Source organism: Sciurus vulgaris (assembly GCF_902686455.1).
Source record: "Sciurus vulgaris genome assembly, chromosome: 4".
Classification (NCBI taxonomy): domain Eukaryota; kingdom Metazoa; phylum Chordata; class Mammalia; order Rodentia; family Sciuridae; genus Sciurus; species Sciurus vulgaris.
The window spans coordinates 55,446,245-55,963,318 of NC_136464.1; the positions used below are offsets into that span (position 1 = coordinate 55,446,245).

The 517,074-nt window shown below is 55.3% G+C and overlaps 5 protein-coding genes across 15 annotated transcripts; 3 read left to right on the top strand and 2 right to left on the bottom strand.

The window, feature by feature from the left end:
• The first annotated feature begins 15,883 nt into the window (after positions 1-15,883).
• PSAP (prosaposin) lies at positions 15,884-48,399 on the top strand. Of its 2 annotated transcripts, none has more exons than XM_079137082.1 (14): positions 15,884-16,017; positions 33,297-33,430; positions 35,026-35,100; positions 35,836-35,961; positions 37,349-37,549; positions 38,049-38,265; positions 39,648-39,724; positions 43,216-43,347; positions 44,642-44,737; positions 45,072-45,333; positions 45,422-45,579; positions 45,873-45,953; positions 46,231-46,338; positions 47,392-48,399. In XM_079137082.1, exons 1-14 carry the CDS (start codon positions 15,978-15,980, stop codon positions 47,425-47,427), a joined length of 1,743 nt encoding a protein of 580 aa, XP_078993208.1. In that variant the 5' UTR covers positions 15,884-15,977; the 3' UTR covers positions 47,428-48,399. The 2 variants fall into 2 exon arrangements, with proteins under 2 accessions (XP_078993208.1, XP_078993209.1); XM_079137083.1 differs by having other exon boundaries at positions 38,049-38,192; positions 39,668-39,724.
• CDH23 (cadherin related 23) lies at positions 47,945-439,192 on the bottom strand. 4 transcript variants are annotated; one of them, XM_079137029.1, is made up of 68 exons: positions 438,863-439,192; positions 397,942-398,013; positions 392,862-392,939; positions 334,357-334,499; positions 332,870-332,917; positions 332,648-332,740; positions 278,036-278,230; positions 274,361-274,489; positions 267,047-267,125; positions 231,314-231,426; positions 229,591-229,779; positions 206,589-206,738; positions 205,910-206,068; positions 176,199-176,263; positions 174,171-174,408; positions 172,326-172,431; positions 170,355-170,482; positions 165,964-166,036; positions 163,980-164,096; positions 160,434-160,546; positions 159,103-159,210; positions 152,625-152,814; positions 152,171-152,316; positions 148,762-148,981; positions 147,017-147,169; positions 145,201-145,314; positions 142,050-142,198; positions 130,529-130,589; positions 129,645-129,793; positions 125,818-125,953; positions 124,123-124,511; positions 121,881-121,982; positions 118,556-118,705; positions 118,125-118,253; positions 117,096-117,224; positions 116,015-116,242; positions 81,579-81,800; positions 81,219-81,338; positions 80,403-80,583; positions 75,636-75,769; positions 74,992-75,201; positions 73,645-73,752; positions 72,374-72,476; positions 71,052-71,177; positions 70,250-70,453; positions 67,890-68,348; positions 64,723-64,839; positions 63,471-63,695; positions 62,777-62,946; positions 62,444-62,581; positions 61,362-61,481; positions 59,260-59,437; positions 58,915-59,126; positions 56,503-56,694; positions 56,270-56,383; positions 55,307-55,436; positions 54,967-55,218; positions 54,729-54,890; positions 53,067-53,323; positions 52,610-52,707; positions 52,071-52,191; positions 51,912-51,991; positions 51,772-51,812; positions 51,636-51,696; positions 51,066-51,195; positions 50,794-50,916; positions 50,402-50,506; positions 47,945-49,673 (listed from the first exon to the last, which is right to left on the bottom strand). In XM_079137029.1, exons 2-68 carry the CDS (start codon positions 398,006-398,008, stop codon positions 49,347-49,349), a joined length of 10,056 nt encoding a protein of 3,351 aa, XP_078993155.1. In that variant the 5' UTR covers positions 398,009-398,013; positions 438,863-439,192; the 3' UTR covers positions 47,945-49,346. The 4 variants fall into 4 exon arrangements, with proteins under 4 accessions (XP_078993155.1, XP_078993156.1, XP_078993157.1 ...); XM_079137030.1 differs by lacking the exons at positions 229,591-229,779; positions 231,314-231,426; positions 267,047-267,125; ... (6 more) ...; positions 397,942-398,013; positions 438,863-439,192 and adding an exon at positions 206,960-207,204 and having other exon boundaries at positions 51,636-51,812; XM_079137031.1 differs by lacking the exons at positions 205,910-206,068; positions 206,589-206,738; positions 229,591-229,779; ... (8 more) ...; positions 397,942-398,013; positions 438,863-439,192 and adding an exon at positions 176,681-176,711 and having other exon boundaries at positions 51,636-51,812.
• On the top strand, positions 86,173-107,793 carry VSIR (V-set immunoregulatory receptor). Of its 2 annotated transcripts, XM_079137125.1 has the most exons (7): positions 86,176-86,353; positions 95,633-96,061; positions 96,586-96,642; positions 102,067-102,174; positions 105,501-105,528; positions 106,514-106,707; positions 106,869-107,793. In XM_079137125.1, exons 1-7 carry the CDS (start codon positions 86,272-86,274, stop codon positions 106,904-106,906), a joined length of 936 nt encoding a protein of 311 aa, XP_078993251.1. In that variant the 5' UTR covers positions 86,176-86,271; the 3' UTR covers positions 106,907-107,793. The 2 variants fall into 2 exon arrangements, with proteins under 2 accessions (XP_078993252.1, XP_078993251.1); XM_079137126.1 differs by lacking the exon at positions 102,067-102,174 and having other exon boundaries at positions 86,173-86,353.
• On the top strand, positions 134,809-140,130 carry LOC306659516 (uncharacterized protein C10orf105). 4 transcript variants are annotated; one of them, XM_079137139.1, is made up of 3 exons: positions 135,180-135,532; positions 135,723-136,522; positions 138,722-140,130. In XM_079137139.1, the coding sequence occupies exon 3, from the start codon at positions 138,727-138,729 to the stop codon at positions 139,126-139,128; it is 402 nt and encodes a 133-aa protein (XP_078993265.1). In that variant the 5' UTR covers positions 135,180-135,532; positions 135,723-136,522; positions 138,722-138,726; the 3' UTR covers positions 139,129-140,130. The 4 variants fall into 4 exon arrangements, with proteins under 4 accessions (XP_078993267.1, XP_078993265.1, XP_078993264.1 ...); XM_079137141.1 differs by lacking the exons at positions 135,180-135,532; positions 135,723-136,522 and adding an exon at positions 134,809-135,170; XM_079137138.1 differs by having other exon boundaries at positions 135,180-135,898.
• Positions 439,193-468,448: 29,256 nt separating the features above from the next.
• On the bottom strand, positions 468,449-502,153 carry SLC29A3 (solute carrier family 29 member 3). Of its 3 annotated transcripts, none has more exons than XM_079135801.1 (6): positions 502,019-502,153; positions 498,462-498,754; positions 482,490-482,572; positions 477,154-477,380; positions 473,856-474,018; positions 468,449-469,638 (listed from the first exon to the last, which is right to left on the bottom strand). In XM_079135801.1, coding segments are annotated over exons 1-6 (1,422 nt in total). In that variant the 5' UTR covers positions 502,020-502,153; the 3' UTR covers positions 468,449-468,983. The 3 variants fall into 3 exon arrangements, with proteins under 3 accessions (XP_078991927.1, XP_078991926.1, XP_078991928.1); XM_079135800.1 differs by lacking the exon at positions 502,019-502,153 and adding an exon at positions 500,054-500,944; XM_079135802.1 differs by lacking the exons at positions 498,462-498,754; positions 502,019-502,153 and adding an exon at positions 484,456-484,899.
• Positions 502,154-517,074: the final 14,921 nt, after the last annotated feature.

The window sequence follows — 517,074 nt, forward strand, 5'->3', positions numbered from 1 at the left end:
ACTAATAACCACACCATTACCATTTACATGGTACATTGTTTAGGAGCAATAGGGATCAAAAGAGAGCAATTTTTTATTACATAAGAATTGTCATTCTGTATTGTTAAACATGTCACACTAAGTAACTGAGGATGGGCACAGAGGCAGGGTGTTCCCATGGGAGAAGCTTATTTCCTATATAACATGGAGTCTCAGAGCAAAATGGAGTCTGTTTAGTCATTTTCCTTAGAGTCTGGCCTATAACATTCTCATGGAGTCAGATCTGTCAGCCCATCACACTACCTGTGGGGATCTAATACTTGGTAAAAAGCTACAAAATCTTTGTTTCCTGTCTGTTTTATGAATATTTGTGCACACCTGTGTATTATATGTTGTGTCTATGTATGTACTTGTATCTATATATCATGTACATGGTACCAAAATTGGCTTATAGATACATGAGCATTGGTGAATTTTTAAAAAGGAATGGATCCAAATGCTTTTTTTGTTCATACGACTTAAACCTTTAAGAAAAAGTCCAATTTACACTGGTTAAAATAAACAATCAATAACCTGAAGAGAGAGCCTACAGAATGTGAAAAAATCTTTACCACATACACCTCAGATACAGCACTAATCTTCAGAATATATAGAGAACTCAAATATCTTAACACCAGAAAACCAAATAACCCAAATGATAAATGGGTTAAGGAACTGAACAGACCCTTCACAGAAGAAGAAATAGGATCAGTCAACAAACACGAAAAAATGTTCATCATCTCTTGCAATTAGAGAAATGCAAATTAAAACTACTCTAAGATTTCATCTCATGCCAGTTAGAACGGCAATTATCAATAATACAAGCAATAATAAGTGTTGGCAAGGATGTGGGGGAAAAGGTACACTCATACATTGATGGTGGGACTGCAGATTGGCGCAACCACTCTGGAAAGCAGTACAGAGATTCCTCAGAAAACTTGGAATAGAACCACCATTTGACCCAGCTATTCCACTCCTCAGTTTATACCCTAAGGACTTAAAATCACATACTACAGTGACACAGTCACATCAATGTTTACAGTAGCTCAGTTCACAATAGCTAAACTATGGAACCAAACTAGATGCCCTTCAACAGATGAATGGATAAAGAAAAGGTGGTACATATACACAATGGAATATTACTCAGCCTTAAAGAAGAATGAAATTATGGCATTTACAGGTAAGTAGATGGAACTAGAGACTATCATGCTAAATGAAATAAGCCAATTCCAAAAATTCAAAGGCCGAATGTTTTCTCTGATAAGCGGATGCTGATCCACAGTTGGAAGGAGGGGTAGGGAAGAATGAAGGAACTTTGGGTTGTGCAGAGGGAAGTGAGGGGAAGGATGGGGTAGTGGGGATGGGAAGATGGTAGAATGAGACAGGCGTTATTACCCTACATACATGTATGAAAAAAATTTCTTAATTAAAAAAAGGAAAAAAATTAAATGGTTAAATAGATAAATGTAAAGAAGTCTTTGAAATGACCAATCCACACATTTTTCTAGGTTGTTAGTCAATCAAGACAGTGTTGATTTCTATAAGATAGTTAGAGTCTAATGTCCATTGTTTTTAGGCGTTTTCTTTGGCAGGAAAAAGACAGCTTAAAATGTTACTAGGCTTGTCTAACATCTTGGTTTTCATGGGTACTCTAAAGTTAACAAAGTGGGTTAATTAGATTTAATAAATGGGATCAGTCTTTATAAATGTATTTGTCAGAAGAGATATCTGGTTAATTTGCAAAGTTAAGCTATTAAAACACCAACTACTAAATATAAATTGAAGTACTCTTGAGTTCTTAAATTTTATATATATTTGGGCCTATTAAATGTTTTATAAATTATTGGTAAATGGAGACAATTTAAGGTTGCTTTATTTCTGGGTTTTCACTAAAAGTGAGAGTATTAAGAGTTAAAATTCGAACTAACAGATATAATTCTATATGCAAAAATGTGAAGGACTTAACCTGTGTTTGAATTGGAAGAAAACTATAAAAAGTAAAGCATTTCATCTTATCAAAAAGGAATAATTTGTCTAAATTCAGAAATATTTAAGGATTGTTTCAAAGAGTAGACTTAAAAAGAGTCAGCATCTAGAAGAAAATTATTAGATATGGAAATATATTTTAGTAAGGAAAAAGAAATGTAGAACTGTTTCTGGATAAGAAAGTATTTTGTATGGTAGAGTAATATTTTTGCCCCAAAGTCCAAAATGAAAAACTGAAACAGGACAACACTAAGGACGCAAACAAGTTGTAGAGTGTCTAAAAAAGTTACAAAAGGTTTGTGGAAGGTAAATCTCAAAAAAGTTTGTGTATGTGATTAAATTGGCTATACTTAGCATCATTCATTTAAGATATGTAAGGGTTTTTCTTTTTTTTAATTTATTTTTATTGTAAACAAATGGGATACATGTTGTTTCTCTGTTTGTACATGAAGTAAAGGCATAGCATTTATTTAAGGGTTTTTCTAAGATCAAATTTAATGTTCTGATAAGAACCAGAATCTAATCCTCTATGTCTTTGAACAACAAGTTTTTCTTTGTTTGTTTGGTACCAGGGATTGAACCCATGGGCGCTTGACCACGGAGCCACATTTGCAGCTCTTATTTTTATTTTTATTTATTATTTTTTAAAATTTTTTAGTTGTAGGTGGACACAATATCTTTATTTATTTATTTTTGTGTTGTGCTGAGGATCCAACCCAGGGCCTTGCACGTGCAAGGCAAGCACTCTATCCCGAGCGACAGCCCAAACCTGTTTTATCTTTTATTTTGAAACAGGGTCTCACAAAGTTGCTTAGGGCCTCACTACGTTTTTGAGGCTGGCTTTGAACATGCAATCCTCCTGCCTCAGCCAAACAAGATTTCTTAGAACATTGATCTGCTCTTATTTATTAACACAATTTCTTGCGTCTATTAGGTTTTATTACTTTGGGAAACTAAGTGTTCCAGGAATTAGGGTATGCACCTATTTTTAAATCTTTTAAATGATTGCGTTATAACTGGTTAAATAAACAACCATCATTCTAGGTTATTACAATATAATTGACACCTAAATATATGTGACTCAGATAAGTCTACATCCAAGAACTGAATGTTTGCCTGAGCTTTGTCTGAGTGTTACTTTAAAGGTTGTGAAATGAGAGCTATGTAAGTTTACAGGCAAGGTAACCAATAAGTGTTCTCTTTTATACGTTGTATCTGACATAAAAGGTCACACTGCCATTTTAAAACCTGATTTACATATTTGCTTTGAGTCTGTGAATGTTTTGCTATCATATAAATGAAACACATTTATAATCAGATAAGTCTATTTCTGATTCCTCACTGTCACACCAAGGTCATCTCTGAAAGGCTCTATTTTAATTTGTAAAGGGTTAAATCTTATAGAGACTGTGTAATAAACATCTGTAACTTTTTTGTCTTCTACTCATGGGGATCTAATGCCTGGTAAAAAGCTTTAAAATTATTGTTTCCTGTCTGTTTTATGTATATTGATGCACCCTGTGTATTGTATGTCACATCCACTATGTGCTTATATCTATATATCATGCACTTGGCACCAAAATTAGCTTATAGATGAATGTAACACTGTTTCTAAATTAGAATAGATTTAAAGTTATTCTTTGATTTTTGCTAGTGCTGCAAACCTATGCAGACCTGTGATTATAGATACCCTACATTATGGATTCTACGTTTTACTTTAAAAGTTAAGACTAAGTTACTATAAGTGTCTCTGAGTAACTGTGGTGCTAATCCTTACTGGCTTATTTGTATATTAGGTATATTCATGTTTCACAAGTATACAAGTCTTTTAAAATGTAAAGCTTAGGAGAGTACTTGACCAAGATGGCATTTTCCAAACTGAAGTTGTTGGTAATGATAGCATCTTTCATATTTATACAAAAATAACAAATTTAGCTGGGAATCTATTTATGTCATTTATACATCATAACTGGATAAAGGTTTTGTGTCATCAATATCAATAAGTGATGGAAAAGTTTTATGTTACTCTTTACACTGGGATGGAAATTTAAATGCATTTTTGGAAGATATAATGAGAACCTGATTCATTTAAAGGTTGACGATGTGGAACATGAAAATATTTTTTCCATTTTTTTCCCACAAAAAGCAAGTTAGGAGCTCTCTTAGCCTTTCTGTTTGATTTAGGTTTCAGATGTAATGTTGTATTATGTTAATTGATATTTCAATAGACTCAGACAACAACATGTAAGAACTTTGTTGAACGATATATTATTTAAATTTTTAGTTGTAGGTGGACACATTTTATTTATTTATTTATTTATTTATTTTTATTTTATTTTTTTTGTGGTGCTGAGGTTTGAACCCAGAGCCTCACACATGCTAGGTAAGCACTCTGTAGAGTCACAACCCCAGTCCCAGGAGAACTGCTTCTAACAGAACAACTTGAGTTAAGTTAATAAGCATCACCGATAGGACAGATAGGACATAATGCTGACTTCCAGTACTAATACTGACCCTAATTAAATGGAAAGGGTACCTGTAAATTTATAGAAATTAAAGTTAAAACACAGTACTATCACTTCAAGATGGTGAAACTGGCTTGCTGGATATATAAAACCAAAACCCAGAGACTCAAATCAAGACAGTAAAAGGGCTAAGGACAAAAACAACCAATATTTTGATCTTTGCTCTCTAAGGTCAGCCAATGCCCAGGGAATGACAGAGCACCTCTAAGGGCCCTGCAACTTTGGTGAGTCACCTGACTCACCAAATCAGGGGATCATGAGGACCCCAGAGAATAGGAAGCCAACCAGTACACATTCTGCAAAGTGGAGGGTCCTTGGACAGGCAGCTGTCTTTGAGGCTTCCAAGGGAAACCACATATGGTCAGTGAGACTTGGACCCATCCTGGCAGATGGCACAACTGTTAGGAAAAGGCTAAAGGAGACAAGAGGCTTCTCACAAGTTCCCGAGAGTGACCCTGAGGAATCTCAGCCAACCTTAACAGTAGATAGGAACAAGTTAACAAGTTTTTTTTTTTTTTTAACCACAGACTGAAAGCAGATGTGCTTAACCACTGAGTCACATCCCAGCCCTTTTCATGTTTTATTTTGAGAGAGGGTCTCACTAAATTGCTTAGGGCCTTGCTAAGTTCCTGGAACTGGTCACAAACTTGCAATCCTCACACCTCAGCCTCCCAAAGTGCTGGGATCACAGGGGTGCACCACCGCACCTGGCAGTACACAGTCTGCTAACCTGACTGTACACAGTCTGCTAACCTGACCAACTTGATCTTAAATACCTGGCAGTAAAGTTTAACCAAAACACAGTTATACATGGACATTTAAAAGGAAAGACAATGTTCTTTTAATACGACTCAAGATGTACACTTATGTCAGCTCTCCCAAAAGTAAGTAAAGTTGGAGGCTATAAAGGAAGGGTACTCATGTGGGAATGCCTGATAATCATTATCACAAAAGACTTCACCAGAGTCACAAGCTTGTCCTGAGTCAATTTGAGCCTGATCTCACATGCCTACAAATCTTTCTAACCTCCTACATAGGTGGACTTGATCTGTGTTTCTGTGTTTCACTGGAATGATTATCTAGCCCCCCCCCCCCCAATATTTATCCCTCATATTGATCTAAAAAATGTAATGTGCCACTTGGAAGCCCTAAACTAACTTTACCAAGACACCCCTAAAAGGTAGAGCTAAAGGATCCCTCCACAAACACAGAAGTAGCCAGCATGGTGGAAGACACCTGAAATCCCAGTGGCTTGGGAGGCTGAGAAGGAAGATTGCAAATTTGAGGCCAGCCACAGTAACATATTGAGGCCCTGAGCAACAGAGCAAGACCCTGTTCCAAAATAAAATGTAAAAAGGGCTGGGGATGTAGCTTAGGGATAAAGCACCTCTGGTTTCCTTAGGAAATCACCTGTTATCTGCAGGAGAATCGCAGGTCTGAAACAATGGCAATAAGAGGAACACAAGTCACCCTGAAAGTGGACTTGTCCTTCACTGATTTTGTGACATGTACTTAGGCCAGATCCCTGGAGAAAAAGAATCATTCCCTCTAACTTTTAAATCTGTAAGAACAGGTTCCAATTAGAACCAGTCAGCATGGACCAAAGTGACCTAGAGTTGTCATGACAGTGGGGACCACTGGTTTTACTGCTACTACTACTAGTATAAAATAATAAAAAGCAAACACAGAGGTAATGCTAATTGAAACAGTATTTTACAGAAATAAGATGGCGTTAGATATCTTAACTACAGCTCAAAACTACTACCATAAGGGGCTGGGGATATGGCTCAGTTGGTAGTAGTACTTGCCTTGTGTGCACAAGGCCCTGGGTTCAATCCCCAGTACTACCACCAAAAAAACCTACTACAGTCATAAAAACTGAGCTACAGGGTATTTTCAGGGGCTGGCTGATGATACTGATTGCCTTTGTGCCAACTGCAGAAAATGACATTTTGCTGTTTTGTCTACTGTCACCTTGGCATGACCCCTGCCCTGTGTATACCTCATCCAGTCACCAGCCAACCGTCACCACGGACCTCTGGACTGCTCTGATGCTAAATCCCCCTAACTACCCGTGCCCCACCTCCCTCCAACCTCACCATCTCAGCAGAAAGCAGAGAGGAGTCAACACTCAAATGCCCTAAAAGAATCTAGGAATCCAAAACCCTTGAGGCGGAATGATAAGGAACAGACGAACGTGAGAGGTGGAACCTGAGGGTAAGGGATAATTCTTTTCCTGGCCCACTGCGCTGACCCCCACATGCTTTCACTGTTGAAAAGCAATTCACCTGCAGCCCTGCCTGGCTTAAGTCCACAGGACATGTCACATTCCTCAGGGAACCACCTGTTGTCTGCTGGAGAAACCATCGATAAGAGGAACAGAAGTAGCTTGTTTTTTAACTGGTTTTGTGACTCTTACACAGACCAGATCCCAGAACTCAGGGAGATAAGGATAATTCCTCTTAATCACAAAATCTGTAAGAACAGGTTCCAATTAGAACTGATCAGCATTGGCCAGTGTGACCTAGAGGTGTCATGCACAGTGGGATCTTGAGAGCCTGATGTCATCCTGTTGTCAGTCAAAAGTCAAGACGTGAACCTGGACAGGACTCTCTGGAAACTTCCCTGGCACCCTCAATGAGGCTGGAGCAGAGGAAAGGCACTGTCCCTTTCCTCTCTGAGAGGACCCACTCTTTCCCTTGAGAGTGTCCCCTCTCCCCCTTTCCATCCCTTCTAATAAACTCACACCTGTCACCCTGAGCCATATGTCTGAAATCTCTCTGATCTGATTGCAAGCATCAGGGTTCCAAGAGGGGCCTTCCTGGTGCCTCCGTCTCTGGAAAGCCCCAGCCCCGTAACACTACCACCTACTTTATGTTTTCAGGAAGAAGCCACTTGCCCCTCTGGGGAAGGACTCCCCGCTGAGGGTCTTTCTAGGAATGGTCCCCAGTCAATGAGAGCCCTTCATCCAAGCTCATGCCCCTCTGCAGGGGCAGCACTATCTGGAGGTTGGAGAGGCCCATTCTCCTTGTTACTCAAGGGACTGGCTTTTTGGCTCAATGCTCCATCGAAAGAATTAAGGCCAGGCACAGTGGTGCAGGCCTGTAATCCCAGAGACTGAAGAGGGCATGAACTTGGGAGGATCCCAAATTCAAGGTCAGTCTGGCCAACTTAGCAAGACCCTGTGAAAAATAAAGACAGCTGATGATGTAGCTCCCTCGTACAGTGGCCCCTACCACAGCATTGTATTCAGAAGTCAGATGGGCAGAAAAAGTTTTCTGCAAAGCCAGCTTTGAGAAAGGGAGAACTTTTTGTCTCAAATCTCAATCTTCAGGTGCTCAACTTGGGGGTGAGGAAAGCTTTTATAAAAGAAGCAGCTAAGGGCTGGGGATACAGCTCAGTTGGTAGATTGCTTGCCCGTCAAGCACAAGGCCCTGGGTTCAGTCCCCTGCATCCCCCCTCCCCACCACACAAAGCAGCTACGCAGCTAGAACTACAGACATGGGACTGAAAGAAGGAACTAAACAGATGCAGATTTAGTTAGCTAGAGAACTTGTCCTCTCTGCTTCTGTGGCCTCTGTCCTCAGCACGAGGAAGTTTTCATTTCACTATGAGGAAGTTAAGACATTAAAATAATTTGGAACTTTCAAAGGGTACCGTTTCAAATCCTGCAGAAAGACGATTTATAGGAAGTTACCCTTAATTTCAGAGGGCATAATTTCTTAATTCCTGGTTCCTCTTGCTGTGGTTGAGGACTATTCGGCCAGACTGTCCCGTCTGGTGGTGAGGGCCCAGGCGTTTGGTGCAACTGCACTGTGTCCGCCTTCCCCCTCCGCCCTGCCCTGCCACCCCAGCTGCTTCACAAGTGGGACCCGCAGCATGCCCCAGTGAACTGCTGCCCCCCATCCCCACTGCAGAGCGTCTTCCCAGCCACCGCATCAGAAGATGGCAGGTGTGTGCCACACCACAGCCAGTTTTGAAGGGTTGGTGACAGCAGTTGGGGTCCTGGGGTGAGAAGGCTGAGAAGGTTCTGTTGGTGATGTCTGCTATGGCTGAGGAAGTGGGCAGTGTGGGCTTGCATGGCACATATTCCCTGTCCCTGCAGTGTCACCAATACCAAACAGTTGTGGGAAGGAGGAACAGTGTCAGAGGCTAAAGGGAACCAGGTGCTGGTGAACTTTCTGAGGAGGAGTTTACTAAGTACAGTTGGCCCTCCCAACCCATGGGTTTCATATCCATGCATTTGATCAACTGGGGATTGAAAAAAATATTCCAGAAAGTTCCAAAAAACAAAACTTGAATTTGGTATGTGTTCAGAGTACTACACTGGATACACATGAATGAAGTGATGTGTAGACATCGTGTGGGGTATTTTAAGTCATCTGGAGATGATCTGTAGCATACAGAAAGATGTGCAAATGATATGCAAGTCCTACACCATTTTATACAAGGGACTTGAGCACTGGCAGTCTTTGGTATCCACAGGGTTCCTGAAACCAGTTCCCTACAGATACTGAGGGATGACTGTGCTTTCCAAAAGTCATTTGGGGGGGGCCTGGGGATGTGGTTCAGTGGTAAAGCACTTACCTGGTGTGTGAGGGCATGAAGGCTCTGGGTTTGATCCCAAGCACTGCAAAAACAAAAACCATTTGGGCCACACATGGTGGTGCACACCCATAATCCAGTGACTTGGGAGGCTGAAGCAGGAGGATTCCAAGTTTGAGGCCAACTGGGGCAATTTAGGGAGACCCTGTCTCTAAATAAAAAGAGGTGGGATGTAGCTCAGTGGTAAAGCACGCCTGGGTTTAGTTCCTATTACTGAAAAAAACAAAGACAAAACAAACAAACAAAGCCATTTGGTTAAAAAAGAAAAATAAAACAAAGAAAAAAATTTACAAAGAAAAGAGTCAGGAGCAGGGGGCACGCCTGTAATCCCAGTGGCTGAGGAGGCTGAGTGAGGCAGGAGATCACAGGTTCAAGCCAGGCTCAGCAATTTAGCGAGGCCCTGTTTCAAAATAAACAAAAAAAAAAGGGCTTAATGGTTAAAAGCCCTTGGGTTCAATGCCCAGTACACCACCCCGCCAAAAAAAAGTAAGGAAAAAAAAAAAAAAAAAAGGAAAAAGACACCAAAAGAAAAGCCATTTGGCTGAGTGGTGACCTGGGTCAGAGTTAATTGGGAGGGCAGTGTAGATATGGCGAGTGTAGATGGCACAAGGAGCAGGCAGTGAGGGGAAGGTGAGCGGAAGCTCAGTGGCTTAGGTGCAAGTCAGGGGAGGGGACCGAGTTCCCTTAGGACGGGAGACCTGGGACATATTTATGTCCTGAAAAGGAAAGTCTGTGGGAGGCGAGACTGAGATTTAGAAAAGGAAAGGGTGATTGACAGAGTCCCAGGGGCGGGACATGGGCACCGATCAATCAAATGCACAGAAGATCAGCGCAGTCCTAGAGGTCACAGGAGCGGACTTGCAAGGGCATGTGAGGGCTGAGCTGTTAAATTCCCTAAGAGGAGAAAAGAATACAAGTCCTCACCAAGGAGGACTCTTCCTCCATGGAGACAGGGAGTGAGTAGAATAGGAACCGCACAGGAGTAAGTAAAGATGATACCCAGGGGCCTGAGAATTGCCGAGACGCACTGGGATGTAATAGAAAACCCAAGATAATGAAAACTTAAGATCTGGGGAGGCAGATTGTCTAGAGCCAGTGTGATCGTCAGGGATCCAGGCACATGTTTGGATTTATTTTTTTCTCCTGTAGTCCTAGGGATTGAACCTGGGCCTCAGGCATGCTAGGCAAAAGTTTTAGCACTGAGCTACACCCCGAGTCCTTTTCCCAAAATTTGTTCTGAGACAGGATCTCACTACATTGTCTGGGGGCAGATGGATTTTCCTGCTTCTGTCTCATGAAAAGTTGGAATTATAGGCATGCACCATCATGTCCAGCATTTCTTGAGGTGGTGTCTCTTTATGTTGCCCAGGCTGGCCTGGAATTCCTGGGCTCAAACCACCCTCCTGCTTCAGCCTCCTGAATAACTGGGACAGTCTTCTATCTTCTTGCTTTTCATCCTCAACAAAGCTTCTCCCTCTTGGTGCAGGATGGATGCTTGTGCTCCTGCCATTATGTCTGCAATCCAGGAAGCCTGAAGAGAAATGAGGTTGTAGCCAGGGCTGATATTTAGATTTAGCTGGTGCACATCAGTAGAACTTTACCAGTAGTTAAGATTATGAAACTCTTCTGGGCTGGGGATATAGCTCAGTGCTAGAGTGCCTAGCATGTACCAGGTGTGATTCCCAGCACTGGAAAAAAAAAAACAAAAACAAACAAACAAAAAAAAAAAAAAACAAATTCTAAACCAGGTGGTGAATAGCTTAGCTGCTGGTCCTCTGATGCCACCCTAGCCTCCCTGTTCTTCCCCCCTTCTCCACTCATCCTTAGGAACCACTCACTCTTCCAAGACAGCTACCTGGCTAGTTGAAGACTTCTAGGACCCTCCCCCAGTACTAGGGCCTATGTCCTGTCAGTACTGGTTGTTAAATACTTGAATATTTGCATACGATATATCCCTACTTTTTAAGAATAGTACCTGGAAGTCACAAAATGGACAAATTTTCTTTTATGTCATTGACCAGAATGAAGTCCTGTGGCTTGGATGGAGGTTAGGAAATATTGCCTTTATTCAAGGTGGTCCTGTACCAGGCTAGAAGTAGGAATTTGATTACTATCATGGTCCAGGGTGGGGGTGAAGGATATTAGGAGAGAGTAGTAGCCCCCACCACAATCCAGTGCTAAACAGGTGCTGGGGAGAACAAAGACCCGTGAGCCGGGCTGCACTGTTGACTTGCCAGCAGCCCAGGGGAATAGGAGGGGAAATCAGAGGCTGGGGATTGGTTTGATCAGAAATGATCTTGGGAGACTGCCTTAAGTGACACCTGAGGGTCCCCAGACTGCAAAAAAAGACAAAGGCAGGAATGAGAAGCTAAGGTTTTCTTTTCTTTTCTTTCTTTTTTTTTTTTTTTTTTTTTTTTTGTAACAGGACATTTACCACTGAGCCACATCCTCAGCCCTTTCTATTTTAAAATTTTGAGACAGGGTCTTGCTGAGTTGCTTAGGCCTCACTAAATTGCTGAGGCTGGTCTTGAACTCGCGACCCTCCGGCCTCAAACTCCAGAGTTGATGGGATTACAGGTGCATCTTGATAAGACAGGTCTCCGTAAGGGATGCCGGAGGGAGACAGCCCATCCTTGTTTGAGACACGCTGGGGCTGGGCTTTCAGGACACGAGGAGGCTCCAGGTGGCTGTTTGTGAGCCTGAGTGGAGCTGTGGGGCCCGGCATGCACCACTGTGGCCTGTGCTGTCCTGGCTCAGATCCTTCAGGTGTAGCAACAGTAGCAGGTGAGGCTCCTCTGGGGCCCTGGGGGAATTATGCAAAGGACCTGGCAGGCACTAACCTTGGGGCCTCAAGTGGAACTGGGACCCAGAACTGAAAAGTCATCAGGAAACCTGCCTGCAGCCTGGATCATATTTCTGAGGAAAAATAACTTTTCAGTTCCTTGAAAACTTGAGCTCACAGTGAGGTGGAGGTGGAGGGGATTTTCTTCTCTAGTTTCCATTTTCCTTTATTATATATAAAAAATTTTTTTAGCAATCATAAAGTAATGTGGACATTTGAATCTGAAAGAGTGCAAGGTGAGTGAACAGTCAGTAGCTCCCGCCTCCCACTGTTTCCCTCCTCACCCCAAAATGCCCAACTTGAGCGAGGCCTGGGCAGGGGTGGGCACCTTCCCCCGTGCAGCCCCTCTTTGCGGAGCAACAGGACTGCGGTCCCCTCTGGGAAGTCTGGCAGGCCTGAACTGGAAGATGGGACTTTGGGCTCCCACTCTGCCCCGATTTCCTGGAACCCACTTGCTGTGTGAGTTCCATGCCCACCCGCCCTGCTTCCCCTCCTACTTCAAAGCTGTTCCGGCAATGCCTTTTTTTTTTTTAAATTAAATTAAATTTTGTTGTTGTTGTTGTTGTAGATGGGCACAATACCTTTATTTATTTATTTATTTTTATGTGGTGCTGAGGATCCCACCCAGGGCCTCACACAAGCTAGGCGAGCTCTCTACCACTGAGCCGCAACCCGACCCAGCAGCAATGCTGTTGTATCCGCCGGGTTTCCTTAGTCATCCACCATTGTTCAGCATTTGGGATCCTTCCAGTTTCCATTCACTGTTATAAAGGACCCTTCTGTGAACACTTTGGATAAAATACTTCCCGGAGGGTACATGGCTGGGAACAGTATTACAGGCTAAAGGATCTGAATACTTCACAGCTCTTGTTGCCTATGCACAAATGTAACAGGGTATTTTAAGAGGATTTTACTGACTTGGTAAAATATTGTAATAATCCACTTACTACTTTTTTTTTTTTTTTTGTACCAGGGATTGAACTCAGGGGTGCTTAACCACTGAGCCACATTCCATCCCTTTTTAGATATTTTATTTAGAGACATGGTCTCTCTAACTTGGGTTACAGCCTGGCTAAGTTGCTGAGGCTGGCCTCAAACTTGTGATCCTTCTGCCTCAGCCTCCCAAACAGCTGGGATTTTAGGGATGTGTAATCACACCTGGCTCCACTTACTGTTTTTATATTCTTTATTGAAATTCTGTCCTCACAGGGTTCAGAAAGATGAGGGTGAAGGAACATATTATTCATATTATTGTAGAATTACAGGTGGGCAAATGAAGGGCAGCAAAAGTTCATCTTAAACACCCTGACATATTCCTCTACTTATGCAGGAAGGCTGTTAGAAAAGAGGCCTGGGGCTGGGCATGGTGGCCCATGCCTGTAACACCCGTGACTCAGGAGACTAAGGCAAGTTTGAGACCAGCCTCAGCAACTTAGCAAGGCCCTATCTCAAAAGGAAAAGTAAAGGACTGGGGATGTAGCTCAGTGGTAAAGTGCCCCTGGGTTCAATCCCTGGTAGCGGAAAAAGAAAAAAAGAAAAAGACTTAGTCTGGGGATGTAGGTCAGGGACAGAACATTTGCTTAGCACGTGCAGGGCCCTGATTAGTACCTCCAGTTCTCCCTGCCCCTACCACACACAAAAAATAGAAGAAAAAAAAAAATGCCTGGTTGGTTCAGGCTCTGTTATCTCTGCATCTCCATTTAAGTGACAGGGTTGCATCTGCAGGTCCCTAAACCTCCTATGAGCTTGGGGTCTTGCAGCTTTAATGGAACATAGAAAGGCTTTCCTGCTCCAGCAGCAAGGAGCTGAGGGAGGGGATTTGTCCCTGAGTCCCACCTCACTGGCATTTTGCCAGCTGTTGGAGCGCTCTGCCTCACACTTGAGTTCGGCCTGGGGAAGCCCAAAGCAGAGGCAGTCCAGAAATCTTGATCTGGCCACTGAGGCATGCAGCTGAGACCAAAGCTTGTTCCGGCTGCTTCCTATGGCTCCCCATGTACACACTTCCCTACCTGCTCTCCAGGGGAAGTGGCAGCTCTGGGTGCGGGTGGTGTGTGGTGTAGACAGAGGAGGAGAAGGGATGGTTCAGTGGCCTGTTCCTCAGAGCATACAGGTTGCAGGATGTGGGAGGAACACAGGGCTTCCCCTCCTTGGTCGAAGAAGAGATTCTGTCCCAATCTGCTGTGTGACCTTGGATAAGTGTCTCTCCAGGACTCAGCTTTCCCACTGGGATAATGAGGACAGAGACTGACTGATCTCTAAAGGCCTGCCAGAAGGGACTGAGATTGCCCTCACTCTTCTCTTGGGGTTGGCAGATGCTTGGTTCCTGGGCAGGGAGTGTCACTCCTCTGCTGAGAATTGGAGAGGGTCAGGGGCAATCCACACTTTCCCTTCTTATTCTGGAATAAGGTGAGGACTGGGAGCTGGGCAGGGTGGGGCTGCTTCCTCCTCCAGCAAGGCTGATTTTTAGCTGCATTCTCAAAATCAGGCTTTGTTTCTAGTTCCTTCTCCAGTGGCTGCATTACTTCCTGTTCTCCCCCATCTTACTCCTGAGTCCCCTTCTTTCACTTGCTCCACCTCAACAGACAAACAAGGATGGAACCTTGGGAAAGACTTCATTTAGCAGTAAAAAAAAAAAAAAAAAATCTATCTGTGGGTCATGGGGAGACCCAAAGTCTCACACGAGTGAGTATGTATATGAAATGTTAAGAGGGAAAAGCAGGGAACAGAAGACCACAGTCAAGCAAGTCTACAAACCCAGATCTGGAGACAGAGTGGGTGGAGCAGTGACTTTGAATCCTGACTGGGAGAACTTGGATAAGTCACTGACCTTCTTGATATTCTGCGAGAATAAAATTATGATCAAACAATGAAAGAGCTTTTCAAATGGAGTGGTGGGGGCATGAAGGGAAAAGGCCTTCCTGACAGATTCCAGCTGCTGCCTAGGAATAGGCACTTCCATTACCTTCTGACCGCAAGCAGTTACAACAGCAAATTACACTGTGCCCAGAGATGCCAGGTACATATCAAGAGAAGATCAGAGTCCTGTGTCATATACATTCTTGTCTTAATCGTCTATCAATCATGCACTCCCATTATACAGCACCTGTCCTTTCTCCATTTCAATAGAAGTTTCCTGAAAAGAAATTTTTACCGCTTTTTACTGCTTGCCCACTTAAGCTCCCACTTTCTCAGTCTCCTTTGGAACACTGATTCAGACATATCTGAACCTGTGTCCCCCAAATTGCAATGCCTAAAATCCCAAATAAATCCCCGTTCCTTCTGCAGTTTCTGAGTTTGAATTGATTGGCAGAGACTGTGTGAGTGGGGGGGCGAGTCTGACTCTTGGAAACGTAACTGTAAGAACTTGGATAAGCAGTTAATCTGTTTGCTATTGATTCTCATCTGTAAAATGGGACCTCACAGGAAAAAATGTAGGCAGATAGGCAGTGTCCTGGGTCCAAAAAGCTGTGGCTCCATCAGCAAGCTGGAAAAGGCAAAGGCTAAAGAACACACCACTAAACTGGGTTAAATGTGCACTGTACTTTTCTGTACATAAAAGTAGTAAAGTTATGTTAGGGGACGCGTTTGTACCTCTGTGGTGGAGCGCTTGCCCAGCATGTGAGAGCCCCTGACTTTGATTACGGGAAGGGTATGGGCTTGGGTGGGTATGCTGCATACAGTGTATGACAACTAACCTTAATCAATCGTTGGGGCTTTTCTTTTACAACTGCCCCCTTCCCTTCCTCCTCCACCTCTGGCCCTTGCCTCTCCTCCTCTTCCACCATGCACTCCTCCCCCGCCCCCGCCCCCGCCCCCGCCCCCGCTTCATCCATTCCTTCCCTTCCCTTCCCGCAGGCGCCCTGCGCCTCGCTGAGTCAGGCTGCGCCTGGCCGAGGCGGAGCTTGCGCCTGCGCACTGCGCAGCGTCGGGGTGGGGAGCCGGTTTATATCCGCGCGGTCAGCTGACGCTCCGCATTGCAGACTGCGGAGTCAAGCGGCGCCATGTACGCGGTCCTGTTCGTGGCCAGCCTCCTGGGCACTGGTAAGCCTGGAGCCTCAGCCTGGGGACAGGGTCCCCCGCAATGCCTGCTCTCCCGGGAGTGGACCGTCCGGGGCTCGCTCCTCCGCTCCCCAGCTCCGGGCTGGCGAGGAGCGCGCACTGCGCAGGCGCCTGCCTGGGCCGGTACCTGCTGGGGCAGCTCCCGAGGCTGTGAAGGAGTCTGGGTGGGGGCGAGAGGGCGAGGCGGGAGGGGCGGGGAAGTAGTGTCTCCCTCGGGGCTCCTGTGGGTGCCTGCGCAGCTGGGGCCGCTGCGGGCCTCTCCTTAGGCTGCGCTTCCTGCTGTAGGGTGGGTCTTACAGGGTGGCCCCTCCCGCAGCAGTGTTGTGCCTGCGCTGGGCGCGCGTGATCCACATGGACTCGATCCCTATTCTGCAGGACTCAACATTGTCCTTGGCCTTGCCCCAGTTTATATGGGCTTTGAAATTACAGGAAGCACATTGTCATCCACGTTGATGTCTATCTTTGCGTCTGCATTCACTCTGGGTTCCCCATCTTGAAGGCTATACAGGGGGTTTTGTGGTCTCCACTGTTTTGAGATGGAGTCCTTATTTCACCACCTTTAAAATGTCTTCTATGGCCATTGACCACTTTTAGTAATGGCCTTTGGTTTGGGGAAGATGTTAGCATGTGAGAAGTTGTGAGAAGTTGTGCATAGAGACTGTTGTACCTGTTTATTGTCCCAAAATAGTATTCAAGTTTGTAAAATCACTGCAGGTTATGAAGGCAGCCCCTGGGAATCAGCTACACTTTTTATGGTATTAGGAAGGACTCCGCTGCTCACCCTTTATCACTGACTCTTCTTTTTATTTCATAACTCTTGCCTTCACGTCTTTACCTAATTTAAGTCATCATGGTAAAGAGAAATGCTTAAGGTGACTATGAAATTCTAGTTTATTGGGTGTGGTGGCCCATACCTGGAATCCCAGCTGCTCCAGAGGTGGAGGCAGAGCAAGTTCGTGGCCAGCCTGGACAATTTATCTTTTGGTACTGGGGATTGAACCCAGGAGCACTTAACCACTAAACCTCATGCCCAGTCCTTTTAAATATTTTATTTAGACACAGGGTCTTGCTGAGTTGCTTAGGGCCGCGCTAAGTTCCTGAGGCTGACTTTGGACCTGCAATTCTCCTGCCTCTGCCTCCTGAGCCACTGTGATTACAGGCCTGCATCACCACACCCAATGCTCAGACTGGGTAATTTAGCAAGACTTTGTCTCAGAAGAAAAAATAAAAAAGGCTGGAGGTGAAACTCAGTGGCAGAGTTCTTGCCTAGCCTGTGGGAAACCTTCATTTGATCCCCAGTATCACATTTAAAAAAAGAGAAAGGCAGAAGAAGAAATTCTGTAGTTTGTTTGGGAGCCAGATTTTAATCTCTGTACAAAGGATCTCAAGTCTGAGTGTTTTCAGGTCACATCCTGAAGGACCAGAAAATAAACTTGATCTTCAGCTTCCCCAACCTCTGTTTCTATTTCTTGGTAACTGTATAATTTAGGAGCTGGTTTCTATTCTAACCATCATTCAGCCACTCAGATTTTAATAAATAATAATAAAGTGGATGACAGGCGCTGGAAAACTAAAGAAATAAATTTAATTATGGATTAGCATGTGTGAGATGTTTTCCTCACAGTAGCTTTCAGCAACTCTGAAGACTGTCTTGGCCTTATACCAGGCTCTTAAATTTGTTTTATTTGTAGACTATCAAAGCTGATCTTGCTTATAAAGAAAGATGTTGGGTTTTATAGCTACTGAAGATTTATTTCTCAATGAGGCTTATATAGCTGTTACTCTATGGTCTGTATAGTTAGTAAACTAATGTTAGTCTCTAAATATTTCTTTTATTTTTACAGTATTAACATCATTGTTCCTGTTTGCATTGAACCACTTCATGAGGCCCCTGAGAATTCTGATTCCCTGAGATCAGCCAAAAGGGACTTGTTTCTTTGGAAATGTGAAGTTCATTTCTAATATATGTGGGAATGTCTAACCAGCTTATGTGGTTAATTAAGGGACTCTTACCTGAGCACTTGGGTAAATGGGGAGTGTATTGTAATGGCCTTGGCCTGGCCTTGCTGTCCGGCTCTTAGGATTGTGCCAAGGTCACACTTGATAGCACAGTGTAGAAAGCTGGCTTGCCTCCACAACTCTGTCCCATTATGGCTTTCTGGAAATGTTAATTCCAAAATCTCTAAAAACATTGAGACTGAGTGAAGGCGCATGGTGACTGCCATTGTGTGCTCCCTGGGAGTTTCACCATGGCACTACTGTAGGACTGGAATTGAGCCCAGGGTCTTGTGCATGCAAGGCGAGCACTCTGCTAACTGAGCTATCTCCCCAACCCTCCGAGTGCTGTTTTGACTCTGGAAAGGCTTGTGTTTTTTTCAGTGATGTCCTAGGTAGCTGGGGGTTTAGGTCACTGATAGCGTGCTTGCCTAGCATGCTCCAGGCCTTGGGTTTAACCTCCAGAGTGACCAGAAAAAGGGGTTGGAGATACTTGGTTTTTGGGTTACTTTTCCATCCAGTTGTCCCTGCCTTTTTTCCCAGTTGAAAAGAAAGTGAAGCATGGCATAACAAGGCAGTTGGGGAGCTTGTGATCTAACATTTTTATAAGGAATGAAGACACACAGGTGCCCTGAGCTGGCTCCAGAATCACAGGTTGTTTACTGGGGATTCGAGGCCTAGAGCCCAGGACTCTTCACAGGACTTGCTCCTTCCACGTTCCTCTTAATTTTTAAAAAATGCAATGGGTAGGATTTATGTACATGCACACGGAAGTTGGGACAGCCTGGTGAGTTGTGACAGGGTGACCCCAGGTAAGCCCAGGGTCCAGAGTGAAGCGTTGGCAGCATCCAGCAGCCCCCGCTTCCCCTTCACTGTCTTGTTCCACCTGCTAGAGGAAACATTCTGTGAACTTCCAGCACTAACTGTAAAAGCTGCCATTTTGAACTTTTGACACAGAAAGTTGAATTGCGGAGGTTACAGGTGTGTGTCACCTGCCCTGATGGAATCTGGGTCAGGACATGCTGGTGGGTGATTGCTGTAGCAGGAAGAGTGAGCCCGGAGCAATGAGCTCGTGGAAAGCATGTGTGGCGCCCAGCTTTCCTTGGTGCCGGTCAGTTGTCTCGTGGCTACTTACCTGAGAGGGGTCTGCAGTACCGTACCGAGGCAGTGTGTTCTCTAGGGATGCTACAGCACACCGTGTGTAAATGCCATTCATTTCATTAATTTTTTATTAAATATTTTTAATTAATTTTTTGAATTTATAGCATATCCTGACTGAACATCAACGAGAACTCAGCTAGCTATTTTGGGCAAATCACCTGTTTAACAATAGTAAATCAGTTGTATTCTGTAAAAACATTGGTATACCTCATGGAGGAAGGGTTTGTTTTAACCAGTGATTTGTCAGGTTCTTTTTTTGTTTTGTTTTGTTTTTAAATTTTTTTTTTTTTTTAGATGTTGATTGACCTTTATTTTATTCATTTATTTATATGTGGTGCTGGGGATTGTACCACTGAGCCAGTTCTTTTTTTTTTTTTTGAATTTTTAAAGAACATAAATGTTGCACTTGTTTTTCACCTTTTAAAGGTATATTTTATTATTTTTTTAAATTTTTTTTTAGTGGTCAGTGGATCTTTTATTTATTTACATACGGTGCTGAGGGTTGAACCCAGGGCTTCACACATGCCAAGAAAGTGCTCAATCAGTGAGCCACAAACTCCAGCCACATTTGTCAGGTTCTTTCAGTACTTTTGACAGATTGTTTTGAATACCCGCTATGAGAATTGAAGTGTGTTAGATTGAGTGGTATGGAATTTTCTAGATCAGGGGAAAGAAAACCTAGTCCTCCATTTTCTTCTGTGGAAATGTAATGTCCAGGCTGCTGTGGGGCTTGAATGGATGGGGAATTTGAAGGGCAAGTTGCTGGCTGGAGACAGCCCCTAATGAAGCATGCTCCGGAAACTTTGAAGGCCAAGGCCAAGACACTTGGACGAGTGTGAGATGGCAGCTTTTCTTTTTTTGTGTACTATCAATTGGTGATGGAACCCAGGGCCTTGTGCGTGCTAGGCAAAGTCTTCTGCCACTCAGCTACATCCCCAGGCCAGTGAGGCAGCTGCTTTTGAGGAATCCTCTTAGTGTGAATCCTGGAGTCCTGGCCTTCTTACTCCCTTTTGGTCTTTCCCCCTGGGAAAGAGGGCTTAGACATTCTTTATTCAACAGAAGGGAGCACTGGTTACCACTTGCTTTTTTCCCCTTTGGTACTGGGATTGAACCCAGGGGTGCTTTACCACTGAGCTATATCCCCAACCCTGTTTATTTTTTTATTTTGAGACAGGGTCTCAGGCTCCAGAATTTCTGGGATTACAGGCCTGGGCCACTGAGCGTGATTCACTGCTTGTTTTTAAAAAACAAAATGAAACAATTTTTTTTGTGTGTGTGTGTGTGTGTGTGCTGGGAATTAAATTGAGCTTGCAGGGCCTGTGTTCTACCACCGAGCTATGCCCCCAAATTTCAAATAATTTAAAAAGCATGATTATAAATACAGTACTTGGGATGAAGAATTTGGTTGTTATAAAAATACTAATTGCTTTTTTTTTTTTTTTTTTTCTTCTATGAAGTTCCAAAAGATAATCCCGTAATTCTTTTCTTTTGGCAGTACTGGGGATTGAACCCAGGTGTGCTCTACCACTGGGCTCCATCTGCAGCTCTTTTCGTTTCTTATTTTGAGACAGGGTCTCTCTAAGTTGAACTTTGCATTGTCTTGCCTCAGCCTCTGTGGGCGGCTGGGATTACAGCGTGTCACCTGCCCTGATGGAATCTATAATTCTTTAAGTGGGGACTGAGATGATACTGCAGAGTAGAGGTTTAACATTACCTCATTGCTGACAGTAGCTGTGTGACCTTGGGCAAATTACTTAACCTGATTTCCTCATCTGTAAAATAGCATTAATTGTTCCTCTGTCATTGGGTTGTTGTGAGGCCTGAAGAAACCAAGTCAATCTGGGCAAAGGCTTAGTCAAGTACTGTTTGTCACTGCACCGCTGCTAAATACAGGGTCATGTCAACACTCTTGTCCCACCAGCACAGATTTCCCTGACTTCTTTCATTTCGAAGGATGTCGTGAGTTCAACAGCAACATTAAATGACTTATTCAAGGTGTATGTCTGAGGCATGATTACTGACTCAGGAAAACCAGCAAGGGTCTGGAGCCACGTGTTCACTCCAGGGGCCTAAACCAGGTTTGGCTGCTAGGTCAGTGTTGGTGTAGAAACCCTGTGGATCCCAGCTGGTTCCTGGTAGCCTGAATACCAGGGTGTAGACCTGTTATCACTAACTCTGGGACCTGGTCTAAGTCAAGCCCGCATCCTGGTTCCCCCATTCACAGATGGGGGTGAACTGTTTGAAGTAGGTAATAGATGCACACTGTAAACAGGTTCAGTCAGTTTAACAGTGGAGAGTAAAAAGCACGTCTCTCACACTGCTGTGTCCCAGGCCTTCCCTTCCCCAGACCACCTTGAACCTGTATGCACTGTGCCATTTCCTCCTCTTGCTTTTCTTTTGGGGGGTGCTGGGGATCAAGCCCAGGACCTCACATCTGCTAGGCAAGTGCTTGATCACGGAGCTCCACCCTAGCTCCACCATCTTTATAAGTATAAATTGTAGCATATTATATGGACTGTTTTACATTTTGCTTTTTTTAAAGTAGTAAAACAGGAGCTGGGCATGGTGACACACATCTATAATCCCAGCAACTCCGGAGGCGGAGGCAGGTGGATTGGATTGCGTGTTTGAGGCCAGCCTTGACAATTTAACAAGACCCTGGCTCCAAATAGAAAGTGCCCCTGGGTTCAATGCCTGTTACCAGAAAAAAAGAAAAAAGGAGGAAAAAAAAAAAAGAAGAAGAAAGAAAGAAAAGAAAAGAAAAAGGTGAAACAGTTTAGACATTCAGAGATGTAGAAGACTAATATAATGAACCCCCAGGTTAAGAAATGGATCGCAGACACTTGCCTTCCTTGTAGATAACCACCTTCCTGGACTTGGTGTTTATCATTCCCCTGCAGGTCTTTGTTTGTGTAAGTGTGACCTTCAACAGTTTGTACAGTATCGTTTTGAATATTTTCAAAAACTTGGGGACAGGGGTTATAGGTAGGTGGTAGAGTGCTCGCCTAGCATGTGTGAGGCACTGGGTTCCATCCTCAGCACCACATAAAAATAAGTGAATAAAATAAAGGTATCGTGTCCATCTACAACTAAAAATGTTTAAAAAAAAAAAAAACCAACAAAACACACACACAGACACGCACACACACACAACTTAGATACTGTATATATTCCTGGGTTAGTTTTTGTCTTGTCAGTGAAGTTTGTGCCTGTTGCTAGTGTGTAGATGTTCATTCGTTTTCACAATAGTATCGCATCCTGTTGTATCTTTCCTATTCTCCATTACCTGGAGCAACATTTACATTATTTCTTTATTTTTGTTTTTCTGTTCAAACTGCTACAAACATTCTCTTACACATCTCCTTGTGCACATAAACAACATTTCTCCAGGGGACATACCCAGGAGCACAGTCGCCAAGTGGTGAAGTATAGGGAGACGTTTCCCCTTAACTAGAAATGGCTGGATTATTCTCCAAAGTGATTTTGGCAGTTTATATTCTCACACTATATTCAGTCTCAGCTTTTGGCATATCCTCACTAATATTTGATGTTTTTGAATTTAAATTTTGTTGATTTGATAGGAGTAAAGCTGAAGTGGTTTCATTTGCGTTTCTTTTGTTTTTGTAAGCAGTTTATCTGAGAGGTCATTTCATGCTTGTTGGAGATCTTTAAAAAAATATTTTCAGAATTCCATTTGTGATAATTTTTCATTTAAAGAGAAGTTATGAAGATAGTATAGTGAGTTCCTATATACCCTTTACCTTATTTATTTATTTTATTGTGGTACTGGGGATTGAATCTAGGGCCTTGAGTTCCGCCACTAAGCTAAATTTCCAACCCATTTTACATATTTGTTTATTTATTTGAAACAGTGTCATTAGTTTCCTGGGCTGGCCTTGAACTTGTGACCCTCCTGCCTCAGCCTTCAGTGCTACTGGGAGGCCGAGGCCTCTGTTCCCCTGTACCTGGCTTCCTTAATTGCTGATATTTTTTATATGGCACATTTGTCCAAGCAAGGCATTAGTATCAGAACAAGGTTTTAGGTAGATTGTAAACTTTGTTGATTTTTTAAAAATTTTAATTTCAAGACTGGGTCTCACACTAAGTTGTCCAAGCTGTCTTCAAACTCAAGATCCTCTTGCCTTGGCCTTCCTGGAGCTGGGATTATAGGCATGTACCACTGTGCACAACTCTTTATGCAGATTTTTACCAATTTTTCCACTAATCTCATTTTTCTGTTTTGGTATCCATTCACTACATCACTTGGCTGTCCTGTCTCCTTAATCTCTTCTTAACTCTTAGCTCTTCGAAAAATGATCACGGCCTGGCGTGGTGGTGCCTGTAGTCCAGCTACTCAGGAGGCTGAAGTAGAGGATCCTGAGTTAGGCCAGCCTGTGCAACTTCCTGAGACAGCTTCCAAATTAAAAACAAAAACAAAACAAAACAAACAAAAAACAGAGAAGGAGAAGCAACTGAGTGTTAAAGTAACACCAGCACGGTGTTACAGACATTGGCAGAAAAAACCCAACCAGACCAGAAAACCCAGCAGGGCTGGGGTGTGACTCAGCATTGCAAGACCCTGGGTTTATTTCCCACCACCTCCGTCACTGCAAAAAATTTGCAAAAATGTGAAACAAACCATTCTTCTCATTCAGTGTTTTTATTTAGGGAACAGGTTTTTTTCATTAAAAGTACGCTATGTTTCACATATATTGAGTTTATCAATATTCCAAAGTGATTAATTTTAAAGTTGTGTCAGTTTAATTTATAAAGTGATAAATATTGATAGCTACAACCCACGTGAACAAAAGCTCTTTGGGATCCTAAATTGCATCCCAGTGTAACAGAAATCCTGAGACCAAAACATTTGGAAACCACCTGGCTAAACATTTAGAGAACAAACAACTTCTTTCTGGAACCGTAAGAGGAAAATCACTTCCTCAAATTAAAGCTGGTTCCCTTTTTGAATTTACCTCAAATCAGAGCCACCAGGGACATCCAACATGTTAGCATCTTTGTTCCTTCTACCCACAGAAAACCTCCAGCATGTTGTGGGTGGCTTTCCTTTAACCTGGACACAAACCATTGTGTAGGTCAACTCTTTGCTGGAGCCAAAGTCACTCTTGATTTGTCAACTTCTCAAGATAATTTTTTGTGTGTGGGTGGGTACTAGGAATTAAACTGGGATGTGCTTTCACTGAGCCAGGTACCTGGCCTTTTTATTTTTTGAGACAGCGTCTTGCTAAGTTGCTGAAGCTTCAGAGTTGCAATCCTCCACCCCAGCCTCCTGGGGAGCTGGGACTTCAGGTCTGCACCTCTGCCTGACTTCTTCCTACTTTATTCTTAACGTAAGTGAGTTTACTCAGGACAGCCCTCTGAAATGAGGGCAACTAATTAGAATGCTGAGAGGCATCCCATTGGCCTCTCTTAACCCGTACTGTGGTCTCAAAATGTTGTGAAATATTCTTATTAAATATTAACTAAAGGAAACCCAAAGTGACATTTATAGTAAACATACATGTGTCTGCAACTTCAGTTAATGAGCAGTCATGCACAGCAAGTTCAGAATACTGAATTTCCTTATTAGTGTGGTTTGCACGAAATCTTTTTTGGCATATTGTTGTCTTCACCAGGTGTGCAGGGACCCACAGCCTGTCAGCAGGGGTAAGTGTTGAGAGACAGCGCTCCCTGTCTTTGTTTTTTTGAACTGGGGTTGATCCCTGGAGCTCTTTTCCATCGTTATGCAGCCCCAGTCTTTTTTTTTTTTTTTTTTTTTTTTTTAAGACAGGATCTCCCCAAGTTGCTGAAGCTGTCCTTGAATTTGTGATCCTCCTGCCTCAGCCTCCTGAATTACTGGAATTACAGGCATGTGCCACCACGCCTGGCACCAGTGCCCCCTTGTGTGTTTGATTGAATCAGCTCCTGTGAGGCACTCGGGGTCTGCAGAGAACACTTCAGCTCCTGCCAGTGTCACCTCTGACCCCTGCTCATCATCTAGACCCTGGGCAGTCCTGCCAGTGGCTGGCTCCCTTTCCTGGTCAGGGATCGCAGCATAGTCTTGTGTGAGTTAATCTCCGAGCACCATCTGAGAGCTGAGGGTTTGGGAGGAGAGCTTTGCTGGCAGGAGTTTTTGTTGGACTGGAGGACCCTTGAATGAACATCCCCAAATTGCACCACTCTTGAGTGATTTAAGAACAGTGTGTCCTGTCCCCTCTCTCAGTCATCACTGAACAAGGTAATTCACCTGAGGACTGTTGCCTTATTTATGTGGATAGATTTCTTGTCCTGGGATGACCTGGCTTGTGAGAAAATTGAAAAAGGCAGCAGTAGTGGAAGAGGAGAAAGAAGCAGGGAAGAAAGAACCTTTGTCTAACCTGGCGATGGGACAGATTGGGGCCAGAGGAGGTGGGATGTCACCCTTGCAAGCTCGCAGGTTTTCTTGCCACTGATTTCTTATGTGCTCAAAGGAATATTTGGACCTTTTTCAAAATCAAGGCAGGCTCTCCCTGAGTGTACATTATTCTGAAAGATTAAATGAGCATGGTTTTCTTTCTGCCGTGCAGAATGTTTTCTAGAAGCGGGAGTCTATAAAGAAGAGGTAAGTGCTCTTTGCCCTCAGAGTTATTTGACACCAGTTGTTTGGTGGAGCAGTCAGTGTTGAGTGCTTTGCATCACCTCCTGCTCTTAGGGGATCAAGTGCATGGAGTCCCTGGAGAAAGGGCTAAATGCAGAGAGGAGATGGGGAATGAGTTAGGTTCTGCCTCTCCTGGGTTTATCTTCTCTTAGTTTCTTAGCAACCTGCCTGTTGCTATGGCAACTCGTTACCCAGGCAGCAGAGGCAGTGTGCTGTGGAATGTTTGCTCTGTCGCAGGTGCTGGGAGGCTAGGGGCGTTTTGCTAGCTTTCTTTGGGTAGCTAGACTCAAGCAGGATTTAGCATGTGTTACCTAAAATATTTAAACGGAAGAGCACAGATAATGAGGCTGGTCTAAGGAATAAGGTCCACAGTCCAGGAAAGGTGGTCCCCTTCCTTCTGAGGTGGTTTTTGAACAGCTTTGGTGATTACATAGAGTTTGTGGCTTTTCAGTGCCCTCAGTGGAGTTCAGCGTGTAAAGACTTGGTATTTGGAGAGTCTTCTGGTGAATGAAGTAGTTGATCAAGATGTGCAGTAGCTGGGCTTAGGCTTGACGGCAAACAACAGAGACCTGGAATCCTAGTGCCTTAATTCTGATAGAACTGAAGATATAGCCCAGTGCTGGAGAGCTTGCCTCGCATACATGTGGCCCTGGGTTCAATCCCCATACCCCGCTCCAAAAAAGAGAGAAAAGAGGACAGCCTCAGTTAAGCTGTTGTGGAGCCCCTGTTCGTGGATCGTGGTAAGGTCCTGCCATTGCTACTGTGGATGATGATAAATGATGCTTGATGACATAATGGCACTTAATGTACTTCTGTGGTACACCAGCATAGTACCACGAATCTGAGCGACATTAGTGAAGTCTTACAAATCCTGTGGAGGGGTCCTAGTAGTACACCCAGTTTGCAGATTTTGGAAGGCTGGGGTCTCAAGGACACACAACACAGGTGGAGGTGGCGGAGCCAGGAACTGAATGAACTCAGGATGGCTTTCAGAGCCAGTTGGGTGGGAGCCGGCCCGGGCCCCTCGGGAACAGGTCCCCCAGGAGGGTCCTCGCGGAGGGGACGCGGCCCCACCGCCCCACCGCCGTCGCAAAAGCGGCGGGCGCCCCAAGCCTCAACCCGCAGCACCGGAACGAGCATCCCCAGGGACAACCGCCCGTCCACCAGAGGAGATGGCGGGGCGGGTTGGTTGGGAGGAGTGTGCCCTGGCGACGGGAGTGTTTACACGTGATCACATCATCTCAGTTCTTTCTGCCACCAGTGCCCTCATCTTCATTTTGCAGGTGAAAAAACAGGCTCAGAAGTTCACATGCTTGCCTAAGGCGTTTGGATGGGAAGTTGCAGAGCTAGAATGGGAGGTGGCGGGTCATGTGTTGTGTTCCCTCTGCCAGGTCTCATCAAAACACCCGAAGGCACAGGTGCTGTGGCACATGCCTATAATCCCAGCAACTGGGGAGGCCAAGGCAGGAGGATTGTGAGTTTGGGGCCAGCCTTGGCAATTTAGTGAGAGCCTGACTCAAAAAATAAAAAGGGCTGCAGATGCAGGTCAGTGGCAGAGCGCCCCTGGGTTGAGTCTCCAGGGCCAGAAAACAAACGGAACACCTAGATGGTGGTGATTAGCCTTAGAAGTCTTAGTTTAAGGTTTTATTTCTTGCAGGAAGTCTTAGGGGCACCCGATTGACAGAGTTGCATTGAGCTTTCCTGTCTCCCAGCCTCATTAGGGTTTTTTGTTTGTTTGGTTTTTGCTGTCTGGGTGTTGAACCCAGGATCTTATGCATGCTAGGCAAGTCCTCTACCACTAAGCTTTACTGCCAGCCCCTTTCATGTTTTGAGTCGGGGTCTTGCAGAGGTTGCTGAGAACTAGTGATCCTCCTGCCTCAGCCTCCGAGTTGCTGGGATCACAGGCGTTGCCACCAAGCCTGGCTGGAATCTTCCTCTTGCTACAATCACTGCAGGTTGAGCGGTTTAGAACATGTCCGTTACTTTATTCTAGAATACTTCATGTACTTCTAAGCTTGGAGTTAAAAGACACTGAGCATCCATCCCTTTTCGAAGGAAATCCCACTGATATCTGGGCCTTAAAAAAAATAAAGGCCCGTGTCTCTTGGCTCGTGTTCCAGGCCCTTGAACTGAGAAGTGGAGTGCTTGATTTGCCCAGTGCTATGCCTGTGACATGTTTAACTAGAAACCTCGAGGGGATCGGGCAGACATTCTAAGAACTTTCCTAGAGTTCACATACAGCCTCAGAGAAGGAAGTTGGTATTTGGGGGTAGGGTGTGTTAAGGTTGGAACAGACACTGAAGCTGTGCTGGGATTGTATTTTGAGAAATAACTCACCAGAAGTGGTTTTGGGTAGTTCTTACATATTGGTCATATCTGTAAACACCAAAGGGGCCGTCCGCCCCGGGAGGTCTTCCTGTCTGGCTCCCCCTCTAAGGGGCCTCTCCTCAGACCCGCCCCGCCCCCCAGGTTGGGCTCTGTTTCTGCCGGGTGCACCACCTCTGTTGGAGAGGTCACCTCCTAACGAGGCAGCCCTTTCCCTTCTGTACCCCTGTGGGTGTCGGGTACATTCCTTGCCTTGATGTGCTCTGGGTCACAGCCTCTGCTCAGGGTTCTGAGGCCTGGGGTCTAGAACCACCCAGAACAGCTCCACTCCATGCTAGAGGCAGAGGGCATCTCTCACTTATTTGAAGACCACGGTGTGTGTCTCCTAAAAGTTCTTTTTCCTGCTTAGGCCTCCCCAGCCCCCACGGGGGCTCTCTGGAGTGGCGGTGTGTGCATTCGCCCTCTGAGCATCTCACCGGGTTCCGGCTGGGTCTTCTGCTCCTGCACTGGAGCCCTGCCCTCCACGCTTGCTGGCCCTGGCTGTGACCGTGACAGCAGTCGGCCGATGCTGCCCCGCCCTCAGTCACTGCAGCCTGCCGTTCTGTTCGCTTTCAGCCAGCATGCTTCTTGAAGCTGCTGCTTGTCTCCCATCCACTGCCTCCTGTTGGATTCCTCTTGAGCCTCTCGCCCTTGCTGCACCTGGCCTTGCTGGGTGTTTCTTCATCAGCCTTCCAGTCAGGCGTCCCGCCGTCTGTGTCTCCCCGAGTAGTTAAGACACAGACGTGAGCCGGGTGTCAGGCCCTTACCTGTAAGCCCATCAGCTTGGAGGCTGAGGCAAGAGGACCAGAAGTTCAAGGTCAGATTGGGCCACTTACTTAGCTAAACTCTGTCTCAAAATAAAGAAAGGGCAGGGCACGTAGCTCAGTGGCAGAGCACCCCAGGGTTCAGTTCCCAGTATTGCAAGAAAAGGGAAAGAAAGACCAACAGACGGGAGCTTGCCCACCCTGTGTTCTCTGAGAAATCCCTCATGGTTTCTGTGACACTGCTCATAGGATGGACCCCTTGCTTAGGGATATGACAGGTAGACCTTCACCGAGTACCTGGGATTCTGCTTTGTAGCCTGGCTCCTTCCTTCTGCACCAGTTCTGGAAAAACGAAACAGTTTTTGCTCTTTACCAAAGAGAACTGCTCTCGTCTGGAAGGATCTGGACCGCCCCACCCCAGTCTGTCCTTTGTATCACCGTCCTTCAGGGGCTTGTCCAGTGTTGTCTTGAAGGTTCCTGTGGTCATTCCCTTTGTTCCCCCATGTGGTTCCAGCGTAAAATACATCGACCACATCCCCAGGCCTTAGGTGTGTGTCCACAGTGGGCTCCTGCCTGAGGACACCAGGCTTGGCCCAGTCAGTGCAGCTAGCCATCCTTGCCTGCTGAGCTTTGTGATTAAACCCACAGCTGGGGGCCCGCAGAGCCTCTGCAAAGTCAATGAAGTGAGTTTTTTTTTTTTTTTTTTTAATGAGGTGCTGGGAATTAAGCCCAGGGCTTCATGCATGCTGGGAAGCTCTCTGCCTCCTCCCCACCCCTTTCGGTTTTGAGATGGAGTCTCACTCAGTTGCCCAGACTGGCCTGGAACGTGGCAGTCCTCTTGCTTCAACCTCCCTGGTAGCTGGGATTACAGATGTCTGCCACCGCACCTGACTTGGCATGAGAATTTTGTGTGTAAGTAATTTTCTGAGAAAGGGATCCATTTCCCAATCCGATCCACTGTGATTCCCTTGGGACAGCACTCCTGAGGAGTGAGCCCAGTAGCTTTGAATAGCAGGCTCTGAGCCATGGCTTCAGCCTACGCTGCCATCTCGAGCCCCAGCAGTCACCTGTTCCCGTGTGTCAGCTCATCTTGGAAACGTCTATTGTGAGCCACAGGCTGTGCCCTGGGTGCAATCTGGCTGGAGGTAGACGGGCAAGGCTTGCTAAGAACAGGTTTCCAGGAGCTGGGATTTAAACCTGTCCTCCGGTGTCCGTGGGATCTGTTTCCGGCTGGAATCCCATGGACTGCAGCTGTCCAAACCTCCATGCCTCCTCTACCTCTAATTTGGAGGTAGAGGCTTACTGCTGTTCAGAAGGTCATTGAACCATTGGGATGGAACGTGACAGTGGGTTTGTGTTAACTGGACCAGGGTCAGATAAAAGGGGCTTCCTAAGATTAGTTTCAGTCCGGAATGTCCTGTCTGAAGCAAATAACAAAGCTACAAAGCTATGATTGAAAGTGATTACTGTGTCAAGTTCCTAGAAAAGATAACTTACAAAGTATTCGCTTCTTTGTTTCTTTGATGTTTCTGGGAATGAATCCATTGGCGCCCTACCAATGAGCTACATTCATGTTCCTTTTATTATTAATTTTTTGAGACCCATCTTGCAAAGTCGCCCAGACTGGCCTTGAATTTGCAATCTTCCTGATTCAGCCTCCTGAATACCTACGAAGTATTTTTGTGACTTGGGCCTTTGATAGTTTTTTCTTTTTCTTTTTTTGTCCCAGGGGATTGAACCCCAGTGGTGCTTAACCACTGAGCCACATCCCCAGCCTTTAAAAAAAAATCTTTATTTAGAGACAGGGTATGGCTGAGTTACTTAGGACCTTATAAATTGAGGCTAGCTTTTCACTCATGATTCTCCTGCCTTAGCCTCCTGAGTCACTGGGATTACAGGCCTGTGCCACCGTGCTTAGTTGATAGTGAGTTTTGTTCTTGAAAAGCTGAAAGATTTTGGTCACTTGTAGCCAGTTCTAGGCTGAGATGCTTGGGAACAGCCGGGTCAGAGTTGTACTTGCCCAGGCATTGGTGAGCGTGGCGAATGGCGGCCTTGCCCAGCCCTGTCCTTGGCAGTCCCGCTCCTGTCTGCTGGTGTCTTGACCCCCATCTGCTTGCTGGTTCCCTCTGCCACTGCGCATTCGTTTGCCTGGAGACCCATTTTGGTAGCTTCCTGTCTGTCACTGGGGCAGAACCAGGCAGTGTCTCCTGCTGGGTGATTTTCAGGTCCTGGGAGCTGGTGTCTGGGATGGCCTGCGGGGAGTTCCTGGGTCTTGGGCTCCTGTTGTACAGTCTCCTACCCTGCGCTCCCCAGAGCCCGGAGACCTCGTGGCTCACCCCCACCCACTTCCCTGCACCTGGCCTCAGCCTCATTTGACAGCATTACTGGTTACCCAGACTTCTGTGAGCCACCCGGGGAGCCTGCTGCTGTTTGGAATCCAGCACTTACCCACAGAAACCGGAATCTAAACCAACAGCTTTTAGAGTGAGACTGGTTCAGTTGAGGTTGTCACCTGCTTGTGTTTGCCTTTTGGCTCCCAGGGGACAGGGAGGGCTGTAACCTGGGCAGCAGGTTTGCAACTCAGTTGCTGACATTCACAGGGGTGCAGGTGATCTGACTTGAATTTTGGGGGGAACCTCAGTATTTGCACAAGTAGCTTATATAAATAGTAATGGAGCATTTCTTCCCTTTTGTCTCCTGGAGGAAGAGCCTGCCACACACTCTTGTGTCAGTGTCACGTGTGCGTCACATGTATGTAGCATTGCCCACCCTCTCACTGGGCTTGCAAGGCCAAGCTTCATGCATATGGCTCAGTGTCTTTCTCTTAGGTGGCTCTGGGGCTTTCCTCTTAGACTCGGGCCAGGTGTCTCCTATTTGCAACAGAAGTTGGTTCAAGCCTGCTCTGACGATGCCTGGACTTTGTCCTCTGTGCCACCCCATCATCCTCTAGTGTAGTCTGATGGCATCTGTTCTTGTGTGCCTGAGGAGATGGCTTGGGGGAGAGGTGAATCTGGGCACTTTCCCACAGTCTGTGGTTCTGAAATCAAGGGGACTCTGGGTCTGTGTTAGCACAATCTCTCAAGGCAGTTTATAAAATATCTTTAAAAGAAATATTCTACATTGTGTGCCTAGTGTGTGTGAAGCCCTGGGTTCAATACCCACACACAGTGCAGCGTTGGGAGTTGACAACATGATTCAGCCAGACAGCCTGCTTTATTTTCTTATCTTTATGCAACTCATGCGTAATGACATATTTTTAATTTTTTTCTCTTTCACATATTTCATCTTTATAATTGCATTTATCAGCTATGTGATTGTTTAGTAATAAGCAGTTAGCTACCCCTCCCCCCATTTTTAGCCTTTTAGGTTACATCTGCATGTTTTTAGCAATGTAAATGGCACTCATATTTATGCATGTCATATTTTGCCTCTTAAATTATCATTCTAAATTTGAGTGTGTGCTGGGGATTGGACTCGCTCACACAGGCGAGGCAACTGCTCCCCTGTTTGCTTTTTGATGGGGGACCACCCCCGCCCCAGTAAATCTTGATGTACATTAAGCAGTCATACTGCTGTTGGCCCTAGGAGAAACTAAAAGTTTCTTCTACAGACTTCTCACTCACTGTTCTGTAACAGGTTTTGCCCCTGCTTGGCTAGCTTAGCTTTAAAAGGTGGCCCTACCCTGCATTCTTTGGTCCCAGGTGATGTCGGACCTTATGTCTCTCCTTTTCCTGTCCTCTGTGCTTGGGCTCTGCGGGAGGCATTCCTGGGCACAACAGGTGACACTCCATGCCCCTGGTTTTGGGGGGACTCGTGGATTTTGTGATACCCAGGTGGTTTGCGCAGCCTTATTTCCTGCCAGTAAATTTGTTTATGTGCAAAGACTCAGTAGGAGATTTATGAAAGTGCTCTCGAACTTGAACAACTTCAAGAATCCTTATTTGATATAGTAAAATGGATCTGTGCCCTCAGTGCACTTTTTTTTTTTTAGACTTTTCATTTTATAGTTTTTCATTCTGCAGAAGTTAGGATTTGTCCTCTTTAGTTTTTCTGCTGCAGTAGCTTTCATTACTTATGGGAACTTACTAAGATTGAAAGGTGGAAAGGCCTGATACTCCCTGGTACTGTTCAAATGTTTGGAGAGGATTAACTGGGTGCAGCCCTCCGCCTGGCCACCCATGACAGCCCCGTTTCTTGGCTGGGACAGCCAGGCAGCAGCGTTTTGTGTTTAGTAGGCACGTGTCCTCCTGCAGGCTGGGTCTGGTCCTCACCCTGGGGAAACAAGCTGGGTGGACCCATTTTGTGGGAGCACGGGCCCCTCCTCACGTTGGTTTTCCTTTCAGCTCTAGCCGGCCCTGTCCCAGTTCTGAGAAAATGCTCCGGGGGCTCAGCAGTGCTGTGCCAGGACTTGAAGACCGCGGTGGACTGCAGGGCCCTCAGGCACTGTCAGCAGACCGTCTGGAGCAAGCCCACAGTGGTGAGCACCTCTCGTCCCAGGCTCCCCTTCCCTGCTGTCCCTGCTCTGTGTCCTCCCGAGTGCTGTGCTTGTGCTTTGTTGTGACCCTGTGTGGGAGGCCGGGCCCATTGAGGTCTGTTGCTGGTTGTGCCCAATTCACTGCATAGGAAGTAGATGGGGATTCTGTTCTCCCAAGGTCATGCAGTCTTTGGCCACCCCGTGCTGCTTTCTGGGCCACTCTGCAGGTCCCACTTCCCAACTTAGATTAGGGTCCTCTGGGCACATGGGCACAGCTCATTCTTTGTCACTCACTTCACAAATACATGCTAAGCTTTTGAAATCATTCTCCCCATTTTTTATTTCCCCTAAACTCACTCAAACAGGCAAAGCACTGTTGAGATCCTAGGCTTAGTAGCAATTTAAAATTTTATTTCCAACTACAGCCACAGTGGGGAAGATACCACTGGTTTTTCATTTAAATGATGTTAAATACCGCATTTTAACATGGGCTCTGAGACAGTGTGAGACCACAAACCTCGTGTGTGTTCTTCGCGCGTCCTGAGCGCTCTGAGACCAAGCCCTGCTGGCCGCGCCAGTAGAACGCGGATGCTGCTCCTGGCCCACTCTGGATGTGCTGGGTGTCGCATGGTCCCGGCAGTGTGTGACAAGTGGGTTTTGAATTCTGAACTTCTCAGTGGCCACTGGTCTTTCTTCAGTGAAAGCAGAATATCTGACTAAACAACACTGTTCTTTTAGAAGTAGTTTCTGAATTTTTATTGCAAAATTGCTTTCTATGGCCAAAACTACTTTTTGATTTGGTGTCTAATTTGCTTTCAGTCTTGTTTTTGAATACTGCTCTCTCTTTTTCTGAGTTCGTGTGTATTAAGTGTGGACGTCAGAGCATTCTTGACTGGATAGTCTCAGGCTGCCTGGCTCTCTTTTGTTACAGCCCCATATAGAGTATTAGCCTGACTAGGTCTGAAGTGGTTTCTCTGAATGCAGCGGGACTTTCAGGTGTCCATGATCTCATCCAGGCATGGTGGCCGCTTCTGCCAGGGTTGATAGCCGTTGACATCAAGAAGGGAGCCATGCGTGCCTCCTCCAGAGCTGCAAGAACCACCTAGAATTTGCACGTGTGCTGGCACCCAGGCTTGTTAGGAGGTTGGGTTTGCACACAGAGCCCCAGGCAGCAGAAGGTGATCAGGCTGCAGGGGAATGTACAGCTGCACGTGACTGGCTGGCGTTGGCACCCCTGTGCCACCCGCTGTGCAGTACAGTCAAAACCCATCGTTTTATCTTTCGGAGCTGTGCTTCAGAGCAGTGTGAGCATTCATTTGAAATTGACTTGTAGCATCTGCATCGAGCAGGGTGCTAAAGGGGAGAGGGGACAGGAGAGGGTTTCTGACCCATAGAAGTGCAGAGTGTCCTCCTAAGTCACACCTGTCCTTCCCTGTGTTGTCCCAGGTCCCCTTGCATAGACGGGCACCAGGATTGACTGGAATGTGGCCTTGATCAGAGGCCTGGTTCTTAGGTGGAGTAGGAAAAAGGCCATGAGGGTTTTCAGCTGTGGCAGTATGTTCTGTGACCCGCAAATGGCCTCATGTTCTTCCTTTTAGAAATCCCTTCCATGTGACATATGCAAGCAGGTCATCACTGCGGCTGGCGACATGCTGAAGAACAATGCCACTGAGGTGAGCAGCAATGACTGGGAGCGGGGTTGGAGTGGGCCTGGCCACGTGCCTCGGCTCCTCAGGGGGGCTGTGACTCTGGGGATCCCAAGACAACTGTCAAGGGCCAGTGGGAAATATTTTAAGCCTTACGGGCCACATACTGTTTCTGTCACATAATCTTTTATAAAATACTTTAAAAATGTAAATCTGATTTTGCTTGAGGCTGACACTGTAGGTGAAGGGCCCAGCTTGCTGAGCCCTGGACTACATAGTAATACTTGAGGCTGGTTGGGGTTTATGTGCATGCTGTCCACATCCAGCTTAGCCTGGGCTCACCATCACTGTCTTCTACTCAGAATTTCCTGTGCCTGCAGGACCACAGGTCAGAGGATCTTTGCTTTGAGGGTCTTTTTTTTTTTTAAATATTTTTTAGTTGTCGGTGGATTTGTATTTTATTTATTTATTTATATGCAGTGTTGAGAATTGAACCCAGTTCCTCACACATGTGAGGCCAGCGCTCTACCACTGAGCCACAGCCCGGCCCTTTGCTTTGAACTTTGATGACGTGGCTTGCTGCTGAACTGATAGACCCGTGGGGCCACCACCAGCTCTTCTCCTGTCCTTTCCCCCAAGGCCTGGCTGATTTGCAGGCTTGCTTTTCCTGGGCGTCAGTCACAGAGGGCCTCTTGCCTTCAGCCAAGGAAGGCAAGGAAGAGGCCCTTCCTGATTCGCACCCTTGCCATTGTCCCCTGATAGGAGGAGATCCTCACTTACTTGGAGAAGACCTGCGACTGGCTTCCTAACGAGAACCTGTCGGCCTCCTGCAAGGAGATGGTTGACTCTTACCTCCCTGTCATCCTGGACTTGATCAAAGGGGAAATGGTAGGTGATGGGGATATAGGTTCTTCTTTCTGGGTGCTTCCAGGGCCAGAGGAGATAGCAGCCCAGGCAGTGATTAAAATGGCAAGTTTATGGCTTTGTTCTTCAGGATCCCACTTGGGTTCTGCCATGCAGAAGCAGCCCTCTCACGTGCGGGGTCGGTGCGGGGCAGCAGGTGGGCTGTGTGGAGCAGCAGTTGAGGATCTCCTGTCATCTCTGAGTTTATTTCTGTGCATTTGTAACGTAAGGGAGTTCAGTTGCAGGAAGGCGCCTCCTCCACTCCTCGAGTCTGTGCTGGAGGCCGCGTTTTGGCAGGGGACAAGGAGCTGGCTTTGTGGAATGTGGAAAGGCACTGAGAAGGGCAGGTGCTTAAGAAACTGGAGGGCCAGCAGGGCAGGAGTGTCCTGAGACAGGACCATGGTTTGGGGGAAGAAGGCAGAGGTCGCATCGTGGAGGGCCTTCCGAGCCACGTGCTAGGCCTCTGAGTGGGAGTAGAACGCACAGTCACAGTACATGACCCAGAGGGCTTGACTGAGCGCCCATTGCTGGGAGCTGCAGCAGGGGACTCAGGCCGGACGCTGGGAAGGTCCTGGCAGTGTGAGAGAGTGGGCATGGGTGGGTGCGTGTTCTGGTCCACAGGGAGAATGGGCTGGCCTTGCCCTGGAGGGGGCAGGGTTTGTGGGAGAGGAGAGTTAGGAGCATCTTCAAGCCTCTGGGAAGATGTGGGTGGAGTCACTTGCTAAAGTGGAGATGGGGGAGGGGCAGGGAAGAGTCAGGTGAGTTGGAGATGTCCCCTGGGTGGGCGTGTGTGCCTCACGGTGAGAGGTGTGAACCTGGGATCACGTGGAAGGTGTTAGAAGCAGTGTGTGGCATTAGCGTGTTGGGGGTGTGGCTCAGAACTGCCGATCTTCTCTAAGGAAGAGCTGACAGCCAGTGGAGGTCACAGGAACCGGGGGCTGCTGTGTGCTTGGGCAAGTGGGTTGGAATTTGTTTTCTTTCTTCCATTCATCCACTCTGCCCTCCTTTCCTCTTTTCTTAATTTTTCTTTCTTTCTTCCTTTCTTCCTTTCGTGCAGTGCTGGGGATCAAATTCTAGACCCCGTGAGTGTTAGGCAGGGGTTGTAGTTCTGTGGCCTCCCCAGGTATGCTGAGCAGTTTGAAGTTGCACAGCAAAATCATGTGTTTCTTCCTTTTCTTCTTTAGTTTTTGTGGTGCTGGGGCTGCAGCCCAGGGCCTTGGCCGTGCTGGGCAAGCGCTCTACCACGAGCCACACCTCTGGCCCCTGTATGTTTCTGTGTAAGGGATTTGAGGAGAGGGGCTGATGAAGGGCACTGGGTGGCCCGTGTTGTCCTTGGGGGCGGGAGCTTCAGCCAGGCTTTCCTTCCCACCAGAGCCATCCGGGAGAGGTGTGCTCGTCTCTCAACCTCTGCAAGTCTCTTCAGAAGCACCTGGCAGAGCTGAACCACCAGAAGCAGCTGGAGGCCAATAAGATCCCGGAAGTGGACATGACCGAGGTGGTGGCTCCCTTTATGGCCAACATCCCCCTCCTCTTGTACCCTCAGGATGGCCCCCAGAGCAAGCCCCAGCCAAAGGTAAGGCGGGTGGGGGCTGGCCACTGAGGACCCTTTGGAGGCAAGGTAGAGTCAGGGACGAGTGAGCTGTGTGTGTGTGTGTGAGAGAGAGAGAGAGAGAGAGAGAGAGAGAGAGATGAGGTAGGAGAGGGACAGTGCATAATATTCTTAAACTGAAGCTGTCCTTTCACATGACTCTGCAGGTACCCAGGCTGCCCTTAGGTGGGGTACTGTGCAGTTTCTACAGAATGGGGTGCAGAGGTGTCCCCCGTTGTTCTAGTTGGGCTGGGTTGGAGTCCAGGGTTCTGAATGTGCCAAGCATGTGCTCGACCTCTGGGCTGCGCCAGCCCCTCCCTGAGTTGATTTTAACCCTATTGGTAGTTTTAGAGCCTCTCAAGAACCCACGAGGAACTGCTTGGTGAGCGGCCCCAGCGCTGTGGCCTGGGCGGGTGGGGAGGCTCCTCCAGGATCTGAGTCCTCTCTGCCACAGAGCTGCAGGCCTGACCGCCCTTCTTTACAGGCCAGTGGAGACGTCTGCCAGGACTGTGTGCAGATGGTGACTGACATCCAGACTGCGGTGAGGACCAACTCCACCTTTGTCGAGGGCTTGGTGGAGCACGCCAAGGAGCAGTGTGACCGCCTGGGGCCTGGCATGGCCGACATGGTGAGCGCCCCTCCCCGCGTGAGGATGAGGGGTTGGGCTCTGGAGACGGGAGTGGGGAACCCAGAAGCCCCGTGTTACTGCTGCGTCCTGTTTTAAGTCCCAGCCTGACAGCTCTGAGGAGAGGTGGTTAACAGTCCCTCCCTGTTTTTCCCAGCTGCTTGAAGTGGGGACCTTGGATTTTCTTTGGGTAGTTGAATCTGGATTATGTAACAAAATGATGGAAGAACACTGCTTCTGTCCAGCTCGTTTTCTCCGCGTCGTCGTGTATACACGAGGCTGGCTGTCATGGGAGGCTGTGATGAGGCACGCCACCACGGGAGCCTTGGGAGCTGGCCTGCACGGTGCTCGCCCGGAGCCCTGTGGGCTCAGCACCCCATTGGGTTAGCTCCTTCAGCGGCCCCGTTTCTTGGACCTGATTCCCATTATTAACCATGTTCATGAAATTGATGTGAAAGACCAAAATCCGTCTTAGTACCTGACCACCTGAAACCTGTTAAGGGGAGAGGAAGTTGTGATACTCAGGGCTCTGGGTTCCAGAGAGGCCTTCCTGGGTGGAGTGGCCAGCTCCAGTTGAGGGCTGTTCTTCTGTGGCCTGGCTCTCCTTAGGGCTATCGGTCGGGACAGCAGTCATTTTGTCTTGTATTATGGCAGCCCGGGAATCTTGTCCTCCTGGAAGTGTCTTTGTAATTGGTTTCCAGTTAAACCCTCTCTGAGGGCTGTTGGCATCACCCTTGGTTTTCTCAGGAAGCACTAGATTATTTGGCAGGAGCTGTTCTGGGGGGCTGCTGGAAATACGTAGATTTGTATGAAAACAGGCTGTTGAAAATCGTTCTAATTCGACTTCACGGAATTTAGATTTTATAACCCTGTCTGAGAATGTGTAAATGGTTTTGAAAAATAACCTTGGATTCCTAATCAGTGGATCCTGTAGCTACATTCTCTCCAAACTGCAACTGAGTACCTCTTGAACAACCTTGGTGCAAGTTTGGCCTTAAATAGAGAAGGACAGAAATCTCTTCAGTTCTCTTGGTAAACAGTTTCAAAATACCTTCTGTATATTTTCTGTAAGTTGTAGAATAACTCGTCACTTTTATCTCATCAAAATTTGTTCTGAGCAGATTATAAAATTCTATAGGTTTTTTTTTGGGGGGGGGGGTGTCCTGGGAATTGAACCCAGGGGCACTTAACCACTGAACCACGTCCCCAGACCTTTTTAAATATTTTAAATATTTTATTTAGAGACAGGGTCTCTCTCAGTTGCTTAGGGCCTTGCTAAGTTGCTGAAGCTAGCTTTGAACTCAGGATCCTCCTACCTCAGCCTCCCAAGCCATTGGGATTACAGGCGTGTGCCACCACACCTGACTCTAGGAGTTTTGATAGTCAGCAGTTGGCACTGTTGAAAATGCTACTTTGGGGTTTTGGGGGTGCATTGCTACAGTAATTATTTAACTAAAGATCTGTTTCTCTCTCTCCAGTGCAAGAACTATATCAACCAGTACTCTGAAATCGCTATCCAGATGATGATGCATATGGTAGGTGGCAGGGGAACCCCTTATTAGCTTTTTTGTTCTAAATGTTGCTGATTCCAGATATGGTTTAGTTTCTTGTTCTTATTTTTGTTTTAAACCTCAAAGTCATGAATTCAGGCCAGAAAGAACCCTTGTCCAGCAGGCTGTCCACTGCAATCTCAGTCCCTCCCCTGCAGGAAGGGCTGAAGGAAGCAGCTTGATCCCAGGACTGTCTTGCTGGTGGCCTGCGTGCCAGTGCACATGTGAGCTGGCTGTCAGATTGCTAGTGTCTGGCCTTTGCCCTGGGATCTGTAGCAGTTTGCTCTCCACCCCAGCCCAGAGAATTGCTGTGGTGCAGCCTGAGTTTGGGACTGGGGAAGGGAGGAATCCTGCCTGATGGAGTTGGTCCTTTGCCTTGGAGCAGGGTCAGCTAGTGGCTGCTCAGGCCCTGTCTCTTGCAACGCTGTCCCAGTGACAGGAACGTTCATTCCCTGTGAGACGTGGGAAGTGGGTTGTCTCCTCCTCTGTTGAAACTGTCTTAAGGAGCTGGCTAGCCTGAAGCATGAGAACTGGGGAGCAGGCTTGGCCTTCTTAGATCTATTCTGCAGGGCCAGAGCGGGTGGGGTGTACTGTTTTCCTCTTATGCTGCCTTTCTGCATCGAGATTGATAATCTGTCCTTGAGTTTGTTCCTAAAGCAGGGGTCCCCCAGCTCTGGCCCTTTAGATAGATCAGTTCTGTTGGAGCCCAGTGATGCCCTTTTGTGGCTGAGTCATTGCAGTCAAGACCCATGTCCCACGAAGCCTGACCAGGTGACCGTTGGGCCTGCTCTGCCCACTTGAGTCATCTGCCAAGTGAACCAGGCACAGTGGTTTATTTGGGATCATTGCTCACACCCTGCCTTGTAAAAATGTTTAAAGGCAAACGTTACAAAAAGATAGGTAGCCGACATAGGTGAGAATAAGCCTTTGACGTGACTTGACCTAGTGACGTACTCCCTCAGAGCTATTTTTTCCTTATAAATACTGTGTGGAATTTTTTTTTTTTTTTGAAAATACAGGTAATACTTCTCACAGCAAAAAATATTTTGCCATTTCAAAAAAGTCTGTGGGGTCATATTTTATATACTTCTTTGTATTTTGTAGTTTGCAACCCCCCCAAATGTATTGATCACTAAGTTATCTTTGTATAGGTGATTTTCACATGACTGCATGTTAATCGACAGTGTGGCTCAAACATAATTTGTGTGACCAGTCCCCTGTGGCTGGGTGTCTAGATTGTTTTCAGGTTTGCCCTCGGAGGGCAAACATCCTCAGAGCCAAATATCTATGCCTGTCCCCACTTTTTCCCTTTGTGGGTAACCAAAGCTGGAATTGCTGACTCAAAGCCCAAGGCTTTTGGTACATAGTCAGTTCTGCTGCCCAGGCCGTCGCTGGCCACAGGGTAGAATGCCCCAAGGCCAGGCGTGTTATGACGCACACCCCCATTTGGCAGCCCTGTGTCCAGTTCCATTGTGCTGCTCGTAACTGACTCTTGGGGAGGGCCGGGTGGCGTCAGACTCTGGGGGTGGAGACCTTTCCAGGGGACCTTGCTGCACAGCATGATTTAGCACTGGCTGTAGGGACAGCACACACTAGCAGGACAGCGTCGTCTGTCCCTGGGTCAGAGTATGTTTGGGGTCCATTAGGCCAGTGGGAGCAAGGTAGGTAGCAATACAGGCTGCTAGAGTGTTACCCAAGCTTCAGTGATGTCCTTACCCCTGTGACTGCTTTATTATTGTTGTTTTAATTTTTCTTAACTGTTGTATCCTTTCCTTTCCCTTATTTTCATCTCCGATTTCCTGTTTTTTTTGTTCAACAGCAGGATCAGGTATGTGATGGAGAATTTGCTTGTAGTAGTGATCTGCTGCTGCTCCTAGTTACTTTGCTTTGTTTATTTATTACTTACTTATTTCTGTTCAGCGTGATCAGCTCTGACAGATACAAGGACGGGTTGTAAAAAGGCCAGGGTCCCCCATTTCCATGTGGTCTTTCCCTGAGTCCAGCACTTGAGGCACTGGGGTCTCCTTCTCCTTCAAGGGGTCTGGAAAACAACAGAGCCTTGTCCTCTGCGCACGTGCAGAGGGAGAACAGGGGTGGCCCCAGGGGCGCCAGGCTTCCTTCACTGGAGGCCGGGCTTCCGGCAGGACACCTTGTGTCTGTCACAATGTGAGTGGGCACTGCATGACTTTAGTGCTGTTTTCATAAACCCAGGATGCTGCTGCTGCATGAGCTAATCAGTCTTGCAAACAACACTGTCCCCCGTTTGTTGGATCAAGAGAATTGGAAACAATCTCTTGTGGCTTCTGCCCTTCCGGGTGATGGGGTCCTTTGGGTCTGGAGATAAGTCAGATGGCATACTGTAGGAGCCACATCCTCAGTCTATACTGACTGAGCCAGGGCCCTCTGGGGCTGTGCCAAGCTTGGCCTCTTCTGAGCGCCGGCATCTGTCTATAGGATTAACTGTTGCAAAGGCCTTTGGAAGTCTAATGGGCGAGCACGTGGGTTGGAATGCCTGGATTTCTACCTCGGCTGCCTTGAGTCCGAACAAAGGCAATTCTGAGACAAGAGCAGCCACCCCCAACCCCCCGCCTAAATCTTGGCATCTTTTTTCCTAAAATTCCTGTTGTATCTTCAGCCTCGCTCTGACTATCTCCCCCATTTTTAAGGTGTGCCAAAGAGAAAGGATCTGGGATATCCTGCACAGAGCCTTTTCAGTAGCACTAGCATGGGCCACAGCCAGGGTCTATTGCTCTTCCTCAGCAGGCCTTGGTTTTGGCAGCCCGGGGCTAACAGGTTTTGTGTGTGGTGGTGGTAGGCATATGCCTGCTGGCCGGGGGCTGGTTGATGGCTGCATCTGATTCCAGTTCCCAGGGCCTAAATTCTCACTTTGTGCTTGGTCTTGGCGGTGAAATGGTCAGGGCTTCCAAACTCTTGCCTTCTCTGTGGTGTGGTGTCTAGATATTGTCTGAAGACCTTGTGGTTTGAAATGATTCACCAGCTTAGGGGTGGGTGGGCTCTTGTGTACTGTGTGCAGTTGTGAACACAGAATGTGGTTTTTAGAAAAGCCAGCATTTCCCTTTAACATGGCATTTTAAATGGTCCCGCCCCTGGAAGATCTGGTGTGCTTTTATTCCAGCACATTAGGCTTTCTGATAGCCCGTGGGCGTTGTAGTGTCCCTCTGGGAAAAACAGAGCTGACCTCTACTGAGAGGGAGTCCTTGGGGTTGCTGAAGGACGTGGGGAGTCTCCGTTCCTTGGTGGCCCTGGCTGCAGCAGCCAAGGCCTCAGCTGGTGATGGCCTCCTCTGGGCATAATTGGTTCATGTGTCTGCTCTTGGACACAGTCCTTTTGAGTTGAAGTTGAGGCTGGAATCCTGCCAGTCAGGGTGGGGGTAGTTAGCCTTGACACTGTCTGGAGAGGGGCTGAGGGGTGGTGGGCGCGGGCTCTGTCTGACCGCTGGTTCTGTGCCTTTTCAGCAACCCAAGGAGATTTGTGTGCTGGTCGGGTTCTGTGACGAGGTCAAGGAAGTGCCTCTGCAGACCCTGATTCCCGCCAGAGTGACCTCTGAGAATGTCCTCCCTGCCCTGGAGCTGGTGGAGCCTCTTGAGGTACCGGGTGTTGTATGTTGGCCGTGGCTGCCTGACACCTGGCCCCCACGCTGTGTCATGTCTGAGTTGTGCGCTTTCTGTTCCCCGCCTGGCTCCTCGGCATTTGAGATGGCTGCATGTCGTGGCTGTCCCTCCTCCACCCTGTGCTGTTCTGAAGGCGTGTTATACCCCAGTATTCCTGGGCCATGGTCGTGTGCTGGTTTTCCCAGCACGCCATTCAAGGTGGTGTTTCATGCCAGCTCCAGCCCTGAGCTTTTCAGGTGTGCTTCCCAGCCCTTCCCCACATGGTAGCCGCAGGATCAAGTCTAGGGCGCCCTCCCAGGGCTGGCACAGCAGCCTCACTGGGCCTACTGCTTGTACATGCTGGTGTAGGGTTGGTTTGCCCAGACCTCTCCCTCAGAAAAGGGCCTTCTGCTCCATCCCAGAGTGAACTTGAATCCAGCACTTTTTGTGGTCAGGTAGCATTCTAGGGTCCCAGTGCCCTGCCCTCGCTTTCTTCTCTATGTGGCCACAGAAAGGGTTGAGGTGTCAATCTTTAGCCTCTTGCCCCCCAGAGGTGCTCCTAGCCCCTCACCCATCCTGCCCACCAAGTTCATGACCAGAGGATATGGAGGATCATCACAGCATTTACTCTGACGTGTGACTACTTAAATGTCCAAACAAAAGTTAAGCAAAATTCAACTTCAGGTCCTTGGTTACACCAGCTCCGTTGAGGTGTTCAGGAGACACCAGGAGCCGGTGCCTCTGCACTGGACAGAGAGCACCTGGGTTGTCACAGCAACTGTTACTTTATTAAAGGTAGATTGTAGAAAAGCAGTCTAATGAGATTGTTGATGAGATTTGGGAAAGTCAAAAGCAAACCTGAAATGTGTCTACGGTTCTGACCTCTAGGTAGCAGATGCCCTGAATCTCTCATTCTATTCTTGCTATGCCATCCATCTCCCCAAAATGAGCATGGAGTGATGAAAGGATTAGAACCAGACAGCAGCATATACGTAGCTCTTTGGGGTGAGGGAGAGGGACGGCTTCTGCCTCCTGAAATATGTATTCCTGGATTTTTGGGAGGCGTGGTGGGAGTAGGGGAAGGGGTGGCAGTAGAGGCCTGGGAAGGGGCTGGATCACCTGCTGTATGACAAGCAGCAGGAACCTGGACGTGGAGGAAGCCATACATCCTTTTGAATTCGGTAGGCAGTGGCCCGTGTGTGATGCCCTGCCCTGGTGCCCACATCCCTCTGCAGCCAGGGCAGCAGGAGCAAGGCCCGGTCCTAGCACGAACAAGTCCTCTCTTCAACAGGAGGAGCTGATCCTGGCCCATGCTAATGTTTTCTGCAAGGCATGCGAATACGTGGTGAAGAAGGTGGCTGACCTGATCAAGAACAACAGTACTATGGTATGTGGCCCTCTTTGAAGAATGCCCCAGCGGGAGAAATCAGGAGGAGAGGGATCTGGTCCTTCCTTTTTTTAATAACCCCCACTGTCTCAAGGGTGAACCCCAGGGCCTGGCACATGCCATGCAAGCACTCCGCCACCAAGCCATCTCCCATCTCCCCTTTCTGCAAGGGCTGTTCCTCCAGTGGGTCCCTCTGGGCTACAGGTGGGCAGGCCACCTTTGCTCTGCTCGTAGCTCTCTGTGTGGACTCCCGGAAGGGAGCAGTGCCTCCCCACGGGCTGGTCTTGTGTTTTCAGTCTTGCCACCTTAACGCGATGTGCTCCTTGTGTTCCAGGAGAAAATCATCCATGACTTGGACGTGGCATGCTCAATGTTGCCCCAGTCTGTGTCGACCGTGTGCCAGGAGGTGGTGGACACGTATGGCGGCTACATCCTGTCAGTCCTTCAGCAGGAGATGAGCCCTGAGCTGGTGTGCAGCGAGCTCCATCTCTGCTCCTCCGGCAAGGGCCAGATTGGGAGGATCAGCCGAATCGGACTGCCTGAGCTGCCCCCGCTGCCCAAGCTGCCTGCGCTGCCCAAGTCGCCCGCATTGCCTGGTGAGCCCAGGGCACCCGAGGCAGAGGATGGCTCCTCTCCAGTCTAGAAGGACCCTGCCAGCATTAAGCCCTGTGTTCTCTTGTGTAGCACGGGTGACTCCCTTGAAGGATGGTCCCTTCTGTGAGGTGTGCAAGAAGCTGGTCAGCTACTTGGAGCACAACCTGGAGAAAAACAGCACCAAGCAAGAGATCTTGTCTGCGCTGGAGAAGGGCTGCAGCTTCCTGCCCGAACCCTACCAGAAGCAGGTAGCAGAGGCTGGGGCGGCTCACTGCTCTGTTCCTTTTCAGTGGCGAGGGAAGCAGACTGTGGCTGTCCCTGGGCTGGAGTCGGCAAGGCTTTGCTTAGAGATGATCGGTCGATTTTCGTGGAGCCACAGGGGAAGAATCTCCGCTAGTGAGGCGGATGTGGGCGGGTGGGGCATTCGGGGAGGGAGGTCCCAGGGCCCACTGGACTTAGAGCGTCAGAGACTTGTAGAAGAGTGTGTCCATTCTGTGTGGACATGCCCAGACTGGTCCTGTGTCCCCTTCTTACTTGGCAGTGTGATGAGTTTGTGACCGAGTATGAGCCAGTGCTGGTAGAGGTCCTGGTGGAGGTGATGGACCCGTCCTTTGTGTGCTCGGTAAGCTTCGCTGGGTGGCCTGGCTGCTGCAGGCAGCCGTGTGGCAGGGCCTTTGTGGACTGGAAGGTTCCTCTGTGACTTCGGCCGTCAGGTGGAGTCTGGGGGAGTGGGGGATGCAGAGCCCCAGCCTCTAGGTTCTGTCGCCCTCTTCAGCAGCCCTGGTGGTCTGAGAGCCTGTCCCATTCAGGCTGCATCCTGGGAGCCGTTAGTCTCGATTCTGGAAGGGCTGGGCGGGCAGCTCCTGATTCTTTCCTCTCTGCCTCTTTTCACGGTGTAGAAAATTGGAGCCTGTGCCTCTGCCCGTAAGCTTCTCTTGGGAACTGAGAAGTGTGTCTGGGGCCCCAGCTACTGGTGCCGGAGCATGGAGACAGCAGCTCAGTGTAACGTGAGTAGCTTGGCTGGCTGCCTTCCAGCGGGGTGGCCCCCAGGAGTCCTCTTGGATAGGAGCCTTGGTGTTCAGCTTTCTACCGTGCTTCTGCAGGTGGAAAGGTGCAGCCAGAGGCAGTGAGGCTCGTGCCCAGTTAAGGCCGGCCTCACTGCACACTCGTCTTCTGGGGTGAGGGTGAGCTGGGTGTTCTTGGTGTTTGGGGTCTGCTTTCCTGCTTGTCTTCAGTTCTCCTGCTAGTGTTGGGTCTTCATGGGGTCACTCTGGGAATTGCTCAGGCCTCTGGGACTCATTGCCCAGACCTGCCTGGGTCCACATTCCAGCACAAGTGTCCCTCAAGGCCAGCTGGAGGTCTTCTTGAGTGGCCCCAGGACCCCCTGCCCAGCAGCCCCAGGACTCTGTGAGCACCATCCTGGCTGGCGGCCAACTGGGTGACCCGTGCCACTTTCCTGGGTGGGGACGTTTGGTCCGGCCCTGTTACTTAATGTTCCTTTGTGTAACTTTCTCTTCCTCACTGGGGTTCCTTTTGACCATTTCCGGAGATTACTTATCATGGGTCCCTGCAGGGAGAGGCCCACACCCTGGCCACATCCAGCTCCTTCCTCCAGCTGGCTCCAGCCTATGTTCACCATCGCCCCTGCCATCAGTGGGGGAACTGGCTTCTGCTGCTGTCCTGGGTAAACGTGCCTGGGGTTCGAGGCCTGAGCTGCGATATGCCGTGGCTGTGGATGAGGTGGATTTGCCCCTGTGCAGCTGTGAAGCAGGTCCTCAGGGACAGGTGTCAGTGGATGGAGGGCCCTCGGGCCCTTCCTGCGTGGGTGCTCATCTGCAAAACACTGGAGGGTTTCACATCTGCTGAACTGGACTCTTGCCTTAGGAGGTTCCAAAGCTCCACTAGCTACATGCTCCTTGGTTTTAAATGGGGTCTCAGCATCTGGTGCCAGCCACCTAACCAAGATGCCAGATCCCATTTGGGTGACGTGTGCTGTACTAATGGGCCAGGAATTGAGCTTGTCACCTGAAACCTAAACCCTGTTTCCTTTTTCCTACCAGGCTGTCGAACATTGTAAGCGTCACGTGTGGAACTAGGATTCCATCTTGGAGAAACCGTAGCCTCCTTTCCTCCTTGTGTGTCTGGGGTAACGAACGCACAGACCTGTTGTAAGACTAGGCCCCTCCTTTTGACCCCCCCCCCCCCCCCCCGTGTCTCCCTTATTGTAGCATTGCTGTCATGGGGGAGGTGTTATCCCCCCACCAACATAGCTGCTTCAGTGTCCCCTCTGCTGGAAGGATGAGGACATACCAGCTCTGAAGTCTTAGCCACCCTTGCGTGACTCTGGAGTGCCCAATGCCCGCAGGACATGCAGCCTCTGGGCGGGATCCTTGTCCGGAGTGCTGATGGGTTTGTGCTTCTGAGGCCACTTCCTATCCTAAGGAGGGACCGTCCCCTTTCTTGCTGTACAGAGCAGCCAAAGGCAGTTCAGAAGCTCCGAAAAATGAGATGTTTAAAATAGTTCCCCTGGTGATAGTGCAGAGACTTTGGAAGCAGCTGCTGGTGGCCAGTGGGTGCGGTGGCCCTGGGTTAACCCTTGTTTTTTGCTTTCTCGTCTTTCCCTGTTGATGCCTTGTTGGGATTCTGTGGGTTTGGGTTGGGAGGGGAGGTTCCGCCTGAGTGTAACCTGCTAGCTGTGCCTGGAGGTACCGTGTTGAGGCCTGTGCACGGTGGCGACTGCTTGCTCGTGTCTGCTGGGGCCCTGCTTTGCGCCCCTGCCCATGCTGTGGCTGTTTTACCTTCCCTTTCGAATAAATGTGGATGAAAAGCTCCTGAGCCCCTGCATGGTAGAGGGTGGCGGGCAGGGTCTGCTGGGCATGGAGTGGGTGTTCGTCCAGGCTCAGCTGCTGCCTGTTTGGCAGCCAAAGCTTCTGCTGTACCACTGGTTGCCAGGAGCCAAGCAGGCAGAGCCAGCACAGACGAGCAGATGCTATGAAATGAACTGAGTGGTTTTCATTTGTTTTGCACTAAAATTTCTGTGATTTAACAATAAAGTTCTGTTAACCAGATCTGGGCTGCGTGTGGTGCCTCGCCAGGAGTTTGGTCTCTGCTGAGCTCCACACCTGTGGTCCCTTCAGCACCCTTGGCCAGGAAAAGAAAGCAAAGTGGGTTTTAAAATATAAAGCCACTTGGTCATCCCCAAGTCCCAGGGCCAGCAGTGGGTTGGGGAGCCCTTGAAGCCCAGGCCGCCCCCGCCACCCGACCCCCACCAGGCAGCACACAGGAGGTTACCAGAGCCAGTGTATTGCCAGTTCTCGTGAAGTGCTTTTCTCTTTAAACAGACCATTCCAAAAACTTTCCAGTGAGTTCCAGTTAAACAAAACCAAGGGGAAAAATATGGAGGGAATAAATTTAAAAAAGGAATTCACACAAACACTCTACATTCAAAACCCGGGGGAATGTCAGTCATTTCTCTTTATGCTGGGCACATTGGGGAAGCCAGTGAAATGGAGAATGCTCATTGGTTGAACTTGACCTCATCTGTTGGAGGCCAGGGTCACCACTGCCTCCACCTGGATGTCCAGTAGTGCAGTGGGACTTAAACTGAAGTCACTGTGGCAGGCCCCAGGCTGCCGGCCCATCTCCCTCCTGGTGCTGGACTCTAGCTGTGGCAGCCTGGCAGATGGCCAGGGGTAGAGTGGAAAGGGGAGGCCCGGGTGGCCTCTGCTGAGCTGGTCCCCGGACTCCTGGGGGCCCCAGCGGCCCTTCTTACCTTGCCTTAGATACTTAGCACTTTTGTTTGGTTTTCTTAAAAAAATAACAAATTTTATGAAGGTAGAGATCAGATGCTGAATGAGTGTCTGGCCAAAGTGGAATCTGAGCAGCTGTGAGGGCCGCCAGGGGCAGCCCAAGGCTGTCCACACGGCGCTGGCCCGGGAAGGGCCTTGTGCTTGCTGCTGCTGCCCTGTAGGGAGCAGTCGGGGTGCTGCTCACACCAGCAAGTCTTCCAAATTGGTCACAGCTCCGTGATCTCCAGGGGACTCTCCATGATCACGTCGCGGAGCTTGTGCAGGGGTGTGGATTTGGCGGATTCTGTGCGGGCGTTGCGCTCAAAGGCAGTGGCCTCGGCGGTGGTCAGCGTCTCCAGCGAGCGGCCCAGGCCCTTCTGGTCGTCCTCTGGCAGACTGTTGAGGTCCGTGGCCAGCAGGGTGCCTGTGCTGCCGTGCACCACGTGGATCCCGTCGGGCCCTTTGAGCTCCACGGGTGGCTTGTGGCGGAAGCGCAGGCTGCCCTGGCCTGGGCTGCGGTCCCCCGGCTCCTCCTCCAGCTCCGTCTGGATCAGCTGTAAGAGGCCAGGCCCCCCAATGGCTCAAACTTCCACGCGCTCAGGGCCATGCCCTGGCGCCAGTGGCTGCAGCACAGCTCCTTCCCTGCCTCACACAAGGAGACTTCGCAGCAGGCCTGTAACAAGCTCCAAACCAGTTACAGAGGGGAACCGTGGGCGTTTAAATGTGTCCTCAGGGACACGGGCTCCCCGAGGAAGTCTTTAAGTGTCTGTCCTAACTTTAAACATCCTGTGACACGGGTGTGGTATCTGGGCTTCTCATCAAGTTGGTTCAAGCGTACCCAGCTCTGATTGTGAGCGGGTAGAATGTGTCACAGGAGAAGTGGGAGGGGTCGAACGGGGTGTGGTGGGGACCCAAAGGGCGCTTCAGCCCTTTGTCGGGTTATTCCAGCGGGCAGCGCGCACTCAGCTGGAAAGCAGTGTTTAGGTCTAGTCTGAATTCATGGGTGTTGCCATAGTCACTGCCTATTGACCGATGACCAGTTTCTTAAAGTGACATCACCCCCTCAAGGGTGTCTTGGAGTTCACTGCCTTTGAGCACCACCATCCCTGGGAAAGCCTCACCCCTGTAAGAGCCCAGAAGGCAGAACCCCCTAATGACTGCATGGAGACCCACACCCTGGCTGAGGAGGTCCAGAGACGTCAAGAAGGGTGGCAGGAGAGAGCACCCCCAGGAGTGGGGCACGGCACACAGCTCCCTGCCCACCCACCCCCCGCCCAGCTACCTCGGAGATGGAGGAGTGGCAGGAAGAGGCTTTTTGCACCATCCGCTGTGCAAAGAGCTTTTTGAGCCGCAGGTAATCCTCCAGGACCACCTTCAGCAGCGAGCCCTGGGGGAGGGAGAGGGTTAACCCCCCACCAAGCCCCTCCGCCTGGTCCACCCTGCTCACTTCCTGTGGGGGTCATTGGTGCACAGTTGGAGGATCAGGAGCAGGACCCCAAGACGTGGGTCATGGTCAAGGCCACTGCAGGCTAGCGTGGCTCCCCATCAGCCCCAGTGCCGAGGTCTTTTTGTGTTCCGGCCCCCGTGGTGGGCAGGACTAGCAGATCCTGAAGCTGTCTTTCCTCTGGAGTGAGGTCCAGTTTCAGCCAGGGCCTGGGTACAGGGGGTGCTCACCTTGATGGGCCCCTCACGAATGATCTGGCCCAGCTTGGCGATGTTGTCATACTCCTGGATGGCAGCACGCAGGTACCCGTCGTCATCCGGCTTGGCTGCCGCTGGCTCACGCCCAAATGTGCCCTGGGGGGAAACCGCAGCTAGAGCAGAGGTAGACGCCACGCAGGCACCGGGACTACCCCTCAGAGAACCCGGGTCTCCTGCCAGAGGTGGTGAGGAAGGCTGCCTCTCCACCCCCGGCCCCGCACTGCTGCCCGCCTGCCCTGGCTCACGTGGGTGCGAGCGGGGCTGTTCCACAGGTCAGCGATCTCACTCAAGTTCTCGGGAAGGTCATCCTCATGCTCCGCCTGGGCGGCCAGCTCCAGGTTCCGGCAGAAGGGGTCAAGCCACACGGGGTTGGCTCTACAGTGGCAGAGGGGGTGGGGCAAGGAGAGACGGCTCTAAGCAGGTGCCCGCCCAGCCTAACCTCTGCCCATTTCCCGACCACTCGCTCCACGCCTTCACAGAACTGGATGTGCAGGGCCATGGGGCGAGGGCGGCCCCTGGCACCCGTGGGTGCATCCTTCTCCCCGGGATCCTACAGAACCACACTGGCATCAGTCAGACTCAGCTTTGGCAAGGAGATCTCCCCCTTTACCCAGGGCCCAAAGTCAATGTCCCTGGAACTTGGGGGGCCGTTGGGTGGGTGTCCCAGTTCAGCTATGCAGTTACTGTGGGTGGAGAGAGGGGGGGTGCCAGCCCAGCAGGGGGCGCCCACACCCCAGGCTTCAGCCGGCACTTGGGAGGCTGCAGGGAGTTCCCTTGCTGTTCCTAGCAGGCTCAGGGTACCGGCTCCTGCTCACCCATCGAACGAGTACTTGTTGGTGTTGGGCATGTCCATGATGTCGATGAAGCCACGATTCCCTGCAGGGACAAGCCTTGGGCATGGAGGGGCTGGGGCATCTGGATACCCACAGGCCGGCTCCTCCCCCGACTCACCTGCAGAGCCAGCCACAATGGCCTTGAGCTTCCTCTTGTGCCTGGAGAGAAGCAGAGAGAAGTCCCCATGCGGGAGGCTGGACTCACACCTGGAGCCCACAGCCCTGCCTGTCTCCCTGCTGCCCGGCAGGGACACTCACACGGTGCGGTAGTACCAGTTCATGAGGATGAAGAGCATGGCTGCCAGGAAGAGGAGGATGGCCAGGACGATGATCGCCATCTGCGAGGGACAAGAGGCCAGGCATGAGCCGTGAGTCGTGGGCAGGGCCCAGCCCCAGGAAGGGCAGCCTGTGCGCTACCTGCAGGGCCGACATGTCATCGGGCAGCCGGACAGAGATGGCGGGCTGCACGTCCAGGACATTGTAATTCCGGAAGAGATTTCGCAACTGTTCCTTGTTCTCATCGATCATCTGGATCACCCTGGATCAGGGGCAAAGGCCTCAGTCCCATCTTGGCCACCCTCCAAGACCAGTCCCCTGCCCCACACTCCTCTGCTGCTGCCAGGAGCCCCCAGAGATCACGCTCTGCACTGAAGCCCTGTGAGACGAAAGCCCATCTGGCTGGGAGCCTGGCTTCTCACAGGGTTCCCCATGACTTCCTACGGGGTTCTGTTGGGTCTTCCTAATAGGCAGGTGCTCCCATTTTACAGACAGGAGAGTAAGGCCTGGAGGGAAGGAGCTCTGCTCACCCCTCAAACTGTCCTCTCTCCCTGCCTTGCCCATGCCCAGGGAGAGCCCCACGCAGCAGCAGGCCTGACGGTGGAGTCTGTGCCTCCTTTAGTGGGTCCCCTCCCCAGCTCCAGGGCGGGCAGACCACCCCAGCCCTGGCCTCCACCCACCGGTCCACGTCCAGGATGCGGTTGGTATCTCGGTTCACCACGTGGATAAGCAGCTCCGTCTGCGCGAAGTTCACCCGCCCCTTCTTGTCCACGTGGAACTAGGGGAGAAGGAGCATGGCTGGGGAGACCCCAACAGGGAGATGGAAGGGATGGGCAGGCTTCTCGCAGGAGTCTCTCCAGCCCTACCCTACAATGGACCTGTCACTACTGAGTGCTGAGGACCAGCTCGGTGCCTATCAGGTCACCGACACGGGGGCAGGTCCTGTTTATTAGCCCCAAGGTACAGATAAGGAAACGGAACCGGAGACCTGGGAGAACTCCCCCCCCCCCCAACATCCCGGGCACGCCAGGAAATGACTGAGGCGGCACACGACCCCTTCTCAGGCCCCTGACCTGGCCCCAATGCCCCGCTCCAAGTGGCCTGCCCCCAGCCCCAAGCGGGGGTCCCATGGGCCACCTGCACGTCATCGGTGTTGACGATGGCACCAGTGATGTTGGCGAGCAGGCGGATGAACTCCTCCTGGAAACCGCGCACGCGGTCAGGGATCTCATTAATGACAATCTTGACCCGCTGGTCGTCCCTCAGGATGTAGATGCCAATGATGGCTGTGTCATTGTGGCCTGCCAGGTCTCGGGCCACAATGTCCACCACGAAGTAGCCAGGGCTGTAGGCCATGAAGAGGTCGAAGGTGCGCAGGATGCCGTCCACACTCCCTGTGGAAAGCCCGGCGGGTGGCATGGCTCAGGGACCACCCAGGTCCGAGTCCCCTGGTAAGGGTCAAGGGCCCTGGGGAAGGGCCACACCTGGGGAGGCAGCTTGAGGGCTCAGCTCGAGCATGAGCGATGCCCATGTGAAGGGGACCTCGGCTCCACTGACAAGGTCACGGGGTGTGCAGCCGCGCTGCCAAGACTGGCACTTTTTCTAGAGAAACTGGGCATTTCTCTCCTTAATGTGACAGCCCCTTATTTTCAACTATTCCCTAAGTTTTTATTTAAACTCTACATATTAAATCATCTGCCAGCTGGGTGTGGTGGCACACACCTAAAATCCCAGGGACTTGGGAGGCTGAGGCAGGAGGGTCGTGAGTTCAAAGCCCGCCTCAGCAAAAGCATGGCGCTAAGCAACTTTAAATAAAATTCAAAAATAGGGCTGGGGAGGTGGTTCAGTGGCCAAGTGAGACCAATCTCAGTACCTCCCCCCGCAGAAAAAAAGGGGTCAGGGATGTGGGTCAGAGGTTAAGCATCCCTGGGTTCACTCCCCAGTACCCCAAAAAAAAAAAAAAAAAAAAATTCAAAACATCCGCAGGCTGCGCTGGTCTAAAGATAACAAATATGTGACTCTGATGTTCCTTGCTGGGGTGCTGTGGCCACTCGGGGCTCCCCATTTGTCTAACTGGAGGAGGTGGCGTGTGAACTAGGCCCGGGAGGGTGGGGGAGGCGCAACTGAAGGCAGACATGGGGTCAGGAGACACTCCAGGAAACAGGGGCCAAAGGCCCACGGGGAGGCCCACAGTTGGCTCAGGGGATCGCAGGCAGCTCGGTTTGGCTGGACCCAGGGCCCTTAAGGACAGCAGGGGACTGTGGAGCCAGGAGGAGACACAAGAAGGAAGATGGGCTGATCCTGGAATGGCATGCCAAGGAAGTTTCCTGGCAGTCAGGCCTGGCATCCAGATGAGTCTGCCAAGATAGGGAAAGGAAGCGGCCACCACTGGTGCCTTCTCAACCTGCCCCAGAGTCTCAGCGTCCACAGGCAAGTGCACAAGGGAACACACACATTCCTCAGCGTATCCTTGAGCTCCAGCTCCCCGGTACCCAGCGCAATGCCCGACACGCATTTCAGATGCAGGGATGGCAAGACAGCCAGGAGGATGTGAAAACAGGAATCGGAAGAGGGTGGACTGGTGGATGCAAGAACTGATGAGAAAAGGAGCAAGTGCGAGCAGGTGGGCAGATGCAGAGGTGAACAGGTGGAGGGATTGGAGAAGAGAAGAGCCGAGTGACAGGGTGGAGCTGCACGTCCTCAGCTGGTCACAGGGGCCCCATTTTCTCCAGACTCCAGTCCATGCAGCGACCAAGAGGTCCTGGCTGGAGGTCCATCCACGTGCACCCAGGCTCCTACCCATGGTGAAGACCTGACCCACGTCCTCAGAGTCGTTGGCCAGGGCCCGGAAGTAGTGGATGGCCAGGATGCCATAGAAGACGAGGCTGTTGTTGCCGATGTCTGCGTCCAGGGCCAGCACCTGGATCAGCTCCGAACCCACCTTGGCATCCGTGGCCACCCCTGTAAGGACCGGCAGGCGGCGTAAGTGTCAGGAAGGCGCCAGCGGCGACCCGAGCCCAGGCTCCGGCCCCTGCACCTGCAGTGTACTCAGCCTTGGTGAAACGCGGCGGCTGGTCGTTGATGTCCTCTAGCACGACGCGCACCTCCTGCAGGGTGAGGTCAGCAACCAGGTCGAGGGCCGGGGCGGGTCCGCGGGGAGGCGTCCAGCTGCGGTTGCTGGAGGCCTTGACGATGAAGGAGAAGACGGCTTCTCGCTCCCGGTCCAGGTCCCGCAGCACCAACAGGCGCCCGTCGGGCTGCAGGCGGAAGTTCTTCTCCTCGTTGCCAGCTGAGGGTCACATGGCCGGGGATGAGGGCAGGGCGCTTTGGGGTCACGCAGCCCAGGTAGGCGGGACACTGGCTGGCTCAGGCCCCACCTGCTATGAAGTAGTACACGATGGCGTTGGGGCCCTCGTCGGCATCCACGGCGCCCGTCACATTGCCCACGAGGGTGCCACGTGGCGAGTGCTCGGGCACCGTCAGCAGCTGGTACTGGGGGCGGCCTTTCTGCAGGGGGAAGAGGACGTCATTGCAGGAGCCTCCAGCCCCAGACAGAGGGCCCTGGGCAGAGGCTGGGTGCTGAGGGATCTTGCCGCGCAGGCCTCACGGGGTAAGTGGCACTGTCATAAAGGAGCCCTGCTCTCAGGGAGCCACCTGGTGGCATCCTCCATGAGGACAGTGCTGGGTGTGGCACCTGGATGCTTCTCTGAAGCATCCCTGGCACCTAAGTGTTTGATGAGGGGACAGGTACATACTCGTGCAGTCTCCAGGGGACGGCACATCATGGAGTTGACACCAGGGCCCTCAGTCCTGGTCCCAGCTAAGTCGGAGTGGTTTTCATGCTTCCTGTGTGTGCACAGGCATGGGCTCACACCCACAAGAACATCAGCTCTGTGATCAGGTGTGTCTGCTTGACCTGCTTTTTTATTGCAGTGCTGGGGATGGAACCCAGGGTCTCGATCGTGCTAGGCAAGCACTCTACCACTGAGCTACCTCCCCAGCATTTTTTCATTTTTAATTGAGGCAGGGTCTCGCTAAGTTGCTGAGGTTGGCCTCCAACTTGTGATCCTCCTGCCTCAGCCTCCCAAGTCTCTGGGAAGATAGGCGTGCTCCACTATGCCTGGCTTTTTGTCCCAGATTGTGCCCTGAAATGTACATAGCTCAATCCGGCATCGCATAGTGCTCAATGTGGAATTGTTCCTGTATCAGGGGCGCGCAGACAGGCACTGTGTGCACGTAACCAAATGTGTATTAGGACAGTGGGTACTGGAGAGTGTGTGTATCTGCAACCAGCGAGTCCCTGTGTGGGTGTGACTGGTGCTAGGGACAGGCAAGCTCACTGGAGGCCTCACGAAGAGCGGCTCATTGTCGTCAATGTCCTCCAGGGCCACTTGCAGTGGCTGCATGGTCTCATACGGCACCGGCTGGCCCAGGTCGCTGGCTACCAAGATGAGCTGGGGGCAGAGGAGCACCATCAGAGGGGAGGCTGGCTTAGCACGCCAAGGTGCCCTCCCCCAACAGGTCCCCGGACATCGCGAGAGGAAGGGCCCCCGCCTGGGCACTGCCATCATACGCTGTACACTGCCTGCTTCTCGCGGTCCAGGCGCTGGGCCGTCTGGATGAGGCCGCTGACCGGGTCAATGGAGAAGTACTCCCAGTCGCGGTTGCCCGCAGTCTTCAGCAAGCTGTAGCGCACTGCCCCGTTGAGGCCCTCGTCCTTGTCTGTGGCGTAGACCTCGTACACGTTGGAGTGCAGCGGGATCTCCTACAGAGGACATGGCAGGGAGGCGCCTAGACACCAGAGAACCCCACTCCCAGGCCCGACGGAGCTCTTGCTCCGATCCTGTCATAGCCAAAGGTCACAGCCACCTTCCAGCATCCTTAGGGAGTGCCTGACCTCTCCTGGATTCCGAGCATCTGCCAGTTATTTTAGTTATTTATCTCCTGTGTCCCCAAGCCAAGCCCACGGTGCACTAGCTCTAGCCTGGGACCCGCCTGTTCCAAGCTTTCTCAAGGTGACCCTGTCTAGAAGCTTCCACTACCCTCCCCTGACTGCCTGCCAAGGTTTAGCAGATGGGCAATCCAAAGGCACAGGCCATGGTCACTGTCCCTTGTCTCTCGTTCTCTGTGCTACCCCAATCACAGGAACTCTGGGCGGCCCCAAGAAGCAGCATTCATCCAATGTGGTACCTGGAAGTGGGGACATGTAGGTAGGGCAACATGGTGGCTAGAGATTGGCCACGTGCTACCAGTTCAGGGTGGAACCTAGACATGCCACTTCGCCTCTTTGAGCCTCAGGCTCCCCTGAATTTCCTTGAGGTGGGTCTAGCTTAGCAGAAACCTAGCTGAAAGCGTACACCGGCCCACCGGAAGACTGCCCAAGGCCAAAGAAAAAGGTGCCTCTCTTCACTTTTAATGGAAAAATTCTCAACTCAGGAAGGTTTCACCATTCTTATAAATCATGACAATCAGAGGTTCCAAGTGGCAGTTGCATCTAATTAATAAAAAGCAGGGTGACTGATAATTACATTACAAATGTGGGTTGTTCAGCCTGCTCAGGGGGCATAAATCTTCCCAGATACAGAACCCTTGAAGAGAACACCTTAGTAAATAGGGTCTTTAGTGTGGGAAAGAACTAGATTATTATTAATTTATATCCTGAATTATTCCCTGTATACACACACACTTGAAGCAGCTGACAAGAATGTACAAGATGGAACAAATTTTTAAAAATTAGGTTTAAAAAAACTGGTCTGGGGCAGGGGTTGTGGCTCAGTGGTAGAGCACCCACCTAGCATGTGTGCACTGGGTTCCATCCTCAGCACCAGAGAAAAATAAATAAAGGTATTGTGTCCACCTACAACTAATAAAAAGAAAAAAAAAAAAAAAAAAACTGGTCTGGGCATGGTAGTGCACACCTGTAATCCCAGCTACTCGGGAGGCTGAGGCAGGAGGACCTCAAGTTCAAGAACAGCCTGGGCAACTTAGTGAGACCTCGTCTCAAAAAAATTAAAAAGGGCTAGAGATGTAGCTCAGTGTAGAGTGGGCGTGGGTTCAATCCCTAAGTACCCCCCCCTCAAAAAAAAAAAAAAAAAAAAGGCAGGAAGGAGCAGCTGAGGGTGACGTGTGCCCCGAGTCTCTGTAGTGTCAGTCAAGGTGGGCCAACTACTCTGAGCTCCCCAGTGGGCAAAGCAAAGGGGATCATTCAACCACTGTAGAAGTAACACCAGAGGCAATGGAAAAGCAAATCACAAGGTGTGAGTACACATTTTCCGAAAGCTCGTCCCTGGGATTATTTTTTTCCGTGGGATCTCAAAGAGAAGACGGTAACAACATGGTCTTAGCACTGACATTGGGAGGTAGAGGCTTGAAGTTTGGGGGGCAGAGAGCAAATCGGAGACACCCAGCTATAGCACCCGATTGGAATATTTGGGGCATGGGTGCTTAGGAGTTAACAGGAAGGACAAGAGCTGAAGGAAGACGTCCCTGCCTTTCCATGGTGATTTAGACCACAGAATGGAAGCAGAATTGGAGATTCCAGAACCTTGGCCGTCTCCCATGTGTCTTAGTTGGGTGCTCAGCGCTCAGCCCCAACCCCAGCCGCCTGCACTAGGCTATCAGCAGGACCACCGGCCAGCAGGAAAGAGGGCGTGTGTATTGATTCTGAGACAAGACTGGGGGAAGCGGAGGCAGGGGAGACTGTCCTTGGTAGGCAGAGGAGCAAGAACGGGCATGTGCTATTATTAGTCCCATTTGCAGAACAAAAAGATGCAGAGGAGGCACTTGCTCAAGGTCATCTGGCTGGTAGACAACAGAAGTACACTGGAACCCAAGATCTGCTAGCACAGCCCACACGACCGACTGACCGTTGTTCAATACGGGGCTACGTGGCCCGTGTCTGGCCTGTGTTTCCCACCCTAACGATGAGGGCCCCTCCACTGTCCCAGGCCTTGACCACAGGATGTGGGAAGGGGGCTGGGAGTACCTCTCTGATGTGCAGGATGGTGCCATTGGGTGGGCGCACGAAGACAGGGCGGTTGTCATTGACATCGATGACCTCCACCAGGAGCATTGTGGTGCCCCAGAGTGGGGGCTGCCCGCCATCCGTGGCCACCACGGTCAGGTTGAACCTCTCGTAGGACTGCAGTGGCCGCTGTGTGGTCACCAGGCCCGAGTCCATGTCCACGTGGAAGGCCTCTGGCAGACAGGGCAGGAGAACAGGGGCGTGACTGGCCCACAGCCTTCCTTTCCCTCCTCCTCCCGGCCTGGGGTTACAGCCACAGCAGCCTGCCCCTTCCTCCCCAACGGGTGTCCAGGGTGGGCTCCGTACCCATGCCGGGGCCCTCAAGCGAGTAGGCCAGCTGCCCATTAGAGCCCTCGTCCTGGTCAGTGGCCATCATGGTGATGACAGAGGTGCCCGCGGGCTCATTCTCATACACGCTGGTGCTGAACTGGGGCTTGGAGAACTGTGGCCGGCAGTCATTGACGTCCAGCACTTGGATCATCACCTGGGGGAGGGTCGAGGTCAAAGGTTAGGGGCATCCCGGGCAGCCTTAGGGGACCCAGTCACCCAGGAATAAGGCAGGTGGCGAAGCACATGTGCCACCTGGAAGGGGGGCAGTCTTCTAGTGTGTCCAAGGCTGGGCAACGTACTGAACCCTGAGTCTCAGTTTTCTTAGCTGTGCAAGGGGGACAATGGCTTCTCTTGGGGTCCTTGCTGGGCTTATCCCATGCTGTCTGCTAGATCCACAGTGCAGGGCCTGGCTCAAGTGAGTCCTCGGCCGCCAGAACTCAAACAGCCCGTAGTGGCCCTAAAGCAGGGACCCCCTCACCCCTCCTCCTCCGTCCTCGCTACTCCCTACAGTTACCCTGAGTCTGGCTCTACTCTCTGGGCCTTCATGCCAGGTTGCTGGGATTCCTCCACTCCCTAGAACACTTTTTTTTTTTTTTTTTTTTTTTTGGTACTGGGGACCGAACCAGGGGACACTTAGCCATGAGCCATATCCCCAGCCCTTTTTTATATTTTATTTAGAGACAGGGTCTCGCCTAGTTGCTTAGGGCCTCACTAAGTGGCTGAGGTTGGCTTTGAACGCTCAATCCTCCTACCTCAGCCTCCAGAGCTGCTGGGATTACAGGGGTGCAACACAGTGCCTGGCTCCTAGGGTCCCTCTTGACTAGGATTTGCACCTGGCCTTGGCTTCCCCTGCAGACCCCACAGCCTAGGGCAGGTCCTATGGACACGTCAGACAAGAGCCCTCTTCCCCAGTGCTGGGACCCTGCCCGATGCACCGGCACGAGAGTCCTGCACTGCAGGGATTTTGAAGATCCGCCTTCATGCACAAAGTCCTTTCAAACCACCCTATCTCCCGGATTCCTGGTTGCCACATCTGCTGCCTCCTTTGCAGATGTGACAACTAAAGGTCAGGTGCATGAACAAATGCAGTGTGCTCAGCTAGCAAGACCTCAGTCTCCCCCAAGCTTGTGCTTTTCTCTACATGGTACATGTGTGTGCAATAGGGACAAGATCCAGCCATGTGTGAGTGCTCCCAGCTGTCCCTCTACCTGCAAGAAAGAATTCACCTCTGCCCATTCAGCATCTCCCCTCCCAACCCCTTGTGAACAATTTCCTTTGCATAATTAGGTTAGTAGGAGGGAGAAGAAAAACATACAGAAAGACAGGCCTGTAGCTCAGCATGGGCCTGTAATCCCAGCCATTCAGGAGGCTGAGGCAGGAGGATCACAAGTTTGAGGCCAGCCTGGGCAACTTAGTGAGACCCTATCTCAAATTAAAATGGGCTGGAGGTGTAGCTCAGTGGTAGGGCACTGGGTTCTATCTGCAAAAATGATAAACGAAAGGCCTGCAGAAGGCAGAAGAAAAGAATAAAGATCAAGCAAAGCCTCACAGCTGGAGACTGGGTACAAAAGGAGTGTGTGTCCTTCAGAGTGAGAAACTGGCCCCAGAGCCACCGTGTGGGCACCAGAACTAGAATGGAAATGGGGTCTTTTTTTTTTTTTTTTTTTGAGGCAGGTTCTCGCTCTACTTCCCAGGTTGGCCTCAAACCCCTGGGCTCAAGTGATCCTCCTGCCTCAGCCTCCCCAGTGCTGGGATAACAGGTGCATGCCACCATGCCCAGTGGGGTTGTGCATTTGATTTCCTCATTAAAGGAGTCATTCTCCTTATGAGTCACTTGATAAAGCTCTCTGAAAGGAGTCATTTACAAGTCACTGATAAAGGTGACAACTTTATAATTATTTTTGGCTACTGGACAGTATTTCTTTCAATAGGACACTGTGGAGACACTGGACTGCACTCAGGCATGTTTAGCTACCTAAGCAGCCAGCCTGGTACAAGGGATTTCTCTCTATAGGTTTTTCTTGGTGGCTCCACAATCCCAGCCTCTGGCATACCTGGCTCAGGTTGGCGCCCCTCACCTGCACAGAATTTTCTCGACGGTTGCTGGCTACATCCCCAGGGTTATCTTTGGCCAAGGCAGTCAGGATATAGTAGTCCTTCTTCTCCCGGTCCAGAGAGGACAGCACATAGATGTCACCCTAGCAGGGGGAGGGCGACTTCAGGGCCTTTATCCATTTAGCAGATATTTATTGAGCATCTACTATGGCCGGATGCTGTTTTGGGTTCTGGTGATAAAGCACTGACTCCCCTCCTGGGCAGTCTCATTTTAGTGGATCTTTTTGCCCTTACCACCCGAATCCACCTGAAATTGGATGACCCACCCAGGGTGGAGCCAACTGCCTAGCCAGGTCCTGGCATAGAGTAGGATTCCCAAAATAGTCACTGTTCTTAGTGCCGGGCCAGAGGACAGTCTGTACGATGGTCTGCTCATACGAGGCAGGAGTAAACCCAAGGGAAAGGCAGCACATGGGGCAGGCAGAAGCAGTGTTGGGGAAGCCAGCTCTAGCTCTGGCATCTGGGGACGATCCTGCTGACCAGCCATCCCTGGGTCACAGGGGTCTCTCCCCATATTGAAAATAGCAGCTTTTGAATCAATGTGCACACATTCAACTCCATCACCCATCTTTTCTCGAGTTCTGGCTCACCCACAGGTCTCAGACTCAGGGAAACATGGGGGAATCCACCCTTGGCAGCATCTTCCCTACCTCTGCACCGAGTATAGGGCCATACATACAGTAGGTGCTCAAACAGTGCCTGCTCTCCCATGACTATCTTTTGATAGTCCCCAAAAGCAGTCCCATGGACTTTCATAGGTTTCTCTTTCTGGTGAGGACACATCTCAGAAGTTCCTGACCCATGAAGGGGAAGTTCCTACAGACTATGGCCACTTCCTTCCACCTCTGCCGGGACAGGAAGGCCAGTCTACAAGATGTCTGGTGCTGGAAGAAGAGTTTGCTGACTTGGCTAAAGAACCTCTGAGGCTCCAGTGGTCCAGGCGGCAGTCTCTGCCACAGGGGGTGCCTGCAGTCCTTTTGGTGGCTTCTCAGCCTAGGATGCCGTCCTGCCCACCCCAGAGCCCAGGACCCCATCATCCTCTCACCGTGGTGGGGTTGATAGCAAACGAGCCCTCTCCGTCCCCAAGGCTGTACTCGATGAGGGCGAAGTTGCCCGAGTCCGCGTCAGTAGCAGTGACCGTCAGGATGACCGTGCCCACAGGCACATCCTCCAAGACAGCCTCCTGGAGAAGGCAGACCAAGGTCAGCTCAGAGCCCACGTCCTGTCTTAGGGACTCACTGGTGCAGGCAACCCTGGGCATCCAGCTGCTCATGTACTGAGCACCCCAGGGACCTTAGGAGCCAGTGGGGTGGGAGTGGAAGGTGCACAAAGATCCCCAGGAACAGGCCCAGGCCAGCCCGATGGCCTGGCCACAAACCTGGTAGGAGGGCTGGTCGAAGACGGGGTTGTTGTCATTGATGTCCACGATCTCGAGGTAGACGGGAATCTCAGCTGCCCGGGGCGGGGACCCATTGTCTGCGGCCCTCACGGTGAAGTTTAGCCAGTGCACTTCCTCATAGTCCACTGTCCGGTTGGCAATGACCTTCCCTAAGAAACAGGCATCTGCTGCCATTTTGGCCGCTCCTCACTCAGCCACTCTCTAAAGTATGAGGAGAAGGATCTGCAACTCTGAGGGCCATACGTGGCCCCATGAGGAGGGTGGGCAGGCAACACTGCCCATGGTGGCCCAGAAGGCCGAGAGGGCCTGGTGTCAACAGAGAGGTGAGAAAGGACCTCGCAAGCAAAGGGCTGCACATCGCTGATCCCAGGGCCTCCTCGGAAACAACTCCTCTCGGCTTTCCTGCTCCCAGCTGCTACCACTAGCAGGAGGCTGGGGTTGCCAGGCTTCCCGCAGACACCAGGGAACTTCCATCCCGACCCGGGACTGGCACCGTCTGTTACTTTGGGCATCTGGGAGTGAGTGAACGTTGGCCTCCTTGGGTCTGGCCCAGGCCCGAGAGGCCAGGATGGGGTACCAACTGGAGGGTGGGAAGCAGGTCACTGTCCCTCTGGGAGGCTAAGCAGGCACAGACATGTGTCCCTAGCCCTCCGCTGGCAGATCTCCCACCTACCAGCTGAGGGGTCTTCCAGCTGGACATAGCCTGGGGGTGTGAGGTCCAGCAGGCTGTAGGTGATCAGTCCATTGAGGCCCTTGTCAGGGTCCACGGCTGCCACGGCGATGAGTGTGGAGCCGGGAGCGTTCCCCTCCAGGACCCGCTCTGTGTAGTAGGCGATCCCAAAGGGCTTGAACTGGGGAGTGTTGTCATTGACGTCCAGGATGTTGACCGTCAGCTTGGCTGGGGTGCAGGCAGGGGGTGACGGTCAGGGGAAGGGGCACCCACGTGGCTGGGCCAGGCCTTCCTAAGCCTCAACCAAGCTCAGAGAAGATGGCGGCAAGTCCTCTGAGGACTCCCTGAGGATTGACTCAAACCTCAGGCTGTGACATGTGACCCTGTCTCTGGTCTGGTCGCTCGCTCTTCCATAAGGGAAAGGGGCTGTGTTCTGCTACCTGGCCGGAGGGCCTTGGTGCAGCCCTGGGCCCCTGCAGGGCCTCAGTGTCCTAACCTGGTCAGTAAGGCAGGACTAAGGTGAGCTTCGAGACCCTTCCCACGATTCAGACTTCGACATCCCCTGTGAGTTGCGCCCTCTCTATCACCAGCCTGCTCCAGTAACCCCGCCAGCTTGGGACTCCTAAGAGATGACCAAGTCTGCCCGTCCTTCCCGAAAAGGTGGGCTTCTGGGCTGTGAGGATAAGCAGTCAATATCCACCAGGCCTAACTCCTTCTCCTGATGTCCTTGACTTGTGGCAGAGGCCACCTGAGGCCACCCCTTTCCACTCTTCCCTATCCCACCCCTCCGGCAGCCCCTCCCGGCCATGCCTCAGGCTGTAGACGACAGTAGCCCCTGCCTGCTCTTCTCTATCCAGGTGCCTGCAGCCCCGGCACAGCGTGTGTGGCTTCAGTCACCTTCCCGTGCTCTTGGCTTCCTCTGTGCGGCCCCCACAGCTCCCTATCAGATCCTGAGCTTCCTGTTTGGCATCCTAGCCGCACCTGGTGACCAGTACTCATACCTACCCACCCTTTCTCAGTCCCCTTCCAGGCTCCACCCAGCATCCTCCCACCTAGAGCTGGGGACTCAGATCCTACAGCCAGCCCCACCTCACTGTGGCCAGCACCTTCCACGGATCAGTGTTGCATGCCATGCAGCCCCGATGGCCGAGTCCTGTTGCTCCTCTCTTGGGGCCCGCCTGTGCCTCTTCCTGCCCCACCCCAGCCCTGAATGACTCTGAGCAACCTTGGCGAGATCCCAGCCGGCGAACCTTACCGTTTGGCACACTGACAGAGCGCTCAGGGAGGTCACTGGCATTGTCAGTCACTGAGAGAGTGACCTCGTAGGTGGCAACCAGCTCCCGGTTGAGGGGGGATTTTACCATTACAGACCCTGTGGACCAGACCAGGTCAGGTTCAGTTGCAGGGGAACCCCCTAAAACATGGGCCTCCCAGGGGTGCTCCTGGCCAACTCCTCCAGTCCCTACAGAGGGCAGTAGTCCCTGATGGACCCAAGACTTGTGGCTGGGACAGTCCACACTTGGAGACATGTCCCTCACTTAATGCTTACTAGCCAGGTGGCCTCGGTAGGTTACTTAACCTCTCTGCACTTGCGTTTCCTCACATGTAAAGGGGGATTCTGGTACCTACCATACAGGGTTATGTTGAAGATGGGAAAAGTTAAATTTCCATTTACAAAGTACTTAGGGCAGTGCCCAGCGTATAGAATGTGCAGGGAAATTTTGTTTAAAAATACTTATAATCCACAATGATGTGAATGTCCTTAACACTGTTGAACAGTATACTTGAAAATGGCTAAGGTGGTAAATTTTGTGGTTTTTCGTCACAATTTTAAAAATGTGTATATTCCAGGGAGACCAAGTATAAAGGAAGATCACGGCAGCTGAAAAGTCCTGAGGAGAGTCCTGAAAGTGTCTGCCATGGCGGGAGGGGCTGGACGCCATACCCCTTTGTCTTAATGATTAAGGGGGTGTGAACTGGACTGATTATACGGCAAGGATGTTGGTTTCACATTAGTATCAGCAAGTGAGCTGGGCATGGTGGTACACGCCTGAAATTCCAGCAGCTCGGGAGGCTGAGGCAGGAGGATCGCCAGTTCAAAGCCAGCCTCAGAAACTTAGTGAGGCCCTGAGCAACTCAGTGAGATCCTGTCTCTAAATAAATTACAAAATGAGCTGGGGATGTGGCTAAGTGGTTAAGTGTCCCTGGGTTCAATCCCCAGGACCACAAAAAAATAAAATGAAAGTCAGTAAGCAGTTCCCTTCTCTTCTACCAACTGCCTCCCAGAGTCCCTGTCCACTCTGAACCAGAGAATAACCTTCCAGAAACGTGGGCTTGTCTGGACAGACCTATTTTGGCAGATCTCAGGGATGCCTCTGCCTGCTGTGGGCCTGCTCCTCCCTCATCCATCCTAGGTTGAGGACTCCTCTCCTCAGCCTCTGGGGTCTCAGGCCTCCCTTCCCCCATTGGCAGACCCCCTGCTGGGCTTCTGTCCTCCACGGGTCCCCAGCCATGGGGCAGTCACTTACCCTGGGCTGCCGCCTCCTCCTCCTCCTCCTCTTCCTACTCTCGCTCCCCGTCCCCCAGGCTGGGGAGCGAGGATGGGGAGAGGGCAGCTGCATTCAGTCTGCAAAGGCTGGGCCACGGCCTGGCCCGGCCCCCCAGGGCAGGAAGGGTGGTGGGGTGCGGTGGGCATGGAGGAAGACAATGGGTGAAGCAGAGAAGAGATGAGGTGGGAAGTGACAGAGAAACAGAGCTCAAACCTGCAGGCCTGCCAGCCGTGAGGGAGAGAGAAGAGGGTTAATTCAGTTAGTTCAGAGGACAGCAGGAGGGAGCAGAGAAGTCTGAGGGGCACAGTGGGGTTCAGAGCCAACGGGACAGAGGGCTAAGGACAGGGAGGCTGTGGGGAGAGGGAGAGGGGAAGGGAAGCAGGAGCAAGTGGAGCGCACTAGAGTGGCGAGCGCAGGGCTGAGGCTCTGGCAAGAAAGGGGGAGAGAAGCCAGTGAGGTGGAGGAGCACGAGGAAGAGGGCAGAGAAGACACTGGAACGAAAAATAGAGAGAAGAGAGTCAGTGGGAGGGAGGGAGAACAGAAAGCAGGGGTAGAGGCTTCCTGCAGCGTCAAGTAGAGCAGAACACGGGCAGCTCTCCATGGTCCTGACCGAGCCGGTGGACAGGGACTCTGCCACCTGGACCTGGCCAGCTCCCAGCACAGATGGTTTTCCTTCTTTTATATTTTGGGCCCCAAATTCAGATGGAGGTGACTGCACTCTGGTTTGTGGCAGGCTGTGATCTCTGGTACGAACCCCATTCCCTTAGACCCCTTCCATGATCAGAGCAAAGTACTCCTGGAAACCATGTGTCTGAAACACTTATGCAAATGCTACTGTGGTGCGGACCTCATCCGAGCGCTTGCTCGTTTCATGAGTACGTAAGAGCCACCCACATTGCTGTGTGTCTGCTAACGGCACGGTAACCCACAGACCCCCTGCTTTTTGCTATCCAGTCCCCCAAGGATGGACACTGGCATGGCCTCCAAGTCCCGCTGCCCCCACTAACACTGCTGTGGACATCCACAGGCAGTCTCATGATCACCCCGAGTATTTCTTTGGGACATACGGTAGGTCCTGGGGTACCTCGCGCTGGATTGTCGTCCTGATGGTGGAATCAGTCCCAACTACTATAGCAGTGCCTGAGGGTCCCAAGGCTTCATGCTAGCACCAACATGCACACTGCCCAGCATCCTGAGGTCAGCTCGTCACACGGGGACATCTCCCTGCTGATTTCCTACACATTTCTCTGAATAACGACGTTTTTTAGCCTTCCATCACAGCCATGTTAATTTTTCTGTCACTCCTGTGGCCCTTCTGAGAAGGACGCTTTTGAAGACCCAAACCCCTTCTCTAACTTGCTAGAGAAGCCAAAATACCCAGCTGTTGGGGAAATGGCACCATCCAATTGTGCTAAGCTGCATCGATTGTGAAGGAGAAGCCGTGGTTCTCTTTGTTTTGTGATATATAAGAAAATCGGTAACGGTCCAAATCAATGCAACTTACGAATTTAAATGGCCAGTATACGCAGAAAGGAAGTATTTGTTTGAACTCAGTTATTAAAGAAATGCATATTAAAACAAAGTGCCATTTTCCTCTAAAACACACACATTCTATAACATGGAGTGCTGGCACGGATGTGGCGAGACGGTCACCGTCGTGCAATACTGCAGAGCAAAAGAGCCAGAAGGCCAGAGGAGCCAATTAAGGGAGGAGGAAGAGAGAGGAGAGAGGGAGGGAGAAAAGGAGAGAAGAACACGAGATTAACAGGGAAGAAGAGAGTATAGAAGGAACTGCGTAGAAAGAATCAAGAAGGGAGGGAGCGGAGAGCAAGAGCCCGGGCAGGAGTGGGCGGGGAGGAGCAGGGTCCTGTACCTGTGTTGATGTTCACAGCAAAGGTGTCCTCCTGGTCGGGCACCAGGCGGTCAGTGTCATCCTTGGCCACGATGCCAATGATGTGGTACTCCAGCTTTGGGTTGAGGTCCAGGTCAATGGCGGTGACGTTGGCAATGACAGTTCCTGGCTCTGCTGACTCCAACACGCTCACCGTCTGGATGGGGTTGAGGAACTCAGGGCGGGAGTCATTGATGTCATCAATCAGGATGGTGACGATGGCCGTTCCCGAGAGAGGGATGGTGCCCCGGTCACTGGCCACCACCGTCAGCCTGTAGGATTCCTGTTCCTCCCTGTCGATGGTGGCATTGCCAACCCGGATGACTCCAGTGACTGGATGGATGAGGAAGCGGTCCTGAGCTCCAGCCTCTATTCGGTAGACGAGCTCTCCGTTGAGGCCACTGTCCTCATCCGTGGCTGTGACTTGAAGGACTGAGAATCCTGTGGGGGGAAGGAGTAGCTGAGCACCAGACTCTTCCAGCAAGATCATACCAAGACACCTTTACCTGTGGTGCACGAGGGGCACTTTCTCACCACGGTCTTGCCAGCGTTTAAAAAAATTTTTTTTCATCTTTGCAATTTTATAGAAAAAAATATATTTTTGTACTGGGGGATTGAACCCAGGGGTGCTCTACCACTGAGCCACATCCCAGACCTTTTCATTTTTTATTTTGAGACAGGGTCTCGCTAAGTTGCTGAGGATGGCTTTGAACTTGTGATCCTCCTGCCTCTGTCCCAGACAAAGGATTGGGATTACAGGTGTGCACCATACCTGGCTCTTACATTCTTTGATTAGACAATATTTTAGAATTTAATGTCAATTGTATCTTCTGAAAAGTGTCTGTTTTGGCCTTTTGCCCATTTCTGTCAATTTATACAAATTACATAGTTATGAAAACCACCATGACTTGTATACAAGTCCCCTAGAATCCATGAGCGGAAAGGCTTGGTTCTTGGCCCGTGGCACTATTGGAAGGTGGGGCCTACCTGGAGGTCTTCCAGTCACAAGGCAGTGTGCCCTAGAAGACAATATGGGGACCCTGGTACCACATCCTTGTTTCTTGGATACCTTGTTTCTTGGTCTGTTCTGCCTCACCTCCAGACCAAAAGCAACGGGGTTAACTGGCCATGAACTGAAACCTCTGAAACTCTTAGCCCAGATCAGTCTTCCCTCTAAGTTGATTATCTCAGGCATTTTGTTACAGTAATTGAAAGCTGACTAACACGGTAACTTGGGACAAACCTTTCTCAGTTTGTTACTTATGACAAATATCTTTTTCTCAGTCACTTGCCTTTCAGTGTTGGTCATAATTGTGTAAATAGAAAAAAAGTTATTTTTTGTGGGGCTGGGAATGGAATCCAGGGCTTTGCACATGCTAAGCATGTGCTCTACCACTGAGCTAAACCCCCAGGCTCCAGAAGTTTTTTTTTTTTTTTTAATGCATTGAATTTAATATTTTGAGTTCTTCTGTTTCTTTAATGCTTTGTACCCACAAACCTGATAAATATTCACCCAATTTTCTTCTTTTAGTTTTTAGCATTTTCTACTCTTCTATATAGTTTTTAGAATGTCTAAGTTTTATTCTGGTGTCTGATATGGTGTGAGATTCTCTACCATTAGATTATTATGCAATCTATATGTGATCTAATTACATAATCTACTAGCTATTAAGTAGATTTTTTTTTCTCTCTAAATAGCTTTCTACATTGGTCTCATTGTGTGTGTGTGTGTGTGTGTGTGTGTGTGTGTGTGTTTAATTACATAATACTATATTCTTTAATGTGCCACTATCTGTTTCTGGGCTACTTCACCGCAGTCTTGTGCTCCTACCACAGGGTTTTAAATATGTAGCTCTGTAATATGTCAGATCTGGTATAGTGAATCTGGCTTTATTAAATTTTGAAAATTTCTTATTCTTCTAGATAAACTTTAGAACCAAATTTGTCCCCCAGAATCAAATCTTGATTATAATGGAAATCACATTTATCCTATTTTGACTTCAAAATCCCCAGACTTTCCAACCATGAGCACAGATGGAACACCCCGAGTGTCACGTTTGGAACGCAGTATGGACTATGGGGCTGGGGGTGCAGCTCAGTGGTAGCGCGGTGCTCAGGGTGTGTGAGGTCTGGGTGTGTCCCCAGCAACAGAAACAAAACCAACATTAGCCAGGTCAGAGAAGGCAGTGGGGGTCCTGCCCACCTACAGCAGCCCATCTCTCCCCCACTGGGAGTAGATTCTGCGTCCACCTGGACCTCCAAGCCACCTGGACCACCAAGCCACCTGGACCACCAACCCGCTCCTGGCAGGGGTCAGGGGGTAGGGTCTGTCTTCTGCTCACCTGGTGGGCAGTTCTCCAGCAGGTGGGCAGTGAGAGTGGCAGGGCTGAAGGTGGGCCAGTTGTCATTGTCATCCAGGATGGTGACGAGCAGGCTGGCCGTGCCATTGAGCAGTCCTATGTCCTCAGCCAGCAGCAGCAGCTCCAGCACAGGGGGTGAGAAGGCCTCCCGGTCAATGACGACACCTGACCTCACAGTCACCACGCCTGGCGCAGAGAAGGGAGCGCAGTGGGGAGACAGGAAGACGGGGGCACAGTGGGCACAGAGATGGCGAGAGCAGGGAAAACGCCAGCCACTCTCTTCCCCAGACGCAGCCACGGGGTTTAGGAGGCCTGTGTCCTACACGTAGCTGGTGGTATCCTCGGAGGCCCTCGAGTGTCCTGCCTGGAAGACTGACCCAGGCAGGGATGGACCCACTCCACTGAGAGATGGATACCTGTCACCAATTGGCCTTCGGTCCCAGAGGGGACTGAGGGGATGGGGTCTGGGAGCTGCTGGTCTGGCTGAGGACGGGACAGCTGCTTAGGCTGCTTCCGTCTGACTAAGGCCTGAGGCGCTGTCCTGGGCTGGGGCTCTCCACTTAGCTGAGAGTCTGGGCATCAAGAGGGTCAAGCTCCCTCCTGGGTCCTCCTGCCTGGCCCTTGGTGGCCTCAACCAGCTGCACTATGGGGATGTGGGCTGTAAGGCATGGGGTCTCTGTGGACAACCTGGGTCTGGCCCTGAGCAGGAGGCCCTGAGTCTAGCAGTGGGGCCGCTCCACCCCAGAGCCAGAGCAGGGAGGGCCGGGCAGTGCAGAGGCCTCACCAGTACTGTTGTCGATGTCAAAGAGGCCACTCTCGGTGCCCAGCAGCTGGTAGGTGACCACAGCATACACATCCTGGTCTGCATCCAGGGCCAGGATGGGCCCATTGAGCACCGTGAGGGGGGTCCCTGGGCCAGGAGGAAAGGAGTCACTGCAGGGCAACCGGGTCCCCACCCTCCCCCCTCCCTGGTCCCTGTCCCGGTGAGCCATGGCTGACAATGGATGAGAGGGGAGGGAGGTGAGGCGGACAGGGTGGGAGGCCCCGGGTGGGCCTGCGGCAGCCTTGGCAGACTGAACGCAGATGCCTGGGGAGCGGCCTCAAAGCCCTGCTGGGGAGAAAACACAAGAGCGGTGAGCAAGCCCCTCAGGCCCGCGAGCCACGCCTGCTTCCCAGCAGCCTTTGAGACTGGCCACGCCACGGAGGGTCCTGGGCTCCCTACATCCCCTCCCTGCGTGCAGCCCCCTGTGCCCACGCGTGTGTATGCGACAATCTGGAGGGATAATGTCACAGACTGTATGCGACGTGACTAGGACCCACACACGAGGAGTGGGCCTGCGTTCACGTGGCTGTGGGCGTGTGCGCAGGGGCAGACCAGGGCCTGGGAACCCTGGGCCAGCGCCGCTGCCTTCTCGGTGGGCACAGCTGCACTTGAGAGGTCCACATGGGCACTGGCACCCGTGTCTCTCTGCCCACTTGTAACCCCATGACATGCCTCCACGGGGAAGCACGCCGGCCCGCGTGAGCGCGCGCACAGGCAGGCTTGCGTCAAGTGCACGTGGAAGGCAAGCCCAGCATGGGAGAGAAGCATCTCAGCTCATCTCTCTCTGACCCCGGATCCAAGCTCTGGGGCTGGGGAGGCTGAAGGAGAAGGGAGGGCAGCACCTAGGGTGTGTCAAGGGACAAACTGTCCCTGGGAAGGGAGGTGTGGCTGATGGAGGGCTCCACTGGCCTCCCGTGACCTCCACGTCTGACTAAAGCGATTCCCCAGAACTCCCAACCCACCAGACTAGAGGCGCAGGGAGGGGCGGGGTCCTTCTGCCTTGAACACCCCTCTTTGGGAGAAGTGGGGTTGTACTCAGACCACCCTGGGGACCACGGACCACCATGGTCTCTTTCAGCCAGTCCTGTAATCTCTCCAACAGCCCCGAGGAGGCCTGGCAGCTCCAGCCCACCAGCCCTCAGAGCTGTTCCTGTCCCTTCCTGACTCCCTCTGTCACACCCTGGGGCCTCCGTTTGGCTCTACCATCGGTCGCATGACACGTCCTCCACGCCTGAGGCCCCAGCCTGGCCATGGCAGGAGCCCTGGACGGGCCCAGCACCTACCAGCAGGAGAGTTCTCCATCACCTCTGCCTGGTAGGTGCCCTCAGTGAAGAGGGGGTGGTTGTCATTCTCATCGGCGAGAGAGATCAGCAGCAGGTCGAAATCCTGTGAGGGACAGGCCACAGGGGCAGGCTGTAGGCTGTGCTCTGGTAAAGGGACCCCAAGGGGCGGGTGGCGGCTGGGAGGTGAGAGCTCAAAGAGGCCTGCAGCAGGGTCCAGGGACCTGGCTCCAAGCCTCTGCTCTGTTAGCAGCTCACTAGTTGACCTTGGGCAAGTGATTTCCCCTCTATCTGGGCCTCAGTTTTCCAGTCTGGCGAATGGGGGTCTTAACTCCTTCAGGGAGGTGGTATGAACGTCATGGGCAAGGGTGGATCTGAGTGATGTTTAATCATGTGTACCCTGGGATGCTATCACCATTTCAGAGTGCAGGAAGCACAGCACAGAGAGGTGAGTTAGCGCCAAGCCCCACCACATAGTACGGCTGCTTCCCAGGATGACCAGGGCCCCCAAAGCATCAAAAGACAATGGAGAAATAATATCAAGAAGCAACAGGAGAGAAGGGTATGTAAGAAGCAAGAAAAGGCAGCGGAGAGTACTGGGGAGGTGAGCAGCTGGAGATGCCCCCAGCCTGCAGTCTCCTCTGGCTGACAGAGGAGGAAACCGAGGCCCAGAGAGAGCAGTGTCTTGGCTGAGCCACACAACTAGCCAGGACCAGAGCTGAGAGGAACCAAGCCCAAGGACGTCTGGCCCCAGGGTTGGGAAGAGGGCCGATCCCTCTGCGGTCAGGGACAGGGACTGCTTGCTATGCAAAACCCATTGCCTTTTAGTAAAGGGTCAATTTCTTTGGCTTTTGAAGGAAAATGCAATGCTTTCAGGAGCTCTGTGTGTGAACAGATGTGGTACGTGCCAGGTGTCAGTGGCAGGGGAGGGCAGCAGCTGGCACCCACTGAGGGTTTGTCCCGTTCCCAGCAGGGTGCTGAGGACCTTCCACATACTGCCTCCTTCCTTCTCTCCACAACTTTGGGGTGGGTGTGATCTTATTTTTCAGAATTAAAAACAAAGGCCCAGAGCATTAGTTTGTCAGAGCCACACACCCAAGGACAGGTAAAGCTGGGATTTTTTTTTTTTTTCTTTCTTAAGTTGGGATTTGAATCCAGCACCTGCTCATTCCAAGACCTGTGCACCTGAGCCCCAGGCCTGCTGCCTGTGGGAAGGTGATGTGCCATGTGTCCCTCCAGCACCTGGCGGGGCCCACCGTGTCCTCTGGCCTCACCCTCCTGGCTATGCGTGGGTTCTCCGGGTTGTCCTTCACAGAAATGGTCAGCTTGTACTCTGGGATCCGCTCACGGTCCAGGGGCCGGTTCACAGTGACGATCCCTGTCTGGGATGTGCAGGGCTGGTGAGCTGAGTGGCCACCTGTTCCCCACTTTGGGCTCTGATCACAGATGCCCAACTGCTCTGCCTGCAGATCCAGGGGTGGCTGTGACCTCCCACCCTAAAGTACCCAAAAGATGATCCAGAGGGTCCAATGTGGGCCGGCAGGCTCCTGCCAGAGTGAGCCCCCAATGCCCAAGGTCTTGCTGCCCCAAAGTGTGGGCCTTTTGAGAATCCCACGGTGTCTACAGTCAACAGACATGCCAAGCAGCCAAGCAAGCATTTCCGGTGCATCTTGGATACAACCCAAGTGTCCCCAGAGGCTCCAGCTCCATCTCTGCACAGGGAAAACCTCAGGGTGGCTCCAGATGAACACCAGAGAAGGCTGCTAAAGAAAACTGTAAGAGGCTATTGATTTGGATTAGGTTTTGGCACGAGAAACCCACAGACCCAAACAATATGGGTAACTGCTCAGATTGGCTGCAGGAGGCCCAGTAACCAATGAACTATTTAAGCTGTAACCATGACAGACTGATTGACTAGGCTGTAGCTAATGCAGTCGTTTATGCCTCACTTCAGTGGGTTTTTGTTTTTTGTATTGGGCACCAAACCCAGGGGCGCTTAACCACTGACCCACATCCCCAGCCCTTTTCAATATTTTATTTAGAGACAGGGTCTTGCTGAATTAAGTGCCTTGCTAAATTGCTGAGGCTGGCTTTGAATTTGCAATCCTCCTGCCTCCGACGCCTGAGTTGCTGGGATTACAAGCGTGTGCCATTAAGTCCAGCTTATTTCCCAACCCCACAAAGGATATTTGGCTTTTTTTTTTTTTTTTAAGGTGTAGATGGACACAATACCTTTATTTTATTTTTATGTGGTGCTGAGGATCAAACCCAGGGCCTCACGCGTGCTAGGCGAGGGCTCTACCACTGAGCCCCGGCCCCAGCCCCCACAGCCTGTGTTTTGATTGATGCTGATGATCAGCTTATAGGCTAGAATTCCCTGCTCTGGTCATAGAAGCAGCCCCATTTCAGAATGTTTTCTATGCTTTTTGTTTCTTCTTCACTCAACCTTACTTGATACAGTTTGCCTAAAGGAATTTTCCTTTAGATACAGCTCACAGGGAACTCCAGGATTCCATGCTGAACTGGAAGCAGGAGCCCAGACCGCAGCAGCCAAAGGCCGCTAGGACAGGGTCCCCTTTTAAGGGAGGACCCTTGGGGGCCTAGTGTCAGTCCGGGCCTACCGTGGCATTGATGAAGAAGGCCCGATCTCGGTTGCCCGCAGTGATGTTGAAGGTGAGGAGCGCATTGCAACCGCTGTCAGCGTCGCTGGCCAGGACGTGGGCAACGAAGCTGGAGACCGGGCTGTTCTCACTGATGGTGATGTTCATGGGCAGGTTCAGCAGCACTGGGTCATTGTCATTGATGTCCAGCACCCGGATTCCCACCAGCATCTGGGCCAGTCAGAGGAGGGAGAGCCAGGGGTAGGGGATATGAGCACCCAGGAGAAGCAGCAGGGTAGGCAGAGCAAAGAGGTGGCCACGGAGAAGAGAAAGAGGAGATAAGGATCAAACATAAGGCTAGAGAAGGAAAAGGAGGCAGCAAAGGTAGAGGCAGAGGTGGCTAGTGAGGCAGGGCTGGGTGCAGAGGCCTGGTGGGAAGTGCAGCCTCTCCCCAGGGGCACTGTGTCAGAAGTGCCCTGAGCAGCCACAGCCACCAGACCCTTGCCTGGCCTCCAGACATGAGTCTTAAGGGGCACTCAGGGGCTTGGACTGGCCTCGGAGTGACCTGTGGCCTCTCAGAGCAGGAGGGCGACAGTGTTTGCAAAAATCTCCATGAGGAGAACAGAGGGTAGGACGGGGAACCCCTGGAGTCGGTCGGTACTCACCGTGGAGCTGAGTGGGGGCACGCCCCTGTCGCGGGCACAGATGGTCAGGTTGTAGAAGGCAATAGTCTCCCGGTCCAGTTCCACATCCTTCCGGACGCGCAGCACCCCTTCCACCGGAGAGATCACGAACTCCCCTGGGTGCAGCCCAGAAAAGGCTGGAGTTAGCCATTAGCCGGGAATGACCAAGGGCTGCGGAGAGCCCGGCTTCTTCCCTCCCTCCGCTAGCCTCCCTCGCCTGCGCCTGCGCGAGGGACAACTGGGGCCTGAGGCCTCCGGCGCTCCCAGTTTCAGCTCCACGTGAGCAGCGTGAGCAGCGAGCAGTGCAAGAGCGCAATCAGGCAGGTGCTAGGGAGCGGTGGGCGTGGCCGCTCCTGGCCCACGTGTCTGCAATTCTAGACCAATCAGCATCCTCCCCTGGGTCACCCGCAGGCCCAAGACTGACCCTGGGTAAGATGGTTCTGTTGAAAAGCGGGACTCCCTTCCTACCCAAGGACACGCTTTCCAACCGCTGTTGATCAGACATTGATTAACTATGGTGTCAGGTTTTGGTTTTTCGGTACTGGAGATGGAACCCAGGGATGCTGTACCAATGAGGGCGAGAAATAGAAAGTTCAGTGGTCAGTTTTCAAAATACAGTATTTAGCCTTAATTGGGATGTAAGATCCAATTGTAGCCATTTAAACTATAGCCCGTCCCTTTCCAATTTTAAAATTAGCCAATCGCATAGGTTTTAACCCCGAGCTTCTCCTATCAGAGCCAGGGGGCGGTGTTACATTAGGGATAAAAACAGGTGGACTGCCCGCCAGGGTGAGCTAGCTTGGGGAGGATTTTCTTTGGTAATAGTGCCAATTTCCTGCTGAGCCACATCCGGGCACATGTCTGATTCCTTACGGCACCCCAGTATTTCTAACCTGAGCTACACACCGCGCCCTTTTTATTTTGAGACAGGGTAGTGGTAAGTTGCTGAGGCTGGCCTGGAACTTGTGATCCTCCTGCCTCAGCCTCCAAAGCTGCAGGGGTTAAAGGCCTGTGCCACTGCGCCCGGCTTGGTAATTCCATCTGTCCCAGATACCATGTCTTCTACAAGGGGACGCTGGAGAGGGACAAGGCTTTATGTTAAAGAATGCTACGTAATAGTGGGCAAGGTGAGGTCCTCTGTTCAGGCCCTGTGTTGCGCTACAGCTGGCATGCAGAGAGGGTTCTCCAAGGCCTGTGGTGACCTCGTTTTCCTTCTCCCGAGCTTCAGAGCACAGTACCGGCCACCTGAGTTCAGTCCTCATCTGGGCTTGGCTGTCAGTGCCTAAAGCAAGAGCCTTAGAATCTGACTCTGGCCTATCCAGTCTCTCGTGTCCTTTGACAAATCGAAGTCAGGGCCCAGAGAAGACTGACCAGGTGACCACGCTCCGTAACAAGTTAATGGCAGGCCCAGGATTCAAATCCTGACTCTGGGCCTTGGCCTGCTGCCTCTCACAGGACTCGGTGAGGGCTTTCCGGACAACACCCCGACAGGGTGAGAGTCTGGGAGGTGGACAGCAGAGGAGCAAGTGGGAGTCCAGCTGGTGCCAAGAGAATGGGAACGAGCCTTTGGTTAGGGGAGAGAACCAAGGACCAGGGGTCCCCGCTGCACCCTCTCGGGAGGGAGTTACTTCCTTCACTTCCTTCTTCCACTTGGGGATCAGGCTCAGAGTGGGGTACTGACTTGCTCATGGATACACAGTACACAGGGACACAGAAAAGACAGAGACCCAGGCAACCCAGAGATTTCCTCTGCCTGCCTAACATCCTAGGCTCCATTCCCAGCCCCCAGCTCCGCCCAGGTGCCACCTGCATCTGGGACTTACCAGCAGCCCTTCTGCTCCCAGTCTCCCCTTGGCCCCCACAGGCGCCCCCCCCCCCCCCCACTGCCTGGAGGGGCGGAAGCTGCTTCCAGCAGGATTTCCTGAGCCCCCCAGGCTCCAAGTTCTCCAAAGAACTGGGGATTCCCTTTCTAGGGATTTCCCAGCTCTCTTCAGGCCCTGACCATGAGCTGGCAGATGGCCTCCTGCCTTTTCTCCAAAGCTGGGGCAGGGAGACCTGGTCACTATGCCCTTGAAGGCCTGGGGCGCTGGGCTCAGGCAAAACCCTTACAAGGTCAGTTCGGAGATCCAGGAAGCCAGCAGGCCAAAGGCCCGCCCTCTGCAAATTAGCCTCCTCAGTAGCTTGCCCTGGGACAAGCTGTCACCCCTCGGTACCTGGAGATAGGTGGTTAAAAGCAGAGGATTTCAATTCATCTTATCCAGGTCTGTTCCTAATTGTTACTAAGCCTTGCCTTGATGTTCCCATCTGGAAAATGGGCTTATAATGAGGTGCCCTGTTGAGGCTGTGCTAGGCCTAGAGAAAGCCTGGTCCGCCTTTTATGCACTGATTCATGGCAGCTCTGGTATCCTTAGGCAGCCCTGTGGGGGAACTGGGAGCTTTCAGGGAGGATGAAGATGTAGGAAAGGGGACCAGAGTGGGCCTGGTCAGACAGGTGGGAGAGGTGCAGGAGGGCTTGGCCTGTTCCCAGATGTTCTTTGACTGTGGTCTCCCCCTTAGCGCTTGGTGGGGTGGGGCTTGCAGGGGCCCAGGCATCTGTGATGCCTCCCCATGACAGGAACCCCCTCCAGGCTCCTGCTGCAGTGGTGGGGAGGTGACCTTTAAACCGGGTGGCCTGCATGTGACACTCTTCATCTGGTGGGGTGAAACCAGGCTGAGTTATAGCATATGTCAGTTTTCCACGTTCTGGCCTGCCCGCGGGGCAGGAGGAGGTGTGCCCACCGGGCTTCTGGCTTGAGGGCCGCATGAGGTCATCCCTCCTTTCTGGGTGAGCCTGCAATGATCGTTGGGCTCTCAATGTCTGCTCTTCCTGCCTGGGGAGAGGGAGCCCCAGCTGGGGTCCCCCGAGGGAAACCCCCAGGCCTCTCCCATTCCTTCAGGGGACAGCCCCACAAGGCCGGGATTCCTCCTGCGCTCCAGAAGCCCTCGGCGTGGGGCGGTCTGTGGTGCTGGGCCCGGGGGGGAGCCCGGCGCCCAGGAAGCAGGCCCCGTCCCGGGAGGGCTAGCTGCCCACCCAGCACCCCCTCAGTCAGGCTTCGGTACCCCCTGGGCAGGACCAGGGACCCCCACGAAATGACGGAACTGCTGTGTTCGTAGAAACATGCTGGTTTTGGAAGAGGAAGGTGTGGTGCTGGGCCAGAGAGGAGACTCGGGGACACGAAAGTGTGGCATGTCAGTGGAGGGGCCCTGCCGGCCTCGGACAGTGGGGTCCGAACCTGGTGCTCTGGAGGGGGCTATTTCCCTTCAGTCTGTCAATGGCCGCTTTCCCCACTCTCTGTGTTCTGTCCCCACCCTCCACTTCCTGGGCAGCCTTCAATGTCTCTGTGTGACAACTTCCACATACCTGCACCGCCCCCACGCCTGCAGGCTTGCATGCATTAGAGGCAATGCTGTCCCTGGAGTCCCACCCTGACTTTCCCTAGTACCCACGACAAAGCAGTCAGTCCTGCTGGCCAGAGCGCCACCTCTCACCACCTCCAGTGCCACCAACCCTGTCCCAGTTGCCCTACCTCTAGCCTTCGCGTCTTCACCAGGCTCCTACCTGGCCAGCCCTATGCTCTCTTCTGAGCACGGGAACCAGAGCAATCCTGTCCCTCCCTGCTCAAAGCCTCCCATGTTGTCTGCCTCCCTCAGTAAACACCACGTCCTCTTAATGGCCCTCAAGGTTGGACAACCTCTGGCCCACAGTCTCTCTGACCTCATTTCTTCCTCCCCAGTCTCTTGCTTAACCACAGGGTCTTTTTGCTTCTCCATCAACATACCAGGCATGCTCTGACCTCAGGGCCTTTGCACTGGCTGTTCTCTCTTTTTGGGGATACTTTTCCCTAGATATCCACTTGGACTGTTTCTTATCCCCTTCAGGTTTTTGCTCAGATGTCACCCCTTTGGACAGGTCTTAATACTTAATCAGTCAGCAAGTCACCTACTTAATCAGTTCATTGCCCGGGTCAGGAACGTGTGTCTTTTCTATATCCTCAGCACCTGGTGCACAGCCAGCTCATAGCAGGTACTCGTCATTGAGCAATCAATTAAAAATCAGGATGTTTCACAACGATCTGGATTTCTGCTCTTCTTTTAAAAATGGGAAGGAAGGCCTGGCACTGCTGGACCTGCCTGGTGCACAGCCACCTGAATGGTACCGCCAGCGGGAGCTGAGCAGCAGCTACAGGGCCCCTGCTATTCCCAGGTCCTTCAGAGACCCTTCTATATCTGCTCCATGACTCCAGTGGCCTGTGAGCGTGTGATTTCTCCTCTATAGAAAAGAGCAAAGCCAGACTTGCTCGGTCACTCTCAGGGCCCAAGGAGAGCAGCTGGGGACACGCAGGCCATTAGCGACGGCTCAGCCTGGGGCCTGGGGTGGTCTGCACATGCAGTAGGGATGTCTGTGCGTCCTCTGCCCTGGGCCTCGCCTCTGGCTGTGAAAAAGGCGTTTTTTCCTCACATTCTCAAATGGGCCTGTGACCCTCCAAGACCAGCCCCTGTTCCCAGACTTCAGCCTCTGTTCCCTATCCCTGTGAACAAAGAGATTATCCCCGACACCTGAGGGACAGGGAAACGCAGGCCCAGAGAGGGTGATCGCTGCGTGGTGGGACAGCTGTCCTGAGCCCTCCCTTCCCGCCCTGTTCCTGAGCGCGCTGGGGAGAGACTGCCGGGTGGGTCCACCCCATCGCCACGCACAGGCTCCCTGCTCACCCAGAGGGTCTCCGTCCACAAGGCTGTACTCCACCTGCCCGTTGGGACCCGAGTCCCGGTCGTGGGCCAGGAAAGTCCACACCCTGGGCCCCGGCTGGCCCTCGGTGACGTCAAACGGTCCCTCATAGTCCCGGGGGAAGGTGGGCACGTTGTCGTTGATGTCATTCACGTTCACGAACACCTGGGATGGGGAGTGAGCTCAGCAGGGCCTCTCCAGTCAGCCTCCCGCTGGGCCCCAGCCCCTTCATCTGGACCTGGGAATGTTGCTTCATTCCCTGGGGCTGATCCATATGAGGCCATGGATGTGGGAGAGCGTTTCAAGCTCGTGTGTGGATGAATTCCTATCAGAAACTTTTGATGGGGGTAACAGATGAATGATGTTATGAACGTCTAGTGTTTGCAGCCCTGTGGTCATTTCACGTGGTCCTATTTGCTTCTCCCACATTCTGAACCATATTTTTATTATCCCTCTCTCATAAGTGAAGAAATCAAAGCTCAGAGAGGTTAAGTGACTTGTCAAGGGTCACACAGCTAGGAAGTAAAAAAGCAGGGGTTTGAACCCCTGTTAGCTTGACCAGCGTTCCTACTTTTCCTGTGAAGGGGAGGAAGGCAGGTGTTTTCACCTGTCTCTAGATGGAGTCACATGAAGAGTTTCAGTGCCCCCCCCCCCCCCTCCAACTCACACAGCAAGTTTTGGTGGGTTTCTGAGAGCAGAACTGAGCCCTTGGATGGAACTATGTCCTTGGACGACCTTTCCCAGCTCCTGGGCCCTGTCTCCCTCCCACTCTACACTGGGGCTGTGTCCCACCCACGCACCGTGGTGGTAGAGGTGAGGCGGTGGGACAAGATGGGGCACTGGTCGGTGGCGGTGACAGTCAGGGTGTAGCGACCGTGGCTGATCTCATAGTCCAGCTCCTTGGCGGCACTGATGACTCCCTGGGGGACAGACAGACAGAACAAGGGTGGATGGATGGAGGGTAGGTCCAGAGCAGCCTCTGACTCCCAGGAGGTTGGCCATGATGAGGACCCGCACCCTCCACACGAGGCCCCACCCGCCAGAGCTGTTCCTGGGGCGCCGTGAGCCCCGAACCTTCTTCCGGAACACCACCATGTCCCCGTGTTCCTCGCCAGCCCCCGCAGAGGCCCCCGCCCCGCCAGCCTCCCTCGGCTGCTGACCGTGTGCCTGTCGATCTGGAAGGTGTTGATGATGTTGCCTGCCACAATGGCGTAGCTCACGGTGCCGTTGGGCCCTTCGTCCAGGTCCAGCGCTTGGACGGTGACGAGGCTGGCGTTGGTGGTGTCTGGGCCCTCGTCCAGCAGCACCTCGTAGTGAGGCTGCTGGAACATGGGAGCGTTATCGTTCTCGTCCACAATGGTCACGTACACATGAGTGGTGGCCTGTGAAGACGAGCACAGTCGAGTGCCCTGGTCCTGAGGATGTTATGGCTGAACTCACTCAGCAAGATTTAACCGGGGCGGTAAAGGGAGAAGGAAGCGTGGGAGGGAGGGAGGTCACAGGCCGGTAGAGGAAGACAGCACAGAGACTCTATCCAAACCAAGCTGGGTAACTGCTTGGGGCTGAGATGGCACCTGTACCACCGCTGTAGTGGCTAGGCTCACAGCAGACATCACTAATCAACCACGGCACTGCTGAGGCCAGACCAAGCTTGGGATCCTTCTCAGCACAGTGATCTTGTGATTAAAATCAGATGAAACCCAGTTGTCACCCCAACCCAGAGCCTTGCCTGGGTCAGGGTCTTATTGACCCTGGGTCTCGTTCCAGATAATAAGAGGCAAGAATGTGGGGCACTAGGTCTAATGCATTATTCATGTAAGTGGAAGAAATATTTTTAGCTTTTTTTTTTTTTTTTTTTAATACCGGGGATTGAATTCAGGGGCACTCAACCCATGAGCCACATCCCCAACCCTATTTTGTATTTTATTTAGAGACAGGGTCTCACTGAGTTGCTTAGCACCTTGCTTTTGCTGAAGCTGCCTTTGAACTCAGGATCCTCCTGCCTCAGCCTCCCAAACTGCTAGGATTACAGGCATGCACCACCACACTCAGTCTATTTTTAGCATTTTGAAGTGGGAGGATGTTAGATTCGGGGTAATTTCATGGGCAGAATTTGTTGAGCTGTGAAAAATAAAACTCAAAGAACATGATTTCCGCATGAGTTTTTGCAGTGCTGTGATTGGTCATCTCTAGCTGATGCTTGGGCCAATTGGATCACGAGTCATATTCAACCAATCAGAACTGAGTGCTCAGTAACTCAAACATCCACTAGAAATGACTGATGTGAAGGACACTGGTCAAACTGTATTGTAATATTGTGGCTTGTACCAATATGTGACAGTCCTACCATTATGTACAATTATTGTGTACCAATAAAAAGAAATGGCTGAGGTGGCACCGCAGGAATACAGTCAAAAATGGAAAACAGGAATTAGCCACCTGCTGGCACTCCTTATCCCTTGCCCCACCCACCTCCCTTCTCTACCTGGGAGGGCGGGCCCTGTGGGCTGCCTTATATAGGCTGCCTTGCTAAAAGCCTTGCAGTGGCCAATGGGAGGCAGAAGAGAGGAGAAGGGAGGAGGGAGAGGTGGGGCATTTCTTCCATCCTCCCTGTTCCTCCCTGCAGCTCTGCCTGGCTGGAGACCCCGGTTCACAGCTCCAGTTCTTTCCCCCGGGCTCCAGCAACATCTCCTGCATTGACATGAAGTGCTAATGGATTCCTGTCCTTGCTGGTGTCTGGGTGCTTGGCCAGCCCTAGACGGTCCGTCCCCTAAACTCTCTTGAGTTGAGCCCTTTATGAGTGCCATCTGTCTCCTGCCAGGATCCTGACCAATACAAACCACTACTAGTGGCTCATCTGAAACATCTTGGTTATAACAACTGCAAAGATGCCCTAGTGAGAGAATGTGAGTAGATCATGGTCAAGGTCAGAAAACAGCAAGCAGGTGGCAACAAAACCTGAATCTAGACGATGTGTACACCTCTTCCTTGGTCCTGGCAGACTCTGGAGCCACCTATGGAGGGATAGAGATGGGCAGGATCCCTGAACCCAAGAAGGCTGTCACTGCCTCTGAGAAGGTGATGATTCCTAGGATCTGCAGCTCTGGCTCTTGGGGACAGCTGTTTCTGAAATGGGTTGAATTGGCAACCTTGAAATGGAGCTGTGTGACCTTGGGCATGTGGCATCCCCTCTTTGGACCTTCTCTGGCTGTTAAGAAAGGAAGTGCATTGACCTCTAAAGTCTCTTCTAGTTCAGAAGTTCTGGGGACTGGTCTGCTGTCATCAGTCATGTGGACTGAGCCCCTTCTAGGGAGACATCTTTCGGGCCTTGGAGTCTCTGGGAATCTTTATTAAAACAGCAAGCATGCGAGAAGGCAAAGTGCATTATATTAATGTTTTTCAACCAAGTGGGAAGGGGACAACACCAAGTCTGGGGTCACATCCTAAAACTGTCTCAAGAATGAAATATCTGCGCAATCTCTGTTGTGTTATTTGAAAGCTCGTATGAACTTTCCATCCTTCTCCCTAATGGATTTGAGTGTGGGGGCCCCGAATATCTGAGCAAAGCTGACCGTCCGGGAAAGCCGCCATGCTCACGCTGTGAAGACTCAACCTTGAGCCCTCCTGGGGGGCCCCCTGAGCTGTCAGCCAGAGCACAAGAGCACCATCCTGCAGGGAGGAGGCTGGATTCTAGCCTCTCCTTGGTGGCGAGGCACCTTCCAGTCTCTCTGGAGGCCGGTCTAACCATCATGTAGGTTGCCAGCTGGGGCCGGGGTTCCAGCAGGGCTGCCTCTGGTAGCCTCCCTCGCTCTGAAACTGGGGCTGGACTTCGGTGGGGAAGATGGTCTGATTTTCCCTGGCCTCTGGAGTGAGCAGGAAGCCAGGGCCCCACGGCTCTTCCAACTGAGCACCTCCTGCCCTAGCATCAGGGCAGGAGCACCTGAGGTTCTGGACAGGCCCTCACCTTGGGCAATACCTCTGTGTCCTATCCTGACCCGGCCCAGGAGGTTCTGTGCTGGGCAGTGTGTGGGGAGAAGGGCGGAGAGGAGGTGCTCTACAGTCTCACCTCAGAGTGACCTCACCTCTCCTCCACCAGAGGCTGGCTGGAGTGGCCCAGTGCCTACCTGATCTCAGGTGACTGGGTTGCTTCCCTGGCTGGAAGAGGATGCTTGCTCTGCCACTAGGAGAGGCCCAGGGCCATCTTCCGGTGGGATCACAAGGACGTGATCATGGCAGGGGACCTGGGTTATGTCCTGGCAGTCTCTGCAGCTCCCTTCCCAGAGGTGCTCCCTGGGGGACTGGGCCTGTAAAAGGTCACCTAGTAATAAATGACCCCCCTGCCCTTCCTCTCCTGTAGCCTTCCCTGCCCCAGGAACAGGGCAGAGAGCTCCCAGAGAGCTTGTGACTTGGATCAGGCCATTCGTGGGTCACCCACCCTTTCTGTTCCACTATCCCGATTCCTGACACAGCCAGATTCTGTCCTTCTCCTTCAGCCTGGGTCAGCTGTGACCTCGAGAGGGACTGGGGTACACTGAGCACAACAGCAGTGCCCTCCCACCCCTGCCAGCCCTGTTCCCTGGGTAGTCACCTCTGCCGCTCCATTCAGGCAGTCCCCTACTCAGACACTGCCTGGTTTGTCACTCAGGTAAGCGTGGAGTGAACAGCCATCTCCACCTGGCCTGGGCCAGGAATGCAGAATTAACTGGGGTGGGGACCCAGGTCCCCTCAAGTTCACACACAGTCCAGCTGGGGAGGGTAGACGAGCCCAGGAGAAAAGTCAGGTGGTTGGTACCTCAGGACCCAGAGGTCGGCAGTGGGTGGATGGACAAGAACTGGGGCTGGGGGCGGGGACGGGGGCTCCATGGTCGAGCGCCTGCCTAGCACCCGTGCGCACTGGGTTCGATCCTCAGCACCGCATAAAAAATAAATAAAGGCATTGTGTCCACCTACAACTAAAAAAAAAAAGAAAAAAAAAAAAAAAAAAAAAAAAAAAAAGACAGGGGGGCGGTGGCCCTGGAGGTAGTCCAGGCCTGCCGTGAAAGAGGGACCTGAGCTGAGTCCTGAGGGACGAGTAGAATTTGGACGAGAGGAGACCTCTGCAGCGTGCCATCGGGGCTGGGTGGAGCGCCAGAGGACAGTGCTCGGGCCTGGGTGGGGCGCGGAGGGATCGGGAGTGAGGGCTGTGGCAGCCAGGCTGTGGGGAGAGGAGTGGGTGAGGGTCTGCTGGACCCGCCCACGTCGCACGTGCGCGGGGTGACCTGGTCACCAGAGCCTGCTGTGGGCTCTCACCCGCTCCACGGGGGCTCAGGGACAGGGCGTCTCAGGACCCACTGACGCCGACTCGAGCCCATTCCAACCCGCTCAGCTCGCTGCCAGTCAGTTTTCATCTGTCCATCCACCCGTCCATCCCACCCCTGGAGCTGAGCTCCGGGCTGATGGGAGGACGGAGGGTACAAGGGCTGAAAGGCAGGAGGGTGGGGACAGATACAAAACTATGCTCGTCACGCCACCCTGCCAGGTGAGACCAAGTCTCCTTGGCTGTGCAAAGTAATAATCTCCTAAAAGTCCTGGGCAGTCGGTGCGCAGGGCTTTACACCAGATACCAAGAGGTTGAGTGGCGGGCACGCCGGCAGCCCAGGCCCCGCCCGCCGGGCCCTCTAGCTGCAGTGCCGCCCGCGGCCCCCCGGGGGCGCTGTGGGGCCCCGGAGCCGCCTGGCTCGGCCGCCCGCCGCTCACTGGCTCCGCACTCACTCGGGAGGCTGCCCCGGCCAGCTGCGCGCTCCGGCAGTGATCCTGAGCGCCCACCGCCCGCTCCGCCCCGCTGTGCCAGACGCCGCTCTGCCCCACCGTGACATGGGCGTCACCTGGGTCCCTGAGGCCGGTGGCTGGCGCTGGGGGCCCCTGCTCCTCGCTCTCTTCCTGGCTGCGTCCCGAGGTAAGGTCCCCAGGCAGCTGGGCGCTGGGAAAGAGCCCTGAGAGAGGACAGCGGGTCATGGGAGAGACACAGCAAAATAGGAGCACCCCATGAGTCTCCTCAGCCTGCTGTGACCTCCACTCTACTGCACTGAGGCTGCTGGGACCACTAGGCAGGGTGCCAAGTGCCCCATCTGGTGTTGGGCACATCTGCACACTGACAGCTGCTGAAGGAGCAGGCAAGACTGTCCCCTGAGGACTGCCTGTCCCACCCTTCCTCACCCAGAGAGCACAGGGCACAAGTAGCTTCTGCAAGACAGGGGAGGGCCAAGGTGAAGGCAGCTCTAGTGTGAGTGAGTGAATGTGACCGCCTTTTGACAGCTCTGGCATCTCCCTGCCCTTCTTGCCTCTGGGCTCCAGTACCCTGGGGACATTCCTGTCTGAACCTGGGTGGACCCTGATCAGGGAGGGCACTGTCCACTCCCAGGACAGCTCTACCCACTTGGTCCCTATTCTGAGTGTCTGAGGACCAGAATAAGGGTCAGCAAGTTCCTGACATCTGTAAGGCTGCAGCTCAGAGATCACTGTGGCTACTGGGGAGGATGTGGGACACTCTCCAAGCTCAGCAAGAGCCTCTTCTGGGTCCTTGGATGATTTGTGGCATCTCTGTGGCCTCAATATCCTAAGCTCAGACATAGAAGTCCCACACTTCCATAGTCCACCCTGTCAGGACTCCGTTAGGTGTCCTGGACAGGACTCAGGGGCTCCTGGGGGCAGGATGGGGGCCCTGGTACCCACAGCCTGGTCCCTGCTTCTTGTCTGAACAGAGTAGAGGAAGCCGAGACTCAAGGGAAGAGGGGGCTGGCAGGCAGCCTCTGGATCCAAACATGATGGGGAGGGCTGGGGGAAAGTGTGAGTCATGGAGGGAGTCAGAGGGAGGCAGGACGGAGTGGAGGGCTTGGCAGAGGGATCCAATGGGCAGGTCAGAAGAAGAGAAGGAGGGGGGACGATGGGATAAGAGGGAGAGGAGGAGACAGAGAACTGGAAGACACCCAGGAAACAAGTTGGGGTGCTTGTAGGTGGCTTGTTATCTAGCACTGGAAGGCTGGCCTGGGCCTCTGATAAGGAGGAGGGAGCCCAAGTCTGGAGGGGCCTAATCTCCAGCCTGGATATTCTTCAAGATGACACCCCAACAGGTGGGGGAGTGGGGCTTGTGGGGAGGGTGCAGTCCACACATGGTTCATGGAAGGGCACAGCTTCCAGAAGGAGCAGGGGATGGTGGTGGCAGGCAGGAAGACCTGCACCCCACCCACCCTGGGCCACCAGCTCTGCCCCCTCCCCCATGTGGCCCCATGAAGCCCTTCCTGTTTTCGTGCCCCTCCCTTGGCTGGGTTGCTCCCAGCCCCAGTTTGGGAAACCGTCTTGGGGAACAAGGGCCTGGGGACTCAGCTGCAGCACATCCAGTAATGGAGGTGTCCCCAGGGGAGCTCAGCACCCCTCACCCTATTTTGCCTCCATAGCTTGGAGCCTTCACTCCCAGAGGTCTTGGCTGCTCAAACTACTTGGTGCACCCAAGGGCCGTCTCTCCCTGGGACCAGTTCAGGGCTGCCACTGAACGGAGTCCGGAGAAGCCTCCTCTCCTTATTGGCGTGGCTCAGCACTGCCTGTAACAGGCACGCTCCTCCTACCTAGTAACCTGTGCAGTTGGGAGGGACCACACAGGGGACCTGGGCACAGCCTGATCAGCAGGGTGTTGAGAATGCTGAGTGCTGGATTGCCCTTGTGCCTGGGGAAGGGAGATGGAGGAGCTGGGGCAGGCCTCTTCTCCAGCTGGGTTAACAAGGTGCTTGGGAACTCAAGAAACATGGGAGATGCCCCTTTCATGTCCTGAGACAGGGCGGAAGGGTGGAGGGGACACCTCTAGAGCCAGCATACCCCAAAGTGCCAGCACCCCTTCTTCCCCACAGACATTCCGAGGATCGTGGAAGGTTCTATCCTTGTTCCGCTCTCACAGGCTGGCTCAGTTCCAAACTCTGGGACCAACACATTCAAGCTGTGGGGGTGTGCCGGGTTTAGGGAGGGGTGACCCCATCTTCCCCTTCATGGTAAATGAGGCTGCTTGTTGAGTAACCCCATGTGGCAAGGCTGACACAGCAGTGGTCAACTCTTAGGAAATCCATGGCCCACTGCCCAGAGGCCCTGGAGTAGAGAGAAAAAGCCTGCGTGCCAGTCTGTGGGGATGAGGGGGCATCTATCCTGTGCCAGGTGATATACCCAGGGATCAGAAAATACCAGGGGGCCCCTAGTTGAGCTGGGCTAATTGCTCCTGTTTGTCCCAAGTAGGGCACAGATTCTGTGCTGGGCCTGACCTTCCTGGGAGAGGGTGGCCCAGGAGGTGGCGCATTGCTGCCTCCATGTGGTGTATGAGATCTTTGGCCTGAGCAGGAGGAAGGATGGGAGGGCCCTCCAGGGTCCATCTGGCCTGTTGGTGGTGTTGGAGCCCCACATGCTGAGCTCGAGGGGCCAGGATTTAGGCCACCAGAGGAGGCTAAGCCAGGGGTCGTCACTGTGCTCTCAGATGCCCCGTGGGTCTCCCAGCAGTTCTGGCACGGCAGTGGCCTTCCGAGGGCAAGACTGTGGGAAGGGGAAGCGGGTGCCGCGGGTCATGTGTCCCACCCACCGCAGCTTTCCACCCACCCCTCACTTAACAGTTGGCTTTGGGAGTGTCAGGCCGAGGCTCAAATCCCAAGCGGGCCATTTGCTGCTCTGTCGCATGGGGCAAGATCCCCAGCACCCCCTTCCAAGTTACCAGTCTCCCCTCCTCAGAGGCAGCCCATGCAGAGCCGATGAGCAGACACCTTATGTGGAGGCTGAGCCTTGTGACTGCTGTATAACATGTCACCTCTCCATTTCTGGGGACCACCTGCCATTGGCTGTCTGCGGGGCCTTGCAGAGTACCCAGCACATGGGAAGGTGTGGACTGGTCTTGCCAGGACTGGACTCTCCAGAATCCTGGAGTCTGAGGATGCCCAGGCTGGGCAGTCACTCACAGACATCTAGAGGGACTTAGAGTCTGAAATGCCCCTAAAGGTTCTCCTCTTAAGGTCCTCCAGAGATGGGGACAAGCAGCTTCGAGGTGAGCCGGCCCAGGGGTTGCTTATCTCTGTGGGACCTTTTTTGTATCTCATCTCATTTGGTCCATGTGCTCACTCTGACCATCCCCAAAGACAGAGACGGTGGCCGCCATCTTGGCCATCAGCAATTCAGTAATGAGTTGTTCTGCTGCTAAGTGAGCCCCGCTCCTTTAGCCTTTTCACGTAGGATCTTATCTCCCATGGGGATCTGGGATTAAGTCCTGCCTCTGTTAGTCACTCATCGTGGGATCCCAAACACGATGGGCTCAGGGTGACTTGGTCTCAGTGATGTGGACTCCTCTCTTCTGAAGAGCAGTTCCATGCTGGTGTTTCCTGAGCCCGTTTTCTCATCCCCTTTGTGATTTTGGTTGTGTCTGCCTGCTGTCGTATCTACTTATTTTTTTCCTTTTAATCTACTCATTGTTTTGTTTAGGTAAGTAGATTTTAAAAGGAAACTTTTTATCATCGTCTTAAGTGGAAAGCCCGTATCACCTGCCATAAATAGAACAAAATCATAGAAATACATAATAGGAAAACCAAGTAGAGTTAGTAAATGCTAGCTGGAAACTTCAGTCCGGGGAAAGCTCTGAATTTGAAACCTACTGCTGTCTCTTTAACAATAATGATGATGATGATAATAAGGAAGAGGAGGAGGAGGAGGAGAGGAAATTAGCCTTTACATCGAGATGTTTTGAAAAGACATAGGTGGCATCAAACTGGGACTTTCTCTTTGATGTAATCAGGACTGAGAGAGAATTGAAAAGGGAATGACTTTCTCTCTGTATGATTCAATGTTATTCAATATCGTAAAACCAAAAGTAAAACTACCTAAGTTATAGATGCCACCAGTGAAGCTGAGCCCTCATTGGTCAGGCCATCTGTCCATCTGTGGGCAGAAGGTGGGGCCTTCGGCCAGTCCCCGGCTACCTCTGGTCTCTGGAGAATAATGGGGGGGGGGGGGGGGAGGGTGTCAGACCTCTGCAGGCCTGGGTTCAAATTCCTGCCGCAGTTTACTCGCTGCGAGTCCCTGGGCTAGCTCCAGAGCTCTCTGCGCTCCAGCCTCTACGTCTGTAAAATGGAGATGATTCCAGCACCTACCTCACAGTGGGGGGGAGCGAGTCTACATCAAAGTGCCTAGAACCACACCCGGCCCGAAGTAGCTGCTGCTGCTGCTGCTCCCACCCCGAGCCGAGCCTCCTGCTCTGACGGACAGTAGGGGTGGGGGCACTTGAACGGGAGCTCAGGGCGTCCTCACAGAGTGGCTCTGAGGGAGGCTGTGGTCCTGCTGCACACAGAGCCCCGGGGAGGTCCCGGAGTCGAGGGTGGGCTCATCCATCCCAGCCAGGCCTCTGGCCCACTGCCCAGGCCCTCCCTGGGGAGGCACACTGGCCAGGAGCCTCCAGCCCCGGATGCACGGACGGCTTCCCAAGGTGCTGGAAGTGTGGCTTCCTCCCATAGAGCCTGGCTTCCCCTTCCCGGCCTCCTTGGTCCGAAGTGAATGGACACTTCCTGCTGGGGCAGGTATCAATAAACACATCTGAGATGCCCTTTGTCCTCGCGGGCCCGAGAGCCCCCTGGGCAGACTTGCTGGCTTCAGGGCCTCAGCCTTCGCTCTGGGGCACTTCCTTTTCTAGAACCAGCAGACTCATCCTGGTCAGTCTCTGCCTCTGTTTCCCTGAGCTTTGCATCCTGACGAAGGCAGAGCCCAGCTTTTCCTGTAGCCCGTGGGCTGTTCTGGAGGACAGGGCCTGGCTGGGAGCTACAGGCAGGTCCCACATCTGCTGGGGCCTCCTGTGCGGCCAGGGACCAGTTTTCATCTAGTGCAGCACCAGCAACAGCAGGCGATTAATAAGTGTTTACTTGGCAACCCCAGCAGCTGGACAGAGTTCAGCTGTTTGGGTGGGGCCTTGGAGTCTGACTAATCAAGCTGGGGACCCACCTCCAAAGGCTGGGGTGTTGCCTTGGCGACCGTGGGTAAAGCTCATGCCTGTCAGGGAAAATACACAGGCCTGTGCACACCCACACGCGCCCACGGGGGCTCGCCAGGGGCATGCTGGGTGGAAAGAGGGGAGGGCACCGAGGCCCCTTCCCCTGTACTGGGGCAGAAGTGTTAACTAGAGGCCGAGCTCCACCCGTGGCCAGGCCCCAGCTAGAAAGTGGAGAAACAGGGCTAAATTCTGAGAACATGCCTCTGCTTTGGTCTCCTTTTAGGACCTTGCTAAATATTTGTGGAATGAAAGAATGATTTCAGTTCAGGTCTGAGGCAGTGAGTATAGGGGTCAACTTGGGGTCAGTTCTTTCTCAACAGCTAAAAGATGAGCGTCAGCTCCACCCCCTGGAGGTTGGGGGGCTCTTCCTGTCTGCAATCGGCAGAGCTGGGGTGTTTAAGGCGTGGATCTCAGTTCAGCCACATAGGGCTGTGTGGCCTTAGGCAAGTGGCTTGACATCTCTGAGTCTTTTTCCACATCCTTAAAGTAGGGATGATAATACCCATATCAGGGGGTGTTTGGAGAATTAAATGAGCTTGACAAGGGCCTAACATGTAAAAATAGTCATAAAACAACCTGGCCTGTCCCTCCGGCCCACAGAGTCCCAGATGCGCAGGTGACCTTGAAATGTGGAGTTTCTCAAAAGGAAATGAAGAGAGGGAGGCCCAGAGAAGGTGCCCAAGGTCACACGGCAAGGGCAAAGCTAAGTGGGCACCAGGACCCCAGGATCTTGCTGAGATCCAGAACTTTCCTGGCTCATAGCTCTCCTCCCCCAGGTGCGCCTGGGAGCCAAGGCCTGGTGAGGTGACTGAAGGTTCCCTCCTGGCACCGCTCAGGCCAGGGCCTGGGTCACCTTCCTGTCCCACCCGCTCTTGGCCCCCTTGGACCCGGGGGCCTTCCTCCCCACCCACTTTCCCCGGTCTCTGACAATGACCCAGGTGTCCAAAAGGATCTGCTCCTGACAATAAGCAACATCCTCCTGCCAAATAATTATAATTCCAGCCGGACGGTACACATCCCGAGAACAGGGCTGGTGCGCAGGCGCGCCCGCCCTCTCTGGGCTACGTGCTGTCAGCGGGAGCCTCGGACTCCGGACTCCGGGCGGGATGCTTCTGGCCCTCCTCCCCCGCGCCCAGGACAGAGCGCTCCCCAGTCCGCTCCTGTCTGGACTTGTGCTGGAAACCGACCACGCCCACCCTCCGCCCGCCCTGCCCAATCCGGGGCAGCTTCTCCTTTTTTTCTAAAAGGGGAAGAGGTCCTTTGGGACCCATGGGCGCATGTGTGAGGGGGGGTGGGATTGAGCAATGCCCCTTCTCCTGGGGTCTCTGTGTCCCCCTGGGGGGGTTGCAAGGAAAATCCTCCAGTGATGCAAAGTCCCTTCTCGCTGTCCTGGTGCCACGCTGGGGTCAGGAGCACCACCGCTTCGCCTTCAAGGGCTCTCAGCTGGTGCCTGGTCCCCTCCCTATTCACATGGCCTCCCCACTAAGCCCACATCTGGGCCCCACCCATCCACACCTCTGTGTACGTGGGGGCCCCAGGCTGCCACGGAGCTCGGCTTTGTGCTTCGCTTCTTGCTCTGGTCTCCACTCCTGTCTGAGCCTGAGGGTCACACGGATGGGCCTGGGCAGTCAAGCCTCCACCCTGGCTAGCTCGAGGAACCAGGAGCCTGTCACAAATTCAAATGTCCACGGAGCCGAGGAAATCTGATGAGAGGGTGAAGCAGGTGGAGGCATTAGGGAGTGGTAAGACTGTGGCAAGCGGAAAGGGGCGGCTGCTTCTTAGCTCCAGCTCACAGCTGCCTCGCGGAGAGCTGGCTTGGTGTGGCCTGATTTTCAGAGGAGTCAGTTAGGAATCAGGAATTTTCATATCAAATCCCTGAATTTTACGTGCTAGCAAAACCATCTAAAATGCGTGGAGGGTCAAATGAAATGTTTGAAGGCTGGACGTGGCCTGTGGGCTTCCAGTTTGGGGAATTTTTCCTGTGGTGTGGCATCTAATCCTGAGTCTGACTCTGGCTTTAGCGCTTACTGTGCGATTCTCAGTGAGCCACTCTGTGCGCCGGGTTTCCTCAGCCGCGGAAGGGGACCAAACACAACTGCCTCTCGGCATTGTCGGCTGCGCCGCAGCCCTAGCCTCGCACACAACACGGGCTATTCTTGTTACAGTGTAAACTGAATCCTGCTTTACCTGAAGCCTGCCATGTTCCAGGCTCTGAGTTCACACCCTCTGGAATTTACAGTCAAATCGGTTTCCTTCCTGGGTCTGTAAATGAGAGGAGGGTCTTTCCAAAGAAATTCTGAAGTCTCTGTTCACCCTGGCAATGACTTCCAAAAGGCTGGCTCCATTTTTAGGCAGAGCAAGAGAAGGCCCTGGTATATCTGTTTTCCTTACCTTCTGGATCTACTCTACTCCTGCAGATGTACGCTTTGGGACCATGGCTTTGCTGTTTCCTGATACTCTCCTTTATTTACTTATTTATTTATTCATTTATTTATTTTTGGTACCTGGGATTGAACCCAGGGGTGCTTAACCACTGAGCCACATCCCCAGCCCTTTTTTTATATTTTACTTAGAGACGGGGTCTTGCCGAGTTGCTTAGGGCCTCACTAAGTTGCTGAGGCTGGCTTTGAACTTATGATCCTCCTGCCTCAGCCTCCTGAGCCACTGGGATTATAGGTGTGCACCACCAGGCCCAGCGATGATACTCTCCTTTAAATACACAAGCACTCCAGGATTGGATCACAAACCATTATCAGTCATTCACACTGTAGTAGGAAAAAATTTGAAGCTGGATTCTCCATTCCATTTTCCCCCCACTCCTAGGAAATGGGTCTTGAGTTGAATCAGAGAACTATCTAGCTCACCTGTAATTAAGCACCAGAACACTCCATGTAAATTATCGCTAATCCTCCACTCAAGTCAGCCAGGGAGATGTTTCCATTTCTGCTTTCCAGTGAGGACTCTGAGGCTCAGAGCCATGGCTACTGGACTCCAGGGCAGCTGGTCTCACTCCAAAAGCCACGCAGGCTGCCTCTCTCTTGAGTGGGCAAGGCTTTGGTTTTTCTGGGGTAGTGCCCCCAGCCTGCTGCTGAGGGTGCTGGGGTCTAGGGGCTGGGAGGGGGCGCCTGGAGGAGGAGGCTGTGTGACCTTGGGTCCTGGCTGGGGCAGTGAAAGCACGTATTTGTTTGAACCTATTTCCAAACCCTTCTTCCCTGTCTGCTGAGCCTACAGCCCCTGGGATGTCAGATGAAAATGACAACAGCCCCTGTGGTGCAATACCGGCAGCGACCCTTCCTGTGTCTGCAGAGGGCGGCACTCCCTCCCCCCGCCCGCCTCAGCCCTGTGCTGGAGCTAGTGTGTTTCTCACTGTGCAGACGAGGAAACCGAGACTCAGACAGCTAGACAGAGGAGCAAGCCTCTTCCCCAGTATTCTGTTGTCAAAAGCCAGTGTTTCGGGGGTTGACATACTTAAATACTGGAGAAATGGGGTAAGGTCAAGAGGACCAGGATTGCTTATTGGAAAAAAAAAAAATTAGACGATGGTTCTAAGGGCAAGAGGGCGGCAGAGGCGTGGATGAGCTGACCTGCTGTGCATTCCTCGTCCCTGTCCCTCAGTCACCTTGGGTTTTCCGGCTTCCTTTGCAGCCTTGCTTCAGGCTCTTTCTACTTGCTAAATCCTACCTGTCCATCAAGTCCAAAGACCCTCCCTCCTTTCATAAGTGCCCTGACCAGCACCCTGATCCCCGGAAGGCTGTTGCCTTTGTCCGCGGGGTCCCTGTGTCAGGAATGCAGGCCTGCCTGTCGGCGAGGCCATTGGCTCCCTGTGTTTGGCATCAGGTGAAGGGCAGCACCTGACATGGCCTTGCACATAATACGTGCCCACTGGGGAGGAGATGGGAAGGGGCAGAGGGGCTGATGGCCCCCAGCAGGGTAGCATGTAGCAGTGCTGGGCATCAAAGCTGGCAGTGCAGGGCCACCCTGGGCAAAGCCACCAGGAGGGGATACATCCTGGCTGCCTTGGATCTCTCCTCTCTTGGTCCCCCTCCCAGGGCTGCCCCCAGCTGGCTGGGCTCGTGTGGCTCCTTCCACGAGGCTGGGGTGCATTCTGTACCAATGGAGAAGCAAGGCTGGAGGATTGGTGCTCTCAGGCAGGTGACTGGGTGTCCTTTCTCTGAGCAGGTCTGGTGGCAGCCTTCAAGGTGGCCACGCCATATTCCCTGTACATGTGTCCCGAGGGACAGAACGTCACCCTCACCTGCAGGCTCTTGGGCCCTGTGTCCAAAGGGCACGACGTGACCTTCTACAAGACGTGGTACCGCAGCTCGCGGGGTGAGGTCCAAGTCTGCTCGGAGCACCGACCCATCCGCAACCTCACGTTGCAGAACCTTCGCCTGCACCACTGGGACCACCACACCACCAACGGCAGCCAGGACCTGGCCCAGAGCCGCGGGGTGGCGTCAGCCTCCGACCACCACGGCAACTTCTCCATCACCTTGAGCAACCTGACCCTGGGGGACAGCGGCCTCTACTGTTGCCTGGTGGTGGAGATCAGGCACCACCACCCGGAACACAGGGTCCACGGGGCCATGGAGCTGCAGGTGCAGAGAGGTGAGGGCCGGCTGCGCGCGGCCTGGGGCGTGTGCTGCGGCAGGCGACCTGCTGGGTGGTGGGACTCCATGGCGACACTGGCCCTGCAGCGGGTGTGGGCAGGAGGAGTGGCTGTGTGTGGGCGTGGATGTGTGGTTAGCCGGTGTGATGGAGGGGGAGGGGGCGTCTGTGGCTTTTCATGTGCATACACCTGGGCTGGCAGGGTGACTGCACGGTGGCGGTGGCATGGAGGGTTTAGGCACTGGCATGACTGACAGGTGCCCTGGTGTGAGCTGGTGGCTGGCTAAGCGGCTGTGTGTGTGTCTGTGTGCGTGTCCAGCTAAGAAGGCAAGGGCTGGAGACTGGATAGAAGCGTGGGTGCCCACAGGTGCCCTCTTGCCCCTGGGGGTGGCATGAGAATGAGCAGGGTATGAACTTGCAGCTGGCGTACCCGTGACACATGCGAGGGGCACGCGGGCTTCGTGGGCCTCCCTGGCCTTTTGGGAGTGACGCTCAGCTGACGGCCCTTCTTTTTGCTCCTACAGGCAAAGACAGTCCATCCAAATGCATCCTGTATCCATCCTCCCCCGGGGAGAGCGAAAGTAAGACCACCCTCGCGTCCCCCGAGAGTCCTCTGCTTTCTGTCCGCATCCGCAGCCCAGGCCTGGCTCTGAACTCTGACCTCATTTCCTCGTGCACAGGGATCACGCTTTCCTCCCTGTGCCTCCCAGACCTTTTGCTTCCTCCTTGGCTGCGACCCCAGGAGCCGGTCCCCTTTTCAGCTGCTTCATGTTCCCCGCAGCCTCTGTGACTCAGGCCTCACCATTTCCACTCCACATACACAGAAATGGAGGCCCAGAGAGGTGCCACAATTTGCCCAAACACACAGCCCGGAGTAGCACAGCTGGAATTTGGCTACAAGTCTGCTTAGCTTTGCTCACGTCCCCTCCTTCCCACCTTGGGGGCGGAGGCCGGATGTGCAGGGCAGTGAGTGACTGTCAGATGCAGTGTTGCCCTCAGGGTAGGGGACACTACTGTCATGGGTGACCGAGCACCCAGAGGTCAGGTGAGAAAGCCCAGCAGCCTGGAGACAGCAGGTAAGGGGACACATCTTAGAGATACTCTTCGAAGAGGAGAGGGCTGTGGCTTCCATAGCCTCTGGCCACCCAGCATTCAGCAGGAAGCCTGTGTGGACCTGCCCCTGCCTAGGACCCAGAGATACAGAAGGGAACACTGTGTCCCTGGCCTCCAGGTGGACGTGCATGAGGGCATAAGCCAGAAGGGGGACAGCTACACTTCAGCCCCCAGGCAAACCCCAGCTCAAAGGCGGTGGTAACTGTTTACTCAAGCGACTCATTTTTTCTTTTTCTTTTCCTTTTTTTTTTTTCCCTCAGTACCAGGGAGTGAACTCAGGGGCTAACCGCTGAGCCACATCCCCATCCCTTTTTATTTATTTACTTTTTTAATCTCAAGAGGGGGGTCTCATTAAGTTGTTTAGGACCTCACTAAGTTGCTGAGGCTGGCCTTGAACTCTCTAGCCTCCTGCCTCAGCCTCCCCAGTTGCTGGGATTACAGGTGTATGCCACCATGCCTGGCTTCAAACTACCCATTTTTTTTCCAGCCAACAAAGAGAGCGTCCAGGAGCAAAAATTAGAACATGCACTTCGGGCTGAGTTAGACCTGTGTGGACAGGGGCCCAGCCCCTCTCCTGGCACACGGCAGAGCTCGAGTGTCACCTCAGTACCAAACCACCCCTGCCGTCCTCACTTCCCCCGAGTGGCCACTTTCTGGGGCAGCTGCTCAGGACTGTGTGCATGGGACCGGTGGCCAACCAGTGGGGCGTGAGTGGCATTCACTTCCCCACGGCTCCTTCGCTCTGAGTAGACACCCCGGTCCCACTTCTTCCTCCACAAGCTCTCGTGGCGCCGAGGGGCCCTTCGCAGACGCCACGGCTGCCCCGGGGCCACGGCCGCAGACACCCAGCCTCAGGCAGGCGAGGGGTCCTGCTCCTGCTCTCCGACCCAGAGCTGAGAGGAAAGGTCAGAGTGCTCGATTCTGGTCACACAGCTGCCTGCAGGCCACCACCTTCCCCTGGGTCTACGTGACTTGCTGAAAATAAGCTGTCTGATTTCAGTCTGGGGGACAGAGGGAATGCTGAGGGGGTGAAGCTGGAGAGGGAGCGGAGGCTGGGATCATTTCTCCTGACCCAGAGGCGCGCAGGGAAAGGAAGGTGTCTGGGAGGTCCCAGGACACCCGGCAGAACTTGAACTTGACTTCCAAAAGCAGGCCAGGCTTCTGTGGCTGGCACCTTGTCCTGGGGTGTTGATGTTTTCATCCCTGTCCAACTCTTCAGACACAATGAAGCCTCGCTCCCCAGGGGGACATGTTTGTTTCTGTCACAGCTCTTGAGGGCAGGGGATGATGACTTTGAGGACTCCCAAAGTTCCCCCTTCCAGACTCTTGGTTTAGCAACCTATACAGTGGGCACTAAGACTGACTTCCGGGTGAGAAGCCACTTGACCTTGCGTGGGGGTCGGGTGTGGGGCTCTGAGCAGCTCTGCCCCTCTCTGGGTACCAATTTCAAACTAAGCAATGGGAGCAGCTGTGCTCTTGTCCTTCTGACAGTGAGGCAACAGGGTCAGACAAGGGGCTGTGTCGGGGTGGAAAACTCTCGTGCCCCCAGGTCCGTGGAGCTGGTGAGTAAGACAGCAGGGCAGGGTGGGGACTGCGCAGCGGTCTGCGTGTCAGGATGGGAGCCCAGTGTTGCCAGAGCCGCTGAGTTTTCAGGCAGTCAGACACCAGGTTGTATATGAACTCTCTCAATTTTAAAACATTGGTAACTAGTAACACTGTGCGCACTGTGGTTGCAACCTGAGTCCCTTCTGGGGAAGGCCGTGGGGTGAAATGGTTAAGAACGCGGATCCTGAACCAGCCCCATTGCTTAACCTCTCTGTGCCTTCGTTTTTTCATATGCCAAGTGAAGAAGATTCAAACAGTGCTTACTTCCCAGGCTTTTTCTGAGACTAAAATGAGGTATTACATATGAAGTGCTTTTGCCTGGCACATAGTAGGTGCCCTATAGGTGTGGCTATTGTTACTTCTGGATGCCTAACTTCCAAGTCAACTCATCCATCCCCCTGCGCCAAGGCAGGGTGGCAAGCAGATGGCAGCAGGCAGATTGTTCTAGAGCCATGTGCCTGGTGACCTGTCACTGCTCGAGGGCCCAGGGCTGGATGCTGGGTGCTGCTCTCCACGGTTGCTTCCCTTTGGCAAGAGGCCAGTCCCTGCTCTAAGACAGGTGCTGCTCAGCAGCCTCTGCCCCTGGTCAGCTGGCAAACCTTCTAGCCAAGAAGTTCTTAAGTTTTCCTTCTCTAGCTGTAGCCTAAGGCTCTAAATGTCATCCCTGGGTGCGGGAATAGCTAGACTCTGACGTAAGTGGAAGTACAAGTCACCTGAGTGGGGAGGAGGTCCCAGGAGACGGGGACAGGGACTGGGGAAGGTGGAGCCCATGTGGCTGCCACGCTGCCCAGAAGCTGCTGTTCTTCACTGAGCCCGGGAAAGGGGCTCCGCGCCCTCTCTGCTGCTCTCCACGCCCCAGCTCGGCAGGACGTGCTTTATCTGCCCTCCTCCAACCTCCTCCTGGGGGACCCAGCTGTCCCACCCTCTGAAGCCGAACTCTGTCCTCCGTGTGGACACCAGGAGAAGCCTGGCAGGCCCTCCCTCCCGCCCTGCCCTGCTGCTGTGGGGGCCTGGCGTTCGCCCTAGTGAGGGGTTGGCAACCGCCTCTGCTGGAGCCTTATCACCTCCCCAGGATGAGCCTGACACTGGTTCAGTGACCAAGCACCCCCAGTGATGCTGGCCCAGCACTGGTGGTACATGGGGAGAGGGGTGGGGAACCGGGGCCAGGCTGGGCTCTGCAGAGATGCCCACGACTCCAGAGGGCAGCTGGGCCCACATGCCCATCCCCAGAGCCCCTCTCCAGCCTCAATTCTCAGCCCAGGTTCTAAGAAAAACTCAGGTTTTCAATGCTGATCTCCTGAGGGGCCCTCCACTTGGGGAGCCTCCCAGGCAGAGAGTCTGTGAGCACCTGGTGGACCACACTAAGTGTTGCTTAGTAACGGGCGGGGGAGCCATGCTTTGGTGACCAGAAGACAGTGCTTTGCAGCCAGCTCCTTAGACATCGCCCACCCTGAGGTCCTTTGATGGGGTTTGGAAACAGGAACGGCCTGAGTTACCGAATGCTTTTACTTTCAATATTCCACGTTAAGATGCAGCCTGGCTAAAGTCTGCAGGGAGCCTGCTTTAATGTGGAGCGGAACTTGTTTGGTAATGAGCCCAGCAACTGTTCCTGTACGGAAGAGTGCTTCTAAAGTGCTTGAAAACGGTTTGTTCTCTTCTGCCAAGTGAACAAACCCCCGGCAAGCTTGTTTACACTGCTGGGTTGTTTGGCCATACAATGAAATTTAAAAAAAAAAAAAGCATGGCCTGTATTCCCAAATAAAATCCAAAGGCAATACTGAGGTCCCAGCCTCCCTGCCTCCCCTCAAGCTCTCTGGGGGAAGCTGCACTGCCACGAGGTCTCGGCCGTCTTTGGTCAAGGGAAGGGAGCAAAGTGGGAAGGAAGTGCATTTATGCCGGTCGGTCAGTCGTGGTTCTTGGGCTCATGTTCCTAGCAGCACCCCTCCAGTCAGCAGCTGGACCAAAAGAAATCTCCCCTCCCCATGCCGCTGGGCTTGCGGTGCCGCAGAGCCTTCTTGGAGGGCAATTTAGTAATCGCCTGAAGAAAACTCCCAGGCCACCCTCTGGCTTAGGATTTCGCTAGGAAGGCATGTGTTCAGAGGCACCTTCCTGGCGGCCAGGGATGCCAGCCTCAGAAGGCCTCACTGCAAAACCAACAGGCAGCTGACACGCCCACCAGGAGGACGTGGTCCTATAAACTGGGGGGAGCCATGTGCGATAGAGCCTGAGCAGATGGGGTGGGTCTCCATTCTCACAGAGAGATGCTCCAGCGCTGATCAGCGGACAGCAATGGTCCTACGATCCCGTATCTGCTGCCTACGCAGGCAGTGGCGCTAGACGGACAGACGAGGGCCGTGGAGCTCGAGAGGGAGGAAGACATTTCTGAATTTTTTTTTCTTTCTTTCTTTTTTTTTTTTGGTGACTTAAAAAGCTCAGTGTTCAAAAACGTCAGACAGGGATGAACATCTTTCTAAGTTCTTGTTCCAGTTTATTTCCCCCCATGATTTGTGTGCATGAGACCAAGAGGTGGGGCTTCCTGGGATCCCCACCAGAGCTAAGGGGTCCCTCGATGGGGGGGGGATTTTTATTTTTATTATGGTAAGACACCTATGACATAAAGTTTGCCATTTTAACCCTCTTTAAGGGGACAATTCAATGCCATGCAACTGAATTACATTCTCAGTACTGTGGGACCATCATCTCTATTTCTAAAACTTTTTCATTGCAAGGGCTTCTTTTGACCTTGAACTCTGTGGAACAGTGTCTGTGAAAGGCCTACTTCCCTTTTTATTTTTTGGTACTGGGAATTGAACCTAGGGGCGCTTAACCACTGAGACCCAGCCCCAGCCCTTTTTTGTATTTTATTAGAGACAGGTCTCATAAGTTGCTTAGGGCCTCACTAAGTTGCTGAGGCTGGCTTTGAGCTAACCGTCCTCCTGCCTCAGCCTCCTGAGCCGCTGGGATGGCAGGCATGCGTCACTGCGCCCAGCCCCGCTTCCTTGGGCACAACCTGTGGCCCAGGGTGGTCCAGCTCTCCCTCGTGGGCGGGTCTGTTCTCTCTTCCCTGGAGCTGCCTCAGCTGCCCCAGGCCTGGTTTCTCTGTGCTCTGGACCCACCTTGGGGATCGCTGTAACTTTGAAAGGAGGTTCTCAGACCCCCTGGGCCTCTGCAGGTCACGGAGTTGCTGGGTCCCCCTGCTGCCCAGCCTTTCCTCTCTGGGCCTCAGTTTCCCTTTGGGGGAGCAGTGGGGATGGGGCCTCACCTTGGCCGCCTCTCTGCCCTTACAGACATCACGGCTGCAGCCCTGGCTACGGGCGCCTGCATCGTGGGGATCCTCTGCCTGCCGCTCATCCTGCTCCTGGTCTACAAGCAGAGGCAGGCCGCCTCCCACCGCCGTGAGTACCTGCCCACGGGGGCCTGGGGTTTCCAAGGTGCCAGGCGGGCGTGTTCCTTTCCCTTCCTTGGCTGGGCTCCTTGGTTGAGAGAGGAGGAAACCCAGGCACATGTTTTCTGGGGCCTGAGTGCCTGCCAGGTACTTAGGCTCCCAGGCCGTGCTGGCTTGGCGCTCACCAAAAACTCTGCTGAATGAATGAGTAATCAATCACAGGGAGTAACTAGAGGAGCTCGTATTGATTTTGAAAAATGGCATCACTCAGAGATCCTCGGGGACCTACTTTAATGCATGGATGGGTTTATTTTATAATTAGTAGTAATTTCTGGGACAAAAATGAGTTTTGGAGTATCAGAAGTGGGAGGGGACTTTGAGGTGACCTTGGCTAAGCCCTTCCCTTTCACAGAGGAGAAGCCTGGGAGCAATGAATTAAAGAATTACCAAAGCTGGGCATGGTGGTGCATGCCTATAATCCAGCAGCTCAGGAGGCTAGGGCAGGAGGATCGAGAGTTCAAAGCCAGCCTCAGCCTCTTAGCGAGGCCCTAAGCAACTCAGCGAGACCCGGTCTCTAAATCAAATACAAGAAAGGGCTGGGGATGTGGTCAGTGGTTGAATGCCCCTGGGTTCAATCCCTGGTACCAAAATAAAAAAAAGAAGAAGTAAACAAGTGTTACCTAACAATGAGGGCAGAGCTGGGACTTAGCCTTGGAATTTTGCACCCTTGCTCTTTCTAAGGTACGTAATTTGACCATATCATCCAAATGCTCATCAGAGCCAACAAACCAGCAAATGGGGCTGCTGTGCCCCACTCTGTGCCAGGCCTGTTACCACCTTCCCTTACTCAGTCCACAGAACAACCCCTAGACCTTGGTACCACCATTGTTTTTGCTCACACATGTTTTTTCCGTGAGCAAATCAAGGCTCAGAGAGGTTGTGTCTTTCCTAAGGAACCACACAGCAAATAAGTGGGGGAGCCAGGCTTCAAGGTCATGGCCTCAAACACCTTTTATATCCCTGTTCTGGGTAACAGTGTCCCTTCTCTCCCCTGACCCTGCTGGGAGCCTCGGCCAGCCTCAGTCCTCGGAGAGCAGGAGGGTGGAGGCTTCTGCCTTTGCAATGCCTCCCAGCTACCTCCCCTCTGCCTGGATGCAGAAGGTACCTGAGGGTGGACTGCTGCCATCAGGTCACCTTCAGCTGGAGATCTCTCCCTGTCCTCCCTTCCGGAGGCCCTGCCTGGAGCCCCAGGGTGGATCACCTGGCGACTGGGACTGCCTCTCTCTTACTCTCAGGATTTCCCTTTTCCCCTAACACCTATGCAGCCTCCTGACAGGGAGGCCCAGGGCTGGCGTTGGGTGGCACAGGATTGGGGCCTGAGTGGAAGAGGAGCCCAGCAGGCCAGGGTGGCTGCAGGGCTGCCTTAAGCCGCTGCCTTCCCCTGTTGCCCTTCCGTGGGCGGGGAGGGGTGAGGACAGAGACCGCCCAGCTTGGCGTGGCTCCCAGAGAGCGCCTGTCCCTTCCCTGCAGACCACAGCGCTGCCTGCCTCTCATGCGGTCAGAAGAGGGCACGGGAACTGGAAAGCAGACGCACTCTGGGATGCTGGCTGGGTAGGGTGGGGTCGTGCTCCTCTCTGTTGCCCCCCTTCCGCACAGGGGTCCTGTGTGCCCACGTATGGGGTCGGGGGTAGCTGGGGCAAGGAGAATCAGAGAAGGGACAGCCCTGGGCCAGAATGCCATGGGGGTGTCCTGAGGACAGAGTGGGGAGGGGACTGGGGCGTCACCAGTACCTGCTGCTCCACACCTGGACACCTTCAGTCCAGGTCTGGCCGTTGGCACTTCCTAGGAGGGTCCTGGTCTGCACCAGGAAGGCAGAGGTGAACTGGACTGAAAAGGGGTGTGCGGGCACAGTGGACTGGGGAGGGTATGCTGCCCACCCCCATGGCACGCGCATCCCCTGAAACTCAACAAGCTCTGTTCTGTGACAGGCAGCTCCTCTCTAGCCTCTTCTTCCAGAAAGGCAGAAAACAATTTATCTTCTAATAAAAACACTTTGAGGCCGGTCCCCTCTCCATCCCAAAAGAAAATAAAAAGAGAATAAAGAATCGTCGTATGATTTCAGACTTAGGGACAGAGACAAGAGATAACAGAGGGGGACAACCCTAGAGAGTCCAGACACCAGGAGGAGAGGCAGCGTGGCTTGATATAGGCGTCCCGGGAAGAGAAAGCACCTGGGAAATCCCAGGGTGCAGGCGGAGCTGGTCAGAGCAGGCAGGCCGCGGGCCAGGGGAGCTCAGTGTGCTCTGGGCAAGGAGCTGCCTGGGCCCTGGCCAGGAGCGGGTGCTGGGGACTGAGCCCCACTCGGGTAAAAACAGCAAGACGGGGTGGGGGGCCCTGAGCAGGATGGTGTTCTGGGTGTGGCTTCCTATCTGGCCTTAGACCACAACTCGGTTTCCCCAGCTCTAAAGTGGGACTAGCATCCTTACCCCAGAGGGTGGAGGAAAGGATGAGAGCAGGCGACCATGCTGGGCGCCCGCCAGGAGCCTGTCACACAGAGTCACCCCGTAAACAGGGCCGTGGTTCTGGCCGATTTTCGGAACCCTTGTGAAACTTCCCAGTTTGTCCTGCAGTGGCGCCCCTCCCCCACAGCTGTTTCCCCATAGTGGCAGTAAGTCTCCTCAGAGTGAGGACCCGCAGGAGACCCTGGCGAGCTGCAAGAAGGAGGGAAGTTAAGCCTCCTGCTTCTAGTTGGTGGCCACTTTGGGGGTTGGAGACCCAAGAGTGAGGCAAGGCAGTGACAGCTCTGTGTGGCTGGGACGTGGGGTGCTCAGACCCCTGAAGCTTCCTCTAATAGATGTCACCTCTGTTAGGTGACGTGGAGGATGAGGCAGAGAGAACCAGGAACCCTCTAATTAGGAACTGACCTTGAATACTCCACCCAGTAAGTCCAGTAAGCCAAGGTTCAAGACCAGAAGGGGACAAATGTCCAAACAGGAAACCACAGTTAGCAAACTCAGGAGCCAGGCCTTGGTGGACGTTCCAATCTGAAGGTCTGACACTGTAAGCCAAGCCATAGGAGGCAGGGTTGGTCGCCTCTGCTTTCCTGGTGGTGAATGTTGTCTCCCACATTTGGAATTCCAGCCTGTTTCACGTTTAGTCAAAATGGGCCATTCACTGGGGCCCACCTGCTGGACATACACGTGGGCCTCCTGAGTGAATAGAAGTGGAATCTGGGCCAGGCAGGAGCCTGCCCGGGCACTGTCCTAGAGTTCCCAGAGGCCATCCGCCATCAGGGCAACCTTCCTTTCTGTGACCAGCTTCTCTGTCTGTCCCTAGGTGCCCAGGAGTTGGTGCGAATGGACAGGTAAGGCTCATGCAGACTTTTCTGAGAAAACTCCCCTCGGTCAGCTGTCAGGGAAGGGAGACCTCTGTGCTCCTGGCACAGCTGGTCAGGGGCGGATCTGCCACCTGCTACTGCTGCTGCATCTGTACTGGCTGGCTGTCCTCCCCACCCCTCACCCAGCGGGCTGAGCCTTGACTCTGCTTGAAAGTGCTGAGCAGCCACCTTCTGGGCCCTGGTGGTCTGCCCGGGAGGGGAGGAAGCAGCTGACACTAAACATGCAAAGGAGGCCAGCAGGCCCGGTCCAGCCCCACACCTGGAGCCAGGTGGTTCCTCCCCACGGGGCCTCCAACAGCCAGCGGTGGGGCTGCTCAGGCAGGAGTGCAGACACTGGAGGGCCCAGGTGGACGGCAGCTCAGGGATGGGCGGGTTGCGAGTGGCTCTGGGCAGGACGCTGGGCCTGGAAGCTGGGCCCAGGAATGAGCCCGGTTCAGGAGCTTGGCCCCCAGTCCTACGACACAGAACCCAGAGCTCCTCTGTGTTTGAAAGGGACAATTTCCAAGACAGGTCAGCAGAGTCCTGTGAGTGATCCTGCTGGAACCTCAGAGCTGAGGGCCTTCACAGGGTGTCCTCTTCCCATCTCAGAGAACCCTCCTCTCAGCCCAAACAAGCTTTGGGGACATTCAATCCTAATGCCATTAACCATTCAGACCCAAGAGAAACGTGACCCCAAATCCTGAGGCAGGTGTTTTGGAGGTGCTTCTGCCTGTGTCCACCTGAAGGTCGGACCACAGGAGGGACTGTGATCAGTTCTGGTGGCTGCCCTGAGGCCTGCAGCTCAGGCAGGTGGGAGAGGGCACACACCATTTCCCTGTGGCCTGGCTCCTGCTCACCGGAGAGGCTGCTGAGGCTTGGGCGAGGGGGAAGGAGGAGAGGAAAGGGGACAGCAGGAAGGGCAGAGCAGCAGGTACTGAGCAGCAGGTGACCTTCCATTCTGCTTCGCTGGCAGCAACACCCAAGGAATCGAAAATCCTGGCTTTGAGGCCTCTCCACCCGCCCAGGGGATGCCTGAGGCCAAGGCCAGGCCCCCGCTGTCCTACATGGCCCAGCGTCAGCCTTCTGAGTCTGGACGGCACCTGCTCTCCGAGCCCAGCACTCCCCTGTCTCCTCCTGGCCCTGGGGACGTCTTCTTCCCGTCCCTGGGTAAGTGCTTTCTGACCTTTCCAGCATCTTGACCTGTAAAGGTCAGGACCCCAAGGTCTATAGGGCGCCCTCCCCGGGAAGTCCTCACAGCTCCATGGTACGGGTTGGGGGCTGAAGGACAGAGCAGCGCCCCCTTTCATTTGGCCTGTTTTCCTTCACAGATCCCGTTCCTGACTCTCCAAACTTCGAGGCCATCTAGCCCAGCGGGCGGCAGAGGCTGGGTCTGGGGCAGGTGCAGCTGAGCCAGGGCTGGCCCTGTGAGTGTCCTCGGCCCCCCCTCCTGCTCTGAGCCCAGACTCTGCTTTACCCCCAACGCCTGGACCCTCCGCCACTCTGGATGCTATGTGAGGGAGGGGAGAAGGTGCTGGACCTCTCACTCCTGTCCAAGGATGTTGGAGTGCGGATTCTTCCAGAGACCTGAAATCACTAGATGCCAAATGATCCAGAACTTCCAGTTCTGCAGCAGCCTCTTGCCCAGGGATAGGAGTCTTGGGACCTGGTGGCATGGAGGGGCTGAGGTGGGCACTGGCCTGGTCTCCTCAGTGGCTCCGGCCCAGGCATGAGATGCAGGACATGCTGTGGAGAGATGCTGGCCCACGGTGGCTGGCCTGGCTCCCTGTCTGACCTGAGGCTGGTGCTCTGTGGACCTCACTCTCTGCACCCCTGGGGCTCTGGGGCCGAGCTGCCCCTCCCCCATCACTGGAACTTCCCCAGCTCCTCCCACCAGCGGAGTCACTGAGGATCTGTCAACAGGTTAAGTGCATCCAGGGCTCCCACTGCTGCGCTGGGTCCTCAAAGGCCCCCAAATGGGAAGTGCGTGCTGGGGCCGAGTGGTCACTGTGAGCCCACTGGTGTCTTGAGCAATTCGAGGCTGGGCCAGAGGTTGCGCCACTCATCACAGATGACGGCAAGGGAGGGAGGGTGGGGCCTTTTGGGAATGTGAGTGGAGCAGGACCCCTCCCTGCCCTCCCTGTCCCTTGTTCCCACTGCTCAGCATGGTCAGTAGCAAGGGTGTCCTTACTGGGATATTTTTGAGTGTGAAAAGGGGGTGCTATTAAAAGGACATGGGCAACAGGTGCAAACCCCGTGGATGGACTGGGGACACCGGTTTAAAAACCCTTTGCTTCCGGGATCCCTGGGGCCTGGGGGCCGCGCCCCTGCATGCGGTCTCCTGCTGCATGCCATGAGTGCCGCTGTCCAGTGGGAGGGCAGGAGGGGACAGAGAAGATCGCTCTGCTCAGCTTACATCTTCCGTGTCTGGCAGGATCTGGGTTTTTTTGAAGGGGCGGGAGAGGTGCCAGGGATTGAATCCAGGGGTACTTTTACAACAGAGCCACATCCCCAGTCCTTTTTTTTTTTTAATAGATCTTTAAAATTTAGAGATGGGGTCTCGCTGAGTTGCTTAGGGCCTCAATAAGTGGCTGAGGCTGGCTTTGAACTTGAGATGCTCCTGCCTCAGCCTCCCGAGCTGCTGGGATTACGGGAGTGGGCCGCTGCTCCCTGCTGGTTTTTTGGTTTATTTTTTTAATACGTGCATACACGGGAAGTCCTGTGTGGAACAAAGGGGAGTCCTTTGAAGGATTTTAAAGCACAGGAGTAGCGGAAAGAGGTCACTCTGGGATAGAACAGGGTCGGCGGTGCCTGAAAGGAGGGAGGAGGTAGATTGCGCTGAGCAAATGCCCCTCTAGTCTCCAGTGGGACAGGAGTGCCGGGCATACAGAGGGCATAGCTCCCATCTGGGCCTTTGTCTTCCAGCAGTGTCCACCGGCTCTGCTGAGCTGGATGTGGGTGCTGAAAGCCAGGATTTTGGTGTCAGCAGGCAGATAGAAGTCCAGGTGATGGGGAGGGAAAGGGGACCAGCACTAGGCTGCAGGCAGCAGGGGGCCTTGGCCAGGGAGCCCAGTCAAGCCACCTTGTCCCGACAAGGGCATGGGCCCCTCTGGGTCCCCTGCTGTGCCTGGGACTGAGGGTCAGGCCTGGAGATCCTGAGGAGGGAGCAAGCACAGACCTCGCCACAGAAGTATCCCTCAAGTGGCCAGGACACCACAACCTGGCTCCTACTTTGTCCCTAGGGTCCCCTCTGCTCCTTGGACACTCAGTGCAGCTGCCAGAGCACACTGTTCTCATAGCTCCTGGGGCTGCTGAGCAGAACTTGGGAGGTGACACGGTTCTGTGGTAGACTGTGGGTCCCCTAGAGTTGAAGGACAAACCCGCAGACCAGACTCCAGTGCCCCCAGCTCAAGAAGTGTTGCCCTGCCCCCTGGGGCCGCTGGCCTGGACCCAGCCCTTGCTTCGGACCTTGATACAGAAGCAACTTCTAAGAATTTGGCTGCTGCTCTGTGGAGCGAGGCCACGGCCCCCGGCGGAACAGCCACCGCACTTCCTGCCCAGCTTCCTCCTGCCTGGCTCCTTTTCTCTTCTTCTCTGGACCCTGCAAGCGAACACATCTCAGCTTCGTGGTTTCCTGTTTTCAGTGAAATCTACTTCTGAGCTCCAGGCTCCATCTCATCCATGACCACCAGCCGCGCCTGTGATGGCCTCATGGACACCCTTCCTGCGCGGCCACGGGGGCCAGGGCGCTGGAATGCCACGTCACCCAGGATGGTGGTGCCCCTGAGTCGCCCACTCTGGTGGCTGTAGGCGGGGAAGCCTGGGACAGGGTGAGGAGGGCCTTGAGCACGGAGGAGCTTCCAAGGAAGCAGGAGGAGCCCTGGGGCCTCAAGGACGTTTCCTGTCTGGCAGGGCGGCTCCTGGAGTACGCGGTTCCTGGCACCATCTGAGACCCTGCGAGGGACAGCTCTGCTTTTAGGGCTAATTCCTTGTTGGGTGACCACTCAGGAATTGGGGAGTCTTAATCTCTTTCCTGACATTCACGGTTAGCAAAGGTCTCCAAGGGAGAGGCGGGACACTGGAATGGGAGCCTCCTCAGGAAGTTCTGCTGGGCAGTAGGGCTCCTGGACACTCGAGGGTGGGGCGCTCTGTTGCCTAGGCTGGCCCTGCCTCCAGGAGTCTGTGGGGGTGGGCATGCAGGACCCCTGGGACCTGCTTCTCAAAAGACCCATCCCAGGGCTGCCCTCACCCCTGCCTGGCCAGTGCTTCCCTTGCACGCAGCAGCTCAGGGCCTGGCCCAGAGGGTGACACAGAGCCTCCGTCAGGGAGTGCTCTGTGGAGGGGGGTTGGGAAGAGGTGGCAAGGGCTGCAGAGGTCCTGTCCTATCAGCTTGCCCTGCTCCTGGAGGAGGACTTCCTGGGCATTAGCTGGAGCACTCCGGAGCAGCCTGGCTGTGTTGGGGGCTGGGCTAAGATTTGCTCAGAGAACCACAATAGGCAAAGAGGAACCAGGCTTGCCAACCACGACGCCGGGTGCAAAGCCCTCTCGAAAAAGGCATATGCATGGAGTGCATGCCCCAGCCCACAGAGAGGCCCGACTGTCTGGCCTGTCCCCTGAGCAGGCTCTGCTTTACATTGCTGCTTCCCCCCATGAATGCTGGGGAGGCTGCAGTGAATCCCTGACTTCTCTCTGAGCTCTGGGAGGTTGGGGCCCAGTAACAGTCTGGCCTTGGAACCTGGCTGCAAAACTGATAGCTGGTCCACAGCTACTGAGTGGCGGGCTGAACCACGATGCCAGGGTTCCACTCTCCGGACCACTGGAATGGGGCAGGGCCACTTCTGACTTTCCACCAACTCTGGTTCCTAGTAGCTACGTGTGAACCTGGTGGGATCACCCCAGTGGCAAAAATGTCTAAGCTTGTGCAGGCTGGAGACAGGTGTTTTTCTGTTTCACAATTCTGATCTACTGGGATGACTTCCAGTAATACGTGTTGAGAGGGACTGTGATGTCTTCGTGTAGCTTATTGAGAAAGTGCCAACATCGGCTAGCGGCTAGCAATGCCTGCCCTGGGCACAGGAAAAGCAAGTGGCAGTATGCGTGCCTTATCTTTGCCTTTTCTGTTATAATACCCTGTACTTCCAAAACATTGTCACATTCATATGTTACTTGTTTGATTCTCCCAAATTCTGGGAGACTAGTGTCCCCACTTCATGCATTGGGAAATGGGAGGTTCTAAAAGGCTCGCATCTTGTCAAAACCAGTGAACTGTGGGACTGATGCTTGGGTTTCCTGCGTCCTGGGCCTATGCGCCTTCCCTTCACTGAACTGAATGGTGTGGCCTTCTCCTTGAACTTGTGTATAGTAAGTATCCACTGGTGTCCAGAGGGATGAACCTGTGCCCACAAGTCCACAGTTCTACCTCATTTCACACCCAAGTGTTTCTTTCTGTTCTCTGCCGGCCCTGACCTCAGCCTTCTCTTCTCATGGGTCCAGGAGACCCTTCCGCCTCAGGTCCTGCTCCCCACTTTCTGCCTGGCAGCCATGAAGCTGCAGGACCCCTGGAGGGCCCAGCGGCCCATGCACCCACTTGTTTGCACCAGAGGCCGGGGGAGGGAGAACCCCTCAGCTAAGTGCTGAGCTGTAGGGTTCTTGGAGGAACTCAGCTGGCGGGAGGCACAGCATCCGAGCAGCTGCAGAACACCCCTCAAGCAGCAAGAGCCTGGATCCTTCTCTCCGGGCAGAAGAAGGCTGGCCAACATGGTGTGAGCCCAGGAAAGGGCAGATGGGGTTTCCCTGAACTCAAGCCCAGGGAAGCAGGGTTCACAACAGCACCAGGGGCCAAGTTCAATGAACAGAAGAGCCCTTTTCCCTGAAGACATGAGGTGACCTGCCAAGGCACTGTCCCCAGCTCACAGACTATCACTGCTGGGGCCATGTATATGAGTGGCAGCGGGACATTTTTTCTTCTGCCTGGACAGGTAGCTTCTGCAGGCGCCCGCCAGCCTCAAAGCCAGGCTTGTTATGCGGGGTTATGTTTCCTACCGGCTTTGATCCAGGTGGTGGGGAGGCCGAGGCTGTCCCTGCCTCCCTTCCCACCCGCCTGCCAAGGTGCCTTGAGGCTGGGGCTCCGCCCCTGACCTCCCGGCTGCCTTCTGTCCTTCCTTTGTGGGCCCAGCCCTTCCTCTTGCTGGGATCTCCCTGATGGCCGCTTAGACCTCTCCCCTAATCCTGGCCTCCCTGCCTGAGGTCTAGAGCTGGCCAGAGGGCCAAGCTGAGCCACGCCTTCCCCTGGTCCCGGGGCAGGGCATCGTGTGGCAGGCTGCGGGCCGGCCCTGATGCCTCTTTTGGCCCTGCTGTTCCAGGCCTGGGTGACACAGGCCGAGGGCGGGGTGGAGACAGACTGGGCCGCTGGCAGAAAGGTCAGGCTCTCAGGAAACCAGGGGGAGGGGCCGGGGAGAAAAGCAGAAGACGGGCGGGGGTCAGAGAGAGGATTTCTCTGGGTTGGGGGAAGCTCTCAGCTGCAGAATCCCAGGCCCTGTGCTTAGAAACCCTCATCCTTTAAGACAAGAACGCGAACGATGCCTCCTTGAGAAGACGCTCCTGGCCCCTGGCTCTGAGCCTCGCGCGTGAGCAGGACAGGATCGGGTCTGTTCCACGGCCACTTCCCACCAGCCCACAGGCTCAGGCGTCCTAGGTACTGAACGGATGAACGAATGGCTCTTTCAGACCCTTGTTCCCGGCACGGTTGGTCCTCCACCAGTCAGGACTGACTGGACACCAGGCAGTAGCTGCAGGTGGCAAGGAGAGGACAGCCAGGGGCCTGCTGATCGCTCTGAACAGATCCTGGCAGGTACACAGCCCTCCCCACCACCAGACCCCGGGACCTGCCCCAGACTCTCAGGACGAAGGCTGATGCTGCTCGGGCCTCTGGCTGCTCCTTCGGGGGCTCGGCCCCTCCCCCTCTCTGGAACACACATCAGGGACATCTGCCCAATGGCAGAGACGGGCCTTGCTCTTGGTGGCCTTCTGTTTGGCTCTGTTCATGGAGGGACAGTGTTCCTCAGAGGCAAATGCCAAGGCTGGCAGGCCACAGGGCCCTGGCCTGCCAGCTCCTGCCCCATCCCTTCCCTGGCTCAGAGAGGCCACAGGAGCAGTGGGACCAGCTCTCAAGAAAGTCACCAGGAGGCTGTGTAGGTAGAGAGCCCTGCCCTCTGCTCAGTGCTGCCTGGGGCCTGCCCTCTGTGCTCCTAGGACCCGCCTGGAGTGCTGCTCGCACTTGGGTCTTTGTTCAGGCTGCTCCCGGCCCAGAACACGCTTTCCTCTCTGACCGTGAGAACCATGACTCATTTGGCCGGTGCCGCCTCCTCCAGGAAGCCTTCCCCAGGCCCCTCTCAGTGCCCTGTCCCCATGGCCGTGCCCTACAGGGACATCTAGTTGCCTCCCTTGCTCAACTGCATTTCTCCATTCCAGGGACCTCAATGTCTTCAGCTGCATCTCCAGTGCCCGGCACGTGGCGTCCGGGGAGCACAGGCTGAGTGAATGGGTGACGGATGAACAGTTAGCGCTAAGTGGCCAAACTAGATTCCCGAGCTTACTGCAGTTCCTGAGGTGTCTCCTGCAAAATTCAGCTGATAGGGAGTTTTTCCCAACTTGAAGGAGCAGGGAGACCCCTGAACAAGGGATAGATTCTTTTTTATGGTGGTCCCGGGGAATGAACCCAGGAGCACTCTACCATAAGCTACATCTCAGCCCTTTCTTTATTTTGAAATAGTCTTGCTAAATTGCTGAGGCTGGCCTCAAACTTGTGATCCTCCTTCCTCAGCCTCCTGGGCTACTGGGATTACAAGCTCCTTTTGACTTAACTTTTTTCCTCCTGTACATCTTTTGCACGTTGGCCCTGTGGCTGTTTGTCTGTATTATAGTCTAGAGAAAGCCCGGGTGTCCTTCACTCAGTCCAGGAGGCCTCAGGAGCCCCATTGCTGATCTGGTGGCTGGATGGTGGTCCTGGGACCTTGGGGAGCACAGCTGGTGCTGACTGATGAGGAGGGTGGATGTCACCAGGGAGCAGAATGGACCAACCCTGTTCCACAGAGGGATGGCTGTCAGGGCCTGGGATGTGAGGAGGGAGGGCTTATGGTCCCTATGGGGCTGGGAGGGGTCTCTGCAGAGGGTCTGGCCAACAGCTTGAAACTCTTTTCTGGCCACAGGGACCAATCCCAAGTTTTCCAGGGACTGCCTGCACCGCAGCACACCACCTGGCTAAGTGTGGCTGGGGAGGGTGTCCTACTTCTTTAAATTCCCATTTCTCTGGGGACTAAAGAGAAGCCTGATCTGGCCTTTACTCCTCAGGGACTCAGAATGTTCTGGGTCCCAGTGACCACCTCCCTGCCCTTCAGGGCCAGAGGAACAGGGTGAGGGGTGGAAGTGGGGTTCATCAGTGAGGGAGGGTAGCACAGCTGTCGGGGCCCACCCAAATCTACTCTCTACCCCTGCCTCACTTGCAGAATTCTGTTTATGTTTGGGGCAGTGAGATACCTTACCCAGGTAGTAAGCCAATTGTGACTGTGCTGTCCCTCATTTTATCCAACCTCCCTTGGAGCTAGGGGTGCCCATGTGACCCACTTCTGGCCAATAAGACGTAGCAGGATGCTGGAGCCTAGTTCTGGGAAACCTTTCCCTTTCCTGATTATGGGGTCAAAGTGGCTGGCATAGCTCTCTGTCTTGTTGTCATCTTTCTGCCTTAAATGCTGGCTTGATGGCTGGAGCTACAGCAACTCTATTATAACATGAGGGAGTCTGAGAAACATTATTAACTCTGACATCACTGAGCATGAAATCAACATTTGAAATTCTCTCCAGAGATTTTATGTGAGAAATTGCATCCTGATTTATGACTTCACAGTTGTCTGTTACTTGTACCCAAACACATCTCTAAGTGCTACTGAGGGATGACCAAGATGATTCATAGTCCCCCTGAAACTGGGTGTGGGTCGGGGAGGGTCACGTCGAGACTGGATCCCTCCATGTCACCACAGAGAGGATGCCCCTGCTGGCATCACCCTGGCCCCTGTAAGTTACTGTGTCCCTGTTTTGCTACTATGTGTGAATAGCTGAAGTATTAGCAGTGATATTGGGCAGCCCTGGGATTGGGACTGCCCAGGGACAGTCCCACTTCCTGGGATCCTCAGACCGCGGTGGTGGGGTTTCCTGGGATTACTGGCCCAATTCCAACCCCTGCCCCAGAGACACTCCAGAAAAAGAGCCCAGTCCCGGGCCTGCTCTGAGCCTCCTCCCACAGAGGTGTGGCCAAATGGGAGGCGACCTCATAGTCCCCTGCTGGGAACGGAGAGATACAAGGCCCCCCCCAGGCCACAGATGGCAACAATCTTCACCTCCTCCCTGTATCCGGGGTCTTTGCAATGCGTCACAGCTTACTCCTCCAAATGGCAGAGTGGACTTCCCGTACCTAGGCTGGGCTCGTGACTTGCTTGGCCAAGAGAAGACCACAGAAGGAGCCTGGGCCAGTCCCAGGGCCTGTGCACTTGGTGCTCTGTCCCCCTTCCAGGATGGGCACGGTCTTGCCTGCTGGGGAGTTGCCCCTGTCACCCCAGCAGATAGCCAGCCAACCCCCAGAAGCACAGGCATCAGCTGACCAGCAGCAGCCTGGACAGGAACCAGGGAGCCCAGCCAGGACCCTGGGAACTGGTCGGCCAGGCCTGCTCTAAGTCGCCAGCCTGCAGAATGGACTCTGTCACCGGTTGTCTGGGCCTCTGTGTGTCTGGTTGGCCGTGTGGGGACCCTGCGGCGGTTGACGGCTGGTACTATCCTCCCCTTAGGGTTTACCAAGTGCTTCCCCAGACGCCAGCTCGCGACCCCTGTCCGTGAGGTTGATATTATCTGCCTTCCCGTGATGATGAGACCGAGATTCTGAGCGCTTCTGACTCTCCCGCCAGCACGCGGCCAGCTCCCAGTGCCCCCGCTCCAAGGCCCCTGCTCTCAATTTACAAGCCCCCCCAGGGCAGCCCAGCCCCTGCAGCGCCACCAGCTGGCCCCCGGCCTGCGCCTCTGCACTCAAGAACCAGACTAGACCGCGGACATCAACCCTTCTAACCCGACCTGCCGCCAGGCTGTGGCCCCCACGGGGTGTCAGGAGAGGGTGGGGGGCACCTCCCCACAAGGCTCCATTGCACGGCTGGGCAGGACCCCGGAGCGCAGAGCTTGGTGAGAAGACCGGGGCCTGAGCCCAGCCCCGCTTGCTCCCTGGGCCAGGCCACAACCCCAAGGCAAAGCGCAGGACGATGGAGGCTCAGAGTCACTGCAGACCCTGGCACACCCTCCGCCACGCCGGGCACCCGGCACCCTTCCTGAGGACTCCGCCCTGGTCCACCAAAGGCAGGAGGAAGGAGTCGCCTCCCGCGCTTGCACACGTGGCAGGGCCGCCCTGGCCCCCGTCCCCTCGCAGCCGCCCCTGGCTCACCGACAGCGTGGGGGTGCCCTCGTCCTCCACAGTGACCACCAGGTGGTAGAAGGCCTGGCGCTCCCGGTCAGGCGGGGCGGGCCGCGTGGCGATCTCGCCGCTGATGCGGTCCATGCGGAAAGTCATGTCCTCGTTGCCCTCGGTGATGTAATAGGACAGGACACTGTTGATCCCGGCGTCACGGTCGGTGGCTCTCACCTGGACCACAGCGGTGCCCCCGCCCACGTTCTGGGAGGACAGCAGGACAGGGGTCATTCCTGATTTGAGGCCTCAGAGGCAGAGCCGGAGGTTCCACCTGGGCCTCCTCAAAGCACGGCAGACCCTGAAGCTCCGTGAGGACGGAGGTGGCCAACAGTCTGTGGGCACCTGCTACATGCTGGGTCCTGCATTCGCTGACTGAATCTGCCCCGCATGGGGTGCAGGCGAGGGATGCATGCAGGTGGTCTGCACCACGGGCAGCTGGCCTGGGAGCTGGCTCTGCCCTAGGCCACCTGCCTTCATGAGCATTCACCTGGCATGATGCCCAGCCACTCCAGGGCAAAAATTCTCCCAGAGTGGCCCAATCTTAGGGCCAGCTATTAAATGCATTGTTTTATTTAACTTCCAATTTTTTTTTTGCTACCAAGGAGAGAATGCAGGGGTGCTTACACACTGAGCCACATCCCCAGCCCCTTTTTATGTTCTAGTTTGAGACAGGGTCTCACAAAGTTTCTTAGAGCCTCGCTAAGTTGCTGAGGCTGGCGTTGAACTTGCGATCCTCCTGCCTCAGCTTCCCAAATTGCTAGGATCACAGGTGTGCGCCACTGTGCCTGTCGAAATGCATTATTTTAAAAAGCAGTTCTCCAGAGTAAAGTTCAGTTCCCTGTTGGGTGACAGACACTACTTCTTTTCTTTTTCTTTCCTCTCCTCCCCTACTGCACAGATACTGAGTTCCAGCACCCAGGCTGGGCATTAGGGGTATGACTATGAATGAACCAGAGCTGAAGTCCTGAGCTCCAAGGAGCAGCAGGTCAGAGAGACATTTAAATAAGTGCTTGGTGGCCAGCTCCCAGCCACTGTCTGCTCCGCTCGGGCCCCTTACCTCATTCACACTGACGTTGTATCCAAAGGGGCTCTCGATCACTGGAGGGTTGTCGTTCACATCCAAAATGGTCACCTGCAGGATGTGGTCCTTCTTCCGTGGAGGGGTGCCACGGTCAGAAGCCACAACCTGGAGGGAGAAGGGCTGGAGTCAGGGCTGAAGTGTTGGGGGAGGAACAAGAATCTGGAGCCCAAAGGGCTGGCTGTCCCCTTGCTGGGGAGGATTTAGGTGGGGAAAGGCAGAGACTGACCCATCCCTGGCCTTGGTGGCCCGGCCAGTCCCGGGCTCTCCCTACGGCTTTCCCTTCTGTCCCAGGCTGCAAAGGATCCTTGTCCAAACTTGGTCAGACTTGGGGACCTCAATCGGAGTCTGACTCCAGTGTGCCCAGGCTGTCACCTCCTCCTGCCCCGCCTGCGCTCCCGACTTGCCCAGCACCTGGCTGTAACCCCACGTCTGTGATCTGACACAGGGCTCCTTCCTTTGGCTTCCAGGGCCTCTATTCCTTGCACTCAGGCCTGGTCTCTGGCCAACAGTGGAGCCTGGAACAGCCTTTCTGCTGGCAAAGGGAGTCCTGGCCAGAGGCTGAGCCTGCCCCGGAGCCTCCGTGGTGCCCATGTGCCCTAGGAACTCAGGACCCCGAAGAAGCACAGCCAGGTGCCAACAGACCCTTCAGTACCGGCCACTGTGGCCCCTCCCACCTGCTCTGCTTCAAACCTGGGCAGAGGCAGGCAGGTGGAGGCGGGTGTGCCCATTGCATACATGGGTAACTGAGGCTTTGCTAAGGTCACGCTGTGTCTGTGGAAGAGTCAGGGCGCTGCCTGCTCCACCAGCCTCTGGGGTCTTGCAGCAGCAGGACCCTCAGCCGCTTCCGCCCAGGAACCCAGAGGGCCCTCCTCCCGGGCACACTGCTGGTGCTCCTGGTCCCAAGAGGTGCTGCCTGCCCCCCGGGAAGGTGACCACCAGGTGCTACAGCTGAGCTCCCTTCCGGGTGGTCAGTCATGACTGGTCCCAGGCCCGGCCAGTCCCCACCTTGAGGATGTAGTGGTCCAGCTCTTCTCTGTCCAGGGGCCTGGCCACAAACACTTCGCCGACGGAGTCGTTGGTGGTGAGGATCTCAAAAGCCCCAGCGACGTTGCCAGCAGCCAGAGAGAAGACCACCTGTTTGAGGAGAGAGGAGGGTGGGAGGTGGGGATGAGTGGTGGCCAGGCCAGGCCTGGGCTTGGGCCCTCTGTCCAGCAAGTGTGCTCAAGAAAGTGTCTTAGGCCTTCGGAAACCAGGCGTCAGACCACCCAGGTGGTGGCCGGCTGGTACAGGCTCGGGCCTGGGGTGGCCAGCACAGTGGCCCGGGAGCCCGCAGAGCCCAGCAGGCTGGTGCCAGGCCACCCGCTTCTTGCTTGGTGATGGGAGGGGTTGGACAGTGTGGGGTCGGGGCCTGCTGACAGGAAGTGGTGGGTGCCCACCTGCCCGTTGCTGCCGGCATCGGGGTCCTGGGCCTTGACCATGGCCACTCGCTGGCCCACGGGGCAGTCCTCGGACACGCTGACCGCTGAGTCGGAGGTAAAGTCAATCCGGGGGCTGTTGTCATTCTCGTCCAGCACAGTGATGTAGACCTGCAGGTGGACACGGTCAGAGCCCCACCACCTCCTTCCCTCCCCCGCCTCACCTGACGACCACCGTGGGTCCCGGAGGACCCGCCAGGCCTGACTGTCCCTTAGGAGGCCCTGAGGCCATTTCTCCTCGCAGTCTGGGCGGGGCCCCCCTGAAGGCAGAAGAGCCAGGGAAGAGGCGCGGGGGCCTCTGGGAGGCCGCAGGGTTGGGGAGGCTGGAAAGTGAGCCTGGCCAGGGCAGACAGGCCGGCTGGAGCGCTGGCCTGCTATTGACATAGCTTCCTGTTTTTAAAGAGAAACCAGGAATCCCATTTTTTTCAGTGAAATTAGTTGATGAGTCATAAAAATTAAAGAAGAAAAATTACGCGTGGGCTGGTTAAAAACATCTGATGGCCAGAAACTGGCCTCTTTACCGGTCACCTCGGGAGTAAGGGGAGGGAACTGCGCCCAGGAGCAGGCGAGGGCCACGGGTGGCTTGATGGTCCCAGCCGGGAGGGGGCCAGTGGGGAAGGGAGGTGGATTTCCAATTGTCAGGTAAAAACGCGGCACACGTGGGTCTCAGCCAGAGCCTCCTTGGGAAGCGGGGATCTGGGCCAGGACAGAGGCCCACTGTGGGCACAGACCCCGGCAGGCACAGGCCAGGGCTGGGACCCCAGCTGCTCTCACGATCATGGACGAGAGGATGAGCCGGGGAGGAAGCTCAGAAGCTTGGGCCGGCCCCGGCCATCTCTTCCTCTCTCCTGGCTGGGGTTCAGGGGCCCCAGATCTGCCCGCCTCGTGGAGTGCACAGCACCCAGAGGGACCCTGCTGAGCATCTGCAGTGAGCATCTGCACACTGCGGAGGACGCGGCCCTGCACCCTGTCTCCGAATCAGGCTTCGCTCCTTCTTGGTGCAGCCACACTCCCGTGACTTTAGGCAGCTGTCGGTACCAGCTCCGCTGCTTCCTAGCTGTGTGAGTTTGGAAAAAGTTACTCAACCTCTCTGGTTTTCCATTTCCTCGACTGAAAATTGGGATGAGAACACCTACCACCCTGGGAAGAACGTTGGGAGGAATAACTAAGTAACCAGGAAGTTAAGGGGTGGTACCTAGAGGTCCCTGCTCCCACTTCCTGCCTGGCAGGCATTCTTGCCTTCCCTCCTTTAGACTGCCAATTCATCATGCATTTTAGTTAGGGAGTTTGTTCCTTGATGTCCCTGAGTCCCAGTGTGTTGACCTGTGAAATTGGAATAACTGCTGCTGCACTGTTCTTGGGGGAAAACCAGACAAGGCCCCCTGTGATCTGATCCCTCTCAAATCCCTCACTCTAGACAAGGCCTTAAGCTTGTCAGGCTTCCTCACATCAAAGGGCCTTTGCACATGCTGTTTCCCCTGCCCGGTTGGAGGAAAGGAGCTGCTGGACCTCCTACTAGAAGGGAACTGGCCCTTAGGAGCCAAATGGCCTCAGGAGCCCTGTTCCCTGCCCACCCCCTGAAGGTCTGAGGGCGTCAGGAGCTCCTACAGCAGAGCTGCCCCCACCAGTTTCCACTCCTTCCTGTCTGCCTCCCCAGCTCCCAGGGCTGCTGGGACCAGGGCGGAGTCAGGTGGAGGTGAGCTGCGGTTTGGCTTCTGGTCTCGCGGAGGAAACGGCGCCACTCTTTCAGGGCCCCTCCCGGGCCTCCACCCTGGTGCCTCAACCGGCCTGGGGCGAGCAGGGCTGTGCATCTGGGGCGGCGGCTCCAGGAGTCTCTGAGGGGACGCCAGGGCAGAGCGGGGCGGCCTGCTTCCTGGAGGGGTGGCCCCTGGAAATCGGGAGCGGCGGCTGCCTGGCCCGCTGAGAGGCCCCCTCCTCCTGGCATCTGCATGAAGCCCCAGGCCCAGGAGGGCCCGCCTACCCACCCCGCGCCTCGGCCAGGACCCGCCTGCTGTCCCCCTGGGGAAGCTGCTCACCAGTGGCCTTCTGGGGACAGAGGGGACTGCGTGAGCCGGTGGAAGCCACGATTGCACCCGCGGGCCCTGGGAATGGGGGCCTTTGGCACCGCCAAGCCAGACGCCTTCAGGGAATCGGGGGCCAGGGCCCCAAGGGGCTGGGCTGGGCGCTCACTCTGGACACTGGGTTGGCATTCACCCCTCAGGGTACGTGGGAGGTGAGGAGGGACAGTGTGCTGGACCAAGACTGATGGGAACCTGGCGCCCCTGTGGCCTCAGAGGCTTCTGGCCAGCTGCGGGTCGGAGGGTCACCACGGGGCAATCTCAGGGCCTCGCTGCCCCGCCCACCTCGCCCCGAAGACGCAGCTCCCGGCTGCCCCTCCCTCAGGCCAGGCACGCCCCCCCGCCCCCGTCTGACACCTCCAACCTCAGAAACCGCTGCCCAGCTCAGCTTCCCTGTCTGAGCCCCAGGGTGGCCGCTCACCTGTGTCCACGGCGGCCTGCCCCAGCACTGCCCAGGCCCTGGCGCTGCACCCGCCTCCACGCACCTCAGTTCAACTCACTCCTCCCACCGACCCGAGGGAGCCTTACAGATGGGGCAGCTGCGACAGCAGGAGGGACCACCACCGTCCCACCCCTCTAAGGCCAGTGAACCAGGGGCTTCCGGTGGGGATCCTGCCACCTCGCTGCATCCTCTGAGGAGGGCAGGGCTGGCACAACCCTCACTTTAGACTCCAAGAAGGGAAGCACAGAGAGGTCAAGCAGCTTGCCTGTGTCACACAGCCAGTGAGGAGCAGAATCGGGATGAAGCCACAGTGTCCCTTCCCCTGTGTGTTCCTCTACTCTGTTAGTGTGCCTGCATCCCAGGACCCCATGGGGACTGTGCGGAGCTCTGGGCAGGGATGTGCCCAAGAGGGACCCGGACTCCGAGGGAGGGAGGGAACAGACGGGAGGCATGAGGGGTCTGAGCAGGAGCCCGTCGCGGGGAGCCAGGCCACAGGCTACTTACCTTCTGTGGACAGCACGGCAGCCGGAGGGCAAGAAGAGAAAGCAGATGCAGATGGTCAGTGTCACCTCCTGCCTGGTCTGTCAAGGACACGCCCTCCCACCTGGCCGAGGTCTCCTGCCTGGGCCCGCCTGCCCAGGAGGGGGTGACATTTTGGCCCGCAGTGTGGCCCCTGGGCTAGCAAGGCCCGGCTCTTGCCCACTGCCTGATCCGCCGGGTGGGAGTGTCCTGGGTTGGGCAGGGGCCGTTGCTGGGACCCACTCACCACGGTGGAGTCCATCTTGGGGCCGCCGTCGTCCGCCACCACGGTCAACGTGTAGAAGTCTCCTTTCTCACGGTCCACGAGGCCCTGGACGGAGATCGCACCCTGCAGGGAGGAGGCCCGAAGGGTGAGTGACAGCTTGGGGCCCAGGCGGAGCTCACCGCTTGCACGGCCTGCAGTGCCACCGGCCCACCGCGGGCACCCATCCACCCCGGATGTTGGCGGAAATCCTACCACCTCCCAATCCATCCGGAGGCACCCCAGCCGAGGGTGCACTCTCTTCTTTGGTCCCCAGCGGTGCCCCCATGCCTCTGTGTAGCTCCCCGGCATCTCCCTGGATGGCTGCCCTGCCCCCCTGATTGTTCCTGCTTCTCCTGCAGCCTGAGAACGCTCAGAGGGTTGGGAAGGGTCTGTTTCCTCTTGTGTTCCTAGTGTCCCCCAGGACAAGGCCTGGCACGTTATAGTGATGCGTCTCTTGCTGGTTTTCAAAGAAGGGATTCTCATAAAAGGCCCGAGAAAGCAAAGATGGAGGAGAGGAGCCAGTGGGTAGGAAGGAGTAACTGCACCGGACACCTAGCTGAGAATAGGTGTCGCAATGAAGGACACAATTTATATCTGAGCTACCTAAGAGCCCAGGCAGAATAGGAAACAAGATGAATTGCACAATTTTCTGTGATATTATGATAAAAGAAATATATATTTGAGCCAGGTGTGTGCTGCACACCTGCCATCCCAGCAGCCCGGGAGGCTGAGGCAGGAGGCTCTCAAGTTCAAAGCCAGCCTCAGCAAAAATGAGGCACTAAGCAACTCAGGGAGACCCTGTCTCTAAATAAAATACAAAATAGGGCTGGGGACGTGGCTCAGTGCCCCTGTGTTGAGTGCCCCCGAGTTCAATCCCCAGTACCCACCCTAACCCCCCAAAAAAGGAAATATATATCTGGTCTCTGCCCCTGGTTGCTGCACACAGCTCCCATAATCCTTGTATTTTCCTTGGCAATGGGGCACTAGGAGAATCTTTTGTTCTAGGAATTGGTCTTCGACTCTGATTCCTCAGAGTTCATGATCTCTTCAAAAGTCCTGGGTGACAGGGGCATCTTTTTTTCTAAAGAGGCAACTCTTGGAGGGCTCCGGGATTGGGGTTGGTCCTCAGGAAGACCATGCCAAGACTGGAAGCTTGGAACTCTGCGTCTCACCCCTCACCCTCTGGGAGAGTCAGGCAGTGAATAACTGATCACACTGCATGGTGAAGCCTCCATAAAATTCCCTGCGCTCTGCGGTTGGGAGTTTTCTGATTGTGGGAAGGTTTTTTTGTTTTGTTTTGTTTTGTTTTTGTACTTGGGATGGAACCCAGAGGTGCTTAACTACTGAGCCACATCCCCAGCCCTTTTTATATTTTATTTAGAGATAGTCTCACTGAGTTGCTTAGCATCTTGCTATTGCTGAGGCTGCTTCAAACTTGAGATCCTCCTACTTCAGCCTCCCCAGCAGCTGGGATTACTGAGAGGAGGTTTGGGGGAGGGTAGCATGCCTGGGAAGGGCCTGGGAGTGCCTCCCACTTTCCCCATAACCCTTCCTGCAGCTGTACCATGTGCAGCCTTCGAAATGGCCTCTGTGGCTCGTCAGCAGCGGTGAGGACACGCCTGCCCTCTGCGAGAGGCTCCATGGGATTGAGAGGCCAAGGTCGGGGGCATGGGGACCCTCTCATAGCCAAGGTCAGAGGCTCAAGTGAAATAGCTGGGGCTGGCAAGATGGGGCTTCACCAGCGTGGGATCTGGACGTGACTCCGGGTGGAGTTACACTTTCACTGTCCCCTAACGAGAGGGACATCAGGCTGCCTAGCTACGGGCATTATTTCACCCCTACCTGTGGAAAGAAATACATTACGGGGACTCTTTGTTTGGTTGAAGCTCTGTGTTTGTGGTGCTGGGGATGGAACCCGGGGGGTGCTCTACCACTGAGCTACACCCCACACCTTTTTATTTTTATTTTGAGACAGGGTCTCACTAAGTTGTTGAGGCTAGCCTCAAATTTACAATCCTCCTGCCTCAGCCTCCAGAGTCGCTGGGATCACAGGTGCGCACCACGGTGCCTGGCTCGCAGGGGTGTGTATCCCACCGACACTTGATGATAAAGAGGAGAATGCCGCGCATACAGAGGGAGCTCACTCCGTGTGGGTGAGTCAGAGGGAAGTCGCGCGGCTCCCCGTCCTTGGGCGCACGCCCACGGCGTGCCTCCAGCCCCTCACCGTGTTGGGGTCTATCTTGAAGAGGGCCTTGGCCTGGGCGCTGGTGTGGGCGGCGAAGCGGTAGGTGATCTGGTTGAGGTTGTCGATGGAGTAGGCCTGGACCCGCAGGACCTCGGTGCCCAGGGCCAGGTTCTCCAGGATGGCGGCCTCGTAGGAGGCGTTGGAGAACTGCACGGCCTCGTCCAGCTCGTTGAGCAGGGTGACGTGGACGCTGCAGAAGCCCTGGTTGAAGGGGGGCGCCTGGTCCGTGGCCGACACGTTCATCAGGTAGCTGGTCTTGGCCTCGTAGTCCAGGTAGTCCGCGGTGGTGACCAGCCCTGTGCCCTCGTCAATCTCGAACTTCCCCTCTGCGCCCGACAGGATGCGGTAGCTCACCAAGCCACCGTCGCCTGCAGGGGGACAGACGCTGTGCAGTCCAGAGGGGGCGGGGCAGCCCGGCTTCCTGAGCTCTGAGGGTCGAGGCAGGGCACTGGCGGGCCCACCGGCCTGCACTGCCCACCCCCCCACGGCCGGATCATCCCGAGGGATGTGGCGGAGGCTGCAGCCCGTGCTGACCCCCTCTCTGGGCCTTGGCCTGGGAAGACCAGAGGTGCCGGGGGCCTGGCTCTGCCCTCGGGCCTTGGGATTCAGGTTCACGCCCGGCCTTGGACACGGCTTACGGAGGGTCTCTGATCTAGAAAGCGTCCTCTGAGGGGGCCCGGCCTTCCCTCGGCTCCTCTGTGGAAGGGTTTCCGTGCCCAGGACGCCGTTCTGTCTTCCCTGCCTACCCCCAAATCCCTGTGCCGTGGGACACACCTTCCCAGAGGGAGCGAGGGCCGGGATTCCCTCCCCAGGTCCACAGGCCTGGAACGGCTGGGAAGGGGGTCGCTGGACCACTCGGGACGGCTTCCTAGAAGTCGGCCGACCACCCTGGGATGGACGTGCATGTTTCTGGGGCAGCATAGCTTCCTCTGTTCTCTCAAAGTGATGAGGCCCCAAAAAGGGCCAGAGGTGGTCGGGCCCCTGGTGTGTGTGACCTGAACTCACTGACGTGCCCTTCAGGGAGGGCGATCCCGCAGACACAGGGCGGCAGGTGAGCTGGGGGGGCGGGGGGACCACCAGGGTGGCTGACGTGGGGCGGCGTCAGGGGCCGGTGAGCTAGAAGAGGAGGGCAGCAGCCCCAGGAAGGGTTGCTCTCTTGGCCACAGCCCTGGATTCCTGTCTTCTTCCCTGCACTGCTGACTATGGCCACCTCTAGGCTCAGGACCCTCGGCTTGGTTAGGGATGCCTTCTGAGCAGACCACCACCTGTGGACCAGGAGGGCACTGCCCTTGGGAGGCCTGTGAGCGCCAGCCCCAGCTGACCCCGCAGACCTGGGGCAATGGTTGGCTGAGGTCAGTTCCCTTGACCTTCCCCAGCCCTGTCCAGCCCTCGCCAAAGGCTGGCAGGGAACTGCTGGGTCCTGGGATGACAGATCTGGCCTTGCCAAGCTTGTGACTTCTCTGTCCACCAGAGACTGGGACAACTCCCTGACTCCAATCCTCCCAGGCCTGGGCATCTGGCGGGGAGTGACCAAGACTGTCCCAGGAGCCCCTCCCTGGCCTGGGAGCAGCTGAACAGGGGAGCCCAGGCATCGAGGATGACAGGTCCCTCACGAGTGGATTGGGAGGGTCCCTCTGAGCACCTGGGGCCCCTGGCTCCCACCACCAGCCTCACCAGTGTCCCGGTCTGTGGCCCGGACCACGATGACTGATGTTCCGATGCCCACGGTCTCCCGGAGCCCGAGGCGGCTGTACTGCTGCTGCGTGAACAGGGGCGCCTCGTCGTTGACGTCCTCCACGTACACAATCACCTGCAGGGGCCCAGGCGCCAGGTCAGCGGGGGCGGGGCCTGGGAGTCCAGGGTGAGGCCTGCTCGCTGGTCACTGCTCTCCCAGGCCAGCTGTGAGCGGCCCCGAAGGGCCCGGGACTGCCTCGTAGGTCACCGTGTCCCCCCCTCTTACACAGGTCCTGGCCAAGGCTGGTGCCCAGACTTGGTTTCTTTAGGAATAAACTTGATCTTGCCCTTGGCCCTGCTGCTGGCCCCATGGGACCCTTGATGAAGTCATCAGTGACTCTTTGGCGCCATCAGTGAAATGGCGACTCTGCTGTCATAGCGCCCTCCATGGACCCTCCTGAGGTCGTTAGGAGACCAGAGGAGCCGGGGCTGGCGGACATGCTTGAGGCTGACCCTCTCCAGACAACTAGGCACGCGGGAGGAGAGACAGAAGGGCGGCGGCTGTTGCAGAGGACGTTGGCACCCCGGCCCCTTCAAAATCACTGTACGCTGTGGCTCTCAGGAGGACTAACCCAACCACGGCACCTGGGCTGGTGCCCCCGAGGGACGGGGAAGGGGAGGGTGTCAGAGGGGGTGCGGAGACCCTCCAAGACGCGGAGCCCCTGCCTCCTTTCAGAGAGCGGGGACAGAGGTTCAGAGAGGGGTGGAGACTTGCCCAAGGCCGCACAGTCATTGGGAGGGCAGCAAAGAGCACAGGGCTTCTCCTGGTCCCCAATCCACCAAGGTGACAGCTCTTTGCTCTCTGTTGGGGGCGAGGCAGCCCCAGAGTAGAGGCAGGGTCAGAGCGTGGAGGTAAAGGGGCAAACTGGGAAGGAGCCACGAGGCTGGAGGCTTGGTGAGATTTCATGTGGGCCGGCGGCACTGAGGGGTCCTGAGGCGCAGGCAGCCCCAGGGCATTTGGTTTACCAATCATCACCACCGAGTCGGCCCTGGGGGCTCTTCCTGGCCTGGCCAGGAACAAGCGGGGAAGGAGCATGGGGGCTTCTGGCTGGTCTAAGCAGAAATGGCAGGCCAATGGGTGGAGGGCTCTGGGCAGGTGGGGGTGCAGAGCTGGGGGAGGAGAGGCTCAGGGCGTGTGGGAGGTGTGTGGGCCCCCCCCCCCCCCCGCCCCGGCTGATCTCAGGGTTCCCCCAGGCCGGTGCAGTCGCTGGATTTTCTGGTTCAGAAACCAGAGAACCAGTATGCAAACAAGTGCCCGCGGCAGAGCACAGCTGGTTTCAGGCTGGAACTTTTAAAACTTGGCTTCACCCAGAACTTGGCCGGGGAGATCCTGGGTGGGGTGTGTGTGTCAGAGGTTTGCAGGGATGGATTTCGGGAACTCTCTTCCTGTAAACAGAAACTAATCATCCATCTTTCAGACTGTGCACCTTCCCTTTCCTGAGTCTGCTCATTCTGACCACCTCGGGTCCTGAGGAAGAAACTGGGCCAGTCTGACAGGACGAGAGGAGAGGAGGGAGGCAGCAAGGAGCCAGGCCACAGGCCGCCCTGCGCTTGATAGTTTCAGCCTTGTTTTTAGCAAGAGGCGCGGGAGGCAAGGGGGTATGTGGTTTGCAAGCACGAGACCCAGCTGTACAGGAAGCGCACCAGCCTGCGAGTTCTCGCTGAGCAGGAGGGGCTGCTCGGCTCCTTGGAGAATCAGACCTGCTCTCCATCCTGGGCTGCACCCCGCATGGGGACAGGACAGGAGCGCGCCCATGCACGCAGGCCCCGAGGGCACCCTGCACGCCCAGCCTCCACGAGGACCAGTTCATCCCGCACTTCCTGGTGCCTCATCTGGTTGCTCCTGGTCCCTGAAGCAGGAACTGGAACATGGACTGAGCCCGTGAGCCACGACTATTGCTGCTGGGAAACTGACCCCAGGGCCCAACTGGACTCAACATGTGGTCATGAGAAGGTCCCTGGCTCTCCTGGGTCTCAGGGAGGTGGAGGCTGAATACTCAAGAGGCTCCATCCCAGGGACCAGTCCCCAAATCCTCACCTTAAAGCTACTCTCTGGGGGTGGAGCAGTGGCAGTGTGGTGTAGTGGTTAGGTCAGCAGAGACGTTAAAAGAACACACTTGAGCTGTCTTGGGGTGAAGCCTGGTTGTACCTTACTGAGGGGTGGCCCTGAACAAGCTGGCTAATTCCTCGATGCCTCAGTCTCCTTGTGTGTAAAGTAGGTGTCATAACGGTGCCTACCCGTAGAGCGGATATGAGGGCTGAGTTAATGTGCGTGGAATACCTGCCACGGTACTGTGAGAGTTTCCTTTTCCTTGGGGTTCAGGGGGAGAGGTGCAGAGGGACCAGTAGGTGTGGCTCAGGGGCCCCACCCTGCCCCCATCGACACAGCCTGGCTCTGTCGTGTTTTACGCAGCACCCTGAAACCATTTGGTTTTAAAAGGTTGGGAGCTTAAAATGACCTGCAGCCATCATGCTAAAGCATTGAGAGGCGTGGCCCTGGAGATGGGTGCCCACTGCTCCTGGGAGTGGGGAGCAAGGGGCCACGAGGAGGGCTGTGACAGGAAGCCCACAGTCCAGGGATGCATCCACGCTTTGCTGATGTCATCCACTCTGTGGCCTGAAGGGGTCCCCCCAAAGGGCCGTTCTGCCGTGGGTGTTTTGATTGACACGTGAGTGAGCATAGGCCAAGGCACAGGGGCCTGGCTGCACGGCTGCCCGGGTGCACGTTAGGTAACTGGGTCTGACCCTCTGTCACCGGGGCTGTGTAAAAACCCAAGGGAACCCAGCCCTCTGCTATTTCCACGTGGGCAGATGTCCCTGGGGTGCAGGCAGCTGCAGGGGCTCCGGGGTGACTTCCCATTTCTTCCAGGGGCCAAGCTGCCTGATATGGCAGGAGCCGGACCAAGGCGGGGCCACCCTCCCCGACACGCCCCACATTGAGGGGAGGTGCCAGGCAGGCCTGGGCTCATTGTTTCCAGCCGAGGGAAGCAGCGGTGGGGATGGGCTCGTAGGAACAGCTGACTCGGCCCCACTGGGTTCTGGGTAAAAGTCCCCGCAGCTCTCTGCTACTTTTCCCATCTCCCTCCTACTCAGAGTGACGTCTGACTCACTTTCCACTGCGTGAGGGGAAGGGGCTGCGAGCTGCTGAGGCTGTCGTGCGGACCCCTTGAGAGGTCCTCTCCTTAGTCATCCCCTGTGGCTGGACAGGAGTGTGCGTGGACCAGTCCAGCCTGGGGGCACCTGTGTGTTTTTGACCAATTGGGAAGGGTAAGGTGGGTTTGGCTTTAGCTGTACAGGTGAAGGTGGGCAAAAAGGAATACTGCTGAGGGGCAGCTGGGAGTGGGCACTGGAATACGTCAGGGTCATTTTCACCAGAAAGAACTCAGCATGGACACAGAAGATGTGAGCTCAACGTCTGGTTTTATCACTAGAGCTTTCCTGTGCCTCGGTTTCCTCATCTGTAAGTGAGGTTGGCCTCACACCTCCAAGGTCATCTCTGAGCTCTCCTGGGCTCACCGTCCAGAGCTGGGTGGGTGTAGAGGTTACTATGGTGAGGACCCCTCTCCCCTCCCTTAGGGCAGACGTTGGTATTAGTGATTTTCCGTGGCTGGGGTTCAGAGCGAAATGCCAAGTCCAAGATCTCATACTAGCCCCTCCCCAAACCCACGGTCCCAGATATCATTCAGCACCTAAGTCAATGGTGACCCTGCCCCCAACTGGTGGCCATCTTTGGTCCAGCTGCGGCCTTAGCTTGCCCCTGGCCTCACCCTGACGGAGCTCCGCATGGGGCCCAGGTCATGGTTGTAGGCCTCCACTATCAGCACGTGCGACGAGTTCCGCTCCCGATCCAGGGGCCGGGGGCCGCGCATCAGGAGCCCGTTGCTGACGTGGATCTGGAAGTTGTTGCCATGGTTACCTGCATGGGGCACACAACAGGTGTGTGGGCTCAGCCTGGGGCTGGAGGCTTGTGAGTGGGACATCGACTCTGCACAGAGGTCTTAGGAGCTCAACAATGGCCAGGGGGCCTCTGCTCCATGCGGCCCTGGTCTGGCAGAGTTGGAGGTGGGGGAAGCAGTTCACCTGCCCACTCTGTAGGGAACCCCGAGGGTCTCCCTTGACCCTCACACCCATGGACGTGGGTAGAGTGAGGCCTTCTAAAAATGGCAGAAGGGTCTGGACTGTTACAAAACCAAATTCCCTGTGGGTGCTGAACCCAGGACTTAGTGGACATCACAGGGCTGGCCCTGTGCTCATTCCCCTGACTTTCTTCGGGGATCCGCCCTCCTCCACACAGCCCATGTCCTTTGTGTAGGGTAACTTCACTCTTGATTCCAGAGCGGGCAGATCAGCAGATTTCATACTGGCCACAGTGACGGGCTCGGGGATGGGCCCTGATTCTAGTTGAGCCAATGAGAGTAAGTCCCTGCAAAGTTCCCTGGGGGTGGGCTGTCCTGGGCTCCAAGGTCCCATCGTCAAGGCGATGGCTTTGGGAAGCACCTAGAACATGAGGGACTCCAGGAACCTAGCGATTGAATGCAGCACCCTCACCTGGACACGTCCAGCTGGTTGCAAATAACCAGGGAATCCCCTATTCCTCCCTCTGGCCCGGCCTGGGTGGGCTCCTTTCCCAGACCCCAGGCAGCCCACTCACCGTGGAGGATGCGGTACCACACACGCCCGAACTCGCCCTCGTCCGCATCTGTGGCTTTCAGCTGAGGACAAGCAAGACATTGAGTTACCTCTAGCCGCCGCAGCAGGGAGAGGAGGTATCTGTGGAGCCCCTGGCTTCCCCCCCCCCCCCCCCGTCCTGCCTCCACTGTGGCTTCCTGAGAGGCTGGGGGTGTGGGAGACCAGGGTATGTCTTTCTAATGACCCACGAAGATGTCTGGCTGCTAAAGGCCCAGGCTGCCCTATCCAGGGCCAACTCTGTCCCTGGCCCTGCTTCAGGTTTAGGGTGAGTGACAGGTGGGATAGGTCAGTCCATAAATTCCTCCTTCGCTCCCCATCTGCCTCGAGGTGCCTGGAGCTCACTAGAGTGCCTGGGTCACAGGATGCATCTTGCCACACTTCCTTGCCCTGAAGCTCCTGGACCCGCTCGGTGCGCAGCCAGGCTGACCCGTCACCATCCTTTTGTGGAAGCCCTACTCCCAAGTCACGGCCCCACGTCTGTCCACAGGCTGACCGCCCAGCTGCTGGCCATCCTTGGTCACTATCTCTGCTGAACTTGCGGGGGTGTTGTTCTCGCTCCGGGATGGCCTGGCGCTCTGTTTTGGTCACAAGGAGTCCCACCTTGAGGCTACCAGCAGAGGCACAGCCGACCCCAAGGGCAGTCCTGACGCGTCCAGGGCCCAACGCCCACGGCTCACTGGACGCAGGTGGAGCACACTTGGCCAGGGGGTGCGGGAAGCAGCCTGGGACTACTGCCACGGGGCCGCCACAGGGGCGCACAGGCTCCTGTCCCGGTGCCTGGTGATCCTCCCACCTGGAGATCCCTCCCTCCTCTTCTGGCCACATCTCTCTCTGACTCTGGGATGTGGACTGTAGCTGCCATTTTCCTTCTGAGCCCCACCACTGTGGTCAGAGGCCCGTGGTTCAGGAGTCGAGCCTGTTCAAAGCTGAGTCAATCATACCCTTTGCTGAGATTTTTGACCTTTGGTCCAGAGAACAAGTGAATCTGTTTTATAGTGAGGTGAGGGGGCATCCGCAGTGGGCCCCCGCCATGGCCTCTCTGAATTCACCTCCCGCCACTCTCTCCTCACCCACTCTGCCCTAGGCAATTGGTCTCCTTGCTATTTCTTGAACACCAAGGGCATGTCTATCACAGGGCCTTTGCCCTGGCTGTTTCCTCTGCCTGACAAGCTCTCCTTCCTGGTATTTGCATGTTCACTCCCTCTTCTGCTTCAGGACTTTGTTTAAATGTCATCTTCTCATCAGACCCTCCTGAACGCTGCGCAACTGTGGATCTAATCAATTGCAGATTAAAAATACTTTTTAGAAATTGCGTCTGGACTGCACTGGTACAGACTTTCCCCGTCATCATCAATCCTTAAACAACCCAGTATGACGACTGTTCCTTTAGCAGTCACACTGTGTTAGGTATTATAAGTAACCTAGGGATGATTCCAACTATACAATGGCAACGGAATATTCGCCATAAAAAAGTGAAATTCCGTCACTAATGGCACCCTGGATAGAGCAGGAGGATGGACGAAATGAGTCAGATATAATGACAAATCTCACCTGTCCTCACTTTCAGGTGGAGGCTGAAAAGTTGGTCTCAGAGATGTAGAGAGTAGAACAGAGGTGACCAGAGCTGGGAGAGGCAGGGATGGAGAGAGGGTGGCCGAGAGGCACGGGGTGCAGGGTCACGGGGGAACGACTTCTGATGCTCCCTAGTGCAGTGAGAAGCTAGGGCTGGCAGCAACTGGACAGCTGAAGATAGCTAGCGGAGGGGATATTGAACATTCCCAGCATAAGGAGATGATAAGTGTCTGAGGTGGTGGATAAGCAATCATCCTGATCTGTTGTTACACACTGCACGTGTATATTAAGGTTTCTGTACACCAGCAAAATGTACGATCATTATGAGTTAATTAAAATAAAAATACACTAAAAATAAAAAGTGAGCTGGGTGCCATGGTGCATGTCTGTAATCCCAGCAGCTGGGGAGGCTGAGGCAGGAGGATCAGGAGTTCAAAGCCAGCCTCAGCAACTTAGCGAGACCCTAAGCAACTCAGCGAGACTCTGTCTCTAAATAAAAAATAAAAAGAGCTGGGGATGTGACTCAGGGGTTAAGCACCCCTGGGTTCAATCCCTGGTGCCAAAACTAACAAACGAACAAAGGTGAAGCCTAGAGGAGGATGTAAGTTACGGGTGTGTGTGTGCACGCGTGTGTATGCAACACACCATTTTGTATCGGAAACTGGAATATCCATGGATCTTGGTATCTTTGAGGGTCCTGGAACCAATCCCTATGGAATTGCATTCCAATGCTAGGCCTTCCTACCCCCATCACCTCTGATGACCTGCATCTCTGTGAATTGCCAGTGTCCCCACTGAAAGGAGCTTTGTGCGCAGTCATACCCCTAGCCTCTAGAATGGCCCCGGCACACAGTAGGACCACAAGTTTGTTGAGTGAATTTGCAAAACGCTTAGCAGATCTTTAGTGAGGGGCACTCAGCTGACATCCAGGAAGCACAGGTAAGTTGTACACAACACAGAGCACCGTGGTATTGGGGTCCCTGGTCCCTGACACTCTGGAAGCCCAGGGGCACCTCTCCTTCCCTGGGTCCTGTGGGTTCCTGGGATTACTCCAGCACACTTCTCCTTTTGCCCCACACAATTGGAATCAGGTTTCTGGTTTTTTGCCACCCAAAGCCCTAAGGCGGGTTCTCCTTTGTCCGCTGGACAAACTTCTGGAGAAGAGGGGGATGGGTCCTGCTGCAAAGGCCAAGCCAACAGAGGCTGTCAGGGTGGGGTGACCTGAGGAGAGAGCAGGGCTTGGAAGAATGGGGAGGACCTGGCTCAGCAGAAAGAGGATAATCGGGTTGGGAACTGTGGAGGGATTGGGGAGGGACTGGACACACCTGTCTGGGGTGAGGAAGGGATCCCGCTGGGGCGCAGCAGAGGAGTCTGGAAGAGTAGAACGAGGGCCATGGCAGGCTCAGGGGAGCCAGGGGTGCACGGAAGTGATGGGGTGAGGCTGGTACGAGAATGACCAGCCAGAGTTGGCCTGGTTGGACTCGAGGGACATGCAGGGACTGCAGCAGGTGCACCCAAGGACTTTGAAAAGCAGGCTAATGGCAGAGAGGAGGGAAAGCATGTTGGAACAGCAGGAAGTACTATTCTGGGTTAGGTGAACCCGAGAGAGATTCCGGGCTTTGTTGTTTACAGACTAAGTGACCAGGGACAACACCCCTAGCCTCGGTTTCCTCATCTGTAGACTGGGCACAGGGGTGACCAACCTTGCCTTCGGTCCTGCAAGGTTGGAGGTAATCCTGTGGGGCGTCTTGTCTGGGGACTGGTGTGAGGAGAGGTAGTGACGGTTGACAGGATGGCCTTCCCCACCCTCTCCAGGGAGGTCCCCTTGATGGGCGCTGGCCGGTTTCCCTCACTGTCCAGAGCTTTCCCCCCCGACTTCCCTGAGAGGAGACAAGGCCGAGGAATGCAGAGGCGCTCTGACCACTCAGATCTGGAAGGCGCGGGACAGGGGAGAAGGCTGAGCTGCCCGCGATGCCCTGGAGACTTCCTGGGCCATGGCGGGATTTCCTGGTGCCTGCTCCCTGCGAGCCCGCACGGCCCTGGAAGTCCTGCCTCCTCCTGTCTCAGCAGAACAGGGCACATAGGCGCAGTGGCCATCTGGTTTGGGCCAAGGAGGTTAAGGAGAGCTGGGTGGCTGAGTCTGGGAGGGAAGACGCAGGAAGCCCAGTGCAGTCTCAGGCGCTGGAGCCGCCTGGAGGCCGGGTGCTGCCCAGGCCGGGGAAGAGCCCCAAATCTCCCACCCACTGCCACGCTGCTGGGTGGGCCTGGGCAGGTCCCAGCTCCCAGGAGCTCAGCCTGGTCACCTTAGAGAGAGTACGATCTGGGGGCCTCTCCGCTTTGACAGTCCACGGGAAGGCTCCCACCCATTTTGGGGTTGGCAGACGAGGCCTCTATTTGTGGTCAAGGGTTAAGGGCAGGAGGGAAGAACTAAAAGCCAAAACTCAGGGCTCTAAACGATGCGGGGTCCCAGCCTCGGGTCTTGGATGCAGCCATGAACCCCCCGTGCTGCATTTCGGGGAGCTTGGAGGCCCCGGGTGGGGCAGCTGCACCAGACTGGAGCTCCCAGCAACAGCTGGTTGCCAGGGCAGCTCTGGCTTCTGGGAAGGAAGGAGGCTGGGGAGGGGAGTGTGTGTGGTGTGTGTGTGTGTGTGTGTGTGTGTGTGTGTGTGTGTGTGTGTGTGTGTGTTTTGGAGAGAACCCAATGGCCCACCCAAACCATGAGGAGCGTGGCTTTGACCGTCCCTCAGTTTTCCGCCCTGTGATCTCTTTGGCATTTAAAAATGCCATTCACCCCTTGTTCTGCAGTCAGACACCTTCAAAGCAAAGGTGCTTTTCTGAGAAGCTGAGAGAGAAGTCTAGAAGGACTGGGGCCCAGGGATGCTGCAGGAGGGGCCTCAGGGCTGCCAGGGCCCCTCATTCCACCGCTCCCCTCGTGCTGCTTCTCTCCCCAGTAACCTGGGGGCTGGCAGGAGCTGAGTAGCCACCCGCTGGCTGCCGCTGGGACCACGCTGTTCAAACTTCCCAGGGAGACGGTGAGAGCTCGGTGGCCCGGAGGCCGTTAACCCGCCCCTGTCCCCCAGCGCCTCCCGCCTGAGAGGGCTCCCAGGAGACAGGCCAGAGCGAGGCCACAGCCCCCTCTCCTCTTCCCACCCAGTTGCCATCACTGTTCTCCTGGCTGTCCCCTCCCCCAAGGCAGGGCCAACTTTCAGCAAAGCCAGGTCCAGCTGGAGAGCCAGGGGAGCAAGCCCACTCTGCCGCCTGGCTGTCCGAGGGTGCAGGGCACAGCGGAGCCCAGGCTGGGCGGGGTCTCAGGGCCTCCTGATGCTCCCTGGCTTTCCCAGACTGCTGAGAAGACCTCTCCACCAAGCTTGACCTGCGGAGGGCTGACTCTGAGGTCAGTGCTTGGGGACTGCAGAGCAGGTCTGGTGAGGAATGGGGGTGAGACCCTTGCTGGGGGACCTGGGGAGGATTTGAGGGTGTGCTCAGGCCTTGGCAAGCCCTCTGGTTCTGCAGAGTGCAAACAAGGCCCAGTGAGGGGCAGTGGCTAGGCCAAGGCCACTTAGGAGTCCTCTCTGCTCTTACAGGCCCTATTCTGTGAGACTGAGGGAAGAAAGAAGGTTCTAGAGTGAGCTGGCAGGATGCATCCAGAGTAGGACTTCAGTTGGAAGGGACAGGCTTCCACTGGGTGCAAGATGAAGACCGTCCCTAGCTTGGTTTGGAGAGGCCTCTTTCCTGGGACCCAGCTGGCCCTTGCTGACTGGTCAGCAGAGGGTGTGGAGAGAGCCTGGCGCTGGACTTCCGTCAGGCTCTAGGGAGGGCGGCTGGTGGTTTTCCAACGTGCCAGGCTCTGGCTGCCATGGGAACGGCCCAGACGCTGAGCACGGCCTCAGTTTTGCTTTTACTGAAGGGGCCTTAAGGCCTGAAGCCCTGACCCTGGTGGCTAGCCCGGCAGCTTCTCCAGATCTATTCGAAGACCCTGAAAGTTCAACCCTAGAACTAGGAGAATCAAAGCTTCTTCCGGCTCAGACTCTCCTTTCCTTTCTCCAGCCACACAGCTCCCAGGGCAGGCTGGAGGGGCAGCTGGTGTTCTCCCCGTGAGAGACGGCCGCGGGCACACCCACCCCTCCTCCTGCTCAGACTCAAGGAAGGGCCAACCCACACGTGGTGCCCAGCCAGAGTGCCCTCCAAGCCTGATGCCTGAAAGGCGGAGGCCCTGGGCAGCTAGACGGGCATCAGAGTTTCCAGGCGGGAGCTGGGAGGGGTCGTTTTCTGTCTGGAAGTGCCCGGAGGGGTGTGGGGGACCTGTGGGAGGCCGGGAGGGGAGATCTGGATGCCCTCAGTCTGCTGGGCGCAGGGAGCCGGGAGTTAGGTCCTGCGGCTACTGGTGAGTTCCTGGGGTGGGAGAGGGGCTCCAGGGGTGGGGAACTGGGTGACCACGGCCCCCTCCCTGCTGCCTGCTGACAGGGATTCTCCACAGCTACATGCAGAACCTTGGCATGACTGAGTCTCTCCTGCTGGGTTTTGGTGCTAGAGAAATGACTTCCTTCCTTCCTTCCTTCCTTCCTTCCTTCCTTCCTTCCTTCCTTCCTTCCTTCCTTCCTTCCTTCCTTCCTTCCTTCCTTCCTTCCTTCCTTCCTTCCTTCCTTCCTTCCTTCCTTCCTTCCTTCCTTCCTTCCTTCCTTCCTTCCTTCCTTCCTTCCTTCCTTCCTTCCTTCCTTCCTTCCTTCCTTCCTTCCTTCCTTCCTTCCTTCCTTCCTTCCTCCCTCCGTCCCTCCCTCCTTCCCTCTAACCCCCTCCCCTGTACTGGGGATTGAACCCAGGGGCACTCTACCACTGAGCTACATCCCCAACCTTTTTGATTTTTCGAGACAGGGTCTTGCTAAATTGCTGAGGCTGGCCTTGAACTTGTGATCCTCCTGCCTCAGCCTCCTGAGTAGCTGGGGTTGCAGGTGTGTGCCACTGTGCCTGCCTGAAACTTGACTCTTGAAATCTGGGTGAGACAAAGCGGCGATGGGGAAAGAGGAAGCTCTGCTATCTCCAGGCTCAGGAAAGACTCCAAGGTCAAATAGAAATGATGGGTCTTTCTTAGATCCTCTTTTGAATTTCCTGTCCTTTGTAGAATTCAGAGATCATAAATGCTGGCCCGTGAGCTGAATGGAGCTTATTGACGTGTTCTGATCGGCCTGTGGAGTCTTTCAAACATTGGATAATTCATTTCAAAAATTTTTGGAATCCAGCTTATTTGGCCTTTGCCGTCTCTTGCTAGTTTCCCTCCATATTACCTTAAACAAATTTGAATGAGTTGCCAACATTTAAACATCAGGAATATTTGCCTTAAAAAAAAAAAAAGTCCAGTTTCTGGCTTCCCTTGGGAAACTGGAAGAGCCCAGTACACGGGTCCAGACCCTGCAGTGGCACCATGGGCCTGGGTTTGGGGGCGGGGGAGCCTGCCTACCTGTCTCCTTGGTCATGCATTACCTGCCAGTCAGGCTCTGGAATCATTATTATCTGCCACCCAGACATAAGCAGCCAAAAGCTCAGCCTGGGTTTGCATCTCCAAGAACCACCTGCAGTGGTCCAAGGGATGATCTTAAACAGAAAGGCCCAGAAGGTGAAGGGAAGGTGAATGAGCTCTCTGGGTGGGTTCCCAGCTCCACCTGGCCTTCCTTGTGAGCTTATTTCCCATCTGTTCCTAGAGCAGCTACGCCTACCTCAGGTAGAGGGTTGGGGGCCAAAAAGGTGGAAAGGCCATGTATCCAGGAGTCAGGGAACCTGGTTCTGGCCTTTGCTTGGCTACTGGCACACAAAGTGACCAGTGAGGCTTGGCCTTCCCCTCTCTGGGCCTCGATTTCTTCACCTGTCATGGGAACAGGCTGGGCTGCATCAGAAAGCAGCCACAGGAATACCCATGGGGCCAGGCAGATGTGCGCTGGGCCCATGAGGGTGTGTGGTGAGCTGGGTCCCTGTCTAAAGCTGGTAGCTGCTGGGACCAGAAAGGCACACGGCCCAGTGTGGCCAGTGGTGAAATCCTGGGATTTCAAGAGAAGCCAGGTTTCTAGATGTTTATGGAAACTCTCTCTCTTTTTCTTAAAATCACAATTAAAAAACACTGCAAGGACCCAGTGAGACGTGTGGACCCCTCACCTGCAGCTTTGGCACTAGATAATCACCGGGTCCCTGCCAGCTCACTGCAGCACCTTATACTCTATGACCTGCTCCTGTCACAGAACAAATTATTGATGAATTTTGTCTTTGATTCCAAATTTTCAGGCCTAAGACTATGGTGATTCATGAGCATTGGTTTCTCAATGCCGAAAGGCATTACCCTTGTCTCTTCCATGACAGATGGGCGGGGGGAATAGCAGGAGAGGCCCTAGTCCCGATCCAGCTCCACCACTTACAAACTGTCACCTGGGACCTGTCACCTCTCTGGGCCTCACTGTCCTAACCTGTAACACCGCCACAGTGCTATCTAGTTGAACCAGGCCCAGCCCCTTCAATGTTGCCGGGGAAGTCTCTCCCTCCCTTGGGCCCGGCGGGTTCAGCTGACGTGCTACAGAGTTCCACTTCCTTTCTGTTGCAGGAGATATGAGCGCAGAGGGCTCCAGCCTCTCCAGCCCGGGGGCTGCCGGCCTCCAGGACTCCTCCACAGCTCCTGTCACTCCCGGGACTCTCACGGGGACAGCTGACCCCCTTCCTGTGCTCATCGCCCTGGCCTGCATCTTCCTCCTGCTGGCCTCTTGTCTACTGTTCCTGACCCTCTGCAAGCCGGCGGCTCTGGACCCCCGCCACCGCAGGGCTCGCGAGTGCATGCCCCACCACCCCGAGAGCCCCAGCGAGCCGCGGCTCCAGCTCTGGAAGCGCCTGGGCTCCCTGCGCCGCTCTCTGCACAGCTTCCGGAGGGCGCGGGCTGCTGCCCCTCCACGGCCACTGTCAGGCCATGACAACAACCTGGGCAACTGTGACTGCACGGAATCGACCAAAATGTGACAGGTGTCCCCATACAGATGTCCCCCACTCTCCTCCACCCCCTGCAGATCCTCCTGCCCCGGACTGTAGGACGGCGGCCCTAGCAAGCTGGGCCTTACACACGCCTCCAGTGCTGCCCCAGGTGCCCAGCCGGTGTCCTTTTTCAGAGGTGGTCCCGAACAGCACCCTCTCTTCTGCAGACCCCTTGTGGCTCTTGCTAAAAGACCCCAGGATCAAGAGACGAGCTCCCATGGCCGTCTGTGCCCTTGGTCCGAGGCTCTGGGGGTACAACCCAGAACTTTCCAGCATCCCTTTCTGGCAACCAGGCATCAACCGCTCCTGGAAACTGCATTCTGCTCCCCAGGAGAAACTCTGCTCCCCGCTGCAGGGCCAAAGCCCTGTCCCACCACCTGCACCACGTCAGTGCCCGAGGCAAAGGGTCCCAGGGACCCCTCGTCTCTGGTTTCCTGCCCTGCCAGCATCTGCCTGCTGATCCATGAGGCAGCCTCAACCTCCTGGTGATCAGACCCCTGGGCACGGGCTGGGGGGCTCTGGACGCCACCGTCTTAGCAGCTCACTCAGCTGTCCCTTCAGAGAGCCCAGGTCGGGACTGATCAGGAGGGGGCAGGGGATGGGTGAGGAGGTTCCTGCCAGAAGCCAGGAAGAGGCCTGTCAGAGTGCCAGGTAGCCACCTGTGGCCACTGTCAGCAGCTCGAGGGCTCTGAAGACAAAACGGAGGCTCCATGCCTTACCCAGGGAAGGAGGTGTCTTCCAGACCTCTGTGGGACAGCTGCGGGTCCTCGGGCCTGGACCACACAAGTGTGCTATCCATGCACCCGACTACTGACTGACCTGTCAAAGAATCCCCCGGTGTGCCCTTCCTAGAATCCCATGTCCTCCGCCTCTCCTCCCAAGGCCAAGGCTAACCACTTTGGTTGGATCTCAGATTTGGAGCCTGGGAAGAGGGGACCTAAAATGCCCAGCTCCTGTCCCAGAGTCAGGGGGCCAGGCCCCATCAATAGGTGGCCCGGCTCCACCCTGCTGTGACCCCCCCGTGCAGCCAGCCAAGGCTTCCTGAGGACCGAGCTCTGGCCACATCGCCTCTCAGCTCCAGCCTTCACTGGCAGTTAATGCCCACTGGGAACACCCACGCCGCTGTGAGCAGAGGCCTCTGGGAGCTGGCTCCAGCTGATCTTTTACCCTCATCTTGACCAGAGACCCCAGGCAAAATGAACTAGCTGACCTCTCCAACCGCACGTAGGCGGCACGCAGTACCTTCTGCGAGGCCTTCTTAGTCCTCCAGGGGAGCTGCCCTCCTGCCTGGAGCTCCTCACCCGTCTGGGGAGGCCGAGGCGCAGCCTCCTCTGGGCAGCGTGCAGTCTTGTCTGCACCTTCTCTTTCCCACCAGCCTGGGGGCTCACAGGGAGTCAGCCCTAGCTTTGATTCACCAGCTCCAGCAGAGGGAGGAGGCCTGTTTGTGGAGCGAGGGTGGCCCAGGCTGCCAGCGTACCGCCCGTCTCCCGCTACTGCCCCTGAAGCACGACTGCTCCCCAGAAGGCCTGGCTGGAGATGCCGCTGTGTGACGCCACTGTGCTTTCTTTCCAGCTTAGCATGATCTCAAAGACGGAGCCCAGCTTTGCAAAAACTCCAACCCGGGCCTGGGAGAAGGCACCCTGAGACTCTGAATTTCTCCCTGACAAGAGGGGGCAATCGCGGAGCCCTACGTCACTCAAGAACTCTAGGACTCCCGTCTGAGGACTGCTGTGTAAATGGAAACCAGTACTTGGGGTTAGGAAGTAAGGCCGGCCTCCTCCCCAAGGGTCTCGTTCCTCTCTGCCTTCTGGCTGGGTCACCTCTTTGTGGTTCACTCCCTCCAGGGCCTCCCTGAGACATCCCAGGCTGAGCCCCGTCTGTAGCAGGACAGCACCCACCTCTCCCCCTGGTCAGCAGGCTCTGCTGGTCTGTTCTCTCCCTGGGGGTGGTGGGGGGAGGCTGCCTGGAGGCCTGAAGGAACATCCTGGGTGAGGAGGAGGCTCGCAAAGCTCTGGCTGTGCCCTTAAGTCGGGTGGGCTGCGGGCCCCGGATGCCTATCAGTAAGCCAGGGGCGGCAGGTACCAGGCCAGGGGTGAGGCCTACAGCTTCATGTGCAGGGCTCTGCAAGTCTCTACCAGTTGAGGCCAGGGCTGGGAAATCCCTTCTCCTTCCTCCTTCCTCCTTCTGGAACCAGCCACCAGGCCTTGTAAGTCCCCAGGGCTTCCGGGCTCTCCATGCTCCTTCAAGTGAGCTCCCTGCCCCCAGTCCCTTTCCTGTCTTCTGTTCCTCATGCAGGGACCTGGGCACATGCCCAGCCTCCCACTCTTCCTCCCTTCCCAGGCACAGGAACCTGCCTAGGGGACAGGCCCAGAGTTGCTGTTTGGCTCCCCCCCGCCCAGAGCAGTTGGAAAGCCCCAGCTGGTGAAGAGAGTCATTCTTCCCGCCTCCCCTCTCCTGGCAACAGAGGCCGCAGGGCAGCGGCGAGGGCGGGTCCTCCACTGTTCCTTCGGAGCCTCTTAGCTGCGGATCCTGCTCTGGGCCAAGAGAGCCCTTTCTTCCCAGCTGCCTGCTTCCAAGAGGGGAGCTGGCCAAGGGGCCGTGAAAGACCCTCTGTTCTGGCCTCTGGGCGCTGGCTCTCTCCCCACCTCCTTTCTGGGAAAGTGTGACCTCTGTCTCCCCTCTCTACTCTGAAAGGCCCTTCGGGGTGGGGTGGGGTGCCGAGGAGCTAGGAGAGGGAGGCCAAGGCCTTTCTCTGTTTGCTGGGGATCCAGGCCGTGCCCCAGGGCCTCCTCAGGACAGGCCCAGCCTGGACCCTCTCCTGTTTCCATCCCACCATGCCTCGATGCCACTGAGCTCGTGCCCACAGAGCCCAGTGTGGCCGCCTGACCAGGGGGTCCCAGGCCACCTGCCTGCACGATGCTGTGGCCCTCAGGGATGTCCTCGGGGACGCTGGCCTCGTAGCTGCTCTGGAGAAAGATGGGCCGGTTGTCGTTCACATCCAGGACAGTGACAAACACGGTGGCTGTGCCAGTGCGCCGCTTGCCTACCGGGCCGTTGTCTGAGGGAGTTTTAGGAGGACAGTTAGTGGATCCTGGAGGGACAGCCTTCCCGGGCCCACGCCCGCTCCTGGGCTCCAGTTGGACACACACCTTGTTCAGCCCCTCCAGCCCTGGGGTTTGCAACGGGCAACTCTCTCCCCTTCCAGAATAACGCGAACGAGATACTCAAGCAGGACCATGCGCCAGGCCTTACTCTCACTCTGTTCGCACCCACTTCACAGAGGAGGCAACTGAGGTACCCAGCAGGTGAAATGGTCCAATGCCTGGGGACCTGCCCATGCTAATTTATTTGGTAAAAGGGTCTTTGAAGATGTAATTAAGTCAAGGATCTTGAGAAGAGATCACCCTGGTTATCCAGGTGGGACATAAACTCGACAATAAGCATCTTTATCAAAGAGAGCGTGCTGGGGGCGGTGGTGCAGGCCTTAGCCCCAGCACTCAAGAGTCTGAGGCAGGAGGGTTGCAAGTTCAAGGCCAGCCTGGGCTACTTAGACCCTGTCTCAAAAAGGGGGGGAAAAAAAAAAAAAAGAAAAGAAAAGAGAGAAGGCAGAAGGAGATTCGAGACAGAGAGAAGGCCTTGTGGAGATGAAGCCGCCAGCCGAGGAACACCTACAGCCACGAGAACCCAGATGGGGGAAGGGTTCTCCCTAGAGCCTGCGGAGGGACAGTGGCCCTGCTGACCGCTCCACTGTGAACTTCCAGAACCAGGAGAGAATACATTCTGTTGCTTTAAGTCACCAAATTTGCAGTGAATTTTTGGGCAAATGGAGGACACAGACACAGGCCGTGAGATTGCAAAGCCAGCAGCGAGCACGGCAGGGTGAGGTGCAGGGGAGTGAGCTGTCCTCTGCTCATGTCCAGAGGTGACAGGCAGAATGTGGGCCCAGGGACACCCTACCCACAACTTCTCAAAGGAAATGGACTATCTGAACTTTCAACCTTGTTTAAAAGCTGTCATTCTTATTAAAACATCGGTGGGTCAGAGACATGCCACAGGACAGATGTGGCTGGAGGGCCTCTGCATTTAGGGGCCTGGTCCCTCTTGGCTCCCAAACCTACGGTGTCCACTGGGGACTCTGAAGGACCCTCCCAGGCCTGGGGTGGGAGTGAGGGTGGAAGCCTTGGCCCCAGCCAGGACAGCTGTTGGGTTGTCCTCCCTGGAGGAAGGAGCAGTGCCCAGGGTTTGTGACCAGGCCAGGGCGGTCACCCAGGGAGGGCATGGCAGCTGGAGTTGGCTGGGGACCAAGGTGACTCTGCTTCTTCCCCAGGATAGCTGACCCCATGCTGGATGCAGTCACCTCCTGAGACAGGTCCTCTTACCTCCTAAGCTCTTCTCCAGCTTAGCCCCCGCCACCCTGAGGATCCTGCTAACTTGCCCCAGCTGGGGACACTGAGCTGGGAGACCATCCAGAAGGTCGGAGCCTGAGCCCTTTACTCCTGCTAGCTGATCCGAAACTGAGGCTGGACTCAGAGGGGTTGAGGGGTCTCCAAGGGTCGGGTGGCAGCCCCAGGATGGGAAGAGAACAGGATGGAGGTGTCCAGGTAAGGCTGGGCTGGGGAGGAACTGCTGGCTGAAAAGAGCGAGGTGCGGACAGCTGCGTCCCTTCTCACCCAGAGCTTGCTGCAAACAACGAGATGGGCTTTCCTGGGGGGACCAGGGGCTCCTGCAGGGACACGGGCCTCATCCCACCCTCTTCCCCTCCAGAGCCCTGAAGGGCTCCCAACTGCCTGAAGATCAAAGTCCAAACTTCCAGGTCAAACTTAGGCTTCTAAAAATCCAGACCTTCCTCCCTTCCTTCCTCCCTTCCTTCCTTCCCTTTTCTTATGTGCCACTGAGGCACATCCCCAGCCCTTTTTTGTATTTTATTTAAAGACAGGGTCTCCTGAGTTGCTTAGGACCTCACTAAATTGCTGAGGCTGGCTTTGAACTCATGATCCTCCTACCTCAGCCTCCAGAGCTGCTGAGATTACAGGCGTGCACCACCACATCCAGCAAACCCAGACCTTTCTGATCTCTGTCTCCTCTCCCCAGGGTAGGCCACACCTTGGGAAAGCTGCTATACACAGTCCGTCCCCCTCTCTCTTCTGCCTCCATGCCTTTGCCTGCAGGTTATTCTGGCTGAAGAGCACCGCTTGTTTCTGCCCTTCGGCACCATCCCGCTTTCTCTTGGGAGGACCGAGCCCCTAGAGTGTTCCTCTGAGGGCCGCCCCCATCCCCCACTCTGAGGCCTGGGATTCTAGGCAGAAGGAGCTGCCCCAGCTCGGCAAGTGACTTAGGCCCGACCAACCAGCCCCTTTCAGTACCCTGGTCACAATGAAGGGCTCAGTGATGGGCTCAGGGGCAGATGGAACTAATCAGAGCTAAGCTGGAGGCTTCTGTTGGGCAGCCGGTGTAAGAAGCCCGGGCTGGCTGCCCTGTCGCTGCACTTGAACCTGCGGCAGTGATTCGCACCAGGCGATGCAGAGGAGGAAGAGCCAGCCAGTGTGGATCCTGCGGCCAGATGGCACCGCCTGGGCCTGAATCCAGGGGTACCTGCTGCCAGGTCTCCCGGCGCACTGGTTCTGTGAGCCTGTACAGCTGAAGTCAGCTTATTCTGCTTCTAAATTTGCAGCCCAGAGTCCGATCTGGCTCAAAGGCACGCTCGGAAGGCTTCCTCCACCTCGCCCACGCTGTTTTCTGCCACCCCCTGGGCTGCTGCGCCCACGTCCTCCCTTGTCCCTTCCTGCTTTGTCTGGCCTGGAGCTGCAGTGCTAGGCCTCCCTGTTGGTCTCCTCCGGGTTCCCAGGACGCCCCTGCCGCACTGTCCTAGGCTTTGCGTACAGCCCGGAGCGTGAGCCTCGGGCCACAAGTGCTGGGTAATACTTGGTGTCTGGTGGCCTTTCCTTCACCAGCCTCAGGGCAGAGTTCATCCTCTGGTTCCAGGCCTGGCCCTGGAAGGCCTCCACGTGAACTCTGCCCGGAGTGACCATGGTGGGGTGTGGGGGGGCAGCTGGCACGTACCGATGGCCTCCAGGACAAGTGTGTACGCGGCAGTGGTCTCGCGGTCCAGCCCCACCACCGTCCTGACGACGGCATCTCGGTAGCCCACACTGAACTTCCCATCCACGTTTCCCCCTGTGGACAAAGAGCAGAGCTCCAGGGCTGCATGCCCGGGGTGGCCCAGCAGTGAGCGCTCCAACTCAGCCCTCCCCAGGCTGTGATGAGGGCGAGGCTGTGTCCCGGCCACTTGACCTGTTCCCTTAACCTCCATTTGACAGACAGCAGAAACAGGTCCCTTCCTGCCCCTTCCCCACTCCGCCCCCCGCCTTCCTGCAGAAGTGGCTGAGCAGTTAACCTGAGCTGGGGCTTTTAAATGTGGCCAAGGACTTCGGGTTCAGCTGGGCACTCCCCAGACCCTTCCTCTCCAGGGCCAGCGAGGAATGGGCTGAGATGTACGGTTCTGTGTACGGAGACACGGGTGCAGGCAGGCGGGGAGGGTGGACAGGAGACCGGTGGGGCTCAGCCTTCCTGAGTCCCGGGACTGGTGGGAAGTATGAGGGTTTCTTCTCTGTGGTTGGACAGGGCTAAGAAAGGACCACCCAGGGACCCCCGCGCCCCCCCCCGCCCCGTGAGCTGCAGGCCTGGTGGCACTCTGGGCAGCAGAGGGCGCCACTGCACCAGGTTTAGGGAGAACTGAGACCAAGACTGGGCCCTGCTCCTGGCAGAACCTGCCCTGAGAATCTGGAGGGCTCTCAACAGGCCAGAACCCGCCACTTCCAAGTCCTGGGAAGTGGTCCTGGGGGCTGCCAGGAGCTTCCTTGTCCTTGTTGGTTTGCCCCTGTTAAGTCTCCTGGCCCCCAAACCTCTAGCATTCCCCAATGTCTGAAGTACCATCTGTAAAGACACAACCTGGCTTCCAGCAGGGCCAGGGCAGAACTAAGGTATAATCAGTGTCGGTGACCAAACCACGGAGCTGACTGCCGTGTGCAGGGTCTCCATACCCACGCCTTTCCTGGGTCAGTGCTGAGGACCAGACCGTGAGGAGCACCCCGTCGGGTAGGGCAGAGTGGCAGCAGCTATAGCCAAGGATGGGCCGTGAGTCTGGGACTTCTTGCTCCCGGGGAGAGGAGTGGGGAGTCTGGTGTGCGCACTGCGCACGTGTACAAGCAGGCATGTGCATATGCTGCGTGTGCGTAATGCGGCTGCCCGCGAATCGTGAGCAGAGAGCAGACAGAGGGGTTGAAGGGCTGAGGGATGCAGAACTCTCCCCCCCTCCCGCGTGCCCTGGCACCTCTCAGGTGAAGGATGCCCAGAAACTCCTAACCCAGGGAGTGACAACCACTCCCCATCCATCCTTCCGCCGTGGCAGACATCACTCATTGATCATGGCTCGCTCTCCCCGTTGAGACAGGACAGGGCCCATCATCTTTGATCACAGCTCCCCAGGTGGTGGCTATTCAACATTTTAAAAGCTAAAACCAACTGATTTAGGGCATTCTGAGCCATCTGCCTCTAAACAGATGGGAATTCTCCCCGTGGGTAAATGGTCCCTGGGGAAGGACAAGGCCACATTCTTCCTGTCACTGCTTCATCACCCTGACGTGGGGTGGAGTGGGAACCCCAGTCAGTCCTCCCTCCCCTGCATCCACCCTGGACAGGTTCAGGAGGTTCCCCCGGGGGCCAGACCAGAGGGATCCAGCTGCAGGCCCTTGGGGAAAGCTGCAAATCCGCAGGTGGGCAGCGGTGGAGAGAACCAGCCCCCTGCCACGCTCCTGCCCCCAGGGCTGGTCCCACATCTGGGAGGGCAGGGCAGGGCCCCAGGCTGAGGAGGCCGCACCTGTGATGAAGTAGCTGAGCTCGGCGTTGAGGCCCACGTCGTTGTCGGTGCAGTTCAGCCAGACCACCCGGAACTCACGGGGCACGTCCTCCGACACCGACACGTTGTACACGGCCGGGGAGAAGGTGGGCGTCTCGTCGTTCACGTCCAGCACTGCGGACACAGTGGAACACAGGGCTAGCCCTGGCTCCTGCGTCCGACAGCCCAGTTCCAGAGGCCCAGGCCCCAGAGCGAGCAGGAAACTGCAAGGGAGCCACCAGCCCCGAGTGGCATTTGTGCCGATACCTGCTGGTCACGAGCCCAGGGTCCCTGGGCCTGCTGGGGCCAGAACCAAGCTGACAAGAGCCCCTCCTTGCCCTGTCCCTGGGGCTTATTGCTGCTCATGCTGTCAAAGGGAAGAGAGAAAATTCCAGAATCTCTCTGGAAAGGGCCTAACAATGACGATAGCGGTGATTACGGTGACGATAACAGGGACTGGATCAGACTCTTCCGCATGCTTAGTGCTGTCCACACAGGACCCCACACGGTCCACAGGGTGTTCCTATGAGGTGGGCACATCAGACCCAGCCCAAAGCTGAGGGAACAGAAGCTCAGAGCTTAGACAGAGTGACTGGTCTAAAATCCCAGGGATGGAATGGAGGGGCCGGGGTCTTGGGGAGGCCTGGTTTGTGAAGGGCTCTTCGCGAAGAAGCTGAATTTGAGGTTGAGTTTCCCTTGAAGATGTATTTTTCCCAGCTCTCCGTGCCAGGCCTGTCCTCCTCAGTCTGATGGACCTTGGGGTGACCTTCATAGGGAAATGACCCCACCCGTTTGGCTACTCTCCCTGATGTCACCGGGAAGAGTGATGGGCTCACGCAATGATATGGCCTCTGCCGAGCCTTGGAGAGAGGCCCTCTGGGGTCCTCTCTGAAGGACGGGACAAGCTCCCTGTTAATCATGGTAAAGAAGTGGGTCCTCAAGCTGCACCAGGCACCCACGGACCAGCTAAGGGTCGACAGGAGAGAGAACATCTGGCCTCCATCCTAGGTCTTGAGTGGGGAGGCCAGTATGTGCGCCTGTGCTGAAGCTCCCTGCCCCACATACATGTCCTATGGAGGCCTCAGGAGCCAGAGCAGGATGGAACAGGTCTGGGGACAGGTCCAGCCTACGCTCTGCACTTATTTCCCTGGAGTTATCCTGGCCCAATAGCCACAGTTCATGTAAGTGTCCCCATTTTGCCTGAAGAATTAAAGACAGATCCCAAGTAGATGGGAAATGTTCTCCACTCCCGGGCCCTGCACCCAGGCAGGGTGGAGACCCTGGGGATTAGCTCAGGAGGCGTGAATCTTGGGGAGCTTGGGAATCGTGGCTGCCCTCTTCCCAGGGGGGTGCCCTTCCATTGGGAGCCCAGGAGTCCACATGCACAGGACAGGGAGACTCCTTCACATCTCCAAAGGAACTCTGGCCCTCCAAGACAGGGCTCTGCATTCTCTGCTCCTGCCCTGGGGTCCCAGGACCTGCTCCTGGATCAGAGACTGCGAGGGGTGGGGGGACCTTGGCAGGGCTCTGGCGCCCTGATGGCAGTGGCCAGGTGGGGACAGGCTTTGCTGGCATCTCCAGCATGGTGGAGATAGGCAAGGCTCTGCTGTGCTGAGCGGTCCAGCTGAGGAGGGTGCCCCAGGGCCGGTGGGCACCGTGGAGTGTGGGCTCCCCAGCCCCCCAGCGGCCCCCAGGCCCTGAACACAGCAGGAGGCCCCGCCCCTCACCGCGGATGGTGAGCGTGCTGGTGGAGCTCTTGGTGGGCGTGCCCGCGTCGCTGGCCACCACCCGCAGCTGGTACTCGGCGATGCGCTCCCGGTCCAGCTCGGTGGTGGTGACCACCACACCGCTGCTGCTGTTGATGAGGAAGTCCATGCGGGGCATGCCCACCTGCATGCGGTAGGACACCAGCCCGTTCAGGCCCTCGTCCAGGTCGACGGCCACCACCTGGGGGAGAGGACAGGCTGCGTGAGGCGCTGGACCACCTGTTCCCCTCTGAGCCAGAGGCCAGGCCACTGTCCCTGGTGCACCTCCTGGAGGCTTTCTAAGGGCAGCTGTGAGAGCTGAAAGATGTCCAGGTGGGCTCCAGTCCAATGCACTCAGCGAGGCTGCGGGTGGGTGGGGAGGGACCTTCTAGAACCAGAGTCCAGTGGCCACAGTCTTCCCCTTTAAGCCCTGCTCTTCCCCTTAGGGATCTTCCCAGGTTCCCTCCAGTGGGCCCCGGGCCCCCCAGGCTCTCCAGTAGCCCAGACATCTCCCCTCATCCTCCAGCCCTGTGATGCTGGCTTGCAGCAGTTGTTCAGCTCAGAGACCTTGGAAGACAGGACCTCGATCACCTAGTCCACCCGATACAGCCCCCCTCCCTGCTTAGTAGATAGAACAAGTGTAAGATGAACGCAGGATTACTTTTTTTTTTGGTACCAGGGATTGAACCCAGGGGTACTTAACCACTGAGTTACATCCCCAGCTCTTTTTCTATTTTATTTAGAGGGGGTCTCGCTGAGTTGCTTAGTGTCTCACTTTTGCTGAGGCTGGTTTTGAACTTGCAATCCTCCTGCCTCAGCCTCCTGAGCTGCTGGGATTACAGGTGTGCGCTGCCGTGCCTGGCTGATGTCAGGATTACTTTTAAAAAGTCACTTGAGGGCTGGGGTTGTGGGTCAGTGGTAGAGCACTTGCCTAGCATGTGTGTGGCACTGATTTTGATTCTCAGCACCATGTATAAATAAATGAATAAAATAAAGGTCTATCAACATCTAAAAAAAATCAATACCAGTTTTTTAAAAAAAAAATCACTCAAGGATTTCATTTTTTAATTCATTTCCTTTGAGGCCAAGTACAGGCAAGACTCCTCCCCAGTCCCTGACTGGTTCCCACTGGCCACTCCATTTCCGATCAGCATTGCCCCAACCCAAGACCTTGTAAGACGCTGAAAGTCTTACAGAATCTCATTCAAGACACTGGAAACAATGTGTAGCAATTGTTAAAATAAGAACTTCGAAATAACCTAAGACTTCTTGGAAGACAATGGTCTAATTCATATTCAACAAACTGGACAGGAAGATTCCAGATTCTGCTTGAATGCTTTCCAGTTGGGGGTGGTCACTGCTTTGACTTTACTTGCACATATCACTAATCCCTGGAGAAAGTGCTTCTCTAACCAGCAGAAAACTTTATTGGTTGAACTATAGTGACTTGGCCACATCAGTGTTTATAGCAGCTCAATTCATAATAACTAAGCTATGGAACCAACCTAGAATCCCTTCAATAGATGAATGGATAAAGAAAATGTGGTACATATACACAATGGAATATTACTCAGCCATAAGGAAGAATGAAATCATGGCATTTGCAGGTAAATGGGTGGATCTGGAGACTATCATGCTAAGCCAATCCCCCAAAACCAAAGGCTGAATGTTCTCTCTAATATGGGGATGCTTACATACAATAAGCAGGGGGAGAATAGAAGTTAATTGGACTGGACAAAAAGGAATGAAGGGAAGGGGGGATGGGAATAGGAAAGACAGTGGAATGAATCAGACATGACTTCCCTGTGATCACATATGAACACACGACCAGTGCGACTCCACATTGTGTACAACCACAAGAGCGAGATCCCACTTAGAATAAGTTCTACTCCATGTATGTTCAACATGTCAAACACTCTACTGTCACGCATGTCTGAAAGTCCTTGTTTGGCTGAGCCCCTAGGGGGGCCAGGGGACCACACAACTCACATCAGAACCCTCTGCTATCTGAAGACGGGGTCTGAGTTACACATCCCCAGCCCCTCCAAACAGCTCCTCGTGGTTCTGGGCCGCTTCTCTGCTCTCAGGGGTGTGCCGGTGGGCGTCTCTTTCCCCTGCGGCCTGTGAGCCCCCAGAGAAGAGGGTTTGGGGATTCATTCACTCTCACCCGCCAGCCCTCCTGATCTGTTAGGGGCGCCACTCCCTGGGGACTGGCTGTGGTTCCCTGGATGGGGGCTCCCCCTGCTGGGGGCTTGGGGAGAGCGCTCTGCTGAGACTGCTCCTGGGGACCAAAGCACACTATCAGTCTCCTTCACAGGTGAGGAAACTGAGGCAGCAGGCCCTGCTGGGGTCGCCCACTCTGGCGTCCTGACATACAGCCCTCCCCTCTGAATGGGGAGATGTTAACCTGCTCCCATAATCTCTGTACAAACCACAATGGACACAATGCCACAGTCATTGTGGATTTCCTGCAGTTCAAGTACCAGGTGGCTTGACACCTGTGTCTGGTTGAATATCCACAGCAGAGCCAGGCAGGTACTACTGTTATCTCCAATTTGCAGGCCAGGAGGCTGAGACTCAGAGAGGTTAAGTAGTGTGCTACAAGTCACACAGCACACGGGTGGGGAATTGGGAGCCACACTGGTGGTGATGGGACTCCAAGCCTGTGGTTTTGGTTTTGCAGTAAGTACTTGGGACAGAATCCAGGGCCCTGTTCACTCTGGGCAAGTGTTCCACCACTGAGCGTCATCCCCAGCCCTAAAGGCCTATTTTAACCATGACCTTCTTCAGGATTTCTGAATGGCTCCTGCTGGGGCACCTCCTCCCCTGACTAGAGGGGATGAAGCAGGAAGCAGAGAGGCCATGTGCAAGATGGACTCTGCCTCTTCTGGGCCCGAGTCCAGAGTGAGTCTCTTTAAAGACTTCTACAAATCAGGGTGTCTCAGAGCTGGGGGGCTGGGAGCGGGGCCCACGCTGCCCACATTGGGCTCTCCTCGGCTGGCCTTCTCTGTATCTAGATCCATCTGCAGGCTGGGGTGTGGAGGGTCTTGGGCCAGCCCTCCCTCAGGCCTGGAGAACCTCTGCTGGCTTTCAGCCTTCTGTCCTGGCCTCCCTCCCTCCGTCTCTGCCCCTGTGGCCTCCTGTCCTGCCCACTGCTGCTCTCCCTCCACCTCCCCGCTCCACCTGTCCTTCAAGACCAGCTCCACTCTCCTCCCCGGGGAACTGCCCGGACCTCACGGGCCCCACCTGTCCCTCTCAGCTCCGCCTCTCCGGGCCTGGTGCAGCTTGTTCTTGTTCTGGGGGGTGCTTAGCAACCCTGTCCCCCCACAAAGTGGGGGCCGGCACCCACGGCCACCCGTTGGCTGTCAGGGACAGGGTAAGGGACACTCACCTGATAGACAGAGACCCCCGCAGGGGTGCCTTCTAGCACTTCAGCCACGAAAGGCAGGTTCTGAAAGGTGGGGTCGTTGTCATTGAGGTCCAAGAGGTTCACAAACACTGTGGCACTGCTGGTGGCCCTCAGGGGGGGTCTGCCACCTGGAGGGACGGGGGAGAGGGAAAGATGGGTGCAGAGCAGAGGGGCAGGGGCAGGCAAGCAGGGTGAGGGTGGCAGAGTCAGTGTCCCGCACACGGCCCCCCAGAGGCGGCCTGGACCCGCACCCCTCTCCAGTCTTTCCCCACCCGGGGCGCTTTGGGGGTCCCACTGGGGTCAGTCTCCTCTTGGTGATCGGTACAGCCCTCCTGCCTGGGCCCCAGCCTCCCGAGGACCCGTCCCAGGAGTGTTGCCAGGCCCCCCAGGGTCGAGGCCACAGCGCCCACAAGGGTCTGGGGTGGGCGGGCCGTACAGTCGGCCACAGAGACGATGATCCTGCGCATCAGCTCCGCCTGCAGGGGGTCGGGATTCTCCCGGTCCAGCATGACGTGGCTGGTGCGGATCTTGCCGGTGGTGCTGTTGAGGCTGTAGAACTTGTTGGGAGGCTGGATGCTGTACACCAGGGTGCCATTCTCCCCCAGGTCCGGGTCCACGGCCACCACCTGCCCAGGGAACAGGCCCTTCCCTGAGCCCAGGCGGGGACGGCGTCTCCGGCCCACACAGGGTCGTCTGAGCCTCACACGGGGCCCTGGCGCCCTGCCTGGGGGGAGCATCCTGGCTCAGGCCCGGGAAGGGCGCCTCCCTGGGCCCTGGAGGTGCGGGGTGAAGACGAGCCAGCATGGCGTCTGGCTGGCCAGCTTCTCGTCAGTTTTGACCAGTCAAGCTGCTTTCTCAACTCAAAGCTGGGCCTCCTGTGTGTAAGAGTGGTCACTCTGCCCTCCAAGAGGCCTTCAGAGCGAGTGCAGCTGACAGCACCTAGCATCTGTGCACAGCACCCAGCACCCACCTGTGTGCAGCACCCAGCACCCATCTATGTGCAGCACCTAGCTCTTAGCACCCACCTGTGTACAGCACCTAGCACCTAGCACCCACCTGTGTGCAGCGCCCAGCACCCATCTATGTACAGCACCTAGCACCCACCTGTGTATAGCACCTAGCACCCACTAGTGTATAGCACCTAGCATCACCTGTGTGCAGCACCTAGCATCTGTGCACAGCACCCAGCACCCACCTGTGTGCAGCGCCCAGCACCCATCTATGCACAGCACCTAGCTCTTAGCACCCACCAGTGTACAGCACCTAGCACTCACTAGTGTATAGCACCTAGCATCACCTGTGTGCAGCACCTAGCATCTGTGCACAGCACCCAGCACCCACCTGTGTGCAGCACCTAGCACCTAGCTCCCACCAGTGTTTAGCACCTAGCACCCACCTGTGTTTAGCACCTAGCACCCACTAAGTGTATAGCACCTAGCACTCACCTGTGTACAGCACCTAGGACCTAGCACCCACATGTGCACAGCATCCACCTGTGCACAGCACCTAGCACCCACTAGTGTACAGCACCAAGCACCCACCAGTGTATAGCACCTAGCACTCACCTGTGCACAGCACCTAGAACCCACCTGTGTGAAGCACCCAGCATCCATCTATGTACAGCACCTAGCACTTAGAACCCACCTGTGTACAGCACCTAGAACCCACCTGTGTGTAGCACCTAGCTCCCACCAGTGTTTAGCACCTAGCACCCACTAGTGTACAGCACCAAGCACCCACCAGTGTATAGCACCTAACACTCACCTGTGTACAGTACCTAGCACCCACCTGTGTATAGCACCTAGCACCTAGCACCCACCTGTGTACAGCAGATACCTGTGACTCATAAGCACCAGCCCTCTGCAGGCACTGTAAACAGCCTTATGAGGCGGATACCTATGATTATGCCCATTTCCCAGAGAAGGCTCGGTGAGGTGCCCAATGCCTGGAAGCCAGGAAATAGCTGAATGAGAACTGTGCCCCAGTTCCAGGTCCCTCAAGCCAGCAGGCAACACTGCCAGCTTGTCTGTGTCCTTCCCTTCCAGACATGCAGACAGACGTGCTCTTGGGCTCTGGAGAGCAGGGCCCAGCAGCCCCGACCGTGGTGATCTATGAGGGGGCGTCTGCACCCTGGCTGAGCTTTGGAACGGAGTTGGAACCTGGGTTTTAGACACCAGGTGCCTCATCCCCAAACCCGCTCTTCCTTCCTTCCCTCGGAGCTTCTGAGTGTGGAGTGACTTGGGAAGAACTGGGCCTCTGAAACTTCATGGATGACAGGGACAGGCAGGGAGCCATGCACTGGACCCGTTTGGAGGGGAAAACAGCCCAGAGAGGCCCAGGCCGAATTCAAGGTCCCTCAGCACCAGCCTCGGCCCCACCCAGCTCCCGCTCTGGAGGCCGCCCAGAGTCTCGGGACAGCTGTGGCTCCCACCCCTCAGCTCCTCCACCCGTTGTGCTGCAAAAGCCATTGTGGCACCAGAGATGAAAGCCGGGGGGCTGACTGCAGTCCCCAGAGCCGCATCAGGCGGTGTCATTCTTAACTCCAGGACACGGCAATGACAGCAGGGCCTCCTCAGCTCCTTCATCATATTCGATGTAAGGCCTTTATGCTTTGGCAGCAGAATCTGTCCCTCTGCTGGCTTAATCCCCAGCCAGAGGTGTCTCTGGGGCCACTAGAGCAGAACAGACAGATGAGCTGCCCTGGCCGAGGCCCCCACCTGCCCGGGGAGAGGGGCCGATGCCGGGCAGAATCCTGTAGCCACCAGTGAGAGGGGCAGCAGCCCCAGCCCGCACCAGACTGCTCCCCGCTCCCTCGCTGGACGGAGGCACCAAGGGGTGGGGGCGGGGGTCCCCACCTTCCAGGTCGGAGGTGACCTCACTGCTGTGGACCTGTGTCCCCAGCCTCCATCCTGGGGACCCCAGCACCCCATTTTGCAAATAGAGACAGGGCTCTTGGGTGCCCCGAGCGTCATTCGAGCCAGGCCCGGTCTTGCGTTGCCCTCCTCCACGTCTCCACAGTTAGAGGAGGACAGATTTTAATCCCGGGGTTTTCTGGATGGGAAACAGGCGCGGGGTAAAAGGCCCCGTCCTGGGCCAGCGTGAGGTCCACTTCACAACGGCGGGGCTCTCGTCTTCTCCCCGCAAAGGCCAGGGGTGCCTGGGTAGCGGCTCCCAAATGCCCCTGGGCCCCTCCTGGCCCTGCGAGGGCAGCGGGCGGCCCCTCCTGCAGACTAGACTCCCTGCTGGGCGATTTCCTGGACTCTCACCACTTTCCCCTCATCTATTTCCCATTTCACGCTCGTCATTTTTCTCCCGGCCTGACGGGGAATAATTCTCTCCCTCTCCCCTCTCCTTTATTTTGCTGAGGGCTTTGAAAGGCTCTAAATCAATGCCCATCAGCCAGTCCTTGAAGGAGGCTGCAGGAGCCACGGGGAGAGCAGGGCCAAGAGCTCACTGCAGACGGAGATGCTGCCCACGAGCGCGGGCCACGTAGGTGGACAGACATGGTGCCCGTGCCTGGTCACGCCGGGCACCAGGGGACGCATGCACGCCGACTCCCAAAGCACCCGAGCAAAGCCACTCCAGCTCTGAAAAATCACCGGGATCAATCGCCCTGAGCCTCGGGCTCCAGGGCCACAGCCAGCGCTGTGCTGGAGGGGACCCTGGGAGAGCCCTCGGCCACATGCCCTGGTGTCCAGACAAGGAAGAGCCAGGCCAGGCCAGCTGGGGAGGGAGGAAAGAGGAGATATTCCCAGACCAGACTTTCCGGGATAACTATTTCAAATCCCCACAGAGGTTCAACAGCACACCACACAGATGGGACTGCAGCCGCGAGGAAGATGCCATGACAATGACTGCCATTTGTTGACCACACACCACCTGCAGGTGCTTCGTGTGCTTGGATGTACTGACTCTCATCAGGTTGGGACTCGTACTATCTCCACTTTCTAGGTGAGAGAATTGGAGCACAGAGAGGTTAAGTAACTTGCCCCAGGTCACACTGCTGGTAAGTGGTGGAGCTGGGATTAGAACCCAGGCACTGTGGAATCAGTGGCTGCCCAAGCTAGCCACCTCTTAATAATGGTCAACCAAAGGAATAAGCATGGACTGCGGGACCTGAAGGAAACAACACGGAGCAGGGCAGAGGCATGGAGGGCCTCTCTAAGAGGTGACCTTTTAAGCTGGGACAGATGGAGGACTGAGCCAGTCATGGAGGAACAGGGGTGTGGGGGGGGCAGGGAGCAGAGCATTCTGTGGGAGGGAGGAGTTTGTGCAGAGGCTCTGGGGTGGGGAAGAGGTGAGTGGTGTCAGGAACTGAGAGGCCAGTGGGCCCGGGGAGGGGGGAGGGGGAAGGATGGTAGGACATGACCAGGAGGTGGGCCAGCCCCACTCAAATATCACTCTTCTTGTCACCTGACACTCTGGGTTAGCTGTTCTGTCTGCAGCCACCTTCCCCACATCCCAGCCACAGCCCCACCTCACCCTGGGCTGAGCCTCAGCAGGCTCTGGGGGGCCCCTGGGAAGGTACTAAAACATACCCACATCCGTACACATGTACATACATACGCGTGCCAACATTTTATGGGTACGACGTTTAAAGAATTTTTATGACTATTCTTGAAATAATTTTTCAATGACCAACTTGATTAATGTACCGACGTCTTGATTTCTCATCTCCCAGCAATCAAACATCACTGGGAATTCCAGAGAATTCTGGAACATTCTCAAGAATTCTAGAATTCGTCCTCAGATGTAATAAAACTTCCACAAACACTAGGTTCCTGTATTACATTTGGAGGATGTTTAATATAACGGGGTTTAATTTTGATTTTGCTATTTTGAATTTTTGAGTCATTACTTTTATTTTTCTGGCTCAAATGTAACCATGGGACACTGAAAAATCCCAGTGCTCGGGTCCTTGCCTGTCTTGTGCCTGAGGAGGGATAGGATGGCCCTGCTGTAGTGAGGGTATGTGCTGGGGTAACCATGGGGCAGATCCTAGTGGCTCTGAGGTAAGGACTGTGACTTTCACACAGCTTGAGAGGGGAGCCAGCAGTGGGTCTGAGCAGGAGGGAGACACAGGCCTTTGGCTTCCTGTACCCCAACCCTGCCCAGCAGCCCCTGGCCCAACGTCCATACCTGCTCAAGGCTCAGCAGAACATGAGAAAGGCCAGAGAGGGCCACTGTGGACCTGAGCTCGAAACTGCCCAGAGGTAAGTGTAGACCCCACCTGGAAAACCTCCTCTTTGCCTGACCGGGGGGCTCTTCGACAACGGCATCCCAGGCTGGTGTCCTGGGCAGACAGGTTTTTGTAGAGCTACCTCCATCACCTACCTCTCAATTTCTTTTGGGATATTTTTCCAGAAAAACAAAGCCAAGGTAATAGTTAGCCAGACAGGTCTCAGGAGTGGGCATCCAGCCCTGGCCCTGGGGTCCCTGCTGGGTGGGAGGAGGTTGTCTTAAGTCTGACCACAAGGTGGCAGCAGAGAATGCCAGACCTGGAGTCCCACAGAGCAGTGCAAGTGACCCAGGAGAGGGTTTTCCAGTGGTCCCTGGCCTGCCAGCACCAACACAGGGGACTCTGAACAAACACAGATGCCGGATCCCTCATCCTTGACCGACGCAGCCTCTGGGAGGGGACACCCACACTGCAGCTGGGAGTCACGCAGATCTCGAGCATGCGGACAGGACAGGATGGCCAGCCTCTCCTTCTTTGTTCTGCCTCCCAAGTTGACATTCTCTCCCATCTAGATCTCCATGGCTCTTGTCACCATAGGATGTGGCTGATGAGGCTGGGGGCTGCCCCAAGGTTGCTCGGTGTGAGGGGGAGGCCTTCTGGAGAGCCAGATCCAAAAGCAAGGACCGGTTCCCACCCACATCAGTGCCTCAATTCCTCAGGATGTGGGCCGCTTGCTGGGGCCCCCACCTCTCGGCAGACTCTAAGGGCGGGGCCCAGTATTTTCCAATCCCTTGTCTCAAAGCAGACAGAGCCAGGTTGGGGTCCTGCTGCCACCTCTCACTAGCCCAGAGACCTTGGGCAAACCCCAGAAGCCCCAGGTCTGTTTCCTCCACAGTAAAACGGGGGCAGCGAATCCACCTGCCTGGGAGTTTGCTGAGGGTGAGAGCATCCACAGGAGGCCCTCGGCATGGTGCTGGACACGTCCCAGGGATCAGTGAATGGGGCGCTAGGAGCTGACAGGGATCATGTCCACCACAGGGCTGGCTGGGTGGCTGTGGAGCTGGACAGTTGGGGACCAGGCTGTGGGGAGGAGATGTCTACAGAGGTGACAGCAGGGCATCTGTGGGTGCTCCACCCTGCTTTCCTGGGTTGTCCCTGGAAACCAGTCTCTATCCTGCAGGCCCAGTGGCTTTGGCTATATCTCCCCTCCTCATGCTGAGTGGCACCTGGACATATGTGCATGCAGCACACCAGATAGGGACCTGGGGACGCTGCACCAGAGCACCCCTGGTGTGGACTTCAACACCTGGGGGGCAGCCCTGGGGCCAGCACGGGTGGGGGCTGACCAAGCTGACGGATATGGGCACCAGGTGGTGAAGGACAGACGCTGGGACAGAGCTGAGGGTGGGGAAATCTCATGGGTGGGTGGCAAGAGTCTGGGGATCTCAGGACAAGAGTGGCTACAAGCTCAGCCCTAGCTCCCCTGCCACTGTCCCCAGCTGCCCAAAGCCTGAAGCCCGCTGACACCAGAAGCTGGGGGAGGGCTTTCCCCTGACTTCTGACTACCTTTAACTATGCAAGGAAGCTTCTAGAAGTCTGCTCCGAGAGTTGGCTCAGAGGGAAGCATCAAGTCCATCAGCCCCATGCTGATCCCTGGTAGTCCCAGGGATCGTGGTAGGAACGCACCCACCCCTAGAAGGGCAGCCTGGCAGACCCCTGTTCCAGTCCTACCTACCGTGGTCACGTCAGAGTCTGGAGGTGTCATCTCCACCAGGTTGATATAGTAGGGGGCGTCCTTCCAGGTGGGGTGGTTGTCATTGATGTCCAGGAGGGTGACGTTCACCTGTGGAGCCATAGGGGGCGCTGTGGAGCACGCTTTGCTGAGCTGGGCAGGGCAGGATGGATGGGAGGCAGCGCCCGGGATGAGCCCAGGGCCTTGCCTGCTTGGCAAGTGCTCTACCACTGAGCCTCACCCCCGATGCTGATGGCCGCCCTAGCATTGATTATACCAGTTTCATCAAATTTGGAGAGGGCCTGGTCTTTTGAGGACAGGATGGAGTCAGGTCTCTTGGGGAGGAGAGGATTCAGGCAGAGAATGGACGGGGTGGCCCTGAAGTCTTTGCTGTGACCCAGGACTTCTGCCAGCCATCCAAGTCTTGGCTGGAGGTGACTGACAGGGCGGGGGATCTGAGAGAATCCCTTGAGCTTCCCAGTCTCGGCTACAAGTCAAGCAATTTCCCTGCTCACCTGCCACCAGGTGAATTATTGATAGGGTTCTGATTCCTATTAGCAGGGCCTCCTTTGATGGAGTCGGGCACCATGGGTTTTTCTGCCAAGTCACAGCCAAGTGACGCCCACCCCAGCCTCAGCCCCTCTGACTGGGCAAGGATGGGCGGGGACCATGGAGAGAGGTCAGGAGAGGGTTCCCAGGGAGAGCCCAGGACAGCAAGAGCGGAACTAGCAGGGGGGTGGCTGGAGTGACTGCCACAGCCGACCTTTCCTCCTCTCCCACGGAGGAGCTTTCTGCCCCTCACTCCCTGTTCTTTCTGTAGCCCAGAGCTCGCTCAGGACCCCGAAATTCCTTCTTCCAGTTTCCTGCTTGCTGGGGCACCTTGGTGGCCATACGTGGCACTGGATGGGGCTTCGGGGCTTTGCTGGTCCTACTGGCTCGTGGCAGGGAACCCAGGCTGGGCTGGGGTGACCAGCCCTCAGGGACCGTCCAGGACCCTGCTGCCTGCGCTGAGCGGCCCTCTCTGCAGAACCCTGGCTTCTGCTTCTTGGCAGTACTGAGGCAGGATGGTGTCTGGGGCTCAGGCCTTCTGCCACCTGCCCTGCTGGCCTCTGAGGGCTCTATGTGCTCCCCCACCCCACATCCCAGGTGGCAAGCCCTTCCTTCCCCACGGCTGCGGCACCGTCTCAGGCTGATGAGGAGGTGGCGTCTGCCCCCAGCCTACTCTCTGCGTCTCCCACTGCTCGGAGGCCCACGGGGAATCCTGGGAATGAGCTGGGAGCCGTGACCTGGTCAGCACGGGCAGGGCTGCGGGCGCAGAAGGGGTGGGCACTCACGGTGGCGATGCCTGTTTTCTGGTTGTGTCCTACGCCACCGTCCACTGCTCGGACGATGAGAATGTACTCAGACTTGGTCTCTCGGTCCAGCAGAGACGTGGTGGTGATTTCACCTGCCAGAGAGAGGAGGGATGAGCCAGAGGGTGTGGCTGGAGCAGAGCCAGGGTGGATGCCACAGGGGGCAGCGTGTGTCTGCGTGCTTGGGGGCCGTGGGACGGTGATCATGCCCCCAGGGTGTGAAGTCGAGGCCAATTCTGGAGGCTAAGGGGTTGAAGAACAGGAAGGAGGCCATTGAGCCTCAAACTCAGTCACAGAAAACCTCTGGCTTAGGCTTGGCATTATCATACTGATTGTATCACCTGGGACTACGTAGATCTGCTGTGCCTCAGTTTCCTCATCTGGTCCAAAGGGAACAATAATGGGACCTGCAGTGGGATTAGTTTAGCTGTCATGGAAACCTTAAAAGAACGCAGGGCACTATTGATTCACAGAGTCACAGGAAACAACAACAGGAAGGAAAGACCCCCAAGTATTTCCACGTGTGCCTGCGTGTGACCCAGTCCCAGACAGCTGAATCTACAGCGCATTGAGAATTAACGGCTATCAAGTAATTTCCTCACGACCCCGGGACTCGCATACTTATATCACCTTGACTGTTTTTAGTGTGTAAACAAGTTATGATGTTAAATGAAAACAGTTAGAGGAGACCACGATTTTTGCCGGCTGTTTTTGGTGTTTCTTTGTTATTTTAGCTAAACTGAAAGACGGACCTCACCTTGGCAGTGGCATGCTGGGACATGTGTGACAATCAGCTTCCAAAAAGGGGGAAAAAAAGCGTTTGCTGATTTCAGTGGTGTGATAGTCCCACCAGGGCCAGTTTCAAGCTACCGACTCGAGGGCATTGAACGTGGAGCTCACAGGCCAGCTAGTGGGAGCTGACTTCATCCCCACATCCCGGCCAGGCGGTTCACCAGCTCCCAGGGGCAGTGGGAAGGGAGCCTCCTGTATGAGGACGGTGAAACCCAGATTGTATTCTGAGTTCACCCTTCCCAGATGCTTGGCCTTGGGTGGGCCTCAGTTTTCTCATCTGTAAAATGGAGAACAGCGTGCCTACTAGAGCTGTTGTGAGGAGGAAGTAACTATGGCTTCCTTCCAGTGGACTGTCATAGTTCCCCAAGGGCAGGGATGACATGCTATCCATCATTTTTTTCCCCATTGCCTGAGCTGTGTGACATGAAGCAAGTGGCTTAACTTCTCTGTTTGATTTCTTTGATCATAAAACGAGGGAGCTGGGTCAGATGGTCCAGAGGGTCATCTGGCCTATCTTCTGACCAGTGAGGGTTGAGCAGAGAGCTAGGGGTGAGGGACAAGTAAGCGAAGGTACTCAGGCCAGGGACCAAAGACTGGCAAAGGTCTGCCCACTGAGCCAAGCTCCCCAGTGGGGTGGTGTCAATTAATTGGCAGGGCGAGGAAGAAATTAATCTCTAAAAAGTTTTAAACGTAAACTTGACGGCATGATAGATGGCCTCTCCTGTCTGGGAAATTAGATCCAATTAAGGCCAACTTTGTGCAGCAGCCCTGGCTAATTTGACCAAGGAGCTCGGAGGAAAAGGCTTCCACTTTTGGAGCTGAAGGAGCGGCGTTCAGACAGCAGCAAAGGTCAGTGTCACCATTACAGGGTCTGGTGTGGAGCTGCAGACCCTGCCTCAGGGGCTAGGGTGGGGCCCCACTCCATCAGGGTGGCACCACAGGGCTCTAGCACAACGCGGTGTGTAACATCTGGACTCTGGAGTCACAAGTTCAGCTCGGTGAGTACTCGGGGAAGTTCTGAACCTCTCCTGGGCCTCGGTTTCCTCATCTGAATAATGGGGATAATGCCAGAGGGTGAGGTGAGACGAGGCTGGTCAGAGAACTGAGCGCAGCACTTGGTGAATGCGAATTAATCACGCTGCCCCTGTGTCCGCCCTCTGTGTCTGCAGGCCCCACACCTGCACATTCAACTGAGCAGAAATCGGGGAAAACAACTGCATTTGGACTGAAGGTGTACGGGCTTTTTCTCTTGCCATTATTACCTCCATGATACAACAGAACAACTTTTACAAAGCGATCACACTGCATTAGGCGTTGTAAGCAGAGATGATTGAAATCTACCGGAGGATGCGCATAGCTACACACCGTCTTACACAGGGTCTGGGGTGCTTTGTTCTCCACGGAGAAGCATCCCTTGCTGATACTGAGGAATGGCTGCCTTGCTTGGAGCTTTCTGGAAGCAGGGGCTTGCTGGGGTGGATGCTCCCGAGTGTGGGAGGGAGGCCTCTGCTTTTTCAGAGGTGGAAGGAGAGGCTCAGCACCGCCCGGGGTTCCCACTCTGTAGTCTGTGCACATCAGCTCCGGCCATGGCTTCCGGAGCTCCCAGGGAAGGTAGATCAGGGAGAGACTGAAGGCCAGCTCTGGCCAGTGGGGCGTGGATAACTGGTGACCCACCGATGTCCCGTGGCAGGGACGCTCAGGGTGATCATGGTGGAAGTTCTGCTGGAAAGGGGCTGCCCGCAGGCATTCTGTTCCCAGGGTCCCCTGCACGGGGCGGGGCCGTCGCCTGTCTGGGCGGAGTGAGGTATGTCACTTCCAGGCCTGGCCTACCAGCGCCCCCTGGCATGATGCCCGTGTGCTCTTCTTCCTTCTGCAGTGACCTTGGAGCCACAGCCTGGCCACAGAGCCATCCTGCAGGAGGCCGACCTGCACACTTGTGCTGGACTGCCGTGTGTTTCCATTGTCCTACGCCACCCAGTGTCGGATGACCTGTTTGGTGTCTGGAGTTCCCTTAGTTCAGACAGAAATGGGGACTTGGAAGCGGGTGCCTCGCATGCCCCATGAGGGTCCTGTCCTCCTGCTCCTCCTCCTCCACCCCAGGGCCTGGCTCAGCGCTTGGCCCAGAGCAGATGATCTCTGATGAACCAGAGATCCCAGATTCCCCTGCGTCTGGTGGAACAGCCCAGGGTCTCAAAATCTTTCTGTCTCTTTCCCTCCCTCCAGCTTCAAGGAGGAGAGAAAGTGGGAGGGAGGAATAAAGAGAACCCAAGACGGACGGAAGTGCGGCTGAACAGGGAGCTGGGGTGGGGCCCTCAGTGGATAAATAAAAGAATGTAATGACAGCAACATTCCAGTACTTTCTATGCTCCCGGTAGTAACTCAGCTAATGACACAGCCGCCCTCTGGCATGCAGGTGTATATGAGGAGGAGCCGGGTCAAGGACCAGGTCAGTGGCCAAGGGAGGGGGATGCTTGGACATGAGTAAACGTGTCCCTGAAGAGGTGTTGGACCACCTGTGGGTAAAATGTCTCATATCCGAAACCTAATAGGACTCCTGATGACCTCCTGCAGTGGCTAGGTTCACACCGAGATTGTTTTGGGTAAGAGTGGTAATCACACTTAGGTGAATATTTCAGGGATGAAACCAGATGTTCAAAGTGGGCTTGCTCCAAACAGAGAAGGGGAAACCCTGGCCCGAGGGTCTAGGGTGCAGGCACCAGGGCCCCCGGGGCTCACCTGAGCGGGCGTTGATCCGGAACTGAGAGGAGCCCTCCAGGGAGTAGATAATGGACTCCTGGCCGTACTCGCGGGAACGGTCCAGGTCTGTGGCGTTCAGGAACAGCACTGTGGCTCCTTTGGGAGACAAAAGGGGTGGGGTATTGCTCACCCTGGGCTTCCAGTCCCAGTTCCTAGGGGCCCGGATGTGCGCAGGCCTCAGGGAGGTAGAGAGCCTGGCCTGGGGGATTCCAGGGTGAGATTCTACCTGTCCTCTGGGCCTGGATCCTGCGCTTGGCGGGATGGGGCTCCATGGAACGGGGAGGCCGGGCCTCTGAGAGAGTCTGACCTCCTCCCCCAACCTCTCTCCCAACTCAGTGCTACCTCCCCACCCTGCCCAGCTGCCTCCACATTAAACACTCAGACTGACCACCTTTTACTTTTGAGTCAAAAAGAAATGAAGCTCCATATTAAATTATTCTACATTTATTGCATCCAATTTTGATCCTGTTTTATCTTGTTCATGGGGGAATTTATAAGGCTTTTTATTTTCTCGTTAATGTCCAGTTTAGGCCTTTGCCTTCCTCTCTAGCCGCGTGCACGCCTGGGTGGAGGATCAGCTTTTCCCGAGGCCCTGGCCAAAACCCAAGAACGGCCTGGCCTGAGGCTGTGCCCACCAAGCTTCTGTCTGCAGTCCCTCCCGCCACCCTGCTCCCAGCTCTGGCCATCGAGGGGTTCAGGGCACTGGAGTCCCATGTCATCAACCCCAGGCTGGACGCCCGCGGCCCCTGGCAAGTGCCTGGCTTGTCTGAGCCTCAGCCTGCTCTGCAGACATGGATCTTCCCTGTGGGATCACGGGGGGATCCCTGGGGATGAAGCACACATGCACAGAGGCCCACAGTTCTCTCCCGCAGTGCTGTGCCGACCCTGGTTACCACATGCTGAAGATCAGTCCTGGGAAGGTCAGGGGTCACGAGGTGATGGCAGCCCCTTCCAGGTGGCCAGGAGCCTCGGATCTGACTCTTCCATCCTGCCCTGAGCAGGAGCACAGGTACACAAGCTCTAAGGTGCCCTGCTACCCACAAGCCCTCGCTTAGGAAGAGAATCAGGTACCTCTGGCACAGACCCTGGGGCACAGACCCTGGGGAGCGCCCCAGGCTTCCCAGGAGGATAACACCCTGGGCATGCGAGGCTGTGACGGGGGGTGGGGGGGGTGGGGGCGGGGGGGGGGAGGCGGGCAGGCACAGCTTGGCACCTGATAGCTCATCATCAGACACCAGAGGGGTACCCAGAGGTTCTCTTAAAAGGCCTGTGGTGCCATTGGAAGGCCATCCCAACTCCAGCTGGCCCTGCATCTCGTGGTGCCTGATTCCAGCTGTGCCTGATTCCAGGGTCCCTGGCTCCAGCTGTCTCCACGCCAGCGTTCTGACCCATCCAGGGGCGTGGCGGTTCCTGACACGAGCGTGTCCCCACAGCAGAACACACTCTGGAGGGCAGGGGGAAGCCACCCGGTTGTCTCAGGGCAGAGCAGATCCCCCAGAGCCCAGGAGGGAGCTGGGAGCCCTGGGGCTGCAAGCGGGGCCCTGGCACCGTGGCCCGGCCCAGGGCTGAGCCTCATCTCCTGCTCACCTAGGAACACACCTCAAGGCCCTTCAAGGAGGTCCTGTGACTGCCTTCCAGCCCACAGACTCAGAACTCCGCACCCTGGGTGGCTTAATTAATCATTGGTCACCATTCTCTTCCTGCTAGACTGTCACTGCCAGAGAGCAGGGACCCAGAGGAGTGTCTGCACATAGTAGGTGCTCTCTAAATAGCTGCGGGTTAGCAGATAACCCAAGGTCTTCAAAGGCTTCCTGATTTGTCACGGGACCCCTAACCTGGGAAACAGAGATGGATAGCCAGGGACCTCCCTAAATTCACGCGCAAAGCTGGGGAGCAAGTCCTGCAGGTGTCCGAGGCGGCTGGCCGGCCCGCCTCAGGCCCCCACCCGCTGCCCGGCCCATACCTGCCATGATGTTCTCCACCACGGAGACGAAGTAGGCGGGCTTGCTGAAGGTGGGGGGGTTGTCGTTCTCGTCCTGGAAGGAGAGCAGGCAGGTAGTGGGCAGGGAGCCGCTCAGGCTGGGCAGCAGTCCCAGGCGGGCCAAGGGGGCAGGCTGGGCATGGGGACGCTGAGGAGCTCTGGCCTCTACGCAAAACCAGGGCCTGGCGGGGTGTCCCTCTGGCAAGCCATGGCTCAATGAGGCAAGATAGGTCTTGGGGAAGCTTGAGGGGGTGGGGAAGGCACAGGGAGGGGCAAAGATGGGCAGTGACTGCCCACCACTCAGGGTCCCTGCTGTCACCCAGAGCTCCAAGCTCACTTCAGCCCCCATGCTGGGGATCCCTGTTTGACCTTCCCTCCCATCTCAGGCAAGACAAAGATAGAAGGTTCTAGAAACCCCACTTGAAGGGAGGAAGAAAGGACTGCCCCAACCCCAAAGGAACTGGAGTATGCACTGGCCGGCCATGGTCCTTCCCACACCCTGAGATCTTGTCCTGAGCTGGCTGCAGGCAGGGATAGCCAGACCCTCCTCACACACAAGGACAAGGGCTTCCACCCCGGCCTGAAGCCTGACACCTGCTTGGCACCTGCTCTCCCTCCTCTGGTCAGGACTTCAACAGGCCAGGGCGGGCTGGACCGAGGGACTGAACTGGGCACAGGTAGCGGGGAGGCCCCACCACGGGCAACCTGTGTGCAGTCCCTGCCCCTGGCCCCGCTGCTCCACCATACCCACCCTGGTCCTCTTGGCTCAGGGAGCTTCCTGCCCCGGAGACTCATCCCCACCAACTGCTTCTGAATCATTCCCCGAGATTTCCACTCTGCCCCCTCTTGGAGGAGCCTCTGTGGACCCCTGTCCCTCGCCTTCCCCTGGCCCAAGAGCACAGGGCAAGCTCAGGAGCGGCTGAGTCACAGCCCTGGGGCAGCCTCCAGGCTACCGTCTTCAGTAGGTCCTACTCCCAGGGTCTCATGGCTCAGGGAGCTGAGGGCTCCTCCAGGGGAGGGAGCCTGGGCTAAGCCCCCTGTGCTGGAGTCACTTCTGGCTAAGTAACCGGGAAAGAGGCGAGGACATGCTGTCTAGCCATCCAGTCTAGCCATCCACCCTGTGGGACTCCAGAGAACCTCAGCTGCTGCAGTTGTGGGTACCCAGAAAGGGGATGCTTCCTGAATCTGTCCCTGGCTCATGCTGACCGGACCCTCTGCCCTGGGACTGGCTGTCCCAGGACTCCCCCGATGCCCCGTGCCCCTGTGGCACACCTGCCCCTCCTGGGCCCCCGGGTGCGGGCACGAGTGCCCCATACACACACTGGAGCTTCTGCTTGACTGCGCGACCCGGCGCGGAGAATGTCAGGGCCCGAGCACGAGGCAGAAACTTATTAGCGGTGATATTTCCCCGGATCCTGGCGCTGCATTTGCTATTAGTTCTAATTCAGCGGCTCCTCTACAAAAGCTTATTGTCCCCTAATGGGAAATCTACAAACCGAGTTTGACTTCTTTATTAAAAACCAACAAGCAATGGATGACAAGGAGTCACCTGGCCCCTCACCTGCTCCTGGCCCCTCGCTCTGATCCCGGGCCTGCCTCTCCCACCCCGACCTGCGCCTGGGCCTGGGCCCCAGCAGGAGGCGCTGTCTCAGCCACTCCCTCCCTCCGCCCGCCTGCCTGGGGCTCCCTTTCTTCTTCTTTTTTTTTTTTCAGTTGAGAGAAAATTCTCTTGGTGGAGGGAGGAGGCAGCGGAGCCGAGTGACAGGTACTTAAAAACCACCCACGTGCAAAATCAGCCCGAAGGCGGTGACCTTTTCAAGTGTGGTCCTTAGATACGAGTGACTGTGCTGTCCAAAAGCCCTGCTCGCGAGACCGTAGACTCTCCACGCACAGCCGGGGGGCACCTGTCTTTGTTGCCAGCCCCTCCTGGTCCCTCGGGGCTGGGGCAGACTTGGAAAGGAGGGGTATGATCCTGCAGACCCGCGTGACAGTGCTCAGGGAAGGTGACGCAGGGCCTCTGCTGCTGGACTTCTGAAGCGGAGCCCCGGGCCCACTCGCCCCCCACAGAGATTCTGTCCCTGGGATCAGGGGGAGGTTGCGGCCACTCGGTATTTACAGTGGATAAAAGGTCAGCTCAGCCCCTGACCTTCCCTTTCCTGCTCGCTCTGGTCTCCCAGAGAGACTGAGGGGAAGAGAGAAGAGGCCCTGCCCTGTCCCAGGTCGGGAGGGTCCTGGGGGTGGGAGGGGTGCAGGGCAGTCCCTGGGTTTCAAAATCTGCTGAGGGCAGATCTTCGAAGGCCTTACTGCTCCAAATGTGGTCCCCTGAGCAGAAGCGTCAATAAACCACCATTGCTGTCAATGCAGAACTGAGGCCCCACCTCAGTCCTGCTGGACAAGTGTGGCACTTTAAGAAGGTCCCCAGGTCTCAGTCACACGGGGGGAGGGAAGACCCAGGCTCCAGGCCCGTGAGTGTGGTGGGAAGAACGTCAGCCTGGGAGTCAGCAGGAGCGGTTCAACCCAGCTCTGCCGCTAACCAGCGGTGAGGAAGGCACTGTGCTCTCAGGCCAGCTATGAGCCCTCCCCGAGTCTCAGTTTTCTCATCTGTAAAATGGGGCCGAGAAAGACTGAGTCAAGGGAGGCACGGGGCTCTGCTGGAGCTCAGGTGAGTTTTAACTTCCACTGGGTGGTGACCCCACCCAGGCCTCGGCTGGAGTACAGACCTCAACCTGCTTCCCTTAGCCCCGCGCGCTCCCCTCTCCCAAAGCCCACAGAGGCCCCTGCGCCCCATGTGCACTAAAGACAGGCTGGAGCCTGCCTGCTGCCTGAGTATTTGTGCCTGTCCCATCAGCTGTCTGATGCCAGGTGCCAGGTGCCAGCTGCATGATCTCATGGTGTCCTCAAGCCAACTCAAGGAAGCTACCACGTGCATCCCCATTTTACAGATGAGGAAACCGTGGTTCAGAGAGGTAAGAAGCCCTCTCCAGGCCACACAGCTGGAAGAGCTGAGCACAAACCCAGATGCTCCAAACTATGCCGGGGCTGCGCTCCTCTTTCCACTCAGGGTCTCCTGGGGGCCACGGCGCAGGCGCCCACCCACCTCCGCCGGGGCCCCTTATCTGAGAAGAATGGTGGCGTGCAAGGGACGGGCAGGTTGGTTAAGGTCTCAAGTGTGGCCAGGGTCAAGGGAGGCTTGGGGGCTGTGACCAGGACTGGGAAATTGAGGTCAGGTTGTCCTGTGGCAACGAACACCAGGCCGTGGTCGTGATTGCCAGGGAACCCGTTCTGGATCTTTGGCATCACCCATTTTAAGGTTGTGGGTTCAAGACAGGCCAGTTCTGAGCTCCTGTGGATCCCCCTCTCTCCCTCCCCCGCCACTCCTCGAAGCCCAAGTGGTCACAAACAAGGACCCCAGACGCAAGGCCGGACCCTGCTCCTCCTCTGCTGCCCCTTCCCAGCCTCCCGGCTCCCTCCAGGCCTCCATCAGCTTCCGTCACTCCCTGGCCCAGCTCGCGGGTCTCCCCTCCCCACTGGGGAGCTGGCCCTGGGGCTGCGGCTCTGGGTGGAGAGACCAGGCTTGCTAAGGACAGGTGCAGGGCGTGCCAGAGGCTCCCAATGAAGCTGGCTGACAGGAAGCCTGGTCTGGGGTGAGATTTTCCTGAGCTCATGTCAAATCGCAGCGGATCTCCCCATCTGACATTCTGATTTAATCCTCTGGAGCCGATAACGTACCCACTCCCATTGAGGCGGACTGGGTGGGTGGGCTGGGGGGCCTGCCTGAGCATGCTCAGGTGTGTGGGGGTCTCAGCGGGGAGAGGCCCCTGGCCCCATCCCGGCCACGCTCTGCATCTCCTGGATCGCCGGGGGAGCCGTGTGGCACAAATGAACCGGTGTGGAGATGGATTCAGTGGCTGATAATTTGAGACAGAGACAGCACTAAGCTGTGCTTGACATTCATGTCAGACCAGCTGTGGTTTGCTTTCAGGCCCCTCTAGATCTTCAGAGGAGTGGAAAGAAGAAGAGGGACACAGAAGGGAGATGACCACCTGGCCGTCATTCCAGAACCTCAGGGAATGTGGCTATCGATGGAGAAATCCTACCTCATTTTCTTCTTGCCTGGCCCCACTCCATCCCCTCAGAGGCTGCCCTGAGGACCCCAAAAGGAGTCAGAGAGGGCAATCTGCCCCTTCCCGAACCCCAGGGCCCTGGGGGCTTCCCTGGCCCAGCGGGCAGGCAGCTTAGTTGCAGGCAGAGCTTTGCTGGGGGCAGAATTTGGGACAGCTGGAGGAACCGCCAACCACACGGTCCCAGCTCTCCAGAAAGCATTTGCCACCCTGTACCCTGGAAGAGCAAGGCCAGAGCCCCTGGGTACTCACAAACACCTCGATGGTGACGGGGACTGTGCTGTTGAGAGGGGGGCTGCCAGCGTCCTTGGCCATGACCGTCAGGTATATCAGCCCATTGGGTATCTGTTCATAATCCAGGGGGCGGCTCACGCTGATCACTGGAATGACAGGAACAGCCCCACGGTGAGCAGGCTTCAGATGCCCAGTCAGCCAGGGCTTCCCTTAGGCAGAGAAGTTGTGGCTGACATGACCTTGGCCAGCTCTGCCTGGTTTTCCTCTCTGGTCTCTGAATATTGGGAGCCTCCTGGTCTTCACCTAAGTGTACTGACTTCCTAATACGCAGCAGGGACCTTCCTGAACTCATTGGGTGGTAACTGTGACGATGGTGGTATGAAAAGCCCCACTTTACTGATAGAGAAACCAGAGAGGTTCAGTAATTTGCCCAAGGTCACACAGCTAGCAACATAATAGAGCCAGGATATGATCCCAAGTTTGGACAAATCCAGAATTCGGCAGGCTCCGCTGTCTACCTCATTCGCACGTTTCTTTTTGCACTTTCCCCCCATTGGTCTGGAAGTTGCGCAGAGGAGAGCGTCAAGCCTCCCACTCTCTAGCCTTGTCCTCGTAACTGGCACCCCACCCCCATAAGCACAGAATTCACCGTTCATTGCCCAGCACTGGGGTGCCAGGAAGGGCTTAGCAGTGGGGAGCAGATGGCAGTCTTGTCCTTGGTCTCCCCTGGCCTGTCTCACTTAGCACTCCCTCCCCTCTTTCTCTGAGGGGAAGACCACCAGGAGAGATTCGCAGGGAGCGAAGAGAGGCCTCGGTTCTCAAATGTCCCCACCAGGCACCAGCCTGAACTCCTGTGGCCACAATCTTTTGTGCTAAGCCACTGATTCTCAACTTGGAGGGGGCGGGGTGCGCATCTTGGCTTGGAAGTGGCCTGGGTCATCTGCAAAGCTGCGACAACAGTATTCGGTTGCACTGTTCTGTTTGGACGTGGGACGCAACATGATTGCTTTACTAATAGCAAATCTGAGGGAGGTTCTTGCGGCAGAGGAGGTGAGCAGAGGCCTGCTGCTGTCAAGCTGGTTAGCGAGGGACTTCAGATACTATGCAGAGCACAGGCTGGCATTTCCTGTGACCGCATGTCTCTGTGGGAGGAATGAGCGGGGACCATGGGCGTCCAGGGCACTGGGGCGTTCTGCCTGGGGAGGACCTAACCCAGTCTCCCAGCATCCGGGAACTCCCCCACAGAGGGGACATCACAGGAGGCTCAGAGGCTGTGAGCCTAATAGGCCATGGAGGTGGGGCCGAGAGGCAGGGAGGAGGCTTTCCTGGCAGAAGGAGCACGGAGGTGCCCAGCACAAGGGCAGAGGGTGTCCAGGGGTTCAGAGAGGCTGAATCATGGTGGGCAGGGAGTTCTGCTGAGCTACCAGGCTGGAGAGGTAACCAAGAACCAGATCACACAGGGACTCGAGTGCTAAGCTGGGCAGCTTTGCTGGTGACCTCAGGTAAATGGCTCCCTGTCTCTGGGCTTCAACTGCCTGTCTACAGAGCAAGGTGTCTCTCTGACTCAGGATCTTGGATCTTGGAGTTGCTGCTGCTGTTCTTGCTCCTGGGGCTCTAGGGACAAGGACTGGCAGGGTGTGTCTGTAATGGAAATGGTGCCTGGGCCAGGTAAGGAAAGGCCCCAGCCTGGGAGGCCACCAGGGGGCCAGAGGACAGCCCCTGGGTTGGGGCAGCTCAGTCAGCAAAGCTCCCTCAGGGATCTGCTCAGGTGGACGTGGTACGAGATGGGGACCCCCACGGATTCTGGTAACACCAGCCTTCCCAGCTGCAGACTTGCCAGCTGGCCAGGAGCCCAAGAACCACAGAAGGGTCTGGCTGCCGTGAGGCAGGTGCTGACCCTCCGGGAGGGCGACCACTGGCCACAGGCAGCTTCCCTGAGCACGCCTGTCCCCAGAGAGGAGTGAGCGTGCAGAGCCCAGCGGCTCGTACCTCCGTAGCCCTCGTACATGCTGATGTCAAAGTAGCTGCCGAAGGCGGAGGCGTCCACGATGCTGTAGGTGATCTGGTTGTTGGGGGGCGAGTCTTCATCTGTCGCCTGGAAGCAAGGGGTAGACAGGGCCTGGTGAGCCTGCAGGAGGCCCTGGGTCCGGACAAGCGGGGCGAGGGGAGGGCTGGCCCCTCTCAGAGCTCCCTCTTCAGGTGATCCCGTGGCTCATGTCCTGGCCCAGGACCCCAGGGGCCCTGCGTCCCTCGGCTGGAGACCACAGCACAGAGTGGCCCAGGAAACCCAGAGGGCAGCCGGGGCCAGGAGCAGTGTGGGAGGCCAGGCTCTCCCAGAGGATGCCACCCCAACCACAGATACCCTCTCTGAGCTCCAGACCAATGAGAGTCTGCTGGGGGCGGGTGTGGCTTGCTCCCCAAGACTTCCTGGGCTGGCGGCCTGGTTCTCCATGTGGCAGCATTAAGAGGAGGCGAAACTCTAAGGGTGGGGCCCAGTGGGAGGCGGTTAGGTCCCCGGGGACTCTGCCATCTGAATGGATTCACGTAACTACGGAGGACCCTGGTTAGTGCCCTTGAGAGTGAGTTCCTGGCTCCTGAATCTCATTTCCTGTCTCAACATGCGATTGCTCCCTCTTGAGATGCTCCCACCATGGTGCTCTCCGTCATGTGGGGACACATCCAAGGGGGCTTCACCAGAGCCTCAGACAATAAGGCCACCCATTCGCCGACTTTCAGCCCTCAAAACTGTGAGCTCAGCAAACCTCTTTTCTTTATAAAGTGCCCAACCTTGGGCATTTTGTTACAGCAACACAAATGGACTAAGAGCAGGGTCCTTGTGCTATGCATCCCATCAGTGCCTTAATGCCCATTGTCATTTCTAATTTAATTGCCTGCCCTGCTTAGACCATCAGCTTCAAGCAAGCAGGACCCTTAGGTTTCTCAACAGCTACTGTACACCCTGAGTATAGCGCAGTGTTAGGCACACTGTAGATACCTAAGAGATGCATGCTATGTGAAAGCAAAGAGGGATCCCTCCTCCCCTTGATCATTCTCTGGAGTGTCTGAATTTATTGCTTCTTTCCTGATTGTCTCTGACCCTAGAGAGCCTCCAGGGGTTCCCAACTCTGAGCCAGGTGGGAAGGGAAGGATCTGGTGGGGAGCTCTGGCCTGCTGGGTGGGCACACGCTCCTACCTTCTGCATACCCCACAAGCCTGCCCACCCTGGCCTGCATTTTTGGAGGCTTCTGAGACAGATTCTAAGCAGAGGCCCTGGGTTCTGTCACTTGGGCGGGCGACGTGGGGAAGCAGCATGGGCCTTCAGAAGTCCCTGGCTGAGGTCACGAAGCATGGCAGGACCTCCCTGAGGGACGCCTGCCGCACAGCCTGTCTGGGGCCGACTGCTTCTCCACGACTCACATGTCGTCCAGCCTGCCTCTCCCTTGGGCTTCCCTCGGTAGACTAAGCCACACACTGTGCTGCCCGGGGCCTCTGCTGCAGCAGGTCCTGATTCTAAACAGACACTGAAAGGCTTCCAAGGGGGTCTTTCCACAAGGAACCGCTGCCCAGTCCCCTGCTGTGTCCTTGCTGGGGAGATGGGGACATCCTTCTGCTAAACAGAGGCCAGAAGTTCAAGCAGTGACAAGACACTGCGAATGTGGCCCCACTTGGTCACCAGGGCTCACCAGGGAGGGGATGCTCAGAGAGGACCTGACACAGTCCAAGAAGCTGACCCCCGAATCTTGGTGCACGGGAGGCTGCACCTCTCGCCCGGCCTCCTCCGGGAGGGGAGAGGGGAGCGTCAGGGTGAGGCGGGACGCGGCCCGAGGCCCTTACCCGGAGGCGCACCAGCTGCGTGACAGAAGGCTCATTCTCCCTCAGAGCACCGATGTAGGCGTCCTTCTGGAAGGTGGGCACGTTGTCATTGACGTCCAACACGTTGATCCTGACCCGGCCTGTGGTCTCCTCGCCGCCCCCGTCCCGGGCAATGACGGTCAAGGTGAAGCGCTGGATAAGCTCATAGTCCAGCCTGGCGATCAGCATGACAAGTCCCGTGTCCTTGTCCAGGGAGAACCTGAGCCGGGGGGAGGATGGAGAGAGGACAGCCTGGATGGAAGCAGGCCTGGGGACAGGCACCTGCGCTTGCCTGCCCGCCCCTGCCGGCGCTGGTGGCCAGGACGAAAAGCACGAGGTCCGAGCGCCTCTCTCGCCCGCGCCCCCGCGAGCTCCTTCTGAAGGGGCGGGGGAGCAGGGCGTAGGATCGGGACCCCAGGAGGGGTAGCGTGGTCAGGGTGAGGTCAGGAGGAGAGGGGGCTGCACCCAGGACCCTTGGGCTGGCACCTCTGCCTACAGGAGTCGTTCAGGTGCCGGAGACATAGGGGCAGAGGTTCTGTCCTCCCAGGTAGTTTTGGACAAAAATGCTCGAAATTGGCAGCCAAGTATCCCGCATGGGGAGGGGTGGTGGTCCCCTCTTGGAGCTGTCCCCTGTGACCTGCCTGAGGGTCAGGGGAGGAGGCTGTCGGTTCTCTTCAGGGGGAAGCAAGACCCGGGGGACATCCCTCCAGCTGCCTCCTCTGAAGGTCCCTTGGAGGCTCATGTGAGCTGTCCTGATCCACAGCTGCTGGTCACCAAGCCTGGCAGGTCCCAGCTCAGGGACAGAGAAGGCGCCAGGCCCAGAAGATGGGAAGAGACGAGAATCCAAGCCCCTGGGGAGGAAGCCACGTGGACGCAGGCACCCTGAGGCCTGGGCTCTGTGCCTGCAGCCTCGGTTGCTGCCTCCTCCACACCCAGCCTCTATCACCGCATGGCCGAGGACGCCTCCCCGTGTCCCCCTCTTTCTGATCCTTCGCACGGATGGTGGGGCCATCATCCTGAGCTGACAGCATTTGCTTCCCTGTTCTTTCAGGCCCCGAGTGCAACGGATTCTTCATTCTTAGAAGCAGACCTGCCCTCTGACTTCGACGTGGCCTTTGACCATGTCAATGAGAGGGCTTTCCCTTGGCTCAGATTCACTGAAGGCAAGGGAAAGAGATGGACCGGAACCAGCCCAGTACCATGTCCCCATGATGGGCAAGGCCAGCCCAGGTCAGGCAGTGAGGCAAGGAACCCGCCCGAGGGCCCCCGAGCACTGTGAACCCACTCCTGATGGATGCCGTGTGTCCTAGCAGTGAAGACCGTGTGCAGAGAGGCCTGGCCTGGTGCCTGCCTGCTGTGTGACTCTGGGAAGGTAAGAACCTCTCTGAGCCGCAATTTCTTCATCTGTGAAGCAGAATTGATAATAGTGCAGAGCACCAAGCTCCTCCAGTGTTTTTAGGTGTGAGGGTGACATAGGGGACGCACAGACACAGTGCCTGCAGTCAGAGCTCTTAGAGTTGCAGCCACCCAGGGTGGTGGCCGTGGGGTGAAATCATTAACGCTTCAAAGCCTCCCACACACAATCTCTTCCATTCCCCAAACTGACTTCTTTTGGTAGTGGGGATGGAGTCAGGTGCTCTACCACTGAGCTACACCCAGGCCTTTTTTATTTTTTATTTTGAGACAGGTTCTCACTACATCGCAGAGGCTGGCCTCAAATTTGCAATCCTCTTGCCTCAGCCTCCCAAGTCACTGGGGTTACAGATGTGGGCCACCACACCCTGCTAACTGCTATCATTTGAGGGTCTGAGAAACTATGCCCCAGATAGTTTAGAAAACTTGACCAACTCTGTCCTGTGCAATCAGGGACACACCCACAAGATCCACGGGTTCTGACTCCCAGTTCAGTGCTCTGGCACTGGGCCTAGCTTCCTCCCTGGGTGCTGAAAAGTTTGCTGGACCTCGTGATGGCAGAGGGCCACTGCAGAGGAACTGGGGGCAGGGTCTCACCTGTCAGGGTCGTCACTGAAGAAGTAGCTGACCTCCCCGAAGGTGCCCACATCATTGTCGGTTGCCTGCAGTGTGGAGAACAGGAAGTCGTTACTTTCAGGCCCCTCTGGGTCTCCTGACCAGGCTGCGAGAGGGCACCCTTTGCTCCCTCGCGCCTCCCGGGCCAGCCGTGCAATCAGAGGGCCGTGAGCTTCGCACTGGAGAGCCCAGTGCCAGAGTGCTGGACCCTGGAAACCTGTGTTAGTCCCCTCCCGTGCCAGGTTGGGCAGGCTGATCCCCTACAGGTGCTCGGGGGACCTGGGGGATCCTAGACCTGTGCCTGGACTGGCAAAGTGTCACAAAGGGGGGTGTGGGTTCAGGCACCTGGGGGATCCTCCTGGTGAATTACCCCCGTCCCTGAAGCCTCCGAATCCAATGTGCTGCCCAGTGGGGGAGGCCCCCTGGGAGGACTTCTGGCCCTGCCCTTTGACCCCAGGACTCACCCACCGCATGGAGGCCCAGACTGTCGCCTGCCTGGAGACCTACCCTTGAGACGGGCCCCTGCCCACCTCCGCCAGCTTCTCTGGCTCCTCCCCCTGCTGGAACACCAGCCCAAGCTGCCCAGGGACTGGCCTGGGGTGGTGCTTGGCCACAGCTGGGCCCTCAGCACCCCTCTTATTCTCCCTAAGGTCAGACGCCCCTCTCCAGGAAGCGAGCTGGAGCTGCTCGATGTTTGGAAAGGGAGAAGCTGCACCCACCGGGGAGCTGGGGAAGAGAAGCCTGAGTCCTGGCAGTTTCGGAGTCCAGAGTCTGGTGTCCCTTCCCACCCGCAGCTGGTCTATGAGTCCATCAAGTCCTCTTTACTTATCCCACTCCTCAGCATCTACCCAAAGGACTTAAAATCAGCCACATCAATGTTTATAACAGCTCAGTTCACAATAGCTAAGCTATGGAACCAACTTAGGTGCCCTTCAACAGATGAATGGATAAAGAAAATGTGGCACATATACACCACGGAATATTACTCAGTCATAAAAAAGAATGAAATTGTGGTATTTGTTGGTAAATGGATGGAATTGGAAACTACCATGCTAAGTGAAATAAGCCAGTCCCCAAAAACCAAAGACTGAATGTTCTCTCTGATATGTGGGTGCTAACACACAACAGGGGGTGGGGGGATAGATGTACAGTGGATTAAATAAAGAGGAATGAAGGGAAGGGAGGGGGATGGGAATGGGAGAGTGGAATGAATGGGACAGAACTTTCCTATGTTCACATATGAACATGTGACCAGTGAAACTCCACATGATGTACAACCACAAGAATGGGAAGTTATACTCCAGGAGTGTTTGTTATGACGAAGTACATTCTACTGTCATGTATAACTAAAAAGAACAAATAAATAAGTTTTTAAAAAGACCTCTTTACCCAGGCTAGACCACATGGAGTCTCTGTGACTTGCAGTCAAAGGGACCCAGGAAGTGAGCCCACTCATGCTGAGGACAATGGCTGTGATGGTGACATCGGCAGCCTGTCCCAATATCTGACCTTTTAAGTGTTCCAGGAACACCCATGTTTATCGGTCCACCACCCTGTGATGAGGACTGACATGCCTCCTGTCTCCCAGATCACAGAACTGGGGGCCACACCCATGAGGCCTGCAGTAACCCCGTCACGCCTCTAGGTGGCGAGCAGGTCAGGAGCAGAGTGGGCCTGAGCTGGCCTCCCCACTCCCTGCCCGGGCACCTTCCCTCAGGCCGCCCCAGGGAGACCCCTCACCCCTTCCTCAGATGACAGTGGTTCTGGGGTGGGTGGCAGGGTGGGTTTTGTGTCTCAGACTCTTATCCCTGGAATCCAGTGCAGGCTATTGGACACCCTTCGTTCGTGCATTCTTCCGATTGTGACACGTTGAGCATCAACTCCACATGAGGCCCACTTCTAGATGCGACCTCCGCTGCCTTCCCAGGCCGCTGCCTCCAAGCCTGAGACCCCCAGAGGCCAGGAAGGAGAGGCCTGGCGCTGACCTTGGGGCCACTTACATGTTTCAGGCTCAGCATTTCTCTGGAAGATCACACGTGGATAAAGGCCGTGTGGCTAAAAATACCCTTTAATACCTTCCTACTAAATATTTTCTGAGGCTCTTTTTAAAAGCGTCTCGATTCTATGAAATCTATTAAATGCTATGTTCTTTATAATAAACCTGAATTTTTATGAAAAAGCTAATTTGAGTTTCATAGATTCAGTTCAAGAAGGCAGATACCTGAATAATATATTTATTATTCCAAATGAATGAAACGGAGAAAAAAATGTTTATACCCCAAGAGTCGAGATCTTGGTTATCTGGAAAACGCGGCTCTTCATAGAGAGGCCTTTTCGGGGACTTGGGGCTGCCTGCTTTTACAGAAGTGCCCCTCGGACCCCATTACCATTCGCTGACCTCACAGCGTCTGTTCCTGTCGACTGTGTGCAGACAGACCTTTGTCCCCCGCCACCCCGGCCAGGCTCAGAGTTCACCACAGCTTCTCCGAACCCTGGCTGAACAATGAGAAGGGCAGACTGAGCGAGGGAGCCCACGCTCCCCACCAGAGCTGGCTCCTGAGGGGCCTCCTGCTGCCTGGGGCCACTCTGTGTGATGACTACAATTGCTGATTTATATATATATATATATATATATATATATTTTTTTTTTTTTTAAGATGTTGATAGACCTTTATTTTATTCATTTATATGTGGTGCTAAGAATCAAACCCAGTGCCTCACACATGCTAGGCAAGCGCTCTACCACCGAGCCACAACCCCAGCCCCTACGATTGCCGTTTATTAAACACCTACCTTATACATCTCATTCTTTTCCTTCTCACAAGAGGTGTTATGAGCACCACCTCCAATTTACAGATGGCAAAACTGAGGCACAGGGAGGGTAAATGGCTCACCCAAGGCTAGAAAATGAAGGGAGCTGGCTTGGAAGCCTGGCACCCTGGGCTCCATGAATTGCTGCCTCTAAGGGGACGTGTACTCAGCCAGCAGGGGAGAGGAGCCAACGCTCCCCGTGATAAACCCACCTCCACTCTCCCCTCCAGGGGCCCTTCCCAGACCTCAGTCTCAATGACACATCAGCCTCATCGGTCACACATAGGACTGTCAGACCGTGGTCACTGCTCACGGTCTGTGCAGGTGAGACTGTCACATCCATCTGATGGGGTGAGCGGGGACAGTAGATACCCCAGGAAAGATGGAACTAGGAACCATGAAGCCACTCAGGTGACTCTTGCCCTGCAGAACAGAGACCCGACTCGCTCGGTCCCAGTGTCCCGGCCTTCTCTAGATCGACATCAGCAGCTTTTCTGAGTTGCAGGGGTGACACATGCATGTGTCAGTTACCAAATAACCAATGGCTACCTCTGCTTTTTAGCAAAGTAAAAACGACACCCAGGGTGGAGACCTGAGATGACAGGGAGACAAGGTGCCTGAGGTCACCTGATGAAGGAGAGCCAGGCCTGGCTCAGGCTCCGCCTCTGTGTGTGATGACGTCACTAGACCGGGTCCCGCCCACCTCAGAAGCACAGTGAGACTGCACTCTCGCTTCCTGTTTGAGTCAGCTTGGGAAGTCTGTCCCCAGATGCTGCCTCTGGCGAGACCAAGAGCCTTGTTCCTGTGCCACTGTGTTTCTGTCCGTCTTCTCTGGGGGAAGCATGAGAACCTGAATAAGCCAATAACATATCTCTGGTGACCCAAACGGGACCCCCTTTGAGAGATCCCTATCAGTGAGCCCTGGCTGTCCCAGACCTGCCTGGCATCTGCCTGAGTGATGGTTTGGGGTCCTCAGAACCTGTAGGTCTGAAGCTGGCTGCAAGGTCCCCTCACAGGGACAACGTGTTGCAGGGACCCCCTGTGTGTTTCACTTTCTGACAGCTAGCTCTGTTTCTCTGGGTTCGGGTTGGCTTGGCTCTGCCTCTCTTTACTTTCATTTGGAAGGCGAGCTCTGGCTCCAACTAGCCTTCAAGGGTGTTTGAGCCACAGGTGATCCCCGCCCCCCATGGGGCAATGGACTGGACTCCCTGAGCCCCAGAGAGGAGTCTGAGCCTCCTTGTATAAGTAAGTGGTGGGATGGATGCCTTCTGTCCCCTTCGAAGTTCTTGCGACAGCTAGTGTTATCAGCAGTACCTGCCCCTCCTTGGGGCATCTCTGCATCCTCTGATGCTTGGCCCTATAACCTTTGGACTTCTTTTTTAGACAAATTTTTGACTGTCTTTGTCTTTTCCCTGTGATTTATAACATGGCCTCCTGGAATCTGTGGTCAATTGGAGCAGGCGAACAACTTAATTTTGTCTCTTGGGCCAAGGTGACTGTCCCTGATCTTTCGGTCTTGTTCTTTGTTCTCTTTTGAAGACTTCCTAGTCTTGCTCAGTGCGCTTTTGACAAATATTGGGGGTTTGTGCATGCCTAATCTTGAGCTCTGCATCCTTCTCTGGATCCTTGATTATTGGGTAGCAAAGATGCAGAAATGGGTGGTGCTCAGGGATGTAAGAAGACCATCCTCTAGGAACCTACTACGAATTGGACTACATTTAATTTGATTGAACTAAGAAGAAAAAGGTTGATACTTTTATGTAATGTTGCCTGCTCCCTATACAAATTAGGGCACCAAGAACAATGGCCAATTAATGGACCACTTAATTACAACACTTTGGTTGATCTTTTCTGCAAGAGAGAAGAGAAATGGGAGCGTTGCCCATGTTCAGTCACCCAAGGCTTTGTACCAACAGGAAGAGCTCAGGAAAACTCGCCACGCATATTAAACCAACAGCCAAGGAGACTGACGTGGTAGAGGGTCCTTGTCTCTGAAACCTTTGCTTTTGGTGTCGGGGATTGAACCCGGGGTGCTTAACCACTGAACCACATCCTCAGTCTTTTTTATTTTGAGACCAGGGTCTTGCCAGTTGCTGAGGTTGGCCTCGAACGTTCAGTCTGCCTACCGTAGCCTCCTGAGCCACTAGAGTGACAGGGGTGGCCATGCTCCTGGCTAAGATCTGACCATTTTTTTTGAAAATCCTGATAAATTCCTGAGATGAATCTCTTAAAGGGAGCCTCACTTTTATCTTAACCTGGAGAGATGTGTGCTTCCCTGATGAAAAGGACTATGTCCTTAAGAAAGCAGAACTGATGGATGGAGTGTGGTCAGCACCCCGGCAGGTGTTTGCCAGCCTGGGGACCTGAGGCTCCTCTGCAGACCCTGGGCGAAACCCTGAAATGGAACAGATTTGACCAGGATGGCTCCCTTAGCGACATGTATGACAGCTGGGATAAAAAGATGTCTTATGACGCTGGTAAATGATGGTTAAGAGATAACTCAAGAACAAGGAAAAGCCCGTGTCTCTGTGGATGGATGGTCAGGATTTCCGTAGGTCCATGAAGGGGCGGGGGAAGGGCCTTAATGGCTATGTGTTTTATGACCCAGGAAGACCCCAATATTCAGAGGAAACTGTGAAAGCTAGAGGCGGAAACTCAGGTTCCCTTGGCGACCTTGGCAGGGGCCTTTCAGGTATGAACAGTCAACAATCGAGACAGGACCTAAGAGGCAAAGGAGGACAGGGATCAGAGGAGAGGATGTGGCTTTTGGCTACCGCCAGCCACTGGACCGGGAGCATGAAGACACCAGGCCCAACCAGGGTGGATACTGCCCAAAGGGAGGCACGGGCAAGGGACTGTCCCGACTACCCCAGAGCCACCCATCAGGAAATGCCCCACTCCCAGAACAAGCTCGGGTCTGGAAGCCGGATCTGGAACAACTCAGAGGCCTTCAAGTCCCCTGCTGGCACCAGATATCTGAATAACTCAGGAAGAGACCTGGGTGACCCTTCATGTGGCCGGACACTACAGAGCCACCATCTCAAACTCCTGGGGAGCAGCAGGAGACCTCAGGCTTCTCTTCAAAAGAGCTTATCCTGACCAAAAGCTGTAACCAACACCACGGGACAAAACAGGTGCTCTGCTGGCTGGTCACAGATCTGGAGGTTTTACTGGAACAGGGATCAAGGCTGCCCGGCTGGACCGATCTTCCCACGGGAACCACCACTGTGGCGTGGCACGGTGGTCGCTCTTCCATCTTGGCTTTCCCTCATTCCCTTCACTTCTTCCTGTGTAACCACAAGGCGGTCAATCCTTTGATACTGTATTAACTTTTGTTATCCTTTGCTCTTCTCAGCTGCTCCATCAGGCAAGTCCTTCAACTCATAGAACAAAGGTCCAGAGTGTTTTGCAAGCTGACCATCAACCCCGACTACTTGCTTGGATCGGCACCCAGTGTTCCTGGCCTCCTTTAAGACAGATGTTAGGAGCTTTTCTAAGTTGCAGGGCGACACATGCATGTGTCAGACACCAAATAACCAACGGCTACCTCTGCTTTTTAGCAGAGTAAAAACGACACCCAGGGTGGAGACCTGAGATGACAGGGAGACATGGTGCCTGAGGTCACCTGATGAAGGAGAGCCAGGCCTGGCTCAGGCTCCGCCTCTACACGTGATGACATCACTGGATCAAGTCCCGCCCACCTCTCAAGCACAGTGAGACCTACTCTTGCTTCCTGTTTGAGTCATTTTGGGAACCCTGTCCCCAGATGCTGCTTCCATCAGAACAAAAGCCTTGTTCCTGTACAGTGCCTTTATCTAAGTCTTTGGGAAACACGGGAACGCGCATGGGCTGGTAACAGAGGAACTGATGGTGATGTCACTGCACCCCTTGGAGAGGGGTCGGGGTGGGGGCAGAGACCCTAGTTCCAGGTCAGTGTCAACAGCCCTGGCCACTCTGTGATTGCTCAGGCCTCAGCACCCTGGCCTCAGCCTCTTCCCCAGTCCAAGAACCCGGATGGGGAAGCTGGGAAGAAAGAGGGTCCCCTGCTGGGCTCCCTGCTAGCACAGACAAGGCCTGGCCTGAACGTGAATGAGCAGAATCTAGTTAAAAGGTGGTGGGGCCAGGAGAAAAGGGGACAGGCAGAGAGATTCAAGAGGAAGGGGAGGAGGGAACTCGAGGGGAAGGGGGAGAGAGGAGAGCAATCCTGCTCCCCAGGGAAGGTCCCCCGTAGACGCTGGGGACCAGCCCTTCCTATCCGGTGCCTGGTAGACTTGCGCTTGGACTATCAATCAGAGCAGGAGGACCCCTTTATCCTGGAGCCTGGGGCCTGGAGCAGCTGAGGCCCAGCCATTAGGTGGTAAGCCCCTGGGGGACAAGGGACTGTCTTAGAGCAGATGCTGCCTCTACCCCTCAAAGACCTGGCCTCTCTTCCCCAAGTGGAAAGGCCTCCTACCATGAGCTTGGTCCCTGGGGGCCTCTCACCGCCCACTCAAACCCTCTGATGCTGACCAGGGAAGATTTGTGGGTCCTTTGGTGCCACCATCTAATGACTGCATGAAATATGTATATCCAGTAAAGGGGACAGGAGAGCTTTTGCTTTTCAAATGCATGAAGCAATATGAAAAGGCAAGAAAACACCTCTGTGCCTGCCTGGGTGGGCAGGACAGCAGGCCCTGACCTGGGGTCCCCCACTCTCCAGCCCTGCAGCTCTGCGGGGGGGAGGAGCCAGCAAGTCCTCCTGCCCTGGGGCACCGCCCCTCCTCCTGGACACATGCGGGGCCCTGTACGCCCAGCCTTGACTCCTGCCCAGAACGGAGCACAGGTCCCCCACCTGGATCAAGGTTCCCCCTCTCCTGCCTGGCCCAACCCCTCCCATGCTCCCTGACTCTCAGACTCCTTTAGAGCCCCACCCCGTGACCACTCAGAATTCCCTGGGGCCCTGTGGCCTGGGACTCTCCACGGGCAGGTGGGAACTTGCCGACTGATGTGCTCAAAGCCTAGTGCAGGGCCAGGACAGGCACCTGCCGCTCTGTCATCTACAGCTACGTCTGTACCCACATCCACGTGACATATAAATGAACAGGTCATTTGACTGTGACCAGGGGTAAGTACTTAACCCCTGCCCCCGCCTCCACTGCCTTTTACGAATGCTGAAGCAGAAGCCTCAGGACAGGATGCTAAGACCTCACAGCGAGGAAGGGGCGTAAAAATCATTTGGGGCCTTATGGGACACGTGCCCCTGTGCACTGCTGTCCAGTGGCACTGGGCGGCGGGTGGGCATAGCTGCACGGATGCTACCTGGCCCGTGGGCTCCTGGATGGCTCCAGCTGGCAATCCCGCTGTCCTGCCTCAGCCAGGCAGGGGCGGCCACTGGCTCCATCCCAGGCCCCTCTCCTTGTCATGACACCTGGTCAACAGCCTCATTCTCAAGACAAGCTTGTGGCCAAGCCACTGAAAGTCCAGCAGACACACAGTGACGATGGATGGTGGCTCACATTGGGAAGAAGGGTTCTTCAGTCATGAACACCCACTCCACCCAAGTTCTAGGAAAGAGCCTGTCTGTCACTCTGCAGGGTGACTTCTGGGGTCTCAGTCCCAGCAGATGTCTAGGATGGGGCCTGGGTGGCCCTGCTGGCCGTGCTGGGTGGCTCTCATATCATTACCTGGCAACTCTAAGAAATGCCGAACCATGGTTCCAGGTGAACATTTCTCTCTGCTCCAGGGTCCCCCCACCAGCACCTCTGTGTCCCTCCTCTCAGGCCCTGGTTGCACACACAGCTACACAGTAGCACATTTTCTTAGTTGACAAAGGTCTCATAAGAGGCCCAGGAGCAAGCAGTCAACACCAATGGCTAAAATGATCATCTGCCTCTGCTCAAAAACCTTCAAGGGCTCCCCATTGCCTTCTGAACTAATTCCAGATCAATACTTGGGGTCAAGGCTAGCCCCAGCCCCTCAGGCCTCTGCGTTCTTGTGTCCCCGTCTTCTCTGGTGCCCCCAAGCTGCTCTCCCGCTCTCTAGGGCCCAGCCCATCCTTTCATTCCACATCTGCTTCCCAAACTCCGCTCCACCCCCAGGGCCCACCCTTGGAGAGCTCCCTGAGCACCCATGGGTCTCGACCCAGGAGCCCCTCATTATACCTCTCAGAACACACAGCGAGCGCCATCTATGTTCCTGAAATCTGCCTGCGGACAGCCCACTTTGCTCCCAGTGGAGACGTCTGTATCTGACTCAGTTTGTGTCCCGTGCTGTGCCTGCACTGGGCGCAGTCTTTGGCCAGTTGAGTAAAATCTGTGGTTCCCGTTCCTGTTCCCATCCTGGGAGGGGCCAGCATGACCTCCTGTGGGGCTGCTGCCACTCACCAGCAGGCACCAGGTGGGCTGTGAACAGCCAGTGGGGCTGCTCGGGTTGCCGGGGACAAGGCTGGGCTTCCTCCAGCACCTCCCAAGCTTGGAGCTCTTACCAGGTCCCCAGGATAAAGCCTGGAGCAGAAGGAGGACTCACCGAATGTCCCCCAGGAGGAGAAGAGTGACCTGGAGGGACAGGTGGAAGATGCCTGGCCCCTCCTGAAGCCTGTTGAAAGCTGCCGGATGCTCGCTCAGTCACACATTCAGTTAATACTTTTTTTGAACTTTTTTCCTTTTTTCTGGTACTGGGGATTGAACCCAGGGGTGCTTAACCATGGAGCCACATCCCCAGCCCTTTATATTTTTTAGAGAGAGGGTCTTGCTGAGTTGCTTAGGGCCTTGCTGTGTGGCTAAGGCTGGCTTTGAACTCACGATCCTCCTGCTTCAGCCTCCCAAGTTTTTTGAGCTTTTCCAACGTGCTAGCTACTGTCCCCAGCACCAAAGTGGCCACCCTGAGAATGGCCAGTCATTGCTGGAAGGTGACTTTGCAATCGGAACAGGGAGAGAGACAATCGAGGAGAGAAATAGCTAAATCACGTAATTTCAGGAGAAGTGGGAAGAACCATGAGATCAATAAAGCAGAAAATGGCTGGACAGGACCTGCGTTGCCCCCTCAGGTTGACACCCCAGGAGAAGAGTCTGACTAGGAGCTCGCTGGTGAGGTGCACAGAGAGAACTGCGCATGGCCAGCACCAAGGCCTCGAGGAGATTGGGGGGGGCCCCTGTCTCCCCCACAGCCTCCCTCAGTGGTGGTGCTGGCAGCCCAGGAGGACCAGGGGGCCGGTCAGCGCCTGCCCACGGTCAGCACCTGTTCCGGCCGTCGGCCTGGTCTCTAAAGCATCTCCTCTGGTTCCTGTTCCTCCCCAGCCCCGGCATCACCAGCAAAACGAATTCCCTCATTTGGGCCTTTATAATTGCATCCGCGGCGCTGGCTTCTGTGATGGACCACACCGGCAGAAGGGTAATTTTCTTCTGCTGACGAAAAGGGAAAAATAAATACACATGGGGGGAGATTCCGAAGGTTAAGTCAAGGTCAGTGGAGGAGGCGGCAGTGGGCAAATGGTCACATCCCCAGATCGACCAGGCCCAAGTCAGACGTGATGATCTTTCTCCAGGTGACAGGGAGGGGAGAGGGTAAGAGGGTGACCCCTGCCATTTTCTTTTGAGCACTTAACTCTATGCCACCAAATCTGCCAAGCATTCCCTGCGTTCTTTGGTTCTATCTTCCCAACAGCTCTAGGGGACTAGCATCCATATTGTCCCCATTCTACAGATGAAGGAGGGAACTAGGGCTCAGAGAGGCCGACAACTTACCCAGGGTCAAGCAGCCACAGGATGGGACCGGGAACTGTCACAGCCAACTCCAAGGCGCACACCTTTTATTCCTTTTTATAATTGAAATGAAGTCTCGCTATGACGCCTGCATGGCCTGGACCCCCTGGGCTCAGGCCATCCTGCCACCTCAGCCTCCTGAGTTCTGGGACTACAGGCGCACACCCTGTGCCCGGCGAGGCCTGTGCGCTCAGCCCCACCCTGCTCCTTCCACGGGGAGAGGGTCCTCCTGCAGTTGGAGAGCTCAGCCACGAGCCAGGGTGCAGGAGCAGGAGGGACCCCCAAGGGAAGTTCTTGCGCCAGTGGCTCTGCCCACTGCTTCTCCCTGGACAGGGTGGGCTACAGGTGGCAGGGGTCTCTGCACCCCCAGGAAGCGGCCCCTCGGTAAGACCACAGATACTCAAATAAGTGCATTTCACAGACGGTCAAAGAAGGACCCTCCTGTGCCCCCAAGCTCCCTCTTGCTCAGAGCCAGTCTTGGGGAGGTTACGTGGTCTGCCCTAGGTTGCCAGCTGAAGGATGGGGCAGCCCGAAGTCCTCAGTGCCCTCTCCAGGCACCAGGGCTCTTACTCAGCCCCCTCAGGGTGCGACAGTGGCTTCACCCGGGGTGCCCAGGGCTCCGACTGCTCTCTTCCCGCTGACCCCCCTCACCTGTCACGCCCACACAGGGACCCACCAGTCCCACAGGTGGGACCTCCTGTTGCTTCGTCCTTTCCCCAGAGTGCCCTTCTTGTGCAGCCCCCTGTGGTGATCCCCCGTCGCCGTCTCTCACACTCTTCTGCTCATGGGCCCTGGAACAACCCCTCCGCCACCTCACTGGCACTTGACATGCCGACACTGTCCCATGCACCCCTGCACACCCATCCCTGTACCTCACGGTTGCCCCTCATCTTGGTCTTGTAGATGTCCAGTCACTGACCCTGGGCTAAGGTCCCCACGATTCCCACCTGCTCATGTAGGCCGTGGGCCTCTGGCCTTCTGCCTGGACTTCTCCAAACACAGCCCATCCACCCGGATGCTGCGCACTGAGAGCCCCGATCCCTTCCCTGTTGGGACTCTCAAGGAACTGACTCCCTTCATCAGCCCCATCCCGCACCTTCTCTCTTTCTGTGTCCTCGCACACCCGAGCCTCCGAGCGCACGCATGTAGCCCCCGTCCTCTGCAGGCAGCCCTCGATACCTCCTGCATCCTTCTTTCCTGCCCCACTCTCTTCTGGAAACTTTCTCTGGTTCAGCAGAATCCCTCAAGTCCCTCCCAGAGCCCACTCCCCAATTACACGCGCACACACACGCACACGCACACGCACACACACCCCCTTGGCCTCGAGCACCCCCATCCACACCCTGCCTCAGCCCCACAGTCCCCTCCATGCCCCCTTGCCAGCCTCCTGGGTGTCTCTGCCCTGGCAGGGCAGGCTGCCAGGTGCACGCTCAGTCACTGCTCATCAGCACCTACACCCCCGTCACGCTCCTGCGCCTGGACGCCCCACATGCACAGGGTTTCTGCTCTGAAGCGAGGCGGGCCCAGCTGCCTCCTCAGCAGTGCTGGGTCCCAGGACCTGAGGCAGCGGCAGGCGCCGGTGAGGAGTTCTGCTCCCATGCACAAATCTGCAGAGAAGGGCACGCGGTACAATTTGTTCAGGAAACAATAGCAATGTTTGACATGTCATGAGGATTGATGGAGCAGAAATTTACATGGGGGAATGCATTTTTAAACAGCTCCACCGAGCCCGGTGCTTCGCTGGTAATGCTCTCCACATTCATCATGAGCGAGCCTCTTCCAGGAACTCCAGGAACTACCTGAGTGTCCCAGGAATCTTGCAAGCTCTGGGCTGGACTGAACTCTGCTGGAGGCACCTGAGACGCCCTTTGGTCCTGCTTGTTCTCCCTGGGGCTGCAGACGAGAATGTTCAGGAGGAAGCGGGGGGCAGCCATGGTGGGTTTTGGGTGGGCAAGGGTGATGTCTGGCAGGATGTTGCTGCTATGAGTGCCTCTGTGGGTGTTCCTGGGTGGTCGTGCCCCCCGCAAAACAGGATGACGGGGGCTGTAGGGGGAGTGCCTGCCACTGGACTGTGATATGAGGGCAAGTGACCCAAGGGGCCATGGTGCTAGGGAGTGAGCAGTGGGGTACAGAAGTGGCCAGGGGAAAATGGACACATTCAGGAAGGCTCCTGGCCCCCGCTCCGGGCCTTCTGAGCATGAGGAAGGCTGTAGAAGTGGGTGCTGCTGAGATGGCTCAGTAGAAAGCTCAGAGCACATAGAGGGGTGCAGAAGCCAGGAAACTGTGGGACACACTGGTGAGGGTGGCTGCAGAGAATGAGAAAAGAGGCCTCCCCTGCCTTTTGCTCCCCTGGGGACCTGGGAGGACCAGCCACCACTGCATACCCAGTGCCCATGGCAGACGTGACTAACAGATCACAGCACTGAGTGCGTTCAAGTCCTTCAGATCTCTGAGTTCATTCTTCCTGGAAGCTGCTAACAACTGACTGCAGGTGGAACTTGTTCTAAAGCATCTCTGTCCCTGCTGGACTCGCCGCTCCTTGCAGGCGATCAATGTGCTTCTCCCTAGAGGGTGCAGAGCAAGCCAGGCACAAAGGGCCTCAGAAAGAATTTGTGGCCCAGCACAGAGTTGCAAAGATACCACTGCCATTCTGCCCCAGGCACCCCACTGCGGACTTGGTACGCCCTGGGCCAGGGCCTGTGGGCTGCCGCCCAGGCTCCTGTCTGCCAGTCTGGGGCCTGCTCTGTGCCAGCAGCCCAGCCTCTGCCCAGCTCTCCTCCCTGCCATGTGCTCTGGTTCTGCCACTGTCTTCAGGCTCCTCCAAGGCCAACGTGGGTCCTGCCTCTCCGGTGGCCTTGGCACCATGCTGGGATGGCTCCTCCCCAGGTCTGCAGGGGCTGGGTGGGGTGCTCTTCTCACCCCCGCCCGCCCCCTCCTTGGCAGGAACCCACCCAGATTTGTGCACACTCACTGATGGCTGGGCAGGGAACAGTCTACTGGGTTGCAGCCTGTGCTGAGCGAGGAGGCTGCAGCAGAGGCAGGAAGTGCTGGAAGCTGCTGGACGCCAGGGAGGCTGGACTCTAGAAGCCACAGTCTGGCTGGTGGATGGCGAGAGGGGAGAAGGTTGTGGTTCTGTCTGGCCAGGCTGTGGCCATTCTCCTCCACTTGGATATTCACTTCCCCAGGTCAGGAACCTAGCGTGGCTTGCTCCCAGGGGTCCCCACTCCTACGTGGTGACTTGGCAGTGACGATCATAGGTGATGGCTTTTGGGCAGAGAAGTCAGAAGTCTCAAATCCTAGGCGAACAGGCTTCTCCAGAGGAAGGCCATCCGTGGTGAGGATGGAGGAGGGGAGCGGAAGGTAGGAGGTGGCAGGGTTTGGATCTGGAGTGTCCCGAGGCTCGTGTGTGGAAGGATTGGCTCCCAAGGACAGGGAGGTCAGAGGTGGGACTCTGGGAAAGAAACTCATAATTGAATGGACTTTCTGGAGGTGGTGGAAACTATGGAGGGTGGGGTCCAATTGGGGGACACTTGTCACCAAGAGGCATGGCCTGGAAGGGTATATCTTGTCCCCAGCCTCTTCCTCTCTCATTCTCTCTCTAGGAAGGAAGGAAGGAAGGAAGAAGAAGGACAGGAAGGAGGAAAAGATCAAAGGAAGAAGAGGAGAAGATGGAAAGGGGAGGAGGAACGGCCACAGTAACACCCGCTCTGACCCTCGGTTTCCTTATCTGTAAAAAGGGGCTAACAGCAGCACCACCTGGTGGGGCTGGCAGTGGTTGAGGCGGTGCCGCGGGTGTGGTATTAGGCCCAGGTCTGGCACACAGGTACCGCTCTCTAAGTGGAACTAGCTTTATGACTCCAATTCTAAGCGTGTTCTTTCTCCAGCCCTCTCCAAACACACTCCTGCTGGGCACCCTCGGCCTGGGCCTCCCACCCGCCTGGGCTGTGGCAGCCGTGGCCAGGTAGAGGTGAAGGGGCAGTGAGTGGCGTGAGACCCTGCAGGAGGCTGTGCCAGCGGAAGTCAGCCCAGCGCCGTGTGCAGAGCATGTCAGCCCTACGGCAGGGAGGGAGGCCGACAGGGACTGGCGGGTGTGGGGTCCCCAGCTTGTTCCTGCAGATGCTGTGTTGTTCCCAAGCCCCTGTGCCCCCCTTTTTATTTCCCTTTACTTTATTTTAAAACCTGGAAATAAAAATTGATGGGGAACAAATTGCTCTGGCCAGCAGCTCTGTGCTTAAAGGAGTCACTGTTGGGAAGCAATTACGCTCTGTCAGAGGCCGTCAGGGTGGAGTGGCCTAGCCCCAGCAGAGGCTGAGGGTCCCCAGGGCCCCTTGCCCAGGAGCTGCCTGGGGAGGCGGGGGGTATAGCTACGGCCACTTCCTGGCTGAGGACTGGCTGTCCACGGACCTGGCACCATGTGAGGTGCTCGCCCCTAACAACTTGTCCTTAATCTCTAAACACCAGCAAGAAAAGAGTCATATTTTTCCAAGAGGAAAAACCCCAGCTTGGTAATGGCTACAAAATGGTAACAGTAACTCACCCTGCTTAGTCCTCCCTGAGCTCTAGGCATTATTCGGAGAAATGTGTATATATTGACACATTTAATCTCCACTCTTACTCTATGGGACAGATATACTATCCTCACTTTATGGATGAGGCAATGAAGCTCAGAGAGGTTAAGCAACATTGCTAAAGTGGCACAGTGGTCCTGAGATTCTGCTCAGAGCCAGACATGAAGGTAGTTGATATACATAAGATGTTTCACTTACTTTTTTAAATGACCTTGGTGATTGTTGGTTTTATTTAACAAAGAAATTGTTGGGGACTTCTGTGCTAGACATACTTTAGTGTGTGTTTCTTTCTCTCCCTTTAGAGACTGCATTGTCAGGTCATTTTTTCAGATGAGGAACTGAAGCCAGGGAGTTTCAGGAACTTGCTGAAGTCACTAAACTGTAGAAGCAAAGCCAGAATTTGAACTTGGGTCTGAATCAAGGCCAAAGCTCTTGATCATACAGCTGGCTTGAATATCCAGATGGCTGCCCTGTCCTAGCTGACCATGTGGGTTAGATAAGTCACTCCTATACCCATGCCTCAGTTTCCCTAACTGTATGAGAAATGGGCTTTCCCAGCTCTTCCTGGGAGGCCTGTGGTTCTGGTCCTGCTAGGCCAGGCATGCTGTAGCCCAGAGGTTTGCTTGTGGATGAGACCACTCTGGTCCTTACCCAGGCCAAGTAAGGAAGCTGGGAAGGGCCAAAGTCAGCCCTGGCCTTCAAGGAGCTCCGGCCCCACCAGGGAGACAGTCCCACATGGCAAGAGAAAGGACCAGCATGACCAGAAGTTAAAGGTGGAAGACTGTACAGACAGGAGTGGCAGGAGAGCCCGAGGCAGAAGGCGGGACCTGGAGTCAGCAAGAGCTTCCCAGAGCAGGTGAAGGCGCAGCCTCAGCCAGCGGGAGGGCCGAGGCTCCCAGGGGCAGGGAAAGGGCCAGGGAGGCTGCACTTCCCGGCGGGCAGTGCGGAGTGCCGGTGCGACGTGAAGAGAAATCCGAAAACCCATGTTGGAAGAGTTGCCAGGCGCGTGTAGTGGGTCCCTGTGCACTAGGTACGAGATGCCATCCACAGGCACACTTGGAGGAGAGACACAGAGGAGAGGTCATGTGAACACAGATGAAGAGAACAGGGATCTGCGGCCAGAAGCCAGGGAGCCCGGGAGCTTTCAGAAGCTGGAAGAGGCAGGGCAGAGTTTCCTGGAGCCTCCGTAGGGAGCACGGTGCTCCCACGCCTAGATTTTAGGTTTCGGACCTCCAGAGCGTATAGAAAATGCATTTCTATGGTTTTAAGGCACCAAGTTGGTGTCGTTTGTTGCAGCACCCTAGGAGACCCGTGCAGGTGGCGCCTGGGGTGGGAGTAGTGAGTCCCAGGGCCTGTCACCAGCCACGAGCCAGGCCCATCTCACTTGGGCCTCACGAACCTGCAGAAGTGGCATTATCGGTCCATTGTGCAGGTGAGAAAAAGAGGGAAGGCCCAGAGAGGGCCGGCAACCCACTCGAGTCTCCGTCTGGCAGCAGAGTCAGGCTTCAAGGCTGCCCAGGCAGAGCGGGGGCCAGCCAGGCCCCCCAGGAGCCTACAGCCGGGGCCACCCTGGACAGGAACTTCCCAGAGACAAGGCAAAACTGCCGACTAGGCAAGCTGCCCTGGGTGAGGGCAGAGCCCAGAGGGGACACTGTGGCCACGTAGGGAGCTGCCTGGCCGCGGGCAGCGCCTTCTGCCCTCCCTCTCTCATCACCACCAGGGACGACATGGCTGCACGGCTGCCAGGAAGCCAGTGCTCACAATGAGTGGGCCCAGTGTAAGAGGGCCACGCCTGAGAGGAGGCGTGCCCCCTGCCCCCGGACGTGCCTGCCTGCAGGGGAGCCACACAGTAGCTCCCGGCTCATCCCAGCCCCCAGGGACGGCGTTCCTGGGAGGACCTGAACCTCTCTGCCCCTGGGCTTCTGTCTCCAGGAAGCAGCTGGGATGGTGGGGGCACCCACACTCCCGGAAGCTGCCCTTGCTCAGTGGAGGCTCCGTGGCTCCGTATCCCAGACTCCAAGCTGGATGGAGCGCAGCCTCCGCCCACGAGCACCCAGGAGTTCCGGGGCTGCAGTGGTAGTGAACTTCAGAATGCTTCCCCTCCCTGCTACCCGCGTTTCTCGGGATCCTCTCCCAAGCAAGCTGCCTGCTCTCTAATCCTCACCTCAGGCTCTGCTTTTTGGGGAGCCAGACCTAAGATGACCCTCATGCTGGATGCGGGGACACACCACGGTAGCTTGCTGTTCTAACGTAGCCCACAGCTGCGTGTGGGCCCCATGGCCAGTGGTCAGCAGAGCTGAGATCTGCACCCTAGTCTCTGTGTCACGCATGCGCGTGCGCGCGCGCGCGCACACACACACACACACACACACACACAGACTTGGGTTTGAAGAAGACTCAATTGAATCACTTAAAAAAAAAATCACATCTGATCACCGAACAAAGCAAGCTGTGATACAGAAAGCCTTTTCCTGGGAACGTGGGAGGAGGGCCGGTGGCTGGCTGCAGGAGGGTGCGACACTCACAATCAGGACGCCGGGCCGTCTGGGGCCAGCTATGGAGCCGGGATTATGTGGAAGAGGAGGGGAAGAGCAGGGTGCCAAGGGATGTGGAGACCGACAAGTGCCTAAGGCTCAGTTAAGTGGACCTTATGCACCCTGGAGATGGGACAGAAGGGAAGAGACAGTCCAATCAGCCCCCTGGGGGAGCAGCTGCACCAGGGCCGGGATGCTTCTGCACCATGACAGCCCACCACAACCCCGCTAGGCTTGACCCTCCCTCTGCTCCCGCCCCTGGGGGCTACACAGGGGACAGGCAGCTCCTGGTCTTAGTGGGAAGGTACAGAGAGGTACCTGGGCCCCGCCTCGGCTCCAGGGACACGTCCTCACTCCAAGGTGACTTGGGGCCCGGGTGGCACACCCCTGGCCTGCTGTCACTGGCAGGCACTGATTGGGTTGGCACGTGCTGCTCACTAATGAACCATATTGATTCCACATTCTCTTGTTGTCCCCTAAATGGCAAGCCACACATCTGATAGATTAAATACCCACACGATTGCCTGCCTGACATCTCCATCACTCCACCCAAGGGTCCCTCATAGATTTTACAGCCCCACATGACAGAAGAAATTAAGGTCAAAGTCCGTCGCAGGAAGAATAAATCACCCACGCTCTCTGAGACCCGCGGAAGGCTGCAGCCCAGCCCCTCACTCGCCCGGGCCACCATAGGACGTGACTGGAAGCGCAGGACCCGAGAATCAGCCTCACCCTCCCTCACCCCACCCCTGCGCAGGTCCCCTGACCCCGTGGCATCTCTCATGCCTGCCCAGCCTGCTCCACCACGCAGCCAGAACCTCCTAACACGGACCGGAGCAGCCCACCCAGAGAGCGCACGCTTCCTTTACACAGACCTGCCTCCCACTCTGGCCTCAGGTCCTAAAAATGACCCCAGAAGGAGAGGGGGCTCCGCAGCACTCTCCCCATTTTGCAGATGAGGAAACAGGGCTTGCAGAGAGAAGGGATGAGCCGGGGTCATCCAGCAGATCAAAGCCCTCAACCTCTGGCTCCAGGTGTGCAGGTCTTGTTAGGGTGGGAGACTACAGGGCTCTTTTGTCCTGATCTGGCTCCCCCTCTGGGTGGCAGGTGGGTGGGGCCCCTGCAGGCGCCAGGCAGGTGGTGGGAGCTCAGCTGGGAGGTCAGCTAATCAGGGTCAAGTTCATGTCCCTCACATACGAAATGACACTGTCATCTCATGACCCCGTGGTTTTGCCAGGTTCTGAGGGAAGGGGACCAGTCTCCACGAGGGACAGGACCTTGCATCCTAGAGGCAAGGGTTCACCCTCTGCTCCCTCCCTTCCACCAGGCGCCCTCTGGCACAGGGCTCGCTTCTCTGAGACTCAGTGATCTCTCTCATCTAGAAAATGGGAGGCTAGTTTCAGCCTCCTGGGTCGTCACAGTACTCAGCGTGACACCTGGCACCTGCGCCTCAAGTTAGCACCTATCATGTGTCTGGCACTTATTGTGTGGGGCGCTGTGCGAAGCACTTTACAGGTGCTATTTCACTGAATTTCCATGACAAAGCTATAAGGAACTATCGCTATCATCATCTCCCAGAAGAGGAAACAGAGAACATTCGTGTTCCCCACCCCTACTTTAAAGTTAATAGGAACCATGATTTTTTTAGGGGTGCTAAGGCTACCTGGGCAAAAACATTTCTCAGCTTTCTTTGCCATTAGGCGTAGTCACGTGACCAGGTTCTGGCCAATGAGATGGAAACAGACATTCACAGGTGTTTCCAGGAAGTCTCTTTAAGAGGGAGGGAAGTGCCCTGCTTCACTCCCTCAGTCTTGTAGCTTGAAATACCAGTGGGGTGGTTGGGGTGCTAGCACCCATTTTGGACCATGAAGACCGCACCCCAGGAAGGCTCACCTCTATTGGACTTTTGTATGAGAGAAACACACTTCAGTCTTGCTGAAGCAGTCATTCTGGGGTCTCCGTTAGTCGTAGCTGTATTGGTCACTTGCAGGTACAAGTAACCTATTCAAAGTCACATAACTCAGAAGTGACTGAGTCCTCTAGGGTCCTGGGGTCTCCACCACTTGCCTCCTGTGATGAGCACTGGAGAAAGGAGTGTTGATATCACCATCACCACCCTGACCATCTTCACAGTCATGGTCAGATGGAAAGCAGAAGAGGCTCCCTGAGAGGTTTGTAGACCTAGATTGGCACTCATTAGTTGCTCATGGAATCACTTTAGTGGGTCATGTGTAGCATTAAAAAATAATAATAAAATCCAGTTGGAGGTGGTGGCACTGGCTTGTAATCCCAGCAACTCCAGAGGCTGAGGCAGGAGGATTGTGAGTTTGAGGCTGGCCTCGGCAAGATAGTGAGCTCTTGCCTCAAAATAAATAAATAATAGAATAAAATAGAAAATATTAGGCTGTATTATTGCAGGTCGGAAGGCAGGATTGTTTTGCTCTAGATATGTGTGTGTGTCCTGAGAGTCATAAAGTTAAATATCATTTTTATTATGGATTGTGTTAAAAAAAAAAAAAAAAAAAGTTTGAGAAACACCAAACACCAAACAAGTGGGCATAGAGGACCTTGAGTCACTCCAGAAATCCCCCGCAGGACCCGGTTCCAGCCCTCCTACTACACCGGGCCACCCTCCCGCAGACCCAGCTCTACCTCTCCCACGCTTTGGTGGCTCCACCCGACACCCCCAGCCTTCCTCTGTGCTCTCTGGACCTCCTCAGGCTGCAGCCCAGTGGCTGTCCCTTGTCCTTCACCGCTGTGTCACCCCAGCCTCCCCGCGCCCGGCACAGGTGGCCTCTGAACAGGCCTGTGGCTACGGCGTTGATGAACTCACTCTGGCTCTGGCCATATACAGCTACCCATTGTCGCTGTGCCCAGGGGGTCCATTTTCTTCGCTCTGGTGTCCTCTGAGCAATTGCCTGAGCAGGAACAATCAGTGGTTAACCTCCGGAAGGGTGACTTCTGACAGGCACACAATACAGGCAGACACTGACTCTCAGCACGGGAGGGGACTGTCTGGGGCAGGCGGTCACATGGTGTCAGCACAGGGGACTTGGAGAGTGTCCAGCACCATCCCTTCATTTTCCAGATGAGGACACTGAGGGCCCTGGAGTCAGGGACCTGCTCAAGGTCACCCAGTGAGTGAGCAGCTGTTGCCTGGTAGGCTGGCTCTTCCTGGACTCTGGTGACCGCAGATTCCAACGAGAGGCTGAAGCCCAGTGTGGGGTGGGCTCCTGGCAGTGATTGGCAGAGGGGAGGAGAAGCCAGGGACACGGATAGATCTGGGTTTCTTATTTTGGTACTGGGGACTGAGCCCAGGGGTGCTTTACCACTGAGCCACATCCCCAGCCCTTTTTATTTTTTTTATGTTTTATTTAAAGACAGGGTCTCGTTGAGTTGCTTAGGGCCTTGCTAAGTTGCTGAGGCTGGCTTTGAACTCATGATCCTCCTACCTCAGCCTCCCAAGGCGCTAGATACGGGTTTGCACTTTGGCTTGGACACCAGTAGCTGGTTGACCTTGGGCTGATCGCTTACCTCCCTGGCCTGTCTCTTCTGTAGAGTGGTCACAGAAGAGATGTGCCCATCACCCCGAGCCCATCCACTAAGTTTACACCAGGCCTGAGGTAAGCAAGCGTTCTCCTGCTTCGGCAAAGGGCAGAGAGGCAGCAGACAAGCTTCCCCTCGTCAAGGCTGGAGGATTCTGGCGAATCTCTGGTGCCTCCAGAGATAGAGGCTGTGGAGTGAGTGAAGAACCGACAGCAACAGGCTTCCCATCAATTTGCCAAGAAGATCAGTGAGTCGAGTGGCCAGTTCGCTGAAAACAGTCAGACCTTGCACAGGGCCCAGGACAAACCACCTTGGGGGCAGAGCTGGGAGCCCCAGCTTGACACCCTGGCTCAGGCCTAGACCCTGCTTGGCCCTGGCCCGGGTTGCCTTCTGAGGCTGGGGCAGTGGGAGGAAGAACTTGCTCTCCTTAGCACCTGTCCCACCTCTCCTTCCATTCCATTTCAGTTTTACGGATTGATATTTAGATTAAGGAGATAAACACAGGCAGCGAGGAGCACTGAGGCCTGACAGACACAGGAACTCTGGACCTGTCAATCACTGTCGGCCTGCTGGGCCTCCAACCTCCTCCCGGCTCCCCCACCCCTGCACCCCAACCAAGACTGGGATTAAGAGATGCCCCCTAAACAGGGGAGCCTAAAGCTACAAAGACCTTCCAAGCCAGCCTGGGAGCCGGACTGGGTGACCTACTATTTACTATTTGTGTGTGTATCTCTCTCTCTCTCCTTCCCTTCCCCTCCCCAGGCTGCAGATAAAGAATTCAATTTTCTTTTAAACGGTGGGGAAATTGGAAGAGATTTTGTTCTGTTTAAGCACAGCTGGAGTCTCAGGTCTCAAGGGGTTTGAGAACAATGAGATCAATTAAGATGCCAATAGTGAGGGGTGGTGGGGGTGGGGAGCTTGTGCCAGGTTGGGGGTGGGAACTCCATCTGAAAGGGTGGACCAGGCCCAGGCCTGTGGGACACAGGGCTTCTGAGGGGCCAGGGCTGCCTTCCCTACACTGAGCTGGCCGAACTCAGGGCTTGGACCAAGTATCCAGATGGGGCGACCCACTGGGCTGTTACCGACTCTCAGACTTACTAATAATTCATGGTGGCAATTTCCGTCACCAGCTTTATACAACGGTAGAATCGAGTTGAACCAATACCGTGGGACTCAGCTGAGGCTGCTTTCCAGGAAGCCACGGATAACCCTGAACGCCTGGCCCACAGAGGCATCGGCATCACTTGGGGACTCCTGGTGTTTGCAGGCCGTAGACCATGACCTTGATGCACACCATCTCAAGCCGCTGCTGAGACAGGAATTCTGCTCCTACAGAAATTCAGATACCCAGTAACCCGCCCGAGGCCTGTGTGCAGGTAAGAAGCTGGGGCAGGACCCCAGCCCGGGGCTGTGGCCCCACAGCTGGCCCGCCACCTTAAGTTGGAGAAGGCACAGGGCCCACCTGGTCAGTCGGGAGGAGACCAAGACGGATGTGCTCAGCTGACCTCGAGAGGCAAGTGGTAAAGCCATTGCCCTGGCCTGGGGTCTGCGAGGGAGCAGGAGAGGGGTCCTGACTCTTCCTCCTCGGTCTACCTGCACGGCAGGTCCCATCACCTCTCACCTGGCTTCTCACAGTAGCTGACAGCCCCTCTCCCAGCCTCCCCCTGGTGCCCCCCCCCCCCATCCCCATCTCCCTGGTCTCTTCTCCAAGGAGCAGCCTCGGGATCCCAGATGCCCCTCCAAGGGACTCATTCCCTCTTGCTATTTGCCACCCTCTGCCACGTCCTTCACCTGCAGCTTCCTCACTGAGGTGGCTCTTTCCCAGATTTTCAACCCAAATTCGCAACCTGGACCCCACTTGCCTGCCTCTCCATCTGGGTCCCTTCTCATGCCGCCTTCTGTGGGACACCTGCCCAGCCTGAACACTTGACATAATGTCGTCACTGCCCCAGCTCTGGGCACCCCTCACCCCTCGCCAGCTCCAGTTTCTCCGTGTGACGTGCTCTTATCCCCATGTGACATGCTCTGAGTTTCCTCATTCATCATCAGTGTCCTCTGGCATGGACAGGGACATCTGTCTGGCCTGTCTTATCCACCACTGTCATCCCAGGTTCTGGACATATAGTTGTTGAATGGAGGCAGTTATACCTGGGTGTCACCTCTTGCCCCCAGACAGTGCCGAGTCCTGCTCTGTGAGGGGAAGTGGATGCACAGTCCAAGCAGACCAGGAGGGATCACAGCCCCTGGTCCTCCCTAGTAGCCCTCAGGGAAGCCAGGGCCCTCCTGCTCACCTGCCCACAGAGCTAGGCTGAGCTGGGCAGATTTCAGCCTTGACCTTGGAATCATATCCCTGATTAGACCCAGGAGACCCAGGGCATCCTGAAATCTGGTGCTCATTATGCCCCTTCCCCTGGCCTTGGTTCCTGGGCTGGGGTCTGCATTCTTAACCTCCGCCTGACCTGGAGGAACAATCAGAAGGCACCTCGTCGGTCCTGTCCTTGGGTGGGCAGAAGGTGACTCCCAGGGAGGAGAGAACATGGCCACGGGGTCATATAGTCAGTTGGTGGCCTGGACCCCAGTTCTCAGGGCTCCTGGGTCAGACTTCTTCCCTGTGCTCGGAGGCTATGAGCAGGGTGTCTGGCCCACGGTGAGCATGGAGGCTAAGAGGCCTCTACCCGACAGAGGTCGCTGGCGCTGACTGGCAGGGTGATGGGGTATATGATTTACCTTCCTGGTGCCTCGGTTTCCTCAGGAGGCCTCTTTCTACCTCGTCCCTCCAAGAAGCTGCCCTAGACACCTCCAACCACAGGAATCAAACCAACTCTGTGCCATACAGCCAGGTGCGTCACTGAGACAGAGAACCTGACGGAGGGTCTTGGGTGGCCTGGTGGAGGAAGGGCAGCCAGGAGAGCAAGGTCCGGGCAGCTGGGGGCCTGGGGAGAGGGAGAGGCCCCAGCGTGAGGGGGTAAGGAACTGCGAGGGATGGGGGCGGGAGGAAGGGTGCAGGGGTGTGGCGGGCCAGAGCTGGGGGCCGGGAATGCCTACCAGGCCCAGAGGGCTTGACTGCTCCCGCCAGGGAGTGCCTGTGGGCACCATCAGGGACTAGGTCTCCTCCTCCTTCCCTCTCTCCCTCCCTCCACAGCTTCCTGGCCACAGCTGGTCACGGCCAGGCTGAAGTGGAGCTTGAAGGCATCCATCTGTACTTTTCCTTGTGCCTGCAACATGCAGGAGGCGGAGAGGGGAACTGCCCTCCTGTGGAGACTTGATCACAAAGGGCACCTCTGAGAGGGGTTATGGGACCTTGGCAGCTCTTGGTGCTTTTGAAACATCGATTTTTATATAAATTCCTTGACATTCTTTCCTTTGGGAGTTGGGGGGTCTACCTCCCCTCCCCTGAAACTGGACTTGCCTCAGGGACTTGTCACCCACAGAAATTATCAGAAATGACACGAGGTCACAAAAGGCCAGCGGCTTCTGCCTGGTTGTCCTGGGTTGCTCGTTCTCCAGAGCCCTCCTCTAGGGTGCTCCCTCTCAGAACCTCACACTGGCAGATGCCTCAGCCACATGGAGAAGCCACACAAAGGTACTTGGGGGACAGTCTGACTCAGCCTGTCCTTCATTCAGAATAGCCCAGGCACCAAGAAGGAGAAGGCCATCATTGAAGCAGATCCTCCAGGCCCTGCTGGTCCAGCCTCCAGCTGAGGGAGTCGCCCCAGACCTGGGGGAGTACAGAGGGCCTCCCCACGTACCTTTCCACACTCCCGACCCACTGAATCCACGCACATGGTAAAACAGCTGTGGCTTTGTGCTCCTAAAGTTGGGGTGATTTCTTCTGCAGCATTTGGAACAGAGAAGCAAGATCCTGAGAACAGAGGGCCCAACACCTCACTCAGAAAGGGCAGAGTATTTGCCCAGTGTCTGTGGATGAATGCAGAAATGAATGAGAGCCACAAGAGCCACTGTTGGGAGTAGAGAAATACAAAATGCCTGCAGCCAGCACCAGCTCCGTGGTCTGCAAAGCTCAGGGCAACAGGAACTTCATGGGACCCTTGCTCAAAAAGATGAAGAATTTCAACAGCAGAACATTAAATCAAGGTCAAGGTTCTCCTAAGTCCAGGTCCCTGGGCAACTGCACAGGTGCCACATAGGGCAGCATCTATTGTCCACCTTCCTCTGGAGAGTCTTGGTTCTCCCCTGAATCCTGCGTAACCCTTCTCTGGGTTCTGCTCCTTGAGGCCAGAGCCCACGTGCTGAACTCCCAGATTGGACACAGACTAGAACTCAGCCAGCGTGTAGGTGACAGTGCAGAGTCTGGGGAGGTTAGAACAGAAGGCAGGGTGTCTTGAACCCCAGAGAGCCAGGATTTAAGAGCCAGTACACTCTGATCTGCACAGACCCCTGAATAAGATGGAACAAACCCTCCTGGATAAGAATCACAATAATAATAATAATAATAATAATACCAGCAATGGCGGCTGTCATGGATCTAGTGCCTTCAAATACACTAAGTGCTTTGAATGCCTCATCTCTCTAAATCATGGCATATTATTATTGTTTTTATCATTTCCACAGCAAGCTCTAGAGACTGGGGGATCAGGAAGCAGCTGGTCACCTGCTCAGGGTCTCCAAGATGGCAAGCAAGAACCAGGATTTGAACCTGCATCTCTCTGGTTGGGAAGCCTTGCTCCCTGCAATGGCTGATACTGCCATGAGGTCTTCAGGACATGGCAGAGCTAAGGGCTGGCATGGTGGGGAGGACCTGTGTGAGTCTGGGGAGCAGCCCTGGTGCTCCCTGTTAACCGGGCTGGGGCTAAGTTTGACTGCCTGGCTTCAGCAGCATGGTGGTGGTGGGGTGCTCCCAGCCTTAGCAGGGAGGTGCCCTAGTCACCTGCCCGGAGCCAGGCCCTGGTGTGAAGTCCTCTCTGAGCATAACTGAGCAGGACTGAAGGTGGCCTCCACCAGGGCCAGCCTGGGGCAATGACATCAACCACCCTCTCCTTCTGGTGTGAAAGTATCAGCTGTCTGAGAGGAAGGAGGAAGAGAAGGGGACAAAGAGGGACAGGGCCTGCACTGAGATGGCAGGCTTCTCTGCTGTGCAGACTGGGGAGGGAGGCTGGGTGGGCCAGGAGGAAAGCCAGCTAGCTCCAGAGCAGGAAGGTGAAGGCCAAGGCGAAGGTCCTGGCAATCCTTCCCAGACTTTCAAATGGGGGCTAGGAGAAGGAAGGGCGGCAGGGGAGGGGTTCTAAAGCCCGTGGGTGGGAGGGCGGACTTCTGCAGGTTGGGAGGCATGTCCGTGTTGCCGAGAGGGAAATTGAACAGCAAGAGTGGCTCCCCTCCCCTCCTGGGCAGAGAGAACCAGAAGGAGATCCTTGTGGGGCCAGGGTGGCACCTGGCCCAGTCATCTCGCTGGGGCCTCAGGGGCTCAAGTACTGCCCAGGGCTGGGTCAGGAATCCAAGGATGGTGTCCCCGCCCAGGGCGGGCTCAGCCAGGAGGTCTGGCTGACTGGTGACGTTTCCAGTTCAGCCACTTACTGGCCCTGGGATCCTGAGTAAGGCCCTGAACTTCCCTGATCCTTAGTTTCCTCATCTGTAAGGGAGAATGACAGCATCTACTCAACAGGACAGAAGAGATGCACACAGTGTGTGGCCGCCTTGCAATAGCAGCTGCAGCACCGTAGATGGAGCTGTCCCCAGTGGTCATCCCACCGTCCCCTAGCCTGGAGCACACTGTCCCTGCACCGCGGTGCGGAAGGAACCATGGGTACATTCTCGTCCATCTTCCTTGCTGTACAGGTGAGCTGCTGGGAGGGGAAGCAGCTCCAGCAGGAGGGCTTCAACAACCAGGAGCAGAGCTGGCTCAAGGTCAAGGCTTTGAACTTGAGGTTCCCACCCTTTCCCCTCCCCGTCAATCACATTCAGTTAGAACCAGGGGACTCTGAGATCTCAAAACCTGGGCTGGGGAGGTCCAGGGAACAGGGACTGCAGCTTCTCCACCCTTGCTGGATGCCCAGGTTGATGGTGACAGCCAGCCTTCCTGCACCACTGTCAGACCACCACCTCCCCCTGCACAGGTGACCACCCACAGAGGCAGGGCCACGCCGGGCAGGGACTAGGGAGGACCCTTGCATCAGGCTCTGCTCCAGCCTTTGGTGCAAATTAATACACCTTCCTTTTCTTCATAATTTTTTCCAGACACAACTGCCCATGAAACATTTAAGTAACATCCAGAAAAGGTCAGGGAGAAGGAATTTCACAGTCCCTGCGCAGGCAGCTACAGCCTCAGCTCCTCTTATAGCAAAGGAGGTGGAGAGCTCAGGCCAGGTCTGCCCAAGCAGAGGGGGTGGTGGAAACTGGACCTGCTAGGAGCTCTGGAAGCACCTCGGGAGGCTGGGAGGTGATGGTGGTGCAGAATCACCCCACATGCCTTCCTATCCTCTTTACAGCAACACTGTGCCCCTTTCACAGATGAGGAAATAAAGGCTCTTAGTGTGATGTGCATAGATCAGTACACAGCAAAGGTGGGAGACCAGGGCCCAGAGTCCGACTGCCAGAGCTGGATGAAATGGCCCCTCGTATTGTCACAGACCCATAACCCTTGGGGTTGGGGAACAGGAAGAGGCAGACAAGGTTCGCATGAAGAAAGCTGGGAACCTGAGGCTGGTGCCATCTGGCAGCCCTGCACAGAGCCCCTCGGCAGCTGCAGAGGAGGCTGAGCTCACCTGTGAGACCTGGAGGGGACCCAATGCCCAGAGGGTCAGCTGTGTCTGCGCAGGCTCAGGGTCTGCTCCAGCCCTGGGTGAAACCGGGCGTGAGGGCTCGGCTCCCGTCCACCAGAGCCACCCCCAGGGCCAGGACTGGGCCCAGCACCCCTGACTGTGGTGCCACCAGCCGAGGCACGCCTCTTCCCATGTTTCAGTCTCAGCCATGGAACCTGGACCCCCAAAGCAGGACTCCGTCCCCAAGAAGAATTCCAGGAAGGAATCCGGGACATGCTCCAAGCCTGGACCCCACACCAGAATACTTAGCACAGGTCGCTGACCTACAGGGAGAGGCCTGGGGCCCGGCCAGGCCTCTGCTCATACACAGACTGCACGGTGCCCTTCCCCGGACATTGGAAGGTGGACAGGAGGCCGCAGACACTCCCTTTTGGGTCCAGGGGCCCAAAAGGCTGGAGCCTCTGAAGCTTGCTCTCAGGCCATCCTGAAAGGCCAGAGGAAGGTCCAGGGGCCTCCGGCACAGGGGACATTTTGCTGGAGTACACTGGAGAAAGCAGGGCAGCCGCAGGCCAGGGAAGCAGGGGTGGGAAGAACAGCTAGAGCAGACATGCTGTTTACATCCGACGGCCCGACTAGCTCAACATCTGTTTGAAATATTAATAACTGTCAGATGGGAAGGGCCTGGGGCTGTACAGTCTCATACCATCTGTCTGCAGAGTAAACACACTTCAGACCGGGGGAGTGGCGTGGCTGGCAACGTCAGCTTAGAGCAAGAAATGGCACCAAGGACTGTGGGGCCTCAGGTGGACAGGAAGGGGCTGCGGCGAGGTGAGCTCCTTACCTACCTACCGCAGAGCACCCACTATGGCAGGACCCTGAGCTTGGGTCCCAATACTTACCTCTTTGATGTATTCAGCATCCAATCCCATTTCTTTGAATAACAGATACATACCCCCTTCGCCAGTTTTAGCTCACATCATCAGGAACCCCAACCCCTGGCTCCACTAGGGGAAGTACGACCCATCCCTGGCATATCAGAATCCTGAGGATTGTTGCCGAGGCCCAAGGAACCAAGGATCAATTCTGGACTTGGGCTGGAATGGCTGAAAAAGAAATTTCTCCCCACTAGGATTGATAAACTAGTAAGAGCTAAACCTGGAGGTGCTGGTGCCCAACTCGGTCAACACAAAAAGCAGGACCTGGCACTGAAGATAGGCTTCTGCTCAATCGAGTGCCCAGATGCAGCCATGCCTGAAATCACTTATACCTTCAAGTTATGTGAGCCAATCTTTTTTTTTTTCTTTTTTGCTTGAACACGTAAGGGTTTCTGCACCTTGCAACCAAGAGTATTAACCAATATAAATGACACTGAGAGGCGCCCCTTATCAAAGGCTAGTCCCCAACAAGGGCAACCACAGATGCCCAGGTACTTCTAAGGACCCTGCTGTACTCAGGGAAGGCTGCCCTCCTTAGAAAGGACTGGCACCGTCCACCCAGTAGAGGGAGCTTCCAACGTTCCTGGCCACCCAGAATTAGCCCCTCTCAGGGAAAAGCAAGAAAGTCAAAGTGTCCTTGGCCCAGTCTCTGGCTCCTCCAGGCTGGCCCCTTTCCCTTGCTGCAGCCCTGACCAAGGGAGACCCATTGTGGCGTCTCACCTCAATACACAGCCCCTGGGCAAGTGCAGGCATCTCCTTCCCTAAGTGCACAGGTCCCTGGGAATACCTCTGGCTGCCTCCCATAGTGTGTTCCAAGAATGCAGTGGCCCTGCAGGGGACTCACCAGGACTGTCAGCACAGAGGTCCCCACGGTGACATTCTCATACAGGCTGACGTTGTACAGTGGCTGGCTGAAGATGGGCCGGTTGTCGTTCTCATTGATGAGGGTGATCTTCACCTTGGCGTAGCCCACGTGGTCGGGCACACTCTCATTGGCAAAGAGCTGGGGGAGGGGGTAGGGCCCAGTAAGCTCCCACATGTTCCCAGAACTCTTGTCCCTCCCACCCCCCACTGTAAGTCCCCCTAGTTTCTTGGCTGGTCCCAGCCCAGATCACCAGCCGGAGTCACTGCCCACCCCAGCTGTGTGCTGCTGTAAGTCCCTCCATCATTGTCCATGGGCCGGGGTGGCCATGATTCTGCTCTGGGGGCGGGGCTGGGGGCTGGACAGAAAGGCGGTGGGCCACAGGGGCTCCTGGGGGGTTCATAGGGGCTCCTTGGGGTGCTTGAGGCTGCACTGGAGCCTGAGGAAATCCCACCCAATTCCTGGACACATGTGTGTCCTCCTTGGACAGAGGAGGCTCATTCCAGCCGCTGCATCCCTCTATGGGCCTCTCTGGGTCAGAGCCACTGGGAAGATGGGGAGAGGTGGGAGGTGGGATTTAGAGGGGTAGTGTTACACCCAGGCCACGTCTCCCCTGAAGCCCCCACTGGGCCCAAGGAGACAGAGAGCGAGGGAGCCTTACGTCGAAGTCGTAGCGGTCCACAGTCTCGTAGTCGAGGGGGATGGCCACCCGGATGCGGATGTCCGCCTTCCCTTGGACGGAGGTCGGGGAGATGATGAAGTGGTGGGAATTGTTCCCCACCAGATACACCTCGAACATGCTGTTCAGGCCCTGGGCAAGATCGGGGAAGAAGCTCGTCAGAGGTCAGAAAGGACGTGGGAGGCCAAAGCTGGAGCCAGAGCGGAGGAGCAGAGGGCCTGCGGGCCAGGCGAGCTGGACAGGGATTGCCTGCCCCCACCCCATGGAGGTCCTGGTTTCCCCTGGGTGACACTGGCCCAGCTGCTGGACCCTACCTCCTGCCCCTGTCTGAGCCTCGGGAAGTCTCCTCTGGCCCCTCCTGTCAAATGTCCACAATGTCCCTTCCAGTGGTCTGGTGCCATCTCTGGCTCCCTTTCTCTGACCCAGAGACCCCAACTTGGGGAGAGAGATCTGCCGGCCACAGGCCAATGAGGAAATGGAGGAAAAAGGAGAAGAGGGCAGAAGGGAGTGGAGGGAAGAGAAGCAATTCAGTGGCCATAACAGGCTGGGACAGGAGAGAGCAGGAAGGACAGGCAGCCTGCGGCTCCTCCTCTGGGATGTGTCCAGCTGGGAGAATACGGGTCCGCTTACCCGTGACAGGAGACCCCGAGCCTGGAGGCAAAGTGCACAGCATGTGCCCGTGTGGGGCCAGCCCTGGACACGGCCCCAGGCTGAGCACACCCAGCCACACCCCACAGGCTCTGCTGCGTCCAGCAGCCCAAGTCCATCGCTTTGGGGGTGCGGTGGGTGCCTTGCTGGCTCAGGGTTTCCAGAGTTCTAACCAGGGTTACAGCTCAACAAAAAACCCTCATGTGATACCTGATTCATTCTAATGCAAAATGTCAGGATGTGATTCAAGTCCCCAGCTTTGGAGGAAAAGCCATTGCTGAAGGTGAGAGACGAGGCTTATCAACCCCAGAACCTGGCTGCTCAAAAAAGAGATGCATGTGCTTTTCCTGCCTTCCTGCAGGAGATGACCCCCAAACGCCACACCAAGCTGGGTGCCTGAGGTGAGTAGCCAGTCAGGAGCCTCCACCTGGCCCTGAGGCTGGTGGCGCAGGTCACCCACCCGGCTCTGCCAGGGCCTTCTCCTCTCGCTTCTCCTACACACCCTCCCTCCCCAGCCTGGTGTGGCAAAGGGTGCATGGCCCCTGTTCTTGGCTACCCAGCAGATGCAGAGGGGCTCTCTCAGGGAACCCGTTCCAGGCAACCTGGCCCTGGAAGCCCGTCCATGCAAGGCTGGTCCCCTCCCATTCAGGGCAGGGAGTTGGGCCAGGAAATGACAGCCCAGGAGCCAGAGGGCTTGCAAGACTGAGGCCCTGGGGCTGCCCCAGTGCTTTTGGGGAACGAAGCATGTTGCTACTTATTTACCCACTGGGCTCTTGAGTTTTTTCCACTCTACCAAACTGGCAAAGCGAGGGCCAGGGGCAGGTGCCCAGGGGCAGGCCAGTTGCTGTCACAGAGCTTTTGAATGGGAAGCAAGAGCCCATCCTGGTGTCTGGCCCCCCCAGCCCAGAGCAGTTCCCCGGGGACTGTGGGCAACACTCCTCTGTGTCTGTCGGGCTGTAGAATTTTCAGTTCTCTCTGGTGTGGAATCCATCTGGTCAGGTGGAGGGGACAATTAAAGCCCTGAAGGGGCACTAATAGCCAAAAGCAGCGGAGTGTGACATCTCTGAATGGGTGACACAACATTTCTCCCTGCCCGAACCTTGGCCCCTTGACCACAGGCAGGGTGGGCGGAGCCTGTGCAGAGGAACGCCCCTCCTCCATGACCCCCAGCCCCCCACCTGTGAGGCTCACTTACCAGGTTCTGTCAGGGGAGTCGGTCAGTCAAGGGCACGGAGACAGGAAGGAGGAGCCGGAGAGGAGCCAGAGGGTGGAGAGAGGAAGGAACCAGAGAGGAGAGAGGGTGAATCCTGGGTGAGGTAAAGGCAAGGGGCCAGGATGGACCCCAGGAGCACAGCCTGCTGCAGGAGCTGCCGCCCGTGGCCCTAGGGCCACAGCTTCGGGGTCCTGAGGAGGGGAACGCTGGAGGAGCAGCAGAGGAGGGTCAAGGTTGGCCCCGGGAAGCAGGGATAGGACAGGGAGTTGACCTCTGTCCCTCCCCTTGTCCCGGGCATCCTGCTCCCAGGAGCCTGGATAAAGCCCCTGCAGGAAGCAGACCCAAACAAACACTGCCATGTTTTTGTTTTCTTAGCATAAAACATGTCAGAGACATGATACGCAGGGACGTGGAATCTAGAGATAACTCAAAAGCGTGAGCAACGCGCACTCCATGTCATCCCCCCGCCCCGCCCTTGAGAGCCTTCTCCAGCCCTGACCAGGTGACCAGGGTAGCCAGGAAATGCACGCTGTGAGAGGCACACAGCTGCAGGCAGCGACAGACCATGTCACCACTCCCTGACACAGAGCAGCACACCATCCGGGTTGAGTTGCTGCATTTAAAACGTGGTGGTGGTGACTGTCCCCTAACTGCACCACTGCTGACAAGGACAGCAGCAACACGGGCACCCGTTTATGGAGCACCTGCTGCTGGGCACTTTAAAACACTTTAAAAGTACGAAAGATCGCCAGGCACGTGGCGCATGCCTGTCATCCCAGTGACTTGGGAGGCTGAGACAGGAAGACTGCAAGTTCAAAGCCAGCCTCAGCAACTTAGCCTTAGCAACTATTGAGACTCTGTCTCAAAATAAAAAATTAAAAGGACTGGGGGGATGTGGCTCAGTGGTTAAGTACCCCAGGTTCAATCCCAGTAGCCCCCCCAGAAATCAAAGAACCAAAGATTTGCCTCATTTCCCTTAATGGCTGCAGAGTGCTTCTATCACATGTTCAGTCCCCTCTGGTTATTCTGGAATGGTAGGAGCCCCTTGAGGCCACCCACCATGTCTTATGCAATGTAAATCCACCTCAGAGCCTGTCACACAGTAGGTGCTCAGGGATTGAGCTGCCCTCTGTGATCCTCTTCCCAAGGGCCCCTTCTGTAGAAATTGAGTTCAGAGAGGTTTCCCAAGGTGGCACAGGGAACTGGTTGCTAAGTGGGGGATCAGGGCCCAGGCCCAGCTCCCAGGCCTGTGCACTCTGCAAAGAATATATTACTATTTGTAAAGGGTCTAGGTAGGGGAACTTAAGAGATCGTTGGGATAGAGGGACGTGGTCATCCCCCGGTGCAGTGGGGGTTGGTGGCATGGAATGCACCGGTCAGGCATTCGGCTATGTCAGTCACCAGGGCAAATGGAGATGGGAAAGCAGGCACTCCAGAGCCGAATCGGAGGGGAGGTCTGGCAGGGGAGGCTGCCCAGAAGGGGAGATTTGCCCTGGTGTTAGGGAGGAAGGAACAGGCTATTTTTTGACTTTGAGACTAAAAGTAAAGGGATTCCAGAAGGAGGAAGTGGCTTTAAACACAAAACTCTCAGTCCTCTGGGGGTCTTGCAGGTGCAACGTGCTGAGGAGCTGAGCGCTATTTACAGGGGCAGCAGCGAGCTGCTCTCAGCTCTGGAGCAGGGGAACACTGGGGCACCCAGGTGACCTTGGCAGCCATGTGAGTCACAGGGGGCTGCCCTCCTCACTCTCTTCACAGGCAAGTCTGATGTGATACATCTAAAAAGAAATGCAGAGGCCCAGAGCCACTGCTCAGACCCTCCCAGGGGTGGCGCCCAGTGGCTGCATTTTTCCGCACTCCCCAGGGAGCCACATTACACAGCCAGGGCTGGGGAGACCTCAGTGCAGCAGAGGGACACTGAGGTACCACGGGCAGCAGGAAGGGCCAGCAGGGCAGAGGACAGAGAGATCACCTGTGGAGCTGCAAAATGCCTGGTGTCCAGGCTGCACCCTGGGCCGAGGAAACCAGGCTGAGGAGAGGCGGACACCAGGCCCAAGGGTTCTGCCCCAGGTTCTGTTCGGGTTGTTCACTTGACCTGCATTGGAGGACAGGAGCTATGGGGCAGGGGGGTGTCCTCCGGGGGTGGTACTGGAACCCGGGGCAACAGGGCCGCTGGGAGTTAGTTAGAAATGCAGATTTAGGGGCCCAACCCAGGTCTACTCAAACTCTGGGCAGGCTCTGTTGAGAGGAGCCTCCAGGAGCCCTCATGAGTGACAGCCCCTGGGGTTGAGGGGTACCAGGAAGAATCGCTGAAGAGACTCCACCTGCAAGATGTGGTCCTAGAATCACATGGAGGCGGGGCTGTCTGATCATTGAGGTCGCCGAAGAGTCGCCTGGTGGGTGCAGTGGGCTCAGGGCAGGCCCAGGTTAAGTCCCTGGTGTAAGTATTTGGCGAGGCAGGGTCCCCCCAGGGGACGAGCCCCCGGCGGCTTCGTGGCCCCCTTAGGAGAGCTCTGGGGTCTGGTGAGCTAGGCCTGCTCCTTTCTCCCTGATCTGCTCCAGGGGCTAGAATTTCACTTAGGCCTGACACAGCAGTTGTCCGAACCCTGTGTGCTGCTGTCCGGAGATCCCAGGGTCACCTTCTGACCAGTCCCCTTAAATGCTTAGCCTGCCCTTTCTAGAACCTGCTCAGTGGGCGATTTCCTGCTTGGACTTCACTTATGACTGCCAGCCCCTGGGACAGGGGTGAGAGAGAGAAAAAGAGAGAAAGAGAGAGAGAGACACAGAGAGAGAGAGACACCATGGGCTGAGTTGGTGCACACCCCCTATAACCGAGCCCTGGGCTGGGAAACATCACAATAGCTTCCATTTGTCACCCTCACTCTGCTCCACACACCACCAGAATCTTCACCTGGCCTGGTGGCCCCCCCTTTTATGGAGAAGGAACTGAGGCCAGAGAGGGTAACTGTTTGAGTCATAGGGCTGCTAAGGGGGGATCTGACTCAATCCTTCCGTTCCAGCCTCCGGCTGAGTCTGAGCTCTTCATCACCAGCCCTTTGGACCTTCTTGGGAAGAGCACCACTGTCCCCTCCCCCATGCCAAGCACGGGTGCAGAAGGCCCAGGGGTAGGGGCAAGCTCCCAGCCAAGGCCAGGGAGCTGAGGCCAAACTGGCCGCAGAGGGTGCACCTTGCTCCTCCGCCACGGGCTGGGCCTCCTCCACGCCCTCCTCCCACCGGGTGGGGGGGTGCCATCGTGGGGTGGGACGCAGGAGGTGCTCTTGGAGCTGTTGAGGGGCAATTTTGTTGGAAAGGGAGATAAAGAGGACATCAAAAGGAGCCCCAGTATGTGTGGAGAGGAGCCGGTGGATTAAATTCTCCTCCAGCTGGGAGAGGTGATGAGAAGGCTGATTGGCGGCCGCCGCGGGTCCCCCAGCCGAGCTGCAGCAGGCTGGGGAGAGGCTGCCCGCCGGGAGGCCTCGCCGAGGCTCAGCTTTATTTATTTATTGGGCGGGGGGGGGGAGGGGGGGAGCGCACGTGAAATCACTGCCCGCAGCCCCGCCCCACCGCTCCTGGTGACTGCAGCCCTCCCGCCCCCCGCGGAGGGCACTGCCTTATCAGCCGCCTGCCAGAAGGGGCCGGCTCCCCCAGCTCCCCAGCCCGCCCCGCGCCCCTGGAGGCGGAGGGCGGCCTTGGCCTTGGCGGTCAGAGCAGACACTGCCCCTACCAGAACGTTCCTTCCTGCCCGGCACCTCGGGACTCCCAGAGCCAGCGGACCGATCCCAGGCCATCCCAACAGGCCCAGCAGGCTCCATGATTTCAGCGTTTCTTTGGTGCAGGGATGGAACTAGGGTGTGGAGAATGGAACGTGTGACACACACGCACACACTGGGCCCATTTTCCAGCTCTTTATAGGCAGCTTGTCACGTGCTGGGCACTCCACAAACCTGAGCTTGCTGAGTGCTCATGGCAGCCTGGGACGAGGAGTAGTCCCCTGGCCTAGCCACTGGCACACACAGCCTTTCCTGGTCCTGGAGGTGGATGCCAGTTGGCCCTCACTTGTGGGTGGGTGGGGCTTCCCAGCTTGGCACCTGAGGTTCTGAGCCCCTGTGTTTCTCTATGCAGACAACCTGGTCCCCCAAAGGGAGGAAGGACTGACTTGTGCTCTAGACTCCCTCCTGGACAGTCCTGGACTAGGCCTGCTCTTGCCTGCCTCTTCCCTTCCCCAGGCACTACCCTGCTGTTGTGACACCAGTTGGCCCTGCTCTCTGCTGCCAGTTAGTGTGGGACCTGGGCCAGTGACCAACTCAGTGCTGATGCAGGAAAGAGCAAGATTCCAAGCGGGGGAACGGGCACCTTCCCTTCCCAGCGTGTGACCCTGAGCAACTCACTGCTGCACCTAGAACCTCAGTTTCTTCATCTGTGAAGTGGGGAGAGTGAAGGCCCTTCCAGGATGAAGCAAGCAGTACTGCCTTTGTTCCAGCATGTTCTGTGAAGGTGTGAAGTGTGGCCTTTGCCTAAGAAAGGAGAGTCCCTGAGGGAGGGACTTGTGTGTGCTCTCCTTTGCACCGTCACCCCACCTAGGGAACAGGGCAACCCTGGGGGCCTTTATTCCTCTCAACAGGAGAGCCAGGACCAGGGTTATTTGAACGCAGGGTGGACTGGGGAAGGTGAGGCCAGGCTGTCTTTGTGTTGGGGTGGTGGGGCGGGGGCGTGTGAGTGAGATGGAGAATGGCAGGGCTCATGAGGCCCCCCGGGTGAGCCGAGCAGGGCCTGGGGCCGGGGAGCTGGGGTGCGGAGACGGGCCTCCAGAATCAGCGCTCCCTTCACAGAAACACCGTCCGGAACTCAAGTCTGCCAGGGAGGAGGCCCTGTGACCAAGATGCCAGGGTGTGAGACTTCAGTGGTGGTTACAAGGCAAACCTTGGAGTCAGACCCGAGTCCAGACTCCTTCAGTTTTGTGATTTTGCACACGATTTTACCTCCTTGAGCCTCAAGTTCCTCATCTGCAAAATGGGAAGAAAGAAGCCTGCCTAATGGGCTATTGTGGGTGAACTTCAAAATCTTGGTCAAGTGTAAGCGCTCCGGGCTGGGTGGCACATGCCTGTAATCCCAGCAGCGCCAGAGGCTGAGGCAGGAGGATCGCAAGTTCAAAGTCAGCCTCAGAAACTTAGTGAAGCTCTAAGCAACTCAGTGAGACCCTGTCTTAAAATAAAATATAAAAAAGGGCTGGGGGTGTGGCTCAGTGGTTACGCACCCCTGGGCTTAATGCCCAGTATCAAAAAAAAAAAAAGTAAACTCTTACCATAAAGGAGTCCTCATTATTGTTGTGGGAGGAAATACCTGGGGAGATGCTGCTTTCTAGACCTTGGCCAGGAATGAGGAGGGCAGGTGGAGAAGGGCAGAGGCTTCCTTGTGTCCAGGGGCAGAGGGACCTGCCACCCATCCCGGTGGGGCTGCAGGCCTCCTTCCCTCCCTCCTGCGGTGCTTTCCTGGTCTGATCCATGCTATTGAGCGGTGGAAAATCAAAGTCCACTGAAGATGTATTCTTTATCCTTCCACTTAATTAACCCCAATCAGACACAGAGTGGACCTCGGCAGGTGGCCCTTTTCAACCCCTTTCTCTCCCTCCTGAGGCACCAGTAGGGGGCGCCAGGTTATCGGCTCCTGCCAGCCTCTGTGGGGCAGCTGCCCCCTGTGCACTGTGCCCCGAGGCTGCCTGCTTCAATGTCAGAGGCCAGAGGGCAACGGAAGGAGCCTTGTGGAGGTCGCTGTCTGTGCCCCAAGTTCACTGAGGGACCCAGTGAAGCCTAGGCCACGTGGTTGGTAGCGGCGGGGGTGGGGTGGGGAGACCTGTTGTCTTTCTCTTCTGCATTCCAGCGTTCTGGCCACCAGTGGCTCAGAGGCTCCCGATTCTCCACCCTGGATCCGGGCAGAGGGTCAGGCCTGCAGGAGAGGGAGGAAGCTGCCCTTGCTTTGGGAATCGTCCCACTGACCCCTCTGTGGTCATCCCACAAACTCACGGATTGAAATCCTAATCCCCGAGAAGGTGGGTCTTTGGGAGGTGATCAGGTGAAGGCAGAGTCCTCATGAATGGGATTAGGCCCTCAGAGAGACCCCAGAGTGACCTGTGGGGACACACAGTGAGGACGGCCATCTGGGAACCAGGAAGCCAGTTCACCAGGCACCGAATCTGTGAGCACGTTCATCTCTGTCTTCCCAAATTCCAGAAATAAGTTTCTGATGTTTAAAAGTCACCCAGTCTACGACGGTTCGTTTGAGCAGGTCCCAAGGGACCAGGGCACCCTCCCCTCGTTCCTTCTCCTTCCACGGCTCCTCTCCTTCCTCTTCTGCTGTTCTCTTCTGTATTTCTCCCTCTCTGCCTCCCTTCTCCCCCTTCCTCCCCTCCGGCCCCCACCCCAGCTTCCCAGGTTATCTATGGAATTCCACACACACCTGCACCGCCAGGATCAATCCCAGGCTGCCCTGCCTTCAGCTTATCTCTGCTCCAAATGATTGATTTTCCCTCTTTAAGAGTAATTTGCTGCTGAATTCCATGTATTGCAAAACCCCCTGTGAAATCTAATTCAATCCGATTGGCAGCTGGCACTTTGGAGGAAGAATACTAGAGAGCCATCATTTCATCACCGACGTGTGCATCACCCGTGCGTGTGCAGAAGAGGAGCGAGCGGGCAAGTGCTCCTCACCTGCGTGGCGCACCTTCCCTCCCTTCTTCCCCCGGAGGCCCTGAAGCCAGCCACCCCCGGCTCTTCTGGGAAATGAATTATGATGTGCACGGCGTGTTTGCATTAAGGCAAGCGAGGGACAAGTGTTTTTGAATTTGGTCTTCCCTCATTTGCAGTCCTTCGCCCCAGTGCACGGTGGGAATCTCACACTTCCAAATCCCAGCTACTCTTAACACCTTGTCTGTCTCCTTGTGTCCCCTCCTCCCTGCCCTCCTATTCCTGGGCAGTCCCGATTCCAGGGACCCAGCAAAGCCCACATCACACGGGGAGGGGTTCAGCCCTGCTGGCTTTCTCTTCTGCATTCCAGGGTCATCTGCTTCAGAGCCTCTGCCTCTCCACCCTGGCCTAGGTCACTTCTTGGGCTTGAATCAGAGATGATGACGCACTGCCTCTCAGTGTCCAGCTGTCCTGGTTTGCCTGGAACTGAGGGGGATCCTAAGATGTGGACCTTAAAGTGCTAAAACCTAGGTAGTCACAGGAAATCAGGATTAGAGGTCCCTGGCTCTACGGGGCCCCGCGGGGACAGCCAGTCCAACTGCCCAGGTATGCAGGGTGTGCTGGCGGGATCCGTGCTTGGTGTGGGAAGCAAGGGGCTCTGAGTACCCCTGTTTCCCATGGGTGAGCTCCCCACAGGCTGCTCTGACCCCCACAGGACACGCACATAAAGTGCTGGTCCTCTGCCAGTGAGGGTGGGCACACGGCCCCTGCTGCGCCCTGCCCAGCCCCGCTGGGAGGCCGTCCCTCCTGCTGGCCTTAGGTCCTACCTGTGCTCTGCAGGATGCGGTGAAGTTTACTGTCTCCGTTTCCAGAGTGGAGACTAGCCCTCTGGCCCATTTCTATGCCCCGAGCAAATAGTCATTTCTGGTGAGATTCTAATCTCCAGGCTACCCTGGACTTCTAGGGATCAAAGCCTTCAGCCCAAGGGTTCGTAGTGGAGCACAGTGGCCTCAGGGGGACCAGCTGGGGAGGAAACTCTCCTTGGGCATGGTCAAAAGATGTGCACCCTGTGGAAGACCCAGGGGCCCCAGGGACCTCCTAGCCCCAGATAAGGAGCTGCCGCTGCCTTGGGCTCCTGGGCTGGTTATTCATGTGCGAAGGACAGAGGAAGCCCGGTAGGATTTATGAGTCCCCAGATCTTAAGTGGATGACACCAGGCTGGACCTTCACCCTCATGATCTCTAGGAAGTGAGCCGTGTCCCTTTCCTCCCTCTCTCTCCTCAGAGGATCCTGCTTGGAAGGTTCCGGCACTGTGTGGAACTTTCAGCAGTTCCTTCCCTGTGGCTGTCTTGTAACCCTGGGCTGGCCTCCCAGCACGGGTGGCCACGTTTCAGAATCTGCCAACCTGCACCCCCCATTCCTCCCCCACCTCAGCCCCTTCCCCTGCCACCCTGAATGACAAACTCTGCACCTGAGTTTAGGCTGTGGTTTTGTTGGGGGACTAATGGGGTAAGTGTTCTCAGAGATGCAGAGACCCCAATGCAGGGGAAAGACACGCATCCTGATCTGCCCCAGGCCTGGAACTGTCCGGCACCCCACCAGCCCTTCTGGAGGACTGTGTGACCAGCGGGGCAGGGCTGCAGCAGTTGCCAAGGCTAAGCGTCCAACCCTCCGCTCTCTAGCCAGGGTCTCCGCAGAGCAGGGAGGGGCAGGGTGCCCGGCCGGGAGCTGGCTCTCACCTGGAAGGCTCCGCCTGCCTCCACCGACCCTGAGGAAGCTATTTCCCTGTTCCACAGAGAGAAAAATGTACCGCAAGACAACATCTCTGGAAAACAGGAGGGGACACTGCCAGGGGCTAACCACACCAGTGTCCCCACTACTGTCCTCCAATCGTGAGACCATCGTCCTAAGAAGGGTGTGCAGGGCCAGAAGGGAGACAGCCCTGGAGCTGACCTGCTTTGGGACCTTAGCAAACTGTCCTCTCGAGGTCGCTGTTCAAAATGGGGATCCCAGTGCCAGGGGCGGCTGTGACCCTTGTGTCCTGAGATCCAAGGGCGAGTGGGGATGGCACACCCGCTTCCTAGCCCTCTGCCAGGGAGAGCTGCCCGCTTCCCACCACCAATGGCTCCACAGTTGTCCTAAGGAAGGGGCTCTGCGCTGGGACAGGGTGCAGGCTCCAGGTGAAGGACACAGCCCTGTGGGCGTGGACCTTCCTGCCGGGACCTCTTACTGGACACCTTTGGAGGTGTCTGTGTGGGCCACACAGCGGCTGTGGTGTGCCAATCAAATCAGAAGATGGGACGGAGACCCAGAGGAGGGGAGTGGAGGCAGGACACAGGGAGGATGGAGGCGAGCAGGTGAGGACCTGTGGGGGCACAGGCGGGGCCAAGGAGGCCTGGCCCCTGCCCATCAGGATGGTGCAGGTGGAAGCAGCTTTCTCCCTTCTGCTAGCCCCTCCCCACCTGCCCTTTAAACTTCTGTCACTTTGGTGGCTAGAACTCCAAACCCCGGCCTCATCCTAACCCCCGCCTTTTCCACAGACCCCACAGCCAGGCCTGCAGGACTTGGGACCAGCCCCTACCCACCTGGGCTCCCCACCATCACCCTCAGTCCCTATCCCCATCCTCCATGTGTTCAGACTAATCAACCTAAAACACAGCTCTGAGGCTATCACTCACACTCAAGAACCATTAATGGCTCCCAGAGGCCTCCTGAATTAGGTTCAAACTCCTAGTGGTATTCAAGGCCAACCAGGCTACCTTTCTGTCTACCTAAGAGGGTACCTGTGACGTGCTTGACAACTTATGACGTGACAAGGAACATGGAGCTATCAAGTCTAGCAGCCCACCACGAGTGCCGTTGGTGTGACTACCTCTCATTTCATCTTCAATACTTCATAATTTACTTTTTAAGCCAACAACCCATAAAATTGACATTTTGGTATACAGTTCTATGATTTTCTTTTTTCTTTTGGTACTGGGGATTGAAGTCAGGAGCACACAACTACTGAGCCACATCCCAGGCCCTTCATAATATTTTATTTAGAGACAGGGTCTCACTGAGTTGCTTAGGGCCTTGCTAAGTTGCTGAGGCTGGCTTTGAACTTGAGATCCTCCTGCCTCAACCTCCCAAGACGCTGGGATTACAGGCGTGCACCACCGCACCCGGCTCAGTTCTATGAATTTTAACACATGAACAGATTCTTGTTACCCACCTCCCCCACGACCAGGACACAAATCAGTTTACCATCCCCCAAAATGTCCTCTGTCCCTTTGCAGTCACCCTCCCCATCACCCTAACCCTTGACATCATGGATCTGTTCTCTGCTCCTAAGCTTTGTGAGAATGTTCTAGAGTCATGTGGCAGTAGCATTTGAGACTGGTTTCTTTCACTCCGCAGAATGCCTTTGAGATCCATGGGGTCCTCACTCCACCCTAGGGGTCTGCGTCTTTAAGAATGGTCCCACCTCCAGCCATGCCCTGTGCCAGAGGCGGCTCTGGGGGTGAGCAGGGGAGAAGGACCAAGAGGATTTTCTTTCAAAGCCTGGTGGGCGTGTTCAGTGCAGGTGGGCAGGTGGGACATTCCCTAATGGGGGTGACTAAAACCAATCATTCTGCTTCACCTAGAAAAGTAAACACAGACACATGCTAATTTGGGACTACTGATGGAGGTCAGGCCGCTGACCCCCCCTGCGAGTCCTGCCCCTCTCCCTGCTCACCCACCCCTTCATGCCCCAATCATTCTGACTTTCAGCGCCTCTTGGGTGCTCCGCCTCCCATAGGGCAGCTCTTCCCATCCTCTTCTCCCCTGAGGTGAGACTTCAGAGTGCCCCGGGGCTGCCTAGCTCCCTTCCACACCCCTTCCCAGGCGAGCCCAGCTGGATGGTAGCTTTAAACTCTGTACAGACGCTGGCAGCTCCTATTTCAGCAGCCTGGACCCACACAGAGCCTCCCCTTTGATTTCTAGAGCCCAGGGGAGCCACTAAAGTCATGTCAGTCACTTGACATTGGCCACGGGGAGCATTTATACCACTGAGATCACCAAATGATGCAAGTCAGGGTCCCCGGCCCCAGAGCCCCTTGTTGGACATCTACCAGCCCACCTCGTCTGCCCTGCTGGCGTTTCCATTGGATGTCTAACACGCACTTCAAACAGGACACTGCCAGCTAACCACGCGCTCCATCCCCCTCGCCAACCAAGGCGCGTGCTCAGGCCAAGCGCCCTGCACAGCCACGTCAAATCCCAGCCCCATCAGCCTGGTCCCTTCAGACCCATGCAGCGTGGGGCCACTGCTCACCCCCACAGCACCTCCCTGACCCAAGGACCAACGTGCCTCATCTGAGTCCAGGTTGTCACCTCCTGGCCACGGCCCGTTCGTTCGATTCTAGTCACCCACCCCTAGCAGCAAGAGCACCTTTTTTAAAAAAAACTTAAGTTTCATATAACATGAAAATCATCACCTTAAGCACTTTAAGGTGTGCAAACAGATGGTACCTATATATCCACTGGGCCGTGCCCGCCTTTTTCATGGCTCCCAAAGGAAGCCCCATGTCCATTAAGCGGCCACTGCCTGCACCCCAGGTCCCGGGAACCAGCATTCCACTCCCTGCCCGCCATTTGCCTCTCTGGACACTTTCTACAGATGGAACCACACAGGGCGTGGCCTTTGTGTCACTCTATGACGGCCGGGTGACGTCCTGCTGGGTGGAAGCACCCTGTTCTTTCTGCCCCCCATGATTGATGGACACTTGGGTTGTTTCCAGAGTGTCCTCTTGACACTTCAGTCATATCACTCCGCTTGTTTTTTAGTGGGTAGCAGGGATTGAACTCGGAGGCACTTGCCCACTGAGCCACACCCCAGCCCCATTCTGTATTTTACTTAGAGACAGGGTCTCACTGAGTTGCTTAGCGCCTCACTTTTGCTGAGGCTGGCTTTGAACTCGGGATCCTCCTGCCTCAGCCTCCCAAGCTGCTGGGATCACTGTCGTGCGACATGCAGCACCGTGCCTGGCTCACTCCCTGCTTCTTACGCTCTGCCAGCTGACCCAACCTCAGATCCATGAATGGCTCTTCCCTCCGGGAAGGTCCACAGGGCCTGACCCTCACGACCAGAGGTCCCTCCTCCAATGTCGTGGCGTTGCAGAGGCCTCCCGACGCTGCCCTCAGTCCTCCCTCGCCTCAGCCCAGCCTTCTTTCTCCCCGGGGCAGCCGTCACCACCTGCCCAGATGTGGTCTCCACCACTGGAACACAGGCTGCCCAGGGGCCGGGCTTCCTGGTGATCCGTGGCGGGTGGTACTGGGAAGAGCACCTGGCTCCTAGTAGGTGCTCAGTGAGTAAATGAGGGATGAAGGACTCCCACCTCCTCCCCAATGGCAGAGCCCTGGGCACCTCTCTCCCCTGTCCAGGCCCATGGTGCCCGCCACCCTGTGTGCTCGACCATCTTTTGCTACGCTCTGTGGCCTTCCATAGAGATCTCCCCCTCTGAGCCCAGTTTTGCTCATGTGAAAAGGTTAGGGCTGGTCAGGACCAAGCTGGGGAAGCCACCATGCACTGCACCCTCTCGCTGGGGAAGCAGGCCAATGCCCACCTCGACGTCCAGTCCTCCTTCTGAACGAATTCCTTTTTAACAGCTGGAGGAACCAAGGCCTGCCCTGCGCCTTCCCGGATGAGCCAGGCCTTGCCGCAATGCCACCCCTCTGTCCCCATTCTGTCTCCTCTTTTAGGGGACAGTTGGCAGGAGCCCCAGAAAGTAGAGCTGGTGTGGGCTCTGGGAGCAGGCTCATGCCTTCCTGGTAGCCCAGCGGTACCATGGCTGCCCAGCGGGACCCTGCAGGTCCTCTGACTTGCTGATTAGGGTATTTCAAGGCCTGCGATGGCCATGATGGGGGACCCAAGGCACAAGGCCCATTGAGCTGGGCTTCCTCCACTTCAAGAGTGGGAAGGAGCATCTGGCACAGTCGCAGGGTGGCAAATGGGGCGGGCAGGGGGTGCAGCAGAAGAGATGGCTTTCTAGGGTGAAATGGGCTCATGGTGCCCAAGGCAAGGGCACCAAGGGGGGAGACAGGAGGGGACAAGGCCGAGGTTCGCCAGCTCTGCTCTGATTCCAGAGGGGTCTTCAGGAAGCCCAGCTGCTACTTTTAGGGAACATGACTCCATGGAAAAATGGTCCCCACTACTTCCGACTGCGTCAGTCCTGGTCAGGAGCATGGGTGGGGGTGCCCGGGGAAGGAGACAGCCAGACAGGGGCTGGCAAGGGGCACGGCTCCCAAATCCAACATGAGGGACGGACCCCAGTCATCAGAGGGGACTTGGGACTGGGGTGGGAGGGGGTGAGGGATGGGCGCTGTCACTGTGGGATCCCCTGGTGTCAACAGCACGCTGATGTCATTGACAGGAGACTACAGGAGGTGGCGTCTCAGTTACCCCAGGACACCCCCTGGTCCTAGGGAGGCGGAGGCTGAGCCTGCTGGGAGGATCACACCGTGGACGGAGCTGGGAAAGGAAGGTCCACATATTCCTCCAGGTCCCAGAGGCTCAGTGAAGGCAGCTGGGGGAAAGGAGCGGGGAAGACACCGGAGGGGAGTCCCGCCCCCGCCTCCCACGCAGGACCACCTGCCTTTGAAGGCCACAGGCACCCCCGGGGCCCTAGACCCTAGACACGTGGGCAGAAGCTGTGGGGCAGCAGAGGCCTTGCAGACAGACCCCTGCCCCGGGGATGTCAGCAGGCAGCAGCTCGTCTGCTGGCGTGGACACTGCTGTGGGTGGACGCAGAACCCACGCTGTGACCAGAAGGCCCAGAGCACCTCCTTTCAGAAGTGAGAGCGGCCAGGATGGGCAGCTGGGCCTGGCACGGGTGTGGCGCCCTGACTGCGTCCCTGCACGCCTCGCCGGCGGCTCCCTGGATTGCAGGCCGCGCCCCTGCGTCCTCCCTGCTTTTCTCCACTCACAAAGTCACAGCTGGCGAGAGATGCAGGGTGTTGGGGGCATTCCACCCGCTTCCCTTCTCCCTCCTGGGGGACTGGGTGGGCAGTGGGCAATTTCTAGCAGGATCCCAGTGATCGGCCTAGTGGAGGGGAAAGCAGGTCCTGGCAGTGGGCTGATCACACACCCACAGAAGGCCTAGACAGCTACCCCTGCCCCGCGGAATGTGGCCAGCTGTCCTCACCCTTCCCCACCTCTCTGAACTGCTTCTAGAGGTTGGTTTCTTTTTTTTTCCTTCCTCCCTTCTTTTTTTGGTACCTGGGATTGAACCCAGGGGTGTTCTACCACTGCTCTATGTCCCCATCCCTTTTATATATATATATATATATATATATATATATATATAAATTTTGAGACAGGATCTTGCTAAGTTGCTGAGGCTGCTCTCTAACTTGCGATCCTCCTGCCTCAGCCTTCCTAGCTGCTGGGATTATAGGTGTGTGCCACCAAACCTGGCCTTATAACATTTTTAACTGCATAACAGAAAAGAGACCACAAAGTCAACCAATCATTTAGAAACACAGATATCAAAGTCTTTTAAAAAGCTGTCTTCATCAAGTGTGTGCTTCGGAATGCGTCAAACAACGAGATTCAGCAGCAGGTCGGATCTCTGCTGTAATTTCAAAGCGGTGATGAGTGTAAATGGCATTTTGAGGTTCCTGGGAATGTGATATGAAAATACCTGAGCTTTCTCTAGGGGGCAAAGTCACAGGCACTGCTATCTCATCGGGGTGGCTTGCTCCTAGACCCATGACGTAACTAAAGGGAAGGTTGTCGAGCGTCTCCGGCGTTAGTGGGAATAAAGGTGCAGATTCCTCGGCATCCAGGACCCTGGATGTGTGTGCGGGTGTGTGCGGGTGGGGGGTCAGGGGTCCACCTGCCTCCTGCCAACCCCTGGCTGAAAGGAAGCCTGGCAGCCGCCCCAGGGGGAACCTGCCGCGAGAACAGAACCTCTGCAGGGCCGCACGGGGAGGGCCCCGCCCACAGATGGGAACAAATGTGAAAATAAATTCAAATAAATACAAGGCTGTGGGCCGTGGCTCCCGACAGGCCTGGGACGCACAGGGAATGGAAAATGAGAGTGACGGTAAAAACCAAGACGGAGATTAGCCGGAGAAGAGGCGCGGACTTCCCTCCCCGCCGCCCCGGGACACTGCCTGTGGCCTGTTCCTTTCATTGACTCGGTGGCGCCGTCTCCGTGGGGAGGTGGGTGATTCTGTGTTCGTTTTTCCTATGCCCCTCAAACAAATGAATGGTGTCAGTTGCCTGAAACGCGCTCCTGGCAGATGTATCACCTCTGTGGCGAGGGTCCCTCTCACCTCCCTCCCCCCCCCCCAGCCCTTGTGGTGGGGGAGGGGGTAGGAGGGGGTGGCGGGGGGGGGAGGGGGCACCAAATCTTTGGGTGGTTTTCCAAGTGGGGCCAAAGCCGTGGGACTGGATTCTTAACCCTGTGTTTCCACAGGATCCCGGGCGATGACCTGCCTGGCCCTGGAGGAGGCTGTTCCCGCAGGGCCCAGGCAGAGCCCTGAGTCCCGGCTGGGTGGGCTCGCTCCAGACCGTGCTGTCCCCCACCCCGACTCATCTCAGCAGAGATGCAGAGGTGCAAATCAACACAGTGTGGAAAACTGAGATGGGAGAGAACAGGCCTCTGCCTGCAAATGAGGAGCTCCACAAACAAGAAGCCAGGATTGAGAGTTCAAGGCCAAGTCCTTCCCCCACCGGCTGAATGCCCTTGGGCAGGCCCCTTCACCTCTCTGAAAAAGGCAAATTAAACAGACCTATCTCCCAGCTGGGGACGATAACCCCAGTAGTCCATGTACGAAGAGTGCTTTTTATGGACCAGACCCTCTCTAAACACACGTGTGAACTCTTACCGCCTGACGGCTCCGCCAGGGAGCCATCATCGCTGATAAGCAAGTGGAATCGAGGATAAAAAGTCCCCTAAGGTCATTCAGATCTAAAGTGGCAGAGTGGCTGCTTCGAAGCCCTTATTTTTATTTCTAACCAGCTGCCTCTCTCACCCAGGTGACACCAAATGTATACACGCCCAGGTGGGCATGGAGTGGACGCACCAGGGGCACCTCCCGGTCCTCTGGGACGACGGCGTTGGGGTTTGTAGAGTGTAAAGACCTGTAGTTTCCCAGAGGTGAACACTGGGTAGGGTGGGGACAGGACTCCTGGATCCACACCTCGAGTCCAGCTCAAGCCGGGCTGGGCAGCCTGGGCAGGCCCAGTAGCGGAGTTCAAAACCCTGAGCTGACTTTCAGTCAGCCAGCCTTGCGGCTCCTCAGCTGTTGAATAAGGTCAAGTGTAAATCAGAGAGCCGCTGTCACAAAGGCGCAGGGTCCTCCTGGCCAGGGTTCCAAGTGGCACTTCTAGTGGACGTTGAGAATCTCATTATAAGATGGCTGGTGTCCTCGGGCTTCTCACAAACGTCATCTGAGGAAGATGTTAAACTGCAAGTGATTCACCAGGCGACCCCCAGGAAGCCCCCGCTGGCCGAGCAGGCCAGTGTCCCCCGTGGACCTCCGGCTCTCCCTGCCTCGGGTCCCGACAGTCAGCCAGAGGGCTCCTTAGGAGAGGGTGAGCCAGAACATGTCAGCCAGCTCCTGGGACCCGCAGTAGCTGGAGAAGGCCTCTCCGTGGCTGATGGCCTCCCTCTCCAAGCCCCAGCCAGTCCCACCAGTCTTTGTCTGACTGCTGGAAAAGTGCCAGGCCATGCCCTCCAGGCCTTGCTGGGGAGCACCAGCTCTGCGTGGCCACCTCCGGCCCGCGCACACCCGCTGCTCAGCCGGTGCCTTCCCGGAAGGCGTCCCTGGGCCACTGAGAGGAAACCACCCTTCACTGTGTCCCTGCGGGTCCCTCCTCTGCCTTCCCAACCAGAATGAACGGGAAGCCCCGAGGGAGCAAGTCATATCTTCTGCATCACCTCTTGTGACCCAGCATAGGGCCGTCACTAAGGAGGGGCGCAATTTGGGGCACATAGTAGGTACATTAGTGATTGTTGAGTGAATGAATAATCTCCCCACCTGCCTAGATCCACTACCATCCCGCAGGAAGGTCAGGGTCGCACACACTGATGAGATGGAAAGGCTTTTCTGACATGATCTCAGTTCCCAGGAGCAGCAGAACCGGAGCAGAGGCCTCCCTGGGAGTGGGGTAGGCACCGGCCTCGGCTCTCCACCACCATCCCTCTCCTCTGCAGAAGACGCCCTCAAATGTGGGAGGAAGGTACACTCAGACACTGCTGGGGGGACTGCAGATTGGGGCAGCCACTCTGGAAAGCAGTATGGAGATTCCTCAGAAAAGGTGGAATGGATCCACCATTTGACCCAGTTATCCCACTCCTTGGTTTATACCCAAAGGACTTAAAGTCAGCATACTACAGAGATACAGCCACATCAATGTTCATAGCAGCTCAATTCACAATAGCTAGATTGTGGAACCAACCTAGATGCCCTTCAACAGATGAATGGATAAAGAATTGCAATACACATACACACACACACACACACACACACACACACACACACCATGGAATATTACTCAGCCACAAAGAAGAAATTCTGGCATTTGCCAGTACATGGATGGAAATGGAGAATATCATACCAAGTTTAGTAAGCCAATCCCCCAAAACCAAAGATTGAATGTTCTCGCTGATATGTGGATGCTAACACACAATAAGGAGAGGACAGAAAAATAGAAGCGCATTGGATTAGACAAAGGGGAATGAAGGGAAGGGAGGGGGATGGGAATAGGAAAGAGAGTAGAATGAATGGGACATCACTTTCCCATGTTCACATATGAACACATGACCAGTGAAACTCCATCCAACCACAAGAATGGGAAGTTACACTCTATGTATGTATGATATGTCAAAATACATTCTCCTGTCATGTATGAGTAAAAAGAAAAACCAGTTTTTAAAAATTTCCCAAAGAATGCCCTCAAGAACAGCAGCAAATGTGCTCAGAGAAACTGTGGCCAGAAGCGAGGCAGGAATAGCAGGTCCACGGCTCCCAACGCCCGAGAAGAAAGGTAAAGGCCTTCTCCCGAAGGAGGGAAGGCGCTGTCCTTCCGGGTCCCTGGGTGGGCGGGGGTCCCTGGGTGGGCGGGAGTTCCCCTGCACAATGCACCCACGACTTACAAACAAAGCCCCTGGCTGCTACTGGTGGAGCCCCCAGAGGGCGGGTCTCCGCACGCCCCGCCTCCTTCCCACCCCTCCTGTCTCTGGGTGCAAACCAGAGGATCCCCTGGTGGTCTTAAAACAGCTGAGCAGGAAATCCCAGCCACCCGAGGCCCAGGAGCCCGGCCTCCTGTGCAGTTGGGGAAGCAGGAGACCTGAGGCCATTCGGCTCCCAGGCATGGCGGGAGGTGGCCAGGCAGGGGTGAGACAGGGTGGGGACCCTAGTGGGTGAAGGTGCTGCCTACGGACGGTTCCTCCGGGACGCGGAGGGAGACAGACGCAGGGGCCGCAGCCTTTAATTTGACACTCCCAGGCCAGGCGAGCTGGGACCCAGGCTGACTTGGGGCCTGTGCCTGCCGGGATTTTTTCCTATTTGCATCACAACCATCTATTTGCATCTCAACTGTCACTCGATACAAATGGCTTCGGCCCACCCCCTCCCTTTCTTCCCTGGCTTCTCTGAGTTTTCTACAGCCTGGCTAAAGGGAAGAAATGACTCAGAGGCACTCACAATGTGATGCAGTCCTTGGGAGATAGAAAGGGCCTTTTGGAGCACCTTTGCTGCCGCTCACGGTCTGGCGGGGCCTGAGATTCAGAGACTTCGTGGAATCTTGGATCTGGGGGGCACTGCAAGCATCATCTAGTTTTGGGGTGTTAGATGAGCACCCTAATTAGGAAAGACTGCCACAAAGTTCTGACCGAGAGGTTAAACTGCTTCCTCCTTCCTTTTCTGTTTTGGTCAGCACGCTGGACTGTCCATAGTGGACTTTTAAGGTCATCCGTCCAGAAGACGTCTTGGGCCACCCTGTTAGCTACCCTTAGCTTCAAAGGCACCGCCACTCAACAGCGTGCCGATGCTGAGCGTGGGATGGCTCTGAGGTTCCAGGCGGAGTGTGAGGCCTGGGTTACCAGCCGAGCAAATCCAGACAAGGCCCCACCGCCTGCGGTCCTGCTGCGCAGCAGGAGACAGGTAGGGATGAGACCCGCACACTCAGAATTATAGTCACAGTCACGGGGACAGCCAGAGACAGCCCCCGGTTCTGAGGAGCCTGGGACACAGGGATCTGGCCTCTCCTCTGCTCCCTTCCCTCCTCACATTTGCTCGGTGACCATGTTTTTCTGCCACACCAAGTAAATCCAGAGTCACCTTCAGCCCCGACGCAAATCCCAACAGACATTCCACCCTTAGGAAGGAGCAGGACGCGACAATTTCTCAAAGATCTTTTCCAACATCTGCCTGGGCCCTCAGAGGTTCTGTTTTTTTCCCCAGACTCTGGACACTGGGCAATGCCCAAGTGCCTCGGCCTGCACCTTCTGTCCCTCGGCCATGCTGCTGAGCCCGCCTGGCTTGGCCCTCAGACACCGTGGCGAGACATCTGGAATCTGGCCTCGGGGCTATTCCCTGGCCAGTTCGGAATCCCTCGAGTTCTGGAGATGGCAGGAGAGATGGACGATGCCAAGGGGCGTGCTGGACTGAGCCAGTGACCCACGCCCTGCTGAGGAAGGAGCCCAGGCGGGGAGCTGTGGTTTGGGGGCAGCTCTGCTTAGAGACGGGGGTGGGGGTGGGGGGGATGGCCCAGGTGACCTTAGGGCCTGGGTGCTGCCTCTCCTCCTTCCTAGCCCTCCTCTCTGCACGTCCCCGTGTCCTGGAGAAGTGGGTCCCTGGAGGGACACAGGCCACCTCCCTGGGAAAAGCAGCAATGGAGCACACACAGGGGGTGTCTGTGTTGGTCCCCGCAGTCCCTGAGGGCATGGCGAGCGTGTGCCCGGCTGGGCAGGGCCGTCCCGGGGCAGGCTAGGCCAGACTGCCCTCAGCACTCTTGCAGACAGAGCCCCCGGGAGCCTGAGCCAGTGAGGCCTGCGGTTGTTGGGGACACTCTCTGGACCTGCTGGGGGTTGGGGAGCTGCAGCTCTGGGGACGGTGACAGTGGGTGGGGTCTCTGTTGGCAGGTCCTATGCTAAGCCCTGCCCACCTTTCTGTCTCCTCTCTGCCTCCTTGGTGGCAGAGACAAGATGTAGTCACCTCCCCACATCCCGGCCTCCGGTAGTGAGGCAGGGACACACAGCCAGCTCCGGCCACTGGGTAGAAGTCGGGGCCACTCTGGGATGAAGCAGGGCAGAGCCGGTGCCAAGCCTCTGCCACCCCACTGCACCCCAGCACACGGCAGCACCGTGGAACCCGCAGGCGGCACACGAGTGACCCTGGAGCTGCCTCTCTGCAGGCAGAGCCGGCGAGGAGTCCGCCGAGGCATGAGCGTGGGCGCTGGGGCTAGCCTGTGACCGCAGTGTGACTGTGTGCGCATGAGTGGACCAGGGCCCAGCCGGGCCAGCGAATGGCAGGTCTGGACCAAACAGAGGCTGTGTGCTGCCAGGGCTTCCCTGCCTGCCCCTGGGTTCCCGCCCAGGCCGAGTCAGAGCCCCTGGCCGGGCTCCTCACACCCGCCCACCTCCCCGCGCAAGCCCTGTGGTGTCCACGGGTCGGGGCCACTACCTATTCCCGTGCGAGTCCTGCCTGCAGGTTTCCACCCAGGGCCCGTGTGTGGGCCACCCACCAGTGCTCAGCCCTGGGCCCCTCTCCCCAAAACACCTGCTGATCCTCCCGACCTCATGGCTTCAGGACCAGGGACCCCGTGCTGGACCAGCGTTGCTCCTCCCTCGGGCATCGTGATACTCTGCAAGGAAGGATGCGCTTTCCCTGGGTTCTCCTCCAGAGCAGTCTCTGTTCTTAACATTTTTACTCTCCTGGTATGGCGGATTGGACCCGGGCGCTCAACTCTCCTGGTATGGCGGATTGGACCCGGGGCACTCAACCACTAAGCCACATCCCCAGCCCTTTTTTCCTTTTTTATTTTGAGATGGGGTCTTGTGAAGTTGCTTAGGGCCTCACTAAGTGGCTGAGGCTGACCTCCGGCTTGCAATCCTCCTGCCTCAGCCTCCTGAGTCACTGGGATTACAATCATGAGCCACCACACCCAGCTTAAAATTGCAATTTTTAGTCCAGTGACTGTGTATATAACTTCTAAATAAAATGCCACATATTGGAAGCATGTGCTTGAACGACTTTACAGGGTGGAGATGGTGCGTGTAACAGTTTAGAGACCACCAGTTTTCGCAGCCTGGTTATCCTTGAACCACAGCCGGGGAGGGGGTGCAGAAGGGTTTGTTTCTATCTCCAAACCGAGGGCCTGGAAGCCCAGAGAGACCCGGCATTCCTCCCGAGATGGCACAGCCCCGGCAGGGCCGTGGCTCTGGATGGGCCCTGGGTCCCAGGGACTCACCTCGTCCTTGTCCACGACCTGGATGAAGAGCGGGAGGGCAAAGCCGACCTGAGCCAGCTCGGTGATGGCCACGCTGTATTCGGAGCTGTTGAACTCGGGGGCGTTGTCATTGATGTCGATGACCAGGACGTTGAAGGTCGTGGTGACCGTGGCATCAGACGGGGTGCGGTCGTCATTCAGCTCTGTGCCCTGCAGGCAGAGACGAACCACGGGGGTCAAGAGGGCCAGGATCACAATCATAGCTATTGTCTACCAAAGACCTTCTCAAGATTCCACGCTGCTTTAACACGGATTATCTCACGGAATCCTTACTACAGCCCCAGGAAGAAAATCCTATCTTGAGCATCCCCATGTTACTGAGAAGGAAACTGAGGCTCAGAGAGCTTAAGTAACTTGCCCAAGGATGCACAGCTTTGCAATTCAAACTCAGGCAACAGGATTCTCGGAGATGAGATGCACAGGAAGGAAAAGACAGATTTGGAGGTTCTTCAAGGGCTGAATGGAGAGTCTATCCAATTTGGCAGATTATAAAACTGAGGCCAAGAATTTCTGTGCCAGTGGCTGATGGAGATGTAACTGAGCATCGGCTGTAGACTGAAGGCTGCTAGGTTCAGGATGAGGGTTGGACTCAGAAATAGATGGCCTGATTCAAACCTTGGGGTGCCTTGCCACTGGACCAGAGTTCCAGGCCACCAAATGCCCGTTCCTGATTCTGACCCCAAACTTCAGAAGCGGAATCTCTGGGAGAGACCTGGGCAGAGTCATCTCCCACAGCTCCCGAGCGGGTTTGGCTGTACTGCCAGGTTGGGGAGCCCCCTCCCCCCCATTTTACAAAAGATGGAAAGACACTGCAGGGTTCCACAGCGAGCTGGAGGCAGGGCAGAGGCGAGGGGGCCACTCTCTTCCTTTGGAGCTGACTCCTAGGCTCGGCTGGTGAGGTGCAGGGCAGGTGGGAGGCTGGCAGGGGCCCAGGGCCGTAGGCATGCCCCACCCTGCCAACTCACACCTGCACACAGGACAGGAGAGCAAGGAGCCCTGGGCGGCCAGGGCGGGTGGACTGGCATGGCCGCAGGCCCTGCCAAGGTCAAGGGAGAGTGCAGGTCCAGTGGCTGCCCCGTCCTCCCACATGGAGGGGAAGCCTCTGTCCCCGGACCCCTGGCCTCAGTCTTTGGACCACCCCTCCTATTAACTGATGGTCGGGGCTGGGGTGTCCCCTGTGGCCCAGGCAGGACCCATACCCTAAATGGGCTTCCTAGGGAATGGCTCAGCTGGCCACGCGTGGCAGGTGACTGGGTGTGGGGGGCTGGGGGTGTAGCTCCACTACATTTTCCGGGGCAGAGACCCCAGCTGCTTCTGTCCCCTCCCTGATGTGCTGCATTTTCTAAACCAGGAAAGTGTGAAACTCACAAAATAGGACAAAACCCCAGAAAGGGGCAAACTCGAGAATTCTGGGTATCTGCAACCGAGACCTTGAAACCTGGGGACAGGGCTGAGCACCAAGGGATGAGCACCTGGAAGCGCCCTTGTCGCTAAGGTGGGGATCGAACTCCAGGCCCGTGCGGGCGTCGACGGTGAGTGTGGAGTACCCAGTGGACCTGCCCCGGGGTCAGTGCCGGGCAGAGGGCAGGAGCGTTGAACTTCCGGGGCCTCCACCCGGGCCGGCGCCCTGGGCTCAGCTGGAGGCTGGCCTCCACCTGTGCAGGTCCTACCACCTGGGCCTCACCTTCACGGTCAGAATGAAGCCGTGGCTGTACAGGGGGTTCTCCCGGTCCAGCAGGCCGTTCAAGGTCAGCGCCCCGCTGATGTAGTCCAGGGCAAAGATGCTGTTGGTGTTCCCTGCAAGAGAGCAGCGCTGGCTGTGACCGGGCCCGGGGCGGGCGGCGCGGTGCTGGGGCCAAGCTTCCCGTCCCCGTGGCAGGACCCACGCACGAGCCATCATGGATGCTGCTTCTGAGGAGACAGAGAAGCCCTGGACAGCAGGAGTCCCCGCCCTAGCAGCAGACGGCATCGACCGGCACAGCGGGAACGCCCTGCCTCTCCGGGCTCCTTCCTGTCCCCTGACTGAGGCAAGGAGAGGGTCTGGGTTTGATGCCAGTGTGTCTTCAACACCTAACGCTGTTTCCCTTCCCAAGAAAGAGTGAGCAGGCTCTGGGCTCAGAGCTTCCTGAAGGGAGCAAGATCCGCAGGGACTCGGTGGCCTCGTTCCTTTCCTTGTTCCTGGTTCCGTCCATTTCATTCCAGTCCAATTTATGGCAATGATACTATGTGCTTTTATTTTGGAGGGGGGTATTGGGGATCGAACTCAGGGACTCTTAACCACTGAGCCACCTCCCCAGCCCTATTTTATATTTATTTAGAGACAGGGTCTCACCAGTTGCCTAGCGCCTCGCTGCTGCTGAGGCTGGCTTTGAACTCACGATCCTCCTGCCTGCTGCCTCCCGAGCCGCGGGTTACAGGTGTGCGCCACCGCGCCTGGCTCACCGTCCTGTCTTGACCTCAGCCTCCAGTCCTCCCAGGCTAGTGCCAGCCTCTCCTGCTCCTCCAGGAAGGCCACCCTCACTTCCCCAGCTGACCCCTCCTGGCCCCAGGAGTAGCCAGGGCTCAGAAGTGACAACTCCCAGTCACTTCCCGTATGTCAATCTCATTTTCCCGCCTGGCCTAGAAGCTCCCCCAAGATGGGGGCTTTTCACAGCGGTCCCTAAGGCACCTGCCAATGCATGGCACACGTGCTGCTGACGGAGCTACTCCCAGCCACCGGGCCAGCCCGGGCCTTATTACACGCATCCTATCAGGCTCTGAGTCCACCTGGGGAAAAGCCCAATTCCATTCTTTCTTCTTCACTGACCAGTTTGCTGGATCATTCTCAGACTCAGGCCAGGCCCTGAGCTTGGCATGGTGGATGCAAAGGTCTGTGTGCCAGGAACCCTGGCACTGTAGCACATGCCACCTGGGGAGGTAGCCCTGGCACCCAGGCCAGTCAGGTCTCTGAGGTCACAGCAGAGAGACGCTGCTCACAGAGGAAGGCTAAAGGTTACCCGGAGGAGCCGCAGTAATGCCCTACACCACTAGCTAGCTGTGTGACCTTGGGCTACTTACCTAACCTCTCTGTACCTTGATTTCCTCATCCGTAAAACAGGGATAAGGATGGCCTCTACAGCATCGGTTACTGGGTGAAATGAGGGTGAAGGTATGCAAACATTGGCTTGGATCTGGTTCTGGCACAAGATACGGATTTGTCCTTGCTGTTTTCTGAGCTGGGCCCTGGGGGACAGGTAGGACTGGGGAGAAAGCTGGATGGGCACGGGATCTGTGGGGAGATTCAGCCCCCAAGCCTCAGCCACACACGGAGCCTGGATCTCCATGGAAACGCTGCCTGCTGCTCCTCCCCACCCCTGGCTCTAACGGGACCTGCACGCAGCGGGATCAATGGGGAAAGCCCAATGAGCACGACTTCCTCTTCTCACTTCAGATCCAGACGGGGCTGCCGGTGCCAGCGGGGGCCCAGTCGCCTGCCTGTGCCCGTCAGCCAGGTGGTCCTCTTCTACCTGGGGCCAGAGCTGGCGTCCACCCAGTCCACTGCGGGCACCGGCCAGGCAGGGACCGGCCGCTGAGGACTGCGGAGCTCCTTTAGGTTTCATGTCACTCAGACTGTGGGCTTGGGGTCTCTGACCTGGGGCCAGGCCCAGGAAGGGACGCCCCACTACTAAGTGTGGAAGAGATCGAGGGGTGTGTCCTTTCAGCCAGTCTCCATTCACCCAGCAGCCACCGTGCTGCTCCTGAGAGCCAGGGACACACTCCCTTGGTAGATCTGCCCGCGACCTTGTACTCAGTGCAGACTGGCCAGGGCCGAGGTGGGTGAGGTGGGTGGCACTGGGCCCTGCAGGGGGCTGGGTCCGCTGAGCCCCAGGCTGAGCTCAAGGGCCCAGGAGCCTCTGCCTCCTGACGGCCCCAGTACGGCTCCTCCTCCCCAGGCCGTGCCTGGCATCCTGTCGTTCCCGATTTTCATATAAATTTATTCTTTCCAATAAAGGAACCTATCAAATGTTTAACTAAATGTGATTCAATTTTTCTTTGTGAGTTTTTTTCATCTAAATCATTCACAAACCAGAAGGCCTTTGCTGCATGACTTCCTTTAGCGTTCGGGTGGGAAATCGAGCCTGCACGCCCACCCGTCATGACCCCCCAACAGGGCACCTACGTCCCTTCATGGCCACGCTGCTCACCCCTGACCCGACCCTACCCGACCCGGAACCTGATTCCAGCACGTACAACACCCCTCCCCACCCAAGCACCCCTCCAAGAGGCCTGCAGGCAAACAGCCTCCAAGGGCACCCTCCCCTGACACCGTATGTGTGCGCGCGCGCACATGTGCACACATGTGCTTTTACACTTCCTTCACCTTCCCGCCTCCTGCCAAGCATGTGTGACGTACTCCCAGAACTGACAGCCAGAACAGGCTACACCCAGGGAGCTGGCAAGGCCACCTGAGCCAGGAGCTGACTTGGATGCTGCTACTGTTACCATGGCAACAGCAGCATTCACTGGGATGCAGTCAGGGCTTGGGCAGGGACAGGAGAGGAGCCTGTGCCTGAGCAGTGAAGGCCAAGGGCATGACTGATTCAAGGATTCATTGATTGGTCCACTCACTCGCCCTCCACGTTCCTATCGAGCACCTTGGTGTGCAGGGTGCTGGAGGATCAGCAGAGAAGAGCAGGCGAGGTCCCCGCCTTCGGTCTCACCCGTGTCCCCACAGAAGCATGCTGCTGCGAGCGGAGGTACCTGCCCAGCGAAGCCCCGGAAGAAAGCAGCAGAGCAGGGAGGTGGTTGGGATGACGCCAGAGGGGGAGGCCACCACATGGCTTCAGAGCACATTCTGCCACCAGCTGTGTGAACTTGGCTGAGTCATTATCATATCTGGGACTCAGTTTCCTAGTCTGTAAAATCGGGGTGATGACAGTACCTACCCCAGAGATGGAATGAGCTGACCGTTGAAAGCTCTCAACAGATGCCAGAAGCCGGTACTACCAAGAAGATGCTGCCTGTCCCTCCCTCCCACCTCCATCCACAGAGCCTGTGCCTAAAGCCGCCCGGGGACCCTGAGCCAACCTGGCTCCTGCTGACAGGTGGGCTGCCCTGAGGCCACAGCTGGAAACAACCTCAGGCCCCAGGGCCTCAGCCCCAGGCTCTGCCCTCCACTCCCTCCTGCACCCCGGGGCAGGTCCCCATTTCCTCGACTTGCTCCAGTCCCTCATCCCAGACTCCCACTCCTCCCGGCCTGGAGCCTGGGGGCTTGGCAGGCACACCACAAGTCCCCCTGTGATCCTGGAAAGTGATACCACCAGGTCAGCCCTCTGGTCCCCAGACATTCTGTATCCAAGTCCCAGGGTGACTGGGGACAACGGGTGGAGGGGTCTCAGGAGGGTCACCTTTCACCTGTTCTGTCCCCACTGCTGAGCAGAGAGGCAGCTGCTTCTCCTGGGTCCACAATTGCTGCCTGAGTATGCGCTGGGTTCCTGACAGGGAGGGGCTTCCAGGGTGCGGGGTGGGGCCAGGCCTTTACTGCCCTGTGGATTCTGCAACTGGAGATTTGAAGCATCACAGAAGGAAAAGCAAGTCATCACTGGCCCTGCTGGTTCTCCTGGGGACAGACCCTTTCCTCTAGGATCTGCAGAAATCAAACCCTCTTCAGATTTGCAGGGGAGAGGTCTCACATCTGTACAAGCAGGAGCGGCCGGGGGGTGTCACAGCTGGGGGAGAGGTGGTCAGTGGGTATAAGGTTGCCATTAGATGGGAAGAACAAACTTTGGTGTCCCATCGCACAGCAAGGTGACCATAGACAACAAAAATGTACCATGTATTTCAAAATAGCTAGAAGAGAGGATTTTGAACGATGATTGTTTGAGGTAACGGATATGCTAATGACCCAGATTTGATGGTCATTATAAACATACGCACAAAGCCAAGCGTCACACAGCACTCCATATATACACACGCTTACATGTCAATTCAAAAATGTTTAAAAAACTTTAAAAGAGGGGATCCCTAGATGAAAAGCATCATGCTCTTTGGAAAGTTTTGGATAAACCCCCCATGGCAGCTCCACACAAGCAGCAGAACGCCCACCTGGCAGTGTCTTCCAGGTGGTGAAGAACTGGCCCACAGTGGCCGGGAGCACAGCCCTCCGCACAGTGCCCTGACATACATCCGGCCCTGAGGACACGCGGCCAGGCAGGGCTGGGCTCCATGGAGGGGTGTTTAGGAGATAGTCAAGGAGACAGAGACCATGGTCACAGAGGTCCAGGGCCAACCAGCCTAGGCCATCAGAGATGACCAGTGCCGGTGCCTGGAGGCAGGAAGAGCTGTCCTGACCAAGATGGTGAGCAGAGAGAGGCTCGGGAGGAGGAGGATCCGGCCAAGGCCACTGAGGAGGGCTTCAGATGCCCCCAGAGTCAGCCTGATTCCGAGGGAGGGCGGGGCTGAAGCGGGGACTTGGAGGTGCAGAAAGCAGGTGAGGCGCGGCGGCCGCTAGGGGGCGCAGCGGAGCCAGGCAGGGCCCCGGCGGAGGCGAAGGGGCGGGAGTCAGAGGGCGCGGGCAGGAGGACCTGGACGGAGGGGCTGCAGGGGCCGAGGGCAGACTCGGTGAGGTGAGGACGGCTCTCCTGGGGCCGCGCGGGCCGGGGAGCGAGGGCTCGCCCTTCGGCCTCCCGCTCCGGCTGCTCCAGCCCGCCGTCCCCGGCCCTCCTCCTGCGCCCCAGCCTCTCCGCATCGCCTCCTTGTTATCTCGCCCGCTGCATCTTGACCCACACTGCCGGGTCTGGGCAAAAAGCCGTTTAGTGAGTGGCTGATGGTGCGTGTGGGAACACAGGCTGATGACTTTGAATTGCTTTGTCTGCTCTGCTGGGCTGACAGCCCCTGCGTCCTGCCTTCGTTCTCGCTGCTCTTGGAGTTAAAGGGGATCGCAAGCCTCCCACCTCCCTGAGGCCTGCTGCTCTCCAGATCCTACGCCCCTGCCACCGGAAGCCAAGCTCCGTCTTTTTGAACAAAGCCCCTGCTGTCTCTTGCCCCTATATTATAGGCCCCAAAGTGCTCTGCTGGAACGCTCCAGCCTCAGCCCTGTGCTGGGGCTTCCCTCGTCCTCGGGCTTAGAGCGGACCTTGAGGGTAAGGGCTGGGGTCTCAGTCTTCTATCTGCCGTCCCTGGAAGGATGCTCACTCTACACATGTTGGGGGGGTCTGAAGTCGCCTTCTTCCCTTGCAGCAATTAGAGATGACCACACACAGGTGGTGACATCCCTGGGCCTATCCTCGTGCTGGGCTTTGGGGGAGAGAAAGGAAAGGTTCTGTGGCTTCTGAGGCCACATAACCTTCCCCTGGGCCTGAGTGTGCATCCCTCCAAAGGCCAGCACCTGAATGGAGGCAGGGGGCTGGAGGAGATGACCTGTGAGGCCCGACTCCTCACCTGATTCCTGCTGTGCTCAGCTGGTCTGCCCAGGGCCTGGACCTACCCAGGGAGCAGAACTGGGATAGGCGGTCCCTCCCTTCAAAGCCTCTCCTTTGGTCGGGTCTGCTACATCCACACTCAAGGAGCCGGCCCACCCAGCACCCAGCTGCAGGATGAGAGAAAGGTTCCATCGGCAGCTTTATCAACTGCAAGGCCTCCCGCCAGCTATTTCCTTTGAGCCAAGCCCCTTGACTGTCAAGTTTGGGTCATAGTTCCTCCCTATGGGCTGCGAGGGCCAGGTGTGACCTTGGGGGTAGAGCACCCACTGTGGGTCAGGCACAGAATCAGAAAAATCAGACCAGGTAAGTCCCCGTGGTGGCCCAAATTGCCAGAGCTGCAAGGGACCCCATCGGGTGCTGTGTTCTTGCCTCATGCTGGACACTATGCAGAGTGTTTCAACGTGTGCCCCTCCCAGCCTGCACGCATCCCCTCGAGATGGGCACTACAAGACCATTTTACAGATGATGAAACTAAGGCACTGAGAAGTTAAAGGTAACTGGAACCCGGGTGACGGGGGTCAGCAAGGAGGACAGCCCTGCTCCCATGAGGCTGAAGAGCTCAAGCTGGACCTGGAGGCCCTCGCATGCCTCTCCCCTGCCACGTGTGAGCACTGAGTAGCTGTGCATGAGCGGCCTCGGCCACCTGGGCCCCGGGCAGGCGGCCTGCAGACCCACTGCTGTCCATGGCAACGGCATCATTTTGACTGGCATAGAATTTTATCACTGTATCATGAAAATTAGGAGTCAGACTGAGACATGGCTTTGGGCAAGAAAGCTTATGAATTAAAAATTGTCACTTACCTGCCTGCTGACAAAAGGGGCCTGCGGCCTGGGTGGCACCTGGACTGGGGTGCATTCAACAGCTCTGTGACCGACATATGGCAGCCAGCGGTGTGGGTTACCTCGGCTCCCAGCCTGTGCTGGCCTCCCTCCAGCCCTGGTGGGTTAAGCCCCCCGCCCCCCGGAGCTTTCCCGAAGCCACCTCCTGCTGGCCACCCTTCTGTATTCAGGTGTCAGCTCAAATGTCACTCCTCGAGGAGTCCTCCCTAATCCCCCTCACTCTCTAGCCCACTATCCTCTTTGCTTTCTTTCAAAGTGCTTCGACTTTTTGAACGTCTCTTTTCATCTGTTTATAAGTTTCTTATCGTTTGTCTCCCCTGATGAACATGTAAGTTTGAATGCTCAGCCAGTACATAGTAGGTGATCAATAAATGCTTTTTTTTTTTTTGGTGGCGGTGCTGGGAATTGAACCCAGGGCCTTGTGCATGTGAGGCAAGCGCTCTACCAACTGAGCTATATCCCCAGCCCTATAGATGATTTTCGAATGAATGCGTGCATGGAGCATCCTGAGGCAAGTGTCAAAGGCTACGGAGCAGACAATCCTGGGGTGACTCATGATGTCACATGTCATAGAGATACCAGGACTCTGCCAGGGCTATAAGAGGGATAGGCCAATTAGCAATTACAGCTGGGACATGTTTGAACGGAGCTGTCTCATTAATTACAGTCACCACTGTCCAGTCAGGGGAAGCCACCTTGGTGGCCCGCGGAGCACATGAGAATAGCAGTCGGCTAGTCTTCCAGGCATTCCGCACAAGGACGGCTTCCATCAAGCTCACTTAAACCAACAAATGATTGCCTCTCCTAATAGGACTACAAGCCTGACTCGGATTCATTTGCTAATAAGCGGCTCCAATTTATGAAACATTAACCTGGATAACCATGGGAAGTCAAGCCTGTTAGGTCAGGCTCGCTGAGGGTCAAGCCATATTCCTCTCATCCGCAGGGAGTGCTGTGCCTGGCTCCCTGCCAACGGGGAGCCGCAGAGAGGCAGCCCCCCGTCCTCCAAGGACGCTTTAATGAAGATAAGCAAGACATCACAGTCTCTGTTTTCCCCAAATTCTTTCCCTTTCAACTGAGGGGATTTCTCCAAAGGGAATGACCACAGATGTGCCCATGTACGCAGCCACCAGCATGCTAGGCACAGTGCTGTCTGGTAAGGAAATCTGGGAACAACAGACATGTCCAACAATAGGGGATTGGTTAAATAATTTATGATATGAAATTCAGGCAGCTGCTAAAGCATTGCAGAAATTTGTGACTTGAAGAGAGAGAAGCGTTTAAGACGTGCGAGACCAAAGAGTCACAAAGCAGCACAGTTCTGGAAGGTACGATTTTTGGTATTGTTGTAGTTTGAAAAGTAAATGCATAGAGAGAGAAAGGAAGAAAACAGTACCAAACTATTAACACGCCCTATCTGTGAGGGTGGGTGCCGAGGCAGGGGTCCCCATCTCAGCCCTGCTGACACAGGGGGGACTCTGTGGTAGGGACTGTGCTGTGCCTGGCAGGACATTCAGCAGCAGCCCCTGCTTCTGCCTGCTGGATACAGCAGCACCTCTCCCCTAGCTGAGACGAAAAGTCTCCAGACATTGACAAATGTCCCCTGGTTGAGAACCATAGCTCTAGAGTCCATTCAACTTTTTCCTTTTGACTTATTTAAATTGCATTTTCTGTTTGTTTGGTGCTGGGGATTGAACCCAGGGGTGGCCACTGAGCCACATCCCCAGCCCCATTTTTATTTTGAGACAGGGTCTTGCTAAGTTGCTGAGGATTTTGCAAAGTCCAGACTGGTCTGGAACTTGTGATCCTCCTGCCTCAGCCTCCTGAGTTGCTGGGATAACAGGCCTGTGCTTCCACGCCTGGCAAACTGGCTCATTTTAATGAGTCATTCCTCTTCCACTTGGGTGACCACGGGAAGTCACTGATTTTATCCCCCTGAGGGCAGGGATCTCTCCTGCCTTGGTCACGGTTTCATCAGCCAGGACGAAGGTGAAGGCCTGTGAGTTCTCTGCTCCCAAGCTGCCCGTCTGGGGCGGGATCAGGCCCTTCGTCCTGGGGAGGAGCAGCTCCTGCAGCCTGGCCGTGGTGGGCAGTGCGTGGGTAGCACAGCGTGGGGCATGCCTGCCAGGGGACCGTCACAGCCCAGGTGTGACAGAATCCCAGCACACAGGTCAGGAGAGGCTGACACCAGGAGTGACGGCCTCAAGGGTCAGGTGCGCAGCCAGCAGGGGGCAGTGAGGAGTCCCAGACGGCAGGCTGGGGGGCGGAGGGCTTTGGTGCAGGGGCGTGAGCTGATGATGACCGGCCAGGGCCAGCGTTCACTGCGACAGGGCAGGCCAGGCTCCACACCCCTGATGTGAGTCAGCCAGTCACCCTCACAGCCGCTCCACGCGGAGCTCCATCACTGTCCACACCACCACTATTCCCAGGACCACTGAGATTCCCATTTTATAGATGGGAAGACCGAGGCAGAGAGATGAAGTGGTTTGCTCGAGTCCCACTGCTGCTAAGAGGCAGAGCCAGGATCCAAGGCCAGGCTGTCTGCCACCAGAGCCTGCAGCCTAGGCCCCACGCCAGCCTGCCCCGAGGACACTCACACGCTCTCGCCAGGTCCTCAAGTGCCCGTGAGGCCTGGACTGCACCCATTTATCAGATGGTGAAACCAAGGCTCAGTCAGGTGACGTGACATGACAAGGACATGGTGGCTGGGGGCGGTGGCACACACTGTAATCCCAGCCACCCAGGAGGCTGAGGCAAGAGGATAGTGAGTTCAAGGCCAGCCTTAGTAATTCAGTGAGGTCCTGAGCAACTTTGCAAGACCCTGTCTCTAAATAAAAAATAAAAAGGGCTGAGGATGTGGCTCAGTGCTTAGGCACTGCTGGGTTCAGTCCCCAGTGCCATTTAAAAAAAAAAAAAAAAAAAAAAAAAAAAAAGACACGTAGTGACCTTGCCGGGCTTAGAACTCGGGCCTCTGGGCCTCAGGTAGTCCCTGGCCGCTGCGTGCAGGCTGTCCTGGGTGGTGGTGCTCCCGAGGCAGGGTGGTCGCAGGACTGCAGACCCCCGGGGCCACCTGCTCACCTGCCTGGCGCCTGCTTCCCGGGCCTGGAGCAGGTGGGCCCAGAACACCCACGCCCTCCCTGGACGGGGTCTCTCTTGGGGCCACGGCGGGAGCCGGGTGCCCGGGTGCCCGTTCTGCCCGCCGCCGGGAGGCCCTCATAACTCTCCCAGGCTTGGCACTCGGGACAGGTCAGGACTCGGGGAGATTTACGGCTCCGATAAAGCCATCTCAGCCCTCGCATGAGCAGCACTTGATATTTGATGATCTGAAAGGCCTTGTCCCGGAGGGAGAGGCGAGGGGGAGGGACAGGGAGACACTTAAGAAAACAGAGAGGACAGTGATCAGATGCCCAAGGAGAAGGAGGCACAGGAGGACATGCTGTCTATCATCCCGGCTGCGCCTCCCCACCCCATCCTAAAGCTCCATGCAACGGGATACAGGGAAGACAGGCCCAGGGGATAGGGCTTCTTGGGGAGTGTGGGCACTAGAGACCACCTGCCACCTTGTTGGGCCCTGTACACCAGGCACAGGGTGGAGGCGGTGGGTAACGTCCTCTGGGAGCTCACCATCTACGTCCACCTCAGGGGAGGACCAGGCGCATGAAGGAGCTGCCTGAAGAACTCATCAGTTTTGCTTTTGAAATTCAGAGACTAAATTCATGCTTTGGGGCTTGTGGGCCTCTCTGGGCCTCAGTTTCCTCATTGGGGGTGAGAATATCTGTCCTGCTCACACGTCGTTTGGAGGTTCATTGAGATAAGAGGTCTGGAAATGCTTTGCAAACTCTTAAGTGCAGAGCCAACATCAGGTCCCATCAAGGACGGTGGCCCAGGTGCCTGGGGGCAGGGAGAACAACACAGCGCCTAGCCCCAGATGATGTCAGCTAGAAAGGACTGTGGCAGGGTGGGGCAGGTCCAGCGCAATGCCCGTTTGTGGGACAAGTCCCCTTGGTGCCCCTGAACCTGCCCTTCCAATGGAGCTTTGGCATCAGAGGGCCTGGGTTTGAATCCCGGTCCCACAACTTCCGGCCACAGGACTTTGGGTGGCGGCTTCACCACTGAGCCTGTTTCCTCACCTGCTGAAGCGGGGTGACAACAGGAACGGCCCCAGGGTCTCCGGGAGCACGAGGCCAGGGCACAGCAGAGGTCCCGAGGTCCTGCACACCAGGCCCACTCTGCCTGGCCCTGCCCCCCGGGAGCACCCATCCCCACCAGCCCAGGCGGCCCCCTCCCGCCCCGAGTGCAGTAAGTTCCAGAGTGAATGACTTTCAAATCCGGGAAGGAGAGCCCATCACACACACCTTGAGCTGGTAATTTATGAATCAAATTGTGCTCCGTCAGGGCTCCGCCGCCCAGAAATAGATGTGGTCAGATGAGGTTCAGGGAGCCAGCCTCAGACACAGTTATCTTCATAGACACTGGCCACCCGCTGGCAGCCCGGCCTGCCACTGACCTTGAGGGGGCTGCAGAGCCCCCTCAGCCGCGGCCCTGTTCCGAGGTCCGCAGAGAAGACAGATCTGCCCAGGGCTCAGGGGACAGCTGGAGACCCTGGGAAAGTCACTCAACTTCTCTGGGCCTCAGGGTCCTCCCTGGTTTAAAAGAGAGGGGCTCTTCAATGGCGACGGGTATTCACGTCTTCATCTCAGCAGCAGAGTCGACCCGATCTCACACAGAGGCCCGCATCCTCAAAGGGCCCAAACCAGAGGCAGCTGCCCTTGTGAGGCAGAAGGGGGCGCTGGAATCCAGGGCCCCCCAGGACAGCGTAGAGTAGGGGTGTCAGGGAACGCAGAGGCCCTCGGGCTGCTTAGGTGTTAATCACAGGTCACTGTCGTGTGCAAGTGCTCACCCAGATGCACAGGGTCTGACCTCCTGCCAGCCAGTCCTCCTGACCAGGCAGGCGAGGTTCCTGAGGTTGGGAGGACGACATTTTGTAAGATCATCGGGCTCTGATCTTTTAAAAAGAGTCTGGTATTGTAATGGCTAGGACCAGGGTACCAAGCTCAACATCAGTCCTCAACAGCTGTGTGGCCTTGCGCAAGTTACCTGCCCTTTCTGGGCTTTGGTTTCCTTGACTGTAGAAGGCAGGATACCTCTCATCTCAGAGCTGAGGATCCTGCACATAAGGGCTCAGTAGATATTGGCCATTATTATGAATTCTTCCATAGAAGGAAGGGCACAGGACACTTGGTGTACTATGCTGCATTATCCTCGGAAGGCCTCATTGATTAGAAAATGGAGGTGGCAGGTGAATGAACTTGTCCCAGTCAGGCCGCCTTTGAGAGGTGGGGCTGGGATTTGAACCCCGAGCCTGGTCTGCCAGAGCCTGCGTTCTTTCTCCTCCCCTCCCCAGGAAGGCTGCTTCTAGATGCTGAGCCAGGAAGGCCACAGTTGTGCCCAGTTTCCTGATGTGGGGGAGGTTTCCGGCCTCTGGTGGGTGGCTCAGAGTAGAAGAGCAGAGCAGATGGTCCCGGTCATGGGTGACTGGGGGAAACCACAGGTTCACGTCCGCGCAAACCCAGCTAGCCCTGGGGAAACATCAAAAACGCTCGCGTCCCACTGAAAATGACTCGGAATGGTCATGGTCATAAGAAAAGGGGGCGAATTTGTCTTAGAGGGCCAGGAGGCCCCAGCCTGGAGACAGGAAAGCCAGACAAGCTTTCCCCGGGGAACTGATGCCGGGAAGTTTAGTTCAAACCCACTTTCAGAGCGCCGTGGTCAAATCTGGGGAGAGCTGAGCAGGTCTATCACTGCGGGACTCGTCAGAGCCTTGGATGTGCTCACAGGGGCTGGGACTTGCCAGCACAAGGACATTATGATACAGTGCCTCTTCAACTTATCTGGCCACAGAATCCTTTTTGCAAAGACTGAGTCCAGAAACTGCTGGTCTGGGCAACCCTCTGAAGACACTGAGCCAGTTGCAGGGGCCGCCTGGCTCTCCTCCAGCGGGGTCTCTGAGCACAGAGTAAGCGGGGTGTCAGAGACAGGCAAGCAAGGGCGCTTAGAGGCCACCAGGTTCCAGCTTTTCCGTCAACTCTGGAGGATTAGGATCAGAGATGGGGAGTAACTCTGCCAACACTGCACAGCAAGGTAGGGGCAGACCTGACAGCAGATGGGCGGACTTCAGTCTGGCCCAAGTCTGCGTGCCTGTCCAGGCCACGGTTCAGAGGTGGGTCCCAGACCAGTGCTCTGGTCCCCTGGAAGATTTGGGAACCACACACGTACACCAAAAATCTTTTATTTATTTTTAAAATTATTAATATTTCCCTCCCTCCCCCCAAATTTTCTGACAGAAAATTCTAAATACGGCCAGATAGAGAAGCAGTGAAGACCTCGGCGCTCACCCGGGTCTCGGGTCATCAGAATTCTGCCAATCTCCGTTATTTTAAAATCACCCCCAGCCACCGGTTTCTTCTGACAGGGGAACACTTCCCAGTTCATCTGTGAGCCCTGCACAGGTCTCCCACCCCGACGAGGCGGGGGCTCCGCAGCGTCCCTCCCCTCAGACACGGTCCACGCTCAGCCAGGGCCGTGGGGATCAGAAACTTTCCCCTTGCTCACAGTCCTCAGAGGCGGCCCCCGAAGTCACCGACGTGAAAGAAAATGCTCTTGAGCAACATCTGCGACGTTTCGCTTCTCAAACAAGAACAAAAGGAAAGTGCAAAGACGGGTCGAAAATATGGCCAAACGTCGACACCTTATCACTTGGGGGTGAGCTTTATCAGCTTCTGCACTTCTCTCTCTCTCTCTCTCTGATGCTGGGGATTGAACCCAGGGGTGCCTAACCACTGAGCCACATCCCCAGCTCCAGCACCCCCTCCCCCTTTTTAAAATTTTGAGACAGGGTCTCACTAAGTTGCTGGCCTCGAACTTGCCATCCTCCTGCCTCAGCCTCCTGAGCTGCAGGGATTACAGGCGTGGGCCACTGTGCCCGGCTCTAGATATTTCATGCTTCACATTTGCTGGGACCTTGGCCTGCTTCTCTGATGAAGAAGGGGCCCTGGGCTGGGCAGTGCGTGCCGCAAGTCGGGGGGGGGGCTGAGCGGCCGGCTTTCTTGTCTCGGCAGTGTCCAGAATGCCCTCATCCTCCTACTGCAGCCTCAGCCCCGGCTGTCACATTGTGTCCCCGGGCCCTGGCCCGGTGCCCCACACCAAGGAGGCGTTTGGAAAAGGTTTGATGAATGCGCACAGCCGGGCAGGGAGGGATGTCCCAAGACGCTCCGGTCCCCTGGCTCACACCAGCAGGAATTTGTGCTGATCGAGCAAGAAATAGGAAAAAGAAGGACACGCTTGTCCTTTCGGCCGGGGACGAGGCTCAGCAGCCAAAACCTTTCCAAAGCCGCTGACCCCTTTTTTGGGAAAGAGAGAAGCCACAGTACAGGATGGAGGGTCTTCCCTGCCGGGCCGCCCTCAGGATGCACGCTGGGCCCGCCGGCTTGCTTTCCGTCAGCAGGCGCGGGCTCCATTGCGCTGGGAGCTCGGGCTCCTCTCTCCAGGAGGCCCCGGCACCCAGCTCCAAGCTCTGGGAATAGACACCCTGGAGGAGGCAGGGGGCAGAGGGTCCCGCTGGAGACAGACCCGCCTTTGGGGGCCCTTTGCAAGCTTGAGGGTCTCTGAACCCACGAGAAAGAGGAGTGAGCCCCTGGTTGTGGAAGAAGCTGCTGGCACTGCCCCAGCGCTGGGCAGAGCTTAAAGCCCAACTATCCCCTGCAACCCAGGCCAGAAAAGAAGGCCGGCTTGCGCTTCAGCCCTGTCCCCAAACCTCTGCTCCTCCCCCAGCACTAAGCCCCAGGCAGTGCCACTGTAGGACCCCCAGAGGAGCCGGGCCAGGGCTTCAGTTAGAGGGGGTGTGAGCCTCAGGGCAGAGCCCACCCCACCCACCATGCCTGGTCTTCCCCACCAGGGGCTGCCAGCTCGGGGAGGGGCGCTGGTGCTACCTGCTGGCAGCCACGCTGCCCCCTCTGGGTGGAGGCCCACAGCACGGGCCCAGGAGGGGCACCTGAGCTGGCACCTGAGCTGGCTCCTGAGCACTCCTGAAGACGCACTGTGGGGAGGGGGTGTGACAGAACCAGCAGAGCCTGGGAGGAGAAAGGTGGTCTCCAGACAGACAGCCGGTGGACATGTCACCTGCTTCGCTTACCCTCTCCAGTCCATTCTGGAGACCTCTCCAGGTCTTTCTGGGATCTTTTAAATTCTATGGGACACAGATCAGCTTCCTCCTTTGTAATATCTTTCCAAGGCAAACGGAGTAAGACCCCACTCCCCCGATCTGCAAGACCCCAGATGATCAGCCCTGTCCTGCCCTCTGGCCTCTCTTCCTGCTCCCCACCATTCTCCAGTCTTATCGAACCTCTTTGTCTAATTTTTCTGTTTCTTAAATATACCCTGCTCATTCTTGCCTCAGGGCCTTTGCACAGGATGCTCCTTCTGCTCAGAACTCTTTCCCTCCACAGCCCTGTGTGCTGCCTCCTCCACTGTTGCTCCCGTGTCCCCTTGCCACAGAGGCCTTCCCTGGCCACCCAGGCTAGTTGACCCTGCTCAGCCGTCCTCCATCACACACCCGTTTTACTTCCTGGAAGCAGTTGTGACTATTGAAAAGATTTCGCACCTTCGTCTGCTTGATTATCGTTTCCGTCATCCTCACAATCCACAAGGGCCATGAGGACAACAGCTTGGCTTCTTCACGGCCCTGTCCCCAGCAGCCGGCACATGACAGGTGCCTGATAAACACGTGTGAATAATCAGATCAGCCCAAACTCCTCGTGTCACAAAGAGACAACAACAGCCCCTCCAAGTGCCCGGCATGCTGGAGGCCCGGCCGGTAGAGCAGAGCAGCCATCCTGACCTCCCGGGTGAGCCTCGGGCCCTGTGAGTCCCACCCTCCCCTACCAGAAGGAGCCCCCGTGGGAGGCAGGCTCCCGAGGCCCACCATGGGGGGTTCTGAGGCCCTCCACAGCCTCTGGTACCCAGGCAGCTCAAGAGCAGAGCAGGTGGGGATCTGTGAAGGAGGGTGACGGGCCCACAGGGCCAGGGCGGCTCAAAGCGCCCGCCCCAGAAGCAGGCGACCTCTTCCCTGCCTCGGTCTCGGTTTCCCCATCTGGCCTGGGGAGGGCTGAATGGATGGTATCTGGGCCCCCGTGGCCTCTGCTCTGTGAAATGGACCTGGTGGGAGAGAGATGGAGATCGCCGGCAAGAAGGAGGCTGAGGCCCCTGCTGGCCCCCTCCCGGCCCTGGTGCTGCCCCCGCCTCTTGCCCTGGCCTAGGCTGTCAATCCCCCTCCACTGGGAGAACTCCCTGAATGAAGTTCCTGTTGGCGTGGGGCCTGTGGCCTAACAAGTCACTCGCTGCGCCTGGGAAATGAAAGATGATCAGGCAGAGTCCCCGGGACAGAGGCGATCTCCATAAATCTGCCAGAGTGCGCTGGGGATTGCTTTGTGCGATTAATTATCTGTCCTTCAAACAAAGACCTGACCTCAGCGACCCAATGTCCCCAGCCTGTGTGGGAGGGAGCGCTGGGTGCAGAGAGGCTGGCTGCGGCTGGGCAGTAGACCCGGGGCTGGGGCTGGGGCTGGGCAAGCAGGCAACGTGAAGTGCCAGGTCATCCCCCACCCCTCCTGCCCCACATATTGAGTCCGCCTGGCTTCACACACTTTCTGCAACTTTGCCCTTCTTTTAGGAGGTGGGTTTACTAGGGATTGAACACAAGGGTGCTTTACCACTGAGCCACATCCCCAGCCCTTTTATATATTTTATTTAGAGATGGGGTCTCGATAAGTTGCTGAGGGCTAAGTTTCTGATGCTGGCCTCAAACTTGTGATCCTCCTGCCTCAGCCTCCTGAGTGGCTGGATTACAGGTGTGTGCCACTGTACCTGGCTAACTTGACCCTCCTTGAGTCGCCAACCATGAGGACCCACAAGGCTTCTTGTGCCATCCCTGGGCATCCCTAACCTCACCTCCTCGCCTAGTTATCCTCTTACTGCCTTGACTTGACGGGGAGGGATCCTAGTGAAGGTGGGAACAGTCTATGGATGCAGGACTGAATCAAGACTGAACCAGGACCCAGTTGGGTTTCTACCACTGCACCAACCATCTACTGAGCCTCAGTTTACCCATCTGTAAATGAGATTAACATAGGTGAGGTCTGCACTTGACAGGGTTACCTAAGAACCCAGTGAGGCAGGGTGGCCAGCATGTTTCAGACTCACAGAAACAGGTTTGAATTCTGGTCTACCATGACCCTATATGTTACATAAGCCTCTGGGCCTCAGTTTCCTCACCTGCGAAATGGCAACACTGGTGGTGCTTATTTTAAGTATAAAGAGCAACCGCTGCAGAGCACCTCACATGACATCCTGCTGTGGCCACCTCCTTACAGGGTCCAGGTGGCTTGGTTTTCGGTCTGGACTGTCCCTCCTCCCTGCCCCGCCCCCTGAGCTGAGCCCCGCCCCTGGGCGGAGCCAGGCAGAAGTCCCGCCCCTGGGCGGGGAAGTCAGCGCTCTCCTGAGGGCAGGAGGGGCGGCAGAGCCACACCCCTCAGCCAAGCCCCAGTGAGCCGCCTAAGTCACAGGGGCTGGAGGAAAGCTGGCTGCGGCGGGGAGACAGGAGTCCATGGTAGAAACACAGGCATCAGTTCTGACTTGGAGGAAGCTGGGTTGACAGAAAGGCCTGGTGCCACCTGCTGTTCATCCCACACTCAGCCGGAGCAACCTGGGGGCGGGGGGGCCGCACCTGCTGGTCCCCCATGTTCTCACGGGTGACGTGCCAAGGTAGAAGAGCAAGAAACGCCGGAGAATTCTTGGGCATGGGGGCGGGAAGGAATGGGATTTAAATGAAGGAAGAGTTTGCTTTTTCAGATGTGTTGCGTCCACGTGGCAACCCGCTTTAACTATACCCGCCTCACCAGACTTCAGATTTGATCTCCAGTACAAGCCCAAACAGCTTGCATCCAAATCCTGGCTTTCACCTTTACAAGCTGAGTGACCTGGGGCAAGTGACTTAATCTCTCTGAGCTTGGTGTTCTCATCTGTAAAATGGCATAATGACAGTACCTCCCTCATCCTTGGGCTCTGAGGATTAAATGAGTTACACATGTGAGCTTCAAGCAGAGCTGGCTCACGGTGATCACCCAGTCCATGCCAGGAAATGCCTCTCCACCCCATCCCACCCCCTCTGTTCTCCAAAGCAAGTACCATTTCCAGTGCTTGGCTACGTGTCTCGTGTATTGCTGAGTATCTGTCACCGTGGCTCACATGCATCTTTTTATCTTATAGAAATGGCATTATGCTATCCCTTCTCTTTCTCTTATTACCTAACAGTAGGTTTAAAATATTTATTTTGCTGTAGGTGCACTAAGTTAAACCATATGAAATAGCTGACATTCAGCCATTTTTGACCTAAAAAAGTGATTTTTATGTGATTCAACCTAATAGCATGTGGTTTCTCATGGATAGGGACTATTCCTTAGTGCAGGGGACCTTGAACCTTCTCTGTAAAAGGCCACAGTAGATATTTTAAACTTCACAGGCCAAGAGGCAAAATTGAGGACATTATGATAGCACTTCTTTAGCAAGAAAGAAAAAAAAAATGGCCACAAAAATTTCTGATGCATTTGAAATATAACAGTAACTGGGCACAATTTCTTGTACTACAGATCCTATAATGAAACAAGTGGAATTTGGGGGACAGAGGATAACATTTTGCTTAATTGGGGTTACTGCCCTCAGATCAACTGCAAAACCCCTCTCATCTTTAAGCTGGGGTGCAGAGGCACACACCTGTAATCCCAGCAACTCCGGAGGCTGAGACAGCAACTTAGTGAGACCCTGTTTCAAAATAAAAGAGCAAACATGCTGGGGATGTGCTCAGTGGTGAAGCGTGTCTGGTTCCGATGCCCGGTACCAAGAAACAAATAAGCAAGAAACCTCTCACTCTTAAAACCCCCTCTGAGCCGGGCGTGGTGGCTCACGCCTATAATCCCAGTAGCTTGGGAGGCTGAGGCAGGAGGATTGAAAGTTCAAAGCCAGCCTTGTCTCTAAATAAAATATACAAAAGGGCTGGGGATGTGGCTCAGGGTTAAGTGTACCTGGTACAAACCCCCCGCTAAACCAAAGCACTCAGCTCTCAGGCTGTACAAAAACTGGCAGAGGAGGAGTTGGCCCCTGTGCCAACATGGGATAAAGAGGCTGGTCCTGACACTTGCTGTTGGCGCTTCTCAGCTTGCTAGTCAGGTTCAGCGTCTCCACCACGCCCGCTAGTGTCCAGGTAGCCCGTTCCATGACTGCCCCGTGCCTGTTTTTCTCTTCGATATCCCGACTTTTCCCTATTGGTTTTCAGGAATTCCTTCGGTATTCCAGCTGCGAGTCCCTTTTGATTTTAAGTGTTGCAGACCCTTCTCTCCTCGTGTCATCGGCTGTGGGCTCTGTCTGTTCCTGTGGAATCGGAACTCCTTTGACATCGATCCATTTTTCTTCCGGGGCGCGTGCTCTTTGGGGGCTAAGAAGTCCTTTCCTACCACAAGGTCACAAAGATACGCCCCCACGTTCCCTTTTACGAGCCCTTATATTTTACCTTTCACAGGTCGGTCTTCAATCCATCCTGAGTCCACCTTGGCGCCTGGCGTACGGTGGGGGTGGCGGGGGGCTCTGGCTTTATTTTTCTGCAGATAGTGAGCTGGTTTTCCAACACCCGCTACTAAACAAGCCATCTTTCCTCACTGATGTGTGGTGCCACCTCTCCCGTATATCAAGTTCCCATATTTACACCCGGGCCTGCTTCTCAGAGCTCTGTTCGGTCCCACTGGTCTACCGTCTGTCTGGAGAACATCCCAGAGGTGTCTGGGCCCTGCTGCCCCTCATGCTGGCCATCTAGGGTGACCCCCTCTCTGGTTGCCAGTTCCAGGCAGCCCCAGACTATGCTTGTGATGCTGACCCGGCCCTGCTGGCCACCTCTAGGAAACTTGGAATTGGAAAAGCAGAGGACAGAGCTGGCTGATGGCTGAGACGGCAGCCAAGAGGACAGTTCAAGAGCGGCAGGGGTGGAGAGGAGGTGGTGGGACCACCGAGGACAGGGGAGGCGTGAGGGAGCCGAGGAGAGACAGGGGCAGAGTAGGCTGGACAGTGCCCATCAGAGGCTCTGGGCCCACTCCCTGGATCCTGGAATGATAGCTCGCACGACCAAGGGAACTTTGCAGACGTGATGCAGTTAAGGGTCTTGAGGCGGAGAGTTTATCCTGGACCATCTGCTGGCCTCTAAGTGTAACCATGGTGGGCTTCTCAGCCAGAGGCCAAGGGAGATATGACCACAGGAGGGCTAAAGGCCCTGTGGTCAGGGACGAGGGGAGCGGAGAGACTCAGCCACAGACGGAGGAATGCCCACAGCCAGGAGCTGGAGAGGCCAGGGAGGGGCCCTCCCGGCACCCTGGCCGCACCCCAGAGGGAACCAGGCCCGCTGACACCTTCGTCTCAGTCCTGTGAGACGCGTTTCAGACTTCCGCTCTCCAGAACGGAGCACGAATTCGTGTTGTTTTAGTCACGAGATGTGTTAAGTCAGTGACAGGAAACAAGTTCAGAGGCCGTAAGGAATGAGTTCAGGCTTGGTGTCCCTGTTCCTGGTGGCAGGAGGCCCGCCTCTGGGGACGGTCTGCTCTGGATGCCTGCAGGGTCCCTGAGGCCCCCAGAAAGCCCTCCCCATCCACAGAGCCCCGAGCGCTCTCCATGCTCCTACCACAGAGGCCCCAGTGCGCTGCCCTCACTCCTCGGCTTGGCCTCCGTCCTCCCGCTGAGTCTCTGCTCCTCTTGGTCCCTCCTGCCTGGATCGCCCTCCTCGCTGCCTCACTTGCACATCTTGCTGTCCCTCCAGGAGCACCAAGAACAGCACTAGTGCCCCTGAGTGCCAGGGTGGCCTCAGCCCACTCCTTTCAACCGAGGCTGGCATTACCCGAGTGCTTGCCCCGCGCTGGACGCTGTCCCGAGCACTTCACCTGTGCTAAGGCGACTCTCAAGCCCTGGGGGCTTCCCGTCCTTCCCGTGCCCAGGGTGGACAGGTCAGGCCGAGACTCCGCCTCCACCGGGCCCCAGCCTCCAGGGCCTGGATGTCACCTCCTGTGTCTAGATATCACCTCTGTCATCTGGATGTCACCACCCAACTTCCTCCGTATTTGTTTCCGACCTGAATTCCGTGCTTGACATTTCCCTTGAATTCCACGCCATCTTCTTCCTGTTAACAGTCACTCTAAGGGGAGTGACCGGAAAAGGTCACAGAGGAGGACCAGCAGCCACACGCAGAGGGCAATGTAAGATGGGAGATGAGCCGCAGGGCGGCCCATGGGGACGCGAGCCGAGGGCCAGCGGAGTTACGGACACGAGCACCCAGATGAACCTTTCTCTGAACCTTTTTCCTCGGAGAGGAAATCAAGTCAGGATGACTGGTCGCCACGGAGTCCCCACTATTTCAGGCCCACGGCGCTGTGCCACTTGGTACCATCTCTCGGGAGCACCGTGCCACCGCCGGGGAGTTAACCCCCTGGGGTGCGGCCAGCAGCCCTGCCCGTCCTGGCCTACCTCCTCTCGTCCCCTGAGACCTCTAGGAGGACCTCAGAGAGCACCAGCCACGCGGTGCCGGCTGCAGGAACCGACCGACCTCTCACCCTTCACGTGCCTGTGACTCCTGACGCGTCCCCAGCCTGGTCTCCCCATTTCCAATTCCCAAGACGTAGCTTCATCTCCCCGAGGCCATCGAGGGCTAGGGTGGGCTCCTTAAGACCTCACTAAACCTCACTGGGTCATTCACGGCGACTCACTTGTCCCTGCAGACATCTAAAGGGGACCAGAAGCACCCAGGGCATCAACTCCTCATTTGCAAAATGCTCCTTGGAGTCGCAACTAAATGGCTTTTGCTGACATTTATGAAGTCCACGATCGTCATAGAGAAAGGCTTGTTGCTGGGCCCTTTAACATGACCCTCGATCTGCTGGGCGGTGTTGGGAAGCACCCCCAGCCCCAGCTCAGGGTCCTGGCCATCCTCCGTCCTGGCAGTGGGAGGGGCGGGGAGCTAGGACACAGGGGCGGCCTGGTCCCATCCCACCTGGCCCCCCCAGAGGGGCGCCCTGGGGGGCGGGGGACTGGGACGCAGCCCAGCCCAGCAGAATGAAAATGTTGAGCTATAAATTCATTCTGTGCTGCAGTGTTTGTTCACTTCAATCAATGTCTCAAAATATCGGCTCTGAAATCTCTGTTTCCAGGATATTGGTCAAATATTTGAATGGCAAGCAGCCAGTTAATTGACTCGGGCTGAGCACTCAACGGGGAGGCAGAGAGAGAAGGAGAGATAGAGAGAGAGAGAGAGAGAGAGAGAGAGAGAGAGAGAGGGGTGCAGCCGGGTGTGGGCCACCGGAAGTTCAGCCCAGAGAGGGTAGAGTTGGTGATTCCTGAAGGGGGACTCCCGGCAGGCGCTCAGGGCAGGCAGCACCAGAGCCAGCCTGCTGCTTCAGTTCCCGGCTCTACCGCCCACCAGCTCTGTGACCTTGAGCCATGGCCTCAGTGTCTGTATCTGTAAATTGGGGATAACACTAGCACCACCTCCTGGCATTCCCGGGAGGATTACACATTTAGACCTGCTCTTAAGCTCCCAAGGAGCGTGAGCCATTATTCCTGGGTCGTTATCGCTCCTCGCTCTGGCACTCAAAGCCAGACTACTGTGACCCCCAATCCACAAGAGGGTGGTCCTTTGAACGTGGGCCCACACCCCACCCCAGGGCTAGTGACCCTCCCTTCCTCTTGGAGGATTGCTTTTCCTGCAGGATAGCCCTTTCCCGACCCCCAGAAGCACTTCCTGTACGTGCCATGCTTCAGGCTGCTAAGGGGGCTGCTAGTACAGGTGGCTCTCCCAGGGTCCCTGCTGGACATGGCTGGTGAACCGGTAGGTAGGTGGACCCTCAGGAAGCCACTGTTTTGTCTGAAGGGAACATTTCTTCTCCCCCTTCCCCATCTTCCCGACCCTCCCTCCCTCTGTCCTTCCTTCTTTTCTAATTGCTGTAAAGCAGGGGCTGGGTGGGAGAGGTGGGGGAGGGGCATGGGGTCCTGGTGGCCCTGTCTGGTCCTAGAGAGGAGGGGGCTGCAGGCTGGGGCACTGTTTACCCTGAGGATCCCCCCAAGATGGGACTGAGGTGCCCACAGCACATGGAAGCCCAGATCCCACTTGGTTTGGGGGATGAGCAGCCCCTATTTCTGCCCATGATCCATTTTGGCCCCAGGGTCCTGGGACGGCTGGGATGCTGGGCCATTTCTGTGGTTCAGAGGGTGGGGACAGCAGGGGCCATGAGTTGCCCTCTTTGAGCGGCTGTGTGCAGGGGACAGAAGACCCAGCAGGTCAGCAGAAAGTGCATGGGAGCTGCCCGTCCCCACTCGGTGGGTGTCTCTGGAACGTCTGCTGGGGATTTTGCAGAGAGCTCAAGTCTGAGGCGACACAGGCAGGGTGCCTGGATGGTGGACTCCCGAGTGCAGGGTGCAGGGTGCCGGGACGGTGGACTTTCAGGTCCAGGGTGCAGGGTGCCAGGACAGTGGACTCCCAGGTGCAGGGTGCTGGGACAGTGGACTCCTGGGTGCAGGGTGCAGGGTGCAGGGACGGTGGACTTTCAGGTCCAGGGTGCAGGGTGCAGGGTGCTGGGACAGTGAACTCCCGGGTGCAGGGTGCTGGGACAGTGGACTCTGCATTCTGAGACACCCACACTCTGAGCAGCCAGGGTGGTTCTCAAGTGTTCGTCAACCTGACTGTCAACTCTCCCCTGCTAATAACAGGTAACGTTTCTTGCGTGCCTACTGTGTGTCCGGCACTGTTCTGAGAGCCTCGCCTGTATCAGCCCTTGCGAGATCCCCATTCACGTTCCCATTTGACTGATGAGGAGACTGAAGCAGACGGTAACCTGCTCAAGATCACATGATAGGTGAGCCCAGGCCGACCCTGGGAAGGTCTGGAACTGAGCCTTCTCACCCCCTTGCTCTCCCCAGGGTGCCCTGCCCTTCGCAGGCGCATAAATCTGCGGTGACATGGAGGTGCCCACAGGGATGTAGGTGCAGATGCTGACGATTCTGCTCCCCGGGGAAGTCATGAATCAGAGCCGCGTGGGGGTGCGGCGGGAGGAGGTTGACGGGCTGAGCGACTCAGACTCCATCTGGTGCCTTACCCTCTCTGCAGGGCACTGGGGTCTTCCTCCCCCAGCCCCCGCCCCGCCTCTCCTCCAAGAGACCCAGGAACAGCGATGCGGGCTTCTGGGTGACTTCAGGCTTAATATCTTTGTAACTGTATCGCAAAAAAGGGCACGCCTAAGACGGAGCCTTACACTTAATCTTTCTCTTTTATTGCTTTTTCTCTTGTATGATTTAACCCTGCACTAGGTATCAAGCTAGATAAATAAAAACTTTTATTTCAGATTAGCCCCGGCTGGGGGCTGCTTGAAGGCTGAGCAGTCACCTAAGGTGCCCAGCAAGAAGAGAGGGGGGATCTGAGCTGCTTAGGGAGTCTCGTCTCAAGTTCAAAGCCACCCCCTCAAGTCAGGGGAGATCTTTACTGAGCCGTGAGTGTGGGGTGGCCCTTCCTGTGCCCCAGCCTGGGGGTTGAGGGCAGGCAGCGGGTTCCAGCCTTCCCGACCCCTTCCTGATGGCCTCCTCGCCCCGTCTCCTCCTCCTGGCCCTGGGGTTTCTTCCTGATGCTCGGCGCAGCTGGGAACCGGCCTTTGCCCCTCTATTTATTATCCCTCTTCTCCGCTGGGCTGGAGCGCCACAGGGCAGCGGGGCTGGGATTGGCTTCACAGCTGGTCTCCTGGCTTGACCTGGAGCCCGGCACGCAGTGGCCACTTGATTCCTGGACGCTGCTGACTGACTGAGCGAGCGGATGCTAACACCCCAGACCGAGGGCTGGCACGAGTCACTGGCTTCTCAGGCAGAACAGTGAAATCATGGCGGAAAGAATGTGCGTTTCAGAAGCAGGAAGATCTGGGTCTGAGTCCCGGGCCACCACTCACGTGATACAAGACCCACACTGGATCCAGGAGCTCTGTGGTTTTAGGCCCTCGTCTACACAGGGCTCTACTAGTCACCCGAGGCTGTGATGAGGATGGAGACATACATGCAGCCCCAGCAACCTCACATGTACTAAGAGAGATGAGATGTCCTTGGCAGCACCGTTTGTAACAGTGACAATCACCCCCAACACCCACCAGCGGAAGGGGAGTCGATACACTGTGGTGTTTTCACACAATGGAATAATATGCAGTAGAGAAAAGGGACGAACACCAGCTACACGGAACAACAAGGATGAATCTTAGATACTGAGCAGAAAACATGTCCCAGGAGACAAACGTGTGAAATGGTACTTTAAGAAGTAGAGTTCAAAGACAACTAAGTCCAAGCAATATGTGATCCACATACATGTGACAAGATATTTCCCAAAAGCAAGGGAATGAGAAAATGTAAAATTCAAACTTGAGGCTGGGGAGATGGGAGTCAGGGGATGGGATGGCAGAGGAGGGACAGTTGGGCAGCTGGGAGATAAGGGAGATGATCTAGCCCTCAGGAGGTAGGTGGGCTCCACAATATGAAAATTAAGAATGAGGCTGGCTATGGTGGTGCACACCTGCAATCCCAGTGACTCGGGAGGCTGAGGCAGGAGGATCACAAGTTGGAGGCCAGCCTCAGCAACTTAGCAAGTCCTTAAGCAACTTAGCAATATCCTGTCTCAAAATAAAAAAATAAAAAGGGCTGGGTATGTAGCTCAGTGGCAGAGTATCCCTGCATCCAGTCCCCAGTGTGCAAAAAACCAAAACAACACCCCAAAAAGAAAATAAAATTAAGGGTAAAATAAAGCAGCAGCAGACATAGACCCAGGTTGACTGTGAGCTGAGAACTATGTTTAAATCCATTCTGGGCCAGAGGTGCACCGAGTGAAGAGGGAAAGAGAACACATACTAAATGGTAACGAATTTCATGAACCTCTGAGGACTTCAAAGTCCTTGGAAGTCAATACAGAGTCATCACTTTAGAGGTGAGGCCAAGGCAAAAACAGCCAAAGAAGAAAAAAGACAGACGCCTCTCGACCCGGGAAACCGGACCGGAATCTCCTGCATCCAGAGCAGCCTCCACGAACGTGGAACCCCATTCCTCTCACCCACGCCACCCCAGCCTCCATCAGGTCTGCAGAGCCCGGGCGGGCGAGCTGACAGCTGTGCTCCCAGAGGGGCTGCTGATGAAAGGGCCCGGCCTCCACTCCCCGCCCACCTGGGCAAGAGGACTCCAGGACGGCAGCAGGGAGTCTGCCGGTGCTTCCTCAGGACAGCCGGGAGGCCGTCCCGTCCAGGCAAGGGGCGCTCTGGCCCGGGGAGGAGATGCAGGAAGGGAGAGTCCCAGAGCCTGTTGCCATGCGCCTCTTGGAGTCCGCTGTGATTTTCAGGAAGGAAGCACAGTGCAGGCCGCGGTTACCGACCAGAGCACCTGGGGCCGTGCAGGACAGGGGAAGAGCCAGGAATCCCGAGGGCCGCACTAAGGACTCGGGTCTATCCCGAAGGGGCACCCAGAGCGCCGGGTGCTGCGGGGGGACATGGAGAGGAGGTGGCCTTCCTGGGGGTCATTGTCGTCCGCAACTGAAAACAATAGCCGGTGCCTTTGGATGATTAAGTCAAATCCCCCCAGAGTCCTTGTTCCCAGATGTTTTTGAAGAAAGAGCCGTGGGAGGTGAGGGCCCACCCCTGGCGGCCCCAGAGGGCAGGGAGAGAAAGGCGCAGAGGCCCATCTGGGTGCTGGAACCGATGAGCGATGTCTGCCTGGGTGAGGGATGGGGCCTTCTGGTGCACGTGCCGACGTGGGTCTGGGGTGACAGTCACAGACATAAAGTAAGGGATGCACTTACTTTTCTGAATGTGCCCCTTTCTGGGTCAGCTCCCAGCAGGACCCCAGGAACTAGACGTGGAGGTTAGGGGCTGCTTTGTGTCCTCCTTTTCCTGCACCTTCCATTTTCAGAATGTCAAGAGCCTGCACTTCCGCCCCAGCCCCACACACTCCACAAGACCCCAGGCTGCCCCTTGGTGAGGCTTGGTGGGTGGTCTGCTAGGGGACTCTCCTCATCTGGTGCTCCCTGACCCCATCCACCCAGCACTCCTGTGAGGTGACTCTCGCCTGAGTCCACGCCCACCCCCTGCCGAGGACCCACCTCCGCTGCCGTTCCACCCTCTCCCAGGGCCCCCGCATCCCTCTCTAAACAGCCCTCAACCCTCAACTCCTCGCTGGCCAATCCCCCCATGCCCGCGGATGCCCTCAGGGCTGGGAAGGGCTTCTCCAAGCCAGGGGCTGCGGCACGCCCTTCAGATTTCCAAAGCAATTCTGTTTCTCTGGCCTTTTCGCTTCTCAGAGGGAGAAAAATGCCAAGGCGCTTAATCACAAGGGCTTTGATGTGCGCGGCACAATGGCCTCCTGCGACAGCTGCCCCACTAGGCCCCAGCCGGGGGCAGATGCAGTTGTTGGCACGTGGGGCGGGGGCTTAGTTGGTCTGACTGTAACTGATTACCTCCTCCCCTCCAGCATCCCTTCAAAGTGCTCCATGAATTTTCAAAGACGCTCCTCACTTGGTAGCATTGAAATAAAATCTGGGAAGGGAAGGCTTTGTCCTGCATGGACACTCCTGGCTGTCCTCCAGGGCGACCCCACAGAGAGGTCACCGCCTGATCCTTCTCACCTGTTCTTCCTCTAATATCAGTGTTCTCACCCAGCCCACCCCAACCCAGGACCACCTTGCCTCCTCCCTGAACACGTGAAATTTCAGTACCTTGGGGGTAATAGATATCTAGATATAAAAAGGAAGATTTTTTTTTTTTTTTTTTTGGTACCGGAGATTGAACCCAGGGGTACTTAACCACCGAGCCACACCCCCAGCCCTTTTTTATATTTTCTTCAGAGACAGGGTCTCACTGAGTTGCTCAGGGCCTCACTGAGTTGCCGAGGCTGGCTTTGAACTTTCAATCCTCCTGCCTCAGCCTCCTAAGCCACTGGGATTATGCCACCGTGCCCAGCTCAAAAAGTAAGTTTTTTTTTTCTCCCTCCCACGTACAAAATGTCACCTGTTAGGGGTGACGCTGCCTGGCTGAGAACAGAGGCTCTTCTAGCCCAGAGCTTCTCAGCGTGTGGTCCCCCACCAGCAGCGTCAGCATCGCCTGGCTCACTCCCAGATCTAACCCAGCAGGGGTAGAGATGCAAAGTCTGCAGGTGTCACGGGTACCAGGCGATGCTGATGCGGGCGGTCTGGGGACCACATTTGGAGCACCACTGTCATCACGGACACTGGGCATGTTCTGGAGCCTGAGAGGCTTGAGTTCAGATCCCTGCTCTGCCACTTAGCAGCTGTGACCCTGGCCACCTGAGGCCAATCTGAGCCTCGCTCCTCTTGTCCGCAGATGGAGTGACGTTCTCCTCTTGTCTGCAATGGAGTGACGTTCGCCTCTTGTCCCAGATGGAGTGACGTTCTCCTCTTGTCCCAGATGGAGTGACGTTCTCCTCTTGTCCGCAGATGGAGTGACGTTCTCCTCTTGTCCGCAGATGGAGTGACGTTCTCCTCTTGTCCGCAGATGGAGTGACGTTCTCCTCTTGTCCGCAGATGGAGTGACGTTCTCCTCTTGTCCCAGATGGAGTGACGTTCTCTCCCTCATAGACTGCACAGGGTAACTTGGGTCCAGCCTGGGCCCAGCTCATGGCAAGCTCCCCGTACACTGGGGTCCCTTCCTCTTGCTCTGGGGACCAGAAGATGGCAGTTGGGGAAAGGGCTGCACGAAGAGATTAGGCCTCTTCATCCCAAAGAGGGGACAGCAGGTGGCCTGGGCTGGGAGGAAGGCTGTGGAAAGCTCCACCATCAGAGAGATTCCAACGCCAGAGCTCATCAGTCAGGTGTGTGAAAGACTCGGACGTGCATCCCGTGGGGGAAAGGGATTGGGCCAGCCCCAGGACTACCGGGAGGACTTGTGCAGTCATAGGTGGTCACTGCAGAGTGCCTGAGGCAGCAGGCCAGGGGAGGCTGAGAACCTGCATTCCTAACAGATGCCCAGGTGGCACCGGAGGCCGGCCAGGGCCCATGCTCCCAGGGCCCCCGCTCTGCGGCTTTCCTAGATGGACGCCCTACGGGAGTGATCAAGAAGAGGTGAGGGGGCTGGGCCCTTGCTGGGAGCAGATGGTAGGACAGAGTCCTGGGCCTTATGGCAGAGAGAAGCTTCACCTGGGCTCCTGGCCTCCTGGGAGACCAGGCTTCTGACGACAGGAGGCGTGCTCCTCTCTGCTGCACCCTGATAGGCGGGAGGAGGGAAAACGGCGACATCTCTTGAGGGCCTGTTAGACATCACTGTGCAGTTGATGCTGGTATCACCGACTTTCCCTCCAGCTTTAGGGGGTATGATTGGCAAATAAATTGTATGTATTTAAGGCGAACAACGTGCCGTTTTGCTACAAGCATAAACTGTCAAGTGAGTCCCGCCATTAAGTTAACTAACAGCCGTCGCCTCACCTGGCTACCAACGGCGTGGTGAGGACACTTGAGCTCTGAGCAAGTTTCACGAGTGCGCTACGCTCTTCTTAGTTCCAGTCACCATGCTGTCCAGCTGGTCTCCAGAATCTACGTGTCTCGAAACCACAAGTGTGGCCCTCTGACCAGCATCTCCCCTTCCCCCAGCCCCTGCCCCACGATCCACCCGTCTACTCTCTGTTTCTGTGGGTTCTTTGCCCCCCACCCCAGATTCATGGAAATGAGATCATGCAGCATTGTCTGTGTGGCTTATTTCACTTGGCACGATGTCCTGTGAATCCATTCAGATTGTCACAAATAGCAGGATTTTTTTCTTTTTTTTTTTTTTCTTGGTGATCAAATACACATGTGAGCAAACTCTCTACCCCTGAACTACCTCATCAGCCCCTTTTTTTTTTTTTTTTTTTTTTTGACACAGGATCTTGTTAAGCTGCTGAGGCTGGCCTCCAACTTGTGATTCTCCTGCCTTGGACTCCCCCAGAGCTGGGATTACAGGTGTGGGCATGTGTTCTCTTTAAAGACTGAAAAATATTCCATTGTATGAGTGTGTATTGTCATGTATCGCTTAACAACAGGGACATGATCTGAGAAGTGCCTTGTTAGGTGGTTAAGCGGACATCGTGGAGTGTACCTATATACACTAGGATGGCTGCGGTGTCACTAGGTGACACAGGCTTACAAGTCCGTAGCCCACATTTTGGTGGTTCCCCTATCTTGGCCACTGTGTACGCATTGCAATGGACATGGAACATTTACTTTTATTTTCCTGACTCTGTGAGGAAGATACAACTGGGCCCCATTTACAGAAGGGGTAAGGAGTCCTTCACTCGGGCCACTCGGCTGAGAGAAGCTGCCTCCCCGGAGGAGCCGGGCCTGCAGTTGAATCCTGCCACTTCTCTGCCCACGAGGCTTTAGCTGCGCATCTCAGGCCAGGTGGGGGTGGGTGTGGCTCAGTGGTGTGCAGGCTTCGCCTATTGAGCCCTGGGCTCCACTCCTGGCACTGGGGAGAAAAAATCAGGCCCAGGGCTGTCCCAGCCTCCTCCCTGGCCTACACCAGCTGCCAGCCACCCCTGCCCGCTAGGTGTCCCAATGCTCCCGGGGCTATCTGGCTCCGCTCCTGCCTGGCTGCCTCTGCTTCCTGTCAGGACACTACCACATCCTCCTGGCTGACCTGCTTGCTCCAGCCTGTTCCCCGCAACCCACTGGCTCCACCCTGACCCCAGTGACCTTAGCGAAATGCACACCCAGCCGCGTCCCTCCCCGTCTCAGGACGAAGCCTGGGATTTTCCCGAGCGGGTCACTCCCTGAGCTGCGGGACCTGGCCCTCTGTGGTCTCATCTCCCCTCTCCCTGGTGGCCCACGCCCAGCCACGCGAACCCCTGCAATGAGCACAGCTGTCCTGGTGTGCCTGCCGGCCACTCCTCCTGCCCATTCCCGTGTCAGTCAGGGCCTGGCTTCCGTGACCTCTCCTCCAAGAGTCTTGGTGCCCCTGATGCCTGAGCAGGCCCCGACCTGGGGGTTCCTCTGCAGCTCCTCCTTAGGGGTATTTTCAAACATAAACGAAGGAAAGCGGAGGGAACAGCGTGATGGGTCCCCAGAGAGCCATCGGTCCCTGACATGACACATCCTGTGCTCCCTCTCCACAGGGCCATCCTCGGTATTGAAAGCACAACTTACAGGTCTGTCTCTCCACTCACCGCAGGTTCCTGTGGCCGGCCGGGACAGTGCCACAGTCCTCACGTGTCAGGACCCTGGACAGTTCCTGGCCCTGGCCGAGCAGCCCCTCCACCACCCCTGTGCACGAGAGGAGCACGTTCTACACACCTGGGGCCCTCAAACACCTTCCCGGCCTGGCCCTTCATCCTCTCAGCCCTTCCCTGCCTGGCGGGCGGCTGACGTCACCTCCGCTGTACAGACTAGAAAAACCTGATGCCTGGGAGGTCACAGCTGGTCCAGAGTGGAAGCTAACCCCAGAGAGGCTCACCCTGCAACAGGGTGGCCACAGACAGAAGATTAGCACTTGTGCAATTTAGGATTCTCTAGTTGTCATAAAAATTTTTAAAAAGAAAGAGGAAAAATTTTAATAATATGTTGCATATAACCTAGTATATTCAGAATATCATTTCAACATTTCATCAATATAAAAGGAGACTATTATTATTGTTGGTGCTAAGGATCGAACCTGGGGCCTTGCACAGGCTAAGCACAAGCTTGATGACTGAATTACACCTTAAGCTCTAAACCAAACATTATTTTGATTGACTGATAGATTGATTGTGGTGCTGGGGATTGAACCAGGGGTGCTCTACCATTGAGCTATATCCCAGCCCTCTTTATTTTTCATTTTGAGACCTGGTTTCACTAAGTTGTTGAGGCTGGCCTCAAATGTATGATCCTCCTGTCCCAGTCTCCAGAGTCACTGGGATTACAGGCATGTGTCACCTTGCCTGGCTTATATAAAACGTTATTAGTGAGATATTTTATAATCTTTTCTGCATATTGTCTTCAAAATTCCATGTTATACTTATGGCACATCTCAATTCAGAGGAGCCACATTTCAGGTACTCACTAGTCACGGGGCACTGGATTGGCCAGCAGGGCTGGAGGTCACCACCATGGACAGCAGCCCAAGAGTCTGCACCCTCAATGTTCCTCTGTACTCATGAATGGAGGAGGGAATAAATGAATGAGTCCCAAGGACCGGGGCTCCTGATCCTTCCTAACAATTGCTAATCCTTAATGTTTTATGGCTCTTTGGAATTCTGAATCCCATTCCCCGGATGAGGACGGCGGGGTAGAGGGAAGTCAAAGGTCTTGCTCAGACACCTTGCCGGCAGGTGGCAGAGCTAGGCTCAGACTTACCTCTTGGACTCCAAGTCCAGGGCTCTTCTCAGGATGGACCAGCTACCTGTCCAAGCAGGACTGTCTCTGGCAGAAGGTAGGAGGCCAGAGGGGTGTCTGCCGAGATTGACATCTGGGTCGGTGGTTGGGGACAGGAGCCCGTGGAGCCCCCTTTGGGGCAGTGCTAGGTGCACTGATGCCCCAGTAACAGCAGGGTAGGCTCAGATGGAGGGAAGGGAGGGACCCGTGCCAAATCCTCTGCGGGAAAGAACCTTGTCATTCTCTGTCCCGGTTTGGCCACAAGGGACTGAGAACAAATTGATGGCAATGGAGCCATAAGTTACTGCGAAGGCCTCTTTGTTCTTGGCAAAACAGAGGGATCATTAGTAATGGAGAAAGCACTGGTGTGCAGATATAAATCCCCACGGCAGTGGGCTGAGGAACGGGCCCGGGGAGCAGGGCAGGTTAACTGTATGCTATGGATCACTTGTGGGCTCAGACCCGTGTCCCGGGTGGGGTAGGCCAGCCTTACCCGTGTGCAGATGGAACCCACCACCGGCTCAGGCTCCTGACAGGCCCTGGGACTTGAGCCACCCCACCAGTGGCCCTGGGGACTCTCACCTGCCCCTCCCCCGGGCCCTGAGCACCTGGAACAGGAGTAGGCTGCTGCTGGGCATGCTCTGGGGTGACAGGGGGACACGAATCATCCTTCTGCCTGCTTCAAGCTAAATGGGTCCTGACCAAGCCACCTAGGACAGGGCTGCAACTGTCCCCAGAGAGGCAAGACAATGTTCTCCTCAGCAGTGTCTACACTATCCAAGGAAAGCAGACTCAAGGCCAAATCCCAGACTGATGTCCACCTCCTCTCTGAGGACCGTGCCCTCCCCGCCGTCTGCCTCTAGGCTCACGTAAGTCTGGCTCTCAGGGAGACCATGGCAGCCCAGGCCAGGCAGGTATGGTGGGTAGGAGGAGCTGAGCCAGGCAGGATGCGTAGGGAAGAAAAGGAACTGCCAGGCACAATGGCCCATGCCTGTCATCCCAGTGGTTCGGGAGGCTGAGGCAGGAGGATCGGGAGTTCAAAGCCAGCCTCAGCAATTTAGTGAGGCCCTAAGCCACTCAGTGAGACCTGTCTCTAAATAAAATACAAAAAGTGGCTGGGGGTGTGGCTCTGTGGTTAAGCACCCCTGGGTTCAATTCCCAGTACCAAAAACAACAACAACAAAAAAGAACTGCCCTTTCCCCAAGCTGCTTGCTGACAGAGGAGTGTCCACAAACACCCAAGAGACACGGGGTCACCAGGAGCCACCATAAGCAAGGCCAAGTGCTAACGTGCCCAGGACAGCCACTTTGGGCCTCAGGTGCTGCCCTTTGCACCCTCATGCCCACAGCAGACCCGCCAGCTGCTCACCATGAGCATGCATGGCACTGACCCCTTTGGGCCCCCAGATCGTCTTCAGGCAGCCGTTACCAATCAATCAGAGTTGGCATGCGGGAGGGAACCCATTTGTCATCCTTTCCCAAAGCCCTCAAGGCACATCTGTGCTGGCAATGGGAATCCTATACAGCTATACTACATGCCCCAGCCTTCCAGAAGTTTCTGCCTCCTGCCCCAGCCTCCACACACATCTCCCCTTTGTGGTTTCACAGTCCTGGCCTCCCTTCTCATCCTCTGGTTGGCACTTGGGAAGCTGGCCTCGGGGGTGATGCCCCTGGGGACCCCACAGGAAGCTGCTGTAGGCAGTTGTCACCCCACTCCCACTCTGAGCCCCAGAGCCCAGCCCAGACAGCCCAGGCTCTGCAGCCCAAGGCAGGGGCTGAGCTGGGGACAGACGGAAGCATCTTTGAGGACTGAAGAGGGCCTGAGGGTCTGGGCTGAACCAGAGCCGTGGGGGACAGACTCTCAGCATCACTGCATGGTTTCCCATTCCAGGAAGGTTCTGGTCCCCAATTCCCACCCCCGTCCAGGCTGGGGCATGTGTGGGACCAGCCTAGAGACAGTGAGGAGAGGACACACTCCAAGCCCCTGGTCACTGGGGACACCTTTCTTCTTCCCAATCTGCAGAATTCATGAAGGTGGGCAGAGGGGCAGGGATGGCCTCAGTTCTCAGGGGACCCTGACTTCCTGCAGAATGGGCTCCTTCCTGTGACTGGCTCTGCCACATCCTGGCCATAGGACCCTCACCCCTGAGCAGCTAGGTGGAGAGGACACTCCTGGGCCCACCCCGTCCTGCGGGATGAGAACCTGCATGGAGGCCAGGAACTGTGCCCTTTTGGTGGGAGCCCCAGGTGATTCCTGGGCAGACTGGAATCTGCAAACCCACTATCCCAGAGTGACATTCATTCACTTCACAAGAACACACTTGGGTTTACTCTGGGCCAGGCTGTGTCCTGGGCCTCAGACTAAGAAAACAGAGGGGTCGTCGGAGGGTGCAGAGCTACAAATCCACTCTCCAAACCCATGAGCCCATGTTCACTGCCTGGCCTGAGCTGCATCTGTCCAGGGTCCTGGGGGACTCTGGGCTTTAGATACATGATAATAGTCACACCAGAGGTTGCAGGGGGCCCACGATACCCCTGGATTCCCACAATCACAAGGATGTGAGGTGTCTCCCTCCCCCAGTACACCTCCAGCTTCCCCAGGAGTTACTGGCTGCAGCGGTAACAATAATGGTAGCACTTATAAAGTCCTTCCCATCCACTGGTGTTCATCAGCTGACCCTTAGCCCACCTCGAGGCGGGTACTCTTACTGTTCCCATTTTGTGGATGACTAACCAAGGCACAGAGACACACCCAGGACCCTGGCTGCGGAGGCTCCACACTCTACCTTGTTGATGCACACCCTGCTGAACCCTGGGCTTCAGGGAGAGCCCTGGAGCCACGCCACTTCCTGTTCTCAGGGCATGGGGTATGGCGGGGGTAATGGAGCGGAGGCGGACTGCCCGGTGCCAGGTGGACCCTTTGGTGATTCCTTGGGGCCTCCGTGGGGTGTATGCAGGGTGGGGGGACAGCCAGTCTGGGTGGGCGAGCAGCCTCTCACCAGCAGCTGGGCTCCCAACCTGCCCGGCCTGGGACGGCTACGCAGAGCTGCCGTCTTGCCAGCCCCTGGCGAGGGTGTGGGCCGGGGAGTCCCGTCACCCGGAACCATGGCTGCGGTCAGTAGCTACTGGCTCTGCCAATGGGTCTGAGCAAGGGAGCAAGGGCTTCATTCCAGAATTCCGCGCATTCCAGATGAGACAAGAAGCCCTGACGGCTGGCGGCGTGAGGCAAGTCCCCGCTCCATCGCTCCAACGCGATGGACCAGCTGCCCACTTTTCAGCAAGTAAGGACAGAAGACCCAGAGCCCTGATGGAGGTGGGATGGGAGTCACCCGCCACCCAGCTCTGAGCCCCAGGGGCCCCAGGCTTCAGGCCTGGACAGCGGCGCATGTCCTGTCCCCCGCGCGGCCCCACAGTGCCCCGTGCCTTAGCCTCTGCTGGCTCCCCAAGAGCCTCTTCCCCTTCTCCGCCCACCCACCTTCCGTCAGTCATCACCTTTCCAGTCCCTCTGGGTGAGGACGGTCCCTGGACGCAGGTCGCAAACACTGCCCCTTGAGACCCCAACTTCCTCAGGCTCTCAGAGCCTAAGACCCCAACAGTGGTTCTTCTGCCGTGGGGACAGGGACAGCTCTCTCCTTACCTGAAACGATGGTGTAGCCAATGCCCCTGGGACGTCCTTTATCCTGGTCAATGGCGGTGATCACACGCACGGTAGTGCCCTGGGCAGGAGAGAGGAGAGGCTTGAGTTGGCCCCCTGGCCCCAGGCACGCGTGGTTTCCCTCCTCGGGCTGACGAAACAGGGCTGCAAGGCCGGCCCAGGAAGCAGGCACCAAGTGCCCGCTCTGTCCCTGGGACACACACTGAGGGCTCAGGTACACACCCCAGGTCCCTTGGGGAAGCCCAACCTCGCGGATGCCATCACTGTCCCTGCCTTTCCCCATATCCCTCAGTCCCATGGGAGAAGACAGAAGGAGGAACAGCCAGCAGAGAATTACGAGGTCTGAGTTCCATCTCAGACCTCCATCAAAGTGCTCTGTGACCTTGGGAAGGATGCTGTACCTCTCTGGCCTCAGTTTGCTCTAGCTTAATATGCATAAGAGGGGACCTTGTTTTCACTGGAATGATTATTCTACGCATGAAAGCACGTGCCCAAAACACGTATCTTTAGGGATGAGCTGCAACCCTGGAGGCAGCATGGCCCTGTGGACCACGCCCACACAGCACTGTGCCTGTGGCTCCTGCCTCCAGTGACTCTGCTCCACCTTCCACCCCCAGCACTGGTGGAGAAGGAGCCCAGGGCAGGGGGAGGGGCAGGGGTGCTCCTGGAGAGCCATCCACGTCGAGGAGTGAGTGACATGGCATAGACAGCTGCTCTATACATTTGGGGTGCTTGGATGGAGAAATGTCCCCTAAAATGCAGAAGTCCACCTGGAGGAACCTACAACAGGGTACACAGATTGGTGGCATTTAGGACAGGTCTGGAAGAGTGAGTAGGAGCTTTCCAGAGAGAGAAACTGGAAAGTGCTCGGTGGAGAAGATGAAGTACGCAAAGCCCTGGAGACACAGCTTGTCCTAGGAAGAGATCCCGGCACAGGACCAGTCTGCACTTTCCAATAATAGCTGACAAACTGGTGGACGGACTGAATGAACCAGTGAGCACATGGCGGATGCCGACACAGCTATTACCATGCTATTTGCTGAATTGCCTGCACCTGGGGCAACCTTGACCTGCACTCCTGGCTTTGACACACCACTGCCCACCCCTGGAGCCAGAGGTTCTTTCTGGCCCTGGGCTGCAGTTTTCCCTGAGTGATGGACAGTGAACTCCACCTTCAGGGAAAATATCAACCCTGGCACTTGCAGGTCTCATGAAGGACTCTTGTGGCCTTGGCCACCTCTCATCTCCTCCTCGTTTGTCAGTGGGAGGCAGAAGCCTGTGCAGTCCCCTCTACTGGACCTGCCCCTACAGAGGTACCCGCTCCCTGACACAGGCTTCCTGCCCGAGGCGGCACGCTGCACCCCTCCAGCTCCTCCCAGTGACAGCGAGCGGCACTCTCCACCTCACCCTCTGCAGCTGTCCCTCCATCCTCTCCTGTCCCAGGATACAGAGTCCGGAACACCTCTAGGTTTGCCCAGAGAAGGTGAGAATGTTCCAGAAGAAATGTTTCCACAAAGATGGACACAGCCCGGAGGCGAGGCCATCTGGAAAGCAGGTCCCGCCCCCTCTGTTTCCCCAGGAGCTATGATAGCCCCCAGCCTGCTGGGCAGGTGGAGGAAGACACCACAGTGAGGAAGTCACCTGGAGCAGGCATGTCCCCCAGAGGGTCCAGAGACAGGCCAAGGCCAGCAGCAGCCGGCACTCTGTGCCCAGCACTGCAACACGTTGGCTCATTTCACACTCACAACTGCCCCAGGGCAGATGAGGAAACAGGGACACGAGGTAAGAGGTTTCAAGGTCCCCAGCAAGGAGTAGATGGGCAGCCAGGATTCGACTCAGGGACCGTGAGGGTTTAGATACGAGGTGTCCCTCAAGAGCCCACGTGTGAGGCGATGCAAGAAGCTCAGAGGTCAGGTGAGGTGTTATGAGAGCCCCAGTCTAATCAGTGCATGCATCCTCTTAGTGGATTAGCTGGGTGCTCCCAGCAGGCGGGGGCGTGGCTGGAGGAGGTGGGTCACCCGGGTGTGCTCTCGGGTTTCTATTTCTTTCTATTTCGCGCCCCGTGAGCATGAGCCGAGCTCTCTCTGCTTCCTGGCTACCACGTCCTGAGCTGCCTTCCTCTGCCACGCCCTCCACCTGATGTCCTGCCTCATCTTGGGCTCAGAGCAATGGGCTGAGGGCCCTCTGAAATCATGAGCCCCAGATAAACTTTTCCTCCTTGAAAATTGTTTCTGTCAGTTCCTTTGGTCACAGCAGTGAAAAACCTGACTGAAGCAGGGACTCTGGTGGCACTACCCCTGTGACGGTTCCCTTATAATATGGCATGGGTGAGCCACTGCTCTGAGCACTTTACAAGCCTCGGCTCCCGTGGAGCCGGGGCAGGGCGGCAGCCTGGGCTCCCCAGAGCTGCGTGGGCTTTGGCGCAGTCCCGGCTCCCGGAGCCGCGGGCCCGAGCTCTCCCAGTCTCTCCCGGAGACAGGGGCGCCCTTCACGAAGCTCATTAGTGGGCCCCTGGGAGAAGGCTGTTTGGGAAGCAGCATTTGACTTGAAAGGTCCTCATCCCCAGACTCTTTGGGGGCATCTGCCCCTGCTGGGGACATTAGTTACCAGGAGAAGCCTGATCTGTCTCCAAGAGGAGGTCCTGAGGGTGCGGGACTCTGGCCTGAAGCCCCAGCTACCAGACCGGGCGTTTTGGACATGGGGGCAGCTCCCTCTGGTACAGTCCCATCTCCTGGGCCCCGTGTGTCCTGGTGTGAGGGTCCCCTAGGCTGCTGGGGCAGGGACAGGCCTGCCAGAGGGCCACTGCAGAGTTACCAAGCAACACACCTGGAGGGGCAGTTGAGTGCCCCCCATGTCCACCCAGGGCAGGCGAGGTGGCACCTAGGACAGTGACCCTGAAGGGGACGGGATGAGGCAGACAGCACTGGCCTGTGCGAAGAAGGGACCTGGTGACCCCAGGACCCTCGACCCTCAGAGCCCTGTGGGCATCTCCCCTGCAGGCATTCCTGCCCCAGGTGGCCGTAGAGCTGGGAGCAGCGGCTCTGCAGGACAGGAGTCGCCCCAAGGCTGTGGAGAGAGCCCTGCCTGGCTCCTGACAAGGTCTGGGGTTTCATCTCTTTTTGGGTAAATAAATCCACTTTTAATAAAACCCTGAGCTTTTAATACAAGTGCAGACAGAAAGACTGGGAATGTTATGAGAAGGAATTAATAGGGAGGCACGGGGGCTCTTGGGAACGCACGGCTCTTGTTTCAGAGTCTCAGTGATTATATTTTCAATATATTGCAACTTATTTCCAAAGATGAAGGAGCCGGGACGTGTAGCCTTGCCTGGCCCACAGCCAGCCTGCCAGGGCCACGCTGCCCGAGCTGGCTGGGCACAGCCAGCGGAGCAGGCGGGCAGGTCCCTACCTGCCGAGGGCCTACTTCCCCTCACCGGCACCCGTGCTGTGGGGAGGACCCGGCCTCCTCAAAGTGAGGCTCTCCCCAAAGAGGCAACAGGTGTCCACCTACGGGGTCCTGACGACTCCTCGTGATGCGGCCCAGGTGCTCGGCCAGGTGGTTAAGTGTCCAACCCTGGTGCCAGACTGCCTGCGACTGAATCCTCCGAGTCGATTTTAACCTCTTGCGGCCCCTTTCCAACTATAAAATGGGTTTAGTGGCAGTCCCACTACTGAGCAAGCGCTATATATGTAAAGCCCTCGTAACTGGCAAAAGTGACAAAGGTGACCGTGACTATGAATCAGGGTCTGGAATCACTGTGTTCACCTGGCAGAGACCCAGGTGTCTGGTCCTGGATGATGGACACGCCTCGTGTTTCCAATTTCAGCAAATCCCGACTCCCGACATCCCAGATTAACGCTCTCCGCCCTTGGGCGCCGCTGTTTTCTATGCATTATCAGAAGAGCCAGAAGCCTCTGAGTGCTGACTGAGTGCCAGTGCTGTGCTGGGTACCCAGCACGCATCCTCCGTCACTTCTCACAGCAGGGCAGATACAGGGGTGCGCACGGGTTCCCTCCGCCCCACGGTAGAGATATACGTGCGAACACAGGCTCAGAGGGCTGGGTCAAAGGTGGGCAGGGCGAGGGTGATTGGGTCACATTGGGGGTTGGCCCCACTGCTGTCCGGCACAGGTGGAGGGGCCCAGGACTCTGTGCCCAGTGTGTAGGCAAAGGCCAGGGTGGACAGTGGGGGCAGAAGCTGGGACTTTTCTAGAAGGAACCACATCTCTCCCCTTTGTGCTGTGTCCCCTCCAGGACAGTGTGGCTGTTCTGGGGCCGCGCCTGGCCTCGGGGGCCTCGGCTGCCTCTTTCCTGCTCCCCGGGAGCCCCCAGCCCACTGCCACTTCCAAGACAGGATTAAGGACTTGAAAGGTGATGAGCAGTTTGCTTTGGGAGTGGGAGGCGCCCTTGAGGGGGGACTGGCTGGCAGGGGCTGACGGGGACTTCCGACTAGAGCTGCCACAGCAGATTCTGAGGCAGAAAATCCTATTTCTCAGTCCTTAATTCCAGTCAATTCCAGTCAAAGGGCTGATAGGCATCGGCTGGCAGTAATTTGTGCAGTTTATCCGCTCCTTTCACCTTCTATCGGTCCTTCACTGACGGGCAGGCGGACATGCTACTGCTTGCGTGAGGAAATTAAAATTTGATGCAATAATCCCAAATAAGAAGGATTTTATTAGGTAATATATACACTTTAGATGAGGCATGCTGGCCCGATACACTGATAGGGGGAGGCGTACATGCTGGGAGCCGCAGATAAAGAGGGGAGCAAGGAGAGTGGGGAGGGTCTGGGTGGAGGCCCAGGAGGAGGGCTACCTGGGTCCCCGGCCTGGAGGCTCCACGGGCCAGCTGGGAACGACTGCGTCAAATCAGAGCGCCACGCCGTAAAGGGACACAGAGGGCCCAGATCCAGGCACAGAAACTGATTAGAGGCCTGGAAAAATCGGGCCTGGAGTGTGCAAGAGTAGGCCTATCGGAGGAGAGCTGCGGGCGACGGGAGACAGGTGACGCCTTCCACGTGCGGAGCCAGGAGGAGGGGCAGAGGTGCGTGGGGGTGAAGCATGGTTCTGTGGGCCGGGGGACCCCAGGCAGCGCCCCCGGCAGAGGCCGAAACCCCCGGCTTCCTGCCTGGCCTGCCTCCCTTCCCTGCCTGGTCATGACCCACACGGAGGAGCTCACAGACCCAGAACCAAGGCTCAGCAGCTCCCCAGACACTGGCCTAGCAGGGGCCAAGGGACAACCCTAGCCAGGCACATATCAAGATCTCTGAGCCAAAGTGTCACATCAGAGGCAAGAAACCAAGCCAAGGTGGGAGCAGGAGCTCAGAGGGGTAAGCCTCTGGTTTGCTTGGACGGAGGGGTCACTAGCAGGAGCCAGGGGAAGCATCTGGAGAGAAGAGGTGTGGCTTGGCACAGGGCCCTGCACACAGGACTGGTGACGGGTGAGTACACAGAAGAGCGAAGCGTGGAGAGAATGGGTGGACACACGCAGAACCCTGCAGGTGTGCGGATAAAACCTGTACGAGCTCAAGGTGCTACTGGGTAGAGGGATGCCGGGAAAAGGCAGGCGAAGGTCTCAGAGGAAGCTCACACCGTGACCAGCGCGAAGCTGCGGCCGGAGGCCTAGCCCAGTTTGAATGCCAGAAATCAGCCAGCGCGCCACGGAACCCTCGGTTTGCTCTCTGCTCATGTCCAGCACTTATGTTTTACATATGTCATTGATGATGACACAGGTGCCAGAGGTGACAAGGGAGACAGGATGGCAGAGGGCTGGTCTGACTGGATGCTCACTTCCTCATTCAGCCATTGCACAGGTGCCTCCCACTACCTCTGTGTCCACCGCTGACCCCACCTCTGCAGAACCACACTTCCAGCCCAGCCGGAAGCAGGGCCTGGGCGAGCTGCTCCCAAGCCTGAGCACTCAGGAGAAGCCCAGGGGCTGGGCAGCGGGGAGCAGGCCCTGCCTCGTGCAGAGAGCAGCCCAAGCCAACCTGTGACTGAGACGGGGGCAGAGGGGAGGGTCCTGGGAAACGGGTAGCTGAGCAGGGCCGTCCTTCAATCTCAAAAGCTGGGGCTCCCGCCATGCACAGAGGCCATGAAAGAGAAGGCCGGGAGTGGGACCCCAAGGTGCCCTCCTCTGCTCTGTGCACAGCTTCAAACACCCATAGTAGCAGGCTGGAGAGCATCTCGCTTGTTAGAGCTGCCACTTCACACCTGGCCCAAGAAGCAGGTGGCCCAGTGCCAGCTCCATGCCCCCGGCCAGTGGCTGGGACAGCCATGGTGTGCAAGCTGGGCATAGGGCTGCCCTGGTGCGTGATGGCCTAGGAGAATGGTCTGCACCCAGTCCAGGGCAGCCAGCCTGTGCAGACGTGCCGTGGACCCAACAGCCACCGGCCTCAGTGGGAGCCTGCCTTGCTCTCCACTGTGGTCCTTCCTCTGAACACACACTCTCTCAAAAGAAGGGTCAAGGGCTGGGGCCGTAGCTCAGGGGCCTTGCAGGCGTCGAGGCTCTGGGTTCAATCCCCAGCACTGCGGGAACAGAGAGAAGGCAGGGCCCGCTTTCCTTCCCAGGGCTCACCTGTCCACAGCAGGCACCTCGTTCTGGTTTATCAGCCCATGGCAGGGCCTCGTTCTCGTGAGCATAGAAGCATGGAGGTGGCCACTCTAGAGATGCCTGTCATTGTCTGCCTGGCCCAGCCATGGCCCCTGCAGAGTGGACAGTGGCCTGTTGCATTCTCTAGACCCCCAGCTGTGGCTGATTGGGCCAGAGGTGGACACATGGACCCAGGGGAGCCAGTCCACAGGTTGGCTGGTGCCTGATGACTTGAATCAGGGTGCAAAATCAGGAGTCTCTGAAAACCCGAACTTGAGAAACCCAGAGACTGGGCAGTTAGGGAGGACAGCTGCTTTGCTGCTCCAAGGAAGAGTCAGGGCCAAGAGGCCCTTGGGGCAGAAGGCACGCTGCCCCCTTAGGCTGCAGGCCAGCTACAGACACGGCTGAGCCACACGGACACTCTGTTGAGCCTGCACCCAATCCGTTCCCAGCACAGGCTGGGTTCCCCTGGGCATCCGTCTTTCTAATCGCTCCCCGTTACCCGCCCCCACCAGACTTTGTTCTTTGTCACTCAGAGTACCCCAGGGATGAATGGGAGGCTGAGGACATGGGCTTTACTGCTGGGATGCCCACCACTGCCATCCTAGGCGCCAGGGTAGGCGAAACTGGAGGAGCCCGTCCCAGCACCAGAGCCCCTCTCTGAAAGGGGCTCGGAGGAAGTCCCCAGGGCCAGCAGGGGCCTTACCGGAGGAGAATGCTCATAAATGTTGGTACTGTAAGGCAGGTTGATGAAGATGGGGTCCATGTCTTGGACGTCCGTGATGATGATGGCCAAGTTGGCCAGCGCAGACAGAGGCCTGGTCTTGTCTTGATCCTTGGAGGGCAAAGAAAGCACACCACCTTAAGTTAAGTGATGCTGTGTACACACACACGTGTGCACACACACACACACACACTTGGTCCTGGACACGCACATGCATACCAGGTGTACACATACATGGAAGGACCCATCATGAGGAGGCTTAGAATCCTAAGACCCTGCAGTGATCTCTGAGCCAAGCAGGAAGGCACAAACAGGGATCCAAGGTCCATAGGACAGTGGCTTATCCGCTGTCATAAAAGAGCATAGGAAGTAGCGGTGGCCCAGGCCAGGCTACCTTGGACATCTGTTGGATTGAATGGCTGGCTTCAGGTAAAGAGATGTCTCCGTCCTCAGTTCCTCTGCTGTGATCAGCCAAGGTCACTGCCCCTCTACATGCCCAGTACAACTAGGACAGCGATTCCTCAGAAGAAAGGCCCTTTGGCCACACAGGGGGTCATTCTGGGACCAGCATTCCTGCTCTGGGTTCTGGATTTACCGGTTAAGTGACTTTTGGATTCAAACCAGCAGGGGGAGCTCCAGGGCCTGTGACATTCTGGGGCTTCCAGGAAGGACTGCTGAGGGGTCATGCCGGCCATTCCCTTGTGGCCACATAGGCAATACTGGAAATTCAGTACTATAAAAGCTCACCAAGAAAGGACACCCCAAACCTGTGCTCAAGCACCCTAACTACACATCTGCTGATGATAATGAAGCAGCCTGCTGCTACTGAGTAACACTAGTCACACCAGCAGCAACTGCAGAGCTGAATGCAGACTCTGCACCACGTGCTGTGCTAGGCGCTGCGTCTGTGCAAGTATTTATGGGCTCACCATCCCCAGGAGCTAACAGACTCAGAGAGGGAAGTGACTGCCCAAATCATCCAACTGTAAGGGTGTAGCAAGAACTCGAACTCAGAGCATTTTACATAAAAACCTGCCCTTGCTGGTGCCATGGCAGATGCCTATAATCCCAGTGGCTCAAGAAGCTGAGGCAGGAGGATCGCGAGTTCAAAGCCAGCCTCAGCACCTTAATGAGGCCCTTAAGCAACTCAGAGAGACCCTGTCTCCAAATAAAATATACAATGGGATGGGGAGGTGGATGTGGCTCAGTGTTAAGTGCCCTGGGTTCAATCTCTGGGTCAAAAAAAAAAAAAAAATCTTCCTTTAACAGTTTTGATTTGGGGTCTTAACATCAGTCTCTAACCAGGTGGGTAACCACCAATAAGTCTTTTCCCTCCTGGAGTCTCAATGTCCATTTCTGTAAGGTGAAAGGCTCCACTCAGTGACCTCTGGGCCCCTTGAACTTGTAAATTCTCTCATCTGGGATTTGAGGCGTGACTGTCCCCAGGTTAGATGGCCCTGGGCTTGTCTGGAGCAAGGTGAACAAGGCGAGGCATTCACCATGTTACAAGGAAGCCTGGCACCTGCACCTGTCCCCTAGAGATGCAGCTGTGGAGCCTAGGAGAAGGGGCCTGACTTAAGAGTCCTCAGGGGTCACCAAGGAGCAGGTGGGAGGGCCTTCAGGGATGGGAATGGGCACGAGGGAGGGGAGAGTCTGAGAGCAGGAAGAGCTGAGCAGGGGGGCCCTGGGTGGGGGTTGGGAGAGCCTCCCAGGCTCCAAAACCATAGCCCACATTCCAGGCTGGGGCACTGCCCACAGGGAGGGCTCCCAGCCAGGCACCTGGCTCAGCAGGTCCCCTGAACTCCTGGGCAGCAGAGGCCATGCTTCTGATTTGCCATTACCAGTCTTTTGTGGGCAGCTGGCTTTTGTCCCGACTGGCACCTGCCACGTCCACTGCACCCCTGTGGCTATAGTCCTGCTCCTGGGACAGACGATCCCATCCATCCCACCCCGAACTCTCCGGTGGGGAAAGGGGATAGTGCTGGGCACATTCAGTGGGGTGGGCAACATGCCAGGCTCCCAGCTGTGACCAGGCCTGTGGCTCTCTCCTTTACAGCTGGGAACCACATTACTGCCTGTGTCACAGGCAGGAGAATCACCCTGGGGAAATGCCCAGCACCAAGGGCACAATGCCAGCCCCAGAGGGATCGCGGCATCAGCTGATCCAGGAGCTAGCAGGAAGCCACCCACCAGCGAGTGACAGGCCCCTCCCGCTCTGCAGTTTCAAGGCCTGATTGCTGGGAGATTAGCAGCAATTTCACTGTATTCATCAGCCCAGCGTGAGCACGGGGCTCTTGACGGGTCTGGCCACCCACATTCTTACCTGTGCCCAGCGCTGATCTATTCCCACATCCCAAAGCCATTTTTATGGTGGACGGAAATTATCCCACAGGGACAGGTTTATAGAGAAAGAGGGCAGTCACCTGCATGCTTCTGAGCCCGGTGTGAGCAAACGGAACATGGGAAGGGCGTCCAGAAGGTGCCAGTGGGGAGGCACGAAAAGCAACCTCCGGGCCTACTAGCCCCCTTGATCCCAGAAGCCCCTGTAACAAACAGTGGCACAAACCTCCCGGGAAACCGACACTTAACCCCGGGGGAGGGAAGAATGTCAGTATCCTCTGCAGGGCCGCCGGGCCAGCTCAGGCAGGAAGTTTGCAGTCCCCGGCTCTTGAGGCTCCTCTGTGTCTTGGTCATCCCTGGGGAACCCCATCTTTCAGAAGTAGACCCCTGGCCCAGTCCAGATGCAGCCCTGGGATCTGGGCTCCGGGAGCCACCATGGAGAACTCCCGGGCCACTAGCAGCCCCCCTGCAGCTCTGTGGGCAGGCCAGTGGGTCCTGGAGGGTCCCAAGAGATGCCCAGAGTGTGTCTCGCTCCTGGCCTGAGCTGACTGGAGGCAGCACAGGAGCAGGGAAGAGGGGAGAACAGGGGTAGGCCCTATTGAGGGTGTGGCTGTCCCTGAACGGCTTACCAACAACTGGCAACCGCAGCTCCACTGCCTGTCTGGAGACTACTGGCCCAGGACGTGGTGGTCAGAACTGGGAGTCAGGCAACCTGGGTCGCAATTTCACTCTACGACTATCCAGCAGCTGCATGAGTTGCAATCGTGTCTTCTCCCGCCCTCAACTAACTCATCCTGAAACTCCCAGGGGCCAGCAGGCTGCTTGGCACAGACAGATGCTCCCTCGTCTCCAAGAGGCACCACCTCATGGGGTAGCAGCCAGGATGCCTGGCCCCCTCTGACCCCTGCCTGTGGGTGGTGATGTCAGAACACGGCTTGTCTGCCATGGCTTTTCTGTGTCGCAGAGAGTGAGAGGACATTCTGCACTCTGAATGTCACAGGGAGATTGCCAGTGCTGGCCATGGAGTCAGGCTCCTGGGTGACTGTGGGTAAGTCGCTGAATAGCTCCTGTGACTCAGTGTTCTTATCTGTAAATTGCACATCTCAAAAACACGAAAATCTCAGCACCGTGCCGAGGACACGGTATGAACGCTCGGTGACATCAGCTGTCACTTGGTTATTACGACTGCCAGCAGCCTCATCCGAACGGTGGAATGGTGTGGAACTGAGTCCATGTCCCTGTGGAATGTCCTGTTGCTCTCTTTGGGGGCGGGAAGAGGCAGGCACCCGCTTGCCTGGGGCCGGGGCAGTGACTCACGGTGGCATTGACGGTGAGCTGGTAGGCCTGGGTGATCTCGTAGTCCAGCTCCCGGATCACGGTGACAATGCCGCGGGCGCTGTCGATGGCGAAGAACTGGGAGGGGGGCTGGAAGGAGTAGAGGACGCTGCCGCCCGCGCCCAGGTCGGGGTCTGTGGCATTCACGATGAAGATGGGTGTCCCCACCGGTGTGTTCTAGGGGACAGCAAAGCAGATAAACGAGTGAGCCAGAGCCCCAGCAGCGGCTTCGTCAGCCGCCATCCCCCCAAAGCCCATTAAGCACGTCCCTCCAGCCCAGCAGACCCGGGGCCTCGTCATTTCCATTCTGAGCGGGTTCAGAGGAATTTAAAATGCAGCATCTATTTTTTTTTTTTTTTCTTTTTTGATGGCCTCCTGGTGGCTGTAAGAACACCGGTTCCAAAGATGATCAGCTCATCCCGGGTTCTGGACGAGGGGACTCGCGGTCCCCAGACCCATTACTCGGCAGCTTCACGTCCTCAGCCGCGTGCCCCTCGGCTGCCCCAGCTGCAGTCCTGGGCTGCTCAGGAGGGCGACAGGCAATCTGCGTGCCCGGGAGGTTTCGGGGCAGGAACTGGAAGCTGCACACCTTGGGAGACTGGCTGAGGCCCTGAGGCTTCCCTGGCACCACAGAGGGTGGCAGGCTTTGCCATCCCTGGGCCTCTGGAAGCCTGCCTGCGGCCGCAGTATCCCCCTGCCTTTAACGACTCCCTCTGCCCCACAACGTGTAGAGACCCTGCCCCTTTCTGACCCAGGGTCTCCGGTTGAGGTCCACTTCTGCACGGAGGCCTTCCCCAGCCCCCAGGCAGGTCATCCCCACCGCATCCACTCTGCCCCTGGCATCTGATGGCTCTTCCTGGCCGGGTTTCTCCCAGAGTTCCTTGGCCAGTGCCCGTTTCCCTCAGAGCATCTGGTTCCAGGGAAGCCCTGGGTTCTACCAACCTGGCTTAGCATGGTGCCTGGCACGTGGCGAGTGTTCAGTAAATACCCCACGAACACACCGGCGACCCTCTGCGATGGCCCTCGGCTCATTATATTCCGAGTATCTGTCTGCACCCCTTCCCACCGTCAGTTCTCATCTCCGTGGCGGCGACCACAGGGCCTGGCATGTGTGCTGTGCCTGTTAAACGCTGGCTGAGTGGAATTATTTATGATTCAGTGAGCTCCGGACCCATCTACAGAAAGGCAATCTAAGGGAGTCTCTTCACGGAGACAAAGAAGTGCAAACAATTACAGTGCCAGGCCCTGTGCCACAGGCCACACCTGCCAACGCTGTAACAAGCATCTTTCTGGGTGGCAGCTATCATCCTGCCTTAGAAAAGGAATCTGAGGCACAGAGAGGGTAATAACCTGCCCGAAGTTGCAGAGTGAGGCAATGGTAGATCAAGGCCTTGGATCCAGGCCTAGCAAACTCTTAAGTGCATGATCTTGAGTCCTCTACCAAGGGACCCTCTGCAACCTGGTCTCAGCTCTTCCCCCAGCTCCTCTGTATAATGCTGGGGTACGCTGGCGGCTCAGATGGTAGCAGAGTGTGGGCTGGCAGGTAAGTCCCCTGGGGACAGAATGACATTCCCTGTGTTCTGTGTGCTTTTCACACTGGCACAGCGGCTAGGTCCCCTGGCCCTGCAGGGCTCTCTGATCAAGGAGCTTCTTTCTTAGGGGACCAGCCTCAGGCATCTGCAGCCCTTGCTGAGGTCTTCATAAGGCCCCTCGTGAGGCTGAAGGGTCTCATGGAGTTGCCATGGTCCCTCCCGGTCAGCAGGCAAGCTCGGGGACAGGCATGGTGGGCCAAGAGGCAGACAGGAGGAAGCCCTCTGCTGCTCACCAGCCATGACTCCCTGGTGCCCTTGCTACGACAGGGGCCTGCGAGGGCTGGCCGGTCCCACCCTCACACCATTTCCTGGAGAGGCGCAGCTCTTTGTGCTTCTCAAACTCAGCAGGACCCCTCACACATCTGGGCCTCTGAACACGCTTTTCCCTTGTCAGGTTTGCCTTCCCCAGCTGGCTGCTTGTAAAACAGGTATTCTTTCCCTCCAAAGAGAATCAAGCCTGCAGGTAGCAGAGGGCACAAGAGCTAGAGTTTCGGGCCTGGGCAGACCTTCTGTTGGAATCCCAGCCCCTTGCTGTGTGTCTTTGAGGTAACTACTTACTCTCTCTGATCCTTAATCCACTCTGTATACTGAAGCATAATACCATCTCATAGGGTTGATGTGAAGAGTCCGTAAGCTGCCTGCAGCTGCCCGCCAGCAGCCCTCCTCTCTCCAGCAGGCTCTGGTGACTATTTCCTCCTCTTCCACTTCAGCCTCGGGGTGGCAGGGCTAACCCCTGAGTGCCTCCATATCCCATGTTTCCCCCAGTCCTGCCGACCCTCTGTAAGTTGGCTCTTCACGGACATGCCTCTGTTGGAGCGACCGGACAGCAGCTCCCCTGCTGACCCTGCAAGTGTGCAGCCCTGGAGACCAAAGTCCCTGCTCACGGCGGTGGCCCTGGCCTCAAGGGTCGCAGCTAGCCTGCAGTGTTCTCCGGTCCACCCCCCTCCAGAGCACAGGAGCACCAGAGTGAGCCAGAATGCAACGCTCTGGGGGACCCAGAGGACTGGCCACAAGAAGGGGTGGACACCTTCCTCTTTGGGAGCAGCCAGTCCCACGACAGCTAGACCGTACTTCAGAGAACTCGGCCGTTCACGCCCTGCACAGCCCAGCGCGGAGGAGGGGGCGGCTCCCACAGATGCCAGCTCTCCCATCCCCCGCCTCAGGGGGACGAGGACATTTCACTGGGGCGCATCTCCTGGTTCTGGGCGAAGGCCTCCCCAAGCACCAGATCAGAGAATTTAAGAGTGGGTCCCAGCGCGCAGGGGAGGAGGGACGGTCTGGTGTCTGACCTTCTTGGATTATGTTTCATGCCCTGCAGTGAAAACCCATTTAATTTCTGCATAACTTAGGAAAGGTTTTAAATGGGCCTGGCAAAGAGCCATTCATATACTTAGAAGGGGCAAACTATTGGAGAGAGAAAAATGCTGACTCCCTGCATCCGGGACCTAGGCACCCTACTTTCTCAGGGAGACGGGGAGCGGGCAGCTCATTAGCACACGCGCTGTTCTCCCACACCCAGCTGCTGCTCGTGCAAATGCACGCATGTGCACACAGGTCCACAACCTCACACGAGCAGAATTCCTATGGACCAGGTGCAACTGGGTTTCCAGGTGTCCTACAGAAGCAGAACTTGGTGGCTCAGAGCCAACTCTGAATCCGCTCATTTTCACTGGGAGATCTCAGACATATGCTGTTAACCACCCCCCCCCCTTTTTTTTTCCCTTTGGTACCGGGAATTGAACCCAGGGGCGCTTAACCACTGAGCCACATCCCCAGCCCTATTTTGTATTTCATTTAGAGACAGGGTCTCACTAAGTTGCTGAGTCTGACTTTGAACTCAGGATTCTCCTGCCTCAGCCTCCCAAGCTGCTGGGACCACAGGCACGCACCACCGCATCAGGCTGCTAAACCCCTTTAGACCTCAATTTCTTCATCTGTAAAATGGAGCTATGAACAATTTTACCTCCTAGGGTTCCTGTGAGAAAGAACTGCAAAGGATGTGGAAAAACAATGAAACACTCCTTGCCAGGCACGTGCAATATTGATCAAGATTCGATAAATGATCACTGCAATTATTATTGCAGCATCAAAAAGCATGGCAGGTAGGACGACATGAGCCCCATTTACAGGGAGCAGACAGGAGGGGTGCCAATGGTCAGCAAATCTCATCATGAACGTGGACAAACAGGCACTTTAAAATTCAGAAAGATGACATGTCCCTTGATTGGTTCTTGGCTGCTGTAACAGGCAGGAGACCGTAGGGAGGCCCCCTGAGGTTTGGAGAGCCTGTGAGAGGCAGGGCGAGTGAGATCAAAGGGGGAGGAGCACCTGAGGCAAGGGAAGACCCTGAACAGGGACAGCTGTGACCATGCACCTCTGGGATGGCTCTACTATAGGAGCTGGAAGGAACCTTGGGATAATGCAGTCCGGGCTCCCCACTTAACAGTTGGGGAAAGTGAGCCCAGAGAGGGGCTGTGTCCTGCCTCAGGTCTCACAGGTAGCTCCTGGTAGAGTTGTGACTGAAAATTAGGTGCCCTGACTCATACATATATAGGCTCTTTCCATTCCCCACCTCCACACACAGAGATGACACCTGCTGCTTCCCATCTACCCTCCTTCCAAGGAAAGCTGCTCTTGGTACCCACAGAGGATGGGTCTAGGCGGCCATATTTCTACCAAGCGATTTCACACCCAGGACACCTCTGATTGGTCCAGGAATAACCACCTGACCCAAGCAGGCCAATCAGATGGGGCCTTGGAAATGGAATTGGTTCGCTCTGGGACTCTGAAAGAAAGATCTTTGGTACCAGTTAAGGTTCCAGTGGGTGCCAGGGCAGGCTAAAAGCCACAGTGAGGCCACACTACAGGATGCAGAGACGCCCTGGCAGGCAGGGAAGTCCCTCTGCAGGAACCACACACAGAACCATGCACAGAAAGGGAGAAGGGCAGGGGCGACGGGCTCCCAGGCCTCCAGACCCTGGTCTTCACAAGCCGCGCCCCCTTTCCTGCTCTTGGCTACGGTGCTGCCCTTCCTGGGGCACCTCTCACACTGGCCTCCACAGGCCTCAGCTACTTGCTGCCACTGGGCACCCTGAAACGTGCCTGAGCAATGGGCAAGGCCTCCTTACTCTTGCAGCTCTGACCCACATCCCTCCTGGGCCATGTCCCCCTCCTGCTGAGATCCGGCCCCTTTCACACCCACAGAAAGCGAAGCTCCGGACCACAACTCCTGGACTGCTAATGAACGCCTAGTGCCTGTGACACGAGGCACTACCGAGGAGAAGAAGAAAATGGCTCAGGTGAAAGCCACCTCCCTCTTGTTAAGTGTCCCCAGACATTCCTGTTAACAGGCAAATCCATGCAGGTCACTGGCAATTATCAGCATGCATGTCCGGAGGTGGCCCGACCGTGGACTTGACACTGTCAGCCTGGAGAGATGCATTTAGGCATCATCCCCTCCAAAGCCCTGGATCATGCCAGGTTGTCCCTCTCGGCTAGTGGCCCACGTCAGGGCAGGTCGCAGGCAGGGCAGGCCCCTACCTCTTTCAGTTCCCATTTAAGCTCCACATCTCTTCTGATGGAGCTGCTGTAAATGGGCCACCCTGTGCAATTCAGAGACAAATAAATCTTTTTGCTACTCCTTGGGGTGACAAGGGAATAGACTCTGGGAAAGTTCTGCCGTGCAAGAAATCTTGTTCGTTAATAATAATGATAAATAGCTCACTTCCCACATGCGGCGTGAGTTCCATTACACTCTGGGCTTCTCCAGAGGGGACTCGGGTGCTCACCGGAGCAGGGTGGGGGACTGTGGGCAGCCAGGAGAAGGGGGCCTGCAGAGAGGTGGAGAGGGAGGGAGGGGAACACTGAGCTGGGGACAGTGGTCCCGGAGGGGAGAAACGCCCAGGGAGAAGGGAAGAGCGGAGAGGACACAGAAAAGTGGGGGGGACTGTGCTGGGGACGAGGGGGAGAATCCGCAGGAGGAGAGAGAGAAGGTGGGGAGACAGGAAGTAACTGAAAAAGGAAGAAGAGAGACATGGCAGAGGAAAAGTTGAGGACAAATCTGTACTGAGATTAAACAGCCCCTGCGCTCCTTCACAGTGACCCTCCCTGATTAGATTCAGTCCGTACCCTTGACGGAGCCCAGCAAACAGCCCACCATCTCCACCAGAGGTGCCATCTCTAAGGGCGTTATTAATATTTATGGAATGCTCGCGAGATGCCGCTACAGTCTTTAATATCTTATTATAAAGCCTGTTATAAAATGCATTCGTAATAAATTCCTGACAGATTGAGCTCTGACTAGGAGGGACTAGAGCTGGGACCAGACCCTCCTGAGGTGTGTATTGCTGCCCTGAGACTGGAGGTCTGGTCCCTGTGGGACTGGAAGAGGAGGGGACAAAACCCTCCCATCCCCAGCCAGCCTGTGGTCAGCAGCTTTCATACATCTTAATTCATGGCTTCCTTTTCCCAAATGGGGAAAGGGAAGCTCAGAGAAGTGAAGCAACTGATCCAAAGTCACACAGCTTTTAAATGGTGGAATGAGTATTCAAATTTAGGCCATCTCTCTGTCCGCAGACCTCAGGGGCCCTAGAGCTGAGGATGGAGAGTGGGCTCAGGACTTTTCACCGGTGGCCCCATTCTATCATTTGTCCTCTCTGAAGGGCTGCAGTGAGGGAGGGGGCTGAAGACGGGAACTTGGGGTTGTGTGCATTAGCAAAGACAGGGCTGATGGAGGCTCTAGCTCAAAGGGAATTCTGGAAAAATCAGGTACCCTTTGGGCTCCTATTGTAATGGGAAGGAGCATCAGCCGTGGAGAACTTTCTGAGCAAGAGTTCCTGGGGCAAAAGGGACATGCTGCTGGCTGGGGCTCAGCTGGACGCCAAGGCCGGTGGCACTTCGCTCTGATTCTGGAGGCCGACAGGGCGTGACTTTCAGAGGTTTTGCGGTGTTCCACTTATGGGGGAGCCTAGCGGGGGAAGAATTAGGATCCGTAGAAGGTGTGGGCTGCTTCTGTCACAAACAGCATGAAGGCACGCGTGGACACCACCAGAAAGTGGGGCAGGGTGCACACTCGGAACACGCAGGGCGGAGAATCAAGAGGGACAGGGGACCGCCGGGCCTCGGTGGAGGTCTCCGGGGTTCCGTTGTGGTTGGGGAGAGGGCACACTAGTGTGTGCACAACCTGGAGCTTGTGTGCTCCAGGGCCCGTCTCTGCAGAAGAATAAGATCACCGCACGACACCTCTTCTTTAGACCTGTCTGCTCTTTCAGATGGTGAGCGTTGCTGGTTCTAAAAGGCGCGAGGTTTGCTCGAGAGCCAGAGCGGGCTGCCAGGTGAAGAAGCCAGCTCCGTGGGCGGGAGGTGCCCCAAAGGGCCTGGGCCTTACGTCACCTTGACATGACCGGAGACTTGGGCTGGGGCTGGGCCGGCCTCCACAGCCTTCTGGATCTCCTCCGAGCCCCGAGGCTCTCTCCTGCCTCAGCCCCTCCTCCCGTGCAGCCCTCCAGCTGTGGTGGGTCCTTTCTGAACCCCGCCCTGCTTTCTGCCGCTGTTGGCCTGCTGGGCGGCCTGCGGCCTCCTCTCTTGCTCTCCTACTCTTCCTCCTTCTCTTCCTCTTCGTTATTCATCTTGGTCACATCTTGCATCTCGGCACTATTACTTGTCCATAGAAGGCATTGGATAAATGTTTTAAAAGAATCGGGGACTTTCCAGTAAACATGCCAGATTGAACCCATCCATTTATTTCTGTCTTTGTCCCAACCCTTCACCAAAATGACAATAAAGGAATTAAAAATGCATAAATTCACAAGGGCAAAAAGAACAGAAGAGACATCAGCAGATGAAAGATATCAACAAAATTCTGGAAAATGGAAACAGATGGGCCAGTTCTAACTGCCTTGGGAGACAGGGAGGCTGAAGCTGAGCCCCTCTCCACCCTCCCCTCCAACCTGGAGGAGCTCAGGGCCTGGTCGTGCTGAGTGCGAGAGACGAGGCAGGGCTGAGAACTGCAAGCCTGGCTGGAAATCTTTAAAAAGAGTAGTTTGTGCCCAAATCCCTTCCCCAACTCTTGCAACAGATGCGAGGCTCCTTTCTGGAAGGTCTGAGCTAGTCAGGCGTGGGCTTCAGGCTGGGAGCTGGACTAGGCCCTGCCCAGGGAGGTTAAGTGGAGCTCCACACACTCCACCCTCCCACCCCGCAGCAGTCCTCCGTAGTCACACAGCCTCCAGAAGGCTGACAGACAGGCAGGACATAAACCAGCCCAAGAAAAACCTCGGAGTGAAGCATGGTGGCATATACCTGTGATCCCAGCAGCTCGGAGGCTGAAGCAGGAGGATTACAAGTTCAAAGCCAGCCTCAGAAACTTAGTGAGTGAAACCCTAACCAACTTACCAAGGCTCAAGATAAAAAAAAAAAAAAAAGAAGGGCTAGAGATGTTGCTTAATGGTTAAGCACCCCTGAGTTCAATCCCTGGTGAAAGAGAGAGAGAGAGAGAGAGAGAGAGAGAGAGAGAGAGAGAGAGGAGATAAAAAAAGAAAAGAATGAACTCAAATAGTAATGGGGTTCACTCAGAGAAACAGCCAGGTCCTCACCTAATCACCCCATAATGAATCCCACTGGTTAGCAAACAGCTGCCCCCACACCTAACCCAAACACCATAGTGATCTGGCAGCTAAGTGTGAACTTATTCTTAACCAGGAAGAGACTACTAAGGCTTGCTACCACTTGGGAAGGACCTACAATGTGAGATACAGAGGAGAAAACAGTAAAAAGAAATAAGGACAGGTGTCTTAGCCTTCGAGAGATAAGACATTGTGTATTTGAAATGGGAACATTCCAAGAGGAAAAAGAGCCCAGAAGAAAGTAGAAATTAAACAGAAGAACTGGAAGGTAAAGAAATTTCTCCAAGTTGAACAAAACTCAAATAGATGAAAATGGGGAAGAAAAATAAGAAAATTAGAAAATCAATTCAGAAGACTCTCCTCTCAACTAACAGACAGGTAACAGCAAATAGAGGGGGAAATTATCCAGAAAGTAAGAAGGAAACCCTCCACACTGAGGGACATTTCTACATTGAAAGAAACCACCATGTGTTTAGAAGAAAGACCCACACAGAAGCAATAAAATCATGAAGTTTCAAAACACTGAATATGTAAGAAATCCTAGAAACTTTAAAACAGAAAGCAAGATAGCACATACAAAAGGAATCAAGGCGGAATCTAAATTCTTAACAGCAGTATTATAGGCTGAAACACAAAGGAGGAAAGAACTTCCCGATTATGAGGAAAATTATTTCTACTCCAGAGTTTTATACCCAGCTAAACTATCAACAAATATAAGCATCGAATAAATACATTTCACACAGAGTGAAAAAAATTTCCCATGAACTCTTTTTCTGGAAATTACTGAAGGGTGTACTCCACCAAAATGAAGGACTAAACCCAGAAAGAGGAATCTGTGGAACCCATGACCCAGGGGATACAATTTAGGAGAAAAGCAAAGGAATTCTGAGGGTGACTCTCCTTCCTTCCTCATTCCCATTCCACTTCGGCCTTTGGCAACTGATCCTCCAAAACACCAAGCAAGTCAGAGCTCAGTCACTCTGGACTGAGGCAGGAGGATGGACCTTCCAGTGAAAATGTTGCTGAGAAAAATACAAATTTTAAAAATCAATATACTTTAACATACTGAGAGGAAGTGTCCAATTATGCCAGAATATTTAGGGATGAACAAGTAATAGGCTCAGAGGACACTAAGCCAACAAACAAAAAGGAAACGATTGTTAATTCTAGGGAAAACAAAAGAGGAAATAATAATTACAGTATATCATATGGCTCAGTTGTGACTAACATTTATATTGTCATTATAATGCATGCCCTAAAAGCTATTTTAGTTAAAAGGAGGGATGTAATTAATGTTAGGAGGAATGGTAGGGGATGTTAAGAGTACATTGGGGGGGGATGAGGTGTGAGAGGAGTGAATGTGATATTCTCATCCCCCATAGTCGGAAGTCAATAGCTAATGTCTAAAATGGAACAATTTATGCGAATGTGACTTGGAAATGAGAAGGTAAGTGGCAGAGATTGAATGAGGTTGTTTCAGGGTAGAAAAGGATGGAGCGGGGGACTGTCCTTTTTCTTAGAAGCTGAGCTGTACTATTAGACATTTAAAGCCATTGATGTATAGTTTGATAAAAATTAAAATAAAAATGAAAAAGAAGGCTTTTCCCTGGCTGGACCCCTGAGTGGTCTCCTTCTTCAGCTCTGTCCCCGGGAATGGATCCTGCAAAGGCTCTGCCCTAAGGCACTCATCCCACATCCTGTTCTCACTCCACTGCTCGGACACCGTGGCTGGCTCCTTTTACCTCTGAGGCAGTGTTGCCTGACCATGGTGTCCCCATAGAAGGATCAAACGTTCCGTCACCAGACTCCTCTCCTGCGACTGCCCCACGAGAGCCCGGCTTCACTTGGCTCGTCTGCACGCCAGCCCCGAACATGGCCCCACTCCAGGCCTTTGCTATGGGGTTTCTGTCTTCCCAACATATTCCTCTTGAGAGTCCCCTAGGGAGCAGAGGGCAGCTGTCACCCACACTTCTTGGGAGAGACTCTTGGCCCCACCCATGATTCTAGCACATATTTCGAGGCTCCGGTCAAGTCGCCCTCCTTGGGCTGGGACGCGGCTCAGTGGCAGAGCGCTTGTCTAGAGCGCCAGGCCCTGGGTTCCATCCTCCGCACCACGCAAAGGTGAACAGATGAACTAAAGGCATTGTGTCCACTACAACTAAAAAATAATTGAAAAAAAAGACACCCTCCTCCACCCCAGCACACGCTGCCTGGCCCTGACCTTCACACCGACGCTGGACGAGCAGGGCTAGTGCAGCCTCTTCAGAGGGACACCTGAGGCCTCCCTTCCCTTTCCTCAAAGGGTCGCTCTTCAAGGCCAGCTCCGACAGCCAAGTGTGAAATGGACTGAGCCCATTCCCATTCGGAGGCTCAGGCGATTCGAGGTGATTTTCCTCCAAGCCCAGTGACCTTCCTGTAGAATGTACAGCACTAGAGTCCAGAGAGGGCCCCTGTGTCACCTCCCATGTGTGCCACATTCCAGGGCTGTCCGTGTACCTGCCTCCTCCAGGATCCCTGCCACCGTCTCACCTGCTGACCGGGAGGCTCTGGGAGGGCCGTGTGGCAACACGGGGTGAACGCATCGGGGACAGTGCACACCTGGCAGACCTGCCCAGCATTTGGCCAAAGGTCATGTGCAAAGAAAGAGACGGGGAGGGCTGTGTGGCCGTGTGGCCCAGCACCCGCGTAGCCCGCCCCTGACAGGCTGCGTTCCCTCTCCTGGGCGGGGCTTTCGCTCCCCTCCCTGAGGAGTGACTGAGGGCAGGGGTCTGAGCCCGGAGTGGTCCTCAGCTGAGCGGAGTTGTCCCTTCCCAGATTCCGAGCCCAGATTGGGTGACTAGTGTGATTGGCTGTCGGGAGCTTCATTCCCTCCAACCAGCTTCTGGCTTCCAAGGAGAAGGTGGTACCCATCTGTGACTACCATCCTCATGCCCAGTGGCCTGGTGAGGAAAAACTCCAAACCACTCCCGGCAGCTCTCTGATAACTGAGTCCCTTCTCTGTTGCTGCAGAACAGCAATGGAACATCGACGCTTCCGTTTTCCCATCTGGAAAACGGTGCAGTCATCCTTACTCGGCCTTCTGCACAGAGCTGGAGTGGAGGTAAAATGAGTCAAGACAGGTGAGCACCCCTGATCCAAAACTTTGAAATCTGAACCGCTCCAAGATCCAAACCTTTTTGAATGCCAACATGATGTTCAAAAAACTTCAGATTATGGAGCATTCTGGATTTGAATTGGAGGATTAGGAGTGCTAAGCTAGTAGAGTCTATGCGACTATTCCAGGTTCTGAAAAACTCCCCAGTCTAAAACACGCCTGGTCCCAGGCATTTTGGATGAGGAATACTCACTGTGGTGGAAAAACACTTTCAAAAATGAAAGTCCAGGGGCTGGGGATAGAGCTCAGTTGGTAGAGTGCCTGCCTTGCATGCACAAGGCCATGGGTTCAATCCCCAGCACCAAAAACAAAAAAAAAAAAAAAAAAAAATGAAAGTCCAAAACTAAAATCTTCACGTCCCTCTAAGAGAAGAACGGAGGGAATATGGTCTGACCCATGGCAGAGTCCTCTCTGAAAAGCTAGCCTGGGTCAGCTGGGTCCAAGGCACTGTCCCTGAGGGCAGGGCTCCAGGGGCTGAGACCTGAGGTGGTCCTAGGACTTGGAGGGTTCTAGAAAGTGGTGACTGAGGGATGCATGGAGTCTCCTGGGATTTTCTTTCTTTCTTTCTTTCTTTCTTTCTTTCTTTCTTTCTTTCTTTCTTTCTTTCTTTCTTTCTTTCTTTTTTTTAAATAAGAAGAAGACTTTCTTGGGCCTCGGGTACTGATGGCATCTACTGAAGACCCTGTTTGACCACTTTCATGCCCAAGGCCGTGGGATGATGGGCAGGAGCACTGGGATTCACATCCGGGCAGCCTAAGCTCTTAACCCCATGCTACACTATTCTCAGTGACCAGCAAGCAAAGCTGACCAGGTCCGGGAGCCCTGGGGGTGGCCAAGGTGACTTTGAGGAACTGGGATCCGGTCATTCTGGTTAAGCACTAGGCTAATGACAGCGAAGGGGATGCCAGGAAGGACTCAGGCCACGCAGAGGTTCCAGATTCAGAAGGGACAGGTGTCAGTGGTCTTCAGGAAAGGACTGGGTGGAGGAGTCAGGTTCCCGCACCTGCCCATCCCAACACATTTAGGGAGTAACACAGCGCGAGGCTGCGTTTTCCACACTCAGAGTCCTTATCTTTCTGATGCAAACGTGGTTAGGAGCAATCACAAGTGGCAACAGACTCATCAAGGGAGGACATGGGAGACAAAGGCACTGAGGAATTTACCTTTGGGGCCCCAGCCGCACCCCTTATGTGCTGCAGGATTTTATGGAAGTAAAGCAACCTCTCTGAGCTTCAGTTTCCTAACACGGAGATGGACATAATAAGAAATACTGTCCCCACGGGATAATTGTGAGGCTTATGGGAGACACTGCGGCAAAGTACTAAGTGCATAGTAGGTGCTCAATAAATCGTAGGCTCTATTATAACGCTCTTACCTTGCAGGGCAGGTGTATGCAATACAGGTGGGAATGTGCACAGACAAGGGTCTGTCCACGCGTCTGTACACTGTACAAGAGCTTTGCAAATCCCTCTTGGAGTGGGGAGGTGTGGAATCAGAGGGGATGGCTCTGAAGGCCGAGATCCCTATTCTGCTCTCAACAGAGACAAAAGGCCCTGGGAACACACTGAGTGGCAAGTGACCTCCACCTCCATCTCAAAGGGGCTCCATCTCCAGCCCCCACGTTCACTCCCTTGATGATGAATCATGCTAAACAAAATGAATATGCAAATCTCCGAGGGTGGGCCTTCCACCTTCAAGAAGCTGCTGCTAATAAATGGATTCTGGATAAGAAGACCCGGGGCAGGTAAAGGGGCGGCAGAGGCCTGGGCAGGCGTAGAACTTGTCTCTCTCGTTCTGAGGCTGCTGCTGCTGGCCCTTCAGGCGGTGTGAAGGCCCTTCAAGTAGTGTGATGTGATAAGTGGGACCTGTCACTTGTACCCAGGTGGACAGGGCTGGGGGAGGAGAGTATGTGGCCTCAGGGAGCTGAAGGCCCTGAGGCTGGGAGAGGGGACTGCCAGCCAGGCTCTGGGGGAAAGGGCAGCTGACCAGGTCCTGGGGCCTTGGGGGAAGTTTAAACCTCAAGAGATGGAGAAAGACAGGAACGATCGAGAGAAAGAAGACCCTGGAGCTGGCCCAGTTCAGTGGTCTGCTCCTCTGGATGCGTGTTGGAATCACTTGGGGACATTTAAAAAAGCGTCAGGTCTGTGGCACACTACCAGCCTCTGAATTTCAGTTATCTGGGCCCCTCAGGTCCCTGGTCAGTCTATGCCAACACATTCAGAGAGTAACAGCCCGAAGCTGCATTTTCCAAGGGAATTCTCTCCCTAGGGGGACTATGACGTCCCAACTAAGCTGGATGGTGACTTCTCAACCACCTGTCATTCTGGGTCTCTAGGGAGGCAGCATGGGGAGCCCTGGCCTAGGGCACAGAAGGTCCAAATCAGCGAAGCCCCTGTGCAATCCCAGACCAGGTGAAGCCTTTTGGGCCTTCAGACGCTGTCTATCCTATGAGGGAGCTGAGCTACATTATCTCCACATCAGTTCCCTTCCTGGTCTTTCAGGGTGTGAGTGTAAGTTCTTCCTGGAATCTTACCAGAGGCACTCTTACTGCAAAGCCAGTCCCTTTGCTCTGTGGCTGTCCTCAGACTACAGAAGGGCATGTTCTGAAGTGAAAATCAATAAAGGCACTTCTCTCTCCCTTCCCTTTCTGCCGGGCCTTGCTCTCCATGGAGATACATGCCACTCTCACGTGGATGACACATGCCTGCTGCAGCCCCGCTGGTGGCCATCAGCAGAAGGATTTTCTGAGGAGACCAAAGGCCACCATGGACCAGGTAGTCCGAGGCCCTGTGGATCAGCCTCAGGAGCTCACAGATGGATCACCCCGAGAGGGCGGAGGACACCGGGACATCAGTGGGGCAGTCCCAGACGCCTGCTCTGCTCCCGCACTTCTGTGTGGCTTGGGCGAGTATGGAAGCTCTTCAGCCTTGGTTTCCTCATCTGTAAAACTGAGGATAAAGACTCCTCCCTCCTAGGCTGTGGGTCTTAGATGAAGCCAAGATTCAGCAACCTTTGGCGAAGGGCCTGGCCACAGCCGGGAACAGCTGTCTCCCAGGATGAACATCCTTCCTGCCTGGTACAGAGGCCCCGCGTTCTGGCGGGGGCTGGCATGACCCAGCAGTCCACCCGCCTGGGGACACACCTGGAGAGGGCGGACCCCCAGCTGGATCAGCCTTAGGACTGTCCCCAGATGGGGTCCTGAGTTCTAAAGGCAGGGGTGAGGGGGCATCTTTCCCTGCTCGGTCCCTCTCTGTGGGGACTGTGGAAGGAACAGGACAGGGTCCCATTCCATGATCCACTTGCATGCCTGGTAGACCCAGGCTTCAGGGACAGCAAGAAGTCCCAGGACATGGAGATCCTGAAAGGACCATCAAACTGACCCCAGGAGAAGACGGAGACCCAGAATCCAGGATGCCAGAATCATCTCCTCCTCCTCCTCCTCCTCCTCCTCCTCCTCCTCCTCCTCCTCCTCCTCCTCCTCCTCCTCCTCCTCCTCCCTGGTACCGGGGGTTGAACCCAGGTTGCTCTACCACTGAGCCCCAGCCCCAGCCCTTTTAATCTTATTTTGATTATGGGGAATCTTAAGTTCCCCGGGGGGTGAGGGGGGCTTGAACTTGTGATCCTCCTGCCTCAGCCTCCCAGCGGCTGGGATTATAAGCATGTGCCCCAGTGACTGCCAGCCTCTGAATTTCTTAAGAAAATTCGAGGCAGTTTTAGGGACAGCTGTGGTCTCATCTGTTACGACCAGATCTGACCAGTAAACAAACCAGCCACCCTTCCCTAACAGAACCTAGAGAAGGTGCCTCCTGTGGTTCCAGTTGATGACCAGCCTGGGTGGAAAGTTCCATGAGTCTCCCAAGCCCCTCTGGGAAGGAGGAACGCAGAGACCGAAACCCACCGAGCAGCGGTTCCTCCAGGCCCTCCTTCTCCTCCTGCGCTAGGGCCAGGGAAGGGGACTTCTCTCCAGCACCCGGCCCACTGGCCTCTCCCCAGGAGGCAGGAGAGATCGGGGACAGGAATTGCAAATGGCTTTCATTAAGCAGTGCTAACACCATGAATTACAAATGAAACCCAGCCGGAGAGGACCCTGGCAGCCTCACCTCCGTTTGATATTAATTGGGCGACACTTTGTTTTAATGGTACATTAATTAATGCGGAATTTCGACGGAAGTCCTCGTGACACTCACATTAATACAAATGAATTCATTACCATCGGTGTTATTACAAGAAATGACAAATAAATCTGTAACAGTGGGACCCTTCAAATAATAATCACGAATCATTAGGTCTGCTGTTCGTTCGTACTGTAGCTTGCAAATATGTGTATATGTTTTCTGCCCTGAGTGCGCCGTGGAATTTTTTTGTTTTTCGGCTGGGGAAGCAACTGGAGGGGGAGAGGTAACTGGAGGGGGCTGGCTCTGGCGGTGGAAGGGGACCTCTCTTCCAGACTTTCCTGCATCTGCTTCCCTCACCAGGACCCGCCTCCTCCTCTCCCCAGAGCCCCCCACCCAGGCATAGTACCCCCCACCCAGGAGCACGATTGGAGTTGGTCTCAAAAAATCCAGTGCACACAGCATGCACTCTCTGGTCCAGAGGATGGGATGGTGGCCGCCATAGGGTGGATCTGGGGAGGGAGAGGGTTGAAGGGGTGTGATCACAGTAGCCATTTGTCCTCGACAGGTTCCCTGCCTAGTCTTAAGGTCCCACCCTGAACTCCAGGACGCCTTAGGGAGAGAACCCCCGTGTCCAGCGACCAGCCTGTGCTATTAGTTTTATACACCACCTCCTCTTTGGTGCTCACAAGGGATTGGGGGCTGTAGCCCATTGCGAGGGACAGAAACATGTCCAGGGAGGTGGCGTGGCTTAGCCACAACTGCACGGCTCTGCCTTAGTGCACAACTCCCAGGACACCAGCTCCTTCCAGGGACACATCCCACCTGTCCGGGAGGGCTGGCATCCAGGTGGAGGAGGAGTGACCGGGTAAAGCCAGCAATTCAGTCCAGCTCTGCAGTCCCCATTCTGCAATCTCACAAGGGCAGAAGGGACCCCAACGAGCTGGGGTCACAGCTCCCTCCCGGTGACCTCAAGTTGCAGTCAAGATTGGTTTTGCTTCTCTCTCTCTTTTTTTTTTTGATACCAGGGATTGAACTCAGGGGCACTCGACCACTGAGCCACCTCCCCAGCCCTATTTGGTATTTTATTTAGAGACAGAGTCTCACTGAGTTGCTTAGTGCCTCACCATTGCTAAGGCTGGCTTAGAACTCCTGATCCTCCTACCTCAGCCTCCTGAGCTGCTGGGTGCCTTTGCTTCTCTGAGGCAATAAGCAAGGTCCCAAGAAGCCACTCTGGAAGGGCATGCAAAGTTGGAGGACTAAAACAGGCCCCAGCCCCCTCTGATGGAGATACTCAGGAGCACTTCAGCTCGGAGGCTGAGATTGGTGGCTGACTTCTCCGCGGTTCCTGCAGCCTGGAACTCTGACGCTCTGCACTCTCACCTGAACCCACCCGCCAATCTGATCTTTTCCTTACAACAGCTCTCTGACCTTCGGTTCACAGGTGGAACATGGAAGCAGAGTGCACCTTTCCAGCCTTGTCACCGCCAATGTGGCCAGCCCTCTGCCCTGGCCCTCGGAGTGCGGGTGCTCTGGGGTAAAGGCCATTTGGTTGTCAGCTGCTGTTCCAGAGGCCAGATCCCGGCCGATTAGCAGCAGGCGGCACCCACGTCGGGCGTGTGGGTGCCGGTCCCCTCTCCAGCTCACATTCCCCCTCTTTCACTCTGGTACTGAATGAACCAATTAATCACCTAACATTGTTAACTGTACTAATTACGCTCGCTCTTGAAACTTGTGGAACAATTATTTACTGTCTCTGCCTCGTGGGCTATCCATTATGGTGACTGCAGGCAGGATGTCACTTCTCTGGAGCCATGACAGAAGAGACCTAGTCAGGCTCAGAGCTGGATTCTCAAGAACTGTTAGAGGGCTTTGCCTGAGCTCAGGCTACATCCAGTCGATGTGGTGAAGAGGGTAGCCTCTCCATGGGAACAGGTGTTGCAATCTAATAAGGAGACGCTAGCTCAACATGGAACTTCAGTGAAGCCTTTATTAAACAAAAGTGGCTCCCCTAAAAAAAATGAAACCACTAAGTACCACCCTGAGGAGTGTGCTACTTCCTTTTTCCTGTATCTCTGTGAGTGTGAACACAGTGCCCCCACTGGCCTGGTTTGGCATCATACCCCTAAAGATTGACAGGGAGGCTACCCAGGCACATTGGATTACATTTTCCTCCCTGATTCCCAAGTCCAGAGCTCCACGCTGCTTCGGCCCAGTTGGAGACACTGCTGATCCCAGACTTTGCTTCCCCCATTCCCTAGTCTCCTCTCCTTGGAGGAGAACTGGTGCTTCCGACCAGAATCTTTGTGAAATGAAGGAAGAAGGAAGGCACAACTGAGGGAAGAAGCCGTCAGGCTTGGTCCATCCCACCTGGACCTTGAGAATCCCTGTCCTCTGAGGTCACGGATTCGGAGCTCCGACTCACAGACCACACACACACACATGCACACACTCATGCACACACTCCCTCTCCACCCCCCACCCTCCATCCCCGCGACGACCTGGTGGCAGCATGTGACGTGAGGCGCAGGCTGTCGGGTGAGCGTGTATTTATTCAGGCACACAGCGGGCCCCAGCAGGCTGAGGCTCCCGTCCCCTGGCACCCTGCCCCCTCCCGGCCCTCCCGCTGCCCTCAACGCACATTTCTAAATGTCAGGGCAAAAGGCACTTAGAGCCAACCGCTGAGCCCCAATCCATTACTGTGCGGAGAAACTCACTCTGTCACCGCGCGCTGACAGGCTGCAGACAGGCTGGAGAGCAGGGCCAGCCTGCCGTGGACCCCAGCCCGCGGCCGCTCTCCTGGCTCCTTGACCCTGACCACAGCAGCTGAGGGACTCCCACCTGCATGCCCCCTGGCTCCCACACAAGCCACTGCCCCTTGATACCTGGATATCAATGTCTTTGAGGTGTGTTAGACTAGGTACCAATAGGACAAACTTTAAATTTCCCCTGAAAACTGCATCCCTGGTTCTGTGAATAGCAAGACATTCCCTCTGCATCCAGTTACTGAGCTGGAAACCAGAGACTGATTTCTTTTCCTAAATGCCATTCCCTTCCTCTCTCCTGCTCCCACCTGGACCACTGCAATGACCCTCGTACTGCACTCCCACATCCTGTCTGTCCCTGTATTAGTCTGTTTTCTGTTGCTATAACAAAATAGCTGAGGCTATGCGCTTTGTTTTTAAAAAGAGGTTTATTTAGCTCACAGTTTAGAGGCTGAAAGATGAAGATGGGGCAGCCCCATTTATTAGGCCTCTGGTGTGGACATGTCACAACTGGTAAAGTGGAAAGAGAGGCAGCCGAGGGCCGAGCACACATGGGTGGACTCATTTTGCAATGCTGCAAGAGACCAGCCTTAATCACTCTTGAGGGAGCCCCTGATCTAATCCCCTCCCGCACTGCCCTGCCTCTTAAAGGGTCCACCACCTCAACATCGACAGCGCCACCGGCACCATGAACTTCCAACAGCGCCTCCTGGGGCGTGTGTTCGACCATCTCCACGCCACAGCAGCCCCACAGCGTGGCTGCCTGGCAGCTGGTGTGAGCGCTGTGAAACACACGTCGGGTCCTGCTGCCACGGTCTTCAGGACGCCCCTGAGGCCTCCTGCTGGCCCCAGGATCAATATCAGAGCCCCCAGCTGTGGCTCGCATGGCCTGGCCTGCAGCTCCCTGGATCCCTCCACCCCACCCACCTGCTGACCTCTCTCCAGTCCTGCTTGCCTTTCATCCTCTGCCTCCTGACAGGACTGGGGCCTCGCTGCCTCCAGGCCGCTGCCCACACTGCCCATCACAGGCCTCCTTGTTCCAGTCGGGTCCCGTTTCCCCCAGAACCCCCGGGCGGGGGCAGGCACTGGGCTCTGCTGGCTGAGAGGCCCTGGGCTCTTCCTAGGGGCTCCAACCTCACTTTGTAATCATAGGACTCTCTGATTATCATCTGTCTCCCCTACTGGACCCAGAGCTCCGTGAGAGGACACATCTGGCATGCTCGCATTGTGTCCCCAGGACCCAGCGTGGCAGCGGTTGCTCAGCTGATATTGTTGAATGAGCGACCTCCCGGGTATCCACCTCAATCCTCTCCTCATTTTCCTGGCTAGTGAGGTTGAAGGGAAGGGCCAACTCTGAATTTTCTCCCTTTCATTCATTAAAAAATATTCACTGAGCACCTGCCATGTTCTAGGTCCTGCTGAGCAGTGGAGGAGCAGTGACAGGGGTCAACTCCCATGGGCCACACCATCCAGAGAGCCTGTAGGCATCAGTGACAGGCGTGTCCCTCCCCTGCATCAGGAGGTCTGTCCTGAAAGAGTCAGACCCCTAGTGGAGCTCTCAGCTCCTCCACCCCCTGGGTCTGGTACCCACTGGTCTTTGCTCATGCTGTTCTCTCTGCAGGGAACATTCTCCTTCCACCCATTCACCCAGCCATCCACCCATCCACCCAGCCATCCACCCATCCACCCAGCCATCCACCCATCCACCCAGCCATCCGCCCAGGCACCCAGCCATCCACCCATCCACCCAGCCATCCGCCCAGCCATCCACTCAATCAACAGGTAACTACTGAGCACCTACTGTGTGTCACACAGTGTTCTAAGTGCAGGGGACGCACAGGTGGCCTCTTAGGCATGTTTCAGTCTTATCGTGGTCCTCTCCTCCTCGGACCTGGGTTGGGCGCCCATTCTATGGCTCCCAGAGTCCCCATCCTGAACTACCACCTTCACAGCTGCATTAACATTCCCCGATGACACGAACACTCCATGGCATCTTGCTCACCCCATGCCCCAGCACCCCTGCATCCCTTTGCCTGGCACATCGTGGCCGCGGAACCAAGACCTCTCTCGCCTCTGCTTGTGTCTACAGGGGAAGGTAGAGGGAGAGACACCATGGGCAGAAGTACCGATGGCCAAAATAAACACGGGGAAGGGGCATTTGTAGGAAGGCCAGGGATGGCGATAGAGAGAAGACGCGCAGGGGGATATGAGGGAAAACTGGATTCCCCGCCCTGAGTCTGAGGGTACTGCAGGGAAATGAGGCTGTAGGACCAGAAGTCCAAGGTCAGGTGACAGACAGGCCAAGCACTCTGATCACATCATGCTGTATATGTATGCTGAAATGCCGCCTGCACCTCATAAACATGCACAATTACTATGCGTCAGTTTAAAAAAACATTAATAGTTGGGAGCAGTGGCGCATGCCTATAATTCCAGCAGCTCAGGAGGCTGAGGCAGGAGGAGTGCAAGTTCAAAGCCAGCCTCAGCAACTTAGAGAGGCTCTAAGCAGCTCAGGGAGACCCCGTCTCTAAATAAAATACAAAAAAGGGTTGGGGATGTGGCTCAGTGGTTGAGCACCCTGGGTTCAATCCCCGGCATAAAAAAAAAAAAAAAAAAAAAATGGAAATTAAAAATAAAAATATATCAATAAAGAAGAAAAGTTCTCAGACAAGCAAGGGTGGACATGCCCCCTACCTGAGACTCCAAAGCCCTCTGCTTCTGACCTTCCCTGGCCCTGGCATTTTCCTCAAGCCTGCACCACCTGTATGCCCTCCTGGTGTCACCTGTCACTCACAGGGCATAGGATGGCCTTTGCAGTCACCTTGGCCCCCTGCGAGGACAGCTGCACCCCTAAGTCTGTGTGTGCTCCCCCACCCCACCCTGAGGGCTCCGCTCACCCTTCCCATGGTGCGGCCTCAGCCGCAGCCCCACCTGCTTCGTCCCCCCTGACAGCCTGGTCGCCAGCACACGCAGGGCTAGGTGCTGCTCTGGAGTCCCCAGGGCAGGGCCTGGGCGGGTTTGGTCCATCTCTGAGAGCAGCGACTGGCACACAGAGACCCTTAGATCTATTTCTTGAATCACTGAGCAAATGCCTGGGAGCAAACCAGAAGACAGCATGTGGCAGGAGAAGCTCAGCAGTCTCACTGTGGGATCACCTCTGGGGGTGAGCATGAGGATCCCCTGGGGAGCAGGGGGAATCGGCCACCTGCAGTCCCCACCAGGGGTCACGAAAGTGCTCAGGGATGAGGAGACCTCTGGCTTTTAATGAAGCAAAGGGTTCGTGAGGACTTCCTAATGCCACTGGCCTCTTAGTCGAGGACAGGGGCTCTGTCACTCCCTCCCCTGCAGCCCTTTCCCCTGTGGCAGGAACTAAAGAGATTAGAGGATCCGCCACCAGGAAAAGCTGGGCAGAAGCGCCATCTCTCAAGTGCCGCTTCTGGCGCTCTCTGCGGATACGCATCTCTCCTTCAGCAGCAGCTTAGAGGGGCGCATGGCTTTTCTCTCCCTCTGCCACAGCCAGAGCCGGGGCGGGGGGCGGGGGGAGTCCCGACCCTGGCCCCAGGCTGAGTCTAGGTCCCATGATGCACCCGTCTTGAAGAGATCGGTACCAGACCTGGGCCACGGGCCACCCTGCATCTGAATCTAGCCATAAAATGACTCCCTAACTGTGAAGAAATTGGAACATCGCTTGATGGGCTCCTGGCTGGCTGAGAAGTCAACTGAAAATGATATGATTGCTTTGAAGGTGGAGAGGCCTGGGGAGGGGCCCTATCTCCTCACCCCAGGCAGCTGTGGCCAATGCTCTTTGGTGCACCAGGGCCTCTGCTTCTGCCAAACTGTGGGAGGGGCAGCCGGGCGATGCACAGGAGAGCCTGGGGCGGCACCCTGGTCACTCACAGGTTAACCTCTCCCCCAGCACTTGCCCCTTCAGCAGCAAGCAGAGGAGGTGGGCGTGGCCCCTCACACCAGCCCTGATTGCCACCCCTGCTCTTGTCTCCAGCTCTCACTGCCAGGCTCCCCACAAGGCTGGGGGTGATTGGAACCCCTCCTGCTAGGGCTGATTAGGCCTGATTTCAGCGGCTCGCTCCCACCTCTGGAACCTTCCCCTGCTATTAAAGTTGTTTTCCGTCCACTCTCTCGGTCCGCTGGACGAGGTGAGTCTATTCGATTGGATCTCGCCCCTCCACTCCCATCCACCCCGGCCGTGTCTCTGGCAGGCCCGCAGCCCAGAGTTCAGCAAAACCCAAGAAAATTAACTTCTAACCCCAGAGTAAAAATAGCTATAATAAAGCCAGGTGACTAATAAAGCTTCATCTAATGTCACTTTGATTAAAACCAGAGATCTGGCCCCTCATCCCACCCTAGCCAGCCAGGGCGAGTCTGGCCCTTTAAAACAGAAGCTTTTGGGAGGGATGGGGTGCCGCCTGCTCTCAGCTGCAATTTGCTTTTCCTCACCCTTTCTTCTTTCTCACAGGCTTTGTCTTACAAGCCGGGGTGTCTCCAAGGGACCCCAAGATCGACTGCTGTTCTTCCCTCTGCCCATTAGTATCGGCCACTTTGGAAGAACCGAGTCACCTTGAAGCAGCAGCTCCCAGCAGTCCTGGGAACTCCTCGCTCCCCAGTCCCACCTGGGGTGTGACTGATGGGGTGGTTTGCAGGGAGGTTCAGCTGCATCCTGGCCCTGAATCCCTGTGGGCCTGAGGACAATCACAATACCAAGTACCCATCTGGGCCTCGATTTTCCCATCCATCAAGTGGGAAGAGTTCGGGGATTCGTCATCATGTTCAGGCTGTGGATTCAAGGACAGAAGGTTGAGCTCCTCCCTGTCTGCTCACAGGTTCTGCTCAGAGTCATCTAGGAGGAACTGGGGCTTGGGACAGGAAATCCCCAGCACAAATCCACCAGCATGAACAACATCGACTGCGTATGGGCCCCGATAAGTCTGCAGTTGCCCAGTGGCCGAGCTGGGCTGTGGGGAGGTCAATGTCAACGTCACATCCCTATCCCCCAGGAGCTCTGACACAGGGTAAGGGAGGTGGCAGTTATCCCCGGAACCCATCCTCGAGTTTGTGACAGTTTTCTTTTTCTTTTCTTCTTTTCCTTTTTTTTTTTTTTTTAACCAGGGATTGAACCCAGGGGCACTTAACCACTTTTTTATATTTTATTTAGAGACAGGGTCTTGCTGAGTTGCTTAGGCCTTGCTCAGTTGCTGAGGCTGGCTTTGATCCTCCTGCCTCAGCCTCCTGAGCTGCTGGGATGACAGGCGTGTGCAAACGGGCCCAGCCTGTGACAGCAACAGTTCTTCCAGGGCTCTCTGGATGATCAAGATCCACACCACCAGGAGGCCTGGAGGGTGACAAGTTCTGGATCAGGCTGGGATGCAGGGTGAGAGCCCTGTCCCAGGAATCAGGATCGCCCCGCCCCCCCCAGTTCCATGTGCACCTGCAGCCCATGCTTATGGTGCCCTCACCTGGTGGGGGCTGCGGAAGGAGCAATCCCTGAGGTCACAGCCAGGCTGTCTGGAGAGGTCGCTACCCTTCACTGGAATGAATCCAGAGCTCTAGGGGCAACCCTGGCCTCGGCCAGGCGTCACTGCAGGGGACCATGCCTACCCCTCACACGCAGCTCCCTTTCCTTAGGATAACCCCGCTTCAAAGCCAGGGACTGCTAGGCCCACAGAAGTCCCTCCAACTCCCCCTGGGGAGTTCTCCCTGCTCAGACTCGCTGGCCTCCCAAAGAAGCTGAGCTTACAAGAGCCTGCGGGGCCTGGCCTGCGCGCTTCTTGGAGGGGGCAGCAGGAACTGGAGTGTGGCAGCTTGGAGCCGGCCCAGCTGCCAGGCGGGGCGCTGGTTTCATTCACCAGCCAGACTTCCCGCGCTCGCTCGGGGCACTGGGCTGTGGAGGCAGAAGTCTAGTGCTTTTCAATTTCACGCCAGGTATCAGTGGCCAGTCCCTGGCTGGCCTTATCTCCTCAGCCTCCTGCCCAGGTGGGCGCCCCCTGAGCTCAGCGTCCTGCAGAGCCCAGAGCAAGGCTGCTCCAGGCGAGCAAGACTTGCTGACGGAAGGGAGCCTGGGGCACTGGCGGGCGGGGCAGGCAGCGGAGGCTCAGGACCGAGGTGCTCAGCACCCTTACACCCGAAGACCAGAGACTCAAGAGCTGAGTGTGGGACAGCGGTTAACCGTGATCGTTTGAGGCGGAAGACCCCTAGGGATCCTTCACCCACCGTGCTGCTCCTCCACATTATCCACACGAAGAAAGGAGGCGCTGGAGAAATAAAATAACTTGTTCAAAGTCATATACCTCTGGTGGAACTAGGATCTGGTCCCAGGCTGTAGGACCAAGGTCCCTGGCTGTAACCAGTAAGCAGTGCCACCGGGCTACCTCCAAGTGACGACACGGAAGCTCCCCAGAGGGTCTTCACGTGCAGAGAGATCCCCAGTTATAAGGCTCCTTCCTCTCCAGCGTGACCCAGACGCTGCCCTTTGGAGCCTCGGTTTTCTTGTCTAGAAAATGGGAAGAGGAAGACTAATGAGCATAAGAATCCTTACAGTCCTTTATAGATCTAAATCCGGGGCCAGGAAACTGTGATCGAGGATCTAATCTGGCCCACTGACTGTTTTGGTTCAAACTGCCAGCTAAGAATGATTTTTACATTTTTAAGCGTTTAGGGAAAAGATGGAAAGAAGAATATTTCATGATGCGTGAAATTTACGTACAATTCAAATCCAGCATCCACAAAGTACACTGGAACACAGCATGCTCTTTTTTTTTTTTTTTTGGTGGGGGGGGGGCGGGCTAGTGGGGATCAAACCCAGGGGGGCTTAACCACTGCGTGCTTGTTTTTTCTGTTGTCTGCTTTTGCACAACCAGAAAGCTGATTGCAACGGAGACCACGTGGTCAGCAAAGTCTCAGATACCTAGCATCTGGCCCTTTGTAGAACATGAACCAGCTCCTGACATAAAAGGTGGAGTTGGGCCTGGCCTCCAGACCCCAGGGGTGGCCAGGGGTGGAGACACCCAAGGAGGGAGCTGGGTGGAGAAACACCTTCCAGAAGCTTCTGTCGGACTGGGGAGATAGCTCAGTTGGTAGAGTGCTCACCTCGCAAGCACAAGGCCCTGGGTTCGATCCCTAGCACCGCAAAAAGAAAAAAAAAAAAAAATCACAGAAGCTTCTGTAGCCACGTGTGCAAACTTCCTGGGGAAATGCTGTGGGATCCACCCGCACCCTCCTGCAATCACCTGAGTGTCAGCAGGGACAGTTTCTCCTGGCAGCCACAGCTCTGGGGATTCACCGTCCACCTGCCCTCCAGTCTGGAGACAGCCCCAGGTTTGCCCCTGCTCCTACCGACTTCCGGTGGCTAACAGGCCCATGGGCTCCTGGCCTGGCTGGCCAAAGCTTGAGTGTGTTGTCAATAAGTGGGTGGCTGTGTGGCTGGCGCCGGGGCCACAGGAGAAGAATCAGAGCGGGTAATTGCTGCGTGAAAATGACAGCCCAGCGATTTATCCACCCCACACTGGGCTTCAGCATACCAAGAGGCGGCCGGCGGCTGGGAATCGATACCGCCCCGGAGGAGGGATTATTAGGGAGAGAAGGGGGTTTGAAAGATCCATACAGCCTGACGACGGTCTATTTCCAAAGGGGCCGTCAGCGGCATGAGGATTGTGTGCTCATGCGGGAGAGGGCTCTGGCAGCCCCCGCACCTGGGGCCGACGCGGGCCTTCTCCGTATCCTCCACCTGCTCCTGAGGGGTGGGCTTCAGTAGGGACTGTCTGAGAGGAAGCTGGGGTCCCAAGAGCCAGCCTGGGGGTAAAGAGTGATGGGAATGTGGGGGGCGGTCATCCATTCAAAGTGGGCACCTGGCCAGCAAGTGGAAGACCTTGTCCTAGTGCCTGTGCCAGCCCACCACGGGGGCATGCTGGCAGACCCTTCCCATCAGGGTCCTCCATCCCCAGCCCACTGAGGCCCCAGGGGATGGAAGGTGGCTGGGGATTGGAGATTAATGAGGATCCCGGGTTGCTTGGAATTTCTGAGCCAGGGTCCTGGTCAGCACCAATGGGAGAAGGTAGAAGGGGACATTCCTTTCTGAAAAGTCTGCTCCCTCACCTCAGGGCCTTCCTCTCCTTTTACTGTGCAAAGGGCCCAGGAAGGGATGAAAGAGAGGTGATTGTTGCTCCCTGTCTCTTGGGGAAGAAGAGGGGGTGCTTCTTGGGGCAGCAGAGGCCAAATCAAGTCATCGCCAACAGCCATGGTTGGTGTGGGGGGTTCTCCTCTCCAGTCCTCCAGGACCTGCAGCTCTGAGCCCAGGGAGGCTGGACTGGGCAGGACACTTGGGACCATGGTCTAGAAACTGACTCATGCTGGCCCACCACTGGATCCTGGGGTGCTTAGTCAAACTACCTAGTCAAGGGGCCATTACCAAGTGAGACGGGAAAGGCAGAGAACGAGCTGCGCTCTGGTCCCGTCTGAGCAAATGAAGGGGTGGCTTCCCCAGGGCATGCACGTGAGGCACGTGGACTGTGGTCTGCTGGTGCGCCTTGGCCCCTTCAGCCACCCCTTCACCCAGGAGGAAGATCACATCCCTGATCACTCGGCGTCCGAGACCTGAGCGCTCCATATCCTTAACACACAGAGAGCCCCCGTCTGCTGTCCCCAGACTCCTAGGGGGATCTGCTGAAAGAGAGGGCTGTGGCTCTGGACAGGGTCCAGGGAGCAAAGAAAGTGTTGTGACACTAACCTGCCCCGGATGGAAATTTGCCCTGGTCAGTACAGCTGCCCTTTCACCATTTATGGGAAGAAGGCACACGGCTGGCTGGCCTGGGGGGGGAGAGCCAAGATGGGAGCAGGAGGGGAGCGGGAGAGAGAAGACGGGAGGGACAGAGACAGGGATGGGTGGGGAGAGAGAGGGAGGGAGAGAAAGGGATGAATGGAAGAGGGAGGGAAAGAAGAAAGAGAGACCGAGGGAGACACAGATGCAGAGAGAAGGGAGAGAGGAGGAGAGAGAGGAGGGGAAAGAAAGGAAAGGGCAGAGGCAAGAGGAGGTGGGAGGGACCTGAATCTGCGCGCCCTCCAGGTAGGCAGAGCACCAGGCTGGTGTGTGGGGCAGCCCTCGGGAGACGGTGGGAACAAATTGGGTTTTGAAAAGGAAGATAAAAGGAGCTGTTACATTGCCAGTTTTGCATCATTTAGTTCATCAGGCCTGACATGTGTCGAACAAAGCCACCAGCAGGAAAGCAAGGGGGAGTGGGAGGGGAGACGGCGACCGGCGAACAGGAAGACGGGGCCTGGAAGCCTGGCCTTCCCAGGGCTGCTAGCGCCGAGCCCACGTCCTGGCTTTCGCTCTGAGGAGCTGGTCCCCTGTTGAAGGAGCCAGGAGGGTCGGAGTGCCAGACTCCAGGAGGGACGGGTGCGAGAGCAGCTGGCCCCGACCTGGGGTGCTCACTGGACTCCAGCTGGGGCACGTGGGGAGGAGGGGTCTGGGCATTTGCCCTCTCCAGGGTGCTGTCCCCACCTGCCCCACTACCTGGGAAGAGGACTAATATATGGTGAGGGGTGGGGACACAGGGTGGGGAGAGCCACCCAACAGTTTCCTTGGGGCTCAAGTGGGGGACACTGGAAATCTCCCTGGGTTCCAGGAGACAGGCTGACCATTTCTCCTGGATCAAAGTCCAGTGAGGAGAGCCATGACAGAGCCCAGGGCTTCTGTTCCCTGATCCCAACACATCTCCTGATTTCCCATTTCCAGTTCTGTCCCTGGCCCAACCAAGGAAGTCGGCAGGTGGCCACCTCCAGCTTGGGTTCCCGAGTGTCCTCATGGGTGCTGGAGAGGGAAGCACCCCCGCTTTCTAGCCAGCCACACAAGGCCTGCTGGGGACTTAGTAAACAGGGCATCAAAAGCCCCCGGTGCACTTCTGGATCTCAAAGATGCTCATTTAAAGAAAAGTAAATACAGCAATGATTGATTGCTAACTCCCGGGCTGTCGCACGCGGCCGCCTGCCGTCTCCACCAAGGAGGCAGATCTTGTAGCTGCTTGTCATTTGCCGGAATATATTCACCTCAGCCTCAGACCGTCCTGAGGCACTGGCCTTGTATTCCATTTTGCTAAAATCAGATCAATTCAAGAATCGAGAAAAAACACGCATGTTGAACATGACAGAGAAGCAGGAAGAAAAATGGCTAGTGGCTCCTCCCATTGTGCACCATGCAACCAGCAATCCCTCTTGCCGGGGCCTCAGTTTCCCCAAGAGTCATGTGAGGTGGGGGGCGAGAGAGGTGGGAAGGGGCTCTCCAACCCTGGTCAGGGCCCTGAAATTCCAGGAGGTCGAAGGTGGTCTTGCTACAAACCAGGAAACAGCCAGGCACCAGGCTGTGGTCTCTGCCCTCATGGTCTCGGCTCCTGGGGAGACCTGGTGGCAAGTCATCAGTATGTGCTGGAGTCCGCGAGAAGTTCACCGCTTAGGGTTCACCCTGGGTGTATCTGAACCTTCAGTGCATTTGAAAATGAACTCATTTATCACGTTCTCGGTTGTTCTGAACATGGCCTGTGGCGACCTCATGGGGGCGAGTGGCGGCAGGAGCCACACTGGTGGGTTTATTGCTTCTTCTCTTTTTTTGGGGGGTGGGGGGGTACCAGGGATTGAATTCAGGGGCACTCAACCACTGAGTCACATCCCCAACCCTACTTTGTATTTTATTTAGAGACAGGGTCTCACTGAGTTGCTTAGCACAGCCTCACTGTTGCTGAGGCTGGCCTTGAACGCATGATCCTCCTGCCTCAGCCTCCCGAGCTGCTGGGATTACAGGCGTGTGCCACCGCACCTGGAGAGGGTTTATCTTTTCCTGGCCTCGCTTAGTAGTACGGGCCCTGACTTTGGACCTCGGGTGCTCCCATCTGGACCTGGGGAGATGGCAACACTGACTCACTCACTCAAAGAGGGCTCAGGGAGAAATCAGGCAGCGTCCCTCCCCACACCTACTTTGTGCTAGGCTCTCGTGGGGGGGGGGGGGCCCATGGTCTGAACCTCAGCTCTACCCTTTACCAGCTGAACGGAGGTGAGTAGTTCATTGAGGTTTGTCTTGGCCTGGGTCTCTTCATTTGTCACAGGAGATGACAATAACAACACGGTCTCAAGAATCCGCAGGAAATGGAATGATGTTTGCCACCAGGCAACATGGTGCTGGCCCATGCAAGGCCATCCCCACCCCTGGCTCTGTCTGTGCAGAGCTCCGGGGTGCGACTGAATAAATGCCTGAGACGCCTGTGACCAGATCTTTCGGGGTTCACTGGGGAAAGGACAGGCCAGTCAGAAGGCGGGCAGAGATGCCGCCTGAGGCCCGGCTGGGCACATGCGGTTCATTCATTAGTGGCTCCTCTGGGACGCGCCAGGATGTGGAATTACCTAGATAACACTCGGTTTTTAAGGAAATATGAAGAGCCACTTGGCAGAGGCAAAGCTATTATGGGCTGCATTGTCCCCAGCATCAATGAGACGAGAGAAGAATCCTTCACATTAATGTGTTTTCCAGCGTCTCGACTTTTCGTGGGGGGGGGAGGGTGACATTCTGCTAGCTAACGAAAATGCAAATGGGACGCGGCCCCTCCCCACTGCGGCGTCCGTCAGACCCCTGACGGATCTGTCCCGGGCTCTCTGCTGTGTTTATTACTCCTAATGACTTTCTCGTTAGGATTTGGCTCCGAAACATAACCGATGGTTCTGGGAGAAATCCCATTATTTCCACACATTATTCAATTAGAGAACCAAGCTGCTCTTCTGCTTGGAGAGCAGGGGCTGCGGCCCCAAGGGGTGGGCACTGTCCCCGGCTCCCACCCTAGGCCCGCAGCCATGGCCCCAGGGGAGGCCAGGAAGATGGATTCAGTGGACAACACGGAGACTCCCAACAAGCATCCAGATAGTCCTGACCCTTGTCCAGCTCCACGGGCCAGACGGTGCTCGCAGACGCCAGGCCAACAGAGGCCCCCAGTGGCCCCCGTTTTACGTGTGATGGCCCCCCACTGTACCAGTCACCCCTCCCACCCCTCCACCACACAGGCTCCTGGTCCCCCTGCCTCACTGGGACATCTCTCCTGCAGGCCTCCCCCGACCCCACCCCTTCTCCTGCTCCACCTGCCCCACGGACCCCTTCCGGATCTGACTGGGGCGGAGGACTACAGACTGATCATCAATTGCAGATTTCCATGACCCACGGTCCTCAACTCTGCTCTAAACCATAGTGAGTCTCCAGTCTCAGCCAACCCCACAACAGTAATCCGAATCCTGCAGCCTTGCCCACTCATTTCCTGTTCTCATGATAGTCTTCCTCCCACCCACTCTTACTGGGTCATGCCATTACTCGAGAACCTTTAGTGGCTTACTATTTCCGTTGCAATGAAAGCAGACCCTCCAAAGCCTGTCACAGTCTGTTCCTTTCCATCTTTGCCAGTCTTCCCACCCCCATGCCACACCAGCCTGCTCCTCATGAGCCCCAACCTTACCCTCCTGTGCTCCCTCAGCTCCTCTCCTGGCTTCCAGTGGGTGCCCCTCCATCGGTTTGGCACCTGTCCAGACCTACCCATGTTCAAGGGTGCCTCCAGTCTCCATTCAGGGAGGCCTCTCTTCCCAACAGCACCCATAGCCGGCACCCCACAGAGCAACCCTTCCCCACATCTTCCTGTCCCCATGGTGTCCTGCTGACTTGTGTGTCAGGTGGGATGGCGCCACACTGAGGCTGCAAAGAGTGCGTGTCCTTCCCTCAGACATGTCCCAGACTGTCTGGGGCTGACAGCAACTGTTCCAGTTATGGGCACTTAACACTGTGTCCCAACTCAATGCCACAAGGAGAGAGCTGCCTCCTCAGCACATCTGGGTGATCGTGAAGTGCAGATGTGATGCCTGGCATAAACCATCAGGTTCCCAGTGCACACGAGAGAGGTGGCCCCAGCTGTGCCCGGGCCCAGCAAGACAGCCTGCACCTGGCCAACCTGGAGCAGAGACCCCGGGGCCTGGGAACACTCAAGCCCTGCTCCCAGCCAGAACACAGGCCAGACCCTGCCCCTGAGCCCATTATAATGGGTGTCTGTCCATCAGTAAAGCTTTCTTCCTGCTTCTTTTGTTTTTCTGTTTTTGATAGTGAGGACCAGGGACCCTCTACCACTGAGCTACATCCCCAGCCCTTTTTATTCTGAGACAGGGTCTTGCTCAATTGCTGAGGCTGGCCTCAAACTTGCAATCCTCCTGCCTCAGCCTCCCCAGTCTCTGGGATTAGGAGCCTGCCTCTTCCTGCTTCTTCAGTAGCAGGTAGCAGATGCCCCCACTCCAGCCTGCCTGATTCAGTTCCTGGAACATGTGGCTGTGAAGACTCCTGGCCCCTGGAGCAAACCCCAGGAGGCAGGAGGGTTGTGCCCCTGTGTGAGGGGCTCAGAGCTCCCTGCTCCCTGCAGAAAATGGCTATCTGATCAAAAATGCAGAGTGGGCACCGCGGGAGACACGGGCCATAACTTACGCGGTGTCTTTGGGCCTAACCAGAGGTTATAAGCGCCATCTGCCCCGCCCCCTCCCGCCTGCCCTTCCTTTAGTTCACTGCGGTCTTTCTCCTGCTCCATAAACCTCCAGCTCCAAGCCATAAAAGTGCAATGAGCAGTCTGGATGGGAGAGACTGGGCACGGGGCAGGCAGTCAGCCACGCTTCCCTGGAGAGCTGCGGAGGACACAGGCCAGCCGCAGAGGGAGCCCGGCCCTGAGGGCCCCTCTCCTGGCCGCCTGCATGGGCCAGGGCAACGTGGGGGCTCTTCAGGGCCCAGGCCAGAAACCAGCGGCTCCCCAGATGGACGGACCTCTTTCCTCTGTCTGTCCAAGCTGGGCGGGCCCTCCAGCTCCTGGAGTTACAGCAAGACAAGGCCCCGAGAGGCCTGCACCTGGCCATGCACCCTGGGCGCTAAGCAATCCATGGGGCTGGGGCTGGGCCATGCCTGCCCTAGACTCAGCATCCAGCCCGTGGTGATGGTCCCCTCAGGCAGAACCCCGGATGTCAAAAGTCAGGGCAACACCCGAGCCTTTCCACGTCACTGGCTTGGACGTTTCTGAGTAGCTGCTCTGACCTCCTGATGACCATGACTAGAGAGGAGCTCACGCCCATACAGCCAGCAGATGGTCCTAAGCCTGAGGGATAAAAGGTCATTCAAGAAAGTATCAGCATCAGAGGGTTTTAAGTAAAACTACGTCATTTCTGTATCAGCAACCAAAAGCTGGGTGGAGACGGGGCAGCGACAGAGGACGGGCTGGGGGACTCCGGTGACAGGCAGTTTCCCAGGCACAGAGAGCATGCTGCAGGGGTGCCAGGGCCAGCTGGTCCTCCTGGACCAAGAGTCGTGGGAAACCTGGGGGACATCGGATGGGGCTGGGGCCTGCTCTGCGGGCTAGTTCAGGAGCAGCGTGACCCAGATTCAGCCTGAGATGATGGACACTCACCCCCAAATTTTATGGATCTGGGGTGGATTAGAAATGTGCTGGCCACTTGGAAGGAACCGGTGGGAGGTGGGGACATCACGCATCTGGGGGGGGGACGAGATTGGGCCTCTCTGAGTGGAGGGACACAGCAGCGCCTCGAGGGACAGCCTGACACACTTAGGAGAGGCGTTGGAAAACACTGGGCTGTTTATCATAAAATCGGTAAAGAAAATAGAATGGTTAAAATTCAGAACCTGGCTGGGAATGGGGAGGGGACGGGGGAGCCTCAAAGGAGATGCTAGCTGAAACCTTAGGAAAAAAGAATGCAGGGAAGCGGGAAGCGGGTCAAGGTGCCTTTTCTAAAACAGGGAGCTATCGGTTCTGACAAGGGGGAGGCAGGAGGGAGGGGCTGAGAATATTTACATTGTCCCCCGTGGCCATGAGGGACAGGTCCCAAGACCAACAGCAGATGCCTGAAACCAGTCGGTACTGAATCATATCTATATGGTATTTTCCCTATATACACATACATAGAATAAAACTTAATTTATAAGTTAGGCAGACTAAGAGGTTAATAACAATAAATTACAATAGATGCTAATTATAAAACAGAACAATTACTGTATTAGGTAGAGTAAGGGTTACCTGATATCAGATCAAGTGTGATACCACGACAGTTGATCTGATCCCGGAGACGGCTCCTAAGAGACTAACAGGTGGGTGACATAGACTGCATGGCTACACCAGAGAATGGACGATTCACGTCCTAGGCCAGAGGGAGCCAGGCAGCTCAGGATTTCATCACACTCCTGAGAACAGTGCTCCAACTTAGGCATTGTGTAGTTCTAGAACTTTCCATTTAATATTTTTGGACTGGTTGGCTGCACATGAACCAAGGAAAGCAGAACCATGGATGAGACTCCTGGATTTGTACACCTTACTCTGCTGTCCCACCCATCCGCTCTTCTACCAGCAGAGGCCCTTTCTGAAGCTCAGCTAGGAATGCACCCTGCCCGGCCCCAGAAGCTCCCACCTCTCCACTGCCTAAGAAGAGAAAGTGCAAACCCCTGACCTGGGGGTGCTGGGCCCTTTAAACTGTGGCCCTGATCAACCTACGTTTTTAACAGGCTGCCCAGAGAAGTGCCTCCTGGCCTCTGCAGCCCCAGCCCGAGTTTGCACGCGTGGGGCCCAGACAGCCTTGGTGCATGATTGCCCGGGTTTCTCCCCACCTCCCTCATTAGACTGGAGGCTCCTGGAGGGCAGGGCTGTGTTTCATCACTGTGCCTTCCATATCCCAGGGGCCAGGCTGTATTTGTTGAATTTGGTGGAGGGAGGGGTACTGAGGGTTGAACTCAGGGGCACTCGACCACTGAGCACACCCCCAGCCCTATTTTGTATTTTATTTAGAGACAGTGTCTCACTGAGTTGCTTAGGGCCTCATTAAGTTGTTGAGGCTGGTTTGAACTCTTGATTCTTCTGCCTCAGCCTCCCAAGTCACTGGGATTACAGGTGTGGGCTCCTGTGCCTGGCTGTTTGTTGAATTTATCACCCATAAAAGCAAAGTCTAACTGCAGCCTGGCAGGTCCTAACCCTAAGAGACGGGCAGGGTGGCATGCACACCCTCCTTGGGCAGAAAGGGATGTAGAAATCTAAATGGTAAAGAAATCCTCAAAGTCTCCTGACTGGTGGCAGAAGCCGGAGGAGAGTCGAGGGTGAGGAGAGTCGAGGGTGAGGAGAGTCGAGGGTGAGGAGAGTCGAGGGGGAGAGTCGAGGGTCAGGTGATTCTGGATTCATGCTGCCCTGAGCACACATGCGTGCCATCTATGAGTCCAATGGTACCTGTGACCACCGAGATGCAGATCCCACCTAGGAGACACCAGGCATCAGGGAAGGGGCCCTCTTCACAGTGCCAATGCAGTGCTGGGTGCATAGAGACAATTAAAGGCACTTGCTGGCCATCAAAAGTAATCCTTCCGGTCTGAAAGCTCTAGTCCGTGGTGAGAAATGCTCAGGGTTGGGGACTCAAGAGGCCTGGTCTTCTGAGTCTCCATCCAGCAGGGAGCTTCAGGTGGTCCTCAGAGGGGGTTTCTGGTGAGGTGCGCCAGCCTCCGATCTGGCAATCCAACGGTTAACCCACCTCCCCAGGTCTCCTCCGGGCCTCCCACCACCCTGTTCTGACTCTGCTCTCCTAAGGAAGGGCCTGCCATTACCCTGATTGGACTCTCCAAGATAATCGCAGGCCTCAGATCCCAGCTGCTCTTGTTGCCTGTGCTCTCTCCTGGCAGACGCAGCCGGGGGCTGGCAGGAGAGCAGGCTGGGGAGAGGCAGATGGGGCCGTAATGAACTGAAGACGTGTGACAGTTACAGAGGAACAAGTTCATCAATTAGAGCCTTCTTGCCTGAGGGCTTCTGGGAAAGGCTGTTGCGGGAGATGGAGGGGCTGACTGGCTTCCCTCCAAAGCCCCGATGCCTCGATGCCTCAAGTGGACTCAAGTTCCCCAGGCTGCTGGTCCCTGGAGGGACTTGGCCCCTCCTTCTGGCTCCCAAGCAGTTTCCTCTGCCTTTTGCTGTTGCTATCAGGGGTCTCTCAGAGCGATGCCCTTTCTCTGGGAGGGGCTGGCTTGTAGTTTCCCTCTAAGAATCTACTGAACAACGGCGAGAAATCATTCAGTCCACCCCAAAGCCTTCCACTTCTTAGAAAATCAAATGGGAAGATTAATGTTGCTGCTCCCCTCTCGGTCTCTGAACCTCACACTCAGAGCCTAGAGGGTGGGGGAAACCTTGCTATAAAGGGGTTGGCCTCGTGGTACTCTGCTGACACCCAACCATGCCGAGTATAGGAATAAAAAATGTCAGCACTTCCTGCCTGCACAGGAAGTGCCAGTGTGAGTGCTGCCTATGGCTGGGAGAATCAGGGCAATGGTGGTCAAGAGAGCTCCCCGGTTCTCAGCTCCCCATCTGTACCCAGACCGCCTTTGCCCCCAGAGCCGGGAGCGGTGATCCATGCCCACTGTCCCCAGGGAACAAGAGCACAGAGCGGTCCCATCGGGAGCTGAATGAGGTCACTATTTGTGTAGGCAAAGACTGGGACCAACACTTGATGAATTTCAGTTTCATTTTAAAACGAGGAGAAAGTGGGTATCTAGAATTGAAGACATAGAAATTTTGGAAATGTGTTGGTGACAATAGAGTTTGGGAGCCCCCAATAAAGGGGGCTTAGTATCCTGAACAGGGGTCACTGGAATTATGACCTCAAAGGAGGAGGTAGACTGATGGTTTGCCCTGGCAAAAAGCTTGAGCTGAAGCCCAAGGGTCCATGCAACTGGTGAACCCTGGAGAAGAAAGGGTTACCCTGAGGCCCCCTTGCGCCTTATAAACCCTATATGTCAGTCACAAGCAGGTCAAAAGTTCACATGTTGGGGCCGGTGAAACCAAGGTGGGCTTCAATGTCATTGGGCTTCAATGCCAGAGGACCATCAGACATCTCTGAAAAATTAGAAAAAGATACTGGTTTCAAAGTGGTCCACCCCATCCTGTGAGTATATGGCTTGGCAAGCTCATGGTCTCTCTGTGCCTCTAGTGGCTGCTAATAGATGAACCCCAATCCAGACCAATTGGGTACCAGTGGTAGAGGAGCATATTCCATCTTGACATAGAAGAATTTCAGGTTTCTTTTTTTGAGAGAAGCAGGTTCTTGCTATGTTGCCCGGGTTGGTCTCAAATTTTCAATCCTTCTGCCTCAGTCTCCTGAGTAGTTGGGATTATAGGTGTGCATCACTACACCTAAGAAAATCCTTCCTATAATGCAGAGATGCCTGGATTTGTCTTGGATGGTCCCCAGGAGTCAAAAGTGCTATGAGACAGCAAAGTGTTGAGAGAGAGGCACTGTTTTATCATGCACATTTGAGGGCACACTAGCTAGCTGTGTGACCCTGGGAAGTCATCTAACATCTCTGGGCCTTGCTTCGCATCTGGGCATCTTACTCCTTCCTTGGTGGGACAGAGTTGGGAGGAATGAGCATCCCACCCTCCCTCTTCCGATGGCCATGGGCGGCAGGGAAGTCGCCTGGACAGGGGCTTGTGGGATGAGAGACTGTCTGTGGGAACACGAGGTGCTTGAGAAAGAAGGGTAAGAGGCGACACTCGCCTGCAGGATCCCCGGGGACCCTGATGGCTCACCAATTAGAAAAGGAGAAAGAGTGCGATCACTCAGCAGAGCGACCCTGCGGGGCAGGGGGCTTTCGGGCAAGTGAGGCTGGGCTGAGGCTTGGCAGCCTGCAGAGCCCGTCACCTGCCCTGGGACAGTGGCTCTGACTGCCGCGGGGATCCCCCAGCCTGTGGGCGCCGGCGGTGAGAGCAAGGCCAGTGCCCAGCCGAGGGGGCCGCTCTGCACTCGAGGGCCTGGCACGCGGGCCCAGGAGCCCCCGAGGAGGGCTGGGTATGTGCCAGAGGAGTCCTGAGGAGGGAAGCCTGGCCGGCGGAGATAAGCGGCGGCGTCCCAGCACAAGCCCGCTCCTCAGAGCTGCTCGAGCACATATTAATGGGACCCATTCAGTTCAGCCTGCCTGGCAATTAATAACCGGCCAGGCGGAGACTGCGAGCGCGCCTGCGCACTAGCGCCTGCCTGCACATGCGCTGGGGAGTGGGGTAGGCTGGGGCCGCTGTCTCTCCTCAAGGACACCCCTGCAGTGGGCCTGGTCCCCACCCCTGTTGGGGCAGAGGGGCGGTGGCCTAGTCTCCAGCTGAGCTCTGTGGGAAGGCAGGGAAGGGCCTGTTCCTCTGCCTCTGACTCAGGTGGGGCTGGGGTGGTGGAAGCGGGGAGTGGAGTCTTGAAGCCTGAGCGCCACGCTGTCTCCTCTCCCTTCTCGGTGGACGTCCCTGTTCTGCCGGGAGGTGCGAGGCTGGCTGGGCTGTGTGATGGAGGGAGGCGTCGCAGTGCGTAGATGTGTGCCTAGGTTGGCAGTTGAGTCTGGGGATGAGGCCTGCCATCATGCGGCTCCACTCTGCACGATCAGAGTGCTCCGCCCGCCCTGTGCGCACACAGCTTGGTAAGATAAGGGTTCCTCTGTGCCAAGAAGATGTCGTCCTTTTCTCCAGGCAATGCCATGCAGCTCCAGGATGCACAGCCTCATGAGCAGACTGGGGCTACATTTCACTAGCACAGTCCTTGCTCAGTGTACTACCTACACAACCAGCCCCACTCAGAAAGTGCCTATTGTCACTCTGGGTGGCTCCCTCACAGCTGGGCCCTATGGTGAGCATCTGGGTCACTCCTGCCTGACCTGTGACACTGACTGCTTCCTAGAGCCTTAGTCCTCAAAGTGAGGTGAGAAGACCAGCAGCCCTGGTACCCCCTGGAGCTCGGTAGGAGGTCTCAGGTCCCATCCTGGGCCTGCTGACTCAGGAGCTGCATTTTAACAAGATGCTCAGGTGATCCAGATGTTGTACATTAAGACAAACTCTGGGGTTGTCCAAACACTGCAGAGGTGGGTAGGGCACAGGGTAGAGGGACTCAAAGCAGAGAAAGAGACCCTGCTATAACACAGGAGCAAGCAATGTGTCCTATCAGATGAAGGGTAAGAAGTGGGTGGGGACACAGGCCAGAGCTAGCTCTGCTGGCCTGTCTAGTGCCCAGACCCTTTCCCACATCCTATCCCTGGAGACCCTCCCCCATCCCAGCAGGCGGGGCGGGGCCTCAGCTGTCTGCTCCAGGTGGGCAGAGGCTGGACAGGGCACCTGAGTCCCAGGGAGCACGCGGCGGGGGGCAGACCTGAGGTCCCGGGGCTCTGGGGACCTGGCTCTGCTCCTGCCGACAGACCCCATCTTTCCCCAGAACTTTCATCAGGATTCCCAGGCTGGTGCGGAGGCCGGGGCACCTCAATCACTCCTCTCGTGTGGGTCGCAGGAAGAGAATAGCTTTCAGCTCAATTACCCTTCACATTCCAATATCATAACGCTCCGATGAGGCTTTTTAACCAAAAACAAAAAAGCCGTGTCTGCCGCAGGCCGGCTGCAAGGCCAGCCGTGCAGAAGGGACGGGCCTGCCCGACTGACAGCCCCCACCAGGCCCTCCAGGTGACACTGTGAAGAGACACCTGCCGGAGGCACCAGCCAGGCTAGGAGGACACTGAGGTCCGGGCCTCAGCCTACCGACACCTGCCTGCTCTGCTCAGCAGCTGCAGGTGTGAACGACCCACGCCTGCATGGGCGAGAATGCTCAGGCCCATGTCCCAGCAGGCCCCGTGGAGTGACAGCCCAGGATGCTCTTCTGGGACACAGGCCTGGCCCTACTTCTCCTGGGGCCCAGACCCCTTTCCGTACCATAGCATCATGGCCTAGTTGAGCCGGGTCAGGCCCGGGGAGCCAGACAGTGAGGTTCCAGACAGCAAGGATGGCTGCAGTCCAGAGTCCAGCTCAGGGTCCCCTGGCCCCTCAATTTACCTTCTCAGTTTAGGGTGCACTTATCACATGCCAGGTAGGTTCTGTTTCTAAGCGCATCATGTCCAGCAGCCTCATAAAATAGGTTTTGTGATTGTCCCCATTTTACAGATGAGAAACTGAGGCCCAATGAGGCTAGGTCACTTGCCCAGGGTGAGGGTCTGGACCAGACTTCACATCCAGGTCTGTCTAACGCCTGGACCCTGGTCCTGTTTCTCTGCTACCCTCAAGACAGAATGTCCCAAACCACACCGGGTGGGGGAGAAACTGCCCCCATGTGAACAGAGGCAAAACCAAATGCCCAGGCCTCAAACCGTGTGCCTGGTAAGTTCTCACAGGGCACACGCGCTCCGCCATGTCTTGTTCCACGTCACACCCTGGAAGGCCACAAGCAACCCTGAAGAGGAGGCCTGACCATTCTGTCCCCATGAGCCATGCTTCGTCTGCCTGGCCAGCTCAGTGCTAATGGCCTTGATGGCAGTGTCCCCTCCCCGTGTCCTCCTGGCCTCCTGCTGGCTGTGGCCGATTTGCTCATGATTTAGCACTTGGAGGCGCTGACCCGTGAGGGAGACACCGGGACAGGAGGAGGCAGGGCGGCCGTGGTGGTGGAGGTGCGCATGTGAGCGGGCGCTGCTGCCTGGCAGGTTTCCCCAGGAACCGCTGCCTGGCCTGGCTTCGAGGACTTGGGGAGGGGTCTGGCGTCCCCACCCCTTGCCAGGTCCTGTGCTGGAGAGAGGCAAGGGGAGACCGCAGGCAGGGGGCAAGGGACCTTGCCTGCACCCACTCCTTTAAGAGTGGGGACAATCCCAGTGCCTCACGCTGTGGCTCGGCTGTCGAACGTCCCCAAAAGGCCATGCATCAATGGCTTGGTGCCCAGGATGGTGCTACTCGGGGGCAGTGTGGAAGCTTTAGGAGGAGGGACCTAGTGACAGGTCTGTAGGTCATTAGGGGAAGTGCCCTCAAAGGGGAGTGCGGGACCCTGGCCTGTCACTCTGCTTCTGGCTCAAAGTGTAATGGCTTTCCGGCCGCTTCCCAGCGGCTCGGGAGGCTGAGGCAGGAGGATGGCGAGTTCAAAGCCAGCTGCAGCAAAAGTGAGGCACTAAATAAAATACAAAATAGGGCACGAGATGTGACCCGAGTTCAATCCCCAGTACCAAAAAAAAAAAAAAAAAAAAAACCCACAAAAAACAAACAAAAAAACCCCAGATCTATCTGGTCATTGCATCTGCCATGAGTGACGCAGTGGTGACCACCTCCAGTGTGCCTGTGCTTCACGGTGGAGCCTCCAAGACCATGAGCTGCATATACCGCTCTTCACTTCATGAGCATCTGGTGGCAGGCATTCCAATGTAGTGACACAAAGTGACAGAAACACTGATTATAAAAGACACAGGAGTGGATGCTGAGGCAGCCTCTGTCTTGTTATTATTATATTATTAATAATGCTGCCAATCTGTTTCCCCATGCCCTCTGTCCCTTAGAGGTTCAAGGAAGTTATAAGACCAGAGGACCCCATCTTGAATCAGTTCATGGACCCGAGAACTTGGGACTAGGATGTCCCAGGTGTCAGACAAGTGACATAAGCAGGAGGTCAGGAAGGATATGGTCCTCTGAGCCCCATCTCAGGCCTCCTAAGGCCCCATGATCTGCTCCTTCCTTTTTTTTTTTTTTTTTTTTTTTGGTACCAGGGATTGAACCCAGGGTTGCTTAACCACTAAGCCACACACGGTCTTGCTGAGTTGCTTAAGCCCTCAATAAACTGCTAGGGCTGTCTTTGAACCCACAATCCTCCTGCCTCAGCCTCCCAAGCTGCTGAGTTTACAGCCATGTACCACCATTCTCGGCCATTCTGCCAATCTCTTTTTTTGGGGGGGGGCAGTGGGTACCAAGGATTGAACTCAGGGGCACTTGACTATCGAGCCACATCCCCAGCCCTGTTTTGTATTTTATTTAGAGACAGGGTCTCACTGAGTTTCTTAGCACCTCGCCGTTGCCGAGGCTGGCTTTGGACTCGTGAGCCTTCTCCCTCAGCCTCCTGAGCCACTGGGATGACGGTGCCTGGCTTGCTCCTTCCTTTTTAAACCTCCTGATCCCTCTAGGAGGGCCTTACCTTTTGGGGTCTCTATCAGTCACATAAATAAAGCCAATAGGGAGCCCCGAGATAGGGGATGCCCCTGCTTGCCTCAGGCCCAGGTCAGCCCCAGCTCCCTCCCTCCAGGGCCCAGGCTGGGCACAGCAGGTGCACCCTGCCTGCTGCAGAGCGGGGTGGGGTGGGGGTGGCCCAGGGTGGAAGGCACCGCTTGCCAAGCTCATTTAGAAGGCACTCGCCCAGGTCTGCAGCCCGGGGGAGGATGTGTTTGACACCGTCACACACTGGGGATGGCGAGGGTCGTGGCAGTCAGGACAGGGTGGCACGGGGGCAGGACCCAGCTTTCCTGTCACTCCAAAGCTGGGAAGGCTGAGCCGCTCTGCCCAGAGAGCCAAGCCATAAGTGGTGGCCACCGGGTCTTCAAGCACTGGGTCTCAAGTGCTGTTTTTCAGAGAGTCACTGTGGGAATCCAGTGGCCCAGCTGGGGTCTCCTGAGGGCCAGGGACATGGCTCATCCTCTGTGTCCTCAGCACCCAGCAGGCCCCAGGCAGGGCGTGGCGAGGGAGTGAGTGGATGTGGAGGAGGGCCAGGGCAGGGAAGCCACACTGCACCCCCCGTCGCTGGGGTCTGCCTACCAAGCGGGGGGCCCTCCCCTCTCTCTTTCTGGACTGCGGCCGAGAAGCCAGGCTTGCACGGAGGGTCGCTGGCACTCAAGCCCTGCAGCGTCGTCCTGGCTGCTTGCACAGACTGCCACAAGCTGGGTGGCTCAGAACAGCACAGACTTACCATCCTGCAGTTCTGGAGGTCGGGAATCCAAAATGGCTCCGAACGGGCTGAGCGTGTGCGGCTGCACCGTGCTCCCCCCGAGGCTTCAGGGAGACCATTCCCGCGTCTTTCTAGCCTTTTCTAGAAGCTGCCTGCGTGCCTTGGCTCCTGCCCTCTCCTAACTTTAAAGCCAGCCCACCTCTGCTTCCACTGCCACGCTTCCCCTCCCCTCCCTCCCAGCAAGGACCCTGGTGAGTGCTGATCCCACGCGGTTTATCCCGGACGACATCCCATCCCAGAATCCCCGATCAGAGCAGCAGAGCCCCTTCTGCTGTGCAAGGTCACATGGCCTCAGTGTGCAGGAATCAGGGCGTGGACATCCAGTTCCATCAGCTGCCACCCCTCCTCCGAGAGCTCCGAGGGAGGCATCCTCACTGCCCTGTCCCGGCCCCTGGCTGTCTTTGAACTCTGGTGGGACCAGGCTGGGAACTCAGATGCCACTCAGAAGCCTCAAGTGTTGGGCTTCGTCAACAGCGCACAAAGGACAGGCACATGGGACTTCTCTCTTGAGGCTGCAGGGTGGGGGCTCCCCAAGAGCAGACCTGCCACATGCCCCAAATCCCTGCTGAGCTCCCACGGGGCACCAGGCCAGAGGGGCCAGCTGGTAGTGACCACAGGGAGGTCCCCCTGCCGTCACAGGGCTCGCAGACACAGGTGAGGGTGCTGCAGAGAGGTGATGCTCACACCCGAGATGCTCCAAGGCCCCAAACACAGGAATCTGTTCTGCATTTGGAAGGAAAGATCAAACCCGGCTGGGCCACTCCAGGGGAAGGTGGAAGCTCATGGAAAGGGGGACAGTAATGGAGTCAAATGTCCCAGAGAGAATGGAGCAGCCTAAAGGTCTGTGGCATGTTCCTGGGGTGCCAGAAAGAAGGTGGAGGTGACGGAAGACAGAGAGGAAGAGGAAGAAGTTTCTAGCAGGGCTGAGGAGTGGCTGGGGTCAGACCTGCCTGCCCCAAACACCAAAAAAGTGTCTGCAACACCCGCGGCATGGCAGGGACCCAGCGCGCTGGCACGCTGGAGGATGCACCAGAGAGCTTGCCGCCCTCCTCCTGCGCCCACCAGTGACCCCTCCACACACAGCGACGGTTCCCCGCATCGCCGAGGCTTGCACACTTATTTATTTATTTCCCTGCGGCTGCTGGCGCAGACCTGGGCCGCCCGGGCGCGGCTCCGTGGAAGCGCCTTAATCGCCAAGCACACTTTAGGCATTACTTCCACACCATTTAGGGCTTTCCGCCCCAGTAGCTGCTGCTGCGTTTCCTCCATCTCCGTCTGTGGGGCCGTGTGTTTTTTTTAAGGTTTGGTAGGCCCGAGTTTGGAGGAGCTGGTGTTTGGGGGAGGTGAGGAGAAAGATAATGCTTTGCAAGAACTTATTATTCTTCTCCCATTGCCCTGGCCCTGCCCCAGCTCTGACCAGAAGAAAGGAAGGGGGGTGGGGGCCCTGTTCCAGTTGCTAAGAAGCCTTTAAAGATTTTTGTGTCCTCACGCAGGCCTGAGATTGGGCTGCTGATATGAATGGCAGCTTCGTGGGAGGCTGAAGGTGCTGGAGCACAAGAAGGTCACTTAGGAAAAATCCCTCCCCCGACTAACCCGCTCCTTCCACCTTCTCCAGGCTCAAGGCCAGATCCTCTGGAGGCAGCAGCCTTACAGCCACCCCTAAGCCCTGAGTGGGTACTCTTGAGGATCAAATGCGTGCAAACTTGCGTTGGGGGCAGAACAAAGAAAATGAGATCTGAAGCTAGCTGTGTGACCTTGGACAAGTCACTTAACGTCTCTGGGCCCATTTCTCCGGCTACACCATGAGAATAAGCCCACCTTTCTTACCATGTGAAGGATCACTCTGAGGATCAGAGGAGGCAGCATGAATGAAAGACACCCCTCTTCCTTTCCCCTCTTTCCTTCCTCTTCGTCCCGTTCCTTCCACTCCATTTAGCTCTCTGCAATTCCCTTCTCCCCATCCAGCTTCCTACGACAGCACCGTGTCCACCTACAGAGATGACCCTTGACCAGGGAGACAGTGCCTAGAGGGAGTGGCCACAGGAAATAGTCCCTCCGTGCACGCTGTGTGGGGCTCTGGTTCCATGTCACCTGCTCAGTGGCAATCCTGCTGTCAGCACCAGGCACGCTGGCTCAGAGGCAGAGTCTCCCAGTGAACCAGGCTGCTGAGCGGGGAGCCTGGGATTGACGCTCTGTTCTCTGCAGCTATGACAGAGTGCTCCTAACCACCACGGGGAGTGGCCTTTGAGAGGAAGCTGGCGGCCTGTTCCCAGGAGCTTAGGTGACAATCAGAGCCTGACAGGGCATAGGTAATACAATGACATGGGCAAGAGCCCCTGTGGGGTTAGGCGCCAGGGTCAAGGTTACCTTGGGGGAGGGGCTCCAGGTTCCAGCAAGGTTTTTTTTTTTTAGTTGTAGGTGGACACAATACCTTTATTTTGTTTATTTTTACGTGGTGCTGAGGATCGAACCCAGTGCCTCACACATGCTAGACAAGTGGTCTACCACTAAGCTACAACCCCAGCCCCAAGGCCTGTTTTTGATCTGGACGTGGTCACACAGATGTGTGCACTCAACAAGGACTCAGAGCTGAGCACACGATTGTGCCCTGCTCCATATGTATCCTTAATCGGCTCATTCAAAAAACAAAGGCATAAAGGGAAGAAAAATGAAGACAAGATTCACAGAAGCCTGTGAGGGGACTGCTGGAGAAGATGCTCTCGTGGTTACTCCATGCCACGGGCGTAAGCCTTTACCCTCAAGGGCACTGTGTCCTTCCTGCCCTTAATCCCCACTGTTTGTTTTTGTTACTATAACAAAATACCTGAGACTGGGAAGGTTATAAAGAAAAGAGGTTTATTTGGGCTTATGGTCCTGGTTCAAGGTCAAGGGCCCGCATCTGGCATTGGCCTTGCAGGAGGCTGAAAAGCTGGGTTGGAGAGAGTGTAAGGAGGACAGACCACCTGACCTCTCCCACTGGGTCATTCAAAGGGAGAAAGAGTCAGGCTTGGCTGGCTAAATGGCGGAAGGATGGTGGTGCAGCTGGCCTGGATGATGGCATCTCAGGGGAGGGCACAGCATGAGCAAAGGCTGGGCAGCAGGAAGGTGACCACTGTGGTGGGGACTGAGGGCAGGAAGGGCGGGCACCCTGGAGCTCTAAGCCTATGCAAATGGATGGAGTTTTGAAGTGTAGGGTTCACGGAGGGGAGGGGGTCGTGGCTGGCTCAGATGAGGAGTCGTGAGAAAGGACGGGGTTTGGGGAAAGGTGCCTCCATGCCATCTCCCTCCAGCAGGGACTCGAGGGGAAGGGGGGACCAGCCTGAGCCCATGCCCTCCTGGACAAGGACGTGACCGGGCATTTGGCTCTCTGCGGCTGGCAGTCCCCACGCCGAGGAGGTGGGCTGGTCGATCGTAGGAGAAGACAGTGAGCGGGGATGATTACATTGTACCTAGTGATTACACCCTGGGTGAAATCTCTTGGTGGCATTATCTCATCTAGAGAGAAGAGCGGGCTTTTTAATAGACGGACAGGCGGCTTCCACTTAAGGTTATTATAAAGAGAGCGAGCCCAGCCCCTCGCGGCTTCTAGCCGCTCCACAAAGTTGCAAAGTAATTAAAGGCTGCTAAGGAATCACAGAAATTATAATCATTCCATCCGCCAAAAGCTCTCTCCAGTTTCCCCCTCCTGCTAGGAAACAAGGTGGGTCAGACAGCACACAAACACATCAAAACAGCCCATTGTGCGGGGGGCCTCCTGTCCTCCAGCTGTTCCCACAACATCTGAACCCGTTCGGGTGAGTGGAAGGGCTGAGCAAAACCCCGAGCCCTGGGAACAGAAGGACCAGAGTGCAGAGCCGGCGGCCGAGCCGGGGCCCTCACGGGCACCTGCGTCCAGGACCTGCAGGCAACAAGCCCCCGACCTTGCAGCACAGGACCTGCAGAAGCCAGGAGCAGCACCCCACCCTGCCTGCCTGGACGTTCAGGCCCCCCTGGGAAAACAGTGTGCGCCTCTGGCCAGGGATGGGCCCCCCTGCGCGGGGCCTGGAAACGGATTCCCTGAGTCCTCCCTGGCTACCGCTGGTCCTCAGTAACCTAGCACTGATTGCTGGGTGACCTTGGCCCAATCTTTCACCCTCTCTGGATGTGCTGGCCCCTACAGGACGTGTGTCTCCTTGAAGTCCCTCGGTGCCTTTTACTAGTTATTTCTCCGTGGCTCTGTTTCGGTTTTTCCCTTTTCATATCTTGATCTCGTATTTCCCACACATTTCCTTTCCCGCGCTGGACTGTCAGCTGCTCGGATGCTGACACCCTGGTATCAGCCAATCCGTCCACAGCAACGCAGCCTGCCGTCAAGCACCCTGCATTTCCTACCAACCCTCCTGAGGTCCTTGGAGAACTTCCATAATGAGTGGCTCTGCCATCACTTCCCAAGTGCTACCTTTGTGCCAAGGGCTTTGTACAGGTGTTCCTTGAATTCTTACAAAAACTCCCCATGAGTCCCTAGTTCACAGATGAAGACACTGAGGCTCAGAGAGGACCCCAGGCCTCCAGGTTTAGAGTTGGAACCTGGTGCCTGGCTCCATCCATGCACCTCAGTGGAGATCCAGGCCCCACGTCATAGACAGACACTGGTCCTCAGGACACAGTGGGGCCAAAGTTGCGTCTAGTACAGGTGGGACCCCCTCGACCCTCCGTTTCCTACGCCTGCCCTCTGCCCCCACTGCACCCCATCATTAAGGAGAAAGACCTCCAAGACCCTGGGAGGACTCCAGGTGTGGCTCCTGCAGCACATGGCAGGCAGGGTCGTCCGTCTCCGGGTTCTTTACGTAGTGGGCGAGGGCACAGAAGGGATGCCCATGAGCCAGGCCCCACCCAGTCCCCTGCTTCCCAGTCATGGCAGAGCGTCCCGTGGACACTGCAGCAGACCGTGTGGACGTCACAGACGCCCAGCTGGAACTCTGAGGAAGCGCGTGTCACCAAACTTCATCACCACTAAAGCAAAACAGTAACGGTGAGACACCTAGGCTCCCTCTGTCCCACCGCTGAGGCTGGTGGAGGTGCCCACAGCCCTGGCTGCGCCCCACAGGCGCAGGAGAGGAGGGGGTACCCGGATCATGAGGGGCGGGGGTCGTTGGCTTCACCCCACTGGATGGAGGAGGGAGAAAGGATCCTGGAATGGCATGCCCGGGCTGAGCCTCCGGCCCCAGTTCTGTGGGACCTGCGGCCCAGGAGGAGATGGCACACGTTGAGTCTCCCTGTGGCCAGCAGGCCATCCGGCAGTTGGCCACCCGGCTAGTTCTCAGAGTGCTGTGTTCCCATGATGGCTAAGAAGGAGCTGGCCTCTGGGGGACACAACGCTGCAGGCCACAGACGGGTATTGCTGGGAGCGTGTCTGGGCTCCAAGCCACACGGTGACACCGTGGCTCAGTGCAGAGGGCTGGCAATGGGCTCTGAGTGAAGCTTCCCCGCCGGACCCCTCAGCCTGGGCAGGAGGCGAGGGGACAGTCCTTAGCCCGTGGTGGGGAAGCTGTGGAATGAGGCCCAGGGTGCCCAGTGCCCTTCCCACATCCTGGCTGGATCAGGGCCTCGTCCTGTGACCAGTGGCAAGCCACACAAGGACACAGGCAAAACATGAAGGGAACGCTGGGCACGGTGGCGCACGCCTGTCATCCCAGCAGCTCAGGAGGCTGAGGCTGGAGGCTTGCGAGTTCAAAGCCAGCCTCAGCAACTTAGCAAGGCCCTAAACAACTCAGTGAGACCCTGTCTCTAAATAAAAGATAAAAAGGGCTGGGGTGTGGCTCAGTGGTTAAGCACCCCTGGGTTCAATCCCCAGTAACAAAAAAAGAAAGAAAAAAAGAAAACAAGAAACAAAAAAACAAAAAGAAACAAGAATTGGAAAGGACCCCCCCCGGGGGCAGGAGCTGGTGGAGAGGCTGTTCCAACTCCGGGGTCTGGGAGAAGCCCTGAACTAGCCCTGGCCTCAGTTTCTCTCATCTACAAAATGCAAAGAACAATTCCCGCCCCCTGAGCCCACAGAGCTGTCATGAGGAGGAAGGAAAGATCAAGAAAATGCTCCGAGGCAGATGGGGTGATTTAAATGAGCACACACACACACGGCCCCTTGGCTCTGTGCAAACCCAAGCAGCCCACCACCTGCCTGCGCGTGGTCACGCCATCCCCGCGAGCCCACAGCTGCCGTCCACCTGCCGTGAGAGAGGAGGGGCCCAGGTACTGGTCACGGTGCTGACAGGGAGGAGACCAGAGGAGGCACGATGGCCTCGGGCGCTCATGCAGGGACATAGAGACATCGGCCAGGGCTGCCGTCTGGCTGGCGCAAGCCGCACTGGCTCTGGCCAGCAGGAGCCCAGAGCCCGGGATGATTTATTGGTCTCCCTCTCCCAGATCGATAGGCCGGTGGTTAGAGATGCAGAGGGGGCCGCAGGCACTGAGGCCCAAGGTGTAAATTGATATGGCCTGTCAAGGGGCTGCCTCTCCTGGCGTGGGGGAGAGGACACTCTCGTGAGTGGAGCTGACACCTGAGTCAAGTCAGTGGGAGCCCCTCCCCCACCTCCCGCAGCGACCTGAGGCTGCAGTTTATAAATCAGCCAGCTCTGACAGGCTCCCCCTAAGAAGGGCAGCTGGGGGCACCGCTGCCGCACCACCAGGTGCTAATCAGTCGCCCTCTTTGGCGACGTCCGCCTCCATAGGCACTGGGCCTTGTCTGGCCACCCCTCCAGGGCTCTCCACATGTCACGCACGAAGGATGGCGTGGCTGATACCCAGGAACTGGAAGCATCAGAGGGCACCAGTGCAGAGCAAGGCCGTGCTCAGAGGTCCCAGGGGGACGCAGGGTGTGAGGCAGGCCTGCAAACTTTCCGGCTCAGGGCCAGGCCCGCTGCGCCTCGCTCTCCCCAGCTGAGCTAGACAAGGGAACCACCTGCCTCGAGAAGACACACTGCCTGTGCGCAGCCCTCTGCGGAAGTGCTCTGATCCTGAAGTCACCCAGCGGGCAGAGGGGGCAGAGGGCTCTGTCCACGGGTGAAGCCGATTCACTCAAGTGACACTGAGCACCATGCACAGGCCAGGCCCTGGCTGGCGCTGACCGGCAGGACCAAGCCTGGTCCTTGCTCACTCTGGTACAGAGAGATGGACAAGCCACAATGATGACCATGACCTTTTTGCAGGGCTTGGACCTACCTGGGCCCTGCGCTAAGCACTTCCCAAGCTCGGTCTCAATCACTCGGATCCTCACAGCATCTCCGGGAGGCTACAATTATCTCCATTTACAGGTGGAAGAGAGGCTGCTTGCCAACAGCCCGCAGTGACACCGGTCTCCTAACTCTGGCTCTGTCCCTGGACTAACTTAGGGCAAGCATTAACTTCCCTCTGTGGTTGCACACCTGCAGAGCAGAATGGGGGTGTGGGGAGGGCCCGCAGGAGACACCTGGGCACACAGGAAACTTCCTAATATTGTTAACAATCACCTACTAGTATCATTGTCATTGACAAATGATCTCCAGGAATACCCTCCTGCCGCCTTTCCTGTCTCTAGTATGGAGGTCCAGGTAATGAGAAACGTTCACCTGTCCTCGTCAAGTGACGTGGAAAGATGGTGCAGCCTCATAGATCCAGGGCCACAGGGCCTGGGGTCCGATCCTGCCCCCTGCCAGCACTGAGGTTCAGGCAAGGACCTTCCATCTCTCAGGCTCTGGCCGTCTCCGGCCAGCTCACGCCCTTCCTTGCAAGCAGCCTGATCCTCACTCGCAACTGGTCACCTGAAGCCACAGTCGACAAGGATCTGGGCAGGACCTGAGTGTCACAGAGAGCTGGGCAGAGACCCAGGGGCCCACTTCCAGCTTGGCTTTGTTTCCATGAGGTAACAGAGGGGAGCTGCCAGGGATACCAGCCACCGTCCCTCCTCAGCAGGGTCCGCCTCTTTGGAAATTCTAGTAGATGAAAAGAAACCAAAGGATCCCCCAAAGAGGATGCTATCAGAGACATCACAGGCCCACATCCTCTAGCAAACTCCCACGCATTCCATAAGGACCCACCCAGAGAACCCCTAGTGCAGATCATCACATTGTGCACACTCCAAGCTACCATGACATTTAATATATTTAGGTGTCGTTAGACACCCACTTACTCATTTTTCTGTGTAAAGTTACCTTCTCGGAGGACAAAGACCTCGGTCCTCAGAGCAGCACTTCACTGAATATATTCTGAACCACACACTAGGCCAAGGACTTCCTCTACCTACATTCTTAGAGCTCTCACAACAATTCCGCATGACAGGTATTGTCACTCACCATACAGGTAAGAAAACTGGCATCCAGAAAGGGTGAGTCACCTGCCTACAGTAACGCAGCTGGACAGTATTGAGTCCTTTGCACTATTCTGCATGTCCAGGTTGGCTCAGGATCACTGGGCCCTGCTCCGCAGCTGTTCAACAAACGTTTCTTGTGTTCAGTTAAAAAAACAAAAAAAAAGCAAAAATAGTTGGGCACAGTGGAGCACACCTGTAATTCTAGAGGCTGAGGCAGGAAGACCTCGAGTTCAAAGCCAGCCTCGCAACTCAGTGAGACCAGACCCTCTCTCTAAAAAAGTATATAAAAAAGAGCTGGGGACGTGGTTCAGTGGTTGAGCGCCTCTGGGTTCAATTCCTGGTACCAGAAAAAAAAATAAAATAAAATGTGGATCAGGGTACAGTGGATCTGACCTGGGCTCTGATGGACAGGCAGTTGGGCTGGACTTCAGTACTGGTTAGAAAAGCACAGTTATACAGCGATCCCTAAGGAAACGCCAGAAGATGCCTTAGGAGGGGCAGGGAGAGGCGCTGGATAAACACCTCGGCGCCCAGCCAAGAGGCTGGACTAGTCAGAACTTCAAGGACACAGTGTCCCTGAGCCTCCGCTGGGCCCCCTTGATTCTCTGACCCTGAAGCCGCCTGGCACGGTCTGCCTTCTGACCTCACACCCACCCTCCTGCCTGAACACCCCGTGTCAGGGTCACCTCCCTGGGGCGCACTGGGGGGCCGAGGAGCTACCTGGGAGGAGCAGCGCTGAAGGTCAGCGAGGCGGGCGAGCGCCCTCACAGAGGTAGCAGAGCAGCACCGCTGGGCACAGACACAGGCAAACACGTTTGAGCAAATTGGCACGCCATAAAAGTCTATTACAGCAAATCAAACAGCAGTCAGCATGACAGCCATTACCCTGAAATGAATACACGGGGACTTAATGAGGCCTGCGAGGCTGGCGTGGTGAATTAAGTTGCCAATTCTAGCAGGATTTCCCTTTTCTTTACGGACTTGAAAGCATCCACGCTGCCTCGTTAGGGCTTCGACAAGTGAATTGCAGGGCCTTTCACCCTGATAAAATGGATAATTACATGGAGAACCGCTTAGCGAGGGGAGAAGGGTGGGCGGGACAGGAACTGAGAACAAACAAACCCAAACACACACCTGCGCACCTCCCGGCGCAGGGCGGGGCGCGCTCGGGGCGGGGCCACGCCTGGCCTTGAACTACCTCCGCCCTGCACCCCTGCGCTTCCCAGCCTGGGGGACTGGGGGTCCCGTGGGCCAGTCTCCAGACAGCTGTGACAGGCTGAAAGTTCTCATTCGGGAGCCATGGCCGGTGGCACCTTGCAGAAACCCGCCTGTGGTCATCTTACAGGGCTGCGCATACCAGCTGTGCTCGGTTCCCAGAGGAGTTGGTTTAAAATGCAGATTCCTAGGCTGCCTCCCCGGCCTTCGGGTGCAGAATTGCAAGGCGGAAAGATGCCTCCCAGCCAGTCCCTGGGATGTTCTGCTGGGATTTCTGGGATGCTCTGTTTCATCGCTTTCCCAGCATGCAGTGCTGGATGGCTTCAGAGGCAAGTGGCCCTCCTGCTTCTGCTGGCATAGGTCCAGAGGTACAGAGCACAGCACATCCTGGATCAGGCAGGGGGGTAAGCTATGTGCACTGTGGGGCAGGGTCCCATTTTTAGAAAGTGCTTCCTTATGCAGACCTGCCTTACAGGTACCCTGCAACTTGCTTCTGGGGCCTATTCCCTGACTTCTAGGCACACAGACCCAATAATCAGGGCCCACGGCTGGAATGTGGGGGTCAGAAGGTAAGGGACAAGGTGCAGTGGCTGAAATGACAGCTTCTCCTGCTGGGTTCCCTCCTCAGGCCACAGGACATCCGCCCTGCAGGAGGCCTGGTCCAACTCCCGAGTTCGATGGCTGCAGAGGGCAGGGACAGGTCAAAAGTCAGACCCTGCCAGTTGTTGGCACAGCTGGGACGAGAACCCATGTGTTTTGACTTCCCGTGGTACAACACAGGAGCAGCTACTGCTACTGCAGCCAGAGTTGCTGGCAGCCCCCTCCTCCAGAAAGCCTGCTGAGATTGCTGTGATCACTCGGGCAACCCCTGGCACTCATGACCAACTGCAGACAGTGCCCCTCCCCCGTTGCTCTGGTCTACAAGTCTTACCCTGCTGACATCCAGTGGCCTCTGCCACTGAATTCACTTCTCCAGACCACCAACCAATAGGCCCTGTGCTGGTCCCTCAGCTGGGGCCTCAGTCAGGCAGCAAATGCCAGCTCAGGTGTCCACTCTGGGCCAGAGCTAGGCTGTGCCAAGAACACTGTATCAGAAGTGGCCTGGCCTCTGTCCAGCTCACACACATTTCCACTGGCCACACGGAGCAGCCCAAGCAGGGCACTGAGTATCAGGCCACTGAAGTGACCTGGGTGTTTTCATCCAAGCAAGTAAACCAAGTGGGCCTCCTTCCAAGGACTGTGTGTCCTTTGTAGCTGGCCCTCTAGTCCCCCCTCTCCTCATCAGATGGGCAGGAGGCAGGCCACCTTATCCCACCTGCCCTTAGATTGATTAGATCAGGAGGACTATGGCCCAGAGAGGTTAAGTGACATGTCCAAACAAACCAGCGACCTGGGTCTCCATCTCCAGTCTGACTTCAGTCATTCCACATCCTTGCAGCCTCCTGGCCGCTGTGGAATGAGGACAGGCACAGAGCCAAGCCCACCGCAGACACTCAATAAATATTTGTTAAATAAATGAACAACGGAAGGGGCTCTCTCCTTGCAGGCAGAAGCCCCTGGAGAATCCCAGGGGGTTCCGACAAGACTGGGGGCTGCCTTCCCATCTCTGAAGGAAGAGACTGGGCTAGCCTGGTCCCCAGCCTGAGGGTTGGGAAGAGGGGACATGACCCCTTGTCCCCTTGCCATGGCTGCTGCCTGCTGCCCCCCTTGAGGGAAGGCAGAGGGCGGCCATGCTGCCAGGATGGCAGCTGAGCAATGGGCCCAAGCCTCATTAACTCCGAGCCGTGCCCTTGGATTCTGAGCCCAGGCCCGGAGTGCAGGCTGGCACGTAGAGCCCCTTAATTAAATTAGGGAGACTTCCAAATGAGAGCATGCCCAGAGCCAAGCTGCAGTCCCCGGGCACGCTGGCCACATCACTGTGCCCCAGAGCTCTGGACAGCAGGCGCCCCCTCCCTGCGTCCAGCCCCAGGCAGGGGAGGGGCGAGGCCCTCAACCATTCCCTCTGTGCCTTTGTCCCCGGTCCTCTGCCAACACAAGAGCAGGACTCAGGACTCCCAGCTGAGCAATGAGGGCAGCCACGGAGAACACGAGACAAGACCTCTTCCTCCTTGAGGGGCCTGAACCTGCCCTGAGTCAGGAAGCTCCAAGTCACAGCCCTGTGACCTTGGGCAAGCCCAGCGATGGGATATTCTCTCAAAACTCTTTCCATTCCCTGATCCAATGACTGACCACGCACGAAGTGAAAGCTCAAATGCTGCGGCACCCACCTGCCTTTCCAGAAGGTTCCATCTTCATCCGACACTTTACAGCTACTGCCCACCCCAGCCCTGAGCGCAGACCTGAGGCAGGGCCCCACGCCTCCAGGGGCTTTCCATCACTAACCGCCAGCCCATTGACTGCCTCGGCCACCGTGGTGGTGAGGGACAGCAAGCCAGGAGAACCCTGGTCCATCCGGAGACAGCAGCCAGCTTATTAACGAACCGCTTGTAATGCAATAATTTGTACTTCTCAATTACCAGCAATGGCTTGACTTTACAAGCACGCACTCATGCAAACACACTCAGGGTCCACAGACTGGGGCCGGGGGGCGCGGGTGAGAGCACACGGTGGGGAAATCCCCTTCCTGGGGTCCTGTGTTCCCTGAGGCCTGCAGGGACCTGACCCCGGCCAAAGCGGGACCATGTGGGGCAAGACCCCCACCCATTCTGCCCAAGGCTGCCACCAGGCCAGGAACGGAAGGCAGAGGGACACCGCTGTGGCTCCGGACCCTCACCCGCTTTGACTCCAGTGGAGCTGGGGCCCCGCCAGGGAGCCAGAGCTCTCTCAGGCCTGAGGCTCCTGCCGCCCACTGGCCCAGCCCTGTCCTCAGAGGTGCCCTGTGCTCACTGACCTGCCCAGAGTGACTGACCCAGGCTGGGGAGCGGGGGCTGGGGCAGAGCTGGAGCTGCCCTTTCCCCTCTGAGCCCCCACCTATGCCGTCCAGGGGCCTGGGGAGCAGCAGGCCCCTGGGTCCCTACCTCAGGGATGCGCACACTGTAGGGCTGGTTGTGAAAGGTGGGTGCGTTGTCATTCACGTCCCCGACCTGGATGTTCACTTTCCGTGTGATCACCTGGCAAAGGAAGGGCAGGAGTCAGTGCTGCCACCTGCCTCTGGCCTCTGTCCACCCATGGGGCCCCGGGACCCTGCCAAGCCCAGGAACATGCCTCCCCAGTCCCCAGGGGCCTCAAGGGACACTCACCCCCTGGTGGTCGCTGACAGAGAACTCCACCGTGAACTCAGACTTGGTCTGAAAGAAAGGGAAGAAGGTGGTCAGAGAGGCCAGGGGTGCTGCGGCCGCCCCAAGGGGGCTGGAGGGGCCCAGACTGCTCCAGGTGTTCCCCAAAAGCCACAGCACCCTTGGGTGGGGGAAGCAGGTGTGGAATATGGATCTCGCCTTAAAAGAACAATCAAACAAAAGAATTAAGGAAGGATCTTGGGCCCTAGGATTGGCTTTGCCTCGAAGTTGCTGTGTGATTTTGAGCAAGTCACTGGCTGCTTCTGGGACCACTCCCTCAAATGCAAGGAGAAGACACAGGATGGGTTGATTCAACACCCTTATCTTAATTTATTAAGGACTCTGCAGTCATCAATCTCTGCCTCTCTAGAAGATGCCCTTTGGAGATGGGTGGGGGTGTCACATGCCTGTAGTCCCAGTGGCTCATGAGGATCTTAAGATCAAAACCAGCCTCAGCAACTCAGCAAGGCCCTAAGCAACTCAGCATGACCCTGTCTCGAAATAAAACATAGAAGAGGGCTGGGGATGTGGCTCAGGGTTAAGTGGCCCCTGGGTTCAATGGGAAGGAAGGAAGGAAGGAAGGAAGGAAGGAGGGAGGGAGGGAGGGAGGGAGGGAGGAAGGAAGGCAGGCGGCAGGGAGGGAGGGAGGAAGGGAAGGAGGGAAGGAAGGAAGGAAGGAAGGAAGGAGGGAGGGAGGGAGGGAGGGAGAGAGGAAGGAAGAAAGGAAAGGAGGGAGGGAGGGAGGGAGGAAGGGAAGGAGGGAAGGAAGGAAGGTAGGAGGGAGGGAGGGAGGGAGGGAGGGAGGGAGGAAGGAAGGCAGGCGGCAGGGAGGGAGGGAGGAAGGGAAGGAGGGAAGGAAGGAAGGAAGGAAGGAAGGAAGGTAGGAGGGAGGGAGGGAGGGAGGGAGGGAGGGAGGGAGGGAGGAAGGCAGGCGGCAGGGAGGGAGGGAGGAAGGGAAGGAGGGAAGGAAGGAAGGAAGGAAGGAGGGAAGGAAGGAGGGAAGGAAGGAAGGAAGGAGGGAGAGAGGGAGGAAGGGAGGAAGGAAGGAAGGAAGGAAAGGAGGGAGGGAGGGAGGGAGGAAGGAAGGAAGGAAGGAAGGAAAGGAGGGAGGGAGGGAGGGAGGGAGGGAGGGGAGGGGAGGGGAGGCCCTTTGGGGAACATTTGCTGGGAGTGGGAGCTGACCCATAGTCCCCGTGTGGTCCCCCTGCACACCTGCAGTCACCGCCCCTGTGTCTGTCCCATGTGCCCCTTGCTTGAAGATGCCAACCACCCGCTCCCAACCCCAGTCGGGCCAGCACTGCCTTGAGGAGGGTGCCACTTGGGAAGATGCCACTGCAGAGTCAGAAGCGGGCCTCTGAGGAAGGCCCCTAAAGTGTGCTGAGCCACCCTCGGCCAGCATTTGCTCCTGTCCCCCAGGAAAGGTCTAGGACAGAGATCCCGGCGAGTCATACCTCTCTGTCCAGTGGCTGCCGGAGCCACACCACGCCAGTGTCCGGCTCCACGGCAAAGAAGCGGGAGGCCTCCTCCCCAGACACGCCAAACACCAGAGGGTCATTGTCCATGTCTCTGGCCAGCAACTGGGTCACAGAGGAACCTGGAGTAGCCAAGTAAGAGAGCAAAAGACAGACAGAGGAGTCAGTATCCTTCCTTACAACTGCTCAGGTAGCTGAACTCCCAGCAGGGATCAGCCTCCTCACAAACCTCCAGGAGACCGTGATTATCAGAAGACTCCTGTGCACCTCTGGGCTCTGGCCCAGACTCCCCACTTCCATCCTGGCCCACTCGTCACTCGTTGCTCTAACATGAGGCCACCATGCTCTGGGCTGTAATGGGCGACCGTGACTTCTCCCTGCCCCCTTTTCTAACTTTAACTTGGAAGCCTCCCTCTCTCCGTGGCTGGGATGAGTAGGGACAGGGCTCCCAACACTTCCTGTGTTCCCAGATGGGCCCAGAATTCAGCCCAGAGCATCCCATCTCCCTGGTCACAATGGCTGGTTCAGAAGTGAACATGTGACCCCAACTAGCCAATCAAAGCCAACCCTGGGACTTTTGCTGCAACTAAGGAAAAGAGGAGCTCTCGTTCCACTGGGCCGCTGAACTGGCCCTGCCAGCAGCCATCTTTGTCACCCCACAGGAGAGCCTGCCTGAGAACGAGGCCAGGGAGGGGGACACAGAGCCACTGGTGCTCCTGAGGGTCGGAGGGTGTGCAGCCAGGTGTGCCTGAGAGCGGCCCCTCCTCTGGACCTTCCAGCTGTAAGAACTGGGATCCACACCCCCTTCCCACCTGTTATTTTTGGCCCACGTCAGTTGAGTTGGATTTCTATCTTTTGCAAATGGAAGCACATCTTGCTGATTCAGAACATTTTGCAAAATCTTCTGGCCTCCATTCAAGAGTGGCGAGGCACTGGCTGTGGGGTACACACTGCCATACACAGAGATTAGGAAGATTCGGCTCAGCCTCAAGACTCACTCCAGTCCAGAACTGGTCTGCTTCCTGTCTTTAAGGAGGGGATTAAAAGGTAGGTGTCACCCCTCACCAGGAAGCAAAGCCCTGGCCGGAGGCCACCTGGGCATCAGGATACCTGTGTGTACCCTGCCTGAGAAGCCCTCACACAGAACATCTCCTGAGCTCACAGGTCCCCAGTGGCTTCTGCACACAGGCCCCGTGTGCCCAGGGCAGAGGCATTTGCCTGCATGTGTTTCCAAACCAGGAAGCTCCAGGCTAACCAGGACAGCTGGTCACCTTGGCTTCAGGCGGTTCCTAAGTCCCCAGGAACTGTGCACCAAATGGCATGAGTGTACAGAGTGTCGTCTTATGAAGAGAAGGGGCAGCATCTTGATCCAATTCCTGCAGGGGCAGCTGGGTCAGAACCTTCAGCCTGTCGGTTTTCCCTGTAAAATGAGACCAGCTCCCTTTTCCCCCCAAACGCAGACTCTCAAATTTACCAAATAGCTCTGAAGATCAAGCTAGGGAAGGAAGGGAGGGAGGAAGGGAGGGAGGGAAGAGTCTAAATTTTAGGCATTTTATCTAGAAAAGACGGCTAAGGGGCTTTCACAAGTGAATTCCAAAGGGACGACGGTTCTCGGGTGACAGTGATGGTGGATTTTTTTGAGCCCTACCTGGAGTCCAGGCACGAAGCTAAGCCATTTCCATGACGGGGCTATCCAATTCCGTCCTTACTAGCACTGTCTGCTTAGCAGATAAGGCAGCCGAGAGTGATCATGTCATTTACCAGAGCCCCACAGAGAGGCACTGCAGAGGAGGCGGCCGAGCCCTGGCATTACCCACCCCTTGCACCTCTCTACTCCAGATTCAGGGCTTCTGGGGACATGATCCTAGCAGACCTCATCCAGTTGGAAGCTCAAAACTTGGAAAGAAAAGGTCCTGGGCCTTCGTTACGCTGCTGCCTCGGACGGGCGGACCCTTGGTCCCTCGCACGGGTCCACTATTAAACCTTCCTAGCCACCCTTCAGCAGCCATTATCCCGCCCATTTTACAGACGAGGAAGTTGAGGCTCCAGGAGACAAAGAAACCTCACCAAAGCCAAGCAGCAGAACAGCAGAGTGGGATGCGGCAGCCTCCGAGGGAATGGGAGGAGGCGAGGAGTGGGAGGCGCGAAATCGAGGAGCGGAAGACCTCAGGCCCAGCCTTGCTGTTTAGAGAAGGAAAAGGCGAGGGCATTTACGAAGTTGCCCAGAGTTAGATGGGGTGCAAGCCAGCCCTGGAGCCTGCTCTCCCAGACTCCCAGTTCAAGGCTCCTCTCTTTCGAGGTGGGAAGGAGCAGGGACGTCACAGGTAAACCGAGCATGTCTTCCCAAGGTGCCTGCATTGCCCCGCGACCAAGAATACATCAGCAGCAGAAGGCGCTGTTCAGTTTTATGAATTTCAACATTTTTTTTATGTAACCCAACGCTACAGTAGAATTTCCAGCTCGCCCCTGGCTTCCAGGATCACACGCTTCTCTTCTCTTCCCAAGTTTAAGAAACCCCCAACGCCTTGGCTGATCCCACCCAGCGAACTGAGGCCCAGACACACCCTGCTTGTCCACAGTACAGGGAGCCAGGGCAGCCTGGGGCCCCCAGGCCCCAGAGCCTACCTGCCAACCCCCATCAGGCCCCGCCCAGGTGGGACGCGAGGCCCAGCTGCCCACTGGCCCAGGGGATTCTGGGAAGGCCAGGCTGGCCCTCCAGCCAAGGTCTCCTGACTGGGCCTGATATCCCAAATGGCTGAGTCCGACTCTCAGGTCCTCCCAAGAAGGGGGGCCCTGGGCAGGACGGGGATGGGGCCATCAGCGGCTGTCACCCACCCTGTAATTTCAAGGACTTTTATCCATTTTCCCCTCAATTATGTGCTGCTCAAAATGGTCTTTCTCTGCTTCCTCACGGGCGCTTGCCTCCTCACGCCTTCTTTGTGTCCCAGGTAATTGCTAGTGACCTTTTCTAAGTGTACTAATTAAAGGTGCCCGTTTAATATTATATTTGAGACAAGATGCACCCCCCCCTCCTCCAGCTGCGCGCTCCCCCGCCCAGCACTGCTCTGCAGCTCGGCCGAGCAGGGCAGGCTCCTCCAGCGAGGAGGCTTCCAGCAAGCTCCGCCATGCCGCTCCCACGGGCGCTCAGCCAAAGGCAGGGCTCACCCCCAGCCCGGTGCCCCCGGTTACCGGAGGAGCGTCCCCAGCTCCGTGACACCTGGGTATGTGCGCCATGCCTGGGGTTTGTTTCTCACCTGAGAAACGGTGTGCCTTGCACCTCAGGGCTGCAGAACACCTGGAGCGCTTTTGAGACAAAAAAGAACTGGCAAGATAGTCTCATGAAATTTACCACTTTAAGGAAAGTGTACAGTTCAGTTGCCTGTAGCACGATCCACCATCTTGTGCCACCATGACCACTGTCTAGTTCCACGATGTTTTCATCAGCCCTAAAGGGTCACACCCATTAAGTGGTCACCCCGACCCCCAGCCCCTGATCACCACGAATCCACTTTCTGTCTCTGTGGATTTGCCTATTCAGTTCATTTCATATAAATGGAATCATAAGATACGTGGCCATTCCTGTCTGGCTTATTTTATTGTAGCCTCATATTTTCAAGGATTATCCACGTTGTAGTATGTATCAATACCTTATTCCTTTTTTATGACCCAGTAATATTCTACTATATGGCTTTGAGACATTTGTTTCTGCATTCATCAACAGATGAACATTTGGTTGGTCAGTGTCAACATGCTACTATGAACATTTGTGTTCAAGTTTTTGGGTGAACACCTGTTTTCAATTCTTTTGCGTATATATCTAGGAGTAGAATTTCTGGGTCATATGGTAACTCTACATTTACTTACTGAGGAATAACCAAATGGTTTTCCACTGAGGCCTGGAGTTCTTCTCACAGGTAAGAAAAAGATCCAGTGACTCACCAGGGCCCAGGGTCCCTGATGACGGTGAGATGGCAGCTGGGCAGGCACCCAGCAGATACCCTTGGTCCCCTGCCAACTACCCCTCAGCTACCACACCTACCAGCCTGACCAATGCCAGCCCCTGTGGTTCTTTGCCTGAGGTGTTTGGCCATCAGAGACTGCTCCTCCTATACCTGGGACAGGGCAGAGGGGCCAGAGCCAATGTCCCTGGTGGCAGCCCTGGGTGAATGGCTCTTGGAAGATGATGGATAAAGACAAGCTGGCAGATCAACACCCCAGCCCCTCCCTCTCAGGAGGATGACCCAGAAACACATGCTCTAACCTGGATCTCAGTGTTCCCCGTGGGACTGTCTCCAGCTGCCCACGTGGTGACCTGGTTGGCACTCAGGTCTTAATGTATCCCCCCAAATTTCATGTGCTGGAAACTTAACCTCCAAATTCATATGTTGATGGTATTTGGGGGTGGGGCCTTTGGGAGGTCATCAGGGTTAGATGAGGTCACGAGGGTGGGGACCCCACGATGACATTAATGGCTTCATAAGAAGAAGGAGACCTGAGCTAGCACGTGTGTCCCATCCTGCCACGTGACACCCTCACCCTGCCGTGATGCAGCATGAGGCCCTCACCAGATGCTGGCGCCACTCCTGGACTCCAGAACTGTGAGCAAAACAAACTTCAGTTGTTGATAAATGACCCTGTCTGTGCTATTCTGTTATAGCAACAGAAAACCCATGACTGCAGTTGGCAACGCGTCTTTCACGGCTTCCTTCCCTTCCCGGTCTCACCTCCTGACCTCCCTCCCTGTACTCCTGGCATCTCCTCCTCCAGTAAACCACTCATCTTTATGTCCTCATAAGGTCACTTCTGGGGAAACCCAAAGAAGATGCTCCCCAAGAGAGTCCCCCAAGGAGCTGGCTCAACACAGACCCCCAGGCCCTGCTGGTTCAGCCGCCTGTGGGCCACTAAGTGTGACTCGTACACAGAACGGCCCCCACTCTCCCCACCGGACACTCGGTGCATCCAGGTCTGAAAGTCCTGGTCCTGGACCATATTCAATGTTTAACAACAGGCACAGTCCCGGCATCGACCAGTCGGAAGGGACGCTGCCCATGAACAACTAGACTGGTGGACGCCGCCCGTAAGTCAGCCTGGTTTATGGTTCACACTTTAGATGCAGAGGAAAGCTCTTCCCGTCCCAGCGTGATTGAAGGGCCTGCTCTTAGGACTCAGCTCAATCAGTGCAGCCAGAGAATCCTCACCCTCGGCCTCCCTCCTGGGGAAGGGCCACGCCGGCCGGCCCCTCACTGTGCTCCCAGCTCAGGCAGGAGCCCGGCCTCACCTCCGGGGTGGGAAGAGAATGTGAATGAATGGAAACCATTGTACCCCATGTCGAGCCAGGGAGACAGAGGCAGGGCACCCAAGTGTCACTGCGGGTGGGGGTGCACAAAACGCAGCATGGATGAGCACCCACAGGAGAACTAGTTCTTAAAAAAACCAAAAAGCATTTTGACATGCTACAGCATCCATGAACCTGAGGATGCCATGCTCAGTGAGACCGGCCAGTCACAGGAAGACCAGCACGGCATGGTCCGTGCGTGCGGTCACCTGGAGTAGCCCCGCTCACAGGCAGAGAGGAGGCTGGCGGCTGTGGGGCCCTGGGACCGGGCTGGGGAGCGTACGATTGCTGAATGGGTACAAAGTTTCAGCTGTCAAGAACAGTTCTGGGGATGGGTTACACAACCGAGTGAAGGTACTTAATTCTGCCAAACTGTACACGTAAAACTGAATAAGGTGAGCAATTTCATGTTATGTGTATTTTACCATGATTAAAAAAAATGTTGTAATAAAACAAGTCAGATCGCATCCAAGGCCCTAGGCTAACCCCTCCCGCCACATGGCTTGGGCTCCCAGGGCACACACTCCTGGGCCCATGGGCTTTCTTTCTGTTCCTGAATGGGCCAAGCTTGTGGCTGCCCCAGGGCCTTTGCCTGGTCATGCTTCTGCTGGGATGTGCCCACTGTGGGTCTGTACATGCCAGTGTTCTCACTATGCTCCTCAGGCCAACAGGCACCACCTCTAGCAGCCTTCCTCAACTATGATCTAAAGGGACACCTGGTCACACTGTCTTCACAGTCCTCTCAGAGGCCTCCTTCCCCAGCCTCTGCCCACTGCTACAAGCACGTTTGCATAAGCTCCCTGGGAGCAGCAACCTGTTCTGTCACACCCCCAGTCTGTCCCTCAGCCTAAAGGCACCTGGTCCCAGAGGCACTCAGTGAATACATGAATGAATCTTGCCAACTGCCCAGAGGTGTTAGGAGAGGACAGTCCCCCAGGCCTCATAGATCTCTGGACCATGGCAAGAGGAGAGAGGACGGCAAGGGAAATCTCTGTTTTGTTTTGTTTTGTTTTCAGTGTCGGGATTGAACCCAGGGCCTAGTCCATGCCAGGAAAGCACTTGACCCCTGAGCTACCTCCCCAGCTCTGCAAGCTACTTCTTAACTACGTCCACTACTGGACAGAAAAAGGCCCAGCTAATCAAACCTAATAATGCTCAAACCAGCAGCCCCTGGCTTTGGACCCAGGTGGACTCAGAGAAGGGCGGAGGTCCAGTCTCTTAGGAATTGGCCCTGACCGCTCTCAAAGGGCTGTGTGATCTGTCCTGGGGTGGTGTCCTGTTCTGGAGGTGGGAACCTGCTCGGCAGAGCTCCCCAGGAGGTTTTGGGCTGGGTACTTGTCCTCCACCAAGGCCTCACTCCTCAGAGGCAAGTCACATCTGTCGTCCAGGCAAGGGGCGGACAATCACAGCTTCCCGGGGCCCCGCTGGGCCCATGCTGCCGGCGGAGATGACTGTTATTACTGTTATTGTTGTTATTTGCACCGAGGGGCGAGGGCTGGGATTGGCATATCATGCTGTTCCTGGAGAATTGCGGATCTGTGCCCACTCGGAACTCAGGCTGCAGGCTTTTTATTTTTTTCTACCCTGGAGAAGAATGCAACCTGCATTTTCCAAAACCTGGAGAGAGGGCTGCAGGACACGTGCACAGGGTGGGCAGGACACGCGCCTCTGTCTTGCAGTAGCGCGTCTTCTTTTTGATGCTATAGATTGAACCCCGAGACGCTTACCACTGACCCACATCCCCAGCCCTTTTCATTTATTATTTTGAGACAGGTCTCACTAAATTGCCTAGGGTCTTGCTTAGTTGCTGAGGCTGGCCTCTAACTTGTGATCCTCCCACCTCAGGAATCAGGATTGCGGGTGGTGGCAGCAGTGTTTTAAGGAACACCTTTGTGCCACACCTTCGGTAGTTCCTGCTGCTTTAAAGTCAGCATACGACAGTGACACAGCCACATCCATGTTTACAGCAGCCCCATTCATAATAGCTAAGCTATGGAACCCACCTAGGGGCCCTTCAACAGATGAAGGGATAAAGAGACTGTGGTACATATACACAATGGAATATTACTTGGCCATAAAGAAGAATGAAATGGTGGCATTTGCTGATGAATGGACGGAATGGAGATTATCATGCCAAATGAAATAAGCCAATCCCAAAAAACAAAGGCCAAATGTTCTCTCTGATATGGGGATGCTGACTCACAATGGGGGTGGTCACCAGATTGGACAGGGGAAATTGGGGGGAAGGAAATGGGCAAGTCAGTAGAATGAATCAGACATAACTTTCCCATGTTCATAGATGAACACGTGACCCGTGTAGCTCCACATCATGTCCAACCACAAGAATGGGAACTCAGAGTCCATGTATGTATGAAATGCCAAAGCACGCTCTACTGTCGTGCATCACTAAAACGAAAAACAAGCAGGTCCTTCCCCCTCAGCTGCGTTCGCTGCTCTTCCCAGGGCTGCCCCCCACGTCGGCCAAGTGCTTTTCCTACTGCACCCTGGACCCAGCCTGCGGGCTCTACCCTCCTGGGCACGCCTGGCCTGGGGCACTGGCTCCGTGCTGCACTCCCACGGCTGTGCTGCTGCTGTTCCTTCAGCCTTGAAACCCTTCCTTCTGCAGCCACCTCTCGAATCCCAGCCACCATTGAACGCAGGCCCCAGACACCTGCTCCACCAGAGGCGCCCTCTCCGTGTGCCTAGACCCACTGCCTGCGGCTCCGCAGTAGCCCGAGGCCAGCGCCCCTCGGAGGTGGAGGCTGGTGTTCGGGCCGCTCGGCGTCTCCCTTCCCTTCCCCACCCTTCACCACCGTCTCCCTCTTCCTAGACGCCAAGGGGCTGGCTGGTCCCATTGTGGCCCATGCAGACGTCACCCATCGACCAGGGCACCTCCTGTTGGACCTGCAGTGACCTTCAGAACCCTTCACGACACGGATCCACGCAGCCACCAGGACAATCCCAAAGAGCATGTGAAGACAAGACTCTTGTCATCTGACACATAAAAGGTCCCTACACCAAGCCGCGGTCTCCTGTCCCTTCCTACCCAGGGGCCAAGGATCTACGGCGGCCCCTCCCAGGCTCAGGGCTGTTAGGAGAGCCGGGCTGGAGTCCACAGCCCGCTCCGGAGCAGGGGCTGGTCACGGCCCAGGGGAGAGCCAGTCGGACCAAGCGCCTTCTGACTCCTCAGAGAGGGAGTCAGGGTCCCGGGCGGGAGGGGGCTGTCTGGGTGGGCCGAGCAGAGGAGGTGCCGACGGCGGCAGCCCGGCCCCAAGTCCAAGGCCACGAGTCGTGATCGGGGTTTTCCAAGGCCGACACCCACCCCTGTGGTGGAGGCCACTCCCCTGTGACCACCAGCCTGTTGAGCAGCCCCTGCCCGTGGGGAGGGAAGCTCGCCCTCCCGCTCCTCTGGCCTTGGTCTCTGCCAGAGCCAGGGGCCCTGCCTCCCCTCTCCTGGGACGCCCGAGCCCCCTGGCCTTGGAGTCTGCAGACTCATTTTTCTCTCCTCTGGGATCAGACAGGCTGTTGAGTGCCTGGACTCCTGGGGATGATCTCATTTGTCTTAGGTACCCTCCTGCCCTTGGGCAGGCTCCCCTTGCTGTCCCGGGGCCTGAACTTGGCTTGACCTCTGGGAGCCTTCTTTCTGTCCGGGCGCGGCTCCCACCCACCTGGGGCAAGTCAGGCAGAGTGAGATCTGACGCCACCCCTCTCCCTGGGACAGCCCCTTGCACACCGTCCCGGGTGGCCGACACCTTGGCCCCTTGCCCCACATACAGGGAACGGTCTGTGTCTCCGGAACCCGCAGGCCTTCACGCCGCTCTCTCCTGCCGCCCCCGCTCAGAGCTGGTGGCGGTGCTGCCTGGGGAAGGAAGGGAGCCCTCAGGAAGCACCTGATGCTGGGCACTGGCTCGAGGGTTCCAGGCGTTGCCGCGGTCATTTTCTGCTCCCAATGACCCTATGTGGCAGGGCTAGCCCATCTGCTACACAGGCAAGGAAACAGGCTCAGAGAGGTCAAGGGATCTACCCAAGGTCACACAGCCATGAGCTGGCAGAGCCGGGATTCAAACCCAGGTCTGTGGGACTCCCCACTCTCATGGCTTTCCTCACAAAGCCTTTCATCCCAGCCTGAACCCAGAAGCGGAACATAGGCTTCTTCTCACCCCACGGCGAGCAACCCCAAGGGAGCCTCCAGGTCACTCTGGACCCTGGCCTGAAGATGAACACCCTGGAGGGAGGCCCAGCAGAGGGGCCGCCCCTGCACCACCCTGGATTGCCCACTCGCCCCTCCAGGAGCAGGGCCTCCCCACCTGGGGGTCGGAGGGGCAGCTGCCCCTCACCTGGACACGCAGATCTGGATAGCCAAGGGGCCGGCTAGTCAGGGGAGGAGACATTAATGGAGCAGGACAACGTGAGCGCAGAGGTGCAGGAGGTCGGCAGGAGCAGGGGACACTCACGCAGACATTCTTAAGTTAATATGCCCAAGAGGAAATGTCAGACATGGAGCAGAGACACTCGGGGGACCTGGTCCCCATCTTAGGAACCCAGAGCTCCTCTGCCTCGGCACGCGGAGTAGAAGAGCAGGCACCTCTGTGTCTAAGGCCCCATGACCTAGCAGTCACAGAGAGGCCAAGCGCTTGCCCTAAGTCACACAGCAAAGCGGGGCTTATGGTCACCCTCCACCCTGTTACAGCCTGTCATTCATTCACACGTCATGGCACACACTGCCTGAGCGCCTGCTGTCCCCAGCCCTGCCCCAGGCACTGGTGATACGACAATGAACAATCAGACGTCCCTGACCTTCTGGAGCTGACTTGGGGGGCAGACCCTCACTGCCATCGGGCTGTGTGCGCACGTCAGCCAGGGCGCGGGGTCTGTCAGCAGTGGTGCCCAGAACTGCCTTTCTACCCTCCACCCACTTCGCAGGATAAGGCCCGAGGGCAAGGACTTCCCCGAATCCTAGGGCGGGGGTTGATGGCTCTGGACACAAGGCCAAAGGGCACAGAAGGGCCTTCGGGAGCAAGGCCGCCTCCAAGAACTCCCTGACTAAGGTGGAGAGTCAGCCAAGCACCAACCTGGCCTGCCCTGGTCCACCTCCTCTCTGAGCTTCCCCTCCCCCTTGACACGAGGGGGCGGAGCTAATAGCCAAAGCACAGTGGTCCTTGGTGAGTGGGCTCAGGCTCACAGCCCAGGCCAGCCCCGGTCACGGTCTCATGGACGCCATGTGGAGGAGGGGGTGACTTCCGAGGAAGTACAGGAGAGAGTGTGGCCCTGACCCAAAGGAGAAAGCAGCTGGGGGGGGGCCTCAGTGGTGAGTTCACCGCCACCCAGCTAAACAGCTGCCACTCAAACTGGCCCCCAGGCTTCCCCACACCAGACCAAGGTCACATCACGCTGACACATCCACAGCACTCCAGCTCTGGTGACATACCAGGCGCATAGCAGGTGGAGGGCACCAGAGGCTGGAAGGGCACACCCACCCCGCTGCTTCCAGGGTCCCCAACCCCGCTGCACTGCAGGCATCCAGTCGCAATGGGGTGGGGCCACAGCCAAGGCTCATGGGAGATGTGACATTTTTTTCTGCCCAGAAATAGCAGCCTGAGCATGAAATGGCCATGAATGAGGGCGGGGCTCCAGAAAGTTCCATCTGACCTTCCCGAGTCCTTGCTGCATTGCTCAGGCCCACGGGGAGCTGAGGTCCTTTCTCAGGGCCCAGAGAGTCAAGCAGTAGCTACCAGGTTTAATAACAGTGGTGACAGGGGGCTGGGCACTTCCCCCTCTCCTGAAACTTTTCAATTCATTGAACTGTTCAATTAACTTTACAAAAGGAAATGTGGAAAAATGACGGCAAATTGAACTTGACATTATCATTAAAATAAACAGAGCACTGCAGGCCGGGAAATGCTGGCGGAAAGATAATCCAAACACTGACAGGCACATGCTGGCTCCTTCCCGCTCACAGGCCACCCTGGCGCTGCCCTCCTGCCCTGAGCTCCAAGGCAAAGTCGCCAATCACACTCCCTGTGGCTCCAGAGCGAGGCCCTTCCCACGTAACCCATCACTGAGGTCCCCCGAATGTGCCCGAGGGAGGGGAGGGCAGTGCCCGGCTGCAGGACACCTCTGCTGAGAGGCCACCGCCTCTGGGCGTCTCTCCTTCAGGCCTTCTGGGCGCCACAAAGCGGGGATTTCAGCCTGGGGGCGCTCGGTCCTGGCTGAACCTAAGAGTCACTGTAGCGCTTTTGAAATCCCAGATGTCCTACTGTACCCCAGACCAAGTACCTGGGACTCTGTGGGGAGGGACTCTGGCATCCAGGTGTAAACAGAGCCACCCGAGGGATTCCAGCGTGCTGTCGAGGTGGACGTCCAGGGCCTGGGTGATTTCCAGGGTCCCTTCCACCTGCAGGGCTAATCTGAGGAACTGGAATGTAGGAAGACCTATCAGTCAGCAGTTCCCACACCAGCTGCCGTTGGAATCTTCTTTAACTTTGCAACTAGGTCAGGGCCTGCGCCCACACCCCAAGGTGTGTTTTGTGGCCTGGGGTCAGCTTGTCCTCAGTCCCCAGGGGCCTTTCCTGGACAGGCAAGGCTGGAAGCCACCACCTTGGGTGACATTTTCCCTTGGCCAACGGGGAAACCAGCTTCCCAGGAGCCTCCACTCCTCAAACGCATGAGTCCCTAGCTACAGTGGCGCGTTGTGGGCACATTCAGCTCAGGCCAACACACAGGCAATGGGAAACTATATGTATTTTTCTATTGCCTTTGCTATGTTCAAAAATCCCAATATAAAAATAGTTCATTTATGGCTCTGGAGCAGAGAAGCTCGACCTGATTTCATAAAAGGGTGACTTGGGAACTTCTAACAATAGGGATGCCCAGATCCCAACGGCCATGGACATGGCCTGGACATCAGTATTTTGTTAAAACTTTCCAGGTGATTGCAATATGCAGCCAAGTGAAGAACCTCCAGGTTGCAGTGTGCATCTCCAACTCCAGCGTGCATCAGTCGCGAGGAAAGCATTTATAGCAGGAATCTGCACGCCCTCCGGACCTTCTGGCTGCCTCTCTAACAAGCTCCCAGGGGAGTCTGGTCTCAGGCCACGCATTGGAGAATCACTGGGCTCAAGTTTTCATGGGTCCAGGTCTCAGCTATTTAAATTCGTCCAAAGTTAATTTGGCGCTAGGAAATGCAGGCCCTAACTCCAGAGTCACGAGGCACCTGCCCATCCACCAGCGTCCCTTAGCCAGAAGCCCAGGCGGCTTCTCCTCACCTTTTCACGGCATAAAGAGAAACTAAGAAAGGTGTAACCCGACAGCAGGTGAGAAAGACACCTTCCCTCCGTCACGTCACGCTGCCCCGCAAAGGAGGCCAGAAAAGGCCTCCAGAAATCACTTCCTCTTGGAGGAGACTCATAATTACCCAGTGATCACAGCACCATCCATTCTGCCCTAAAATTAATACATCACGTTGAGAATGATATCGCACTAATTTATCACAAGATTTATGAAACTTGCACTTTTTCTAATGAGATTTATGCAAATGCTGCTCTTGCCACTGTTTGTGTTTTTGAAAGTTTTGACAGGGAAGTGAGGGTCCAGAGCCCCGGAGCAGAGGTCCTACCCTGACTCGGGGGCAGCCCCTCTCCCCACAACCGACGTGGGGTGGGGCTCCGACGTGGGGGTGGGGCTCCACCTTGGCTCCGCCTTCGCCTGGCTGGGCACCTGGTCCCGGCCATCCCTAGGCACACCCTTTATTCACCTGTGCCGATCCCCTCCTCGGGCTCCCCTGCTTCTCTGGTGGGGAGACCATTACAGCTGGGAGCTTGGCTTCCTCAGCCAATCAGGCTTTCCAGGTGCGGTGCTCGGTCTCCGAGAACAACTGCCGGTGACCCCGCCTTGCTGACCAGGGTGAAGCCAAGTGCGAGCCACGTGAGGCACCAGGTCAGAGCTGAAAGTGGCCCCACCCTCTCGCCTGCCATCCTTGTACCTGCGCACGTCTGAGGGCATCTCCCAGTCTTCTGTGTCCTGGGCCTCTGGCTTGCCTTAGTTCCAGCTTTGTCACCATTTATTGAGCATCTACTACATGGCAGGCACTCTGTTAAGTATTTTGCATTAGTAAATTATTTAATAGTTACCCTAAACATGCAAGGAAGGTATTCCCACACTCAAGTGAGGAGACCGAGTCTCAGAGGCATTTGGCAATTTGCCCAATATCACACAGCCAGGAAGAGGTAGAGTCAGGATTCGAGGGTAAGTTGATTGAGGGTCAGCCAGGACCCTCTGATCCTCAAGACAATGTTCTTATCCAGTCCCAGTCCCAATGACTGACAGAAGGGCTTTCCTTTGGTTGGAGGTTTAGCGACCCACATATCAAAGGGTCACATCACACAGTCTCAAGTATCCAGAAGACAGACTAAAACCCAGAAATTATCCCCAAAGGACTATGAGTAGCTAACACTCTTGGCACAAAATACCTGCACTAAATTTCAAACCCGTTATGGAAAATAGGGGCATGGTCAGGTTTTTCGGAGCCTGCTTACTTTTACTTTCCCGACAATAACAATGAGGTTGGTCCTTAGTTGTTTTCGATTCACAGCAACCCCAAGAAGGGGCGGGATAATAGCAGGAAGCACGCAAACAGGAAAGGTCAAAAATTCCCTGAAAAGTCAGCGCCTCATTTCAGACCCTCCGCCAGTCAGCGACAATGCATCATCATTGAGGGCCTCTCGGGGTGACGTGTTCAACGATGTGCCGAGAAGGGGCTGAAGGATGAGTCACCCCGATGCAGGAAGGCAGGTACATACATAATAGATCTCATGAATATTCCATGTGAGTCATTATAATTAAAAAAAGATTTCGTGCTTAAAGGAATGCTTCCCAAAGTGTATTTCACGAATCATTAATTCCCTGGGAGGCTAGCGGGTACTCCATGAAAAAGCATTCCGTGATCAAAAAGATGCAGGGGACACTGCCTTAGGGAAAGAACTGGGAAAGGCGTCTTTCCCACAGGACCTGTCAGAGCCTTGAGGACGCGGATGTGCGCTGTGGAAGCTGCAGGAGAGGTGGGGAGACTCGGCTCTGCCTGGATTCATTAGGTCAAGAAATCCTTTTGCCCGGCACAGTGGCGCACGCCTGTAATCCCAGCGGCTCGGGAGGCTGAGGCAGGAGGATCTCCAGTTCAAAGCCAGCCTCAGCAATGGCAAAGCACTAAGCAACTCAGTGAGATCCTGTCTCTACATAAAATACAAAAAAAGGGCTGGGGATGTGGCTCAGCGGTTCAGCACCCCTGGGTTCAATCCCTGGTACCAATGAACAAACAAAAGAGAAATCCTTCCTTCCACAGGCATCTCAAGAGACACTAGTGGATGAGGAAGCTGTCAGTGGGGAACCAGGAGCTGGTCTGGTTATTGTTACTCCGGCATCTCTTTTCTTGGGTGGGTGGAAGGATAAGTGGACAACCAGGTGAACAAAGGAATAAAGAAACGAGCACCTCTGAGGAGCTCTGCCATGCAGGGATGCTCGCCCAGGCCACTCCAGCCGTCTCCCATCAGGCCCTGCTTCCAAACCCTGCGCCTCCCTAGCCTGGGGTGTGTGAGGCCAGTTGGAGCGCCTTTCTCTCAGGCCACACCCTGCGCAGGTGGATCCTAATCATAACCCTGAATCTGTGCATGAAGCCCAAGACCTAGAAAATACTTTCCTGGCTGTTGATTCCAGGTTGTCCCCTGGCCCCTCACAGTGGCCTGTCCAGCAGCCACACACTCTTTCCACAGGTGAAGGAACCGTGCGTGAATGGACGCAGGGAGCCCAGGTTCGCCTCCTGACCTACCTGTGCAAGGCGCCCACCTCCCTGCCCTGCTCCTGCCTCGGACGCTGCACCAAGGGTCAGCCAGGAAACGCCAAGGGGCCATTCGGAAATCTGTGGCAGCCCAAAGAGGCTCCAGACCCACACGGCAGACTTCAATCAGCTGCCACACGGAGCCCGAAATGGCTGCTGGTCCTCTGGCCTGCGCCTCCACCTGACTCTGCACACCTGAGGGCAGTTAGTGTGACCCCTGTTCCCTGTTGGAGCCTGATACTGGAAAAATGCCTGCCGCAGACAGACCCTGGGCCAGGCCGGCCCGCCGAAGAGTGAACGGATGACGGATGGCGCACTGAGCAGGCGCAGGACGGGAGCCTCAGGGTGTGCAAGAGCGTGGTTCTCACAGTGCCAAAAGCCACGCCAAAGCCTCTGTCCCCAGTCTCTACTGGGCACACCCAATGAGTAGCCTACTGTTCTTGTTTGAAGGGCAGAGAAAAGAAAGCAAGAGTCAGCAATCCTGAGCCCTGATGTGCCTGCTGTCTGGCTCACGGGGATGGCTGTCCTTTGACTGAATGTCTAGATTTTTGTTTTGTTTTTTTGGTTTTTTTTTTTTTTTTTTTTTTTTTTGGTACCAGGGATTGAACCCCAGGACACTTAATCCCTGAGTCACATCCCCAGCCCATTTTCGTATTTTATTTAGAGACAGGGTCTCACTAAGTTGCATAGAGCCTCGCTAAGTTGCTGAGGCTGGCTTTGAACTTTTGATCCTCCTGCCTCAGCCTCCCAAGCCGCTGGGATTACAGGCATGTGCCACCACGTCTGGCATGGGTGTTTAGTTTTGAATTAGGCAGAGGGAAAACTTCTGGAGTCCTCTTCCTTTGGAATTAGTCTCCATCCTTGCAGTTCCATACAGAGCTGGAAGCTCTCAGGTCGCAGGTCATAGAGATGGTGGCCCTGGGTACCTGGGAGGCAGCACAGGTGAAGATGTGGGTGTGCTCAGAGAGGTCCTTTGCCACTGTGCCAGGGAACCGCCCAGGATGGCCCTCCACCCACACGCATCCCCCAAGGCTTTCAGAGCCCTTGTTTGCTGAGCGTGAAGGGGAGTTCGCTCCCAGACACTAGGGTGCAGGACTTCGGCACAGGATTCCATTTGCCCTCGGGCTTTGTCTTTCCTCTTAAATTATTTCCTGAAATCTGCTGGTTTCCGAGCAGACCTAGAAAGGAGGGTAGAAGACATGTCCTTCCTGTGCTTGTGGGTCCTGTGTCCTTCACTTCAAGCACAGTCCAGGACAGGATGGCTGATCCCCAGAGGAGCACATCCTCACGAGAGCAGGCTCAGGTGGCACTGCAGGAAGCCAGCGACACTCTCCTCCCACCCTTTAGGCACAGGCAGGAAGCACTGGCTATGTGTACCCTCAGTCCTCTGGCCATGGAATGTCCTCGCCAGGTTCCAATGTGGCAAGAAGGCCCCCACCAGATGCACCCCTTAATGTTGCACTTCCCAGCCTCCAGAACTGGAGAAACAAACTTCTTCCCTTTATAAAATACCCAACCTCAGGTATTCTACTATAGCATCACAAAACAAACTATGGTGATGGGTGACCTTGAGCAATTACCTTGCCTCCATGTGCCTCCGTTTCTGTTTTAGTCAGCTTTTTTGGCGCTGTGACTAAAAGGACCCAACCAGAACAACTTTGGAGGAGAAAAGTTTATTTGAGGGCTCATGGTTTCAGAGGTCGCAATCCACAGACAGCTGGCTTTATTCCTCAGGTCTCCAGGTGAGGTAGATCAACATGGGAGAAGAATGTGGCAGAGGGAAGCAGCTCACATGATGATCAGAAGCACAAAGAGAGAGGCCTCCACTTGCCAGGTACGAATATATACCCCAAAGCCACGCCCCAAAGCCCACTTCCTCCAGCCGCACCCCACCTGCCTTCATTACCACTCAGTTAATCCCATCACGAATTAATCCATCAATTGGGTTAGGGCTTTAGTAACCCAATCTTTTCTTCCCCGAACCTTCTTGCACATGAGCTTTGGGGGGATACCTCACATCCAAACCACAACAGTTTGCTCATCTGGAAACTGGGGATGACAATATCTATCTCTCGAGCTTGTTGTGAGAATCAGGGTACCTAAAGCACTTAAAAAGCTTCTCACTCATAAATACATGCTCAGTAAAAGCTGATTATTAATATCATCCCCAAGTAATTTATAGAGATTTCATGGTTGCTGGTTCTGAACCAGGCCCTGACTGTCCTAGCGAGCCCCATCCACGCCGCCCCTGGCTGGGCTAGCAACTCAGACAGCTTTGGGCCTCTGTGATGTGATGAGCTGCCGCTGTACCAACAAAGCCACTCCTGGTTCACTCCCTGCAGCCATTTGTTCCTCAGTTAACATGTATGGAGGCGCTATCTTGTGGCCTCAGCGTGTGCCAGGCAGACAGCCAGACAGGGGGAGTCAATTAAAGTCGTGACATAAATAGCAAGAAAAACCCCACCTCTCACACAGGCCACTACTCCAGGCGTCCTGATCTCTGACCCGACAGTGTGGTTGGTGCAGGTGCCCAGAACACACCAACGGCTGAAGCCCAAACACAAAGCATTTGAGCTCAAATATGGTTTTGCATGTATTAAAAAGCCAAATGGGTCAATCAGAAAAGGAAGGCACACGCAGGCCAAATGCTACGTGGCAGGAAACCCAGAAAGGGCGGGTTATGGGCGGAACCTAGTCAGCCTGGGTCTTCATTTTTGCAGCCTCAGGCCTCCTCTCAGAAAAGAGGAGAAAAGGCCCCGCGCCTGCTCTGGTGCCACCCGGGTAGGAAGTGTACCAGGAAGGGGCCCTGCCCAGCAAGGGCCCCAAGGAACCACACCCTGCGGAAGGGTGAGCTAGGAATAAACCCACACCCCACACGAGCAAGGAGGAGTCTAAGGAAGAAAAGAGAAATTTACCTCTCTGAAATTATCTGAATGGAGAGAGGAACATGGCTGTAAAGGGCCTCATGATGGTCCCTACACACTTACAGCCTACACTGACCTGGACTGGTGTCAGATAGCCTTAAGTGAAGAATTCAAGGCTGGGGTGTGGCTCAGTTGGCAGAGTGCTTGCCTGTCAAGCACGAGGCCCTGGGTTCAATCCCCAGCACCGCCAAAAAAAAAAAAAGAATTCAACTTAAAGTGGTTTCAGACAAGCTGTGAACATAAATGCTTCACAAAAACACCAATCCTCTCCCTACCTGTCAAATGAGTAGTCAAAATTCTCTCTCTCTCTCTGTCTCTCTCTCTCTCTCTCTGTGTCTCTCTCTCTTTCTCTCTCTCTCTCTCTCTCTCTCACACACACACACACACACAATACAAGACACCATGAATGAAATTTTGAAGAAAAATACCATAATCAGACCCTCAAATGCTTCAGGTACTGGGATGATCAGGTATGGAGGAGTATATGTTTCCTACATCTCAACAACTAAAAGAGAGTCTCATAAACACAAGTAAAGAACAGGGAAATTTTCTAAAGGGATTACATGGAGTTCCTAGAAATCAAAATACTATCATCAGAATTATCCATGCGTCAGTCTTACAGGTGAGTAGACATGGCTAAAAAGAGAATCAATGAACCGAAATTGAAGAAAGTTTCCGGAACACAGCTCGGTGAGTCGAAGATGGAAAATATAATGGAGAGGCTGAGGAGGCTAAGATCGAAAGGTCTAGTTCCCACTCAGCTGGGATTCAAGAAGCAAATAAAGGGGCAGAAGCAACACTTGAAGTGATGGTGTAAATGGTCCAAAACTGATCAGAAACTCCAAATCAAAGAAGCACAATGAAACCCAAGCAAGAGAAATTCATACCTAGTCAGATTTGGGCAAAACTGCAGAACACTAAAGAAAAATAGAATATTCTAAAAGCAACTACAGAAGAAAAACGGACTAGCTTCAAGGAACCAGTATCAAAACCAGAAGCTAATTTCTCAATGACAACCACTGATCCCAGAGTCAATAAATTCCTATCTTCAGTGTAATGAGAGAAAGTAAATGCCACACCAGAATTCTATACCTAGCAAAAATATCTTTCAAGAACATGAAGGAAAGACAGACAGGTTCTGGGTATTTAATAGTATCTTTAGGAATCAATAAGGTTACAAGCTCCATGTTGCTAGGGGTCAGGTAGGAACCAGAGAAGAACAAAGAAGGGTGGTGAGCTGCATGTGGCGGTGCACGCCTGTCATCCCAGCAGCTCGGGAGGCTGAAGCAGGAGGACTGCAGGTTCAAAGCCAGCCTCAGCAACTCAGTGAGGCCCTAAGCCACTCAATGAGACCCTGTCTCTAAATAAAATATAAAAAAGGGCTGCTGGGGATGTGACTCTGTGGCTAATCACCCCTGGGTTCAAACCCCAATACAAAAAAAAAGGAAGCGAGGACTTGGATTGAGTGACGTTGTCAGTGAGGACGTGAGGACAGTGCAGGGCTCCTGGGTCCCGTCTAGAGAGGGCACCCTTCTGGGTTCCAGCAGATGGTTACTAGATACAGTTTTGATAGAAAAATTTCCAACATTTAAGTCTTGACAAACAGATGATTAAAGAAACGGAGGGGGCTAAACAAATCCAGCCTGGGAACATTCAGCACAAGGATTGCTGGGACACCATTGGCTGGGGGAGGTAAGTGGCTGAGGGACAGGGGAAAGGGACAGGGCAGTGCTAGGAACACTCTGCATTCAAACCCTGCAGCTCCAGCTCACCCAGCACTGGCAGGCAGCTTCTCTGGGAACTGTCCCCAAACTCCTGGCATCCTGCACGCAGAAGTCCCCCCGGATGCCCTCCACCTCCTCTCTCCTAGTCAGCGAATTTTCCCTCCACATGTCAGCCAGGGCATCTCCTGGGGTGGGGTGAAGGTGGGTTGGGGTGAAGCCTTCCCTCACCTGCCCCCAAGTTACCCATGCTCGGGGAAGCTGTCTGTGGCCCATCCCTCCACTCCCCTGGGGTGATCCTAGCCCAGAGCTAGACTCCCTGCAGGGCTCCAGTTCATGGAGATGCAACCAGTGGATAGTCAAGGTCCCCAGAAAGTGCAGAGAGGGGCAGGTACCACGGCCTGGGGAGTGCAGACGCCTCTGCACTATGCACCCCCGCTCCGAGCAGGTGTGCTCCTCAAGGGCCTGGAGGCTGGATGCCTAAGTGATCACAGAGAACAGGAATAAGCAGAAGAAAGCAGCCGGCTTTATGCCGCCAAGGATGGACAGGCCAAGGATGAGGCCGGGATCTCTCAGGCGCTCACCAGCGGGGGACCATGAGCTCTCACGGAACAATCCCACCAGGAACCGTCCCTTGGCAGAGGTGGGAAGCGAGAGAGGCCCCACCCCACCCAAAGACATGACTTCTGCTTTTCAAACTTCTTTGTGTTTCTAACAATTATTTGATTTATTTTTATTTTATTAAATATTAATTTAAATCACTCAAAGTTCAAAAGGCGCAACCCCTGCACTGTCTTCCCTTGCAAGAACCACCATGGACAGCTTCTTGGGTATGTTCCGAGAGATGGGCCTAAGCTATGGGTGTGCGTGCACACACACACACACATGCACACACACACACTCCCCCATACTCCCCCCACACACATATATACTTCATTCCTCTCTTTTAAAATACAAGTGGAAGTCTCCTGTCCTTGGCTAGATCTCTGGCAATAGATTTCACAGGTATACGAAAAGACATGTGACTGAACCGCTGGAGGTGCGTGGGTGGGGCGGGAAGAGGACCTTCCAGCAGGGGCAGCCGTTCTAGGTCTACCCTGGGGTGGGGGGCTGCATCTGACAACAAGGACACAGAGCACACGCCTTACCCAGGGCTGTGCCTCCCGGGGGGGAAACCTGGGTCCCCGCGGTTGAGGGGGGGGAACCACAGCCTGGATGCTGTCCTCCATGTGGATCCCCCAGAGCTTCCCAAGGGCATCCGGCTGCACGGCTCCCTCTGCCCGCTGCCGCCCGCTAACTCCCACACCCCAGGCCTCCTGCACACAGGTCCCCATCCTGACTGCTTCTAGAGAACCTGGTCTAAGGCGATGGGAAGTGGGCCAAGGGTACAAGGGCTGGCATGGCACGCCAGGTTCAAGTCCAGCTGCACCCCGACCAACTGTGGGACTGTGACTTTGTCCTGAGTTACCCGCTATATATAAAGCAGGGACCGTCACTCCCGTCCTACTCTGTTAGAGGCCTGGTGTGAGCTGACCCGCAGGGAGACCTTGGGAGACAGGGATGCCACCTGGAGCCCCATTACCTGCAGCTGTGCTCCTGCCATCTCTCCAGTCACACTCCTCCTGCCTCTGCCCAGGGGCAACCAAAGCATCTCGCCCCTTCCTTCCCCGCTCCTAAGTCCCCAGCTCAAGGCCCCCCTCCTCCAGGAAGCCTTCCTGGATGGTCACACCCTCTTCCTCCTCCCCCTCCTCTGCCTCTCAGAAGTGCCTCCACCAAATAATCTCTCATCGATTCGCACCAAAATATCCCTCGGTGCAGGGAAGAGGACGTGTATCTCTGGGAATGGAGGGCCTAAGGAAGCAGACCCCAAAGGTGAAGTTGACTCAGGGTCTGGGCTTAATATTTTATTCATCTGCATCTTCATTCATTCATTGGATACACTTCCCCTGAGCATCAATGACAGCACAGGCATGGCTCCAGTCTGTAAGGAGCTGAGGGTCAAGTGGGCCCGTCTTGAAAATCTATGCCAGCTCTCCAATCTGCTCCAAAATACAGTCAAAATTCATTTTAATATTTTTTCCCCCATCCCATTACGCAATACAATTGGCCCTCCAGGAAGGTAGCCAGACTTATCTGTGGCTTCTCACGTGCCCCGGGTGGGACACTCTGCCTTGAAATCAGAGCCATGGACGCCAAGCCAGTCCTGACCACCCATGGCAGGCCAGCGTCTGCCCCGCACCCAGGCCGCCCCCCACACTGCTGCGCTGCTCGCACGACCCCCATTGGTTCAGACAATCAGTGGAGGACCTGTGGCCCCCGAGAGGGAGGACCATCTCACAGCCTCGGAGCTGAGCCTGGCGCTGCCTGGCTGGTTCTGGCCACTGAGAAGACAGGGCGGGGGCGCTGCAGGGCAGGGGGTACTTGTCGGAGGAAAAGTTTTGGGCTCCCCCTTCCCTGCGCCTGCCTGGATTGTCCAGGCAGAGTGGCAGCCTGAGGACAAAAAGGTCACCACGGGAGGGCTGGTGGAAGGGCAGAGCCCGGGTGCCTGATGCTGTCACTCAGCACTCCAGCCCACCCCAGTGGCTGCCAGCGGTCTCCTGGCACTGCACCCAAGGACGCTCCTACGCAGCTCAGTCTTCAGAGTGTGTGTCAACTTTCGTGTGAAAAAGAAATGCCCCAATTTACAGAGCGGAAGTCGACTGATGTGTGTGCCAAGGCCAAGGCCTTCCTAATAGAACCACAGCGGCTGGAGGAGAAGGGAGCGTCCTTAACCCAGAGCCTGTAGCCCGGAAGCCTCCAGCGGCAATTAAACTTAATTGGAAAGACTTGCGACACAGGCCTTCTAAGCCCCGAATCAAGACAGATGCCTACGTGGCTGCTAATGTCCACAGGAGACACACTTGGTGGTCAAATGCCGTCCCCAAGGTCAACCAGCAGAGCAAGGCCCAGCTCTGACCTCTGGCCTCCCACTCCTGCATTCTGCTGACCCTGTGCTTTCCCGAAGGAGCTGGCGGAGAACCCGGTGAGCGCCACACCAGCCCCGGCCCAGAGGGCCTCTGGCAGCCCTGCCGGTCTCACCCCGGCCAAGTCCTGACTCACACCCAGCTGGGAAGATGACTCTCCCCGGCCTCCTGCTCACTGCCTCCTCTCTCTCCTGCTCCCCGGGGAGATGGAGGAGGACAGAGGAAGATACTTGGCAGGTGTCTTGCAAGCACCTCGGCCCCGTCTGCTTATCTGCGTCCCTGCCACCTCGCCACGGCAAATTGCTTGTTGATGAATGAGGCTATTTAAGAACAAGTGATGCTGGCATCACAGTTATTAATGAGGACGACGTGGAGAGACGTTTAAGAGCGACCCGACTGTTCGCACACCCTCCCCCCGTGAGCAATGGACCCGCTGTGCCTTGGCCCTGGCCCTCCACCTCCAGGAGCAGGCCCTGGGACCCGGTGGCCAAGGGGCTGTGGGACAGCAGGAGGCTCCCAGGGCCGTGCTCTGCACAGGAGGGCTCCAGCATGCTCTGTGAACTCAGAGAGAGGACATCAGGGCAAGTGTGTGAGGGGGCACGTGTGTGCATGCATGTGCACTCAGGAAGTGAGTGTGGATACACACGACATGTGTGCCTACATCTACCAAGAGATTCGGTCCTCAAATTGAACTTAAGCTCAGTAGCTGGGTGTCCTCACCTGTTGAATGGCCTGGTACAGAGACCATGAGATCACTCGGCTAGTCCCCAGGATGGGCTGAGTCAGGGGCCACCGAGCATGGTGAAGGGCCCGAATGGAATGCTGGGGACGCTCCCTCTTCCACCACCGGAGCTCCTGAGGTAGCTCCCCAGAGACCAAGTGCTGGGAGAAAGTGCCAGAGGGGAAGGAGGGAACAGGCTTGGGATCCCGAGGGATGCTGGGAACAGAGCGGAGAGACTGGCAGATTGGGGAACAGGACCAGGGGCAGGGCTGAGACCCAGCTGGGATACACTGGAGCTGCCAGTGCCAATATCCTGAAACACCATGGGTGGACTGGCTAAGACTGGCTGCTCTGGCACACCCCACCCCGGTGCACCCCTCCCTGGTGCCCCAGCTTGCTCCCCAGGGAGCGCCAACATCCCCCACAGAAGGTACAGCCCATGGTCAGGTCCTATGCTGGAAAGGTGAACAAGCAAGTCACCCATCACCCCCAAAGGCTGAGCGTGCTCTTGGTGACAGAGCAGGGCACAACAAACCAGCGTGGTGCACAGAGGCCTGAGATGCCCCCGGCATGGAAGGAGCTCCACAGAAAGTAAAGCCCTGTGGGCATCTGGGCAGTGGCTGAGCAGTGATTTAAGGCCAGGTCCCTGTGCCTGTCCACAGTCAGCACCAGGAGGGACCTCGGAACAGGGTGTCCATGTCCTCAGCAAAACCGCAGCTGAAGATCTGTCAGCTCAATGTCCTTTGTGCTAAGACCCACATGATCAATTCCTGCTTGAGATGTACTTCCAGGGAGAAACACTGCCTCAGTAGATTAATGGGCACGCTTTCCGTTCCCTGGAAACACTTCATCGTGGCTCCCTTTTGGATTTAACTGTCAGAAAAGTTAGGGCCAAACGCAACACCCCCAATGTTGTAATCTGCTCAATCCGGGCACCTGACAACCTAAATCCCTCTGCTTCCTTGGGATACGCATGGCGCTTTATCCTCCTGTGTCTCTACGTTCAAGGGGCTTTTCCTGCTAAGCCCCTCAGGTCCTCTTGGAGGTGAGAGATCTCGAATAAACAACCAGGCCAGCAGCATGGCCAGGACCCCAGACCTCTGCACCTCTCCTGCAGCACAGTCCCTGCGGTCCTGAGCACAGGAGACCCCCCACCAGGTCCCGCTGGGGGGAGGAGGCCACTCTCCTTGCCCGTGGGGTTTGCACCCCCAGCTGCCCACCGAGGCCTAGGGGACAGGAAGCTTCCTGAGGGGCAGAAAGTTTGACATCAACTTCAAACTAGTCCTGTCGCTAGGAGAAGAGAGCGGTCTGTGTGCTGGCGTAGGATCCAGGCGGGTGGGGAGGGGAGGACCTGCAAGGGCCTCTGGGATCCAGGTCCTTGGTGCTGGGAACTCTGCTTTGGAGGCTCAATCCTGGAGGAGACAGAGAAATGCAAAGGAGGAAGAAGAGGAGCGAGGGAGAAGGAAGGCAGGAGGGAGGAAGAGAGAAAGGGAGGAGAGGACGGGCTACGCAGGGGCCCTCATGCCAGGAAGCTGCTGGAGAGGAGGCCCTGGGTGTGGGGGACACAGAATGGGACAGCCAGGATGTGGACCCCACATGGCTGGAGCTCTTGCTCTTCTGTGGAGGGAGGGCAAGAGGAGGGCGCCACTCACATGGCCCTGATGTCCCCCCTGCAGGGAGGGGACCCAAGCTCTCCAGACACCACGCAGCTGGTGCCCTCAGGGAGCTGAGATGCCCCCACCCCCGGCCTCTGCTGCGGGCTGGCAGGGACTCGTTCGCCCCAAGCAGTGCCAAGCTCAACACTGGCCCACAGTCCTATCATGGCCGCCTCCTGAGGCTTAGCTCAGGGAGCCGGAGGATGGAGAAGCCCCTGGGCCTGAGGCTTGGCCCGCGGCAGAACTGCAGAGGAGAAACTGACCCACGAGGTCCTTTGTCCCTCCAGCAACGGCCCAGCTGCACGGTTTAGAAAGTGTTCCTCCTGGCCCCATTGTCCAGGCAGAGGCTGGCACTGACCAAACCCAAGCACCAGACGGTAGTGGCCCTGGTTTATCCGACTTCAACTCCAAGAAGAGGGGCTATGGGACACTCCCTCGAGCCCCGGTCCCTTCCCAGGGCCACGTGAGGCCTTCTGTATTTAAAGTGCACCGCTTCCTCCCCTGTTCCCTGGCTCCCGAGGGTGACCAAGTGGGCGGAGGGCTGCCTGCCATCCACCTGCTTCAGGAAAGAACCCCACGAAGAGCTTCCCCTCCCCTCGGCCCACCGCTCTGCGACCTCGGGGCAGGGAACTCTCTCCCAGGCCCATGTCGGTGTATCCGAGCACCCACGGGGCTCCCCAGGCTGTGCTGGGTCCTGCAGACCCCAGGGGAGGACAGGGTACCCACAGAGCCAAGTGCCAGGAACATGGGGTGGCCAGCAGCACCACAGCCAGACAACTACACGGCAGCTGCGGGGGGTCCCCAGGGGGCCCAGGGTTCCCCTCCCCAGCCTGAGGTGCCCCAGCTGTGGATATCTGCAAAGCCAACTTGGCACACCCACTGGATACCCAAAGCCAGCATGTCTCAAACAGAACCCCCATATTCCTCCAGGGGACCCCCACAGGGCATCGGCACCTGTCTAGGTCCAGAAGCCAGGAGCTGGGAGCCACCGCTGAGTCGCTCCCGACATGCCAGCCATGGGCCAGCGCGGAGGGGTGTCGCCAGCACGCCCTCCTCTCCACCCAAGCCGGCCCACCCCGCCGCCTTGCGCCTGCGCTCCTGTGGCCCCCAAGCCCCCCACTCAGGAGCCCAGTGCCCCCTCACGGAGCCCCTCAGCAGGATGCGGCGCCCTGCCCCACGGTCCCGGGCGGGACTGGGAGCCCCTGCTGCTCCGCTGGCTCCAGAGCCTCGTCTCCAGGTTGCCCCTCAAGTCCCAGCGCGGTAACGCCTCCTCCACTCCGCAGCTGCCCGGCCCAGAGCAGGCGTCGGCACCGCCCATGTCTCGCCCTGGCTGCAAATGGCTGGGCTACTGGGGAGATGGGCAGAGCCAGGAGAGCCGTGCCCGTGCAGCCCAGCGCACGTCCCAGCAGACCACAGGGCTGCCTGGCACCTGCTGAATGAACTGCAGCAGAAACGAGGTGACGCACTGGGAAGCCAGGACAGCACCACGCCAGGTTAGCGCTGCGGTCGGGTAGGGCCGCGGCCTCTGTGGCCGGGGTGTTCCATGCTTCCTATTCTCCCATGCATCTCCCCGGGCCACTTCCTGGATGGGCCACTGGGGCGCAGGAGGAAGGGACCTCTGTTGGGACAAGGTGTGTCCCCCCCAGAGGGTCCTCCCTCTGCTGCAGCCGACTCTCGGGTGACAGGTGATAGGGCGGCAGAGTCCTGAGGGGAAGCAGGCTACATCACTGAACCATCACAAGCAGCCACAGGCCCCGGTCACCCAGCTTGAATTTTGTGTGAACAATAGAAAAATCACCGGGCAAGTCCCTGAGCTTGTGCTGATGGGCACAGCATCTCGGCCCTGTCTGTCCAGCGGCTCCTGGGTGCCTACTGCCCTTGGTGGATCCAGAAGTGCTCCCCTGCTCTGGAGGGAGTGTGCCCTGGACCGCACCTGGCTGCCCGCTGCAGAGCCTCACGTGGATTGTGAGTCCAGAACCTGTTCAGGCGTGAGGCTTCCAGGAGCACCTTATCTTCCGGGGACTCAAGATTCTAGTGATCCAAAGGAGAGGCTCGCCAGTGGTGGCACTCTGGTGCTGACAGAACTGGGGAGGAGTCTGAAGTCCCCATGAGTCTACTGCAAAGCTCCCCGCAGACAGACAGGCTCGCCCTCCGCCTCAGCCTTTCCCCACGGGCTCCAGCTCTCCTATGGGATTCGATCCCCCACCCGTCAGCAGTCCCTCGGACAAGCCCCCTGAAGCCTTCCACTCCCCGAGGCCCACAAGGAACCCTGCAGGGAGTGCTTCCTGGGAGCATGAGTTTGGGAGACATTATGCCTGGTTGAACCACACTTCCTGCACTTGCCTGCTGTGTGACCCAGGGCAAGGCACTTAATGTCTCTGAGCCTTGACTATCTATGGGGAAAAACCATTTCCTGCTTCTCTTGAACCATTCTGAGAACTAAATGAGGAAATATATATAGAACTTCTTGCCTTGAAACACAGACTCAGTACGTGGTCACTCCCTTCCCTTTCTCAACCCAAAGCCACAAAGTCTTCATGGGACCAGTTAATAGACAGAGACGGGTCAGCTAGGTAAAGCAGCCCTCTGCCTTTCCAGTCTATTTTTTATTTTTTAAAAAAGAAGAAGAAAGAAAAAAGAAGAAGAAGGAGGAGAAGAAGAGGAGGAGGAGGAGGAGAGGAGGAGGAGGAGGAGAGGAGGAGGAGGAGAAAGGCCTTCTTTTTTGTCACTTGCACAGCAGGGACTCAGCAGATAGGAGAGGCTGTGCACGTGTGTAAGAGGGAGGCTCTGAGGTCCTCCACTGCCACTGGGGTTACCAGAGCGCCACCAGCCTTGCTTGGAGGAACCCTTAGAGGCCAGCGGGAAACAGGGAACTAAGGGAACTCATGGCGTCCAACTCTCTGGACCATGTGTGCCCAGACAGCCCAGGTCCTGGGGCTGCAAAATGAGCCAGCTACAGTCAGAGATGCAAAGACTCAGGTGATGAGCTCCGTCACACTGGGAAGTTCAGGGTGCTGCACAACCGAGGAGCAGTTTGCTGCGACAGGCTAAGGTGGCCATGGGAGTCCAGGAAATAGAGTCTTGAAGGGTAAAGAGGAATGAGCTGTGGGCAGAGGGAGCGGGAAGGGCTTTCCTGGCCGAGGAGGCCGTGGGTGCAAAGGCCCTGGGGTGCAAGTCCCCTCCCCCACTTGCAACCCCAACCTGAGGTGCCCCAGCTGTGGCTATCTGCAAAGCCAACTTGGCACGTCCTCTGGATACCCAAAGCCAGCACGTCTCAAACATGAACCACCATATTCCTCCAGGGGACCCCCACAGGGCATCACTGCCTGCCCAGATCCAAAAGCCAGAAGCTGGGTGAAACCGGACCTCCTCTGCTATGCCAGGAAGGACAAGTGACACAGTGGTAGGAGGGACTGAGAATTGGGAGAGGTTGGCAGGGCCTGGGTCATCAGGGACCCTGCATGTGGGCTATGGAACTCGGATTCAGTCCTGTTGGCACCAGGGAATCATAAAGATTTTAAAGGAGAAGGATAACTGGCTTTGTTTGTGCCGTTGAAAAGATTCCTCTGGCAGTTGTGTAGAAGACAGATCTGGTGAGCAGAGACTGAAGGCAAGGAGACTCCTGAGAGGTTACCATGAATCCCAGGCTGTGGATGAAAATCCCTCCCATCTTACATGCAAATTCTGAGAGGGACTGCCTGGGGCGCTGGGTGGAGAGAACTTCGACTGACTGGTGATCTCTGGCCCGGGTACTGAATGAGGAAAATGTGTCCGAGTGCCAGGAACTTGCCAATCCTGGGCTAAGGAGAGAAGAGGGAAAGAGAAAGGGATGGGCAGTGTGAGAGGCATGTGGGGAAAAGAAGCAGCAAGGACTAGTGACTTCGTAAGCAGGTTCAAGGACAAGGTGGGCCCGCGAAGTCCTGGCTTAGCAACTGGTACCAACCGAATTTTGGAAGATAGGGAGGAGACAGATTCTGTTTTGGGTCTGAGTGTGCAGTACCTGGGGACTAGGCCAGGCATCCCAGAGACAGGGACATTCACAGGTGATGAAGCGCAGGCTCTGGGAAAGGGGAAGCGGGAGGTGGGTTCGCTGGGGGGATCTCGCACAGGGCAGTGGAGGCCGAGGGAGAGGCGAGGCCCAGGGAGAAGCCATGGAGGATGCCAGGAAGGGGCTACAGACGGAGGCCTGAGAAGAGCCTATGATGAAGCCCAAGAAGAATGTCAGAGAGGCCGGAGGGCGTCCCTGGGGGTGAGGACAGAGAGCAGCGGGTGGGCTGCTGGGATGCGGCTGGAGGTCAAGGAGCAGACCCCGAGGACAGCTCCCTCCAGGACCTCGACCCAGGTGGAGAACCAAGCGGTCCCACACTGTCTGCCCGGGTGTCCCAGGTTCCCTCGGAGGATGTCCTCACGCTGGGGGAGCCAGGAGAGGCGAGTGGCAGGGCGTCCAGGGAAGCCTGGGCTCTGACAGAGGTCGCCGAGGGGTCGCACGGGCCGCTTCACCCCAGTTCTTTGACTTCACGTCCAGGTCCTATGTTCCCTTCTGTCTTTGTGACAGAACTGTCTTTTCACGGTTGAAATCAAAAATAAAAACGAAATGTTTCCAACAAGCAAAGACACGAGGCCAGCAGACAAACTCTCCCCAAGCTGCCTGCTGTTCCCACCCTCTGTCCCCTCAGCCAGAAGGTCTGTTCCAGCTCCAAATCTTTGCAGAGAACCCTGAGGAGCTAATCAGAGGGACTCCATTTCCCCCTTTCTTGGCTTCCTACCCAGTCACCTGCTGTGTGACCTTGAGCACATTCTTTCCCTCTCTGGGCCCTGGATTCCTTAGTGCAGTAAGAGGGTTGGAGTAGAGTATCCAAATCCCCTTCCAGACACAAGTCTCAAGTTCTCCCACATCATCCACTTGATTTTTCTGGGTTCAAAATGAGTGAAGAACAGGGAGCAATTTCCACGAGCGTGTGTGTGTGTGCGCGCGCGCGTGCACATGCATGCCTGCACACGTGTGCATGGCATGTGCACCCTGTACCAAAGTCCTGGCCACCAACACTGGCAACCCACAAGGTTCATGTGACCAGAAGGAGGTGCTGCTTGCTTGGTTGATGCCCTGTTTCAGCCTCCCTCCCGCCTGAGTGTGGGGTGTCCGTGTGTCCCTCTCAGCTTCCATCAATCAGCAAGGTCGGAAAGCCGCTGGGAGGTGGGAGCTCAGAATGGTCATCAGAGGGCTGAAGGGCCTTCAGAGTCATCTAGAAAGTTCTCATTTCAGCCAGGCACGGGCACACACCTGTATTTCCAGTGACTCGGGAAGCTGAGGCAGGAGGATGGCGAGTTCAAAGCCAGCCTCAGCGATGTAGCAAGGCCCTAAGCAACTCAGCAAGATTTGTCTTTAAATAAAAAATAAAAAGGGCTGGGGATGGGGCTCAGAGGGTAAGTGCCCCTGAGTTCAATCCCTGGTACAAAAACAAAACAAAACAAAACAAAACTAAGTTCTCATTTCAAAGTATAGAAACAGAGGCCCAGAGAGGATAGCCAACCTGCCCAGGCACACAGCAGGCTGGAAATGAGCAGAGCCAACCCCAGGCTCCTACTCGAGGCTGACCCCCTCCTGCCCACCTCTGGCTTCCGACCCCAGCACAGAGCCGGGGTCTGTTCCCTCCATGCCAGCCTCTGCCACAGGACCCAACCCCACCCTGGTCTGCTGCCCTCCAGCCCCCTGGCTGCGCTGGCCAGCCGCTCCTACCGGCTCCTCCACACCCGCCCCGCCTGCCACCCTCCTCAGGCAGCCTGGTGGGGCGGGGCGGGGGCCGCGGGTGACGGATGGGCCATGCAGTGTTTTCCCTCGTCACACGGGCATACAGAATGACAGACCTTGGGAGCCGGGCATTAATACCAAAGATTTATAGTCAAATCTGTCACGCCTGAAGGCACTTCCCCCAAACTTGGCTCGGCCTGAAGGTCGCTTTTCCGAGGTGATAAGTGCAAAAAAGATGTCCTCACCCGCCCTCCTGGGCCCTCCCCGCCCGGGAGCCAAGAGCCCAGGCGGAGAGAAGGCAGTGGGACTGGACGGGACTCCTCCAAAGCAGCCAGAGGGGCCGCCTGCACCACACCCTGTGCCCTGCCTGTCCTGCCCTGCCCACGGCCACCCTCAGACAGGTGCCCGGGCAGGGGGCAGGGCCAGGGAGGGTGCTCCTGGCAGCTCCTGGGGATGCCCCTGGAGCCGGAGGGCAAGCCCGGTGACGGCCCCCTCTGCACTGGGGGGCCCGGGAGGGAAGTACCTGGCTCAGGCAAAGTGACTGTGCCCCCAGGTGGCACAGCTCTGATCAGGCCCCACCTGAGAACTGGAGGCTGCCCAAAGAGCCTGGGAGAAAAATAAGTCACCTCCCTGGTCCCCTGGTCTGCCATGCTGGCAGAGGCCAGCATGCCTCCATCCACCAAGAGTCTCCGCGGATCCCGGGCGGAAGAGCTGGGACAGCCTTGGACGCTGACCACAGGATGCCCCATTTCACAGACAGGGAAGCCAAGGTGCAGGGAGCAGAGGTAGGAGTCCATCTGTCACTCATGCGACAATTACTGGCACCTTCCCGAGGGCCCAGCTTGCCAACCTGGCCTCACCCCACTGCCCACTCTGAACAAAGTCCTGTGCTGGACGTAGGGGCACAAGGACATTCAAGTTCTCTCAAGACGGTTGGAGTCTAACAGAAGGCGCAGGCTGCAGCCTCCAGAGCCCCAAGCCACAGGACCTGTTAAAGGCAGGGCTGCGGCTCGCACCCAGGCACATCCCACCCTCACGGGAGGTCATTTTTCCAAAGAGGAGACTGAGGCCCAGGCCCAGTGGCCACCTTCTGACCACTCTCTCCCGGGAGAAGGCCCATAGTGAACCCCGTCCCAGACAGGCCTCGTTCAGCTGCCAAACATGTGGCCTCAACTCTCCAAGTGGAGAAAGGCCTCTGCCAGCTGAGGAGGCCTGGGAAGACTTCCTGGAGGAGGCGGCCGAGGCCTGAGCCTCAGCAGGGACACTGCCCTAACCAGAAGAAGCCCCCAAGGCCGCGTCCCTGTTCCAGGTCTGCTCTCAGGGCTGCAAGTCCTCTCCCTGGGACTCCCCGGAGGCAGAGGTGGCTGGACCCCCTGCAGAGCAGGCCAGCGTGGGCAGCAGGCTGCCTGGCAGCTGGTGCCCCCAGCACTGCAGCCAGGCAGGGATGGGGGACGCAGCGGGTGCCAGGAGCCTGGACTCCGGAGCCTGGCCTGGGATCGGTGCAGTTCCTGGGTTATAGATGAGCTAAATTAGCTGTGACGCTCATTAGCGGCAGCTCCTAATTAGTGAAAATTAATATTGGCTTTGATAAAGACGTCGGCACCGCTCTCCAAGGCAGAGGCAGCGTCGACCTTGTTGCCCGGCTGATGGCTGGATAAGTGGGGGTGCCAGGGGACCCCACATGGGCAGCAGGTCACGGGGCGGAGAGCACGCCCTCCCACGTTCACCTGACCAGCAGTCATTCCGCAGGGCCCCGCCGCACACCAAGTGGCGCTGGGACTCCCTGGTGACTGTGGAGAGCCGCCGAGGCTGCTGGCTTCTGAGCCTGGGTGTGTCGTATCCCACGAATCCTGAAATGCATGCTTCTTAAATTCCAGCTCAGAGAAGTTGAGCGACCAGCCCTGCGACATCTGGGCACCAGGATTTGGACCCAGGAGGGTGAATCTAGAGACACATTGCCTGCCCTGAGTACTGTCCCTCTCCTCTGCCCCAGCCCCAAAAGAGGCGACCTGGCGGCAGCACATCACGGTACGCTCAGCATCTGCTTTCCATCCGGCACGTAGTAGGGCATCACAAATACTTACAAAGAAATCCAAGAATAACCGGAAGTCCTGGGAGTCCCCCCGTGTGGTCTGTTTATTTACTTTTCTGACTTCCTTCTCCACCCTTTTAATGCTACGAGGAACCTGTGCTTTTGTTCGGTGCCACCGCATAAGGAATTCTCAAAACTGCCCAGGACCATCTCCAGACTTCCTTCTAGAACATGCCTCCGTGGCCAGGGACTCCTGGGCATGCCCATCTTCCTAGACAGTGACTGCAGGCCTGGAGCCAGCAGCCCAGTCCAGGCCTCGACTGTGCCGTTGCCAAGTGACCAGTTCTGGGGCCTGTCCCCTTGGGCCACTTGGGAGGTGACAGGCGGATGTGACTCCCCTCCACTCCGGTCCCTGCTCCCCAGCCAGGGACCCTGAGTCCCAGTCCCAGAGTAATGAGGGGAAGTAACAGATACCTCTATTTTTAATCCAAATAAAGGGAAAATGCTTGCCACCACCGAGTTTATAAAAATAACAATGCATTATTTGGGCATTAATAACAATAAAGATGTCAAACTGTCAGATAAGAAGTTAATCTCATTCTGAGCACAATTAAAGATGCTATTATCCTGCCACCTGGGGCCACTCTGGCTTTTACCACTCAGCGGGCTTAATAGATAAAGGGGCCACCACCGAGCACGGGGAGTCGTTGGCACTGCCCACCTGCCCAGCCTGCCACTCGCCACCACCACAGACCTCCATCTCGGTGTCCCCAGCTCAAGGACTCAGTCCCTGCTCGGCTCTGCTCAGTCCCTTCAAGGTCACAGGTGGGGGCAGAGCAAGCCTTTGTGTCTGCCTCTCACCCAAGCCTTCCCGGTCAAGGACAAATGATTCCTGGCCACCGTCTGTACAGGCGCCAGGGACCCTGCCCTGGAGTCCCTGACAGCCTGGGTCGTGAAGGTCCAGCGTGAAGACGTTAGCACAGCACTGAGACTTGAACGCCAGGGGTCACCCCAGAGGACGCCGGAGCTGGGGGCCCACAACCCAGGGCGTGGCACCCCGAGACTAGCCGCAGGAGGACACTGCCACCACCAGCCACGCTGGAGGGACGTGGAGTGAGGTGGTGTGAGCAGGAAACAATGAAGAGCACCGGAGCCGCCAGCCAAGGACAGAGCAGCTGGAGAAATGCCCGGGCGCCGCCTCCCCCACCTCCAGGGTCCAGCCAGGGTCACTGGTTGGCTGAACCTAGAGGGAAGCCAGGCGACCCAGGGGCCTGGGAAGGCAGCCCTGGGAGCCAGCCCCCTGCCGTTCAGAGCAGGGTGGAGCCGGGCCAAGAACGGACCTGAGGGCAGACAGGTGCAGGACTGCCCAGGGTCCAGCCCTGGAATCTAACTGCCTCCATGTTGGGCAGCGAGCCCATTCCAGGCAGACCTGTGCATGTGGAGTCAAAAACAGGACCTGGGGGCCCATGCGACCCTCGAAGCGATGACTGTCCACTGAAGGAAATAAACAGAAGCAGCACTTCCGAGAAGCGTGGGAGGCGCCAGGTCCAGCACAGAGATCAGACCCAGGGAAGGAAATCCAGGAAGGCGCCCTGGAGAAACCACACCATACGGATGAAGGAAAGGAAAGCGGAAAGGAAGGCCAGGGTGGCAGAGTGGGACAAGCCGGGTGTGGACGTGGCCCCCGGGGGGGCGCTTCCGAGGGAATCGATGTGGGAAATGTCTGGCGCAGGTGCCTCCCAGTGCCCTGCCAGGGCCCGGCTGAGCCTGTGTCTGGGCAGGGGACCGTGATCTAAGTACGGGGTGGTCATGGGGCCAGCGGAGGGGGCAATCCTCCACGCAGAGCATGTGAAGGGGCAGAGGGCACGCGCCTGGAAGCACCACTGCTAGAGGGGCCAAGAAGGAGCGGATGTCCCCGAGGCAGGAGAGGCGCAGCGGCGCTCCCGGGAGTCTGGCCAAGGCTGCGATGGTCTGCAGGGCAGAAGCTCCAGAGATCACATGTGCAAAGTGCTCACAGCACCAGGCCTGGCGAGAGCCCCTGCTGGCCCTGTGTCACCACGTCAGTGGTATGGAGGGGCCGGGGGACCCTGGCTGCCAAAGGGGGCGAGGTCAGGCGGGAGCTGAGGTCCAGAGCCAGCGGGCGAGTGCAGACCAGCCCGTGAGGAAGCACGGCCCGGGGTCCACACAGTGCCAGCCTCTGCCGCTCAGCACGTGGCTCAAAGCATGAAAAGATCAGCCACAGGCTGCGAGGAGATATTTGCAAATCACAGACCTGCTTTAGGGCTCAGATAGATGAGTCCTTTATCTGTATGTAAAGAACTCTCAGAGCTCAGTAATGAAATGAATCACCCATTTAAAAAAAATGGTCCAAGATTTGAATAGCCACTTCACCAAAGCAGATATATGGCTGGCAAATAAATGTGTATGTGAAAAGATGCTCAACATCATTAGGCATTAGGGAAATGCAAATTAAAACCCCAGTGAGCTACCACTACACATCTGTTAGAATGGCGAAAATTACAATTATCACCCATAACAGGCTGCCCAGGGCAGGGGGCGGGGAGGATGGGACCTATTGTCTGATGGCTCCAGTTTTGGTTTGGAATGATGGAAATGGAAACCAGTAGCAATGATGAAGGCACAGCATTGTGACTGTACTTCATGCCATCGAACTGTGCACTTTAAAGTATTCGTTTCAAAATGGCCTTCTTATCATCACACTGCAGTGACGCAGCCACATCAACATTTATAGCAGCTCAACTCACAATATCTAAACTATGGAACCAACCTAGGTGCCCTTCAACAGATCAATGGATAAAGAAAATGTGGTGCACAATGGAATATTACTCAGCCTTAAAGAAGAATGAAATGATTGCATGTGTTGGTGAATGGATGGAGCTGGAGAACATCATGCTAAGTGAAATAAGCCAATCCCAAAACCCAGAGGCCAAATGTTCCCTCTGATATGCAGCTGCTCATTCACAATGAAGCGGGGCTCAGTAAGAATAGAGGTACTTAAAGATTAGGTAGAGGGGAGTGAAGGGAGGGGAGGGGTATGGGGTAGGAAGGATAGTAGAGTGAAACAGACAGTATTACTCTATACATATATAACTACACAACCAGTGGAATTCCACATCATGTACAATCAGAAGAATGAGATTTATACTCCATTTGTGTTCGATGTGTCAAAGTGCATTCTACTGCCATGTACAACTAATTAGAACAAATAGAAAACTTTTTTTAAAGTGGCCATTTTATATTTTCTATATTTTTCAGTATATTTTACTGTGTGTGTTTTTAAAATTTTTTTAGTTGTCAATGGAGCTTTGTTTTATTTATTTATCTATCTATATGTGGTGCTGAGAATTGAACCCAGTGCCTCACACATGGTAGGCAAGCGTTCCACCACTGAGCCACAGCCCCTGCCCCATGGGTGTGTAAGACCCTCAGCAGTGTGAGTGGAGCCCGGGAGTTCTAGACACTGCCGGTGGGATGTGAAATGATACAACTACTTTGAAAAAGTAAGTTGGCAGTTTCTGAAAAAGTTATACACACACACACACACACACACACACACACACAGAGTGCAGTCATTTCAGCCCGAAATATTTTCTCCAGAGAAACAAAAGTATTCAAGGTATGCTCGTGTTCACAACAGATTATCTGGAATAGTCCAAACTGGAAGCAGCCCAAGTGTCTGTCAGCAGGTGAACAGGAAAACAAATGAGGATACACCCTTATGATGGAACAGAACTCAAAAGTAAAAAGTAATGGACTCTTTTTTTTTTTTGTACCAGGGACTGAACCCACAGATGCTCAGTCACTGAATCACATCATCCCCAGCCCTATTTTTTTTTTTTTTTTTTTTTTGAGACAGGGTCCCACTAAGTTGCTTAGGGCCTTGCTAAGTTGTTGGCTGGCCTCAAATCTGTCATCCTCCCGCCTCAGCCTCCCAAGTCACTGGGATTACAGGTGCATGCCACCAGACCCAACTGAACAATGTGAATGGACTGCAAAATAATTATGCTGAGTGAAGACAGACAGACAAATAGTGTACATGTGGTATTATTCCAGCTATGAGAAGTTCTGGGAAATGCAAACTAATGTATAGTGAAAGAGAGTAGATCAGGGAGGGAGGAGGGAGACGCAGGAGTATAAGGAGAGTCCCGGGTGACGGATGGTTCCCATCTCGACTGTGGTGATGGTTTATGGACGTATACACATGTCAAAACTTGTCCATGATACTCTTTAAATCACTCTCTCTATCATATGCCAATTGTACCCCAATAATGCAATGAGAAAAAGTTTGAATCTAAAGGGAAAAAAGCTGGAAGATGGTGGAGAGACGGAAGAGGGTCTGGAGGGCCTGCGTCAGGATGGACGGGGCAAGAGCCCGTCTGGGGGCCATTCGGGAACAAAGGGGCTCCTGAACCTCCCTCAGGCTCACAGAGAAGGAACCTGGGAGAAAGACCGCCTCTGAGCGCCAGCGTGCGGGGAGACCAGGGCGGAGGGCTGCGGCAGGAGGCTGAGCTGGGGAGGCCGCTCGGGGAGGTCAGCTCACCTGACCTGGCAGCAGGCAGCGCAGGCTTGGGACAGGGTGTAGCTGGTTCCCTGGGGACCCAGTGTTCAAGGTAAGAAGGCAAAAAATCACAAACCAAGGTGGGTGTGGGCACTGTGGAGGGTCCCGGAAGCCAGAGGCAAGAGGCTGCTTCCAGCCAGAGCGGATCAGCGCAGGCAGGTGAAATCATCTTGGGCCATGGCGCTCAGCGACGGCCCCTTATCATTGGCCCTCTTACTCTGGAGGAGCCCTCGCCAAACGTCTTGGTTGTAGTGACCATTTTGTTTTGAACACCATCATAGATTCAAATGACAGACTCTCTGGGTTACTGAGCTCTGTGGCCATTCACATGTCCTCCTGCAGGTGGTTGGCCACAGTTCCCACAGATGGAAAATTCCTTTTATCATTAACTGCAAACGTAAGACCCCTGGCGCCGAGCACAGACCTCCCCTCGTGGCATTTGTTACCTGGAGGATGGAGGAAGGGGGTTCTGGGGGAGGCCCTGACTGGGAGGGGCAGGGTGCTTGCTGTTGAGGGACGAGGACATTGCTCTAGGCCTATGTTCTTGCACCCCCTCCCCCTGGGGCCACCAAAAGGATGGTCCCAAGGTCCTGGAGCTGGGGAGCCACTGGGGAAGGTGAGGGCTGGTGGGAGAGGAGACGAGCAGTAGCAGCGTGGAGGGTGTGAGGGAGAGGAACATGGAGGAGAGAGGGCGAGGAGGAAGACACGAGGGGGAGGGCACAGGGGAGTGTATTCACAGTGTCTGTTCAAGCTGGGAGCAGGAGCCATGAGGAGGAAGGAGACACAGCTCCTTCTGTGGAGGCGGAAGAACGGATATGAGGCTAGCGACTGAGCCCATGGTGCTAGGTGTGAGCCTGGGAGCCCACAGGAGGAGCAGCCAATGTTGCTTGGTGAGGCTCAGCATAGCCCAGGAGGGGCTGGCCCGAAAGGAGGAGGGTGGAGAGAGAAGCCCCAGCATCTCCGTCTCTGCTCGTCCTCTTCAGGTCTCCCTGACAAGATTCCGCCTGTGAGCATTGAGACCTGACTTAAATCCCACCTCCTGTGGGACACCTGACCTGAATCACGTGAACCCAAAGACCCACGCACAATCCTTGGCAGAGACCAACCAGGTTAGATGGCAGCACGTGGTTCCGGCACATTCCCAGGATCTCGTGCAGAGGCGTCAGAACCGATGCTCAAGGCCCATCTGACGGCAGTGCTGTGCTGCTTCTGCCGAGTAGAACCCTGTGCCCACACCATTAATCATGACTCTCCCCCATGACAGCCTGTGCCAGGCTGGGTGGCCCCGCTAGCCGAGAAGTGTGGCCTCGCCTCCAATGGAAATCCTGGGCAGGAGGAGTTCCCACGTGGTGGGAACTCGGGAAACTTTGTGGAGCATAGCAGCAAACCCATCAAATGCTGGCCGGTCACTGTGCCTGAGACCCTGCCCCAGGTTGCCCTGCTGGGGACCATCCAGCCATGGAGAAGGGGAAGCTCGGGGCCCAGGGCTTCTTCGCTTCAGCACTCTGCCCTCGCTGCTCCCCTGCCAGGAGATCTGCCTCGTGGAAAGGCCCCCCAGGGAGTGGGCAGGTTCAGAGGCTGGGCAGAGCCCAGGGCCCGCTGCAGACAGCTCTTCTCGGGAGACAGATTTTGGACCCACGTTAGCATGCACGTGAGCGTGTCTCTCAGCGTGTGCTGTGTTCACGAGGGCACTATGTGTGGCAGCAGTCTGTGCGCAGGCGTGTGGTTGTGGAACCACTCCCCAGTTGTTCTCCTCGGGGTGGCCCCGTTTCTCTGACCCAGTAACCCAGTGAGCCTCGACTTCGGCTTTAACGAGATGTGGCTGCAAGACCTGCCAGGGCCAGCGGCTTCGTCTGCAGAGCTGGAGAAGCCGAGGACAGTGGAGGACGGGGCCAGGTGGCGGGTGGGCGGCAGGGAGCATGCGCCTGGGGCTGGGTCAGAGCCAGCCCATCCTGTTCCTCTCCAGAGGGGAGAAGTAAGGGTCCCCTATCCCCATCTCCACCATCACCATGGAGGAGGAGATTAGCTACTGGGATGGGACACAGGGGTGTTTGGGAGCAAGGGACCCAGATGAAGAGGAACTGATGAGCACAGGTGTGGGAGGAGGGGTGCGAGACACTGGGGGGAATTGGGAGGTCTGGACTCTCCCTGCAGCTTTGCCTTAACCTGCAGGGTGACCTGGGGGTGCCATCAGCTCTCAGTTTGCTTATCTGCAAAATGGGGATAGGAATGTGCCATTTAGGTGTGGGCACTGTTCCACGCTCTTCGTGCTCACTAAGTTAACACATGGTGGCCCTGTGCAGTAGACAGGCCTCACCCGACCCACCCCCACCACTTCATGGGCGAGAATCCCAAGCACAGAGAGGTTAGGTGTCTGGTCTAAGGGCACACAGGAGGCAAATGGCAGAAGCAGGCTTTGGCCTCAAGCACTCAGTTCCTCTGCTCTTCAGTGCCACAATGTAGGACCTCCCCATGCAGCCTCGCAGGCGTGGCACTGGGGATTCATGGCTGGAGGTGTGCACCCGTGGTTCTCAAAGTGGGTCCCCACGGCAGTGGTGGCGACCTCACGTCCACATCTCAAGATGCCAGCTCCCAGGCTCCGCTTCACACCTGCTGAATCGGAAGCTCTGGGGAGCATTCAGACGCACGCTAACCTCTGAGAACGACATTATTCGCCTACAAACTGTTCTTGTTCCAGTTCATACATTTTATGTTGTGCACTTAACATGCCGAAGTTAGGTGGGAGCAGGCCCAGGCTATATATCTCTCTGCTCCGGGGTCTCCAAAGAGGTCTGCTGAGGTGTCCTGCCTGTCCCCAGCCCCTGCTCACAGCCCCTGCCCCGTCCTCCAGGAGGAACTGGAACCAACGCCTTTCAGTAATGATGACCCTGAGCGGAGCTTGCATGTCCCTGTGGGGTTCCCGGGCTGCCAGCTAGTTCCCCCCAATTCCAGCCTGGTCACGGACAGCAGCCCGGGAGGTGGTTTCTAACAGCGGGTGTAGGCACACACGCCGGGCCCTCGGGCTGCCCTGTCCCTGGGTGGACGCCCTCCACGTGGGTCTACGTACAGAAGAAGCAAAGCAGGGGCTAGAGATGAAGTCACGATGGAAACACACAGGCAAAGGGACAGAAGTGTCCCTTTAAGCAAGACATCACCCCAGAGACACGTCAGCGCACACACTCACAAGGGCGTGCAAACACGCACACACGGGCCCCTCGGCTTCATGAGCTGGGCTTGGCCTCCTTGCCGGGGCGTGGCCACAAGCTGTCCAGCAAGGGCAGGGTGACACGTGTGAGCCACCTCCTCCCGAACAGCCTGCGCCGCCACCCTCGGGAGGAAAATTATGACTTTCTAGGCAGGAGAGTTTTTTCCCCTCTTTTTTGTGTTTTTCCTCTCCCTCCTTCAGCACTGGCACTAATTTATGACTATTTTTCCAACTCCACTGAAGTAAGAGGGTAATGGCTTTTAGCCGTTTGCTTTCTCTCACCTGTCACTCACCGCCAGCTACCTGACAGGACTGCAGACAATGTTCCAATCACAGGGGCTGGTTTTTTTTCCAAGGAAGCGAAGAATTCATAGTGGCCGTGGGGAGAGTTATTTCACTCTTGGATGGAACGACGTCAGGTAAACAGCTGTAAAAATGCATAACCAGCAGGCTGCCTCTGGCCGACGGGTGGGCGCGTGGCCCAGGGGTGGGCCTGAGCACCCCTGGATGGGGGTCCGAGAGCCAGGTGTCACTTGACAGCTTCCCATGGCCCAGGCCGCTCGACCTCTCGACCTTGGGCTCCCTGGACCTCAGGCACCTCAGTGCCTGTCTAGAGAAGATGCTCCTCGTCCTCAGGGCCAGGGGTGACAGCCAGGCATGGAGAACAGTGGTCAAGAGCCCAGGTGTCCCCTCAGGGGACTGTCTGTCCCTGGCTGGGTGACAGGGCAGCCTGCGAGTCTGCTTCTCATCTGAAAACCAGATACTCCCTGCCGAGCGTCCAGCAGAATCTGCTGCAGTAATGGAAACAACCGACCGTCACCACGGAACACATGGCTCCTGAGCCAGGCCAGACGGGAAAGTGAATTCTGCATTTTTTATTTAACTATGATTAATTTGCTTCTCCAATAGCCACGTGTGGCTTCCGGCTACATTCAGAAGTGCAATGTCCCCCAAAGGCCCATGGTCAGAGGCTTGGTCCCCAACCCACGGCCCTATGGGAGGTCTTAGAGACTAGAAGAAGTGGACCCAGCAGGAAGTTCTGGCCACGGTGCGTGCCCAGGAAGGCGCCCTGCCCTGCCTCTTCCCTGTGTTTCCAGCCCTGAGGGGAACAGCTGGGCTCCACCAGGTCCCCCCCACCTTGATGGCCGCCTCCCCACGGGCCCAGAAGCAATGGAGCCACCTGATCAGGAACCAGAATTTCTAAAACTGTGAACCAAAACCAACCTTGAGTCTTTGCCAGTTGATTTTTGGGGTGTTTGCCACATGAGGGGATGCCAGGGGCTGCCTCGGACATGCTGCCTTGCCTTCTCCCTCACACAATGTGTGTGAAATTTTGTTTTGTTTTGTTCTGTTGTACCAGCAACTGAACCCACGGGTGCTTAACCCCTGAGCCACATCCCCAGCCCTTTTTATATTATCTTTAGAGACAGGGTCTCACTGAGTTGCTCAGGGCCTCGCTAAGTTACTGAGGCTGATCTTGAAATTGGGATCCTCCTGCCTCAGCCTCCACCCCACCCAGCTCCCCTCATGCCTCTTAAAGTATCTCTGGTGGCACTGAATGGAGACAGATTCCTGGCACCCAGTTCCTTGTGAGGACTGGATGAGAGGATGCACACAACGTTGTGGCTCCTGGTGGTTCTCAACTAATGACAGCTCTTCTGGAATCTTCAGGACACAGTCAGAAGGTCAGGAAGGAAGGACTGAACTCAGGAGTGTCAGGGGACAAGGGGACTCGCTGTCCCTTCCTTTCCTGGGTCAGTTTTCATTCCAACTGGTAAGGAGATCTAGCGTCACAGGTCGGGGGCGTGTGGAGCCTAGGAGGGGCCAACAGTCCATCATCCACCAGAGTGGGCCCACTGCCCTGTGCTCCCAACCCCTCCACGCCCTCCATGCCCAAGCAGCTGGAGCAGCCAGAATTTTGAAGGCGAGTCTTTTGTGCAGGCTCCACACAGTGGGGCTGGGCGGAAATGCTTCTAGAAGAGACAAACCCTCCTCACACATAACTAGAGGGTCTGCGACCAAAGCATCTAGGAAATGCAGCAGGACCACCCAGGTCCCACCAGCCCTAGGTCCCACAGGCAGGGACACAGGCAAGCTGCCCCGGATTTCCAGTCTTGGCTCCACTATTTACTAACTGCATGACCACAGATGAGAAAGGTCATTTTTCCTCTGAGTTCCAGTTTCCTCATCGGCCACATGGGGACATAAATACCTAACCAATGGGTTACAGAGATTTGATGCAATAGCGTCTGCAAAGCACTTGCACCTCGTAGGAGCTCAATAACAGAGGCCATTGTTACTACTGTCACTTCTGTCCTTAGGAGGTAGCAGAACACCTTGGTTAGAAGGATCAGTGCTGGTCCCAGACAGCCCAAGTTCAAATCTCAGCACCATCTACGTTCACCAGCTACTCGATCTTGGGCAAGTCATTTGAGGCTGTTTGCTCTGTTTCCCCATCTGTAAAATGATCAGTTCTAACCTGGAGATCAAGCATTCCTCTTCTGGAAGCCCAGCATGCTGCTTCGGATTTTTGACATGAAGGATGCTCCAACAGTAGATTCTAGGCAACCATTTCCAAATCGGTATTCCCCAAATCTGCAGCACTTCTGGTCCCGGCAGTTGGGAGGAGGGATGGTCAATCTATCGTTCCTTCCTCACAGGGAAGGAGTCAGGGGCGGTTCCTGGCACAGAGTGAAGGGTCCTATGTGTCACTTCAATTAAAATATTCTAACGAGGGATCCAAAGGTAGGCTAATGGGTGGACAATGGCTGCGCCTCCCTCAAAGAGAGGTGGCAAGGTGAGAGGCCCCGGGACCCGGGTGTTGCTCCGTGGAGGGCAGGACACTGTCCCAAGGAAAGAGGGACAAATGGAGATTGACGACACACCGCAGGCTCAGGAAGGTGGTTCTAAGGGAAAGAGGCCTTTGGCCTCAGGGTCCGGCTCTTAGACACCTGGGACTTTATACCTCCTGTTGCTAGGTAACAAGAGAGTCACTGTCCCAATTAAGGGAGGAGGAAACTCTGTTGGGAGAGGTGGCAGTTAGAGAACACTAGCTTCTTCCACCCTCCATTCAGCCTTCCCTGCCACTCTACCCTCTGAACTCTGGGGACCCGGAGCAGGGACACAGAGAAAGGAGCCTCCCGTGGCGAGGAGTGGCTGGGGAGTGGCCAACGGCTCTGTCCTCGCCGCCCGTTATTCTCCTAAGGAGCAGAGACCTGGGCAGGGCAGGCCGGGAGCGGCCAACCTTAAGAGTGTACCCAGCTCTGTGCTGCACGCATGCCATACACCAGGTGTCACAGTCCACGTCACCTTCCCAAAGCAGGGACCCGCAGCCTCGGGGGCCCCAACAGCCCCCTCCTTGAAATGGCCCCAGATCTAATTTCAGAATGTGATTTCTCTACTGACTTTTCTCAAGTGAACTCAGACGTTTATATTTTTTTTAAGCTAAAAAGCGATGCTGGCTTTCTCACTGGCCTGTTTGCAGTCGATGAAGAAGGCCATCTAAGCTGGGGACACGTGCGTCCCCCACCGTGGCCTTCAGTGAAGCCCTTTTCATTTGGGACAGGGGACATGACGCTGGTAAGGGTTTAATTTGTCTAAACTGAACATGAGGCAGAAAAGAGGTTGTTTACCCTGGGCTCCCAGCTCTCCGAGGTCAAGCCCAGAGGACGGCCTGGCCCAGAGGACCCCTCCCCGCCCCCGGGGCTTCTGGTTTCCTGGGTCCAAAGCGTAGGGAGGGATCGAGCCAGGCTCAGGCTGACCCAGGACCACCGACAACTAAAGAGCCTTTGCTAACAGAAAGCACCTGTGCAGGCAGGGACTCGGGAGGGGTCCCCAGATGGGACAGCAACTGCCACCCCGCCACGGAGCACCCCACAGGTCCCATCTCACTGAGCAATCACAGCAGCTCCGCAAAGGGTGCCCCCCAACCCCATTTTACAGGCAGGAAAACGGAGACCCTGGGAGGGAAATGACTGCCCCAGGCGCCTGCCCGCAGGAGGCCCAGCCAGGGCTTAGGGCGCTTTCCTCCACGGCGCCTGGCCACATGTGCCCCCTCAGAGCTCAGTCAAGAACTGGTGACCCGCGGCTTGGCTGCTGACTCAGAGGACAGAGGTCCACGGTCCTCAGAAGCCACGCCCTCATCCTCCTGAGGCCCCTGACTCCCTCTGATCCACGGCTTGGGCAGGGCTCCCTCTGAGGCGGGTGGGGGGAGCTGCCCGGAGAGGGAAGCATTCCCTTCTCCTTAATTGACTGTAAATTGCTCCAGAGCTCTTAATGAAGCCGTCAGGAGTAATTATGTCCGCTGCGGTGCGGCTACTCTGTAAACACACGAGGCGGGGCGTCTCCAGCCACCTCCCAGGGGCCCCCTCTTCATCCACACATCTGTTACCCAGTGATGAGCCCAGCTGAGGTGACAGAACACAGGCATGGTCCCAGGCTGGGGACCCGCAAGATGGGCACAGGCCAGAGGAGGTCCCAGGGAGCCCAGCACCAGGCCCCACGGGCAATGCTGCACAGGGTCACAGAAGTGCCCCAGCCTGGGCAGCACAGGACCCTCCCCCATTCGGGGAAGCGGTGTGGCCAGGGCAGTGACCTCGAGTGGGGTTTCCAGATGACCAGCAGCAGCTGCGTCACCCAAGAACTTGTTGGAAAGGCAAATTCTTGAGCCCGCCACAGATGTGCTGAGACAGAAAGCTGGGGTGGCGGCAATCTGCAGCAGCGAGCTCCTGCAGCCCCCGGGAGGGACAGAACAGCAGCTGGGGACGGACAGCAGCATGGGAGAGTGGCTGTCTACAGGATGGGGAAACCAAGGCCCGGGAGCCGAGGCAGCTTACCCAGAGGCACACAGCGGGAAGGGCGCTGGGCGCTCAGACTCCAGCCTACGTCCAGGGTCGGAGCACAGGTCATGAACTCTGACCCCGGGCCCACCACCGTCTTCCCTCACTGATGGTGGAACTCCATGTGGGGGGTCTGTGAGGTGCTGTCCGCCTCTGTCCCTGCCAATGCTCTCTGTTCTGTGAGGTTTAAGGGCATAAGGCTGAGCCAGGGTCGGGAGGACACCTGGCCTATGTCACAGGCAACCGAGGCTGGCGCCTGGCCACACCCCAGCAGGGCCCAGCACTGTTCTCTGGGCTCCTGCTGCATGGAAGTCCCTGTCCCTGCACTCACCTACCCTCCAGCTGTCCCTCACGTGCCCAGGGGTCACTGTCTTCCTCAGAGAAGGACTCTGGGACAGCTGGGATGGATGTGCTCTTGGGTTGGGACAAACACTGAAGTCACCACACAGAGCCCGCACCTTGTGCCAGGCCGGGGCCCAGCCCCCAGGGCAGGAAGGAAGGCTGCCCTGCTGCCGGCCACTGCACGTTCCAGGAACCCCACCTGACCAGGCCCCCGCCCTTGGAGAGGGCACGCCTTTGTTCCCTGTCACCCTGATGGTCCTCAGGAGTGTGGATGGGCACTCCTGAGCCACACTGATTAGGGCAGCCAGGGTGGAGTTGAGGGTCGCTCCCCTGACCTCATGCCCTAGTTGGTCACCTCCCCAACAGTGTACCGAATTCCTGCACCTGGGGTCCCTTCTGCTCTCCCACAGAACATGCCAACTGCCCATGCAGTGTCCTTAGCAAAGAGGATGGGCCACCCTGGGGTGACTCACGTCCTCCCTGCCTGGGCTGGCCGAGGCAGTCTGGGGCCAGAGGCCACCCAGGGACATGCCAGCCGGGCACCACTATCCCCACCCCACATTCTGGAGCAGCACAGGGTGAGGAGTGGGGCCGGATGAGCAGGGTGGGGGGACAACGATCACACTCAGGGAGGCTGGAAGCCGCTTCCTGGCCCAGGCAGGGCGAACCAGGTGCCAGGACCTTGTCGGCAGCGCCCACTGGGGACGGTGGGAGCCCAGTGCCTCCCCGCCTGTCAGGCCTGAGTTATCTACAACATAGGGTTTCTCTAGAGAGCTCGTAAAGCAACCGAGGCGGCGAAGCAGGTTCCACACTCAATAATCCCTCCGTCTCGCTCCCGGTCGGACGCCAGCGTCTTCATCCTGAATTATCCTTTTCAAAGGCTCAATCAAGCCCAGGAAGAGCATGGACTCCACTACCCACAGTCCTCCTGCAGGAGAGCCTGGGAAAAGGGGGGCCACGGGTAGCACTGTGACCCTGGGGCACACCCCTCCACCCACCAAGGGCAAGGACCGGGGGGACCAAGGTTTGAGGTTCTTGTCCCCTCCATCAGTGTGACATGAAGGGTAGCAGAACAGAGGCCAGAGCTGGTGAGTGAGGAGCCTTCCCCAGGGGCTGCAGGTCCTCCTCTTTGTCCACTCGGATCTGTGCCAGAGGACAGAGGGCTGGGTATGGAGGGACAGAGACCTGGGCTTGAATCCAGCCTGGCCAAGCAGGGCAGGTTCAAGTTGTCAGTTTGCTTCCTCGTCTGCAGAACAGGCTTCGCAACCACCTGCTTCAGAGAGCGCCGTGAAAATGGAATCAACTCACTTTTGCAAGGTGTGCAGAAAGTCCTTAGCACAGTGCCTGGCACATAGGAAAGGCAACAAGGGAGAAGGTAAGCATAGTGCCTGAGGGCCCACAACAGCTGCGCACCTCCAGAGCCGGGACGGCAGACTCGAGAGCAGGTCCCAGGCAGCCATCACGTGAAGAGAGGCAAGTGACTCCAGGGAGCTGTGGGGCAGACCAGGTGGGAGCTGGGGGCAGCCCATCCACCAGCAGGCAGGTGGCACTCACTGCAGTATGAGCTGCCCACCTCTGCAAGAGCCCAGCTATACCAAGGGATTCCTGGCCTAGCTGGAAGGGGAACTAGGGGCCTTGGAGCCTCTTCCACTTGGAAGACAAAAGGGTTCCTTGGAGGAGTAATGCATAAAGCCACGCCAAATATCACGCGTCAGTCCAGTGGGCTTTAGCCACAGGCCATCAGTCCCCTCTCAAAGCTGCTTCTTGCCCAGTTGGGAGAAGTACCAGCCAAGGACAACAATGATAACAGTTGACTGTGAGTGCTCTCTGTGTGCCAAATGCACTCATTTCATTAATTTAACTTTTATCCCCATTTTCCTACTGAGTAAACTAAGGCAGAGAAAGGCTAAGTGGCTGGTGACACAGTCCACATCTGCTAAAGATGCAGGAGACGGCTTCTTGGAAGAAGCAATACTCAGAGACAAATTTCTCATTTAAAACCATGACCATCATTTGTACATCAATTTCATGATCAGAGTTCTTTCATAAGCTCCCTGCCAAGTTGGCTGGGCAATGATCACCTCCATTTGCAGAGAAGGAAAGTGGGGATCAGAGAGGCTAAGGAACTTGCCTGTGGCCACACAGCTAGTAGTGGTAGAGTTGGGATCAGAATCCAGGTCTTGTGCCTCCCATCCAGTGCCTGGGGCACTATTCCCAGATAGGGGAGAGGAGGATGGGGGAGGCACCCCCATCCTTGGATCCTTGCTCCAAGCCTCCTCTTGGTCAGGCCTGACAAAATGACTTGATCTCATATTGCAGGCTAAGCTGTAGCTGGACAGTCAGCTCCCGGGTCCCCTGAGGTGTGTGAAGAGCAGTGGGCACCAGGGCAGTGAGGACGAGCTCAGAGTCGCTGTGCCTGCCACCATCTCTCCAGCCAGCTGGAGGGTTTCCAGCTCCTGTAAATCACGCCTCTGGTGGTTCCCAGGAGCACAAGTGTTCCCGCTGGCCACAGGCTCGGCGAATCCTCTCCCGGGGTCGCAGCTGAGCCAGGCTCCTCCGCCAGCCCCCACCCTGCGCAGGGGACCCTGGTGTGCAGCCACGGCCCAACTGGCCCAGGCCACTGCCCGCTGGCTGCCGGTCACTGGAGAAGGCCGTCGACCCCAGAGCGGGCAACCTGGCCAATCTCCTACTCCGGTCTACTGACCCCAAAGTCATTTGGCAGCAGCATTTCCAGCTCCACATACTATATCCACCAGGGACATGCATCTTCCAAGGGACCCGGAAGTGTGTCCCTGACAGAGAAACCAACCTCCCCAAACCAGCACAGCTGTGCAGGGGGCAGCGGGCAGAGCCAGAGCCCTGGTCTGTCTTTCCTCCTGAGCTGCACTGGCGAATCCCCTCCCAAGGACCGTGGGCCCCACCCATGTGTGTCCAGTGGGTAAGCATGGCCACTGAGGCTCCCTCCTGGGACAGGCTGGGGAGCAACCCACCCCATCCTGCCGGGCAGCAGAAGGGCGGAAAGCCCAAGGTGGCCTTGAGCCGGCTCTGCTGCTCACTGGCCAGGGCCTGGGGGGCCTGCTTGTTTCCTCTGAGCCTGAAACAGGAGATTGTGTACCACAGACTGTCGCTCCCATGAGGACAAGCAAGATCAGGCAGGCAGCCTAACTAGTAAGGGGTAAGTACTAGTTACTGGTGTTATTTTTATTTTTAACCACAACAACCTAGTTCTGCCATCCATGACAACACAAATCCCTGGCTCCACGGCCGGCCCCGAACCGGCCCCTTTGCCTTCCGAAACGCAGTCTCAGCTGGTCAACACCCAACCACCTGGCGCCCCTCTCCTAGGCCGCCTTCTCTGCCCCTGTGCCCAGAATGAACTCCTCCCTCCTTGGGGAACACCAGCCCACGTCTCCTGCTTGCCCAGGGTGCGCTGTTCACTTTCCACTGGTCTGTTCTCTGCCCTCCAGACTAGGACTCTTGAAAAGCAAAGACCCACATACAAAATCCCAGAGCCCTGACTGAGTGCACAGGCTTTGAGGTCAGGCAGCACTGCGTTCAAGTCCAATTTCCATCCCAGGTAAGCTCTGTGACCCTGTGCACATTCCTTAACTTCTGAGCCTCTGCTTCCTCATCTGCAAAATGGAGGCTGTAAGACTCCCCTGTTTCGGTTTGCTATGGGGAATCAGTGAAGTTTTACCTAGGCTAGACTCAGTGGCGTGCAAACCAAGAGAGCTGCCGTTTCCCTGGGCATCTGTAATGTGCGTGTCCCTAGCCCCGCCCCCCCACCCCGCCCCCACCCACATCCTAGCACAGGTGTCGAGTGCATGCCATTCAGGGCACAACCACATGGCAGGTGGCACATCGTCATTATCATGAGAGTCATTATGGCACTAAGCCTGCTCCCCCTCATGCCCACCCCGTGTGTTGAAGGGCAGTCCACAGCTGGTGGACACAGGCTCTGGATGTGCCCAGGCTGGGGCCTGCTGGGAGCCGCCCTGCGATTGGCACCAATCTGTCCTGTGCCCCTGCAGAGGGCCTGTGCCGCCCTGGAGACGGCAGAGGGGCAAGGCCACAGGAGCACCCGGGCCTCCTACCTCCAGGAGAGAAGAGCCAAGTCCTCCCAGGTGCCTTGGTCAGCGTCCCACCATCCAGTCCCAGAGTCACTGGATTCCCTCCTTTCCCCCAAACTCTGGCCACACCCACAGACAGCCCAGGGGCCGGGGCTGCTCTGACCCCTCCTTCAGCCTCGACTGTGGCAGCCATGAATTGTGGAGCCCTTTCTTCAGGCTACAAGGCCGGGGCTCAGGGTCTCCCGCCAGGAGGACCCCACTGCAGGGCTGGAGACCGGGGGGCTGCCCGGCCTGTGCCCGCTGCACCCCTCTGGCCCTGGCCTGCGGAGTCAGGGCAGGTCAGAGCCCAAGAGTAACGCGCCGGGGACCTCGGGCCAGCTCCCTGTTCTTAGCCCTCATTTTCCCACCTGAGAAGTGAGAATGACCAGAACAGGGGTCATCAGACTGTCCCACTGAGGCCCTAGGGGCTCATCCTGAGCACCCCCAGGATCTTTCTGGGAGGCTAAAAGCAGATGGGGGCTGTTATGCCCCCTACAGTTCACCCTGCCTTAACTTCCAACCCGATGGTCGTTCTTCCTTGGCAGCTAGCACTATTTTCTTTCTTTCTTTTTCTTTCTTTCTCTCTCTCCCTCTCTCTCTTTCTTTCTTTCCGTTACCAGGTATTGAACCCAGGGGTGCTCAACCACTGAGCCACATTCTCAATCCTTTTGTTATATTTTCTTTAGAGACAGGGCCTCACTGAGTTGCTTAGGCCTCGCTAAGTTGCTGAGGCTGACTTTGAACTCTCGATCCTCCTGCCTCAGCCTCCCGAGTGGCTGGGATGGCAGGTGTGCGCCACCAAGCGCGGCTCTCACTATTTTCAATACTTAACTTCTACGTGGCCTTTCATTCCCTCACTCTCTAGTAAGTTCCACTGGGGCAGGAATTCGGGTCTGTCTCATTCACGTTCCAGGCCCAACACACAGACGACACCCAGGCAAACATTTGCAGAATGAATGGATGAATCGAAGTCTACGTGTGTGTATCTACAGACAGCGACTAGGCTTCTGGGTAAGATTCCATTAGCCCAAACGGTTCCACCGCATAAAAAAGAAATTTAAAAAAGAATGCAGCCTTCAGAAAAAGAAGGAAAGCTCTTTTAGCAGAAGTCGGGTGAAAGCTGAAGTGCGGGGCCGCCATTGCGGTTCTGGTTTGTGTAACTGAACTCTGGCCGTAGACGTCGGCCTTAGGAAGAGCGGGTGAAGGTGACTCCTGTCCCGTGTTTACGCGTTTTCCGGAAGTCTAAAATTATTTCAAAATGAAAAGAGAAAACGATATCAGATTAAACCCGTAGGACTAGTGTGGGAGGGTCCGTGGAGGACATGTGACATGACCTTGGGGGCATGAACAAGAGCTTTTTTTTTTTCATTTTAAAAGCTATGGATTTATTTTACTTGTATTATGAAAACAGTGGCGCCTCCAACCCGAGATGCTCCCCGACCACACCCAACGGCCTTCTGGCTTTATGCCCTGCCCCCCACCCCCCGATTTTTGGAAACTCCCCCCTGGGCGCAGTTCCATGGGGCAGACACCATGCCCCTCACCTTCAGCCCCAGCACGACACGTCTTGGGCTTGGCTACCTAGACACTGCTGCCTGAGCTCTAAGTGCTGAGCTCACTCACGGTGACAGCAGTGACCACCCGGCCAGATTGTCTGGCTGATGGCCAGGCCAGGTCCTTTAGTTGATGTCAATTCTGAGAGCCGCCACAGCCTTCCCATAGAATGGAGAGTCAGGGATGGATTCTCCAGGGGGCAACCTAGAAGCTTGTCTGATTCATGAACGTTTCCAGGACTTTAAAAGCAAAATGGGTTTAAATTACAGCTTACATCTGTAAGCACTTGCTATGTGCCAGAGGCCTAAGACCTTACCATTGGCTCACTTAATATCCACACAAACCAAAGAGGGAAACTTAGCATTATCCCCATTCTGCAGATGAGGAAGCCAAGGTTGCGGCTACTAAGAGGCAGCCTGGGCCTCGCTGTCTCCATCTGTAAAGTGGGGCCGTTAGATCAAAACAGCGGTTATGGAACTGTTCCATGAGAAACCTTTGGGGTTTGTGGTCACCCTCCCACGGCAGGTAAGGACTCTGCAGTGGGGTGAAGTGACAATGGGGACAGAGGCTGTCACTCCCTCTCTGCTGCTGTCTTTCACTGCAACCAGAGATGATCACTTCCCCTTGGCACGTACTCCTGGCTGCAGACACTCTGTTTCCGTATTGCTGTGGCACACAAGGCCATGCCCTCTTAACAGTGGCTGGCAGGAAAGCCCAGGCCACCCCTGCACATGTCCCCAGCTCTGTAGTTCTTACAGCCTCCACCAGCCCTAGCCAAGGGCCACCCAGGCACCTCAACCTCCTCATGGCCACATCAGTCCTAAGGAACCGACTGGGGAAAAAAAAAGTGATTGTCACCCCAAGGTCCTCCAGCCTCTCCCAGGAGATAGTTTCTTCCATCTAAAGAGCCAAGGAGAAGGTCCAACAAGGAGGGACAGTCCCTTCCAAGGCACTAGGTGTGAGATTAATCCCAGAAAAGCCCACCTCCTCCTGGACACCTCTCCCATGCTGCTTCTTGTCTGCCCTGAGCCCCAGCTTGGCTGCCTCGTCCCCATCCTTGAGGGTCAGCTGCCTGCACACCCCCATCCCCCAGCCCTCCCTCACCTCTGCCCTCTCTGGGGGTCGTGGGCGAGCTTGTGGGCACACAGCTCCTCTGTCTACTGAGACCGCTGATGCGGGGTCAGCCCACCTGAAAATTGTTCTCCCTGGGTCCAGACGAAACAGCTGGGCATTGATGGAGTTTGCAGAGAAATTAATCAGCGCTGACTGGCAGCGCTGCCTGGGCCCGATCCATCCTAATGAATCCCAAGCTTCCACCTTAATGTCTCCTGACAAGACTAATTTACTCCTGTAGGTGATTAGCATGAGCATTATCCCCTTAATTGTGGCTCAAGATGCTTTGGGGGTGCTGGGGGTTCTTCCTGGGGAAGTCAGCTTCGTGTGTACCCATCTCAGTGACAAACAGAGGGACGGGGGCCAAGGGGAGGAGAATCAGGAGAGACATTGGCCATCCTCTCGCTCACTCCCCCATCCAGGCATCCGCTGAGGCCCGCTTTGTGCTGGGCATTGCGCTTGGCACAGAAGTACCGAGGCGCGGCTGGCCAGCTGTGGACTGGAGATAATGCCACCTGTCAAGGAGGGTCACGGCGAGTCCACAGGGGCCCGTGCATCCAAGGTGCTTAACGGAGGCCCAGCAGGAGGCCGCAGTCAATAAAGCATGGCTAATGTTACCGCTCCACAGTCTTCTCTTATACATAAATACTAAAATGATCATTAATCGTAATGTCGATATTAATAAAGTTAATATGTAAAAATTAATAGTCCAGTGGGGAGTCCAGCGGAGCAGGGCCCCCGAGGGGAGTCACACACAAATAACCACGACAGGGCCGGGAGGGGAGGCTGGAAGGGCCTCGTGGGCAGGTGCCCTGTGAGCCGCACTTGAAAGGGGAGCAGGAATTTGCCCAGCTGGGAAGGGAGAGCGGAGTCCAGGCCAAGGCCCCGCCTGGGCAGAGCAGGTGGTGAGGCAGAGCCAGAGGAGTCAGGTGGAGCGGGTCCCGGGCTGAAGGGAGGGTGTCCCTGGGCAGGGTGGGTACCCGGCTGTGATCAGTGACTCCTGTGGACACTGGGGGCTTTCAGCTGGGGTGTTCAGAGCTGGGGTGGGGCACTGTCCCCCAAGGCCTGAGCTCTGAGGGTGGTGGCCTAGACAGGCAGCTCCCTGCCCTTGAGGACACCCTCCCCCCAGAGCTCCTGGGTCAACCAGGCATCTCCAACACAACCTTCCTGCTGCTCCTTCTGTGTCCCTCCCCCAGCCAGTGCTCAGTGCCCCAAGGGTCCCCAGCAAATATGCCACGTACCACTCCATCTGGGATGATCGGAACAGGACCCTGGTGCGGCGCAGGCCTGCGGTTTACGGAGACACGCTCGGCATCTGTGCCATCTGGGGAGAGTGCTCTCCTGGGCCCACTCCCCCAGCAGACACCCGGTCACCACCAACGCCTCCCTCCTGGCACACCCTGGCAAGGGGGGCACCTGGGCTGAGGTTCCAGGAGGGACAGTGGGCAGCATAGAGCCAGCCCACAGCCCCAGCCCTGGAAGATTCCCCCACACCCTCCCAGAGTCCGGAGCTTGCCAATAGCACCCCAAGTTCCAGGTCCCAGTCAGGCACAGAGCTGGTCTCTGGGGACACAGAGGTGGCCCAGCCTACCTAGGAGCATGCATGGTCCGAGAGGGGAGACAGACAAGCGGCTAACAGTTGTGACAGTACTAAGAGGGGTGACAGGCCCTGGCGAGAGCAGAGGAAGCAGCCCTCAGCCTCCGCCTGGAGAGACCCAGGAAGGCCACCCCAGGTAGTGGCATCCAGACTGACGGCCAGTGTCCTGGAGGCTCACTGTGTTCCAGGCGGCAGGGACAGCACCCAGGGGCTGGGAGGCAGGGGCTTGCCTCACGCTTAAGGAACAATGAGGAGGCCAGTGCTGCTGAGGGATCCAGCACAAGGATGGAGGGAGGAGGGAAGGCCCGGGGGCAGGCTGGACTGCCAACAGCCTTCATGCCAGTTACAAGCACTAGTTTTGATCCCAAGGCAGGTGCAGGAACTTGAGCAGACTCAGGAGCAACCTGCACCTCAGGATGGACGGGACCTCGGCTGCTAGGAGGAGAAAGGGCTGGGGCGGCCAGGCCACTGGGACCTGGGGAGCCACTGGGATAATCTGGATCTGGGCCACGTGGTGGGAGTGGAACGGGGAGAGCTAAGAAAGTTCTGGGCCATTCTGAAGATGGAGCTTATGGGACTTCCTGGATTGGATGAGAGGCAAGGAAGAAGAGAAGAGGCAGGGATGACTGCCTGAGCAAGAGGCAGGAAGGAGTCACAGTGCACCGAGCAGGGGCTGCAGGCGAGGCCGGCCTCTGGGGCTGAGAGCAGGAGTTCAGCCTCAGCCCTGTGGCCCTGAGCCACCGAGTGCCAAGGCTGAGCCATGGGTGAGGAGTCTGGAGTCCCCTCTGAGGAACGGCGCAGGCGGGAGGCACAGCCATAGGAGCTGTGAGCACACAGTCTCCCGTGGGGGACAGATGATCACCAGGGGAGCGAGGACACAGGAAGGACAGGAGCACCAAGACCCCAGGCCCTCCAGAGTCAAGAGGTGGGGAAGATGTGGGGCTTCCTGGAGCGGGCAGGATCAACTGCTGGCTCACAAGGACTGGGACAACGGTGTCCCTTGGCAACGTGGAGGTGGGTGGTGGCCATGAGCAATTCTGGTTGGGAGTCTGGAGAGATCCAGGAGGCAGGCTGGAGCCAGCACCTCTGCAGCCCTGTCCCCCCTGCTACAGGCCATTCGCAGCTGGGGGTTCTGTCCAGCCTGGCCAGGGAGGGAGTCACTGATCTGCCCCGTTCGGCCCCACTCATCCCAGGCTGTGCTGCGGAAGACGGATGATCACATCTGCAGCAAGTCACCCAGGGGTGAGGGGCCCGTCCGGGGAAGCGGGTGATGGTTGCAGACCCACAAAGGCAGAGCGACTTAATGGCTTCATTTGGCTCCTGTCTTCTCGGGCTGGGAGATGCTCCTCAAGAAGAACACCACATAGTGGGAATTAGAGCGCGGAGACAGAGACGGGACGCACGTCCTCTGCAAGGGATGTCAGATGGCGGGCTCTGCCCTCCTATGCTGCTCCCCAGCCCCAGCCCATGGCTGGGAATTGAGGCAAGAGCATAAAAATGAACAGGTACAGAGGCTGGGGAGGGGCCCAGCCTGGAGAGGGCGTACACAGAAACCGCACAATGAGAGCTGGCAACCAACCCACCGCAGCCTCTGAAAGGGAATTCAAAAATGAATTAATACATAAAAACACTTAGGACGCTGCCTTGAGGGTTCAGTGAATGCAGCCGCTCTAAGAACACACGTATGAGATCGTGTACATGGTATTATTATTCTGCGAGGCCCCGGAAGTAAGATCCAGACCCAATGGGCAGGAGTTCCAGGGAGACAGATTTCATAATAATATTAGGAAGGATTTTTTTTATTTCTAGAACTCTCCCACAGCACAGAGTGAGCAGTCTTGTAAGACCACGAGCCCCTCTCAGGGGTTGTACAGGCAGAAGGCAGATAATCAGCCTGGAGCTGGCGGTCCCATCAGCCCACGGGGAGCTGAGACTCAGCCTGGCCTGAACATTGCCACCACACTAGACCCAGCTTATCTGTGGTGCCTCGATGCTCCCTACAAAGCCGGGGTGGCACAGCCATCTCTGGGCCACACACAGGTCCTCTCTTCAGTAACAGCAAAACAGTCCAGGTGTGGAGGCTCTGGAGTTAATGGGATGGTATATAAATGTCCCCATTTTGCAGATTGGAACACTGAGATTCAGAGAGTAAATGGTTAGTAAGAGCCACACCTCCAAATCAAGTCTCTTGGAAGCAAAGGGCCAGTGCCCTGGACAAGCTGTTTCAGCCCTCAGGCTACGGCTGGTGTGGGGGGTGGGGCAGGGTGCCTTCCACACCCGCGGGAGCCTGCAGCCATCTCTGCCTGGCCTGGGGCCCTGTCAGTGCCAGCACTCAGGTGGGGGGCTCCAGGCCCACTCCTCTGAGCACCTGGAAACACCTGGGCCCAGTTTTCCAGTGCCTCTGGTTGGTGAGATGGAAAAGTACAGACCCAGAAAGGTACGGCACTGTGCCCAAGGTCACACAGCGAGAAATGGAAACTGGGCTCCGGGCGTGGGGCCTGAGCTGGGCTATCTCCATCCTGATGCAAAGGAAAGGAAGAGGCCAGGAGAAGCTGGGCGGGCTCAGCAGCACCCCTGCCCAGAGGGTGAGCAGAGTGACTTCCAGCTCACCCAGGCCCCTCTCCATCCTAAGGCTCCCTGGAGCCAGGGATCGATCCCACAGCACTAGACAGACGCCCCTGCTGTGACTGCCAAGTGCAGCCTTCACAGGGCTCGCGACCCGGGAGGTGCTCCCGGGACCGATCGATGCCAGCGTTTGCAAAAGATATCAAGAGCCAGAGCCAAAGGTGACAGGATCAGGGCCTGCTGGAGGGCTTCCCGGGTGGGCGTCCAGCCCAGGACTTGTCACGATCGGCACCCCCCACCCCTCATCACCTTCCCTGCACCACAGGCCTCCGAGAACCCCAGGCTCCAAGCTGCGCATGGCTCTGAGGGCCCAGCCGGCTCTGGGCTCAGGAAGCAGCTGGCCACACCTCCGCCTCTGGGGTCCACCTGCCCCTGGTACGGAGGCTCCACCACAGAGGAACCTCCTCCAGGATGAGGCAAAAGGGGCCACTTACTGAAGCCAGTCACAGAACGAGTGTGTGAGGACAAAGGAAGGGGCGCCTCCGTCCTCCCCTGCCCTGCCCCCAGGGAGATGACCCTCCTCCTCCACCCCTCAGGGGGACTTAACCAGACACCTGGCTCAGTCCCTATCACTCAGGACCTGATCTCCTCATCCATCGGTCTCAATCCCCTCTGCGTCCACAGCCCCCAGGCCTGGCACAGGGACACCCCATCCTTATCTGATGGACTCGATGAAGAAAAAGAAGCCGTACCAGTGGCCAGTGTTGCTAACAGTACCTATGCACATGTACTGGGTGCCCACTCTGCTGGTACCATGCTAGTCTCACTCCAGGCCTGGGTGGGGGAGGCGCCACATAGATAAAACCCGCCCAGAGAGGACAGCCCTGTTCCAAATCCAGGAGCCCCAAAACATCCCCCAACCCAAGCCACGCAGAACAAACAGCTCAGCGGGGTTATGGGGACTTTCAGGTGCTCTCCATCCCCAGAAGGGGCAGGCACCCCTTCCTGGACAGCTCCCCAAACAACCAGGTCCCTAAGCTCCGCCCATAAGTCCATCCTCAAACACCAAAGAAATAGCCACTTTCCATAGAGGCCCTCCTTGGTTCCTGGAAACAGCCCACTGGGCCGTGGGGACAGCCCCGAGGCAGTCAGACACACACTGGTCATGCCCAGCAACCCCTGCGAAAATAACCTCCACCTCTGGAGTGAAAGGGGCTGCTCAGGCGCCCCTGGGCAAGGGGCAGCGGGATGCTCACGAGCACCTCCCACCACTAAGGATGGAACTGGCCGACTTGATGCAGAAAGCTCGGGGTCACTGCAGTCAAGCTCTAAGAGCCACAAAGCAAACCAACCGCTGCCACCCTCAAAGGTCTGCAAGGGCTCGGAGTGGAAGAGAAATGAGGCACTCTGCAGGACAAAACCAGTGCCAGAAGCAGAAACAGTGCCCGCAGCTCAGCGTGACAAGCTCCAGAACATCCCTCTGGTGGAATGGGCCGCCCCAGCAAGAACAGGGTCTCTGTCTCCGGAGACACCCAGACGCCACGCCAGTTATTCCATGGACCCGTGGAAACTGATCTCCACCTCTAAGATCCCCCTCACCCGAGGGATCACCCCATGCCACCAGGCTCACCCCCAGCCCTCATGCCAACTCACCCACAGGCGTGTCCTCGCTGATCAGCAGGTACGTATCGAAGAAGTGGTTGGTGAAGAAGGGCAGACGGTTCACCTGACCTAGAAGTCAGAGGACAAGAAGGTCAGCCAAGGGTGCCACGCCAGCCTCCTGCCTTCTCTAAGGTCATGCAGAGTGGGGACTTCGAAGGACATTGAACCTGTGTCCAGTGCCCTGTTCAACCTCCCAGGACCCTGAGGGTCACCATCCTGCCTTGAAGTGAATGGGAAATAACGCCAAGAGGCAGGCGGGTAACCATCAGCCTGTAGCCGGCCAGGCGCCCAGTCCCAGGTGGCTCCCGAGCACGGCCTCAATGAGAGGTGTGCTGGGGGAAAGGTCTGCGGGGCCAGAAGACACAAGAGAGAAATCAGTGCCAAGAACCTCATTAACCATTTCGTCACACATTGAAATGAGACCATCTGGGATACCTTGGATTTATTTAGGAAACTACAGTATTAAAATGGATTTCCCGTTTCTTTTCATGTTTCTAATGTGGCTGCTTTCCACTGGACAGCGCGCAGAGTGAGAATTCTGCAAGGTCCAGTGCTCGGCTGACCAGAAACCCCGGTGCCCAGGGCAGGGCCCAGCTCTTAGAAAGCTCCCAACACAGTTATTGTTTGAGGGAATGGCCAGCGAATCCCATTCAATAAATAATAATGAGAATGATAACAATAATAGCTGCCATCCTGGAAACTCTCCTCTGTGCCGGCCACTTAAATCATGGAAATCCAGTGACAGTTAGGCAAGTGCTGTCACATCCCAGTCACTGTGGAAACAAGGCTCTGGGCCACACGCGGCTGGCTTTACGCACTTGCATACACAGTTTGCAAGTGGCAGAGGTTGTACAGGCACCCGGCCCTCAAAGCTCACCCCGTTAACCAGGTGCCATTCGGACAGCCCCGAGGGGGGACAGGGTCACAGGCACATGGGCTGAGGAGCTTGGTGTCTACGAGGAGCCACACACACCACAGTCTCAGTAGGCAAGTGAGGGAATGTCCCCTCTGTCCCTGCCAACCAGGAGGCAGCTGGCCCAGCTCACAGTGGGGCTGATCTGTGCAGCATTTCCATGAGGGGCTCCCGGGGCCCCCAGGCCCTGAAGGTGGTAAGGGTGGCTCTCCCTTCCTTTGTTCCTGCTGAGCCAGGCTCCCTCTGAGCTTGTGCCAGGTTCCCAGAGAGTGAGGGGCTAGAATTGGGGAGGGCAGGGCTGAAGGAAGAGAGAGATGCCGGCTCCTTCCTCCTCCCCACTCTGCTAGGGCAGCCAGGCTGATGCCGTTTCTGGCCTCACTTCCTGGCCAGGCCTGCTGGCCTTTCTGCCTTCACTTGTCAAATTCCCACTTGTCCTTCACATCTTGTTTTAGGTGCCCCTTCTTCCAGGAAGCCCTCGCTGACCACCTCAACCATGCAAATGTACCCGCATGCGCACCCCACCCTCTCCCATCAGGAGCTCCACAGCCTTGGGAAGAGGTTGGTGGTCAAGGGCCTTGCCTTCCTTGAAACCTCCCTGCATCTCTTTGGACCACATGATCTTCCCCTGCCTCAGTTTACTGTCTGTAAAATATCCATAATAAGAGAACTTACTTCACAGCTAGCCTGAGGATTAAATGAGATTACATACCCAAAGCGCTTAGTGCCGTGTCCCCAGCACATAGCAAGCACTGAGTAAATGGTAGCTATTATTAACACCAGCATTAATAAAGGGGCCGCCTTCTCAGTCAGAGGGGAGGCATTCTGATCCTGCTGGGGCCTTGGGCTCTGAGACAGCACAGCAGGAAGCAGCTGCGCCCAGGCAGCAGCCCCCAGGTGACCACAGAGCACAGCAGCAAGCTTGGGTGGCAGGGGTGGGAAACGAGAGAGGAGGAGCCACCCCTGCAGGGGCGTCGTTCACTTTTAAATTTTCTCTTACAGGACCTGCTGATGATGGGCAGCTGGGCGGGGGCCTGGGTCACATCTTGCTTGCCACATACAAGCAGGACCTGTCATCCTCAGAGGCTCCTTGGCTTGAGCTGCCATTGCAGGCACTGGGGGGCTGGGAGGGGCTGGCAGGACAGGGCAGGCAGGGAGAGCAGACAGGTGACTTGACACATGAAGGCCGTGTGCTTCTGAGGCAAGACCTTGCGGGTCAGTGAGGCAGGGCCGTGCGTGGATGGGGAAGTGGGGGGCAGCGGCTGATCTCTGGAAGGGAAGGAGAATCCTAGCTTCCTGACCCAAGACCGTCCTCTCTATCCGCAGCCCGCAGAGGCAGGCAGGGAGCCTTCCGTAGCCCTAACACTGGCCAGCCCGAGGGGAGAAGGCAGAACGGCAAGGCTGAGGGGAAGGCAGCACCCAAGCTGTGGGGGCAGAGGGACAAGGAGCTCTGCATGCATGAGGGAGGAAGGAGACAGGCCAGGCTGACGAACAGCAGATCGGGGCCCCCAGGAAGCACACACTTTGCCCAGAATCATGGGGTGCGGGTTCCTCTTGGGGAGGGCACAACACTGGCGAGCTGCAGAGCTCCGATCTGAGCCAGGCCAGCCTGCACCCGTGCCCAGGCCTCAGAGGGTGACAGGGCAGAAGGCACAGGGTCCGCCTTGAGACCCAGGCTGGCAGAACCCCAGAGCCCCCGCCCCACAGGAAGGAGACTGAAGGGGGACTCTGAAGGCTGCTTCAGGAGCTGGAGGCCTTGTGTGCTTTGCCATTTGCTCTGTGACCCTGGGCCGGTCCCTCTACCTCTCTGGTTCCTCATTTCCCAGCCTCAGGGTGGGGACAAAAAGCCCCATGTTGCCCTCCCACCCTGGCTTTCTGCCAGGGGTCACTATGCACTGGGCCACAGTTACGGAGGCCATGCGGCCTACAGAGGCCAGTGGGGGAGCCTGACAAGCCGTGCTGTCCGAGTGAAGCTGGGCAGTCCCTGGTCAGGGTGTGGGCGTCCCCCGCCTGGCACCTGGACCACAGCAAGACCCTGCAGGAGGCTCCTGTACACCAACAAGAACGGGGCGGGCAGAGCTGCCCAGCCTTCCCCTCCTGCCCCCAACAAGGCCACGGAGCCCGGGGCAGGAGGGAGAAGGACGGGAGGTTTCGGCAGAGAGAGGATGACAGGAAGGTTTGACGTGGTGGGGGTCTGTCCCTGAGCCGGACCCGTCTCTGACCTCTGGGGACAGGAGGAAGGCTCAGCCAGGGCCAGCAGGTCAGATGGAAATGAAGAAGGGAGGACAGTGCAGTCTGGGCTGGGAACGGGGGAAAGGCTGATTGAGGAAGCTGGGAAGACTGTGAAGGAAGCTGTTTGTCCTTTAGTCCCCAAGGTCAGCCACCACCCCACGAAGCTAAAAGAACACTGGCCACTTTGAACAGGGGCCAAGAAGTGTGGAGGTAGCTGACAATGAGAGTGGGACCCTCAGATATACAGACAAGAATGGCCAGTCCACAGGGAGGAGAGCACCCAGATGTTGCCAGAGCATTGCTGTGTGGCCTCAGGCAACTTGTTTTGCTTCTCTGGTTTCTGCGGCCTGTGTTGCTCCCTCTAGAGAGCACTTACTGCTGATGAGGAAAGGGCTGACACAGAAGAAGTGATCTTCAGGCCCCTATGGTGTGCCGGCGCTACTCTAAGTGCTTCCGGTTCATGTGAGTTCCTGGGATCACTGAGGGAGGCGCTGCCTGGTTCCTCTCCTAGAGGAGGGCGAAGCCAAGGGAGGGGCAGAAACCTGTTTGAGGGGACTCCATGACCACAGTGGGACTGGAACCTGGGCGGTGTGGCCCCATGCTCCTCTCTCATGCTCAGGCAGGAAGCAAACCACGTCTACCAAGGGCTCCAGGGGAGGCCAGGGGAGGCGGGCATCCCGCTTTGCCAGCCAGGGCTGGGCACCGCCGTGTTGTACAGACACATCTCTAGCTCCCCATAACCCAAGAGGAAAGTCAATGGAACCGAGCGGGGGAAGGGCAGGTGTCCAAGGTCACAGAGTCCCTGGGAGGCTGAGGCAAGTGTCCTGACACCCACCGTCCAGCACACCAGAGGCCTCCCACCAGGGGAAGGGAGGGCAGGCAGGTGGCCATCTGATAGAAGCCCCCACAGAGAAGCCAAGTCCCCTGTTTTATGTGACCCTGCAGGCTTCAGTGTCTCCCTTGGTGACGAGCCAGCGGCTGGGAGGCTGCCTCCTGGCTCCAAACGGGGCCTCCAAGAGTCTGAGACTGCACTGCAGAGCTGGGCCTCCTGGAGGGCAGTGCGTCCCCGGCACTGGGGACACTTAAGCACAGAGGCAAGGAGGGAGGACCTTCCTGGGATGAGGATGCTAGCGACGCTCCAAGCTGGAGGCTGCAGCTTCCTCCAGAGCCCGCACAGCTCCCTGGAGTGGAGGGCTCAGCCTGCCCGGGAGTGGGTGTGCCTGTGTCACCAGGCACACCATGCCCACAGCTCCTCCCCAGAGACACCCGAGCCCTGGGGGACACCGCGTGCCGCGTGCCTGCAGTCCTGGCCTTCCTTCCTCAAGCTCAGAGTTGCTCCTCACCAACCGCAGTCCAGGGGCCAGAGAGGGGGCAGTGCCCAGGTCCTCCTGGCCTTGCCCCTGGGCACTAAAGCTGGTGCTCAGAGGTGGGCAGTTCCTCCAAAAAGGACAGCTTCTGCCCACTACTCCTTGGCCCAAGCTATTCCATCAGGGTGCCTTCCTCCCTCTCTCCTGTTGAAACCACCCCTCAGTCCTCCCAGCCCAGAGCAGACACCGAGCCTCGGCCAGGCCGCTCCTGTCACACAGTAGGTGTGTAAATGACAGCTGTGAAACTGAACAGGACCGCGGCCAGCCCCGCAGCCAGCTGGGGCCCCTGCCTGGTCACAGAGCAGAGCTTAAGCATCTCTCCATGCTCCTCCCCTGCCTCCCGCCCCAGGCCCTGGGGACAGCTGGTATTTTCGGCCCTGCGCGAGCTGCAGAAGGCAACGGAGCCCAGAGAGCCAAGCGTCTTCAGTCCCACAGCCAGGGAGGGTCTCCAGGGTCCCCTGGCACGAAACCAAGCTGCCGGCCCAACACCCTCCAGGCTGGCCTCCCGGGCAGAGGCTGGCTCTCGGGACAGAGAAGGGAGGAAAGGGGAGGCCAGACTTACCCCAGCATCCAGAGACCAGCAGGAAGAGCCACAGCACAGGGCAGCTGGCAGCAATGGGGCACCGCATGGCTTCTGGGGACACAAAGGAGAAGAGAGTGAGAAGCTTCCTCCTGGAAGGGGTGTGCTGCAGCCCCTCCCCCTCCGCAGTCCCGGGGAGCACAGGGCCTCGGGGGGCAGAAGGAACCCACTCCCTGGGCAGGGCGGGTAGGCATGGAAAGAAGCACGGGTCGCATCATTCAGCAGCATCACCGACACGTCCACTCCCGGGCACGATGATGCGGCCTGGAGCTCGCCGCTGGAGGGCGGGGGGCAGGTCTACCTTTGCCCTGGGGGGCTCCGTGGGCAAAGCTGTCAGGCAGACATGGAGGAGGTGCTGGGGACACATTCTGGGCCCAGCGGATAGAGGGATGCACTACTACGTCCATCCCCAAGGGCAGCACAGCCGGGCCAGCTGGAAGATGGGGGCTAGGAGAGGGCTTGTCAAGTCCAACAAGCTGACCCTCAGTGACCAGCGAGCGGATCTTAAAGTCCATTATGTTCTCCCATCCCCTGGGGAATGAGAAGGGGCAACGGAACCCAGCGTCCAAAGAGGCAGGGGAGGGAAGGCCTGCCCAGGGCCCCACAGCAAGGCTGCAAGAGGGTGGCGCTGCTTCCTGGGGGGCTCAGAGCGAAGCCCCGACAGCTCTGGGGCCCAGCTGGTGGACATTCTGCCAGCCAGACCCCACCTTGAGGGCGGCTGGGGCGACCGCTCCCTCCTGCCTGTGACAGTGGGCAGGGGCCTCTGGTTCCTCACCCCTGAGGCGGCTCAGGAGCAGGCCTCTCTGCAGCCCAACAGTGACGCGGGGCTGGGGCCCATCAGCTGGGACCCCTCCCACAGAACTGTCGTTCCCACACAACTGGCCCACCCGGGCCACTTCAGGGAGCACGCACCAGCATCTCGCCAAGGGGCAGGCGCCTCCCCACTTCACAGGCAGGTTTGCTAAGACTCCCAACCAGTGATGGTGGAGTCAACTTTGGGATTCAAGTTGATATGCCATCTCCCTCGACAATATGCTACCAGGACCACCGTGGAGAGGCGAATGGGACTGGAGGGAGGGACTTCCGGGAGAACCTTCCACAACTCTGCGGAGATCTTGGGGCAAGAGATTGGGAAAGGGTGGAGAAGTCGGATTCCTTCATGGCAGACCTGGGGGGGACCTCTGCTGAGCCCAGGTCCTGGGTGGACAGTGAGGGGGTGGGGCTGGTGGCAGCTCCTGACTCTCTGCAACGGTCCCTGGGGCCATCTTGTTTTCTTTCTAATGTGCACTTAAGATACCCTGATTATGAAACAGTCGTGTGAAGAATAAAAGATTCTAAGATATATTTCTTCAAAGATGAACCCTCCACTCTCCCCCTGCAATTGCACCCCGCTGAGTTCCCAGGCTGTGTCAACAGCCCTCACGGGATCTGGGGCTCAGCCAGGGAACGTAGATGAGGGTGACCCTGAGTGGGTGGGGATGATGGCCACTTGGAGGTCACATGCTCTGTCCAAAAGACAGCTGTTGATCATTTCAGCCAAGAGGGAGCATGGGCCCTGTATGGCGGGAGCTTCAGATTTTTCTCAATGAAAACTGGGCTTTGACATGAATTCAATTTTTAAATGTTGGCAAATAATTTGGTTTGTAAATAGCACTGTGTGAGCCACCCTGGCCCTGCCCGACAGTCAGGTGGGCACAGTGGCCTGGCTCGGGCCCTCTCCGGCCTTTCTATATGCCCAAGCAAGTGTGTACCCACTACCCACATCCGTGGAACCAGGTGGCTACTGGTGTCCTCTGGAGTGTCCTTCTACATAAAGGCAACTTGCAGGCTGGGCGGGCTCTGTGGAAGAGCGCTGGCCCAGCGTGCGTGAGGCCCTGGATGTGATCCACAGTACCCATCAAAAAGACAAAGCAAAAGGAAGAAAGAAATTGGCTTTGCTCATGCCACGCTATTCCACAAACAGCCCTGCAGGCCAACAAGGCTTACGACTGCCTCCCTCTCTTGACAAGCTAATAATAGTTCATCGTATGACTGTTTCATAATGAAGATAACCATCCCCTCCTGATGGATACGTGCATGATTTCAGGTTCCTGCCGTCACAGGCTCAGCCGCCACGGACACCTCTCTGCACATAATTGTGTCGGGACTTTGCTCTTCACTCTGGTTCTCTGACAGTGGGATTGCTGGATCAATTAAACACAGCACAGAGCAGGTATGGAAACTTTCATTAGATATTGCCGGATTACCTTCTGGGAAAGGCGGTGGCAATTCACAGTCCCCCCAGTGGTGTACGGGAGGGCCCTTGTACCCACCTGGAAGTGATCCCTCTTTTAAATGGCTGCCAATCGGAGGCATGAAAAATGGTATAGCATCACTGCTTTAATTTGCATTTCCCTAACTGCCGGTGAGGTACAGCAGGATGCCTTCTGCTAAACATTCGAACCACTTTCCATCTGTTATTTTGCGTTATCCTATCAGACCCTGCAAAGAAGCCAGCCAGTGTCGCTAGCATCATCCCTGATTTACAAGTGGAGAAACCGAGGCACAGAGCAATTAAGTGACGATCTGACATCGCACGGTGAGTGAGTGTCTTTAGGAAAACAGAAACCTCCAGCCTTCTGCCTTGGAAAACCAGATGTTATGAGAATTAAACATCTGCTGAGAACATCATCCGCAAATAGCTGGGGAACGCACGCCACTCTGCTGGGTGTTGCAGGAAGCTCGCGGTTTGAGGAAGGAGGAAGGAAGGGAACGTTGAGCAACTCTCACAGGCCAGGGACCCTCACAGTATTATTTCAATTCGATATTCCAAAATGTCTCCACAAAAATAGCTATTCTTGTTCCCATTTTGCAGACGAGGAAACAGGCTCAGAAAGGTCGTCCTAGGATCAGAATGGAGCCCGCCTGATTGGAGTCCCGAGCTGTTTCTGTCACACCGGGCTCTGCATCCCCCTCACCCGGTTCCTTACGTGTGAAGGGAAGTCGCGGCCCCTCCCTCGAGTGGAATAGTACAAGCGTCACACAGTGGGCAAGGATGGGCGTCCGCCAAGGCAGGAGCAGCTGCACACTGCATCACGTCTCCCGAGTCCCCGGGGACACCACCAGGACACTGGGTCCCCAAAAGCTCCCCTGATGTGTCTGTCCTGCTCCTTCCCCTGCGGGCCAACACATCACCTTAGTGCCCTCATCGTCACAAGGCATGGTCAAAGGCACCCCAACTTTGCAGTGGCGGCAAGGGCCACCTCCAGAGCATCCAGAGGCAGGGATGAGCTGAGCTCCATCCTCCCTGCTTGGGCCAAAGTGGCTGAGGCTCCCTGGGGCGAGGCAGAGGAGCCAGGCCAGAAGTGGTGGGTCCTGCTACTGGGCTTCCCTGGATCCTAACCTGGCTCTGCCCTGGCCCCTTTGGCGATGGGGAGGAACCTGAGGTCCAGAGACAGCAGAGGCCCGGGCGATGGGAAGAGACCCTGGGCCCACCTCCAGCCTGGGGTGGTGGTGGACACGGCCTCTGCCTGCTGGCATGCCCTTGGCACTGGGGCTGTGGCCAGGGGCAGGAGCCTGATCTGGCTCGTCCCAGGCCACAGCTGTTCCCCAGCCTTCTGGACCTTCTGCCTCCCACCCAGCACAGCTGAGGAGTGGTTTCCTTCCCAACACCCGCTGCGGGAGGGGACCTGCCAGTCTGCAGCCTTGGGACACACCCCTCCCTCCAGGCTGGGCTCCTGCCTGGCCAGGACGCCAGGAGACCTGCCTCGGGGCCGCGCTGCCCCAGAGCCTTCCGGTGGCCAGCTTAGAGCTCCTCTTGTAGGGAACCTTCTAGAAATTTCTCACTGCCGAGGAGACACAGTCAGACCCCACAGCCTGCAGGCTGCAGCTCCCAGCATCCTCCATCACCCCGAGCCCCGTGCAGGGCACCGTGAGAATGGCTGAGAACATGTGACGGGTGTCAGATAAGTGACACAGACTGTCCTGCCCAGGGCTAGCCAAAGAGAGAAGCCCCAGGGCTTGCAGGGAGCTGCCCAGATGTCGGTACTCCGTGACACCACCGTTCACTCAGCATGGGGCACGTGCCAGGCACTGGGAAGGACAATGCCCTCTACATGCTGGGACTCAGAGAGGCCGAATACTCACCCAAAGTCACACAGCTTTTGAGTGGACAAGTTCAGATCTGAACCCTATTTTAATGGCTGGCCTTACCCTAAGCTGTGCCAAACCCAGGCAGGTGCCCTGGGGGAGGTCCAGCTAAGGAGCTGGTGGCGAGGCCCTGGGCAAGCCCTGCATCGACTTGGAGGCCACTGAGCCAGGCCTAGATGAGAACCCCAACGTCCTCAAGCCACAGCAAGTGGGGCCGGCCAGGGGGCCAGGCCGCACCTGCCAGGAAGAAGGGGCCAGAGAAGGGCTGCTGGGGGCTCCTGTGCCTTCCGTCCTTCTGGGCTGCTGGCATCTCAGCAGGCATCGCCCCTGAGCCCAGAACCCACAGGACAGGGCGCTCACCAGCACAGCGATCCCGCCTGTCCCTTCACCTCGCACCAGCACCCTCCCTGCGAGGGCAACACCTCAGTCCCTGGCAGAAGCTGACGACAGACCTCCCAGAGGCAGAGCAGCAACCCTGCCCACACCGTCATCAACCCATGAAGACAGCTGTTGAGGCAGGCGCTGGGGAGCTGGCCCTCCACGGGAAAGATCAGCGCAGCCAGAGCAGGGGAGGACGTTGTCGTGTGAGGAGAGCATGTGGGTAAGGTGAGAGGAAGGAGCAGGCAGAGGACAATGGGAAGCCAGGCATGTCCCGGCAGGAGGAATAGCCTGTGCAAAGGCCCTGGGGCAGGATTGTCCCTCGTGTGCTTGAGGAGCGCCAGGAGACCAGAGGGGCTAGAACAGGGTGCGTGGTGGAGAGAGGTACAGGAGTGAGGGTGGAGAGATAAGGGGGCCATCGTGGGTGCCTTATGGACCTCTGACAGTAAACGAGGGGCAGGGATGACAGAGGTTTTGAGGAAGCACACCAGCTACTGTGCTGTGGGTGCACTGTGGGTGAAGCAGGCCGGGGGGACGCCCCAGCAGGCAGGGTGTGAGAGCTGCCCGTTTCCATGTCAAGCCAGAGCTGAGGGACGTGCTTCTGGAGAGGGCACAGCGGTGCGCGGAAGAGCAGAGGCAGAGGGCGTTAGTCCAGGCCCTGGAAGGACAGTGGGGCCACTGCCCAGGGCAAGGCAAGGCTGGGGCGAAGGGCTGAGGACGAGAGTTCAGCAGGAACAGGGCAAGTGTGGCACAGCTGTTCACAACCAAGTAGCGACAGTGGACAGGCAACTGGCCACACTCGGTCAGAGCTCAGGCCTGAAGCTGGGCTGGAGATGTGGTGGGGGGTCACCAGCATGGTGGGGCTGTGGCAAGGTGCCCACGTCCTGAGCCCCGGCAAGGTGCCCACGTCCTGAGCAGAACAGCGCCCCTTGGCAAGCTGTCGGAGGAGCAGACCGCGCACACAGCCCGGCCGCGCACGTCCACCCCAGCACTTGAGCTGAGGAAGCCATCGCGGCTGTGCGTGGATGCTGAGCCACAGAGGTGTCCATGGCTGCTGCGTTGTTTAGGACAGCGGAACGGCCTGGGCAGCCCACGGGGACTGGCTCCACTCTGGGATGTCAGGGGGCTGTGTGTGAGCGGGGTGGCGGGAGGCAGGCGCAGGCTGCCATGTCAATCAGTGGCACCGCCAGGGTGGCGAGGTGACGGAGACTTTATTTCCCTCTACCTGACTTCTGCACTTTCCACAGTTTCTATCACGAACACTCAGTGTGTGTAAAATCAATAGCCCAGCTTATGTCCACCCCCCAAAACCTCGCCGCAGCCCAGGAGCCGATGGCGACTCTGATTGGAAAATGATTTTCCCACACTCGGCTGAGCCTCCCAACGCTCGCGGCCCTGGGTCTGCACCCCGGGGAGACTCGGGAGCCGCGAGGGTCCTCCCCGTCCTCTGGCTGCCCACTCCCTGTCTCCCACATGGACGATCCTAGACATGGGGCTCCCCATCCTGGGCAGGGGCCAGCTTGGAGGCCGCTGCCTCGCACCCCAGGAGCCCAGCCACGCTGCCTCCCTCTCATGAAGAGCAGTGTGAGTCCTCGCCTGGCCCTGAGCTCTGCCCACAGGCAGCCACGGGGGCCGTGTGGGCCGGCCCGCAGGCCTCGGGACACAAGGCCAGGCTGCAGCTTGGCCCCCACCATGGCTCCCCTTCCCCAGGTGAGGACCAACCTTAGGCCAAAAAAACCAAAAAACGAAAAAAGCAAGCACACGTGTCACTCACATGCACGGACACTGGCTCTGCCACCTGTGCAGGAGAAGCAGTCCCACTATCCAATCAGGGCCTCCTTTCTCCCCCACTCCTTCACCCGGCCAGCAGAGGCCAGAGTCCTTGAAAATCTAAAGGGGTTTCACCAAATGCTGCCAGACTCCCAAACCCGAAGAGGAAACCCACTGCAACCTGGTGTCCTAGACCAGAGAACCGCGCACCTCCCTGCTGTCGCTGCACAGCACGCCCCCTCTCTGGGGAAGTGGGCCTGTTCTGGACCTCAGTCCCGGCCGGACCCCCACGGTCCCCAGCTCTGCCTCTTCCTATGGGCCGGGCAGAAGGTGCAAGGGCAGGGTGGGGAGGCGGTGCCCCCCCATCCCAGCAGGCAGGGGGAGGGGACAGGGCAGGAGGGGACAGCTGAGCCGCGGTTCACTTTCCCAGGAGTGAGAGATTTTCACAGCAGGGAGCCACGATTGAGTTTGAACTGTTATGAATTCCCATAAAATCAGATGCACTCAACTTTGAATAGAAATACAGAAATACACTGCAGAAATCAAATACAATTTGGGGATTATTCACCCCCACTACACACGGAGAGGTTCGTGCGTGCAAGAAGGCGCCTGCAGACAACACTGCTAGGCCATTGACGGACAAGCCACCCTGCCACCAGCACATACTTCTAAGCCCCCACTCTGCAGGCCACTGGCTGAGGAGGACACCGTGACAGAGGGAGGGACAAGACCCCTTCCTTCCCAAATGCTCACCGTAAGTGAGGCCTGTGGGTGGGCGGTGAGCCAGGCAGGCCTGAGGGGGCATAACCTGAGATCCCCAGGGCAGGTGTCACGCGGTCCAGGACCTGGCCCAGGACATCGGTGGCTCTGACACCCGGGAAAAAAAAGTAATTCAGCAGAAGATGATTTTTATTTTATTTCATTCTTCCCAAAAGCAATCTGCAGACACAGTAAATAACTATACAGAAGGGTGCTCAGCAAGAAGCGAGTCTCACTTCTCCCCAAGCCCCAAACCTCTTTCCAAGAGGTCACCTTGAGGTAGCATGCCACACGGATGTAGCACATAGGTCACTCGTTACCAAAAAAAAAAAAAAAAAAAAAAAAATCCAGCGGCTGTCGTGTGGCTCAGTGGTCGAGTGCTTGCCTGGCACGTGGAAGGCACTGGGTTCCATCCTCGGCCCCACCTAAAAGTAAATAAATAAAACAAAGGTACTGCCGGGCGCAGGGGCGCATGCCTGTAATCCCAGTGCTTTGAGAGGCTGAGGCAGGAGGATCGTGAGTTCAAGGCCAGCCTCGGCAACTTAGCAAGGTGCTAAGCAACTCAGAGAGACCCTGTCTCTACATAAAATATAAAGAAATTCACGGTACCAAAAAATAAAAAGGTAAAATAAAGGTAGCATGTATGTCCATCTAAAACTAAAAATAAACAAAGAAAACAAATACATTTTTAAAAACGCCCGTGGCATTCTTGCCATCCCACTCCTAGCCTGCTTCTTCATTTGTTTGGGGACTGGGTGTCACTCTGTTGCTCAGGCTGGTCTCAAACTCCTGGGCGCCAGCCACCCTCCTGAGGAGCTCCCGGGCCTGCAGCGCAGGCTGACCTGGCCCTGCCTGTTCCCAGGACAGCGCGGGTGCTCCCTCCAGGTCCGCGCACAGAGCTAGCTCCTGCCTTCAGGTCGCCCTGCAAGTGCCCTGCAGCGTGGGGGGGGCCGCTAACCCACCCTCTGCTGACCGCGCACAGGCTTCTTTCTGACCTTCTGCTCTGACAACAAACGCCACCGTGAACAGCCCCGTTCCCACATCTACACACGCACGATTCCACCTGTGGGACGCTCAGGAGTCAGACGGTCCCACACCCACTGCCTTCCAAAGACCTGCCCTGGTTCTACGGCCTCCCAACAACTAGGAAGGGGCAGGGTCCTGCCCTTCACCACCGGGTGCTCATTCTTTGAGTTCCAGAAAGACACTGAGGCTCCTGGGGCTCTGCCCAGCCCCGCAGGCCAGGAAGGCCAGCCTGCAGTCCTCGGAGCCCGCTCCCTGGCCCAAGCGCCCATGGCTGCAGCGGCCTGCCCCTGCCTCTGGCTGAGGCCACCCTGTGTCCCCCCTCTGGCCTTGGTCAGGCTGCCCCCACCCCTGGAGCACCACTGGTCCCACTTTGTGAGTCCAGCCCTCACCACCCACGCACATCTCAAATGCCACCTCTTCCCAGGGGACATCGCGGCCCCTGCTGAAAGGGGACACTCGGCTCCCCCCGACCTTCACACATTGTCAGAGCCACGGGGATGGGCAGATGTGCACCGTCCCCCTCATGCCACAAGATCCCCAGAGCCTTGCAAGCAGAGCCCACTCCACCGCCCAGCCCATTCGCCCACTAACACCTCACACGTGAACAGGTGCGGCAACGATCCAATTGCTCTCTAAGTAGGTTCTGGGCCTCGCCTGCCCATCTCAGCAAGTCCACTTCATCCACCAGGTGGGTCCTGATTAATTCAGTTAACAAATACCTTCCACGCACCCAATAATGCCACTTTCCTCCTTCCCCTGGACCACTGCATTTCAGCCTTACCACCCCTCTCAGCTCAAACCTGCCAGCCTCAACCGCCCCTCTTGGCCATTACTGTGGCTGATCAGATTATCAGTCCCAACGCTCCACTGCTCTGCAGTGTGACCCATCTACACCCGTGCCCAGGGCTCACGGTGGGCAGAGCAGACTCTTCGGCCTTTCATGCTGAACTTGGTCATGGGACCTGCTGTGGCCACGGGAATGCTCTGACCAGACTCCACACTAGAAGCATGAACCCTAGGCAGAGGCTTGGCTGCTGAGCACCTGCCCTTCAACCCCAGGAGAACACGCCCCCGGCAGACTCAGGACCTGGAAGGGCAAGTAGAACCAAGCCCAATCCTAGAGGGGCTGACCCTCCATCCAACCCACACACAAGCAAGAACAAATGACGTCACACCCGCGTGCACTGCAGTTTTATCAAGGCAACAGACAGATACCATCTCTGTGAATTTTATATATATGTGTGAAACAACCCTATAAAAGACATAAGGGAAAATATTCAACGACATTGGATTTGGCAATGGTTTCTTAGAAATGACGCCAAAAGCAAAGGCAATAAGAGAAAAATAGATAAATCCATTTCATGAAAATGAAAAATTTGGGGAGCTGGGAGTATAGCACACCAGGAGAGTGCTTGCCCAGCATGCACAAGGCCCTGGTTGGAAATGATGCTTAACATCAGTACATCGGAGAATGTAAACCAAAACCACAGTGCAGGGAGCAGGGCACAGTGGCACACACCTGTAATCCAGAGACTCTGGAGGCTGAGGCAGGAGGACCTCAAGTTCCAGGCCAGCCTCAGCAACTTAACAGGATCCTGTCTCAAAGTTTAAAAATAAAAAGAGCTGAGAATGTAACTCAGTGGTACACCACCTATGGGTTCAATCCCGAGTCACCCCCTCCAAAATAAAATAAAACAGTGAAATACTACTTCACATGCATCAGTATGACTACTATAGAAGACATGGCACCCCACATAAAGTAAGCGTCAGTATGGATGTGGAAAAATGGGAACCCCTGTGCATTGCTGATGGCGATATAAAACTCCCAACCACTATAGAAAACTTCATGGAAGTTCCTTTAAAAACTAGGCAGAGGCTGGGCACGGTGGTGCACACCTGTAATCCCAGCAGCTCGGGAGGCTGAGGCAGGAGGATCACGAGTTCAAAGCCAGCCTCAACAAATTAGCAAGGCCCTAAGCAACTCAGTGAGACCCTGTCTCTAAACAAAAATTATAAAAGAGGGCTGGGAATGTGGCTCAGTGTTTCAGTACCCCTGAAGGAAATAAAAACATGGCAAAAGTCAGGCACAGTGGCTCACACGCCTGGAAATCCCAGCCACTCGGAAGACAAGGCAGGAGGATCGTGAGTTCAAAGCCAGCCTCAGCAACTCAGCGAGACCCTGTTTCTAAACAAAAAATTTAAAAGGGCTGGGCATGTGGCTCAGTGATTAAGTGACCCTGGTTTTAATCCCCAGTACCAAAAAAAAAAAGAAAGAAACATGGCAAAAAGATTTCAGTTTTGAAGATGCACAGCATCATCATTTACACTAAAATAAAAAGATAAGTCAATAATCAATGACGGAGGTGCACATGAGTAAATTATGGGGCATTTGTACAGCAGTTGACAAGGCAGCCACTGTAAATCACATTTATTGACAAGGAAAAATGTTCATGACAAGTGTTTAAATTTGCACTAATGCCTTCCCGAGTTAGAAAAAATCAAATTATATATGTATATATTTGAACAGAAAATAGCACATGTTTGTATCTTTATTGAATCTTTAAATAGTGAGATGCTGGGTAATTTTTTTTATTCTTTCTGTTTTTCTGTATTTTCTAACCTGTCTGCACTGGGGCTCAAAGCATAATAAAGTATTGAATATCCCACTTTAAAAAAAATTAATCATCAAGACAGTGCGAGTCTAGCCTATGGACAGGCATGTAAGTCAACAGAAAAAAATTCAAAGTCCAGAAACAGAACTGTGTGTCTAAGATCAACTGGTTTTCAACAGGGTGCCAAGCCCATTCTGCTGGAGGGAAAAACAGTCTTTTCAACAAATGGCACTGGGACAACTGGATAGCCATGTGCAGCAGGATGAAGTTAGACCCCAGCTCATTCCAGATACAAAACTTAATTTTTTTTTTTTTTTTTGAGGAAGGGAACTTGAGGACACTTGACCACTGAGCCACATCCCCAGTCCTATTTGGTATTTTATTTAGAGACAGGGTCTCACTAAGTTGCTCAGCACCTCTCTTTTGCTGAGGCTGGCTTTGAACTCAAGATCCTCCTGCCTCAGCCTCCCCAGCTGCTGGGATTATAGGCGCGGCCACCGCACCCAGCACAAAAATTAATTTGAAATGAATCAAAGGCCTAAATAGAAGGACTAAGTCTATAAAACTTAGAAGAAGAAGAGGTGTAAATGTTCATGACCTTGGGTTAGGAAATAATTTCTTAGATAGGATACCAAAAGCACAAACCTCAGAAGAAAAAAACATCAGCCTTGGTTGAAATTAAAAACTTGTGGTGCTTTTTTATTTTGTTTTTTGTTTTTTATTTATTTTCTTTTTCTTTTCTTTTTTTTTTCCTTTGTACCAGTCATTGAATCCAGGAGTGCTTAATCACTGAATCACATTCCCAGTCCTTTTTGTTTTTTATTTAGAGACAGGGTTTTGCTGAGTAGCTTAGGGCCTTGCTAAGTTGCTGAGGCTGGTTTTGAACTCACAATCCTCCTGCCTCAGCCTCCAGAGCCCACTGGGATTACAAGCACGCACTACTGTGCCTGGCCCAAAACTTGTGTTTTAAAGGATACCATCAAGAAAGCAAAAAGACAACCCACTGAAAGGGAGATGATATTTACAAACTCGTGTATCTGTGACTTGTATCTAGACTATATAAAGAACTTTCATAACTTCATAGTCAAAAGGCAACTCAATTCACATGGGCAAAGTGGACGGACAGATGTATCTCCAGGACAGGTACAGAAACAGTCAACAAGCTCATGGAAAGGGGTTCGCGGGCTGGGGAGGCAGCTCAGGAGCGGAGCCTCGAATGCAGAAGGCTCCGATTCCTGTCCCCAGTGTTGAAGGAAAAAAATTAAAATAATCTTCAAGACTGAGGAACCCAAGCCAAACCCACGGTGAGATATCCCTGCACTGGCCCGACAGCTGTCACCAAAAGGGAGGCGGGGATGTAGCTCAGCCATAGAGCCATGGAGCGCTTGCCTAGCGTAGGTGAGGCCCTGGGTCTGATGTCCAGCACCGCAAAAGAAGTGGGGCCGGGGGAGGCCGAACAATGCTGGTGAGGATGAGCAATCAAGCGGCGGGCGGAGGTTGGGGGAAGGCAGAGACCACGCAGTCACCGGACACAGCCACAGCGTGGCCACCAACTGACCCAGCAAGTCCACTCCTCAGTATATACATCCCCAAGAGAACAAAGACAGACATCCACACAGAAACCCGAACGCAAACGCTTGTGATGGTCACGACCAGCCAAGAGGTGGAAACAAGCCAAGAGTCCTTAAACCGCCAACAGATGGAGAAAATGTGGCGCATCCATACCAGGGAACCCTCTCCAGCCAGGACATGGAGTGACACGCAGCCCCTGCCACGCTGTGGATCAGACTGGAAGACATCAGGCCACGCCCAGAAGCCAGCAACGGACCACAGGTTACAAGTCCATTTACGTGAATGTCCAGAACAGGTGATTCCAAGGAGACGGGAAGCGGATCAGCAGTTGCTTAGGGTGGGGCAGGGAGGGGTGAGATGGGAGGCAAAGTTTTTGGAGTTTCTTTCTTTTTTCTTCTTCTTTTTTTTGGGGGGTGGGGGTACTAGGGATTGAACCCCAGGTGCTTAACCTCTGACTCACATCCCCAGCCCTATTTTGTATTTTATTTAGAGACAGGATCTCACTGAGTTGCCTAGGGCCTCGTTTTTGCTGAGGCTGGCTTTGAACCCATGATCCTCCTGCCTCAGCCTCCCGAGCCACTGGGCTTACAGGTATGTGCCACCGCACTCAGCTATGAGGTTTCTTTCTGAGGTGATGAAAATGTTCTAAAACACTGTGGAGACGGCTGCCCGTTATCTGTGAATGTACTGATAAGCACTTAAGTGTGTTCTTTGAGTGGGTAAATTAGATCATAGGTGAATTCTATCTCAACAAAGCTACTGTAAGAAGGAAATTAATAAATAAGTAAACACAGCTAGTATAAAAACCACAGCTTATCAAAAGCTAGCCAGCTGGGCAGCCAAGTTCACCTTCCTGCTGACCCTCCTGCTTGCCCTTCCGGCCCCACCTCCCACTCCTACAGGGAGGCCGCTCAGCCTTCCCGAGCCCCATCCCACTGCACCTGGGCCGGTCAGCCCACTTTGCAGAGAAGGAAGCCGAGGCCCACCTAGCTGCTTTTCTTGTCTTCAGACCTTCTGTCTCGGATGGAAATGAAGAGCCTGGGCCTAGGCCTGACCCCCATTCGGAAAGACCTGAACGCCTCCTCAAAGTGCAAGCCTCCTCTCCTGTGTCCTCTCTCGCCCCTGCACCCCAAAACCTGCCCCCAAAGCCCCAAAAGCCCAGCAGCTCCCTCCTGCATCCTGAGGCCTCACCCCCAGTCCCAGGAGGTCATCTCTCTGTGACACTTGGGCGGCCACGGCTTACTGTAAATGTGACTGCGGATCTGGAAGAGGAGAATGTGCCCACTTCACAGCTGGGAAACTGAATGCTGAAAGGCTCAATTCAATGCTAAAGATTGGCCAGGGCTCGTGGGCAGTCTGGGCCTCTGCTGGGAACAGAAGCCTCCTCCTGGCATGGGACCATAGCAGGAAGCGAGGGAGACAGAGAGCACACAGGTGCCCACCTCGCTCTTAGGAGCTCTGTGGCCCAGGCTATGGGGCACGGTCCCCGCAGACAGGGTGGCCCCGGGCCAGCTACGTGCAGCGCCTCGCTCATGCGCCGGGAGGAGAGACCCGGGAGCCCATGATTCCATCAGCCAATCTGCACCCCACCCCTCCGATTTTAGCCAGGCTGGTTCCTCCCCTCCATCCTTGCCGCCTGTCTTCACCCACACCGCGACTCCTTGCCCCCAGGCAGCCATGCGCTAGCTGGGTGGCCTGAGTGTCCTTGTCCGCAAAACATCATGTAAGACGTCACAGCTCCTGCCTCTGCTGTGCCCTTCCTGGCTCCAGCGTCACCTCCCCTGAGGAGCCCTGCCTTCCATCCTGTGTCCAAGACCCCCAATATGTGACTCGTGCTGCTTTAGAGCCCCGACAAGTGTAGCGCGAGCTCAGGTTTGTATGGCCTGTTGTCGACCCCGCTGCCAGCGCCTCCCCTGCCAGCCAGGGCCTGCACGTAGTAGGTGCACAGGGATCAGAGTTTGAATGAATAAATGAATGAGGTCCCTTCTGGTTCGAGCGGCTGGAAGCTGTGTTGCTGAGAAAGCTGGGACAAGAGCCCCACCAGCCAGCTGGCGAGAACACCTGCAGCCTAGCAGGGCCGGGATGCCTGTGGGGGCGGGGCCGGGATGCCTGTGGGGGCGGGGCCGGGATGCCTGTGGGGGCGGGGCCGGGATGCCTGTGGGGGCGGGGCCGGGATGCCTGTGGGGGTGGGGCCAGGATGCCTGTCGGGGCGGGGCCGGGATGCCTGTCGGGGCGGGGCTGCTGAGCCCTTTCTGGGCCTGTGTCCCATTGCAGGAAGGAGGGCAAGGTAGTGCTGTCTAGCGGTCAGCTGACAGCCTCCCTTGGAGTTAAGGGATGAACTCCAGCCTGCATGGCAGCCCCTTCCTCCCCACATAATGAGATGTCAGATTGTTCTTATTAACGTCACAGCTCCCAAGAGGAGGAAGAGGGACCCAGTGGGGGTTTGGGGGGAGCTCTGGGCCCTCCACTAACAGCCCTGGGTTCCACCAGGCTGCTTTGACGTCCGACGCAGAGAAAGGAACTATTCCACGCGGGAACCATCAGATGACTGGAGCGAGGATCTGGCTTCAAATCCTGCTCAGCTCCATTCCCCTCTGAACGACAGCAGCACCTGCTAGACTTTCCATGCAACTGCAAAAATCCTCACCACTCCCGTGAGGGGCCCTGCTGGCCCATTTAGCAGATGGAGAAAATGAGGCTCTAGGTCTTGGTAATTGGGCAAGTTCTCACAGCAGTAAATGAAGTAGCAGAGCTTGAACCAGGGACCAAGCTCTTTCTGTGGCATCATCCTCACCCGCAGCCAGGAGACCGTGCCAAAGAATCTAATCCAGTGCTCGCCTACACACTGCAGGCTGCCCCACCCTGGGGACCCAGTGTCACATTCAGTGCGCTACTGAACACCAGGATTGGAGAAGACTAGGGATGGTTCCTCATCTGACAGACTCTACAGCATTCTTTCTCATCTACCTTCACCTGGAACTTGCATACCTGCAGTGACGGGAGGCTCACTACCTACTCAAGATGTCTTCCATCCTTCGGACAGCTTGGTTAATTAGGATGTCCCTCCTCGTAATGAATCAAAGGCATCCCCTCAAGACCCAAAGGAGCCAGGTGTGGTGGTGCACACCTGTAATCCCAGCAGCTCTGGAGACTGAGGCAGGAGGATCGTGAGTTCAAAGCCAGCCTCAGCAACCTAGCCAGGCCCTAAGCAACTCAGTGAGACCCTGTCTCTACATAAAATATCTTAGAAAGGGCTGGGGATATGGCTCAGTGGTCAAGTGGCCCTGAGTTCAATCCCTGGTACACCCCTCCCCAAAAAATGACCAATGGGATCAGGACTCCTGGCTCACTCTGCCCCCATTCACCCCCTGAAACGCACACCTCACTCTTCACCACACATCCCTCCCTCCCTCCCTCTCACCAGTAAACACTTTCTAACCTTTACTAAGGACAAGGATATCTTTTTTAAAATACTCAATTTAAGAAAAAAATATTTCACATCTGTATGAGCAATACCCAAATCATAATTCTTAAAAATAACAAATTGCAGGCCAGAGTAATCATAAGTAAATTGATATTGATAAATAAGCTTTTCTCCAGAGCAGTAGGTGGCTTATTTTAATCTAATGAGTTTTGTATTTTCCTAGCTTTCAGATTCCATGATGAAGAGCTGTCTGCAATAGAATTACGACGCTCTCCGAAATGTTGTAATTTAATGCCTCATTTTGTCAAGACTTTCTGGAAAATGAGATTTGTTCCCAGTGAGGAATTCTACTCGGCTCTTTCCCATATGCCTCCTCCAACATCCCTGGCATACAGACTGTCCTCAGCCTGGCCGGCTGAGGTGGGGAAATGGGGAGAGAGGCCAAGGTGAACACGGTGGCGGTGTGGGACAAAGGACCAGGCAGGGACAGGAGGGGCCGCTCCCATCTGGACCACCTTTGCTGTGTGACCAAGAGATGCCCACTGCCCTCTCTGTGCCTGACACTACCCACTGCAAAGAGGAAGGGAGGGCAGACCTCCCTTCTTATAAAGCATGGACAGGGCTCCTATCTGGGGGTTGGAAGGGTAAGAATCAGAACCCCAGACTCCTACTCACCCCACAGCAGAAACAGGGTTGGGGAGCAGTGAACTAAGTTCTGAGTAGAAAATCTAAGGGATCACGTGGTTGAATGCTCCTCAGGGACAGGGTGCCCAGCACCTGGGCAGCCAGCATGGTGCACTCTAAGAACACTGCCAATTCCATCAGTGGAAACTTCTAGAAGGAGGTGGTTGAGGCCAAGAGAGCAGCTAGGCCAGCCAGACGCACATCCTGTGTGCCACTCGGGTGTGTGAGGAAGCCACAGTGCCTCTGTGTGCCTCAGTTTCCCTCGTCTCTGACACAGAGGCTGTAACAGCACCTACTTCATAGGGGGTTGGGGGATAAAAGGACCCATGCTGGAATCCAGTCACCCGCCAACCAGCTCCTGGGGGAAAGCGCTGTATCCGCAGCTCCGCGGGCTTGGCCTCATCTTCACCAGATGTGCCGACAGTCTGCAGAAACCAGCCCGTTCTGGGGGAACCTGGGAGGCTGGAGGGGGCAGGTGGGAGAGAGACGCTCTCTGGGTTCTAGATGGGGCTTGAAGGGGCCACAGGCGCTCTGCTGGTACTCAAAACTAAGTTAGAAATAAAAGATGATTTGGTATTTCAAAAAAGAAAGAGAAAGGAGGACAGACTTCTTCTGAATGGACCCCAGTCTTCTCAGGGCTTCTCCTTGTGGACTTTTGGTCTCTACACTCACACAATCCACTCCCACCCCTCGAAGCAGGTCACTCATTCACTCAACAAACTTCCTGAGTGCCAGCCGGGGCTGCTGGGCACTCGGCAGAAGCCAAGGCAGCCCCCACCTGCAGCCTGGCAGGGGAAAGGAGCCTTCAGCCTCACCATCATCGCCCCAGGTATTCCTGGGGAAAGCCTTCTGGGGACACCACCTCCATCCCTTCTTGGCCCGCTTCCCTGAAAGAGCTGTCCATGTGCCTGAATTAAGTCCCCGGTCCCCATTTTTTATTTTTAAGTGAGGTGAGGTGGCTACTTAATGAGACCCGAGCTGACGTGTTTAGTGGCTAAGGGGACCGCAGTTCACAGCTGAGAGATGCATCCAGAAGCAAGGTGTTTGATGGGTGGACAGAGAATGGAGAGACAGACAGACCCGTGATAAAGGAAATGTTACAAACACGGACCAGAGAATCCTGGTGGTGGGCACACGGGTCTTCACTGCCCCATCTTTCAGCCTCTGTGCCTGTTCCAAATCTCCATGGTAAAACGTGGAGGAGAAAAAGTAGGAGACTTACAAGCCACACAGTCCTTCCGGGGGTTTTCCAGTGCCCTTTTCCTGTGGGCTGGGGACTTTCCATGGGGAAATGTCTTCGCATGTCCTTGCTAAAGGGCCTCCAGGGCCTTTCTCATTCCAGCCCCCATGGGGAAGGACAGGGTCGTGGGCCAAGGAGGCAGGGAGCAGGGACAGGCAGAGGCCAGAGGATGCCTCTTCGTTCCCCTTCACCCTGGGAATGGTCCAGCCGAGGAGAAGAAAGCCTCGTGCACGCGGGTAGTGCAGGAGAAGAGGAGTAAGGGAGGGATGTGCGTGCATGTGTACGTGGGGGCAGCTGGAGACCCCGCTGTGGCCTCGGAGGAACGCTGACTTTAGGGTCCCACAACGCCATATTATGGAATCCCTAACACATTCTCACAGCTTTTTCTTACTTAATAACACAGCGACAAGAAGAAGGATAAACGTGATAATGGTGATGGTGGTGATAATGTGGGGATGATGGTAGTGATAGTGGTGGAGGTGGTGATGGTGGTGGTGGAGGTGGTGGGGTGGTGGTGGTGGAGGTGGTGATGGTGATAGCAATGGTGGAGGTGGTGATGGTGGTGGTGGTGGAGGTGTTGGGGTGGTGGAGGTGGTGGAGGTGGTGATGGTGGTGGTGGTGGAGGTGTTGGGGTGGTGGAGGTGGTGGAGGTGGTGATGGTGGTGGTGGTGGAGGTGGTGATGGTGGAGGTGGTGATGGTGGTGGCATCTGTCTCTTGTTCAGTGCATCCTTAACGTGGCAAACACTTTGTTCATTACTTGGTTCTCACAACCATCTGAGAGGGAAGATGGAATCATGGTTATACCCATTTCATAGAAAGTAGGAGAGAAGTCATGAACCCAAAGTGACTCAGCCAGGGAAAAGCGAACTGGGATGCAAATTCAGCTACGACATGACAAGTGGCAACACCCTAACATCTCCATGAGGCTAGAAAAATAAGGATTAAAAAACCTGTTCAAGCAGAGTGCCGTGGATGCCTGTATCCCAGCAGCTCAGGAGCTGAGGCAGGAGGATCACAAGTTCAAAGCCAGCCTCAGTCAACAGCAAGGTGCTAAGCAACTCTGTGAGACCCTGTCTCTAAATAAAATACAATATAGGACTGGGGATGTGGCTCAGGGGTCGAGTGCCCCTGAGTTCAATCCCCGGTACCAAAAACAAAAAAAAAAAAAAAAAAAAAAAAAAACCTGCTCAAAGGTCTAGAATACTATCAGAGCAGCCAAAGGATGAGATGCAGACCCAGGGAGAAAGGAAGCTGAGAGCCTCTTTTCCATGCAGGACTTTGGAAGGAAGAAGCCACTGCTGGATCATGGTCATCTCACGAGTCTAGAGGCACTAAATTGAGTTGGGGTTAACAAGGCAGCCAGACCTGAGGATCCCCGGTCCCAAAGCAGTGATCTTTGCATTTATTCAAATAAATTAAATCCAGGGAAATAAGGAAAAGAAATAAAAGTACCCAATAAGAACAAGAATTAATGAAATAGAACACAAAATTTAATCCACAAAAATTAGTAAAACTGAAAGTTGGTTCTTGGAAGAGGGTAATAAAATCAACCAATCCAATGATTAAAAAGAGGATGGAGAATGAGAGAGAAGTCACATGTGACCAAGATCATGGAAATACAACTGTGGATGCTACAGGGAATATAAAAATCATAAGAGGGCAATTAAAAAATAGAATGAATATCTTTATGCCAGTTCATCTGAACATTTACATAAAATGAATAAAGTCAAAAAACAATTTACTAAAACTGACACACAAAACAGAAATATAAATAGTCCTACATCTACTTAAAAAATTGAAACTGGTTTTTTTTTTTTTTTTTGGAAACCATGATTTATAATCTTCCCAATAAGAAAGCCAAGCTTATATGCTTTTTCTACCTTTTTTTTTCTTTTTGGTACCAGGGATTGAACCCAGGAGCACTTAACCACTGAGCCATCTCCTAAGCCCTTTTTATTTTTTATTTTGAGACAGAATCTCACTAAGTTGCTGAGGCTGGACCTAAACTTATGATTCTCCAGTCTCAGCCTTGCAAATTGCTGGAATTACAGGTGTACACCACTACACCCACTTTGGTTTCTCTAGTGAATTCTTCTAAACATTTAAGAAAAGAAAACACAAATCTTATCCAAACTCCTTTAGGAAAAAAGGAAAAGAAAGAATAGTACCCAATTTGTATTATGAAGCAAGCAGAACTTGATACTACAATCTGACATGGATATTACAAGAAAGGAAAATTTAATGAGCCCATATGGTAAAAACATCAAACAGAATATTACTAAATCACATGTCATCCAAAATATAGTCAAACAAAAACTGTTGCAACTATTGCAATAGTGGAAAAGGCATGGTGAGGAAAATAATAAAACAATGACACAATTGGATTCGTTCCAAGAATGCAAGATCGGTTGGTTAACCTTTAGAAATCCATCAGTGTAATTTACACACATTATCAGAAGAAAGAAGAAAAATTATACTATCGTGTAAATAGATGCAATAATGCATTTCATAAAATTCCACACACATGATAATAATTCTTAGCAAAAGGGACTAGAAGAGACCATGTATGGAAAAACCTATAGCTAACATCATGTTCATTGACAAAAGACTGAAAGTTCCCCCCCTAAGATCAGGAACAAAACAAGCATGCCAGTTATTGCCAGTTCAATTCAAAATACTGTGAGAAGCACCAGTTGGAACAATTAAACAAGAAGGAGAAATTTGTTTAAAAATCCAAATTTGAAATGAATAAGTAAAATAATTTATTTTTATATATGACAATCTTACTAAAGATTCTGCATGCACACACACATACATACACATACACAATCTCTAAGAACTAATAAATTAATTCAGAAAAACTGTAGGATACAAAATCAACAATTTTATGTCTACACATTACTAATGATCAATCTGAAAGAAAAATGAGAACAATTCCATTCATAACAGCATCATAAAGAATAAAATAATTAGGATTAAATTAAACCAAAAAAGGCAAATGACTTGTACAATGAAAACTACAAAATGTTGCTGCAAAAATTAAATAAAGGAGATAAATAAGTGAAAAGACACCCCATATTCATGGATTAGGAGGCTAGATATTATTAAGATATTAAAATTCCACTGGTGTGTTTCACAGAAATCGAAAAATCCATCCTAGGATTTTATATGAAATCCAATAGCACCCCTAAATAGACAAAATGATCCTAGGGAGGGGGAGAGAAGTTGAAAGACACTTTCTGATTTCAAAATTAACTACAAAGCTACAGTAATCAAAAAGTGTGATATATAAGGAAAAACATATAGATGAATGGAATAGAACACAGAGCCCAGAAGTAAACCATCACCTATTTAGTCAACTGACTTTCAAAAAGGGTGACAAGATAATTTAATGGGGAAAGAACAGTTTTCTCAATAAAAGATGTTGGGAAAATTGAACATTCACAGGCAACAGAATTAGATTGAACACACACCATATTCAAAATTTAACTCAGAATGGATCAAAGACTTAAAATATAAACTTCTTAGAAGAAAATATGGGAGAGGAGGTTTTCAAGAGGGCAGAATAGAGGAGGTCACTTTCCTGGCTGCTCAATGGCATGAAACTGAGAAAACAGACAGGCGGCTTGTCAGCAAGTGAGGTAATGGAAACCTTCAGAGACATTATCAATCCACAGGGTAGAACTCTACTGCCTCAGATCCATACTGTTAGATGGGTAGAAACACAACAGGAAAAAGCAAAGGAACAAATAGCCCCAAACAAGCCAAGATACTCTGATAACAGAACCCAACAACACCAAAGTGGAAGAAATGTCAGAGAAGTTTAGAATGTATATAGTTAAACTGATCTGCAAAGTAAAGGACAGTATAAGGAGTGAAGTAAGAGAGAAAACACAGGAAGTGAAAGATCACTTCAATAAAGAGATAGAGGGAAAAAAAGACAAATGGAAAGCCTCAAAATGAAGAAATCAACGAAATTATAATTTCAATTGAAAGCATCACTAACAGACTAGCTGACTTGGAAGACAGAGTTTCAGGCAATGAAAACAAAAATATATAATCTTGAAAAAAAAGTTGACAATGGAGAAAAGATGTTAAGAGACCATGAACAGAACTTCCAAGAAATATGGGATAACATGAAAAGACCAAATTTAGGTGTATTGGGATAGATGAAGCTTCGGTGATACAAATGCAAAGAATGCACAATCTTTGCAATCAAATAATATCAGAAAAATTCTCAAACTTAAAGAATAAAATGGAAAATCAAATATAGGAGGCTTACAGGACTCCAAATATACAAAATTACAACAGACCCACTCCAAGGTACATTATTATGAAAATTCCTAACATACAGAATAAAAAGAGAATTTTAAAGGCTGCCATAGAAAAATGACAGGTAATATTTAAAGGGAAACCAATTGAGATCTCAGCTAATCTCTCAACCCAGACCCTCAAAGCTAAAAGATCTTGGAATAATATATACCAAGATCTGAAAAAAATGGATGCCAGTCAAGAATACTATACCCAGCAAAGTTAAGCTTCAGAATTGATGAAATAAAAACCTTTCATGATAAACAAAAGTGAAAAGAATTCACAAGAAAGTGTGCACTACAAAATATAATAAAATATTTCATGAAGAGGAAGTGAAAACTAAAAGTGAAAACCAGCAAAGGGAGGAACTACACTAAAAACAAACAGTGAATCAATGGGGAAACAAATTTAAATTAAAAACTAGAAATAAAGTGACAGGAAATAAAAATTGTATCTCAATAATAATGTAGAATACAAATGGCCTAAACTCATCAAACAAAAGACATAGACTGGCAGATTGGATCAAAAACCAAGACCCAACAATACGCTGTCTCCAAGAGACTCAACTTATAGGCAAAGACAACCACAGACTGAAGGTAAAGGATGGGAAAAAACACATCATTCACACGGAGCTTGTAAACAAGCAGTGGTTTCCATCCTTATATCAGATGAACTGAATGTTGAGCCAAAGCTAATCAGAAGGGACAAAGAAGGACATTTCATACTGAGTAAGAGAACTATATATCAACGAGACATAACAACTCTGAACATTTATGCCCCAAACAATGGAGCATATACATATATCAAACAAACCCTTCTCAAATTCAAGAAGCAAATAGACCACAACACAATAATACTGGATGACTTTAACACACCTCTCTCACCACTGGATAAATCCTCCAAATAAAAACTAAACAAAGAAGCTATAGAATTAAAAAAATACAATTAATAATTTAGACTTAACAGACATACATAGAATATTTCATCCATCAAGGACTGAATACACTTACTTCTCAGCAGCACATGGATCCTTCTCTAAAATAGACCATATCTTAGGCAACAAAACAACTTTTAGCAAATACAAAAAAAAATAGAGATAATACCTTACATCCTATCAGATCATAATAAAATTAGAAATCTATGATAGATAAAAAATAGAAGGTACGCTAACACATGGAGACTAAATAATATACTACTGAATCATGAATGGCTAGCAGAAAAAAATCAGGGATGAAATTTTAAAAATACTTAGAGGTAAATGAGAATAGTGATACAACATATCAAAATCTCTGGGACACTATGAAGGCAGTGCTAAGAGGAAAGTTTATTGCATTGAGCTCATTCATTAAAGGAATAGAAAGTCAATGAAAAAATGACCTAAGCTTACCTCTCAAAGTCCTAGAAAAAGAACAAATCAACACACACACACACACAAAAAAGAAAGAAAATAATTAAAATGAGAGCTGAAATCAATGAAATTGAAACAATCCAAAAAATCAAAAAAAAACAGAAAGCTGGTTCTCTGAAAAAAAAATCAATAAAATTGATAAACCTTTACACAAGCTAACAAAGGAGAGAAAACTCAAATTACTAAAACTCACAATGAAAAAGGAAATATCACAATGGACACTACTGAAATACAGAAAATAATCAGATCTTATTTTGAAAATTTATACTCTAATAAAATAGAAAACCCTGAAGACATCAACAAATTTCTAGAGACATATAACCTACCCAAATTGAATCAGGAGGATATAGAAAATTTAAACAGATTGATTTCAAGCAATGAAATTGAAGATGCCATCAAAAGCCTATCAACAAAGAAAAGCTCAGGACCAGATGGATTCTCAACTGAGGTCGACCAGACATTTAAAGAAGATCTAATACCAACCTTCCTGAAATTATTCCATGAAATAGAAAAGGAGGGAGCCCTTCCAAACTCACTCTATAAAGCTAGTATCACCCTGATACCAAAATCAGACAAAGACATATCAAGGAAAGAAAACATCAGACCAATATCCTTAATGAACATAGATGCAAAAACTCTTAATAAAATACTGGCAAATTGCATACAAAAACATGTCTAAAAGATAGTGCACCACGATCAAGTGGGGTTCATCCAAAGGATGCAAGGTTGGTTCAACATACAGAAATCAATAAACATGGTTCATCACATTAATAGACTTAAAGACAAGAATCATATGATCATCTCAATAGAAGCAGATAAAGCATTTGACAAAATACAGCATCCACTCATGTTCAAAACACTGGAAAAACTAGGGACAGTAGGAATATAACTCAACATTGTAAAAGCTATCTATGCTAAACCCAAGACAAACATCATTCTAAATGGAGAAAAATTGAAAGCATTCCCTCTAAAAACTGGAACAAGACAGGGATGCCTCTTTCACCACTTCTATTCAACATCGTCCTGGAAACTCTAGCCAGAGCAATTAGACAGACCAAAGAAATTAAAGGGATATGAATGGGAAAAGAACTCAAACTATTCCTATTTGCTGATGACATGATTCTATATTTAGGAGACCCAAAAACCTCCACCAGAAAACTTTTAGAACTCATGTATGGATTCAGCAAAGTAGCAGGATATAAAATTAACACCCATAAATCAATTGCATTCCTATACATCAGTGATGAATCAACTGAAAGAGAAATTAGGAAAATTATCCCATTCACAATAGTCTCAAAGAAAAATAAATATTTGGGAATAAATCTAACAAAAGAGGTGAAAGACCTCTACAATGAAAACTACAGAATACTAAAGAAAGAAATTGAAGAAAACCTTAGAGATGAAAACATCTCCCATGTTCTTGGATAGGCAGGATTAATATTGTCAAAATGGCCATACTGCCAAAAGTGTTATGCATATTTAATGCAATTCCTATTAAGCTTCCAATGGCATTCATCATAGAAACAGAAAAAGCAATCATGAAATTCATTTAGAAAAATAAGAGGCCCAGACTAGACAAACCAATCCTTAGTAAGAAAAGTGAAACAAGAGGCATCGCAATACCAAGACCTTAAATTCTACTACAGAGCTATAGTAACAAAAATGGCATGGAATTGACACAAAAACAGACATGAATACCAATAGAGCAAAACAGAAGACACAGAGACAAACCCACATAGATACGCTTATCTCATACATACATATATAAACATACATTGGAGGAAAGATAGCCTCTTCAACAAACGGTGCTGGGAAAATTGGAAATCCATATGTAAAGAAATAAATTTAGACCCCTACCTCTTACCCTGGACAAAACTCAACTCTAAATCGAGGACCTGGGCATAAGACCAAAGACCCTGTGCCTACTAGAAGAAAAAGGATGCCCAAATCTTCATTATGTCAGCTTAGAAACTGACTTCCACAACAAACTTCAAAAGTGCAAGTAAAATCAAGAATCAATAAATGGGATTGTAACAAACTAAAAAGTTTCTTCACAGAAAAGGAAACAATCAAGAACATGAAGAGAGAGCCTACAGAATGGGAGAAAATCTTTGCCACATGCACTTCAGACCATTAACCTCCAGGACATACAAAGAACTCAAAAATCACCAAAATAAATAAATAAATAATAATAAATAACCCAATCAATAAATGGGCAAAGGAACTGAAAGGACACTTCACAGAAGAAATATGAATGGTCAACAAATATATGAAAAAATGTTCAACATCACTAGCCATTAGAGAAATGCAAATTAAAACTACAATAAGATTTAGTCAGAATGGCAATTATCAAAAATATAAGTAACAACAAATGTTGGCAAGGATATGGGGGAAAAGGTTCACTCATACATTGCTGGTGGAACTGCAAATTGGTGCAACCACTCTGGAAAGCAGTATGGAGACTACTCAGAAAACTAGAAATGGAACCACCATTTCACCCAGTTATTCCACTCCTCAGCATATGCCCAAAAGACTTAAAATCAGCATACTATAGTGACACAGCCACATGAATGTTCATAGCAGCTCAAAAGCTAAGCAATGGAACCAACCTAAGTGCCCTTCAACAGATGAATGGATAAAGAAAATGTGGTATATATACACAATGAAATATTACTCAGTCATAAAGAAGAATGAAATTATGACATTTGCCAGTAAATAGATGGAACTAGAGACTATCGTGCTAAGTGAAAAAAAAAAAAACAATCCCAGAAAACCAAAGGTCAAATGTTCTCTCTGACATGTAGATGCTGCCTCACAATAGACAGTGGGGGAGGAGTAGAGGTTCACCAGATTAGACAGGGGAGGATGGGGGGAAGGGAGGGGGACAGGAATGGGAAAGACAGTAGAATGAATCGTACATAACTTTCCTGTGTTCATATATGAATACACAACCAGTGTAATTCCACATCATGTTCAACTACAAGAATGGGAAGTTATATTCCATGCATGTATGATGTGTCAAAACATACTCTACTGTCATGTATAAGTAAAAAGAAGAAATAAAAAATAAATAAATTTTTTAAAAATTTAAACATAGAAAATATGGGGGAATCTACATGATATTGCACATAGCAATGATTCACTGGATTTAACACCAAAAGCACAGACAACAATAACAACAAAGATATCTGTACTCCATTAAAAGTAAAAACCTTTGTGCATCAAAGGACACTATCTCCAGAGGGAAAAGGCAACTCATGTTATGACGGAAATATCTGTAAATTATGTATCGGATGAGGAATTAATAAGCAGAATATATAAAGAATTCCTACAACTCAACAACAATAAAACAAATAATTCAAAAGTAGGCGAAAGACTTGCTGAAACATTTCTCCGTAGAAGATATACAAACAGCCAATGAACACTAAAAAGATACTTAACATCACTAGCCCTGGGGAGATGTAATCAAAGCCACAACCGGACACCACTTCATACTCATTAGGATGTTTATTATCATAAACAATAATAATAAGTGGTGACAAGGTTGGGGAGGAATTGCAATCCTGGTACATTGCTGGTAGAATAACAAATCATGCAGCCACTACAGAAAACAAAATGGCAGCTTCTCCAACAACTAAACATGGAATCACCACATTTTCCAGGAATTCCACTCTTAGGTGTAGACTCCAAAGTCATGATGACAGTGACTCAAACAGATTCTTGCACAGCCACATGCCCAGAAGCAGTATTCACAATAGCCAGAGGATGGAAACTGACTGGATGTCCATCAACAGGTGAACAGGTAAAAAAACATGGTCTGCACATACAAGAGACTATCGTTCAGCCACGAAAAGACTGAAATTCTAACGGATGAACAGGGATGAACTTTGAAAACACTGTGCTAAGTGAAAAAGCAAAACACAAAAGGCAAATACCATGTGATTTCCACTTACACAAGCTGCCTAGAACAGGCAAGCTCATGGCAACAGAAGATAAAGCAGAGACAGGGAAGGGTCGTGGCTCAGTGGTGGAGTGCGTGCCCAGCATGTGCGAGGCCCGGGCTCCATCCCCAGCGCCCCTCCCCCACACACACACATAGAAGAACTGCAGGGTCTGGAGGAAGAGGAACAGGAAGCTGTTTTTTAAAAGGCAGAGTTTCTCTTTGGGACAATGAAAAGGTTTTGGAGATGGATAGTGGGGACGACTGTACCACATTGTGAACGTGCTTTCTGCCACAGAGCTGCACACTCAAAAATGGTTCAAAGGGGCAGAGTGTGACACAATGGCAGAGTACTTGACCAGCATGATGCCCAAGGTCCTGGGTTCAATCCCCAGCACCACAAAAAAAAAAAAAAAAAAAAAAAAAAAAAAAAAAAAAAGATTCAAAGGGTAAACTTCATGTTACATGTATTTCACCTTAATTTCAGGGGGAAAGGATTAGAAGAAAAAAATTCTAATTTTATAAATGACATCTACAAACATCAAAGTGAATGGTAAAAGATCAAAAGCTGGGGCCGGGGTTGTGGCTCAGTGGTGGAGTGCTTGCCTAGCATGTGTGAGGCACTGGGTTCGATTCTCAGCACCGCGTATAAATAAATGAATAAAATAAAGGTCTGTCAACATCTAAAAAAATATTTTAAAAAAGATTGAAAGCTTTTTCTCCCAGATATCAGAATCAAAATAAGGAGGCTTGTGACCATCACTTCCATTCAATATCATACTTGCGAACTCAGGCATTGCAGTAAGGCAAGAAAAAACATAAAAGTCTTAGAAAAGAAGATATAGGACTGTTATTTGTAGAAATCATGATCATGTATGTTTTTAAAATTCTTTAAACTATCAGAACATATAACAAAATTAGTAATGGTTATAGGATAGTAGTCAATCAATATTTTAAAATATCTACTGTTATTTTTTTTTCTTTTGCACTGGCAATTGAACCCAGGGGCACTTAGCCACTGAGCCACATCCCAGCCCTTTTTATTTTTTATTTTGAGACAGGGTCTCACTAAGTTGCTGAGGCTCGGTTTGAACTTGCGATCCTCCTGCCTCAGTCTCCCGAGTCACTGGGATTACAGGCGTGCGTCATGGCACCTGGCTCAACTGTACTTCTATACAACATACAAATAATTAGAAAAGAGAAAAATATCATGATCTTATCAAAAAACATAAAACGCATAGAAATAAATCTATTCAAAGACACGTGAGAGTGCTACACAGACAACTAAAAAGAATTCTCGAAAGAAATTTAAGATCTGGACAAAGAGAGGAGTATCATGGATTGCAAAACTCGATATCCTGACGACGTCAATTTTCGTCAAATCAATGGGCAAATTTTTGAGGCAGTCTCAATCAAAATCTCAGCAGGGTCTTGTGGAATTTCAAAAGCTGATTCTAATATTTATATGGAAATGCACAGAGCCAAAAATAAACAAGAATTTTAAAGAAGAACAAAACTGGAGGATTTATAGTATCATATATCAAGACCACAGAAAGCTTGTATTGATACAAGGTCAGTAAAATACCAAGAAAACTGCATATACATAGGTGTATGCCAAGACACACACATTCACAAATGTCCACAGCAGTCTTTTTTTATGATAGGTAAAAACTGGAAGCCAGGTGTGGTGGCACACACCTGCAATCCCAGCTATCCAGGAGGCTGAGGCAGGAGGATCTTGAGTTGGAGGCCCATAGTGGCAACTTAGTGAGACCCCATCTCCAAATAAAAGATAAAAGGAACTTGGGATGTAGCTCAGTGGTGAAGCACCCCTACATTCAATACCACTACCAATAAAGAAGCCTAGAAGCAGCTCAGTTGTCTTGTCAATAGTATGGGTAGATTGTGAGATTGGGGTATATTCACTCTGTGGAATATGATGCAGAAAGGAAAATGAACAAATGTGAACTATACACAAGATGAATTTCATAAATTGAGTGAAGACACTAACCCAAAGATTGCACCTGGCATGATTCAACTGATACAAATCTAAAAATAAGGCTGGGGGGGTAGCTCAATGGTAGAATGCTTGCCTAGCATGCCGCAGGCCCTGGGCTAGATCCCCAGCACCATAAATAATAAATAAATAAGTAAATAAATAAGCAAAATGAACCTGTGTTCATTCTAGAACAGGCATTAGACGACAGGATAGGAGTAACCCTCAAGGAATAATGACAGGAAATGGCTTCTAATAATCCCTTTTTGTTGGCCTGGGGAGGCACTTCCATGGTACGGTCACTTGGTGATCACTCCAGCTGGACACATATGATTTGTAAGCTTTTCTGGATGTTATACTTCAACTAAAAATGAACTGAGAAAACCCCAGTCGGCTTGGCACCAACATCAGTCCTACTACCTGCTGTCCCACCCTGGTTCCCTTCTGCCCCCTACCGTGGGGAACACAGTGCTAGAGACACAGAAAAGTCACAGCCTGGGGACCAGGGGACCACCCCTCCAGGAAGTCTTTGAGGACTGCCCCCTTTGATCTACACCGTCTTCTTTATAGATGTGATTGTTACTTCTGTTACTTGGGGTGGGGGGGGCAGCCTGCAAGACTGTGAGCTCCCAGGACCCAGGAGCCAAGAATAACAGTAACAAAAAAAATAGCATTTGTTGAACAGTGTCAGTGTGAAGCCAAGGTGTCCATGGAGGGTATCATCTCAAAGGCAGGGTCCCCAGACCAGAGGGGGTCAGGTGGGCCCTGGCCACTGGGCCAGGGCTCCTGAGTCTGGGGGAAGCAGGCTGAGCTGCAGTGGGGGTCTGGGGGGCCGTCCCTTTCCAGCCCTGCCAGGGGGTTTTGGAGCCCCCTGGGGTCAGGTCTCTGCTGAAAGCACTTGTCACTGCTGTTGGTACAAAAACGGAAGTGGACAAAGGACAAGGTTGGCAGTGGAGTGGGGGCAGCTGCTCCTGTCCTACCTCCAGGCCAGAGGTCAGGAGAAGCCCCTTGGAAGGCCAAGCCCTCCTCTGGGAGTGAATTCGACCTTTGACCCACCCCCACCCCTCACCCAACACCCCACAGAGCCAGCTCCTCCAGGTCTGCCTCTGCCCTGCTGCCACAATGACCTTGTCCCTTGCTCTTAAACAAGAGGTGCCTGGCTCTACCCAGGGACACTCTCTGCCTGCCCTGGAGGTCTAGGGTCTGCAGCAACCTGTTTCCTGTCTGGCTGGGGCAGCCAGGGTTCCAGGGACAGGCCCTTGAAGGGACAGCCCTCACAGCATTAGGAGGGAAGACAGGTGTCCCGGCCTCACATCAATCGGTTCCCCCTTGCCAGAGGCCGACGCTTTGCCAAGATGGCCCCACACATCTATGCCAGAGACCAGGGCAGAGCTGACACCAGGTCCAGCAGGCAGACCTGGAATCAGACCCGGGAGCAGGGCGCCACAGGGCCTCTGTCCAGCCAGCACACCTGCCCAGACACACACAGCAAGCACACGTGGCCCAGGCCATCGGGGTCAATGCCAGAAAGGAGCAGGAACTGCCAGGACAGTGAACTTGTAAGCCGGCAGCTGAAAGGAAAGCAGGAGTGGCCAGGTGTGGGGGCACATGCCTGTAATCCCAGCAACTTGGGAGGCTGAGGCAGGAGGATTACAGATTCAAGGCCAGCAATTTAGTGAGGCCCTAAGCAACTTAGACCCTGTCTCAAAACAGAAAATAAAGGGGGCTGGGGAGGTGGCTCAGTGGTTGAGAGCCCCTGGGTTCAATCCCTGGTTGAAAAAAAAAAAAACAATCTATAACTGAAAGGAAAGCAGGAAGGGAGCGCTGAGAAGCCGAGTCTACCCGGCCCTTCCCACTCCCCTCTGCCCTTGCCCCTGACACCCGGACAGGTGGCTCCTGGGGAAGCTGTGAAGCACGCAGGTGCAACGAGGTCACCTAGTTAACAGCCTCCCTCCCACTGTATTATTCATGGGCTCCCTTCTTCCGGCCTGAGCTCCAGTTTCCAACAGCCCCTGGGAGAGCAGCAGCCCTGGCTTGGCAGGTCAGCCGGCTGGCCGGTCCAGCCTGGAGGAATGCTCCACACGGCCTTCCCTCTCCTTCCCAGGACGGACCCTCCTAAGAAGTCACTCAGCCCCCAGCAGCACTTCTGGAGACAGTGGGAACTTTGGGATAGAGAGGAATTGCTGGGAAGGACAATCTTGGCCGAGTCGGGCACGAGATGCTGAAATTTCCAGAAGGAGCCAAACATTCTCTCCCTTACACATACACACACACACACACTCGTGCAAGCACACACTGACTGTCCCCAGTACGGTCCTCAGAATAAGCGTGGAGGCTCCTGGAAGACAGGGGCCAAGGCTCACCCACCTCGGTATCGTGCATGATGTCCCACTAAGAGCAGGCGCCTCACACGTATCTACTGACTTGTCCATCGTCCCAAAAAGGTGAAGGCCAGGTTGAGAGACAGCACGAGGAGCCTCACAGAGCCATCCGAAAGACTTGGCACGTTGGGTGTTATTAAAGTATCTTGTAAACGCCATATGATTTAAGTCACCAGTACGGCAACAATGAATGAAAAGGCCACGTGTGCATTTATTCACCATCATTTACATGCACCGCCATACATTCTGCCAGCATCCTGTGGAGAGCCCCTGGTTCCTGTGTCATGTGGGTGGACCACTTGGAGGGGTTTTTTCTCTTCCCATTTTACAGATGTGAAACTGATCCTGAGAAACCAGGCCCTCGGGTCAACACAAGGACCATAACTAAAGTCCTGACCCAGGTCAGGGCATTATTGTCCCCTGTTCACACGGATTCCACTGCCTCGTGGTGACCACGCACACCAACACAATCCAAATACAAGATCGGAATTCTCTAACAAGGTCATTAGGGCCAAGACCAGGCAGTCCCACCTGAGGACAGTTTAGGATTAATTTACTTGAAATGCCAAGGGCACCTCTTGAGCCAGCCTGGCCAACAGCAGGGGGCAGGTGGGGCTGGGATAAAATATCAGGAGCCACTGCATTCAATTTTATCGAGGGGAAGAGCTGAAGTACATGGCCTTCCCAGAAGGACCTGCCGTGGTGGCTTCTAAACTGCCGAGCAGCCCCTTGGTTCACTCCCAGGGATGTTTAAATCATTACCCAGCTACCCTCCTACACCCCGAGCCGGGACGCTGTAGGCACCTAAACATTCAGCCCCAGCCAGGGTCAACTAGAGGTGAAGTCCAGACAGCGATGAACACACCCAACAGGTCAGACTGAAAGGGGGTGACCCGGACCCCAGTCCAGGTCCTGTTACTGCCTGTGAACCTGAAGGGGTACTACTGTCCTTTCTGAATTGTTCCTATTCACACAGCCAAGAGCTTGGCTCCAGCCTTCCCTGGGCACCGCGGAGTTCATGATTAAGGGCCCAACCACACTGGCTCAAATCCACCCCACCAGCTGTTAGCAGTATGACTTTGGGCAGACTGCTCAACCTCTCTGTGCCTCAGATTTATCATCGATAAAATATGGGGAACAGCAGGCCCAACATCCTGGGTTTGTTGCGAGCCGCAGGGTAGGTATTTCAGGTGAAGTGCTGAGTGCAGGACCTGACACACAGTAGGTGCTTTATAAATGCTTCTCGTTATTACTGTTAACTCTGATACCAAGCATATGACAGAGGTCCCAAACTGGCCATCCACGGGCCACCCACAGCTGAAGGGTTTTCCCCGTGACATCCATGTCATGAGGGCAGGGGCCACTGACACGGCCAGGAGCCTGGAACAGTGCCTGCTCACAGTAAGGGCTCCGTGAGTACTGAATGAATGAACGGCCGTGTGGTGTTTTCAAATCTTTGAAGTAATTGCTAACATTTAAACTAGAGAGAAGTAACTGGTTTTATTTTTATAATATGAGTTTCTGGACTTGAAGACTCAAAGGGTCTGGCCAGCCTAAAAGCTATTCTGCCAGCCTGCCTTAGTAACAGAGGCAAAACGGCGGCGGCAGCGCCCCCTTTGGAGAAGGTGAGCATGTGCAGTTGGCCCCAGCATCAGCCTAATTGCCTGGACCCTGTGGGCACCTGCAGGTCCACCCTCAGCCCAGGTCCAGTCACAGTAAGGAAGGTTTGCATTTACCCAGCCCCAGAACATATGCCCATGGGAGAAGAGATGGCCTCCAAGCCCGCTCTGCACCACATGACCCCTTGTATCCAAACCCCCTCTGCTGAGGACAGAACAGGACAGGTCTGCAAAAAATGTTCCATGTTGACCCAGCTTTCTCAGCTTTCCAGACCACCCCACTTCCTGCTTAGAAAACTCCAAAGTGCATGCCAGGTGCTGCACGCCTGTAATCCCAGCTGCTCAGGAGGCTGAGGCAGGAGGATCACAAGCTCAAAGCCAGCCTCAGCAACTTACTGAGGCCCTAAGACACTCAGTGAGACCCTGTCTCTAAATCAGACACAAAAAAGGGCTGGGGATGTGGCTCAGTGGTTAAGAGCCTCTGGATACAATCCTTGGTACAAAAGGAAGGAACGAAGGAAGGAACGAAGGAAGGAAGGAAGGAAGGAAGAAAGGAAGGAAGGAAGGAAGGAAGGAAGGGAGGGAGGGAGGGAGGGAGGGAGGGAGGGAACCTGAGGGGAGGGAGGCAGGGAGGGAGGGAACCCCAATGCAAAAGGCGAGGGGAAGATGAACTTATCCTTCTCACAGCAAGCGTACAGAGAAGATGGGGAAGCTAAGAAGCAGCAGGCAGCAAAGGTAAAGTGCGACCCTTCATGTGGGTCCCAGTCTTCCACGGAGAGGGCATGTGGCATTCCAGACACTGTGAGCATGGGGTCTGGAGAGCCCGGGGTGCTGGGGGAGACTAGGCACGTGACCTCCTTTTCTTACCACTCCCATCCCCACCTCCAAGCGACCTCCCTGACCACCCCATCTTCCCCCCAGCACACTGGTGACCTGGTTTTACACATCCCCATCCGGAGCTGTCTTCTTTGTGTATTTATCATCTATCTCCCCCACCAAGACATTAGCCGCAACGCGTGGGGCCTGAGCGTTTGAAGCTCGCGTGAAGGAGCGGCCTGGATGGAGTGCCTCTAGAAAGCCAGCTCGCAATGAGTCCAAATCAAGATGTGCCCTACATGCGAAATGCACACCGGATCCTAAGATTTCACATGAAAAAAATGCATCGATGGAGCGCGATATTGATCACAAGTTGAAACAGCAACATTTTGGACATACAGGATAAAGTAAAATCAGTTATCAAAAATAATATCAGCTGTTCCTTTCACTTTTTGCAAGTGACAACAGAAAGTGCAGAACTACACCCGGGGCTGGCATTATATTTGTGGTGGGCAGCACTGCTGTAGACGCTCAGCGCGAGTCCCCAGCAACCAGACAGTGGCTGGCACATGCTCAGTATCGGGGCTGAACGGCTGAACGAAGGGCCTCTCCCAACAGCAGACGCAGCACTCCAAGCACAAAAGACGATGGACTGGGAAGCCCCCCGCCCCGCTGCCCAGTATGTTCTGGCTTCCTGATGGCCTCAGATCCATGCTCCTCCCACCAAGAGAAAGCCTGAGACCCCACGGAGGGGCAGAGAGATGCCTCGCTTAGGGTTCTGTCACCTTGGTTCTCTGGAAGTGGTATCAGCCCAATCAGGGCCCCAGGAAAGAAAGGCGAGGTCAGCTTTCTCCAGAACCAGGGGCAGCTCAGAGCAGAAGGGACGTGGGGGCTGGGAGAACGGGGTGGCTAGGATCCTCTCTCTGTAGGCAAAGAACAGAAGCAGGCCAGCCAATGGGTGCCTCCAGGAGGGACTCAGAGCAGACTCGCCTTATCCCTGGCGAGACCCGGAAAGGACAGCATTCCTTGGGGACAGGACTGGTGACACAAATGGACACCCAGACAGGGACGCAGGTGCCCTGTTGTCTCTTCCTCCTCCCTGGCTCCTTCCTCTATTTCCCTTCCCCCTTCACTTTCACTGGCTCCCAAATTACAGCCTTCTCTCAGAAACAGACACAATCAAGGTGGCGCAGGGGCCCTTGTCACAAATGGCATCTCAGGTCCTCTCCAAATGGAAGATGGCCTTTAAAGAGGACAGCAGTGCCGCTAACAGCCTGCCTTGGGGAAGATGCATCTCCGGACGGCACGTCCCAGCAGAGCCCCTCCCTCTCACGCTGATGACCTGCAGGAAGCTCTGGGTGACTGATGTGGGGCCTGGGCTGCTGGGCGTGCTGGGGTGGGAGCAGCAGGGCTCTGCGCTCGACTGGCCACTGCTCAAGCCAGTTCATCTCAGGGTCTTGAGCTGCGAGTGAGCCTCGGTTTCCCCAACTGTGACATGGCAGGACTGGCTGGTCTCTAGAACTCCTCAGTCCTTGAGCAGAGGTCACAGATACAAATGGCCAAAGGGGTCAGGGAATAGCATGAAGGGTAAAGCGGGGTCAACATGGGGTAACAGGGAGAGTGGGGGACCGTGGTGAGCTGAGTACGGCAGACTCACCCGGATCTGTTGGAGAGGAGGGTAACACACACAAAACGGAATCAGAGCAAAGCCAGAGGCAGCTACCTGGGCAGTGGGACGAGATGGCCCGGGAGGGACAGGAGGGAGCCTGCAAGGTGCTGGAAACCTGTGTCTCCTTGGTAGGGAGGGAGGGGGAGGTCACACAGGTGCACCCACATGAAAATCCACCACTGGCACGGAGGTTCTGTTTACCCACCGATGTGCACGATTCCTCAAAGGAATTTTGAAATAAAATAAAAGGCATAGCAGCAACCCAGCTCCCATCAAGAACTGTCAACTGAGAACCCCGGCCTGAGGTCACCAGTTCTAATCAGAAATGCCCCAAGAGGGGCTTTAATGTGAATCTGCTGGACTTTTAAGTGTTATCAGTAAGTAATTCCAAATTACAGAAGTAGAGATACAAATACTGTACACACACACACACACACGCACGCGCACGTGCGCGCTCACAGTCTTCAGGCAGAACTGAATCTTTGATCTTAGAAACTGTGGAGCTCTGAACAGCAGAGGAGGCTTCACCTCTACGCCAGAGGTAATGTTCCTAAGGAATAAGTAAAAAGGGATATTTAAAGAGGAACTATATTGTGCTTATATACTGTTTTCTATAGAGTCTTCACCTTATTAATGCCCACAGCCAGCCTATGAGGCAACTAAAAATCATTCTCGTTTTACAGATACGAAAACGAAGGCTTCATGCCAGAGCCAGAGCGTCAGAGTTCCAGAACTGCTGAACTGCTGTACGCCCCGCGGTCTGTCCGCCCCCCAGCTGCCTCAGGAAAACCTGGAAGGGAAGGAGCGATGTTTGCAGTCACAGTCGCCCCGAGGGGTTTAGCGCATGGAAAACAATATGAACGCTAAAAGCAAGACTGGCGTCACCCTGGGTGACAGAGTCCACAGCCCCCTAGCCTAGGGGAATGTCTGATAACTCCCATTCCCCTTGGTGATCCACTGAGCCAAGGGACCTCTCCCTATCTGAGTGTGACAGAGCCCCAAAGGCACAAATCCTGAGGCTCAGAAGTACAGACCTACCTCTGAGACACTGAAGGACCAGCAGCCCCAGCTCCCCAGGACAGAACTGGATCAAATTTCACAGTGGAAGACCAGAAAGTCATCTCCATGTGGCTACTTCTTAAATACGCCCGTTTCTCACTGACAATGAGGTTGGTGACAATACGCATTTTCTGCCCTATGGGACTCCATAAAGCTATTTGCATATTGAATCCAAATAAATATGGTCCATAAATGTTCTAATGTTTAGTGAATGGGCTCTTCTACAAAAATGATCACTCACCACTGTTGCAGACATTCATATCAAGTTATAGAAATTTTCAGCACCTCAGAAGCACCTCTGTATCCTTGGTCATGCAGTCCCAGGGGTAACCATTACTCTGACATCTATCACAGAGAAGGGTTTTGCCTACAGTTGCTCCTTTTCTAAGGTGCCCTTCAGTTCTCCACAGTCCCCACCATTCCCTATTGTCTTACATGAGGCCCTGCTTTACCCTTTGTCTGCATCTTAACCCCTTGAGGCATGAGTTTGAGGACTCAACTCCTAGAGCCTGCAGTCTACCAAGATGGGCATCAGCCCTGCTCCTTCAGAGTAACCAACATGAACAGCTGGAACTGCTTAGAGGTGCAGAAAAGCTTGGTGTGTCAATGACCGCTTACTACTAGGACTAGAGAAGGTGGAAGGATGATCACCTGGCAGTAGTCCATTCAGTCAAGGTCCAGTGGATGGAGCACCCATTCCACAGTGTGGGGGCCCCAGGGAGACGAGGAGAAGAGAGACACAGCCTGAGCCCTGGAGAAAGCACCATGCGGTGAGAGCTCTGCCTCGTGCAGAGCAGTGAAGAGCACCAAGGAAGGACAGTGAGGGAGGCACAGGCTGGGAGGCAGCCTGCCCCACCCCCGGAGCCCGGGAGGCTCCCTGGAGTCGTGACTCCACAGCAATGTACACCCACAGTACATGCAGAAGTACAGATTCTTCTGGAGTACTGGAGAACCCATCCAATCCCCACGCCTCTTCCACCATAGGCAAAATACTCCCATCCTGAAATAACCTATCCAGCAGGGTCTCATTCACAAGTGACCTTGCTCACTGACTAAGGACAAACAGGATGGTCCCAGTACTGAGAGGAGCCCAAATCAAGGCTCAAAATAAAACAGAATGAATTTTTAAAAAACTATGATTGAATAAGAAATCAATCAGCTCAAAGGCAATGAAGTTCATTTTTTAGACCATCTATACACATGAACACTGAATGTTTTAAACCTGAGGGTTCAAGAAAACTATGACTTTCTTCACCTCGATCATCTTTTAACTCATGGATTCTCAAAGCCATGAAAGAACGCTTTCACAGGGCGTCAGCCACTGTAAGACCCCCGACCGCGCCAGTCCACGCCCTCAAGCTTCTCCTGGCCACCCAGCGTCTGGCAGAGCTGCCCCCTTCCAGCAGGGGCTAGCTGAGGGGAAGGGCTAGGGTGCAAGGGCCACATCATGACCTTCCACCTGCGACACACAGCTCCACCAGGACTCTGATCCAAATCTCAGGCCAGGCTGGAAGGCTTCAGGTCACCGTTATTTCTCCAGAGGAGCAGGGGGTGACCTACCACCATTCCTTGGCCATCGACCTCAGGGCTTGAGGCCATCCAGGGTAGTGGAGGTGGGATGTCCAGTCCAGGCTGGGGTGGGGGTGGGGCCTAGTCAGCATCATCCCCTCTGCCGGCTGTCCCAAGTTGCCTCTTGAGCACGCTCCCTCTCCAAATCCCCAGGGCCCCCCCCCCCCCCAGCAGAGTTACCAGTGGGCTGGTCCACCCATCTGGGAGGAGTGGATGAGGTGGAGGAGTTGCTTAACTCCTTCTGCTTCTGCCCCAGGTGTTCTGGAGGCAGAGGGAGTGCTGTGGCCTCTCTGCCCACCTCCTGCGGTCCCTTGTGTCCCTACAGCAATGTACTGATTGCATCAATACTTGGATCTACTTAAAGGCCCCCAAAATGCAGACACCCTATGGCATTAGCAGGTACAACCCTGAGGGGCCAGAGGTGGATGGTTAACCTAACCCTAGTACAAGTGTCCAGGGAAGAAGTTTCATCTGGTTCTCACCCCGGAGTCTGTCCATTGCCCTGTTTGACAGTCTGCACCAAGAGGCTGTGACATGTTTGCTCCCTAGAAGGTACAACGCACCACACCCTAAACTTTACCAAGCACAGGATCACTCAGGATCTCATTAAATAGGATTCTGAGGCTCTGGGGTGATGCAGATGCTGTGAGTCCACAGGCCACACTCGGAGCAGCAGGGTGCCATGAGACCTTCACCCCCAGGAGAAGGTGCATTTTAAGTCAGCACTTCAGAAAGGTGTCCTTTAAAATACTGAGCTCAAAGAAATGAACCTCGAATGGCAAAATGACAAGGTAAGATAGCTTATAGGGTGGGGCAGCTGTTTGGGAGGCACCCAGGACCATCAGTCACCATAACCTCACATCCAGCACTCCACAGGCAGCTGTGAGGAGCGCAGCTATTTAGAGCTCAGGAAGGCCAAGACAGACATGTGCCTAGGGGGCTGGCCAAGGCCAGGGTGCCAGCTCTGGCCTCCTACCCTGGCTGTTCTCCAACACCAAGGCAGAGCTTCTGTTCACACCAGTCACTTCTGTAGTGCCACCTTTTCAATGCAAGGCATACTCTCGCTCTCTGCCATGCAGGCAACTCTGCCGTCCTGCCCTGCCCAGCCCTGGAGAAATAGCATCAAGCAGCTATGGCTATTTCTCCAGCCAAGGTGCTCCCTTCCCATCTCCTCCTCAGCAGAGTGACATCTGGCCCCCCACTCCCAGGTGCAGACCGCAGTGCGCCTACCCCTGCACCAGGAACCAAGCATTAATTCAAGCCAGCTCTCCCCCACCGCCGGCTGACTCATCGCCACCTTGCACCTGGCCCCAGTCAGCCTAGTGGCACCCACCGCACCCGACAGCCTCATTCTTCCCCATGCAAGGGTCTGACTCCACCCAACAATAAACACGTACGCACTCACACTCCTTGTGTGTCTCCCCAGTTTATTTCGAAATCCAGAATGTGGTGGGGGCACCTGCTAAGGGGCTGGAAAGCTAGGGTCAGTGTCTGCTCTGGTCCGGGAAGGCAAAGTACTCAGAAGAGGCAGGTCTGCTTTCCGTGTTACTGGGGAGGGTGGGGACGTGTTACTACCCCTAAAAGACTAATTTCCTCCCGTAGGGCCCACAGCGCCAGGGCTGGGGCTGGGGTCGCAGTGGGGCGGCGACTGGCGGCGAGGGCACCGGATCTCCGTTCTCCGCACGGAGGCAGGGGCTCCAGGTGCCCGCTCCAGGAAAGAAGGCAAGGAGTGCCCGCCGGCTGGCCCCGCCGCTACCCTGGAATGCGCGGGCTCTACACGAGTCCCGGGCTGACCTGCTGGGAGAAGAGGGGTAGCGCGCTCCGGGGCGAGCCTCTGGGAACCGCCAGCAGCCGCCACCACCGGTAGCCCGCCAGCTCCAGGGCCCGGGAAGCGGAGAGAGAGCCGCACGAGGCTCTCAGTGCTGCGAGGGGCGCGACTTCTCCTGGTGGGACCGGATTGGGGAGGTTGCAGAAGTCCCTTGGGGGTCTTCCGTGGGCATAGGAAGGTGATGAAGGGAGAGGAGAGCTACGTGACTTTAGATTCCTCCAGCGCCACAGCCCACCCAGCCGTGGAGGCGCGCCACGCCCCATATCCACGGTCTAAACAGGGACCCAGAGCCCTGAAGGAACCCGCTTGGATCCTAACGCCCTCTTTATCCCCGAAATTTTCCACACCTCAGACCGGGACCCTCTCTGTTGCGCGTAGAGAAAAGCACCTGAATTCTCGTGGTCCCGGGAACAAGGGCGGGGAGTGGGTGCATGTCCTCCCAAGGCCAACGCCGAGGGAATTAGAGTTCCCGGGAATCAAAGTTGCCGCGCGTCGGTCCGCGGGCTAGGAGCGGGGCGCAGGGCCTGGGCCAGGGGCATAGGACAGAAGGAGGCCCCGGGAGCCCGCCGCGGGTGATGGCCGCGCTGGGAACAAGTGGCTTGGCCGCTGCGGTCTCAACCCCGCGGATCCAACTTTCCTGCCGCGCAGCTGGCGAACTGCGCCGGGAAGGGAGGGAAGCGGGGAGGGAAGGGGCGGTGCGCGACTCTGGGTACCGTGTGCGTGAGTGGAGCGGCGCCCCGCCGCGCCTCGGGCTCTCCTCTCCGCCGGATCGGCCCCCGCGGGCCGCCTACTCGGGTCCTGGCCACCGCAGCGTCTCGCCGCCGGCACGAAGGTTCATCCGCTGTGCGCCGGCCGCTCCCGGGTCCCCTCGGGCCGCCCGTTCGCCGCTCGCCGGCTGCAACTTCAGGCGCGCCGCGGGCTCGGACTAGGCGCGCCCCAAACGTCCCGAGGCTCTGCACCCCCGCACTCCATTCCCGGGGCCCGGCCGCCCCGCCCCACCCAGCTCAGCGCCCGGCAGCCGTCGGACGCGTTCTCTGGCCGTGCATCGCGCCCGCGCCCGCGCCCCACTCTCTCGAGCCACAGCCGGCGCTCAAGTCCGCGATCAACTTTCCCTCGCTTCCTCCGCCCCGCTCGCCCCCGCCCCCAGACCCGCCTCCTGACGCTCCCTCCGCACCTCCGCCGCGCCCAGCCCCGCCCGCGCGCCTGCCGGCCCCCACCCACAAGCGCAGCCGGGACCCCCGGCCCCCGCCCCGCTGCGCCCCGCCGGGACCCCGGGGAGCGGCGCAGAGCCCAGCTGAGAGCTCAGGGCATGAATATTTCAGTGCTGGCGAAGCTGCCCTCTGCCGATGTCATGGCACCGGCTGCTGTGGCAACTCTACGAATCCCCCAAAGGGGAAGGGAGGAAGCCCGCGGAAGCGGCCGCAGGTGCGTGTGGGAGCCGTGCCCGCAGGGCCCAGTCCCGCAGAGGGGTGAAGAGAGGGTTGGGGACCCGGCCAGCCTCCCGCGCCTCCGGACGATCGCGGAAACGCTCCGGGAAAACCGGAGCAGGCGAGCGGGCACTCGGCCTAGGTGAGCCCGCGCCATCTGTTGGCTTTAAGCGCCCCCTCTCTGCTCCCAGAGTCGCTGAGCTAGTCCTTGGGGCCGCTTGGCCGGCGCTTAGCTCCAGCCACCTGCCTGTGCCCACCCTGCGTGTGAGCTTCTTCCCTTAATCTCAGAATGCCTCCAGATGCTTAGAAATGGGGGACACCAAATTGGAAGAGAACGTGGAGGAGACCACTGTTACCATGCAGGAGACCCTGCCCCAGCTCCCTGGGTGGCGGTCTCCCCGCTCCTTTTGCACACCTATAAGGTATGGGGACTGCTTGACTTTGTGCCAGCTGGATCCAGGGAAAGTCTTATTCAGGTAAATGACGAGGGCTGTTCCCTGCCCTTGATCTTCATTTCCCCGGGCTAAACGTTCTGAATTTTCTTTGACTCTTTCACATGTGACAGGATTTCTGGACCTGTCACTGTATGGGGGAGCACATTGACAGTAGCTGCCTGAAGCAAGGCTTTGGCTGCGACTTTCTGGGCCTCCAGTCATTCTACTTACCACACAGCCTTTCTGCTGAGTCCTGTCGTTTTCTCACAGTGAGAAAGCCGACTTCAGGAGGGCCAGTGACTTGGCCCTGTGGCGAAGGCAGGAACTGAACCAGAATCCCCATGTTTCCGGAACTCCAGTTCTTTAGAGTTCATTCACTCATATTTGCTACTATGTGCTAGCTCGCTGATAGGTTCGAGGAGTATGGTCCTTTGCCTCATGTCCTGAAGGGGGAACCAGACCTTGGTTAATGAAACAAATGACTAAAATTACAGCCAGAATCCTGCTAGGAAGAAGGATGCTTTAAACGTATCTGAGAAGTCCTTTTTGGTCAGGGAAGACTTCTTGGAAGAGGAGATCCAGCCGAAATCCAAAGAATAAAAGCAATGGAGAGAATGGAATTTTGGGGCAGGAGAAATAGCACGCACAAAAGCCCTGTGGTGAGAAGGAGCTAGTGTGTGTGAGGAAGTGAAGGGAGGGCAGAGGCTGCAGGCAGAGAGGGTAGGGCGAGTTGGCCTTTATTGGGGCTTGCTCTTTATGCTAAAGGAAAAGGCTTCAAGCAGCTGACTGGGGAGACTGAGGGGCAGGAGTATCATGACCCATAGTTTTAAAAGTGGGGGATGGATTGGGAAGTAACACATGACAAGAGGAGACTGCTTCCATTAAAAATATTTTCTTGTCCAATACCATGTGCCAGGACATGTTCTAGACCAGAGGTCAGCAAATGACTGTCCACTGGCCAAATCTGTCCCATCACCTGTTTTTGTAAATAAACTTGTATTGGAACTAAAGTTTTAGTGTCTTGCAGGCATACCTATCTGGTTAAGACTCCTTCATGCTACCACTGCAGAGTTAAGGGGTTGTTGTAGACTGCACAGCCCTCCAAATAAAAACATCGACAGTCCGATCCTTTACAGAAAAAGTTAGCAACCCCTGCGACTCGGGACACTGCGGCTATGTCAGTGAACAGCACAACCACCCAAATCCCCACCCTGATGGAGCTCACCTCTTCAGCCGTCTCGGTTGCCATGGTGATAGGACGCCTGGAATGGCTGGGGCAGGGGTGGAGAGGGGTGTCCTGTTTGGGGAGGTGAAAATCTACAGGACCGTGTCAAGGAGGAGCCCTGCCCCGCTTCTGGCTGTGGAAGCCGGTGGCCGGGCGCTGTTGCCTGAGAGGAGGCTCGCAGGGGGAGGGCCACACGGGAATGAGCAGGAGGAGGTCCTCTGGGGCATGTTGAGTGTGGGAGACCTGTGCAGGGACAGGGTAGGGGCAGGCCACTAGACAAGTCCCCTGGAGCCGTGGTCTTTGTGTCCCCGGTAGTCTTGGTGTTGGACAGAGTGGTGCCTCCAGGGATCAGGAGATCTGGGTTGCATGCCCTAGATCAGCTGAATGGTCGTGGGGAGGGACACTGAATTCCTCCTGGCCTGGTGTTCCCATTCATCAAATGAAGATATTAAGAGTTCACCAATGTTTCGCCAACATGTACACCTTCTTTCTTTCAGGTTTACCAACAGCTCTTTTAAACTGCAACTGCCCAAACTGTCTGCATCCATTTTACACCATGAACAAAATAGGGCTGAGTTCAGGGAGAACATCACCTCCTCAGATGTGGACATCATGCTTCTGTTCATAGGATTTCTCGGCAGCCACTTTGATTCCACATGCATTTGTCAAGTCCCCACTCTGTACTGAGCCCTGGGCTAGGAACTGGGGTGTCAGGGTTCGACCGGCTCACAGAACCACTCTGGATCTGTAACAGGGGAATTACAAAAAATTGCCATATTGTCATGGAAAGCTGAGAATTCAAAGGGGACAGTGAGGTAACTCAGAGTTCAACAAAGGCAGGGTATTGCCACCAGCCCCAGACTGGAGAGTCAAGGGAGTGACTGGCGGGGATCAGGTCAAGCTGTAGAAGATGAAGTCACAGTGGACTTGCTGGTGGGGACTGGAGTCACAGAGGAGACTCAGTTACTGCCAGAATGGCAGCATGGGAAGGGGCAGCCTGGCTCTCCCCTCCCCATCTCACCTCCCACTGCGTGCCTCCACCAGAAGCCAGCAGAGCCCAGAGTATGGGAATCGCAGCCTGCAGGGTTGGGTGAGGATGGGCCCAAGGGGAAGAGGACCACACAGTGGGAACGCAGACAGGAAGACACGGGAGTAACTTCCACCCTGTCTTCGAGGCACTCCCAGTCCAAGAGAGAGGCAGACACATCAGTCAATTATAATCTAGCAGGGGAAGAGTGACCAAAGAGACAGCATGATTCGTTCTCAAGAGGTGCCGTCCAAGAAAGGCTGCCTGCAAGGGGATGTCAGAGCTGGGTTTGCTGTGATGACTGGGAGTCGCACAGGCAAAGAAAGCAGAATAGTGTCTCGGGGTGAGAACAGCATGTGCAAAGGCCCGGAGGTGAGCACACAGACTCCCGTGAGAGTCATGGAATCCCAGACACGAATAGCAGTCTTGCTGTTCTGCACATGTGGCAGCCAGAGCGGGATGGTGATGTGGGCAGAGAACTCAGAACTGGGGAAAAGGATTCAGCCTCTGCCTCTGAACCTGCATGTCAGGAAATCTCACCTTTTCAGTCTCCATGAGATGAATCCCTGGAATTTTAGCCTCTCTCCCATTTGGGGGCTTCCATTCCCCAAGCTTTCAGGCTATTCCATCATCAACTCCCAGGGTTCTTTCCCTCACCCCTCCTTAGAAAACTCCCCCACCCCCCACACCCAGGGCACCCAGGAAGGGAGACAGGTGGATCAAGAGGCACCTCTTACTGCTCATGTGGTTTCAGAAGCCTCCCTGGACCCCTCTCAGCCTTGGCCTCCTTTTCCATGATTGAGCAGATGAGGTCTGCCCAGCCTCTCCCTGAGCAGGTGTGCAAACACCGACAGTGCAGGGCCCCACACGGCTGCCCACTGCCCTGGGCCAGCATCCTCCAAGCTCTCCTCCTGGTCAGGGAAGATGGCCCACTGTGGGCAGCAAGGGGCGGGCCCAGGCCCTGAGCTGGGGTTTGGGCCTTAAACACCCCCCCAAAGCTCCTGTGCTTGATCCCCAGCAGATGGAGCTACTGGGAGGCGTGGGAAAATTCAAGAGACAGGGCCTTGTTCAGAAGTTAGGTCAGAAGGGGCACGTCCTTGAAGGGGATAGTGGGACCAGGCCTCTTGTTCTTCTCTCCCATTTTCTAGCCGCCATAAGGGGTCCCCTCCATGATATTCAGCCTTGCCACAGACTCAGAGGGGTGGGACCGAGCGACTGTGCACTGAAACTTCGGAAACCATGAGCCGAAACCAATCTTCCTTCCTTAAAAATGGTTTCTCTCAGGTATTTTGTCACAGTGATGGCAAACTCGTTGCAACAGGCTAGCCCATCAGAAGCGCCACTCAGCTTGGAACCTTGAGGGAGTTGCAAACTTTAGAAATAGTTAACAGTTTAATATACAAAAATGTGCAAAGTACCAAGCCAGGGCTCCTGAGGCCTGATCTGGGTGTGTTCTTGGCCACCCGCCTCTGTTGTCTGGGCCTGCACTCCAGCCTTCTGGTTGATTCTACAACCTACCCCCACCCATCCCATCTAACCAGTAAATTCATTTCCTGCCTCAGTTATCCAGAAGTCACTTCTGCTTCTGGGGACCGTGAGAACCCTGGCTGGTGTGGACCATGTGAGGATCCTTCCCCTGATCACAGGGGGCCCAGGACAGCACCCTGCTCAAGTCACCCCATCTCCCTTTGGTCAAAAATTCAAAAGGAAAAATCATGACATCCTTACCCCTTCCATATCAGGCATCTGGTCCAGGTATCTCCAGCAGGCACACCTCTCAAAGGCTTCCTCTTTCGATTTCCAGAGCCTGGGAGGCAGGGACTGTGTCTTTGTTCCTTTATTTGACCCCCATTCCTGGAGGCTCCACAGAGCGCCAAGCTCCGGGCCAGGTACTGAGGACACAGGGACGCATAGGGATCAGTTCGGTCCTCAGAGAAGCTACAGACCAGCTGGAGAGACAGACATGAACAGGAAGCAGTAGATGGTGCCAGGCTTTAGGCCAGGACTAGGTTCTGCAGTGACACAGGGGACCCCAGCAGGTGCCATCCACCCTCGCCAAGGAGAGTTGGGGAAGACTTCACACAGGAGGGGCCACTAAGCGGGGCTTTGAAAGGTGGCATCCCTGCAGGAGAAGGCCAGCGAGGGCATCTGAGGTGGGGGGACGCAGAGACACCAAGTCCTGTGGTAGTCAGCTGGACCAAGGAGCGGGCCGGGCAGAGGAAGGAAAGAGACGATCCTGGGAGAGAGCAGGCTGGGTGGGGAGGCCACGCTGGGAGCCTCGGGTTTCACTCAGCAAGTGGTGCTGGGACAAGCAGCACAGGCGAGGTGAAGACCCGCGGTGGGGGGCACGCCCCATGGGCCAAAGGCAGGGAGGGGAGCGGGTACCGTCCCAGGAGTCCCCAGGCTGGCTTCTGGGGGCAGGGCGTCTCCCATTCAATGTCCCGCATCCCAACACACCAAATGGTTAGTGGCTTGCTGGTGCTGTCGATGAATAAGGAAGGGAAGGGGGAGAGGGAGGGAACCCACATCCTCAAACACATCCGGCCTACTGAGTCCCAGGGGACTGGACGGCCCGCCTTGGTGTTCCAGCCCCGACGGGGGGCTTCCTGCCCCGGCTGCCCTCCCTGAGGAATGGACCTCTCGACAGGCCATGGGCTCAGTGTAAAGCCCACTAGACGAGGCTGCAGTGGGTGGGCCTGGCCACCGGGGGAGCCTCAGTTTCCTCAGCTGTAAATGGGCACGAGAGCCCCCGGCCCCTGCGTACACCTCCCAAGATGGCCATTCAGGTCAAAAGAGAAAAACACATATTACAGTGCTTTATAAACCGCAAAAACAACAGGACACTCAGAGCCAAGTCTCTCCTCCCCTGAGGGCCAACGATCATTTCCAGTGCATGCAAACTCCTGTCCTGTGGGTGTCCTGAGTCGCGACAAGGTATTGTTTCCTCTCCCCCTGTACTCCCACCTCTCTGGTGGCTGGTGAAAAGCTGTTTGTCGCTTCCGGCCGCTCGCCCTATCCCAGGACGGCGCCTGCCACCATAAAGCAAACATGTGTGCTCCTGAGCTTGCTTTGTGGGCCCGTGGAGCCCGGCACAGCTGCGGCACTCGGCTGGGCTTGGGAAAGGCTGGGAGGCCAACAAGGTGGGCCGGGGCCTCCCCTCTGCAGAGCAGGGGCCCCAGGAAAGCCCCAGGGAGGGAGGGGTTCCCCGGGCACAGTCCTGGAAGCTCGGCCGTCCCCTCTGGGGTCCACAGAGGCCGCCTCCCTCCCCCACGTTCTGCCCCTCTCCCGGCTCCCCGGGCCCATCATTTATTTATAAGGTGTTCATAGCAAATGAATGACAAAAAGTTAGAAGCTAATTAAAGCTGGCACAGATTGGCACGCGAGGGCATGAATTATGCATTGGTGCAGGATGGTGGTTGGTGGCAGGGACTGGCACCGAGTGCCCCAGGCACTGGGAGGAACAGGCCCGGGGCCCCAGCTCTGCCTCAGTCCCTGCTGCCTCTCCAAAGGGCTTTCCATCCAGGGCCTTTGCCGCTCTCAGGGACGGCCCAGCCACCTCCCCTCCGGGGCCATTCCTCTCTGCACGGCCCAGGGTTGCTGGCAGCGAGAGACGACATCGCCTTGAGCACAGGCCGAACTCATCCCACAGACGTGTGTCCCTGGCACTGGGTCTGCAAGCACGTGCCTGTGAAGCGCCACAAAAGCCAGCCAGGCTTGGCTTCCAGAAGGGCGGCGGCAGATGGAGAAGTCCTGAGACGCGCCAGGTAACCGCTGACAGGAGGTTCAAGTTCACACGGCCTAAATCTTACCCTGTACTCACAGATGGAGAACCGGAGGCCCAGAGAGGGACAGGTCCTATACCAAGTCACACAGCCAATGAGGATGATGATGATAGGATTTAAAGCTGGGTTTGTGCCAGACAGTTCTGAGTGCTGTGCATGCGTAGTCTCATTCAATTCTCATCTGAAAAAGGACACAATGCTCATCTAAATTGGCAGATGAGGAAACTGGGGTAGTATAGAAATGTGAAAGCAGCTGTCCAAGGTCACTGAGATAAGCAGGGGCAACTAAATCTAGGCAGCACTAAATCCAGGGTGCTGGCCCTGTGGGCAAGAGTAGAGGGTCACAGCTCTGGCTGAGACACATTTTGGAGGCTCCTGGGAGATGGAACAGGGATGTCACAATAGGATCAGAGATCTAGATCTGATTGCTCTGACCTCTGGACATCTGGGGACCTGAAGCTCCCAGGTGATTCTAGGTGGAGAAGAAAACCACTGGGGCGTGTATATGGCGGGGTGGATTTGATCCTAAAAGTTATGCGTGTGAGTTCTCGCTCTGCTCCTCCCACTCTGTGACTTTAGGTGCATGACTTAATCTTTTGGGGCCTCGGTTTCCTCTGCTGTAAAATGGGGTGAGTGATAGTCGCAGCTCTGGAGCCGGACTTTTTGGGTTCGACTTGGATCCTGGCTCTGCCTCTTGGGTGGGTTGCCTAACTTTTCTCTACGGCGAGGCCTGAAGGAGTCACGTGCCCACGGGGAGGGCAGCCATGACCATCAGTTGTCCTGGGACTGGGGAAGCTTGAACATGTGTGACGAAGAGGCCATGCACACGGTGGATGCAGTGAGAGGCTGTCAGTCAACAGAGACGGGTCTCCAGGCCACCTTCCTGGGTGCCAACTCTGTCTGTTCGCACACAGGAGCCCGAAGAATGTTGTCTTCAAAGATTTCGGGCCACGTAGGCCACCACCGTTCTCAGTGTGGTGTGTTCCTGTCCAAGGAATGTTCTATGTACATATGGAAGCATCTAGTGTTTGGCTGGGAGCAGGGTTGGGAGAGAGGGAGAGACATCGATCACAGCACACTTCTGTACTTTTGACTTTTGAACCATATGAATGGCTCAAATGTGGAAAATAAATATAAAGGGGAGGCTTCCGGCAGAAGGAAAGTGGTCCCGCATGGGAACTTGGATATTCAGGAAGGAAACAAGAGCAATAGAAAGAGAAATACGGGTAAATACAAATGATATTGGTTGTATAAAACTATACAGCTAATGTTTAAAATAGAGAATTAAAATCTCCCATCCAATGGCGCACGAGTCAGGAAGGGGCACATGATTCAGAAGGTTCTCAGGTCCTCACGCTGTCTAAGCAATGGTTAGCATGTGGATCTGTGGTAAACACCAATAAATCAGGGGACCTGCTTCATCTCCAGGCCAACCCTGGAGGAATGGTAATTGGATGTATCACTAACCAGCCGGTAGGGGGAAATGGAATCATGAAGTGTTTTATAAGTGTGTATGTGCTAAAATTTTAAAGAATCATTGTTTCTAAATAGAGCCACACTGCACATATTGTTCTGTAACTTTCTCTCTCTCTTAAGATATGTCCTGTGGCTCTTTCCACATCGGCACAGAGGATGTGCCCCCCTCTTGGTGTGTGCTGGTGAATATTCCAGAAAATGACGATGATGACAGAGTGGTAAACTGTCAGGTCCTTCCAAGCACAGGGTCCTATGTGACTGCGCAGGTCATGCCCCCACCCCAGAGCCCACCCTGACTACAGTTCCCAGGCTGTGGGTGCTGACTGGTCTGGGGCTGTGAGCAAGACCTGCTCTCTTTAAGTTCTGAGCCCCCACCCTGGCCCTGTTGGTCACACATCAGAACACCTAACCCATCAAAAGTAGAGAGGTTGCCGGGTGCACATGTTTGTAATCCCAGCGGCGCAGGAGGCTGAGGCAGGAGGATCGTGAGTTCAAAGCCAGCCTCAACAAAAGTGAGGCCTTGAGCAACTCAGTGAGACCCTGTCTCTCAATAAAATATTAAAAAGGGCTGGGGGTGTGGCTCAGTGGTTGAGTACCCCTGGGTTCAATCCCCAGTAACCCCTCCCAAAATAAGAATAGAGGGACAGCCTTAGATCATCTCGTCCCTTTTCTCCTGTCTCCTATGGCAGTCAAACCAGCCCAGAAAAGAATGTCTTTCCATTTTGCTTGCTGGCTTCAGAGACCAGGGCTCCCTTTCGGTATGGTCTCTACGTGACTTCCTGTTAGATACGAACCTTCTTCAGAACACCTCTTTGAATCACACAATGAGAAGTTACTCCCCTTTCTCACTGAATTCTATGGTAGTCCACATACATATGCAAAGGAGCAAGTCCCCATTTGCACTACTATGTTTCCAATCCTGGCTAATCCCCCTCTTGAACCAGAAGGGAACAGAACTTCTGCAGGTAATTTTGACTATCTTTAATAATATGATTTTGTTATTGTTGTACTTATTTTGGTGGTTATCGTTCATTGATTGCAATTAGTACGGTTTTATTTCCATTTATGGTAGTGATAAAAAGGTTTTAAAAATAAATTTAAGAGTTTGAAACCAGGTGCGGTGGTACATGCCTATAATCCCAGCAACTCAGGGGGCTGAGGCAGGAGGATGGCAATTTCGAGGCCAGTCTCAGCAACTTAATGAGACCCTGTCTCAAAATAAAAAAGGGCTGGGGGTGCAGCTCAGTGGTGGAGGGCCTCGGCTTCAATCCCCAGTACCTTAAATGAATTAATTAAAACATTTGAAAATAAGGGATTGAAATTTGGGTTAATTTTGGCACAAAGGCCAAAATTGGTCCATGTGTGAAGTGAATGAGTGAAATCAGGAGGTCTTCACCTAAAGAATTAGGTCGAAGCGTCTCTGTATCATGGTAGCACCCAGAAGCCCCCCGAGCCCTCCCCATCCCTGTGACTCAGGCCCAGGTACCTTTTCCGGCTTGATTCAACCTCTTTTTCTACCCAGCCTCCTTCTCAGCTGGAAAATGCACAGAACAGAGGGGCAGTGGGGGGATGTTCTGTGCAGCGCTCTATGTCCCTCAGTAGCAAGCTGGTTAAACAGACGTGCCTCATCCCTCTGACCTATGGCCACTCTGATGGTTGGACCTTCCATCCCCTGACCTTGGCTTATATGATTCCTTCCCCTGCCACTGCCCACTGCCCACCCTTCCTCTGCTAAAACCCATCCTTCAAGTCCCACCACCTCCAGGAAGCCTTCCCTACCTGCCTCCCAAACCCCAGGTCCTTGGCCTCCTCTGACCCCAGAATCTTCACCATCAGGACGACGCCCGCGTGGAAAAGTTAGGGATCTTTTCATAGTATGTCTTCCGCAGCTCCCAGAGGGCAGGGGCGGAGGCGTGGCTGTAGGTGCACCTCACAGGGCTCAGAAGACCAGGGTTCAGCCCACTCTGCCTCAGGGAAGCTGAACAAGGCAGCCCCAGGTTCAGGGTCCTCATCCTAATGAGGGGGGTTCCAGGTCCCAAGACCCCTCCTGCTCTGAGGGTCTAAGACCATCAGAGTAAGAAGATCTACGATTCTTACATCTTAAGAGTGTTGCATCCATAATCCCTCTTAATCCTCTTGCCAACCCAACGGCCAGGGTGCTAGTTCTACGGCCTCCCTCCCACTGACGAGGCCACTGAGGCACAGGGAGGCCGCAGCAGTGAAGAGGACAGGCTGCACTGCCGGACCCCACCCTGAGGCCTCGGGGCCTAGGCGCTCCCTCACTGCCGGCTCACACCCAGGGCGGTGCTGGCGGATGGCTTTCCTGGCTTGGGATCCAGGTGCTTCCATCTCAGAGCTATCCTGCTAGAGCACCTGTCACAGTGGCCACTCAGGTCCCCAGGGCAAGGCAAGAAAGGGGGAGGAGTCCATGGGTTCCTAACTCCCTTGGCCTGACGGGGGACAGGTGCACGAGTCCCTCCTGCTCCCCAGCTTCCCTGCCAGAACTTTCCATCGCGTGGCCCCCACCCCACTACCAGGAGGCTGAACTCCGGAGTGGTGGTCATCAAGAGCCTGCAGCACAGAGGCTGGGGAACCGGACCTGGGCCAGGGAGGAGGGAGCTGAGGCTTGAGCTCTCCGTCCAGGCCCTGCCCACCCTTTGCTGACAAAGCCAGGCAAGGACGACCTGGGAAGGGAGCCATTTCCTAAGGCATCCTGAGGACCCTGAAGCCAGGCCACCTCCTACAGCCTCTTCCTGTGCCAGCAGAGGGAAAATTCCCACAGGGCCATTCCGGCCCCACCCAGTCCAGATCTGCAGTGCGGGCGCCACCTGGAGGCCGAGAGCGGAGCGGCACCTCACCTCCGCGTGCGTGGGAGGGGCTTTGGAGGACAGACTGGGGCAACTCCTCCACGCAGGGGGCTGGGGCCACAAGCTACTTGTCCTTCGTCGTTGTTCCACCCGTGCTCCCCTGTTCCCAGCACTCCCGGGTCTCTCCCTAGTCGTGCTTCTATTACAAGTATTAATTGAAAACCTTGTACGGGCTCATTTGGGGACCGGGAGTCCCACTCTTGGAGTCAGTCTCTGCCTGGCCACTAGGTGGCAGTGTGACTCTGGGGGAGTCACTGCCCATCTCCAGGCCTCAGCTACCTCCCTTGTAAAATGCAGGCTACACGTAGGGACAAGGCCTGTATCAGGCCTGAATTTGAACCCCATCTGCTCCACTTCCTTGCTGAGGTCTGAGCTTTTGGACAAGTTAATTAGTCTGTTGCCCCAGCTCACCTGTCTGTAAAATGGGTGGTCTATTATCAAGACCAAATCACATCCAACTAAGCTGCTTGTGACTGGATGAACTCGTTCTTTGCTTCTTGTGTTTTTCTGTTTCCCGTATTGCACATATTAATACTTTTTCAAAAATTATTGTTACAAACTACTTTTTAAAAGAATGAGATTACTGTTTATATGTGTTATACCTTATACGAAGTACCTAGCTCAGAGTCTTGCTCCCTTTCCTTAACCTCCTTGAGTTTGAAACATGGGCTGTTCCCATGGCTTCCCTACCATTCTCCCCAAGAAGAATCCAGATCAACCTCCTGCATTTGCACCCTGTCTACCTGTGCCACACCAGGCTGTGCCCAAGAGCCCTGGTTCCTGGAATAGTGCTTCTAACCCAGACCCAGCCAGTGCATGGGGTGGGAGCTGGGGGGCTCCTCCTTCCTCCTAGGGTTGCCTGCACCTTCATGGTGGGGACTTTCCTTCTTGTTAATGGGATGGTAACTTGTTGGAGTTGCAGAGTGCACAACCTCAGTCACTGTTCGTGGTTGCCCTGATAGCATAATTCTCAGTAACTAAAAACCGGTGCACTGGGATCCACAGCTCGACGCTGGGCACAGTGAGAGGAAAGAAGAGCAGGCAGAATCCCTGAAGCTTTAAAAGGTCTCAGAAAGATCTATTATTCCAGCTGAGGCAGAGCCCAACTCCCCTGCCCTCCCTCCTGCCCCCAGAGGGCAATGCTAAGCACCCTCCTCCTGATGTATCTGACTTGGGGTGGGGGAAGCTCCTGCTGCTATTTACAGGCCTTCTGTTTATCTTCCAGAGACTCAGTTTTCTCATCTGCGAAATGTGGCTATAATCCCTGACCCGTTTCCTCTCTCTATTTGTGAGGGAAAGAATATGACAGTTTTTGATCAACAGCGCTGTCCCTTTTATTTTGTTTGTTTGTTTGTTTGGGGGTACTGAGGATTGAACCCAGGGGCACTCGACCACTGAGCCACATCCCAGCCCTATTTTGTATTTTATTTAGAGACAGGGCATCACTTCTGCTGAGGCTGGCTTTGAACTCGCGATCCTCCTGCCTCAGCCTCCCAAGCCGCTGGGATCACAGGCGTGCGGCGGACAGAGCTGTCCCTTCGAGATGCAGGGCTACACCCTTTTCAGAGGTCCTGCCCATCTGCACCTCCCAGGTTCCTCCCCCGTTCATCTCTCGGGAGGTCATGGAGAACACAATGGGTGTCTTTCCTCCACTCAGACACCTCGGCAAAGGCAAAAAGAAGGACCTGCACCTTCGCTGATGGCACCACAGCCTCCTCCCTCCCCTGCCTCCCCCGGCTCTAGGCATGACCACAGCACCTACCCGTGCCCTGCTTTGTACCCCATGCATCCCGACCAAGCACCATGTCATTTAACCCTTTCAGCAAACTCTGAGGCAGGCGCCAGCATCCCCATTTTAGAGATGAGAAAACTGAGCCTCAGAAAACTTAATTGAAGAAGCTGGATTCACGTCCAGCTCTGCTGGGCTCTCCAATGAGAGTTCACCTTCAAACTCTGTGGGGAAGAGATGTTCGTTACTGGTGCGCGTCAGGAGACAGAGCCAGGTACTTCTCAGATTTCATTTTATTTCATTCTACCCCACCTGTGCCAGCCACCCGCCTGTGACAGGTGAGGAAACTGAGTCTCCTCGCGGGAAAGGGAAGCTCTGGGCCCTCCCCCGCCATCCTGGTTGACGCCTTGGGAGTTGGACAGATTACAGTAATCAGCTAATGCCTGAGCAGGCCTCTGAAGATGAAAGCCCTCATTGAAAGCGCTAAGTATGGTGATTAAGTCGGAAGGTGGAATTAGCGGCACAGGGGGGGTGGCAGCTGCCATCGGGCAAGGATTAGTGACTGGCTGCCCATCTTCACAGATGCATGTTGGCGGGAGAAACCGAGAGAGGTTGGTAGCTCTCTGGAGAAGGGGAGCGACTCTGGGGGCCTGAGAGGCAGCCATAGCGCCCCAGAGTGGAAGGGACAGACCTGCAGACACAGGACAGAGTGAGCCCTCTGCTCCTCTCTCGCCCATTCACCTGTCCTTCCAGCAAGTACTTACGAGGGCTGCAGGTATCAGGCGGACCGTGGGCGCCTGGAATGCAGCCAAGAAGGACGCCTCTCATGACGCTCCCAGCCTGGGGAGGAGTAGGCATAACCATATCACATGTCAGGAGCCAGCCAAGGTGGCGCACGCCTGTAACCCCAGGGCTCAGGAGGCTGAGGCAGGAGGATGGCAGGTTTGAAGCCGGCCTCAGCAACTTAGTGAGGCCCTAAGCAACTCAGTGAGACCCTGTCTCAAAATAAAACACAAAAAGGATCGGGGAAGGGGCTCAGGGGTTAAGCGCCCCTGGGTTCAACCCCTGGTTTCAAAAACAAATCAAAACAAACAAACAAAAAACACATATCAAGGAACTATTGTTAATTTTTAAATAATAGTATTTATACTATAGTATAAGTAGTAAAGCCTATTTTTTAGAGTAGTTTTAGGTTTACAGCAAAATTGAAAGTACATCTTAGCATATAGCTCCTGTCCCCTACACACCGTGACCCCCATTATCCACATCCCCCATCAAAATGGCACGTTTATTACAAGTGATGGAGCAACACGGAGACATCATTATCACCCAGGGTCCACAGTTCCCGTTAGGGTTCATGCTGGGCCTTGTTCATTCTTTGAGCTTTGACAAATATTTTTACAATGTGTATTTGCGGTTATGTTTTATAGACGAGCTCTTATCTCAGTGACACATACCAAGATACTCACAGATGTCATGACACGATGCCTTGATCAGTAGAGCGGAGGGTCACAGGGTGGCACGCACACCGATTAGCCCTGAGTGGATCATCGCTGAAGCCAGTGACGGGAACATGGAGTCCACAGCGCTATTCTGTTTCGTTATAAAAGTTTGACATTTTCCATAATAAGAGGGTTTTTTCAAAAATCAAAGGCAGATAAATAATTAACATTCATGGTAAGTACCACAAAGGAAGAGTAAATGGTATAACAAGGGGTTATTGTAGAGGGACCCCATTTTCACTGGAGGATAAGGGTGTCAGTGTGAGGCAGGGGAAGGCAGGGGGGCATCCCAAATTCTGGAGATCCCCAGAGTGACTCTTTCTGTCTTCCCCTCCCTCAAGAACTGGGCCTGGGGCAGTGTCCCAGGGAGAGGGCTCTACTTTGGGGGCACTATGAGCAGACCAGAGTCCTAGGGAACAGCACCCATATTCCCCGGTCAGTAGTGATGGCAGAAGCAGAAGGAGGCCCCGCATGGCTCACGCCTGTGACAGGTGTGTGCATTGCTTACCTGCCCTGAGCACAGCATCCTTAGAACAGCCTCAGGGGAAAGGAACAGGACTCCTGCTTTATAGATGTGAAAAACTCTTTTCTAAAGGGTGTAAAAAGACGCCCCCAAAGTCGACAGCAAAGCCAAAGATGGAGGCTTGTGATCCTGTTGACACAGTCGCCACTCCTGAATGGCAGGGAGCAGAGGGGGAAGGATTGCTAACAAGGACCTCAAACACAGTGGGGCCGGAGAAGACAGGGCTGTTCTTCTTGGTACAAGGGCAGGTGACAAGGAAGAGGGCTGTTGTCTCCTCGAAATGTGTAGAACCAAGTGACCTTGGGTCCTCAAACAGAAGACAGGGCAGAGTACAGGTAGCGCTCCTTCCCAGCAGTGCCCTGGGCTGCAGCTTGGCTGGGTGTGTGAAAGGAAGGGGCAAGGCAGCACTGCTGGGTGCACGCTGGGGGCGGGGCCAGCGGAGCTGGGCCTCAGGCAGCCTTGAGTGACGGGCCTGGGCTCTGGGAGTGGGAGGCTCTCGGCCCAGGGAGCCCCACCATTTCAGCAATATCTACAGCGCGCACTCTGGATTATTCCACAGGGAACAGCTTGTAACACCCCTCACCAGGGTCCCTGTTTGCTGCCAAAAAGAGCAGGAATAACAAGAGGACCAAACGTGGCTGGTCCCTGATCTTGCTGGTAAGGTGACACTCTGCATCCAAGCCAGCTCGTGTTAACTAGCTGGGCAGCTGACATCCCCCCAGCTCGCATCCTGCTGAGAAGCAACCCCCGCCCCCATCAGGGCCCCTTAACAATGAACAAAGACCAGACATTGAACAAAGCTGTCACGTCTCACAGCCACCATCCTCCCCCTGGTTGGGCAATGACCCCTCCCCCCGAGTTCTCTAGAAGCAGACCTGAGGCCAGGATTCACGCACAGGTAGAGTTTTGGAGGTGACTCCAGGAAGCCCCAGTTGAAGAGCGAGGGAGTGACACTGGGAAGCGGGTGTATTGCTGAGCCGGTTGCCATGGTAGAGCCGGAGCTCAAACTCCGGTGAGCAGTGCACTGGCTCTCGAACAGCAGACTCCTGAGGACCGGCTTCACCTTCCAGAATTTCTGGAAGAGTCTGGGTGGGAGTCTGCTGAGAATTTCCATCTCTAGCAAATTCCAAGTGATGCAGATGACTGCTGGGCTGGGACCAAACCCTGTCACCTGGGAGGTGAGGAAGCCAGGGCACTCATGCAACAACGGCTTGTCCATCAGTGCTTAAGGGCTGCTTCCAAGAGCATTAACCCTCTAGCTCTCAGGTGTACTCTCCTGGCAGGCCAACTTTGCCCCCACCACCAGGAAAGTTCTATCAAACCCCTTGCTAGGGGGTTCCTAGAAGTAAGGCCCTCTGACTGGGACACAGGATGGGAGAGGTACTAGAAGGAAGGCTGCAAGAAGTTTCGACAGAAGACTGAAGGACTCTGAGGGAAGCTGAGGGTCAGGGATGCTTTTGTATCGGGGCCCTTGCAATGTGTTTAAATGATCATTTATTTATCTTTGTAAACAAAAAAAAATGTTGTTTTTAACATTCTAAGTAAGTATTCTTTTTTGTACTTAATTTTGTATTTGCAAATCTTAGCCTTTTCCTTGAAAAATGCCCTTGAAATTATCAAAGCTCCAAACCCCATAAAATTTGGATTTGCTCCCCACTGGGCCTAGTAGGAACACTTAGGTTTGCTGAATTGAAAAAGAGTATCTACGGCTCGACTCATTAAGAACACACACCACCTGGGTTTAAGAATACTCAAGGTCAAATTCCAGTTCTGCCACCTTCTGGTGGAGGTAGTTGGGCTAAGATGCTTCATCTATTTAAGTCTCCACTGACTTATTTTCAAACTGAGGACGGTAATCATACTTTTCTAACAAAATCAGATGAGGATCAAATGAAACGCTCCCCGTAAAGAGCCAGACCCACAGTAAGCACTCAACAAAACATATTCGCTCCCATGGAACGCCCGCCCCTGTCCCGGACTGGGGATGGCCGCCAGGGCCTCGAACATGCTAGGCAGGCGCTCTGCTACAACCCCGCCCTCCGCTCTTCACTCTCCTTTTTCCATTTGTCTTAAAGATCTCATTCCTCAAGTCCAAGTCCAGGTAGGAGTGAGGCAACTGGAGAGAAAATACAGCCTCCCCCGGAACTGGCAGATCGCCTCGCACTGCAGCCTCCACTCCTGTTCTCCGGGTCCTATGGCCCCGCCCCTCACTCGGCGTCCGCCCCGTTGCCGGGTAACCACCGCCGGTCCCTACGCGGGGATTGGCTGCGTGGCCAGACTCCCGGCATGCCCCGCGGCCCCCGGAAGCTGCGTTCGCCGGGGGTTTGGTGGCCTGTGATTGTCTTGCAGCAAAACCTGAGCTGTGGGGTCCCTGCCGGTGTGGGACGGCCTCTCTCGGTGGCCCTGGGGGCCACCGGCCAGAGTTCTTGGAAGACCTTTGGAGTCCCGGGAGTGACCAAGCAGCAGGGTCCTGATGTGCCCGGCCGCCTGAGCCCCACCCCGCGACCCTGCCGCACCGCCCTGGTTCTGGGCCTTGAGCCTGCAGATCTGAGCACCCCCACACCTGTCCCACCAGAATTGCCAACCTGGTTCAACTCTGCCCTTGGACACAATGATAATACCAATAGTGAATAATAATAAGTGGCATTGTTATTGGTTGCTTACTTCCACTGATGATTTTCTGAGAGGTGAACATTATTTCCATTGAGTAGACTGGGAAGATGAGGTTCAGGGAAGATTTTAATTTGCCCTGACTCGCACAGCCCAAAGGGCCAGATTTCCAATGCCAGATGGTACATCTTCACAGTCCATATAGAGACTTCTTTCGAGGATGGAGGGCAGGATGTCAGGTCTTAGCCTGGAGCCCTTCACCTACTAACTGCCCAGGTGAAATTAGTGGGTCTATCATCATAGTAGTTTAACAAATACTAATCATATGCAAGAGCGGCTTTCGTCAGCAAGTTGTCACACTGCTCTGTCCGCTTAGGAAAGGGACAACCTGGGATTTGTTTCTACCACTCCCCAGAGTTTCCAGTCCTTAAAAAAGTTCACACTGCTTTGGCTTGTGTCCTCTACTTCCTTCTTACACTTCTCTCCACTTCTGTTTTTACCCCTTCCTGTCCTGTCTTCCAGTTTCAACTAGTTCCATGGGTGAAGCCCTTCACTTCTGAAAAACAGCGACTAAATTTTAAAATGGCCCCAAATTTAAAGGGGACCATCAGTAATCCTAGAAGTTTTTACTTGCTGGGCTAAAATGAAAATAGTGAAAACATCAATCAGGAAGTGGAGACTCTTGTTAATGGGGTTCTAAATTTAAAAGGGAGAACTTGGCTAGCCTGCCAATCTGGTTTTGAGGGTGGACAGCTGTCTGTGTTCTTTCTAAATGTGCAATACATCATTCTGGGGTTTGGAGACTCCTGCCTGTATCTCATGATAAACTTGAATGATATTTGTGATCTCCAAGGAACCACCTGTATTTTTTAATTGAATATTTTTAACTCAATTGTTTTACATACATTTCCTTTTTTTTTTTTTTTTTTTTTTGGTACCAGATTGAACGCAGAGTCACTTAACCATTGAGCCACATCCCAGCCCTGTTTTATATTTCATTTAAAGAGAGAGTCTTGCTGAGGGCCTTGCTAAGTTGCTGAGCCTGGCTTTGAACTTGCAATCCTCCTGCCTCAGCCTCCTGAGGCACTGGGATTACAGGTATGTGCCACAGTGCCTGGCTTGACAGTTACTTTTAAAAAAGTGTATATATATCACACACACACACACACACACACATACATGTAGAGAGAGAGAGAGAGAGAGAGAGTGAGCATCCTTTTAGCGGAAAACTAAACTGTCACAAATAGAAGATAAAAAAGAAATACAAATAAAAGCATTGTTTTCAATTCTAGCAGGCAAGACCTTGAAGTAAGGCCTGATTACTTGTTAAAAAGGAGAGAATACCCAGTTTTAGCAAGATGTTAGCAAATTCAACTGCTAAGCTGAAAATTTCTCCTACAGGTAATCAGGGTTGAAAGAACTGAAAGGGAAGAATATCCACATGCCGAGAGTCTGTTTAACACTGCCTGGTAGCACCTGAGGTCACCCAGCACACCACCAGGAGTCCACGTTCCACCCTTGGAAAAACAGTGGCAAGATGGCTGGAGCCTCCCGTACTCACGCTGGTGTCCAGCATTTGCTCTGATTCTCTTAGGGCCTGTGGGACAGTGGGGAGTAGGAGGTCTGTCCTAGCTGGTCCACCACAAGCCTCCCACTCAGGCACAGGTGGACCTGGTCACCAGAATTTGGTGTACACCAAAAGCTATTGGCTGACTACTCCTGCAACTTCCCAGGGCCCAAGGAAGTTAAGTGGGAGCAGCTATTCCTGGCTGACTTTCTGGGGCAAGAGGGGCTTAACTCAGAGACAGCAACCCCGCTTCTGGATTAGAGTCTCTGCACTGCCATGGGGTGCATGGGTAGGACAGAGACTTGGGGGACAGTGTCACATGTAACAACATGTGGACGAGGACACCAAGAACAACCAAGGAAGAGGCAGGGGATCCAGAAGGGGCCCCAACTCATGGTGGTGATGCTGCTGGCTGCCACCTTTTACCCACTGATTTTTTCCCTTGTGCCAACTAAGGACATACACCCTTCCAAGATGCTGATGGGGTCAGGTAGAACCACTGTTCCTGTGGTTTCTCCCTGAACAAATATCTAGGCTCCTAGGGGCTGCTCCCTGCCACCCCGACTCCACCACACACATAGACACCAAGATGGAGCTCAGGACTTCCCGTAGAACCATCTAGTGCCATGTGTCAGGGCTTGTCACGGGGGCAGCAACGTGGAGTTGGATCTTTTTACTGTAAGTAATACAGAATCTACTAGGAGACAAAAAAGAGACCAGCCAGTGCCTACAGTGGATGAATGGTCCCCACTCATGGGCTGTCCTGCATGTCCCTAGAGGACGAGATATGGCTGTTCTGTGGTCCCTACCGATCTCTGCTAATCCTGTCTGCGTTCCCTAATGTGGAGACTGCATCCGACGCCAAGGAAGGGAATTCAAACTTCGAGTAATGAAAGAGAACTTTTATGGGCCCAGGACAAGAGTACAAATAGAAGTCCTCATTCCCTGTGTCTCCATAGGTAATCACACACCGTGTAACACACTTGAAACACATGCTTTCTTCCTCCACATACCGAGCTTTATAACAACCTGGAAGGTCAGCTTTGAATCTAGATTCTCTGAGTTTGGCTCAGTCCCACGTCTAGAGAGGCCTCCCACGCACACTCGTAGACACCCCAACCCACACGTCCTGACCTGCACCACCTGCCACAGCCACCCATTGTGCCTGAGAGTGCCTTGAACATCTTCACTTGGGAGAGGCCCCCGAGCCCTCATTACATGTTCAAGGCCATTTGGGCAGAGTCCAGGAGTCCCAGGTACGTGGAGCAAGGTCCAGAAGGGGAGGAGGCCACAAGCTCCAGGCTGTCATGTCCCCTTTGTCCTACAAGCTCCTTTTCCCTTCCCCCACCCCATTCCCTTCTCTGGGAGCTTTATAAACAGAAGGCAAGTCCCAGACAGCTCATTCTGGAAAGATACCGATGATAAAGCAAGGCCAGACTTCTGCATTCCTAGCTCACAAAACATTATTAGAAAATGCAATCAATTCAGTTTCTGTTTCAAAAAGTTGCTGTTTGGTAATGGCTCATTTCCCTTTTTGAGTCTCAGCAAAGACTCAGCAAAATGAAAAACACTGAACATCACCTTAGCAGCTAATGAGCTCCAGAGAACAGGTAGGAGGTGTGACCCCAGCCCTGGCAGGAGGCTCTGCACCCTGCGACACATACATGCCTGCCAGGGGGTGAGACCACAGCTCCACCAGCTGCTGTCTCAGACTTGCCCCTGGAACTCACCTCTTCTCGCCCCCCCCCCCCCCCCAAATATTTATGGAGGAAGGTCTCAGTGAAGGAAGCAGATGGTTAAGAGGCAACCCAGGAGCACAGCCACTGGGTGCCACTCTTGGGGGCCGGTGGAAAGGATGCGTCTGGAGCTTCCAGTGCCCAGGCTGCCCTGAATCTGGTCATGTTTAAGGAAGGCTAAGTGAGGGGCCACGAGGCTTTATCCCCTTTGAAGACTCTCCAGCCCCGAGCCCTCAGCCGGAACAGGAGCAGATGAAGCCCTCGCTGTCTCCCCAGGCCCCATGTGACTCCTGACAACCTTTCGTCAGGAGTTCTTGGAAGTGGGATTCAGACCAGCAGCATCAGCATCACCTGGGAACTTATCAGAGATGCACGGATGGGTCCCAGCCCAGTCGTGTGGGATTGCAAACTCCGGGGACGGGAGGTGCAGGGTGGAATCAGCCCTCTGCCATCTACCCAACTCTCCTGGGGATTGTGAGACACACCGCTGCGGTGGTAATAGCCAGGAGTCCTGGAGGCAGGCAGACTGGATTTGACGCTCAGCTGTGCTGCACGCAGCTGTGCCTGTGTCTCAGGCTCGTCTGAAGTGGGGTTGATGATAGTTGCTGGTGGTGTGACTGGATTAAGTGAGATTTTGCATTCACACACTTGGCCCAGTAGGCAGCTGTTCCTCTGTTTCTCCACACATCAAATCAGTCAGCAGGACTCAGGAAGGCCACAGGGAGACGCTAAGAGGCCAGAGTGTCAGGCACTTCACACATATGGTTTCTGACTCATGCCCAAAACCACCTCCTGCATCCAGGGGTCTATAACTGGTTCTTCCCACTTACCCAGGACCAAAACTGGGTAGATCTGGTTTATTCTCCTGCTTCTCTAGAGCGCAGCCTCAAGTTGGGCCTGTGGTGCACACCAGTAATCCTAGCAACTCCAGAGGCTGAGGCAGGAGGATGGGAAGTTCAAGGTTGGTCTGGGCAACTTAGGGAGACCTTGTCTCAAAATAATAAAAAAGGACTGGGGATGTAGCTCGGTGGTGGCATGCCCCTGGGTTCAGTCCCCTGTGCTGTGTCAATCAATCAATTGATCAAGGATGACCCTTCCTCCCCTGAGAGCAGCGCAGACTTCCTCTCTGCTGTGACCTCACCCAACCATGGGTCGGCGGGACTTGGCACACTTGCAGGCAGAGGCTCTGGAATGGGGTTATTATCGCTGTCATTCTTCCTCATGGAAAAGATGCTGCAGAGAACCCTGCCCTGTCATCCTCATGGGGACAACAGCAGTCCTCTCACCTGGATGGACCTCTCTATGTAGATCAACTCATTTGATCGTCACAAGGACCCCGTGAGGACGGGAACATTTCTCCTTCTTTATACACAAGAAAAATGGAGGTTGAGAGACTTGCCCATTGGGAGGCTGAGGCAGGAGGATCTTGAGTTCAAGGTCAGCCTCAGCAACTTAGGCCCTAAGCAACTCAGTGAGACCCTGTCCCTAAATAAAAAGGGCTGGGGTGCGGCTCAGTGGTGGGGTGCCCCTGGGTTCAATCCCCAGTACTAAACACAGGGAGAAGCGCCCTAGGTCACTGACTGACAGGAAAGCCTGGTTCCCAGTCAGACAGCCTGGTTCCAGCTCCACACTGCACAGGATGGTAGCTCGGCACTGAGGGCTCGTCGCCTCCTACCACGTGGATCCCTTTGACGATCTGATGAGAGCCAGCGCTCCTCCCCCCGGGGAGTACAGGCACTTCTGCTTAAGACCTCGGGGGTCCATGAACCCCTCATGGCACTCAGGGACTCCAGCTTATCACTGTGTCCGTGGCTTAGAAGAAAGCAGGAAGAGCATACCATTAACCCAGAAGCATCGAGCACTCTGCCCTCCTTCAGCCTCGGGTGGGCTGGGCCAGTGCCGCAGGGAGGAGGCTGTCCAGGGCGCAGCGTGCGAGACCCAGGCTGGGAATGGGGGCTCTTTCCAGAGTAAGAGCTGCCCAGAGGGTGCTAAGTGGCTGTGAGCCTGCGTGTCTCCGTCCCAAAGAGTTGGCTCAAGCCTGGGGCCAGCTCAGATGTAGTCCTGCCTGCAGCCAGGGGCTGGCCGTGGTGACCTCCGGGGTCCTTCCAACTCCACATGTGCCCTTTCAGTCAGGAGGGTGTGGTCATCCTGGAAACCCATACTGCTCTCTGTGCCCAGAAAGTGGGCCCCACCCGTGGCTCCCTGGCATGCTGGCACTTGAGGGCCACATGGGGACGTTCTCTGCCTTGTCACATGCCCTGTAAACTCTGCCCCTGCCTTGGAGATTCTTATGCTTCAAGTGTCTAGAAAGCCCTCAGCCTTGGTTACTGGTGACCAGTGACCCTGTGCCCGACACTGAGGACGGCTGACCACTGATGTAGCCAGGACAAGTTTGTCCAGTCTCTGCCCCACCCCCTCCCTACACTTCCCTCCCTGCAGGTGCCCCTGGGTCCTTGTATTGTAAACCTTTTAAATGGACTGAGAGACAATTCCCCTCCCAATCTTCTAAAGCAGCAGTGGGGACAGAAAGAATACAGACTTTGGAGCCTCAGAGCCCTGGTCTGAACCCCAGCGCTTCCTGACTTAGCTCTTCTGGGTCTCTCATCCTCATCTGTGAGATGGGGATGAGAGACCTACCTCGCAGGGTTTCCTGAGCCGGCGCTTCACGGCTGGCGCCTCCCTTCACTCTGAAGTAGATGGAGACCATACCCAGCTATAGGACGGGGGCTGCGCAGAAGCCAGGTGACTTGCAGAGCCTTAAAGTTGTAGCCCACTCAGCCCAGGTCGGCTTGCTGAGCCAGACTAATCAATCAATCTCCTTGTTGATGAGCTGCTTCATCCTCTGTTAGCGTTCTCATTATTTGCAATATTGACAGGCTGAGAATTTTCCTAGTTTTTAAGTTTTCCCTTCCTTTTTACTTAACAATTGCATCTTCATGTCATTTCTTGAGTTTTACTATAAGTGGTCAGGAGGAGTCAAGCCACACCTTCAATACATTGCTTAGAATTGTCCTCAACTAACCCATCTATCCCACTCCTCGGTTTATACCCAATGGACTTAAAATCAGCATAGTACAGTGATGCAGCCACATCAATGTTTATAGCAGCTCAATTCACAATAGCTAAACTATGGAACCAACCTAGAAGCCCTTCAATAGATGAGTGGATAGAGAAAATGTGGTATATACATAAACAACGGAGTATTACTCAACCATAAAGAAGGATGAAATTCTGGCATTTGCCGGTAAATGGATGGAGCTGGAGACTATCATACTAAGTGAAATAAGCCAATCCCTAAAAACCAAAGGCTGAATGTTCTTTCTGATACGTGGATGCTTACACACCATGTGGGGGTCGGGGGAGAATAGAAGTTCATTGGATTAGACAAAGGGGGATGAAGGGAGGGGGGATGGAAACGGGAAAGACTGTAGAATGAACTTTCCTGTGATCATGTATGAACACACGGCCAGTGTGACTCCACATCATGTCCAACCACAAGAACGGGAAGTTATACTCCATGTATGTGTGATATGTCAAAACACACTCTACTGTGGTGTATATCTAAAAGGAACAAATTTTAAAAATAGGAAAGAAAGGAAATTTCCTCAGTTAAGCATCCAACTTCATCACTCCCAAGCGATGAAGAACCAGAACACAAACCCAAGCCGGGCGAGTTCTTTGCCGCTTTACAACAAGGACCATTTCTCCATTCCTGTTTCTGCTCGAGAGTTGACCAGAGTGGGCTTCACCACCCATCCCAATATTCTGTCCAGGATTGCTCGGGAATTCTCTGAGACTCACACCTCCTTTCCGCCTCTCCTCTCTTCCTTCTGAGTCCTCACCAGAATTGCTCCCAAAGGTCTGTTCACGGCAGTGGAGGACTTTCGGACCCTGCATCACAAAAGTTCCCACCTCTAACTGCCCCGTTCTAAAGGGACTTCCACGTTTCTGCTATTTGTTACAAAAGCATCCCACTCTTGGTACCAAGGTCGGTCTTCGTTTGTTCAGGCTGCTCTAACAAAAACGACCTAGACCGAGTGGCTTAGAAACAACAGAAAAATATTTCTTGCCATTCTGGAGGCTGGGAAGTCCAAGATCCAGCGTGCAGCAGGTTTATATCTGGTGAGGGTCTCCCCAGTTCCCAGATGGCCACCTTCTCACTTTGCTCTCACATGATGGAAGAAGGCCAGGGGTTGGGGGGCAGTTCTCTTGGACCTCCTTTGTAAGATCTTTGTTCCCATTCACGAGGACTCTACCCTCTTTACCTGCTGACCTTCAAAAGTCCCAGTCTCTTAATGCCATTACATTGCGGGCTGCCATGTCAACACGTGGACGTGAGGGTGGGGAGGCACAAAATGCGTCCACACACCAGGCTCCCTTCCCAGGCTCCTCCCTGCCTTCCTCCTGCATCGTAATAAGCAGATGAGCGGCCGGGATGGAGTTCAGGCCGACGGATCAGATGAGAGACAGGAGGTGGAACTGAACTTGCCCCCAGCCACACAGCCAGGATCCCAGAGAATGAGAGGCTGCCTTTGCTCAAAACACCGCCTCCTCACTTTGGGCCTGCAGATGCCCAATGGGGACCTTAAAGCAGAATAAAAGCGTGGTCTCTGTATTTTCTGTATGTCTGCAGATTCTTGCTCAGTGCTGCGTGCGGGTATGATTTAAGGAGTGTTCATCTGAAAGCTGGTAGGACAAGGTCGATTAGCCCTAAATTTACTCATCTTATCTCATCCCCCTTCAAGACCGGGGGCACCAAGGTAAGAGTCACAAAGGTATTTTTCAGACTTCCAGGTTTGGGACCCCCGGAGTGGCACTTAGAAGTCTCTGGTCATTTTCCTTCACCTTCCAGGAACCACAGTCTTGCAAGCGGATCACCCCATGGTGACGTTGTCCCACTTACCCAGAAGCAGTCGCCTCATGGGAAGTGAATCGCACACCCTTCCAGGATCACAGGCCATGTAGACAAATATCCTGGGAAGCAAATGGAGACATGGCCCCCCAGTCAGTAGGGCTTCTCTGGAGTCACCTTCCAGAACCAGAACAGAGACTGGGACCAACCAGACCACAGCCTGACCAAGACCGCTGAGTCGTGCACACCTCTTGGCTCCGCCTCAAGTCTTCCTCCATTTAAACCTGAAGCTCACGCCAGCAGCCGGAAGCCGGGCCTGAGAGGCCTGGCCTCAGTTGCCCGCCCCGTGTGGCGGTAGTGATTAAAGTCTCTTCCTGCTTTTTGCCATTACCTTTTCCATTTGTATTTTGGGGGTAAGTGGCCAAACCTGATTTATGGGGATGTCCAGAGATGGGCTTCTGGCCTTGGACTCTGTAATAGGACTAGGAGGGGCAGGGCCTGGGGTCTGGACTGACAGGGGTCAGGGCCTGACGGCAGCCCGAGATCTGTAACCAAGAGGAAGAGGTAAGAGGGAGCCTGCTCTGGGCCAGAGTCTGGATCTGGGGGGGCCCATCCTGCTGGGGCCAGTTACCTGGCCACATCAACTTAGACTTGGGCAAGTGTCACCGTTCTGGGCAGTACATCCACCTGGCACAGGAGTCTAACAAGGGCTTTTGGAGAAAGGAAAAGGGAGATAGGTGTCAAGAACCAAGGAGGAAGTTCTGGCTCAACCAGGGGAACAAGAGGGCAGGGTGGGTAAGGATTTCTAAGTTTAGAAAGACCCAGGTTTGATTACTACTGTCCTAGACATTTAGTAGCTGAGTAACCTTGGGAAAGTTACTTAACCTCTCTGCGCCTCCCTGGGTTCATCGACAGATGGATAAATAGTACAAGTAAAACATCCAGCCCAGGACAGTGTTGGGCCAGGAATCCGGGCAGCAGGTTAGAGCAGCTGTGCCGGACCCTGGGTCTGGGGCCACATTACCAGTCCCAGCTCCCACCTGCTAGGGTCAAAGCCGGCCTGGGATCTGGCCCAGCTGCAGCCAGTGCATGAAGGGCAGCAGGACCCAGGTCTTGGGCACCTCCGGCACTGGCAGAGCTGCGGCCGTGGGCGCGCCGGTGATGAACACACTGGACGCTTCACAGCGCTGAAGCGGCTCTGGGCTTTGCGCTTCAGCTCCAGAGGAATGAAGCATGTCAGCGGGACCAGCGGCTGGGGTCCCGGATGAGCCCCTCCCACGTCACACTCGGCCAGCTGATTGGAGGCTGGAGCCGCCCTGGAGCACGGGTGGCAAGTGGCGGAAGAAGGGGCTTTGCTAGTGAGACCCTTGGCTCAGGACCCCCTAGGTCCCCCCAGGTTCCCTCAGGCCCCAACACACACAGGAATGAGCGTTTCCTTAGAAGTACCTGCCAGGTGCTAGCAGGTGACCGTGAGGCTCCGTGACCGAGGCTCCCTGTGATGAATACAAGGAGGAAATGGAATCATAGGGTGAGGGACTAAGCAAAGTGTGCCCCCAAACTGCCCCTTGGGGTTAGAGGACTGGGGGACTGCTCCCCCACTCAGAGTGAAAACTCCCCTTCTCTTTACAGTTTTGTTCATCCCCCTCAAATGTGGGAGCTCACGGGTCACGGGAGGCTTGACACCCAGAGCAGAGCAGCCAGACCACCGTGAAGGGGGCGCAGGACCCTGAACGCCAGTCTCCCCTGCTGCTTGGCTTGCGTTTTCATTTCCCTTCCTCCCTCCTTGGGGTATGTGTGATCTTTTGTGATCTGACCACCAAGGTGAGTCATACTTCACCACCAAGCTGCCGGCCCCTGCCAGCTAGCCATGGCTTCTCAACCGCGAGGTGGGCACTGGTTTTGTCCCTTGTCTTGGCGCTGCTTCGTGGCGGCTGCCATCTTCTCCCAGCTTGGCTCCATGCTAACAAGAAGTCACGTCTCTAACGCTGCTGCCTTCCAGTTAGTCCAGGGTGGTCCCCATCTGGAGCTCAGAGATGCTGCTTTACTTTCAAACAGCTAGAGATGGGTCCCCAGGGAGGCAGCGCCCCAGACCATCCACGGCGCTTTGGGCCCCTGTGAAGCTGGGAGGGCACTGGTTTTTTGTTTTTTTTTTTTTTGTTCCAAATTTAGAAAACCTTTCAGGGGTTCTTCTTCAATTCTCTGGCCGTGGAGAGGGGGTGTGAACCTGGCTGAGACACCGGAACTTAAGCTGCTGCCACCAGGTGGATCAGGAGGGTGGCTTTCCAGTTTAATCAGGAGTAGCAGGATGCCACGGGGCCAGCGCTGCTCCAGAGGACTGGTGCACACTCTGGGGTGGCCACCTCTGGGGGCAAAGTGCTGCTCCTTCTGCAAGTCTTCAGGGCGCTTGGTCTTACCAAGTCCCCATCTCCCTGACCCCCAAGCCACCTCTTTTCCCAAGAAAGCCTGTGGGAACCTGGGAGGGACCTACAAAACTCTTCACGGGGAGTGTGACTAATGAAGAGGACCCTGGTCTTCTGTGGTGTGGGGCACAGAGTCTGGGGATCAGTCGTCTTTCTTTAAAAATTTATTTTTTGTACTGGGGGCCCTTAACCACTGAGCCACATCCCCAGCCCTTTTGTTTTATTTAGAGACAGGGCCTCACTAACTTGCTGGGGGCCTCGCTTAGTTGCTGAGGCTGGCCTTAAACTTGCGATCCTCCTGCCTCAGCCTCCTGGGTAGCTGGGATTACAGGTGCGTGGCACCACGCCCAGCTTCACTGGTTGTCTTTTGAAACAGTCTCAATGTACACAAACACCCAGGATAAAGCAACACCGAATTTTGCTGACCAAAGCACCAGAGTTCCAGTGATTGTCATAAACAGCAAACTGAAGAGTGCGACAGCCAAGTGCCAGCGGCCCAGCCATGGCGAGCCTGGGCTCACGTTCCAGCCCCTCCGGTCCTTCCTCCGCTCACCCCACCTGCTGCGGCTCCAGCTGGGTCCACAGGGGCATGGAGGGCAGGCGGGAAGGGAGGGAATTTCTTGCTTTGGCCTCCTCCTGCAGGTTATAGTGGGCTGGACGTGGCCCTCTTCATCCCCAAGAGAGGTCACGTCTCCAGGTCCTGGAAGGACAGGCTCCCTGCCCAGCTGCAGGCCTGGGGTCCAAGAGCCCCACTGACTGGTTCTCAGAGAGCCCACACACAACCCTTGGGGTTCCCATGCCTGCTCTTAAAATATACCCACATCTTCTGGCAGGTTGATAATGCCTGTCATCCCAGCAACTCAGAGGGCCGAGGTTGGAGGGTCACAAGTTCAAAGCCAGCCTCAGCCACTTAGTGAGGCCCTAAGAAATACGGCAAGACCCCGTCTCAAAATAAAAAATAAAAAAGGGCCGGGGATGTGGCTCAGTGGGAAAGCACCCCTGGGTCCAATCCCCAGTTCTAAAAAAACAAGACAAAACAAAAAACCCAGAAATCCTCACAAATTACCCAAGATTAGTGTGTTGCTTCCTGCCAAGACCCTAATAAGAACACCAATAAGGCTAACGCTCAATACCCCAGTATTTATTGTGCCCTTGAACCACCGGTTGTAAACATTAATACGGAAAGACCCTGTCCCGATCCAGGCTGTCGCCCACCAGGCCAGGCGCCGACCTGCTCAGTCCTGGGCACAGGGGCGCTCGGGAGCCCAGTCTTCCTGGGTTCCGGGTCTGGGTGGTGGCCGCTCTCCTGACAAAAGGCAGGGGCAGTGCGGGCTTGGGTCCCTGGCCACTCCAGGGAGCCCTTGGCCAGAAGGGAGAAGGTGGAGCCAGAGCTGGTTCTGACCCAGTGACAGCTCGGAGTGGACAGCGAGTGACCCACCTGCTAGGAGGCAGAAGCCCCTCTTTACAGGCGTCGTCTTCAGACGTCTCCTGGGTGTCGTGCTGCGGTGGGGGACGTCTCCCTTGCACTGCTGGGCATTCCAGCAGAGGAGCCGGGTTGCCGCGCCCTCCGCCCAGCAAGACGCCAGCCCCTTCCTCCTCGCGCCCCAGCTCTGGGGGCTCCAGAGGCTCGGGCAGCCCCAACGTCCTGCTGCCTGCCCTAGATGAGGTGCACCAGGAGGGCCGAGCAGGCAGAGCCCAGCACCAAGCCCATGGCCATGTAGAAGGCCATCACCACTCCGGTGGCCTCGGCCAGCTCCCGGGGCACGATCTTGGGCCCGTAGATGAGGGCCAGGGTGCCGAGGTAGCCGTTGCTCAGCCCCAGCAGGCAGGTGAGGAGGACGGGGTAGACGTCGGACTGGAAGACCACGGTGGTCAGGTGGCGGCGGGGCTGGTAGTTGCAGAGGACGAAGAGGGGGACCAGGCCGGTGCGCAGCAGGACCAGGCCGGGCAGCACCTTGCTCTTGGGACCTGGCACCTGGACCCAGGCCGTGACCTGCCGGCCACACAGGTCAGCAAAGTTATACAGGAGGAAAGTGGTGAGGGGCACGAAGAAGGTGGTGGCCCACGGGGAGCCCGAGCCCTTGCGCAGGGACTCGATGCTGGTGCAGATGGCGGGGAAGACGAGGCTGGTGATGAGGAAGAGGTAGACCACACAGAAGCCCAGGCCGCCCGTCTTCTTCAGGATGGGGCGCAGCGGTGGCATGTGCGACCGGCTGGATCCGGGGGCCACCAAGGGGGTGCTGGCGGAGTCCTGGGGTGGAGCCTCTTCACCAGAAAACATGTGGGCTGGAAACATGGGCCTCATGTAGTACCTGCAGGGAGGAGAGCCGTGTGGTCAGCGGGCCACCGTGGAGGTCACCTGGCTTTCCAGGGAGAGACCCCGGAGTCTGCACAGTTGCACAGGGTGCTCAGGGCAGCACTTTTAGGCCCAGCAGCCTGGATTCCCTCATCAATGCATAGGCTGTGTGCGGTGGCCACAGGAGGGGACCCACGCCGTCGCGGGTCTGCCTACCAGGCTGACTCCAGGCCCTTGGCCAGCGGTGCAGCTTGCTTAAGGGACAGAGGGAAGCAATGCTGACCACCACATGAGTGGGGGCTCCTGTTCTTGTTCACCTGGGTTTTGTTTTTTGTTTTTGTTTTTGTGTTTTTTTTTGGAGCAGGAGGTAGAGGGAATAATACAGTAAGCAAAAACATAGTTTAAAAATTATATAAGCAACATATGCTCGATGCAAGGAACTGAAATAATACAGAAGAGCAATGATAGAGTAGAAAGAGAACCCTTGTCTCTGCCCAGCTTGACGCCTCCTGAGTGGCACTGGCCATTAGCAACCTGGTCGATCGTGTCCCACGTGCTTGCAAAAACCACACACACGCACCCAACATGCAGGTATGCGTCTGAGGCCAAAGTGGGATCAAAGTGTACGAAAGCTTTTCCTGCAATGGTATAAAGTCTAAATACATTACACAAATACTATCCAAATGCGTCAGAGACCGGCCTGCATCATGCACGACTTATTCGTAAGTGCATATGCATAACTGCCTACAGAACAGCATCTTGTGGCCATCCTTTCACAGAGACGCCTGGTGCTCAGTCTCCTCTCTGGTGTGCTGCCACAAACGGTTCAGCCTAGGTATGTAAGATGTCACTGTTTCCCTGTGATGGACATTTAGGTTGGCCCCGATTTTTCACTACAAGTTATGTTACAATGAACACTCCTGTACTTAAATCCTTGTGCGTGTATCCTAGTATTTGGCTAGGGTGGATGTCTAGAACAGGAGCCAGATGAAAAGTTTGCACCTGCCAGACGTGGTGGTGCACGTCTATAATCCCAGCAGCTCAGGAGGCTGAGGCAAGAGGATCGTGAGTTCAAAGCCAGCCTCAGCCAATTAGTGAGGTTCTAAAACTCAGCGAGACCCTGCCTCAAAATAAAATATAAAAAAGGGCTGGGGATGTGGCTCAGTGGTTGAGGGCCCCTGGATTCAATCCCTGGTACCAATAATAATAAAAAAAGGTTCTCATTCATAAAATTTCTATTAATATCCATAAGCTGCTTTCTAGGTAAGAAGTACCAATTCACTACTGACCTGTACTAGTCACTCACCCTGCCTAACCTGCCCTGTTAATGTTTGTGAGAGTACCTGTTTATTTTTCCAAAACTCTGACCAGGATCTATAATCTCATGTTAGTTAGCCCATCATCTGTCTCCTTCTACAGGAGATAGCTCCCTAGAGCAAGGACCACATTTGCTTGTTTCTAGCTAAGTGTATATGCAGAGTATATACACATGGGCTGAAAGAACCAGTAAGTAGCCTGTAACAGTGTCTTGCCTCCATACCCTTGATGCTGAGTATCATCAATCTTCTCAATTTATGCTTGGGTTACTTGGTCTTGCTATGTGACCTTGCCTGAGCCACTAAACCTCTCTGTGCCTCAGGTATCTGAAAGCCAGGAGACACAGGCTGACTGTATTAACACGATTCAAATACAGGGCTTGGGGTACATGTGTTGGGGAAAACCACAGCTTGGTGACAGCCGGGTTTTGGTTGCAGCCTTGCAGCCTAAGGTCTGTGTGACCTTAGGCCAGGCATGCCTTGGTTTCTTCCTCTCTAAGATGGAGGTTTTACCGAGCTCTGAGGGTTCCAAGTTCTTGCCAGTCTTCCCATCCTGGAAGCCTGTGGCTGCCCAGCCAGTGGGCAGAAGTGCTGCTCTCAGCGTCCTTCCGGGTGATGCTGAGCAGGGGGCTTTGACCTTGAACCATCTTGTCTCACAATCAACATGTAGGGAAAGGAACAGCCCCGCTTCCCTCTGCTCAGCACCAGGTCCTGGCCTCCAGTCTGCTCCGAGAACTGCACGCCAACTTCCTTGGGTCGAAACTCTTCCCATAGGTTCTTCCAAATTCTCCTCCTGAGCCCAGCACCATGGGCTCCTTTCAAGTCAGGTGGAGTCTGAGCAGCCCTGGGAGCACAGCTCTCTCTCTGAGCCCTGCAGACCAGGACTCTTGGCCCGAGTTTTTATCAACAAAGAAGCAGAAGCCTGCACAGGCGGCCTGGACCGGAGGCCTCTGCCTCACATGCTCGGCTCGCAAGGCCTGGGCCTGCCCAGATGACACTGGTGTCCAGGCTGGCCAACGGAGGCTGCCTGATTTTAGTACCCAAAGTCCCAAAGGTTGGCCATGCTTCTGGAAACAGACACACCACAGCACCCTGAAACAGTTCATGGGGGAACGGTAGGATGGGGACTCTCCTGCGCCTTGGTTCATTCAGGGGTCCCAAAAAGAATTTCATAAGCAGGACAAGGTACCAGGCAGTGGAGTGGGTCCCAGGGACAGGGAGCCAGCCTGGCCCCAGGAACCATAGCAGGGCAATTGGGGGCCCATGAGTCTGCACAGCCTGGGATCCTGCAGGGGCCACAGTGAGTCCTCTTCCCCGGACGCCTCTGAGGCCAGCTGAGGTGGTGAGCCACCCTGACCCTGCAAGAAGGGAAGGAGGAAGGAGGAAGGAGGGTCTGGTGAGGGCGGGGCTTGTTTAACAAGGGGACACCCTCCCAGGGGCAGGAGGGCTGAAGCAGGAGGGAAGACCCTCGAGGCCACAGACCTGGGATGTTGTACGACTGGGCTCCCGACAGCCCATCGTCAGGTCCCTGACAGCAACAAAATCATAATTGTAATAATAATAGTTCATCATAAACAAACAAAAAATAGGCCTGTGAACTACTTAGCTCCCAGAGCCGCCTCACAGAGTAGGCTCCTGGAGAAGGGCAGAGTCTTCCAGCCCTGCCGGCTCACGCTGCGGGCACAGGCAGACCTGGCCTCCTCTCAGTCTCAGCATCTCCACCTGTAAAATGGGGACGAATCCTGCCTTCCTACATCAGATAAGGAAGGGCTTACAAAATGCTCTGGAAAGGATGCAACGTGAGAAGGCCAAAGGCTGGTTTCTTTTTCTCTCTCTCTTTTTTTTTGATACCAGGGATTGAACCCAGGGACCCTCAACCACTGAGCCATGCCCCCGTTCTTTTTTAATATTTTATTTTGAGACAGGGTCTCACTGAGTTGCTTAGGGCCCGGCTAAGTTGCTGAGGTTGGCTTTGAACTCACGATCCTCCTGCCTCAGCCTCCTGAGCTGCTGGGATTACAGGTGTGCGCCACTGCACCTGCTAGATTCGTTTCTTAAAGAGCAACTAGAAGCAAGAAAGGAAGAGGGGGAATTGGAGAGAGCAAAAAAGAGAGACCCTCATGGCACCAAGAGGGATCCTGAGGGTGGAAAGACGCCCCACAGGGCAGTGAGCGGTGAGAAGTACAGGCTTGGACATACCTGCCAACCCTGGCTCTGCTACCTACTGGCTGTGGAACTCAGGTAAGTACCTTGACTGCTCTGATCCTTGGTTTTCTCATTTCTACCTGGGAATAATAATAAATAACAGCAACCCTAAGAGGAACAACATTAAATGAGATGGGTCACACTGAGCTAGGCCCAGCGCGCTGCTGGAGCAGAGGGCGTTTAGTGAATGGGGGCTGTGATCCGTTGTCATTACCACTCATGAGGACTCTTCTACCAACTGTCTTCCCAGTCCCTGAACTTGCAGACTCCAGTTGTTTGGAGCCAGCTCACACTGGTGGCCAGGCCAATAGACTGAAGGACTGCGGCAGGCCAGGCTCAGCAATGGGCCCTGTGATACAGAGGACAACACTCACACCAGTGTCCACCCTCCCCACGCTCACCCTGGGGCAGGGGCGGGCAATAAACAGGAAATAGACAAGCCTGTAATCCCAGCCTCTCAGGAGGCTGAGGCGGGAGGATCGCAGGCTCTCAGCCAGCCTTAGCACCTTGGTGAGACCTGTCTCAACACACAGAATACAAAGGCCTGGAGATGTAGCTCAGTGGTAAAGATGTAGCTCAGGACCAGGCCCCCCGCCCCCAAAAGAAAACCAAGGAAACATGATCTAATCAGATGACTGAACACAAGCAGACGCTGCAAAGCTGTAACTGTCCACTTAAGAACAGGGAAGGGCGGACGAGAGGTGGCCCACACCTGGAGTACTCCAGCCTGGGCAGGAGCATGTAGAGGCCCATGCAGAGTCCAAGGAAGACAGCCGCCGTCAGGAAGAAGGCCAGGGTGCTGTCTGTCACGTCCCTGGTTGCCGCCAAGTCCACCAGCGAGGCCACGGCGCTGATGGTCCCTCCCATGGCTACTCCTGCAGAGAGCAGAGGACAGACACCGTGGAGGCAGTTGGAGAGGACCCAGGGAGGAACGTGGCCTTGGGCCACTTTCTGCTCATTCCAAAATAAAATCCCTCCAATGTGAAAGATGCCATCGTCACAGTATCCTGAAGACAGGAATGGGTCCTGTGTGGTTTCAGAGGGTGTGGCTCTTCCCCGTCCCTGGCCAGCTCCCTGCTCTCTGCTGGACTTGGCCTCCAAGGAGGCCCACTGTCTGTTTCCCGTCCTGGTTTCCCTTCTGGCCTTGACCTCCCTCTCTCTTTACTGCCCTTCTAGTAGGACCTGAAATTTTAGATTCAAGGGAGAGAAATCTCAGAGGGCTCCAGATCTCCTTTCCTCTGCGCTTGGCACACAAATCACTCGCCAGCCAGTCTGGAGAGGCTCAGGGGACATTCCAACACAGGTCAGCTGCTGCCTGGGCGGCTGTTCCACCTGCAGAAGTCCTTCCGGGCTAAAGACTACGGAATTTTCCCCGGTACCCAAAGACAGCTGTGGATCATCCCCATGTGGGCGCTGCATGAGCGCGCACGCACACACACACACACACACATACACACACGCGCTCATGGGCACACTCCTACACATTCCCACTCCCGCCCCCACAGGGAACATTCTCGGCACAGACTCTGGAACCAGAACCTCAAGTCCCAGTCCAGTCTCAGCTCTGCTGCCTCTAGCTGTGTGACCTCTAATAAGTCATGGAGGCTCTCTGCCCCCATTTCCCCATCTATACAGTGGGGGTGTGGTAACACCCCCTCTCAGGACTGTCCTGAAGAGGGAAAGGATTATTCTATGCAAAGCACTCAGAATGGTGCCTGATGCGCCCACAAGGGCCAAATTCCAAATAAATCCTCTCGGATTTCCAATTAGGTTGTGGTTATTTCTGTCCTTTCCACATCAAAGCAGCGACAACAGGGTAAACCCTTTGCCAAGAGGGGGCCCACTCCTGAGAAGCTGTAATCCCCACCTGGACGTTTCCTAGGAACTGGGGTTAGACGCAGTAAGACATTCCGCTGCTGCCGGGAGGAGAGATCTTAACGGCCCTGCCTATTGATTTCCCTCTCCTTTCCCAACTTGGAGAGAATTTGCAATTTTATCATCAACAACAAACCAGGCCTCCGGGAGCTCATCTTTCATGACTCCCTACTTTTATCTCATCAGTTATGGAAATACATGCAAATGAGGGGTTTAAAAAAACACCCATATAAAACAAATGGATTGTTCCTCAGATGCTAACACGCCCAGAATTCACAGAGGGGCTCTAACTGGTCCAACATCAAGGGTGCTGGGGCTCTGGGAGATGGAGAGGCCTCGGATGTCCCGGGGTGGGGTCTGCACCTGACAGCTTCTGGCCCAGGATGACTCATGCTGAAGACTCCACCCTAAATTCCTCCACCTTGTCCAAAATGGACTTCCTGAAGAATTCACTTGTTTCTGGGTGATCTGCTGGGGAAGGATAAACCGAAGGGCCACCCGTCCATATACATGGGGTTTGATCACTGGCTCCTGCAGAGGTGGCCAGCAGGGATGAAGTCACGTTGAAAAGCCCTCCTGGCTGTGTCAGGGTGGAGGGAGCTGAGGGCTCAGAGGCCAGGGGTGACAGTGGGGATTAGTGTTTGATGGCCATTTCCCTCGCACAGACCTGCCTTTCTGAAGCACTAGGGGCATGCTGACTGTACTTAGGAACCTCGGCAACAGGTTCATTTTTATTTTATTTTAGGCCCAAGGGTTTCCCAGGATAGAGCCAGAAGCCTAATCCTATATCAAAGATGGCAAACAGACCAGAACTCACATCTCAACTCTGATCCTATGAGAGGAATTGCCTCAAGTGCTGTGTTGAGAAGGATTTAGAGGCTCAGGAAGAAAGATAGGGATCTATTAGTGATGTCTGGCCCTGGCACCCAGTGGGGAGGGGGTATCCGCTCGCCAAGGTACTTGTCATCCCTGCCACGTAGCGCCTGGCATCATGACCAAACGGGCACAGCGAATCGTCTTTGTACAATTCTTCTCAGGTCGGCAAACGTTTAAAGCACTCCTCTGCACAACAGAGATGTGTGGGGACACGGAGTGGCTGAGCCTCCAGGCTTGCTTTAGGGGATGGTGATTTCCTGGGAAAGCAGGAGGCTGATTGACCCAGCTGTTTTACCTTGGGGGGGGGTCATCTGGGGCAGAGACAAAAGAGCCAAGGTCCTGATAACAGGCTCAGCATCTGCGTGGAAACTTCGGCTAGAGGGGCTGACCCCTGCCAGGCATAAGGAAGCCCACGCAATGCCCAAGTCCAGGTGACCGAGGCACTTATTCACTAGGCTATCAGCTCTGAGAGGATGCAGTCTCGTTCATCTTTGAATCCCTGGTACCAGGCAAGTCCTCTATAAAACTGGAAAGAAGAAAAGTCAGTTAGAAAGGAGGAAAGGAGAAAAGAAGGGTGGAGAAAGGTAAGGGGAAGGGAAAAGAAAGAAGAGAAACAGGAAGGAGGAGGGAAGGGAAGAAAGGGAGGCTGGTTTCAGAAACCCTGCTTTGAAGGCAGACTGGTTTTCTTAAAGACTGCAACTGCATCTCCCTTCCCGCTTGAACTCTTCTGGTATGATCTCCATGCTCTCCCACCGAGACCTGTGAGTCTGTGTAGTCCTGAGTCTAGGTGAACCAATGGCTATGGCGGAAGTGATCCTATGTGGACCGGTCAAAACTAAAGGTCTGCCTGAGCCTTTGGGGACGCACATCCTGCTACCTGGACACCATGCCACCAGGAAGCCCAAGCAGCCACGGGGAGGTCCAGGTGGAGAGGAGCCGAAGTCCCCTCTCTAGCCCCACTCCAGTCAGCCTCCAGCTTCCAGCAGGCACCAGCAGGCCAGCCAGGTGAGCACCCACCTTGAATGTGGCTCCCCAGCTCCCAGTCCAGCTAGGCCAGCTGACACCATGTAGAACAGAGAACTGGCCTGCTGACTCCTGCCCAAGCTACTCTCAAAATAAACAACTTCAGGCCACTGAGTTTGGGGTGGTTTGTTCCCCAGTAGGAAACTGAAACACACCTAGCATGCATTTCCTTTTCTGGAAAAACCAGCAGGAGCTCACCTCCGGCTCCTTCCCACGGCCCCCAGGGCCCAGCTCACCCGATATCAGCGCCTGCGCGTTCCTCATGGGGAAGGAGCCCGTCAGGCCGTAGACGCTGCTGTTGAAGATGGTGGAGGAGCCACTGACAACGGCCATGCAGACAATGGTGACGGCGAAGAAGGCTGGGCTCCAGGAGGAGGTGTCCACCTTCACCAGCACCGTCATCACCACGAAGACGGCCAGCGTGACGGTCAGGGAGGCGAGGACGCGGACACGGACGGGAACCCTGGAGCGAGGACACCAGGAGTGGTCAGGCACCCCTCCGCAGGGCTCATGGGCGGTGCCGGGAGAAGCAGGGGAGCTGGGTGGTTGGCACTGTCCACTCTGCGTCCAGGAGCCTGGATTTGAGCCCTGCCTTCCTGCACACTGGCTGCGTGGCCCCCGCTGCCCCTGTGCGCCTGCACTGTGGGAGGAGCCACCTTGGGGTGCAGCAGGGCTCCCAGGAGGTGAGCAGTGCGCAGCAGGAGCGGGCTCTCTACGGACACTCTGCTGTGGGGTGGGGATGCCTGCTGAGCCCCCTGCTCCTCCTGCCCCGGGGCTGTGCTCCTGGCTTTGTCTAGTGCCAGGAGCTTCCTGTGAAACTTGACAGTGGTGGGGGGGGGCAGGGGGGGTGTCATCGTCATCGCCATCACCAGCCACTCACATAGTCCTTAATTTGTGCTGGGCACTCTTCCACGTGCTAAGTCCCTTCTGACACCATGGCTAGAGAAGCTGAGGTCAGAGACGTTAAGGAACTTGTTCAGGACACCCAGCTGTGAGCCCTGGAGGACGGGCTCCAGCCTGCTCTCAGAATGCCGTTCCATGAACTCCCCGAGATGAAGTGGGCGGCGTGGCACAGGGGGCCGGGCTGGACTCTCCCGGGATGGTCTCAGCTGTGAGGGCAGCAGCCGAGGCAGAGCTAGTGCTGCCCAGGGCTGGGGCTGAGTGTCCCTGATGCCACCCGCATCCCCCCCCCCCCCCCCCCCCCCCCCCCCGCCAGGCCTCCAAGGGCCCTGGAGGAGAGCGGGAAGGAGGCCGGGGAGAACGCACGATTTCATCCCAGGAGAGACAGCACCATCTCAAGGGCTGCTTAAATCAGATTAGACTGAGCTCAACCCAACTGCACGTTTAGTTCGTTTCCTGCTAGCCCATGGGGGACGGGGGCGTGAGTGAAAGGCCAGATCAGATATACACAGATTTTTCTGGGTAATAAAAGAAAAACAGACTTGAAAGGTAGAAAAACAAAATACAGATACGTGCACACGAGCAGGAGCGAGATGGAGATCAAGGAAGGATGTTGTCCAAGTGCTTTTGTGGCCCCAGTGGATTTGCGTCTCCTGGTCCTGGAGAGGTCCTGGAGAGCAGGTGAGGCCTGGGTACTGTTGGCCCAGGAAGACTGAGGAAGTGAGGCCAGGCCCAGGCTGCAGAGGGGTCGGGGGCCGGCCCTGGGTACCAGTGCCAAGTGCCGTGCAGGCAGCGGGGCAAGTACAAGCAGCGTGGGCTCTGCGGGAGCCCCCGGGGCACCGGAGGTCCACACAACGCATGCTGGACGGCTGGGGAGAATGGGCAGTGCCCCAGGGCCGGGCGTGAGGGTCTGGAAAGACTGTTGGCAGGTGTGCGTTCAGGAACCGACAGCGGATCGGGCTGCAGACAAGACAGAGGAGAGCACAGGGACAAGGCCAGAGAGGGACACTGAGCCCCATCCAAGGGGGCCTCCTTACCCCGGCCAGCCCAGGACTTGGTCCTCAGAGGGGCACGGAGTGGGCTTGGGGTCTTCGTTGGCCAGCACCCCTCCCTAGGAGAACACTCCTCCACGCCAGCTTGTCCTGGGGAGGTGGCTGGTCCTGCCACCTTCACCATCCCAGCCTCAAACAATGGGCATGCGGTCTAGCCCAGGTGATGAGAGTGTCCCAAGCTCCTGGCCCCTGGGACTGACTGGAAGAGGGATGGCTGGTGACCTGCTGGGGCCATCGCTCTCCCCAGGACTGACGTGGAGGTGGTGGGGGCAGCTCCGTGCAGTGTCTGTCTGGGTGCTGGAGTCGCCCTGGGGCCGTGTGGGGCGAGGCTGCAGAGAGACTCGCAGAGCCCAGGGACAGTGAGAGGAGGTCCCCTCGGCGCAACGGCGTCAAGGCAGCTCTGACCGGGACTTTAGAGAATGAGTGCAGCCCCTCTGGGGGTCTCTGACGTTTGTTCCCAAGAGCACCCACTGACACAAAGAGGCCCACCAGGGCTGCCCGCTGGGGAAGGACGGCCACAAGCTCCCAGAGAGGCTGCTGTGACCACCCACGAGCCTTCCCTGGTGCAGGAGGCAGGCTGGAAGTGACAGGCGAGTAGCACCTAGGAGCAGGCTTCAGCCACAACGCCTGGAGAGGCTGGGGACACCCAGCTCCCGCCCCTAGTGTGTGCTCCACGGGCTCCGGCAGCACGATGCTCTGGGCCCCCTCGGAGGGGGCTGGGTTGGTGGCAGCCTCTCCTGCTAGCTGCCCCTCCCAAACTGACTATGCAGAGTTGAGCCCTTGTTTCAGGGTCTGCTTCTGGGAAACCTCACACCAAGATGCCCAGTAAGACCTCACGTAAGACACACCTTCCCAGGGTCCACGGGCGCTTCCGCCAAGACAGGGCCTGGGGGCCAGCGAGTGGAGCAGCTGCTCCCCGGGGCTGTGTCTACTGTAAGAGCAAGTCAGGTCCCCAAGCTCAGGGTGATCCTTCATGCTCCACTCTCACACAGGGGCCCACCTTCTGGTACCTGGAGCTGCCCCACCTACCCCCTGAGATAAAAACCAGCAACACTGCCCAGCTTGGCCATCAACTCGCTGTGTGATTCCAGGGAAATATTCAACCTCTCTGGGCCTCTGTCTCCTCTCTAAAAAGAAGAGGCTGGAATAGATAATAATCAGGTCTCTAACAACGGATCATTCTAAATCAGAAGAGATTCAAGTGAATACAGAGGTTGGGGATAAATACCAAGAGATTCCAACCAGTTCCTAGAAAAGATTTGCCTGGAAGCACAATCTGAAGGGGGAGGTCAGTGGTGCAGGGCCGTTCCTCACACTGGCCTGATGCTCCCAGCCATCCTCCCAGGGTTCTACCTGGGGACAGGGCATGGCCACGGTGACAGCTCTGCCCACAAGCCCAGGGCAGGCCACACTACCATGAAGACTCTTGGAGAGGGATCCCCAGGTCCAGTTCCCTACCCCCAGCCCCCCACCGCAAGTGAGGGCTCAGGACCCCAGGGGACTGGTTTCTTCATAAGTCTCCAAAATGTAAATCCTCCTCATAAGTATTTATGATGCTGCAGATTTAACATAATAAAACACTTGGCGATTATGGATGAGCCAGTCAGAGAAAGCCAGAGCGCTCTAGGAGAGGAGAGAAGGAGACATTTCAATCTCGCACATTAAATAAAAAACGGCTCAGCCCCAGAGGGTCCTCTCCCAGCTGGGAACAGACGGGGCTGGGAGCATGTTCCCACAGTGCTCTGGCCCCCTCTGGAGCCCGGCCAGGCAAGGGCAGATCCCCAGGGGTCACGCCATGGCCATCCCCGCGTGCTGTGTGTCCGGAGGGATATGCACGGGGGTAACACCCTGGTTATGGTTCAGATGGTGGCTCCATGTCTGAAGTGGGTGGCGGCTCTCATCCACGTGGGCCAGGCTCTCCCAGCTGGGCAGAAGGCCCTGTCCCTGCAGCCACACCTGGGGCCTTCCCCACTACCATGGCCGCAGCCCCTCCTCCTCACTGTCCCCACCTCTCCCTGGCTGGGTGCTGCCTGCCGGGGCCTGGCTGTGCCCTAACGCCATTCCTCCCCTCTCCTGGGGTGGGACCTCTGCAGGCTGCATCCTCTAGCCAGTGAGGACACTGACAGTGGCCCTGGGAACAGGGGAAGTGAGGCAGGTTAAGGACAGAGAGTTTGCCCCAGGGGCTGGAGACCCTCAGGCCCAGCTGAGCTTCTCCTTCTCTTGAACAGATTTTCAGAGGGGTGCAAGTTCCCTGAGACTCCTCCCAGCGGGGAGTAGGGCCCGGGTGCCCTTGAAACCGAGTGATCCGACAGCCTCCACATGTCCAGCATGGCACAGCCACTTCTGGGACTAGGAGGGAAAGCCCGGGCGTCTCCCTGGTTCTCCAGGGCATTTGCTCTTCCGTCACAGGAGGAGCTGTCCTATTGCCCTGGGGCCCACAAGTGAAAGAGGAGAGGAGGGGACAGACGAGGAAGGGGCTGGGGCCCTGAGCCGGACTCCGGAGAGCCTTGGTGACCCCAGAATGTGAGAGAAACTCCCTGCTGCTATTATTCCCAGCCACTATGTTTTGGGATATTATCCGACAAGGCTCACTGGCACACCCAGAGTGTGGCAGCTTGGAGAGGCAGCTCTGCTCAGGACGGGCGCTCAGGAGGCCCGGTGCTGCCTTCTCCTTCTCTACCCAGAGCAGACATCACTAATCAATCAAATGCACTCCCTGAGCCTAGATCTGCCTTAGGATCCTGTTCAGCCTGAGATCCAGGGTAACACTACAAACCGATCCAAACAGATTTGTCATCAGTGATGGAAGGTTCCAGTGGGCTGCACCTGAGAGCAGCTGAGGTTTCTGGACCACAGGGAAGTCAATGTCATCACCGAGTAGCAGCTTGAGGGAAACGCAGGCGATGTTGCAGGGCGACTGCCTATGTGAACTCAAATCCAAGATGGACCCAAGAGTCACTGGGGGGCCTTTGGGTCATGATTATTTGCTATTCTACTAAATAATCCCTTTCTCCATGGTGCACCCAGGTGGAGCCTCTCCCAAACCTCACCAACATAATATCAGAAATTCTCAGCCAGGTGTGGTGGCACACACCTGTAATCCCAACAGCTCGGAGGCTGAGGCAGGAGGATCGCAAGTTCAAAGCCAGCCTCAGCAACTTAGCCAGGCCCTAAGCAACTCAGTGAGCCTGTTTCTAAATATAAAGTACAGAAAAGGGTTGGGGATGTGGTTCAGTGGTTAAGCGCCCCTGGATTCAATCCTCCATGGGGGGGGGGGAGGATGGGGGGAAGTTGTTCCTGCCCTAGTGACTGGTTGGCACTTGACACATCAGCTGGTGTGGCCAGCTCCTCATGAGCAGGGTGGTGATCATCCTACGCAGAGCCTGCAGCTGTGGGATGCTGTCAGAAATGACAGTGTTCAGCTTCCACAGGGCCCTGGACAGAAGGAAGGAAACCCACTGTCCCCACACTCCTCCTGGCTGCTTCCCTGAGGTCACCAAGTACAGCTGGAAGGTGAAAGTCCAGCTCCCTGGCCAGGCCAGCTGGTGGGCTCCTCTGAGCTGCCCGCCCCTGCCGGGTTGGCCTCTGCGGGGGGAGGGAGGGCATGCCTGGGGGCCTACCTGTTGACAAGCAGGAAGTTGGCCACCAGGCACAGCAGCGAGGGCACAGTGGAGGCGACGGCAAGGTAGCTCTCAAAGTAGTTCTGGAAGCACATGAGGGAGGAGGTGAGGCCTACGGCAGGCTCAGGGTCCCTGTGGAGGCTTCTCCCACTGTCCTCAGACACACAGGAGCCTGGCTTGGTCACCCAGGTCATACCGTCCCACCCTGTCTCCACTTCAGACACTCAGTCATTCAACCACAGCCACTTATGGACAACAGCTGCATGAACACTTGGCTGTGCTAAGTGTCTGTCATAGTGAAGGATCTGACACTGTCCCTGTCCCCAGGGAGGCCCACACTCCCGCCCCCTCAACCTGTCCCACCCGAAGACCTCCAGCAGGGGGGCAGGTCTTGATGCAGGTCAAGAAGAAAGGCTTTGCCCTATGAGCCTTCTCTGGCCATTTCCATGATGCAGAATGACCCGCGGGCTTTTTTCTGACTCCATCTTGTCCTCATGTTCTGGAAGCCAAATGAGACCTCTTTCAAACATGCCAGTCCCCGTGCCCGCCAGGAGACTCTGCTCTGGCTCTGGACTCACTCCCTTGGCAGAGCAGCCAATGAAGGTCAAAGCTGTTTTGGGAAGTGGCTCCTAGACTGGCCAGGGTGAGGGGAAAAGGGCATTTTTCTGGCATTGGCTCTGGGACATGGACGAGACCGCAAGAGCCCACAGAAGGATGCAGACTGTCCTGCTCAGAACCTACTGGAACCCATCACTAAAGAAGCGTGTGGAAACCAGCTGCGTTCGTCAATACTCCAGGAACTGCCCATGTGGGAGGATGGACTTTACTATGTGTGTGCATGACCCCTTAGCCTCCCTGTCTCTAAAAACAAAACACTGAGCTGGGCGTGGTGGTGCACACCTATGGCTCTGGAGGCCGAGACAAGAGGATTCCAAGTTTGAGGCTACCCTCAGCAACTTGGCAAAGCCCTAAGCAACTTAGCAAGACCCTGTCTCAAAACAAAAAATAAAAAAGGGCTGAGGATGTGGTTGGGGGGTTAAGCGTCTCTGAGTTCAATCCCCGGTACCCAAAAATAAATCGAAAAACACTGAAGGGGACTGGGTTTGGTTTAGCAGCGGAGCGCTTGCCTAGCATGCTGGAGGCCCTGGGTTTCATCCCTAGCACTGCAAAAACCAAAAACAAACAAAAACAACTCTGGAAAGGGAGACTACTTTGGCTTCGGTCACAGTAGGTTAAACCACAAATCCCAGGTGGGAGCGGGTCCTCAGCGGAGATGAAAGCTTACGTGTATTAAAGCTTCTACTGCCTGAAAACACAAAGGATTTAACCCTAAACAAAGAAGCTGGTGAGCATTCCACTCTGGACGGCTCAAGAAATTTCACTTAGATGAGGAAAACGTGAAAGCCCACGTGCTGGTGGTGTAAGGAACAACACCTACGCTATGTCTGCCAGCCCAGAGAGCCCCACGCATCACGGCGCTCACCAAAGAGCCCAGGGCGCGACCTGCCCTCCAGGGATGCTGTGCGTCCCACGACCCACGGAGAGCTCAGAACCCCGTAGGAAGCGGTCAGAATTCCGTGTCTTTTTTTTTGCGGGGGCGGGGGGGTGGTACCAGGTTTGAACTCTGGGGCACTGACCACTGAGCCACACCCCCAGCCCCATGCGGTATTTTATTGAGAGACAGGGTCCCACTGAATTGCTTAGCGCCTGGCTAAGCTGCTGAGGCAGGAGGCTCTGAGATCAAAGCCGCCTCAGCAACTTCGTGAGCGGCTGGGTGTACAGGCCTGCGCCACACCGCCTGGCCATGCTAATTTTTTTTTCCCCTTTGCCAAATCATAGGAAGGAGCGGTGAGATCTGAGGAGTTCCGGGTAGGAGGGTAGGACTGGGGTTGGGGAGTGAGAAAATGGGAATGAGCACGGCTTGGAGGGAAGGTTCCAGAGGAGGAGGGCCCACCTGCCATCAGACCTCGAAACTGAGGGTCACGTTCTTTTGGGCGAGCATGATTGCAGCCTGGAGACCAAGAGAGAAGACGCCGTGATGGGCCCCTCCTCGTCTCGGGCAGAGACTGTCCACAGCCTCTTCTCAGCCCACAGAGCACTTTGTGGCCTTTGAAATCTGCACCCTGAATGAGAGGTCGTGGTGGCTTTGCAATTAAAATGATAATCGCTGCTGGTGCGGTCGGTCCTTCAACCATGAGCCTTAGAAATAGGCTTCGGCCTCTGAGATGCGCCCCATTGTTCCTGCCGACGGGCTCAGCAGAGCCTGGTCTGGTCTGGGGCAGTCAGTCGATTCCGTCCTGACACAGTGGCTGGAACTTCCTGGGTTCAGCAGGTGCTGGGGTGGGAGCGGCAAGGTGCAGCCCCTAGGAAGTGAAGGTGGCGGAGGGGACCCAGACTGCCCAGGGAAAGGCTCTTGTGCTGGATGCGGGATCTGTTTTATTTTTGGCGCGGTCTCAGGTTCCTAAATGTTTTAGAGATGGGGATTTTCCAGGTAACTGAATGTTCTGGTTTGTTGGCAGTTAAGCAGAGAACCGCATCTCTGAATGTTGGAAAGCTTAGCATATTGACAACTGAATGAGACTCCGTTTCCTTCTATTGACTGAGCCCATTTCTCTGCTTTACAAAGAACCTGCCAGCAGGTAGGAAGGACTTGAGGCTGGCTCCCGTTCGATTGATATGGATGGGGGGCTGAGATGGTTGGCACAGTACCTCCCATGGACTTTCTTCATTCAAAAAACAAAAACAAAGCAAAACACAGTCGGGCACAGTGGCAAACGCCTGCAATCCCAGTAGCTCAAGAGGCCGAGGCAGGAGATTCACGAGTTCAAAGTCAGCTCCAGCAATTAAATGAGGCCCTAAGCAATTTAGTGAGACCTCGTCTCTAAATAAAATACAAAAAAGGGCTGGGGATGTGGCTCAGTGGTTAAATAGCCCTATGTTCAATCCCTGGTACCAAAAACAAAACTTAACAAAACAAATAAACACCCCCACTTCATCCTGACATAAAGATGTGGTGGTTTTTACTTAATTCTCTGCTGTTTCTGCCTGTATGCAGAGTTCTAGCAAAATGAGGTGCAGTGCGCAGACTCAGTGTGGCCCCATGCCCCCTCTACCTCCTGGTGTTCGCACCCCTGTACAATCCCCTCACCCAGGGTGGGCTTCCAACCAAGAACATAAAGCCAAGCTGACAGGTTTGAAGAGCACATGCACATCACTGCGATCATGTCACCAAAGACATGGCAGGCTTCTTGCTGGCCTCCTTTTCTCCTATGCTGGCTTTGAGGAGGTAGGTGCTGTGTTGGGGAACCCCATGTGGCAAGGCCCTGCAGGTGACCCTGAGTTGCTGAGGCTTGTCTCCTGCAGGAAGCTGAAGCTCTCGGAACACAACCACAAGGCACTGAATTCTGCCAACAATCTGGGCAGGTTTGGAAATTGCCCTTCTCCTGAGGGGTTTCAGATGAGACCGAAGCCCTGGCTGACACCCCGATTGCAGCCTCCAGGGAATTTAATCAGAAGACTCAGCCACAGACTCCTGGCCTGCTGGCAGAGATGGTGAACTGGTCCGTGTGTCGTTCCAGAAACACTCAGCTGCTGGCATTTTCTCACACAGGGTTTCCGGGAGCTGGGCTCGCAAGCAGGGCCTTCCTGCCTCAACTGACACGGCTATGAAAACAAGGATAGCTGATGACCATGCTTCCCCCAACTTGCAGTCACCATGACAATGCCCGTGGCCCACACAGTGAGGGGCTGAGCTTGCTGAGCACACCTGCCCCTCCGGCCTGCCCTCCCCAAACCCTCAACCGAAATGGGGATCTTTCCAAGTGGTGTGCACTGATTTCAAGAAACTGGACTTGGTTTAAGTGCCTTGCAGATCTATCACCCCGCTCAGCCTGGGCCTCTGCACTGCGCAGTGGAGGGGTGGTGGAAGGGCCAGCTAACACTCTTGGAAGAGGGGCAGTCAGCACCTGAGATTGACTTTGACCAGAGGCGGAAGGGAAGGTAAAGTGCTTGCCTGACCAACTGTTCTGAACGTGGGGCTCCCCAGGGCTTCTCGGGAGATGTCCACGTGCCTGAGCAGCAGCTGTTGCGCTGCGAAGCCATGGCGTGCGCTCAGGGGTCCCGCAGCTGGCATTTGCTCTCTGTTGCTGCCTCACTTCCCCGGGATTGCACTGCTTCTGAAGCCTTTCTAAGAAATAGCCAACAATGCTGTCCCCGCGTTCCCGTTCTGAAGACCCAGCACTGCCCTCCCGGGTTCATCTCATTTGCTTCTCATTACTTTCTCCAGGAACGGAAAGACCGCTGAGTACCGGTTCAGACACACCGTAAAGGGAGGCTGTCCCGCCCCGCCAAAACACTCCCGAGTGCCCAGCTGCTTTGGGGGCTGCGGGCAGGGATTTATGTGATGCAATGCTTTGGAAAATTCCTACAGAGCCCACCACCACTTCAGCCTCATTCCTGAGAGCTCCCTCAGAAGGTGGTCTTTATTTACCCCACCAGGCATGGGTGGACACCTTCACCTCTACCTAGTGGACACCAGGAGCCCAAAGGGGAGCCCCAGCCTTGGAGGAGTGGAGGGCTGTGAAGATCACTGGGGCAACGGCCCTGGGACCCCTGCATGTGATGGTGGAGGGTATGCTTTGTACCACCCCTGGGGCCACCAGTCCTATGGACAGTGCCATAAATGGAGTCTCTCAGAGTTGTCCAAAAGCAGCACTATTATATAGCCACCCAAACCCTGCAGGTCAGGCGGGCCTCCTAGGAATGCAGGATGGAAGACCATGATTCACGAGGAGGTTGGGCAGAGGCAGTCTGAAATAAGGCCTCCCCAGCAGGTCTCTCAGCCCCAGCTGCTGGGGACCAGCAGGAGCCTAGGTTGCCAGCCATAGCTGGGTGTCTGCTGTCCATCCAAACAGCATCTCTTCCTTTGTTCACTGAAGGGGGCCACGACCCTGTGAGGCAGCACTCTGCAGGTCCGTGGGTAGAGGGAACACAGAAGCAGTCATGTCTGATCGCTCTCAGGGAGTCTGGTGCTAACCCAGAGCTGAGACACAGTGACACCAGGTGACGGAGAGAGGAGGAGCCTCCAGGGGGCTCACCCAGGGTTCCCTGCGTGGCAGCTGGGAATATTGGGGGAAGCGTGCCTCACAGACATAGGAGGTGGGGTGCAGGCCTCCCAACAGGAGGGGAGCGGCCTGGCGGGGCATGGAGGGTGCTGCTTCCACACGGGACTCCCACTGCACTCCTTCCTGGAAGCTGACCTCAGGGGCTCTACTCTCACCAGAGGGAACCTGCTGGGCTGAGGCAGGGCGCCTGTGTTGTCTGTTTCCATCCAGTCCACACGCAATGGGGGATAGACAGAACTCCAGGAGGCCACGTCTCCCTCCCCAGGGCACTAAGGCAAGAGGCGTGCATCAGTCATCACTGTGAACTCTGAAACTCAACGTGGGCGAGGCCCAGCTGAGGAACCAAGAGGAATGTTCCACTGAATGCCTGCTGGGATCCCCAGCCCATGGCGGTTTCCCCTGGTTATCGCCACCCTGTAAGTACCTGTGGCTGGGAGAGGCTCCCCACTCAGCTTCTGGTAGATGGAACATCATCCCTGGGCCCCTGTTGGGGGACCTGGGTAGGGACAGAAAAGCCCTGCAGAACATTCCAGAGGCAGCTCGCTCAAGGCCTGCACAGAACCCACCAGGTGCTCTTCCCACAGCCTGTGAGGGAGCAGCGAAGCAGGACTGGCCCCTGGTCAGCAGGCGGTGCATGTCACAGAGGTACACACCTGGTGACTGCTGCAGGTGACATCCTGGTGGGATGTCTGATGCAGGAGGGTGGAGGCTGCAGGAGGACACTTGCTGAGTCACTCTACAAACACAAGAGCCACTCTCTCCTGGGCTGCCTGCTCCTCGGCTGCACGAGACCAGACTCCACCACTGGGACCACCGTGTGTCACCGATGGGCTCCAAGGGCTCACAGGCATCCTGCCTCCCCAGCAGCAAACAGGGACCAGCCCAGGGACCCGAGGTCTATCAGTGCAAGTCACATTGCTCTTGGTGTGGGCGGCATCCACCCTGTGCCCCAGCCGGCAGTGCCGGGCTCGAGGTCTCTCCCTGCTGTCTGGACAAGAGTGAGGGCAGGTGGTGACTCTCTCTGCTCCCAAACCCGCTCCCGTTCCCCAGGGCGCTTCCACCGGCCTAGGGATCTGAGCAGAGTTAAAAAGATAAACATTTCAACAATCAGGGAAAAGCCCGCGCCCCACCTCCATGGGCTACTGGGGACCGAGGGACACGGTCAGCGGCTGAGCAGACACCAGGTTAGAAAGGACAGCATGGGCTGGCGGTGGAACTCGGCGGTGGAGCGAGTGCCTGGTGTCCATGACATCATGGATTCGATTCCCAGCACTGGCAGGAAAAAAAAAAAAAACAAGAGGACAGTGTGTTTGGGCAGCCCTGGGCAGGCTTCCCGGCGTCTCTCGCAGCTCTGCAAGACCCCGCAAATCCCCAGGGGTGGGCTGGGGCTCCAAACCCAGGCTGCGGACAGACCCTGGCCCGGGGTGCTGGCTACCTGCAGCCCCAGAGGGCCGGCGAGCGTGGCCGTGCCCTGCTGGCCAGGACACAGGGCACCCGGTTCACACGCAGTGGTGATACGGAAGTCACTGTCATCTTCTGCGCTCTGACCCAGGGCGTGAACACCAGGAAAGCAGAGAGACGCTCTTCAGGTGCCACTCAGGAACCCAGCCGGGCCAGCCGTCCGGGGTGCCGCCCACTTTCCCACAGGGAGCTCTGCCTGGCTGAGCGGCTCCATGCTAAGCGGCTCTTCTGGAAGAATCTGATTCCGGGCTCAGATGAGTCCAGGTAAAGAGGTTTCCTGGGCAGGGAGGCCCCGAAACGAGCCCTTGGCCATTCGTCTCTGGCAGGCGCTGGTGCAGCGTCCGCTCCCCGGAATGCCACTTGGGCACTTTGAAATAAGTGCAACAAATTAAGTCACGAGCTGTGGCGGACCCGGGCCAGGCGGCTTTGTGCAGCCCCCACCGCCAGCCGGGGCGGCAGAGGCAGCTGGGCTCCTGCGAGCGAGAAAAAGCGATTCCAGCCTGGGGGTGGCAGCTCAAGGCAGCCGAGCGTTACCTGGATCACAGGGGCATGAAATTAGCAGCAGCAAGCAGGCTGGAGCCAAGAATAGTTTGCAGAGTTGCCACCTTCAGATAGCTGAATTCTGTGGCCTGCGACGTGCAGGGAGGTATCCTCGCCCAGGACCCCGCGAGAATCTATCCCAGGCAGGCCGAAAGGTGAGCTCCCTAAGGGGAGGTGGGCGTGTCCTTTTGGTGGGCTCCTAGGCCCTGTGCTTGGGGCATCCATGCAGGAAAGGAGGGGACAGTGGCTGAGGGCGTGGAGCAGCAGGAAGGGGCAGCGCTGTCTCCAGGGGCCACACGGAGCCCAGGTCCAGAGAGACTGCATGGAGAGGCCAGGGTCCTGAGGGCAGAACAAGGCTGGGGACGGAATCAGACAGGGAAGCCTGGAAAGACTATGGCTGTGCAGACTGAATCAATGCTGCCACCCTGAGGACAGGGAGCCCCCATCAGGCATCTGTACGCATCTGTAAGCAACATTAGCCCTCTGTCCCTCGGTCTCTCAGGGTGTCTCCAGGCCTGGCCTCACTGGGGTTACTGAAATCTTGCTCTCGCTGGGTGCAATGGCACATGCTTGTAATTCTAGGGGCTTAGGAGGCTGGGACAGGAGGATTGCAAGTTTGAGGCCAGCCTCAGTGACTTAGGCCCTAAGCAACTTAGCAAGACCCCATCTCAAAATAAAAAAGTAAAAAGGACGGGGGATGTGGCTCGGTGGTTAAACACCCTGGGTTCAATACCTAGTATTATAAATTTAAAAAAAAAAAAAAATCTTGGCTCTCTAAGAGTTCAGAGGCCCTCCCATCATTCTGGAATCCCTGCCAGATGACAAAGTTCCTGAGGCCTCTGGAAGGAGCTTCCCCACCTTCCCTGTTGGTGTGTTTGGAGGGCACTTCTCCCTTCTGCAAGGCTCCTTCTCCAGCCTTGGGGGACCTCCCAGGGACCACAGGCCGGATTCTCACACTCACCTCACCCTCTTGCTCCTTCACTGCCGCTCGCTCCTCCGTCAGCCAGGAGGCACTCTACGGCCTCCCCGTGGTTACAAAGAAATGCACTTGGACTCTGCTGTCCGGCAACCCACCCTGGTCTCGTTCCTCACACTCCTGATGGTGCCTGCCACTCATCTGTTTGGGGTGAGCAGTGCTCTCCACATCCCGGTCCACCCAGAACCTGGGGGTGTGACCTGATTTGGAAACAGGGTCTTTGCAGATATGGTCAAGGTTGAGGCCAGCATGGAGGAGGTGAGCCCCAAAACCAAGGATGGCATCGATGGGATAGGGAGGCACACAGATGACCGGGGATGAAAGGAGGAAGAGGCTGGCGAGTCGCTACCACGGGAGCCCCGGAGGCTAGAAGCAGCAGGGCCTGTTTCCAGCCTCCCAGTTGTGATACTTCGCCGTGGCAGCCACCAGGAAGTCCTAGAGCTTCCCTCCGGCATCCACTCCCAGAGGAACAGGGCAGGAGGCCGAGAGGGGAGGCTAAGCGGGGTCTTGGGTGGCAGATGGAAGAGGGGCTTTTGTGTCAGAAGGTAGCAGGGAAGGTTCCGGAATGGCCAACAGGTACCGTCAGTGCTGAGCACAAAAGAGTCACCCATGGAGTGACAGGAAGGAGTGGGCAGGACAGGAAAAGCTGTCACAGGGCTGCTTGTTCACACAGTGAACAAGCGTGCTGTGTTCAAGCCGCCACAGGGGTGAGTCTGGGTACTGGACAGGGAGAGAGGTGCCGAGGCACCGAGTCTGGGCCAGGGCAGGCCCGGGTGTCCCGCTGTCACAGAATTTGGATTTTATTCTAAGTGGGATGCCACTGCAGGATTCTAACAGTTAAGAAGCTTGGTCCTGGCACATTCACTGAGGTCCCCAGACTGCTGTCCTGAGCTCTCTACACATTAAAGGGTTCAATGCACCCCTTCCAGGGAAGATTTGTGTTCCAGATGAAAAAACCAACGCTCAGAGAGGTCAGGCAACTTGCCCAGTTACACAGCTCAAATCCAGCCCTCTGCCCCCAGAGCGTGGGCCCCGTGTCTAGCGCAGTGTAAGGCCTCTCTATTTAGCAGCTCACTTCCACAGCTCCGTGGAGAATCGATGGGCGGTTCCACCAAGCGAGGCGGTGTGGTCAGAGAGGCTGAGGCTGAGGCTGAGGCTGACTATGGAGGGAGAAAGAGAGGGATTTGAGACATTTCTGAAGTTCAATCGACAGGATTTGCTGAAGGACTGCATGTGGGGGTGGAAGGACCGAGGGAAGAAGGGATAACACCAAAGCTTCCGGCTTGATGGGCTCTTGGGGCAGGGTGTGCTGTGGATGGGGCAGGGAGGAGCAGTCCATGCCAGGCGCCACCCCAGACACGGGCCGAGGCACACAGTACTCCCACCACCCCGTCTCGCCTCCAACCCCAAGAGCCCTGGCCAACACTCAGGATGGAGTCCCCCTCCCACAAAACTTTCTGCACTCACTGGGTATGTTCCAGGCACGCGGGACTCCGCCTAGATCCTGCCTTTGTGGAACCTCTCATGCAGTGCAGGGCACCGCCGGCGAATGTGGGATGAAAACTAACAGATGATCCGTCAGGCGCGATAAAGGTCACAAAGAGAAATTAAGCCGGGCAGCACCTCTGTGACCCACCGGGGCTCACCAGCGTGGGGACCATCCGTAAGAGAAACCAGTCAGAGGTGGGCAAAGGCCTGTCCCCGGGTCAAATCTGGCCCCCACCTTTCCTGTAAGTACGGGGACTCCGTCACACCCACTGGGTCACACGCTGTCAAGGCACCTTTCGCTCTGAAAGGGCAGAGCTGAGCAGCTGCCACCGTGGAGTCCCCAAAGCCTAAAATATTTGCCCTCTGGCCCTTGGCAGACCAGACGGCTAGCCTAGACATCAGCGAGTGTGAAAGGCAGTCAGAAATGAATGCCAGCTCTCCTGAGTCCCAGGGTCTCCCCACCCTGCAGGGGAGAGGACAACAGTAGCACTGCCACCAACCTCAGACCCCCTCTGCTGTCGAAGCCACCCAACAAGGGACAAGTGGCTTCTCTGACTGCCACGCTCCTATTCCCCCCACTGTGTCCTCAGAGGGGCAGAGGAAGGGCTCACAGACAGACAGAGGGAAGGGTCAGAGACACCAGGACCTGGGAAGTCCACACGGGTGACCCTGAGCCCCCGCAGGATGCGTGACCCAAGGCTCCGTTACTGCTGATGCCCTGATGGCCTGTCCTCCTTCCTCTTCTGCAGCCTGATTTCTGCCACATGACCAGGGAAAGAAGGAAGAAGGCTGAGAAAACTCCCCACCCACCACCCACCAGCCCAGGTCTGACCAGGCCGTTTCTGCAGCCCCAGAAGCCCTGGGAGCAGCGTCACAGACGCGAGGGCTGTGCTTGCCACATGGGGGTGATCTGGAAGTGGTCAGGGGTGCTCCAGCTGTCCTCCACAGGAGGAAACCCAGGAGAAACCTCAGGAGGGGGAGGGGCCCTTGGCTGGCTGCGGTGGGCACTTCCTCCTCCTCCAGCAATGGGTTTCCCCTGCCGAGAGGTAAGCATGGGCCAGGGCCACAGGCTGCTGCAGACACACACGCCCACACCCACCGCACACGCAGAGGACTGGCTGGAATCCAGCAGAGCCCCTGCAACAAGCACCGCCATCCCGCAGGACCCTCCCTAGACCACGGCTGCCCTTAGTGAAGGGGCCGCCCCGAGGCATCTCTGACACAGACGCTCATCCGGGTTCTGCTCTCTGGCTGCTCGTGATGATCAATCACATTAAAAAGACACTGGAACTCCCAGGCCCAGGCCATCTTCTAATGTGTGGGGGAAATCGCCTCTGGATTCTAAGGACACCTGCAGGAAAGACACCAAATCGAAGGCAGAGAAGGAGAGATTGATGGCCCTGGAGGGCCCGGGGGCACATAGGTGGGGGAGGGGTGTGCTCAAGGAGGGAGGAAATCAAGAGAGCTAGAGCCCGCGAGGCCACCAAAGTCAGGACCCACAGGCTGTCAAGCCAGGCCCGTTCCCTGCCTCTGCAGGATGTGGCGAGAGCTAAAAACAGAAGAAAAAGCCGTCACAGGTGTAGTTACTGGGACTGGCATGTCAGCTGATCTGCAGGTCGTCAGAGAGTGGACGAGGGAATGAAAAAAATGACTCGCTTTTGGTTCTGATTTTAAAAAATGATCTAGAGCAGCCCGGACTGGGTGTCTGGTGGGGGACGGGTGCTGCCACCTGGCGGCTGCCACCCATGCCCTGTGGCAGGAAGCCTGGAGTCCCCCCACCCCACCTTGCCCCCGACAGTCCCTGCCATCTCCTTTCCTGTGGTGACAGCCCCCAACCCCAACCCCGCGGCTCCCGCAACACCCCGCCTTAATGCATCTCGATGGGGGAGGGGATATTTCACCCAGCACCAATTTGGAATTTGGCTCTTAAAAAATGGATTGCCAGGGTGGGAAGGGTAGGGGAAAGGAAAAATAACAGATTGAGACAAACATCATTACCCTGTGTACATGTATGATTACACAAATGGTGTGACTCTACTTCTGTACAACCAAGAAATAAGTTTCACCCCATTCGTTTACAATGAATCAAACTAAATAAATTATTTTAAAAAAATGGAATGCTAGCCAGGCATGGCACTGCCCACCTGGAATCCCAGCTACTTGGGAGGTTGAGGCAGGACGATCACAAGTTCTAGTCCAGCCTGGGTAAGTTAGTGAGACCCTGTCTCAAAATCATAAAAAGGGCTTGGAGGTAGCTCTGAGGTAGAGCACGCGGGGTCCGATGGCCAGTACCGCCAAAAAATAGGTTTGTTGGGGGGGTGGATTACGAAGACCTGTCCTGCTGGGTTACCAAGAGGAAATCTGTGTCGCACCCCCGCCAGCACGGTGGGACCCCAACACGGCAGCTGCCGCAGCTTGCCTCACACCATCTTCTCATATCAACCCTTGTGCGCTGATGCCCTGGTTTTTGGCCCTGGGCCAACAGGCCTGCGCTAGGTTTATTTGTGGTTCTCATTCCAGAGAACAGAGAACAGAGAGCCGGCAAGCAGCAAGTTCTCTAAACCATCCCCGAACTGTTCCAGGCAGCAGGAAGTGAGCTTGCCACAGGAGGTGACCTTGAAAGGGACATCACTGAGGTGGGGGCTTCTGTTCACACATTCCTACGGGGTCAACTCCCCAACAAATGCTATCCATCCCAGCAAAATATTGAAATTACCAAAAACCATGGAGACCCTCAGCTGATGGAGCTGCAGGTGGTAGCTAGAGGCAGATCCAGCTGACTTCCCCCATCCCTTTCCCCCAAACTGGCCCTCAGGACACTGGGCAGACCAGCCGCCTCTTGCAGGGAAATTGGGAAAGGGGGAGAAGCACCGGGAGGCGGAGGCAGGAATGAGGAATGAGGCAAAGAAAAATAGCCCAGAAAACGCAGAGACACCCCAGCACGCCTGTTCCCAGCTCCGGCCCATGAATCGAGGGGTGACAGGTCTCTCATCTCTGATGCCAAGAGCCAGGAGCTCGGGGCAGCCACAGGTACTCCATCCGCACCTGCCAGCGCCTGGAAACAGGCAATAAAGCATCTAGCAGGGCTGGAATGCTAAGTGCCTGCAGCTGGGAAGGGACTACCCAGGAGCGCCTCTCTCTGCCAAGAGCCCACACTCTTCCCAGAGACCCCTGCGTTCGCTCACCCTCCCACAGCAGCCTGCGCCCAGGGGTAGGGGTGGCAAGACAGGCAGGGACCCTTTGGAGGAAGCTCAGCGGGCTGCATCACCTACTGAGGTCAGCGGAAGGCTGGGATGTGGGAGTCCCCATTAAATATGAGGATCATAAAGCACTCGGCTAAGCTGGCACCCGTGGAGATGCACCTGGGCCACGTGCAGCTCAGAAGTGTGGGCCCCCGGCCCTGGGGGACTTGCACGAACCATAGTTATACAGCACCTGGGAGAGTGGCCAGGCCTGTCCTAACACCCAGGAATGGGCTTATTCCACATGACCCTAACATCTGGTTCTTTTTTTTTTTTTTTTTTAAACCAGGGATTGAACCCAGGAGCGCTTAACCACTAAGCCAACATCCCCAGCCCTTTTTTGTATTTTCTTTAGAGACGGGTCTCACTGAGTGGCTCAGAGCCTCCCTAAGTTGCTGAGGCTGGCTTTGAACTTGCAATCCTCCTACTTCAGTCTCCGTAGCCTCTGGGATTGCAGGCATGCACCACTGCACCTGAACATATGATTCTTTTACACACCAGGAAAACGAGGTGTCAGACTCAGAACCAGGGCCACTAACTGGCCAGTGCTACTCAAAAGTCAGAGTACCTGCCAGTCACCTGGGAGTCTTAGAAACAAGTGGGTCCTGACTCTGGGTCTTGGATGGGGCTGGAGGCTGCATTACCTACAAGCCCCCTGAGCCACTGGTCTCAGGACCACCGGGAATGAAGCTGCACGCCACCCGCTCCCTTGCCGGGGGCTCTTCAGCTGCACAAACAGGCTCAGACCCACTGTTGAATTCTTAGGTTCACAGAAGAGGCCCCCCAGGAGTCACAGCCATGGGGAGTGGAGGGGTCGGGTGGGTGAATGAACTCTTGGAAAATACCACAGCTCAGATGAATTCAAGCAGGATCCCCAGGCTGGGCCATTGGTATTTTATGAAACGTTCCCTGGTGATCCAGGTGTGCAGCAGCTGCACTAAGGCCCTGAGAGACGGAGAGATGCCCTTTCAATGTGTCACATTCATGCCCACAAAGCTGGGGAAGGTTCTGGTGTTAGGTCAAGGATGTGAAGGTGCTTTCAGAGAAGGAGCGGACAGTCACCTCCTGGGCAGGGTGAGGGGTAGGGCTGGCTCTGCTGGTGTGCCCTCCTGTCCCTGAGGGCTGCCCTAGAGGAGAGGCATAGCCACGCCCTGCCACACCCCAACACCTTCAGAGCCTGCTTCGCTTCTCCACCCACGCATTTGAGCAAATATCCCCTACCCTTGAAGTCCCCTCTTAGTCATCTTCCATCCACTGACCCCTCCCTCTGCTCCTTGGCTATAAATACACCTGTCCTTGTCAGAGTAAGTCCCATCTCTGTCCCCTATTGGAAGTCGTTCTCACTGTTTTAGCAAGTGTCAGTCATTTTTTTTCTTTAACACTCCTCCCCTGCTGATCTGCACCCCCACCAACCCTGAAAAACCACGGGCATAGTGTGCAGTCCTGGGTTGGGAGGGAGGGGCTCAGTGCCACTGTCAATCAAACAATTCAGACACCTCACCTTGAGGCTCCAGGCCTGGGCCACATGGCCCCTGCTGCACACCCTGCACAGCTAACCCCAACACCAGATGGCTCCTCACACCTGTGAACTTTCTCTTGGCCGAGCTGTTAGTTCCACCTGCAGTGTCTCCTCAGATCCACCCTGATCACAGCAATCTCTCCCTTGGGGCCCAGACTTCTTGTCCCCAAGGCTTGTAGATATAGTCCTCATTGCTTCTATTCACACTGCATTGCCAGAACTCAGTCACATGACCATGCCTGCTGCAATGGAGGCTGGGAAATGTAGTTATTTTTTGTTTTGTTTTGTTTTTGATGCTGCAATGGAACCCAGGGCCTCAAGCATACTAAGCACATGCTTTACCACTGACCTACACCCCCGCCCTGAAATAGTCTTTTAAATGCAGCCTTTCGAGTGTCTCCCAAGGCCGCTGTGATGAAATGTAACCCCCAATATGAGGTATTAAGAGGGTGGAAACTTAATTAGAATACGGTATGTAGAGAGGACACCTCTGAGAGATAAGGAGGGCTAAGTAAGCATTAGAGTGAACCTCCATCACCGAATCTTGATTGCTTTTTAAGAAGAGACCAGACTGACACACACTCACGCTCCCTGTCTCTTGCTGAGTGATGCCCTGCCCCACCTCTGCCAGCAAGGCCACAGGAGATGCAGCCTCTCTGCTCTGGACCTCCAGAGCCATGAACCAAAATAATCCTACTTTCTTCATAACCCACCCAGTCGGTGCCACTGTTTTAATGGGACAGAGATTGGGCTATGAGACCAACCTGCCATTTCCATGGAACCATGATTTTCTGGGATGAATCTACATTTAAAGACATTTCATAGCTCAGAGTGTAGCTCCACAGTAGAACCTGTGCTTAGCATAAGCCAAGATCCGAGGTTCAAGTCCCAGCAACAAAAAGACCAAACAAGTAAAAAAAATAAGACATCTTCCAGCCTCCACTGCAGCAAGTGCAATCACGTGACAAGAGTTCAGCCCAATGCAGTGTAAACAGAAGCAATGTGTGATTTCCAGGAAGTGCTCTTACAAGCAGCATGCATTCCTTCTTTTCCTCTTCTTCCTTCCTATTAATGTGACGACTGGAGCTCCAATAGCCTTCTTGGACCATGAGGTAACCTTGGACATGAGCGCTACACATGGTCAAACAACTGGATTCCTGACACCACAGAACAACACACAAGCCTTAGGCTGCACCCACAACCCCAGACTTCAATATATGAGAGAAAAATGACATTCCGCCTTGTCAAAATTCTCTTCGGGAATTTTCTGTAACTTACCACTGAACTTAATGCTATTCGATCCACACCTTCAAACTCCCAGAGGCATGGACTTTGGATTCTGGGGTTTACCAGACTACACTGGACAGAGTCATCGCTGCCTCCGCGTCCCAAGTTAAAGAGGAAGCAAACCGAACGCAGGAATTGTGTCTCATCCATCTCCATCTTCCCCGCCACCTGAAGCTTGAAGTGCCACGCAAACCAGGTCAGCACTGACTGGAATGCGTCCCCCTACATTCCACACAGCGTCCACAGCCACATCCACACACCCAGCATGCTGCAGATGGCCCTGCCACGGCACACCAGGGCCCAGCGCCCCAGGCTCAGGGAGAGCCTCCTCCTTACCAGGATGTCGGCGTCCTGGGGGTCCTTCCCTGTGGCTGGGCTGGAGCAGTTGCGCAATTTGAATGCCCAGTACTCCTTGGCAGTGACAAAGAAGTTCCATGGCAGCAGACTGCCGATGCCCAGGCAGAAGAAGATAATGTAGGCGGCGTTAAAGCGGTCCTCAGGCCTCTGCAGGCCGGGGCCCGGGCAGTCCAGTCCGGGCAGTGCCTCAGGCTCAGCCCCGAGCGAGCTGGTCACAGGTCTGTATGTGGAGTTGGAGCTGTGACACTCGGCGTCCTCTGAGCCAATGGCCACTGTTGGAGCAGGGAAGGACACAGGGTCGGTGAGGCGACACGGAGGCTGGGCTCAGGTGGGGGCCTGCCCGCCCTGCAAAACAATTACATCCCTGTGCTGGGGCTCAAGGCCCCCAGAGCTCGGCTGGACAGCTTCATGTTAAAGGATGGAGAAAGAGGAAAATCAGACAGTCTGACTTGGAGAAGGACAGGGTGTCAGAACTGTAAATGACCTCGGGGGTCACCCTGACCACACACAAGGACACAGGTAGCAGGCAAGGTCAGGTGTCAAACACTGTGGTAGAGTGGGGCCCATGACAAGCACGCTGGACCGGCAAGCTGGGCTAACAGCATTCTAGTATCTATGCAGCATCAAAAAAGGAGTTGGGACCCTGCATGGACAAAGAATGTTCTCTAAACTCTTTTCAACTTTATGCCCAAACAGGAAGGAGCGGGAGAGCATGTAGGATATGCAATTTGTATAAAAAGGTGTGTGCAAAATAATGCACACACCTAGGCATTTGTGCATGCGTGGGATGTTTCTGGAAGAAAGGGAACGAAACTCCAAATAGCAGCTGTCTCTGCAGAGGGAGATGGACAAGGATGGAGGACTTCATTCTTATTCATTTTTTGGTGCCTTTTGAACTTTAAACTGTGTGACTTTATTGACTGTTCAAAAATAAATTTAAACTATAAATAAAAATAAAGTCATCTGAGCCGGCTGTGGTGGCGCACGCCTATAATCCCAGCAGCTCAGGAAGCTGAGGCAGGAGGATAGAGTTCAGAGCCAGACTCAGCAACTTAGCGAGGTTCTGACAACTTGGAGAGACCCTGTCTCTAAATAAAATTAAAAAAGAGCTGGGGATGTGGTTCAGTGGTTAAGTGCCCTGGGTTTAATCCCTGATGCAAAATAAACAAAGTCATAAATGATATATTTTTGAAAAAAACTAAACAGGATGTCTAGACCTGCCTTCAGAAGCCTGTGTAACCTGATAGTCCACTCCTCATTTCATTTGTGGAGACAGGGGCCCAAAGCACAGAAGGTCACAGACTAGGAAAAGGGCCAGGGTGGAGGATCCCAGCTCCTGCCTGGGGTAGCACTCTGTTCACACATCCTGCCAGGAGACAGCCATGCCCAAGCTGTGGTAGTACCAAAAACAACACCTTGGGCATGGTACCAGCCTCTGAGCCTTCCCACGTGCAAAGCCAGGGAAGCTTCTTTACAATGGCCCTGAATTGTGACTGGCTGGCAATGGCTGGCACCAAGAAGCAGCTATTGAACAAACAGCAGCATCCTCTCTGGCATCCTGGGCTTGTCACCTGTCTGGCTGGCTGCAAAGTGGCATCCCACTTCCATGTTCTAGCTGGCACTGAGGATGTGCGAGTAGCTTGATAAATGGGAAACAAATAACGCAGAGAATAACTCAGTCTGGGGTCCTTTCCACAGCAGCGTCCTCTCCACCCTATAAATCAATACAGAAAGGAAACTTGGCTTGCAGAGTAGCTGAGCCTGACTTAGGAGCATGGATCCAGGAAGAGGGCCACCTTGCTGCCCTGGCTGACTGGGAGCGTGCCCCAAAATGGACATAGAGCTTTATCCAGCATCTCGGGAGAATCTCATGGCATCCCTTGGAATTAGGCAGGGCCTAATTTGCCCCTTCTACACGTGGAAAACCGGAAGCTCTGAAGACTTGCTTTTTCCTACTTCCAAAGAGAAAGCATTCCCCTGATAGCTAAAATTAAGTCCTATACTCACACACGCCAAGGTCATGGCTAGCACGTGAGCTCGCCAACAGCTGAATATGTTAGGTCCTACTCTAAGACTCATTCCACAGATGAGGGGTCTGAGGCTCAGAAAGTTTGAGTAGCTTGCCCAAGGTCACACAGCTACCAGATGGCAATAGTGAAGTCACATGTCAAGCAGCCTAGAGTCCAGGCCAGACTTCTGGGCTTCCCTGGGAGGGAATGTGAACCTGTGTCTGCTAGTTCCAAGTTCAAACCTCCTTCCTGAAGGCCTTGCAGCCGTTGAATTGGGAACAAGGCAAAGGGAGTGACCTGTGTGGGCACAGTATCAACATCTACTGAATGATGGGGCTGTGCACAGCCAGGATAGCGCCCCCTACCGGGCAGAATGTACCCTGGAGCAGGCAGCCTGCCCAATGTAGGCACGGGGCATCTGTCAGCAAGTCTATTTGGCTCTCCCTTGGTTGAGCAAGCCCCTCCCATCCAGGGTGTGTATGTACTCACACACAAGCTCACACTATCGCACACTTAAAATTGGTGTTAAAGAAGGTGCAAAGTGGCTGGGGATGTGGCTCAGTGGTAGAGCACTTGCCTAGCGTGAGAGAGGCCTGGGGTTCAATCCCCAGCAATGAAAAAAAAAAAAAAAAAGTCATTATAATCCATAGAAGTCAACCAGATGTTCCACCCAGAAAGGCTGGAAAGGGCCAGCAGTTGGGTCGCTCAGGCCCACACTGGGCCCACCCCTTCTCAGCTCAGCATCTATTTGTCCAGGGCCATTCAGCCTTGACCAAGCTTCTGAAGGAGGCAGGGATTTTCTCTAACCCGGGTCACAGGCCAGGGCACTGGAGTGCGCAAGGTCTTATTACTTTTTATAAAAGCTAGCGGCTGGCTTTGGGATTTAAAAAGAAAGACAAAGAAAAGCAAGGAAACGACCAAGGTCCTCAGGTTAGGAGCTGGCCCTGCTCCCTCCCTGGGGGGCAGGGGTGAGGGCAGCCCCTGCACCCAGCAGCAGAAACATGGGGTCTGAGGCTGCTGAGCTGGGAAGCCTGGGTGTCCTGCGGTACCGTCAAGGTTCCCAACTCTGGCTAAGTCGATTTGCCTGTGGGACTCGATTTCCTCCCTGGGGAAACAGGTCAAGGGGCTGGACAGCTAATTGGGAAGCACATCCCAGCGGCCCTGGCAGAACAGCTTTGCGGCTGTGGGTCCCCAGCCCAGGCAGGCCCCCAGAGCCAGACACCTCTGGATCCTTTGGGTTGCCTGGTCCACACTCAGGTCCCCGTACCCAGGCGGTGAGGTACAGGCTCAGGGCGGAGGAGGGCGAGAATCTGGGGGAAAGAAGATGGAAATCCAGAGAGGAGAGGAGGATGCAGAGCCGGGAAGCGAGGCGGGACGCGCGGAGGTGAAGGCGAGAGGCGCCGACCGAAGGGGCCGCGAGGGGGTCGGAGCGCGCTGGGCTGAGAGCGCGAACGCGGGCGCAATCGGGGGCCAGAGGAGCTCGTCCCAGGCCAGGCCCAGTCGCTGCCCGGCCTCGGCCGCACTTACTGTCGCCGCCGCCGCCGCCGCCGCCTCCCGGCCGCACGGCCACTGTGACTCGGGCTCCGCGGGCCGCAGGCCCGGCTCCTCCTCCTGCCCCGCCCGCCCGCCCGCCGGCGCCGGCGCTTCCCGGTTCGCAGACTCGCTCTTGGGCTTTGTCTCCGCCCTGCGTCCCGTGAGCCCCGCCCTCCACCCACCGCCCGGCCCATTTCGCAGGTAGAGAAAGCGAGGCTGAGAGAGGCAAAGCACTGGTCACGCCCGCGTAGCCAGCCTAGCGTCTCAGCCCTGCGCCCAGGACCTGCAAGAGCTCACCTCGCCCCCACACTCCAGCATAGGACCCCAACCTTCCCTGATCCCCCCACCTCTGGGCGGGCCCCATCCCCAGACTGAACTTGGCCTCCCTAGCTAGGCAGAGGTTTCCAGCAGACCCAGAGCTTGAAGCATGGCTGGTGCTAGTCAGCAAGTCCCACCCTCACGCCCTGGCCCCTGCCCGCTGGGTGTAACCAGGCGCAAGCGTGTGCATTCCAAACGCAGAGGCTGCACAAGTTAAATTGACTATTTGGAGGTCTTGGGAATTGCGACTTGGGAAACAGATTCAGACAACCCTAGGTAGTGCTCCAAAGAAGGCAGGGCACGTGGGAGCTTTCCTGAGTTAACAAGACTGGTTTTTGTTTTTCGGGGTTTTTTTTTTTTTTTTATTTTTTTATTTTTTGGTACAGGGTTTGAACCCCAGGGGCCCTTAACCACTGAGCCACATTCCCAGTCCTTTTTTTTTTTTTTTTTTTTTTTTTTTTTGAGACAGGAGCTTGCTCAATTGCTGAGGTTGGTCTTGAACTTGGAATCCTCCTGCCTCAGCCTCTCAGATTTTAACAGGGGTCCACTTTATGCTTTCAATATAGCCCTTGCTGCCTGGCCACTGCAACTTATTTTTAAAAGGACTCGTTTTTCTCTTCCTCTCTCCCTCCTCCTAATCTCTCCCCCTTCCTAATCTCAGGGGAAACAGGATTACCTTTCTTCCCCATCCCAGGCAGAGTACCTGTCCTTGAGCACAGCCGCCATAGGAACAAGTAATCCAGACTTTAGGGATGGCACCAGAAGAACAATTGTGAACAGAGAACTGTGGAATGCGGCTTTTGATTCACCTCTTTTAAAGCCCCCTGTTCCCCTTGAGGAGCAGAATCACAGCCTCTGGAGTCTCTGGTGCTTCTCCTTTGCTAGCAAAGCAATATAACTTCTTTTTTCTCAAAACTGTGTCCTCATTATTGGATTGGCACCCAGGACAAGGACTGAGCTTTTGGAAACATTTTTACTAGGCAGACTTTGTAGCTGATGGATTCCAGGGCAGGGATCAGGGAGGTGGGGACCTGGGGAGACTACGGGCAGTCTCGGGGCTGACTGGGCGAAGTATTTGTAAATGGTGGATCGCTGGGCACCCACCCTCCATCTTTATTTATACTGGGGATTGAACCCAGGGGTGCTTAACCACTGAGCCACATCACCAGCCCTGTTTATTTTTATTTTGAGACAGAGTCTCACTAAGTTGTTGAGACCCTGGCTAAGTTGTTGAGACTGACTTTGGCCTTGTGATGAGTCCCCTGCCTCCTGCCTCGGCCTCCCCAGCTGCTGGGATTTCACCACCCCCCCTGATGCCATCTTTATTCTCAAGCATGTGTGAAGACGAATACAGAGTAGGAAGGAGAAGGGAAAGAAGTAAGGGAGAAAGAAGAGGAAACGTCCGTCTGTCCGCCCCAAGCACTGTCCACTATGCTGGTGTTTTATAATTCCCAGGCTTCAACAAGCGTCCTGTCTCTCCTTGATTTGGGAATGCCCTGAACTGTTCTGAGCGCTGGACAGAAGCCATCTTGCTAATCCAGAAAGACCTGCTCCTACCCCCAGGGAGCCAGTGAACGTGACACCAGGGGCTGCCAGGCAGGGCCACTCAGGAGGTCTCCGGCCTGGTAGACAGAACCAGGCTTTGTAAACAGGTGACCCTGGGCTTGGGTGTCGCCTGGGTGTCCCTAGGAAGGCAAACCTGTTTCCTGTCTGTAAAGGGTGGATAATGTGAACCTAATAGCCTGCGAGGCACAGAGCAGGTGCCTGGTAAATAGTACTGGTGCCCTTTCAGGGAGCTTGAGGCTGCTCTCGGGGCCATGCCACAACTACCCAAATGGTGATGTGACAGCCCCAGTGGTCACACTGATATCTGTATCAGATGACAGATCAGCAAGGGGAAAGCGTAGCAGGTTCATTTAACTGAAGTTTTATGGGACCTTTAGGAAAGAAGACCCAGAGACCCGAGAACGCCGTCTGTTGTCAATCTCAGTCTCCACAAGCCTGGCGCGCTGTGTAGAAAGACAACCAATCAATAAAAACACTCAGGGCCAGCCCTGCCCTGCAACGTCTGCGGCGTTCCTTCCTTTAAGAGGGCCTTCAAGAGAGGAGAGAGTGCTGTGACTGGCTTTGGAGGGAGGGGCTCTAGTTTCTGTGACCCAGGGCGGTGGGAAAGAGGAAGACAGAAGGATCAGAGGGACCTTGCTTCTGAGCTGCTCCTCAGGCCTTCCGGCATCCTTTATTTTTTTATTTTTTGGTACCAGGGATTGAACCCAGGGGTACTCAACCACTGAGCCACACCCCCAGCACTTTTTCATATTTTATTTAGAGATAGGGTCTCCCTAAATTGCTTAGGGCTTCACTAAGTTGCTGAGACTGGCTTTGAACTTGTCATCCTCCTGCCTCAGCCTCCTGAGCTACTGGGATCCACATCCTTTAGTTCAAAATGACAGCATACCAACTTCTCTACCCCTGTACTTGGGGTACAGCTCTGCCCCCCAGGGAACCATCTCACTGCATCTCAGGGCCCCACATGGTGGGCCCTGTTGACTGCCCCATTTTCTTTATGAGGAAATTGGGGTTCAGAGAAGTTAGTGGCGTTCTCAGAGTCACACAGCCGGGAAGCAGCAGAATCAAGGTTCACATTGATGCATTTCTGCCTCCAGAACCCAGCCGGGGTTCCTGGAAGTGTCTGGGTCTCTTCCTCCAAGTCCGGAGCCCTGCCAGCTCCCCTCTCCTTCCTAACCTGGAGTCTGCTCACCTGCAGGCTCTTAAACAGTTGAGTTGTGAGGAGCCTGCGTGTTTTACTTGGATCCTCACGGCAGGTGGTTTGAATCCCCTGCGCCTCCAGCGCCACCTGCAGCCAGCCTAGGGGAAGACAGCCCGGGAATCTGGTTTTGCTGGTCGATGCTGCCATCTTGTGGCACTGTTCTGTCACTGCAATGCTCAGGCTGAACTGGTTCATTGGGGTCTTTCTTTCCAGGGTTCCTGGGTCCCAAGCAGGATACAGGTCCTGGGAGGTAACATATCACCCATAACTGCTCACTCATAATTCCCACATCACCAATTCTACCCCCACTCTGACTCTAATCACTTCTCTTTGCTGCTTGCTAGTTAAACAGCTCCTTAGGAAAGTTCCAGACCTCCTGGGAACTCCAGCCCTTGGCCCTTCTGAGGCCCCTCCACCCACCAGGCACCTCTTTCCTTCCATCCTGAGCCAGCTTAGAGCCATAGTCATCTTGTCAGCGAAGTCCCGGCAGTTCCTAAGCTCTTACCACATGGCCCCTGGTGGCTCTGTGGACCACCCGCGATGGACACACCCTGGCCAATGTGTCTTTCTGGAGTCACCAGCAGGCCAATGGTTCTACTGGAATTCACAGTTTCCAGAGAGAGATGGGCCTCCAGGGCTCCCAGTGAGCTCCCCGCGCCCGTCCCCTGCCCTGCCCCCTCCCATGCTCTCCATGAGAACTGGACATGCCTTCCTCCTCTACTTGCCGACCCCCGAGATGCTCTGGCCTCCTGCCTCCTACTTCACAGAGATGACGGAGCCACAGTTAGCCGTCGTCCCACTCCTCGGCTCTGCCTCTGCCTCCGTCCACCCCTGCTTCTCTCTTCTTTAGTTTTGACGGGGAAGCTGCCCGCTCTCGCTAAGGCTGCCCCTCTCCTAGGCTCCAGAAGCCTCCCACCTGCTCAAGGGCCTTCCGGAACCTGGACTCTTGCTCTGACTTAACGCTATTGAATGCTTCTCACTGTTTCTTTGGTTGTCTTGGATCGCGGCTTTCTGCGCGCGAATCTGTGTAGATTCATGGATGGTCACAAGGTGATCACCACCCACCCCAGCGGCTCCTCCATTCTGGTCACCGTGGCTCAAAACCAGGAGCCGGAAATGCAGCAGCTGATGTGAACCACGTATGAGGCTGCGGATGCCGTGGCCAGGGATCGGGCAGGACACGATGCCATGTCTCGTCTCTGCCTTGGTGTCTGAGGCCTCACCGAGAAGCTCAAAGGCTGGGTTCTGGGGTCACCTGAGCTTCCTCACTTACCTGTGTCTGGGTGACACTGCCGTTGGCTGGAACCTCAGGTGGAATTATTGGCCACAATGTGTGGCTTTTCTATGTGCCGCTCAGGCCTCCTCCCACCATGGTAATGGGTTCTGAGTGCGAGTGTCCCTAGAGAATGAGGAGGAGATCCTGGGCGCCCCCACCTCCCTAGGACTGGAGAGCGAACCCAGAGGCACTTTCCCACTGAGCCACACCCCAGCCTTTTATATGTTTTTATTCTGAGACAGGCCCTTGCTGGATTGTTGGGTCGGGCCTTGAACTTGCTATCCTCCGACCTCAGCCTCCCGAGTCACTGGGATCACAGGCGTGCGCCAAGGCACAGGGGCAGAGATTCATGCAGTTTTTAGGATCTGATCTTAGAAGTCACACAAAGTCTCTTCCACAGGACCCAGTGGGTCCAGGAGTCACAGAGGTCCTCCTGGGTTCCAGGGGGAACAAACGAACTTCACCTCATGATGAGGATTAGTGGGAAGAAGGGCCTGTCAGAAGGGTGATACTGTTGCAATTGTATTTGGAAGATAGAACCTGTCATGATCACATGATCTTTTATTCTCTATTCTGTCAGTATCATAAATTTATACATTTTTGCCCAAGTGTTTATTTTTCTAATTGCAATTTAGTTACACTATCTTTATTTTGGATAGTGTTACTATGACGTCTTTTTAAGATCCTTTTAATTTTATCAGATGTCCTTATATGTAAACTGTGTTTCTTATAAGTGTTTTTTTTTTAGTCCATTCTGAATCTTTACCTTTTACTTGGAGTCTTTTGTCTATTTACATTTCTAAAAAACTTGTTATAGAAATTTTTATTTCTATAACTTTTTATTTATTGATTTACTTTTTTTTATTTATATGTAGTACTGAGACTCAGACCCAGTGCCTCACATGTGCTAGGCAAGCACTCTACCACTGAGCCACATCCCCAGCCCTATTTCATATTTTATTTAGAAACAGGGTCTCACTGAGTTGCTTAGTGCCTCCTTTTTCTGAGGTTTCTTTGAACTCACGATCCTCCTGCCTAAGCCTCCTGAGACGCTGGGGTATAGGCATATGCCACTGAGCCTGGCCATTTACATTTAGTACAATTATTAGTAGACAGATAAATATTTGAGTTTAACTCCAGTGTTGTTGTTGTTGTTGTTGTTGTTGTTGTTTTCCCATTAGCACAAATGGTCCATGCTCCTTTTCTTCCTTTCTTTTCTTTCTTTCTTTCTTTTTTTTGTTGAGGGCAGGGATTTGATTAATTGAAAAAACTATTCATTTTTCATATTTTCCTGTTTAATATTGTTATGTTTACCCACACATGATCTACTAGAGTCTAATAGCACTGAGCAAGTTTCCAACTTTCCCAGGTAATGTAGGGGAACACTTTAATTCCACTTACCTCACCCCAACTTTTGTGTTGCTATTCTCAAATAGTTTATTTGGCATTATTTAAAACTCCCGAGGTGCTGCCTTCTCTCTTTTCCACAGCCTACATTAATTTCTGTTCCCTCAAAGTTGCCTTTCCTCCTCATTCCTTCCTGCACTTACTTCCTCTGAGAATCCTCTGTCTGGACAACTCCCATTGGTAGTTTTTAAAAATATTTTTTAGTTGTAGATGGACACAATACCTTTATTCTATTTGTTTATTTTTATGTGGGTGCTGTGGATCGAAACCAGTGCCTCGCATGTGCCAGGCAAGCACTCTACCACTGAGTCGCAACCCCAGCCTGATATATATATATATATATATATTTTTTTTTTTTTTTAATATCAGTCTTTTAACAACACGTTCTTCCAGTTTGTTGGTCTGGAAATGCCTTCAGAGGGCATTTTCTCCAGGTCTAGAATTCTAGGTTGGTGGCTATCTTCTTTGGTACTTTGGAGGTGTCTTGTCCTTTGTCCTTTGTGTCTTTGTGTTATTCCTCTGCAGGCCAGAGGAGGGCGCCCTGGTGCTGACCCTGCCAATTCTTCCACCTCCTAGGAGAGAAAAAGGCAGTTAAGCACCCCACCCCCTATCCCAGTGCAAAGGTCAGCATCTGGGGTCTCTCGAGGACCTGGTCCTAGCTGTGTTGACTTTAGGTGCCACCTGGTGGCTGCTTTCATATTGTCCCAGTGGAGCTCTGGCCAGCACAGCTGGAATGTGGTCTGGCCTCAGGGTCTAAAGGTCAAGAGCGTGTTCCAGGAGGCAGCGTCTCTTTCACCCAGAAGTTGGCCATTTGTCTGGACCCTGGACGCCCTTTTGCTGCTCGCTAAGATAAATATTCTTAGCTCTTATGTGGGCTCTGGATGCTGTGTGTCCTGTGTGTGTGGATTTGTGTCCCCATGAGTGTTAGGGAGCTAGCGAGCCCTGAATGGGCACAGGGAAGGGGCATGTGGGTGATGGAGGACCTCGGGGGCCTTATCTGACAGGCCACCCTGGGGTGGGGCCTGGCGTGTCACATCCTCTCCTAGCCTTAACTAATCACCTCCCTTAAGAGGAACTATTAAGATCATGTCACCTCCTACCAGGTGGCCTGGACCTTTCATTATCACTGAAGCATGCCACAACCCCCAATCCCCCTGGCCACCAAAACATCCAGACCCTCACAAAGAAAGCTTGCTGAGGACTAGTCCAAGGGTAGTAAAGCAATTACAGGGCCGGGAACTTGAGACCAAAACAGGGGACCCAGTTTCCTCCCAGCTCTGAAGGCCCCAGCTTCCTCTCCACAGGTCCCTGCAGTTCCCAGGTGTGAGTGGCCTTCCTTCTCCCCGTCTTCCTGCCCACAGCGCTGACCCCCACAAGCTTTCTCCCCAAAACAGCCGACCTGCAGCCCTGCCTGGCTAAAGTCCACAGGGTATGTCACAGTCCTGCAGGAGAGTTGCCCCAGAGAGAGGGGACTTGTGTGATCCTTACACAGGCCCGATCCCAGAACTCAGGGAAGGCAGGAGAATTCTCCCTCACCGTGAAATCTGTAAGAATAAGTTCCATTAGAACAGGTCAGCATGGACCAAAGTGACCTAAAGTTGTCCTGGCCGTGGGGACTTGAAAGTCCGATGTCATTCTGCTGTCAGTCAAAAGTCAAGAGGTGGACCTGGTGGAACTTTCTGGAAACTTCCTTGGGATCCCCAATAAATCTGGAGGGCAGGAGGGACATGATGTCCTCTCTAAGAGGACCCTCTCTCTTCCTTGAGAGTGTCCCCCTTTCCCTTTTTCTGCCCTTTCAGTTAACTCATGCCTTTTACTCTGAGTGACATGTCTGAAGCCTTGCTAGCACTACTGTCAAACCAGTGAAGAAAGGCCACCTGGCTGCTCAGGTTGGCAGCAGGCCCCACCCTGTGGCATGCAGTGGGTACAAGGACTCACTCTTGACTTCCTGGGATCTGGGTCTGCCACTTCCTACGCTCCCAGGCCCAACCAGTGGTCTAGACTTTCAGAGTAAATCAGATGTCAGGGGGAGTGAGGTTCAAGTCTGGGCCTCTGGTCTCCAGGTGATGAGGACTTGACCTTGGTGTGAAAGAGGACTTACTGTCTATGAGAACAAGGGCCTTCTGTCCAGTGTGGGGTTTGCAATCTAGGCCCTAGTGTCAAAGATCCAGAATCAGCCTCTCCTTGGTGGGCGGGGAGATCTGGGTTGTGTCCACCAGATGTCGGATCTCAAGCGTCACCCAGATGACAGAACCAGGGTTCACGCAGATGTCTGCCCACTGTTGCTGTGATGTTATTTTTCTGTCTGTTAGCATGTCCAGTAATATTGACTGAGTGCCAGATATGGTAAATGACCGCTTGCCGAGGCGCTGGTCCTCCCGCACAGAGAGTAACTTTAGCTTCTGGCAGGAGGCGGGAGAGGGATTGGGCATGCTGGGTTTCAGTCTTATTAGGCCCCACAACCTGCTTCCTGTTGGCTTACTCCTAGGCTGCAGTTAGTTTCAGAGACCCCAGGTGAGGCCTGGCTCCTCCTCCTGGGCGGGTCTGTCAAAGCATCTGCTTAGAGTCTCAGCATCGAGCTGCCTTCCATTTGACGCTGAGTGATGAGAAATTAGCCTGTTATAGGGCAGGATAGCAGAATATGGGAACTTCTCTGAGCTTCCCATCCCTTGGAAGAGTTGGTTCCTCACACCTCTGTCTTGGTAGTCTTCCCCAGACTCCAGTTATCCTACCTCACAACTCGGCCGGATTATTATTATTTTCGTGGTACTGAGAATTGAGCCCAGGAGCGCTCTACCACTGAGCCATATCCCCAGCCCTTTTTTATATTTTATCTAGAGACTGGAAAGGCAGAGTCTCACTGAGTTGCTTAGAGCCTCCATAAATTGCTGAGGCTGACTTTGAATTCAAGATCCTCCTACCTCAACCTCCCAAGCAGCTGGGATTACAGATGTGCCCCACCATGCCTGAACCTTTTTATTTTTATTTTGAGACAGAGTTTGGTTAAGTTACCCAGGTTGGCCTTCAACTTACAAACTTACAAACTTGCAATCCTCCTACCTCAGCCTCCTAAGTAGCTGGGATTATGCAGGCATGCTCTGCTGAGTGGTCCCTGGCATAATGCAGTATTTATCTTACTTATTTTATTGGTATTTACTGTCTTTCTTCACCAACATCAGTGGTAAAGCCGTGGTTAATGGAAGCAGGGTTGTGTGGAGCAGGGACTAATAGCAGAGTCCCTGTCCTTCCTTTCTCCAGCAGTGATGGTAGTTGATTCTAGAAATCAAGGACAGTATATGGAGGAGGCCAGAAAGGCCTGTCAACATCAAGGGCAATGTAGACTGGGCAGGCAGGGCTGAAGCTGGGTGATCCTTTCCTAGGTGTGGGACTCTTGAGGGAGCATGGACTGGAAGTCGGGGAGGGCCACGGGCTCAGGACCGTGTCCTCCTAGCAAAGCCCTGAACCAGGGCAGCTCTGGGCCAGACAATCCCCTGCCTGAGAACTTTACCATCTCTTCCCTCCAGATCATAACCAGGCGGGTCTGGTTTGGCCCGTGTAGTATTTAGAAAGCAATCGTGCCAACAAGAACATGTGGAATGAGTTCACACACACACCCTAGTCCTGACTTCTAAAGGCAGAAGAACGGAGCGGCCCTGGGCACTAGCCCCTTCCTGGCAGCCGCAGGCCCTGAGCTTCCGAGAGTAACCCATGCCTTGGGCCGTCTCCCATTAGCCACACTCCCCACCGCTCCCTGTCGCATCCGATTGCCCTATGGCCGTGCCTGTGACCTGCGGAGACAGGCTTGTGTCTTGAGGAGCAGCTGGGTGACACATCTGTCCTAGCGCTGATGCTGCATCTCCTCTCGTTCATAGGACCCGCAGCCGGAACCCAGGAGACGCTGGCCTCGACCCTTGGTCTATGGACAGAGTTCTGAGGCCAGGTTTCTGTGGGCCGACCCCAATGTCAGGAGCACATCGAGGTGACCCAAGTTGGTGGCATATCCCTCCGCCCTCCCCAGGGCCCTGCCCGACCCTGTACTCTCTAATGCCACCAGCCACGGTCCCCGTGTGGGCCTCTGCCACTCTGCCTGTGAGCAGCCGCCCCACCCCACCCACCCTCACCTGCACGAAGACCTGTCAGTCAGGCCGGGCGGCTGCGAGGATCCTCTGTACTCTTCATGTTCCTCTGGTCCCACTCGGTCGTGCTGGGCCAGCTGTGGGACGTGGCTTTTGATTCCACCAGGAGCCGCTCAAGGCCAGCCAGCCTGACGTATCCCCTGACGTCCCACGTGCTGTGTCCTCCTGGGGTTAGATGGGTAAATACTGATGGACTCTCCAGGAATCACTGACCCTCCTGGGGGAAGCCTCAGGCCAAGGAACTGGGGTGGGCATATTCTATCCACGGTGAGCGGGCTGAGCCAGCTCCCTGAGGCTGCTGGAATAGCACGTACTCCCTGGTCACCTCCTGACCCTCCCTGGTCACCTCCTGAAGCCATCCCCAAATCCTGGGCTAGTGTTCCCAGGTTAACACACACACGCACAGTGTAGGTAGCAACCTTGAGGTCTAGCCTGTCACCTGCTAAAAGACCATCAGCATCTTCTCTTAGTAAGAAATTCTATAAAAGCAAGTGGCTGATTCCCACAGGGTGGCCCACCCCTATAATCCCAGCGACTCAGGCAGGAGACAGGAAGGTCACAAGTTTGAGGCCGGTCTCAGCAACTGTCTCCAAATCAAAAGGCCTGGGGTTGCAGCTCTAAGGTGGAGCACCCTGGGTTCCATCCCTAGTACTGGGGGAACCAGTGGCTGTGAACTTCACCTCAGTGTCCCACACATCATGCCACCGAGAAGCCACACCGCAGAGGAGCCATCCAACGTGTAAGATGTCGTTCTCTTCCAGAAAGCCTCTGGGAGGCCGGGCTCAGCTATGGCCCCTCTGAGCCTCCACAGCCCCTCGGCCCCTGTCTGCCTCACCTCCAGACTGTGGCCCCCGAATCCTGTGACCCAGGAGGGGGCTGAATGACCCCTTGACCAGGAAGCATGTACCCTTCACCCCACCTCCCCTCCCCAGTTCATAGTTAGAGAAATCAGGACTTGGGAGTTCTTCTCAAGCTCCTCCCGGCCCGGCGGGGCAGGGTCATGGCAGAAGCAGGGTCCCCTCAGGAGCCGTCACCCTGGACTCCTGGACCCAGTTCTAGGAAGGCTAGGCTCTCCTGGGGAGGGCTGTGTGGGGCTTCTCCTTACCACACCGTGGGCGGGGGGCTTGGTTGCTCCTGGGGTGGGGGACCAGCAGGAGGCTGGGCACTGGCAGTCCTGGGTCTCAGTGGCCTACGCTGGGGCCTCAGAGTGGGGGAATTCTGAGGTGGACAGGAGGAGTCTCAGCAACCAAAATGAGACCTACCTTTCCTCCCTCCCTTCCTCCCTCCCTCCCTCCCTCCCTTCCTCCCTCCTCTTCCTCCCTCCCTCCCTCCCTCCCTCCCTTCCTTCCTTCCTTCCTTCCTTCCTTCCTTCCTTCCTTCCTTCCTTCCAATGGAACCCAGGGGTACTCCACCACTGAGCTACATCCCCAGCTCTTTAGATTTTTCACTTTGAGTCAGGGTCTCACTAAGTTGCTGAAGCTGGCCTTGAATTTGCTGTCCTTCTGCCTCAGCCTCCTGAGTTACTGGGATTACAAGTGTGTGGGGCACGTGTATGACATGACCACCCCCCACCTTCCCTGGGCTGCTGCTCCCTGCTCCCCTCTCCCCTTCTCTCTCTCCCTCCAGGGCTCTGTCTCCCCACTAGGCCAGACAGCAGGTTCCCCTCGTCTGGTAACTTTCCATCTGTGACCAGCCCATGGGGACCTGCTCCCTGCACAGAGGGAGGGGTGGCGGGGTGATCCCAGCACAGGCCCAGGAAGTCAGGGCTGGCAGGGCCCGTGGGCACCATGCACTTCTGTGCATGAGCAGGTGGAGTTCCGCGGCCAAGTACATCAGGGACAGCATGCTTATCGGAGAGGTTTCTTCACGAGGGACTTTGACCTTCAATGTGCCGATGGGCATTGCGACTCTCCATGAAGGGGCCAGGGGGCACTCACTCCAGACTTTAGGAGACCCCAGGATTTACTCAGGTGCATCCTGGGAAATGCGGGTCCAGATTAGACTCCCACGAGACCTGAGGACCATGGTGCAGGAGACCAGATTAAATGGCCTGTCGCTAACCATACAGCACCTCTATAGAAATGAGAAACCAGAAATCCCCCCATCCCCAGTTACTTCCGTCTGGGGGGAAGTTTGACAGCAATATATTGATTTTATTAGAACAAGATTCTTTACTGCCACCTGCTGGGCACAGTAAACATACAAATCTCTCACACCTGCGGGGACGGTGCCACACTTCCCGAGATGGGTTATCGTCCAGTTTGTAACCTGACCAACCATGCATGGCAGCCTGGGATCAGAGTCACATGATCCCAATCTGCCCATCATTCCTTCTCCCTGCATACTATTCTCCTGGCCCTGGTGAGCCTCAACCCCTGTGAGACCTCTTCTGACCTGGGAGGTGGGGACGCTGGGGCCTCTCCCTGTACCATCCCTGCCGCCCATTACCCAGCCCATGGCAGACTCAAATGGGAGCTGAACAGACTCGGTGAAAGCCAGCGTGTGGAGGGCATGTCAGCACAGGACCCGAGGCAGATCCGGAGGGGACTCTAACTTGCCATGGGATTGCAGGGAAGTCCTTTGTCTCTCTCTGGGTCAGTTTGCTGTTCTATAAAACAAGTCTGATCAGCTGCAGGAGCTCAGAGCCCAAGACCTACAATGCCACCCGGCCTTGTAGAATTTTGAGAGGAACAGGCCAGTCCTTCCCAATTGCCAATCAAAGATAGCCAAGAAGACAGCGCACACCTGGGTGTTTTTTATTAGACTAGGAAATATAATTTATTTCATAAAAATTAATTTTGTTACAATCGGAATGCTAAACGTTATTTACAGGTTGAAGTTTACAGAATAAACAGAGGTGGGTTCCAGGGCCGTCCCTGGGGTCCTGTCCCCTCTGGACATAGAACCATGCCCATGGTCAGGCAGCGGTCCAGCCCTTTGCCCCCTTCCCAGACTTCCCTCCAGAGGGCTGCTAAGGGACCCGGCTCAGCTGCCCAGGAGCTGGGGAAGGGTTACCAGTGGGCCCCGGCTGGTCCAGGAGATGAGGCGGCCCTGGCTCAGCTGGAGCCAGGGCACAGAGAGGAGGCAGAGGCACGTAGGAGATACACTGACACCCTGTGGACTCGGGGGAGCAGAGCCGGCACGCCACCTCCAGGTGTGCAAACCTGGGGCCGGGAGGAGGCCACACCCCCACGCGCAGGTGGGGACAGCTGCACCTTCTGGAGGGGCGCCCTCTGCGGTGGGGGGGGGGGCGGGGGAACGTGCACACACAGCAGGGACGAGAGATAGGGAACACCCGTGTGCAGGCTGGGAGGCCCCTTTGGCACCCCAGCTGCTCATCAGGAATGCGTCTGAGACGCTTCTGACCCCACCCCAAGGCAGGCAGCGTGGGGACCATGGCTACGGCAGCCTTGGCAGGTCGAAGGAGGTGGCAAACGCTCTCTGGGCTTGTCTATAAAGCCGGCCATCTGAACCCTCCTGGAAAGCTCCAGGCAATTGGTTCTGAGCTCCAGATCCTGGTCCACAATTTCTGGAAGTCAGACTGGACATGGCTGGCTGGGCCTCCTCCGCCAGGGTTCCTGTTCTGGGAGGAGGAGAGGACCTAGACGCAGATTGCGGTAGACTTCTACCCATTAGGGTGCCCTTCCAGAGCCCAGAGAATGTTGTGGGCCTCTGACAGCAGCTGCTGGGCCTTCTAGGCATAAAAAGGATGCTGAGGCCCAGAGAAGGCAGTGATGTGCCTGAGGTCACACAGCAGTTTCACGGCAGAGCTGGAACTCAATTCCTGCTCTTTAGCTGCATGTGGGCGTTTTAGAGCCTGTGACGGGGACAGCACCAGCAGAGCCCATCATGGCCTACACGCTCCAGACAGAGACCCTCACCTATGCTGGGCTAACAGTGGCCTGGGGTGGGGGCAACCCTCAGGAGCTGGGCGCCCTGGGTAGGAAAAGCTCACTGCTGGTGCTTAAGCTCACAGCCCTCTGGGGCCAGCGCCTTGGAGCCCTGTCCTACCCCAGCACAGGCCCGGCCTTCAGCGTCCCCAGGGAGGGAATCCCCTCTGCAGCCTCCAGCAAGGCCTCAACGCTGTGGCCACCCCCCTCCAGTGGTGGATGGAAGACGCCCCAGGTCTACCGCAGGAGGCCGGCTGGGGACATGCTGGGACCACAGCCCTAGCACTTGCTCCCCTCTCAGGAGACCAAGCTTGCAAAGGCCAGGAGGTGCCAAGGCCGGTCCCAGTGGCTGCTCGGGGCCTGCTGGGCAAGCCCTGGGGTCAGTGCCCAGAGTGAGTGGGGCAGCTGGCCCGTGCCTGACTTCGGGGGTCAGGGTGGAGTGGCTTTGGACGAAGCCTTTGCCCCTTGAGATCCTGGCCCCAGTCCTCGACATCAGGCCAGAAAGGGCCAGGGACTCGTCCCTCCTCACTGAGAGGCCCTGGGAACATCACAGAACAGGTGGGGCGGGGAGCCATGGGGAGGAGGGCTGAAGGAGGCGCCAGCCGGGACCATGGAGGGAACGCGGGCGTCCCGCTCCTCCATTCTGGGGGGCTCCCCACCCAGGCTGACAAAGCTGCACCAAAGCCACGCGGGGGGTGGGGTGGGGGGGCTCCAGCTACACAGGCCTCGGACGTCCCTCCCGTAGCACAGGAGAGGCAGAGGCTGGCGAGGGATGGAGTCCCACCAGGTCTAGAGGCTGTTGGCTGGGGTGGGGACAAGGCTGTCCAGTCCCCTCCCTGTCCCAGGAGGGGTCCCAGGAGGATGCGCTTCCTCTGCTCTTCTCCCTGAGCCCTATTTCTGGGTCACACACCTTCCAGGAGCCACCAGGCCAAGAGCAGACCAGGGCCTTCTCCCTGGCTCCCAGCTGGCCCGGCCCCTTGGCGCTTCCCGCGGGGCCTCCTGACCTGCGTGGAGGGGCGCCCGCCCGGGGCTGTGGGAGGGATCCAGACCCCACCCCAGTACTCAGGTTCCTCGATGGATGGAACCTCTGCTGAACTCCAGAAGCAGCCTGGGCCAGGGCTAAGATGGCGGCTGACCTGCTGCCTTCCAGCTGGGGAAACCGAGGCCTTGTCGGTACGTAGTCCAAAAGGGTCTCTAGCAGCAAAGCTCCCTGTTCAGTCCCTCGCCCCTGCCACACACACACGCACACACACGCA

What these genes read in the sequence shown, in the direction of transcription:
- PSAP (XM_079137082.1), top strand. Translation starts at nt 15,978, where the DNA reads ATGTACGCGGTCCTGTTCGTGGCCAGCCTCCTGGGCACTG. An exon ending in TGAAGAACAATGCCACTGAG is followed by an intron (nt 35,101 to 35,835) that starts GTGAGCAGCAAT and finishes GTCCCCTGATAG; the next exon opens with GAGGAGATCCTCACTTACTT. An exon ending in AGAGCAAGCCCCAGCCAAAG is followed by an intron (nt 37,550 to 38,048) that starts GTAAGGCGGGTG and finishes CCTTCTTTACAG; the next exon opens with GCCAGTGGAGACGTCTGCCA.
- VSIR (XM_079137125.1), top strand. Translation starts at nt 86,272, where the DNA reads ATGGGCGTCACCTGGGTCCCTGAGGCCGGTGGCTGGCGCTGGGGGCCC. An exon ending in CTCCCCCGGGGAGAGCGAAA is followed by an intron (nt 96,643 to 102,066) that starts GTAAGACCACCC and finishes CTGCCCTTACAG; the next exon opens with ACATCACGGCTGCAGCCCTG. An exon ending in GCAGGCCGCCTCCCACCGCC is followed by an intron (nt 102,175 to 105,500) that starts GTGAGTACCTGC and finishes GTCTGTCCCTAG; the next exon opens with GTGCCCAGGAGTTGGTGCGA.
- LOC306659516 (XM_079137141.1), top strand. Translation starts at nt 138,727, where the DNA reads ATGAGCGCAGAGGGCTCCAGCCTCTCCAGCCCGGGGGCTGCCGGCCTC.
- CDH23 (XM_079137029.1), bottom strand. Translation starts at nt 398,008, where the DNA reads ATGCGGTGCCCCATTGCTGCCAGCTGCCCTGTGCTGTGGCTCTTCCTG. An exon ending in CGGGGGTCTCTGTCTATCAG is followed by an intron (nt 148,982 to 152,170) that starts GTGAGTGTCCCT and finishes CCTCTCCCCCAG; the next exon opens with GTGGTGGCCGTCGACCTGGA. An exon ending in GCTTGAGGGCCCCGGCATGG is followed by an intron (nt 59,127 to 59,259) that starts GTACGGAGCCCA and finishes CCTGTCTGCCAG; the next exon opens with AGGCCTTCCACGTGGACATG.
- SLC29A3 (XM_079135800.1), bottom strand. Translation starts at nt 500,090, where the DNA reads ATGGAAGTGGGATGCCACTTTGCAGCCAGCCAGACAG. An exon ending in CTTTGCAGCCAGCCAGACAG is followed by an intron (nt 498,755 to 500,053) that starts GTGACAAGCCCA and finishes CTGCTCCAACAG; the next exon opens with TGGCCATTGGCTCAGAGGAC. An exon ending in CCCAGGCTGGAGTACTCCAG is followed by an intron (nt 469,639 to 473,855) that starts GTGTGGGCCACC and finishes TCCTCCCTGCAG; the next exon opens with GTACTACATGAGGCCCATGT.